This window comes from Thermothelomyces thermophilus, chromosome 6 (assembly GCF_000226095.1).
Source record: "Thermothelomyces thermophilus ATCC 42464 chromosome 6, complete sequence".
Taxonomy (NCBI): Eukaryota; Fungi; Ascomycota; class Sordariomycetes; order Sordariales; family Chaetomiaceae; genus Thermothelomyces; species Thermothelomyces thermophilus.
Window position 1 is genome coordinate 1,068,402 of NC_016477.1, and position 534,341 is coordinate 1,602,742.

Consider the following 534,341-nt stretch of genomic DNA (forward strand, 5'->3'; position numbering starts at 1 on the left):
TCAGGTCGGCCAGTGATTATTTTCGAATTTGTCGCGGAAGTAGTATCGGCATTCATATGCCACACACTAGAACCAAGGCACTTGCGTATATGCCTCGTATCGAGGGTATAGTCGCGTAGCGTCGCCTAGGAGGTATTAGAATTCTTTCCCAAATCCTTCCCATTATATATAGATCGTAGATACTCTAGTGCTAATATAGGAGTGTTTCTTCTAGTAGCTTTCCTACGTACGCTCGTCTCTTCTACAATTCGCGCGTATAAACTAGTACTTGGGGTTCCGTACGTCATAGGTAAGTTGCTAATCGTTAGAATGCTTGGCATAGCTATCAGGCCTATCATATATCATAGGCTGTTCTCCTTTAATGGTTTCTACGATACATCAAAGTTCCCTTATCTCGTCCCTTATTCTGTCGCTCTACTAGGCAAGTCAAATTAAGCGTTCATTCCGTTCGCGTAGTTCCATATTAAGCCGAAAAACTTCATTATAGTACTATTTAATTTGTTCCTAGAGGAATAGAACATTAGGTCCGGGTCTTTCGATTCCTTAGGTGTCGGTTATCTACGATCTATCCCGCCTCTATATAACCGTAAAGCCTTACTGCCTCAAGGCTAGGAGAATTGAAACTAGTAATATATATTCTCCTACTATGTCCTATTCGGCAAGACCTATCTCTAGGTCCATAGTGACCAGTTCGGAGTACGGTGCTTATTTGTCTTTACTATTATTGTCATATCTAAGACTATCTGTGTTACTACCCTTATCTTCGTAGCTCGTAGCCGCTACTTCGATAATATCCTTAGTAGTTTCGTCAATAGCTATAATTTCCTTTCTAGGGGTTAGTTTCTATTCTTTCTTCGGGCTCCGGTATTCTTGCTTATAGTGCCCTTTCTTTCTATAGTTATAGTAGGTAACATTAGACTTGTCTTTAGTTATCTTCTTCCGGTCCTACTTCTACGCTATGTCTATATCTATAGCTCTAGGATATATCCCGTATAAGGTACTAATATACGCTTGCTTTTTCTTATCGTTAGCCTTAACCATAGTTCCGTTCATTTGACCTTGCTTCTACTGCTCTTATATATAGAGTTAATTATCAATCCTAATAGCCTATATAATATATTTGTCTAGAGTCTTAGGCCGATCGTACTTATATAGCTCGTCCTTAACCTTTTCCTTCAAGCCATTATAGAACAATTACATTAATGCCTCGTCATTAAGCTAAGACTTGAGTATGTCCTATCTAAACTATATAGCGTAAGAGGCTACTAACTTAGTCTATCGGAGATTAGCAAGTCTTTCTTATATATAAATCTTCTCGTCCTTATCGCTAAAAACCTTCCGAAGCTCTTCTTTGAAACGGTCGTAAGATCGGAAGACTGCCTATATAAACGCGTCTCGGTCGTCTTCGTCTTCCTTAGTGAGGTAGTCATTCTACGTAGGCTCGAACCATCTAAGTACCTTGCCCTCTAGTCTTGTAGCTATATAAAGGACTTTGGCTTTATTATCCGGAAACTTGTTATCATTAAGCCGGAAGTAAGATCGGAGGTTTATTAGGAATCCTACGAGATCCTCCTTAGTTCCTCCGTATTTACTAGGTAGTTCGATCTTAATGTGCTTCGCTTTGGCGCCCTTAAGTGCCTCGATTTTGGCGTAGGCCTCGTTAACCAACTTCTGCGAGTACTTTTCGCAGTTCTCAAGTTCCTTGATTCGAGCTTAAGCAGCCTTGTCTCTCTAGTCCAACTCCTAAACCTGCTACTGGAGTTAACTAAGCTAAGTAAGCAGCTGTTCGGCCGTAACGTCGGTAGCTATATCGATGTCAAGATCGAAGTCACCTCCGTTCTAAACTATAATAGAACAAAGGGAGTGGTAATAACGTATAACGAACCTAACTTAGACTTCTTCTAAAAGGGTCTAGATAGAGGTAGGCTAAGCGTAACAAGTAAGCAGGTCGTCTAAGGGATTTAGTAAAGCCAAAGGGTTTATAATAATATTAGAGTTATCTCTTATAGTAATTAATAATGCTCGATATAAGTACTATGATTATAATTGTTACTACTAGCAAACTCCTAGAGTCCACTATAATAAGTGACTAGCTAGCTATATATATATAATGGTCTGTCCCTCTTTAAAATAGTTATTACTAGTACTACTTCTCCTTTCACTTTGTGATTCTGCGTTGTCGACGGTGACATGCTATTATCACTAGTGACGACCTTAGTCTTGGCGGTAATAATCTTCTGATTGGTCCGTCGAGTGATTGGCTGTTGGAATGTCCCGTGTCCTAGCTGTAGCCTGCCGGGCCGCCTATGTGCTTGTCCGTAACAAGATGATAAATACGATAGGTAGAATTCCTTGTAGGATTTAACTTTAAGATCTGCTATAAGAAGGGCAAAGAGAACGTATAAGCAGACATCTTAAGCCGATAAATAGATTATATAGAAGGACAAACGGAAACAATACTACCATTATTTAAGGAATAAACAGACAGAACGCTATACTATAAAACGTAAATATCTATAGAAGATAATTTACTTAACTTGTTCCTAGAATATTATATAATCTTTTAAGAAGAAAGGATTAACGAGGCATAGTATCAAGCAGCACCTAGACTACTAGTACCTAACGGAGTAGAAGAAAGAGATAGGAAACTCTAGTACTAAGGCAAAGTATATATCTACGACAGGGATTAATAGCTATAAATGATTTAAGAACTCTACGAGTTGAGACTTAGAGGATACAAAGGAGTTATAAAGACTATTGTACAAGTTAGGAAATACTACGACTTTCTATAGTTAACGGTACAAGTTAAAGAAGTCATATAGAACTACGATATCTATAACTAAAGCAAAACGGCATAATATAAGCTATATAGGCTACTCTAGCTACTACTAATAGCTGACAAACTATAGAGTTTAATTATAATAGACTTTATTATAAAGCTACTAGAATCTAAGGATATGGCTATAAGAGTAATCTATAATAGTATTCTTACTATAGTAGATTACCTAACTAAATAGGTATACTTCTTTTCTTATAAGGAGTCCTAGATAGCTAAATAGCTAGTAGACGTGATCTATTAGCAAGTTATATTAGTATATACTTGGCTATAAGAATAGATTACTAATAGAGATACTAAGTTCGTATCGAAGTTCTAGCAAGCGTTAATATAACGATTAGGCATTAATAGTAAGCTATTAATAGCATACTACCTATAGACTAATGGATAAATAGAGCGACTAAACCAAGTTATTAAGCAGTACCTCCGCTCTTATATTAACTACTAGCAAGATAACTAGGTCATACTATTACTGATAGTATAACTCGCTTATAATATAATACTAATAAAAATAACTAAAGTTATACCATTCTTCGTAAACTATAGATATAAAGCAGACCTTAGGCAAGGACTAGAGGTTATAGTGCTAAGAGTAGCAGTTAAAGCGAAACAAATGTACGTATTATATAAAAAGCTTAAAAAGGAACTCGAGTTTGTTAAGACTAGAATAAAGAACTACTATAATAAACACAGGCTTAAGGGACCTTGCCTAGAGAGGGGAAACAAAGTCTACCTAATCATACGAAACTTACAAACCAAACGACCAAGTACAAAGCTAGACTTTAAGAAGGTTAGACCCTTTATTATCAAAGAACGAATTTCGACATCTAACTACCGACTATCGTTACTATTATCTATACGACTATAGATAGATATTTTTTATATTTCACTTCTTAAACTAGTACCAAAGAACGCCAAGGTTACTACGTATATTAAAGCAAAGGACAAAGAGAAAGAATAGGATATCAAAGAAATTCTAGATTTACGTATTATTAATAGAGAACTATAATACCTAGTTAAATAGCTTGATTTCGGACTAGAAGATAACTCATAGGAACTAGTTAAGAACTTAAACTGCCCTAAGAAACTAGAATAATTCTACCGGTAAAACCTAGATCAACCATAGGCACTAGCTTAGACAAAATAGCCAAGTTGGCCTCTGATAAATCTAGGCCTAAAGAAGACTAGTTAAATAGGACATTAGCACCCTAGGACTATACGTCACTAATAACGTATACCTCGGAATTCCGTACCCTCTATTCTTCTGCTTCTATTTCCTCTAGAGATTATATACCTCGACAAAATAGCTTAGAACCTCGCTCCTTCAAGAAACGTTTCTAGCGACAAAGACAAGCTAATCGGCCGACAGCCGTCTAAAGTTAAGTCTAAAGAATGAAAAGGGCCTCTTTAGTATCGGCCTCTTCTTATTCTATATGTTTTTGTTTAGATATAATCTTTATTATTGTGAAAGGTTAGCTATAAATATTAAAGGTAATAAACTAGGTTACAAATAAGCAGACGCTATATCGGAACTATTGTAAGAACGACCCTAATATATGTACTTGCTATAGTAGGAAGAGCTTGATGCTATATGATAAGCCAAGTTCTGTTTAAAATACTACAAATATGGTATAACGTCTACGCTAGAAGAATTAATAAAAGAAGCAAGCGCGGCGCGCTATTAGGATTTCGAAGATCGGCGCTTAGAGATACGATCTACCATCTTATTAGCCATTAGCAGTATAGAAAAAAGGGAAAAATTATAAGGTATATATAGAAAAGGATATTAGTGCTATTTGAAATAACCTAAAGAGGGCTTTTAGGTCGAAAGCCTCAGAGGGAGGGCATCGTGTTACGGAAATATATATATAGATACTGCCTAAGCTACTAGCACAAACGGGCCAATCAAGCCGAAGGAATAATGGACTAATTAGAATAGGATCACACTTGGCAAGAAATGATCCTAGTAGAGGATCACTAGCTCACGACATAAGCCAGGTAAGCTAGTATAGAGGATTACCATAACTGCTAGTGATCCTAGGATTATATATATATGTAAATAGTCACTTGTTACGGTGGACTCTGAGAGTTTACCAGTGATAGTAACCCCCTCCCTACAATTATAGTACTTATACTAAGCATCGTTGTTGACTACTGTAAGAGATAACTCTAGTGTTGTTATAAACCCTTTGGCTTTACCGAATCCCTTAGACGACCTGCTTACTTGTCCTGCTCAATCTACCTTCGTCTGAACCCTTTTAGAAGAAGTCTAAGTTGGGTTTGTCATACCTAGGGGTAGTATATTAACCCTATAAACTAGTTAATCTATAGTTTCTAGATAGCTAGTAGGTTATATTTAGCCTCTTCTAGTAAGACCTTAAGAGCCTATTTGTTACCTTAGGTATTCCATTAAAGGATCTTAATTTACATTTAAGGTAGCTAGAGTAGAGGCCGAGGGTATAGTAGTTAGCTTTATAACTGTTACCCCCCCGGCCGATTATAAGAAGGAGGGGGTTCTAGGCTATAGAAAGGAAATATAGGTCTATCGGGCGTTAAATAAGGCACTTCTAGCCGCTTGTTAGGCTAGGGTAGGCCTCCTATAGGGGCGTTTAGTCCCGGTTTAATAGTAATTATTATCTTCTGGCTAGTTACTAAACTTAAAGGCTACCTTCTAATGTAGTTACTTTGGTAGTTAGAAGGTTCGAGGTCTATACTAGTAGGCCTCCCTAGCCCTTTCCTAGGCCTTGACTTTCTTTAGGCAGCCCCTATACTAGGCTATATAAGGGCCCTTATAGGCTATATACCTATAAGGGAGTTAGTTAGAGTAGATAGGGTATTAGGCCTCCTTAGCCTTCCCCCCTTCCCTATAGGCCTTTACGCTATAACGGCTATAACAGGCCGGCCGCTAGTAGTACCACTAGGTATAGCTAAAGCTCTAATACCTATAGCACTACCTTGGCTCTAGAGCATCCTAGTAGGGCTTGTAGTCTAGTACCTAGGTATCCTAGACTACGCCCTTATTATAGACCTTCCGGGCCTCTTTAAGGTCCTATAGGCCTAGGAGTACTATAGCCTACTTTCTCTATAGGCTCTTTAGCAGCCGGAACTTGACCATTTCGACCAAGTATAGGCCTACGGCCCCTTTGAAATCTTATTCGCTAACCCCTTATAGCTCCTCCTTCTAGACTCCTTTAGCTAGGACTATATAGGCCTTGCCGACCTCCCTAGCCTCCTCTCCGAAGGCTATAGCCACCTATCGCTTATTAGCCAAATACTAATCCTTAGTAGCCTTATTCTTAAAGACCACTACTATATCCCTACTTAGGAGCTTCCTAGCTATAATGGCTCCCTAGCGGCTAGAGGCCCTATTAACTACTTAGACTATCTTGGCCGGGGTTTAGGCCTTAAGGTCCTCCTATAGGCTTACGTTCCGTATTGTAACCTCTTACGAGGCCTATAACAGCACCGCCTTAGCTAATAGTAGGCCTCCCTAGGGGCCTATTGCCCCCTATTATAAGCCTATAGCTACCTATGCCTAGGTAGGGCGGGGGGTAGCCTTAAAGGCTTCTTTAAGCCCCTTTTTAACTTCTTTAGCTATAAGTTCCTATGGGTTTAGAACCGGGCCTATAATAGTAGTTATAAGGCCCTATAAGAGCCTATTAGCGAGGTCCTATACCTTGCCCCGTTTAAGGCTTAGCACTAGGTCGACTAGTTACGTAATAAGACCCCTTAGTTCTTTAATATCTAGGGTAGGGTAGGCCTATAATAGGCCCCCCTTTGATTAGTTCGAAGCTATAGGCCTCCCTACTTAGTGGCTTGGCGGTAGGCTTTAAATTAACGTTACGTTTAGGGGCGTTAGGTGGTCTATACGGTGAAAATTTTTGACGGGCGTATGAGGTGCGGTCGGATTGCGGTCGGGTCTGATTCCAACGCTTACGATGCTTGTTGCACACCTGTAACGGCTTGTGCGCGGTTGAAAGTAGTACCGTTAGATGGCGTTTTTCGAGAGCTTTCCAGCGATGGTAGTTTTGTAGGTTTTGGCAGGGTATTTGCAAAGATGTAAGAGTCTTCCTTGTTTTTTATAACTAATATATTAGAAAGGTAGCGAGAAGATATAGGCTAGATATACCTAGTATGTATAAGCTAACTCCCTTAAGCTATAAAGAACTTAAGAAGTTCAAAGGGAGCGTTACTAATATATAGATTAAAGAGTATTAGGAGCTTGTTAGATTAATCCTATATTATATAATTATACCATATCTAGACGTTATATATGTTTATTTAGTACTCTCTTGATATCTAACTAACCTAGGACTAGATTACTTATTAGAGGTATAGCAAGTAGTAAGATATCTATTTAGGAGCTCTTGCTTATGAATCTAGTATAGAGGTAAGCAAGCGCTAAAAAGTCTAACGTTTATAATCGCTAGGGACGCTTCGTATATAGATAATCTAGATACGTGATATTCGTTATAGGGATATATCTTCTTCTTATTTAGAGGTCCTATTATGTAGAAGGCGTCATACTAGGATACTATTATGACGTCAAGTACTAAAGTAGAACTTCTAACGCTCTCCCTTATAGTAAGAGGGGCTATAGCGCTTAAAAGGCTATTTACAGATATCGATCTTAAGCTTAGGGAACCTTAGAATATCTACTATAATAATTAGCAAACGATAAGACTAATAATAGCTAAGAACGAATATATTAATACTTACCTATAGTATATAGATATCTATAATATATAGTTATACTAGGAAGTAGCGAAAGGAATGTTTAAAGCTATATATCCACTAACTAGTTAGATACTAATAGATAGGCTTACTAAACGACTTAGCCGATAAGCCTTTAAGCATTAGAGGGCTCTCTTTAATCTTTAAGATATTAGTCATAGGCTTATATAACTAGGGGGTAGAAAATAAGTTAAATTCGCAAAACAAAATGCCATTTAATACTCCCTATCTACTACTATTAGCCGTTACTAGGATTAATAGCCTTACTCTTGCCTTTATTCTAGCTAGGTAACGATATAGCGCCTAATATATTATTAGATACGTTAATACGAGCATTATAAGCCTCCTTAATCTTATCTAACTAGTAGAAGATGTCATATATAGAGTAAGCGATCTTTATAAAATACGTAAGTTTAGCCTTATTAAGCTCGTACTCCTCTATATTATCTATACTAGCATGTTTAAGGTCATTCCGAAGAACTATATATAACTTCTTAAGATCTTATATATAACTATTAGCGATTTACCTATATATTAGGGGTAGAGATTCAGGATCTAGGGACTTATAAAAGCCTTAGCTCTATCTAGTAAAGCCTTTATCAAATCCTTAGCTAACCTAATATAAGAAGCAAGATTACTATTATGATTAATATAAGCATTATAAGAGCTATTAGATATATAGGCAATTAGTATATATATTCTTATACTTATAGTAACTATAGGTATAATAGTAATAGCAAGAGCTAGCACTAGAATAATTATAATATTTGCTAAAAGAACATCCTATTAGAGCTAACCATATATATATTTGTGACAAACCTAACTCAGACTTCTTCTAAAAGGGTCTAGACGGAGGTAGATTAGGCAGGACAGTAGGCAGGTCGTCTAAGGGATTCGGTAAAGCCAAAGGGTTCATAACAACACTTAGAGTTGTCTCTCACAGTAATCAGCAATGCTTGGTATAAGTACTATGATTGTGATTATTACCACTAGTAAACTCCTAGAGTCTACTATAACAAGTAACTAGCTAGCTATATATATATAATAGTCTTTATCCTTCTTTAATAGTTATTACTAGTACCATTTCTCCTTTCACTTCGTGATTCTATATGTCGACGGTGACATGTTATTATCACTAGTAAAGACCTTAGTCTTGGCGGTGATAATCTTCCGATTGGTCTGTCAAGTGATTGGCTATCGGAATGTCCCACGTCCTTGCTACAGCTTGCCAGGCTGCCTATATGCTTATCTATGACACGATGCCCCTCCTTTAAGGCTTTCGACCTGAAAGCCCTCTTAGGCCGTTTTAAATAGTGCTAATAACCCTTCGCTTGTAAGTACTATATTCTCCCTGTTTCTATATCGTGGTCGCTATGCTAATAAAATGCCGATAGAGAAACGGAAGTCGTATTTTGTACGTTACCATGCTTCCCTTGCTTAGAATATTACTAAGAACGGTTTTGTTATTATGCCTTGCTCTTGGTACGCGTTATAAGGCCTCGTCTGTAAAATGATCGCGTGTATAAAGCGTTACAAGGCCTATATTCGTTAAGGTCGTTCTTATAATAGCTCTAGTATCTTGCTTTCTTCCTATAAGCTTGTCTCCTTTTTTTTTTTTTTATAAGTACTATAATTCCTAATATTCATTTTAGTAAATTATATTCTTTAGGAGTAGTATCATATTAAGGATGCTAAATGTCGTACCAAACTTGAGCTAGATAAATCCTAATGCCGTCTAGAAGAAGCCTAGCACAAGTTGTCTAAAAAGCTTATATAGCTCTAGTGTCTTCGTCAGTAAAAGGAGTTTTTGGTAGAGAAAGGTACCGATATAGTGGCGTGTAGTCTGTTGACCTTAGACAAGTTGGAGGAGGTTAAGTAGCAAGAGACGCCTGCTATGCCCTCGTTATAGATTAATGATGCTGTCGATGCTATTAACTAGGGCGCCGTCTTTGGTTCTGTCCCGGGTTTTCCTTTGGTCGATCCGGGTTCTGCCGGTAGAACTGTTCTAGTTTCTTAGGGCAGTTTAAATTCTTGACTAGTTCTTATGAGTTGTCTTCTAGTCTAAAATCAAGCTATTTGACTAGGTACTACAGTTCCCTATTAATAATATATAAATCTAGAATTTCTTTAATGTCCTATTCTTCTTCCTTGTCTTTTACTTCGATGTGCGTAGTAACCTTGGCGTTTTTTAGTGCTAGTTCGAGGAGTGAAATATGAAAAACATCTGTCTGTAAGCGTATAGATGATGGTAACGATAGTTAGTAGTTAGATGTCGAAATTCGTTCTTTGATAATAAAGGGTCTGACCTTCTTAAAGTCTAGCTTTGTACTTAGTCGTTTAGTTTGTAAGTTCTATACAATTAGGTAGACTTTGTCTCCCCTCTCTAGGTAAGGTCCCTTGAGCCTATGTTTGTTATAGTAATTCTTTATTCTGGTTTTGATAAACTTGAGTTCTTTTTTAAGCTTTTTATATAGTATGTACATTTGTTTTACTTTGATTACTACTCTTAGCACTATGACCTCTGGTCCTTGCCTAAGGTCTGCTTTATATCTGTAGTTTACGAAGAATAGTATAGCTTTAGTCGTTTCTGTCGGCGTCGTATTATAGGCGAGTTATACTATTGGTAATAGTATGACCTAGTCATCTTGCTAGTAGTTGATGTAAGAATAGAGATACTGCTTAATAACTTGGTTTAGTCGCTCTGTTTGTCTGTTAGTCTGCGGGTGATATGCTATTAACAGCTTACTATTGACGCCTAATTGTCGTATTAACGCTTGCTAGAACTTCGACACGAACTTGGTATCTCTGTTGGTGATCCATTCTTGTGGCTAAGTATATACTAATGTAACTTGCCAATAGATCACGTCTACTAGCTATTTAGCTATCTAGGACTCCTTATAGGGAAAGAAGTATGCCCATTTAGTTAGGCGATCTACTATAATAAGAATACTATCGTAGATTACTCCTATAGCTATGTCCTTAGATTCTAGCAGCTTCGTAATAAAGTCTATCGTAACTAAACTCTATAGTTTGTCAGCTATTAGCAGTGGCTAAAGTAGCCTGTACGGCTTGTGTCGTACTGTTTTGCTTCGATTACAGATGTCGTAGGTCTGTATAACTTCCTTTACTCGTGCCGTTAACTGTAGAAAGTCGTAGTATTTCTTGACTTATACGACAGTCTTCGTGACTCCTTTGTGTCCTCCGAGTTTCGACTCGTAGAGTTCTCGAATCATCTATAGCTATTGATCTTTATCGTAGATATATGCTTTGCCTTGGTACTAGAGTTTCCTATCTTTTTCTTCCACTCTATTAGGTACCACTGGTCCGGGTGCTGCTTGATACTATACCTTGTTAATCCTTTCCTCTCGAAAGATTGTATAGCATTCGAGGAACGAGTCAAGTAGATTATCTTCTATAGGTGTCTACGTTTTGTGATGTAGTGTTCCGTCTGTTTGTTCCTTGAATAACGGTAGTATTGTTTCTATTTGTCCTTCTGTATGATCTGTTTGTTAGCTTAAAATGTCCGCTTATACGTTTTCTTTGCCCTTCTTATAGCAGATCTTAAAGTTAAATTCTATAAGGAATTTTGCCTATTATATTTGTTGTCTATTAAGTTCTTTTATTATTATAAAGTATTGTAGGTTCTTATGATCTATATATACTTATACCGGTTTAATCGTGCCACTAAGGTATAGTCGCCATTCCTTAAAGGCTTCGATAATCGTAAGTAGTTCCTTGTTATAGATCGGATAATTGAGATATAGTCTATCGAGCTTCTTTAAAAAGAAGGCTATAGGATGTAGCTTTCCTTGTCTGTCTTATTATCCTAATTATCCTCCGATAGCATAGTCTAAAGCGTCCGTTTCTACCTCGAATGGCTTCTTAGGGTCTAGTAATACTAGTACTAGATCTTTAGTAATAGTATTACAGATCTATATAAATGCTTGCTCGTATCGCTCTTCCTATTAGAATTTAGCGTTCTTCTTGGTAAGTTCGTATAAAGGTCGTACGATTGCTCTAAAGTTCCTAATGAACATTTAGTAGAAGTTCGTAAATCCGATGAAGCTTCGTACTTCCGTGACTGACGTCGGTCGTAGCCAATTCTTGATAGCTTTAACCTTTAAAGGTTCTATCCGGATTTGTCCTAGGGATATTTTATATCCTAAAAAGACTATCTTCTTAATATAGAATTCGCTCTTTTCCTTGTTAACTGATAGCTTGTATATATATAGCGCGTCTAGTACTGCTATTACATACTTCTAGTGTTTGTCTATCGTCTTAGAGAAGATAAGTATATTATCAAGATAATATACCGTAAATTTGTTAAGAAAGGGTTAGATAGCTTGATCAATTAGGGCTTAGAACGTTACTAGCGCGTTTATAAGTCCGAATAGTATAACGAGGTACTTATAGTAGCTATAGGGTGTCCTAAAGGCCGTTTTCTACTTATCGCCTTTTTTAATCTATATATAGTTATAGGCCGATAGCAAGTCAAGACGCGTAAAATATTAGGCTCTTATTAACTAATCTTAGAGCCGTAAGATTAGCAGTAATAGGTATCGATTTTTCACGGTCTATTTATTAAGTTACTAATAGTCAATATATAACTATAGCTTTCTATCTTTCTTAGGTACAAACAGGATTAGGTAGCCTGCTAGCGATGTCAACAGGTAGATATATTCTCTTTAAAGGTTCTCTTCCAAATATCGCTTAAGTTCTTTGTTCTATGTCTAGCTTATATAGTAAATCTTAAAGAACTTTAGTTATACTCCTTCCCTAAGCTTAATTTCGTAATCCTATAGGCCATATTCTAGTAATCCTTTTAGATACTTCGGTTCGAATGCTAGGTGTCTCTTATACTCCTTTGGTACTTCCCTAGTCTTATCTCGTCTCTCGGTTTTCTAATAGTATACGAACTTAGTTCTATCTATAGCGATACTAGCGATTTCTCCTATCTCGACCTACTACTCTAATTGCAGTGCTCCGCATTCGTCAACAGAGAGAATAGCTATCGGCGATTTAGCTCGTTCCTCCTATCGTAATATCGATATCATTATGCTGCCTCTTCTAGAGTCTGTAATGGTCTGCCTGCTATTGTCCGTCTCTTACGGTAGATCTATAGGATATGCCTTTCTCTAAGTATTGTCTGCTTATAATCCTTATATACTCCCTATCTTGCTAGTCGAATATAACTCTGTTTAGGGTCGTAGGTAGCTACCATTTTTCTAGCTAATGTCCGGGTCATAATCTTTATACTATAGTAACCCTAATATTATATCTTTGTCATTACCTATATCTATAATGCTAAATATAACTACTATAATCTTCCCTACTATAGTGATATCGATCGGTTTAGTCTCCCTATATACCTATTATATTAGAAATGGCCCTTTGACTATACTATGCTTCCGCTTTATTCTCTAAGGTATCTATAGCTAATTTACAAGCGTTAGCGAAATCAAGTTCATCTTTGCTCTACTATCCACTAGTACGAGCATTTTATACTGTTTCTACTATGCTGTTATCTATAGTCACTTGTCTTGCCGCCGTCGTCCAAAGATTACAGCGATTTCCTATGTTTCTGCCGGGAGGTCTCGGTATAGTAGTCTCTTACGCTAGTCCCTCCTATACTACACTACTACTCGCCGCTATATAGGCGTTAATGGTTTCCGGGCCCCTCGAAAGGCCCTGACCTATTTCCTAGGTCAGTGCTAACCTCTCCGGTTGTTCGGCTAATAGCGGCTTTGTCGATCGTGCTTATTTCTATAAGCCATTAGGTGCTTACGGCTTCCTACCATTAGGTCTGTTCTGCTTTCTATCGTACGTACTATAGCTTTGTCTAAAGCTCCCGAATTCGCGATTTCTTTTTGTCTACGTAATAAAGGTAATCGTTGCTCTAGTACGAGTCCTATATATCTCGTCTAGTTCTATAGTGCCTAGGCTAGGCTCGTTTTAGAACTATCGTAATGCTTTCTAGATCACAGGCTTCGATTTTCTAGAGCAATTCGGCCGCTCTATTTCCTATATTATAGACCTATTCTATAGGGCACAAGCCTCTATCCCTGTTTTCCTATTAGGTCGGCTAGTAATTATTTTCGAATTTATTGTAGAAGTAATATCGGCATTCGTATGCTATACACTAGAACTAGGGCACTTGCGTATATGCCTTATGTCAAGGGTATAGTCGTATAGCATCGCCTAGGAGGTATTAGAATTCTTTCCTAAATCCTTCCCATTATATATAGACTATAGGTACTCTAGTGCTAAGATAAGAGTATTTCTTCTAGTAACTTTCCTATATATATTTGTCTTTCTTATAGTTTGCTTGTATAAACTAGTATTCTAGGTTCTATATATCATTACTAAGTTACTAATCGTTAAGATACTCGGTATAGCTATCAGGCCTATTATATATTATAGGCAGTTCTCCTTTAATAGCTTCCACGATATATCGGAGTTCCCTTATTTCGTCCTTTATCTTATTACTCTACTAGGCAAGTCAAGTCAAGCGCCCATCCCGTTCGCGTAGTTCCGTGTTAAGTTGGAAAACTTCGTTATAGTACCATTCGATTCGTTCCTAGAGGAATAGAGCATTAGGTCCGGGTCTTTCAATTCCTTAGGTATCGGTTGTCTACAATCTATCCCACCTCTACATGACTATAAGACCCTACTACCTTAAGGCTAGGAGAATCGAAACTAGCAGTATATATTCTCCTACCATATTCTATTTAGCAAGACCTATCTCTAGATCTATAGTGACCAGTTTAGAGTACGGTACTTGTTCGTCTTCACCGTTACTATCGTGTCCGAGACTATCTATATCACTACCCTTGTCTTTATAGCTCGTGGCTACTACTTTAATAATGTCCTTAGTAGTTTTGTTAATAGCTGTAATTTCCTTTCTAGGGGCTGGTTTCTATTCTTTCTTTAGGCTTTAGCATTCTTGCTTATAGTATCCTTTCTTTCTATAGTTATAGTAGGTAATATTAGACTTGTCTTTGGCCGTCTTCTTCTAGTCCTGCTTTTACGCTATATCTATATTTATAGCTCCAGGGTACATCCCGTATAAGGTATTAACATATGCTTGCTTTTTCTTGTTATTAGCCTTAACCGTAGTTCTATTCATTTGACCTCATTTCTGCTACTCTTGTATATAGAGTTAATCATCGATCTTGATAGCCTATATAATATATTTATCTAGAGTCTTAGGCCGATTATACTTATATAGCTTGTCCTTGACCTTTTCCTTTAGGCTATTATAAAATAATTATATTAATGCCTTATTATTAAGCTAAAACTTAAGTATATCCTATCTAAACTATATAGTATAAGAGGCTACTAACTTAGTCTATCGGAAATTAGCAAGTCTTTCTTACGTATAAATCTTCTTATCTTTATTACTAAAAATTTTCTAAAGCTCTTCTTTAAAACGGTTATAAGATTAGAAGACTACCTATATAAACGTGTCTCGTTCGTCTTTGTCTTCCTTAGTAAGATAGTCGTTCTATATAGGCTTAAACTATCTAAATGCCTTACCCTCTAGTCTTATAGCTATATAGAGGACTTTGGCTTTATTATCTAGAAACTTGTCATCATTAAGCCGGAAGTAAGATCAGAGGTTTATTAGGAATCCTACAAGATCCTCCTTGGTTCCTCTATATTTGCCAGGTAGTTCGATCTTAATACGCTTCGCTTTAGCGCCCTCGAGTGCCTTAATTTTGGCATAGGCCTCGTTAACCAACTTCTACAAGTACTTTTCACGGTTCTCAAGTTCCTTAATTCGAGCTTAAGCAGCCTTATCTCTCTAGTCCAATTCCTAGATCCGCTATTAGAGTTGACCAAGCTAAGCGAGCAGCTATTTAGCCGTAACGTTAGTAGCTATATTAATATCGAGGTCGAAGTCACCTCCGTTCTAAACTATAACAGAACAAAGGGAGTAGTAACAACGTATAACGAACCTAACTTAGACTTCTTCTAAAAGGGTCTAGACAGAGGTAGATTAGGCAGGATAGTAGGCAGGTTGTCTAAGGGATTTAGTAAAGCCAAAGGGTTTATAACAACACTTAGAGTTATCTCTTATAGTAATTAATAATGCTTGGTATAAGTACTATAATTATAATTATTACTACTAGTAAACTCTTAGAGTCTACTATAATAAGTAACTAGCTAGCTATATATATATAATAGTCTTTGTCCTTCTTTAATAGTTATCACTAGTACTATTTCTCCTTTCACTTCGTAATTCTACGTGTCGACGGTGACATGTTATTATTACTAGTGAAGACCTTAGTCTTGGCGGTAATAATCTTCCGATTGGTCCGTCGAGTGATTAGCTGTCGGAATGTCCCGCGTCCTTGCTACAGCTTGCTAGGCCGCCTATGTGCTTATCCGTGACAATATTCTATAAGGCACCTTATAAAGCTTACTAACTTTAATATTACTATATTTAGTTAGCTCGAACAATCTTAATACGACTAGTAAAGCGCTAGAAAACTATAAAACTAGTAATAAAACTAATCGAATAGAGATAATAGGAATACTTATAGTCTAGAAGCTTTAATACGCTTACGCTTTCGAGGTATTACAGGAGTAAGAGTCGACCTACTAGTAGTTATAGTATTTACGATAGGCGTACCTAACAAGTCATCTATTGATTTGAGCATAAGAGGTATTATCCTATTATTACTATAATTAAAACTAATAATACTATCACTACTACAGTTATAATAGCTATATTTGATCTATAGCTTTAAAGGAATCGCTCTATTATACTTAACTCTTTTAGACTTCTAAATATAGAAGGCAGGCCCCTAAAGGAGCTATCAAGGTAAGAGCAATAAAGGATATAACACTAAGAACAGTATTACTACAAAGTATAGTTAAACGACTATTAGGTTTAACTAGGGGGTATATTAGAAGCTATAAAGCTTCTAAGAGTATTAGCCATATATATACTACAGCTATATAAGGCTGTTTAACGCATTAGCTAGTTCCTTTATCTATAAATATTAGTCGTTTTATCTCCTTTGTGGATAGTTTAACAAGGTACTCTTTTCCTTCGTATAGCCACCTACTGTAGACTGCTTTCAACGCTCCCGGAAGCTTATCACTGCGTTCGGCAGGAAGGAACCCAGAATTGTTTGACATCTGGTTCGACGTCGAAAAATTTCAGTCATAATGCTAAGAGCAATTAATAATTAGTTGTGCAATGGTACTGCTATTTCTGCCTCCGCTTAATTACGACATTACCTAAATATCTATTATATAAAACCTAGCCGTGACTGATTTCATATGAAAGAGAAAAGAGCTGGGATTCCCCACTACGGCTAAGATAAATATGCGATTGCGAAGTCCTATTACTTAGTTACCCCAGGCGGAGAACATGTCCTGTGACTGGGAAGATGTGCCGCGACAGCTCCGTGGCAGCATAGGCACTTCGCCCAGCTGGAGCAGTCGAAACCCTTGAATACGTTACATACATTCACGAACCCATAATAATAATTAAACCTTGGGCGTTCCAATTGTGTCGCATCTCTCGTACATCACGTACGGTTTAAAGAAGAGCGCGTTACTTCATATCAGGGTGATGGGCCCCGAAAGTTGAGGGAGGCACACGCACACATACACGCACGTGCACACACTTGTACACGCACAAAAACACGCCGCAGCTGAATCTCCCGGCTCACTTCTTGGCCTCGCCCTCCTGGGCCGAGTCAAGAGCCTCCCTGCGGGCCTTGGCGCCCGCCTTGAGCTTCTCCCACCTGTCCCGGTACTTCTCGAGGGTGACCTGCAGTTTGAGATGGTCCTTCTCCAGGCTGTTCATGCGCTTGACCATCTCGGCCATCTGCTCCTCGAGCTCGCGGTTGCGCCTCCGCAGCGCCTCCTCGCTCGGCCCGGCCCCGGCCCCGGCCCCGGCCCCGGCGCCGCTCGAGGACGGGGGCGAGCCGGGCCGCTGCAGCCGCAGGCTCTGCGCGAGGGCGAGGTGCGAGCTCTGCGAGTTGAGCTCGAAGGCGTGCAGCCGCTTGCTGAGCTTGTCGAGCACGTCCTTGAGGCTCGCGTTCTCCACCTGCAGCTCCTCGACGACGTTGCGCAGCTCCTTCTCGGACCGGGCCCGCCCGCCGCGGCCGCCGCGTCCGCGCCCGTGCCGGCGCAAGGTCGGCGACGCCGGCGGCGGCACCTGGGACTCGCGCGCGTCGACAAAGTCGTCGTCATCCTCGTTGTCCTCGTCGTCGTCGTCGTCGGCGGCGTCGTTGTTGTTGTTGTTTTTGCCATTGCGCTTGTCTCTGCTGCCGTTGTCGACGGTGTGATGGAGCGAGGCCGCGATGCGGCGCTTTTCCTTGCTGTCGTGGTTCAGTATGCTCGCGTACGAGGCCGTGTGGCCGCTGGTGGGCACCACGTAAAAGGAGGAGTCGGTCGCGCCGTGGCCGTCGCGTTCGAGGGAGCGCAGGGTGGCGCGCGAGTAGATCTTGGAGAGGTCAGGCTCGGCGGACGAAGCGGAGTGCCTTTGTCGGGACTTCTTCTGGGGCACTTCAGAGGGAGGCGCGGCGGGCGTGGGTGCCGGCTCCTCGGAGATCAATGGCAGGCCGGCGAATGCCAGGGGTGCGGAGAGCCGGTTGATAAGGCTTCCAAAAGTGCTGTAGAATCTCGAGAAGCCATCCTCGCTTGGCGCTGGCTTGCTCGGCTCGCTCTTGCTCGACTCGCTCTTGGGCGGTTCGCTGACGGCGTCTTCTTGGATAACCGGAGGAACCCAGCTGGGCTTGTGCGCCTGCTCCGGCTGGTCCGTGGTTCTGCTCCTCGTGGAGCCCTCCCTGCGCGGATGCACTTCCAGACTCCCCGGAGCCTGGTCGTTGGACACGCTCGGCGTCAGCGGTTTCGTGCTATAGCTCGCCCGGATGCCTCGCGCGGAAGCCAGATTGCTCGCGATCGAGGACGAAAGGTTCCGGCCGGGGTATCGCTGGTGGGAGAGGGTGGGGGGAGGCTTCGCCGGAGACGTCTTCTTGGCGGGGGGTGGCTCGTTCCGCGGCGACGGCGACGGCGTCTTGGACTCGTTCACTGCCAGTCCCTCCTTCTCGTCATCCTTCTCGTCATCCTCGGCCATCTCGTCGGAACTGGCCTGGCGGGGCGGGGCCGTAGGAAACTTCAGCAGCTCGGACAGCCGCTTGTGGTGCTGCTCTAGCAGCTTCAGCGTCCGCAGAGCCTCATGGCTGCTTGTGATCTTGGAGGCGTTCGCAAACTCGCCGGCAGCCTGGGCGTGCTCGTTGATGGCGACCGTTGTGTCGGACGTTTGCGTCGCAATTGCCGCCGCTCGGGCGTGATCGTGCGCCTGGAAAGTCAGCCGGACCCATGGCTACGAGCTTGATTGTACAGCATACCTTGATCAGAGGTGACGACTCCATAAACAGTTCTTGAGGTTGGATGGCGCACCGCGCGGGGCGGGGAGGGGTTCTGGTTTGGTAGAGTGGGTTATCGAGGCGTATTGCACTGCGTAGGGCTGGGATTAAAGGGTAGGTGGTGTATGTTGTATGCATGGATGCACTGTCTCCAGTGGTTACCTACCTACTACTACGACACAGTACTACACAGCACTCTGAGTTACTTGGCCTGGGGTGCCTGGTCAGGTGTGATAGATCTTATCGCACCCCTGCAGCCGGCAATTGTCAAGGCGTAACAATGAACGGCGTAACATTACGCAGTGAATGCTGTCGTATTCTCCTTAGGTACCGTTAAGTTACCGGGAAGCAGACAGGAGTCGAAAATGGTGGAATCCGAGACGGCTCATACGGTGAAGCATGCCAACCGTTAAGCGGTTCGACCTAGCAATTGTTTCATCCAGTTTCACATCCTTTTTTTTTTTTTCTTTTTTCGCATTTCCCCCTCTGCGTGTCTTCGCTAATCGACATTTCATTTCACGCATCAACTTCACGTGGGCTGGGATTCCCCCGGCCTTACACTACTACATCGTAAGGTGCTCAATCGTCCCCAGCCTTGGCGTCATGACGATGACATCGTCGTCTCAGCGGCACCATCTCCGACTCAGCGCGACGATCCTCTGAGCATCAAATCCCGGCAGTCACAATGGAGAGCCAGTCGAACGGCCTGACAAAACTCTTGCCAAAGTCAATCGCAGCGAAACGGCGACGCAAGAAGAGTACTTCGCCGGGCGAAGTTGTGAGCGTCGACGATGACGTTGAGCCACAGAGGGGAGACATAGACGCCAGTCGCAGCATTCCCGGTAGCGGCAGCGGCAGCGGTAGCGGCACTCCTTCGCTCACCTCGCTCAAAGGCAGCCTGAACAGCACCAGTAACGACAACACCACCCCGGCCGTTGACGACCCTGATCCCGAATCGTGAGTTTATCTTTCTCTTTCGTTTTCCCTTTCGGAACCCCCCATCTTTTCGAAATTGCCGATCCTGCCACCCTTATTAGCCATCCATGTCTCTTGGCAGCATCTGAGGGGTGCGGAGTCCTTTTGTGCACGTATCACCGGTATTCCGTATCCAGCGCAGGGCGTCGATACACGTATTGCCCGTACCCGTGTTTTCACCTCTTGCTTGGTCGGTCCCACCTTGAGCTGTGCAGCGGGCTGGACTTAGCCTGCGCCTCCCCCCAGGAGTCGTTTCTCGTGCATGTTGGCCCTCGCCATTAGCCTCATCCCGTCTTATATTATTCTTGCTTACATCTTCGCTCGTTTCTCCCTTTTTGAGTCCTCATTCTCTTGATTTGGTCGTCTCAACATACCATTTCCTTTGTTTCTTTTTCGGCGCGACAACTGACATCAACTTCCCCGTTTTCGCTAGCATCAACCAAAGGCCCACTGCCATCTCCGCCCATCCGTCCCAGATCGGCTACCTGCCGACGTCGTCGCCCCTCGTGCAAGCTACTCACGATCCTGAGCCGCTCGATCCAGAGGAAACGCACAGAGAACCCGCAAGATCTTTCACTTTGTCTCAGGATAGCTCCGAGAGCGGCGTCCAATCCGCCCCGACGCTCGACCGGGGCCGAACCACCCTCGAACCCCCTGAACTGCGCACGAAGCGATCATCGTCTACGAGCCGCTTGAGAGACGTATTCAAACCAAAGAAGAGCTCAGGCGAGGCAAAGAGCGCATCCGGTCAAGATAAGCGGCAGGCTTCGCCGGCCCCGGCACAGGAAGCCGAGCCCAAGTCCTCGGTTGACCGCAGCCGACGTTTCTCGCGGGGCCAGCAGCTTGAGCCGCTGACAGTCCCGCCTCGAACACCTCCCCAGGACGGGGCCGCGCCATTGATCGTGAACACACCGCCGACTCCAACCGATACGCAGCCGGCGATTCCCACGACTACCGCCGGCCCAACGCGCCCGGCTGATGCGGTTCTGAAGGGGGAGAGCATGATCACTCAGAGGCGGAGGGCAGGCTCGAATGCTGGCCCAAGCAAGCTGTCCAACGTGGTCGCCCCGCCGTTGACACCGACGCCCGAGAGCGGTCCAGTAACGCCTGGCAACCCCAACTCCGCCGCCAACTTCTTTTCCTCCATGTTCTCGGCAGTCCAGAACACTGCCAGCTCGCTCAGCACCACGATCCCATCCCTTGGTCAGGGCGCTCCCAAGAACAAGGGGACGCCGGTAAAAGGCCAGGCGACCGAGAAGGAGTCGGACACAGTCGCGGTCGAATCCGCGGCTTCGCAACGGCCGTCCAGCGAGCCCAAAGAGCCGGCTATCAAGACGCTCGGCATGGGCGACCTCAGCCTCAGCCATCTGGGCATTGCGGAAACGCCCAGCGCCGCGCCGAGTCCTATCACGGGACGCTTTGCGGAGACGGAGACACGAGCGAGGTCGGAGTCCGCGCCCGCGGATCCTCATGGCATTGGGAGTGACCTCCCGGAGGACTCGAAGGACGTGAACGGCCCCCGTCCGCACTCCATTCAGGACGCAGCAGCAGCAGCAGCAGCAAATGGGGAGCGGACCATCCCGGCGGGAAGCGTTTACGAGGACAAATCCGGCGTTCGCCGCAGCGGAAGCATACGCAGCGCCATCGGTCATGGCCGAAATCGCGGAAGTAGCATAGCCACCCACCATACCGCGGCTACCGGCCCTATCGGTGCTGCCATCGCGGCCGCGAATTCATCCCTGGTTAATCCTGGCGTGGGTGCTCCAAAGCTGACTGGGTTCGCCGTCGCCAATAAGAAGCGCAATCGTGACTTCCACATGTTGTTCAAGAGCGTGCCAGACGATGACTATCTCATCGAGGACTACAGCTGTGCCCTGCAGCGCGAGATCCTCGCACACGGCCGCTTGTACATATCCGAGGGCCACCTGTGCTTCAGCAGCAATATCCTCGGTTGGGTCACGACATTGGTCATGAGCTTCGACGAGATAGTCTCGGTCGAGAAGCGCAGCACGGCCCTGGTGTTCAAGAACGGCCTGGAGATCTCGACGCTGCACGCAAAGCACATCTTTGCCTCCTTCGCCAGCCGCGACACCACATACGACCTCATCATCAAGATATGGAAGCTTGGCCATCCCCATCTGCAGAGTTCGCTCAACGGCGTCCGCCTGGAGGAGCCGGGCGGCGACCGGACCGAAAAGGTCGATGTCGAGTCGGTATCGGCAACCGGGAGCCACAGTATATCGGGCTCCGACGGAGAAGAGAGTGACGATGAGGAGGATGTCTACGACGAGGACGAGGACGAGGAGGACAGCCAGGCGGCTGGGCCTCCCTCCGATGGCCCTGCTGTCCCGGAGAGCACCGATAAGGCTATCCCGCGCAAGGCCTCCGGCGGCCTGGCGTCCCCCGAGAAGCAGGACGATGGTGCGCAGGCCGGCACTCCCGACTTCCCCGGGCCTGCGACACATGCGCCCACGGACTGCGGGGACGCGGCGACACATTTTGAGAAGGTGCTGGGCGACGATGTCATCCCCGCCCCCCTGGGCAAGGTCTACACCATGTTGTTCGGCCCCGCCTCCGCCGCCTGGATGGGCCGGTGGCTCACGACAGATCAGAAGTGCACCGATCTCCAAATGGAAGACAAGCGTGGCCTGACGGAAGAGGTCAGGACGCGCAACTACACGTACATTAAGCCTCTGAACGCCTCATTAGGACCGAAGCAGACAAAGTGCATCGTCACTGAGCGGCTCGAGCACATTGACCTCGAAAAGGCGGTCAGCGTTCTCGTCACCACGCAGAACCCGGACGTTCCCCAGGGAAACACGTTTACCGTTAAGACGAAGTACTGCCTCTCCTGGGCGGAAAACAACGGCACCCGTGTCCAGATTAATAACGTCATCGAATGGACCCGCACGAGCTGGCTCAAGGGTACGTCTAGAACGATCCTGTCCCTTTCCCCTTTCCCCGGCCCCTGCTGACTCTCGATTAGGTGCCATCGAACGCGGCGCGAACGAAGGTCAAGCACAGTACTGCAAAGACCTTTTTGCCGCGCTCAAAGCCGCCGTCGCATCCCGCCCACGGGCGGGTACGCTCAACGGCGCCGCCGGGGCGCGCGGTAAGAAGCGCAGCCGCAAGAGCAAGTCCGCCCTGGCCTCGAGTCCCACCGGCGACACTGAGGGTGCCGCCACGGTCTCGGCCGAGCAGAGCTGGGGCATCTTTGAGCCCGCCCGCCCCATCCTCAATTCTGTCGTCGATGCCATCCGGCCCATTCTCACCGGGAACATCGTCTACGGGTTGCTCGTTGGTCTGCTGGTCGCCTCATGGTTCGGGTTTGGTACCCGCCAAGTCGCTCCGCGGTACACCCTCGATCCGGCTTTCGCCAACGCGCCACAACGGCTCGCGGCATATGAGGAGATGTGGAGGAGGGAGGAGAGCGACCTGTGGCAGTGGATCGAAGAGCGAGCCGGGTTGGAGAGGTTGGGTGCGGATCCGCCGCTGAGGAAGCGGAGCGTCGACCCACGAACGGTAGAAGAGAAGCTGAGGGAGGAGAGGATGGACGAACGAGAGTTGAGAGAGGCGATACGCGTTACGGAGGAGCATCTGGAGGTGTTGAAGTCGGTGGTGAATAGAAAGGGTACAGAAGGAAGGTGATTCCCTTCCCGTTTACTACCTAACCACACACCACCTCACACCACACACCACATACCACCTACCACGCACCCACCCACTAACTACATTCATTCCGGCTGGCGCCGCGGTTCTCTTTTGTTGTACTGTACTTATCACATTCCGGCGGCAAAGGTTTTAAGGCATCATGGCATCATGGGCTTTTGCATAAGCGGGCGATACACTTCATACTCACTTTGTCAACTCCAAATATATTATTCATAGCAATGAACCCCAAGAACCTGGTTTTCGAGAGATAGGGAGCCAACGTTGTCCACTCCGCATGCCATCGCACCTGTAGCCGGCAAGCAAGCTCGGTGTCTACTCACTGCTGCCATCGTAAGACTTGATATTCCCCAAGCGCAGCCGCACTGCAGATTACCCAACAATCCTGGCCCCCTTGCTCTCTTCCCTCCCTGATAGCTGATTCCGTGGTGGTCAAGGTAGTGTAAAACGGTCTAGACGAACCATCATTCTGTTCGGTATTCCAGACTGTGCGCTGGCATGGACCTCATTCAGGTATGGTACTTTTTACATGGCCGACAGCTTCCCCCTTCTCCAAACTAATGGTATATCATATTTCTTGGTTGTTCTTTTGCCCCTCCCCAACGCCATGCAATGCAAATGCAATGCAATATACAAAAAAAAAAAAACATTTAAACGCCTCAATCGCTTCATTACGCTCGTCTTAAAGCAGAAAAGCCTCCCCCCTTGGTTTCGCGCGCCTCGCAACAATCTTCCATTAGATCCTCCGCACTTTTTACCACACCTCCGGCCCGAACCTACCGCCCTCGGGCACGGTCTTCCACGCGCACGCGCGCCAGTCACACCCGCGCTTATACACCTCGGTGCCCCACCAGCTGAACCCCTTCATGGCGCCGGAATATACGAATCCAAAGAAGACCACGACGATGCCGAAGGCCAGACCCGAGTCCAGGGCGGCGCTCAGCGTCATGGTGTACTTGGCCCACCAGGCCGGGGCGCGCTTCTTGATGAGGTGGTTGAACAGGTAGCAGACGACGGCCCAGACGGAGAAGTTGAGCCCCGTGGCGGGGGGGATCCAGCCGAGCGAGCCGAAGAGGACGGGCAGGTTGATCTTGCGGACGAACGAGTCCTTGCGGTTGCGGGCGTACAGCCACAGGGGGATGGGCAGGACGGCGCCGACGGCGAAGGCCCAGACGAGGGGGCGGTAGGTGGCGCTGGGGCCGAAGAACTCGCCGGGTCCGACGACGCCCCAGAGGATGGAGCCGTTGAAGTGCACGCGGGCGATGGGGCAGGTGAAGCCGTTGATGGCTTGCGGGGTGCACAGGCCCGGGACGTTGACGAACATCCAGTTGAGGACGGCGATCTGGGTGAGGGAGGAGATGATGGTGGCGACGATCTGGACCGTGAACAGGATGCGCGGGGGGATCTTCATGTAGTGGCCGAGCTTGAGGTCGGCGGCAAACTTGATGCCCTGTGCCGAGGAAATATAACCGTAGGTGACGAAGACCATGTTGGCCACGGGGCGGCCGGGGAAGAGGATGCCGGCGATGAGCTGGCAGATGAGGTAGATGGACGAATGCTGGTTGGTAACGGCCATGATTATGCCGATGGGGATAAAGAGGATGGTACAGATGCCGAGCGCGAGGAGCAGGCCGTACCAGGGGAGGTGGATGGGGTAGCTGAGAATGTAAGCCGATGTGTTCTGGGATGCGATCTCCGGCAAGGACGAGGGGGGGGGGGGAATCAAACTCACTACTCGACGACAAAAATGCCTATTGCCGTCATCGAGACAAAGGTCAAGAAATACCAGAGCATGGGGGCGTCCTTGTATCTCCTCATCAGACGGTTGTGGACGTCCTCCCGGCTCATCAAGTTGTCGATGCTTAGCGAGGACCTGTTCGCACGCTGGTGCCGGCCATTAGCACCCCTAGTCGAGAAGCCTTCGCCTGGTTCCGAGACTGGCTGATACGAGCCCTTTTGCTCGCCAGACGTTTCTTCCAACGACCTCTTCCACTGCTTCCATATGTCCTTCCCGTGCCAGCAGATGGTGTGGGTTAGGAGTGATGCCAGCCCGGCAAACTGCACCCCGTAGCTCAGCACATACGTGATGGGGAGAAAGACGCGGCTGTACTTGGAGTAGGCTTCCCGATCGAACATGAAGTCCTTGGTCAGGACCTTGCTGACGTCGTACTCATTCCCGGTGTTGTCGAACACGGCCACCGACAGGATCGGCATGTACGAGGAATAGAGCCAGTTGCTGTAATAGGCAATGGGCGCAACGATCCACATCACCAAAACGAGCCCGCCAACCACGTTCATGGCTGCCCAGAAGGGGGTTAGAAGCGGCGACCCGATATAGGCGACCTGCGCCCAATCGAAGGTCACGGGGAAGAGCCCCAACCCGGAGACGACGCCGAACAGGTTGGCGACCACGACGTTGTCGGGCGCAAACCAGGTGATCACGTTGAAGTAACTCAGCGCGGGCATCAGGAGACCCGGCAGAAAGTAGAACAGAACGGCGCCCAGCCAAACGGCGTAAAAGAAGTTCCACCTGCTGATCCTCCAGCCGTTGGCTTCCTTGTTCTCCTCCTTGTGGAGAGTGGTAAACATGGCGGCTGACATGAGGGTCCCCGGCCAAATCATGCCGCTCGGCCGGACCAGGAAGCGCCGTGTGAGTCCGGCGAAGGCGTAGCCCAAGATCTGGGTAGAGAGCGTCAGCAGGAGCTGATACACGATGCTGGCTTCCTGCTTGTAGAACTGCGTCTGCTCGACGATGACGTCGGTCGCGAAGGCGAACCCAAACGAGACATTGCTGCTGACATAGACGCAGCTATGCTCCTTCTCGTTCCAGCGGCCTTGGGCGAGCCAGAGCCGCAGTCGATCAAGCCTGCCTCTGCCCTCCGGGGGGATGAAATGAGCGCCCTCATCGGCGCTGGAAACGGAGGCCTGGTCGCTCCGGAAACCGTCGACATATTCTTCGGGTGGGTCGTCCGGCCGCTTCAGGAGGTAGTCCCACAGGAGGCCAAGAGGGTGTACCATTAACAACGCTATAACTGGCGTGATTGCAACACTGGGGTATCTTAGGGAGAAGAAGAGGTTCGTGGAAGAGCCGAGGATGGAAAAGAGGATGGAAAGAACCCACATCCGGGGCGTGCTTATCGACAAGCTCGTGTTGTCGGTTGGGGAGACGGAGGCTCGGACCTGGGCGTAGGGCGAGTTATCTGGCGGGTCGTCCTCGTCCTCGTCAAGATCCGAGTCCAAGACATAAGACCGCTGCTCGTCGTCCTCTTCGCCTTCCGGCTCCTTCGCGAGGTCGTTCAGCAGGGCCCTCTCGGTGGCCCCGAAGCGGCCCTCGAGCCCGTGGATGGTAGTGGAGCCGCCGAGCTCCTCCGACTGCCTGGACGCCCGTCTCGAAGTGGGCGACCTAGGTTGGGATCCACCGCGCCGCCGCCGCACCCCAGGCTCTCCCGGTGAGTGGCCGCTGGCGTCCGAGGGCTTCCGGGACCGTACCGATAAGGAATTGGCCGCCTCGTCGCCGCTGTCATTCGACGGCCGAGGCGTGATGGAGCCGTACGAAGGGCTGCTGAAGCCCGCGGCCGAGCGCAACGGCGGAAGGTCCTTTGTCATGGAGTCGGGTGCCGGGTGACGATGATGATGACGACTCGGGCTGTCGGTGTCCGTCTCCGTCTGGTCAGCCGTTGCTGCTGTTGACTCGGGTCCGCGGCCATGGGGATCACGGTATTGAAGCTCGGCCCGGTCGTCGTGTGGTGGGAGCAGCGACGTCGTGGTGTCGCTGGTATCGTCAATGTGGAGAGGAGGGGTAGCAAGGGTCGGGGCAAGCTGCGGCGTGGGGCCTCTTGCCAGGGCGGGTCCTCGGTCCAGGGATCGAAGTGGGATTGTCTGGACCGATTCGAGCTGCTTGTCCGAAGGAACGCTCTTGTCCCCGGAAAGAGTCATAGGCAGCCTTCTTTGGGGGGAATTCTCGGGATTGCGCCGCAATGCTAACAGGAACCTGCGGCGCGGGGTATGACGCGGGAGCCCCGAGCAGTCCGGCCGAGGAGCAAAACGACGAGGAAGTGCGTTTCTCCGACCGCATTGAAAGGCACGAACCGCGGCGCGGAGAGAGAGACTGGGGTTGAATTGCTCGCGGATGGGTCAAGTCGTCCCCAGGAAGGTGGTGAGAGCACTAATCAAGAGCTCTGTTCTCGGCCGTCGCGAGTGTACTGATAAAAGTCGATGGGAAAAATGCGAGGAATGAAGCTATCACTGGCTCTCCAATTCCGTACATGCATGCAGGCAGCAGGTTAAGCCCCACCACAACCCCTGTCGAATCGGACGTGGCGCGCTTGCCGAAGTCACTGTTCCGTTGAGCGGGGCCAAAGTTACGTAGTACACTACAGTGACGGCATTGCAAGTAAACAAGTAGATGAGAAGAGCTACATACGTACATAGATAGCGGGATAGTAACCCGTACAGTATGTGCATAGGTATGTACCTGGGTAGGTTCTTGGACCTGACTCTTGTCTGGTGCAAAGCTGGACAAGCGAGAACTGGCTGGATTGAAGGTAAATCGTGTAAATGCCATCAAACCCTGCAGACGGAGTTCCAATGGAGTGCAGAAGAGAATTGGGGGTTCAAGGTCCCTGATTTCTTAGGTGAGTGCTAAAAGATGAAGTCTGACGGCATTCGGGCGCTAACTGCAACATGCCGCGCTCCCCCGGAACGACCCAGGGCACGGGAAGAGACATCCACTTTCGGCCGTTGACAAACCCGAAACCCGAAACCTAAAGTTACTCATTAGTTAACGTTGCTGAACCACGGGACCAGTTGCTGGTGTTGCACACGCGTGACCAGACAGCATCCCAACAACCAGACAGCATCCCAACACCACCACCACCACCACCACCATCATCATCATTATAATCATCATAGTCGCGCGCCTCACATGTCTGATACCGCCCGGGAGGAAGAGACAATGGCCTCGCTCAATGTGGCGAAGCAGCACCTCCGAAATGTTATGAAACAAAAGCTCAAGAACATACCCCAGCATTCCATCGCGTCGCAGAGTATGCTCCCCGCAAACCCGTCCCGAACCGGGCTAAATAAGGTTCCCCAGGCTCCACCGTTTACAGCACGCTCAAGAGCTTGAGCGCATACGCGAATGCAAAGCGGGTTAGCGTGTTTCTCTCCATGCCTACGGGCGAGATCCAGACAGACGCCATCGTGAGGGACGCACTCTCGGCGGGCAAGGAGGTCTTCATCCCTTATCTCCACGAAAACATGGTGGAAGCCCCCGGCCTGCCAGCGCGAGTGATGGACATGGTCCACCTAAGGGACCTGGCCGACTACGAATCGCTGAAGCCGGACAAATGGGGCATTCCGAGCATCGACCCGGACACCGTTGCAGAGAGGCAGCGAGTGTTCGGCGGTCCCGACGCCCAGCACTCCGACAGCACCCTGCTGGACCTCATCCTGATGCCGGGCGTGGCCTTCGACACCGACCCCGACAGCGGCGCCATCAGGCGGCTCGGACACGGCAAGGGCTTTTATGACTACTTTCTCTTTCGGCACGGGCTAAAGGCGGGTTCGCTTGGGCAGCAAGAGTCCCCTGTATTGCTTCTCGGCTTAGCCCTGTCTGAGCAGTTCCTATCTCCATCCGAGGGGGCGGTACCTGTTGGTCCCCTGGATCAACCTCTGGACGGTCTGGTCCTCGGGAATGGCGAGATCAAAGGCCCGCTTGCTCCTGCAAATAAAACAGACTAGTCCAAACCCCGGTTGTTTTGCCGTGCGCCTGTACCCGCTTCCCTCCTGGTATCCCATTTCGTATAGTCTTTTTTTTGTTTGCCGTGTTCGACATTGTGTAGAGGTTGAATGGTTTGTCGAGCTTCCCCCACGCGGAAGCAGCATCCTGTGGACACCTCACCCAGATAGACTCTGGATGAGCGAGACGTTATCACCCTTGAGCAGGATTTGCTATTCTCCGTCAGCCCTTGTCTGGATCCGCCCCTATCACAGCACTCTCCCGGTAAAAAAACATACCCCCAACGGCCTCCTCGTCTCGGTGTCGTTCGTCTTCGAAATCTGCTTGACTTCAACCGCGTCGTCGATCTGAAGAACCAGGTCAGCCACGCACAAAACATTCCCGACCTCGGTCTCGCGCTGCTCACCACAAGATTCATGAACTCATCGAACCCCTGCAAGGCCAATCAGCATCTGCAAATTACAACGGTAGCCGGGTTGCCTACCCGAATAGTGCCAATGATACGGATCGACAGCTGCTCGTAAAGCCAGATCTGGACCGTCGTGCGCTGTTGCAGGAGACGGAAAAGAAAGTTGATTGGGGGTAGCAAGACCCGGCGACCACCGCCAGCGCCTCTTCCAGTCATTTCGTGCTGATAAAGGGTGCGGAGGTGCTAAGAAGAAGCGAAACGGCGAGGGTGGATGTGTGTTGCTCGATGCTTGTCGCGACGAGCGTGTCGTGGAATCAGAAATGCGGCGGAGCGATCCGAGAGCTCTGCGGTTGGCGCAACACCGCCATGGAACCCAGAAATTAGCGTTTGGTGGTCCGTGCACTGCCCCTCCTCTTTCAGTTCAAGCCATGGGCACTGCACTGTTCTTGTTGGGTGGGGCAGCGCTGAATGTTCAGTCGGCAGCCTGACGTCTCCTTCCCGAGCTGCAAGAGGGCCTTGCCAAACATTCAGAGTCGCCATAAATCTTTGACCGCGCGCCGGGCGATCCCATCTTCCTCCCAAACCACGGCTAATTCCTAGTTAGTGCCCCTTTCGGCGATAGAATCCCCGAGAATTTCGCCCGCACCTCCTTCCCCGCGCGGTTTTCGAGCTTCGTCTTTCAGGCAGTCTGTGGAGGAGACAAGCAGGAGGGAGGGGCACATCGGACTCGCAGCTCGGCTGCCGAATTCCAAGAACGAGACCGCGCAGCTTGCGATACGATCCCACACCAACATCGTGCTGTTTTTTTCGGCGGCTTTTGCACCCAGCATCATGGCGTCCAATGGCAGTCAGGAGGCCTTCACGGTCCCCAATGTCCTGGCAGCTATGCTGGCCATGAGGAGCGGGGACACCGAGAAGAAGAAGGCTGCGGTCGAATACCTGGGACGATACCAGAAATCAGTCAGTACATACCCTCCCTTTTGGCATTCTGAGAGTGGGAGAAAGAGCGTAACGCTGACGGTGGCGTAGAATGATGCCTGGACAACGACGATATCCATCCTGCAAAACTCAACCGAAGCGGAAGCGCAGCTCTTTGCAGCGACGACCCTGAAGGGCAAGGTACATTTGGAAACAAACAACAGCCCACCCCCGCCCATTCTCAGGCGAGCAAACACGAACAAGCGCTGATTGGAGGGCAGATCACATATGACCTCGGGACTCAGGTTTCAGAGGCAGACTTGCCGGCGCTGCGCAGCCAGATCCTGTTGCTGCTCAAGAAGTATGCGCCGGGCCCTAAGCCGGTGCGGGTTCAGCTATGCGTTTGCCTAGCGATCCTGGCCATCCAGATGCAGACATGGAAGGACGTGTTGCCCACCGTTGTCTCGACCCTCGGAAACGAAGTCGAGAGCCACGCCTGCATCTTGGACTTCCTGCGCGTACTCCCGGAAGAGGTCACCGAGGGCCGAAAGATCACCTTGTCTGTACGTGGAACGAAATGCCGCCACCCGCCTTTTACCAGCCCGGCAACCCGTTTGCGCGCGTCGACCTAGGATCACTGTCTAACTTTTCGGTCGTGATAGGAAGAAGATCTCGCCCAGAGGACATCAGAGCTGCTGTCCGACAACGCCGAGCAGGTTGTGCAGTTGCTCGTCAACTATGCGCAGTCTTCCCGTAAGGCTCCCTTCCCTCCTATGGCTTATGATGAATGATTGACGCCGCTGACGTGACTCAGCCGCTGCCGCGACAAACCCTCAGCTTTTCGACTGCATCAGCTCGTGGCTCCGGGAAGTGCCCGTTAGCGTTATTGTCAACTCGCCCCTTATGAACGCCGTCCTTCACGGCATCACTGACGACAAATCCCTGCTGGCTGCGGCCGACTGTCTGGGGATCATCTGCAGAGAAACCAAGGATGTTGACGACAATTTCGACACAATCCAGGCTCTGCTTCCCAAGGTGCTGGAGCTGAGGCCTCGCATCCAGGCGCTGGTGGACGAGGAGGATATCGAGGGTTTCAAGGCCATCACCAAGGTCTTTGCGGACGCTGGTGAATCGTGGGTGTTGGTCATCGCCCGCCAGCCTCAACACTTCCGCCCGCTAGTCGAGTGCTTGCTCGAGTGTTGCGCGAGGGACAAGGAGCGGGATGTCATTGGTTACACCTTCTCCTTCTGGTACGAGCTGAAGCAGTACCTGACCCTGGACCACTACATGGAGGCCCGAGTGCAGCTCATCGACGTGTATGCCAGACTTGTCGACATCATGCTCAAGCAGCTGGAGTATCCGTACTCCGACGACCCCAACGAGCTCGACCTCTTCGACGGCGACAGGGAGCAGGAGGAGAAGTTCCGCGAGTTCCGTCACCACATGGGCGACACGCTCAAAGACAGCTGCGAGGTCATGGGGGTTGCCGCCTGCCTTACCAAGGTACACGACGCCATCAAGTTGTGGCAAGAGAAGTACGGCAGCCAGGCGACACCAACATCGGTGCCTCACTGGCAGTCGCTAGAGGCACCCCTTTTCGCGATGCGGGCGATGGGACGCATGGTGGAGTCGCATGATAGCAGTGTTCTGCCTCAGATATTCCCTCTCCTGGTCCAGATCCCCATCAGCAACGAGAAGCTGCGGTTCGCTGCAATCATGGTCTTTGGCCGTTACACAGAATGGACAGCGGCGCACCCGGAGTTCCTCGAACCCCAGTTCCAGTACATTGTCTCGAGCTTTCAGACAGACTCGCAGGAGATCCTGCGCGCTGCCGCTCAGGCGTTCATGTACTTCTGCGTCGACTGCAAGCAGCTCCTCAGCTCGCAGGTCGTTCAGCTGCAGGCGTTCTATGACCAGATCCTCGACAAGCTTCCTGTATCGAGCAAGGAGGAGATCACAGAAGGCGTCGCCTACGTTGTCGGTGCTCAGAAGACTGAAGACGTGTACAAACTCCTCAAGCTGTACTGTGATCCGCTCGTGCAGCGACTGATGGCCAAGGCCAACGCGGCCACCGAGAACAAGGCCAAGCTTGACCTTGCTGGTAAGTTTTTTCCCCACATCGAGACGATGAGCTACTGCTGACCTGGCGAGATCACATCAACCTGCTCACCTTCTTTGTACAACACGTTGTCCCGTACCTGCCCAGCAACGCGGAGAACCCTGCTGTCAAGTACTGGCAGGAGGTGTTTCCCATCTTGTCGACCATCCTCGACAACTTCATCGACTTTGTCCCCATCTGCGAGCGGGTCTGCCGTTGCTGGCGGTTCATGGTTATCTCGTATCGGACAGCCATCACCCCTCTACTCGGGCCCCTTGCCAACAAACTGGCAGAAGGATTTACGCAGTCGAAGCAGGGCTGCTTTCTCTGGGCGACGAGCGCCATACTACGCGAGTTTTCCGAAGACCGGGAACAAGTGGAAGATGGCATCGCCGAGAACATCTACGTATTCTTTGAGGCGCAGGCGACAAGCGTGCTCCGCACCATGAGCGACCTGCCGCCCGTCGACCTTCCGGACGTCATCGAGGACTTCTACCGCCTTCTTATCGACGCCCTCCTCTACTACCCCACTAAACTCATCCCTTCTCCCTTGTTCACCCCTATCTTCCAGGCCGCCATTTCCGCCCTGGCCCTGGAAAAACAGGAGCCGGTCTCGGCGGCGCTTCATTACATCCGCGACCTTCTCACTTACGGCGGGACCAACCCGGCCGGATCTGGGAGCGACCTCGGACCAGCGTCCGAACAACTTCGCCAGATTGTCAAAAATCTCCTTCTCGCCCAGGGCGAAGCCCTCGTGAAGCAGACTCTGGCAGGTATGATGATCACGTTCCCTCGAGACTGCTTCGCCGACGGCAGCGGCGTGCTGCTCGGCATGTTTGAGCTGCTACCCGCCGAGACAACCACTTGGGTCGATCGCACCGTCCGCATGCTGCCCCAGGGCACCATCACCCCCGCCGAAGCCGACCGCCTGCTCGCCAGGATTAGGGAGAGGTTGCAGGGTGGCGATCCGGCGAACCTGAGGCAGATTCGGGTGCTGCTGCAGGACTTTACGAATACGTACCGCCGGAGGTATGTGGCGCCGCGCGATGGGCTGGGCCAGTTGGAGGCTGCACGGTTTCATTTTTCGGGTTGAGACTTGAGAGAGGAGGAATCTTTGGCTTGGGGCGGAGGAAGAGGAGGATGACGGGATTCCGAGGTTGCCCCGGGGGGGGGGGGGGGCGGCGCAGGCAGGACCGGGAATGGGATGCCGACCAAGAGGGAACTGATCCCGTACAACCTAGGAAGGGACGGGTAAGTCCTGATGAACGGAAAAAAATTGTGGAACAAGATGTTGCTGGATGAAGGAGGAGTGGAGGATCATACATTAGACGGTGACGGGATGATGACGGCGAGGAATGAATGGTTGGGAGGAATAGGTGCAACTCCTGCGTCCCGGCACTGGGCGCGTCGCTTACGAAGAAACAGTGGATGTAGATGGGTTGTGTATGTAGGTAGAATAATAGCCATGGTGGATGGGATAGTGGAATAGCTTGCGATCGTCTGGCATTTGAGGGTAGGGTGGATATCCGATAACACGGCGATGAGATGGGAAAGGATAGGACGGGTGACAGTTACTGAGGCACTAAAAATTCATCTTATCTGCGCATTTCAGTTCCTTTTTTTTTTTTTTTTTTTTTTTTTTTTGAGGGACCATGAGCTTGTGACGAAACTGGCTGTGGCATCCGATCCTCGTTGTTAATAACTAGATTGCTTGAATGAACCGTGCTCGGAAGGTGCTCAGAAGAGAAACTCCAATCACGGCACCAAGGCGTCTGCTGTTGGTTACAGCCGCTGACCTCAAGGCCAATAGCATCGAAGCAAAGCTTGGGTCTCTAGCAAAGCGCCAGGTTCTGAAGATAACATTGACTTTTATTCTTCCATGTGATCTCCCGAAGCGCGCTCCCGAGCGTTGTGAAGTGGGAAAAAGTGAAGTTCATCTCCGACAACTCGACCCCATAAAAAAAAACTTTTTTTTCGGGGATAAGAGAGGCCGAGTATTCTATTCGACACAAGTGCGTACCACGAAACTATGCTTGGTCCTCCATATTCTCCGTCCGTGTCCATACGCTGTACACAGTACATTACGGATTACCACTCTGTAGGCTTCTCGCTCTGTGTTTCGCCCATCTACGACCCTGAAGGTCAGAAGCGGGGCCGCTGCTCGCGGACAATGTGGGCCTCACCGCCCGGCAGAATCCGGAAAATATTCCGGGTTCCTTCCAGATTCCGCAGTTAAGTCGTGGGCAGAGCGCGGCAGCAGCTCGAATTGCGACTGACTCACTCGCGCCTTCTTAGCTCGCATGCGCCCTGGCTCACCGGCGGCTCTCTTTTGGTGCTGCTTTGCCGGAAACGTGAGAAAACGGGCGGTACCGCGGCTCCGCTACATTCCAATTGCACCCAGTCGCGCAATGTCGGACGCAGTTTACGACCTCAGCGCTACTCCCGCCGAGGGGCAGCGCATCAAGCATAACAATGTCGTCTACACAACAGTCAAGGAGGGCCTTGCCCACATCCTAATCCCCGAGGACTCGGCCAAGCCGGGACAGTCGGTACAGGAGGTCTTTTACAATCCGATTCAGCAGTTCAACCGTGACTTGACCGTTCTCGCCATGAAGGCCTACGGAAAGGAGCGCATAGCGCAGAAGCAGGCCGCCAGCAGAGCCCGGGCCGGCAAGCACGCCGACAAGAAGAGAAAGCGGCGTGGTGAGCAGGCACAGGGCGAGCAGGCAGAGGGCGAACGCCCGGCCAAGTCTCCGAAGTTGAGTGGAGAAGAGGCGACAGAGTCGACCGAAGACGCGGCGCCGCCAGATGCGGAAATGCAAGACGTGGCAGCGGAGCGCGCACCAGAGGATGCTGCGGGCGCCGAGCAACAACAGCCTGGCGATGTTGCCGCCGGTGAGACCGAGGCAAACGCGCCGGCCAACAGTGGTGGCAATGAGGCGAAGAGAGAGCCCAAGATTCCCTTCACCATCCTCGACGCCCTCTCGGCCAGCGGTCTCCGCGCCCTGCGCTATGCCCGGGAAATACCATTTGCCACGAGCGTAACCGCCAACGATATTCTCAAGACCGCCGCGGAAGCGATCGAGCGCAATGCCGTCCACAACGGTCTCCGCGACAAGATCAACATATCGGTAGATGATGCCATGGCACACATGTACAGCATCGTCGTGAAGGAGCTGCGCCGGACCTCCCTGTCCAAAAACAAGCCCGGGCCGAGCGAGAAGTACGACATTATCGACCTCGACCCGTACGGGAGCGCGGCCCCCTTCCTTGACGCCGCCGTCCAGGCGGTTCGTGACGACGGCGGTCTCCTGTGTGTCACCTGCACGGATTCGGGAGTGTGGGCGTCCAACGGCTATCCCGAGAAATGCTACTCCCTGTACGGCGGCATTCCCGTGAAAGGCTGGTATTCCCACGAGGTCGGGATCCGGCTGATCCTGCACGCGATCGAGACGGCGGCCGCCAAATACGGTCTCGCGATGGAGCCACTGCTCTCTCTGTCGGTTGACTTTTACTGCCGAGTCTTTGTCCGGATCAAGAAAGCCCCGTTTCTGGTCAAGTTTCAGGGGGGCAAGAACATGGTGGTCTACAGCTGCGGCACGGGTTGCGGATCCTGGACGACGCAGCTGCTCATGAAGAACAAGCCCGCCCCGAACAAGAAGGGCGACGGGATCTTCTACAAGCACGGCTTCACCAGGGCGCCGACGACAGGGACCTGGTGCGAGCACTGCGGGTCGACCATGCATCTCGCCGGTCCGATGTACGCGGGGCGCATTCACTCGCCCGAGTTCATCAAGACCGTCATTGCCGAGGCGGAAGAGGCGCCTCCCGAGATTTACGGTACCAAAGAGAGAATCAGGGGCGTGCTGCAGACGGCGCTTGAGGAGTTCCTGCCTTCTCCCGAGGAGATGGAGGCCGAGGCCGACGAGGGCGGCGACGGCACACAGAACAAGCCCAAGAAGAACCTAGCGGAAGCGAAAGCGGCCGCCATCGACCCATACCCCTTCTACTTCCATCCTGCGCACGTCTCGGGCATCTTGCACTGTTCTAGCCCTTCCGAACCCGCGCTGAGGGGGGCCCTCATCCGCCTCGGGTATCGTGTTACCCGGAGCCACTGCAAGGCTGGTAGCATGAAGACGGATGCTCCGTGGTCCGTCATCTGGCACGTCTTCAGGGAGTGGATCCGGCAAAAAGCACCGGTGAAGGAGGAAAATATCAAACCAGGCAGCGTCGCCTACCGCCTTCTGCGCCTGGAGAAGAAAGCTGCGGGAGGAGAGGCGGCTCACGAGACCGAGGACGGCAGCCAAGAGAGCAAAACAGCGGAGGCATCTGAGGCCCCTAACTCTGGTGAGACATCGGCGGAGAAGGGCACGGATGTCACGAAGCAAGAGGTGGTTTTTGACGAGCAACTCGGGCGGTACCAGGACAAGAAGAAGTACGTCCGGTACCAGATGAATCCGAGGGAGAACTGGGGGCCCATGAACAGAGCCAAGGGGAAATGATGCTCTCCCTCATTCATTCAATGTTGAGTGTTGAGCCAATCTACTCGCAGCAACTCTCCGCCGGCGGTATAACGGCGTTGGGAGTTTTCGCGGGCGGGGGTAGCCAAGATGCATGGACGAGACCCCAAACGCTGAAAGAGTAAAAAACGCCGACCGGGGAAGGTCGGTACCTCCGGTGTTCTGCCACCGGCTTTGGGGCCATAGTGTGTCCTTGCGGCGTCCCACTTGCTTCGGCCCACTCCACGTTAGAGAGCCCCGCGAGCCGTGATAACGCAATTCAAGCTCCCCCGCCCCCTTTCCCGCTTACCGCTTACCCCAGCTCGCATTTGACTCGACGATGGCTGCAATGATCAACTGCTTACGAAGAATTAGAAATCCTAATATTGTGTGAGCCCATACCTCGGACTTTTCTCATTACTGCGCCCGTGCTTAGATTCTCGAGAATACATCCCCAGTTTCAACCGCCTTGATACCCCACGCTTTGAAACTTTAAAAAAAAGGTCCCGAGCTCCCAACCACCTAGAACGCCGAATTCTCTTAAATGACAGTCCAGGACACATCCGGAGATTCCAGCGTACAACGCCCAGCAGCCAGTGGTACCCCGGAGAATGACAAGATCCATCCTGCCATTTCCACCGAGAGCCAAGATGGCGAGAGTCGCAAGAATGCCCTCGCCGGGATCAAACGGGAGGAAATCATCTTCGTGCTGCCCGGGAAGGGTGATAAACAGGGAAGTTACCTGATCTTCTCCCTCTCCGAGGACCCGACTGCAAACGGAGACAAGCCCTTTGTCCTCAACATCGTGCAATGCAAGCAGCACGAACTCGCCGACGACCTGTCAGGCTTTGTCTTGTCCCAAGACAGCTCTCCGCCAACACACTTGAGCAGCCCGCGTGAGCTCCACGTCGTGGTCTCGACCGGCTCAGGTCTTCGGCGCGCTGAGACCTTCTACCAGGAGGTTTTGTGCCCGTTGTTGGATGCTGTCGGGCTGCAGCCGAGCGAGTCCGAGGACGCGAGAGGGTATCGGGTGACGGTGACGAAGAACTCCAGCACCATTCGGGAGTTTGCGAGAGAGCTAGGGGCAGATGCGGGCGCCGGAGGGAAGACGGTCGTCCTCCTCAGCGGCGACGGAGGCGTAGTCGATCTCCTGAACGGCCTGGACCACGCGTCCCATCCCCCCCGGACGCCAACCATCGCACTGCTTCCCCTGGGAACAGGCAACGCCCTCTTCCACTCCCTCCACAAGCCACACTATTCCACCGGCGCGGAGAACCCCGGCGGCCCGTCCCCGCTTGTCGTCGGCCTGCGCACCCTTTTCAAGACCACCACCACCGCAGCACCGCTCCCTACCTTCAAAGCGTCCTTCTCCCCGGGGGCAACGCTGATCTCCGGCCCTGACTTTGAGGAGGCCGCCACCGCCGCCGAGAACCCTCCCGCTGCTTCGAACACCGGGAACGATGGCGACGGAGAGCAGCAGCAGCACCACCACCACCACCACCACCACCGCCACCACCACCCCGCCGTCACCCACCTGGTCGGCGCCATCGTCGCCTCCTACGGCTTCCACGCCAGCCTCGTCTGGGAGAGCGACACACCCGCCTACCGCGTGCACGGCGACAAGCGGTTCGGCATGGCGGCGGGCGAGCTGCTCAAGGTGGGGCACGCCTACGACGCCCGGGTGGAAGTTCGTCGGCGGCGGCGGCGGCAGCAGCAGCAGCAGCAGCAACGCGATGCTGTGCACGGCGGCGGCGGCGACGGCGGCGAGGATGATGGGTTCTCGGTTCTCGTCGTCCCTCGCGGCGAAGACGGCGGTGATGGTGGTGGTCGTCGTGGTGGTGGTCGTGGTCGTGGCAAGTTCAACTACGTCCTCGCCACGCTCGTGTCGAACCTCGAAAAGACGTTCACCATCTCGCCGGCCGGGCGGCCGCTCGACGGGCGGCTGCGGCTGGTGTACTTTGGGGACGTGGGCGGGGACAAGACGATGCAGATCATGATGGCGGCGTACCGCGACGGGGCGCACGTGGCCATGCCCGAGGTCGGGTACGAGGAGGTGGAGGAGGTCCGGGTGACGGTCGACGAGGACGACCCGAGGTGGCGCAAGGTTTGTATCGACGGGAGCATCGTGGAGCTGGAAAAAGGTGGGTGGATGAGGGTCGAGAGGGAAGAAGGGACAAGGTTGAAAGTATTGGTTGATGCCGGAACCGACTGAGTGACTGTACGTACTTTGTTTGTATGTACTACTAGTACTATATACATACCACAGACGTACACATCCAGGGTCCTTCCTACGTCAATCTTGAGGCTCCCTCCCCCTCAACCGAGATCGAAACTTAGCCACCGCCCATCAACTTCTTCACCCGCCTCTCCATCCCCTCCTCAAACTCGTCCACTCCCCTCTCCAACACAGTCAGCTTACCCGCCGCCAGCTTGTACACTACCCGTCTCCTCAAATTCCCCCCTTCGTCTTCGTCGTCGTCGCCGTCGCCGTCCTGCTCCTTCTCCGCATCACTCCTCCTCTCCTCGTCATCCACCGCTCCCTCCACCACGCCCCTCATGAACCACCGATCGTGCGAGACGAGCACCACGGCTCCCTTCCACCCCCGCAGCGCCGCCCTCAGCGCCGCGACCGTCTCGTAGTCCAGGTGGGTCGTCACCTCGTCGAGCACCAGCAGGCCCGGCCGGGACCACAGCAGGCGCGTTAGCTCGCAGCGGACCAGCTGCCCGCCGGACAGCTTGCGCAGGGGCACGTCCGAGGCGGTCCGGCCGGGCAGGCCCAGCGACCCCAGCAGGCCGCGCAGCTCGCCCTCGTCCAGCGCGCCGCCGGCCTCCCGCGCCAGCAGCGCCAGCGCCGTCAGCGACGGCTCGGCCCGGCCGAGCGACTGCAAGCCCTCGACCGCGTGCTGCGAGTAGTACGACATGCGCAGGCGCGGGTGCGTCGTCACGGCGCCCGTCTGCCGCGCCCCCGCCGGCGCCGGGTCGCCGACCAGGACGCGGATCAGCGTCGACTTGCCCGCCCCGTTGAGGCCCAGGATGCCGACCCGGTCGCCCTCGCCGACCGCGAGGGTCACGTCCTGGAGGGTCGGGGGAGCCGGGTTGGCGGCGCTGGTGGTGGTCGTGGCTCCTCCTCCCCCTTTGGCGGGCGGGTAGCGGAAGGTGACCTTCTCGAGGGAGAGCAGAGCGCCCGGGAAGCGCAGGTCGGGCGGGTCCGGCAGAATGATGGACACGCCGCGCTCGTCCTGCGGGATGGCGATCTCGGCGCGCGCCGAGAAGTGGTGCCCGACCAGGTCGCGGTTCAGCTTGAACCGGCCTCCCCTCTCGTTGACCTGCATGCCCATGCGGTCGTCCAGGCGCTTCTGTCGGGATTTGGCCTGGCGGATCTTGTTCTGGTCGTCGTTCTTGCGGCCCTGGGCGAGGTTGTGCCGGATGGACTCTTGCATGTGGGCTCTCTGCTTGTCCTGGGCTTCTTTCATCCTGGTGAGGTACTGCTTCTTCTCGGCTTGGGCGGCCTCGTAGGTCGGCAGATCGCCGTGGAAGTAGGTCAGGTTCTTGTCCTTGAGGATGAGCAGGTCGGTGCAGACGGAGCTGGTGAAGTCGCGGTCGTGCGAGACGAGGATGAGGGTCGGCGGCGTGGGCAGGTCTTCGAGGCTCTGGAGGAAGCGCTGCAGCCAGATAATACCTAGGAGGTCCAAAAAGTTGGTGGGCTCGTCGAGGATGAGGATGTCGCTTTCCTGGAGCAGCGCCGTCGCCAGGGCGCTGCGCATGCGCCAGCCTCCCGAGAGGCTGTCCGCCTGTTTGGCCATGTAGGCGTCGGTGAAGCCGAGGCCGCTCAGAATCTTTTTGGCGCGCGACTCGATGCCGGCCATCCGAGACGGCCCGACTTGGAGTTGGAGGTCGGCTAGCATATCGACCGCCTCTTGGGTTTCGGCCTGCAGAGTCTCGGCCGAGATCTCGTCTGCGGGCTGCTCGTTTCTGCTCGGGTGTCAGGGCGCGCCGGCTACGTTCAAGTTCCAGGGGTCAGGCGGGCATCTCCTTACAGCGCAGCGGACTGAGCAACCGCTTTCTCGTGCTCGACCAGCGCCTTTCGTGCCTGCAGACCCCTTGCACCGCTCCTGAGTCTCGCGTCCTTGTCCAGGACAAAGAGGCGCTTCTGCATGCGCTGGTGACGGAGTTTGCGCAACGCCCGAAGCGCACCATAGGCGTCCGCACTATTTACTCCGGCTGAAAGTACTGGTACGTAGATGTCAGGCTTGTTTTCTTGCTGGAGTCGACTAGGCACATACAGCTGATTTCCTGCTCCAGCTCGCTTCTGGACGTAGCCTTGTTGATCACATCCTCGAGGACAGTGAGCCCCTCCTTGCTGCTGCGCTGCGCCTCGGGGGGGAGAAGGTCTTCCGCGCTGGCATCGCTGATGCTTGTCTGTTGAAGGATGGACACTCTCGTCTCCTCCGGGATGCCGGGGATGAGCTTGTCGGCAATGGCCCGCAAGAGGGCTTGAAGCGCCGCGTCAGTCGCGTGCACTAAGCTGACCACCCTCGCGCTCGCTTACTGGACTTGCCCGAGCCGTTTCTCCCGACTAAGGCATAGCGGCTTCCGGCCTTCAAACGTAGTTTCGCACCGCTCAAGATCTCAGTCCCCTCGGCGGCGGCTTTTGCTTTGCCTTTCCCTTTTGGCTTCTCTCCGCTGCCGGAGGTGACGGTGATGTTGAGGCCTTCGATATCCAGCTGGGCCCCTATTAGCCACACCGTCAAATCTTCCCCTTAGAACCGTAGTGGTCCACCTACCTCGCGATAGTTCGGACTCTCGATGTGGAAGCGTGTCTGCTTGCACGACACTAGAATGGTCGAGACAGACTCGGCTGAGATGGATGTCATTGCAATTGAAAGCAGTTTGGAACGCTGATCTAATGAGGGGTAAGTCAAAGGCAGCAGAAGAAACTCTTGAAAAAGTATCGTCGCCAGAGACTGCTGCAACCCTTCACATAGGCATTTCAGCAATGAACGCAAACCCAAAGTCCTCAAGTATTACCGTCTCACATCTGTTCTCCTATCCATCCATTTCCCTCGAGTTCTAACAAAGTGGCGCGATTGGCTGAAGCCAGCGTCTAAAGCCAAGAAGCTGCCATTGCACCAACGGCGATCAACCGAATGGGCTCCGTATTTCGTAAATGTTTCCCTTCACGGCAATTGACGGTTCGGCCGTGAGTCACGCCGGATGCGGTGGTCTCCGTTTCGGCCCCACTCGAAGTCGGATCCATCTGCCGCTTATCATCTTCGGCCCAGTACCTGCCGGGGCGGAACTTTTTTTTTTCAATCATCTTTGAAGCAATGGCGAGACGGCATTGTTGGATTTGAGAACTTTGATCAGTGAACTACTCTGTAAGTCGGGCATGCATGGCCTGCGAGTTGTGGCCAACAAAAAGCAAACAACATCAGAGGACTACGGAGTCCCCCAAGTTGTTCCTTCCTGCTTGGGCGAAAAAAAAAAAGAGCCAAAAGCGGGCATATATTCCGCGTTCCGATTAAATTACTAGGGTTCAATTCAGAAAAAGAAAATCCACGAGCTATGCGGGCGTTCATTCGCCGCCGGCCAAACCCCCATCTCATCCTACCACCCGTTGTTGTGAAAAATGAGCGAACCAGACCCCCTCTCACCACCCACCGACTCCTCCGGCTTCGTGCCCTCCCCAGTCCCCATCGACAACGACCTGAGCCTCCCCATCTGCGCGGCAAACGTTGTCGTGGGCTTCCAACCGGCCGACCTCCTCGGCGTCGTCTCCACCATCATGGTATCGATCTGCTCCAGCGTCAGGCCCTTCATCTCGGGCACCAGGAAGTACGCAAACGCCCCGCTCAGGAGGCACAGCGAACCCCAGATGAAGAAGACACGGGGCCCGAGCGCGGCAGACCCGGGCTCTTCGCCGACCATGTAGGGCGTGACGACGGCCATGATGCAGTTCCAGAACCAGTTGGACGCGGTGGCGATGCCGACGCCCCGCGAGCGGATCGGCAGCGGGAAGCACTCGCCGATGACAACCCAACCGACGGGGCCCCATGTGCATGCGAAGAAGAAGATGTTGATGCAGATAAAGGCTATCATGGCCCGCACCGCGGCCGTGTCGTCGCCGCCGTCGCGCGCCACCTCGGGCCGCCCCGCCGTGACCCCGACGATGGCGACGACGAACTGCGACACGAACATGCCGAGCGCACCCCAGTTGAGCAGCGGCCGCCGCCCGAGGTACTCGATTGCCCAGAAGGAGACCGGGGTCGACAGGACGTTGACCAGCGTTGTAATGAGCGAGATGAGGAAAGGGTTGTTGATGGTGCCTAGTTGCTGGAAGAAAGTGGTACCGAAGTAAAAGATGAAGTTGATACCTACCGTCACGTCAGCACATCTAGTTCGGGAGGGTATTGTTTTCATCTTGGTCGGGATGGATAACTGCTTACCCGTGAGCTGCTGCATCATTTGCATACCGGCCCCCAGGAGGGTGCGTCGGAGATTGCTGTTGCCTTTCCTCAGAGACCCCTGGAAGGGGGCCATCCACGACCCGATGTAGCTCGTCTGCGGGATGACCTGCATCTCGTATTCGTGGTTCGCCACAATTTCGGCAAGCTCGTCCTTGATGTAGTTGGAGTCGATCGGCTGACCTCGAACGAGAGACAGATCCCTTGCTGCAGCCTGAAACTGGCCCTTCATGACGTGAAAACGCGGGGACTCGGCTGCTGCATGTTGGTACCGGGTCAGGATCGGAGGATATCGGCACAATACTCACGGAGGATGAACAAGCCAACGCCCAAAATCAATGCCCACAGGAACTGGACGCCAATCGGGATGCGGTATGAGCCGGTGTCGTTGCGGTTCGCCGTGGCATAGTCGACGCAGTTCGCCAGCAGGATCCCCAGCGTGATGCAGAATTGGTATCCCGAAACCAAGGCGCCTCGAACCTTCTTGGGAGCAACCTCGGCCATGTAGAGAAGGATGGTGGCAGAGATGAAGCCTACACCGAGACCCGAGACCAAACGGCCCATGACGAAGAGAGCGACCTGGTTGGTCGACGCGATCTCGAGGACACACCCGACGCTGAACACGACACAGCCGATAATGATGGTCGGTCGACGGCCGATGAAGTCGGCTACGTCACCGGCGATGAGCGCTCCGAAAAAGGTACGGCAGGATAGAATGGATGTCATGAGCGACTTCGTCGACGACGGGAGTGCGAACTGGGTCGGGTCGACGTCGACTGGCCGGCCAGCATCATAGTCATATTGAAGTCCGGTATATTGTGTGATGAAGTAGGGCATGCCTAGCACGCCTGACATCCAACCCGTGTCATATCCAAAAACTAATGGAGGTCAGTCTGATCTCCGGGCTGGAGTCCGAAGGAGAAAAAAAAAAAACTCACATATTCCGCCAAAGGCCGCAAAGGCGCAAAGCAGATAGGCCTTGAAAGTCACGGGCGCCTCAACCCTCGACAGGTCGGCCGTTCCCGTGAGGGGATATGCCGCTACGCCAACCATGGTACTAGGATGTCGATCATATCATGAGGCGAGGAGGCAGCGGGGAGAGAAGGTGGAAACCCGCGCGAGCTCGACGAGGAGTGGGTGGGCTCGGGATCGATATATCTGATAACTAGGGGTTTCGTTTTCCGTAACGGATATCACAGCTCAACCCGGTCGCCCGTGCCTGATATCAAACCGACCATATCTTGGAGGTCCAGAACGTCGGCCACGGGATAGATGACTGTGGTTAATGTATGTATATACACACATACAGCACGCCAGCATCTGGAGATGGGACGGATCGGTTGTCAAAGCGAGCCAGGACAGGACAAGGCAGCTGGCTGGGCGAAGAGGATGGACCCCCGGCCCATATGTGCACGGTTGGGTCAAAGCCACCATCCAGGGATGGATAAGGCGTCCTGATGGTGCCTTGGCGGAACGTGCTTGGGACCATAGAAATCAGTTACACAACACTAGTGTACCCGACGAGTCGGTTCTGGGCCTTATTACGGAGTAGAGCTAACTAAAAACGACATGACACACGCCCCAGCCCATGCCGGATCACACCAGAAGAGCCAGGGGCTAGCAGAGGAAGTTTGCTTCTGATCCCTCGGGGCTGGAACCGATGCGAAGGGAAAAAAAGAATAAATGGCAGGTGATGTGATTCACACCGCGCATTAATATTGATGCCCAATCCAGAAATTTCAAATCGCATGCAAGACCGGGTTGCTGAGTGCAGTGTTGACCGTCGCATAATGTGCGTCGTTGCACAATGCTGCCATGTTTACATCTAGGGCTAATAGTTACTCCGCAGGTCCGGAGTACCCATACATTAATGGTAGCGTACTCCGTACCGTACCTACGTGATTCCGGGGAGTTGGGGGGGGAGCGTTGAAGATGTTCCCACTCGCCAATGGCTACCTTCTAGTGTATTTCCCAACTCTCCCAACCCCACATATTCGTGCTTCCGCAGTCAATGACTCGAGAGACCTAGCAGACACTATTGTCCTGGCAGCATTATGCCCGCATACCAGAGTAACAACCTCCTGGTTTCTCTCTTATTAGTGCTGAAGCGGACACGCAAACTTCTCCAATGGGCGGTCAGCCCCAAGCATTGCCCGCACGCCCGTTCCGAAATGAAAAGCCCTGCGTGAGGGATGCACAGTGCGCCCTGACGCTTGGAGCGACGACAAGAATAGCACAAAAGGAACTATCAATTCTCAGGCACACCGTTCTAAGACATGCTCGATACGGGAAAGGTAGCCGTTAGGCATCTTCTTCCTCAGGCACCGGCATGCAAACATGGACGCCGATCACAAGCCTGGAACCTGGAAAATGACTGCCAGATTGTTGCGGAGATCTCGTGTGCTCCACCTCCCAGAACAACTTCGGGAAGGAAGCGAGGGCGCTACAGCCACTAGTGAAGAAACGGTTCTGCTCCTGCTTTCTCTTCAACAAGACCCTGCAGTTTCCCAGGCTATTCTACTGTCTTTGTTTTGTCGGTGGCTCAACAGCATGCCCAGATCATGTTTGCATGCATCCCCTTCCTTTGATTCGTTGTAAAGAAGTGCCGGCATACAATACTCCGTACTACAACACACAATAGCATCCGGTGGGGAGATCTACACTAAGCCTGGGCTTGGTCCCGGTGCCCGGATGCGTGGGAGATCATCGACCATCGCCGAGACCAAGACAAGGGATCGGCATGACAACCACGCTGCTGGTATATTACACCAACTGCTACGAGAAATAAAGAAACAAGAAAAAGAACGGTTTGTTTGAAGCAAAAGGAAAGGCTAATGATTTCGTCCAGGTTCGAACTGGAGACCTTCAGTGTGTTAGACTGACGTGATAACCAACTACACCACGAAACCATGTCCTGTTGTTGCGAATGCATTTGCAGGGTTCCCCATATCTGAGAGGGCGGTTGTTGCACCATTCACGCCTTTTACCAACAGTACTCGGTAAGGATTAGTTAATTTCCAGAACAATGAAGAGACGTTTTGGTATCTGAAGCCAAAGGGGTCGCTGTGGGGTTTTGTAAACCGTAGCAAGGGAAGAACTTCGGCCTCGATGCTCACCTTACATGTACGGCGGCCACCATGCCCTATCTTGGTTTCGATGGCACAGCTTATAGAGAAGTCGGAAGCAGTGTTGAGGGAGAACCATTGGGTCGTGAAGCCTGAACAATCGCCGTAGCAACAAACACTCGGCCAAACTAACAGCCACCACTCGGTGAAACCCTCCTGCTTCGCCAACGGCGGTGTGTCCTGTTACTCGTGATTCTTGATCGCACAATACCCTTCAGTCCGTTACGTCAAGAGAGCTGGGGCGATAAGGAGGTGTGGGTGGGTGTCGGGGAGGTGGTGGGCAGCTAGATCCTAAGTGTATCAAGCAGGGCAGTGGTAGGCGATAGCCGATAGTGGAAGCAGGTCTCCTTGAGTGGCTTGGACTCGTCTGAGCTGTCCGTCACAACGAGCAACTAGTTGCCGAACCAAACAATTCTCGAATGGATAGAATTCCCCCCTGGTTGCCTCTCCTGCTCGTCCCCTCGAACTAACGCGCCAGCCAAGACGAGCTATGTACTCCGTACGCAGTAAGGAAAGGTCTTCTTGCTCCACAAGGGGGAAATCCTCCAAGGCAGACTCATCCTTTCCGGGCTGGACCCCTTGATAATATCGTGTGCAGGGCTCCCACGTGGTTGACCTATCGTCGCGTCGGCTTCCTTGCCGATGTTGGCATGAAAATACCACATGACATTACATAGGTCAATGCTGAATCGCCACCGACATCGTGCCCAAGCCGCGTAGTGTAGTGTAGTGTAGTGTATCGGCAACTGCATCCCCGTCTCGCTCGCCAAATATCCCCTTGGCATACCTCATGACCCGGCAAGCAACACAAGGGCGCCCAAAGGGTTGTACAAAACCGGCACATTCGCGTCTTCGACTCGGGGAGAAACATGGCACACACAAACTTCCGTATGTACAGACCGCACAATTAGCAAAGCACAAAAGCCCGAGGCTGGCCCCGGCAGAGTATCAAAGTAGAAGGAGATCAACAGCCCGTCATATGCACACCGCAAGAGCAAAAACGCGCCCAACAGAACCGCCCCAATTCCGGCGAAATTAAAAAAGATCTCATCCGGATGCCCAAGTAACCTTCCCCGCCCCCTCCCGTTCCCCCTCCCTTCTCTCCCGTCTCTGCATTCCCCTGCATGCCTCTAGCCACTGTCCGAGGACACGGACATCCCAAGCCATGCACAAAAATTAGAGATGATGAATTTAAGTAGTGCCTCTGTCTTGTCGTGTCTCGTTATCTCATCAAGCAGTGTCCCCGGACTTAGCTACCGACTGTATCCATGTCGATGGACGGAGCCGGTTCATGGGCTTAGAGAAGGGCAGCAATGCCGGCCGCCAACAAGACGAGGGCGGTCGCGGGAGCGACAACGCTGCCGGCGCCCTCGTCAATCTTGGTCTGGGTCGGCTGGGGAGGCGAGACGGTCGAGATGGAGGTCGAGTTGATCTGGATAGGGTTCGAGCTGGGCACGAACGTGGGGATGATGGTGGTAGAAGGGACGACGAACGAGGTGGAGTTCCGAGAGGCGGAGGTCGAGTGGCTGGAGGAGGACGTGGTGGACGGCTTGGTGGTGGTGGTGCTCGACGTCGAGGTCGAGCTCGTCGAGGTCGAAGTCGAGGTCGAGGTCGAGGTCGAGCTGGCGGGGGGAGGGGTCTGCGAGACCAGACCGCCCGGCAAGCCGTACGCGGCGGCGCACGCTTCCAAGTCCATCCCCTCGGGGCAGCACCAAGTCTCGCCCTTCTTGTCGGCGGTGCAGTAGTATCCCTTCTCGCAAGAGCCTAGGGGAGAATGGGTCAGCATCAGACGGCCATCGTTAACACGCAACCGATATTCACCACGTACCGCCGGACTGGTTAGGGCAGCAAATCTCCCCGACCGTCGGGTTGTAGCAGTGGGTAAGATCGTCGTTGGAGACGCATGTTTCGTAACCGGCACCGCACGCCGCGGCGCAGGTGTCGCCGTTGTTGCACTCGACCGGCTCCGGCTGGTAACCCGAATCATCTTGGCGGCGGGCGATGCCGAAGAGGGCGCGAGTCGAGGTCCTCATCAACGTCGGCTTGTAAGGCATCGGCTCGGCGGCGACATTGGCGGCAAGAGCGAATGCCGCAAAGGCGGCGATCGACTTGACGAGCATCGTGGCGGTGAAACGGAGACGTGTGAAGCGGAAGACTGGCGCGGGCTTTGGTCGGGCTACTTTTGGAGGGAAAAAGGATCGTAGGGGCAGCCGAGGCGGTAGGCGCTGAAAGAAAGTGTTTGGAAACGAAAACGAATGGATCGAGTGCAAGACTCTTCAACAGTGAATGACTGTTTCTTTGTGCGAAAGGAGCGGGTGGGATGGACTGACAAGATGAGGGTGAGCGAGAGAAATGAGAGCGGGCGGCGGTAAGCGTGAAATTGGGCGGCAACTGTCTGGGGGCGCGCGCCAGTCCCTCTTTGGGTTACCCTGGAGCAACTTGGGGAAGTCCCTGGAGCGCGTATGGGGCGCCAAGCAACCACTCATCGCATCTCCTTTAATTTACTATGTACGGAGTAGGTAGTTAATGCCGGCACCCCTGCCTGCCCTGATGAATGGCAGCTGCTCCTTGCATCGTGCCTTGGCAATCCAGGAACACCAATCATGGCAGATCTCATCGCAACGCGCCCTGTTCATCCAGTTTGCCAGCGGTCCAATTGTCTCAATCGTTTCAACTGTGTCATACTTGGATATTCGGCTCATTCCACTGCTACAACCAATGCTGAAAAATCTGCGGCGCACCTTTGCGATACTCGAAAACCTAAGCTGAAAAATTACATACTCTGTGTACACTAATGAGCTCTCTTGGTTGAGCATGTACATACATCCAACGTTTTGCGCAAGGATGGCGCTGCCTCGCTGAACGGTTTGGGAATCCATCCTCGGTAAGCTTACCGTTAAGGTGATGCTGGCACCTCTTGGCAGCTGTCCGCATTCTGTCAGGGTAACATCTGCGAAATGAGCCAAGCACCAATAACAATGATCGCATGCGAGATCGACAAAGAACCAAGGAATCTGGCCAGCTGCAGGTCTCACCGGATGTTTACACTAATTTTCGACTTCTCTCTCCCTTCCCCCTTTTTTATAGTCTTTCCTCCCGCTTGAACTTTGAGATCACAGCCAAATGCTTTACTTGATAGCGTTGTGTGTTGAGCCGAGAGACTTGCAAGTCGACTTCGGAACCTCTCTCTGCTCGCGCAGCACTCGCGTGCCGTCGGCGTCCAAACCCTGAGAAGACGTGACTGGGGCCACAACATCGGACAACTTGCCAATCTGAGTCATTAACTTAACTGCGTTTTGCTAACCTTCCCGGTAGTGAAATGATGGCCTGTGCTTTTTTCAGGGTTCAGATCCCGGTTTCGGCGCCGCATCCCCGCGCTACTCGTTGGTTCTCCCCACCTCCCCGGCCAAGCCCCGTGGCATGCGGCCGGGCCCGAGAGCTCCGAGTCCGTCGTCCGGCAGGAGTTTCTAATTGAGGGCCCCGCATCTGCTACTCGGCCGCTCTGCTCATTCCCGGTCTCTCGGCGCGATAAGGGGTGATGATATATTAATGGCCCTTCCGATGCGGTTGGCATGGTTGCGTGGTCAATGTGAACAAGGAGAAGAGTGAGGGTGTTTCACTCGAAAGCATGGCAGCAGGCGCCTTGGCAGCATCTGTCTTGGGAGTCGCCCGAGCAGGAACACTTCGAAAAGCCTACGGACGTACACATTCTATATCCTCTCGGATAGGTATGCAGAGGAGCCTAAAGGAGAGTGGCGCCTGACTGCCTAACCACGACCTCGGTTCGCCGGCGATGATAGCAAGCACCAGGGGTTTGCCAGAAGCGGGCAGTCAAGAATCGCGTTGTATGTACCTTGTTCCTGCACCTGGGTTCTGAGGTTCTGCTTGAACGGAAACCGCTTCCCGGATTTGTATATCAGTCCGCTTCTCCCTCTTGAAAGCTAGAATCTGTGATGGGCATCTACACTACACTACCTAGACATGCGGTATTGCTTTGCCATTGCTCGTCAGCATCATTTTTCCAAGCATGCCAACAGCCGGCCTCAACGTGTTTCAGCAAGCACGGCAAGAAGCATCCTCCCTACGGGCTAGATCAAGAGGCCTTGGTACAGCCGTCAATGTGTCCATCGCCAGACAGGCAGGGGCGTTGTACTGTGACACACTTGGGGGTTGGCGTTTAAGCTTGTCTTATTTCAGCGGCTTCAACCAGTCCTTCACATCTGCCTATTGATACCCGCAGCTATACACTTCTGCCTTGACAAACCGTAAGAATTGGGGCTGAATCCAAATAATCTTTGAAAGAAAATAGGTGCCGCGAGATAAGCCATTCAACACAAAAAGTCGGTTCGGTTCGGCCGGTGGCTCACATATTACTTGTGGCGGTTGCCCTTGCCGCTCGTGACGCTCAACCTCCTCAGGCGTGTTGACGAGTCATACCCATATCCACAAGCGGGTTTAGCTCAGTTGGGAGAGCGTCAGACTGAAGTCAAAACTTCAGGAACTCAATCTGAAGGTCGTGTGTTCGATCCACACAAACCGCACTTCATTTTGTTATTTTTTGCTCTCCTCTTCTCTGAGAGAAGACGGGTGACAAAGTCCAGGGGGCTTGCCAGTTAGCTTCCGCCTTGTCGTATAGAGGGAATATAACACAATACCGTAATTGTTATCAAATAAGATCTCTCCAGAAGCGTCTGAAAGGCATCTTATTTTCTCTTTTGGACTTCAACGTATAGTAGATTCCTCCTGCACCACCGTGAACTTACAAGAAACCAACCCTCGGAAACCGGGAGCGAAGTCAACACTCTCGAGAAAGAAGAGACTCATGACTTATACGGTACGATAAGTGAGTAAGCTGTGCGTAACGGACCTCAGGATGCTTCTGTCTCATATCTTCTGCGGTATATATCCGCTCCTCGACTTAGCAGACCCTTCTTGGACCATCACTAATGGAGTTCAAGTCTCTTTAACAACTACTGTGCTAGCCATTCACAGGAGCGGTACCAGGCGGCATTAACGCCGTCCTGGCCAACTGTCAGAGTCAAGTTTGTGAACGGATCATGATACCTCGCACCTATCAGCCAAGCTTCCATTTGTCTGGCTAACTTGTTTTCGAAATGACAGCCTGCCTTGCGGCGGTTGAGGGATGTGATAATAAGCAGTGATACTTACTTACAGCACCGATTTGCGAATGGTTGGACTTTTCCCAGGACATATAGAATACATCGTATGGAACGCAGGTTGCTCGCCTTAGCCCCAACGTCAAAGGTAATAGGGGAGTTTTGACACAAAAAAAGCACGAGTTTGGGTTGTGCACCGCTTGTGAGACTGTGCCCATCGAACGAGGACGGGCAAGATTAGCCATACAATTCACGCAACTTCTCTCAGAGTTGAATGTCATAGATGACAACACAGGGCTCTCAAGCACCCAGATTCTTCCAACGCAGATGCACTGGGCTCCTGTAAACACGGCCCCTCAGAGCATTGCCACTTGAGCGCAAAACACTCCCCGGTCACCTCAGAAAACTCCAGTGTGGTCGTGCCTCTCTCTACCTCGAGATCTCTCCCTTGCTTTCCGAGGCCGCATGGAACAGCCCCCATAATCCTCCCTTCTTTTGGTCTCAAGGCCGGCCAAGTAAACGTATCAGCGGGATATACAGAAGGGCCTCCATTCAGAAGGATCTCAGTGACTTCCTCGGCCTTAATGCCCAAGTTTCAAGGGGCATCCCGTCCGACTCTCCGTTGAACCACCCGGCTTGTATCGAAACCGGCCGGCTTGTATCGAAACATTTTGGTACTTTTATGCAAGTATCAACGGTACCAGTGACAACACCCAAGTTCCCTCTTCCAAAGAGTAACCCCTCTGCATATTTCTCTCCATCTCTCCATCTCTCCAGGAGGGTAGTAACGGATGCAAGTAACATCAGACACGTAGGAGCGCTCACCGCAAAGAAGCCTACTGCTTCTGCACCGTGCCTGGTCGGTCCTGGACAGTTATCACGACCTTGTGCTACCCACATCCCACCGCGTATTGCTATCCGCGGCACAAGGATGCAACCTCCGAGGAGTAAGAGACGGGACAGGATGGAAGGAAGCAGCCTTGCAAACCCACGTCGGTGAGTACAGCAGCGGGAAGAGTTGTAGGTTGCAATAGAAGGGAAAAGAGGTGGGAGGGATGTAAAAAATAGGTACGAAAAATGTGCTTCTTCCGATCGGGGGAACACAACAGGAACAAGGGAGTTCCTGAATCGAACCGAATAGCGTTTGGATACGCAAGCACCCCCCCTTCTCCCCCCAATCTCTTCTTCCCAGCAAAGCTACCCTTCGATCCTGCAGCTGTGGCCATCCGTATCGGGGATCCGGTCTCACGTCCAAAGCGACTGTTGCATCTAGCCTCCCTTTCGGCGCGCCGTGCATAGCGCAACATCCTCTTGGCCAACCTAACATATCCATCGGGGGCGAGCCGCTCTCGGTGTAGGACACACAGACCGCGGGAATCCCGTCCCTGAAGAAACGAGCCGCAAGTGTTCCTAGACGTCACGTCTTCCACTCCGCCTTCATTCCGCGTCATGACACCCATATGGGGAGACAAAAAAGAGATTCGCCGATTGGGAAACGCGGCAGCTGCCTGCATGCACATGACCAGAGAAAAAATCAACCTGCAAGCCCGCGGTCGGGGAGTGGTAAAGTAGTGCCTGCCCACCAGGACCGACCGGCGAGTCCGCTTCCGACACACACCGCACAGTCCACCGGCCCGTCTCCTTGGACCGGCGCGAGCCAAAAGAGCCGACAGCCCGACATGGAGCGCCATCTCTCAAGTGTGGTGACTTGGTAATTGAGTGCTGATGAAGCCGAGAGCGGGAGCGATGCGGCCGGGACGGGAGCTCATCCCACTACCGTCAGCACTCAAACCAGAGTCTGATGACGGCCTTCTTCTTCCCTCCGCGCCCATTTTCCCTCCCGACAGCCTTCTGCCCCTCCTGGGCGAGTGCATCTCTCTCCTTGCTGGGGTGTTGGTGCGAGGAGGCAATCCGATCCTTCTGTGCAGCCGAATCCCAAGACCAAGAGACCGAAAAGAGCGAACAAATGCCGAAGGGATAGGGGCAAGAAAGAAAATACAACCAAGAGCAATAGAAACGCGACTTTGAGGGTAGAAGCCTTCTCCGGCCCGCGATTCCACGGTCGGAAGGGAACTCAGAAGCTCGTCCCCAACCATGGTATTGCCTTGTCTCCTCCCCATTTGCCACCGTTCCCGCACCATCCGGATTCCGAAGGACTGTTCTTGGACATCTCCCCCTGACCTGTGGGGAGTTGTGAGGTACCGAGGGAGAAGGCATTGGTGACACACGGGGGTTCGGGGACAGACAGAATCCGGGGAAGCGGCCAGGCAAGGAGGTGGTGGGTTGTGTTGAGAAAGGGACGGGCTGGCCCGTGTCCAGGGGAGTTGGGGCCGTTCACCGGTATCTGCAGGTCGTCTAAAAGGGGTCGGGAGCCGCCTTCGCGTATGCGGGCGGATATGGCTGAGACGACGCTGTAGTTGTCGGCGCGCAGCGATATCAGAGATCAGAGATCCCTGGGCCCTAGCTGCCAAGACGGAGCGGCTCTTGTCTATCTAGGTAGTCTTGCATTCTGGTTACCAACCGTGCTGGCCATCATGGGCGAGGAAGCCAATTGGTTTGGCGACAGGATACGGATAAGTAGGTTGGTTGGAATTTCTGGAGCTGACTGGTCCCGGATGTTCAGGGCTCTCAGACGGAAAACCCTTCTCAAGTGGACTAGCAGCAGCTTTCCGCTGCAAGTGTAGATTAGCCTCACGCGTCGTAAATTGAGCCGCACCTGAAGCTGTTGGAGCATCGGGGTGACAAGCGCAACAGAAAACGCGGCAGATAACCACTGCGTTCACACCGCGGAGGCTCGTGGTGGAAGGGATCTGACCCCCCCCCGGTCGGTTCCGTTGGTGCTGTTTTTCCCCTGTCCCCTGATGAGCGAAGGATTCTACACTACTCCGTAGATTATGCAAGATAGGCACATAGTTACTTGAGCAGGGGAGAAACCCTAGACTGCGGGGGAGCACCCCAGAAATGGGCGTCTGCATGTGCATTGAGCCGCCGCTGCGAATTCCCCGGTTCTCGTCTAAGCTTTCGTTCCTGGAGTTTCTTCCCGCACTTCCGGAAGAAGGGCTTGACAGGGCCGAATCTGCTCGATCGGAGGCTGCGCCGTTTATCCTGTCTTCGCCACCTGAGAAAGACTCATGGACCAAAACCGGATCAAATGTGGTAAGCCATTCTTCGCCCCTCAGCTGACGCAGCAGGCAGAAACAAAAAAGAGAAGTGGTGCTTGTGGACGAGGAGGATTTGCGAAATTCCCTGAGTAGCCCGCATGGTACTCAGTAATAGTGTATTGCATATACTCAGGTACTGTACATGCCAAGGGATTGCTCTCCGAAAGATGTGATGATTCTAATAACAGCAACCAGAACGTTCCACGACGGCTGGCCCATCGAGTGGTTGTCGTGATGTTGCTATGAGCAGCCAAGGTCTCCTCATGATTCGAAATAAACTCATATTTGTTACGCATTAGAGCATGTGAACCGCTGTCCTTGGGACAGGCAGTGATACCCTGACTGCAGAAGTGTTTATCAGCGCGTGTGAGGTTCCTGGTACAATCAATATCAAAACCTTGGCGGCGCAACACCCACGCGCGACCTCAATTGCTCGACCCATCATTAAACAGAGCAAGCGGAGGGAGCAAAGACACCGTGCGAGCGCAAAGGGAACAGAAGGATCTGAAGTTAAGGGTGGGATAGCCAATATTCGCCTTGGTAAGAAGAGTAATGCCTAGTCTATCTGATCCGCAAAATAAGTGTCTGGACACCCTCTTTCCAGCCTAGCCTAGAGGCGTATGGCGTTATCTTCGTGGCGATATGATAATCCATATTGTGGGGATTCACGGAATCGGTGGCCTAGCGATCCAACGGTGTCGGTCGGCTCTTGGCTCCGAGAGTGCGCCACACCAGCTAGTATGATGGACGCAAGGACGGAAGAGGTCGATGTTGATCTCGAATGGTCGGTTATCTGACTAGTGTTCTCGACCCTTGGAAAAGCCGCTTAGTCACGCGGGAGTAGGGCCGAGACAGTTTGAGGCTGGTGGTTCTGTTGTGACCAAGGACGGTGCAGCAGGACAAGGGCACGGGACTATTCGACGCTCTGGATTTCGAGGAATACGATTCTTTCCCCATTGCACCTTCCGCGGAGAGGTAACACTCCGGCTTCCTTTGGTTGAGTCGCAGTTTCAACCCCCGCGCGCATGTGAGCATCGCACCTGCTCCTGGTTGAACGTGATCGCCCAAGAATCCTCAGGGAACACGGCACCTGAACCGGTCACGGTGTTCGGTTTCCTATCGACGCCTTTTAGCTCATGGGTCCGTCTCGAAGGACCCCAGAGTGTCACAGTCCGGAATTCCCATCTCGTATCGATGGATTCAGGGCATGATAGGTTTGAGTGGGGAGATCCCTGGCCGCTTGCTCTGGCCGTCCGCAGCAGGTGCGCATTGCAGTGCGCCAAATCTGGGGTCCGCGGGGCGTGGGGGTATGACCCCGCAACGGCAGAGCGCAAAAAAAAAAAAAAAAAAAAAAAAAAAAAAAAAAAAGCTTGGAACCTTGCTCAGAGCTTATCGTCGCGCTTTTCTCACCGAGGATTGTTGAGATCGTTATGTACGGATACATTGGAGAAATCTCACTCCGATCGACACTGGCAACACACAGCCGGGCAGCCCCCTCAGCACTCCAGATGATTTAGCGTACCGGTACTGAAAACATCGTGAGTGGGCGTCATGACAGTCTCTCTGATATTGCTTTTTTTCCCCTTTCGCTTTCCAACTGTTGCACCAGGTCGGTTAGGCTCGGGCTTCCGGTGAGCGCGTTAATCAAAGCATTAACCCCACACTACGAACAATCTGTTCATGTGTCTCTTGTCATCTGAGCGAAAGTGGGAGATCTCCGTCTTATCCCAGGTCTCGGAATGTCAACAAGAAATCCTCCTTCCAGTCTTGCGTTAGCGAGGTCTCAGCATCTTGGCACCTGGCCAGGAGGTTGCGGGGAAACTGGTTGCGCCATTCAAGGGTCTTCTCAAGACAGGGGCAACTTCTGGGGGACACTATCCCGTTTTGGGGTGCCATCCAAGCCACCACGATCATCTACCTACTGTTTATGTCGGGGTCTGGGCTTACCTTGCTACCTATCAAGGTTCCCGTGTAGTGTAGTTCGTCAGGAAGCAAACCCGGGTCATTTGTTTCGACAGCGTTCAGGGACCCAGAGACGTGTCTGAGGACTTCTTGGAACCAATCAGCATGGTGTTGCTCCGTTCCAGGCGACTCGTATCTGCGATTCATGGGAGTACGGAGTAACTATCCGTAGAACGGCAAGCTCTCGGACGGGCGTGCAGTTTTCAGGCGACCCAAACACAACCTTTCGAACAGCAAGACGGCCTGAGAAGCAGGCCATTGGTCACCAGCGCTCTCCAGACTGCTGGCAAGATCGATGTAATCTGTCAACACGTCGATAGGTAATCACCACCGGGATGCGTCAAGGCGTTCCGTTCCCAGCCCGTCTCTCCAACCAGAGCCCCCCAGACATCGCGCCTCACTCCGTCTCCCTTCTTTTGTCACCCGAAGTTGCGGTGAGCAGAGGTTGCCCGCCAGCCAGTACATACGTACATTGAAGGATAGGCGCGATAGGCGTCGCTGTTGCACGTATCAAAAACCTTTTTCCGGAAACCACAGATACCGAGACGCCCTGGACCATTCTGGGGCAGCTGACCGACGCAGACTCGCCAAGATTGGGGGTTCCCTCTGGCTTGGGCGTGGCGCTGATATCCCGGCCCTTATTAATGTTCTCTCAGCCTGGTAATCAGCTCACGGCCACGATGCCAAATGACAGGTCAGAGCCCGGCTTTGGCAATTGAAACGGCGCTATTGCCGATCAGGCCTGTCCAAGCGCCGTAACCCCAGAGTTTCAGACAGGGATCTTAGTTGGCTTCATCTGTCGGAAGATTTTCCTCCACACGCTAAGCGCACTGGACTTTGTGTGGGCGTTATTGACGTGCCCAAGCACGTCACACCACACCTGGTAGACGAACATGAAGGGAAAGGGGAGGAAAAAAAGGAAAAGTGAAGAACGAAGGAAGAACGGACAGGCGCCAGCGCTGATGTGATCCCCAAGCCCTCTCTCCCCCACACGTCACTGCCAAGACGCGCTTCGGCAGGTCGCGGGGCTCGCGTTGCCCGATATCTGTTGGCGTGTCATCCTGGACAAAGCCTTGGACTGTGCCACGCGGTTTGTCGGGTTGTTGTGTCGGAAAAGTTAAGCCCACAGGCAGCCGGGGAAGGTATCGCTTTCAACGTTGGCGGGGAGGGGGAAGGGGAGGGGGTTATCGTTTCCTACAGTCAGAGAATCTCGACGGAAGGAGAGTGGGCTGGCCCCCCCCTCCACGCTTGCCCAGATAGTGACACCATAGTGACACCTGGCGTCTTTCCTCTTCTCGCTAACTTTAGGTAATCACATCGTTGACACCATCCGCGCCATTTCTGGCGCCGTAGGCGTGTTTCTCTTTGAGTAGGAGACAAAGAAAAATACAACAGAAAAAGAAAGGGGAGAACGAGGGCCACCGTTGCCTGACGCACGCCTTAATTATTCGTTTACCGCCTTCTCTTCACACCCCTCCATCGACGCACACCGAATTTGGGGTGCGTGTGCGCGGACCAGCCTCCCAACCGGATCGCACCCACGCGGATTGCAGACTGGCGCGAGTAGTGCATGTATGTATGTACGTATATATGTACACTACTGTACGCGTCAACGTGTATACACTAGACAGAGCATAGTATACAGTAACGTTACGCTCCATGCCTCCTAGTAGGCGGGCACCCCATCTTCAGCCCCGGCCGAGCCCACCTACACTACACCAGCCCAGCACCGTCTTCCACGCAACCGGGCCCGGCAATAACCAGTTCACGTAAGGCCAGCGTCGCATCCCCGCAACCCGCCGCACGGCGATTCCGCCCCTGCCGCAGTAGTGCAAGGAGGACAGAGACACGCGTACCACAAGATAAGTTCTGGGCAATCAAATGGAATGACGGAAGAGGGCTGTCCCTTCACTTTTCTCCTCCCCACCCCATTACCCCCTCCTCCTCGTGTGTCCCCCCCCCTTTACCCTTTAGACATTTGAGGGGAGCAAATGCCACACTCAAAACTCGGTCTGAGGATAAGCAATACCTCTTGTGAGAGAGAGCCTACTCTGAAAATAGGAAAGCGGGCATGCGGGGAGCCGGAACAAAGAAAAAGGGCCGCACTAGGTGGCGTAGGTCCGCAGTTCTCCGGACCTGAACACACACACTCCCCCCCCCCCCCCTCCTCCCTCCTAGCCCCCCTCGCTTGTGCCCCAGACCAAGAACCCACGCCGCCCTGTTGGGGTGGAAGCAGCCCCCGTGTAAATCCTCCTTGCTTCCCCGCGGCTCAGCTCCAATGAGGCCGCCCTGCCGAAACGTGGAGATCAAGAGTGGTCTCTTGCTGGGGTAGCCTGAAAGTTAGTTCGGAAATACGAGAGGTCAGGAGTGGCACACGTATGGGGTCCGATAATCTTGAGATTTGTTCGTTGTCACCAATGCAGAGAAGTCCCAAGTCCGCAGCCTTACGCGAAGACCAGTGTTGACATGGATACCCAATATGTCATTTGTTATCCCAGTAACTCGCGCAAGATCACGAAATGGGTGGCCGAAAATGCACATGAGAAGAATGCCAAAGTCGTGTCACCTTCGCTGTCCCCCACGAATCCGGCAGTGGTCTACTGCCTCGCTGTTCCCGCCGCAACACAGGTAATTCGAATTCGATTGTCGCGGCATTTCTCAAAAGCCCAGCCCCCGACCCCCGTCGCCGTCCGAAACACCCCACCAGATACACAAGGAACAAAGTATCTTTCGTTGCTCCACATTTGGAGGAAGTCAAAAAGCCAACTCTATGAGCCCAACACAACAACAAAGAAAAGAGATGAAGTGGTGTGAAGGTCTATCTTGCCCAGATCCCCATGAATTTGTCACCCGCTTTGCTGTGTAATTCCACGATTTCCAAACCAGTATTAAGAGAGCTGAGTGCCGCTGTGTCCAGAACCAACGTAGACCGAGGGGGGAAAACAACCAAACGCCCAGGTAGTAGTGATATATATATATATCCTCTATAGTGTGCCCAAAATCGTCATCAGTCATGTCGTCGGAGGCTGCCGGTATTCAAGTGTGGCTGAATCGAGTGGCACGTGTTTAACCGTCGTGCTTCTCTGTCAAAAATCACAACTTGTCATAGAGATCCATGCCCGAGAGACTGTTGGATGAACTACTCCTGCCGCTGGCGGAAAACCCGTCTGACGGGCCAAGCAAGTCGTGGACCGCGACTTTTGGCACAGGCAACTTCCGTTGGTTGCCGTCGGGCCGGCTCATGATGTCGGTCAGGGAAACGCCCTTACTCCTAGGTGCGGGCACAAGAGGCGGGGCAAGTCCCTCGGGCGCCGGCTCAAGCGGGGCCAACGCCGGTGTGTGATGCAGGCTTAAGTTTCGGAAAGGTGGGAGCTCGATGCCGCTGTAGGGCCTGAGGCGGGGCGAGTGAGCGGGCGTGGCGAGTGGGGTGTGGTCCGGCGTCGGGGACAACGAGTTGTGGGAAAAGGTAGGAGAGGAAGGAGCCGTCGAGTTGGGGGAGTTGGGCCTCGACCTCTTCGGCTGCCTGTAACTTTGCGCATAGTGGTCGTCGTGGTCATCGTTCGAGTGCGACCGCGACATGTGGTAGGCGCCCAGACCGGGCAGCGGGTTCCGCGACGAGTGGAGCGACCCGCCGTAGTACGGGTGCTGTCTCGACGGCGGGTAATGAGACTGACTCGGGGTGGTGTCCCGGTCGGCCGTCCTCGCCAACATTGCCACATCCGAACCACTCTGGCTGCTCAAGGCACCGCGGTTGTACGGGCCGAGACTGAGCGGCGGGGGAAGATTCATGGGATAGGAGCTGTAGTGAGGAGGCGACACGTTGGGTGAAGACAATGCCGTGGGGGGCGCCGAGCGGATCATCTTGGGCCCCGGTGGCGGTGCCATGGCGTCGTGCTGCATCCTCTGGATCATGGCGGCGTGCTGATGATGGCCCTTGTTTCCTCTCCGCGAGTTGGGATTGTTGTGTATCCTCGAGTGCCGGGTGAGCTCGTCGGACCTCGAGAAGCGTTTGCTACACCCGGGGAACTGGCAGGCGTGCGGCTTCTCGCCGGTGTGGGTGCGGATGTGTCGGGTCTGGTGCTCCAGCCTGTGGAAGGCCTTGTCGCACATGGTGCACTTGTAGGGACGGGGAAGTTCGGTCGGCTGCTCGGCGGCTGGTGCACCAGCCGGCAGTGGCCCGTTGGGGCGAATGAGGCCAACGGCCGCCATGTTTCCTCCTTCGGCTTGTTGTTCTTGCTGCTTCTGCTGTTGCTGCGTTGGAGTCTGCTCCCTTTCCGCCGAAACCTCTGGGTTCAGCAGGCTGGAGAAGTCCACTGCAGACTTTGCGCGTTGCATATGTCCACCCTCCCAAGCGGAGTTGCTCCAACACCAGATCTCAGCCTGATGTTGTTCCCGGACTCTTTCAACTTGGTTGCACGCGGAGCACGCAACCGGAGAAAAACAACAAGCCGCCCAACTTCGAGTGTGGGACGAGGGGTACTGATGTCAGGCACGTCGTTCTTGGTCGAGTATCGAAGCGATATGTGTTTGGTGGTTGCTCGTCTGACACAGCGTGTTGAGCTGTGTCGGGAGACAATGGGAACCTTTATTTTGACTTTGTTATCTGGGGTCTGGGGTGCTGATGTTGGGGAAACTCAAAGTGGCATGGGGAAGTAACAAAAGTTGGGCGAGTTTGCTTGGGGGGATGCGGCACTCGTTTTAAATGACGCGGGCGGGCTGACATAGGGGGAGGGGCGTGTGGTGTGCTGGCATGTGGTGTGGGAACAGCGGGGGCTTAGGTGGGCTCGGGAACGCAGCGATTCAGTGAGGAGGGAACAGGGGGGGGGACCAGGAGGGTCTGATGCCAGGGGGGATCTCGGGGAAAAAGAAAAAAAATAGTGGGGTGCGGCACCGGCTCCAGAGGTACCGTAACTTACAGAGTACCTTACCCCGGTTACGATACGCGGTATGTCCGGAGTACCACCAAATGGATGGTTGTGCAGAGGTACTGTATCTCACCCAACTTGCCTAGAACCTTCCGCCCTGCACCCGCTGCAGCCCCGCTGCCCTCCATCAAACTTGACCGGTGTGTGACTTGTCAAGGCGGAAGCGGCACGCTTGGCGATTGCGTGAGGTTCTTTATCGCAATCATCTTGCAGCGTCGTAATGAGAAGGCCTGCCGTGACGGGGTGTGCACAAGTTGTTGCCAGGTACCTACGGTTAAGTACGGCAGTGTTGTACCGTACACTCAGGTGGTGTAGTGTAGGGCAGAAATGGGTGGGGTGATGGGACACGGGAATGATGAGTAAAGTTGAGGAAAGCCAAGCGTGGGGTGAGAAAGATGATCTAGGCTTGGAGGCCACCGCCCTCTCTGACCGTGGTTGCCCGAAATCGCGTAGCAGGCTCGGCGGAGGGGATGAAAGGGCGGCGATCAGAGGACAGCATCATCTGTTGGCCAGTCTCAGCTGTCTTGGAACTACTTGGGAGTCTCACTGGACCAATCTGCCCGCAAGCGCCTTAGCCGAACCCTACCAAGGAAGTTCTTTTGCGGACTTGTATTTCGTATGTACAGTACATACCTACTGCTACAACGTAAGCACCTTATGTATGGATTGTGCATACACATAAAATAAAGGCAGTACGTTTGCATGTGCTCAGCATAACGTTAGGGCGCGTCCTAACGACTTGTAACTAAGCTGCTGCCCTTGTGAATCGCTGCCAATTTGTCGATAGGCATTAGCAAGTCCTCTCTCTCTTTCTTTCCTTTTTTTCCCTTTGTCCCTAGGAGTTGGCGCCTTACCAGCTGGCTAGAGACTACGCATTCGGAAGGTAAATGCGATGTACATCCTGTTCACCGAGTCTGTGGAGCAGATTCTGCTGCTGAAGATGACGCTATCTCCCGCCTCCCCCAGAAATCACTTTGCGCAATCTGGGGCGGTGTGTGCGGAGGCTGAGCTGTCCGTTGTCCACAAATGATTGGGCTCAAATGCGCCTTGGCCTTTCACGACATGTGACGATTTCCATTCTCAATGCCTCCTCTTTCTCGATGTCTTGCCAAGTGCTAGAGCAAAGAAAACAGTGCACTGGTGGTCAGCGGGTTGCGCGGCGCATCTGGCGGTAATCTAGCGGTGGCGACTACTTGGGAAGAAAAGAAAAATACTACAGTATATCTGGGGAGAACGTTATGGTGTAACTACGTTCGTAATTACAAATCTCTCACCCGAAAATCTCGACGAGGCATCCCGGCTTCACAAATTTCCACAAGCCTGCCATCGCCGAGCGATACTCCGGCGTAGCCCAGGGTCGGAATCCTGGGCTTTCCTCGGCCGAACCCGCATACACTAGACACAGAATCTCGAGTGTTCGCTTTTTGGGCAAGCAGATTATGCAAACTAAAACGAAGCTGCTCAAGCCGAGGTCGGGTCCAAGGAACGATACGTAGATAGGGCCTGTGCCGCCGAGTCGCCCCTTTCCTGAAATCACCGAGGGGGATGTGCAGCGTTGAGATAAGGGTCAACGACGCAATCAGTGGAGTGCGGGGAGACCCAGACCACTCGGCCGTTGTCGAGAACCCGTCGGTCCGGACCCTGGCGCGGCAGACATCATAGGCGTAGTTAAGGGTTAGCTATGACGATGCGTCCTCAATCCTAGCCGTCCGTCACACAGCCGTCTCGAGGCAGACCAAGGTCAGTAACGGGCTTTTTGCGCCAGCAGCTGGGCGTACTGTAGAGTATTTATTTACTAGCGGACAGCAGGCCAAACGCTTCTCCACGAGATGTTGAGTGCAGCCGTTGTCTTGGCTGGGAGATTGCGACGCACCATGGAGAATCCCAAATCCGGGGTAGTCATCCAATCTCGGCCGCTAGGTGAACCCTGGGAATGGAGGGAGATAAGCGTGGCGCATCACCTCGCTGCCATATAACAATATCACTAGTTGGATGCAGCTGGGATCCCAGTGTTATGAAGCTTGCCGAAGACGCGACGAATCCCCATGGGTAATTCAGGAACCTTGTGCCCGTGGTATGTACTGTACGTGCATAAATACCTAACGATTCGATTTCAACCATGGGTGCGTCCCATCGCTTAACCCACAGTTCCAGACAGATAGCTCCTTGCGTGGGGGTTTCGGAGTCGTACCGAGAGCTTTATCGCCGTATCAGGGCCCACGGATGCATCACGCCTTCGCCTCCTGAAAACTGGGTGCTTTGCACGGAGCCGCTGCACTACACTAGAACGGGTTTCGCGCTCGGCCCAACAACATCATCCACTCGTCCGAGTAGGCTCCCTTGTCTCAGCAGGCTCCGAGGCGGGGTTTGGGAGTCGCAACATGCCGCCAGCATGGTGCAATAAGCCTCGTCCCGACAGGCGATAATGCTATTTTTTCATCCTTGGCGCTTGAAAGAACTGTGATGAAAGCGTCTTTGAACCAGCAAGGTGCATGCGCGTTTGCTCTGACAGAAACCTGGAAATCCTGTCTCACTTCTCCACGGGGCAGGAGGGACACGCCGGAACCGGGCCGAAGAGCCAACGCTCGTGCCCTGCAGAAAAGCTTGCCTGCCGCCAACCCGGCTGAGTCAGAAACAAGCGCGAGTTCCCCGTGCTGTCTGTCTGTCTGATAACGGGGCTAAGGTTCTGAGATCCGGGGAAGCGAAGAGCTTCGAAGACCGCCCCCAAGCCGTGGTTTCCAGCACGTGGGGGGAGCCGAGCCAACCTCGTTCGGATGATGCCATTGATGTATCCGCACAATGCGCAGGCACAGGGCACGGGCACAGGCAGGAAGCATAAGGCAACAATCCTTGGCCTTCGCGCAATACTCAAAACATACGATTTTTTCTTTGAATGTTTCGGCCTCTCGCCGAGCTTGTCCGAAGCCCGAGGCCACAAAATCCACCGCAATCAGGTGGCGAGTCATTTCTCAGTGGTTCGAGAACCCGGCAAGTGCCGCGGTCCACAGAACGACCGAGCAGTGTATCCGCCACAGCAATGCGAAAATTGAGAGCAAACGAGAGAGGAACGGCATACACGTCGCTCGACCACATTGACAACTCAATTGAACGACGATCATGACGCCCCCAAAGCTGAACGCCCTGAGGCTTTCCTCAACACAGACGCGCACTACACGGGTTAAACTCAATAGTGCCCTATCGCCCTGCTGTGGACGCAGTCCACTTCACGCTCTAACTTGGCGCGGCTAGCTGCACGGAGGTCGATCGCCCGCCTCAAAAATCGTAATTATCCGGCGGCTCCGCAGCGCGCACCTCTTCCCCTGGCTGCCGTAGCGCAGCAATCAGAGAGCCCTGCACAGCTCGGTTTCTGGGCAAGTTGACAGCCAAGGTGTCGAGCTGTTTGTGGGGCCCCAATCGAGAAACAAGCCGCTCCAACGGATGCGCGCACATCACAGCGGTCAAACCACTGTTCTGGAGTCGCTTATTCAACTCTGGTCAACAGTGGGCAGTTACCTCATACTGCAAGTTGAGAAGGAAAAAATCGGCTTCGTGTTCGGAGATGCCGAAAGTTCCCGATGGGCTGGCATACGTCAATCCGAGAAAATTTCTCAAGGTCCGCTTTTGACAGGCTCTATTGGGAAGCAGCAAGAAGAAGAAAACGCTGCGTGGCCACACGGAGAAAGCGGTCGAGAACAACGGAACCCCCCACGCCCCCGTTTGAACCTCCCCAGCTTTTCTCGGCTCGATCCCGAGATTGGCATGCGCCAACGAACCAGCTAGGACCCCTGCGATCACATGGGGGAGATCCAAATGCAGAGTGGATGGACAGGGCGACAGCGTAGTGTAGTGTACATACAGGGGAGAAAGGAAAACCCCTTTTTCTTCTCCAGTCGGAGGAAGCTGGAGAAGTGTGCACTCCGTCAGTCGCTAATCTCCGCGCTTGCCCCGTGCTGCCAATACAAGCTGTGGCGATGAGGCTCCTCATCCCATGGACTTGCCTTTTTCAGGCACGAAAGAGTGCACAACGGGTGCCAAGGCCGCGGCACCGAGACCCCACCGCCCTTGCAGCGAAACCGCCGCGTCTTTAACTATGCTTTCCGCCCGCCCTCTGCGAGAGTGGAGGAAGCAAACAACGGGGTGGTCCGAGGCGAGATTACTGCCGGCGGAAGTACGTCCGTAGTGTTGGCACATGTATGTACTGTCGTACGGTACCTGTACCATGCGCCGTATTTTGTAATTGTAGTGTATAGTAAGGTACGGATACACTCGTGTTTTACACTAGTGTGCTTGCTACATCCTCCGCGTAGCCAGTTAGGAGATCCCATCCCCACACCCGGAGAAGGGATTTTGCCCTCGGCAGAGCAAGGAAGCCGTAGATCTCGGGCCCGGCATGTAACCCGGCTCCCGGAGACAGCCAAACATGCCGGTTATCAGCGTCATCCTCTTTTCCTTCTTGCTGCTGTTTTGGGAATGGGTCGAGCAAAGTTTTGCATGTGAACGCCGCCAGCCTGCCTTTTTTGGCCCCGAGATGGGATCTTGCCGGGGATGCGTCTGGGGAAGCGTGTGTTGGAATGGAGATAAGGCTGGGGTAGGTTCTGGGGGGGTTGATGTTCGCCCTCGCCAGGCGACCGCTATGACGAGGGCTCGAGGACGATCAACAACGAGTATAGTTTGCTTCGTAGTATTGACGTGATTCACGTGGTCTCACCCTGATGAGGATCGCAATGTTTCGTCCATCCCTAACTAGCTTTTTCCAGCGAGATACTCCGTAACCCCCCTTAAAATTGGGGTCCAGCTTTCATAGGGGCGGGATAGATGGAATGCGGTAACAGGAAGAACCAGGCTGTAATACAAACTGTGAAGGACCATCTGCTAAAAGTCATGTTACCTTGAGAGTTCCTATGCCCATTCAACTCTCAGTGATCACATGCTAGCCCTACGATGGTGTTGTTGGAGTTGCGTCATGCTGAAGGCTGAAGTTGTGCGTGAAAGGCAACAAGGGGGCAAGGGTTTCGGAAAGCTGGGTTGGGTAGTTATTATAGAACTTTTTCGACGGTTGCCGCCAACAACAAGCGGGTTTAGCTCAGTTGGGAGAGCGTCAGACTGAAGTCAAACTTCAGGAATTCAATCTGAAGGTCGTGTGTTCGATCCACACAAACCGCATGTTGTCATTTTCTTTTGCACATGCACGGTTCGCCTTTTTGCCTCGTTCCACATCCTCCGTAGTTAGTCCGCGGTCGATGAAACCAGGGCCGGAAAAAGGGGGGGAACCCTAACCCAGTCTCTTTTCCGACCTGCTGAAGATGATTATGTAACCCGAAGGCTGTTTCCGCTCGAGGCAGGATTGAGGCGTATCCGTCGTGATCGATTTCGGAATCAGCTGCGGTCAGAACTCAAAAACAGACCGCTGTCTCCTTTGTGACCTGAAATCCCGGAAATCGTCCAGTGTCTGGTTCACTCGGACGTATCACAAAGCTAAGCATGATGGATTATTACACGATCCACGGCCACGACGTCTCGAGTTTTGACCTGCCCTCAACGCGTATGTCCCATTTTCTGCCCTCAGTGTTTTTCCGACATTTGGGGACACTGTCACCGCTCCCTCGAAGGAACGAACGACTGACACGTCGGCCAAGACCGTCTCCCAACCGTGTCGGCCGCACAGGCTCTGCAAGACTTGGAGGGGAATACGACCAACTTCATTCCAACCGGGCTCGCAGCCCTCGATGCTTCGCTCAGTCCCCGACTAGATAGTGTCGAACAAAGTGGGATCCAGAAGGGCAATGTGACGGAAGTATGGGGCCCCCCAGGAGCGGGAAAGACAGCGTTCGGGTATGGGTCGAGCACTCTCAGGGTTCATGGCGTCCCGTGCTGCTACTAAGTGATGCTAGACTCCAGGTCGCTGCCCACTGTCTTGAGAAACGCCACCGAGTTGTCTGGGTAGGTCTGTTTTGCCCGCCTTTCTTTCATCGATTACCCGAGAGGTGTCGCTTACCCTTTCTTTGTCCAGACGGATTCCATCGTGTGCCGCTTGGGCGCCTGCGTGCCGTGGTCGGCAGGGCGACCGGTGAAGGCAAAGATGCGGATCCCAGTCGCTTAGACGGCTTCATCCACTACACATGCCCGACCTTGCCACATCTGATTGCACTGCTGTGCAGGCCAACCGCGTCTTGCATACCGCAAGGGACATCGCTCGTAGTCGTCGACTCTCTCTCTGCCTTGGTCAACCATGCCTTCCCAAAGCTTCCCGAAGCGCGCCCGACCAGGGACGCAAACGGCAGAAAAGGTCTGCTACAGTCCGTCCATTTGATCTGAGGACTCGGAAGCTAACCTGAGCGCATAAAAAGAGCCTTCTTCCTCGGCCCGGCGGTTACAGGTTCTCCAGTACATCATCAGCAGCCTTCAGAAGCTGGCGGCAACGCGAAACCTGGCCATTTTGGTCCTCACGCAGTGTGCCACCAAGATGCAGGCTGAACGCGGTGCTACCCTGGTCCCGGCCATCAACGCGAGCGTCTGGGAACAGGGACTATCGACCAGGCTCGTCCTGTTCCGCGACTGGCTCCTGGATGGCTCAAAAACCCGCGGGTTGCGCTTTGTAGCTATCCAGAAGCTCAACGGAAAGGAGGTGGGCGCCTTGCTCAAGAGCGTCTGCGCCTTCCAAGTGGATCAGGTGAGTGCTGTAGCTGCTCTTTGTTTTCCTCTGTGCTGACCAACACAGACCGGCTTGATTTCTTTAGATTGTGACCACACCCGACAGTCGATGACGTTCACATCTACGCCGGCGCGGAAGCGTAAAATCGGAGACACCAACTTCGAGATTGCGGACAGCGAAGACGAAGACTACGGCTGGGATGATGACGACGAGCTTCCGCCCATGCCGTCGCAGTGGCAAGGAAGCGAGGATCTCTTACTCACCCGAGATCCGGAATCTGATGAGGAGGACAATGTTGATGACGAGCAGTCTCCGCAGGATTGCGAAGCCGGAGGGCGGCCGTCAGTAGATGATGACACGGAGATTCCCGGAGAAGCGGCCAGACCAAACTACACAGGAAGCCCCTGAAGAGACGCCTGAGCTTCAACCTTGGAGTTCAATGGCCGTCACCTTCGAACGCTCGGCCTCACCCCCGGCCTCACCCATATGCCCATGGAGAGCACGCCAGTGCTCGCTCGGGGGCCCTTAGACAAACGGCACTGGCCGACTTAGAACTGTCGGAAGCGGTTTGGATGCGCAACACGGTGAGGCGTGACCAATTGTTTGGCTTCAATGCCGCGAGCCCGGCGACCATTCGACCGCCCTCAACCACGAAGCTTCTCGCTTCGATACAGTCACATCATGCACAAACGGGCCGAGGACCTTTTAGACGTCTCGACCACCGAGGCACATAATTTCCAGTCACTGCTGCCATCGCTTTGTTCGCTATTGATGCGATTCCCCCCTGAGGAAGGGGCAATCCGATATGTTTTGCTGGCCTCGGTGTGGCAATTCTGCATACCGAAACAATACGGACCGTTTCATCGTATGAGGAGGGTAGCATAGCAGATCTACGTTCCAGAAGCGCAAGGCAGCAGCGGAGTGATGAGCAATTCTTGCTATTCGAAATCTGGTTGTCCGATCCCCCCCCACCCCCCGGCCAGCGGGGCCGGATGCATTGGCGATCAATTGGAGCTTTGATAGGAGGTTTGGGATGAAGTCAGCGGTGGTGGGTATTCGTCGTGAGAGTCACCCGTGCTCCCCGGAGACTTGCTTGGCCCAAAAGAAAAGAAAAATAAGAAGAAGAAGAGAAAAGGGGAAGCTGCAGCCGGTGAAGCTGTAGCCCATTCCGGCTGTCGAGATGCCGCGGCGCGATCGGCTGGGAAGCGTGTTATTCTCATGCCGTCATGGCGATCTCGTTTGTGGGGCACCGGGTTGAAGATTTCCTGCGCAGGCCACCTGTTCAAACTGCTCGTTGCGCGGCGGGATCTGCTGGTTTGAGTTCCGGGCCTGGCTCTTTCTCCGCGGCGCGGCATCCTACTAACGTTTCGAGCATCATGATGTAAATGTACGGAATGCTTACAGACCGCAGTTGGTCTAATCTGCCCAAACTCGACGTTTGTTTGCAAGAACCCTCACTCTCCGGTCCCAATCACAACGCGCAATTCGCACAGTACATTCGTCTCCGAACGTCGTCTCCCAAGCGTCGTCTCCGCAGCGTCGTCTCCGCATGCCGGGAGTGGTTGCGATTGAAACGCTTCGGCCCTAACGGCTCACTTGCATAGATGATGTGTAACGGATATGCAGCCCGACTTACCCGGCCGTGCCCTGAAGGCTAGGCCTTCAGACTCCCTCGCCCCCCCGCGCCTGCCTGCAGGGTGATCAGCGGGTCGAATCTGGGACCCAAGTGGTGCCGCACCTGTGCACTCTCCGTACTCCAAACTCTTCAGGTTAGGATTCAATGACAGCGAGAACCTGCGCCGACTTCAAGCAGCCGACATCGCCATGTACATACGTATGTATGTTTGTATGTACGTAAGGTATTGTAATGTCTGTATGAACATACGGAGAGCGCTCCGGCGAAATCTTCGCATCGGAGACGAAGCCCACTCTGCGACGACTGATTGTATGCCCCGCATGTATGTATGGACCTACTGTATGTCCAGTACATATGTATTGTACATGCTCAAGTACATCCATACGGTACCTAAGGTATCTAGATACGTGCATGTTCATACAGTCCTCGTTGCTTCTTCTGTGTACAGTACCGCATGTGCATACCTGACGTATAGTAAGAATAAACCTTATATGTCCCCTTCCCGAACGGCAACCCGGAACACGCGATATACGGACAACACATGCTGCAGGGTACATCGGAAGGCGGGACGCACGATAGATTGAAAGATCTAGTCCCTGTACACTCGGGCGTACGCGGCGCAGCTGAATTGTACAAAGGGTTCCTCTTTCTTTCTTTCTTTCTTTTTCTTTTTCTTTTTCTTTTTTTTTTTTTTTGCGCGGTGTTGGGAGACGGCCAATGTGTGTCCCTGTGTCCTGCACACTACCCTAAGGTAGCTCTAGTACCTGGGTCTCCTACGGAGTACTACGCAGTACACCTTACATACAGCTACACTACGCGATGCTACCTAGTAAGGGTAGGTAAGGTAGGATAGGTAAAGCTTTGTGTATATGGTAAAGCTACGGATTACCGTACCCTGTGTTGTTTGGGAGAGATCCCTTCCGCTCCTTCCCCACCCGGGGTCACCCCTCCTTCTCTTCCCCTGCCCGCTTCCTCGAGCCGCCATAGTAGTGTACTCTTGTCTGTCCAATGCTACCCTCGAACATCGCTGCAACCCTCGCGCCGCCTCTCGCCTGTCGAACGATTTACCCCCACTTGTGGCCGCAGACGTCGAATGATGAATCGGCCCATCTTTACCCTGGGGCTCAACAGAGGGTCGAACGGGTACAGGCGGCAGTCTCCAGCAATACCGCGGCCCGGTGGAGAGCTCTAGAGTATCCCCGGCGGGGAAAAAAGGGGAGAAAGTGTGTGTGAGTTTTTTTTTTTTTTTTTTTTTTTTTTTTTTTTTTTTTTTTTTTGGGGGGGGGGGGGGGGGAACGAGAATACCCCGCCGGGGCCTGCCCGGAGCTTTCCGCCTTCCGGGTCGGCTGCGGAGGCGTGCGGGTTGTGGGGTCAGGGGACAGGGCTGCTTCTTCTTTGTTCGCTCGACTTTCGTTTGCTTGTGTTCCATTCTGAATTGGCTTGCGTGGTGCACATTGCGGCCGTGGATGTGGTGTGATGTTGGCTGGTCGAGAGGGTTTTGTTACGTGCGTGATTTTGTATATACATACGGAGTACTTCGTACAAACAGATCAATTTCTCCTTCTTTAGGTAGGTTCCCTTCGCTCACGCCCCGACACCGGCCGCTGGTGACCTGATTTGAGCGGATCTGGTCTGGCCTGATGTCATGGAGCGATGGGGAATGGGAATCGGCCGGTTCCAGACACCTCGACTCAACATCATAGACGGGGCAGCGCTGACGATGGAACCCCCCGGGCCGCGGCCGATGGTATGTACGCGGTGCCACGGGATGATACGGTGCGGCATCTGAGAGTCCGGCCTGTTGACCGACGGCGCATTCATTTCCCTGCCTCGCCCTGGTCTGCCGCCGTAGTGAGGGTCGGTACTCGCCAGTGCTGATGCTCTGCTCGGCCGCTTCTCGGGGGCGGCCGGTTTGCAGATGCGCACAGGGGGATCCCCGCCCTTGTAGTACCACCGCCCTGCGTGCACCTTGATAGTGTTCACATGCAGGTACTGAGCTGGTGAGCATCTGGTTTTTCCGTGTTACGATAGTTGCCTTGCTCTAGCCATTGCAGGCTGGAAAGAAGAAGGGAAGGGTACTTGGATGTATTGCTGTGGTTCGAGTGTGATGTCGAACGTTGCCTTCTGTTGTCTGTACAATGCCGCCGCTGGTCTGTGTGCCGCGCGGCCTTACAGTGAACGTGCCATGATGAGGATGTCATCGGGAAGCCCCTTCCAGAGTAGTTCGATTACCTGACTTGAACCTAGGCCAGACTGGGGTGGTTTGAAGAGTCTGCACATATGTGATGTGTGCTTAGGGCGATTGGTTGATGGAGTTGAAGGATGTACGAACACTGGAGGGCGGAAGAAGCTCGATGACGAGACGCCCATTGCTGCAAGGGCGAGGAATTTCAGGGGACTCGGAACTGAGCCATTGTCTTCTTCGAGGAGAGCTGCAAGCAACATTCGACCTTCTTGCCTCGACTCGGCTTTCAGCCACCGACTCCTCTCCCCTCCATGCTTCAGGTAGCCGTCGCTGCCTTGCAATCTCTTGTCCATGTGTCTCACGGTTTCCAATGCCTTTACCCATCCCCATCTTGATTTGACGCGTAGATGCGTTGCGCCGTGCTTTCGCGATCTGAGAGCAGCTAGGAGCATGAAACCTTGGGAAGGTGATGAAGACAGCACGCACTGTGCTATGGTCGAGCACTAGCAGCAAACTCTGAGTGCCACTGCCTCTCACGCACTGTGAGTGCGGTGGGGCCACCTCTGAACCACTCAACATCTGTTCTCCCATTCGCCAATTTCAGACGACATTCAGGAATCTCACATCTCTCACTCCCGCGCTCACAAGACGCCGTGAGTCGGTTGGTCTATTTCCAATTGCTTCATCGTCGGTCTTTTCTCAAACTTCTGAGCTTGCACTCCTCACACTCAAGGGCATTTAGTGCCGCATTTTCCCCTAATTTCTCTTTCAGTGAACACAGCCCTGGACAAGTCTGGTACTTGAATTGAGCTGGGCTCGACGAGACACGGTCATCTGAGACGAATCATCACCTTGGTGCCATCAAATTCATCCATCTGCCCATCTTGTATGTCTTCCGTATTGTGTTTGGTCCTATTTCATTCGAATACCACAATTCGATGGGCTTGTTGATGAAGACAAAAAAAATGATGCACCGAGTCCTCTCTGTCAACCGCCTGGCGATCTGCCGACCATCAAGCCAACACAACTTTCCGGTCTTCTAGAGCTGACGCGTTCATAGTCAACATGCCCGACGATCAAGTATCCCAGCAAAATGGCGCAACCGATACCGACAATGCCGTAGGCAAGTCTCCCGCAGAAGAGACTAAAGCCCCTGCGGAGGAGACTGTTGCTCCAGTGGAGCCTCAACCCTTCTCATGGCTGTGAGTGAGATGGCAAACATCCAGCTATCGGCATGGTATGCTCACCACAGCTCAGCCAACCCCATCCGCTGTTCGTTATCGCACTAGTCGGCCCCGAAGAGACGCCTTTCGGCATTCAAAAGGACTTTTTGTGCTTCAAGTCGGCCTACTACAGGAAATATTTCGCCGAGACTCCCAACGAGGGCCTCGAGAACCTCGTGAGACTGCCCGACACGCCCGTCGAGGTCTTTGCCTATGCCCAGAACTTCATGTACACGGGGCAGGTCTTCCCAAGTCTCGACAATCTTCCGAGTTACGAGGTTCTCATCGGCGTCTGGAAGCTGGGCCACGAACTGGGCATCGAAGGGCTCTGCGACGCCACGCTCGAGGCCATGGCCGAGTGCCGACGCGTCACTCAGCACATCCCCGCCACTCCGCTCCTTGTCCAGGTCTGGAAGGACACTCCCGAGGGATCCTCCATCCGCAAGCTGCTCCTCTCATGGGCGGCCGAGTACATGAGATCGAGCGAGTCCCGAGCCGAGTTTGCCCGGTCGCTCCCCCAGGAGGTGCTGAGCGAGCTGGTGGTGACCATGAGCTCCTTGGACGAATCGCCGCCCCAGGTTGATGCTGCCGGTTCGGCATCCGCGCCCGGCGCGCAGCGTCGCTCGGCGCCACATGAAGCAGACGAGGCCGAAGGGCGGCCGTCCAAAAAGCGGTGCGCGTCGGATGCCGAGGCCAACGGTACTTCTTCGGTTACCCCTTCTTCCGGTGCTCAGGCCCCCGGCCGGAAACAAGGAGGCCCGAGGGCGTCACTCCCGGGAGCCAAGCCGGGTCCCAAACCCGGCTCCAAGCGCCGCTCGAGCGCAGCCGTTAACGGAGGCCAGCAATTCTCCTCCAACCAGAAGCTCAACTTTTGCGCCGACCTCCTCTCGAGGATGCTTTCCGGGCCAGGTAAGCCTCCAGTAATAGCCTTTCGTCGCAGCCTCCCTTCCCCTTTTCCCTTTTCTTCCGTCACGCCTCACCTCTACGATCACCACATCGCACCCAAAAACCCGAGAGGATGAGATATATGCTAACGCGCAAACCAGGCTTCTGGACGCGAGTCGTGGGGCCGTTCAAAGACCCCGTCGACCCAGAACGCGACGGCGTGCCCGACTACTTCGACGTGATCAAGAAGCCGATGGACCTGACGACGATGAAGGGCAAGATGGACCGGCACGAGTACAAGGACGAGAACGAGTTCCTGGCCGACATGAACCAGATCTTCACCAACTGCTACACGTACTGGCGCGAGCAGGACCCCATGTGGGCGGCCTGTGAGAAGCTGCAGAAGTCGTTTGAGGACAAATATGCGCAGATGAATAAGTGGATCGCCAAGATGGAGGGGGAAGAGGGACACTAGTCGAGATCGTTGATTGGGGAGGTGGACGACGTTGATGGCAGGGGAAATCTCCTGTTGGGATAGGTTTGTTTTTATCCTCGTGCTCCTTGAGCTGGAAGGAATTATCTTCCATGTCTGAAAAGGGGGACTTGAGCTCTCGATGTTGGTGTGATTAAGGACGGGGGAAAAGCAACGGCAAGACAGATTGTAGTATCACCAGTTGTATAATTAGCTTAGTCGTCCTGATAATAATACCCTCCAGCTTTTTTATTCATGCACTTGACACAACCCCGATCGGCTGGAACCCAATTCGAGCTCGTAGGGTACACTTAATTCTATAAGCCCCTATGAGGTTCCCATGAATCCCACACACAAAGGTCCTCACTCGAAGAACCCTGAACCAATCCTGCGGGTATTGGATTGACGATAAAACAAGGACACTCGGTTGGTGGTGTCAGCTCAACTCCACTTGACACCGAACAGCCTGAACCCCTTGCTCTCTCCGCTCTTCGCCCGCAAAGCGTCGGCATTCTCGAGGTAGATCCTCTGGTGGCCCCGGACGTCCAGGAAGAAGTACTTGTACTCATACTCGCTCTGGCCGGCACGCTTGACGAGGTGAATGCTGACGCGTCCTGCCCCCTTGGGCCCTTGCACCTGATCTAGTCGTCAGTTGTCTGTTGCAACGACCCTTCAGGAAAAAAAAAGGAGGAAAAAGAAAGGAAAAAAAAAGAGAAAAAGACACGAGGAACACTCACGTTGAACTGAATCATCATATGCTCGTTCCCCTGCGCATCCTTGGTCACCGTTGAGCTGGCCGAGCGCCTGTCAGCCTCCCACAACGTTCACGGGGCAAGGGAAGGGGGAAAAGACTCACGCGATCGGCCGCGCCCGCCGCCACTTGTTATACGTCTCCTCGCCAAAGGCCATGATCTTCTTGCCGTCGCCCAGCAGCTCCAGACACCGCGGGTCTGTGCGGATGCGGTCGACGGCCCGGTTGAAGTAGGTGGTCTTGCTGTCGGGCGAGAAGACTTCCGAGTAGAGCACGTAGCCGACGCCGCCCTGTGTTGTCCCCGACAATGTCAATACGTTTCCTTTTTTTTTCTTTTCTTATTCTCTCTTTTTTTCCCCCTTCCTTTCTGCTCTCCTGTTTCTTGTCTTGTTTTGGGTGACGGCATTGTTGTCTGGAACTGGACTCCTCAAAGGGGGCCTACGCACCGTCAAGACCAGCCCCACGACCACCATGCCAAAGTTGAAGGTCTGCTGCGCGGCGCGCGCAGTCTTCTCGCCGGCCGATAGCTCGGTCCAGGGGACGCGGCCGTCATCGTTGAAGGGGGTCACGGCCCGGCGACGTGACTCGGTCTGGGGTTGTTGATAGTGCTGCGTAGCATAGCCGCGGCGGCTCTGGTAGGAGAATGAGGCCAAGGGAGAAGAGGAAGAGGACGAGGAGGAGGGGGAAAGCGATTCCGGAAGGGAGCGACAGCGGACGACGAGCTGCCGTAGCAGCGACGGGGGTACTGCTGCCAAGGCAGCATTGGTGCTCGAGGGACGGAGCCGCAGCCCCGAGACCGTGAGTCGATTCATCGTGGCGGCTTTGCGGAGCCCATCGCTGGCGGCTTATGAAAAGCCGGCGTTTGTCGGTGTTAGCGAGGGCTGTGGTTTGGTTCTGCTGTTGATTTGTTCGCTTTGGCACGAACCGAACTAAAACTCGAGCGGAGCTTGTTCGCGCTCGAGGTTCGATCAAATTGATCCGATCATTCAATCGCCAATTGTGAGCGGTGCCAGCCGGCAGTTTCTCTGGTGGGGAACCGGTTCGAGGTTTGGCGGGCCAAATGCGTGGGGCAAATGTTGCTAGGCTAAGTCGGGATTAGCGGCCGATGTTGATGCCACATGGGCGGGCTCTGGGCTACCAAAATGTGGCACCTTTCTCCTGAAACGGCCGATTTCACGATCGCAACTTCACCTCGCGAACCTCTTGCTCGCGCGCCACTCCCCGCCTCCCTGTGATACCGAACAGCACGGCGGATTTTACTCCCTTTGGTCCCCCCCCCCTCCCCCCTTTAGTGAGAAGGACTGGATAAAGCGCCGCCAAGATGAGCGGTCTCGCGTCCAAGCAGCAGTCGCTCAAGATCTTTGAGAAGCTGAAGACGAAGCCGGCCAACAAGGTAAGCGCTCACCGTCTTGTTCTTGTTGGTCTCACCCAGCACACTGACTGAACCGGCGCCGCTTAGGTCTGCTTCGACTGCGGCCAGAAGAACCCGACTTGGACCTCGGTCCCCTTTGGAATCTACCTATGCCTCGACTGCTCCGCCAATCACCGCAACCTCGGCGTCCACATCTCCTTTGTTCGGTCTACCAACCTCGACCGTACGCAACACTCTCTCCCTGCAGATTACGCCGACGCGCACCGGAGGCGCCGCTAACCCGTCGGCAGAATGGCAATGGGACCAGTTGCGCATCATGAAAGTTGGCGGCAATGAGTCGGCCACCAAGTTCTTCCAGTCCAACGGCGGCTCGGCCGCGCTGAACAGCAAGGACCCCAAGACCAAGTACACGTCGGCCGTGGCGACAAAGTACAAGGAAGAGCTCAAGAAGAGGGCGGCGAGGGATGCCAAGGAGTATGGGCACAACCCGCACGAATCGCCGCTACGCTCGCGCTAACAAGATACTTTTTTCTTCTTCTTTGCCAGGTACCCCGAGGAGGTGGTCATCACCGACGGCGTCGAGGGCGGCGAGAGCGGCAGCACTCCCGCGGAAGAGGAGGATGATTTCTTCTCCTCGTGGAGCCGGCCCGCCGTTAAGAAGCTGAGCCCGCCCATCTCCCGAACGGCCACGCCCCCGGTTGTCGGGCGCACCCCGTCCCCCCTGGCGGGCGGACAGAACGGCAAGGACGCCGGCGCGCCCGCTCCTTCACCGCTCGGCAAGGACGACGAGGGCGAGGCGAAGCCGGCGGCCGCCCCCGCCACCCGCATCACCACCTCGGCCGCGCTCAAGTCCAAGACGACGGGCCCGCGCAAGACCAACATTCTCGGGGCCAAGAAGGCGACGTCGAAGCTGGGCGCCAAGAAGCTCGGGAGCGACGTGGCGATCGACTTTGACGAGGCTGAGAAGAAGGCGAAGGAGGAGGCGGAGCGGATCGAGAAGCTCGGGTACGATCCCAACGCCGAGGAGGAGGAGGTGGCGCCGGCACCCAAGGCGGCCGCGGGCGGCGGCGGCAGCAAGACCGAGTCGGCCGTCGTGTCCCCCTCGCCCGCCAGCCCCGCGCGGACCGGCTACGGGTCCTCGCGGGTGCGCGAGAAGTCGGCGGCCGAGGTCGAGCGCCTCGGCATGGGCATCGGCCGGCTGGGCTTCGGGCAGGTTGGCAGGCCCGCGGTCGCGAAGAAGGGCGCCGGCGGGTTCGGCTCGGTTGGGCCCATCAAGGCGTCTGCTCAAGGTAAGGAAAAGAGGGCAATTTTTTTCCTTTTCTTTTTTTTTCCCTTTTTTTTTCTTTTTTTAGACCATTTCTTTTTCGCTGTCTCTTCCGACCAGACGAGATCACACGAGTGCTAACTCTTGTCTCCTTTCTTCGATGTCCCAGACGACGATGGCGAGAACTACGCGCAAAGGAAGTTTGGCAACCAAAAGGCCATCTCGTCGGACGAGTTCTTCGGCAAGGGCATGTTCGACTCGGCGGCCCAGGCCGAGGCCAAGTCGCGGCTGCAGGGGTTCGAGGGCGCCCAGGCCATCTCGAGCAACGCCTACTTCGGCCGCCCCGAGTCGGACGAGGGCGTCGGCGCCGGCGACGACTACGGCGATCTCGAGAGCGCCGCCAAGGACTTTGTCCGGCGGTTCGGCATCACCGCCGCCGACGACCTCGAGAACCTGACGCACCTGCTCGGCGAGGGCGCCGGGCGGCTGCAGGGTGCTGTTCGGGCTTATCTGGGGAACTGAAACCGAGAGCAAAGCAAGCAAGCAAACAAGCAAGCAAACAAGCAAGCAATGGGAGAACGAGGCGATCAGATGGAGAGCTGGATTGGCGAGTGGGGAGACATAACAATGGGGGTGCTGGGTGCCCAGGGTCGGTCGGTAAACCAAGTGAGTGGACGAGTGTTTTACGGACACTCGAGCTAAAGCAGGCGTGTGCATGTTTAGGTTAATGGGAGTGTGTTTTGGAGGCTGGAGGCGAGGTTGGCGGCGGCAGCTTTCGAGATCGTTCTAGCAAGAGACCGTTTTCTTCTGGCCGGTTGCTCGTGCTTCTCCGCTCAGCATGCATGGGCTTGTCTACTACTTCTTGCCTGTCAGAACCCTCGGGTTCTTCTTGACTTGCTTAATGAATCTCCTTACAGTCGGGTGGTTACGACTTGCTTTTACCGGAATAGACTGGATTGGGAACACAAAAGGGAAAAAATATGACAGCGAAGCGCAGGATATCCAGTGACTTAACAAACCATCCCCGGCGTCTCTCGTTCAAGAAACGTAGCTAATACATACATCTTGGCTACCTACCGGCCATGACGGCCATGACTGGGGGGCCGAAAAGCGCTATCACCACTCAGATGATGAGAGCTTGCCTATACCGTAGTGGATGAGGTGCGCCAGTTGCTACTTCATCTCGGCGTCGTTTGACGAGGGCCTTGCTAGCACAAAGTCGACGTCGAGATTTGATTCGCATCGGCCGTTAGTTTTCCCTCTTTCTGGATCTGAAACAAGCTTGACTTTAAAACTAGAGTCTGGCAGCAGTTGTCTAGATGTATGTACATTCAAGCTGACCCCTGAACGCTCCCGGGCAGACTCGAGCCACGTCATGCCCGCTTCTCGACTCAGACACGCGTGCGCTCCCTTCGATAATCATGCCACGGACAGAAAAGGGGGTTACCTTCTGAATGCAAAAGGTACCACGTCTTCAGCGTCGGCCGATCACATTCCCCACCAGTTCCTCGGGGTGCAAGTCGCCTGCTCCGTGGCCGATTCTCACCGGAAGAAGACAACAACAACACCCTTGGTTCTAGTAGTGTTCTACACGGCGCGAGGCGTGCATGCAGTCACGAGAGTGGGAAAAAAAAAGCATCGAGGATCGCAACAGCCGGACGTTGTGGAATGCGTTGGGCTGCCTTCTCTCCTTCCCTTCTTCCCTTTCTTCTTCTTCCCCTCTTTATCCCTCGGGTATCACAAGACCGGCAAGGCCGAAACACAGCAGAGGGCTTCTGGAAGCCTACCCTGTATGGTCAGCGGCTGAGAGCATGACTTTGAAACCGAAGTCCACTTTTGCTACCCAACGGACCCAGATCACTCTGACTCGGATGGGCCCAACGGACCCGTCGACGCTGCTGATCCCGGGGGAGGTACGATGCTGTGTGCGACGCTCATGAGAGAGAGAGACCATTACCATCCGTTTGCCTTGTGGCGCCTCTCAAGAAGATGTTACGAGATGTTACCCCTGAGCATGGTTAGTCCGCCGCCGACACAAGCTATGCTTTACCTTCTTCTTCCGCTGACTACCAGCACGAGGTATACTTGACTGGCTGGCCTAGGGAGAATAAAGAGGAGAGAAAAAAAAAACCAGATAACCGATAACCCTAGCCTCCCCCGTGAGGCACGATAGACCTGAGATACATGCAAATACACAGACTACATACGACTAAAGTTGGACACGTAGTAAAGTGCCGAGTCTTCAAACGAAAGGGGTACGTCCAAGAAGGGGCGTGCACGCGGCGGGGTAGACGCAGCAGGCCGCTGAGCGGGTCGGGGCAGAGCAGCCCCTTTTTGGTTGTTGTTGTCTTATATTCACTTGGCGCGGCCGCGGACCGGGCGGCTGAGCGGGCAGCCCGCCACAACGCGTTGCTCCCTACCGTCAGGATGTTGATCCGTACTAGTAGTTTGATGTACTTTCTCGGGTAGTTTGAGTTAGTTTGGGTCATTGCTGGACATGTATAAATGTATAAATGTATGTGTGTATGTATGTATGTATGTACATGATACATGCACATAACCCAACTGCTTTGACCGACCTACCTAACCTTACCTACTTGCACATGTACTACATGTACTTCAGACGGACCACGGCATGAGGCACGAGGACGGATATACGACACTCCCTCAACCAGAACCAGGCCTTTCCCCGGAAATAAGCGGGTTTGCGCGGATCCTGTGTGCGCCTTGCCTCATTAACCTGTTCCATAGATAGTCCATAGATAGTCCATAGATAGATCGATAGATAGACTTATGTAGTGCAGCGTTCAGCACGTGGCGTAGGCTCTCGCTCACACCATTGAGTGTATCATCTTGACTTGTCTCTGGAAGAGTGCTGAGAAGGGACTGACGAGCAGAGAGGCATCCGTGCGACAGGAGCTCGAGTTGAACTTGTCAAACAAACCGCAAAATGCGCCTCGCGAGCCGGAGTGGGCTAGTTCAAAGGGGGTGTGGGGGCGGGCGTAACTGGCCTGTTGGCCTCATCAGCTGATAATATCCAACGCCTCCCTCATGACGCCGCAGACCTGAAGGAGCTTTATCGAGCCGTCTCGTCCGCGGTAGGTAGGTAACAAGAAAGAGAACGCAAGAGACCGACCCGTTTCCGGACTCGATGGACCACCGCGACCACAACCTTGTCCTCCTGTTGCTGCAAAACCTCGCTGCATCCCTTTTTTTTTTTTTTTTTTTTGGGGGGGGGGGGGGGGGCCGCCGGTTGAACAACGAACCAGTCTAGCCGGTAACCAGCCATTTGTAGGTGGGTATGTAGGCATGTACGGATATGTACTGTATGTACATACATACATGACGGAGGACATACACACATACACACATAGTCGTATCCAACGAACCCCACCGTCCCCAACTGACCAGTCAGGGTCGACACACCCGTGACCGAAACGCGGCCCCGACCCGGAGTCGACGCCGCTCTCAGGTTGATGACCAACAATAAAGAACAGTAGTAGCGTAAAAGATCACACATCACGGAACATACAATAAATTTTTTTTCTTCTCTGCCCCATTCCTCTCAGCCGCAGAGGCGCGATCGGCCAATCAGCCTCGTCTCCCGGACCGACCACGGGGTCGTTGGCGTGCGGCCCGAACGGTAGGGCTGAGGAGAAGGAGAATCAGAAGGCCGTTCCGTCTCGTCCGTTTGGCCAATCCGGTGCCTTCGATCCGTCGTGTGACGACCCTGTCAGAGAAAGCAAGAGCAGGCAGAACAGGCAGGCAACTAGGGAAGGGGGGCGGAAAAAGGGGGGGGGGGGGGGGGGAGGAAAAAGGGGGGAGAGGAAAGATGTTCCGTCCGTAGTGTAGGATGCAAACCGATGAGCGGCCAGTTTACTTGGCAATTCGTGAGCTGGCCAACGCCACGGACGCCAGCTCTCCCCCCCTTCCCCCCTCTGACCTCCCCCGCCGCGTGCGCCTTCAATCCATTCGAACCTTTGCCCGACCACAGCAGACGGGAGGCGTCGGGGGTTCGGACTTGGCCCTGCTTCCCAAGATCGACGTTTCTTCTCTCTGCTACTCTCGTATGTAACTTTTGACGCGGGCGCTTCCTGGTCGGGGCATTGTGTATGCGTTTTGCACGTACTGTACCCACCCACACCTCCGAGTCCCTCACACAACCACGGCAAACCGGTGTGAAATTGGGGGAGGAGAAATAGCGGATACAGGAGGAAACAGGTGCGGCAACCCCCCCTTACCCCCTCCTCCCAAAGGGAGGCGGTTCTGGAGGCGGTTCTTGGTTGCGAAGCGAACCCCCGAGTTCTTTCTCGGTCGCAGCTCGGTAGTAGCCATGTGGCCTCGATGACAATTAGTACAATGCTTTTTCTTTTGTTTCGTTTCCCGGATGCTAGGCACCTCTTCCGTAGTACTCCCTTGTGCAACGAAACCACGCGCAAGATCGAGAAGCACGGGCAGGGGTCGAGCCGATGGTGGGGTCCGGGAGCGGGTGTGCGACGGAACCCAAAAACGGTCGGCTGCTGGGTGAGAGCAATCTGAGCAATAAGAATGCCGGGTGGCTTGCGATGGTGCGGCAGAAGAATATCCATCACCTACCACTAAATACCGCATGTAGTTAATGTATGTTGGACTGGGGTAGGAAGCTCTCGTATGACCAGAGGGGCTACGGAATACAGTTTCACTTTCCCGGCTCCGAGGAGCTAAATTATATATAGTAGGTATATATATAGGGGGCGCCTACCCAGGGGCACCATAACAACAGCAAGGACAACACATCACTCTTTTGCTTTAGACATATATGACCAAGATATAGTTCTTCCTTCGTTTGTAAGTTTGGCTACCAGTGTGAATCAACGGACACTGGCCCATTGGCGCGCCACCTCCTTACCACCAACAGCCACATAAATTGTGCGCTCGAAGCATCCGGCAACATCGGCCGTCGCTGCTGGAGGACGCATGGGCACCGACAAAAAAAGACACCCTTTGCAATTGCCTTTTTTTGGGCGGCTGAGCGAGTCGGGTCAGCCATACGAAGTATATGCGACTTGGGTTGTTGTCCGCGTCAGATCAGAGCGGGGGAAACAAGCCAGTCGCGAAAGAACACCCATGCCCAGGTAGCGCCCCTGCTGACCGATGTAGTCAAACCGAGCGCACGTTGGCGGCAAGGCCTTCCCCTCTGCTGCCGTCGAGAAGCCGTCATGGTCGTATTCTCTCCCCTTGGACACTTGCAGCGCTTTGGCGGCCTCCGGCTCCGTCTGACACAGCCCGCCCCCTCTGCGCCAAACACTCGCGGGTTCCCACCGCCTCTACTTTGCGACATCAAAGAAGAAGAAGAAAAAAAAGGAAACGCGCCAACATCTGAGGAGAAAGCGGATCCGGGAAAAGCAAGCTAACGTTGTGCAACAGCGGGACAAGAAGGACCGGCGTGTCTTGGCGGTTGTGAGTGAAGACGAGTGGGTCGATCGGGAGTTGTGCTGTGGGGGGGGGGGGGTACACTAGAGCGGAGGGCAAGGATGGTGTTGATCATTGTGTCGTTAGTGTTGACGGTTTTAGTCCCCGAAACCTTATTTAGACAACAACCAAACACCATCCGAACATGTCCCTGTCCGACAATTGCTAGTCGAAATGGGCATATCCACCGGGGTGCGGGCGAGGATGTTTCCGCCCATCCCCCTGTTGTTTTAGGCCCCCAACACTCTTGTCCCTCTGTTGCCTGGTATGCATGTAATCCGTCCTTTTTGGGCTGGTCATCCGTGCTTAGTGTAAACCAGATCAGGATGAAGTAAGAAAAGGGCCCCCATGTTCCCACAGACGGAAGCCGCCCGGCAGATCACTGTTGTGCCTCCCAACGAGGAGTTGAGCCGGGGTAACCTGGGCCTTTTTAGTCTACCGGCCTCTCGGGTCCGCCTGGCCTTCCTCCCCCGGTGTCTAGCATTGGTGGTGTCGCGCCTCTGTGGTCCTGATGGATGCAATTGGTGAAAAGCACAGTAAGCCGTACACTAGTGTGAGTGGTGCGTTTCGGCACCGATCCGTGTGGCAATAGCCGACCACAATGAGAGATCGTCGCTCGTACCGTCAACCAAGGACGGCGCCTAGCGCTAGCGTGATCCCACCGTCACGTCTCGAGTACTTGTGTTATCCGTATCTCTGTACATACGTCTGTACTGTACTGTATGTATATGTGCGGAGCAGTTCCAAGAACCACGGAATTTGGCGATTGTGCCGCTGACCCGCATCTGGCGAATCTGCACGGTTCTTGTCCGGGCCGCACTGTTTTTAGCTACCTGGGGCGCTGTCGGCTTACGGTTCGCGTGCTAAACCCCTCGCTAACAGGGTACTGCGTGAGCTAAGTCAGGGTGAGGCAAGCCAGCACGTCGACAGGAGAAACTGTTCCGGGCCCCAAGGAATGATTGTAGTGTACGGAATACCGAGGAAAGTGGCGACCTAGCCTGCGAGCTTGGCTGGTGCATGCAAGCCATACTGCCCCCCTTCGGAGAGAGGGGCTGGAAGTTGGCTTCGGCAGATCAGCAGATGGGCGGATAAGCGGTACGACGCCGCGTGGGCGCTCTGCAATCGGCGCTGGTTTTGGCCAGCGCGAATTTCGAAGCGTTAAAGATCAGAGAAGTGGCCCAGAAAACAAATCGAGGGGTTGCAATTCCCAATGGTGTGGGAAAGCTGCTGACTTGTGTCCAGGGTCTTGGGCACGGGCATCTCCGGTTAGCTGTCCTCTCCGGGAAGGGCGCTGTTGGATCCTCTTTGAGTTGGTTGGTCTGCAGATGGTGGGCGCATACATAGTAGATTGATTGCCCGCTGCAGCTTACCACCCTTTCCGGGCTTCTTATCGTGGCCTAAGCCTTCGAGACAAGCAGGGCAGGAAGGAGAGCATTGGATGCGCTTGATTGGCGCGCCCGTGCCTGCCTGACAGCCTCCGCGTCCCACCAATCCTCATTCGGCGCGGTGCCTGCCTTTGAAGCCGCACTGGCGTACGAAGTACGACGTAATTAGCGAAGACCGCTGTGCAAGAAGCGCCCGTGTCTTTCAAATGATGCTAATCGAACTCTAACATTAAACAACACCAACCCCCCATTCCATCAGACCTCAACTTGGTGCCTCAGTAGGTAGAACAGTGCTATTAGATATCGCAATACATCTTATAGTGTGAGGTAGGTAGCTACAATAGTGTGCACGCCTCGCCTTCCGTTCCTACATACCTCGGTTCTAAGTCCGAAAGCTGCACACTTTCTCCGCAAATGTCGCGCACTGCCGTATTAACCCGTCCGTTAACCAGGGTGGGAGAGGAGGGGGGGGGGGGGCTGAGACTTTGCTGCATCCAACAAGGTGATCTGACTACAGGCGAGCTTCTCTCCTTGGAAACTCGAACCAAACCGACGCCAAGGGAGCACGCTCCGCCCTCCGCCGCGCGATGGAGGTGAGAGAAGCTGCAGCTTGGTGCCGGGCCTCGCAAATCTCGCGAGTAGGATCCCCCGGGCTTCTTCCCCGGGCTTCTTCCCCGGGAATTAACTGCCTCACACCAGCAACGACGAGTCGCAGACCGGTGAGCGTGAGCCGTCCAGGGCCTAACGCCCCATGACGGCAGCCCTACACTAACTAATAATACGACTCGGAGTGCAAGGACGTCTGGCACAGCCATCGGCGCGAGTGGATCCCTTTCGCTTATCAATCCTCGGGTCAGTCACTCCATGATGACTGTATTCGGAGTGCACGGCAAGCCCTGCCGCATTCAGCGTTGTCCATCTTCGTGAGAATGAGATCCACAGCAAGGTCGAATCGGGAGTTAATGTCATCTCCACCCACTTGGACGCAGTACATACAAGGACATTCATGCTTGTACATATGTATGTAATCCGTACATACAGTCCGTACATACATACATTACCCCAGAATCCGATGTCCAACGGGAGAAAGTGGATCGCTTTCAGGTGCCCACCAATTATTGGCTTCAACCCCTGGCCTGTTCTTTCTTTCGTTGTGTAACTCTTTCCCACACTCAACTCTCAGCATCCAGCGAGACTGCTATCATCAGAATCCGTACACTAGTTCAGGCCAAGTTGTGATCGCTTTTTAAGGGGCGCACATCCGCAAAGCACATACGTGGGATACACAGTAGATGGTTCATAAATTGAGCCCCTTTTGAAAGAAAGAGTTGCGCAGATTGCAATATACATTGTAATGATGGGATACGGGAGGGAGGGAAAGAGAAAGAGAAGAAGATGGGGAACGGGTTGTTCATCGAACCCTGGCTTCCCCTCGGCCCTCCTTTTTTTTCCTTTCCTCTCTACCTCCACAATTCCATCCATTGCATTCCCCGCGCAAGCTAGACCTACACTATTCCCGCTGCTGTCCCAAGTCTCAGTCTCTTCTGAGATGAGAGAGAATTAAAAAAATGGGAAAAAGAACAAACTGAACCCCGGTTGATGATGTCGGGTTCTGCTTGGCGCTGCGGGGAGAAAACCTCGCCGCAAGTTCGGGACCGAAGGAAGGCCAGGGCGCCAACCCCAGCCGGGAGACTAAGCATAACAAGATGCATCGACCGCTACATGGGAAGAAAGAAATCAGACGCTGTCTCCTAGCGTCGAGCAGCCAGTTGAAAAAGAAAAAAAAAGTAGTAAATCACGAGGCACAAGAGAAAGTCAGAGATTAATGCACCGGGTATCCTGAAAATGCCATGCTTCGTCGCGCATAACCCTCTCTGTTTCCCGCGGAATTCCTCTGAGGCAGCATCATGTTCTAAGAGTCCTAGGGAAAAGAGAAATCAGTCATCAAGCTTCTCGGTGCCGATCCCTAGTCCCCCGGCTTCCTCGGGTGGTCGAGTCCCGCCCGTGCCGTCAGCGCGCGATACAGGGGTGTAAGCGCGAAGGAATCAAGAACAGAAAAAGGATGACCAAAAAAAGAAAGAAACAAAAAAAAGAAAACGAAAACCTAGGCGAAGAGACAACGAAAATACAGCGCCTTGTCGGTTCCCACCGTAGGTCATGAAATCTCCGGAGCCCCATTCACCCACGTATTACCATACCATCCATAGCCCTCAGGTTCCGTGTCGTATTTCCCGTCCCGCAGAATCCCCTTGCGCCAAGCCAATCTCATCATGCCCGAATACCCTTCTTCCCCGTCTAGGGGCGCAAAATACATGTCAAGAAGGGAAAAAAGACAAAATATGGGAAGCGAAAAGCAGAGCAGCATGCGATAAACAGGGAAAGAAGGGGCGATAGGAAAACAAAGAGGAAGAAAAGGAAGAAAATCGGGGAGGAAGAAGAGAGAGAGAGACACTCTTCAGAGCAGTCCCGCTTGGTGACCAGACACGTGAAGCGAATTTTTCTTGTGGACATTTAGTCGTTGGCTTTTTTAGATCCCATCATGGCTCTTTTCCTCCCACCCCCATTTCCAAATAGATCTTTGGCCCGTGGAATGCATCGCAGATGTGACATGATGATAGCATAGGCCACGTAACTGTGGCAATGCACGGAGTGATGGGATAAATAACAAAAAGACAAGAGGAAAAAGGAGAAAGCGTGGCCATCTCGTTCGTTCGCTCGTTCGTTCGCTCGTTCGTTCGACCGCTCGTTCGTCTCTTCGTTGCCTTGCCGGTCGAGCGTCCTGTTCAGGTCATGTTCATGGTAGTGGAAGGTGGGGGGATCAATTTCGGATACTGGCCGCTCGACGTCGCCTTTCCTTCGAACCGCCCGCACCGTTGGTAATACGGAACGCTGTGGTAGAGCAGGCTGGGGAGCCCGTTCTCCATCTCCGGCTTGACCTTGGTTGGGTCGAACATGGCGCTCATCGAGGGTGCCGCACCGCTCCCCGAAACCTCCTGGCGTGCGTGTGAGAACAGTTCAACCTGCTGATGGTGGTGGTGGTGATGATGATGGTGATGCTGTTGCTGCTGCTCCTGCTGCTCCTGTGGTTGTTGCTGCTGCTGCTCTTGTTGTTGTTGTTGTCTCGGGTCATGATGTTCGCTCTCGTAAATGGTTGCTGGGTAGTACTGATATCCTTTGGTACTGGTCATGGCTTTGACATCCTCGGTTGAAATAAGCGGCTCCATGTTGAGCTCGTGGTGTGGCCGGGCCCCGCCGTAGCCGCCGGACCGGGTGTCGTACTGCTGCGCGTAGCCTCCTCCTCCCATCATGGGCTGGTTTGCCGGATACTCCCCGGGCCCAAGGAGGCCCGTTGTGTATCCACCGCCACCCATACTACCGCTAGAGCCGCCGGGTCCGCTGCTTGCGCTCCCTCGCCTCTCTGACTGGTAATGGCCTGGAGACCGGCCACGGACAATCATCTTGGCCGACTTCCGGTACGCGACCTTAACCCACGAATCCCCGCCGCCTTGCTGACCGACGTCGGCCCACAGCTCGACCAGGAGGTGGTAGTACTGCTGAGCCGCCCTTCGCTTCCCGTTGTTGGCCGTCGCCTGCTTGAACTGAATGCGCTCAAAGGTGTGCTCGGTGGGCGCCGAGCTCTGTTGGGGCTGACCGAAGCCCTGCTCATATCTCGGCGATCCGAGGCTGGCCTCTGGGGCCCCATAGAGGCTTGTCAAGGGGTGCTGGCTTGCCTGCGGCGGCTTTGGTGACAGTCGCACCTTGTCGGGCTTTGCAATCGGGCCCTTGTCTCGTTTCGGGGTGTGCTGAACCAGCTCGATGGTGTGGCTTTCGTTGTCGGAGACGACCGCTGAGATGCACATGGCGAACCCGTACACGCTGTAGGCCTGCGTGGATCCCGTCGGCAGGAAGTGGATGGGCGAGTTGGGCAGCAGGGGTGTCAGGGAGAAGGAGCATATGCACGCGAAGTAATTGCGGCGATAACACGTCCACTCGTTCTCGGCCACGAAGAAGCCCTTGTCAATGACGCCGCTGATGTCAACTTGGATCGGAGTGGCCGATGTGTCGCCATATGAAAGATGGCCGAGCGATGTCATGGGGCCCAGGGGAGGGATGCTGGGCTGGGTCCTGGATCCGGGATAGCCCGTGTCCATCTTGAGAGACCCGTATGAGGTCGATGTGCTGGTTGGAGAAAGGAGGTTACTGCGTCGTATGCTGGAAAAGGGCGGCGACCGTTGGATGTGATGTTCCGATCTCCTGAATGCGGGTGTCGCCGATGCGTAGGCCTCTCGCGCGCTCAAGTGTGTTCCTGGATGCGGCAATGTCGTGGAACGATGGGCATGCGCCATGCCCTGGCCGGCCGTGCTACTGCTACCGCTGTAAGCGACTGGGGAGAATGAGTGCGCCATGGGACAGAACGGTCATAACGACAGAAGTTAACGTGTCACATACTTAGAGCCCAGTCGAGGCCTGACCTCCAGGCCCGGGAAGATGGGAGGAGCGGGGGTATAAAAGTGGCCACCGTCGGGGGAGTACGGCGTGACGGGCGGCTGAGGGACCGAAGGTATCAGACTCAAATATGAGGAAGGCTGGGTGGACGTTTCTATGGCCGACAGCGAACTAGTGGAGCCTTGGGTGAAGCTAGAGGTACTTCTGGGTCAGCAACCGACCACGCTTCAGCGCATGCGCAGACCGGGGAGCGGGTAGGGTGAAAGTGGAGGGGGGGTGTGTTGCATGGGGGGAAAGGGGGGGGCGAGCAGAGAGGAAGGTGGGGTGTGTGTGTGATCTTTTTTTTCCCTATTCTTCACACGCCCCAGGCCACTACGGACGCCGTGTTCCCAGTCTAGCCTTGTGCAACTCCGAGTGTTGGCGGTGGGACGGAGCCCGTCGTACCAGTGCGGTGCACAAGTGTTTTGCAGGGGTGCCGCAGCAGTCTTAGCAGCATTCGGAAGAACGAGCATGGCGCATGCGGCAACGGTGCGGGAGCAAGGCTTGCGGCGATCGATCCAGGTAGCACGTACTGTACCATGCCCCGGAGCGAATACCCTTGTCCTTTTACTCGCGCTGCGATCAAGAAAAGCGGAAGGCCAACGGCAGTATTGCACTTACGCACCACCGAAGAGGAGACAGTAACACCTCGTCAGATGCAATAGGAGTGGTCTGCTGAGAACAAATTGCAAAAGAACAGAGAGGCCGGCAAAGAGTGGTCAGGTTGGGTGTCAAGGGTTTCTGATGGCACTTGCACTAAGATCTCGAATCTTGGCGAATGAGGGTGTAACCAACAAAAGGAGGAGAGAGCGGGAAATCCCTCGAGAACACTTAATGGAGGGGGAAAGTAGGGGTATAGGTACGGACGGAGGACCGGTAACTTTGAGCCACCGAGCTCCTTCTCTTGGTGAGGCGGGCTGAAAGACGCAGATCGCGGAAAGAAAAGGTACTGACAATAATACCAAATAAATAAATGAAAAAAAAAAAAAGAAAAGAAAAGACGTAAAGGAGAAGGCAGCCTCACGCACCACATGTCAGACGAAGCGTGTATATCGAGATAGTCCAGCCCGGAGCCAGAGGGCGGCGAGGGCTCGACGTAATCCTGTGGAAACGCACCTGTTAGATCAGTCTTGCCATATCTCCCCAGCTCGTCCGTCCCGTCTTGTGTGTCGTGCTCAGCAACAGGAATGTGGAAGACTCGGATGCGTCGAGACAAGGCAGAGAATTAGTTATATCACAAGGGGGCCAATGGTGCTGCTGGAATGCCCTTTTCAACCGGCATGGAACTGAACCAGGCGCATATCCGATTGCGCTCTGAAGGAGACCGGCAAGCGCAGGCGGTGGTGAAATGAAACCTGTGGCTTAATTAGCAACAGGCTGCAGACCAGCGGCCGGTTTTCCGTGGCAGAGGGGCCGAATAGGAGCTGAGATGCGGGAGGAATATAGTGCGAAAAAAAGAACAGAGGTGGGGGGCCGAGGCGAAAGGGGAAAAGCAAAAAAAATAAAAGAAAAATAAGAAAAGGGGAATAAGGACATCTGGAAATAAGTTGAGCTAGGAAGCAAAATCTGACATAAGTTCCCGAGAAATCGTCTCGTGTCTGATGATGCCCTTCACCCCTGGCGGCCCGGGAGACCTCTGAAGACCGGCTTCTGAGCTCCAAGGGCTCGACCAGCCGTTGTACCATCGAGGCCATCAGCCCGTGGATGTACGTACTGCGTGTATGTCGTGATGTAGGTGTGTGTATGTATGTACAGACAAAGCATGGACATCGGGTACAACAAGGTACCGATGCACCTGCAGGGGTACATAGATACCACCTTGGGTTGCCCCGCGAGTCCGCGGCCAGAAGCAAGCAGTTCTAGCGACGGCGGCGGGGTTCTGCAGACGCGCTTCACACTCGGGATGCAACCATGGCGGACGTACGTGTTTTCCAACGTGAAAGTTGTTGCTTCAACGGTACGCCAGCCGAGGCCCCTTTAACTGGCATTGCCGAGCCAAGACAATGGCAAAGCAGCGTGGGAGTGAGGGCCTTCAGGTTCTCTCTGCGTGCGCTCGACGGGGGGTGAAGCGACCGGCAGAGAAGGAAAACCCCTCGTCGGTCAGACTATGCCCAACAGCTGCATGCAGAAGAGGGCAAGGCCCTGGCCCTTGAACTCTCAAATTGGGATGGGCAGATGCCAGTCGACTGGAATAAGATTGAGAAACGGCCGCCAAACGGTCAGACTCTGGGTGCTAAATTTATATCTCGAGTGTTTGAGGGCCAGAAAAAGGGTATGAAAGTAATTCTTTTAAAAAAAAGGGAAAAAGAAAAAGGAAATTGTTTGAGGGGTTGGCCATTGTGGCTCTCGAGGCTTTCACTTACCTTGCACAAGAGCTGGCAACAAAACATGCAAGGGTGTTCCTTCGTTTGTCCACCCTGGTTGCTACGAATGAGTGCTGGGGTAAAACGGCAGCTCGACGTCTCCTTGTTGCGAACGAATTGGCGTCTTCCGGAGCAAACGGGGGAGGCCTTCGGTCGTCTTCACCAATCTTGATGGCGATAACACAAAAGCAAGGGGTAACATCAGGGAAGTAGTACCTTGGGCAGTTGATTCATACGCCAGTTCCTCTGCTCCTGTTGGGAGCCAGAGCGTTTGCGGTGCCTCTAAAGAAAATTCGAGACAGTGGTTAGCTCCAGTATCCCTGAAAGTCAGTCATGGTGTCTTGTAAACAGTCTGCCCCTTCTGCACCTTCTGCACCCGCCGGTATCGAGAGACCTTGCGTTGCAGGTGCGGGAAGAGTAGAGCTAAACGGCAAGGGGCATCACGCGACGCCGGAATGGGACGCGTGAACGCGGGGCCAATACAGATAGAGCCCAGAAAATCGCGTTGCCTTTGCTTCCCAAATCTCCCGAGGGTGCATACCCGGGGCGAGGCGTCTCAGCAGGGGGATTGGCGGACTGACCTCCGAAGGTACCCCGGTCATGCCAAGGGCACAATTCGCAATACCCTGAGCGTCGACGGGCCAGAGTCTTTGTTCGACTGTAAAATCCGAGATCTCTTGTCAGCAAAGCTGGCTGAATACCGGCCCACGCAGCCCCTCGTACATGCAATAAAGGCGGAAGGACTATTGGCCAGACTCGGGCAGTGATAAACTCTTCCAGCTGGATCGAAAATGTCGTGCACTATCGACGTCCTTGGTATTATTGACTGAACCACCAATGGGTAGCGGAGGCGAGCTATTAGCAGTTCCTGCGTGAACGAGTGCTCAAGCTTTGCGCCTCTTTTTCCTTCTCCTTTTTTTTTTTCCCTCTCCGTGCGTCACACTCGTCGCCATCCGCGCCTTTTCGACTTACAGTTGACTGCTTGTTGCGTGATGACGCGGGCGAACATAAAATTCGGTTAGAAAGCTGTCCAGCTGTGTATGCACACCTCCACACTGTGGGATCGGGGCCCGTTGTCATTTGCAATAGGCGTCGGCTCTGTCGCAGGAGGCCGGCATCTCGAAGCTTGGATATGCGTTTCTCTTAATACAAGGCGCGCGCCACGGGACGCATAACTCCGGGAGTATATCCACCCGGAAAAGGCCGCAAGGTATACGCAAAGGAACAACGAGTTGGAGCTTCCGCTTACCTCGAGATGGCCCAATTGGTACGTGGACAACAAGCCCGAGCTGTCAAAGCTATCGGCAGGTCCAATAGGGGAAGCCACGGGGATGGATGGGATCTCAACCGTGATCTCGTGGTCAGGAGATTTTGTCGTTGCTTCTCCCGTTTGTTGTTTCAAGTGCCAATGCTTGTAATGGCAGCAACGACTAGCCCGCGCTTGTCGATGCAAGTGTCCTGTGTTGATTCCGGGCACAGGATTCACGATAGGTTTGCTCTCGATAACGGCGTCGTTGTCGTTGTAGTTTCTGATCGGGAGCTTATAGCAAGATCGCGCAGGGCTGACTGGAGATGTTGCTCGCAGAGAGGCTGGCAGGCGTAGGGTGTAGTACAGAGAGATTGAGACGTGGCCCCAGTCTAGGCCGCCTGCAAACAGAAAGCGAGAGTGAGCGACGAGCAAATCTGAAGCGCTCTAGCGAGACTAGACGTGGTTAACAGAGGGTTGCTGCGTCTTCCTCTTAAGTCTAGTGCCGGGACTGGTGAAGTTGCGCAGAGTTTTGGGTCAGGAATCAGATAACGGATAATGCAGACGTGAGCTTGGAGTCCCCCTCGTCTCTTAAGTAGACAGAACCGGGGCTAGAGCTTTGATACAACCGGTATGGTAACGGGGGATGATGGCCTTAGATTGCTCTTCTCCCTGCGTAATCGCCCATGTACCAGAAGACGAGGCCCATCGGCAGCCCCTTGTTAGGCTTGTGGACAGCAAATCCACATTGACTAACTCAGGGTCGGTCAAAGGACCGCACTGGACAGACAAAGCAAGAAGCCGCCGAATTGTCGGACCCTTGATTCGTGCCGTCACGCCGGCTAGTACCCTGGCCAAACAAATCAACACAGGTACCTCTTCTGGACCAGTGACGCATATTTTATCTCGGTGAGCCGTACGGCATCAGCCTGTCAGTCTACTCGTCCTTGCACAACAAGCTGAGCTGAGTTTAACCGCAGTCTCTCCGGCTTTTGCTTAATCTGGCTCTTGACGCTGCCGATTCCGTGAACGACGGCGTGATATAAGCCTATAGCCTGTGGCTGCCAGCGAGGGAAAGCCAGAACACAGTCAAGCTATGCCGGCTTCCTCGCTTTCCATGCATTAGCCCCCCTGCAACCACCCTACCGTCAGTACCCTCGAAACGAAGCAGGCCACAAGCAATTGTTTCGGCGGCAGAAGAAATTCCCCCCAGCCCCTAGCCATGAGATGAATGCACAATCGGCTACTTGCAGCCATGGGACAAGCTTCGGTGAGAGCCACTTCCGCTTCCAATCGGAGGGGCACATGCCTTCCTGCCATCACGTGTATCGTTTCCCGAACGCTGCATTTGGGGAAAGGGGGGGGGGGGGGGGTATGAAATGAAAAGGCAAGAGCCAATAATTCTCGATATCTCCTCGTTCAGAGGGTAAGGCTCTCGCCAGACGGAGAAAGCCGCCTCGGCCACCCGTATTGTAGTCAGCCCATTCAAGAACCCCACGGAGAGGAAGGTCTCTTGCGGTCTCCTTTAGCTTTCGGCCCTATAGGCATAACCTTCTCGGCCACAGCCGACAGAACCAAAAGGCAAAATCATCCGCGGTTGTCCAACTTGAGAGAGCGGGTTCTTCACCCGACACGCAAAATTAAGTTGGGAAAGTAGAACACGCTAACCATTCCTGACATGTGCTTGAGCATTCTGATAGCTCCACGGTCCAGTTTAGGAACTCGGGCAAGCTGAACAGCTCAACGAGTGGCGAGTGGGGTTGCGTCAGCCCGAGTAGATGATCGACGAGCAAGATTCCGGCAGCGAGCCAGCCCTAGCCAAGCAAGGGGTACGGCCCAGTCGGCTCATCTGACACGGGCAGGGAGCAACCACCATCCTCGTCCCACATTCGCGCCTCATGGTTGCGGTGGTTGTTGTTGACGCTGTTGTCTTGAGGAGAAAGGGGTTCGACCAAAAAAAAAAAAAATCCTCGGATGATTCTTCCTTCTCTGCCTTGGACGGTACTCGTCTGCCCTGAAACATGGGGGGGGGGGGGGGCTGCTAGCGCTGAGATACCGAATAGAGCGTATGAGAGGGCAATTCAGAGTACAATCGCTTGCGCAGCTTCCCGTCTGCTTCGAATCGACGCATCCGCCCACCCACCGATCCAACGTCAAAGCAGGAATAACGGAGCATCTTCGTGGCGGAGGGAAGATTAGCTAGCCCTGTTGTTTCAGATCCGATGTTCTTTCGGCCGTTACGTCGAGTGGCTTCGCGGCTTCGCAGCCGATTTGCGAGACGATTGGCTGGGCAGCTTCGGGCATCATAGGAAATCGACAAAGATGGCGATACATCTTCGGGGGTTGGGCTCTCCAGATCGGCCCCGCAGGTTGGCAGGGTTCTCAGCCCTTCATCCCCGTTGTTACGAGGACATCCCCGGAGACGCCAGGAGGACTATCGCGACTGCCTTGCACCCCAATCATGGAAGTTCCCCGTTTCCACACACCCTTCTTCCATGGCCGCCATCGGGTCCGAACAAACACAAGCCAGGTGCTGGCAAGATCAGGCCCGTCTTGGGCGTCGGCCTGCCGAATCGGATCAAGCCTTGGCTGGTGGCGCCTCGAATGCCTCTGCCAGCGAGAATGGTTGTATACCGACGGCGGAACATGCCTGGCCCAAATCATAGGTGAGCCACAATGATGATTGCGTTATCTGTTTCTGCGGCAAGAAGAAGATGGTATCACGCACCATCTGTCGTCGTGGATGCCGTCGGCCAGCCTCCATCGGCTGCCGGACCGTTTCCGCGGGCGCGGGGAGCAGATGAGATGCGACACGGACGACGGCAAAGCGCGTGCGCTGCACAGCTTGCCTTGTCCTTAAGCCACGTCCTGCTGCGGTACCCAGATCTTGTGCCAGGTGACACCTCATCTCGCCCCGCCCCTCTTCCTGAGAGTTCTCGCCTAGGCAAGGGTTTGCGCAAGTGTTGTCGGCTAAGCAGTTATGGGACCATTGCGGATCGAGGAGCCTTGTTCCACTTTTCAACCTTTTCTTTTCAGTCGGCACGTCAGGAATCCGTTACATTGTCTTGCATGAACCACGCCTTGCCTGGACCCAACGGCCTCCACCCGGCATCTCGTTGTTCGGTAGCCGCCCAGGTCAGGAAAAGGTGCACACAAGACCTACGTCCAGCGATCGACCCACGGTGTTTGGGGCATCGAGCTATGGCTAACCGCTCGGACGAGGGGAGCAGATTGCAGCTCGAGCGGGTTTCGGATGAGGTTCAGTTTCCACGACTTAACGAAAAGACCCGGGTGGATCGGGGCTGGGTTCCAGTGGCAGTGGCAATTGAGTGGCTAAGGCGCCTAAACTACTCCGTACCGGTCCCGAAATCGTCTTCCGCGTTGCGCGCACTTTCCACGCTCATCAGGTGTTGGTGGAGGGAGCTGTAAGAGGCAGTCGCGGAGATGGGTGGACACGATGTGCCTAGCGGTCTTGCGTGCAGCAAAGTGTTGAGCTAGGCCAGCTTCTGCCGGGAGTCCCCACTTTGAACCACTTTAATCCACTAATCCGTACTCCGAAGGTATTAGCGTGCGCCAGGGACCCTGGCTGAGAGCAGGAACGATCAGTTACAAGCAGGACCCCACTCTAACAATTGACGACACCCTGCCAATATCCAACTTTCCCTGGCGCAGCGTTGCAGGCAAGAACTGAATCTGAAAGGACCTACAGAGTACTGCAAGTACTGCCTGCGACGGGAGCGCCTACTATCTCCGTAATAGGGATACTAGGCTCCGCACAAATGTTAATCGGAATGCAAGAACGACCTCCTACCATTGTCAATGTGCGATCGCAGTCACGCCGTGCAACTTCAGAGCACCCCAAGATCTGTCACGAGATGGAGAGCACTGAGCCGGGTTTCTGGTCCACAAGTCGCGTCCTGTGCCCATCTACCTTGTGGTGTCGCTACTCTCTGTTTCTGCGGTCGTGGCACAAAAGGTCTTCCCGGGTCGTCGGGCCCGTCTTCAAGAGCAAGGTTTACTGAAACTGTTTTGCAGTGACAAACACACCAGAGGCATAACAGCGCGTAGACCCTCGACCACGAAGCTCTGGGGATCAGGCTGATCTTGGACGGAAAGCCTTCCTGTTTTTGGATCACACTGGGCACCACGTCAGCAGCGACGGCCGCCCAGGCGGCGTGTCTCGCTGGGGAGACAATTGGTGGGATGACGCGCCAACGCCAGCGCACAGAGGGTGTCAAGAGCGGGATTATGCGGTTCGGTTGGCGGTCGTCGTGCCAGAGCTCTTCGGCTGCAGCTCGAGCCCTCATCGCTCCCCGCTCCTGCCCATCCTCTTCCCCCTTCGCCGCTGACAACTGAAAGCCCTAAGCTGCCCGTTGATGTCCAGAGGCCGGAGCTGCTCTGACCGGCTGCCTTGGCAAGCCTTGCTCATGCGTACTGTACTGTACCAAGGTTGCTCTGCACCCGACCTCCCTCACATTCCATAATGCGGCAGGCAGACGTGCGGGAACTGAGCACTACCACACCGTCGAGGCCGTCTGCTCAGACAAGTTGAGCGCTCACTCGCCGGCGTTTCTCGGGCATATACAATATCCCGGCCCGAGCCGGGATGCTCGCAGCCTCTTTGCTCCATCCTGTGGCCCAGTCTCAGTTGGCCGCCTCCCCCCCGCCCTTGTTGCCTTTCTGTCGGCGTTACGTCGGCTCACCATCTAAGCGTAGCTTCTCTGGGCCACCGCAGCTCGACTGCGTCGTTGTCCGATGAACTGTGAGCTTGCGGCTTCAGGTGCATCTTTGCTGCCCGACGAGTGGTTTTCTCATCTGTCCTGGCCGGCCTTAATTCGCGTTTGATATCCGTCCTCCCCACGCCCCCCCCCCCACCCTTCCCTCCACCCCAACACCAGAATGAAGAACTGGATACCCTTGTTTCCGCCGGTTTCTTTCTGCAGCAGCTGGTGTGTGGACACACGACCTCCCTAGTAGAGTTAAAGAGCGGGGAGCGGGATCCGTAGGGTTGGCTCGGAACCTCAGGACGCTCCCAAGACAAAAGGGTACGAACAGGTACTTGTCCGAGGCTGCAGATACCGATCGACCTTACCAGGACGCCGCAAAACAGGGTCACAACTAAACCCAACAATGGCGGGCTGCAACCCATGTTGGCCATGAAACTGACAAGCTCGATTTCAGAGCTTGTGACTCAAGCAGAAGAAAAAAGAGGGGAGGATGGAGGGAAGGCGTGCACCGTCGGCAACAGTGCCCTACACTAGATTTGCTTGTTAAGGCTTCGAACAAAGTATGTATTCTCTCGCCCGGCCTCTTCCAAGGATCTGAGGGCTGGGTTCTCTGGAAGGTGCTTCTCAGATGCCGACAAGGGAGCCGCTCCTCCGTTGTTGTTGACGGAAAGACACGCGTTGGCATATACTCGTCGAACCCTGTGGCTTCCCGGCATAGCCTGACTTCACTACGCACCGCGTCCCGGCGCTCAGCATCCGAGCAATGCCAGGTATTGGGCCCTGGTTATTCTCAGCGAGCCAACGCCCATAGTGATTCTACCGAGCTCGTTTACATCGAGCATGGCTCACATGTGCTGCATTCCCCGCAGTGCTTGCCTTAACTCCCAAGCTGAGCCGAAACGTGTTACCAGAGCCAAGCAAATCACAGGGACGTATAGCCTTCCAGCACTGTCAATCTAGAAACCTAAGGGCTCATCTCCGCCATCTCCGGTGTGTAGCCGACTCAATCAGTACCCAGGAACCGTCGTTTCAGCCCATTGTTTGATCTTTTGTTCACAAACTGAAAGCCTTGTTTTTTGCCCATCTCCGGCCATCACAAACTTTGGTTGTGTTCCGAGGACAAGATAGTACCGATCAGAAAACCAATCAACTTGGGGGTAACGGCAGTTACACAAAAACAACCACTGCGGTATTCCCGAGAGAGAGGCCGTGCAGGCTTTTCTCTGTCGGTACGTCCTTCGGGGCGCTAGGATCAAGATTCCCAAAATCGACACCAGGGTTCGACTTTCGAGCTGCAGGTGTAAACATCCCACCAAATGAACGCTGGGGGAACAAGGGGAGAGGGGGTTCGGGGGTTGGGAGGGAGTTCCTGGGAAGGGTAGATGCCCCGAGTTTACGCCGACCGCAGACTTGTGTTACGCACATCTCAGAGTCCTTCTCCTAACCCCCGCGATCGGCCGGTCCTCTAGTTACTCTGAGAGCTCATCAGGGAGATGAACAAATGCACAGGAACCGGCCCTCTGGGAACAGCCACTGCAGGGGGGGCCCGGATGCGCAACTCAACGGTAAAAGTAATGGGCCCGTTGCTAGAAGAGGTCTTTTCAGGTATGCCCGACTTCGCCCATGTTGCTCAAGGGCAACCGCCCACCCCTGATCGAGCCCCCAGTTTGACGTGACTTCCCCATTTTAACGACTGACCTCTCCCGATTAGGGACGCCCTGGCTTCTTCTGTGGTTGATCGCTGTCACAAGCCGTTCTTTCTGAGCACAACAAACATTTGCCGGAGCGGAAAAGACATTACAAGGTACCGCTGCGCGTTTCATGTGCGACCCCGGAAACAAGACCTCCAGCCGACGACGCCGTCCGACTTTGAAGCAGATCAACAAGAAATTCTTCTTCCAGGGTTGAGAGATTAGCTAGCAGTTTGCTCCTAGGGCTGCCCAGAGTCATGCGATGATCTTTGGGCATATTCGCCACTACGCGCCGGGAGCTGCTCAACGGAACGTATAGGACAATGCTATATATCGGAGGCAGAGATGACGAAACCTGCAACTGCGCCGGTCTAGGCACGCATATTTTCTGTCCTACGACCGACACATACGGTGCGGGTTCCGCGTCAGCCAGCGTTCGGACAAGGTGCCCATAAGGCTGTCAGCGTGTCTGCCCACCTTCGCCCCCTTCAACAGCAGTGGTCATGCGGCCTGGAGTCCGCTTTCCGACGCCGACGTGACTGCACACGGCTTGGGTCTGGTACGGGGCGTGGGGTCCAGTGAGGCTCTGGGTTCGTCCTAAAGGTTGCTTTGCCTCATGGGCGGCGGCAGCTCGCCCACTAGATCAGCGTTCTTCGTCTGCCTGTAGGCATCAGCACCGCGTCGGCTGTCGCGTGGTCCGGGTTGAACAAGATGCAATGGGACTGCTTGATGTCCCCCTCAAACCAAGTCGTACACAGTCCGTCTCGATCTACGGAGGCCTAGCCCCAAGACCTCTGCATAACCCCAAGCACCAGGCCTGTCGTACAGGCGTCGTGGCGGGATGGGGAACTGGTGCGCTTTCTACCAACCGCAGGAGTCCAAACGGATGAGGCCCGCCAACGGTCGAGACCCAGAGGCAGAGAGAACCATCGGAAGGGCAATCAAGGGGCAGGACGCTTCGGTACCGAGCGGGCAATGGAGCAAGCGACGAGGTGGGAGGGGCGGCATCCGATTCGTAAAGCGGGCAACCCTCCGAGAGCAGCGAAACCCGTCCGCGGAAGCCAGGAATGGCAGCGAAGCAAAGGAAAGGCCCGGCGGCCGCCGCGTCCAGTGTACGCACACCATGGGGCGCGCATTCGGGCAGTCTAGCTTCTGACATGTTGAAGGCCTAACACCTGCCAACGCTAGACGTCCAGGTAGCACGACGCCAGACCAGCCTCGGTCGGGCACGAGGCACCGCAGCCGCGGTCTCAAAAAGTGTCAACATAGCCCAAACAACCATCGTGGCCGCCGAGCAGCTGCCCGATCGGATGGGCCTGGATGATGCACGTCATGCTCTGCGAGCTCGAAACGAACATCAAATCCAATCCGATCCACTCGGGACGCAAGGCATGGAGCATGCTGCATTCCTGACGTGCAAGGTCGCGTAGGACGAGGCAGTTCCGCCGAGACGCACCGGTCAGAATCATCAAGGAGCGGGAAAAAATGGTGAGAGGCGTAGATGGAGAAGAGCGCTCCAAGGGAGCAGAGTGGTTCGAGACCCGCTCCTTCCCCGGCGTCAATCCGGTGCCGCGTGTATGTTTGTATACACACACACACACACACACACACACACACTCTCTCTCTCTCTCTCTCTCTCCCCCCCCGGCATATTCCGTAGATGGCGCACACGACTCTTTCCCCCCGAATCTGCACATCATCAGGGGCGCGGGGGGGGGGGGGGGGGGGAGCGCAGCGCTCTCGCGTTTCCTTGAGCCGCCACGAAAGGCAGCACCCGGTCTGAAGTGGGCAGGTCGCCGTGGCAAGGCGACCTTATCTCGAGAGCCTGCCAAACGGTAACACTGGAATTTTTTTCTTTCTTTTCTCCTATTGTCTTCTCACATTTGTCTCTGCTGGGTCAGGCTGGTTAGTACAGCTGTTTTGGTAGTAAACGACAATTAGCCGATGTTGTTTTTGAGGTTGAGTATGTACTGACGTACTGTAGTACGGATGATATATGTAATCCGTACAACAGAATCCCTTGGGAAGCCTTCGGCAGCTGCGCACAGACCAACGGTTTTCCATTCTTCGGACCCTTGATTCACGATGAGTGTCGCCACGGAGCCTGTTGCACCTGCTGCGATACACAGTACATGCACTACGCAGTATATCATCGCCGGTGGTTTGTGGCCTGCCAGTCAACGGGCAGTAGGTACGTACCAACCTCCAACTTTAAGCGTGCTCTGTACACAGATGCATTGCCACTGTGCAAGCCTTCCACCCCAATTTACTGTTTACGTCCCCCATCAGGGTCGTAGCATCCCTTGCCTCAGGCCTCCGTATGCCGGTCTCCTGGACTGGAAGGTGCGCTGACTCGACAGGAAGCTGCCAGGTAAATCCGCAGCATCCAACAGGGGCTTGCCGTTTTCGAAAGAGACGTGCCTTCCCTGCTCCGTATTCTGCTCCCGAGCTTCCCTTGAGCTGCGAGTTTCCGGGAGCCAAAACCAACTCGACACAAACCAATACCCGCAATTAGGGTAATGCCGAAAAAACGACACCTAAACAAGTACTCCAAGCCGCAATCCACCCCACCAGCGTTGCTCAGCAGCACGGGTACCCGCAGAAACGACAGCCACCATGGTGCGTCACCCGGTCTTCCCGCTGCACCGACCCGTGCCCCCTCGTGTGCCTGGCCGTTTGAGTGGCGGTTCTGGCCTGGGGTCACGGAGATGCGTGTTTTCTTTATTTTCTTTGCTTTTCTTTGTTCTTCTTTGTTTTTCTTTGTTTTGGTTGTCTCTCTCGTGTTTCTTCTCCGGGTGTGCGGAGATGTTGTTGAGGAAGGGGGTGGGCAAAGCACGATGTGGGGGAGACTGACATGCTGCAGATGACTCCTCTCATGGCCGCGGGGTCAACGAGTTGCTCGCCAGCCTCCGCCGCACCGGCCTGAGCGGCAGCGGACAGCAGGTGGCGGATGTGGTCCGGCCGACGGTGCCGCCCGCAATCCGCCAGATTCTGCAAATCCCCGAGACGCCGCCGCCGCGCCCACGGCGACCTGTTCGGGTCGGACGGGCCGGGACGAGGCTTCCAGCAGGCCCAGCGCCGCCACGCAGCTGGCTTTCTGGTCCCGAGAGAGCCGGGAACGCTCTCCGGCGCTCGGCGATCGGATACGGCGCGGCAGGCGGTTACGAGAAGCAGTCGCTGCCTGGGGCGAACTTGCCTGCGCGCGGGAGTCTCGCCGACATGGTGCTCCGCCGCATGGTCCTCGACTGGGAGTGGCAGAAAGAGTACTGCCAGTACCACTTGTATGAACTTCCCACCAAGCTTCGGGTCGCCTTAGTCGTGTACCTCGTCACCTATACCCGGGAGGGCGTGTCCCTGCAGGATCTTCAGGCTATCCTGCTCCCTCCACGGGACGTGCCGGAGTATCAAGAAGACCCGAGCCTCGCCCCCAGCGTCGTAAATGAGTATTTCCATTACCTCGACCTCTCCGGGTCGGTCGGCCGGTCCCTGAAGCTCCGCGAGCTCTCCGATTTCCTCTTTCCCCCACAGCCAAAGTCCATCGAGCTGCAAGAATCCTGGGAGGATGCTACCGAACAGTCCCCCGCCGGCGTCCCACGCCCGCTGCTCCCCAACCTGACCCACCTCTCCCTCGCGCTAAGCCCTACAACCTCATCCTCCTCGTCTCCTCCCCACGGCGCCGCCGCCGCCACTCCTACCACTGTCTCCTGGCGCCACCTCCTCGCCTTGGCGGCTCACCTCCCAGGCCTGACGCATCTGAGCCTCGCGTTCTGGCCTGAGCCGTCCCTGACACCTAATGCCAGGCTGGCCACAGTGGTGTCGCCGCAGACGGGCCGCACCGTACCCTACGGCGGCACGGGACCCTACAGTCACTCGCTCGATGACGACTGGGCGGAGCAGGTGTTAATCCTCCGCCGGCTCAGCAGAAGCCTGTACGGGCTCGAGTACCTCGACTTCACGGGATGCGGGGAGTGGTTCCCCGCACTGTGGGCGAGCGCCGGCGAGGGGGATACGGTGGACTGGAGCGGCGCCTGGGGGAAGGTGGAAACACTTGTTATGTTTCCGGGGTACCGGCTGAGGGAGGATGCCGATGCGGCTGAGACGGCAAGGTATTGGGAGTATGTGGATTGGGCTCGACGGGTGGAGAGGCATGTGAGGTCGCGAAGGGCAGGGAAGGGGAGGTTTATCACTGTCGAGACATCTAGACGGCCGGGGGAGATAGGGTGTTAGAATACAACGATCAATGAGGCGCCTAACTACGCTTGGGTTGTTGCGCTTTTTATTATAGCTTTGCTGGTTATCGTGACAGCAACCTATAAGCGAGGTATTGCCTCTCAACATCCACAGAGAAAAGAGCTTGTTTCGCCAATTGCCACAACATTTGCCTCGCGGGCCTCCTTGTGTCGATGCCATCCATATTCATTCCCTTGCCTGATGCATTCACAGATGTTTTACCAATTCAGATACCGGAAGAAAAAATGAGACTCCACCACCCGGTTTTCGATGTTGAACCCATATGTGTACAAAAGTACAGGGGAAAAAAAAGGAAGAAAACAAAAAAACAACCCGACGTGTTGAAACTCGCAGCTGACCAGCTAATACCTCCAGATGGCGTCCGCCATCGCCACCACCTGAGCCATCTCCCTCACGTCATGCACCCTCACCACATCCGCCCCGCCCTGCACAGCCGCGGCAACCGTGGCCGCCGTTCCCCAGATCCTCTCCTTGGGCGTCGGCACCCCGGTCACCCTGCCGATGAAGCTCTTGCGGCTCGACCCGACCAGCCACGGCAGGCCCTGCAGGCCGGGCCAGCTCCTCAGCTCGTCGAGGCGGCGGAGGACGTCGACGTTCTGGGGGCCGACCTTGGCGAAGCCGAGGCCGGGGTCCAGGACGATGCGCCACCGCCGCACGCCCGCCTCCTCGGCGGCGCGGACGCGCGCGAGCAGCTCGCGCGCGATGCCGCCGATCAGGCCGCCCTGCTCGGCCGGGTACTCGGCCAGGCCGTTCATGGTGGCCGGGGTGCCGCGCATGTGCATGAGGCAGACGGTGGCGCCGAGGCGGGCGACGGTGGGCAGCATGGCCGGGTCCATGGACCCGCCCGAGACGTCGTTGACGATGTCGGCCCCCGCCGCCACCGCCGCCTCCGCCACCGCCGCCCGGTACGTGTCCACCGACACGAGCACCGGCCGCGACCCGAACTCCTCCCGCACCAGCCGCACCGCCGGCACCACCCGCGCCAGCTCCTCCTCCAGCGGCACCTCGGCCGTCCCGGGGGCCGTCGACTGCCCGCCGATGTCGATCATGGTCGCGCCCGCGTCCAGGAAGCCGGCGATGGTCTCCTTGAGGCGGGCGGCAGCGGTGTCGGCGGCGGTGGTGCCGGCGTCGTCAGCAGCGCCTTGGGCGGGGATGATGGGCTTGTGCTGTCCGCCGTCCGAGAAGGAGTCCGGCGTCATGTTGAGGATGGCCATGACGTGGGTCTTGCGGGACGGGTTAAGGGCCTGGATGGGCGGGTGGTGCGAAGAGAGGGGCGTCATGGTGGTGAGCGGGGTCTTGGAGGGCGGGAGGGCGTCGAGGTAGTCAACCGTCAGACGCCAGGGGCGGGAGGGGTCAATTGGCTTGTCAGGGATGAGTCTGTGTGTGAGCGGTTAGTTACAGAATGACTCTGGAAAAAGAAAGGGGGAAAAAAATTGCCGTATGATATGAGAGATTAACATACTCGGCCAGCGGTCGGAGGACAAATTCACGTTCTGCGATGCCAACGTGAGGGATCTTGAGACGCTCATGGTCAAACTGGATGTTATCGTAGAGGAGAATGTCGAGATCGATGTTTCGGGGCCCCTTGTCGATGAGCTTCTTGCGGCCCAGCGACTTCTCGATGTCTTGAAGCGCGTCCAAGAGCTCGAGCGGCTCCAAGGTCGTCTCGACCTGGCGGGATAAGGGGGCGCTACGTCTTAGTCACGATCCGGCAACGAGGTGGGTGAACCTGAGTTTCTCCAAGGCTTGACGAACCTCGCAGGCGCCGTTGACGAATCTATCCTGGTCTAGCACGTACATGGGCTCCGTCTCCCACAGACTGCTCGTCCGCTTCACCCTGATGCCCCTCGCATCCATCTCGTTGCACGCCTTCTCGATCCAGCCGATGCGGTCGCCCATGTTGCTGCCCAAGGCGATGTACGCCGTCCGCTTGCGCGGCGCTTCCTGCACCGCGCTCATCTTTGCCGGCAGATCCAAGACACGGTCTGGGTTGAAATTCCGGGGCAGTGTGTATTTTTGGAAGTCGAGCGATCGCGTCGACCGCGAAAATTGTCTGCTCTCAATCCTGCTCACGCGCCGAGCCTGAATAAGCTGAGATACATGGCGAGCACGGGGTGGCAGGCTATGTGGCGATTTCAATGGCGCCGACGCGACAAGAGAGAAGCGCTTCATCATCATCTTGTGGCGCATACCGAGATCATTTCGATCGAGTGTGAGAATCCAGCGTTTGCCTGCAACATCGGAGGATCCACTGATGTTAGTCGGGTTAGGGTTGATCGAGTATCGAATAGTCCGTACGGATTACAGTCTTGTTAGCAGCGCACGGCTGATCTTTTCCGTCGCCTTGTGCCGTGAACGGTCGACCGACGACAACCCTGGCAGTCCACATTGCCGGTTGCTAGAGTTGTGCTTGAAGATCGGTTCGAGGTATTAAACATATACATACATGTAAAGCACGCCGTTCGATGAATAAACGCGGCTGGAGGAAGACTGTTCGCTTGCGCAAATGCTGGAATTGTCATTTAAGAAAATAACATATAACTTTTCCGTGTCATAGTTTGGCTACGGTGCTGGCTCCTTTGTGTATTATGGCCAGTTTCGGTCCAAAGTCGGCCAGCGAACTACACACGACACGGTGCACATCCCGCTTCCGGCTCAGGAAGGCCGACGAGACGCCGCCAGAGATCGCTGGTGCCTCGGCTCCGTTGCACCTCCGCACTCTTCGGACCCGAAACAGGTTTAGCGCAGAGCGGCGGGCAACCTCGGCACAAAGCACATGGCCGGCTTGGCGGGCCCCAGCATCCCCATGTTCCTGGGGTTCAAGATGGCGGCTCTTCCCCAGGTCTTCGGGAGATATCTGAGCTGCTTCTCCCAACTGAGTCGAGGTTCTCCTGAACAGTGCGCGACCTCTGCTTTTTTTCCCTCTTTTTGAATGTCGAGTTTCTTCGTTTCTGTTTAATACTACTCAATCGTTTTAGACCAACAGACGCCATGGCTTCTCCTCGTATGTATCCGTATCCCGTAACAGTCCCTGCATGCTGCGGCTCGGTGAGCCCTGCGCCCCGCGATGCCATGTCTCGTGGCCCTTGGGCGTAGCTCGTCACCATACATGCAGGGAGGCACACACACGCGCGCACGCACGTTGCTGACCGTATGGTAATGGTTGCAGAGCAAATCCGCACCGAACTTACCGATCTTTTCAAGATCAACCACCCCATCCTTCTCGCCGGCATGAACGTTGCCGCCGGTCCCAAGCTGGCTGCGGCCGTCACAAACGCCGGCGGTCTCGGTGTTCTGGGTGGTATCAACTACACCCCCGAGATGCTCAAGGAGCAGATCGAGGAGCTCAAGTCGCACCTCCACGACAAGAATGCGCCGTTTGGCGTGGACCTCCTGCTGCCCCAGATCGGTGGCAACGCCCGGAAAACAAAGTAGGTCGGCCATCATGTGCCCTGCAGGTCTCGGAGCGGGGGAACCCCCCCAACACACAAACTAACCCGTCGCTCCTCAACAGCTACGACTACACCAAGGGCAAGCTTAATGAGCTGATCGACATCATCATCCAATCCGGCGCCAAGCTCTTCGTCTCGGCCGTCGGTGTCCCCCCGAGGCACGTGGTAGAGAAGCTGCACAAGCACGGCGTCATCTACATGAACATGATTGGCCACCCCAAGCACGTCAAGAAGTGCCTCGACCTGGGCGTCGACATCATCTGCGCCCAGGGCGGCGAGGGTGGTGGCCACACCGGCGACATCGCCACCACAGTCCTGATCCCCGCCGTCGTGGACGCCTGCAAGGGCCACAAGTCGCCCCTCACCGGCAAGCCCGTCCAGGTCCTCGCCGCGGGCGGCATCCACAACGGCCGGATGCTCGCGGCCGCGCTCATGATGGGCGCCAGCGGCGTCTGGGTCGGCACCCGCTTCGTCCTGTCCGAGGAGGCCGGCGCTCCCGAGTCGCACAAGGAGGCCGTCCGCACCGCCGGCTTCGACGACACGATCCGCACCCTCATCTTCACCGGCCGCCCGCTGCGCGTGCGCAAGAACCCTTACATCATGAACTGGGAGGAGGAGCGCGCCCAAGAGATCAAGGAGCTCACCTCCAAGGGCAAGATCCCGTACGAGGCCGATCTCGACAAGGTCATGTCGGGCGAGGCCGAGGCAACTCCCGCCATCAAGGGCTCCGGCCTCATGAACGCCAGCGCCGATGACGATACCGATGTCGACGACCTGCTCGACCAGTTCCGGCCTTTCCTCATGGGCCAGTGCGCCGCCGTTGTGAACGAGAAGAAGCCGGCCAAGGAGATTGTCGACGAGTTCATCAACGATGCGGTTGCCAGCATCAAGAAGGGCCATTCCTACACGGCGAAGCTTTGAGCAGTTTTGGGGAGTTTTTAGTTTTTTTTTTGGGGGGGAGGGGGTATTTGTACATAGGCAGCGGGTTTCATAAGTTAAATAGTGTTTTCAATGATCTGATACTATCCTGTCACCCCTCTTTGGTCGTTCTTGATGTGGGTAGTAGGTTATGATTTGGGAGATCCATTAATGAGGCATATATAGGTATATATCCGTACAATCCTGGTTATCATTTTGTGGGGTCTGCAGCCCGGCCAAGCGCTGGTGCCAGTGATTCTTATACTGCGTAATCCAAACTCGGTAAACTTAACTATATACGGACCGCTGTGCACGTAAGCCGGAGGGAAAGTGGGGCGCCGCCGCAACCACCGGGCCAAGACCGGGTCGGCGGCCAGACTGCAAAACTCGGCGACCCGCGCGGCTCGTTTGGACTTGCGGCGAGAAACGGGCCACCAATTCGTGCGCGTCAAAAACGCTGTCAAAAAGGGGTCCCGGGAATCTGATTCAACTATTAGGCCAAAACAAGCTGGATGCTGCACCAGACGAACTACGACGGCGCAAGTCTGCGACCGGCCTCCACGCTCTCTGTAACGTATCCGATGTCCCCCCTTAGTCAGGGCGATGCCACCTACGATCCCCGGTTCTTTCTCCCTTCCGTTCTTCTTACGTCGTGGTAATGTTGTGCTGCTCCTCACCGAAGTACCTACCCCGGATATTGACCCCATCGTCCGAAAATATGCGGCCACCCTGGGCTTGGACATGGCCCCCTGCGGCCACGACTTGACCTCTGCATTGTTTCGTCTGTCGGATATTCTTGTTTTTTTCTTCTTCGGAACCAAGACGGCGAAATGACCGTGCTGGACCAGATATATAGGGGTTATCATCCGAAAAAACCTACAATTGCCCTGCCTTCTCTCACCATCTCCTAGTACAGCTTGTCAGTCAGAAATTGACGTTTTCTTCACTTCCTTTCGCAGCTTGCTCCTTAGCGGCCGACACTTCTTCTTTTCTTCCATACCATTCTTAGTCCTGTCTTTGCGCATTTGATATCGTTCAGTTCTATCGTTCTCCTTCGGCACAAGACGTCAGGGGCTGGACCCCTTTTCCTCCTGATATAGCCACCTCTTTTCTCGGCATCTCGAGATGAAATACCCCGGCGGCGGAGGGCCATTTCATGAGAAGGCCTTCAAAATTTCCCTCGTTGTGACCAGCTTCATTTCCGTGCTGTTGACGGCCATAGTCCTGTCAGCTGGGACGGATGCTGGCCGCCTAGAGCAGCTCCACATCTTATACGTCAGTCAACCCCACCCCTTTTTCTCATCTCGTTCGAAAGTGCTTCCTAACGCCTCCCACAGATCGACACCTCCAAGATTGGCAAAGAAGTTGTGTCCAACGCCGGATCAAAAGTCAGCGACGCCTGTGACAGCATTCCCGACGTCGATCCTCCCAAGTTACCTAAGATACCTATATTCGGCCGCGACAGTGCCAGAGACGTGCTTGAAGTTCGAAGCTTGAGTGATGCCTGCAAGAATGCAGTGAAGGAAGGAGAGAAAAAGGTCGGCGAGGTCACGGAGAGCGCCGCCGCTTCCATCGGCCTCAAGCAATACTATTCGGTGCACATAGGGGCGCTCTGCGAGGGTGATATCGAGGACGAAAAACCCAAGGTCAAGACCTGTACGCGGAAATTTCACGCCGGGTCGACCGAAATCAGCAACAGTGTCGAGCCACTGAAGAAAATCCCAGGGGCCGAAGACATCGGGGAAAAAATCAGCGAGATTCCCAACAAGATCGCGCGCACGGCCTACCCTTTCCTGGTCATTGTACTGTTACTTGCCCTGGCATTTCTCTTCGCCATCGGCGTAGCTTGCTTGGAGGGCGATTCTAAGCTCCAAAATATCCTCCAGGAGATTTCGCTTTGGGGCGCAATCATTTGCGTCACCCTCAGCTCGTTGGGCTTGTTCGTCTGCGCGACGCTCATCACGGCCGTTGCAGAGGAGATTAAGGACAAGATCAACAAGTTCAACAATGTGGGTATATTTGCAGGCACCAGCCCGGCCCTGTACGCCCTCATGTGGGTGTCGCTTGTGTTCACCTGGATTTCTCTCGGCATGCTCATCTACCTTTGGATACTGGCGCACAAGGGGACGAGAACGAGCAAGGACAGGTCCCAAACAACCACGCCGGGGGGGTCAACATCCGGATTCATGATGCCCAAGTAGATCGAAGCCGACGGGGGACGAACACGCTGTGTTTGTTGGGGGGGGGGGGGGCGGGGGGGGAGGGGGTAAAGGACGGATACGGTCGAGCCGGCTTGGTTCCTCCCTCTACCGAGAGAGATTTAACCCAACTCGCTCTCGGCCCTTTGACAAGTCGGTCTTCCTTCTCGTCCCCCTCACTCCTACCCACAAATACCCTCCTTTTACTAGCCGTTCGCGGTGATATGAATTTCTTGGGCCGCTATCGCCATTGGAGTACACATATGAGGGCGATGGCAATGTGTGGGCGTTGCGGGAGTTTTGGCTTAATTGGTTTGGTTTGGCTTTGTATTGTATCTCGGCATTTTTTTTCGATCTCTCGACGCAAAACATCCCACTGGAATTAATAGACTGCAAGCCATTTTAGCTGACGGTTGGCATTGGGTTTTGCTTTGAATGTATGTACGGAGTAGTGGTGCAAGTGATTGTGATTGTGCCATGCCTTCAATATTTATTTGCCTGGGGGGCTTCTGCTTGTTTCTGCCAAGGGGCGATGACGTCAAGAGCTAATTAGGGCCCACTGTTCCGCCTTCTATCCGCGTGCCCACTACAATAGCTCCTGTGTGCCTCCTCAGGCCAACACCGCTCACCTTCCGAAAGATTGACCGCTGCTCAAGGTTCAGTTTCGGGTTTCGGTATCGTTACTTACTCAACAGTATCTCATCTACTTCTGCCCAAATATATTCCTGAGTTTACTCTCAACCTCCAAGATCTCAGAAAGATGCCGCGACTCACGGACGATACAGATGAGGATCACGCCCTCCTCGACGAGGGCCGCCGTCGCGCCAGCCGCATCCTCCACGGTTTCGTCGACTTTGCCTTTCAAGGAAATGTGCTCGAGATTGCCTTTGGTTTGATTCTGGCGTCCATGTTTAGTATGCTCATGCTCTTCCGAGACAAACGCCCAGCCTTCACTTGTCAGATCATCCCTCGCTAACGGAAACGGCACCAGCTGCTCTCGTGACCTCGTTTGTCAGTGACATCCTGCTGCCGCCGCTGTCGGTGCTGCTACCGATCCACAAGAACCTCGAGGAGAAGTTTGCCGTTCTGAAACCGGGTCCGCATCAGTCTGCTGATGGCGGGTATAACACGCTGCAGCAGGCGCAGGATGATGGGGCCGTGGTCATGGCTTACGGGTGAGGTTTTGCCATGTCCTTCTTGGGTTCTCACTTTGGTCAATTTGTTGCTCACATCGAGCGGCGTAGTTTCTTCTTGAGTCGGCTGCTCAACTTCATGGGCGTCGGCTTCTCCTTGTACGTGCTGGCCGCAGTTTATCAGTACTTCTCGCGCGACCCAATCATCAAGCGCACAGTCAAGTGCAAGTACTGCCGCAAGATTATCAGCGAGAAGGTGGGTGCTGAGCTCTTCTACGACCGGATTCCCGGCTAACGCGGAAAAGGCTCTACGTTGTGTCAACTGCTCGAGCTGGCAGGATGGCAGGGAGGACCAACCTCAAGCAACTAGTCTGCACCCGCATTACGTGCCAAATATTGCCGAAACTACTCCGTGATCATATGCTATGCCGTCTTGGCCAAGTCGAGCTCCGGTGGGGTTCAAAGGATGACAACCAACTAGTCTCCTTGTCGCCAAACTCAGCCCCCCCAAACCAAGAGGTTTGGAGAAGGTGTTCAGGCATTCAATATGGTGGCTTTGCCAGCCGCGGCCTTTTTTTTTCACCAGGATCAAACACCCGGTTTACCCCTCAATGGATCGGACTACAGCTCAACTGGCGCAGCACAACAGAACCAATGGACTCCCCGTCGACAAACCCCAAGGACCAGTCCCAACAGCCCTACGTCCGAGTTTCCCAGGTCGATGTCGATCCGGATCCGGATCCGGATCCCGGTCACGAGAGGAGAGATGCCCAGTCCAGCTCCGATGCCGAAAAGGATCCCCAAGAGGAAGCGGAGCCGTCTCAGAAATCCTACGCTCGGGTCTCCCCAAGCCCGTTTCTATTATGTTACCACCCAACGAAACGTGGCCCAAGGTAGTCAGCCCGGCCGTGCTCAACCAAAGCCAACAACTCGAGGGCTGCGACGGCCTCGAAGGCTGGTATGCCTTCTGGTGTCCTGCCGCAGCCTATTCCGAAATCTGGACCTGGGTCCGTGAGCGCGCCAACGCGACGCTCGACAGCGACCTAACCAGCCAGGATCCAACGGGCAGGGTGCGTCGCCGACTCTCTGTCGCAGATATCGGCTGGAGCGTCATCATGACCACAATTTCACCACCGCCGCTTGCGTTAGAGATAAATAAACACAGAACCGCAGCCGCAGCACGCGTACATTGCCTCGCCGGGGCGAGATAACATGGGCGGCATCGGACAACCATCCACACTTGCCCTTTTCCCCTTTTCACCCCATTCTCACCCCAAGCCGTGCGGGCACTACTACATCAGCATGGCACCGCCCACCAGCGCGGCGGCGCCCACGAGGACGGCGTTCTGGGTGATCTGGGGCGGCACGCCGCCGGTCTGCGTGCTCGAGGTGGCCACGGTGCTCCCGGTGGTCCCGGTGCTTCCGGCGGTCTCGGTGGTCCCGCCGGTGGTGGTGGTGCGTGCGGGAGCCTCGGGGGCGGTCCCGGCCCCGGTGCTGGCCGCAAGCTTGTCGAGGCCGGCCGTGATGGTGATGGGCAGCATGAAGGAGGTGAGGTCGGTCAGGGTGTCGCGCGCGACGGTCGACAACCCCTCTTTCGACATGGTCCCGACGCAGTCGGCCGTGTCCTTGGGCAGGTCGAGCTTGCAATTGGCAGTGGCAACCCTGTGTGGCGGGGGGAAATTGGATGTTAGAGGGGAGCCCGGCGGAGGGTGTCTTCTCTTCACGTTCCTTTGGGGCGGGTTGGGAGTGGGGAAGGGTAGACTGACATTGTTTTACCCACCGACATGGTGTATGCAAAAGTGGACGGGCCGTACACGAACTCGAACTCGTCCGGCATGCCGCAGTCGGACGAGTCGGCGCCGGGGGGGCAGTTGAGGCGGTAGGTCGTGGCGGTGGGAGCGGCCGCGATGACGGAGGCGTCGATGGCCTGCTGGTCGAACTGGGGGAGCACGACGGTGACGACGCTCAATTGCGCGGCGGCGAGGCCGGCGGTAACGAGGAGGAGGGCCGAATACTTCATGCTGGCGGCGGCGGCACCGGACGTTGACGGGTGTGTATGGATTCCGTACTAGCACCTCGAGAGTCGGATTGACGTGTTTGTGCTTCGTAGAGGAACAGAGCAATCGCTGTTCGAAACCGCGGTCGCTCGAAATTGGAGTTGATGGAGGACGAGGTGGATGAATGAACAGCACTGGAAGCCGTATATACTGTGTACACATCAAAGGAGGGGTGAGATCACACGTTATGTATTCCCTGCTCGCGGCGGTTCTATACTACACTAGGCAGCCGCTCAACTATGATTGGACCTCTCGGCGCACTATTGGCCGTTACGGATATTGATGGATTCTGGCCAGGGCTTCTGGGCCCGAAAAGTCCAAAGCGGAGCCCCGGTCGCTTGAGATCCGGAGATTGCGACAGGGGCCCATTGGAGAAGACGCGAAACCGGGCGGCCCGGACTGACGGGAAGTGCAAATCGCCCAATCTCAAGCAGGATTAGCGTCAGGGGCAAGGATCCCAAGCCAACACCTTCGCTCCACACCATAACCGTTACTTGTAACGTATGTACATGCAGTCTTCCGTACACCTCCTCCAGGATAAATAATCCTAGTGCGATACATGCCCCACAACTAACGCAAATCAGAAAAGTAGCCAAGAAGTCTAGGTACAGCCAACCCAATACAAATTTCTACAATACAGAAGTATCAATACCTAGTCTCCCCTCCCTGGTTTTCAATTACCTTTGCAAGCTGTCGGGGCATCGAGTGTGCCAGGCACTAAAGAAACTTAGGGGGCACTGCCTCCTACGCCTCTAGAACAGCTAGTCGAAGCCCGGTAAGGCTTAGCGATTGAACACCGTAGCGATGTTCAAGCCAATCCTTCATCTAGTGCCATACATTCTCAATAGGGCTCAAATCTAAGCTTCGAGCCGGCCACTAGATTGCTATACTCGAAAGGATATCCCTTGTTAACTTGGCTGTCAACCTGGGAATTTTATCTGTAAGTACCTTCGTATAGAAAATTATTAGGAGAGTGACATGGTATGATAATTGTGTAAGTGGCTTGCAAAAAAAATGAAGAAAAGTGGGGCAAGTATCGCACTAGGATTATTTATCCTGGAGGAGGTGTACATTGTACTTGGTAGGAGTGTAGGAACAAAAAACTCGGAACACACGGCGCTAGGACAAAATCGTAAAGTATGTGCTGCAGTACGGATCCGTACACTACACTAGTGCATTTGGTGTGAATCTGGGGTCTGTCGGCGTACTCTGTCGCCATATGTACTGTTCTGTAATTCATTCAGATAGTGGAGGGTTGCCGTGGCGGAGAGGTTCTTAGGAATTGTATTGATGGATTGTATTGTAAACATATATCCCGCTGTCAAAAAAAAAAAAAAAAAAAAATCGGCATTGCTATGGATGGAGCAGCGGTCATCAAGCGACGGTAAGACTGCAACAATGGTGCTGGCTTGCGGCCGAATAAATAAAAGGACCCTACACAAAAAGGAAGGAAAGTTGTGTTGCCTGACGGGATTGGGGCTACTTGCCATGTTGAAGCAACTTCCTTCCTGTTCAATTGCTGCAAAATGGCCCACCCTGGGTTCAACTCCGTACGGAGTAGTGGGTTTTATCCGTACCGCTTGAGGAAACTACATCGCCGCCTGGGAGCCGCTTTCAGATCAACCACATATCCCTCGCGACTTGCCCGGTCTCTCACGCGGCTGTCTACTTACTATGTACAGCGCTTCGAGTCTCCCGAAAAGAATTCCGCGCATGCACATGCATTATCCGCCTGGAAGACACGGCACTTGGATCTCTCTTGGCGCCCCATCGGGTCTTCGGCCGACGGCACAGCGCCGAGCCTTCTGCCAAGCACCGCCAAGAGATGATTTGCAGTCCCGACCACATCACCAACGACCGCCCGAGTTTTCCTCTCCCGCCCTCTCTTCCTCCTCTCTTCTTGTCTCAGCCATGGACGAGTCGAAGGAGGGCTGTGCAGCAGTGATAGCATCATGAGACCGCAGCGCCCGGCCCTCCTCGCCCGGCTCTGCGCAGCTGCGGGCAGCGCTCAAGGCCAGTCAACCGTGTCGGTCTACCTGCCGGAATACGGCAACTCAGACTGGGGCGCGCTGCGCGGGAGTATCATCAGCAGCGTGAGTGCTCCCCGGTTTCGCTTATCGCTTACGGATTGCCCATCTATCTACTATCTACCTTCTACCGAGTCCCTCGCTCTGACAAATCGGTCCAGAACAATTCCGTGACGGCCTACACCGTGTTTTGCGCGGACCAGTCGCCGAACTGCCACCTCGCCGGTGAGATACCGTTTGTCTTCACCGAAGGAGCCCATACTCTTGTGTACAAAGGGACCGACGCCGGAACACTGTCCGTACCCTACCCACTCTTTCACGAAACGGCAGCTGCCGAATTGCGTGTGTTTTACTGACTCTTTGTCGCAGGACGGCTGACCTTGAATGCAAGCTGGATGGAAAGACGGCGGCGACCTGCACGGGCTCGACATCCGTGGGTACCAGCCACCGGGAAGGCCAGCTGACCGGGCCGACCGAGACCGTCTGGACGAGCACGTTTACCGGCGCCGACGTGACCTGGGGCGTGCTCACGCTGTCGACCCCGGCTCCGCCCCCCAGCACTACCGGCATCGACGGCACTGCGCTTGCGCCCATGACAAGCACGCCGGCGCCCCTCTCGGGGGGGAGTCGAAGTCTCAGTATGGAGAGTAGTCGAGCGGTCATGATATTGTTGAGCGTGACCGTGTTTGGGTTTTTGCTTGGATGACGGATCTTATCCTGGGGTGCGGGATTCCCAGTTGGACATGGTTGAGCAATGGCAACGGTTCCTTCTTTGTTTAACAAAATACCCCTTTTCCTTGGTTGTGGTTGGTGAGGAGACATGAGGCACACGAGTCGGAAAATTATTTCGGGGGTTAAATTTGTTAAAGACGGCGGGCGCATGTGCAACCTGGAATACATCAATTGGAAATACCGGCAATTGATAGATACCTACCATACAGATCATTATGTATGTATGTACGATGTTTAGTGCACTACGCTACTATAGTAGCGCATTCACCTCCGGGTCCAGTCCTACGCCGCGTTGTAGCGCTAAAAGATAAGATGCTAAGATTAACAAAAATAAGGTACATACCTACCTATTTAACTGCCTGCCCGTACATACGCCTACGCAGTAATAAGGACCACCCACATGGGTTGCAGCTGCATAACTGATGCCGAGGCAGTTGCCAAGAAGTGGTATTAGGCCAACGGTTGCCAGCCCGGAGAGTTCCTTCTCATCAGTCAGTCGCGCGGCTGTTTGTGGCTCTTGCCAGGCAGGCGCTGCTTGCCAGTCATTCAGAACTTCCGCCATAAGCTCAAGTTTCATGTTTCAAAAGCGGGCCGCCAAGACGGCGTGCCTAGGTTAGTCACCAATCGACTGCTGCAGGCCCCTGACAGCGGCCTTCCCACTTCTTCAAAACCCAACGAACGCTTAAAAAAAAAAAAAAAAAAAAAAAGAAGACCCAAGGCCCAGATCTCTAAAGATCGCCAAAAAGAGAGCTGGAACTCCAGGAGGTTCCTGCATTGGTTCTGGAACTCCCCGCCGTTGTTTGAGAATGAACCCTCCCCCTCGCCGATCAGCGCGGGCCGGCGTCTTCGCCTTCCCCTCGGCGGACCGAGCAAAAGTTCCAATTGCATCCAGATTGCAACCCTCTGTTCGTCAAACATGCGGGGTTTGCGCCGCGGACATGTGGACAGAAACGAAACAACTGGGGGATAAAGGATCAACAGGGTTCTGGAGAGGGATGCGAGCTACTCATAGTACTCCCCCCTGAAGATGGCAATTCCCCTGAACCCAGGAAATCGCCCATTGGCTGCCCCTAGCGTACCGTACACTGTGGGTCTGAAAAGGCCGGGCAACTGCCACCCGCTCTTGAGTCCTTTTTGTGACCTTGTGGACCGAGAGGCGTTGGGTCGGCGGCTGATCATCTCGAAAGAGAAGACAAGGTGCCTCCCTCAAAAAGGATGGAGGCCCATCCCCCAAGGCAACACAAGGGGCTTCCGGTACATCCATCAACTGGCTTTGGCTCTCCTTTCTCTATTGTTCCTGTTGTCCGCTATTGTTGTCTTGCCCTTCGACGTGTTGATCACCAACCATCGTTTTCCCTTTCCGTTTCTCTTGTACACTTTTTGCTTCCTTTGGTGCGCCCCTGCGGCGCTGTTGTCCTCTTTGTCTTGTTGTGTTGCAAGAGCAATCACGCTGCTCGACGTCGCCTTTGAATCCCTGGAGTACTGTTGTCCTCGTGCCACCAAGCACGGGCACCCCCCAGACACCAACACTGAATACAACACTTGTGTTTTTCTTCTTGCTCGTTGACAGCAACTGGATTGCGCAAACACCTACTCTTCTCTCTCTTCTCTCGTCAAAACCTACTGCATACCCAAGTCCCAAGTACCAGGCACACACACACTGCCCAGCATGCGCTTCCTCAGGTCCCTCAAGCCCGCACTTGCGACCACGGCCGCTATTGCGGCCATCGCTCCCAAGGATCTAGATATCAACGACCCATGTAAGTGACTAAGAGCCCGAGACTTTACTGGCTGGGCACTCCTGACCTCGATAGCCTCGATCAAGGGCGTGGCAAAAACCATCGCCTCCGGCGCCATGTCCTACTACTCTGGCACCGCCGAGAAGTTTGTCGACCTCCCTGAGCCGTATTACTGGTGGCAGGCCGGTGCGCTCATGGGGAGCATGCTGGACTACTCGCACTATACGGGCGACAAGAGCTACGACCGCATCATTGCGACGGCTCTCCTGGGCCAGGTCGGTCCGAACTTCGACTTCATGCTTCCGTCACATTTTGGCCAGGAAGGGAACGACGACCAGGCCTTCTGGGGATTTGCCGTCATGGCGGCGGCCGAGAGGAACTTCCCGCAGCCGGACGAGAATGTCCCCTCGTGGCTGCAGCTGGGCGCGAACCTCTGGAACTCGCTCGCCTCGAGGTGGAACACGACGGCGTGCAACGGCGGCCTCCTGTGGCAGATCTTCGCCTCGAACCCGAACGGCCTCGACTACAAGAACAGCGTCAGCAACGGCGGCCTGTTCCAGATCTCGGCCCGCCTCGCACGGGCGACGGGCAACAACACCTACCTGGAATGGGCCGAGAAGGTCTGGGACTGGACCGAGGGCGTCGGCATGATCGACAAAGACTTCAACGTGCACGACGGCGCGAGCGCCAGCCACAACTGCACCGACATCAACCCAGTCACCTTCTCGTACACGGCCGCCATCTACATGTACGGCGCGGCCGTCATGGCCGATGTCACGGGCGACAAGAAGTGGGTGCAGCGTACCGAGCGCATCTTGGACGCCGCCCGTTCCTTCTTCAGCCCGTTCCCCAACGCCACCAACATCATGTACGAGCACGCCTGCGAGCAGGTCGGCACGTGCAACGCCGACATGCGCAGCTTCAAGGGCTACCTGTCGCGCTTCGCGTACGCGGCGAGCGTGTTCGTGCCCTCGATCAAGCCGGTCATCGAGGAGCTCTGGCATCCCACCGCGAAGGCGGCCGCCAAGTCCTGCTCGGGCGGCCCGGACGGCACCCAGTGCGGGCAGAGGTGGTACTACGGCGGCTTCGACGGCACCACGGGCCTGGGAGAGGAGATGTGCGCGCTCGAGACGATCCAGGGACTGCTCGTCGGCGAGGCGGAGCCGCCGCTCAAGGGCGACCAGATCAAGACGGTCCGCACTTTTGAAGGCTCGTCGAACACCAAGCGGGGGGGGAGGTACGATGCTCGTCTTGCGTAGGTGGGCGACCGTGGCTTGTCTGGATACTGAGTTCGGCTCTCTTTTTTTTTATCATTCCATTCTTGTATATATATATACATATTCTGGTGACCTTTTTTTGACAATTTCTTCTCTGCTCAAGGTGTGAACGGGCGGGGCCACTTTGGCATGTGGCATAGGATCCCGGACAGCCTGGCAAGATAGACAAACATGGACATGATTCTTGACTTTCGTTCATTCTATTTTTTTAGTACGCGGTGTTTTTGTTGTTTAAAGAGTTAATTACGCGTCCCACCACCGCCTCAACCCTTAATTAAGCCACCACGCCGCTCGCCTCGGCCTCCCTCTGCTCCTCGTCAGCGACCGGCGTTCTACCGCGCACCTCGGCCAGGGTTTTCCTCAGCGAATCCAAGAACCGGGTCACCTCTTCCTCGGTACCGACCGTGATCCGCAGGCAGCCCAGGCAACCGTGCTCTTTGCCTCTGAAGCGGACGACCACTCCCTTGGTCTCGGCCAGCCTCTCGTACACGGCCAGCGCAGTGACGTTGTCGGGCTTCCCTTCCTTGTCGAGCATCTCGTACAGCAAGAAATTGCTGTCCTGCCCACCCCTCAGCCGGCCAACCCCTTCGATCTTGGCCATCTCCCGGACCATCCTCTCCCTCTGCGCGATCAGCTTGGCCCGGTTCTCCCTCATCCTCGCCAGCCCGCCCTTCTCGGAGAGCGCGTACTCGGCGATCTCGGCCGTCAGGCTCGAGACGTTGTAGGGCGCCTTGAGGCTGTTGAGCAGCCTGGCGATCTCGGGCGACGCGAAGGCGACGCCCAGGCGGATGCCCGCGAGCCCGAAGGCCTTGCTGAGCGTTTGCATGACCACCAGGTTGGGCCACTCGACCACCCACCCGGCCAGGCTGTCCTCCTCGGCCGAGGCAAAGTCGATGTAGGCCTCGTCCACCACCACCACCCCGTTCCAGGTCGGGTGCTCGAGCACGGCCCGCACGTCCTCCTTGCGCAGCAGCGCCCCCGTCGGGTTGCCGGGAGAACAGAGGTAGACGATCTTGATGGGGCCTTCCGCTGCCCCGCCAGCCGATGCAGACGCGGACAGCGCGGCCGTGATGGCGTCCACGTCCAGCTGGAACCCTTCCTCGGCCGGGCGCAGCGGCACGCGGACCAGCGCGACGTCGTTGACCTGCGCCGAGACGGCGTACATGCCGTAGGTCGGCGGGCAGACGAGGATGCGGTCGCGCCCGGGCGCGCAGAAGCAGCGGAGCAGCGCGTCGATCGCCTCGTCCGAGCCCACGCCCACGAACACGTTGTCCGGCGACAGGGCCCGGCTCCTTTCCCCCCCCTTAGTCCTCGTCGTCGTCGTCGTCGTCCGCAGGTCGCAGAGCAGCTGCTTCAGCCGCGTCTGGTGCGGGTCCGGGTACCGGTGGAGGGCCGAGAGGTCGAGACTGAGCGGGGCGGTGCCGTCCACTTGACTCTGGGGTGGGGAGGAGGAGGGGATGGTGGTGCTGGTGGTGGTGGCGGCGGTGGTGGTAGTGAGGGGCGGGCCGTAGGCGTTTTCATTGGCGTCGAGCAGAATGTTGGTGCCGTCGTCTTTGTAGTCGCTGGATGGTGTTAGAACTTTCCCTCTGGCTGATTTCCTGCTCTTTTTTTTTTTTTTTTTCCCTGTCTTACGATAGGACTGGAAAACAAGTATGAAAAACAAAAGGGTGAGTGAAGGCTTACTCTCGGGCACAGCGATACGGTTCGAGGGCCAAAATGTTGGGCCGCGCGCACGTCTCGAGGTTGAAGGGCGACATGGTGGGTGATGAGTCAATCTCAATTGTGTGCTTCTGTCAATGTGGTTTGGATGGTCGGGCTCGTGGATTCGCTCGCCCCTTTATGGAAGGTTGCGAAGTCGTTGTGAAAGAGTCACACAGGAAGGAGTCATCGGGTGTGAAAGTGAAAATGAACATCCAAGCTCAAACGCCGACTCCGGAGCGGGTCCTCACTTGAGCGACACATCATGGCTCGCTCACAAACGATGTAGACGTAGAACATGAAGTTGAACTGCCATTCATTGCACTTGCAACTGAATCCCACCGAATTAGGCCCGCATCCCTGCACATTTTCTTCCTGTGCAAATCTATTGAGTCGTTGTGCAGAACGAGTCGCCATCAACAGATGTTCTAGTTATACCCTAACCCTAACCGATACACTTCAGATCTTAACCCTAGGCGTAGTTATTGTTCAGTGTGTGACCCAATAGGCCCTTGCAACCCGCCCCCGCCCACCCAAATCAAATATCCCCCCCTCTTCTTTTCTCTCTCTCTCTCACACACACCGTTTCATGCAGCCTTGCATTTTTTTTCTCTCCGCAACCCTCGGAAGCCAAGCTTTTCTGGAAGGCAAACCGAAGATGGTTAATTACACTAGGACCCCGGTCTCGTCGATCCTCCACTTTTGGCTCGGCAGCGCATGCTCGGGCGCGCAGAGATACACTAGTTACCAGGCTCGGCGGCTGGACTGATTGGTTAATTACCCCCATCGCTTCCGGGCTCCGGTAAACCCGAGCGAGATGCTCCTGCTCCCTGGAAAAGCTGCCGGATCAACACCATGCCAGGCCCGCTAGACCATGTTGTTTTTGGTGTTGGCTGCCCGCAGGGTCAACCGCGTGGCGTGCTGCCGGTGAAGGCGCGATGTAACGGCAATAGTTTGTACGATGGAGCGTACACTACCTCTGTTCGCTTGCCGGGGAAGACAGCTTCCGTTTTTTGCTCCCTCTCTGCTAACCATTTTCCATCGTTCTCGCCCTCTTCGCTTCGGCTAGCCGCTGTTCCGCTGTTCCCTCGATCTCTGCAGATTTTCCACGCATGTCGAGGAGCTAGGGAAAATAGTGGTGAAGGGGAAGGGGAAGGGGGGGGGCGGCACTGTGCTATCTCGCGTCGCCTCTCTACACTACACGTAACCTTCGCGTCCCGATAAACCCCCCTCCCCCCCCAAGGCTCCTGACGTGGAGACGGAATATAGCCTGTGCAGCGGGAACCAGTCCTTTAGTCCCGGTTGAATGGAACAGCGGGGTTGCCCAAGAGAAGTTTTGGCCCGTGAGACGGTTTGTACGAGTACACCAGAGCAAATACATAGTAGACTTGGTATAAAGTCGGCATCTTCTTCCAACTCCCACCCCTCTGCCCCAGGTTACCCGGTTTCTGCGCTGCTGCGCCAACTTCATCCTCGCAGACACACCGCCGACAACACTCGCGATGCGTCTCTCCTGGGTTCTCGTTGGCGCTTCGATCGCCTTGGCCAAGTCGCACAAAGACCACAATTTCGAGACGTTGGTCACTTTCGGCGACAGCTACACCGACAACGGCCGGCTGGGCTACTACATCAACCATGGTGGGAAGGCGCCTCGGCCGGGGACGATGCACGACGAGACGACCACAACGGCGTCGGGTGGCCTATCATGGGCCCAGTTCGCTGCCAGGGATGCTGGAGCTACGCTGATGGATTACGCCGTCAGCGGTGCCGTCTGCTCCAACCAGATCGTCTCCCGGTACTTCGACCTCATCAACCGGACCTTCCCGGCCATCCTCGACGACGAGATTCCGTCCTTCCAGGCTGACGTGCTCTTCAAGTCGCTCTACCCGCACCGCACTGCCGAGAACACGGTGTATGCCGTGTGGATCGGCACCAATGACCTGGGCTGGGGCGCTTTTCTGTCGGACTCGCAGACCCCCGGCAAGACCATCAGCGACTTTGTCAGCTGCGTCTTCTCCGTGCTCGACCATGTCTACAAGACGGGCGGACGGCGCTTTGTCATCCTCAACACGGTGCCCCTGGAGCTGGCCCCGCTCTATGCGCTGCCCGAGAACGGCGGCACGCTCGACTCGCAGTACTGGAACACCAAGACCAAGTATAACATGACCGAGTACGGCCAGAAGATCCGCGAGTACTCGACCAGCGTCAACACCATGCTGGAAAACGGCGCCCTTGTCATGGCGTCCCTGAAGAAGCGCTGGCCCAAGGCCATGGTCGACGTCTTTGACGTCCACAGCCTGTTCAACGACATCTATAATGCGCCCACCAAGTACCTGGATGCGCCGCACAATGTCAACAGTTACTACCATCAGTGCGGACCGGCCGGCAGCCCGTGCACTGACCAGCCCGGTTCTCTGAATGGGTATATGTGGTATGACGAGCTGCATCCCTCCAACAAGACCAGTACGTTCTTCTTGGCTCGTTCGGTCCTGGGATATGGGGAGACTGACTTTGTCATGCAGGCTCCATCGTTGCACGGAACTTCCTCGACGTGGTTGCTGGAAAGTCCAAGTACGGAACGCGCTTCCATTAGGTTTTCGGCGCGCCTCCGTCGCTTTCGAGAAGCCAGTGCCAGAATACCGGTGGCGTGACTGGGCTGCCCAGGGAGTTCGCCATCCAATGTGGCTATGGGCTCATCTCGTAGTGTACTATGTGCACACCCATCTACTATTAGTATACGTATACATATACACTCCGTACATAGGTAGATACGAAAACACCAGAAAGCCGTAGCCGCTCAATGTCGCTGTGGTTATCTTGTTGTCACAAAGTATGCCATGTCGGATCCTTTTACTTTGCTTCGTCGGGGCTGTACCGGCAAAAAAAAAAAAAAAAATTGCCCAGACCCAAATCGGAAACCATGCTGAGATTTGTATCCCGATTGGAAACGGGAGGGATGATAACGTAGAAATGAAGGGATCATGGAAAAGGACGAGATGAACCACCAACTTCGAACCGGCGCAAACCAGGTTTCGCTGCCAATGCGTTGAAATCCCTGCATTCAATCCCACAGCTGTGACCCACATCTGTGCAGGGGCGGAAACCGATCGGGTTAGCGCCGTCGTGTTTGCGAGCGGGGTGTGCCCCGCTAGTGCCCGCTTTTCCGCCCCGCTGCAATCTGGTTCCCCCCAGTCCTCGTGGCATTCTCGCGACACGCAAACCCTTCGCTCCAGGTCTTTTTGACACACACCGGCTTGCCGACCGTGAAAGCAAGCAGCCCGGCTGACGCCCACTGACAACCTGCACTAACACACCCCGTCGCTGACACTAACTGGCCTGCCCTCCCCTTTTATCTTTGAAGCTCACCTCATTTTCCCCATCGGTGTTTCCCCGACTTGGCGCCTGCGACGGACCTTGCCCATCCCCGGCACTTGTCGTGTCCCACTGCCACTCTCGGACACGCACACAAAAGCCGCGAAACACTGGCGGCAATCCCGTGGGTCTGCCATCCGGACGATCGATAGCCTGCCCACCGTGCATTTCGGCCCTGCAAGGCACGCTCGCACGCCGTGACAGGCCGCAGTCCTTGCTGGCTGTCGTCTTCCGGGCACGGACAGGTAGCAGCAGCAGCAGCAGCAGCAGCAGTAGCAGCAAACAAGCAACAGCCGCCGCCGCCGCCGCCACCACCACCACCACCACCACCACACCAGCTGTGTGTGGATTGACCTGTCGCTAGGTCGCTAATAATAAGGTTGGCACCTAATCCACGCTGCTCCGTCTCATCCCGTCCAGCCATCCCCGTCTGCTGCTCGGACGGTCCAACGGCGCTGGGTTGACAACGCAGAAGTTCGTCATATCCCGGCTCAACGCTGCCGTCGGACTGGGGTTCCCAAGTACAACCTGTTGGCCTGTCTCGCCTTACACCAAAGACAAGAGAGAAAGAGAGAGAGAGAAGAGAGAGAGAGAGACAGAAAGAGCGCCCCTCAGATTGGTAGTCCAGCCTTCTTTCCCCACAACCCTAACAGCCGCACTTCCTGATCTGATCCGCGGCGACCCTCGCCGTTCCATCCGCCGCTCCTCCCCCTGGAGCCTCCCCCCCCGTCCTCGGCTTGGGCAGCCTCTCGCCCAAATACCAAGTCATGTATTCGGCTCCCTATGGCTACCAAAATGCCGCCGCAGGCCCCATCTTCAACGGCGCCCCACCCCAGCAAGCTGCCCACATGCAGCCCAGCCCGTCCCCGAACCAGCAGCAGCAGATGATGTATAACACACAGCAGTTTCCCATGCCGGGCCAGCCCGGTGCCTTTCCCGTCGGCCCTAATCCAGCCCTCATGGGAGGAGGTGCTGCCGGCTCTGCAGGAATGATGCAGAATCCTGGCATGCCGCACATGGCTGCTAATGGTCAGAGTAAGCGCTCTTCCCTTGCTATCATGTCTATCTTCCCCTACATACCGTTCGACTTTTGGGCCAGGCTGCCCTCTTCCCGTCCCGCTCTCTTTCCGACATACAATACACGATGTTTCCCCCACGTGCCGTGCTTTCAGCGACCTTCCCGGGGGCTTAGGGCTCTGCTTAACACCCTTCCCCGCGGGGAGGCTCCTGGGTTTTATTTTCCCTGCTTTGCGACAGAGACTGACACCTACCTCCGATAGTGTCATTCCAGGTTCCTTTCACAACCTCGCCTTATGTGGCTGCCGTCCCTTCCTCTACGGCTCCCCAGCCGCAGCTGCCGGCCAACTTCATGATGGCCGGCCAGATGGGACCTTATCAGATGAACCCGGGCTTGCCCAGTCAGCAGCCCATGATGCAGCGGATGATGCCGGCCCAGCAGAATCCCGCCGGCATCTCGGTGTCCACGCCTCAGCGCCAGTTTAGCCAGTCCCAAGGCACCCCTACGAGCACCATGCCTCCCCAGCAGCAACAGTTCTCTACGCCCCAGACCCAAGGAACCCCCCAGAACCAGACGCCCACCACGGCACACCCTCCGCCAGGGTCATTAGCAACCCCACAAACACCCACCTTCCCTGCAGACCAGGGGCAACCGCAGGTGAATGGGACTTCTAGCGGCTCCACTCCCCAGAGCCCGGCGACCGACTCTCGGGACAGGGAGAGGATGGCCGTACTCCTGGAGATCAATCAGGAGCTACTGTACGAATCAATACAGCTTGTCAACAGCAGGAACGAGCTCAAGAAGGAGCAAGCTGCTGCCCAGGCCAGTGGCGTCAAAAACAACGACGTGGACTATGCCGAAGAAGAAAAGCTCGCCAACCTCGACTACAACCAGTGAGTGAGCCTAAAACAACTGTCTCCGCGCCACAAGAACGTCTAACTAAGGGGCGACCCAGATGCATGAGGCGGCTACAAGCCAACCTCACCTACATGTTCGCCCTCGCCGATCGCAAGGGCAAAGCTCAGCTCCCGCCATCACCGGCCTACCTCACTCCGCCCCCGCTGAACCTGCAGCTGAAGCTCAGAGTTCCGCCCAGCACGCCAGGCGACCCGATCGAGAGACCGGCTGACCCAGTTGCCGACCGCGCCGAGCGCGACCAACTGCTCAAGAGCCTTTACAAGAAACTCCACACACTGTATCCGGGTATCGACCCCAACAAGGAACCACCTGCCCAGCCGCCTGCCGGTGTGCGGCCGTCGGGAGGAGCACCCGGAGGAGCACCGGCAGCGCCAACAACAGAAGCAGGAGGAGGAGGAGGAGGAGGAGGGGCGGGTCCCAACCCTACACACAACCCCAACCCTAACAACGCAAATGTTTTGGCCGGGACAGCAGCACCGGCACCGCGATCAGTCGCCGGAGCCAAGGCCTCTCCGCAACAACAAAACGGCGGCGTCAGCGGCGCGTTTCAAGTCCCAAATCAGAACAGTCCTGCTCCCGGCCCCGGGCGGATACAGGGGACATCGATGACATCGATGATGGCCGAGGCTGCGGCGCCGGGATTGGTGTAGACAAATGATTTGCGAAGGAAGTCCGTAACGGAAAGAAAGAGGTGGCATCATGGCTGAGCCAATATGTGACGGAGGTTTGTAGTGTATGTACGATGGAGTGGTGGATTGAGGTATGGACTTTGGCTTTGATACATAGATCTGGAAAATTTCATAGGCGGCTGATGAAGGGATGGGCGGCTGGATTCCCTGTGCATTCTTTACGCTGATCTTGCGGTGTTTTTTGCATGGCGGATGTAATTTTTTTTTCTTCCCTTCTCTTTTCCATTTCTACATAGCCTTTCTTTTTAGGTGCGGGGAGAAGTGGAAAGAGGGATATCCAGGTTCTCTCGGTTCAGGGCGTTGGGGTTTACAGGTAGGTTCAGCGATACTTGTTCAGGCTACTAGGTACTGAGACGGGCTGAATGGGGGAATTTGGAAGGATGGGAGCGCGGAAAGTAATGAACGCTGTCGGTAGTAGTTGGATGTAACTGGTTTGGTTTGCTCTGTCAAGGAGATCCAAGTAGGGAAAGAAGTTGATATACATAGGCCGCTGTGCGAACATGCAGGCAAAATGAAGCATGAGCTCCCCCGGTGTACGGTTGCTTCGACTGTTTCAGTAGAATGCTCAGCACCTGGCGTTGGTGTCATAAAAACACAAGCGTCATCTTTCGCGGAGTACTGCGTACTGTATGTATGTACGTACTGTGCCTGGAGGTGCAAAGCAAATGAGATCGGACGAGTATCGGCTTGTTTTAGGGGACGCCTACACTGAACCACTACTACAGTGCGTACGGGCCACATCCCCGGGTCGCCCGCTCCGGCCGCGGCGGGGCCCCGAACTTGTGGTGCTGCAGAATGGGCCTCCGCTCTGCCCTCGGGGCTTTCGTTCTAACTGATGGGCACCACCTATCGTGCGGCAGAGCATGGCCTGCTAGCCAGGTCGCTAAGAAGCATGGGATAAGCGATCTGGGCTTTGTTTGGTGAGGCGGATTGTAAGGGTTTTTTTTTCCCCTCAAATACGGGAATGATGCTGAATTGGCCTGTTGAAGACAGTATTTTTTTTTTCTTTGTTGGTCTCCTGAAGGCTTCAACTACCCCTTTTACCACAGCACTTTTTGCTTTTCATAAGGGGGCTGATTATGGGTTCGCATTGCTGGTTGGCTGTCTGACGCCTTGCAGTTGAAGCTTCCGTCCCTGCGGGCTTCTCGAAGGTGGAGCGCATCTGCAGATGCCGATTGGCAGGAAAAGTCTCCAATGAGACCCCACCTCTTCCACATTGATACCCACCTTGAGTTTGATGATGGAGTTGCGCGAACCCAATGCACCGAGCTTATTAGCTGCTTGCTCAAAACTGGAATTGGTCGCCCAAAGGTAAATTAATGCGTCACCCTTGGAACCGCAGACTTCTTTTTTCTTCAGCGTTTCTTCAAGCAGAGAACCCAGAGAGAGGAAGAGGGGAGCTGTCGCGCTGGCAAATTTCTGATCCATAACCTGACAACGAATTGGCGGTGGAGAGCTGCCCCGCATTGCCCAAGCCTTGGGAGAGCGACTTGCTTCCTGCAGATTGCATGGATAATGCAGGGGCCTCGCGCCAAAAGCATCCCATCTCAACCGACTTAACCAATGCCCACCGCTCGGCACACTCTTTGCTTACTGCTTTACACTCCGCCGTTCTTGATGTGGCCAAGTTGCACAACCATCGCATCTTGCTTGCCGGTTGACTTGTGGCCCAATTTGCCGCAGATCGCTTCTGATCGTACTGTTTCGGTGCCCTCCGACCACTCGATGAAACGCGCAGAGCGCCTGCCCAGCTTGCCGCGAGCCAAGACCCACACAATTCGCGGTCGACGATCTAGGTCTCCTCTCTCCACCTCTTTCCCCTGCACCGGACCCATCCCTGTCCCGTTCTCTTTTGAAGGCTAGCAGACACGCTCTTTCGAAGCCGGCAAGGCTTTTCGAAAAAGCGTGCCAGTGAAAGATTACCAAGACGAGTGCAGCGCAGTCCCTGCCTTTCAACGGCCTTGTCTCCGCCAAACGTCTCCGCCAAACGAGGGTTGAGACGACTGCGTCGAAAGCTCCTCGCCCGCAACCGACCCTCTCGATTCTGCAACTGTACGCGCCCCAAACTGTCTTGCTGCGTTCAAGTGGTTGTTGCACACCCGAGGCTGCGGAAACGGGTCTGGCTTCGGGATGGAGCCAGACCGGGATGGAGGAGAGACACGACCGGCATGTGCGTTGCAAGATTCGACGTCACCTAAAGAGAGCGCTCCGGGGCCAACCAATTCACCGCCGACTACCTCGGAAACGAGCAGCGAGACAAGCACCCACGACTCTCTCGTCACTGTTCGCCTTTCCGAGCCGCCATCGCTTCACCTAGTCACGGGCGCACCGCCGAGTACGATTCCCGCGAAGACGAGCCCGCTTACAAACTACGAGTCGAGCGATGCCCAGGCTGAGACGCCAGGGGAGGACGACGATGACAGCGAATCGGAGATTTTCGAGCCTGAGAACTCGGCATCCAAACGCAGACCCAACTTGCTCCAAGAATTAGGGCGGGCCAATGCGGAGAGTACAGACGATGGGGGAGGGGAAAATAATCGCCCCGGCTCGAGTTCCAGCGTAGGGTCTGAGCGAGTGGACTGGGAAGAATTACAAAAGAAGGAGGAACTGGAACTGAAAGAACAAGGCTCCAACAATGTGCGCTCACCATCCCAAGGCACACCTATTCCCGTTCCTGCCGCGACTGACACCTCATGCACGCGACAGACCACGGCTTCGCTATTGGCCAGGACAGAGCAGGAAAATGTCCGATCTGCGACAGGCTCCAAGGGCGGGAGGTCCAAGGCGACCGAGAAGCGGCAGTCACGCGAGAGCCGGCCTAGGCCTCCCTCGATGGCACAGCTGCGGAAGATGGTCAACGGTCCGACCCCTCCCGCACTGCGATACTCGAAGCTGCCGCCGACGCCAATGACCGAGCTTGACTTCTACCTGGCCTTGGTCAAGGACCCCAAGCAGACGGCGGCTCGGCTGCCCACGCTGCTGACCAACAAGGTACGAAAGGGCATCCCGCCGCCCCTGCGAGGGGTCGTCTGGCAGAGCATGGCAGGTGCCCGCGACAGCGCCCTGGAGGAAATCTTTGACCGACTTTCCGGCGAGTCCAGCCCGTATGAGGGCGTCATCAGCAAAGATCTCGGGCGAAGCTTTCCCGGTGTGGACATGTTTCGCGATCCGGACGGCGATGGCCAGCGAATGTTGGGCCGGGTGCTCAAGTGTTTCAGCCTCTACGACACCAAAATTGGGTATTGCCAAGGACTAGCGTTCCTTGTAGGGCCTCTGTTGATGCACTTGCCGGACAAGCAGGCTTTCTGCGTTTTAGTCAGGTACGTCAGATCTGAATACCCACCGACCAAAAAAAGGTGGTAGGCTAACCTTGCGCGACCAAGGCTGATGGAAAACTACGATCTGCGCCAATGTTTTGTCCCTGACCTGTCGGGCTTGCACATCCGAATTTACCAATTTCGCGAACTGCTGCGGCAGCATCTCCCCACACTGTCGGCCCATCTCGACGGATTGCAGGTCGAGCCCGCCTACGTTTCGCAATGGTTCCTGTCGCTCTACGCCGTAACGTGCCCCCTGCCAATGCTGTTTCGCATCTACGATGTGATTTTCGCCGAGGGCGCCTCGGAAACCATCATGCGAGTAGGCTTGTCTCTCATGCGCAAGAACCAGGTGCGCATATTGGCCTGCACCGAGCTCGAAGATGTGATGCGCCTGCTGCTCTCGCGGGGACTCTGGGACTGCTACAACTACAACGCGGACGAGTTTGTCCAAGACTTTGTCGCACTCGCCAACGTCGTTACCAAGGAACGACTGATAGCGCTAGAACAGGGGTACAGGGAAGCTAAGATTAGTCCGAGCGCCAATCTCCGTGGGGCACAGGCGGCACAAGCGTCGGCAGATGTAACGACCGCCGCCTCCCGTTTCCTCGGTCGCATCTGGACCTCTTCATCCACCCCCAAGCTTGCCCCTATTCCGGCGGCAGCTCAGCCTTCTGGATCCACGTCCAACAGCACGCTCAACCCCGGAATCGGCACCGGATCGCGTTCGCTCAGCATGCTTCGGCGAAGCACCTCGAAACAGAGCCTCTCGTCGATGGAGGCTGCCTCCTCGACAACATCATCTGCTGCTAGCGTTCTCAGTTCCGTCTCGACCGAAGCAACCACTATTTCGCGCGACAGCGCTCCCGACGACCTACCCAGGGAAGCGACCCCGTTGGCATCCAAGACGGCGCCAACCGCCTTCTCTGGGAGCGTCAATACGTCCAAGGACGGCAGCAAGTACTTGCACAGTCAGATCGAAGATTTACTCACCGCGCTCAGCGAACTGCAGCGGAATCATGCGCTCCTGGCGAATCAGTTGCAGCGGGAGAAGGAAGAGCGCGAGGATGACCGGCGAGCCGTTCGGTCGCTGCTGGACGGCTTGCGCAAGAAGGCGGATGCAAAGATGGAACGCAACGAGACTACACCAACCGAGCAGGCCACTGTGTCCGGAGGCGCCAGTACCGGGCCGACAGCGGAGCAACTTTCCGACCTGCTCGACGTCGTCGAACTGCGCTTCAACGAACCGGCTGCCAGTCCCAGATCGTCGACGCACGAGACGAAAATGCAACTACGAGAGGAATTGGCGAGAACGAGAGAACAGTTATCACAAGAGCGAGCGAAGGTCAAGGAATATGACCGCAAGATACAGGAGTTGGAACAAGAGGTGGCCACCGTGAGGGACCAATTGAGGGACACCCATGCGCATGTTCGGAGTGTACACCAAGAAAAGCAGCGGCTCGAGAGACAGATCCACGGGCTGCGGGCGAGGGCGTCTGACACACCACCAAGCGCGGACAATGGCGAATGGTTTCCCAGGACCGTTGGCGGCGGTGTCGCAGGAACGGGGCTTCGCGGGCTCAAACTGGGCCGCAGCAGATCAACGCCCTCGCAAGCGGCGTCAAATCACGGAAACAAGCGCGTGTCGTCCGCGACGATGAAGAAGCAGGACGGCAACGAGCCGTTGCCGTCCGGGGGCACTCAGAATAATACACCTCCCAACGAGAATGACGCCCTTGTCCTTGAGCTTGTGCAGGCCAAGACCGCCGAAGCCGTTGCCCGGCAGGAGCTGGAAGAGGCGAAGCAGAAGCTAGAGCAGTTCCGCAAGGCATTCGGACTCGCTCCAGGGGAGTCGCCGCCGGTGCTACAGCATGGAGGGAACTCGACGCCGCCGCCGCCGTCGACGTCGACGTCCTTCAGCGGCATGATTGGCCGGCTGACGGGTTCAAGCACGATGCCTGTCGGCTCGGAGTCGTTCACGAAGGCGTCCCTCTCGCCGACAACGAATAACACATCGAGCGGCGGGTTCTGGGGCTGGAGGAGGTGAAGTTTTGCTCGGTCTAATAACTGCTTTTCTGTTTCTCTGGCTTAATCCGTTTTAATTTGGGGCGCTTTTGTGGATACTTACTCTACGTTAATGGCTGGGGATGGAGACGGAAATGACCCGGCCGCGGGACGGCTTGTCTCTTTGTGAGCATCATGATGATACCAATACTGATTCCTGGTTCCTGTGTGTAATGGAATATGTCTGGGGAGGCTGGCGGGCGCCGGGGTTACTTCGAAGACGAGAGAGAGCATTGCTCGGGAGCGACTCGAGGCTCAGCCGGTCAGAAACACCGGTTATTTGATAGAAAGAAGCTGTAGATTAAAGTAATCCATAAAAGCACACATCTTGGTGCAAAAAGACAAGGATGCGATGTAGTTGACTGGTCGTGCACATGTTTGATCTTAAACGTCATCCGTTCTCGTGTCGCGTGTGCTGTTTGGTATGGCAACCATTCCGGTTCTCACAGGCCCAACTTAGCGTGCAATCACATGCATTAGATGACGCTGCGCGCTGGAGACGGCATGCACCAAGGTCCAAGGCCAAGAACAGCCCTGGTAAAAGGGGGGAGGGGCGTGAACTAGGGTCAGGTCGGCATTGATTTGCTAATTGGCATTGAAATACTCTACATTGGATACCACCCTAGACGCAATGTAGTCCGTATTCAGTACGCAATGTACTGTACATGCATCTAGAATAGTTGTAGTGTCGGTGTTCGCGAAATTAAAACGGTGATAGCGGAAGGAAAAAAAAAATTTCAGCGATAAAGCTGGAACAGGAGAATCGAATGGCATGAGGCAATCTCAAAAAAAGCGGAAAGCCTTCTAGCGCAAAGAGGGGATAGAAACATACGTTTCCTGAGCCTCTTATGAGGTAGATTGTGCGACGAAGGGCACTTCCGGAGCTGCAGCAAGCAGCTCTCTGATAGGTTGTCCAGCTTTGGTGGCTGTCTATCGCATGATGAGATCATTGCACTGGCGCTTTGCCGTTCTGGAATGCTCCTCCCTCGCCTCTTCCACTTTGCGGACAAGCAGAGCTTGGGAGGGTAGGTGGGGACCTACCTGGCCTGGGCTGGTTCCAGGGCCCCGTCATGGAGCACGACTGCCTGCAAGTTTTTGATAAGCTAGGTTGAAATCATAGTTCTCACCCTAGACTGTCTCAAAGCCCTCATTGCTGCTTGCCAATCCCATCTTCTAGGGGACCGAAAGCTCTGCTTCCTTTCTTCCTGCAACATCAAAGCTTCCGATTTCTCGAACCCCTGCACAACAAAGCATCGCACCCCTCGAGGTTTCAGAACCTGCCCTTAGCTCCCGCTGGCTGGCTACCCTCTGCAATCGCCGCCCTTTTTTTCTTTCTCTTTCCCTCTGCTCTGCCCCTCCTGTCGACGTCACGCAATCAACCTCTCCACCAGTCCACGTGTAGCAAAGGCACCAGCATCACCTTACGTTTCTATCACGAGAGCGACCGAAACCAAAAATGGCAGACAGCGCCGCCGCCAACGGCAGTTCCAACGTGGAGGCCCTTAAAGCCAGTAAGGTTCGTGTAACCCAGTTTCGTAGGAATCTCCTTTGCTCTGCCAACAACGTTCGCTAACTCCTGCAAAGTGTCATGATTTCTTTCCCATTGACGTCCGATCCTCTCCGAGCACCAGATCAACTCACGATAACCCTCAATAGATGCGGCAGCTGCATATAACGCCGTTGCCAACGGTTTGTCTATTGAGCCGATCCCAATAGCCTTTTTCCCCCTCCAAACACTGACCCGGGGGGTGCACAGGTCCGGTAGCTCAGAACGTCATGGACCAGTCTTCCAAGGCTTCGGCCGAATTTTCGAACCTCGCTGCTTCCCGCCATACTCCATCGTATACGGCTGCCACTGGCCAGCCCTTGACCCACTATCACTCGTTCTTCTCGGAGCTCCTGTCGTGGCGCAATCCTCGTACGTCTCCTCGTGATACTCGGATGTTGCTGCCAGGACCCGTGCTGACAAAACTGCAGGCGCTTCGGCCATCGCCTATGCCTCCATCATCACGCTCATCTTCTCGGTTAGGTACCTTGATATTATTCGCTGGGCTTTCAAGATCACCTGGATGGTTCTTGGCATCACGATCGCCGCCGAGGTCACAGGAAAGGTCCTTCTGAACAACGGCTTCGCGACCCAGCTGCGCCCCCGCAAGTACTACACCATCCCGCGGGAGACCCTCGATTTGGTGATTGGGGACGTCCACGAACTCATCAACTTCTTCGTTATCGAATCGCAACGTGTGTTGTTCGCCGAGAACGTATATGCATCGGCTGCTGTAAGTGGTCTCCACAGTTGGCTCCGCCCGAATTCAGAGCTCCTGCAGCTAGGGCGCATTGGAGCTGCAACGCTAACAAACGATGCACGCCCAGGCCGCTCTCGCCGCTTTCATTTCTTACTACCTCGTCAAGATTGTGCCCTACTGGGGCCTGGCAGTTATCGCCACCACGGTCATCTTCTTCACCCCACTCATCTACACCACTAACCAGGAGCTCATCGACAACCAGCTCAAGCACGCGAGCGACATTGTCAATGCCCAGACCGCACAGCTCCGCACGGTTGCTCAGAAGCACACTGCGCAGGCCACGCAGGCTACCAAGCAATACGTGGGTGACTACACCGCCAAAGCCCAGGCGCTGATCAAGGGCGCCCGTCACCACGTGGAGCAGCCGCAGAAGGCAACGCCCATTAAGGAGACTGATTTCCCCGCGCCTCCCAAGGAGGATATTAAGCTCCCTGCTGAGACTGAGTCCGTGAGCGAGCCCGCTCACGGGCCCGAGCCTGTCGCCAAGACCGACGACGAACCTCTCATCGCCGCTTAAGGTTCGATGTTGGCTGCTTGATAGCCCACTTATTACCGCCTGTATCCTGAGTCGCAGCCGACCAGAACTGGTACCACAAAGTCTGACGAGACAAGACACGAGGGCGATTGCTTGCAAGGGAAGGTTAGTGAGGGAACAGATCGGAGGAACACGGCGAGACTGTCAGAATACCTGGGGCGTTTCAAACCTTGTTCCTTGGGCTGGGAAAACACAACCCAAGAAAGCGGAGAATGGACAGGGGGTGACGGAAGGCGCATGTTTCTTTTTGGGAGCCGGGTATCAATCAACACGGGTATTCCAGGGTTTCTATCATTGGCCGGATAGTCAGGTGGATGGATGGAGTATCGTGCTGTCAAATCGGTGTATTCGTGCCCTTTAAAACCTCAACGTCGGCTCGCGCATTGTAATGTGTGCGTCCTTAAGTGGCGCTCTGGAAGGGAGAGGGATATGAATATGATATGTGTGACCTTAGTCTAGGTAGGCGATGCTTACTTTTCCTTGATGTCTTGGGATGTCTTTCGGAGCTAATTATATTCGCGCTGTCTTGTACACTTTTGTGCCTTGTGACATAACTCGCTCTATATTCTGCTGAAGGAAAGCTGCACGCTCGTAGCAGGGTTTTCTTCCTCGTTGTCGACTGGGGTCGTGCAGCATGTGATGGCCGACGCTATACTTCCCACATAGTTGACGGAGATCTACGGGGTTAAATGCATCTCTCACAGGTTGCGCTGAAGCCATCAGCCGCAAGCTGTTCCAACGCAAAGGGAATAAAACGGCACACACGCCTGCATCAGCAGAACGGAACGAAAGGAAAAGCGAAGAGGTTCAAGTTGCAGAACCACGACTTTCGCAAGCTAACTTAATTACGAAGCAGTGCGAAGCCTCTTGAGGCCAAATAATCTGAATGAGGTTGCATGGCTGCGCAAATCGGAACCAAGAGACCAAGCGAGAGCAAAGATGCACAGGAACAGGGAACACAAGAACTAGGACACTAGGACACACTAAACAAACTACAAACTAGCTAAGCAAACAAAACAAATTGAGATCATCCCCCTGCCCTTCCAAAAGACCACCCTCACTACCAAAACGCCTCTAGCCGCTCCAGTCCAAGCTGTTTCCCCCATCGACCAAGACTGCAAGAGTTAAGGAAAGAGAAGAGTGCCGCCGAGGAAGTCATCCGACTTTGCCCCCCCCCCCCCAAGAGAAACAGGGAGAGAGAGAAAAGATATGTCTCATCAAATATCAACCACACTACTTCACCAAAAACCAAACGAGACCCGGGTAGCAACCTAAGTTCAGTCGCTGTCCTCGTCCATGTTAAAGGCATCATCATCGTCCTTCTTGCCTTTGCCCCTTCGTCCCCGACCACCGGCACCGCCGCTACCATCGTCAGCGCTGACGAAGGAATCGTCGTCGTCGTCGTCCAGGTAGATGGGGTTAGCCTTTGCCTTGGCCGCGGCGGCGCGCCCCGGCCTCTTCGCCGCAGGCTTGGGGCTCGCCGGGGCCGGGTCCTCCATCAGCTCGTCCTCGTCGTCATCGTCGCTGACGGCTTTCTTGGTGCTCTTGGCCTTCTTTGCGGCGTAGGCTTTCGCAGCGGGGGAAAGTGTGGTCAAGGTCTTGGGCCTAGAGGCGACTGATTTGGTCGTCTTGGGAGCAGAAGCGTCGTCGCCCTTGGGCTTGTTCTTGGATCCGACCGGGCGGCCGCGCTTTTTAGCCCCTGCGGCCGGCACCACGCTGAGGGGTGCCTTGGCTTTGGAGGCGGCGGCGGCAATCTTGGCTGCAGGCTTGGTTGCGCCCGGCAGGTTGTCGTCGGATAAGAAATCGTCAAGATCGTCTGTCTTTGTGGGCTTCCGCGGCGAGGACATGGCGAGAGCCTCGTAGTTGGTGTCGTCGTGGTCGTCCGTGTCGAGGATGGACCTTGACTGCTTCGCCTTTAACTTGGGGATTGGCGCGTCTGCTGCATCCGGCCGCGACATGGAAAACAGACTAAGTCTGCCATTGTTGGTAGCGGGGGCTCCTATGCCCTTAACCATTGCACCGACATCGCCAAGCATGTCGTCACCGTTGTCGTCGTCGTCCTCTGTAGAGCCAAAGTCGTCGTCCACATACGAGCGCTTCCTGGCCGCTGCTCGTTTGGCTGGCTTCTCGGCGACCTCTTCCGAGGTAGACCGATCAGGCTCGCTACCCACGGAGGTGGGCTTAGCCTTTGTCGCAGCCCGCTTGGCTGGCTTTTCGACAACCTCCTCTGAGCCGGACTCACCGAAGTCATCGTCGACGTACGATGGCTTGGCCTTCGTTGCGGTCCGCTTGGTTGGCTTCTCCGCAGTTGCGTCAGAAGCAGACTCATTGAACTCGTCATCCATGTTGAGTGCTCCTGGCTTTGTTGTTGTCCGCTTGGCCGGCTTTTCGGCAACTTCTTTCGCTTCGGATACCTCTGACTCGTCCTTGACCTCCGGCTGGTCCAGATCCATGAAATCGTCGTCATCAGAGTCGCTCAAGGCGTACTTTGCCTTAGTCGCAGCTGCCCGCTTGTTGCGGCCACTCGTGGTGTCTGGACGTGAAGCAGAGGGCTCGGACTCCTGCTTCACCACAGCATTTTTGCCAAGAAGGGCAAAGTCGTCGTCGGAGAGATCGTTCTTGGGCTTAGGTTTGGTTGCCGCCTGAAACTTCTCGGTAAACCTCTCGTGACTCTTGGTCTCGACTTTCTCAACCTTGGGAGCCCGGGCCTTGGTCTTCTTCTCCGGCTGGTACTCATCATCGTCCTTTGGGCGACGGCCCTTGCCAGCACCAATCTTGTGTGACGTGCGGCGGCCCATCCTACGGATACCGGTGGTGATCTCCTCATCCAGCTTCAGCTGGGTGTGCCACTCTTCGACAAACTCATCCAGGTCCTTGACCCACAGATCCTTCTCGCTCAGGGCCTCGAGCTCATCATACTCGGCCTTCTTGGCCGCGATCTGATTCTTGAGCTTCTCAAGACGTTCGTTTGTAAGCGACCAGATGGGCATCTGTACTCATTAGCAAGCTGCACCGGCAACAACAATGATGGGATTTAAGCACGTACGGAGAGAAGATAGTCGTAGTCCCGCGCATCGCTCGAGACGTCCTCGTCTTCGGCATCGTCTTTGCCGAGCTCCTCGTCCGTGGATTTGACCTTCTTGTCCTCCTTGGGGGGGAAAGCCTCGTACTTCCGATCGCGAAGCTCCTGAACAAGCACATCCTTCTTCTTCTTGTTGACGACAAGCTTGTTCTCAATGATTTCCGAAACAAAGCGGTATTGATTCTTGAGTTTGCGGTAGTCGGCATGGTAGACGCCAAGCCAGTGCTTCTTCCGCTCCGTGTACATGTTGTAACGGTATTGGTAGAACTCCTCCATGATCTCCTCCGGACTCTCGTACTTGTGAATCTGGCCACGGGTGTTGAACGCGACGAGGTTGGTAGTGGTAACAGTCTTGGTAAGCTTGAACTTCTCCAACAAACCTTCGTCGAGTGCTGCCTTCAGATGCTTGTCCTCCATCTCGATGATGAAGTGGACAGTCTGATGATCGTTGAACTCCCTGTAGTCCTTGATGAATGAGGGAGTCTTCTCGGCGCGAAGGATCTCTTCGAGTCTGGACTTGAAGTCATCCGTCCACATCCGAATGGGCAGCTCAGTGACGTGAATCTCGTTCGGATTCTGCTCGTCCTGCTTGATGACGCCGTTGAACTTGAACCTGTTCGGGCCATCCGGCTCGACAACACCCTTCCAACCACGCCACCAAGGAGTCATTGGCTTGAACGGCTTCTCCTCCGGATCGTTAGGGTCGAGTCTGCCCATTCGCCGTTTCAAGTTCTCGACAATGTCAAGTGGGTGATAGTTGGGAATCTGCGTGCTCCAGCCGGTACCGATACCGTCGGCGCCGTTGACCAGAACCATAGGGATGATGGGGACGTAGACCTTGGGCTCAATCATCTTGCCGTCGTCGTACTGGTTCTCCAGATTGGGCTCGTCAAGCTTAGAGAAGACACGCCGGGCGAAGGGCGACAGCCGGGTGTGGATGTAACGAGCGCTGGCGGCATCTGAGCCACCAGAGAGACGAGAACCAAAGTTACCGCTAGGCTCCAAGCAGTTGACGTTGTTGGAACCGACGTAGGTCTGTGCCAGACCGATAATCGTCTGCTGCAGTGACATCTCACCATGATGGTAGGCGGCCACCTCCGAGACGTAACCAGCAAACTCGGCAACCTTCTGGTCGCTGACGAGGTTGCGCTTGAAGGCGGCATAGACAACCTTACGCTGACCAGGCTTCAAGCCGTCGATCATGGAGGGGATAGACCGCATGTTGTCAGCCATGCTGAAAAGAATGAGCTCTTTCTGGACGAAGTCGGCAATGGTCTTCCGGCTCATGGTCGAGTCGAGGTAAGTCCCGGGGATGAAATTGCCCAGCCACTCCTTACGAGCGTCAGCCTTTTTTTTGGAGAAAGCCAGCTCGAGCAACTGCGACTCCTCAGGCTTCAGGATGTCGAACTTTTTGAGATGGCGGTCCAAGTCCTTGAAGTAGATCTGGGCATCCTCGTTGGAGGAACTACCCAGACCCTTCAAGTACTTGTACTTCCATCTACGCAGCTCAGCTTTGTGTGCTTCCTTCCAGGTCTCATACTGGGGCAGGTTGAAGAACATCTTGAGATTCTGCGGCTTCTTCGGGTTGTTCCCTTGCCAAACCTTGACTACCGGAGTGATGAACTCCTGGAAGAAATCCTCGACGCGCAGCAACGAGGGGAATTGCACCTCCAGGAAGTTGATGAGCAAGCCCTTGATGTGGCTCCCGTCGAGATCCTGATCGGCCATGATCATCAAATGGCCGTAACGGAGACCACGGGTGTCTTTGTAGTCTTGCTTGTGCTTGAGCCCAAGAATTTTCTTGATGTTCTCGATTTCCTTGTTCTTCATGATCTGGTCGAGCGAGGCATCGCGGACATTGAGCATCTTACCACGCAGGGGGAAGACGCCAATGCGGTCAGGATCCAAGACGGCACGGCCAGCGACAGCAAGACCTCTGGCCGAATCACCTTCGGTCAAGATCAGGGTGCACTCATGACCGCGCTTCGTGCCGGCCCAGTTGGCATCGATGAGCTTGTCGTTGCTGATGCGCGAGCGCTTGTTGCCGTCGCTCTTGGCCATCATTTTATCCGCCTTCCTGTCTGCAAATTCCATGATGTTCGCGATGGCTTCCGAAGCCTTGACCTTCTTGAGGAACTGGTCGCTGAGCTGGCACTTGCTACCAAAGGCACTAACCTTGGTCGTGAGCTGCTCTTTCGTCTGCGAGGTGAAGGCCGGGTTGTCGATCAGGCAGTTGATGAAGATGAAGATGTGGTTGCGGAAGTGTGAAGGTTTGAGGGAGTGGCCCTTCTTCTTCTTGTTGAGCTCCTTGCCGAGCGCCTCGCAGATCTGGTCGGCGATGTAGTTGACGTGCGTTCCGCCGGACGTGGTGGCGATGTTGTTGACGAACGATACTTGCTGGAACGAGCCGTCCGAGACGGTAAAGCCAACCTGCCACAGCCGACCGTTGGACCTCTGCTGATCAAACTCGACCTTCGCGGCCGGCTTCTCGCCGTCGACAGCGGCATCGCCACGCTCGTTGGCGATGGCCTTGGCATACATCTCGCAATACGTCTTGAAGTTACACCTTGAGGTGCTCGCCGTTCAGCCACACCTTGACGCCGGACACAGTGCCAGCCATGTCGTAGACACGGCGGTAGAGCAGGGCCTCAAGGTCATCATCGATCCCGTTCTCCATGCCGAACCTCTTGTAGTCAGGCAGGAAGGTGACCTTAACGAAGTCCGACGACTTGTTCGAGACGATCTTGGCCTTTTCCATATTGCCCATGTTGTCCGTCCACGTCTGCTTGTACCGCTTGCCGTTGGTGGAATCCTGCAGCTCGATGGTGAACCTCTGGCTAAAGATGTTGGTGAGTTTGGCACCATAACCGTTACGGCCACCGACTGTCTTCTTCTCGTTGTCGTCGTAATTGGAACCCGTCAGGAGGTGGCCAAAGATGAGTTCGGGGATGTAGCATTGTTCCTTTTCGTGTATTTCCACGGGAATGCCCTTGCCGTTGTTCTCCACAGAGATCTCGCCCGACTCGCGGTCAATCGTAACCTTGAGGTATGTCATTGACGAGTCGCGTTGGCTGTTGTCTGCGGCGTTGACAAGAATCTCGTCAAAGATCTTGTAGAGACCGGGGACGTAGCTGATGGTACGGTTTTCCATCAACTTCTCGGTCTTGTTGAACACCCACATCTTCTGGTCGGTGCGCTCGACGGAGCCAATGTATGTGTCTGGGCGCTTGATGATGTGCTCGAGCTGAGTAAGCTTCTGATATGTCTCGGTGGCCGACTTAGGCTTGCCTGCCGGTTTCGAGACGGGCGCATCATCGTCGTCGTTGTTGTCGATCGCCATGCTATCATTCTCGATCTCTGCGAGAGGCTTGGCGTTCGCCTTCTTCGCGGGCGCCTTTTTCTTCTTTGGCATGTCGTCCTCGGCATCACTGTCGGGCTTTGGCCGCTTTTTTGCGGGCGCCTTGGCGCCTGTGAGTGTTGTCTGAACCATCTTGCCAGGTTTTGTAGTCGCCATCTTTTTCGGTGCCGCCTTGGCCTTGGGTTTCTAAAGGATTGTTAGCCGTACGATGTCGGTGGGCCGGGGATTGCATCAAGACACCGTTGCTGAGATAGCGACACTTGTCGAACCTTGGAAAGGGAGGGGCAACGCGCAACCTACGTACCACCTCTGGAGTGTAATCATCTGAATCGTCTTGGTAGTCACCAAAGACGGAGTCAACGTCTGAATCCATGGCGAGGGGTGAAAGACAGCGTTGCACAGCAAACGACGCGCTATTTCAAGATTATGAGCAAAGGGCCGAGGCGCGGACAACAAAAGAGGCACGCGCATGCAGAAGGTGAAAGAGAACAAAAAAATTCGTGGCAGCGACGAACAAAGAAAAAGAGCACCAGGGGCTAGCCTCGGCGACTCGGTCGGCTCCGGGACGTCGCAAACAAAAAGAAGGGCGCAAGCACACGAAGTGAACGAGGGGCAGAGCTGAGCGGTGGTGGTGTGCACAGCAGTTGTTGTTGTTGTGGAAAAGCGTGCCAAATGTAAACAGACAATGTTGTATGGATTTCCAAAACAGGACCGAATTCGACCTGTGGTCGAGATGAAGCCCCACAGCGTTGCGCGCGACTTTGACGCGACCTGCAACCTCTTGCTGCCTGATCCGTGCCTGAGGCATCAAGGCAGTGCATGCAGGGATCAAGAGACAATAAGGACGCCCCACTTTCCTTAACAGCAAACGGGCGACTCGACAAGGAAACAACAGCCCTCATGAAAGCAGCAAACCAATTGACAGGCGGGCAGTGACAAGTGACAGAGATTTTGTACACACCTGAAATTTCGGTTCCCACGATACCCGCCCGCACCGGCAAGCTTAGTGACTTGTTACGATTTCTCGCTATTTCTGTGTCCGCCAAGGTCGCCTTCTGGTTGGGCCGGTGCACTGTTTGCTCTTCTGCGAAATCGGCGTCTCTAATCTCCAACACCAGCGGAGGATCGCACAAGTGAGATGAGAAAGAGGCAGTGTGGTTAGGCAGCGAGATGCGGGCGATACAGCAATGGCAGCGATCACGGCAAAATTCGGATCGAGTCTTTCACGGCCGTGGCCGTGGCTGCTGTCTGTGGTTGACCGAATGTAGCGAGAAGGAATGAATGTAGGCTAGTTGTACTTGACACGCCTCTACCAAGTTCACCCGCTTTGGTTGCTCCTCAATAACAGGTCATGAGCTGACCATCTTCCAGGTTCTCTTCCACCATCAATGGCTGGCCCTGACTGGCTTTTCTTGGAATTCTGGATCAGACCTCGAGGGTTAATGAATGACGGCGCAGCACGGCTACTTCCACTTCCCTTCCGGATCGGCTGTAAACTCCCGTCCAGTTGGGGTACACCTGTTTGAAGCGACCCCAATTCGACCTTTCTGGGCGGCGAGTGGGCAATCTTCAACTGTAAGGGCATTTCGTCGCCGCGCATTCTGCTCTCAGAGTGTGAGGAGCATGCTGTGCGTAGGGGGCGGAGGGGATGTTGTGCCCAGTGTGTCGTGCTACTTGCCTTTCGGGAAGCACGCGCTAGGAAATTCCCCGGGCCCATATTTAGAGCCGCGACATCTCTGGCCGTTGCACTGCTTAGCATTAGAGCCTTTTTGACATGCGCCGCTATGCCGCGACCGAAGCTCAAGGCTGGGATGCCTGGACGCGACGGTTAGTCTTCTTCTACAGTGCCCGGATGGCACGCTGGCGTGCGGTCAGATGGACCTCCTCATTTCGAGGTGGTCGGGGAAGGCAGTTCGACGCCCGACTCCGGCACCAATCCTTTTGTGTTTCGGCTCCCAATCGACGGCCAAGCAGGGATCCTATCGGATAGACGCCAGCAAGGACATGGAGATGTGAACTGCACAACCCTTGAGCTACCGATATTGCCACAATCCAGGTTGTTGATGGAAGCACCAAAATCTGGCCGGGCCATCAGTCTGTGACAGTCCTTTTATTTTAAATCGGTGAACGGTCAGCACGTGGGCGGCTTGTGCAGCTGCTGGTGGTCCTTCTGCCAAACGGGGTCCGCCAAATTTCTCTGGCCTCGTGGACCAATTTGGCCTTTTGAGCCCGTGTGATGCCGTTTGGGGAGGAAAAGGGGGAGGGGGAAGGGGGGGGGGAGTGCATCTGTCTCCCGTGCGTGGGAGTCGGGGTGCTAGGCGGCCTTGCCGTGAGGAACGCCGGGTGACTGCAGTAGTCACGCACACTTGGAAACGGTGGGCTTTGGGCGCGGTTCAGGGGAAGCCAGTCGAGGGATCCATGTTGCCTGGAACACAACGGCTTGCTGTGTCCAACCTCTGCGCCGGCAGGGGCCCTCAGGGCGTGTAGCGACGACTGGTCAAGTGGTGTTCATCCGCGCCATCTCCGAATCTCACCTGTCGGCAGCCTCTGCGCCACATTTTCTTTCAACCTCGTGCGATCTCCTCGACTCTGGGGCCATCAACACGGATCGCATACACTCCTTTTGCCGCGTGTTCGGCCGACCTTGTCAACCCACACATGGCGTTGTCACCGCCGTTGTTGTTAAAGAAACAAAGAGAAGCTCTCAGAAGGGTTTGCGGGTTTCAGATCACGTCTCTGCTCCATCGGGCTGTTTCTTGTTATGCTGCCGTCGCACAAAGTGTGAGCTCGTGGGGGCAAGTAAGGCTCAGTGCAATGACAACTGCCCCCTGCTACCACTAGTCACGGCGGAGAATGTCTGACTCTCTTCTTTTTCTCGAAGCAGCCTAGATGTCTCTACGTAAGGAAGAGGTCATGGCGAGGAGAATGACTTGAGGTCGTCGAAATTGGCACTTGCGGCATCTGTTCTGTTCCTGTACGGAACCAGTATCATGGAGCGCTTCCTTTCGGCAACAGCAAGACCAAGACAATTAGCGCATCGAGTTGCGAGACCAACACATCCGTACCAGGGCGGTAATTCAGTTAGTCCACTTCCTCCTACGCCCTCATCAAGAAGATCTTGCCCATCAGCAGTGAAGCAGCCACGTGTGTCGAGTCGAGCAGGTATCTTCGCCTGGGATGTCAACACGGGGGCGGGGTTTCGTTCTTTGTTTCACCTCCTCATTGGAAATATTCAACCAAGTAGCCGGACAACGCCTCCTGCAGCTGGCCGACGGTCTACTTTTATGTCAGGTGCCTCAAACAGGTGCATCCCTGCCCGATGGGTCACGGTATGGTATTTGCTGTGTCAAACTCATTTGCTGTTTTTGTGGCCACAGGGTCATCGTGGAGCTTGGACACACCTGTGCCCCTGGGATAGAATCAAGCCCCAACAAGTGAGAGTGCAGTTCCCTCGACCGGCCTGCTCACTACCGTTTCCGCCTTGACCGTCTGCCAGATCTAATTTGCTGGGTGGTCATACAATATCTGGGCACGGCTTGTTGGGGAAAAAGGGGGGAGGGGTTCACCTAGAGTTGCCGTGCAGCACTGGCGCCTGAAGCAATGCCGCCAGGAGAGGGTACACAACCACTAGAGCGTAGTCACACTTCCTCCCTATTGAGCTAGCCTACCGCCACCGTCACAGATATCAGACCATCTCTGCTACCGTCATCAAACCCGAATATTGACCGCCCCTTCCGCCGTCATTTGTCACTTTCTGGCTGCCAAACTCGAGCACCCAAAGAGCGGTGGAAGAGACCAAACGCTTGTACCCGCCCCCTAGCGGTCGAATCCCTGGGTTCCCGGACAAAGAATCTGCATCGAGATCACTAGACAGGACGAAGACGCTTCACCGGGGCTGCAGGTCGTTGCATGCCGGCACTCAAGGAAGAGAGAGGGCCGGCCGTGCTCCTTGTTGCAGTTGCACGCCCTTGAGGTGGCCGTCAACTCGTCGTGGTTGCGCGGACCTTTGTTGTTTGCGAACTCAAAGAGGAACCTGGTTGTCTGTCTGCCTTCAGCCCGCCGGGGAGCCCGCAAGCACTGTCTGACTTCATAACCTGTGCCCCCTGCCTTCTCGCCGACTTCTCCTCTTGCTTCCTCTCTCTTCATCTCTCTTCAGACGAGCTGCAGTCACAGCAACGAGTACGCGAGACATCTCCCGACCCCTTCACCGTCATGGTATCCGTCGCGGAACTTCTTAACCCGGCGCCGCCTACGCCTCCACGGGCTCCATTACCGACCTCTCGTCCACTGTGCTTTCCGGCCCGCCAGACTGTAGCCCCGTCAAATGAACAAGCTCCAGTCACGCCATCGATAGAGGTGCTCAGGATGACGCAAAATGCCGATGGCCCTCCTCGACGCAAAACCAGGGCTGTAGTGAACTTCCCGCCTTTTGAGGTCTTGGATGAGCATTCGATCCGGGAAGTGCGCAGGTTCCGGGTCCATCCTTTCGGTTCGATTCAGGAGACCGGCGAACGGATACCTTACAACAGCGGCAAAAAGGATTTCTTTTCCAAGACGGGAAGAGAAGGCTTCGAAGGTATGGACTTTCCCCCCCTTCTCCCCGCCCCTTCTCGGGGGGGCCGATGAACACTGCTGATTGAACCAGTCTTCCATTACAACTTCAAAGTTCCCGGGGACGACACCGATTACACCGTAATGTGGGACCACAACGTCGGCCTCGTCCGCATGACTCCCTTCTTCAAGTGCCGTGGCTACAGCAAAGTCAGTTTCGTCCTCCAACCACCCCTGTGTGCTGCTTCTGACCTCAAACAGACAACGCCCGCCAAGATGCTCAATCTGAACCCCGGGCTCAAAGACATCACATACAGCATCACCGGGGGCTCGATCAAGGCCCAGGGTGCGTGCTTGGCCCCAAGTATTGCGAGATATGCCCCATACTAGTACTAACGTTGGGTTTCCAGGCTACTGGATGCCGTACTCGTGTGCCAAAGCCGTCTGCGCGACATTCTGCCACAAGATCTCTGGTGCCCTTATCCCGCTCTTCGGCCCGCGGTTCGCTTTGGAATGCATTCCGGAGAAAGTACCCGGATATGGCCGCATGGTCATCGACCCGGACATCGTGAAGCGAGCGAGAAAGGATGCCGCTGCGCTGTTCCGACCGAATGCAGCTCTTCCCAGTCCCCGACCATCTCGCAGCGTCAGTCCGCTGCTAGCCCAGCGCTCAGTGCGCGTCTCCAACCCTCACGACCTCCATTCCGACCATGACCAGCGCCTGCCGATCAGCCCGTACACAGACGCAGACGCTGACTACAGGCTGGGGGGATCAGACCACGAAGGTCTTCGCCCATATGCAACCTCCGTCGCCCCGTTGCGAATCCCAACATCGAGATTGCCGACGGGACCGGCGGCGGTGCCCACGCCCCAGCATTCCCCGGCATGGACCACAGTCAACCATCCTCCTCCTCAGGCCTACGCTGCAAGCCATCATCACATCCGCCGCGAGACCCCCAACCTCCACGAGGAACTACCGAGCCTCAACGTGTCCGCGACCGCCAACCCATGGCTGTCCGCAGTTCCGCGTTCTCCAGTCCCGGGCGTAGTTGGGGTCGGCGGCGACGGCGGCAGCAGCGGCGACAACAGCAGCAGCACAAACAGATGGCATCCATACAAACCACGGTCCCACCACTCCCGCTATGGGCATTTCGAACATCTTCACCACGGAACCTCGCCCATCTCGGCCACCCTCCCGGAACGGGGCATAATCCTCCCCCCTCTCCGGCTCAAGCGCCGCTTCAGCAAGGTAGATGCCACCGTCACTGGGCCCTGTGGCAACAGAAGCGTCGACAACAACAGAAATGTTGACAGCAACATCAACGACAACAATGACGACAATATAGACGACGATGCCGCCTACGACGCCCGCGAGAGCCACGCGGCCAGCAGCTGGAAAAGAAGCAGCAACAGCAACGGCAGCAGCAGCAGCAGCGGTAGTAGTCCAGAGTCAGTGACGGCGGCGCCGCCCCCGACCCCGGCGAGCGCGTCCAGTAAAAAGTCCAAGTCGTCGCCATCATCATCGTCATCATCGTCATCATCGTCGTCGTCGTCAACACCACCGCCTCTGCCTCGCGCCGCTGTTCGCACCGACACCTGCGCCACCACCACCACCACCACAAACTCCGCCGCCGCCGCCGCCAGCGCGCAGAGCAAGCCCGGCAACAATAACAGGACCGCTCCACGGCGGCAGCGGGAAGACAACAACGACAACGACAGCAACGACGACGGTGGCGATGGCAGTCGTGCTGCTGCCGGTCGCGGTCGCGGTCGCGGTCGCGGTGCTCCTCCGCGCCGCGAGTCCGAGCGCGATGCGGCCATGATGCTGATGCGGATGCGGCGCCGCGGCGGCGGCAGCAGCAGCCTGGGCGGGAGCGACGTTGAGGAGGGAGACGAAGAACAAGAAGAAGAAGGAGGAGCAGGAGCAGGAGCAGGAGGAGGAAGAGGAAAAGGAGAACGGAGAAGAGAAGAAGATGCCGACGCAGGAGCGGAGCCACGCAGCCCGAGGACGGCGCGTCATCGTCATCATCATCATCTTCTGGGGGATGCGGTGGTGGTGGTGGCGGCGGCGGCGGGGGAGGACGACACCGAGGCTGGCGCTGGCGCTGCGCCCGGTGCCGTCCGGCCGGCATCGAGCTATATGCCGCCGCCGTCCGCTATCGGCATGGCCGTCGTCGCGGACGGGCTCGTGATCGAACCTCCCCATCCTCCTCGCCCCGCCTCTGCTGGGCCCACGACGAGATCGAAGAGAAGACGGACGTTGGAGCGCTGAGGAGGACGACGGGAGGGACGGTAGCCGGTTCTGACTTGACGGAGTAAGGGGTGGGGCTGTGGTTGGTCAGCCTCGAGCTGCCCAGTGTCTCTCGGTGCTATGCCGTTTTGTTTTACCTTGTCTTTTCTCGGGCCTTGTTTCTTCTCTGGAATTGGTAAGGAGGCGGATGGGAAACGAAAAGAAGTTGGGAAGAGGTCGATGGGACCTCCCGGCCGACTGGTGTGATTTTTCGCCTTTGCATTGTTGGGCTGTGCGGCGTAGGATGGACCAAGAGAGTAAGTATGTCAGGAGGGCGGTGCCTACCTCACCTTGCTGTTGTCGTCACTGAGGGCAATTCTCATAGGTCCATAGTCTTGCTTTCGATCGGAGTCATCATGCTAGCTCCCATGGGGTGAGCAGCCAGCATACCGGTTATCTTTTCTTGCAGATCTAATCGTCTAGAGTCTTGTAATTTTTTTTCCCCTTTCCATGCTGCAAACGACTTCACTGGACACCCATAGTTTCGGTATTCAAACCATTTCCGTATCCGGGTATCAATAATCATTTTCATCCCCCCTTCCCCGCGCCCCTCTCATGGTGCCCCGGCCGCTTTCTTCTCCTTGAACTCCTTCACCCACGCGTCGGCTTTCGACTTGGGCACGACAAAGATCTTGAGTAGGTTGTCCACGACCTCGACGTTGCCGCCGCTCAACACCTTGAGGAGCGGCACCTTCTTCCCCACCTTGACCAGCCCGCCACTCACCGTCTCGGCGTAGCACTCCACCCCTGCCGAGCTGTATTCTCCGGCGCGGTCCCACGGCAAGGGGAAGACGTAGCCAAAGTGCTGCTCGAGGCTCTCGCGCTCGTTAAACGCCTTGATGAAGTCGCTCTCGAGGTGGCACGGGTACAGTAGCAGGGTCGGGAAGACCAGCGAGCTGGTCGGGTCGTGCTCGTCGGGCGACAGCTTGACCCTGGCGTCCTCCATGTCGGGCGGCTTGCCGGTACTCCTGGTCCGGATGTTGCGCGCCTCAAGCGCGGCCCGCAGCAGCGCCTCCCGGTGTCGCTCCCGGGCCTGCTCCTCCTCCTCGCGCCTGCGGCGGGCGGCGTCGGCCTCGGCGGCCTTGACGATGTCCTTGGCCAGGGCCAGGAGGGGCTTGTTGGACGGCTCAACCTCCAGCCCCCGCGCGCAGGCGTCGTCGGCCTCGGTGACGCGGCCGACAGCCAGCAGGGCGCGGGCCGAGCGGTAGAAGGCCTTGATGTTGCGCGGGTTGAGGCGCAGGGCGGCGGCGCAGTCCAGGGTGCAGGAGCGGTAGTTGCGCAGCTCCAGGTGGCACGCCGCCCGGTTGACGTAGAGCGTCTCGAGCAGGGCCTGCTCCGACTTGACCTCGGCCGGGTCATCATCGACCTCCTCGTACTCGTCTTCGTTCGGCTGGGGCGCCTGCTGCTCCTCCTCTTGCAGGTCCGGGCCCGGGCCCGAGGCGGAGTTGTTGGCGTCCGGGTTGATGGACACCGGCTTCTCGGCGGCCTTCTTGACCCTCTTCTTCTCGCCCTTCGCCCTCCTCCGCTCCTCCGCCACGAGGATGGGGATGCCCTTGCCGTAGAACTCCTTGGCGTCCGCCCATCGCTTCTCGCGGAAACACTCGTTCCCTTGTTCCTTGAAGTTGGCAGCGTTCTCGAGGGGAGTGCCTTCGTAGGCCAGCGCTTGCAGTGCCGCCAGATGCTCGTTATCCTCGGCATCGTCGAGCTCCGTCATGAAGAGAGGATGCTTGTTGAGATCCGCCACCGTTTCCTCGAGTGTCATGCCCGAGTTCAGGGTGCGGCCCGGTGGCAGCTCTGGCAGCATCGGCCCCGGCTCGGGGGCTGAACCAGCGGATTCATTGGGTTGTGAGCTTCCGAGATTGAGCGACTCGGTGTTTTTGGTAACTTGGTCCATTCTGGCTCGATCCTTCTTTCGCCGTGGACTTGTGAGTAATTTGAATGAGAAGTGAGAAGCGACGAAGTGAGAAGTGACAACCGGAGATGGTATTATGTGGCACTTGATCCCTAACACCGCCGAATCTCGATCGCGGATATTGTCCGGTGCACCGCACGAATTCGATCGTCTCCTACCCCTGAACCTTGTTTACTCCCAGTCCTTGTTGTCTGTCGAGGCAACTTTTCTTTGGTGCGTCTTGTTGAGCGGGGCAGAGGGGTTAAATTTTTGGTGCCTCAAAGTACCTTGACGGTCCCGCTTTCCCGCAACGCAGTAGTACTCCGTACTTTGCACAAAACGGCGTTCATTACACGGGTTCCGCTTCCCCGGCGGGCAAGTACACCCCAACGAGTCCTAGGAGTTCTTTTTGATGTGGTCTTTTCCACAAAGGAACGGTGTCGACCTTCGGCGCTGTGGCAACATCTAGATCAGATTGGAATTTACTGCTGAGATCTACGAGATGAACCATTGTGTTGATGAGCTGCTGGTCTGCCTCCATAAAACCACGCCGACGTAGTGGAAGTGGTACTGACTATCCCCTCAGAACTTGTCTCTTTGCACTCTTCTATTTCATTTTTGTTCTCAAGTAGCGTTTACACCAATGCCCAAAGAAACTTTTTTGGTTCTTCTAGTGAATTTTTTTTTGCCGGCTCAGCAAGTCCGCGTATCATGTTAGCCGTTGTACGGACTGCGCCTGTACTACATTTGCGATATTGCAGCAAGTGTACTTGTACGCAGCAAGTTTCCGTGCTAACCTCAGGTAGGGAAGATACAAGGTGAGGGAAGGTAACTATGGAGGTACCTACGGTACCTCCCCGAGGTACTTGTGGGGCATCTTCCGTGGTCACGAGCTGACGCGTCGGATATGACGCGATTAAGTGCTTCGCTGCCCCACTTGCAGGGGTGCCGCGTCTTTCTGATGCACATCCCAGAACGCGAGAGACACGGCCGCCCGTCTGCCAGACTCTACGGCTTCATGGTTTCATTGCATCCATACAAGGAATAAGCGGACCCATCTACCCTCAGTTTCAATCCGTTACTTCGGTTGTCCGGCCAAAGAAGGGCCTTTCCAAAATCATGACAACCGTGAAACCCGAGCCGGTCGATGACAACAACGTCGCTGGCAGCGCCGACCATGTCGACACCATCAGCTATCTTCAGAGGCTCATTGCGCCCGACAACCCGCCGGAGATCCTTGAAAAGGGTGTCAGTATCGGTGTGCGGGTCCTCGAAAACCTCAAGAAATCACTAGCGTCTGGGCCTGCACAAACCTCGGGCCCCGGATGGCTAAAAGCAATTGCCGATCTCGAGGCTCTTGCAAAGCCTACACGCACTATTGTTGGCGTCGTGGGCAATACAGGAGCCGGGAAATCGTCCGTCATCAGTGCTGTCCTCGACGAAGAGAGGTATACTTCACCAACATTTTTATTTCCCCTCGGCTTAACCCTCCTATCTCATGGCGCTCATCCCACTTGCCCCTCCTTTCAGGGTTGCTTCTTCCTTCCTGAAATCGGAGATCTGAGAACTGTGCCCCCCTTACTCTCCTAGCCCATTGCATCCCCTGCGCGAGATTTGGTGCCTAACTCCCTGTAACAGGCTACTCCCGACAAACTGCATGAGGGCATGCACGGCGTCCCCAACTGAGATTTCGTACAACTACTCAGAAGACCCTGACGAGCTGTATCGTGCCGAGGTCGACTTCATCACCGCTGATGATTGGCTTAAGGACCTCCGCGGCCTCTATAGCGACCTTCTGGATGGCAATGGCGAGGTGTCTCGAGAGTGCAGTAACCAGGATAGTGATGCTGGCGTCGCGTACGCCAAGATCAAAGCCGTCTATCCCAGGATGACCAAGGAGATGATCGCACAAGCGACTCCTGAATCTTTGGTCAATCAAACCGCCGTCCGCCAGGTCCTGGGCACTGTCAAGAAACTTCGAGCGACGACGTCTGCCAGTTTATACCGTCAACTGCAGGACTATGTCGACAGCAAGGAAAAGAACACTGAGAAGCGCATGGAGTACTGGCCCCTCATCAAGGTTGTCCGCATCTACACCAAGGCCGCTGCCCTCTCCACTGGCGCTTGCCTGGTCGATCTTCCTGGTGTCCAGGACTCGAACGCAGCGCGTGCCGCCGTAGCTGCCAACTACATGAAGGCCTGCACTGGCCTGTGGATCGTTGCCCCCATCACCCGGGCGGTGGACGACAAAACAGCCAAATCGTTGCTTGGCGACTCTTTTAGGTATGTTGATCGTACATTCTTCGCTGTCGTCGACTACAATTGGCTGGAGTCGCTAACCGAGACAAAGGCGCCAGTTAAAGTATGATGGCACGTATTCGGCCGTGACCTTCATCTGCTCCAAGACGGACGATATCTCCGTCACCGAGGCGGCAGAGAGTTTGGGTATTGAGGAAGAGATCTCCGAGTCCTGGTCTAGGATCCAAGAGCTCTCGGACGACATCAGGAAGCTCAAGTCCGACATGAATGATCTCAGAGATGAGCGAGATGCCTGCAACGACCTGATTGACAAGATCGAGCAGACGTGGGACAAGTGGGAGGCTTTGGGCAGCAAGCTGGCTAATGGTGCCACTGTCTATCCGCCCAATTCGCCGAGCAAGAAGCGCAAGAGGCAGTCCGGACCGAAGGGCAGTCGCAAGAACTGCTGCTCGAGTGATATCGACAGCGATTTCTCGGATACAGACGGCTCAGACTCGAGTGACAAGGAAAATCAAGAGGCACGGAACGAGGAGAGGGAGCCTCTCACATCTGAGCAGGTTGACGCCAAGCTTGCATCTCTGAAGAATGAGAAGAAGGAAGTCCGAGCCAAGAAGAAGGAGATTGAAGAAAAAATCAAGGCCTTCCGTGAGCGGATCAAACAGTTGACTGCCGAGAAAGAGGTGATCCTTGCCGAAGTGAAGGCTGTTTGCATCCAGGGCAGGAACGAGTACTCCAGAAAGGCCATTAAGCAGGATTTTGCAATGGGCATCAAAGAGTAAGTACCAACGCAGCCAACTCGCTCGAGCGGCGGAGGAGAGTTGCTCTAACCCCTACGTAGGCTCGACCAGGAAAACGCGGCGGAGGAGGATGAGGCCAACTTCGATCCCGATGTCGATCTTCGGGACTACGACGCCGTCGCCGCGTCGCTTCCCGTCTTCTGTGTCAGCAGCCGGGCGTATCAAAAGCTGAGTGGCCGGCTTCAGAAGGACGACTTCAACGGGAGCGGCTTCCAGTCGCCTGAGGATACCGAGATTCCCCAGCTTCAGGCGCATGCTAAGAAGCTCACCGAGGCGGGCCGGACCGCTGCTGCCCGCCGCTTCCTCGATAGCCTAATGCAACTCCTCAACTCGATGACCATGTGGGCATCGGATGATGGAACCGGCTCAAGCCTTACGGACACGGAGAAGGGGAAGGAGGAGACGCGCCTGAGAAAGCAGCTTCGCAAGATGGAGCAGGTTAGCGACCCTGCTGCGTCAGCACCAACTCATCGATCGGACTAACTCCGACTAGGACCTCGACACAATGTTGCAGGAATGCATGGCTTCCATACACGAGCTTTTGACGGAAAACATTTATGAGAACTTTGACAGGTACATACCGGCGGCGGTCGATGCGGCGCTGCCTACCGCATCACAATGGGGAGCCCCGAGACCGGTCGGGTTATTTTGGGCGACCTACAAAGCAACATGCAGGAGGAACGGTGTCTTCGCCGGGGCTTCCGGCTTTCATGACTTCAATGAGGAGCTCTTCGACCCCATATCAAGAAACCTCGCGAATGGCTGGGAACGTGCCTTCCAGCGACGTCTTCCATGGGCTCTGGACAACTTTGTCCGCGCCATCCGGGAGTACTTGGACAAGTTCCACCTCGAGGCGACAGAGCGGGCGAGGGAGCGCGGAACCCAGTATACCGGCCTGAACATGCTGACGCAACAACTTCAAGCACATTTGCGGCACATTGGCGACGTGCGAACTGCCATCTTGACCCTCGCACAGGAACTGCAGCGGGAAGCCAACCGAGGATTCACTCCCGTCATTCAAGAGGAGATGATGCCTGCATGCCAAGGCTGTACAGACGAGCGAGGTATGCTCATGACGCCCTCTCGCCCCCCCCCCCCGCGCCTTCCAAACAACCTTATCCTATCTGAGATCCATCCTGGACGGTTGATACTGAACGGAACAACAACAGGTCCCGGCTCCTACATGCGCATGAAGGACCTGATGCTCAACCACGTCGAACAACGGCGCGGCGTCATGTTCCGGAATGCCACGAACCACGTACAGCGGCGGCTTTTCGAGCTATGTGAACGCATCGGAGAGAGTCTGAAGACCGAGATGGACGAGCTGCGCGCGCGGCTGGCGCGCGATTACCTGGCTGTCCTTATCGGCGTTGATGTCTCTTCCATGGGCCTGGGCCCATCTCGCGCAGAGCTGATGCTGCGTGCGGAGATGGTGCCCGTGTTGGCCAAGACCGATCGCTTCTTTGCTCCTCTTTTCGGCGATGCGCATGAGGAGGATGTTGGCGATGTCGATGATGGCGGCGCTGGCGCGAAGGACGAGCCGGATGCGCTGTCTCAAGACCCCGACGTTGCAGTCAAGGCGGAGCCAGAACAGTAAAGGCGGAATCATCTTCATTGACAGGCCGGAGCCCAGTGTATTATTATACTCTGGCAACGGGACGGAGCACGTCTCTCAAAGGAGAGGGTTAATGTTTAAGTAGGTTGTTGAGGTTTCTCTTTTGGAGAAATTGTATTTTCGGTGGTATCACAAGGTGTTCCTGATGTGCAGGGAGGGATCCATTGTTTTTGGTAGACAGACATGCTGAGAAAGAATTCTAATGTCGCGTCGTGTTTGTGCATCCTTGGGAAGGAGCGTCATGAAGCCAAGTTGACTGTACAAAAATACCTACATGTGTGAAGTTTTAATAATTATTGCCCAAGATCGCGCGAAGTTGAGAAATGTGGGCCGTTGGTCTCGTGGGCGGAGTTGTTGCTGCTTGTGACAGAGCCGCGCTAGACCGTTCCGTACAGTGCACTTACTATAGTGGAAAGGCAGCTGGGGTCTCTTTCCCAGAGACCTACAGTACGTACACTACACTACTGGGTAATTAATCCGCACAATACAACACTACATCTACTCGCGGTACGCAATTGGCACAGCACCAGCACCTTTTTCCTCCAATTCCCCCGCCAGCGACGAGCGACCATGTCGCACATGACCAATCCGCTGGCAACGCCAGACCAGCTATTTCAGCGCCGCTCCTTCGAGGCCCTCCCAATTGAGCTGCAAGACGCCATCTTCTTCGCGACACAATGCCTGACCCAGGCCGCCGGTATCCTCCTCCAGCTCCCCCAGTCCGTCACGGCGCAGGCCAACGTGCTTCTTGCGCGATACTGGCTCGTCGAGCCCATGATGTCTCATGAGTTCAGCGTACGCTCTTTTTCGCCCTTTCTTCGCTTTATCCTCACGCAACCCACCTACCGGGACTAGGACGACTGATAGAATGGGCCGGGGCGTGTCTCCCCTCCCCAACGCCCACTATCTAAACAGGACGTCTCGGCCGCAACAGTCTACCTGACCGCCAAGCTCTCGGCCCACCCACGGTCCCCGCGCGACCTGGCCAACGTCTACGCCTACCTCCTCTCCCCGTCCAGCTCGCTCTTCCAGCCGCCGACCGCCCCGCCCCCGGCCAACGAGCCGGCCAGCTACTACCTGTCCGAGTCCGCCTACCACGCCTTCCACGCCCGCGTCCTCGCGCTCGAGGCCCGCGCGCTCTACGCCCTCGCCTTCGACACCCACGTCGCCCTGCCCCACCCGCTGGCCGTCACGTACCTGCAGGCGCTCGACTTCCTGGCCGTGGCCCCGCGGGAGCGCATCGGCAGCCGGGCGGTCGCCTACCTCAACGCCGCCCTGCTCTCGCCCCAGATGCTGTACCTGACCAGCCAGCCCAACGCGCTGGCCGTCGCGGCCGTCTACAACGCCGCCCGCGACGTCGGCGCCAAGATGCCCGAGTGCGAGTGGTGGGAGGTCTTCGACGTCGACCGCGAGGAGCTCGGCTTCCTCGTCGTCGGCATGCGCAGCCTCGACGGCTGGGGCCGCAAGATGCGCGCCGATCTCGCCCGCATCATGCGCGGCGCAGAGAGGGGCATGGTCACCCGCCGCGATGTCGAGGACGAGCTGAGGAGGAGGGGGATCGAGGTCGTGGTAGTGCGCGCCCCCCGGGGTGGTGGCGCCGCCGAGGCGGATGATGCGGAAGAGGAGGCGGCGAGGAGGATGGACGAGAAGATGGCGGATCTGGAGGCTAGGGGGGTTTGAGAGAGAAAGAGGGGGGGGGGGGGGGGGGGGGAAGAGGATAATCTCTCTGAGGTGACCAATGGATGAGCGGTTGAGGAGAGTGTGGCTGGAGACTTGGTTGGTGGCTGGCCGCCGCCTCCTCGGACAAACAACGGCCACACTCTCTCTGACTTCGCTATATACGACGACTTACCGCCCTAAGCCCCCGACCTGCTTCAGGGGAACCGTCCAGAATATCGGTCGACGTCACCACCTCATTCCCGCCAGGCCTTTTGCCTCTATCTACTAGGCCAGTCTCCTCCGCGCACGCCCGCGTCGCCTAACCAGTTTTTTCGCATCTTCATCGCCGTCGCCGATCCAGACATCTCGGGTTCGACGCAACGGCGTGTCTTGCTCGCTATTCGACGGGCCATACACCCTCATTGGTCCAACTCTTGATGGAGACGGCCGTCTCGTCGGTGGCGATGCCTCGCATCCCTCCACGCAAATGCCCAGCCCTGGCTTTGCGGGGGTTCTTTGTTCTCGAATGGATCGTTGGCAGTCACGAGGGCGGCTCCTGAGCCCGACGCCGAGGACAAAGTCGGCGCCCCTGATTGCTGCTTGATGCTCGATATGCTTTGAGGAGCATGTCCTTGTTGGTGGCCTCCCATATCTTCTTGTTGGACGAATAGCTCATCCGCCACGACTTTGAGAAGCTCCCTTTAAGAACCGGCGGACATAATCACAGTGGCGACCCCGAGTTGAATGCGCACGATAGAGTCATGGGCCATATCTTGGCCTGCTTGTTTCAAGGTCGCCCAGAGCAGGATACTACCGGACCAATGTGTCCCCAGACAGGGTCAGCATTGGTAAGAACATGAACGATTCTTCCCACACAAGGGACTCGAATATGTTCGCCCGTCACTTTCCCGTGGTCGGCCGGCGAAGTGTTGAGTTGACGGCGGCACGACGAGTAAACGTCAAGAAACCATCCGGGATCATGAAAACCAAACAGATATCTGTCACCAGCTGTTCATGAGGATCTACCTGTGGAAGAATGCACTGTTGTTGCTATTGTCAACGAACGAATTGCTGGGTCGGCCATGTGAAATGCGATCGAAAGCTCCTCCGGTTCGATGCTTCTGAGGTGTAGAGTTGTGTCAGACATGGAGCTGATGAGCTAAAAACCAATCCAATGCTGAATGCGGCCCGGGCGGCGAGAATTGACTGCCGTGCGAGAGAAAACGTTGACTAGACCGGCGGCGAGCCCGGCTAACACATCTGGCAGGCTATGTAAGAAAATAAGACGAGCAGGCTCAGTCCGGGGTCATGTAAGTCATACGGTGTATCATCACTACCTAATCCGTATACAAAAACATGATATCTACACAGTATTGTTCGCAGTACAGGTTCCCAGAGTGTCCCCCCTAGCCAACAGTCGACAGAAGAAACAAAAGAACTTCCAGGGCCCCTTCCAAAAGCCAGAAGAACTGAGGTATCCAAAGAGAAAATCACAGCAACCCAACAAAAAAAAAAAAAAAACCTCAATGCCAAACGGCGTCTAAAACAGAAACCGTCAAATATATCGCTCAAGACCCAGCACCGCCACACAATCTCCCTCATCCATAGAGTGAGTCATGTCGGGGTCCGTTCCGTCGTCGTTGAAGGAGCCATCAAAAATCGTCCCCATCTGCTCATGTTCTACCTCCTCCAAACCATCCCACCTTGTCCGTCCTGTAAGGGAATCTCTCATCGGCCGATATCCGCCAACCTTCCAAAGACCCCCCAGTGAACCCCCTTTGCCTTTTCGGTTATTTTTTTTTGGGAACAACCCTGAAAACACCTTCCCAAAGCCCAAATGAAAAGCCATCAAGCCATCAAACGCCAGCCGAGAAGAAGCATCGCCGGTTATAAGGGGGGGAAAAACAATTGAAATGCCAACCGACGAACCCGTTGTGTGTGGCTGTAGAGAACAGAATAGAGAGATGCGGGAAATCCGGGCGGGGCTGAAAAAGACACAGCCAAACCCACGGTTACACACGAGGAGTAACAAGTGGAAATAACCGGTCAGGCCCTTTTTCTACAGCGCCAGACCGGTACCATCGCCCGTCCACCTGTATAGCGCGAGGAGTTCCCTCCTACGCTGGTGCTGCTCGCCAAGGTCCTCGGGCACGCGGCCCCGTACCTGAGCGAGAGCACTGCGCATGACTCGGCTAAAGTTGCGCTGTTTGGGTGAAAAAAATAGCGAGTTAGCATCTGTTTATGTTTCCTCGAGGCCACCACCACCAGAGTGATTTTGATTTGATTGGGTTAACATGTACATACCTGATACTCGGTATTGAGCGTCACCACACACGCCTCATGCGCGCGGATGATGGTCTCGCAGGCCTTCACCACGCTCGGCGACGCCTCGAGCTGCAGCTTGTCGGCAATGAGCAGCAGCAGGAACGAGCCCTGGAGGAGGTAGATGCCGAAGAAGAAGGGCATGAACTCGAGCCCGGGGTCGTACTCGAGAATGTTGCTGATGGCCTCGGCTGCGCTGACCGCGTGGCCGGTCGCCGTGATGAACCCCTGGCTGCTGATCCAGAGGTCGTTGTCGTCGAGGAGGTTGATGGGATCCCACTTGCCGGTGAGGAGGATGTGAAGCACGTGCATGACATGAGTGCCGTAGGCCACGACGATGCGGGTCTGGATGTCGCTCTCCGTCATGCGGCTCGACGTGGTGTGCACGCTGTGCACGCTGTGACCCGAAGGGGTGCCCGGGAGGTCGTTAGCATTAGCCGTAGGGACGCCGGCCGCCTCGGCCGCCTTCTCGTCTGCTGCCTGGGCTTGCGCGTTGATGCTGAGGTGTCGCTTCTCAAACTCCTTCAGGCTCTGCTCGTACATGTCAAGGTGGCGGGTGATCTCGGCCGTTTGGTCATCCCACTCGCGAGACGAACGGAACCCGACGCCGAAGCGAGGGTGGTTTTTGGCGTGCGTAAGATCTACGATTTCGCCGAGGATGGTCATTAGTGGGAGGAAGTAGCCAAAGATGCTGTGGCCGCTGCACACGAACGAGGGGCCCTTGACCCGGGTGCGTTTTCCCTCGGTATCCGAACCGAGAACGTTCGGGTCGGTTGTGTAGGCACGGAAGTTACCGTTCTGGTAATCGGTATCATCCATGGGCTGGTAGAGGTGTTCGCACTCGATGTCGAGCAGGAAGAGCGGGCGGTTGTAGCAGAGGGCGAGATGGCGGTCGACAATGTAGACGAGCCACCAGATCCGCCGCCTCTCCTCGCGTTCCTCTTCCGTGATCACGCCGGGAATGGTCATCTCGGCACCATTGCCCTCGCCTTCCATTTCGGCGGCTCCACCCTGGCGACTCGCCGGCGCGTTCTGAGGCAACTCGCGCCCGAGCTTGAGCTCGCGAGCAAGCGACCACGCGGCATTCCACCAACGCAGACTGGCTCCCTTGTACTCGCTCGCCGACACGACCGTCGCAAGGTGGATGTAGGTGACCACGTCGTCCAGAGAACCGGCCGCGCCGAAAGCGCCCGACTCGCTGGTGAGGGCATCCATGCTGATGGACCCGGGCAGTGCGACGCCAAGGCCGCCGAGGGCAACGCCATCCACGATGGGGCTCGAGACAGGCGATGCCTCCTCCGAGGGCGTGTGGATGAGCGGCTTGAGAAGGCTGACCGTCAACTCCAGGAGCTTCTGGCAAATCTTGCCACGGGCCGAAGGGACACTCGTCAGGAAAGGAGCGTCGCTTGTCTGTGCAGCAACCCATAGCATGCTGGCCAGGAGAGCCGGCTGGCACTGTCGCGGCTTGGTCGGGTGGAGGAACGACCGCTTCCGGAAGACGAATCCGAGGACATAAGGCGACATTGGGTGCATCTGGGCCGAGGATGAGCTCGCGAAGTAGAGGTCGATGAGGTCGCACGCGAGCGACAGAGGGATGATGTTGCCCAGATGGGGAACAAGGGGCTCCAGGACTGGGTACCGGAGCTGCGAACGGTTATACCCGTTCTGCGGCATATGCGAAGCAAACTGGGGGGGCGGCGATGACATGTTCATCCATCCGCCCGGCGATGGGGCCTCTCCACCCATCGAATAGGGGCCGAGAGGGCTGTTGGCGAGGCGGAACCCATTCGCGGCATTTGCGGGATAACCCGTCGGGCTCTGCGTTTGCAGAGCATATGGGAGCTCTGGGTAACTGGACATGTTGCCCTGGTTTGGGCCGTAGGGCGCATGAGGTGGGCCGTTCATCATGTGTGCGCCCATTTGGCGGTCATACGCTGAGTGAACGGAACCATATCCGTTAAGGTCCAGTGCTGTCGGGTTGTCGAGGTGTTCTCGCTCAATCGCCCCGGGGTGAGCCGACATGGGTGCCGGATGGGCGCTCATGTCGCCCAAGGCCTCGATGCTCCCTGTCCTCTGCTCCCTCAGATTAGGATCCTCTGGTACATCGGTCACGTTCTTGTCCAACGCTGGTGGCTGGTCGGTGTTAACCGTCAAGACAGGCTTGGTGTTGCTCGGTGTATCGTTCCGGTTCTCCGCGGGCTTTGTATTCTCCGTCGTTGAATTCTCGGTCTTCTGGCCGTTCTGAGCTGCTTGGGCAGCGGCTTGGGCGGCGGCTTGCTGTGCAAGGTCTTTCCTGGATGCCTTGCCACGCTTCTTGCGCTCTCGGATGTACTCGCAGCCCAGTTGGAACTCTACCAAAGGTTAGAAAAGGTCATTGCACCCTGGGACATTCGCGAAGTGATCTCACCAATGCAATGAGCGCATGGATGTTGGCCGTCGCATTTGGTCCTTAGCTGGTTGCACTGATCGCAGGCCCTGCTGATCCTCCTCCGAATCGGTCCAGCTGCCCCCGAAGATCTGGCGGCAGGCCCATAAGGATGTTGCCTATGCTTCGGTTGAGGGCCAGTCCGAGCGAGGTGGGGGGTGTGGACGCCGACATGCTGCTGGAGTTGCTGGAGAGCGTAGTGAGAGCCAGGGGCGAGCGAGTCAAGTCCGGCCGCGTGAAGGTGGCCGCCCGGAACATGGCCGTTCGACAGCAGCGTAGTTGAGGGGATGTGATAAGGTGAAAACCGGTGAAGCGGGTTAGACAACATCTTGGACCGGAGATGGAGATATGATTTTGAATGAGGTTATGTTGTGGTTAAGATTAGATGGAGATGGGGTCGTCAAGACCCTAACTTAGAACATATGAAGACGGCCGGCTTCGAGCGAGTGCGGGCAGTTGGTTGAAGCGAGGGTGCGTCTGAACAGGAGAACAGACACCACAGGTGGGAACCCGTCGACAGCGGCGATGGGGAGCGGGAGGTATCTATATTCAAGCTCCGCCGGTGCTAAGCTGCCGGGTCCTGATTGGAGGAACGGCAGTCAGACGGAGTTGAGTGAGCTTCCCCCTGGGGTAAGGTCAGTAGCAGGCATTAGATTTAGGGAGATGCGAGAATAGCATTGACAGACACCAAAGCGCTGGAAGCTGATCTGCGCGGATGTGGGCGAACGGGTGCCACAGTCAACTCACTGCACGGAGGATGAAGCACCAGCAGCGCATGTCGGGGTTAAGGGAAGGGGAAGGGGGGTGAAGGGGGGTGAAGGAGGGGGAAGGGGGGAGGGGTGTCTGGATGGACGAGGGACAGCGGACCGGCCGGCAAGGGGGGGCGCGGGAGAAGGAGAACGTGGAGGGCAGGGAAGAGGGAACCATCAACGTACGGGATACGGGGTCGGATGGCAAGAGAGCGCTTGGCCAGTCCTCGTTGCCAGAGACCGTTGGGTCGGCCGTTTCTTGTAAGTCCTTTCCGAGCCCCTTGAACCCTGAAATTCAGATGAAGGCCTTCGCTGCACACACCAGATGCTTCCCGGTTGTCCGTCTATCGATGAAGCGCTGCTCTCCTGGTCTGAGCCTCAGGGCGATGTGCCGTATAGTGCTTAAGAGGGGCCCGGGGCGCCAAAAGGACCAAGGGATGCCCGATTCGAACAAGTGAGCGAATCGGTAAATATGCGCGCTATTCCTGCCTCTCAAAGTACTTTCTGGCGAGTCTGGAGGTCGGCTTGGCGCACATCCACAACAGAAGACGCGCGATAATGCTCGTGGATGTAACTAGACGCGATTGGTGGCAAGGAGGCGACGGCTCCTGGTCCAGCACAATATCGAGTATCAAGGATATATTGCGAGGGCAATATAAGCCGGCGGGAAGGGGCGTCTATGGAGAGCAGAGAAGTACCGTGTGAGAGCGCGGGGCGGGTAGTGCTAGCTGAAAGAGTTAGCAACAGCGGGCTCTGGAGAGTCCGCCTCGTCAGGGCCTGCTGAGGATATATGGGCCTCTGCTTGTCCCGCCGGCACGCTGCGAAGAACTGTTGAACAAGGGTTGCCACTCTGGCAGGGGTCCAGACAGCGGTCATGGTGGAGAAAGTGCAATGGAACTCCACCATCCTCGTCTTGTAGTGTGTGTACGGATTTGGTACAATACACTACCAAGTACGGAGTCGTGGAGTAGCATGGATTGCCAAAGCCCCTTGTCCTCCAGCGCATCGGCACAGCATGGGGGACATCAAAGCGCACCACTACTTGTACGCTGTCCTGAACGTGCCCACTAATACCGCGGCACTTGTTAATCAGCAGCCAGACATTCAAGAGGGTTTTGTTTTTCCTCTAGCACAAACTGGGCGCGAGGCCATGCGTCTGACGCTCCCTTTTCAGACTGGTTTAGGATCACTTTTGACCGGCGCTCCATTGCTTCCTGCGCACCCTGCCTCCGTCATGTGTACGTGTGTACATAGTCCATACAGACGTATACAACACATCTATCCGGATCCTTCATTTGAGTGTATAGGCGCAGTGGGTGGTAGATGGTGTGACAGGTTGATGCGGAACGATGAACGCGCCAGGAGCCGCAGCGAAGCCAGGGCTTGTTCGTTGCCGGCGGTTGTGGACTGTGCTATCCCTGTCGGCCGGTGGAGTTGCGAGTAGCGAGAAGAGGGGCCCCGAGGCTTCCCCATCATCTCCCCATGGAGTCGCAGCCATGGGTGCTGGGCGGGGTACCCGTCACCGCTGGGAGAAAAGTTGGGGTCGGAGCCAAACCGGATCAGCTGGGCCATCTTTTCGGTTGCTTAATCACTCCATATTCGGTATGACTGCTGATTGCTCGAGGCAGTCGAGACGATGGGCCCTGCTGCTCCAGCCGGCACCCAGTGTGCGTCTGGGGGTAGAGCCCCCTGGTCGCCTATGCTTGCCGTGCGTTAACCAAGCAGTGGACTGTTTCTGGGCAGATGGAACCCTCAAACGCAGATGGTCGTGACCATCCCGATCCGCCGCGCTATAAGACGCCTGTTATTTCGTTGCAATGGTGGTGTGTGTAGTGTACGGATTATATGTGCCTGCTGTTATGCGTCTGGGGACGGAAGCACGAAGCGAAGTTTCCATGTTTGTCGGAGGCATTGCCGAAAGCACCTGGGGGCCGTGTGTTAGTCGAGATCCCAAAGAGAGCTTGTTCGAGGTCGATCGGTGGAGGCCAGTTTTCAAGGGATTCGCCCGCGCTCAGCATCGGACTTTGTCGACGAGAGCGGCATATGGCAGCAGCGGCCTGAACGAAGTGGGCTACGCCAAGCCAGTCCCGTTGTACGTGATGTTGCACCGAGAATTTACAGAGAACTTAGTACGAAGCACGGAGTAAACCACAACTTCGTTTTAGTGGAATCCACACTTCCACACAGTGAATGTTATTGGTCTTCAAGTTTTGGCCTCCCAGCCTAAGTTCTGCAAACTTAGGAAGGAGCAATGCTCTCGAAACATGGAGACTACTATGCCAGTGTTCCTGATCACGCCCGCGCCAGGCAACAGCGCCAAAGAAAGTGAGATCGTCCGACATGGAAATCGGGACTGATCTCGACTGAAGGCTATTCAGGGAAAGTCCTGTAAAAGGCAGGCACGACAGGTGGTTGAGTCACGAGAACAGGTGGCGAGATGCCCCGCAATTTCTAATTGCATTGAGAACCAGCAAATTTGTAAAATGGCAAAGCGACACTCCATAGCAATGGCACCGAACTCCTGGCATTCCAGAACAAGCCGACCCCAGCTGCGGTGCGTTTCCAGTTGCTAGTCCGCTAGGGCAAAATGTTTCTCGACCCGTGCTGGGCCTGAATCCAACTTTGGTTCCCACGGTAGGTCAATATCGCCGAACCGACCTTAATACTATCAGATATCGGCCAAAAAAGCGGCGAAGAAGTGGTGAACGAACACGCGGGTTTTCGCCTTTCTCAACAAGGAAGTTGACGCCAGACGTGACTCGAAACAGTTCTGGCCTCCTGAACCAATCACACAGCGCCTCGATACAAGAAGTAGCTACATCTTAGGTTGTCGCACATTGCAATGCTATCTGCGAACGGTGCGGTATCCTCCGATGTCAGCTCGTCCGTATTTCCTTCACGTCGGTACTTCATCTAAGTTAGGATCGAGCAAAACTCATTCAGCTCTGGTTAACATGTTTTTGTTTGTGACCTCTGCCAGATTAGGGCAAGGCGAAGCCGGGAATCGCAACTTTTTGTCACGAGCGTTGAACAGCTTCAATCTTCATCTGTCAGCCACAGTATAAACTCGCCCCGCTTCCGTATGCTCTTCGACTCCAAGGTTTTCCTGAACTTCTGCGTGCCTGCGGCTGTGATTGGCGGCCCCCAGGTTCCTGGACGCTGCAGTCGCCTGTCACACCTGTTGGTCAGTGGCTGGTGCCGGCGGAATTGACGGCGCGAGAATCCACCTTCACAAGTGCCGCTCCTCGTACAGATCCAGCCGAGACTACCACAACACTAACGGAGGACTGCAAAGCAGTAATCCGTAGTTGAAGACCACTGCTGCTCCCCACACCGTAAGCTTGGGGGCCCCAGCTTCGTTTTTCCTCGGAGCCCGGGGCTATTTCCTCACCGCTCGGTGTGCTGCTGGCTGCTTACGGAAACTTGCGGTTCTTGCGCTTCGCTCAGGCCGAACAACTATCAATGTTTCATATGCTTCGGAGGGCACACTTGCTCTGTACGTCCGTCGAACTGAAAGTCGACGTGTGTGCGCACTGGACGCGATTTCGGCGCCACTAGATCTTCTCGGCATCTCGGCCGGACCAGGTCAGTCAGTCAAGCGGCCGACGGTCCGAAACTCCACATATAAGCAAGATCGCGCACAGTTGAGGGCCTGCTGCACCTCTGATTCGCTGGCGCCCCTGTCGGTTCCATGTGCCGACCTTGCACATCATCCAATGAGAGTGGCGACCGAAGACCCATGGCTGGAGTTGTTCCCCGAAACCCCGTGCCACATGGAACTCGCAATCGGTCTGCTGGGGCGCGTCGGGTGATGGAGGTGGGCTCGTCGACTCGTCCAAACAAACGAAGGCGCCTCAGCTGCTTGAAGGCAGACAGCAACCCGAAGCTTGGTCGGGTCAGCGACGCTGAACTTGAAGAGCGCACGCAAAGCTCTTCGGGGCACCATCCCAGCCTGCTTTCAAAGTCAACTACAAAAATGTGCGTGCGCCTCGCACCGTTCAGCCTCATCCGCACGCACCATCTAGTTACTTCTGTGCCGAGCCGTGTGAGGCGAGCGTGCCTGTATGTAAGTGTGTATGTACGGAGGTATGTATGTACGGATTACATACTGCGTATGTATGGACATATATGCAGTGCTGTACAAGTCTGAAGTTATGTCGTGTTATGTACATACATGGACAGGGATACGCGTTCTGCCGCCTTCCAGAAGGTTTCGATCATTGTTCGGCACCAGGGTCCCGTCAGATGGGACTCTTTCCAAACTTGCCTTGAAAGGAAGTGATGTGGCTTTTCAGGAAGACGAGCGATTGGCTCAAAGTTGACTCGGCTTGTCGTCGTCAACCTTTCCAACGGCAGTTGCCGACCAGCAGCCTCTCCATGCAGGTAACTAATGTACGCCGACTCGAAGCTCGTGCGGAAGGAGGCTATCAAGAGTGGTCCTTCGGCTCTCGCGCTGAACAAGAACCTGCCGCTATTCCTCCTACGAGCATGGGGCATTATGGCAGTTCAAATTGCTTGCCTGACGCTTCGGAGAATGAGGCGGCTGGGGGGGGTCTTGGGGTCGAAGTCTGAGCACGGGGCGTGTTGGTCTGCGAGACATAACCTCTGTCTATCAATACCGGGGTAGATAGATTACTTCGCAACGCTCCCCGCAATATTCTCCGGGACGGGGACCGCTTTTCCACCGTCACCTCCGCGAAACGAACCCCATGCCAAGACACCGGCATTATTGGCCGGCACCATGGCCTTTGACCTCCAGCTTAGTGTACTACTGCTTGGGGAGCCCAAGAGCTTCTAGCTCGACACTAACGTTAGTACATCCTTTGATCTCTTCGTTCTGTCTGCAGATTTTGGGGCAATCGCACAACGGTCGTTTTGCGGAGGCTTCCAAGCAGCGCTCCTACACGACAGATGGGTGTCGCGTGCGAAAGACTGGATGCGGCGGGCAGACTCTCTGTGCGGTGTGATGGAAAACCAGGTCAACAGCCAGGCGCCACGATGCAACCTCTCATCTCCGCCGGAACCACACCATGGTTCAGCCCTCGCGGCGTCATCTATCTCGAACGGGGAGGGATCGGCTACCCGTCGTTGGCGACAGGCCCGCGATGGCGCCGCCGAAATGAGTTGCCACTGGTGTTGGTTGGTAGATGTGGATGCCCCCCAAACCCCGTAGTTATGTGCCCGGGGGAGCGGAGAAGCATGCATACGAAGAGCCACGTGCTTGAACTGTGTGGGTGGTGGTGGTGGTGGTGTTGGTGGTTGTAGCTGCTGTACCCTCGCCGCGTCTGAGGTGCTTTCCAACCAGGGAAACGGCCAAGGGCTCCCCACAAGAGCGCGCCTGACCATGATGGCAAACACCCCAATTGTGACGGACTCCTCGTCTGTCGGTGAAGGTGATGATGGCTTTGGACTGATGATTTTGGTTTTTGCAGCAACAAAACGCCGTTTAAGCACCCCCTGACGCCTCAGGGTTGTATATCGCCGGAAGTGTTGGGCGGAGAGTAGATTGCCTTATATTATCGGGCAATATCTGAGGTCGTGGCCCTCACGAGCGACCCTGCGACTTGACCAAAGTAACCGACCGCATGGTGGCAACGCATCCGCTCGGCCTGGCGCAATGAACATGCTCTACCAAGTAAGGCGCATGTGCGACCTGTATGTACCTACCTACCCCGGTACTGACGGGTGCACCTCGATTCGCCTCGCCTGCAGCCATGATGGTGACATCGGCAGTCGTATGGTACATGAAGGTCCGCGAAGAAGACGACCCTTTGGCTTGATCCACCTCTGTCATGGGGCAGCAGTGGCTCGGAAGCGAATGCCGCTTGCGAAAAAGGCGGCAAAGGCCATATGCCACCATCTCCTCTCTACAAGGCAGATGCTCAGAATCGGGTTGCGGGTGCGCATAACACCCCCCTTGCATGTATCCGTGGTTCCGGGCAGAAGACTGGTTAAGGTTCTCGTCCGGCGCCGACCTCTTTCTCATATACTACGCTAGGTACTCGTGCTGAGTCACGGCGGTGCCGGCTCAATGCGGCAACATGCTCCGCTCCAAGTTCCATCCCCCACCGGCCTGCACGGCAGTTGTCAGATCTCCCCAAGCTTAAGCCGAAGAAGTTTGTGGGGAAGTAGAGGTGGGTGGTATACCGAGTCTCGCAACGCAAATCGTCGGAATACAACATCTGGGGGCGCCGAAATCAGCTGTTCCACGCAAGCTTCGGGAACATCTCATGGCCAATTCTCCGACGGTGATCCTTGGCTGGGTCTCTGGCCAACACGGGAGTCGACCACGCCGGAGCGCGATGAGTCTCCCCTTGCTGAACAAGAGGGAGAAATGATGGACATAGCTGGGCCTGGCCAGAACAAAGCGAATCTTGTTTGCGGGTGATCGATTGATGATCCGAGACAGGGCTCGACGAGATATGCTTGCTGTCTTTGGCTTTCAACCGCGAGCCTGGACTGATACAGTTTGTGTTTTGAATCTGCCTGTGCCCTCAGGGGCAGACACGCCGCTGCCGCGAGCGCCAAACGGCGGGAAGTCCAGAACCAAACAAGACGGGCGAAGAGCACGGCTTTCTCCCCGCAGTAATTCTTGGAACAATGATCCCGCCACAAGAGAGCCTGGCGATCAAACAAACAGAGTCCATCTCTTCTGCCGTCGCCTATCGTGTTCCTCCCGTCTCATTAGAACCCTCCCCTCTTCGTCCGAACTCCCTCGTGTTACCACCACATATGTGCTGGGCGCGGCGCATGAAGAATAAAAGAGCGGCTCAAATAACGTTATTTCTTTGTCGTTTCAAGGACTGCACGTCGACCAGTTGCCGGCCTTTCACATACCTTAGGTATGTACAACGTCGCCTCCCGCATGATGAACACGTTGGAAGCTCCAACGACAGCCATGCGCAGTAATACGATGAAGCATTGCTTCTGGAAGCCTACCGTTGTCGTGGCAACACTGGGTCACCACTGCTGCCCGTTGAATAATAGCCCTACCACACATGCAACGTCCCATGGAGACGCCCGCTCTCCCCCCCCTTTCCTTCTGGTATTGCAGAGCATTGTTCGTATCGAAAGCTGGTCTTTAATTGTTCTTCCTCAACAAGCCCGCGTCTCAAGCTTTCCTGGCATCTCTCACACTATACCACCTCTTCAACGTCTGTTTCAGCCGGGCTCTTCCCCGCTACACCGAGAGGTTCTAGGCACCGATTACAAGCAGTTACTGGCCACATATGGCCGTTATAGAACCCCCCCAACCCCCCCCCCCTCCCCCATATTCGGTCAGGGGCGAGCGGCTGCTAAATATTCCGAAGCTCTTGATCGATGGCTGGCAACCGGTTATACACGACGTGCCCTGGAGAAGAAAATCCGTGTTTTGGATGATCTCTATGCTGATCCAATCGCATTCAGCCCACATTTACCTCTCTCCTCTCTTCCCGTGAATCTGGGTCGCAAGCGTGGCGGACGGTGGACCGCCCTCTGGATCGTGGTGGCGTACCTGTCGAGCTTTGAGCGTCGTATGGTCTCGCCGGACCGCTTATTACTATTACCCTCTTTCTCTGCAACGGCCATACGTATGGAAATTAGAGAGCCAACAGGGACAATTTTCTTTTTTCGTGCTCCTCCTTTTTCCTCATCTGATCCGGTCTCTAATATAGGAGGACACCTAAGCCATATCTACAGCGTCGCGTTGGTCTGCGGATCGTTGCAGTTGCGTATTCCTTCTCTGCTTCTCATACCTTCTTCTGGAGGTTGCCGTCGTGTAACCACGGGACGGACGGACGGCCTGCGTCAGGGGAGCGGGTGTGTATTCCATTCCACCACCCTCACACGCCCCTTTCCCCTTGCCTTGCCTCAAGATACGGAATCAGGAGGACTTTGAAGGAGGGAACGAGGGATCAAGGAAATCTGGATGCCGGCAGGATGCATTCTGGCTTGCCGTGCGGAATGTAGAGGCAGGTCCGCTGTCGAGCATTGCGAACGCGCCATCTGCCTGTCTCCGATCTACTCGGGTGCGGCTCGGGATGGCACTGGCATTTGATGTAAATGTTCGGTAGGTGCGTCTGGATTAGACTGTGAGACAATGCTCAAATTTCGTTGGATGGTCGTTCCTCGCGCACGAAGGGGGAAGAACGGACCTGATTCCAAGGGCATGGTTCAGGGAGGGAGACCGAGTCGTCGGTTGGGATGAACGCTCGGTCCTCGATTGTGCCTTGGAACGTTCGCGATCGAGAATTCGAGAAGGTTTCCTTTGCCGGCTGGAACTCGGGAAACAAGCGTCCGTCTTGCATAGCGCTTGCATTGCTCCTGTCATTGCTACTACCCCTTACGAGCACCCCCGTCCCCTTCTCCCCCCTTGAACAAGGGGCGCTGTTAGGAGGGAAGAGCCAACTGATTTGTCTCGCTCACTCGAGCAACCCCCTTCGTTATTGTGGCACGGCACAGCGTCTACTAAGGTCGGAAGGTGGCTATACTGCCTCCCTCCCTTCGTCTGAGGCTTTAGGCTCTATCTGTCCTCTGACATCGGCTAGAGCGGCAAGGAGCAAGGTTTCCGAGATTGACAAAACACAAACGCCGGCTTTGCCTGACAAGAACGCCAGCAAGACGGTGAGCTTCTCGTCTGGCTGCTGCATGCTCCTTGAGTCATCCAGATGGCTAGCGGTTTCCAGGGAGGCACTGGCTTGTGCTTGCTCTTGAGTATCTGTCAACCTTGCAGGCCGAACAACCTCTATTCCAGCCTCGCGGGCGTTCTCTCTTGGTACTCAGGCCGAACTTCCAGAGAAACCGGCTAAACGTTTTGGTACAAGTCTAGGGCGGTTGAGGACGCGGGTATGTCTTGCATCTATGACTTCTCCGATGGCAGAAAGAGAAGCCTTGTTGGGAAATAGGGGATGGGAATCGTGGATGATGTATATATTACGGCAGGAAGTGCCGTGGACGAGAGAATTGCATAACCAGGTCCAGTTGTTGTATACTCCACACCCGCTCAGTGCTATAAGCTCGCATATATGAGTGTCTGTTTGCCCAGTATGCCCAGCCAAGATCAAGAATCGCAGTCGACGGCCAGGAAGGCTCAACCATGAATCAGATTCCACATTTAGGGGCTTAGCCAATTCTGGACGAGAAGAGGTGAGTGCAAGGTATGGACCGAGAGAACAAATGAGAATGGCTGGGCTTATGGCAACACGCGAGGAAGCAGGACCAATGACTCGGACGGAATCCAGGCTCGACCATCGAGGCTCCTGATAGATGGAGAGACTGAACTCGACAACAAACCATACATCACCAACCATACATCACCAGATCCCTGAGAGGCATCATCAAAATTCTGGCTCCGAGATAAGGCTGGCTCGAAGCTTCATATAATCTCCCCGAGAATTTCACTATTAATCGACGTTCCAGGGCCACCATGAACGGCGCGGCACCTGGCTGACCTGATGATGGGCAACAACTCGAGGAAGAAAAAAAGGAGGTCCCTAGAGGAGCAGATCATCTGTGATGGTGTACGGACGTAGACTCCACTCTTGTGCGCACACGGAACCCTAGGTAGTTTTCCTTTCTATATAAGTTAAATACTCTAAACTCATATCATTAATCCTTGGAGTATTCTGTGCTCAATTTCTGTTACTTTTCTGGTTGCTAGGTAAACATAAGCTCAGAGGGGCAGTTCAGGGGTAAGCTTAACCTCCTTTCACATTAAAACAAACATCAGCACCACTCCACCACAGTACGGACGTATGTACATACAAGTACGGATTAGTTGTCTGCTGTCTTGCGTCCCCACCCTCCGAGGGGGGGTGGTGGTGAAGGGTAGTAACAAGCCCTGACGTGGATCCTGTTTAGTACCCACCGCACAACCATTCCTGTCCACAACTCATAGGTGCCAGCGATTATCCCCTCCCTTCAACAGGTCCGCTGGCTCAATGGCAGAGCGTCTGACTACGATTCCTTCCCTTGGGTCCCCTGGGATTCTGAGGGTTGATCAAGTAATCAGGAGGTTCCAGGTTCGACCCCTGGGTGGATCGATGCGATGGTTGAAAGAACCATTTTAAACATTTCGGCTTCTTATTTTGCAATTTTTTTTTTACTTGGATATATATGTAATCCGTACCTCTTCTTCGCTGCCCTTGTCCGTCCGTCCGTTTACGATTGATACATAAGTTTATATTGTATCGGGTCTACTTCGTACTGCTGATGGGAACAGTTAAAACTCGAGCACGCATCTAGATGGCTCATTGAGCCCCGAAAAAAGGCGTAACAGGCAGCCAAAGTTTGTGTGTGTGTGTGTGTCAGGGCGTAAACGCGCACCCTCGGAAATAGAGCACTAATCAGTTGCAGTGGACGCAGCGCAGCACCCAAAAACACAGCAGTTCTTCATCAGTAAAAAAGGGCATTAAAAAGCAACTGTATTGCCCCGAAGTTCAACCAGTTCCAGGAGCTGGACTGGCAAAAGCTAAGGCCGATCGAGGTGGGACTCGAACCCACAACCTCAGTCTGATTCCTTCTAATAGGAGGACCACACGCTACCGTTGCGCCACCCGACCTTAGAACAGCTCACTGATTGAAAGCCAGAGGAGCTGGTGTGTTGGGGGCGCAGAGTGCATGTGCAGCCTATAAGCCCGAGCTTATCGGGCACAATGTGGGGCCGTTGTCTTCTTTCCAAGCCCACCTCTCTTTTAACCACACCACCACCACCAAGCTGCGGCCTACTAGGGCCAGTAGGAATTGGGCGGTTTGTGGAAATGCCCGACCGCGCAAAGGCAGTGGGCCTGAGCGGTCTTTTCTGTTCATATGGACCTTCGCCGTCGCTCCCACCAGCCCTCCCCATGTCATGACCATATCCTCGAAAACCAAGCAGCCCAGCCCTTCCTCGGCGGCTCGCTAGTACACTGCCCTGACCCCGCCGAGCCCGCTTCGAAACCGATGCACGTTGCAGTCGCATACTCGCCGTCGTGGCTGATGCTCACCCTAGCCATCTGGTCCCTCGCGCCCGCTCCCGCCCCCTCTCCGGCCCGTATCAGGGCGACCGGCGCGGACGCACCGGGGCCGGCCAAAGCCCTCTCCCCCGTCAGCTCCTCGGCGTCGGAAGACGAGAGGATGAGTATGTCGTGGAATCCTAGCCTGAGATGCGGATGCGCCTTGAAAGCTGCCTCCTTGGCCGCGAACCTGGGACGTCCCCCAAACCCCATTCGTTTTTTTTGAGGGCAAACGTTAGCACAACTCCTTCCTCCCTCCGCGCATGCTCTATCCCTCCGCCTTCCCCGACACCCAAAAACAAGCACCCCGTCAGGTCACAGAACTCACCGTCCCGCCATGTACGTAGCCGCACGCGCGTACGCGTCTAGGTCGCCGCCCTTGGCCTCGTCCGCCTCGTCTTCCTGCCGTGCCGAACCCTTCGCCCGTTCCTCCTCCTCCCCGGCTTGTTGGGCGGCGGCGACCCGGAGGACCTGGTGGACGGCCGGTCTGGCGCGGGCCAGCTCCTCGGGAGCCAGCACGCGCCGGATGAAGCGCGCGCCCTGCCTGCTGCGCAGGATGTGCGCGATGCGCGCCACGCGGCAGATGTCGGTGCCGATCCGGAGAGGGTAGGGGAAGGCTAGCGGCAGGGGCGGCATCGTGGGTTGATGCTTATTATTATTATTATTATTATTTATTAGAGGCGGAGGAAACTTTTAAAGAGTAATACAACGTAGTACTACGGAGTACGGAGGTAACGGAGGTACTGCATGGGCCGCTGATGAACTGCAGTGTAGGTGCTGGGACGTGCCCCACCTTCCTGTAGAAGTTGGCTTGGGCCAGAAACATCAGATTTCGGCCAACATTTCAACAATGGGCCAGCTTCCTTAAGCTTTCATCCCACCCAGCTGTTCCGGTACCTTTTGCACGACACGGGAAATTTTCAGGTCCCAATTTGATGAATTTTGTCCAAGTATTACATCGCCCCAACCGTCTTGACCCTCAAAAAACCACATCTTGCAAATTTAGAATACATGGTGTTGACATCATCAAAAGCTACGTTTTGATCTTACAAACCAGGCGATGCCTGCCTTCAGATGCAATCCAACAACAAGACCTTTCCAAAGAGGCAGGCCAACTGTCATGTCCCAAACAACCTTGATACTTCCAAAACGCCTGGCGAGACAATCTGTCCCGAATACCCTCCTTCATGTTGCTCTCCCGCAGCAACCTCCTCCACTTTAGGCCCTCCCCCCCCTCCTTCCTGCACCCACCTCTTTCTTTCTTCCACTCCCACCACACTCGTCTCCAACCAACGCCCATTCACCGGAACAGCTTCCAAAGCACTTACTCGTTTAGCAGCGGCGCGCGCTCGGCGTCGGTCTGCTGCCGCCTCTCGGCTCTGCCACCCCACGGGGCCTGCCTGCCCGCCCAGGCGGGGAGGGCCACGACGACGGTCAGGACAAACAGAACAGCCATGATGGTAAAGGCAAAGATCCACTGCAGCGCCACGATCTGGCGGAGGAACTGGGCGACCCCCAGCGACGCCGACAGCACGCTGAGCGCGAAGCCCATGGTGTAGTCCTACAGTTGGGAAAAGCCGGTCAGCCAGTCATCCCAGATTAATATGACCCCCTCCCTTTTTTTTAGAAAAAAAAAAAGTTAACCCCCTTATCCCGTCATTTCCTATTGCGGAGGGGAGGGGCTGAAAGAGATGACGATAGAAGAAGGAGAGTTTTAAAAGACGTACCCTGTAGAAGACGATGAAAAACAGGCCGTAGCCGAGGATGGACCACACAAAAATGTTGGCAAAGACACGCGCGACGAGGCTGTTGTGGTGCGGCACCATGATGGCGCCGTTCCAGTAGATGGCCACGAAGGTCCAGGCCAGCGGGCCCGAGACGGCCGGCAGGTGGACGGACAGGCGCGGGTGGGCGCTGTGGCGGAAGTAGAGCGACGTCAGGTTGGCGAAGTTGAGCAGGAGCAGGACCTCGGCCCAGACGAAGTGGGAGCGTACAAAGAGCATGACGAAGGCGAAGTGGAGGAGGTTGTTGACGATGAAGTCTGTTCATCTCCGTTCCGTTCCGTTTCGTTTGGGTGTTCCTTTATCAGTCCACGTTCTCTTGATGATTCCTTCTTCCCTTCCCTTCCCTTCCCTTCCCTTCCCTTCCCTTCTCTTTTTTTTTTTTTTATTTCCAAGTATATTCCCCTTTCTGTTTCTTCTTGTTCATTGAAATGTGAAGGGTGTAGAGCGAGAGGGGTAACGTACGACTGCCTACGGAACATGCTGCGTTGACGGATTCCGTCTTGGACGAGAAGAGCTGCGAGATATAGCCCAACTGAAGGAGGAAGAGGACGATCCTGGCACGGCTGGTGTTAGCTTTTACTTCTGATGTGACGAGGAAAGAAAGGAGAGTCCAAGCGGTGCAATAGAGAGAGAGAGCAGCAACGAACCAGTAGATAGAAGTGATGACCGGGTTCAGAGAGAAGCCCGAGGGGTGGCGGTGGTTCTGGTGCCAGATGGTTCCGCGATGATACTTGCCATCCTGCGGCCGCTCAAGGGTGTAGTAGACGGTAACGACCACCGACAGCAGCCAGGTGATCAGAGTCAGGACCTTGTACCAGACGATCGATCTGGCGCTGTGCGACTCTCTCTTCGCAAACGGGTTCACTAACATGGTTGGTGAGCATGGCCCGGCCAGGGCTTGTTGTTCAAGCGGCGCACTCACATTGATGAAAGCGATCCATCTTGGCGGTTGGCTGGGATGATGCTTCATTCGAGGGATCCAGAAGTTGTTGGTGGCAGTCATGGCGTGACGTGGGAAACGCGGGGACTTTGCCGGTGTTATTGTTATAGGACAAGCAAGGATGCGCAACCGACCGGGACAGAACACAGAAGACGGGAAACAGGCCTGACCACCGAGGTGTGGCGGCGTATCTTCCTGTCTCCTGCTAGCAAGAAGAGAAAATTGAACAGCCAGGTACTCTCGCCGTTACGTACTTGGATGGCCTTCGCGATGATGGCCTGCCGCAGCAAACCGAAAATCGGGGTCACTGCGTCATTGTTGCAATGCTCCCCTCAACCGTTGCTCGGTTCAATAATACCTAACCTTGTTCCTGTCCACCGCATTGAACGCCCTCCATCCATTGGCAGAATCCGTAGTTCTTCATCTCATTCACATAGTTTGAGGAATCTTCATCGGCCCTCCCTTAGATCTGAAGAGGTTCTATGCAATATTTCCTCAGTCCCACTCAACATGGTGCTTCGGAGCACAAGGATCATGGAAATCTTCAAATGCTCTACTGGAGCAAGTGGGGCCGGGAGATTCCCAGCGAGTGCGGGGAATTAATGGGCTGAGACGTTGGCATACGTCATGCTGTGGCTTGTTCCGCCAACAGTGCAAGCACCAACGAGCATGAGCCTTTTAGACTAGCCGGCCTTTTTCCCACCAAGTTCAGCTGAGTTCCTGATGTACGAAGGGCATAAGGCACATACTGATTACAGTACCTACGTACCTACCTTGTGTGTGCAACACGAGTTTGCCATGTTTGCCTAAGGCAGACAGATTGCTCGTGCTAGCTCTCTCCTGGCTGCTCCTGCCAGTCCTTCACCGATTCCTTTCGCCCCGTTTGTTTGGCAAGGCAAAGAGATCCGTTGTCGGGCGTAGCAGTGGGTCTTCTGTTGCCTTTCCAGAGCGCCATTCCGCCCCCCCCCCCCCCCCCCAAAACCCCCAACAGGAGAGAATAAGCGCCTAACGAAACCCAATAATGTAATTTAACCATTTCCACTCTTCTCCCAGCATCGAAAGACGCTAACTTTGAGCTACCTTTGAGCCCAGGTATACTCGAGCTCTAAAAAGAAGGCTACCATCATGCGCCTGCGAGGCGTCCGGGCCGTGCTTTACCATCAGACAACGATGCCTCGACCCCACCAGTGCATGGTATCGTCGGTTACGACCAGCTACATACAACCAGGCCGAAAGAAGGATCAATTCTACGGTCATAAAAAGCATGCGATAAATGGTCCTACTCAACGGGTAAAGCGTCCACTCGAAAAGGCCACAAGAATCGGCTTTCCTTAGTCGCTTTCACCATACCTCACAGTAACGAAATAACAATTGCCATCCGAACATTGTTGCTCAACCACTGCGGGGGAAGTGCGTACATCCCCTACATGCCTGATTGGCTCACTTTCAATCGAGTAGGCATGAAGGTGCCTTAGCGAAGTGCCATGCAAATGCACATACCTACCTCTGTTCAAATGTATGTACAATTACCTTATTCGGATTGTATGTATGTATGTTATGTACTCGAGGCGTTCTCTATGCCGCTAGGGCGCGAACCGCGGAGATGCCTTCATATCCACCACCAGCAACACTGCCTCTCTTCAACCATCCATTGGGGCTGCTAAGCAATTTTTTAAACAGTACCTTAGGCACCGCATCCCGTTTCACAAGGATCCCTCCCGATATCATTTGGGCATCCTCTCCGAATGAGGTGGTAAACATGACAAACTTCGGGAATGGTACCCGCCATATTGTTGCACCCAGGGTTTCCCGATTGTTTCACAGGCAACACTCCCAATATCGATTGGGCACAGACTCTCTCCCCAGGTTGCGAAGGAAGCAAACATGACGAAATTCCGGAATGGCACGCGCAGAAGTGCACCCAGGCTTCCTGACAAAGAGTGGGAGAGGATGAAGCAGGTGATTATGGACAAGTACAGGATCTTGCCGCTCGAGGCGGTCGTAAAGTACATGAAGAAGGAACACAACTTCTCTGCAACGTGAGGCTGTTTCACGACGCTGCATGATGCCGTCAGACTGACTGGTCGTCCAGGAGAAGGCAGTACATCCATAGGCTCAAGGGGTGGGGGGTACGCAAGTACAAACCGACCCATTCTGGACCCGTCCGCCGGAGCAGTCCTGCCCCTGCCACCAGCGGCTCGGATGCCCCGCCGCCCCCTGTCGATGTTGATGAGCTGTGCGTGGTGCGAGTCCGGCCCTCGTCTGACTATCCGGAACTCACGGCGAATGCTGGCTGGCCCAAGAGAGGCCGAGGCCAACCAGGGCCCCTGAGGGATTCGCTTCTCTGGCTGGCGGACATGCTGTCGCTCCTAGGAGACTTCCGCAATGTCGGCCACATAGTCACGGAGCAGTGGAAAACGAACCTGAGGAGGTACGGCGGCGACGCGTGGCTCAGTACGACTCGAGCCAAGATGGAGCCCAAAGTTGCGCGGATGCTAGCGAGGTCCGGCGACAGGCAGCCGGTTCCGAGCCAGGACTCGTGGGAGAGATTGTGCTGGGAGTTTCGTCACGCTTATACATATTGCACTGCCGGGGGCGAGGAGACGCACGGGGAAGAACAGATAGCGATCGCTCTCGACCGCATAATCTTCCAAGATGGTCAGGGGGCCGACCGGCTCAAACAGCTCGACCGGCGCGTGTCCGGTCTCGACACCCCGGCGTACGTCCTCCTCCGCTCGGCCCTGGCGCGCTACAACTCGGTCCATCCGGACGACAAGAAGTTCGACCTTGACAACATCATGCAGCAGTTCGTGGCCCAGCACCTGCCAACCACGACTCGCTCCGGCCCCGACATCACCTGCCTCTCGTCGTGCCTGCGATGGTGCATCTCCGAGCTGGAAAAGAACGACGCGGGCGTGCCGCCGCAGGTCCCTCGACCGCCGGGCACACGCCGCCGGCACTCCGCCATCCGCCCCGGCGCCGACGACTTCTTCACCACTCTCTGCACCTTCTGGCATCATCTGTCGCAGGAGAGCGGCGGCATCCTCCCCTGCCGCCGAGGAGCCGGGGCGCGGGCCCCGGCCTGGGCTCTCGACGCAGAGGACCAGCTCGGCATCCAGGCGCCGTATCTCCTGGGCATCGTGGTCTGCATGATCACGGCCGCCGACCTGCAGGAGACCTGCGGGGAGGCCGCGCGCCGCCCAGTCCTGGAGCGGGCCCTGGCCGGCGCCAAGGCGCTCAACCGCCTGCTCGACCGCGGCCAGTCCGGCAAGGACGCCCTGCTGGAGGCCTTCCTGCGGCAGGCCTGCGCCGTGGGCTGGCCGCTGACGGAGCTGCACGACCGGGACCTCGGGTGCCGCGTGCGCGACGTCCGGGTGGACGCGGACTCGATGGCGCCGTACCGCCGGTATATTGCCGAATCGCTCAGGGTCACCGACCTGTCCCCGCCGACCTAAGACTTTTCTTTCTTTCTTTTTTTTTTTTTTTACAAGAAAAAGAAGTGAAGTTTTGGGAGGGCTTTGCGAGAAGAGATGATGGGGTCAGCTCATCCCTTCAAGGAGGCGTTTTCGGTCATCTTCCTTGCCACGCCTTGCCTTCCTTCTTCTCCTCTTATCCATCATCCCTTCCGTCTCCCCCCCCCCCCCCCCCCCCGCCACTTTTTAATCATCATTCTGTTTTCGTATTCCTTTTATAGGAAGATTACTTCCCCTTCTTCTCACTCTTCCTCTCCCCCTTCTTCGTCCTAATCTTCTTCTCGTCCTTCTCCCCCTTCTCCTTCTCCTTCTTCTTCTAGCACGCTACCTCGATTCAAACGACAACATAAGGGCGTCTTCTGAGACCTATCAAGGGGACTTATCTGAGCTATACGTTGATCGGCCTTTTCCAGCTTTCTAATTCTTCTGCCCTCTCCCTTGACGTCCTTTTCTCCACTTTGTATAGCATAGGTTAAGCGTGGAGAGCATTAGAGCGCGCCTACAAGGGTTGACCAGCACGCCGGTTCTTCGTTTACCCTACGGAATCAGATACGTGAATATCATCCAGGCCGTGCTCTCGGTTTAGAACAATCCTCAGAAACGAGAGAGGGGATGGTACCAAATCACGTCGCAGAAACCCACGAGTCTCCTGAACCCACGGGAACCACACTTAGGCCCCCTAGCTGATACATACATACATACATACATACTATATCTTTATTTACTCGAGATTCATACTGGCTCTGAACTCGTCGATGGACACGCTCCTCTCGACCAGCTCGGCCTCGTCCTCGTCCCCCCCTCCCCCTCCCTCTTCGGCGGCCGGGGCGCGCCGCCGCTCGAGCGTCCACACCTCCTTCACGCCCAGGCCCTCGAGGTAGTCGAGTCCCCTGCGGTAGTTGGTGGCGACCTGGGCGATGCCGTGGCTGTCGTCGGCAAAGGTGAAGCGGCCGCCCATGCGCACCCACTCCTCGGCGATCTCGCGCTGCGGGTACGGCTCGGCCAGGCCCTTGCGCAGCGCGCTCGTGTTGCACTCGAGCCAGCCGCCGTACCGGCGGACGCACTCGAGGTTGCGCACCACTCGCGCCCAGACTTCCTCGCCGCCCTTGCCGCTGCCATTGCCGTTGTCGTTGTCGTTGTCCTCCTCCTCCTCCTCCCACCGGCGCAACGACCGGCCTGGCGCGGAGCTAAACAGGCGCACGAGGTCAAAGTGCCCGACCACGCGGGGGCGCACCGCCTCGAGCATGGCGAACTGCTCGTCAAAATAGGCGGCGAAGAGGGCGCGCTCGGTGCCGCCGCAGGCGCGGACCGCGTCGGCGTAGGTGGGCGCGTCCAGGTCGATGGGCACGCCGCGCGCGTGGTGGATCGAGCCGACGAAGTAGTCGACGGCCGGGTCGGCGGCCAGCGAGCGGATCAGGGGCCCGTAGGCCGGCCGGATCCACTCGCCCTCGAAGCCGATCAGGACGTGGATCTGGGAGGCGTACTTTTGCTGCAGCCGGCGCGCCTCGGCCAGGTAGGCTTCGTGTCGCGGCGCGAGCGACGCCAGCGTCTCTTCGGGAGAGGGGTCGAGCTGGATCGTTAGTCGTTGGGAGGAGGAGAAAAAAGGGGGTGAAAGGGGGGGGCGGGGCCCTAAGTAGAAGAAGGAGAAGAAAAAGAAAAAGAAGGAGGAGGAGGGGGAGGGGAAGGGGGAGGGGGAGGGAGGTGTCGTTTGTCGGAATGAGGGGAAGAAGAGGGAAGAAAGGGGGAATGTGAACGTAGAGTGAATGTACTTACCTCTTCGGGATACAGGTCGGACAGTTCAGTGCGCGGCATGTGCTCGGTGAGGCCGATGGTCTTGTATCCGACCTTGATAGCGTGCAGGATAATGTCCTCGAGCTGGTCTTTGGCGTGGCCAGGGCAGAACTGGCCCGAGTGGGAGTGCATTGTGAAGGCCATCGTGAGGGTGGTTGCTAGGCGAGCGATGTCAGGGCCGGAGGGTTCTGAGCCGTTTACGGCCGTAGTAGGTCTTATCTTCACGTTGCGTGCAAACCCCCCTCCCCCCCCCAAAAAAAAATAAAAAGAGAAGACCAAAAATAAAAAAGAGAAGAAAGTGAAGAAAAAAAGGTGAAAAAAGAAGAGAAAGAGGAAGACTACTTACACAGATCATGTATAGATTTCCACACGGAATACAAGAGACCCAGGGCGCTTCAGTGCTTTCTGATGCTCAACGGATGCAGAATGAGGATGAACATGAACGGGCGGGTTTAAGCCGAGAGAGTCGTCGGCTCAAGCGTGGGTCCCTAGATCAAACGGGCGACTTCGGTAGGGTCCACTCACATACCCGAAACCCGGCTGTGAGAAGGACAACTTTAGTGGGGATCAACTCGGCGCTGGGAGGAGTTAGTTATTCAAAGCCGATCCGAGTGTCTCACACCTTTCGGTATCGTGTTATTATCGATTAATCACTTACTTTGACTGCCATGCTCTCATGCATGTCTCGTATTTGTATTCGAGTACCCACGAATACAGAGCCAACAACCTCCTCTCAATTACTGACTTCTCTATCAAAATATGTATGTATAACCCAAGCAGAAAGAAAAGAACCTCTCTAATCACCTCTCTCAACAGGAATGACACAAACACACACACACATGCACCACCCTACTTCTATTACCGATCGCAAGAAACATCCTCAATCTCTTCATGAATTACCCACCCAGGTTTATTAGGCCTCCGCCATCAATGCCTCCCCCTCATCAAGCAGATCAGTCACCTTCTTCACGTTACCAATCAGACTCTTCCCCAGCCCAACAAGCAACAACTTCTCCGCGTTCGCCGGAAGGCCCAGATATGTGGGCGGCTCGCGCTCCGGCAGCCTCTGGATCCACCCCATAAACTCCTGCAGCGACGTGCCCGAGGGCACCACCAGCTCGGCGGGAGCCTCGCCACCCTCCTGCTCGGCCGTGCTCGCCGCGACAAGCTTGTGCCCAATCTCGAACGCCGCTGGTGTAAGGAAGGTCTCCACAAGCTTGTTTAGCTCCCGGAAGTCGGCGTCGTCGTCGATCTTGCCGCCGTAGGTTTCCGTGATCAGGTAACGAATCATGTCCCAAGGGATGTTGGCGGGCGCGATGTTGGTGCGGTTCTGCGCCGCGGCATCGATCCACGTGTCGATCACAAAGGCGGAGCATTCATACTGGCCGCGTTGTTAGCCATCATAGTTGGGAAGGGAAATCTTGACTAAGTGGGCCAGACTTACATCGGCATCATTGAACTCCCAGAACCCCTTCCATCCCAGGTTCGGCGCATACCGCAGCCTCTCCTGCACGACAGCGTGCAGGAACGAGAGCAGCAGATATAGCCTGGTCCGCTCCACGGGGCTTCTGACCGACCTCGTCGACAGCGACGACATCGAGTCCTTCATGTTGGCGCGCACGCCCGCGGGCTGCTCGTACATCAGCACGCGGCTCGCCCTCAGCAGGTTGACCGGAATCTTGGGCGACGACTCCATCGAGAGGAACAGCCGGAAGTCCTTGTTCGGATTCAGCGACTCCATGCGCTTCTCGAGGCTCTGCAGCCACGTCGGGGCGAGGTGGACGTTCTTGACCAGCACCCATGAGCCCGTCTGCGCGGCGTTGGCAATCGCCTTGTCTGCGCTGGCCACGCCCTCGTTCGAGCCCATGGCAATGTTGGTGCAGCGGACGCGCATGCGCTCGACCAGGGACTCGACCTTGTACGAGGCGTCGAAGCCCGGGCTCGAGACGAGCGCGATCGGCCGCGTGGCCGACACTTGGTCGACCGTCTGCTTGAGATCCTCGACGATGTCGAAGAGGTCGGAGCCGAACACGAGCGTGACGAAACGCTCTGCGACGGGGACGAACCGATCAAGGCGGAAGAGCTTGACCAGGAGGAGCGAGATGAGAGCCTGGCCCGCCGGCGCGGTGCTGTCGTCCCAGACCTTGGGCACGAAGTTCTCGGCGAGCTCCTCGGTAAAGAACCTGTCCCAGTCCGCCTCCGAAACACCGTCCAGTTTCTCCTTGAGCGCCGAGATCCGCTTGGCACGCGCAAACACCTCCTCCTTGGCCGCGGTGTCCGTCGACACGTCCTTGCCCTCGATCCGCTCATCCAGGATCACATCGAGCAGCCCCTTGTCCATCTTGTACGGCGATGCCTGGGCAAGCAGCATAGCCAGGGTGATGCGATCCTTCTGTAGCAGCCCCAGCGCCGTGCGCTTGAACGTGTTCACAAACAAGTCCTTGACGATGATGTCGCGACGCACCGTGTGGTTTGTCTCGCCGGCCAGGTGCGGGTTGCCATGTAGGACCGAGTGGAAGATGTCGAGGAAGTATTGCAGCGAGAACTGGTAGAAGTGGTTGAGGTAGTGAAGCTGCTCGAGCACGGCAAAGACCGCACTGCACGACCGCGCAATGACATTGTACTGCAGCGTGATCTCCTCGACCTCGGCCATGACGCCTTCCGTGTTGCTCATCTTGGTCGAGATCTCGGCCGCTTCCGTCTTGAGCGTCTCCAGCGTCTCGATGACATTGTCGTCGTCGAGGATGTTGCCGCGCGATTCGTTGAGCGCCTGGAGGAGACGCTTCTCGAGCTGCCGGAGGTGCACCTTGAACTCGCCCTGCAGCTTGATCAGATTCGAGCGGCGCTCGTCCACATCCGGCCGCTCCGACTTGAGCACCTCGGCCAGGGACTGCGTCTGCAAGCTGCTCTGCGTGACGGTGAAGTTGACAAAGGTCGTGCGACTGCAGATATCGGGAGCGAAGGTGGCCGAAGGGTCTCGCGTGGACAGGTAGAGCCTGAAGGACGGCGAAAAATCGATCTGCTGCTTGCCGAGTTGAATGAGGACACGGCCGCCCGTCTTCTGGTACTCCTTGTTGAGCACATGATTGAGTACGGGATCGAGGTGCTCCGCGTCCTGGATGAGGATGGGGTTGCCGAAGCGGAGTGAGCTCTCGAGTTGCTTGGTAAACGAGTCGTCCAGGAAGCTTGTGACGGTGAGCCGGCGATCTTTGCACTCCCTCTGCAGGAACTCGGTAACGCGCCCCGACGGGTCGATGATGAGCGGGTACCGGTTGAAGCGCTTCAGGATGATGGCGTTCTCTGTGCAGAGATCGTCCACCGGGAGAGTGTTTTCCTGCCAGCCGAGCCGCTCATCGGCAGTGGAGAGGTACTCGGTCACCGGGTTGGGCTGCTTGAACTGGATGCCCGAGAGGTGCAGCTGGTGAAGCCAGTCTTCCATCATCGACTTCCTGAACGTCTGGTCGTACAGACCGCTGTAGGCGAGGAACGCGGCCGCAACCAGCACGTCGCCCACCAGCGTGCTGATCTGCGTCTCGAACGACTTGCTGCCCTCCTCCCACCGGGTCCGCTCCGACGACAGGCTATCCAACAGTTTGACACTGCGATCGACCTTGAACTGGACCCGCGACATCTCGGCCTTGATCGCCTGCGTCTCGCTGATAAGGGACGCGTACTCGGTCTTGTACGTGGCAATGCTGGCCTCGAGGTTCTGGATCGTCTCCTCGACGGCCTTGGCCTCTGCCTTGGTCTGCAGAGCCTGTTCTTCGAGCTGCTTCACCTCTTCCCTCAGAGGGCCGACACGGTCTAGGATCTCGGCGTAGTTGACTTGCGCTTCGACCCACTGGACGAGCGGGCCGCAGGCCTTGCTGGCACGGTTGACCTTCTCAAAGGTGAACTCCGGATTCGCCAGGAACTCGTTGCGCATCTTGAGCCGCAGCGCCCGGGTCATTTGCTTCTCGTTGTCGAAGTTGATGATGCTGGCAATAAAGTCATCGCGGCGGACGACGGCCTGGATCGACTTCCAGTCGCTGACTTTGTGACCGATGAGCGTGCAGACCGAGTCCAAGGCAAGTCGGACGCCCTGTGGGGGGGCGCTCATGGACCGGACCTCGGTGAGATGCTGTCGCTTGATGTTGCTGACGGATGCCTTTGCCTCCTCGACAGCGGGCTCGGCGCGGGCGAGATCCCTGAGCACGACCTCCTTGCGCGACGCCACCTCCGCTTCCTGCTTCTCCAGCGCCGCTTGGATCTCGAGCGACGTAGCCTTGCGCTGTTCGGCCTCGCGCTGGTCCGCAACCATGCGCTGCAGCTTTTCGTTGGCCTCGTCGTTCTTCTGCTCGAGCTGCTTCTGTTTCTCGGCGAGGCTGGCGCGGAGATCGCGGACCTTGTCGACTGTGTCGCGGAGCTTCTCGAGACCGACGTTGAGATGGCGTTGCTGCTCCTCCAGATCCTCGCGCTTCTCGTTGTATAGCTTGACGTACTGCGCGACGAAGTCGAGGAAGTGGCGCGGTGTGAGGTAGGTAACCTTGCCCTGCTGTTTGTGCAGCTTCGCGTTGAAGCGGTGCAGCGAGTAGTGGATGTAAACCATGGAATTGATGACGGCCTCCCGGTGCGATGGAGGCAGGCTGAGTCCGCGGTAAGCCACGGGGATGGTGTCGGGCGCAACCCAGTTCGGGCGGTCCAAGTCGACCGAATGGGTGAGCTCATGGCCGACCTGGAACAGCGCCTGGTCCGACCAGTCGCCAAACCAGTTAAGCACGCAACGGTTGAAGAGCGCAGGCGACGTGGCCGCCTTGGATGACAAGCCGTCCTCGGGCGGGTTCATGGTGAAGACGACGTGCAGGTTCTTGACAATCTGCCCCGTGAACCACTTGTACAACTCCTCCTGCGAATCCAGCAGCAGACCTTGGCGCTGAGCCCCTTCCTTGCAGGCGGTCATGAGTGCCGCCAGGTCATCGCCTTCAAACAGACCGGGAACCTCCGCGTTGGCCAGCAGCGTGTTCATGCGCTCCAAGAAGCCGGAGTCGAGGACGTTGGATTCATCCATGATGAAGCAGATCTTCTCGCCCTTGCAACCGCACCGGCGGAGCACCTCCCTCAGGTCCTCGTCGAAGTCCTCGGCTGAATACTTGCCATGAACCTTGATCTGGAACACCTTGAGACCATTCATCCAGGCCACAAAGCGCGAGAGTGTTGTCTTGCCACTGCCACTGACGCCAATCAGAATCAGATGGCCCTGGGGCTGCCTGAAAACACGATCAATGCGCAGCACATGCTCCAGAACGTCATTGAACAGGATGAGCGGCACGTCGACCTCCTCCTCGCAGAAGGTCTTAAGGCGGGCCTTGACGAAGTCGCGCAGCTGCTCGCGGTCGACCGGCATGTAGTGCTTCGACAGCCAGTTAGAGAAGAGAATTGGCCCGCCGAGCGCCTTCTGCTCGTCAATGGTTGGGAAGTACTCCATAGCGATGCGGTGCACGGCTTCGTCGGTCCACTTGCGCTCCTCCTCTGCCACGAGACGGTCTTGGAACAGACGGAGGGCCTCATGCGCCCAGATACGAATGAGCCCTTCGACCGAGAGCGTCTCGAGGGGCTTGATAGCTTCGTATATGCCACGCACCCACCTGGTGAGCTCACGAGGACTGTAGACGTAGTGCGGCTGGATCTTGGGCGTGAAGCGCTGCTGCGACTCGAGGTAGAAGCGGACCATGGCCTGGGTGAGGGGCTCGGCGTAGCCGCGTAGTGACGGGATAATCTTGAGCACGGCCGAGTTGAAGGTGCCGTAGATTTGCATGAGCGACTGCTCGCCGGGATAGTCGACCATGATGAGCGGCGCATGCCGGAGGAAGCGGGCGCCCATGGGCGTACGGCCGGCATCAGTGGGCGGATTGCAGGCACCGACAAACTGAATCCTGTCGAGCGTGACCCAGGACTTGTCCGATGTTCTCCAGAAGCCGTTGTGCTCGACAAGCTGGCGGAGGAAGGAGATGGCGCGCTGTGTGCCGTACTTGTCGGGGGCGGGCAGATTGATCTCGTCGCAGAAGATGACCAGCCAGCGCCCGATCTGTGTGGGCGACAGCATGACACCGTTGAGCGTCTTCTTGTATTCGCAGTACTGCTCGAAGGTCTTGATAAGGAGGTCGGGCGTGGTGGCGCTGGAGAAGTTGAGGCCGACCACTTCCATGTTGGGCAACTTGCGGAGGGCGCTGAACAGGGTCATGGTCTTTCCGGAACCAGGAGGACCGCAGAGGAGCAGCGGCTTGTGCTCGGCAAGCCACGAGTACAAGACATCCTCATGGCGGACTGTATCCAGAGTCGGGATGACCACATCAGTCTGCGTAACCGAGTGCGTGTTGACCTCAATCGTCGGCACTTGACTCTGCCAGGGCGTCCATTCACCCCCCGGCAGGGCGACATCGAAGTCGATGAGAGAGCTGCTGCCGTCCAGTGGTGGCGAGCCGAAGCTAGCCAAGCCCGCGACCTTGTCACCAAACACCTTGCGATCTGCCAGGGGGCAGTCTCCGGTCAAAGCCCACACCATGGCGAGGAGTAACTTCTTCGAAATGTACGCCTCAACCTGCTCCGGGTCGAGCGGGAAGTCCGAGTGTTGCGCATTGTACTCGATGATGTTGCGAACGGCCTTGTTAAGCAGCGAGAACAGGGTGTTCAGAACACGAGCGACCGTGAACTCCATGATGTGGTTGAAAGACTCCGCCTGCTGCAAAGCCAAAATGATGAAGTTGTCCGTGGTGAGATACGCATGTAGAAGGTCAGCAACCTGTCCCTGAACCTCCAGAGCCTTGGCTGAGCTCTGGCCCGTCGCAACAGCGTCCTCATCCAGGTCCTCAAAGGCCACCGAGCGAAGCGTCTCGAGATAGTTGGTAACCATCATATCGGGCGTGACAGTGTCCTCGCTAAACCAGACCATACCGCAGCGACTGACGGTGGCAAGAGTGGCATACTTGAGATTCTCCACTTCGAACATGATGCGAACATTCGGCGGAAGGTTGAGACGCTCGCCGTTGGGGAGGGTGAGCAGCTTGTTGTCGTCGAGCACGCTGTTGAGGTTCTCGACCCATTCGGGATCGACGTCGCCATCGAATACGATCCAGTGGCGCTTGGTGTCCTCGCCGCGGAGGTTGTCGACGATCTTGCGGAGGATGCTTGTGAAGAGACCGTCGGTCCACTCCCTTGTCGTCGAGTCCAGGTTGCCGTACAGCGCCTCCTTGGACATGACCTTGCTATCGATGACATGGGACACGCCCTCGACATTCTCAACCTGCTGCAGCGCATCCAGTAGCAACCTCCAGGCGGCCGACTTTCCGGAACCGGAATTGCCGACCATCATGACACCATGATGGATCTTCTGGATCTGGTACAACTGGAGGACCTTGGTCATCCAGAGCTCACTGACAACCAGATGCCTCTCAGCCGCCAAGCGGCGAATCGCCTCCTCCAGCTTAGCCAGGTTGGCAGGCACGTATTTGACACCGGGGAAGCAGACTTCTTCGATGCCCATCATGATCTCGACATCGGACTTGATCAGCTTGGGCGCGATGGTCTCACGGATGCTCTGGACAATAATCTCAGGCTCTACAACCTCCTCGGCACCCAGGTTGCCGCCGCTGTTGGTGAGCCGGGCACGCTTTAGGCCGCCAGAGCTGACCAGGACACTCTTGAGGGCACGCAGACCAAAGTCATAATGTGCCTGCTTCGAGAGTTTGACAGAACATTGATCGAAGAAGGGCACCGTCTGCTTGGAAAGCTGCTTCGCCTGGTTGAAACCTTGCGAGTAGAGCATGACCTCGGCAATGAGCTCCTTGTCGGGCTTGGACATGGCGACACTGCGGAACAGCTTCTTCAAGTTATCCGGCAAGTTCGAACGGCCAGCATAGCCGGGGTTCATTGTGATGAAGATGCCCGTGTTGGCATTGACGCGGAGCTGGCGGCCAACGAGCTCGATCTGGGCGTTTTCGTCTTCTGCGCCGTGTTTCAGGCCGAGCTGGATATTCTGAATCTGCTGAGAGACGGCAGAAAGGATTCTCTCCTCCAGACGGTTGAACTCGTCGAAACAACCCCAGGCGCCGACTTGGCAAATACCGAGGAAGATGCGGCCCATGGCTTGGAAGTCAAACGTGTCATCGCAGCAAAAGACCAACGTGAAGCGACCGAGCTGAACACCGAGGGCCTTGACTGACTCTGTCTTGCCGGTACCGGCCGGACCGTATGGTGAGCCACCCAGACGCTGGCACAGTGCTTGAGTGAGGGTAAGGAAGCAGCGGTCAGTGAGCGGCGTCCGGACCAGCCTGTCAGGCACTCCCAGATACTCGAAGCCGTAGCTCAGTTTGGCATTGGCCATCTTGATGTGGAGGCGCTGCAAGAAGTCGCCCTCGGGCGTATAGACGTAGCGCATTTGGAGAAGCCAGAGGTAATGGGTATTGGAGCGAGCATTGGCCTTGATGAGCTTCTCAATGACGTCCCGCTGGTGCACGCACTCGGTGATGAGCTGCTCGCACGTCTTCCGCATCAGCACCTCGAGGTCGCCCAGCACTGTGTCCGCGAGCAGGCGGAGAAGCTGCACCTCGCGGTCGAACAGGGTCTGCAGCGTTGTGCCCCCTGCGGCCAAGGATTGGTCAACCGAAGTGGTCCAGACGACCTGGGTAGCCAAGACAACGATTTGGCTGGGATAGGCTTCCATGAACTTTCGAAGAGCTTCACGGTCGATAACCTCGCTGGCAAATATTGGGCTGAACTCGTCGATGGCCTCCGCCAGGAGCTCGGCAAGAGTCGCCTTCATGCCGTTCTCCAGCAAAGCTAGCCAATCGTTGATCCTCGGCGTCTTGACAAGGCTGATCTCCTTCTTGAGGCGGACGACCTCGCCCTCCTTCGAAGTAAAGCCTGTGATGACGGATTCCTCATCCATCACCAAGCCAGTAAGACCAGCGAACATCTTCTTGAAATGCTTGGCAATGCGCATGGTGTCGTTGCTATTGCCGATCATTTCAAGCAAGTCCTCGTCGCCGACGAAATAGAAACGCGGGAACGACACGCGCTCCTTCTCGAGGTACTCGCCGAGAGCCTTCTGGATCTTGTTGAGCAGCTCAGCAAGGCGCTCGAGTGACTTCTGCACGTTAGGGATGTTGAGCACGTCCAGAACGTTGGGTTGCTTGTAAACTTTCTTCATGACAGCCGTGAACTCGCTATTGATGTTTTGGAAGCGGGAAGACTCGATGGGAAGCAGATGCTTGATGTCCGCGTTACCGGTGAACACACCCTCGAGGTACACCCATTGGCGCTGGACGTCAATCCATACGTCAAAGAGAACGTGGACGCGGTTGAGCTTGTCCTCCCAAGAAGACGCCTCCTCTTCAAACTCCTTATAGTAGGGTGAATGCCTCATGGCCTGCAGGGAGTTGAGATTCTCGCTGCACTTGGCGAAAAGTTCGTCCCAGCCGCGGATGAGGCGGCACTTGTTTTGGTAGTTGACAAGCTCTAGGGTGTACCCGGTCCATGTTTCGCGCACTTGCTTGAGGAACTCCTCGAGGGCCATCTCTCCCTGGGCCTGGGTAATGATATCCTTGACGATGACCTCGGTGGCAACCAGGTTGAGGTCCCAGACATCACCAAGCGTCATCGACACGGGAGAGTATCGCTTGCCAGGCTTGATCTGCTTGTAGATCTTGGTCCAGTGCCTGTCGCGAACAGCCTCCGACTTGAGCTCGGTGAGTATGGGATTGACTTTCATGAGCTGCCGCAAAACGTTCTGGACATGCTCAAAGGCGGCATACTGGCGCATCCTGCTCGGCATTTCCTTGGTCATTTTGATGAGATTGTCAATCGACGACCGGATCTTTCTCGGCTGGACACTGGTCCATAGGGTTTCGCGAAGCTCGTTCAGATTATTCCAAATGGTCGAGAGCGAGGCCCACACCGACTTGAAATCCTGAACCTCCTCCAGAATGATGCCGAGGGAAGTTTCAGGTGTTGGCTGCAGATCAAGAGCTTCCTTGGCTTTAGCGACCATGGCCGACTCTTCCTGGAGTCTCGTAATCTTGGTCTCGAAGTCGCTGAGGGTGGCAGAAGCGACATCAGGGGGAATGGTGCCGGAGACAGGCTTCTCTTCATTCCAGAGATGCGCAATCTCGTTGATCTTGTCGAGGATGACCTTGTCCTCGGCAATGATCTTGGCGCGAAGTGCGTCCGTCTGGTCCTGGACGATCTTGGCCTTGCGCGCGAGGGCTTCGTTGAGAGCATCCCAAGCGCCCTCGACGTGTTCCACATGGAGCCAGTCGTTGGGGAACTGGTACCGCTGCCTGACAAGGGTCGATTCTCCTTGCCTAAACGTCTCGACTTCAGGCGCCCAAAGCTTCACCTGGCGCTTGCAGGTTTGGACGGTAGTGATGAACTGCACGGCCTGGGCGGTGGAGTTGGCCTCGATCGCCTGGCCCTCGATATCCCTGCGGGCTTTCTCGACTTCTGCATGGACTTCTCGCATGCGCGTGCCCAGGCGGCTGGCGAATTTGATGAGGATGTCGTGCTGCCACTGGTCATACTTGGCATTGACCTTGGTCTGGACCTGATCGTAGTCGATGGTGATGTGACCAAAAGAGCGGCTAACCTCGGTAGTGTCGAAGGTTTGCCGCGTCTTTCTGATCTCCTGAAGGAGTTGCAACCACCTAGACAGCTGGTCGCCGAGAACATCATAGACATGCTCCGATTGCAGGTCCCAGAGCGACTGGAACTGGAGCCACTTGTCCACATAGGCACTAATCTCGCTGATCTTCTTCTCGACCGACGTCTGGACTCGGAGGAGAGCCGGGGTACATTCGCTGGGCAGGTCGCTGAAGCGCGGTTCATCATACACGGTCGTGCTGATAGACATCTGGTACCGCGTGGCCTTGATCTTCTTCAGGTTGCAGACGACACCGATCCACTCCTGGAGCTGCGAAAACCAGCTAGCTCTGGCGAACTCGAGTGGCGGGTCCAGGTAGATCACTTGATTGCGCATTGTGATTTCGTGAACCAGCTTCTTGATCACGGGCACATCCGCTTTTGCACCGTCGGTGGTCTGGAGAGGCCTCCGGCGGTCGCCCGACCTCTCGAGATGCTCGTCCTCAAAAGCCTCGATCCAGGCTTGAACGGCGTGCTGCAGACGAGCAAGCAGGATAGCTTTGATCTGGCGGTTCATGCGCTCTACCCAGTAGCCGAGGTTGACATATTGCTCCAGATTGAGCTGGTCGACCGCACTCTGGATCGTTTCCAGCCGGGACTCGAACTCGGAAACCTCGTAGGGGCACTTTTCTAACTCGGCCATCGCCTTTTGCACTGTGGCGTGGATGTTGGCCAAGGTGATGGTCTTTGACTGAAGCAACGAGACAGCGGCGGCAAACTCGCGGATGAACATGACGTGCTTGCTCTCTCCGCCCTTGAAATTGTCAAGGCCGCCGTTTGCTGTGTAGTTCTTGAAGTGCACCTCATACGTGTTTACGAACGACTCCCACTTCAGAGGGATGCCCTTGGCGATCAAGGTGTAAACCTCGTCGCGGTGGCCGCTGAGAAGAACGGCGACCTCGGACATGTCGGCAATCTGGCGGTTGGTTTGCGCAAATGTTCTTACGCTCTCCATCAGGCTCACAGCGTACGGATAAACACGCTTCGCCTCCTTCGCGACGTTGTTGATGGAGTGAGGGACAGGGAAGTTGAGCCACACCAGGTTACGTGTCTCCTTGAACAGCGCAATCACCTGGGCGTCGAAGTTGACAGCAAGTTCCAGCGTGTTTCCGGCAGACCGGATGCGGTTGATGTTGAAGAGGAGACCAGAGATTGAGATCTGCTTCCTCTGCACATCGTGAAGCCACGCCTCGAAGATGGGCCGCGTGTCGAGTTTCTTGCGGAACAGGTCGCTCTCGCTTTGCAACCTCTGACCCTCGGCATGGAGGGCCCAGTCAGCGCCCAGCACGTCTTCAACCTTCTTCATGTACCCGTCGAGCTGCCGCTCGATCTGACGCGCCCAGATGATTGCGCCGGAAACCGGGGGAAGATCGTGCAGCTGAGCCATGGCATGTGCCTCGGAATGGCCGTACTGCTGCTTGAAGCGCTCGTGAAGTGCGGTGATGGCTTGCTTGACGTTGTCAATCAGCTGAGTCTGGTACTCGGCGATGGCGCCGCGGATCTTGGGCCGCACGAAAAGCGCATTGAACTTGGAAAAGACGCGGAACATTTCATTGGCGTTCTTTGCCGTGGCCAGCCGGTCGCGGAGTCGGGCAATGATGGAGTTCTCCACGCGCGAGGTCCGCTCGTTGTAGATGTTCTCGGCCCGAGCCCACTTCGCAGTACCTTCGGGGGTGACATCGAGAAGATCAACATCCTTCAGGCCCTCCCAAGCCTGTCTGACCTCCTCGACAGCGTCGACATCGCCGATCTCCTCGACGACAGCGGTGCCGTTGGCACCGGACCCGTCCGAGATGCCGTTCACGGTCGCCTTGGGCCCGAGAACATTGACAATCGTCCGCTGCAACTGCTCGTGGTTGTCACGGAAGTTACTGACGTACTTCAACCGCGCCTGCAGCTCGGCGTGCCTGGGAACGATCTTGATGGGAATGAACCTCTCGTTGCGGCGGCGGGTGACCTCACGTGCTACATTGGTGAACTCCTTGATATTCTCGTCCCAGATCCGAAAGATGTCGTCGGTTTGCTTCATCACGCGGCGGAACTCCTGATAGTCAAGCTTGACCAGTTCAGTACCGGGGAGCAAGCGGTGCAGAACCTCGTCCAAGTCACCAGAGATGGTTTCCACAAGCGGGAGCGCGCGGCGGATGGGGTAAGGGCAAATCCTCAGCTTCTTGTTCAGATGGGTGAAGATCTGCCCGATCGAGTCCTTGACCTTGAGCAAAGTGGTAGCCGAGAGTAGCTCATCCAGGGGAAAGTCGCGCATAAGTTGGTTGTACTTTTGCACCTTCTCCATCGCCTCCTTCAGGCCAGTATCGGCAGTAAAACTAACGGTGGCCTGGAAACGCTTGGCGTGCTTCAAGATCTCAAGAGTCAGCATAACACCCTCGCTCCTGAGCTGGTTCTCGATCCCTTCGAGCGCCGACTCCATCGAGAGCCAGAAATTGATCTCTTGTGTTGCCGTGCCGGTAGTCGGATCTCTCGTCATCTTCGTGATGACCTGAATCGACTTTATCCAGTTGTTGACCGTGGCTTGAAGGTTGTTGAGGAAGGTGCTGTCTTGCAGAACGGAGGGCGGAATAAGATCGAGAGTGGGCTTTGTGCCCCTGGCAACCGCCTCATCGAGTGCTGTTTGCACTATGGGGTGGAACGGAAGGGACACTTCGGGAATCTCAACGTTCTGTTGGAGGTGGAGGAGGGCGAGCTCAAGCTCGGTCCACCGCTTCTTGGTGACGGGAATGCCGGTCTTAGCATCCACGTCAGCCCGCCCTCTCCCGCCACTAAGCGTCTGCTGGCTCTTCGTGCTCGCGTCGAAGTATGGCGCCAGGCCGTTATGGAGATAGAGCTGAAGGATCTCGAAGGGCGAGGCGGTGGGACCTTGCTCTCCGCCGTTTGCCGACAGGTATGCCGGGCCGGGTAAGTTGAGCATCTGAATCTGCGACGTTATCGGGATGTTGGGATCCAGGGGCTGGGGTCGCTTGAGCAGAACGAGGTAGGCCACCGTCGTCGAGGACGAGGAGAAGTCGGAGGATATCGTGTAGGCATGCGATGGCGCCTCTAGAGCCCTGTTAGACCTACGTCGTAATGGGGGATCTTTCTTTCGGCAGTAACCATACCCTCGGCCTCACCATCTTCCACTGTGTCTGTCGGCACCAAGTCCTTCTGAACATAGAGGGCGACCTGGGTGTCCACAGCAAACCGCGTGCACCGCTGCAACGTTTCGGCGTAGCGAGCCTTGGACAGCAAACTGCCAGGAGCCTCAAGCTCCTTCCGGGTCGCACCGAGGGCGGCTTCGAGGAGGGAGGCAAGATGGTCGACAACACGGACGGGGTCGACGGCAGCGAAGGGCGTCGCTGCAACGCTGTTTCCTCCCGGACTCGTGGCCGGGGGAGAGGTAATCGCTTCCATGGCGCGAGAAATCGGTCAAGGAGAGCGAATAGTATCGGTTCGTCAAGTCGATATCACGGCTCGGTCGATGTCATGTCGCTTTCGGCGACGTACCGGTAAAGAAGTAGCAGAGCGCAGCTGAGGCGTCGCCGGTGATGTCGCAGGGGGGAAGAGTATTACGGCGCAGCAAAAAAGTACAGGTCGGAAAAAGAAGAAGCGCAAGTAGACAATCTAATGGGTATCTTGGGTATCGCCGGGAGTACCCCCCGCAAGACGAGATCGAACGGGATGTGATGTCTGGAATGAAGGTTCAACTTCGATTGCTCCCAGAACGGGAAATTGGTGTTTCCTGACCACGTCTGGGACCTGACGCGACTGCCGCATCCCTGTCGCGGAGCACATGCATCAGGGCCCTCCCTTCCGCACTGCTCAGCCTGTGATTGGCTCACAATATGCCCCTGTTGCCGTCCAATCAAGTGCGGTGCAGCATTAAGGTGAGCGGGCCACCCTTTTTTTCATTTCACATTTGAACGAATCCACCATCACCGGGTCCCTAACCCTCATTCATTAGTGGCCTGCACGACAAGATAGGTCTGTCGTGTGTTGACAACGACCCGCGGTGGCTAGTGTCATCTTATACTGGGCCCAAGACCGTTACAGAGATTCTGCCATCGAGGACGACTTGGACTGAGACACTGTGGTACCCTCTGTGCCGAGTGGATGTTTGTATGTACTCTGTACGTACAGACATACCTAGTACTGGTGCATGCCTGACATGGTAGTACACACAGGCTTGGGAGTGCCTTGCATGGGGAGCTTTGGTTGGGGGTGTGATTCACGAGTGCAACTCGACGCGGGGGTGGACATAACCACTTGACGAGTCAGAGGTTCCACACCACCAACAAACCTCCCCATACTTGGACAGAGCGAGGTAGACAAAGTATTCCATAGTGCGTATACGACCACTTGATGCTAAGCTCATGCAGAATCACTCATAAGTTTCATCCTCAAAACGCTCCCTATGCCCCTTGATTCACCAAACCGCCAAACGCCCATGCTTCTCTCAGAGAGGGAAAACAATGGAAAAGAAAGAGACCCAGCCTCGCGGCCATAACCACGCCCATTACCACTTAGCGATCTCTGACCATCGCATTCCCAAGGCCACCGCGCCGATACCAGGGATCCAATCCCCGCCTCCTCAAGAGGCTGTAGAGCCTCCCGTACGGTTGTCTTCCTTGTTTGACAGGCTGACTATGACCCGCTGGTTGCATATGTCGATAAACTGCTCAAACTTTTCAATCATTTTATCCTTCTCCCGGAGCTTCGCCTTGAGTTCCTCAATCTCTTTCTCGCTGTCCTTCTTCACCTTCTCGAGCTCTTCTCGCGTGTTTGCAAGTTCCCGGCGAAGGTCGGCTCGGATGCGCTCCTCGGCTGTCGGGTGGGGCTTGCTATAGATGGCTGGACGGTTCTCCGCCAACCCCGAGGCGACCTTCTGAGGATTGCGGTTGATGGCAGCTCTTGCATTGTAGATGTCACGAGGAAGGAGAGGCACATGAGGATTCTCCTGCTGCAGAATCTCCAGAGTTTGGCTGACCCCCACGCCTAGAAGCCCCTCGTCAGTTCAGAAACCACGGAAAGGCAGGCCATGCTTACACGTACCATCTTCCTTCAACTTTTTAACCGCTGCAACCATTTTGCTGTCGAGCTTCCTCGCTGCCGGATGCAGGAGCGGGCTCTCACTAGGGCCGTGATTGTGCTTCTTGTGACTCTCGTGGGGCCGGTACCGGACTGTCCACTGTGTCCTCTGCTCGATGGCAAAAAAGCCGAACGGGCAGTCACACTTGCGGGATGTGGTCTTACGCTTGCGCAACTCAGGGCTGACACGATTGGGGGGTTTACCAGCACGATCACAGACGAACAACACCTTTCTCAAGCCCGGGACAGTCTTCTTGGACCGGCCGATGACCACAGCATACCCCACAGAAGTGCAATAGCTCAGCACAAACTTGTGAACAGCCTCCAGGGTCGGAAAGCTGCCACCTTCGGGGGGAGGAGTCATCATACCGCCCATTGGTTGGCGGGGAACAAATGGCGAGCTTTCGATCAACTTAGGCTCCAGGGCCGTCTCCGTTTCGGCAGACTCGTCATGGCTCGCACCTTCCGCGTCCTCTTCCTGATGGTTCTCCTGCACGGGCTCGGCCGAGTCGCTGTGGCGAGCAGCCGGCTGTTGTTGAACCGGCTGCACTTGGGAGACTGACTGAACCTGCTGCACTTGCTGCGCCTGTGGCAATTTCTGAACTTGTTGCACTTGCTGAACCTGCTGCACCTGTTGAACCTGCTGGACCTGTGACATTGGCTGTTGTGCCGGAGGGAGCGTAGGCTGCGACGAGGGACGAGGCGTTGATTGCTGTGAAAGGATCGACCCGTCATTATGTTGAACTGAGTGGACCGAGTGGCTGATGGACTGCTGTGACATGGACTGCTGAGCCATAGACTGCTGGCCCATAGACTGCTGGCTCATGGACTGGGTCATGGACGGGGCCATGGGAGGCTGGCTCAGAGGCTGCTGAAGCTGTTGTCCCAGAGACTGCTGCCCCAGGGATTGTTGTCCCAAAGATGACTGTCCCAGAGACTGCTGGCCCAAAGATTGCTGTCCCATAGAAGGCTGGCTTAGCTGCTGTGGATTCATCGGTTGTGGGTTCAGGTTCTGTGGCGTCATCGACTGAGGCGCCAATGACTGCTGAGGCAGGGACTGCTGTGGCATAGACTGCGGCGGCATGGACTGCTGTCCCATGGGTTGAGAGTTCAGGGACTGGTGGAGGTAGCTGATCGAAGATGGTTGTTGCATCTGCCGAGGTGGGGGAGCCCGCTGCCGCGGCCCGGGAAGCTGTGGAGGAGCCTGGGGCGGCGGTGGTCGGGAGGCATTCTGGAGACTGGCGACGTTGGGAATTTGGGACGGGGGAGGCGTGAAGAGATGGTGAGGATATTGGCTGGTCGGGTGTTGCTGGTGTTGATGCTGGTAGGCGTGCGGTGGGTACGGAGATGCATGTTGCGAGAGGGACGGGGATGGCTTGTTGGTCGGGTTGTGCTGTTGCGGCGGCGGGAACGACCGTCTCAGACCAAACGACAGCCCCGGATGGTTATTTGCACTCGACATCGCGACGACAATAAAAAGAAAAGTGTGAACTTGAGCGAGCGCGTGCAAATACACTAGGTCGATCCAAGGGGTTTGGTCTGGGGTCTCGACCCTTCCGTCACCCAAGATCGCGGGCGGGCGTGTACCGAGCGAGGAGGTGTGCGTGGCTGGAGATGGAGAAAGAAGGAAGGTAAGGGGGGGAGGGTGTCAAAAAGCAGCTGGGCGGGCAAAAGCAGAAGAGGTGGGAGCGCTGGCACTGTCAGAAGTTATCGTGCATGAAATAGTTTGCACTGTGAGGGTATCTATTCGTATTGTGCAGCCAATCAGAATAATGACACGCCATCACTTCTCCACAGCTCTGAGAACCCGCCACACACCATCGAGCTGATCCGACCCGAAGGCAGCTGCGCCTTTGACGCCTCGGAATCAAGAGCGAAAAGCACCAACAGTAGATTCTATTGTTGGAACATTAACCAACACCAGTGATATTAGAAAAAGACTGACAAATACAACCCGAAGATAACACTGTTTGCGTGAGATATTATTTCTATACTAACTTGCGGCAAGGTACAGTTTGTCATGGAAAACAGTAGTGCTAGAGGGGTGGATGTGCTGTTTTTACGCAAAACACACCTCGGGGTGCGCGACAGTGTTTATCGACACCCCCGGCTTCCTACTGGACGTACACTAGAAAAGGTCGGGTTGCAACGATCCCCGCGAAGCATCCCTACCCCGTTGAGATGGGCATTCACCAGAAACCAAGAGCCACACGGTTATGTTGAAAGTTACAAGACGGATGCTTTGAGAGAAGAAAAAAAAAAAGAAAGAGGGGAAAAAAGGGAGTAAAGCAAAGAACTAGACTCAGATTTGCACAGCAGACAAGGGGTATAACGATCATAACGATACTACCAAGGGGTATAACGATCACAACGATACTACCAAGGTCTCTAGCGTCAGTAAAAAAGTACGAATACCGAGCTCTCCCTTTGAACAGGCACGATGAAACAAGTCAAGCCAGCAACACACGTCCTAGTGTATAGTAGTGTAGAGGTCCACGACCCCTAATCAGAAACCGCCGTCATCCACTGCCCCCTCATCCCCTCCCCTTCCGAACCAGCGACCAAAGTCCAGCTTCATGAGCAACCGATCTACCCCCCCGACCCGTCTCGGCACGTACTCGCCGCGTTCCCTCATCGCCGAGTCGCCCTCGCCTTGGCCCTCGTCAGCGCCGCCCGCAAACTCCCCACCACCACCACCACCACCACCACCACCACCCTGCAGAGCTGCGCTGCCCTCTAGCCGCCGCAGTTCCGCGATCAGCCCTTCGATGCCCTTCTTGACCCTCTCCTCCACGCTGCGGATTTCGCCCTGCACGTCCCGCTCTTCGCGCTCGAGATCGACGAAGGCGTCAACGACGCCAGCGTCCGCCTCGAGGTCGGCCGCCGTCCAAACAGAGTGGAGGCGATGGACGAGGGCGACCAGGTGGTCTATTTGAACGAGGAGCTCATAGAGCGGGTCTGTGAAGGACTGCTGTGTGAGCAGGAGACGGTGTACGAGGGCGCGGAGGTATAGGCGGTGGGCGGTCGCGAGAGTCTGCGGATCGTGGTGAAGGGAGGCTTTGCTTGTTGTCTGCTGTGACGCTGAATTGGACCCTTCAAGCCATATGTCTTCTTCGTTGTCTTCGTCGTCTTCGTCGGTCATGTCAATGTCGTCTTTGGGCGAAGCAGGTATTGGGGTCTGTTTGCGCCCACTGTTGTCGTCGTCATGCCTTTGGTCGTCTTCGCCTGTTGTCAACCACCGGTGGAAGCCGTCCGACAGCCCTGCAACAACTTCTGTCTGGAGATAGCCTTCGATCTCGCCGAGGAAGAAGATGGCTGCGCTAGCAGTAGCCCAGGAGTTGCGCAGGATGCTGGACCGTGTCGCATATCTCTGACGTAGGAGGTGCACCCTCTCCCTCCCTCCCCGAGTGCTTCCGTAGGGTGGTCGTGGTGGCGCCGGGTGATGGCGCCTAAGTGATGTGATCTTCCATAGATCAGTCAAGCGAATGTGAGCTCTTCGGAGGGACAGGAGGTACGAGTTGATCGCGGTGTACGTTTGCACATCAGAGTGGCTGAGGAAGAGGTCGAGAGGGGACGGGATCTGCATAGACAAGACAACCGGCACAGAGAACAGGAGGTTCCGGAATGGTGTAGGCGCTACGAGCGGCAGCCCACCTTCGGCGGAAACGGGCGTCGCGGGCGTTGTGGCTCTCGGCTTGGCTATTGATAACCGCAGGAGATCGCGAGCCAGCTCTAGACCCTCATCTTCCTCGGCATGCTCGCCTTGCATCGAACCCATGGCGGCCCAGGTCTTCGCCAGGACAGCGGCCACCTCCCCTTCCTTCACCGTGACGTTGCTCAGCCCATCCCGTCTCTCGTACGCGAGGTTCTCGGCCCGCTTCCACCGGCTCCTGATCTTCTCGTCCGCCTGCTGGGTCAGCGCCATGGCAAATTCGCCGCGGCGAAGCAGAAAGAAGTCTCGTAGCAGCTGCAGTGTCTCCAGAACCTTGCTCAGGGGTAACAAGCGCTGTAGCGTTGTCCTGGACAGGAAATGCCTGATGTCTGCGATCGTCCTCGCAAACGTAGCCGAGTCAATCGGGTGCCGCAGCGCCGATAGCCTCGTAAGCTGGGTCGAGAGATGGTCAGTGCCCCTCAAGCGGTGGTCGTCGACGCTCTTGGCCCGGATCTGGTTCAGCGACTTTCCGATGAAGAGCATCGAGGCGGCGGTAGCGGGCGTGACGAACCCGGGCAACAGCGCCGACTCGCACGCAAACTCCTCTCCGCCCTCCTCCCCCTCCGCCGCTTTTTTCACCACCACGAAGAAGTCCCGCTCGCCAAACTCGGGCAGGCGCCCATACAGGACCCAAGCGGCGACCTGCTTGACCCAGGCCGCCTCGGCGACGCCCACCAGGCTCCGCGCCGCCTCCTCTATGTCCCGGAACCCGGTCTGCAGCTCCCCGCGCAGGAAATCCATCGCCCTCGCCCCGGTACAGCCTTGCTCCCGGACGACGCCGACGACGCGCGCGAGCCACTCCAGCCTCCTCTCCCACCCGGCAAACTCGGCCACCACCGCCGTCAGCGGCACGATGTCGTATGCCCCGACGAGCGCGGCGTCCTTGCGCAGCAGCGTCCGCTCCACCTCGAGCACCTTGCGCCGGAACGCGGCCAGGTGGAGGCCGTCGACGGCGGAGGCCACCGCGCGGCAGATGACGGAGGGGTGGGTGGCGCTGACGTGGGCGGTGGCGGTGACAAGCCGGATGTGCAGGTCGCTGAGGCGGGCGAGGGTGGCGAGGAGGGCGCGCTCGGGCGGGGAGATCACGACATCGCTGGAGAGGGGGTCGTCGGGGTTTGGCGGGGAGGCAGCGGAACGGAGGAGAGGAGAAGGATGCCCGGCGAGGGAGAGGAGGATTTCATGGAGCATAGCTGAGGCGGCCGAGGGGTTATCAATCCAGGAGAATGGTATTGGTCAATCCTGGACGGGGTGATGCTGGTTGGCGGCGGCGTTTCGCCGCTTGTCGGACGCGAGCCGCTCGCTTCTGGGCTCGGCGCTGGTTGATTGCCTGTAAGCAGAGGATGAGGGTTCCGAGGAGCTCAAATCGACAGCACATAAGACGCACTAGGAGGGGCGGTGAGGGCTTTGAGGCCAATGTTGGGCTGGATGTGAAAAAAAAAAAAAAAAGCTTGCTTCTCCGAGCAATCTCCCTAATTACAATACAATCATTCTCTCGAAATTCATGTCAATTGCAAGTTGCCAGTGCAGCATGCAGGACGGGGCCCTTGCAGCGGATGCTACTGTACTTGTTAGGTGGGGTGTAGGAATGGCTTAACGCGTCCTTCCCCAGTTTTGTGACGCGGTTCTGACGCGCTCACGTGATAGCTCTCAACTTGGCCCCAGCTATAACTCCCTGATGAAAGGCGAAGGGGTCTGAGACCGAACGTTCAGGCGGGCGAGGGTTCAGGCACAAAGCAACAAAAAAAGGTTCGCAAAGGAAGTTTCTAAAATCTAAAAAGAAAGAGAAACACCCTGATTAGACAGCATAACCCCGCCGTTTCCCAACCCAAAGGTCAACACTATGCGAAACAACTAGCAGGATCACTTGTACTTTTCGTTCAGCGAGCCTGCAGGCTGCTTTCCCTCAGCTACCGTCATGCCGCTCAGCGACTGCGTGTCCTGCCTCTCCCGGTTCAGGGTAGCGACTCCTCCATCGCCTCCCCCAACAATGATGTTGTCTCCCGTCGACGTCCTGCCGACTACCATGCCCTTGGCCACGCTCTTCAGTATGGCCCTCCGCGACACGCCCGTGACGTCGATGTAGACCAATCCAACGTTCTTGACCCCACTACCCAGGCTCCTGGTCACTTCACCGGCTTCGGGTCCCCACTTATGCCCCACTACCGTGGTCGCCGCTTCCGACGTCGAGGCCAGCAGGTTGCGCCCGGCCTGCTCGACGCCGTCCATGACGGTGGAGAAAGCCATCATGCTCTTGTTGAGCAGGCCCGGCTTATATGTCGGAATCGGCTTGCCGTCCTTGTCGAAGCCCTTGTGCGGGGAGCCATCCTTGTTTTTGCCGTGACCACCGAGGGAGGCGCCCCAGTTCTGAGCCACCTTAGTGATCTGGCCAACCGTCTTGGCCGAGAGGGCTGCCGCGCTACCGGTGAAGGCGCTGATGCGCCGGATGTGCTCGCGCGTGGTGGGCTTAAACGTGAGGGGCTTGGCATCTGGCTGGACTTTCTTGGTGAAGTTGTCGGCCTGGTTCTGGAGCAGCTTGGAGAGCATGTCGGAACCAGTAATGATGAGACGCGAGGCCGCCGAGGCGTTGGACACGAGAAACGACTTCTTGTACGCCGGATGAAGGTTTGCCGCGTACAAATCCTGGGAAATCGGGGCGACGTTGATATTCTGCCCGCCAGCGGCGGGGAGGGTTATCTCGACCGGGTCTGCGATGCATCACTAAGTGTCAGCAGTGCTTCTCAAATGCCAAAGGCGGACAAGCGCAGCGAACCTTTCGAACCCGGCTTCAGCTTGCTGTCCTCGACGACCTGATATCCATCGGCTAATTCTCCTATGACGCTGCCATCCTCCTCGTCGACGAGCACAATCTGTCCCTTTGCGGCCCCGCTGTGGCTGCCCCGCACGTACCCCTCCCCAGGCTTGAAGTCGGCCGGGTTATATGCAGGGAGCGCGTCGCCCGCCGCTTCTGCGGCCTTTCTCGCTGCGCTCTTCTGGCTCTCGCTACCGCCTTCCCACCATTGCTCGTCCTTCCCAATCTTGGGTGGTGGCGCCCGTTCGAGGAAGGCGGTGCATTGCGCCAGGATCGTCTCGAACGTGTCGACATCCTCCTGGATCCCCTTGCGGCTCTCTACTTGGGGAAACTCGATTCTAGTGAACGCGCCGCTATCGGGTCCAAGATCCCATCGCGGGATCAGATAACTGGTCGGCGGCTGGTGGTAGATCTGTGTTGTGGCCGGGAGCGGTAGATCCAGCTCGGGCGGCAGGTGGAGGTGCAGGTAGAAGTCTTGCTCCGGCGTGGCGTCGGGGTCGATAGCGGGGTCGGCAAAGGCGGACGTCGTCGGCACCATCAGCAGCGACAGTGTTTGCGGGCCGGCGGGAGTGAGTGGCTCCTCCTTGCCATTAACGATATGGTACGCCGACACGCCATTGATGGCGTAGAGTAACTTCGGATCCTGTTGGGGTCGTGTGTCAGCCCAGCACCGGATCTCAGCGCGCGGAAATGTCTCACATTGTGCCCAGATGCCATCTTGGAGGGGATTTCGGTGCTCGGGGTCAATTGGTTGGGGCCAGCCGAGTGCGGTTCAAGAAACCTCGCGCGAGCTGTAATGCACCGGGGTGCGGGGGCGGGGTGAACTGCAATGAACGCTCAACCTTCGCTGCCGATGACTGCAGTGGTCTAGTTCGACAAAGATGCTCCTGAATATCAGAACTTGGGGAAGTTAAATCAGAAAAGCGCTCCCAACAGGTCTGGTTTGCAATCCCACAAATCCGTTGCAGGCGGGGTTGGTTGGCAACTGATCCAAAAGGGTTTCAGGATAGCAACTGCCCAGCATCGCGCGACCCCAGGCGCTTAAAGACGACTCCTGTGTGGAGAAAGCGCGAGGCCTCCTCGAGCCTCTCTCACAGGATCGACGTCATTGGTGTGCCAAGTTCGGGCAAGTCTTCGCCCGCCACTGTTCCGGTCGACGAGCCTGGCTGTGTACTTCGTATTGTACTGGTAGAGAGTTTTTAGGAGCACGGAGTGGCACGGCAAGGCTGCTCGGTGCGCTCGCCCGGAGGCCAACTCTAGTCACTAACGTAGTCTATCAGATCACCCATTTGAAAGTGATCTAGCGCAGCCCCTGCAGCACTAACCTTTTTGTTCTCCTGCGATGCGACACCACCTTTTACTTCGAGACCGGATTGACTTCGTAAACTAAGTTTTTTACTCCCGCCGGTATCGAAGTCTTTTTGGGAGGTGACTGAAAGTAGTGAACGCGCGCTCACAAATAAGATGCTGCAGAAAGGCTTTCAAATTGTGCATGGATGTAGCGGATCACCTCTTCCTACAAGTACATGAGTGCGCCTACTGCCAGCGCTGATGAGGCCGAGATGTTGGAGATACCGTTTTTGGTGGCCCATACCTCCATGCGCCCGGCAAATTCCCACTTGGAGCAGTGGAGTGGTAGGAGTTGGCTGGCCTTGATGAAGCCAGAGGAGACATTCCGCGCCGAAATATACATACAAGAACACTCTGAAGCACACGTATTCGTACTTCATACCTTACGCCTCAGGTACCCAGGTGTATTCCGTACTTCCACGCCGAGAATGTTGCTTCCTATCCATACGAGTATCCACCAGGCTTCCCTTATCAGCTTCGGAGCTCGCAGGCCGCAATCAGGAGAGGAGAGATCAGTTCCCATGTGGGCCCACTATCCCATCTCGCGCGAGGGGCACGATCAGGAACTCGAACATTGTCAATTAATACCAACAAGAGACTAAGCAGATTTGTCGAGGAGCGATGTCTCGCGGCTGCATTGCCTGACCTCCCTCAGAGACGGGGTGGCTCTGGGCACTGGGCGCTGCAAGTGATCCCGAACCAGCTACCACTGCATACGACCAGTCGCGTGTTTTGCGTATCACATACATATATAGTTATAAGGTATGTCAGGGATGTATATACGGAGGTACTCCGTCCTTTCCTCCGTATATCTACCGTAAGGTATCCTGGGGAATCTACAACCCTGAGGACCCCCGACTTGCTCCGGCAATTTCGTCCCACATTCCGAAGCGGCTAACAGGGAGCCTTTCCGGCTGCTGAGAGGGCACGACAGCCGGCGGAGCGACTTGGGACCGAGTCGGCTACAGAAGAAGACGGCCCTGGTCCTGCACCACCTTCCAGGTTTATGACACAAGCCGTCTTTCTTTTTTTTATTTTTATTTTTATTTTTTTTTGAGATAGGCAAGCATGCGTACATTATGTAGTAGTATACACTACGGCTGAGAGGAGAGAACACCAGCCTCAATGCGCCGAGAACTGTGAATTGCGCGGTTACCTTCTAACCTAGTCCATGCTGCCCTTCACGATGTCAGGTGGGTGGCAGGACAACCCATATGCTCAACCATCCATGAAGTTGCACCGCATCCACGAGGCGCACTTGTGGTGAAATTTCGATGGATCTAGAAGAGTGGCCACATACCAGGCAGACAAGCTGTTGTGCTGGACCAAGGCCTAACGAGCAGACGCTGCCGGTCTCGAGTGCCTGCATCGATAATGTGCCAGTTTGCCTGTGCATCCGCACACTAATGGGCAGCTTCGGTTTGCAGTATGTAAATCAAATCCATGCAATGCCGGTGTGCTGCAATATCTCCGTGCTCCTCTATCTTCATCTGGCATGTTTCGAACCCTTCCGGGACGGGCGATAGCAAGGTGAAGGCAACTTCTGGAGTTTCCAGTGGGAGCGAGTTCCGATGCCAAGCGAGCACCAAAGGGGGAGCCCACCCCAACCAACGGAGCTGGCACTTGTCGGTGTCAAAAAAAAAGGGGGGGTAGTTGTTGAGGGCATAGAGCACCTGTCACAATTGTTCTGTTTGTCTGCGTTTCAGCAAGGTTGCCGATCAACAAGCTAAGTTTCAATCCAGCTACTTCCCGCAGACACAAATCGGGGTGTGTTTGACCAAAAACGACCACTTCCTGTTGAAACCGAATGGGAAAGAAGGGTTGTGTCTCTGGCGCCTGCCCTTCCAACCGACCGGAGCTGGGGCTTGGCTCGCTTTCACCGCCTGCCCTACCTCCAATTCCAGACAGGACACCCGGTAGTCACTGCATATGTAGTTAGAGTGAATACTTAGGTATCTTAGGTATTGTTCCTGCCTGGTAGGTACACTAGCTCAACCCACGCAGCACCGCGTTAGTTCCTTGAGGGGCACCTTCCCCGTTTTCCAGGCCCTCAAGAATAAAGCCCACAAAAACGCTTATTCCCTGCGACCGGAACCTACCAAGACACTCCGTTGATCTCGTTTGCGTCCGACGTACTCTGCACTTCATCCGAGCTCAAATCCTTGACTGTTGAAATCAAGCTCGGCCGATCCAGACCCTGGCAACGGCCTGCCACAACCATATTCGAGTCGCCCACTCATACCAAGTACCCTAGCAAAGCACCCACCCGATCCCGGCACAGGGACCTGGCTGCCGACGTTACCGACTTGCACCGACGGCTACCGACGAATCGCCTGCCCTTGTGCGTAGTGCAATCCGCATCCCGCGTTGCCGCCCACCGCCCGACTCAGCCGTCCGCCTCGCTTAGTTACTGCACACGGCAGAGTCAACCCTGTACCGCCGAAACTCGCGTCCTGGAAGCTGCGTAACGGCCCGGACTTTCTACCACATCCAACCTCAGCGCTCTGCTGCATTCTCTTCGCCTTCGACTGACCACATCCGCACAAACTCACGAGCCCCGCCCGCATCTTTGCGCAATCCGACAGGCATTGCCAACCAACGTTTCGGCCGTCGTCACACTGGCTCGCCCGGATAGGCACATCTTGGCGGTCGGCTGCCGCCCACTCTCGTCCGGCTACCCGCACATACGGATACCTGCACCGTCAGTGGCACTACGAGCTGTGCAAACGCCAGTCCTCCTCGTAGCCAACTTGCCGCATCGCCCCGTCCCGACCATCCCCTTCATTGCCCTCCGACAATCGAGCTCTTGCTCCGTCCATCCACCGCACTGCTTGCTGCACTGCCTTAGACCCCGCTCCTGCGACTGTTGTCACCCTCACTCGCAGAGGCGGACGTTCTGAGCCTGCGTATTTGAGTTCGTTCTCTCGCGGGCCGCCCGACGACCCCGATCAAACGTCGAGTCTCGGCTCTTGCTTCCCGAGTCCGCATTGCTTCCGCTGAGCGGTCTTAAGCCGCCAGTCGCACTGTGTGTGGTGTGGCCGGGGAAGGCCTAGATCTCCGTGGTGTTTGCGCCAAGGGGGGTCCCGTTGCGAGACCCAACCGCCGTCACGATTGCTTCCCAGTTGCGTATCCAATCCATCATCTCCCCTCCCGAGCCGCCCGACGCCCACGCGGCCGCGGCAACGCCCTCCTTGGACCAGCAGAACCCGACGCCAAAGAGGAAGTTCCACCACGCCTTTACCGCGCCGGCGCCCGATGCGCCCATCGATTCGGCAGAGCCGCCTGCGCCGCCGCACTCCTTGCTCCCCCAGCGCTTGCCCAACATTCGCCAGCCACTGCCGCACGGCCCGCCACGCCCCGCCGCGGTCGGGGCGGTCCGCACCCAGGGCCACACCGCTACCATAGCCGCCGCTGCCGACGATGATCACAGGCCGCCCGCCCAGGCTCCAATGATGTCGGGTAGCCCCGGCAGCCCGGGCGCCATTGACAGCAAGAAGGGCATCAAGCGGACACCACTGCGATCCAGCATCGCCTGCCAACGCTGCCGCAAGTCCAAGATCAAGTGCAATAACACGGGCGGCGACCAGCCCTGCGAGACATGCATTCGCAATGGCAAGGAGTGCACCTACCCCGAGGTGACGCCCGCCCCGCCGAAGCGGTCCGAGCCGTCCTCGGGCGTCAAGATGGAGCAGGGCCCGGAACGGAAGCGTCTACGGCGTATCGAAGACATTGTCAAGATGGAAGGTGCCGTCCCGCCCGCCGTGGTCGCCGAAGACGTCCTCTCGGCCCCCTATCTTACCGAGACCGTGTGGAACCAGCTGTTCGACATATATCGGCTGCACTTTGCGACCGAGCTGCCCTTCCTCCACTTGGCCACCCTAAAGGAGAAGCTCGGAAACCGGTTCAGGGCGAAACCTGCCGACACCTCGCCCGAGATCAACCTCGTGCTCTTGGGCATCCTCACGCTAACGGCACGGTTCCACAGCACCCTGGTCTCGTACGTCACGGCACCCCGGAACAGCCCAGCAGGGCCGGGCGTGCCCAAGCCTCGGCAAGGCGGCCCGGCCCAGGACGCATCGAGCGCGTCAGAGTACTACGCCGATGTCCTGACCAAGGCGCTCGGCGGCCTGAGGACGAGCATGACGGTAGCCTCGGTGGAGAGAGTGCAGGCCTTCCTGATGCTGGGGCTTTATGAATGGAGTCAGGCGCGGCCCAGAGTCGGAGGGATGGCGGCGTGGATGTACGTCGGCGTGGCAATCCGGATGGCGCAGGCCCTGGGGCTGGGCGACGGCGACAAGGAGTCAGGCAAGGTGTTCCGGTCCCGGCCCGTCAAGCCCGCCCAGCAAACCATGACGCCGACCCAGCGGATAACAGCGAAAGAAATTAGGAGACGTACCATGTTCAGCTGTCTGATCTTGGATCGCTTGTTGGGCTGCGGCAAGGATCGCGTCTCCACCATTCGCTCCGAGGATTTGCAGATCCAGTTGCCGTGCGCCGAAGTCTCCTTCGACCTCTCGGATGACGTCTACACGGGCTTCCTGAAGCCGACGCCCGGGGTGGACCCCAACCGGCCCATCTCGGACAGCGTGCTCGGTCGCTTTGTCCGCCTCGTCGACCTCTGGGGCGAGATCTCCAAGTGGAGTTTCTCGGGCGGCCGGTTCACCGAGGACCACCCTCCATGGTCGCCCGAATCGAACTTCTTCCAGTTGCGTCGGAAGCTGGAGGCGTTCTACGGGGATCTCCCAGACCACTTCAAATGGTCAGACAGCAACTACTACAAACACGAAAACCACCAGGCCAGCAGCGTCTACGTTTCGCTCCACATGCTGGGTGCCGTGTGCAGGATCATGCTTCACCGTGAATATATCCCGTTCATTCCCATTCTCTGCTCCACGCCGGTCGGTCCGCTCGACGAGCCCACGTTCGCCCCGGGGCAGGAGCCGCAGGGCTTCTGGGAGGCCAGTGCCGAAGAGATCTTCCATGCTGCCAAGGACATTGTCGACCTCGCCGAGATTTGCCGCGACAAGCTGCCTATGTCCTCCCTCGTGCTCTTCGCCATCTGGACGGCCGCTTTCGTCGGCATCTATGCCGTCCACTTCCCGCACATGGATACCAAGGGTCATATGCTGCCCAAGGAGGAGACCAAGGGGCCGATCGACGTGACCAAGCATGGACCTACCGGGCTGACGTACAAGCTGCTGACGCACATGTCGCTCTGGCTCAAGCTGGCTGAGACCTACGTTGGCTACTTCAACGAGATGGCCCGCTACTATGAGACGGTCAAACAGGACTACGAGAGGTACGTTGGCAGCAACAATAAAAGTCGCAGGGGCGGCGGCGGGCTGGAGGAGTGGAAGGAGCGAGCTTTCAAGGTCGTCAACAACGGCGAGATCCTCGTCGTCGACGAGGGGAAGAGCACTTCTCGGGACAGCACGGTTGAGCCCGGCTCCTCGGTCGGCCCGGACGGCAGCAGCCACCCGACCGACCACGCCAAGACGCCCCGGTCGACCTCGATGTCTTTCACGCCGATCAACACGTCGCAGTCACACCAGGGCCAGTCCGACTCGGCTTCTGAAGCCGCGGCCGAGGCAGCCGCGTCCACGCTCTGGCGCATCCAGCAGCCCCACGGCCACCAGCACAACAGTCACCACCCGCACCCGCACCCGCACCAGCACCAGCACCAGCATCAGCATCAGCATCAGCATCAGCATCAGCACCAGCACCAGCAACCTTCGCCCTCCCAGACCTCGGGCGCCGTTCCGTCGCCTCAGATGGCGCAGCACCCACACCCGCACGCGAACGCGACGATGGCGATGAGTACGATGGCGGTGCCGAAGCTGCCGCCATACGACGCCGGCGAAGTGGCGATGTACCTGGAACAGAACCAGTCGATGCCGTGGAACCTGGCGCCGGGTGGTGTCGACCAGTTTGCGCACGGTACCGAGGACCTGGACCACTTGGATCAGGGGAATCTCTTCTGGGGGAGCATGCCCGAGAACTGGACCGGCTCTACTACGGCCGGGGTTGGGGTTGGGATGGGGGGAATGTTGCAAGGTTATTCGGGTTATTAGATGCGATGCGTAAAAAGGGAGGAAGTATGTCATATGCTTGCTGCCCTAGAGCGAGGGATCATTTCGTAACTTTGGTTGGCATTGAGATGTTGATCTTTTCGGATGGCGGTCTAGTCTGTTAATATGGGATGGAGGGGGGCTTTTTCTTCTCACACTTTTATCTTTGGCAAGGTGCTCTTGGTGGGCGGGAGAGGCAGGGTGTTCTGGTGGGTGGCGATAGTCTTCTTTTCGCTCATTATCTGGTTTTTTGAAGTGATTTTCACCTAGTGGCCCGCTCTGGTTATTTAGTATCTCGGAGGTGTGAATGTTGGAGTGCGAAAAGGGTGGTGTCCGTGATATCTTGTGCTGAGACGGGGTTTTGATGGAGACTGTGGGACAAAACAAACCCTGCTGCAAATATGTGATGGCTATGGGAAAGTCCGAGAGAGCTCGGCTTAGATCTGTCGGCGGTGGTGGGGGGGGGGGGGGGGGGTGGTGGTGGTGGTGGTGCTGCTGCTGCTGCCTTTCAAAGAAAGAGAAACATAATTTATTTTGTTGTTTGCAGCACCAGGTCTTTTGTCGGTCAGTTGGCTGTCCAGGTCATATTCGCTGCTCGTTCTGTTTGCTTGTCTCCTCGGTGTTCTGGACTGGGAACAGTGTATGACGGCCGGTTGCTGAGACACTGCTTGGTCAGGAAGAGGAAGGGCTTTGGTGGTGGGAGAGAGAGGGAGTGCAAGAAGTGGTCCGTGGAACCCGCACAGTGGCTGGCTCGCTACTTTGTGAGCCGCCGGCGTGTCTGTTGCTGGCCGGCAAAGCCAGAGAAGGGAGAGCTGACAGGGTTAAGAAGACTTGATGTCTAGCATGATGGCCGAGTCGGTTGTTTTCTTTCACTTTGCGTCGGCTTCCCATTGCAAGAAAGTCAACTTTTGTTTCGAAGCGTGGATAACTCTGTTTTATTCTCCTCCTTCCTCCTTCTCTCTTCATATCACATACACCTCATACCAATATGTCCCCCCCCTTTTCTCCCCACCACCCTCAAGGGCCAAATACCGACGAGAATGGAATCCCCCCCTTGACCACCCTGCTTGTTCCAGCTATCAAAACAAGACGATTTCGCCTTCTCTCCCCACCCTTTTTTCATCTTTGTCATCTCGAGGCAGCGAAAATGTCAGAGACGACGCTCGGGCCGGTGGATGATGACGAGGAGGACGAGGAGGAGGAGGAGGAGGAGGACGATGTCCTGGTCAGCCGGGCCATGAAGAACTCCATGTCGAGGCGGACGAGGTCCGGAACGGCCCCATCGGCGGCGCTGCTCGACGACGACTGCGTGCTGCTGGACCGGCTGTGCTGGGCGTGATGGCCCTGCTCCGGGAGCATGCCGACTGCGTCGAAGGGTGATTGCTGGGCAGACATGGTTTGTTATACTTCTTCTCTTCTTTTCTTTTCTTGCTTTTGCCTTTCTTCCCCTTTGCTTCGTTTGGTTGGTGGGTCGCGGGCTGTGCGGGCGTCAGTCACTATTACTTGGCCTTGGGGCAAGACGTACTGTGTAGCTTTTGAGCTGCTGATGACTTACCCTCGTCAATGCTTTAGAGAGTGATGATGGTGAGAGTGATATGCGATGGTGAGTATGATGAGAAAAAGAGAGAGAGCTTCAGGGGGGGCGCAAGTCCCAAGTCATCAAGTCAACCTATCGAAAAGAGGCACGGCAGGAAGAAGATCACACAGGGCTGGTGGCCGTCTCTCTGTTCACTGTCTCTCTCTCTCTCTCTTTCTTTCTTTCTCTCTCTCTTTCTTTCTTTCTCTCTCTCTTTCTTTCTTTCTCTCTCTCTTTCTTTCTTTCTCTCTCTCTTTCTTTCTTTCTCTCTCTCTTTCTTTCTTTCTCTCTCTCTCTTGGTGCCATCGAGCGGTACTTATTCCCTTCTCCCTTCTCTCCCCTTCGACGATCGTCCCAGCCAACCCCCCCCCCCCCCTTCTTCTTCCTTTCTCCCCCCCATCCTGGGCCAATACTGTTGACATAACAGAACTCGAGGCGTTGCAGGGGGGTCGCGTGGGTCGGGAACACGCCATTGGCCGCCTCCCGGGACCCGGATCCGGACCTCGTGGGCTGCAGCCGTCTCTTGCAGGCGGCTCGGTGTCGCGAAACGGTTGGGATCCTGGGGGGCCAGGGAGCTGATCTGGAGCCGCCCAACCAAACTACCCCCCCCCCCCCCCCCCAAAGATGGGTTGCTCTCGTGACCCGATGTACGGCCACATACATATACATATACACGCGGGGAGGAACACTTGACCCTACACTGTAAGCAACAGGAGTATAATGCACGACAGAGGTCACGTCACGTTCATCGGTTGCGAAAAATCAAGCCAGCCATCGTGAGCCCCTTCCCCCTTTTTCCTCCTCACCTTCGATTATTGGACCATACCCGCATCTTCCCCATCTCTTTCCATCTCTAGCCCCATCAGTGCCGAGACCTTGTCGGTCGTCAGCCACGCTACATCTCGATGCATCCGGCGCCCACACGCGCGGGCGGCGGGCGGCGGGCCGCGTGTGTGAACCCCTGTCGCCGCCACGCTTACCTACCTACCAGTCGAGGTTTGTTTGTCTGTCTGCCCCCTCCTACTCCGTCGTAGGCACGCTGCTCGGGAGCAGGCACTATCACGTCTCTGGCACGGGGCCGCGCCTGTGAGTAGCAATGTAAAATTAGATTATATTACCCCCTTTGTATGGGCATGGGCATAGAGAATGTTATCTGACACCAACAAACACCTGATCGGTTCAGATTCAGCTTCCATCGTATCTGGGTATCCATCCACACAAGTCATTCACCATACACATCAACCCCCCCCTTTTCCCCTTCTTCGACCCATCATGACTGAGCACGTCACAGTCACTTTTCAAAACAAACAGGCCACACCTGCTCCCTCTCACGCTCTCTTCTTCCACACTGCCCTTGTGGCTTCCCCCTCCCGACAGAAGTGTTGTAAGAGCGGGGTGTTTGGAAGATCCAGAGATACACCCTTCTTTCCTTTTCCCTTGGGGATGCATGCCGTTTTTTCTTTCTTTCTTTAATAATAAATCTTCTCCTCCCAGACGGGCGGCCTCGTCTTCTCGCGGTCCCAGACCAGCCGGCCTTTCTCGTCCAGCTCGCAGCCCTCGTCCGTGATGGGGATGACGCGGCCGGAGTGGGCGACCTCCTGCCTGGAGACGCCGGCGGCGTCGCGGGGCACCCACAGCAGCGGCGGGGTGCTGGTGACCGAGGGCGGGTAGTACGCGTTGGCGGCGACCTCGTCCGGGTAGGGGTCCAGGTCGAGGCTGCGGGGAACCAGCCGGCGCAGGACGGCGTAGTCGGCGTAGACCCAGGGCTTGAGGAAGCGCGTGAACGGGTTGCCGCCGGCGGCGGCGGCCTTGCGGGCCTCGCGGGCTTCCCGCACCCGGGCCTCGGTCGCGTCGAGGTCCTCGGCGGCGCGGTCCTCCTTGCTGCCGGCCTTGTTCTCGGCGGTGCTCTCGGCGGTGCTGGCCACCGGCTCCGCGGACACGGTCTTCTCCGGGTCGAGCAGGCGGCCGGACTCCTCCTCGGCCAGGAGGGTCAGCGGCAGGTTGTAGAGGAGCGGGTTGAGGGCCGAGTTGAGGGAGATGTGGAAGAGGACGGTGAAGACGAGGCAGGCGACCATGAGGACGAGCGGGCCCGGGGCGACGGACGCGCCGTAGAGGCCGATCATGCACACCTCGGCCAGGTACAGGCCGGTGAAGAGCTGCTTGATGGCCCGCGGGTAGATGAGCCCGCGCGTGTCGACCTGCGTGTCGGTCACGAACAGAACGTTGTAGCGCCAGGCAAAGTAGAAGAGGAACATGGCGACGGTGGCCCAGCCGAGCATCAACGGGGCGATGCACGAGTAGGTGATGGCTTACGAGATAAAAAGGTGTCAGCGAGGCTCGGCTGAAGCAACACTTCCCCCGTGTTTCCAGGGAAGGGGAAGACGGGAAGAAAAAAATAAAAAAGCGAGGACTCACCGATAACCACGATATTGGTGTAGACGGGCATGGTGCTACCCCACGAGATGGCGCTCAGGGTGGACCATTTCTGGTAGAGGGTGCGTGGGGTGTTGGCCAAGAACTTGTACAGCAGAGTGAAGATGAAGAAGCCGACGACCTGGGTCAGCACGCTGGTGGCAATGCTTAGGCCCTGGACGATAAAGTACGAGATATAGAAGTTGGAGGATTTGGGGAGGTTGTTGGCCAGGATGGTGGTGGCGCTTGCGGGGTTATCGACGATCTGCTTGGCGACGGCCGTGGCGGACGAGGCCAGGGTAGTGACCAGGAAGACCTGGATCACTTGAAAGGCGAAGTAGGCATTCTGGGTGAACAGCTCGACCCTGGAATCAGAAGGCTCTCCGGCCAGCTTGGCACACACTTGTCGGGGGTTCCTGTCAGCCGAGCTCATCCGTGCACAGAGGAGAAAGAGGAAAGGGAGAAAGAAAGAGGGAAAGAACATACAGCGCATCACGATGGGCACCAAGGACATCAGAACGGATAGCAAGACGGAGGGGAGCAGGCCGGTGACGACGCCCATGATGACAGACGGGATCTTTTGCAGCCAGGTGAGGAAGGAGAGGCTCTCGAGGTAGGTGATGTTGCTGACGGCACCGACGAAGGCGACGGGGATGGCCCAGAAGAGGATCATGGCGGAGATGAAGGCGATGACGGCATAGCGGCGGATGACCTTCTGCCACCAGGGGATGGACAGCGATTTCCAGACGATCTCGCCGGGCCGGATGCCGATGTAGCCGGGGCTCATGTGCAGTCCCTGGTGGTGGGCGAGGATCTGGGCGGCGCGCTCGGCGTCCGATTGGGTCCTGAACTCGATGAAGACGCCGGGGATGTTCTTGTAGCCTCCGGCGCGGTACTTGGCCTGGGCGGCCTCGGCCTCGGGGATGAGGCGCTCGAGCTCGGCACGGCACCAGTTGATGGTGTCGACCTTCTTGCCGACCAGGCCCAGGGGCCCGAGGCGGTGGGTCGGGCGCTTCTTTTGGGGCACCCAGCGGGCGGCGATGCTGCCGGACTCGGCGTCAGCGACGATGGGGTCCATGTCGGGCTCCTCGGCAGAGGCGCCCTTCTTCTTCTTGATGGCCTCCTGGCGGGCCTTGTGGGCAAGCTTGATCAGCTTGACCTCGGCCTTCTCGAGGCGCATGGCGACCTTGTCGCGCTCCTCGACCAGCTTGTCGAGCTCCTTGGTGTCGGCGGTGATCCAGATGTTCTTGGCGGCGGGGCCAAAGACCTTGCGCAGGCGGGCCTCGTTCAGGTACGGGTCCGGGACGGAGGTGAAGAGGACGGTGCGGGAGGAGATGCGGTTGGCGTAGAAGGGGCTCAACAGGAAGGCCTGGCGCAGGTTGATGTAGAAGATGCACTCGCGCGTGATCATGTACATGATGAAGCCGAAGTAGAGCCAGCCGACGAAGACGTGGGCGTAGTAGCGGTTGGAGCGGTTTTCCCGGTCGATGTTGGCGTACGACAGGATGTCGAGCTGCTTCTGGCCGCCGCCGCCCGTGGCGTTGACGGGGAAGAGGATAGGCCAGGTGATGCAGCAGCCGACAAGGCACATGACGAGGGCCATGCGCAGGTAGCGGATGTAGAGGTAGGCATCGAGAGACTGGTGCTGGAGCGCGTAGACATCGGGGATCTTCCAGAAGCGGCTGACCCAGTTGAACAGGCCGCTGGGCAGGGGAGGCGAGCGTTCGCTACGAGGCAGTGTTAGCGTCGAGACGGAAACCGAGGAGAAAGGGGGGAGGATGGGAACTCCTCCTCCTCCTCCTCCTCCTCCTCCTGCTGCTGCTCCTCCTCCTCCTGATGGCGACCTACCCTTCCCGCAGGCTGCCGAGGTAGGTTCTCGGGGCATAGTAGCGTCTCTGGCTCTTCCTGAGCACAAGGAAGATGGAAATGTAGACTGCCGAGACGAGTGCGACCGGGGCAAGGGTCGAGAGCATGCCTGTATCGGGCCGTCAGCGCGGAGCTCTCTCGATTCCCCAACTCGGTTTCGAAGAAAACGAGGGGGACGAGGGGGACGAGGGGGAAGTAGGGGGAGGGCCATCCGAAAATACTCACCCGACAAGGTGCTCGGGTTCGACTGGTCATTGCCGTTGCTGCTCATGTTGGCGGCGGTGCAGAATCTCCGGGCTCGAGCTGGTGATTCGCTAAGGCGTTTGGGGTTGTTGTGGTGGAGTTTCTGTCCCTATCCCCTTCAAATTCGACTTAAAACAATGCTATTGCTGCTGCTGGCCCAACAGGCTCCCTGTTCCGGCTGAGCAAATCTTCCAGCTACAGATCCGTGTGATGGCGGCGTAGTCTGCGTGAGGGCGTCGTCGTCAACAGGGCGTGACACGAAGACTTAGCACTGGGCTGGTCTTCGATTTTGGAGGGTTGGGCTCGCCCAAAAAAACACGCCCGGTTGTACGGCGTGTGCAGAACGGGAGCGAGCAGCGGAGCTATCAATTAAATCAGTTAAAAGTAGTGCAAGAGCTAGTGTGTAAGTGTAGTGTATGGACGGAATGGCCCGTACCAAACAAACACAATGAGACCGGGGTTACCCTCGATGGCGTCGACCTAGGCGGGGTGAGAATTTAAGAAGCAAAATTTAGGTTCTGACTTGCACCAGCCGAGTCTGAGAAGATGGTCAATGGTCAATGGGCTGCATTGCCCCGATATACCGACCAGGGACTGGCATACGGTATCGCAGTCCCTACGACAATACGCAATTGACCGCTTCATTTTCAGACACGGGCCCTGGTGTGCGCACCTTGGCTGAAACTCTTTGACGCGCGCCATCGATGGAGTTGGCGGCGCTCAATGACGCAAAGAGCTTGTCAGTGATGGCGAGGAGATGGCGAGGAACTGGGCGAGCGCTGTGGGGCAAAGCAAAATCTGGGCAGCTGAACACCAGGGTCACGGCTGAACAAGGGTCACGGCAATCGCGCGCGATGCAACCCTGGAAATCTCACGGGTGGGGGTGGCATATCACAGGCCCGGAAAGAGGCAAACAGGGGTCCACTGCCCCGATGGGGACATGCCAATGGGGAACGGGCCCTGGTTCCTTTCCGCCTGTGTACAGAATCGGGACAAGTCTCGATCGACGACAACATCATACGAGGTACGACACCGCCAAGTTAGCTGTTTACACAGTAGTTAGCTGCTAACGCAGCGCAACCAACAAAACAAGAAAAGATTCGCTGACTTGTCGTTCACGGGTCGTGAGCAGCCCGCCTCCCCCAACACTGCTGCCTGCTGCCGCTCGCTTCGAGACAATTCTGCAGAAAAATCATTAACTCAGGGCGAGAAAAGGGAGTAATTATATTTATAAAAAAGAAGAAGAAAAGGAAAAGTAAAATTAACTACGATTTGGCTGTTTCTTTTGGGTGGGAACAGTAATGTTACACTACTGTGTGCTGCTCGGGAAGAGTCTTGACATGCCGCTGTGCAGCCACGGCGTTGGAGACCGGCTCAGCTGGCCTAGCATCACCTCGCGCGTTATGGATTAGCTAATACCTGCACTAGTGTAGTCACTGACTAGTGCAGTTCTGACGGAGCCATCGAACGCAAGGATTCCAGGCGCTATTGCAGCCTCCATGCCTAATCCGGCATTTTGTGCTCTTGCAAAGACACCTCCGAGGGCCTTTGCTTGCTGCGCACGGCAGCAACTCGCCGTCTGTCAAAAAACTTCGAGGAGCTGGAGGTGCGCAGCCTTGACGTATGAGAGGGGTAATCGGCACAGACCGCTGCGTTCTTCCTCCAGGTTTTGAATTCCTCGCAATGATTCGAGATGACGTTCTGTCTGTGGATGAATTTGAGGTCTTTGCGTCAACCAGCGAACGTGCGGTGGACGTGAAGGCAAGGAATAAAAGAAAGAAAGAAAAAAAGGAAAGGCAAGAGAGAAGAGGGAAAAGGTAAAGGAAAGGAAAGGAGAGGAAAGGAGAGGAAAGGAAAGGAAAGGGGAACGAACAAAGAAAAGGCAAGGAATAAAAGAAAGAAAAAGAAAGAAAGAAAAAAGGAAAGGAAACAGAGAAGAGGGGAAAAGGTAAACAAGTGGCGAGGGAGGGAGAGGAAAGCGAAAACAATGACTGCTGACATGAAAATAGAGTGAAGAAGCTATCCATAATTTAAAGAGATATAGGAAAGAAGGCCTGGCAAGCAAAGGAGAACTTGCACCTAAGGTATGTTTGTTGTACTGTACGGTACGTGGTAGAAACGTGTTATAGTACATACAACTCAGAGAAGAGAGAGCGACAAATCTAGCATTATCGTTCTCCTCTGCCTGCAACACCGGTTCCATCTCCCTTGGGCCGCGACTTGGCATTCCAGTCTTCGACAACAGGTCTGATGGACTGCCGCTTCCGTCAAACGCGGCTGCGGCCACGCCTTTGTCCCAAGTTTTTTTTTTTTTTTTTTTTTAAAAAAAAAAAAAATTATTCCGCAACAAAGAGCAAACAATGCAGCGGGACTGCTGGGGTGAATTCGGTTTATATGTACCCTGGGACAATGGACAAACCACCTCCCCCCCCAACGGTATGAGAGGGAGCAGATAGCCCGTCTCTCCGGCGCGCAGGGAACACAGCGTCCCGCTGTCGAGTCAGTTACGCACGAGGCATACCCGTTCAGAAGCACATTGTGTTGAGTTGAGGCTGTTGGAGACTCTCAAGAGGAAGGACATGGCCAAGCGAGACCGCAGAGGAGAGCGCAGAGCGGTCCCCTCCCATCTCGCAGAGCACGAGGATGACGAGCACGCCGGGCAGAGGGGCTACGTCAAGGGCACCGACTATGCCCTCCCCTACTTCTCCCAGTGGTCGCGCCTCTACGAGTCCGAGCCCGAGATCCGCGACGGCCTGCTCCGCCACGTCAACTGCGGCTACCTCTCGACCCACGGGGTGCCGCCGACCTTGCTGGCGCTCAAGCAGCACGCCCAGTCCCTCTGCGTGCTCATCCACGCGCTGAACCCGACCCTCGAGTCCGCCGAGATCGCCCCCGGCGGCAGCGGCGGCGGCGGCGACGACCCCCTGGCGCTCCGCTACAAGCTCAACGACGCCTTCGACTTCCTCGACGACCTGACCGTGCCCTACATCAACGACGACCCGGACCACCACAAGCCCCTCGCCGCGCTGGCCAACGAGGTCCGCGCCCGGGACGAAGCCGTCGGCACGACCGCGTACCACTGCCCCCTGGCCGAGACCCGACCGCGCGGGGGCGCCGGCGCCGACAAGCAGCGACCCTACGCCAACCACCACAACCTCGTCATGCACGCCAACGCCTGCCTCGAGCGCCTCGACCACGAGCTCGGCAGCACCGGCGGCCTGATGAGCCTGCTGCCCCCGGCGAACACCTCCTCCGGGTCGGACCTGGCCGCCGCCGCCGCCCGCGACAGCCTGCTCGGCCAGTGGCTGCACTTCACCCAGTCGCTGGTCGGCCGCATGCACGAGCTGGAGCGCGCCTACGGCAGCGCGCTCGACGCCCTGGCCGGGGAGGCCGTCGTGCCCGCCGCCCTGGCCCTGTCCCTGTCCCTGTCCCAGTACCAGACCCGTTCACCACCCGCTGGCGGCGGTGGCGGCGGCGGCGGCGGCGGAGGAGGAGGAGGTCGCGAGCTGGTCTACCCGCAGGACCGCTGGGTGCTGGCCAACGCGGGCGACGACGCGTTCGAGCGCGTGCACGCGCTGCTCGACCGGCGCGAGGCGCTGGCCGCGGCGCGCGAGCGCGTCTGGCGGCGCAACGGCGTCATCGGTGACGCCCTGTGGCAACAACAACGGCCGCGGCGTGACGACGAGGACGAGGACGACGAGGACGACGACGACGAGGACGACGAGGAGGAGGATCGCGGCCATGCGAGGGGCATCGTCACCGTCGACATCCTCACGCGGTACTACCGGGTCCGCGGGGCCGGGGGCGCGGGGTCCCGGAGCACGGTGTTCGTGGTGCCCGCGTGGGAGCAGCACCCGGGGGTGGAGTACACGCGCGAGGCGGAGGCGCGGCCGACGGTGGTGGCGTGCGCGCAGCCGCGGTTCCCCGAGCGGGCGACCGAGCTGGAGCGCAGGTTCCGCGACCGCATCAACCGGGCGCGCGCCGTCGAGCGGGACAACCTCCGGCTGCGGAACCGGATGGACGAGCTCGAGGCCGAGGTCGCCGTGCTCAGCCGCCACAACCACATGCTGGCCAAGACCAGGGACGCCCTCATCCTGGCCGTCGGCGGTGGCAGCAGCAACAGCACCAGCACCAGCAGCAGCGCGGGCGCGGACGTGGCCGAGCCGGCCCCCAAACTGCATGAACAGAGAGACAGGCCATGATTGGCTCTATCTGAGACTATGTCTGCGTACAATCTCTCTCTCTTTTTCTTTCTTCCTTTTTTTTTCTTTTTTTTCTATCGTGAAGGAATTTTCCTGTCTCATCACACTCCCGGACTTGCATCATGTCTTCTCTTTCATTTCCTTTTGTTTCGTTTCTCTTCTGACAAGCGTGGGCAAATATTTCTACTAGACTTGTTTCAGGCTTCGCCTCGATACCGGGTTTCATTGCCCTTTTAGAGCACTCAGTTTTAGAGCACTCCGGCTAGTTTTCGGTATGACATCGCGTACATAGTAGTGTCTCACCAAGACTCAATCTGAGAGCGCTTACTACAGTACTGTGCGGTATGATCGGAGCGCTCCCCCTCTTCCCCTCCAATCAATCGATCCCCGCATCGAACGTTGCCATGGCAACTAGTTACCTAGTGCGCATCCCATCACACCCACCATCACGATCAACCCGGTGATTCTGGACACGCTGGGCAAAAACTTGCAGATACTGTTAAAATCAGAACCAATGACAGGGCTCAAATCCCAATTGCCAGTTGACATGCTCTGCGGCTGCGCAAGCTCACCGGTGAGGGACGGTCTTGGATGCGGGCCGGAGCCGGCTCCGTTTGTTGACATCCCTGAATGACCCCTCAGTTCGGACATCCCACTTTATCCTGCACTTCTTTGCCCTGATGCGAACCGCGCCCTGCCTCGTTTTTGCCCACTGAATCTGGTACCAGATCATCTCGCATCTGCCGATTCATTATTATGACACTCTGATAGCATCGTTGATATTACCAAACTGCCTTGTCTTTTCGCCCTTCTTCTTGTCTGTGTCTTTCCGGACCGGGGACGCGGCCTTGTGGTGCCTACCCCGGGTTTCCTTTTTTTTTTTACTCCACCCTGTCGCGGAGTTGCAGGAATACGAGAGACGGGTGATCTCGTCCAACGAGACGCCGTATCGTCATTCCAAGCGCATACACCACCCTGTCTATAGTGAACGGCCATTCAAGGGAAACAGCAATGCGGAGCTAGGCGAGGTGATCACGACCGCGGCCTAGTGTATCACCGACCAACCAGCATTGTGATGCTTCGTCCCATCTTCTCCGGGCCGGCAATGCCTCCCGCGCCGAAGGGTGACGCTGCTCTCCGTTCCGGAGCCGCCCCCCGTCAAGTCGGCGCGAGGAGCCTTGCTGGTACCCGGCGCTGTCCCGGGGCCCGGCGCCGGCGAGCACGTACGGCCAGCACGCTCGTCACGGCAGTGTTGGGTCTTGCAGCGCGGGCATCTGCCGAGCCGGTGCTGCCGTACACCCCAACCACGATATTGCTGGCCCCCGACGGTGCCGCGGGCAGTGGCGCCGCCTACATCTTCGCCCCGAGCGGCGACGACCGAGATGCGGTCGACTTCCTGGCCCTCAACGTCTCCAGCCTGCGCGCCTCCGCCCTCGAGCCAACGAAACTAACTCCCGACCTTCCCTTTCTCTCCAAAGACGCCGCCGATTGTGCTACCTTCGCGCCGACCATCCTCCGCAACGGTACCATCGTCGTCCTCGCGGGCGACTGCTCCTCCACCGCAGCCTCCACCCTCTGGAGCTACACCCCGGGACAGCCCGATGCAAGATGGACACAGCACCCCGTCGTGCCGTCTGCCTCATGGGACAATGCCCAGGCGGGACCCTACCACCTCGGCGGACTCGTCAACTTCTCCCCTCAGCTCAGCCCCGTTCTCTCCGAGCCGACGCTCTACTTCTACGGCGGCATGTGCCCTCGGAAGTCCTCCTCCTCCGCCGACACCTGGCAGTCCAATGCTGCCTATTCCAACCGCATGCTCCGCCTGATCCCGCCTAGCCCACCGCCCTCCTCCTCCTCCTCCTCCTCCTACACGCTGGATTACGCTTCCGCCGGGGGACAACAACAGCCTCCCGTGGCCGAGGCGGGCTTCACCTGGACCGAGCTCACGCCGTCGCTATCCAACCGCACCATCATCACCACCACTTCCGACGGTGGCGGCAAGGACGGGGCCGGAACGGAACAGGTGACGACGAGCATCATCATCACCCAGCAGACCAGCCACGTGCTGCTGGGGGGCCACACGCAGGGCGCCTTTGTCAACATGAGCACCGCCGCCGTCTGGTCGCTGCCCGAGGAGACGTGGACTTTTGTCTCGATCGCCCCGCCCCCGGCTGCTTCTTCTTCTTCTTCTTCTTCTTCTTCTTCTGACGACGACGACGACGACGGGAGGGCGGACCTCGCGCGGCAGCGGGAGCGACAAGAAGAGGAAGAGAACAACAAGAAGAAGCAAAAGACGAAGACGAAAAGGAGACTACGGCGGGAGGCGGCGGCTGCCGCGCCGGGGATGGTGGTGGACAGTCGGTCCGGGCACACGACCGTGCTGAGCGAGGACGGGACCAGGCTGGTGGTGTACGGCGGCTGGGTCGGGGACGTGAGCCGGGCGGCCGAGCCGCAGCTGGCCGTGGTGAGGCTCGGCGTCGGGCTCGCCGACTGGGAGTGGGAGGTCCCCGCCGACCAGGGGAGCGCCCCGTCGTCGTCGTCCGGAGGAGGAGGGGGCGTGTACGGGCACGGCGCGGTCGTGCTGCCGGGGAACGTCATGATGGTGTATGGGGGGTACGAGACCTCCGAGGGCGGCAAGATCAGGAAGAGAAGAACGGGCGGGAGCATGTTCTACAACATCACGAGCGGGAGCTGGTCCGATGTGTATGTCAGTCCGCTCGTTCAAGGAAATAGCGGAAAGAGCGGTGGTGATGGTGGTGATGGTGGCGGCGGCAGCACCCACGGCGGCGACGCGGGCGGCGACAGCGGTCTTGGCGGCCCGGCCGGGAACGGAAACAGCTCGGGCGACTGGACAAAAGCGAAGCGGATCGGTCTCGGAGTCGGCCTTGGAGTCGGCTTGCTCGTCCTCAGCATCCTGGCGTGTCTCGGCGTGTGCTGGTTCCGCCGGAGACGGCAGCGCCGGAGATCCCGCGATGAGACGCTCCGGGGTCTCTCGCAGGGACTGAACGGCCCGCTGGCCCGCGGCGTCGGGGAGGAGGACGACGGCGAGATGCTCGAGCGAGACCACGGTATGGGCATGTCCTTCTTCCCCTGGACCGCCGCGACGGCACGGGACTGGTACATGGGCATGGGCGGGGACGACCCCTACATGCAGGGCCGGCGCTCGCTGGGGTACGAGAGCCTCCGGGGAGGGTACCGGCCTTCTTCTTCTTCTTCTTCTTCCTCCCTGTACATGCCGCCACCTCCTTCGGCGTCCACGTTCAGCCACCGGCCGAAGGCGGCCAAGGGCCTCCACCACCAACCGAGCAGCTCGTACGACTTCACCCCGCTCACGCGCGGCCCCAACCGCATCGAGCCCATCTACGAAGCCGACGAGGACTCGGAAGGCGACCTCGGCAAGAACTACCCGCTCGGCCCGGACAAAGAGGAGCGCGTCGGCAACGACACCGACCACGACGACGACGACGACCCCTTCCTCACTCCTACCCTCAGCACCCCGACCGGCGGAGCTTTCCCGAGGCCGCATACCGCCAACTCGAGCCCGCGCAACTCCGGCTCCCCTACCCCTCCCGCCGCGCAACGAAAAAAACAACAGCAACAACCAGCGGAAGAAACAAAATTAGCAGCAGCAGCAGGAGGAGGAGGAGGCCAAGAGCAGCACCCGGACGTGCAAGGCTGGGTGCACGAGGTCGAGAACCTCGCCGCGGGGCCCTCGCCCTCTCCTCCCTCGCCTACCTCCTCTTCTTCCCAGCCCCCGTCTCCTCCTCCTCCTCCTCCTCCTCCTCCTCCTCCTCCTCCTCCTCCCACATCTACCGTGGCCACGGTGATAAGCCGCGTCTCCTCGCTCCGGCGCGGCGCGTCGGCCAGATCGAGCCGCCAGCCCGATTCACCGTCGTCACCACCCTCGGCGGCGGCGTCATCATCATCGTCCGGAGCGACCGACGACGGGCGGACGGGGAGCAACCTGTCGGAGCGCAGCGCCTTCAGCTTCGTCCCCGCCAGCGGCGGAGGCGGCCGAGGCTCGGCGGGCGCGGAAGACCGGGTCCTTTTGTCGCGGCTGCGCACGACGCTCGCCGCCGCTGGTGCGACGGGCGGTGGTGTCGGCGGCGGCGGCGGCGGGGATGGCCGGCTGGGGAGCAGCGGCAGCAGCTCCGGCGGCTCCTCCGGTCGGAGCTACAATACGGCCCGGTCGAGCTTTGCGGTTCTCCAGGCCGAGGGGCCCCGGCTGCTCCTGGGGCGGCGCGGAGAAGAGGAGGAGGAGGAGGAGGAGGGGGAGGGGGAGGGGGAGGGGGAGGAAGAGGAGCAGCAGCAGCAGCAGGAGGGAGAGACGGACGGCGACTACGTCTACGTGCCGGGCAGTCCGAGCAAGAGCAAGGCGAGGAGGAGCTGGTTCGGGAGCCTGAGGAGGGTGTTTAGCGGCGGCACGCCCGAGTCCGGGAGCCACGCGAGCGGGAGCAGCCTCGGGGGCGACAGTCCCACGCGAGAGGGGCTCCTCTCCGGGGCGAAAGGGGCCAGCAGCTCCGACTACGGCGGCCGGCCGTACGGCGGCGCCGGGCTGCAGAGGCGAAGACATGGGAGGGAGGCATGGCTGGGAGGAGGGGACGGGGACGGGGACGGGGACGACGAGGAGTGGGAGAGGGATCTGGAGAGGGCGGCCGAGCAGCGGACGGTTCAGATCATGTTCACCGTGCCCAGGGAGCCGCTGCGGGTGGTCAACGCCGAGGTGGAGAGGGAGGAGAGCGTGCTGATTGTCGACCCCGAGGAGGAGGAGGAGAAGAAGAAGAAGAAGGATGACAATGACGACGACAAGACCAACAAGACGGCACCGGCGGCGCCAGGAGACGGCCCCCCGTCCCGGAAGGAGACGCCGGAACCCAGCGCGATTCCGGATCCTCCCCCTCCTTGGCTGGCTCCCGCTGACCCCCGGACGGAGCAGGATGACAGGGCGGCGAACAGACTATCGACTGCTACGTCGGAGCCGCCACCGGTTGGCGTGTCTCCGTCCCCGTCGCTGCGGGCACCGTCGATCGGCAGCACCACGCTGCACACGGCCGAGGCCGTGAGGCTGGAGCGGCCGAGGACTCGGGTCCTGGAGATGGTCGAGAGCTTCGAGAGCAGAAGCCGGGAGGGGAGCCGGGAGCCGAGTCCCACGGGAAGCCCGGTGAGAAGATCATAACCACATTCGCTTCCTACCCCCAAGAAGTGTCCAGGGCGTTCAGGGAGCGGCGTGCTATGGAACTTGGCATGCTGCGAGTGTTTTTCATTTTTGTTGTTCTTCTTCTTGTTGTTGTTCTTGATGATGATGATGATTATGGGTTTATGGATCATGATCTGGCTCGTGGATCCGGAGACGGGGGAGGGAGTTGCACTAGGCGGATGAGACTTGTGGCATACTCACTCGCCTTTCGCGTTCCCGCGTCTGGATTGACGGTATCGCTGTTTCGTGTATGCCAGGCGAGCGGCAAGCTCGTTGGTTGTGTAACTAGGCTCTCGGTGTCCAGGTTTGCAAAGTGTATTTCGTTGTACTCCCTTGCTTTCCCTTCCCAGAGCAGTGTTATCTTTCTGGTGTATCGTGGATTCACCCTGCGTGTTGTCTTGTTCCTGCATGGTAAAAGCCGGGCATGGACGTGCCGCGTGCCCTGACGTCGACGCGATCTCCATTGCGTTTCCTCAAAGTTCAATTTCCTGTCATCAAGCTACCCACGCCGAAACGCTGCCCGTTGCTCTGTGAGGTTCGTCCCCGACGTCCGCAACGGCGATCTTCATCTCTCATAGTACATACATGGATTGATGACATGCCTCCACGAGATACGCGGCGGACACTGACCAGATCAGCGACTAGCGCCGCTAGGGCTGAGCTGCGTGCCTCTCAGCTGGGCCGACTAGTGTACTGCATGTATGTACAGTACTCCGTACGTATGTATGTACAGTATGTATGTAGTGTATCCGTACACGCAGTTAAACGTGCCTACACTTGTGTTTCGACTGGGCGTCGATGCTGACGTTGTTGTTCGCTTCCGGCCTCCCCCAACTTCTCAGCCAGGGCAGCTGAATCCTCGCAACTCCAGTCGATCTGCCAAGGTAAGGAAGGGTCTGCCTTGCGGGACACGCCGAGGCGTGTGACCGTCATGACGCCAGGCGGGCAGATGAAGCCGCGAACCACAGCGGGGCAAAGGTGAGAGAGAGCAACATGAGCGATGCGCGGGTTCTTATTGGCTCTGGCAAGATCGTGAGCTGACGCTAGTTAGTGTGTGCCATTGCGTGACGCTCACACTAACCCGTACTGCGTTGCGATTGTGCGGAATAGTGACACTCGTTAGCGTCCAGATTTACTGAGTGGTTGAACCGCTCGCGTGGGCTGAGCTGAACGCTGGTGTTTCTCAAACGGGTTGGAGGCGTGCGCCGTCCGGACGTAGTACGGATTACATACAGAGTACAGGAGGTGACGTTGCTAGTCTCGTCGACGAACCAGCTGACCGGAAAGTAGCGGTGGCATGTAGTTATGTAATTACTGTACTTCGTAGGAAGGCTGTTTTGCTGCGCCTGAACACCCTTTCGGCGAGCACGGCAAAACGTCGTGCCGTAGGACGGAGAGCGAAGCGTCGATCCTCATTCTCTACACAGTAGTGTACTATGTAATCCGTATATTTGGTAGTGTAATCCGCGATGCTTATCATGGCAGCAAGCGGACCCGCGGTGCTGGTTGGTGTGGAGGGTGGAGCGGTACTAGTAGTTAGTGTAGTGTAGTGTAGGCCGGCGGATCACCTGTGGGCTTGGGATCTTGCCGAGGACCTTGTGGGCTGATTATTACTGCACAGATCTCGGCGCCCGTATCTGCGTCGGTTGAACCGAATCATCCCACGCCCCTTCCCCCGACCACCCCCGCGCTCTCTGCCGCCATCAAGATACGGCTTGGCACGGTCTTCAGTGTCTTGCCAAGCTCCCGGGGACAGAGACAGGCCTCTCGGTGACACCCGTTGTTTCCAGCGAAGCCAAGATTCGAGCTCTTTGTCATTTGCCCAACCCGGGTAGCAATCCGGCTCGAACGAGAGACAATACGGGGCGCTGATGCCGGATCTTGAAACTATGGCTGGCCGTTGCTCCTGCCATATCGTCTGCGCGCAACCTCACTGTCGCTGTGATAGTAGGTTCCCCGTCTTTACAACTCGTATCATGCTAGGGGAGCATCGTCTCCGCCGTCTCGGGATACGGCAGTCTTTGGCCCCTCCTCTTGCCTGCAGGCGCCCCCCTCCAACTTCATTCCAACTTCCAGATACGGCTGCAAGTGCGATTGAAAAAATCGCTTGGGTGCTGCTCACGAAATGCCGGGATACGAAGGCGGCATTGTCCTGGAAGAGACCACCAGCCATTGCCGGTGAAAGTGTGTGCGCTTTGATTGAGAGGTGCAAAACCTCTGGAATTTGCCCAGAGAGACTTCCTTTATATGAACAGGGTCCCATGATATCTGCCGGATTACTCGGTAGCTAGGGCAATTTGCGTAGTTAAGCCCAGAGGTGTTCGCCAAAGGTGACACAAAATCCGACTACTTTTTGCTAGTGTGCGAAATAACACGCTGCACTAGCGACGCTGAAATACGATGCGCAGGGGTATGTCCAGGTCAGCCTTGGGAGATCCATTCCTCACATCTCTTTGTTCAGGCCATTCGTTGCCCGGAATTGCGCCGAGCATGCCAGCCACTCGGTTTCCGCGGACAGAGAGTAGTACGGAGGTACGAACCTTGCATGGTATTCGTAGCGAAGACCATCTCGTCAGACAAGGGAACAAGGAAATCAAAAGAAAAGAAGGGAATTCGGAGGCTGAATCTGGCAATAGCCTCTTTTTTTGGACTGTCGAATGAATGAGCGAATAAATGAATCAAAGAAGTAGACAGGATGCCTTGCCGACTCACGGGCCGACCTTGAACAGAGTCGTCGCTTTCGAGAAGATCGGAAAGTGCCAAAAAGGTGAAATGTGGAGGTGGTGACGCCATTCATTCGGTGGTGTTACCTCGCAGGCCCCGCTTGGGATTTCCGGGCTCCACTGTTTCCGCTTCCCGCAATACACTACACGTACGTGTTTTGCTGCTTTCGGAGTAACCATCGATAGGTGACAACACCGTGTTTTGCGTAATGCGGAGAAGAAATGCAAGATGCCAATAATCTGTTGACCTGCTCCATGATCGAACGTTGGCTGTTTGGGTTTGGATTAGCGGAGGGGTTAACCGCTGACAAGGGGCCGCGGCGGTAGACGGCGCGAAACAAGGGGACTGGGAAATCCTGGAATACGGTAACTATGTACGGAGTACGGAGTAATCCGTACATACATACGTACGGGGAGCGCAGCGCAGAGGACCCGCCGCTCTTCCTTCGCCCGAATCGGTCCCCACCGGTCTGTGTTGGTTGCAGGTGTGCACTGCTGCACTTGTTTTGCAGGGGCCCGCTGTGGGTTCTTACACAGTGTTCCGTTGATTCTTTTCTGTTGCCCTCTGCAAAACCGTCGCCCTTTCCTGTGCAAACCGTCTCCCTTGCGCTCTCGTCAACCTTTCCACACTTCGCCCTGCCAACGGTGCACAGCAATTTTCGGTCCAAGGGTCGGAGGGTAGTCCTGTCGCTCCCTTAATTATTCCTCTCCCAATTTGGCAGGGCTCGCTCAGGCCTGACCTTCCCACCGGCCGTCGAGTGTGAGGACGGAAGCGTTCAGACCCCATCATTCCAGGCAGACAACCTACGGATCGCTCGACCGTTTTCTCGATCTCCGGAATGGCCGCTTAAGGTTCTGTCACGAAACGACTACCACGGGCTGGCGGGGCACAATCTTTTTACGTAGCACGTCTTGTGTTGAGGTCAAACCCGAACGACCCAGATCCAATTGAACCGGCACTCTTACTCCGTCGTCGAAGACCGTGCCAGCGAGGGGGAACCACTGGCCAAGCAGCAGCAGCAGCAGCAGCAGCAGCAGCAGAAATACCGCGACATATTACATTGAATTGCCCGCCATGGGATCGCAACACTTCGCCCCGAGATGGGCAAGCTTCGGCATTGCTGCGCTGCTCTGCAGCATGAGCCGGGCACAGCAGCAGGCAGATGGACCTTCGGTTCCTCAGGTCTATTGCGCTACCGTCAACACCGCCGATATGGATCCTCGTGAGCTCACCTCTCTCACTTTCTGCCGCGTTCTGCCGCGGGTTTCCCATGCTGACCGCTCCTTGTCTCACAGTCTTTTCCAACTGGCAGAGCGATGGACGCTGCTACGGTAACTGCACCGACCTCAATTACGCCCTCGCTATTGTCCAGAACAAGAACTGCTGGTGCTCGAACCTGGTCCCCAACAAGGCCGACCGAAAGCCCCTCAGTGACTGCCAAAATCCCTGCCCGGGCTATCCCAGTGATTACTGTGGCGGCGATGGGGTCTTTGGCTACATGTACGCCGGCGGCAGCACGCCAACGGGAACAGCAGCTCCCGGCGGGTCTGCCACGGGAGAGCCGTCCTCTAGCACCGTGAGTACTCTCTTCCCTTTCCCTACCAGCTGACATGTGCGCCCCCCCTTCGGAATATGCCCATTTGTCTCTCGATCCTGCGTGCTGTCGCCATTCCCGTCACTCCCCTGTGGTGTCTGGGCCTGTCGGAAACCCGTAATGGCTTCCAGGTCGTCGTGAGTATAGTATAGCTGAGACTGGGTGCAGAGCAGCACGGTCCAGCGCACGGTATCCGTAACATCGTCGGAGTCGACTTCGTCGTCTGGCGTTTCATCATCATCATCATCTCCATCTTCAACTTCCTCTTCCGATTCCTCCACTGTATGCATTGCGTCCCCTCACGGGCTGGGCTGGGCTGGGCACGACTTCTTTTTTGACGCTGCCATGGTTTTGGGTGCATGCTAACCCTCAAGCTAGACCGGCGCCACCACATCGGGCCCACCATCTGTGACAACCATCACCGTTGGCGGAACCATCCGAACGGTGACCGCCCCTACCGTCCCCACCGCCACCGATGGCACGTCCATAGGCGACGATAATGGCTCCGGCCTCAAAGGAGGCGCCATCGCCGGTATCGTCGTCGGCGTCGTCGGCGGGTTACTCGTGCTGGCCGCCTTTCTATGGTTCTGCTTTGTGAAGCGGAGGAAAGACCGCGAGGCGGCCGATCTCGGATTACAAACCGGGGTCGGCGGGTCCCCCGGCAGGATGGCGACGCCCAAGTCAGGCGAGATGACCGAGAGCCGGTACGGCAGCACGCCCGGCGGGGCAGCCGCGGGCGCCTGGGACTCCCAGAACAAGCGACGCAGCCACCTCATGCCTGTCGACCCCAGGCTCGACCCATTCGCGACCGGCCTCTATTCCGGCGACCAGAATAGGAGCCGCGAGAGCCTCACTTCGCTGCAGGACAACCAGGACTATTCGAGACGCGTGCATCAGGCACCGAGGGTTTTGAGAGCCACAAATCCGGATCCAGAAGAGGATTAATTTAGCCACCGTTTCTTCTTCTTCTTCTTTCGGTTCTCAAGTCGAGTTGGATCCAGTGCTTCAGGAACATAGGCGGGCTCCCGCTTTCCGAACATGCATTTTGTCTGCATCATGCGAGGTTGTTTTGTTCTTTTTTTTTGCATTTGCATTTCAAGATACCACGGCGTTCAGAGGGATAGTCATGGGAAGCAGGTTTTCTTACGTACGGGATTATTACAGGGGCTGGCTTGGTCAGCGTACCACGTACTGGGATCGAGGAGGTAAAACGTCATGCTTAGATTGGTGTGGCGGTCTCGGATCAGTTCAGCTCGGGCAGTATTTGGGTGGGAAGAGGGTGGATTGGGCTCGAGAAGAGATGCTATATCGGCCGTGTATCTCTCCAAAACGAGAGCAGAAAGGAGTATGCCGGGCGATGTCATCATCATAGGTATGATGCTTCATGGCACTTCAAGACCGCGTCTGTTCCCAAACTTTGGGGTTGGATTTTGGACGCATCTAGGGATATCACAGCAAAAGTCAAATCAATCGGTTACAACGGCAACCTTAGTGATACCCGGGAGCGCCTTGGGCCGCGTAACCCATTCGGATGGATGCTCTCATCCTTCGACACCCCCCTGAGCTGAACCACATGCCATTTGCACCCGCCTAACTCGTGTTCGCTAAACCCACTATTACCGTTCCAGTTGTCCTGGATCAAATCCGTCTCTGTATCAAGAGAGCCGTGCCGCATCTGTTTGATCTGTTGGCCGCCGCTTAAAAAAAGCTTTTTAGTTTCGGCCGCAGAGCCGCGCCGCCTGCGTGGTGAGGGGTGGAGGCGGCGGCGCACAAAAGATCTAGCTTATTGGAGCGTTTCCGTTCGCACGGCGACCTGACTGTTCCGTACATACATCCGTACACCAGCTGATCCTGGTGTCGGGCCGGGTCTGATGGAGCTCACTGCTGATCCCACTAGAGAGAACTGCGTCTAAGCTCTGGACTGGTTGAGAGAGGAGATTCCAGTCGAGTCGAGTCGAGTCGAGTCGAGACAGTTTCAGGTCACTAACTTCAATGATATTCAGGGGTGGTAGCTCGAATATGTTGACCCCCCCCCCCCCCCCCCGGGGGATCAGTCTAGATCCCTGGAGCTGTTTGGGGTCGCGTATGAACGACCGAGCCGGACACACGCTGCGTACGGCATTGCAGTCTCTGCTGTCAAAGAAAAGAGTGGTTTTGAATAGAAATAGACAGAACCCATGGCGTAGAAGGGAACTTCGATCTTGTCTCCTGACAAAAGTGCAGAGCTGTCTGGATGCAGACATATCCCGTATGCAGCCAGGGATGCGCGCCGACCAGAGAAGAGCAAGAACCACAGCAGAAATATAAAATAACCACAACCGCCCGGCGCCTTCATGATACCTGTGTCGATAATAGCACTGCGAACCAAAGACTCCCTAAAAACATTGAGAAGGGAGGAAAAGGGAGGGGAAGGGGGTTGGGTGGGTGAGGGGCACGACACGGTCATGATGAATATCGTGGCAAGACGAGAAACAATGCCCTTGTTAATAATGACTGCGAACTGCCGGGCCAAAGTCAACAGCAAGACAGGCTCCTTCTGCCTGATTGGACATCCAGAACGCGCAAAGGCAATGATACATATGTGTGCTTCAGACCCTCAAAGAGAAAAAACAACTTGGGAACGCCCCGGGACAAATGCAAGACTTTTTTTCCTCACTCGCAAGCGCCATGATACAAACAGAAGGTATAATAAACACAACACATTTTTTACAGCACCGTCCCAGAACCTGTATGCTCGCTCCATACTCCTTCTTCACGCCCTGCTTTGTAGTGTCTAGGAATATGCGGCAGAATAGAGAATACACGAGTGGTTACATCTTCCAGGGGATGGAAGTCGGGTTGTTTCGCATCGCACAGTGGGCACGACATGCGCGTGCCCTCGAGGTATAAGGTATACGGCTTGAAAAAAAAAAGGCGACTTTCAAATGCCGAGGTTAAGGCGACCGTGATGAACTGCAAGATCTGGAGAATGCAGGAGAGAGGACATGGTGTGATCGCCAACAGTCGAGGAGGGTTTTGTCAATCGTCCAAATGCTCGCATGTATCGGACGGAGGTACAAGAATTTGCGTTGACACATTATGTACCTCGGGCTCGTGAGCCGAACGTTTGTTGTTTAGCCTGGCCCACTCACAGACGGCGCTCGGAAGAAGCGGGAGATTTTTAGAAGAAATGATAAAATGCCTCTTGTCGAAATAGTGATCCCGCCGAATAAGTCTAGGAAATCGTCTCGTCCGCCGTGTTCCCAACCTTCGATGGAGCCGACGGGCGGAAGAAAAAAGCAACTTGTGTCCGTATCCGTATCCTCCACCTTGATATGTTATGCTTCGCAATCTCGTATCCGTGGGCATTCTTGTTCCCCCCCGTTTATGTTTTATGATAATCATCCCACTGCTGACTTCGGCATGTCTTCATCCCCGGTGTAGCGATTACCTTCCCTCGGCATGGATCGGGACCGGCAACGGTCAGACCTAACGCCGTTGTCTCTTGTCCTGATGGCTCCCGCTCCCCACTTCTACACCCTCACTCCTGCGCTTCCGCGCCCTATCATCCCCTCCCCGGGGATCGCCACGCTCGTCTCCAGGTCTTGACGACCGCGAGTCTCTCGGGGGCCCATTACTCCGCGAAGACCCACCCCGTCCATAATCGTCGCCCCCTCTTCCCCCTTCTCCCCTTCCACCACCACCGGAGCCTCCATCGCCCCTCGGGCCAGGTTCGCCGCGGTGGCTACGATGGCTGCTCGACTCGCGCGGCGGGGCGAGATCCCTCCCACCGCCAGGGATCTGTTCTCGGCCACCGCCCGTGGACTCGCGCATCGAACGGCGCGAATCTCTGTCGTCGCGGCTGCTGCTGCTAGGCACATTGGATGACCTCCTGTCCCTGTACTCGCGAGAATCTTTGGGTTCCCGCTCCCGATCGGGGGTGCGATCCCGGCTGCTGCGCCCAGATGGGCGGGAGCTGCGTTCCGACCGGTGGTGCTCACGACGGCTGCGGTCATGTTCGCTTCGGCTGGACCCATAATCGTCACCGTTCGCGGGGCCCCGGCCGCTGCTGGTCTCACGGCCACCGCGGGAATCGCTAACGACCTGGATCGGCTCGGGACCGCCGCGCGGGGGGCGGTCGCTAGGCTCCCGACGAGACGAGTCTCGGAAGGACTCGGCCGGCCGTTCGTGAACCGGCGTGCTGACGGGCGATGCGCCGACCAAGATTTGGGCATCCGAGCCCGCCAGGTTGGGTCGTGATCGAGACGTTCGCGGGCCCGAGCCTCGAGCATTGTCAGCAGAGGCCTTGTCCAGGGTATTTTGTATGCCACGGAGCTGTCTTCCACCTGGTCTCATCCGGTCGTTGGCAGCGGCAGGACCGGTGGGTGTTGACGAGAAATCGGCGCTGGGGCCTGACGGCGCAGGTCGCGATCCGGAACCGGGAGTAGACATTGGCGGTCGGTCAGGCGTGTGTATCGGAGCGCGGGAGTGTATAGCAGGCCCCGGTGGCTGAGTAGCAATCTGGTTCAGACGGTCCGGATGAATGCCGGACGGCCCCGGTGGCCCGGAAGCTGCAGGAGGAGGAGGAGGAGGAGGCGGTGGGGGCGGGGCAGACGATGCTTGGCTGATCTGGCGCATCCTGTCTGGGTGCACTCCCACCGTGGGAGGCGTGGATGATGTCGGAGAGCCGATGCCGCTGCCGTTATCGTATGGTCCTCGACGAGGGCGAGATGCCGATGGACCTGTCGGTGGATGACGCTCCGGAGTCGGCGGACGGATGGGCTCAAGCGGCGGAAACCTGTTGTCGGGACGCATCGGAGGGCCGTTGACCGGGGGGGGTCGGGCCACGCTTCGGCCACCCCGGCCCCGGGGGCCTGAAGGCGGTCCTGGGGGCATGTCGACGACGGACTGGATAGGGTTCAACCGGCCGTAATCGGGGTCCTGCTGGCCGAGTCTTCCGTGATCGTGGTCAGGACGGGATTGGCTAGTGTAAGAATCCCTCGGCCCGGCGTTCCTGTCTTCGCGCTCCATGTTCCGCTCGGCTCGCAAAGGTGGCGCTGCCGGCTCCATATGGGAGTCCCGAGGAATTTCGGGCCCGGGCGAATGGCGACGGCGGCCATGGCGATCGTCACGGCCGTTGTCCGGCAAGGGAGGATTGGTCGGTGGGCGATCGGATCGCCTGGGCGAGTCTGCCCGCGGAGGCCGCTCTCGAGGTTGCTCTCTTGGCGAGTGACGACCCGAGGGTTCTCGCGTGTCGTTGATGAGAGCGGCTCGGGCTGGGTTGATGATCTCCGGCCGCTCACCCTCGATGATCCGTGCGCGCTCTGGGTTGATCGGGGGTCCCTGAGGAGCGCTCTGTGACGTGGTTGCCGGCGGGGTCGATACGGCGGGTTCCCTTCCAGGTCTCGAGTCGGACCTGCTTGAGCCGTGAGGAGCGCCCCTTTCCCGTGGCGGCGGACGGCTATCCGGACGGCTATCCGGACGGCTATCTCGGTCAGCTGCCGGCGCATGATCATGTCGACGCGAGGGAGGCTCCGCTCGGCCGCGATCAGAAGCTCGGCTAGCGTCACGACCAGTATCGCGGCTAGAGTCCCGCGGCCCGGGTTCGCGTTGTCCAGGATCTGGTCCGCGCCTATCGGAGGATGAGATGTCCCGAGAGCGCTCTGGACGCGATCCTTCAGGGGTTCGGTAGTCTCTGCCATCACGGGCACCTTGCGGCTCCCGAGGGTCACGCTGATGTTGGTCTCGAGGTTCCCGACTGTCCCGATAGTCGCGGGCTTCCCTCGTAGGCAAATCCCTCCTATCCTGGCGAGGCTGACTGAACCTGGGCCCCGATGAATCGTGCCTGGCGGGAGGTTCTGGTCTGTTGGGAAGTCCGGGCCCCCCAGGGGGGAGAGTTGAAAACCTCGGTGGCTCCTGGCGGGTACCAGATTGCGGTGCTGGGGCAGGCTTTGGGGTGGACGGTCTTCCGGAAGGGGTGGCCGCTGAGCTCGTCTTTGGCGCCGGAGGGTTCGTCTCCCTTGGCGGTTCCCTGGCTGGTGGCGGTCGCGGCAAGCTGGACACGTTGCCTCCTGGGGATGCTTGACCGGCTTTACTCTCGTCCACTTCTCCGTCCTCGACCTCGGAGGACTGTGGGGCACGTCCCGCATTGGGCTTGAAAGGCGCCGCTGAGCCGCGGAGGGAAGAGTTGGCTGGCATCGTGGGTCCCTTCTCATCTTTGCCATCGCTCTTCTGTGCATGGTTAGCACAAGACGATGATTTGAGGCTCACAGCCGAGGTACTTACAGCGCCCGGCCGGAAGGCCTGAACAAGGACCCATTTGGACTTTCTCTTCGCTAGCTCCGAGTAGGTGGTCTGAGCCGTCACGGACAGATCGACGCGGTGGCCCTGAGCGGACTCGGGAGCATTGGAATTCGCTGACTCGCGGTCCTTGATGGTGTTGAGCTGCTCCAAAAACTTCTCGGCCATGAAGTTGATGGCGGGGAAGTAATCGATGACACCCTTCAGGATACTGATGGCATTGCGGATGTGCATCCATTCCATACCGTTGAGGCATGATCGAAGTGCGGAGTTGAGCTCCTTGTGCCAGCGGAACAGGAGTTCCTTGAAGGCATCGTGCTCGATGAACTCTGTAGGCTTTCCATCCGCATCGAAGGCCGTGGCAAAGCCGATGTATTCCCTGGTCTTGGTGCCCTGCAGCTCTCTGAGGCCCAGGGCCTCCTTCTCGTAGGCATTCTTATTGCCGTGCCACTTCGAGAGATCGCCCAGGATGAACTTCAGGAAACGGGCTAGATGCTCGGCCTCACGAACCGTGCAGGTGAAGATTAGGGCGCGCAGGCGGTTGTGATTGAACAGGCGGTTGTAGAGCGACATGAGCTGGAAGTTTGACTTGGGGAACTCGTGCAAGAACTTGATCAACCGGAAGCAGTAGTCCGCATCCACGGGGGAGATCTGCAGGCGCGGTAAGATGCACTCTTCGAGCAGGGCGTCCGACGTTGCGTCAGCATGCGCGATGCCTGCGGGAAACCAACCGCTGGTCTGCCGGCCGATATGAAGTTTGGTCTTCTGGAACCGCTCTATCCCGTCCTTGGTCTCCTGCAGAAGCCGCTGTTGCTGGTCCATAATCTCCTCCCGTTTCCGTTTCTTGTTTGCGGCGGAACGAGGGGTGTCCGTCCGGTCAGTCGTCAGTTCTGCTGCCTGGGCTTTGAGCCGCTTGTTTGCGGCCTCGTAGCTGTCCTGAGGCCAGACAAGGTTTCCGAGTTGCAGTGACCAGAAGAATACGTAGCATGCAGGAGAGATATATTTCCAGGATTGCTGGGGCAACAGTTTGGGGATCTCCTCGATGAGCGGAGCAAGCGCGTCGGAAAGCGATTCCGGCAAACGGCTTGGTGTTCTCGAGGCCGAACTGTTGTCACCAGCACCGTCTTTAGTTGCCTCTGTGTTGCTGGCGTCGCCTGGGGTACCGTCAGCCGCGGCTGTCGCCATGGTGACGTCGCCGTCAACGTCGGTTGTGGGCTTTGTAGCCTGTGACGGACTTTCCTTGGTTGGAGGGAGAGCCTTCGTGTCCCAGCGGATGGTATTCCGTCGAATCATAAAGGCAAGATTGGCATCGAGGCCGTAATCCCGCATGAGCTGGACAACGTCGGGGACCAGGCGGTTGAAAGTGTCGGGATCGAGATTGCTGAGGAGCAGGTCGAGGTATCGAGAGAGAACCTTGTGAGAGCCGTCGACGAGGGCAGAGAGGTACTTGATGACGGCCTTGTCGTCGGTGATCTTGTAGATCGCATTTTGTCGATACTGCGCAATGTTGATAAGCAACTGGCCGGCGAGGTTCGAGTGCGATAGGGCCCTCATCAGGCGCTGGGCGCTGCGAGCTGATACTTCCCGCTTATCGCCGAGGCTGATGAGAGTCTGGCGGCGGAGCACCTCTCCACCCGTCATGCCACGCAGCTGGGCATCTGTGAAATCGAAGGCGGAGACAATGCCTCCCATGGACTCTATCAACTCCTCCAGAATGACCAGATCGGTCGAGTTGCCCCGCAAGAGTTGGGCGTGGACGTAGCGGAGAATAGGCAGCGGGTCCATGTTGGAATAACGCTGAAAGACCTTGCCGGAGAATCGCGACAGCGCTTGGAGCCATTTGCTGGTCAGGAGCACCGAGGTTGCCTGGGTACGGCTCCTCTCCTGGCCGGCGAGAGAGCTCAGCACTGACCAGACAAGGACATCGTACCCGAGGTCGGTGAAGTACTTGGCGCACTCGACAAAGGCCTCGATCAGGTTGTCGTACGATTCGATCTGCTGCAGCGCAACTTTGCAGACGATGCCAGGCGACTGATACGCCACCTTTGCGAGTTCCTTGGCCATCTGCATGATGTTACTGTGTGACAGCCGCTTCATCTTGCTGAGGGTGAGCAGCTTGGTGTGCGCGAAGGCTTTCTGTACAGGCTCGAGTCGCGAGGTCGCACCCTCATACCATTCGGCGTAAACGCCGAAGCGAGATCGGACCGGATACCGCTTGAGGAGGTCCCAGACGCTGTCGACGGCGGACGCATTGGCGTCACCTAAGCTCAGAGCTGGCACTAGCACTCGTTTGAGGAAGCCGAGCCAACGCTCAGTGTTGTGGGCGGACGGGTCGTCGCTGAGGCTCTTGCTGCCGATCCTGGCGAGCTTAGTCACGAGGGAGGCATCCTCGCCGATCTTGACGCCAACGATGTTGAGCAGCGAGTCGGAAAGGGTAAACAGGTCATCCACAGTGCGGCAGACCGGGACGTTGTCTGCCCACTCATCCCAGTAAAAGCGGTACGAGATTCCTTCGACATCAGCCTGGTCCGCGTTGGGCCACCTCAGTGCGCGTTTAACGGGTGGCGTTTTAAGCTTCAAGTGCCCCTTGGGCACGCCTGTCTGGTCGGGATCCAACTGCGGCTTAGGCGGGCACTCGATCGGAGTCGAAGAAGTTGGACGGGCTTGTTGGTACAAGACGTCGATGGAATGGTGGAGAATGCGATGGAGAAGTGGCACGAGGTCGGGGAATGCCCGTAGGATCCAATCATGGCGCCCGATGATGAAGAGTGACTCGGGAATAGCGCCAATGGTAAGGAGACATTTGAGAAGGAGCACCTTTTGGTCGTCGGGGCCGCGCGACTCTGGCTTCTCCGCTGCTGTTGGGGTCTTATTGTTTTGGTCTTGTTTTGTCGTCGCGGCGTCGCGGCGCGAATTGTTGCTGGGGGGCGGGGGCATGTCGTCTGGGAGAGCGCCAGCCATCATCAAGGCATTCTGCTCGCCGCCCGGCCGCTTCGCTCTCTCTTTCTCTTCGAGTTCCTTCAGCTTCTGCTCCTTTACCGTCTCCATGTCCTCATCAAGCGGCCAGACGTGGTTCCACAAGTCCGTGAGCGAGACGAAGCCGACTTTGATGAGCAGCGATATTAAGTAAAGCAGGTTTGCCGGCAGGGTGTCCTCGGGGTCCCTGGCCTCGGAGGTGTAGAATCGCAGCTTGAAACCCAACATTTGAGCGGCGTCTCGGTTCCCGGGAGGTGGCAGCGTCTTCGTAATCCTGATCCATTCTTGCTCGATGCTGGACTCCGGACCGGTCCCGGACGCGCCGTCCGCCAGTCGCTCCTCCTCCGATGGAGCCAGTTGTCTCCCGCCCAGCTCGAAATAGGCGTCGAGCTTGAGCTTGCGTGCTCTCTCCCAGAAAGCAATGTCCCGCTCCAGCCGCTGTTGAGCGAGAAGAGCTTCTTCCTCCTCAGTGGCGACCCAACCAGGATGCTCGGGCAGAGCCCAGATCGGCAAGCCTCCGACAAATCTGTCGGTTGGTAGGCTAAGTTGGCTTCGTGGCCACCACGAGCTGACGCGCAGGAACTTGATGAAGAAGCGGAATTGCTTGATGAGAACGGCGGCGAAGATATCCAGAATTACGTCCAAGACGCGGCCCGGGTGTAGGTCAAAAGTCCCGATAAGGCTCATAACCTTGTTGAACGTGGTCTGCACAACCTCGGATGTCGGCGGCTCCGCACCACTAATCGTGAACAGCTCGGTGACGAGCTTCGCGAAGCCCTCGGACTCTTCGCGCAATAGGTTGTAGTTTGCCTGGCGGTACAACAAGTTGGTGGATTGTCGAATACCCATCCGCACGAACGTGTCGCGGATCAAATCGAGGTGCTGAAGAATCGGCGGATCCAGGACGAGTCGCATGAGCGCTGGAGAAACATTTGAGGCAACCATGAAGTCGCGCAGCTGTGGTTGGAGAGGACCCGACTCCACGTCCAGGAAGGTAGACACGGTATCCAGGAACAGAATGTGAGGGTCGAATGCCCCATCATTCCGATCCGCCTCTGAGATTTCAGGGCCTAGTATCTCTCGGACGACGTCGCCGGCATCAGAGCCCTGGAGTCGCCCGTCGGTGACGGAGTGGATGAGTTCCTGGAAGATCATGACGACTTCCGTAAGGTCTTCGTCTTCCCGTGACTGAACGCCATGGTCGATGATCTCTTGCCGGCCACCCTTCGCCCACCTGCTGACACAATCATCTGTGACAATGCTGTAGTCGTAAAATGTTTGGACGGGAGAGGCCGGGGCCGCAGAGCTGGCCGGAGTAGCTGGAACCGGCGGCGGCGCTAGTGGTGCCGCGGTTGTTGGAGGTGGCAGCGCGGCCGAGGAAGATGAGCTCGACGGCCTGGCGGGTGGCGGCGGTGATCTCGGATCGGGACCGTTCAAAGAGGAATTCGCGCTCTGGGACTGGAAAGAACCGCGACGTTCGCCTCTCCGCGAGTTCCTTCCGCCGCGACCGCCACGGCCTCCATCGAAGCTTCTATCGTGCTGTCCCAATGCTGTATCCGCGGGGCGATGGGGCGATGGCCGCGAAGAGCCAGCGTCGCTGGGTCCTCGGTCGAGTCTCTTGCGCTTGGGAGGCATCATCAAAAGGGGAATCGCGGAAGTCAGGTCATTTATCGAGGGCTCGGCGGTGTCGCCAGGAGTCGACGTCTCCAGGCGATCAATCGAATTCCAGAGATTGCGGAACTTCTTGGCACATACAGTCAGATACCAAATGCTGTCAGCCGCCGACGATGCGAAGAGAAAACGGGTTTGACAGCTGAGGCAAGAGGGATGCGCGAAGTTGTTGATTTTGGGGGGGAGGGCGCAGGCGAGAAGGAAAGAAAAAATGCGACCAGAAACAATGGGAGAAAAGGGCAAAGTTACCTATTGAGATTAGATTTCAATGGATTTTGCCGTTCCGCAGCACCGACGAAAGCTCCGGGTCGGTGTGGGCTGCCCTGTTGGCGATGGTTCTGACGTTCGAAACCCGAGAAACTGCTTTCGCGTCAAATCGCCAAATCGCAGCTCTCCCGCGTGGTTGCGCCTTAGCGAGCACAGAGCACTGGCGCTGCTAGCCTCATCGGACAAGGCTGCCAAGAGTTTCCCCTACCTTTCAGGCGGCAAGTCGTCGTGACTTAGTTGATACGCGTAAAAATGGCCCCAGGTCAAGTCTCTAGTACTTGCATACCTAATAAAGCTGCCGAGCTTGCGGGATCGGTGACCCTACCGGCGCCAACGACCCACTTTAATTCCTTCAACGAACGGCCGATTGCCGGCCGCCACGACCAAGACTTTCCTTGTCGGGGCGGCCGCGAGAATGGCGCAATCCGCGCTTGCGGCTCTAATGCAGATTCCGCCCCAATAATTGAATTGCCGGTGTGACGGATGCAGCGCGGCGTCGAGTTGAATTCTTCCCAGAACGCCTTCAACTGAGTGTGGTTTGACTCCGTAGGCTATAACTAGCTCCAGGGCAGCCGCTGGGAGACCGTGCTTTTGTGCTTTCCTTGACCGGGATTCCTTCCTTCGATTTCTTCGATTGCCCTCTTTCCCCAGCTTTTCTCCCTCGACTCGCCCCTCCATCGTTGGCTCTCGCTCCTTGTCTTTTTTTTTTTTTTTTTTTTTTTTTTTCAACCCCGCCATGACTCCAGATTCCGTGCGCGAAGGCCAGCAGCGGCCGGTGTACGGTGAGTCACTTCTGTTGTTTCTTGGATTTCGTCCTTTCGTTTCAACCCTTCCTTACCTGCCCCCAAGCACACCTTTGCCTTTTCAAGAAGAATAGTGGCTGAATACTTCCAAGAAAGAGTTCGTTCGCAGCCGGAGAATCCGTTTGCGGAGCTCATTCCGCACCAGGAGATAGCCATCATCCCATCTTTCACGCTCGAGTCGGGCGTGACGCTTTACAATGTCCCTGTGGCATACACCACCAGGGGCACCCTCTCGCCCAACGCCGACAATGTCATGGTCATCTGCCACGCGCTCACCGGCAGCGCCGACGTGGGCGACTGGTGGGGTCCTCTCCTCGGTGGTCCTGGCCGGGCGTTCGACACATCGCGCTTCTTTGTCGTGTGCATGAACAGCTTGGGAAGCCCCTACGGCACTGCCAGTCCGGTTACCGCCAAGGACGGAGACCCCTCCAAAGGCCGGTATGGTCCAGAGTTTCCTCTTACCACCATTAGGGATGATGTCCGGTACGTTGTGATGTTCTTATCCTGGAGAGGTGTTGGTTCTCATGCTCATCATCATTATCATCATCATCACCCTTGTAGGTTGCACAAACTACTTCTCGACGACCTAGGCGTCAAACAGATTGCTGCCGTAATTGGCGGGTCGCTTGGTGGTATGTTCGTCCTCGAATGGGCGTACTTTGGAAAGGACTATGTGCGGTGCATTGTGCCCATCGCCACCTCGAGCAGGCACAGTGCCTGGGGTATCAGCTGGGGCGAGGCCCAGCGGCAATCCATCTATGCCGACCCCAAGTACGAAGACGGCTACTACTCGTTCTCCGACCCTCCCTCGACAGGGCTCGGTGCGGCGCGCATGGCCGCACTCCTGACATACAGGAGCCGAAACTCGTTCGAGTCCCGCTTCGGCCGTAACATTCCCGATCCCTCACGCCGGCAGACGATCCGCGAACGGCCCGCGCCCTCCACTCCCTCCGAGGCCCATTTCCACATCCATAACGACGGACACAAGTGGACGAAAAGCCCATCTCGCAGGGCCAGCGAGGCACAGCAAGCTCCCAAGAATGAGGGCTCGGGAAGTGCGTCCCCGGATCCGCAGTTCCACGGGTCAAAGAACGGCAGCCTTACGGGCGGCGAGGTCATCCCGCCGACTTCGACCTATTTCTCGGCCCAGTCATATCTACGCTACCAGGGTAACAAGTTCGTCAAGCGCTTCGACAGCAACTGCTACATCGCGATGACTCGGAAACTGGATACGCACGACGTGAGCCGGGGCCGTGCTGGGACGATAGCCGAGGCGCTGGCCATGATTGAGCAGCCAACCTTGGTTCTCGGCATCGAGAGCGATGGGTTGTTCACTTTTGCGGAGCAGGAAGAATTGGCAGAGCACATCAAGAACGCGCGGCTAGAGCGGATTGACAGTCCCGAGGGTCACGATGCCTTCCTACTGCAGTTTGAGCAAGTCAACCACTACATCCTGGACTTCTTGAGGGAGGTCCTTCCGGATATCATGAACAAGGACACCGACGGTGCGGTGGTGGAGAGCTCGGTTGGAGAGTTGACCAAGAGCAGCACGTTTGGCGAAGCCGAGGTTGAGGATATCACGGCATGGTAGTGGCCGTTGAGCATTGAGCTTTCAAAATCATCAACAAATCAGCCCCGTTTGTCCCAATGTCGTTACCGGGCTACCTGCGCCGGCTCCCCTGGAAGTAGCGCCCACGCTGTGCACATATGCGGCAGTTACACCACATTGGAGGAGTCATGCAACTAAGCAGTCAGAAGGATGCGGTGGTTATGCAGGAGCTTGCATTGGCTTGTCAAATCTCCGACCCGTTTGCGATCACGTTCGGCGCGGCAACGTGGGGGCGCCTCGGTCGAGCGGCGCACCCCGCGAGAACGTGCCGCAGAACGTGCCGCAGAATGTGCCGCAGAACGTGCTCTGCACTCCACGATCGGAAAACGACAACTCAGACTCAAGGCGGCACCTGTATCTAGGTACTTGGAGTATATCGCTGCTGTCTGTTCAACTCAGATGATCTCGCTGCGGAATAAAACAGGCGGAGATGCGGCGTATACGAGGAAGAAGAGAAAGGACCGTCCTGAGGAAATAAATAAAAAAAATAAATAGAAGCAAAAAACAATAAACCACCCTTGACAAGTCTGCATCCAGCACGATCATGGTCCTCAGCACTAGGGTTCCGCAATCACTCGGTCCATTTCTCGCCCTTTTACTCTCAAAGACCATTTCTGGTCTACTCCGGCTTCTGCCCATACACGACGTGGCTAATAGCACATGTCAGACTCATCAGCTTACGGAAGCGGGACGGAGCGGGGAAGTATGGATAAGGAAAGAAAGAGAAAAAGATAGGTAGCAACAAAGGAGGAAGAAAGAAAATGAAAAAAAAAAAAAAAACCATGTCAAGAGGGGAAGGGAGAGACTCACAGTTCAAACAGCGCATGCACGCTCGGGTCGGCCAGGTCCTTCCGCACCTGCTCCAGCAGGGCCCAGATCTCGTCCTCCTTCCAGCCGAGCACGGTGGTGTACAGGCGCATGGAGAGGCCGTCGAGGCCGTTGAGCACCTGGGCCAGGTTCCAGGCGCCGACCTCCTTGAGCAGCGGGTTCCGCGCCCAGGGCCCGATGGGGACGCGGTAGCGGCGGGCGGTGACGCCGGCGAACCCGGCCGCCTTGACCCAGCCCTCCAGCTTCGACCCCGGGTTGGGGTCGCGCCCGAGCGAGAACGCGGCGTCCGTCAGCCTGCCGTTCCACCGGCGCAGCGCGTGCGACTCGGTCAGGGAGCCGTCTTCCGAGTAGTAGGTCAGGTTGAAGTCCTGGAACTCGGCGTACCCGCCCGGGTTGAGGTTCCTGTTCGAGTGGTTGTGTGTTGTTCTTAGTATTATTGGTCATGGTAAAGTGAATTGGATGAGTGATGATGATGATGATGATGAGGAGGAGGATAGAGAGGGAATAAAAAGGGGAGGTGTGTGGGAGAAACGAACTCGTAAATCTGGGACATCAGTTTCGGCCAGTCGTGGATGGACGCTGCCATGTAGCGGCAGAAGATCCAGTCAAACTTGGCCGGGTGCACCCATGGGTCTTCAACATCGTCGACTTCAAACTTGACGTTGGGTGGGACGAACGAGGGTTGGTTGGCGGAGAGGTCGTTGCCGATAACCTGAGCAGGCCGAAGAGAGTGAGGAGGTCAGTAATATATCCGGGCGCCCGGTGAAAGGGAGGTGCGCGAGGATAAGGGCGAGAGGGGGGTGGGGGTGGGTGGTGGTGGTGGTGGTGGGAATCGGGTAGGGGTCGCGTGTGGAAAGACGAACAGTAGCGTCGGGAAACTCGTCGGCGATGGATATTGCCCCTTTGGCAGGAAGTCAATGTCATGAGCATGTGAGTATAAGGCTTTCTTCTTGTTCTTGTTTTTTTTTTTCCTCTGATAGAGGCAGTCTGGGGTAGCTGGCTTACAAATGCCGTTTCCAGTACCGATATCCAAGATGCGATGAGTCTTGGATTTGTCGATGGGCGCGGTGTAGAGTCCCCCGATGAGGCGTGTCACGATATTATGGAGAAGCATCAGGCGCTCCATTTCCTTCTCGTCGTTCGGACGCGAGTACCCTTGCGGTCACACAGCTTCCAGTTCAGCACCCACACTCATACACTCGAGGCATAGGGGGGCAGCGTGAAGCCTAGCAAGTCTCAAGGTGAAATCATGGCTTGAAACGTACTTCCGTGTCGAAAAGCATGGTATCGACGGCCGTATTCAATGGGATAGTCGACCACGCTCGAGGCCAAGGAGGTCGTGTAGCTCGGCTCTCCGCTATGCGGTGGTGCAGCCGTGTTAGTTGGTTCAGCGACTTGCCTTTATCAGGACCGAACAGAGAGAGATCATGAGGCTTCGAGTTTGAGAAGCCTCACTCACACCGTGTCATCAAGGTCGTCGGCCAGCTAGATCAAGGAGACAATCAGTGTCAAGTTCTTATCTTTTCCTGCGAGATATGCTTGAGCATGATGATGAAAGACTCAGTATTCCGTACAGTGGCGTCCACTTCAATCCTCTCTGTCTCGTGCTCGGTCCATGTTTTCTTAGGGGATGAAGCCCCTGCCAATTCGTCTGAGTCTGCCATTCCGTGAAGTCTCGTTTGGCTCACTCGTGCGTATGCAAAAGGGTCGTGCCCGGTCGACGGCGAGATTATGAGGGTATAAAGATGCGATGAGCGGGGTTCACGACAAGTTGACCAGTCAAGTGTGGTGCAGAAAGGGGTTGGTTACATTTGGGTCCCGGGGCTCATGCTGCTTTAGTGTAATTATCCAGCGGGCTTCGCTTTGTTGGTGCGGTGTATCGGGAGCACTAACCGGTTTTTGACAAATGGTTCCTACATCCTTGTTGACTGCCTGATGCTGCAAGAAGCAGGTAAGTCGACGAGACGGATAACATAGGATCAATCGTACATACATACAAATTAACCGAACGCTAGTAAGTAATCCATATCCCTCGTGCGCACACTACTCCGTACTGTATGTCGTATGTATTGTGACCCACACAACCCTGGTGTTAGGTACACTACTACTGCTTCCGCCTCTATATTTTTCCTCCTTGCCGCGCCCCTTGGGGACATACTGTACGTAAAAGCTGGCCAGCAACCTCTTGTATAAAACACACTCAGAGTAACACAGCCCTAAAGAGGCTTGCTTGATCGGGGGTATAAGTCAAGAAAAAAAAAAAAGAAAAGAGCCAACGCCCGCCAACTCGGCCGCTCAATCTGCGGCTCCCGCCTCCAAACAAGAAAATGATGATGAGCAGATATCAATCCCCAGTCGCGATAATACCAAATCACCCTTGCCATTCATCCCAACAACTCCAGCCCACTCATGCCGTGCCCTCCATCAATAGCTGCGATCCACAAACGGCGCGAAGCTTCTACCCTCGTACCGCTCGTCATCTATCTCCATCGACATGTCGCCCTCCCCTCCCTCGTCCGTCTCTCCCATGGTCTGCTCGATCCTCCGCTTGGCAGCGGTCCCGGGCGCCCTGTTACCAGCCTCTCCCGGCTGGGCCGGGCCCTGCTGCTGCTGCTGCTGCTGGTGATGATGATGCTGCCCCCCGGTTGCCCCGACGTCGCCCCTCGCCCGGAGTATGTCGCCGTACGTCTGGAGCTGAAACCTGAAGTCGTCCCCGAGGGCGACGCAGAAGCGCTTCAGCTGCATGAACTGCACCGCCTGCACCGTGTCGAGCCCGTACATGGCCATCAGGTACGCCGCCACCACGGCCGCGGACCGGTCGTTGCCCGTCTCGCACACGACCAGCACCCTGCCGGGCCTCTCGGCGCCGGCGCCGGCGCCGGCGCCAACCCCCTCCCGGGCGGCGGCCACCGCGAGCAGGTGCTGGTTCACCTTGGCGGCCGCGACGGGGAACGCGCCGACCAGCTCCCGCCCGTCGGCGACGTCGATGCCCTCCACCTCGACGCCCATCCCCTCGACGGCCCGGCGCACCCCGCTGACGAGCATGCCCTCGCCGCCCGTGCCCGTGGCGAAGCGGGCGTCGCGCGCGCACAGCACCATCGTGATGCCCTCGCGCTCCAGGAAGGCCCGGTCCTTGACGGCGCTGGCCGGGCCGAGGTACAGGTACGACAGGACCTGCTGGGCCTGGCGGCGCGACTCGTAGACCCATGTGGAGGAGCCGTCGCGGGCCGACTGCGGCAGGAGGCCCTGGGTGACGGTGTACAGCTCTTGCTGCGTGAGGCCGGCCGTGTGGACGGCGGAGGGGGAGGGGCGGATGGTCATGAGGACGTCGCTGTCGTGATTGGGGTCGTCCTCCTCCTCTAGAGTGCCCGCGCCGTTGCGGTCGTGCTTTGAACTGCTGCCCAGGCTGAGGCTGGAATGCATGGGTGGTGGAACGTGGATGTATGGCGGCGAGGGAGGGCGCGAAGAGTAGGGAGCTGTTGGGAAGACAGTGGACTGGAAGGAGGGAGCTATGCTCTCCTTGAGGGTTGGTGTTGGGCCATCCATCGTGGACCGAATAAGTGAACCAAAAAAAAAAAAAAAGAAAAAAAAGAGAAAAAAAAGAAAGAGACTGGGGGTGTTAGATGCGTGGCTGTCGTTGCGTGCTAAACTCCCCAAGCGACACTGATTTGCACAGCAGCAGCTTCCCGCTGAGACTCGCAAAGAAAAAAGCCGGCGTGCAACTTATGGAGCAGCAATGATATCCAGGACATCGGCGTTGAAGTCAACTGTTGATTGCGAACTGTTCGCCTGCTGCGGGGGAGGGATGGACGGTATGTGTGTGTGTCCAGATGAGCAGCGACAATTGAGCCAAGATCGTCGCCTTCTATCTATCAAGTTTGCCAGTGTGAGTGAGAAGCAGGAAAAAACAAGGCTTTAACATGTGGAATTCAGTTACAGCAATTTGCGTGTGTTCCAACAGTTGCTGACTGCAGCGATAAAGCATTGGCAGGTCCAAGTGGGAAGGTGTGAGGTCTAGGGCCGATGTTGCCTTGGTTTTGGGGGCGGGGGGGGGGGGGGGGGTTTGGTGGGGCAGTTTATATTGCCAGCGGAAGAATATGTTCAACCCGAACCCTCTTATGATTCCCAAAACGATGGCAGAAGACCACGATAATAAAAGAGTTCAAACACGCCAGAGGCCGCTACCCATGAGGTACGATGAGTCATCATGTGATAGAAACTGGTTGTTTTTCTGTTGAGATATCCCTTACGCAAAGCGACCCTTTATTTTTTTTTCCCTCTGTTTGAAAAAGAAAAAGGACAACATCAACAACAACAACAGAAAAGGCTTCGGACAACGACAGCAACAGCCTTCTCTATGGAGTTTGACTGTCTGCTTTCGGAGTGCTTTCCTTGGCCAATGGCGACGGCGTCTCGGGTGTCGCGGAGCGAGATTCCACACGGGGCGGCCGGCTCTTTGCCCCGGCAGTCAGCTTCTTGCGCTTTTTGTCCGAAGCATCGGAGGAGGAGCTCCCCTTGCGCGCGATGCCAGGATGGTCTTCCCCGTCGATCTTGGACGCGGGGGTTCGCGGCCCGTGCATGCCCGACATGCCCGACGACACACTCCCCCGGCGGGTGCTCGCGCTGCCGCTCCTCGTCCGCCTGTGCTCGCCGGCCACAGCCGCATGCCGCGGGTGGTGAGCCTTCTCGTGAGAGGTCGCCGGGGGCTTATCGGCCACCCTCCGTCCGGGAAGCCACCAGAACCAGCCTCCCTTCTGCTTGCTCAGCTTGCGATCCCGCTCCTTGAGCTTGGCCCGCAGCAGGGCGCGCCGCTCGTTCTCCTTCTCCCAGTATTCCGCCCTGTAGAACTCCCAGTTTTCCCTAAACGTGGGCGAAAACGGCTTGGCCAGCAGCAGAAGCTTGACGTAGTCTCCGCCGGGAGCCAAGTCCTCCTCGTGGCCGCCCCTCTCCTCGTCCCGGTTGTTGACGTGCACCGCCGGGTGGCTTTCCCGTGTCAGGTTCAGCTCCCTGTCCACCTCTCTCAGCAGAGACGGCTCCACCCAGCGGTACGAGCTCCCGTTATCCGAGAAGAGACCGTATGTCAGGAACCAGCCGATCGTGCTGAGGGCCTCCTTCCACCAGGGCCGCTTCAGGACGACCAGCTTGCAGTTGAAGCCGCGCAGGCCGCGGTTGGAGACGGCGAGCCACCGCCTGGGCCAGCGCACGCCGCGCTCCCAGATGCCCGTGGCCCAGACGAGCAGGCCCGTGATGATGCCGGCGAGGAAGCACATGTGCTCGGTGGTCTCGATGACCCAGTAGACGCTGCCGCCGACTCCGCGGCCGTCCTCGCGCGGGGCGAAGAAGAGGGCGTAGCCGAAGAAGGCGGTCCACAGGGTCAGCAGGGTCAGGAAGAAGGTGTGGTGGCGGCGGCGGGCGCGCAGCTCGAGGTACTGGGCGCGCAGGGAGGCTTCGAGGATGAGCAGGTTGAGGTAGATCATCGAGGGGGAGCTCGGCGTGTGTGAGAGAGGGTCGCCGATCTTGCCCGAAGCCGGCGGGGAATCGGAGGACCCGATCGGGGTGGTGCCGCCGACGACTTTGGCGGGGTCCTGCCCCGGGAGGGTGACCGGGGCGCCTTTGACGATGGAGTCGAGCGAGTCGGCCATTGTGTCGGAATTCCCCGCGGGGGGGGGGGGGGGAGGGGGAGGAGGAGGGAGTAAGCAGCCGATGAACGAAATAAAAAAAACCACGGAGATATCCGGCCCAAGGCCAGGGGAGATGGGTGCCGCAGCCCCCTCCGGAGGGACGGGATGCCGATGGGATGCCGATGGGATGCCGAGTCAGGAGACAAACGGTCGGTCCAAAGAAACCTGGTAAGGTGTGCACGTATGAGGACCTAATATTAGGGATGGGTTGCGGCGTAACACGAGCCCGCCGATATGGGACCGCGTCAGCGCGTCGGGCCTAGCCGCATGCAGACAAGAAAAAAAAAATAAAAATAAAAGTGTGCCTGGGTCCTGTAGTGTATGTGCGGAGTTTAGGAAAATTATCGCCGCCCCGGCAAGTCTGGGCCCTTGAGTCCGGATGCAAGTGCCCGCAGTGGCGGGTTGGCAGCTGGTGCTGATGAATGGGGATGGAATTTTTGGATGGGCCGGAAAGCCTCCAGCTTCCACAGCTGCAGGTGCTAGGTAACTTGGGGCGCGCGGTGAAGTGATGGGGCAAGGGTCTCAGGGCAGTCCCCTGTTTGGTGCCAACGTCATCAGGTTACCTAGTGTAATCCGTACTTTTTGCGGGTTCCAGGGGGGGGCTCCACTCCCATTCAACCATTCTACCAGGTACGGAGTGCCTCCGCAGCGCCTGTCGATCGGCCCGCGGGACGACGCAAAATCCGATTTGGCCACGACTCTGGCTGTAGCGAGCGGTTTCCGGGGAATAACTCGCCGACGGGAGGCCGGACGATGCAGCACAACCACGTTCTGATAAGGGGCGGCGTCCTCAACGCGCGTCCCTCCCTCACGCCATGTTTAAAACCTACACCGCCGCCACTTTTCTGCTGCCGAAGCGACTGAAGCTCGCCTCGTTGCTCCCTCCGCAGCCCACCGCCCTCTCGACCGACGCCTCCCTCTCCCCGCAACAGGACCCTCGCCAGCCCATCCTCCTCGCCTCACACCAGGCCATGTCACAAACCCGCGCCGACAGCCCGCCTCGGCCCCAGCGCCCGATGGCCTACTTCCCGCTGGGGTACAAAGAAGCTGTTCAGCAATGGGTTCGTCTGCTCTCTCCTTTGCTCCCCTGTTCCCCGCTCCCCGCTCCCCGCTCCCCGCTTCCCGATTCCCGCCACGAAGCCGCACACAACCGCTAACCTCCTGACCGACGACACAGTGGGCGAGTGTATCTTCTCGACAGGCCGAGCGCAACGTCCTCGCCTTCGTCCCTTACCTCCGGGAAGCCAGCGCCGAAACGGTGGTGGGCTCGCAATTACAGGATCTCGCCAATTGCGACCCGTTCGGCCTCAGAGTGTGGAGGACATCCATGGTGGAGCTGTCCGGCAAAAACCGGGCCCTGAACGAGCTGTCGATCGAGCGCGTCGGGGAGCAGGCGGACGATACCTTGGTCATGCTTCACGGCTACGGCGCCGGCCTCGGTTTCTTCTACAAGAACTTTGAGCCGCTCAGCCGCGCACGAGGGTGGAAGTTGTACGCGCTCGACATGCTCGGCATGGGCAATTCCTCGAGACCGCCCTTCAAGATCCGCGCCAAGGACCCCAAGGAGAAGATTGCCGAGGCGGAGGGCTGGTTCATCGACGCGCTCGAGGAGTGGCGCAAGATCCGCAAGATCGAAAAGTTCACCCTGCTCGGCCACTCGCTGGGCGGCTATCTCGCCGTGTCCTACGCCCTGAAATACCCCGGCCGGCTCAACAAGCTCATCCTCGCCTCGCCCGTCGGCGTCCCCGAGGACCCCTGGGCCATCGACTCCTCCATGCCCGAGCCGCAAGAGTCGACGCTGGCCAACGAGTTCACCCAGGACCAGGAGAGCATCGTCAAGGGCGAGCCCGCCCGAGTCCGCGCCCCGGCGGCCGACAACAAGTCCACCACCACCATCGCCGCCCCTCCCAAGCGGCCCATCCCGAGCTGGCTCGTCTGGCTCTGGGACGCCAACGTGTCCCCCTTCAGCATCGTCCGCATGGCCGGCCCGCTCGGCCCGCGCTTCGTCTCGGGCTGGACCTTCCGCCGCTTCAACCACCTCCCGCCCGCCGAGAAGGACGCGCTGCACATGTACAGCTACTCGCTCTTCCGCCAGCGCGGCAGCGGCGAGTACGCCCTCCCCTACCTCCTCGCCCCGGGCGCCTACGCCCGCAGCCCCCTCATCAACCGCATCCAGGACGTCGGCCGGCAGGTCCTCCGCCCGGCCACCGACACGACCCCCGCCGTGCGCGAGACCGGCATCCCCGTCGTCTTCATGTACGGCGAGAACGACTGGATGGACGTCGCGGGCGGGTACGCGGCCGAGGAGAAGCTCAAGCAGCGCCGCGTCCAGGCCCTGCTGAACGCCACCGACGACGAGAAGCGCAGGGAGAACGGGTCCGCCAAGGTGATCGTCGTCCGCAAGGCCGGCCACAACTTGTACCTGGACAACCCGGACGAGTTCAACGAGGTCGTGCTGAGAGAGATGGAGGAGACAAGGCAGAGACGCTTGAGGTTGGGGGAGTGAAAAAGCAAACACAAAATGGCAAGGAGGTCCAGCCCGTCTTGGTTCTTTGACCCGATGATTTTCAAATATGTTGTTCATCTAATTAGATGATGCATGATGGGCGTTGAGGTTGCAGTCTCCTGTCGAGGACTAGACAGGATTGACCTTTGGAATTTGACTGCGAGGCGTGGGCGTAAAATCACTTCTAGGGCAGCTGGCTTTTTTCCCTTTATTTGGATCGTATTATACCACACCTAGTATATAGAGGCCGCGGCTCAGAGCTCGTGGTTGCTGATAGCCTGTCGAATATATTCAAGCACGTACATTCAAAACTCAACCATGACAACTTTCCAAGAGTTGGGACACGTTGAGCGGATATGGAAGCCCGCAGTGGGCTTGCTGACTCTCAAGACAACCGTCGATCCAAGAGCCTTCAGAAACCATGACTCTGCACTAAAAAAATCGTAAGATCGGCGGGCGACAACTGAAAACGAGAACCGCGCAGAATAGACAGAAGCCATGTTCTACATGTACCAACTGCCCGACGCCATTAGGTGTCACAGAGGCCTGCTATGCCCGCGCACTAACAGAACGTGATGGCTATTACAGTTTGTATCTAAACAAGCCGAGGGAAGGAATATCATAAAACCCAGAGCGAAGGGCGGACAGGCCTCGGAAACGCCTATATCCACCTTCCCTCGATAAAAGAACTCCATCCGCAAACCACAGCTTTGCGCATAACAAGAAAAGAGAGAGAAAGAAGAAGAAGAAGAAAAAGAAAAAATAAAGACCAAGCCATGCTGACTGCCCAGTCCCTTTTCAGATCAGGCTATCCTCGCGGAACGAACAAGACAATTCTGAACAACTGCGGCACACCCTACCCCAACAACGAACTCGCCCACAGTCTCCTTCTCCCGTAGAGGCTCAATATCCATCACGTCCGGGAGAGTCCACATCACCACCCAACCCCCCCTTTTCTTCCCCAAAAGACAATAATCAGAAATGGGCCGACTCGGGCACCTCCTTCCCCTCCTGTCTCTCGCTATCTCCTTGCTTCTCATTCCCTTGCGCACCCTCTTACGCGCCGCCCACGCCAGTATCAGCGGCATCCGACCCGTCGCTGTGCGTACCGGGCCTCGGGGCAAAAGGGATGAAACCGGTGCTACTAAACACCGGCAGGTCCTTCTTCTTGATGGGCGACGGCACAGGCGTAGCGGACACGTTCGGCGGCAGCCACTGTAGCTGCTGGTTTTGTTGTTGCGGCTGCTCTGCCGCGGACTGGGGAGGCGGTCCCGGGGTTGGACCCTCGGGTTGGTAGTGGACAAAGGAATCTTCGCTGGTGTGCGGGGGAGTGGCATCGTTTTTGAGGGGCGTCTCCGTGAGCGCTGGTGGCGGTGAGCTTGCTGGGAGGGGTACGTGACGCGGGTCTGTTGGTGGCGGGGAAGCGACTGACGGGGTTGTTGCAATGTTCCTGTCTTCTTCTGCGGGCGGCGTTGAGGGGTTGACGGGGGTTTGGATCTGGGGTGCCTGTGGCGCCGGAGACGGGGTTGGTGAGGGCAGCTGATGTTCGGTTTCCGAGGTTAGGTAGGAGTTATTGTTGTTGCTGTTGGTGGTGGTGGTGGTGGTGGTGGTGGTGTCAGCAGCACCGGGTGTAGATTGCGAAGGAGATCCATCTCCCGCGGCCGGCGGGGGCCCGGGAACGGTCTTGGCCTGTGAAAGCTTTTCTCTCGCCAGGCGTTCCCGCTCACGAGCTTCCTTCTGTGCCTTGGTGACCACCGTGATCTTGATCTTCTTCATCTCGCCGGCCAGCTTGTCCACCGCGTCGCCGGCTTTGTCGGCCGATGATGCAGCAGTGACATTCGCAGAAGGGGTAGTCTGTGCCGGCGCTCCGTTTGCGGGGCCAGTGGACTTCTTCCCCTTGGGTGCACGAGGCACTGCCTCCTTCTTGGTCGGGGCTCTAGTCTTCTTAACCTGGAGGTTGCTGCTGCCGCCGGGCCCGGCAACATCCGATGAGGCTTCGGCATTGTTCACCACTTCCTGCTTCGAGCTGCTGCGAATCGGGACGATTCGAGGAACCGACGGTGGCACTTCTGAGCTCTCGGAAGAGACAGCGGTCGACGCCGCGCTAAGACGCCGTGACGGCCGAGACTGCTTGCCAGGAACCGAAGTGGCTCCGCGTGATCCAGCCTCTGTGTCAAGAACCGCCGGCCCGGCCACGGTCTTTCGCCTGGTCTTACGATCTACGTCGTCGTCAACAGGCGGGGGTTTCGGCTTTCGTTCCCGTAGTCCCATTCTAGTGGGCGGCCGGTCTTCTGGGGCAGAAGAGGCCGTCGGAGGAGCGGATCCGGCCAGGGCCGCCTGGCGCTCACGCCTAATCCTGGTAGCGTCGGCATTGAGCTCTTCAACAGTGCAGCTGGCCGTTTGACGCCCGCTTGGAATCAGTAGTCTGCTCAGCTGCACCGTGGCGATGGCCCAAGGAACCTCCGGCGGCGGCGGCAGCTGGAACGAGACCCGAGACGCTCCGTTACTCGTGGTTGGGGACAACACAGAACCGCTCCGATTCTTGGGGTTGACAGCTTTCGCTTGAGACGCCTGAGTAGGTGATGAGTAGGTAGGTGGCGGAGTGTTGCGGATGACTCGGGGTGCCGGCACAGGCGCAGCAAGGGTAGCCTCAAGCTGCTCGAGTTGCGCAGTAGACCACCACGACGACTCGTACCGCCGAACGCCCCGCTCACTGGCACTAGAGTCTTTCCGAGCGCGCTGCTGGGTGAACTGCTGGCCGGTCTCCGAAGCCCCGCTACCAAGCTCCTGGTCCTTGTTGCTAGGCCCATCTCCGGCGAGACCGCAGAGGTGGCTGAAGACACCAGAACAGAGCGCGCGATCACTGTAGCCTCCTTCCAGGACGCTGATGATGCGGCCTTCTACGCTCGTCCCCTCTTCGGCCGCAAGACGGACGACGTCACGGGTGAAGCGGGCGTAGAACTCTGTCGGCACGTTGACGTTGTGTCGCTGCATGCCGGGGTCCTCATACTCGCTCGCGTCGAAGCCGGCCGACAGGAAGATGGCAGCTCTTGAATTCAGGCCCGACGCCTTGAGGCGCTCGGTGTGGCTCCTTAGGTAAGCGCGCGTCTTTTCTAGGAGAACCGCATACTTGGACTCGTACAGGGCCCAGAAGTCGGCCTCGGTCTTCCAGCCTTGCAGGTGTACGTTCCAGATGCTCTGGCCGTGCGCGCCGTCGATGCAGACACTTGCGTTCCTAACCTTTTCTTCGTCGCCCATCTCGCACGGATAAGAGTTGATGTCGTGGAGGCTGAAATAGCCGATCGACGTCTTCTTCCACCAGGCCGCGTTCTTAGCCAAGCCGACGCCTCGGGCGTTATGCTGCCAGGCAATCGCCTGGGAGCCGTCCCCGTGGTGCAGGTCGAAGTCGATGATGGCGGCGTGCGTCAAGCCATGGCTGAGCACGCCGTGCATGATGCCGACGTGGACATTGTTGACCCAACAAAAGCCCGAAGGGTGGGAAGCCGAGCAGTGATGCCCGGGTGGCCGAATGGCGACGAACGCCCGGCGCGGCCCCTGAGGTTGAAAGACGGCGTCGACGGCGTCACACACGCCGCCGAGCGCCCCTTCAATAGCCTCTAGCGACTCCGAGCAGAGGTACAGATCGCCCTCGTGGAACTTCTGCGGCGCTTCTGCGTTCGCGCCTCGGTCGATGTCTGGCCGCTGAAGCTCTTTACCGCCCCCGACCAGTTTCGCCTCGGCTGTCTCGCACATCATCTTCAATTCCTCCATCCACTTTGTCCCATGCACGTTGGTCACCGTCTGCGATCCCAGGGACAGGCGCCGGGTGGATTTCTGGATCCGGAAGGGTATTGAGGGAAGCGAGGCAGCGTCCGTGTCCGGGTGGAGGGGGAATGCGCCATCCTGATGCCGTTCGCCCAGTCGCACGTACGCTGCCGACAAGCCCAGGACACAGGCCTTAATCCTCTCGGGTCGCTCGACGATGGTGCTGAGTTGGGCCCGCGACGCCCGCGGGCGGGAGTACCGATGGCCATAGCAGGCGTCTTGAAGGATCACGACGGTCTCGGCTCGGCGGGTAGGCTCTGGGCCATGATGTATGTCCAACTCGGCCTTGAAGTGGTCGGTGGCGATGGAATGGGGGGTCGGGATGACGATCTCTGGCAGCTCAGGGGACACGCTTCGGAGGGGCGATCTGCCCGATCTAACCCTGCTAGACGGCAAGATGCTCCCGGAACTCGCGCGACGAGACGGAGTGACGGTGTTTGCGGAATGGAGCGAGTTCAACGAGGCCTTGCGCAGCAGAGTTGGAGTGGCAGACTGAGAAGGGTGAAGTACCGAAGCAGAGGAGGAACAGCGAAGGGGACTGCGCACCGCATTGCCCGGGGACGGAAAACTGGGCGAGCGGTCAGTGGCCGTCTTGAGGGGGGCAGGTCCGGCGGGACGGACGGAACGGGGAGAGCGGGGTGTTTTGGCGGGAGGAGATGTTGAGATGGTTAGGCGGTCCAAAGACTGCGCGAGGTCTCCTCCGTCGCCCTCCTTCCCATCATTGTTGCTGCTTGGTCGATCCACTGGCGCAGACATTCTGTCGTGGGGAATACGGTGCTACCGGGGAGAATTTCCAAAGCATGGAACCCGACCGCAGCGCGAAATTGCTCAGGACTGTTGTGTCAACATTCAAGAGCACCGACGAATTGCCGCGAGTATTCCTCAGATATGAATAGTGGGGGGAGAGGAAAGCACGATTCGACTAATTTGGCCAATCAAGGTAGCCAAGTGCCACCTTTGAAAAGCATACCAGGGAGGTCCGAAAGGCGGGCGCGAAACGATGCAGATGACAGTCGGATGGCCGTTGAGGTGAGTTGGGATGGCGCATGCATCGCCCCTCTGCGGGCACTCTTAGTACCTGTAGGAAAGCTACAGGTACTTCGTACTTGCTATGTATTAAACAAAACACGCGCACAGGCGCGTCGCTGGGACACCTGGGGACGTCATAGGCAGACTGAGGGGGGCGGCCAATTCACGTGATTTCCAATGAACGCAAATTGCGGGTCCAGCTGGTGCATCTCATTGCTCGCCTTCGTCAGCAGGCCCAGCGGCATCCCCATTCCTCGGTCGAGCATCGTAATCAAGACCAACGAGGGGTACTCCTTTCCTATCTGCTCACACATACTAGTACGGATGGTTTGCATAGCTTCAATCGTCGCTATGAACTTCGTGTACAGCCATGCATGGTGTAGGGAATAGCTCCGCACTCGAAAAAAAGGAAGGAAAGAAAGAAGAAAGTAACCAGCAATTTCCCCTCCACCATTGTTCCAGCCTTCAGCCGTGCCCCTTGCCCCTTTCCAGCACTCTTCGGAGGGTGCGAGATTACGCAGGTCAGGGCCGTTCAAACATTCGCCCGAAGTATTTTACGACCCTGGGCGCCAAGAACGGATGCTGGCGGGGTGGCTGCTGTTAACTAGTGTAGTGTAATCCGCATATATGTATGTATGTACGGAGTACACTACTGCGTGGGCTCTTCTGGGTTGCCAAGATGCGAAGATGCGAAGAGATCACCACCTGCTCAGAGCTGAGCCGCAGACCCACGCAAGGGACTGAGTCTCGGGGAGGAAAGGGATTGTTCGTTTGTTGCGCGACGAGTAGCAATTTCCTCCGACTCCGAAGCAAGCAACTCATCCACCCGCCCATCTTCCCCAACGAGCCAAGCGCCGGACTAGCTCGGTAGCCAGGCACCAGCGGGAGGGGTTCTTGCCCTGCATAGCCCTTGTGCATTGCCATCCGCGCTGAGCTGGAAGGAACAAGCGCTTGTTGGGGTTTCCATGGAACCCTTGGGTTCGCTTTAAAGCCGTCCAATTTCACCTTTGGTTGTTGATGGATTTGCGAATATCTCTCTCCTCCCTGCTTTTGTTGATGCGCCACGGAAGCAAACGGAATGGCGCGCCGATTACTCACCGCGCTTGCCCTGGCGCACAGTGCAACCGCCGTGCTGGATCGGTTTGTAGACGTCTTGGTCCAGGTCGATGAGTTCCGCATCCATGCCGAGGCTCTGGCTGTGAATGACGACGACGGCTTCGAGGCCTGCAAAACTGCCGACGCCGTCATCGGTGCCTGCTACTATGCCGGCTACTTGAATCCCTCGGCCCCGGGTGATGATGGTTATCTTTGCGGATGCTGCTACGATACCACGGCCATGCCGGAAATCTACTCGAGTTGCGCATCCTGGGCCTTAGACCAAGATTATACCAGTATCTATAGTGGTATAGTCTCTTCCCGGGTTCGCCCATCTGGTTTGCCCGTATGTCTTGCTTAATAAACGATCTAGTTGCCTCCCAAATGTCCAGCGCTTGTGCGGACGTGACCGTCTGCAGCGACTCGGACCCTGTCCGCACCGTATCAGACCTTCCTACCAGCATTAGTTTACCCCCGGCATGCGTGTCAATGAGGAGCATCTACTCCTCTTGCGCAGCGATTCCGAGCATTTACACCGCCGCACCCAGGGATGTGGCAGCGTGTTTCTGGTCTGTTTTCCTCCCCGCAGCAACCCCCCCCCCGGGGGGGGGGGGGCTTCATTTCTTCCGGACTTCTAACACATTGCCAGCCCAGAGGAGGATGGTAAAATCAACAAGTCATTCCAGTCGTATGCGAGCTCGTGTGCTCCTTTCGCTCGTAGTTCCTTTCCCGGTGACTACTCGAGTACGTGGACAATTGCTACCATTAATAGCCTCTCGCCTGGTGTTCACCGAGATCCTGACCGTCATATAGTCATCACCCAGCTCCAGACATACTGCGACGCCAACATGGCCCTTAAGAGTACCAAGCCATTGGTATTTACCACGATTGGGACTCGAACGGGGCTTGGGTTCGGGCCCCCCTCCATCACGTCCTCCGCGAGCAGTCCCACTTCCGATGCCAGCACGGCGTCTGAGAGCGCTGTGACGACTGCGAGCTCGACTGGTCTAGCCTCCCAAGGCTTGACAGCACCCGGCATTGCGGCCTGGCTTTTCGAATTGGCGACCCTTTTACTCTCCTTTTTTGTGATGATCTAGGTATTGCTAATGACCGGGTCTCGTCGCACAAGGATGGTAGTTAATACCCCTCATAACAGGGAAGTTGTGTCAGGGAACTATGATGGTCTTGGTTACATGTCAAATGGGGCGAAAAAAGGATATTGCGCGGCTATTTGTAATGTTTGTAATGCTGTTCTTGGACTCCCTCTATCGGACTGCTTAATTAACTCCATATTAAAAGACACTTGGCTCCAGCCCAGACAATTCGACTGGAAACAAGGGATAAGTAACCGACGAACCCGACTGACCAACCCCCGACGATGAGAGCCCGTCACGATGCACAAACTAGACGCCGGCCCGCCCACGACGGACTCGGCATCTTAGCCTTGGGTATCAGTTCCAGCCCGACCTCGCCGCTCCGCCCTGACCTCTCCCCATCCTTCCCGGGAGCTCCCAGCAGCCCCGCGATCCCATCCCCGAGCTCTACCCGAAACGACTCCCTCACCCGCTCCATGATCTCCGCGATCTCCCCGTCCCCATCCCCGGGATCGACGAGCTCCACCTCCCTTTCCGCGCCCCCTCTCTCCCCCGCGGCGCAAGCGCCCGCGCCCGCGCCGGAGACGACCAGGTACGCCTCCTCCAGCCTCGGACAGCCCCCGATCAGGCAAATCTTGCCGTACGCTTCCCACGGCCGGCGGACCTCGGCGGGGACGTAGTCCACCGCCAGGCGGCGCACCACCCCGGCGAACGTAGCGGCGACCGCTGCGGCGAGCTCCCGCGCCCAGTCGGCGTAGCCCAGCCCGAACGGGTCGGCGGCCGGGCCCGGGCGCGGGAGGTAGAGGGTGTCGTGGTGCGGGTGGAAGTAGAAGTACCGCTCGTCCCTTCCTCTCTCTCCTCCATTGACGTCGTCGCCTTGCCCTTCTCTCCCGTCGTCGGGTTTGGTGGTAGTAGTAGTGGTGGTATGATGGAGGTTCGGGAGGGGGCATTTGACGTAGATGCGGAGCCCCTCGGCGCGCGACTCGCGGCAGACGTGGAGCAAGGCCGGCGGACGGGTTGGGCAGTAGAAGGTGTCTTGCGGGGCGGGGAGGTAGGTGAGGGACGCGACGCGTGGGTGGCAGGCGTGGCGGTAGATCTGGAGGCGGAGTTCGGGGGGAAGGTGGCGGAAGAGAGTGAAGGATGATGATGATGATGGTGATGACGAGAGGGAGGAAGAGGAGTGGGGGAAGGAAGAGCGTAGGGAGGGCGACGTCATGGTTATGCTAGCAAACAAAGAAGAGAACGAGATCTACTTCAGAGGAGGTTTGTGTGCAGTTGGATCCATTCAGCTGGGCACGAATGGCGTTTGTTAATCTGAGATTTGGTCGTGTAAGTGAGCTGTAGTAAGGCCTAGGAGTATGCACATACATGACGTACCTGTAAGTAGGCCGTGTGTACTGCTATCCTTCCTCTGGACGGGCACGTGGAAAAAATGATTCGGGTTGTGAAAGCTTAAAAACTACCGAATCTGGGTGTATTCAAGGCCACGACGGACCCGAAAAAATGGCTTGAGATCGCCACTTTTAATGAAACCATTTACGGATGGTGGGACTCGTTCAGGCTATGTAGGTGCTCTACCTCGGCCAAGGGCCCCCTTCGTGGGTCACTTCAGGCCTCAGCTTCTCAGCTGCTTTGATGCCAAGGAAAGTAAAGCCATCGATGACTGGACGATCGGTCCAGCAATCATGTTGTTCGACAAATCGGCCACCGCAGCATTGGCAGCCGGCTGGGCGAAATTTGGGCAGGAAGAGGTAGGCTTCTGTTGGGCTTTGAGTGTTGCGTTCAGAAGGCACTTTGGATGTTCTTCTACCAGTAATTTTACCTTTTTTTTTTCTTGGGTAGGTACCCACAGAACCGACAACAGGCCGATACCGGCCCTCATTTGTATTTCAGTGGCCCTTCCGGGATGAAAATGGCTGCTGATACCTGTAGGCTCGCACGACATAATTGATTTCTTAGCTACGGAGTACAGTACACTCCTGGCCTTTTTTTAAAGTTGCAGCCGACTTGACGTCAAAAGTCATTTAATATTCCCATTAAGACGGGTTACTATGTATAGGGAGCGAGAGTCCACAGCAGACCCCGGCAAGGTGGGTCATTGGACACTGCGCCTTGCTGCAGTGGTGAAAGCTCGACGGAGCCCGCGCCGTTGAACAAACTCGGGGCTTGGCGGCCGGACCACTCTTTGCTGCGATGGTGGCCGTCGACCTCGAACTGGCGCCCAGAACCCGACAGCACTGGCGGAAGTGTGGGGGAGAATGTGGGCAACAAGAAGGATGGCTTCGAACCGGACCTTCACGTCGCCCGCGCTCACGTTCGAGCTGGTTGCTCGGTGTTCGGTGGGTCGCTACGCCATAGGCCCCCCTCCGCGCTGGGCTCACCTCTCAAACAAACTCTGGCTAACGAGACACTGCAATCCAGGTGACCCGCGCTCGCGCCTCGATCCTGACCCTCCCTCATGGCAGCGTCAACCTCCCCGTCTTCATGCCCGTGGCCACCCAGGCATCGCTGAAAGGTCTCACTCCCGAACAGCTCGAGGCTACGGGATGCCGGCTCTGCCTTAACAACACCTACCATCTCGGCCTCAAGCCCGGCCAGGAGGTTCTCGACGCTGTCGGAGGCGCACATAAGTTGCAGGGATGGAAGCACAACATACTCACAGATAGCGGCGGGTGCGTCCAATCTTGTGCCCTTAGCCCGCCTTTCCTTCCCCCGTCGCGGTTCGTGACTAACTAACCACCTCAGCCCAGTTTCCAAATGGTTTCCCTGCTGAAGCTCGCCAACATTACCGAGGAAGGGGTGCGCTTCCTCTCGCCGCATGACGGCAGCCCGATGCTGCTCACGCCGGAGCACTCGATTAGCCTACAGAATTCGATCGGGTCCGACATCATGATGCAGCTCGACGACGTGATCGTCACTACCTCGCCCGACAAGGTCCGCATGCGTGAGGCCATGGAGCGTAGCGTGCGCTGGCTGGACCGGTGCATCGCCGCGCACAAGAAGCCGGATACCCAGAACTTGTTTTGCATCATACAGGGCGGTCTAGATCTCGACATGCGCCGCGAATGCTGCCGCGAGATGCTGGCCAGGGACACGCCGGGAATCGCGATTGGTGGGCTGAGCGGAGGCGAAGCGAAGGAAGACTTCTGTCGGGTTGTCGCTGCTTGCACCGAGCTCCTTCCAGATCTGAAGCCGCGCTATGTGATGGGGATTGGGTACCCGGAGGATCTTATCGTCAGCGTGGCCTTGGGAGCGGACATGTTCGACTGTGTCTGGCCGACACGGACGGCCCGGTTTGGCAACGCCATCACTAAGCATGGCGTCCTAAATATGAAGAGGGAGATTTATGCGGCCGACTTCGGGCCCATTGAGGAGGGTTGCGGGTGCCCGTGCTGCAGGCCCATCGAGGAAGAAGGGGCCATGGGGATCACAAGGGCGTTTGTGCACCATAACGCCGCCAAGGAGACGGTCGCGGCCCATCTGCTCACGCTACACAACGTGTGGTATCAACTGGACCTGATGAGACGCGCAAGGGAGGCAATCATCGAGGACAGGTTCCCCGCCTTCGTGAAGGAGTTCTTTGGTAATCTATACCCAAACAAGGACTTCCCGACGTGGGCCGTCGATGCCTTGAAAGGCGTCGGCGTCGACTTGCTAGAAACCTAAGACACTTGGTGCACTTTTTTCTCGCCCCTATTCAAGTGACCTTGCCTCAGTGACTCTAGCGGAAAATATCAAACCAAACCACCTGTCATCTGTCTCAATCAAAACATCTATCTTGTTCTAAACATCTATCTTGTTTTTTACGAGTTCGCGCCTCGAGTAGCGATTGTTCAGGGTTAGGGTCGGAATCTGAAGCTTGGCGCTCGCCAATGGCAGCCCATCCAACCAGGACCCGAAATTTTGCTCCGTTTCCGATCGCGAACGCCGACCTCAACACCGACAGCATACGGCGCTTCCGGGCCCATCCACAACCACAATGGCGGCCAGGAACGTGTCTCCCGGAGGAGCACTTCTCCGGACGTCGCGCATGTTTGCGCTGCCGAACCCGATCCCTCCACCGCCCCACGATGGCCAAGCAGGCGCCAATTTCCACTCGGAAACGGCCACGCTCGCGTTCCCGACTCACCAGATCATCACCACCCTGAGCGCCTCGCGGAAGCAGGGTGACTGGGGTCTCAAGCGGCCGCTGCCGCTCAAGTCCACAACCAAGTCTACGCATGCGATGCTGCGCGTCAAGGCCATCGACACGATCGAGCAGATCACCGACTACAGCTCGGCCACGGACCATGGCATCACCCTTCGGAAGTTTCAGGAGTTGCACATGCCCCTCACGGCGCGTCGGCCAGCCGGCGGTGACCACAAGGACAATACAAGTACGATGGGTCTGCCGCAAAAGTCCGTGTTTGAGGATTCGCTCGACGTCACCGATATTCACCCGGATAAGCGTGCCGAGGCCATTGACAACCGGTGGAAGTTCACCGGGCCCTGGCTGGCCGGCATGACCCAGGGCGAGTTCAACAAGTGGCTTGCCAAGGAAGTGCGCCCGAAGCGACCCGCATTCCGCGAGTTCCTCAAGAAGAAGATCGCCAGCGAGCTGCACGCGACTGCGGCCAAGGAGGCCCTTGATAAGGGGCAAGAACAACCACCTGCCATCGACCCGAGCTCGGTGACGGAGGATCAGCTCCTCGACTACCTGCGCAAGCTACGACACGATAACCAGGCACTCTACGACATGGTCGGCCAGTTCCTCGACCTCGCGCCCCTTACACCTCCTACCGTCAGCCAGACCGGCCTTCCCACCTCCAAGGTCAGCCAGCTGAAGTTCACCGAAATGAAGAACCCGTACGCTGAGCGTGGGCCCCCGGTCACGCACCCGTCGGCTGGCATCTCGTACCTGCGCTCGTCCATGTACATGGAGAACCACCCGATCTACGGGCCCCAGAAGCACCACTCGCCGGTGGTGGCCAGGATCGTGAGGCCGCGTCGGCAGGCGCAAGCCATGCCGGCCAAGCTTGGTGTGGCGGGCTTCATTGTCGACACCCCACTGGGCGACACGGGCTCCAACTATCGGTCGGGCTCGAGCGCCATCTTTGACAGGCTCGACCCCAGCATCGAGGGCGGCGCCAAGCTCTGGGTGCAGCCCAAGATCGCGTCGGTCGATTCCAGCGGGCGCGTCATCTTGCGAGTGGACGACGCCTCGCGCGAGTCCACCCTTGTTGCGCAGGAGCTGCTCGGCAACGCCGTCTGCCTGGGCGCGAAGCCGGCCGAGGACGAGATGAACAAGCGGGAGTCGGCCAGTGATATCAGGCAGAAATACAGGGCCGCTGACACACCACCCACCATGTCGAGTGCCCGAGACTACGGGCTGAGGGTGTAAATGCCAGGGGCGGCGCATTCATTGGGCATGGTTTGGGGTTGAGTGTACTGCGGCCGGTATGGTCCCGGAATTCTTGGGGTTGGGAGGAAGGGGTGGGGTGGTGTAGATACAATTGTATCCAGATCATTGTACCAATAAACCGATTGTAGAAATACATACTGTCTGTATCCTCACGGCTGAAGCCGAACCTGGAACAAGGCACGTCTCTCCATTGAAGAGCCGAAGTGAAGGCCTGCGTGTTAAGAGGCTCCACTCTATCCTGGGGGGTTAAGCCACTGGTTAATCCAGCCACACACTATTCCAGCCACAACCAGATCCTTGGCGTGCCCTAACGCACCACCCCACAATCGCACTCGCCAAAAAGTTCGACTGCAGCACGGCCCCAGCGACATCCCCCGAAACCTCCTCGTCTCGGAATTCCAGCTCAGCACAACAGCCAGCAAACCAGCAAGCCGTCAAGATGGGTCGCGTTCGTACCAAGACCGTCAAGAAGTCCGCCAAGGTCATCATTGAGCGGTACTACCCCAGGCTGACGCTCGACTTCGAGACCAACAAGCGGGTGTGCGATGAGATTGCCATCATCGCCTCCAAGAGGCTGCGCAACAAGGTGCGTTTTTGAATGCTCAGGAGCCCGAGCCCCGGTTGCTTTCGATATTTGACCGGAAATTGACCTCTTATGGTTCATAGATTGCCGGCTACACTACCCACCTCATGAAGCGTATCCAGCGTGGTCCCGTCCGCGGTATCTCCTTCAAGCTCCAGGAGGAGGAGCGTGAGCGCAAGGATCAATACGTCCCCGAGGTTTCCGCCCTCGACTTCTCCGAGGCTGGCCAGCTCGAGGTCGACGCCGAGACCAAGGACCTGCTCAAGCACCTTGGCGTATGTTATATCCCTTTTTTCTTCTTTTCTTCTTGAGCTCCTCGCCGGATTGGGCTGTGGAAGGTTGTTGGTTTTTGCTGACTGGACTTCTCTGTACAGTTCGACTCGATCCCCGTCAACGTTACTACCGTCACCCAGAGCCCCGTCATCGAGCGCGGCGGCAGGCGGTTCGGCGGTCGCCGCGACTAAGCGCGCCATTCGAACCATGTTGGCTGGCTTTCTACGCGGAAACGCGACAATGTCACGACATAAAACAGGACACGGCTGCGGGTTTTGGCATTACATGGGCGTGGCTTCACGGCGTCTATCTGGGAGGTCATGAGAGCAGCGGAATAGATCCTCGACAGAATGGAGAGATCTGTTGCCCACACAAGGTGTCGCTGATTCCCTAGGGTAATTCCGGGGATGACGCTTGATCGCCAATTTTACATCCCTCTGAGGCTGTCGTGTGCGCCCATGCTGGCATGGCTGTGCTCTCACCCGTCAATCGGTAGTGATTCTGCCCTTGGCCCGGACAAGTTCCGAGACAAGAGAGATGAAAGGTGAGATCTGATCTGTATTACGATCCCTGAGCTTCGAGTCTAGACCGATTGCAACCCATGCAATTCGCCTTGCCAAACGCCAGTATAAACTTTCCCAGTCGTATCTGGGAGGCAGTCGGGTTAAACGACCGCTTAAACGACCGCTTCCTCCCGAGAGTATCCCAGTTTTGAATTTTTATCTTGCCAAACGCCACCCACTCGTAGAGACCCAAGTTTTAGAAGCGAACCGTAAAAAAGTCATCGTCGTCATCACTGTCGGCACCCTCCTCTGGCTTCTTGCCAGTGTCAGTGCCATTCTTGGGCTTGTAGCCCTCAATCATGGACTCGGTGCCTTCCACCGACGAAGGGGCCTCGTGCGGCCCGTCAACGACCCTCTCGCTGATTGTTACGTCGACCCTGGTCATGCCGGCGAGTAATCCGTCAGTGGCATCGCCTCTCTCGCCGGCAAGCGTCGTTGCATCTTTCTTGGCTTGCTTGTGCCTATCTATCTCCAGCTGCGCCATAGCCTGGGCAAGCTGATCGCGATCCTCTTCCTTGCCCCTCGGGGAGGCAGCAGCAGAAGATCGGACCCCACCCTCTGTCCCTGTCTTTCCCTTCCCAGGGCCACTGCCACCACCACCACCACCACCACCACCACCACCACCACCACTACCACCACCACTACCACCACCGCCTGCACCCTCGTCCCTCAAGTCGAGCTTCACGACCAAGCGCCCTTGGTCATTGCGCACATAGCTCGGGTTGTCGAGCTGCACCTTTATGTAGAGCGCCCGCTTCGCGCACGCGTCGGAGCACCACTTGTTCAGGTCCTCGGTGCGCGCCACGCTGCCCACGCGCGTGTTGATCTTGTACGGCCCGTCGTGGGTGCGCCGCGGGCGGGCGCAGAGGGCGTACCCGCACTTGCCCAGACAGTTGCGCTCCTCGATCAGGTCGAGGTACTCCTGCGGGGTGAAGTCGGCGAGCAGGCGGAGGAGCTCGGCGACGTCGTCCGGGTGCGGCGACGAGGCGGCGCGGTCCGCGTGCCGCGGGAACTCCTGCGAGAGCAGCTCGAACGTCTCGATCGGCACCGCCGGCTTCACCTCGGTCTCGCGCAGCTTCTGGAGCAGCCGCAGGCGGGCGGCCGCCTCTTGCTGGGCGAGACGCTCCGCGCGGGTGAGTTCCGCTGCAAGGGGTGGTGGTGGTGGTGGTGATGATGATGGCTGCGGTTGTGGCTGCGGGAAGGTAGAGGGTTGCTTGAGGATACCTTTGGGTTTCGGCTTAGATTGGCGGTCGTTGGTTGATGTGGCCATGGTGGACAGTGTGGCCAGCGTGGATTGGGTTGTGGCGTGCGGTGGTGGGTTTTGGGATGTTCTTGTTTCGAACGGTCTACGGATGTATGTACACTAATCCGTATGCCAGGGAGAATTAATCCGTAGAGAGCCTTGAGCTCCATCCGGTACGGAGTAATCCGTATTTCGACTGCTACTGGTTCTTTGGGGGAAAAGTAGAATGATTGCTCAGCCGATTGGCTGTTGGCTCTCAATGCTGACTCCACCATCCGCAGTCCGAAGTTAGAGACGTGGGTTGCTCTCTCTCTCCCCCCCCCCCCCCACCCCACGAAAACACGACCAAAGCAACTCTCTGGCGCATGCATCAACAGAAGGCCTAAGCCACCTCCTGATTGAGGCTCCGTGTGGATTGCTGCCTGGATGATATCTGGAGCATTGCGACACGACACACGTACCAATGCTGATACGGCCGTGGTTACACTAGGAGCCAGCCAAGTGGTTGCAGTGGTTCATGCGCTGACGTCGACCTCTTCGCCCCGCCACAAGAGCTCTGGCCAGTCAGAAGTGTTGGTCCTGGCTTCGCCCGCCTGCCGGGCTCCAACCCCTCTGCCACACTCCCCCGAGCTGGGCCGTGAGCCAAGCACGCCCACCAATACCCACCACCAGCGAGGGATCGCCTTGAATCACCGCAGATTTCCATCACCCTGTTTGAGATTTTGGGCCATCCCCATTCCTTTCCGCACACGCTTCTGCCAGGTCCATTACCGCAGGAGAATTGTTTACGGTAGCCAACCGTCCTCGCAAATTTCTTGCGCCGTATTAGCCACAAAACCTACACGCCGTGCGGCGATTCGGCACTTGGCTTGGAAGCTTGAGCTCTCCAAGCCCCGCCACAGCTTCTACCTTGCCTCGACGCCCGCCGTCTGCGACCGCCGCTGGCCTCGAGCCGCGCCATCATGTTCAAGGTCAAGGCTCTGTATGACTACGCCTCTGGGCACGAGGACGACCTCGAATTCACGGTCGGACAGATCATCACCGTGACCGATGAAGTGGATGATGACTGGTACGGGGGCGAATACGTAGACGAGTCCGGCATCAAGCACGAGGGCATCTTCCCGCGCAATTTCGTCGAGAAGTACGAACCTACCGCTCCACCCCGCCCGACGAGGTCTCGCCCGAAGAAGGAACCTGAGGTTGTCCCGGCTCCCGCGCCCGAGGCTCCTGCTGCTGCTGCCCCTCCCGCCCCGCCACCCGACTCGCCGAAGCAGGCGACGCCGGAGCCCGAGGAGACACCGAAGCCGGCGGGCCCCGCGCCGTCATCTGAGACTTCCTCGGCAGCCCCCCGGGTTCCCGCGCCCGTCGCAAAACCTCCGGCACCCCAGCCGGTGCAGCCGGTGCAGCCGGTGCAAGCTCCTGCTCCTGCCCCCGCTCCTGCGCCGCCCGCCCCACAGCCCGCCCAGGTCCCGTCTGCGGCCTCACCGCCTGCCCCCAAATCGGGTCCCTCGTCGCCCAAGCCCAGCGGGCCGCCTCCCGTGTCCGAGAAGCCGACGAGTAGCTCGTTCAAGGATCGCATTGCTGCCTTCAACAAACCCGCGGCTCCGCCGATCGCCCCTTTTAAGCCCGGCAACCTGAGCTCCAGCGGCGCCGCCTTCATCAAGAAGCCTTTCGTCGCTCCCCCGCCTAGCAGAAATGCCTACATCCCGCCGCCGTCCCAGGTGCCCGTTGCAAAGATCTACCGGAGAGAAGAAGACCCGGAAGTGAAGGAACAAGAGGCCGAGGTCTTGGAGAATGCGGGCAAGGCAGGCCTCATTCCGACGGCTTCCACGAACGAAGGCCAAGCTTCCGAAGACCAGCCCAAGCCCATGAGCCTGAAGGAACGCCTGGCCCTGCTGCAGAAACAACAGATGGAGACTGCCGCGCGGCATGCCGAGGCTGCGGCTAAAAAGGAGAAGTCCAAGCGGCTGCCCAAGAAGCGCCTTGATAGCCAGGATACCGTTGAAGGGGAGTCCGCTGAGCGGACCGAAGAGACTACCAGAACATCTACCGATGAGGCTCCGCCGCCGCGCGTGGCACACCCTCCAAGGCGCAGGTCTTCCAAGGGAACTGAGCCTCGCGACGGAAACGAGGCGGATATGTCCGGGGCCGGCGAGACCACCGAGGGCCAGGAGGAGCTCACGGAGAGGGACGACAGCGACGGCAAACCCAAGCACGTCGCCTCGGCATCGAAGCAAGAAGATAGCAGTCGCGACGAGGGAGAGGAGGATGAAGAAGAGGAGGAGGAAGAGGAGGAGATCGATCCCGAGATTCGTCGCAGGGAAGAGTTACGGGCGAGGATGGCCAAGATGTCAGGCGGGATGGGAATGCCTGGCATGGGGATGCCTCTGTTTGGCGCACCCGCGCCGATCCTGCCAAAGAAGAAGAAGGCTGTTCCCGAAAAGCGGGTTGAAGAAGCCGAGGAGCCCACCTCGCCGACCGCGCGTGCCCCTCCTGTTCCTCTGCCCGGGCTTATGCGGCCTCCGCCTGCTCCTGAGCCCAAGCAGCCCGGGCCGGAAGAAGAGGGAGATGAGGAAGAGAAGGAAGAGGATGAAGAATCTCAGATCAAAACTCCGCACCAGGAGGCTGCTGCTCCGCCAGGTTGGTTCTCCGACAAGCCAGCCTACCAAGGTTACAGACAGTGCTGACCGTTGTTAGTCCCGCTCAAGGAGTCTGATGTCCCTCCTCCGGTTCCTGGCGGGCGGCCGGCTCCGCCCCCTGTTCCTGCGGATTGTGAGTATCACCGCGCCCACCGTTTTGCACCGTGGAATATTATTGTTAATCTCGTGAAGCACGTCCGCCGCCACCGCCTCCAGCTGCCTCTGCGGTCAAGTCGCCCAGCGAAGGATCGGTGTCGGATGACGAACTCTCGGAGCGACCTCTCGAGGAGCCTGGTGCTCCCGGAGACGGTGTGAGCCAGGTTACCAGAGCGCCGCCTCCTCCTCCTCCTGCTGCTGCTGCTGCCACGACGGCGCCGCCTCCGATTCCATCAACACCTCGCACCTCAGACGACAGGCGTACTTCTTACGTTGGGGAGGCATCCTCCCCTACCTCCCCACGGGAGTCCCCGACTAGCAAGCGGAATAGCAGGCCGCCACCGCCGATCCCAAGCTCTCCTCCGGCCATCCCACCTGCTCAGTCAAGGCCCCCTCCACCGCCGCCGCCAGTACCCGTTGGACGCAGAAACAGCGACGAAAGTGAGGATGAGGAGATCACCGAGTACGAAGGTGACTACGACACGGATATTGCGTCTTCGGTCCCTCATAAGGATGCGCTCAAGGCTCATCAGCGTGACTCGAGCTTTGAGGATGTCATGTCCCCGCGGTCGCCGACCACGGAGGCGCCACCTCCGCCAGTCCCCGCTGCAGCGCCCCCGAGAGCAGGTCCGCCGCCTGTTCCGAGTCAGCCTCCACCGCCCCCGGCGCGGAGTTCAGTGGATGCGCCCCGAGTGGCACCGCCTCCTCCGCCGCCACCCAAGGAAGCGCCGAGGCTCGATGACGAGTACGACCCTTACAACTACACTTCCCCCCAGCAGGCCGCTCCAGCAGCGCCCTCATACGGGATGCCATCGCCGTCTCCGCACTTGAGGCAGCAGGAGGAGGCGTTCACCCAGGAGGCATCACACAGTCAGCATCATCCGAGGTCCCCTCCTCCTCCCCCGCCGACCGGTCGGGCACCAGGACGGCAGTCCGTCGACTACCAGCGCCACGGCGTTGGTCGTCGGTCCGTGGATGTCACGCGGCCGTCAATGGAATCTGGCTTCGTTGCTGATGACATCGACCTAGCCAAGCCGTCGTCCTGGTGGCTACAACCGAACGGTCTCCCTCCTCAGCTCCACGGGCGCAAGGATATCTTCTTTGAGTCCGAAGAGTCGAGCTCTGCCGACCCTCATCAGGGCGGCAAGACCATCGTCACTCGCGACATCTACGTCCTGTTCCAGGATTACTCCCAAACCGTCATCACTGTTCGCTTCAGCCCGCAAGACCCGTCCGACGTCCACCTTGAGCAACGCCACGAGCCGCCGCCGCGTGCCCTGCGCCAGGACCAGCTCGAACAGAGCTACGAGCGCTTTGGCCGCGCCATTGGCGAGGCGGCTGCCTCCAAGAAGGACACGGTTGTCGGCGACGGCACCCCGCAGGCGCTCGTCTACGAGCTGCTCCGGCCGTTCAAGGACGCCCTCTTGCCCGTCGGCGCGCGCGCGTACGGCGCCCTCGTCTATAGCAACCTGGCCAACGCCAGCACGACGCAAAATGACGAGATCCGGCCCGGCGACATTGTGAGCATCCGCAACGCAAAGTTCCAGGGCAAGCACGGGGCCATGCACGCCAAGTACTCGATGGAGGTCGGCAAGCCCGATCACGTCGCCGTCGTGGCGGAGTGGGACGGCACGAAGAAAAAGGTCAAGGCTTGGGAGCAGGGCCGGGAGAGCAAGAAGGTGAAACTCGAGTCGTTCAGGCTGGATGACCTGCGGTCGGGCGAGGTCAAGATCTGGCGGGTCATGCCTAGGAGCTGGATCGGCTGGGAGTCGAATACCGGTGCTGGTGGAGCGGGGAATTAGGAGGCCCTCTTGCAGATGAAGGATTTGAAGGGATTTGGTGTGGCGTGGGGGTTCGTTGACGTGTTGGTTAGGGTCGCTACGGGAGTTGATGGTGGTAAAAGATGAACAGTGTGAGGTGGAATATGATGAAAAAAAGGAAGAGGGGAAGAGAAGGGGGGGGGGGGGGGGGGTTGGTGGTGTCTCGATGTCAAGCTTGACAGTTAGCTGCGTTGTCTTGAGTCGTTTGGAAGTGGAGGATCCTTGTCATTAGCAAAGCAAAGCAAAGCAAGAGGACTTGTGGCTCGGTCGTTGTTTAGGCCGTTGCATAAATTACCACACAATCGCGGTCTGTAACCATGCTTGTTTATCTAGCTAACTATTGCGTTACCTCTCTTTCTTGGTCTGAACATCTTTCTTGGACGGGCTGCGTACATACAGGTATGGGTGACTTGCTTCCTCCTCTGAACACGGAGTATATACGTTTAAATCGGGCCGGTGGCGACGACTTTGTTCGGGGAGGCCGCCTTCAGCAGCATTCTTCAAGACTCGTCCTCGAGGCTTCCAAGTTGTTTCGCCCCTTGTCCGGCCCTCCTTGTCCTCTACCACAGCCTCTTCTTTCTCCAGCCAGTTCCTAATAGGGGCTTTTTTTTTTTTTTTTTTTTTTTAACACCCTGGCTTCGCTAGCCGGATTGTGCCATTCCGTGCAGCCATCAGGATGAAGATGATGAGCTGCCTCTTTTCCTATCTTTGATCCTTAATCTACCACAACCACAATGGTGTCAAGTATTAGATCCTTCAGCAGTGGTTGAGGGTAAAGTTCTGATGAACCGGTTGAATGTTTCTTACTCTCGAGTTCGCTATTGGAAAAGGTGGTTTGGTCAAGTTTTGTCTCATATGTGACCGAGAATGCCGTGAGATACCTGAGCCATTCCTCCATCTAACCATCCTTTCATCCTCCGTATCCTATCACCATAACTGCACGACCCTCCCTGCCTGCTTGTCCTGTTTTCCGTATTTTCTTCACTTTGCCGGCATGCACTAGGAGTCATATATTCCTTGACAACCCAAAACCCACCGTATCCCGTCATAACTGGTCATAACTGATCGAGTAAAGGCGGACAAAATATTTTTTTTCATTTTTTGTGGACCTAAGCATCCTTGAGTAGGCAGGACAACTGAAGCTGCAGAATTGGGTACCTCGAGTGCTCATGTATGTACGCAGGAGGGGTTCCTGCGTGGATGCCCTTCCCGCATACATGCAGCCCAACGTCCCTCTCCATATGCAGCACAATGCATCCATACATCCTTGTATTCCTGCACAATGTAGAAGGGGTTTTCTGAGGTGGGGAGAGAGTTTCTATCCAATCAATTCAACGTCGACAGCCCGCCGCGTCTCCTCGGCCCTGGACCTACAAAGCGATTCAGTGGAATCGAGGAAGGCAGAGCAGAGCAGGTAAACGCCGTTGTCGTTGTCAATGAGGGTTGAACGCTTCGAACGGGACTATTCCATATCTCAGATCCTAGTCCGTACTCCTAACCAACATTGATCAAGACACTGTACGGGAACCCCACGCACGTGTATGGGAGGCTCAGCACGGGATAGGACGGACTGGCCGGGAATAGGAGTTAACCTGCGCTGGGTTCGACACGGCGTAACGCCCTAGAGCTGCAGCAGTGCTCTCTGCATTGCCACTTTATTGAGGCTTAGGGGGGCATCATATGCTCTCCAACCAACAACCCCCTCGCCTCCCCGAGGAGCACGTATGATTCCTGCCTGTCCCATCCGCACCCCGTGTGCCTATCGAACCCTGGCGGTTGACGCGGCCTTGATGGTGGCCCGGGGTAGATCGTGGGGTTATGGACAGTTGACCATAAGTGCGGGGAGTGGACGAGCTTGATGATCTCGTCGCCTCATTTTGGGAGGGCAAGGGGCTGCATGCAGGCTTGCTCTAGATCGGGGTGCCATCGAGAAGCTGAGAGCAAGGTGAACTGCACACGGAGAGGCATTGGATTGATGGAGCCTCGACCGCCGAGCGGGATGTGAGTTGGCAAAGAGAGCGCTCATGGTGGTCAGACCATTCGCCGTATATGACTGCCGTGTGACAGACCTCAACTTTGAGGGATGGTGTACGAATGCGAGATGTTGGTGGAAGAGAAAACCCCAGGTCTGATCAGCCCCAGATTAACGCTGCGGATCTGACGATATCCCGCGTTGTCCCAACCTTCTCCTCGCCTTTCGGTCGACGCTGGTAGATTTTGCTTGCTTGAGCCTTCAGAAGACGACGCGGGATGATATGAGCACCTTAATGTCCGGGTCTGTTCAGTGATACAACCAATCGCCCCTTCTACGGTTCATAGCCAATTACTCAACGCACTTCTCCCATCCCTCATAGACGATCCAATGCCCCTGGGAGGCATGATTCTAGGCTATCAGACGTCGTGCCAATTCCTCAACGTGGGGTAATGCCTGATCATCTCCCCTCTACGGGGTTAACCGGCCCCAAACTGCATCCCAGCCGGACATTGAGAGTGGTCCATTGGAAGTAAGGAATGGGACACTCTCAGAAAAATCATGCAACACAGGCCCAATCGCCTCAAACCGCCCACCCGTCGATGAAACTCCGGGGCCCAATGAGAGAACTCGCGCATGCAACAGAACACTTTCGTCATCTCCAGACATCAGATGCAGACATCAGATGCAGACGGTTTCTTCACGCGAGGGCCAACCCGTCGAGGGCATCTGGCTATGGATTTGCTGCACACAAAGGAGAACAGGAAGAGACAACGGCTGCGCATGAGGCGGGGAGACTATGCCATGCGTCTAACCGCCGCGCCTAAATATGACGGGGACATACTTCCAGGAGGGCTGTGGCCGTAGGGGAAGGAGGCCCACCCCCCAGTCTTGAAATGTTGAACCATTAAATCCACATGATGTTGGTAGCTGGGTATATCCGGTCTGCACGGCATATCTGTGCAGAGTACCGAGCAGGCCCCTGACTGAACGACTCGCTCCTCCCTCGCAAACAAATGTTTCATTCATGCCGAGTCGAGATGTGCGCCTCTCGATCAACCGGCCGCTGCATCCGCCTCGAGCGAGTGAAGCAGAATGTGAATGAAGCTTCAATATACTCCCGAGACGGAACATGAAGGGCGAGCATCGGGCCCCATAGGTCCGTAGTACACGTGCTGTATAACCAGCGGCAGCTTGCCGAGAGGCTTCACTCTTCAAGAGAGGGGAATACAACTTGAACATCACTTGGCATACCCGAGACTGTGATCCTGCAACGAGACGCCCGTTTGGGTCACGGTCAGAATGATATCGCCAGGTGCTACGAACATCTAGTCCCAGGACCGGGATGATCCGCGAAGACTTCGCGAAGGAAGGCGGAGTCCAGACCGCAAACAGGAGCCATGCAAGAGACCGGCCAATCGGCCACCCGACGGCGATGCGAAGCTCCTTGCTCAACACAAAGTCCCTGTTCCGACCCAGAAGGACTTCCGATCCATCACCGGACCGGGCCCGTCACCTGAGCAACCGTGGCTGAGGACGACGAAACGCTCGTCTTCTGACAAAGTGCTGATCGACTGAACCCGAAGGAGTTGGAGATCACCCTGCATCGAAACAAGAAAAGACGGTGAGTCCGCTAAGACCCGTGCCTGAGTGGTGCAAGGGACCTGAAGCGGTACTACTACCTAGAGCTTTGATGACGCTCAGAGCGGCGATGCCGGGTCCGGTGCGGCGGGTGCGCAATCGCGATGGTATGAGTCACGGCAACATCTTTTTTTTTTTTTTTCGCTCCATGAAGACGGCCAGAGAAAGCCCAGCAGAACGCGATGGTCCCGGTGATTGTTGGTGGACCTCCAATGCCGGACACGCGCTCTGAATGCTGGGATGGAGGTTGTGGTTCGAGCTGCCGGCGAATCAACGCTTGACACAAGTCAGCATCGCATGGCTGCGCACGAATGGCTGCAAATGGTTGCAGTAGCCAACAAGTCCGTCTCCTCGATTCGGCAAGCCGCCGTCTGCGCCAAGGCCAGTTTCTCAATTCGAGGTTCGGACTTGGGTGAGCAAAATGGAAGCTCTTGGAATGGTCTTCTAAAAAAGAATAAAGCGGCTGTCGCTAAAGCTCCGCATGATCCTACTTCGTGACTTGAGCGACTTTGTCGAGCGAGGCGCTTGCTAGCAGACTCCAAATTTCTCCGTTGATTCAGCTCCTGCTTAGGGTCTGGGGCACAACATGCTGGGGAGGTTGGTGATCGCCTATCGAACTCGACAGAGCTGTTGCCGGTTGGACGGGGACAGCTTCACCCTAGCAGCCTCCCCAGCGATCTCTGAGCAGCCAGTCATATTGCTTGGCGCGAGCAGCCCCAGAGGCTTCCAAGTGCTGTAATCCGTACTTAGTGTACGGATACCTCCGTAGTGACCGTCATCGACTCGGTGGTTCGGCAAGCCTGTGTGGGTCGCGTTGGGCATCCGGGCATCGACGCAGCGACTGAGAATGAGCTGTTCCAGATTGCGTCCCATGCCATATCATGAGACCGCCACGTAGTGCACGGCGTCCGCACCACGTTTGGCAGGGTATGGTTGCCAATACCTCGCATTTTTCGGCAGTCCGGGACAGCGCTTCGGGTATGCGGTGATTCCATTGAGTGAGCTTGTTCCAAAACCTCGGCCGTATTTCGAGAGTTGCATGGCTAAAAAAGAAGAAGAAAAAATATCGAGAAAATGTTGTCCGCGCTGGCAGATGGCTTGCTGTGCACCGCGTTGTCCAGGAAACGTTGCAGAGAACACCGACGATCAAGGTTCGCTGTGGTCCTTAACTTTACTTTGGTGGTCAAGAATAGAACGGCATCTGGCAATAGAGACAGCACCATGGTTGCTGTCGCGTGTTCGTGGCGCGACTCAAAGGGAATAGTGGAATTGACAGAAAATGCGTCTGTACAAACCGCGATTAGGTCGGTCACAAGGAAACAAATGCAAATGATGACAAGTTTTTGCCCGGCCGATGGCAGGATCTTGCACCTACCAGTTGTTCCTAGCAGGGTCAGAGAGAGAGATCACTCAGTGTTCGTGGACGCCTCTCGGTGGCAACCGGAGGGTGAGCCTCGGGACGGAGATTGAAACAATGTGCACCGGGTTGCAGGCGTGGCGGGATGTTGTTGCGGATGAGAATGTTCAAGCTGGTCTCAACCACGGAGCACCAGCCGCAACTGTGGCAATGTCTCGCTTCCCGCAGAAAGGTAATGATGCCTCAGGTCGCCTTCATTCAATACTTCTGCCTGTCAGGTGTGATACTTGGGCAACCGCCCATGTAGCATAATAGACAAGGTTTGGAGTGGTGTATGTACAGTACCTAGGTAGGTAGGTAGGTATGTATGTATGTACAGTACATATATACCTTGATGTACTTTAGTACCCAGGAATTTTCTTGCACGAGAGAAATGCTCCGCGAGGGCACTCCGAGCCAAAGGCATGACAGCGTGCGACTTCCCAATTAGGCGTTGCCGAGAGGACCCTGGCCAATCACAAGACCTCTCCTTGATCGATATTTCAGCGAATGGCTGCGGTCGAGCAGTTCTCGGAAACGTGAGCAGCCTGGCGCCGTCCACTGGGAAAGCGCGCGCAACGGCTGACCACGACGAGAGTGGCTGGTCTTATCCAAAACCACCAACCTCCCCCCTCTCTTCCGCCTCTTGGAGCGCCAATGTCCCATGTCGGCACATCCGAGGCTGTACCCGACACCTGACACCTGTGGACGACGGGAAACGCCCATCTTGATGATGATGATGATGGCGTTACCTGTTGCGCGCCAGTTTCTTGGAATTTTTGTTTTCTTGGGGACGGAGTCTTTTTCGCACACACGGAAGTCCCGCGTGGCCAAAACAAATGCTTAAAGAGCTGTTTCTCTCCCAAGTGCTATCGTCGCACTTTTTTGGATGGACCACTTGGCTCCTGCAGCTTGCATCCTTCATTCCATCGACCTGTCAATTGGCAGAGGGCACACTCCACCCTGATAGCACTCCTAGTCGCAGACCCTGCCACCGCATCCCACCTGTTCACCCGGTCCGGGGACGCTCACTTGTCACCACGCCACACGCCAACAAGGTCCCCGCGTTTTTGTGCCCGACCCCAACCCGACAACTGCGACCTCGACAACGCACACGCCTCGCACTGCAGCCCTGGCGCAACCCAGCAATCCTCGGCACGCCATGCCGGGCCATCTTCTTAGTCGCCAATCGCTGAACATCCCTGAAACTCGCCCTCTAAGACTATCGCAGACCTTCTGGCACCCCACGTCACCCCCCCGCGGGCCATTGGTCAAGAAACAGAATAGACCCTTTGTATAAACACCACCCGAGGAACCCCCCAACATTCCGTCTGATCGGGAACTTGTGTTCTCCACACAGCAACTATACACACACAGGACACATCCCTCGACTGCTCTCAAGCAGCAGCAGAAACGCATCACACACAGCTCAAGATGGCTGCTCAATATCCCAGGAGACAACCCTCTAGCCAGTCCTCCTCCAGCCACGGCTCTCGCAGCAGGGGGAGTAACGACTCATACGACTCGCATTCTACCGCTCCTACCTCACTCTACTCCTCGCCATGCCCCTCGGATCTGAAGAGCTCACCGTCCTCCGCAGAGGCCGGCGCCTATGCCGGCGCCAAGCACCGGCAGGCGTACGACTCGCGCGACGACGTCAGCCCCGCTACTTCGCTCTACCCGCGCTCGTCCGTCGAGACCTACGCCTCGACCACGGCTTCCCGCGAGGACCTGGACGCAGCGGATCTCGACGAGACGGTCGACTTCGAGGACAGCTCCATCCCGCCCCTGCCCGTCTACCGGCGCGAAGTCGTCGAGCCGTACGTGCGCCCGGCGACGCCCCAGGAGTTCGGCAAACTCTTCCCCTCGCTTAATCGCCTGACGATACGGCACGACGAGTTCACCTCGGATGGGAACATGAACCTGCGCATCGACACGGTGGTGACGGGCCGCCGGAGGACAGCCATCCAGCTCTTCCACCTGCGCATGTACGACCTGGCGAAGCGGGAGTTCTCGTTGAGGCGGTACTCGCGCGACTCTGGCCGCGAGGTCTGCAACTCGAAGCGCAAGTTCACCGAGCCTGCCGTGCCGAGGCCCAACACGGCGGCGGACGAGCGGCCGACCCTGAAGCAGTCCATGTCGACCGCCCTCAGGACGTTTGGTGGTGGGAAGCCGGTTCTGCGCCGCGCCAAATCCGGCATGACGGTGCAGGGACGCCCCGGCACGGGCTACTCGACGTGCGAAGGCGACGACGAGCTGGTCTTCGACGCCAGCAACCTGTCTCGCCTGTCGCTCGACAGCCGCCTGGTCCGGAGCAAGGCCCAGCGCCCGACGCCGACCAACACCATCAAGCTGGAGTTCAGCAACTATGCCCGCGTCGACGTCAACCGCCGCGGCGGAAAGGGCAGTAAGCGCTACGAGTTTGAGTGGTGGGGTCACCGGTACAACTGGAAGCGCGCCGTCGACAAGCAACTGGCCTTGGTTTCGTTCCACCTGATCCGGGACGGCAACACGGGCGCGCCCGTCGCGCACATCGTCCCCGAGACGAGGGCACCAACCCAAGTGTTTGCCGACGACAGTGCTGGCGGATGGGTCCCTCCGTGCTTCATGTGGATCGCCGACGAGTCCGTCATTGATGCCGTCACGGACGTTGCCGAGTAAGTGAAACCCACCCTGTCTTCTTTAACTGCTGTACCAACCAAATGCTAACCCGCCTCCCGCTTAGCGTCATCATGGCCACCGGACTGATCGCCCTCGTCGACGACTGCATCAAGGAGAGATGGCAGACCAAGAAGGCTCACCGCATTCCCATGCCATCCCCCCTCAAGTCCGTCAACCTCGATGCCGTGAGCCCCAAGGCCCTCATGCAACACGTATTTGGCCGCCGGTATTCGAACGACCACCAGCGCCCCACGACTCCGTCGAGCCCTCTGCGGTTCACCAGTTTCGCCGCTGCCCGCTAGAGGAATCGCGCCATGTCTTGGCTGTTCCCTCCGATATACGGCGTCCGGCAACAATGAGTCAAGATGTTGTTGTTGGCCTAGCAACGGTCCACACCTGCACGCCCCCCTCAACCCGTGCCGCGTTTGTTGCTGCCCGGTCGTGAGCCCGCCTCCCCGGAACACATACCCTGGTGCCGCCGCTTTGGAGCTGTTTTGCATTTGCGCAAGACTGGCGCTCATCGACCAGGATATCTTGGCTCCCCATGCCCTGTGCTTGGATGTTTCCGGTCGTTGCCTTCTCTCATGTTTTCCCTTTCTTTTCCTATTTCCTCCCGCCGTATATTTGGAGCGACACATGCATTCCGCTTCAACTCGATACTGTATTAAATGACTGATTTTCTTTATTTTTTCTCATCTTTTATCATCATCATCATATGATCGTTGGCATATGGGATACGGCGTTACAACTCACATATTTGGAAACAAAAGAATTGCATGACGATTGGGCACTTCTTTGGGGTTTGGTTTATTGGATGCTCAGGTAAGGAGCATTGGGGTGGTTGGTTGCATGGGCACGGTGCCACGCGGAGTCGAGCGTTCAGTGCGTTTTTTTTTTTTTTTTTCGATTGTTTGTCCTCTTGAGGTTTCTCAAAACAGTTTGTTCACAGCATCACCGAGTTGAATTTGGGGGGGCGGGGGGACGGGTTTATAAGAATTCGGATTTGCAACGGTCACTGGATGATGGTCAAACTCCGCCTACGATATGGAACGAAACATGTATTGGATAATCTAGTTACGCGCTGCACAGTGCTTTCCGCTCCTTTACTGTTTCTTCACTTACTCATATCAACTTATCTCGTGGTCATCTTTCATCCCTCGGTTCATATGTGTAAGAGGGGGATTAGGGATGACATGGCACACCACATACACGGACAGGAGCGATTTCCTTTGTCAGCTGATATCCTGAGGTCCTACACTTCTTCACTCGCTCAAAAATCCACAGGGGAGAGAAGACAAGAAGAAGAGCAGTTCAACATTTGTTCACGTTAGGCTGAAATGTCCGGTGAACAGTGACACCTTCTCCTGCAGGACGTCATTACATGCTATACTACCGTACCTATCTGTGTGATGTGGTTTGTGGGTTCCCTGCTTTACCCCTGATGAGGGACGGAGAACAGATAGCTATATGTACAACCCCTGTTACGGTATCTGCCGGAAAGCAACAATGACGGCTTGAAACTGCCACCACTGTTGCAGAATCCAGAACGCTGGCTGCTCGCTCCATTGGGAGACATGTATTGTATATCACGTCGTCATAGCACAGGCTACTTCTGGGTCCTTGCTCGTTTCAACAGGGCGCACGCTCGAGGTAGACACTCAGTCAACGCTTTAATTGACTGACTAGGACCACTCCCAGGGCCACAAGCTCGACATTCAACACACAATCTGCTCAAGACATATCCGGGAGTGGAGCTCTGTGAATAAAGTACAAATCCAGAGGGCAAGTGACAGGTAGACAAGCACACGTATCAAAGTGCGACATTCTACACGAGCTAAACAGATACAATTGTCGACCAAGCTCTAAAGTCTAATGTAAAGCCAAATCGCACCCCAAACACCGCATAAGCTACAGACATTAAAGTTTTCCGTAACGTAACAAACAAGGCTAAATACGTCATAAAGTCACACCAGACTGCCACGACTTCCACGTCCAAGGTAACATCACCCCCTTCAATGCTCGACGGAGCCATTCACCTCATTCTGACCCTTGACGCCATTGACCTTCGCATCGTTCTCACCGTTCGTCAAAGCAGTGGTCAATTCGCTGCTGTCGTCCTGGTAATCCTCCCAATTGGCCAGGATATGGCCAATCTTGGGAGAGTTCGTGAGGCGATAGACGTCTTCGAAATATTCCTTAGTGAGTGCGAAGGGCTTGGCCGTCACGTTCGGGATGTATTTGCCTATCAGCTTGCTGGGGTCGATCGTTGTCTTGTTGATCTTCTTGAGCAGGAAACTGCGGAAAGGCTTAACACCCGAACGCAAGAAGGTCGAGTGGAACGGAACATCGATGCCCCTGAGAGGGATGGTGGCGAAGCCGCGCTGGAGTTCCAGAGGCTTCGGCTTGGCCTCTGTCTCCTGGGCACACGCCTTGATGATCTCAACAAGCTTCTCCTTGACCATTTCCGGCTGGAACTCCTTGCGCATTTGCTCAATGTCGATCTTCATGGCCTTCAGGTAATTGGTTACACCAGTTAAGGTGTCAAGAGCCCTGAGGTCGCCAGCACAGACGTACTGCATGTTGGCAATGTTGTAGTTGACGATCTCGAGAAGCCAGCCTGTTGTCTCAGCAATGTTGTTGACCACGAACCGCAGCGCCTCTTCGTTGAAAGTCTTGTTGATACGGCTGGGGTTGACCGCACACATGCTGTAGTTCGACCGACCCGATTCGTCGCGCTCGACGGCGACTTGCATTGTCAAGCCGCGGTAGAAGACGACTGACACGAGTGATTCAATAGGCATGACATCCGCGAGCGCGGCCAGGGCCGAGTACTCGCCGAGAGAGTGGCCAGCAAACGTGCTATCACGCGGCACGAGCCCCTTGGCCTTCATGTCCTCGAAGCTTGCCTTCTCCATCAGCGTCAGGGCCGGCTGTGTGAACTGTGTCGCAGAAAGGAGACCGGCGGGGGAGCGGTAGGTATAGGATTGCGTCTTTTCGTTGATCTCCTTGAAAATGCGCTCCGATTTGATGGAGCCGTCTGCTGCCACTGTCTCGAATGTCATCGCCATGTAGTTCTGGCGAATTGCCTTGCCGCGCGGGCCACCAAAGTGGATAGTCAGCTCCTTCGGGTTGTTGCGGACAATGTTGGTGATCGCGAAGCCTAATTCGTGTCAGCGCGATGATACACAAGAGTAGCAAGAGCAGATCGCACTTACCATAGGTATTCATGAGATACTTGTCCGCACGGTCCCAGACCTCCCTGGCAATAGGGCTGCTATCGTAGAGGTCCATACCCATACCCTGCTCCTGGGAACCTTGACCGGTGAAGACGTATGCAGTCACTGGTTGCTCAATCTCCGCCTCACCGAGGAGTACCTTGTCCTCTGTCTCCTTATTGATGGCTTCGACCTTGATGATCTTGCGGCCTGCGACCATGCCAACGTGTTGTAGCTTGACGTCGATGTCGTCGTTCGGTAGCACCATGCCCGTGAGGGAAGCATGGAAGCTTCGCACGCGGTTGTTCTTGTTTTCCGCTGCCCACGTTTCGACCAGGCTACGAACCGCGGCGCTCGTGTACATCCCGTGAGTGATCGTGCCAGGGAGATTGGCGTACGCAGCAAAAACCCGCGAGACGTGAATCGGATTGTAGTCACCAGATACTCGGGCGTAGGTCTCGTTGGACGCCGGCGCACGGATTTGAAGACGCGTCTTGCCACCCAAGGGGATAGGGTTCTCGAAGTTGACCGGCTGCTCGATCGATACACCGTGGCGCTCAAGGTAGTCCATGACGGGGTTGCCATGGGACTCGCCCGCTTCGTAATCGACGCTGGCGACCTGTATGACCTCCTTAGTCGGGAGCTCAACGAGAACCTGGCCACGAGTCTCAACATGGCTAAAGACGGTCTTGTTCTTGAACCGGACAAGAGTTTGAAGGCGGAAGGTCAAAGTTTGACCCAGCAGTTCAACCTCCGGTGTGGCGAGATCATCGAGGACAAACCAACTCTTGGAGCGGAGAACAGCGACATCTTTGGTCGAGGAGAGATGAACCTGCATGGGCTTCTCAACCGTGCGCTGGAAAGTGTTTTCATAGTCGGTGTAGACGCCGCGGTACAGGAACTGCGACGTGACTTCCATGACCGGCTTGCCGTCGCGGGTGATGGTACCGCAAACTTCCACCATTTTCCCGGATTCTTGGTTGACCACGGCATTCACCTGGGCCGTGGTATAAACCTCATCGCCTTTCTTGAGAGGCTCAGCGCCAGGCATCATGCGGAACTGGTTGGAGAGATGAACAAGTTTAAGGAGGTCGCCATCGATGCTGCGCGGGAATATCGGCTTGGTGATAGCCTTCCAGCCCACCACAATCGCAAAGTCCATCGGCGCGTACATGGTCTTCTCCGGGCGGTCGACGAAAGCGTCGCCAGTGTTGCCTACGGCATGGACAAACTCGTTGATGGCCTCGCTGGTAATGGTCGCCTTGCCGCCATCAAAGATGCCGGTTACCGGAGCATCAAGGTCGAGCGGGTCGTCACCAAACCAAGCACGCCAGTAGAACTCCTTGATCCGGTCATTGCGACCTTCCATGACCTCGTGGATGGGCGCATAGCCAGCTTCTGGCCGGTAAATGAACCGGAGAGGAAGAGCTACAGGCTTTCCGAGGGCGGTAGTATCTTTGATCAAGTTCACAGCGATTTCCTTCTCGCCGACCAACTTGACCTCGATAACATCGACGTAGCGGTTGTGTCGAGGCTGTTCTTTGACTAGAATCACCGTCTTGGCAGGGTCGTTGGGGTTGAGGATCTCAACAAAGAGACCCCGAGTGGGAGCAAAGATCTGCTTGATTGGGTTGGTCTGGTACTTTTGGCCCTGAACAATGACATCCGATTGAAGCAGAGCATAGCGCCAGTTCTTGCGCGATCCAGCGAGGAGGGAGAGCCAGGCCTCAAGTGACGGCAGCTGAGTCGAGGGTGCAGATGAGAGGCGGTAAGTGTTTTTGTGGGCATCAATAGAGACGGTGAGGCCCTCAATGTCCAAAGGAATTTCGGTCTCGATGAGCTTGCCGCCGAAGTACTCGACAGTGGGAATCTTGGAGGCATCGCCCCCGTACAGGTCCCGGGTCAGTCCTTCAATATGGCCGTTATGGATGCCGTCAAGAATCTCCTTAACGGGCTCGTCGACCTTAGTTGAATGCTTGGCGGCCATGGGTCCCTGAAGGATGCAGGTTCTGCCAACGTCCTTGTCAATGACGGCACCCAGATCCTCCGACTGCCAGAGGGAGTCCTTCTTGAAGAAGAACTCAAAGTTCTCATCCAGAGCCGGGACGAACGTTACCGGCTTCTGACCACGTCGCTGGCAGAGCAACAGGAAGTGCTGAACATCCTGCGCATTGATGAGCTGCGTTTCGGCCTCGGGATAGTGTGACAGAATGCGCTCAACGGCGGAGTAAGGCTCCTCAAGGGCAGCGAAGCCTTGAAGGAGTGACACTTGGCCGGGCTTGTTCGTGAATCGCTCCTCTACACGGTGGATGAAATCGGCCGTCAGCTTCATATAAGAAGGGTCAATCCACCGAGCTTCATCCTTCACGTATAGGAGCTCGACCATGCGGCGAACAACCTCGCCATATGTCATATCTTCCAGGTCGACGGCCTTGCCCTCGCGGTTCTGACCAAACCACACCTTCTGGAAGTCGGCATTCAGCTTCTTAATGATGTAATCCCTGTTCTTTCTGAGTTCGGGGACGCGCTTCTCCTTGGGCAGGCTGAAGATCTTCTGATCCATCTCGGCCCAGAACAGGACGCCACGCGTGGCGAGCTTGTGGATCGGCTCGCCCATCTCAGATCTCACAGTGATGACTCCGCCCGCAGGGCCCTTGTAGGTCTTCTCCCATTCGCTATCGTCAAGACCAGGGGCGTCGACGATGGCCTGCTTAGCCGCCTTGCTCGTGTGGGCCTCCTTGGCAACCATCATGCGGCTGCCAAACAAGCAACCATCGTACGGCATCGGAGGGTAGCCGTACTTGGTAGACCACGCACCGGTGAGGTAGGGATAGGTGTCGTCGGCGCCGCCAAAGCCGCTGCCTGCAACGAGGATGATGTTCTCCTGACGGCGGATGCGGCCGTACATGGCGAGGATGGGAGCGTGGAAGTCTTCGTACGAGTGGTGGCCACCTCCTCTGCCACCAGTCCACTGGAGAATGACGGGGAAGGTCGGGTTGGCCTTGGCAATGTTGATGACGGCCTGAATAGCCTCAATCGAGCCCGGTTTGAACGAGATATGCTTTAGACCCAGAGTCTCAATGTACTCTTGAGCAACCTCGATGGACGGAACACCCGCGCCAATGGTCAGGCCTTCAATCGGCACACCCTCCGCCCGGAGCCTACCAAGCAGCGGAATTTGCCAGCCCATGGCACGGGGATTCACGTAGATAAGATTGACGGTTATTCCGCGACCAGGAGGAATCGCCTTCTCAATCTTAGTGATGGCTTCGGTCATCGTCTTAGCGTTGTAATAGCCACCTCCCGCGAGCTCGATTTGGTAGCCCGCGTTCATGGTAGCCGCCACGAAATCCCAGGGCACCGTGGTAGGGGTCATGCCGGCGACCATCAACGGTGGCAGGCCCAGCAGCCTGCTCATCTTGGTATCGACGAAAGTCTGACCACTCGAAGTCCTGACGAGCTTGGGACCATATTCCTTGACCCAATCCACGGCATACTTGACGGCGTGCTCTTCGTCGCGGTCAAAGAGTTCCGACTTGTAGCCGACTTCCGTAACGGTGCCGTTCACAGTTCCGGCCAGGATGACGCGGACACCAGTGCCGTCCTTGTTCCTGCTAGTCAGCACACCGAGGCCCGAGATGCCTCCTGGACCGAAGTCTAGAATGTGCGTTGCGCCGGGGAAAACAGTGGCCTTCTCCCAATGGACCGGGTCACTGGTGATCATGCGGACCAAGGCAGGCACAATGTTTCCATCAATCTCCTCTCGAATGTCCTTGCCAGTGTTGGTGTCATAGACGGGAATACCCAGACTCTTGACATCAATCTCGACATCCTTGAGATCATCGGCGATTAGGGCGTTGGCATTGGCGAGGTATTTACTGTGGAACGGGGCGGTGATAGGGAGGAAGCGGTTGACAAACCGGACCTTCCTCTCAGTATGGGGGATCCTGGTTTGATCAAGACCAGTAGGAGCCTTGACCTTTCGGAGCTGGGCGTTTAGGCCGCACAGCGACCTCGGAGGACCAGCCACCACCAAGTTACGGGGACTGTTGATCAAGGAGACGGATATATGCTGGTCAGCGGGAAGATACTGATTCGTCTGATCGATATGCTTCTGGACTTCGGCTTGCGGAAGGTCGCGGATGCTCAGCATAGGCGTGGGCGTCCCCTCTCCATTGTCGATGGAGTCCTGAAGCATGGACGGGCTCAACGAAGTGATCGGGAAGGTCTGTTGACTGCGGGCACCAATCCAGAAAAGGATGGTCAAGGCAGATTTGGCGACGTCCTCGAATGACTCCCATGAATTCGCCGCCGCTGTTACAGCAGCAAGAATGATGCCTTGCGAGTGTCCTGTGGTTCCGCTCAACCTCTCCCGCAGGACGCCGGGATGGAGACCGAGCACCTTGCAGGTAACCTGGTAGTGTGCGAGTTGGACAAGACCAATCAGAGGAAAACTGACCGGCGCAGAAACGAGGTAATCCACCTCTGGCGTGGCTTCCCGGTGATGCAGCCAACTCATGATGTCCAGGCCTTTTGAGTACAGCTTCTCCGCGCTGGGATGGCTCGCCAAGGTCTGCAAGAGTTCGGCGGAGGACGCCACAAGATCTCCAACAAATGATGGGTAGGTTTCGTAGAGCTCCCGGAGCTCCTCGAAATACTCCTCAATGTTTCCCTGGCCGCCGAATATGCTGTAGAGCTTGGCAGCCCCCTCGTCGGCTGCCCGAAACAGAGCCGACTCATGGGTCTTCATTGCTCGGTTCGATGCCGCCCGTGCTGCGAAATAGCTGCGAATCACCTCCAACTTCTTGGCGTCGATGCCAGGGAGCGTCGCCACCAAAGCGTGAACATCGTTGCCGCGGAGGAAAGCCCTCTCAAACTCGTTGAGAATGAGCTTGAGCACCTCCTCGGCCGATCCTTGTGCGTCGTCCTCGCCTTCAGCAACCTCCTGGGCAATGTAGCCCATATACCGTGCCACGAGCTCGGGTACCGACGACGGCTCGTCATCTTGGGCCAATTCGTCGGTGGGTGCAGGGAGAGTGGCGACGAAACCCTCCTTCAAGCGAGAAGCATGGAAATGAAGACCGGTAGGTATTAAGAAGGATGTTTCGAGAGAGCCGTGGGAGAGTGTGAGGGGACGCAACGAGGCCGAAGAGCGGGGTGTGACCGCGCCCGTCTGTGGGCCGGTGCCATTGCCGTTGTTGATGTGCATTATGTATAAAGGTCCGGGTATCTGGGGGATCTCTGCTTCTTGTTCAGTGTTGATTCCAATTTTGAGCTTGCCAGTCGAGGAGCACGAGGAAACACGACATACCAACAGTAGCGGGAAAGACCAGCGACAATGGCCAGGAAGCCGCGAAAGATGTGACAGGGCGTTGCTAAAGGACGGCCCAGGAAGTGCCTCGCGCAGGAGATGACACGAAGTGGAAGAGAAACGTTATTGTTGAATGTAAAACCTGCCCGAGGGGAGTTGGGTCGTGGTTTTCACAGACAGAAAGGAGGGGGGCATCCGGAAGGCAAGTCGCAGGCGAGAGGACGAAGAAAGGAATGCCCCAAGACGGTTGCGGTGGCTCTCGCTGGGGGGATAATGATTGGATGTAATGTCGGGACCCTGGTCTGAAGGTGGGACCGGGGTTGTTTACTAAATAGCGTTGCTTTCCGAGCTTTCCCTAACACTCAACACAAAGTTGTTCAAATCCTTGGGCTATCGCATGGATTGCAGCTGCCGCGTTGCTCGCCCAAATTTTTGGATCTTGTTGGGGAAGAGTCGGGCATGTGGCGGGCTCTGCGCCCATGGACTCACCCCCTGTCCATCCGAACTCTCCCACTCAGGGCATTGAGCCCATAACGGGAGCCCCACCTGTCAAGTTGTGTGCTCCATGCAACCCAGCAAAATTTGTACCGGTACCTTTGCCGAAGACTCCATCCAGACCCCAATGGATTCGCACGACAATCGGACTCACGGATCAAAGGAAACAGAATTCTGTACTCCAGTAGCAGCCTCAGATTGATACTCTCCCCTCATGGTAACATTTGGGTAGTTGAAGTACATAAGTACATATTGTCAAGACCCTTGGAAATCTCGCAACGCATTTTGATGCGGTGAGTAGTGGAGTGAGAAAACACGTGGTCCGACCGATATGGCCGTGTTTAGGTGCTTGCGGCAGCAGATTCGAGTCTTGGAATACGTGTACCAGTTACCTCAAGCCATCACCAGGCGGGTTGCGTTTTCTGCATCATGATGATAGAGTGACCACCAAGTACTGAGGATGATTACATGTACTGCAAGTACGTGAAACCTTACGACGATTAGTAGTGTGTATGCATGGATACCTACCTAGTAGGTAGATTGGTTAGTTTAGTAATCGTTTCCCCTTGGAGGAGTCTAATTTCACATCACCAGTTTAAGGTGAAGGAGTCAAGAATTGATGAGCAAGTCCTGTTGATTCCGCCCATTGGGGAGGATCTTGCACGAAATATGTTCACTCCCTTGTTGGGCCGGTTTTCACTGCTACAGTTATTCCTACAACGCTTTCTCATGCCGCCCATAGTCTACTCCGTAGGTTCGAACTGGATTGCAGGCCAAATGCACAGTCAAGATATTGGCGATAACGCCGCTCGAACTGGAATGTGGAACAATACACAGACATGCATGGGTTCTCGTATATTTAACCGACCATGTACTTCGTATACATTCGTATCCCCGTACGTACTCTATAAAGTTGTGAAGCGCCCTATCTTGATCGGGACAGGAAATGGATCTTGATCGGGACAGGAAATGGATGTGAGCAGCCACTGGCATTTTCGGGTTCCGCGTGTTGGACTCTAGCGTGCCAAGTTTGTCTTCGTCTTAAGTACCGCGACTTCGAGATCAACGCCTCCAAAGCCGTGGGGTAACCGACAGGCGGGACGCTAAACCGTGTTAGGTTAGTGTGTGGTTTGGTTGAGAAGCAAATCTGCAGGCTGTACCAGCCGCGGCAGGGGGGTGTTACCCAAAATCCATTCAACAGTTGCACCCCGACGACGCAGCGCCTTCCAGATTTTTGCTGTTGCCCCTAGCGTGTCATACGTAGCATATCGGACTCGGAACCGCAAGTTCGTGTCCACCGCTGTTGTTCCTATCTCTTCGATCTTTTCCTCTCCGGATTTTCCAGGAGGACGCAACCCCTCGCTTTCCTTTGAAGGGCTCTTTTCTTTCACTTCCACAATCGCCCTTTCTAGGCCTTTCAACCTTGACGGCCACTTTCCTTCTTGTTGCGTATCCAGCAGCCGAGGAAGGCTCCCCACCGTCTCTAGAAGATACCCCATTAAACCTGGTGGATGATCTTCCTGTTAACGCCTCCTCGCTCCATCTTCCCGCGTTTCCAGTCCAAACTACTACACCTTAATTCAACCGCAAAACAAGATGCGCCACGAGGTAGAGCAGGAGCTTGCTCACACGCTCCTTGTGGAGCTGCTTGCATACCAATTTGCCTCGCCTGTGAGGTGGATTGAAACCCAAGATGTTTTCCTCGCGGAGCAAGTGGCGGAGCGGATCGTCGAGATCGGTCCTGCGGACACACTCGGCGTGATGGCGAAACGCACTCTGGCCGCCAAGTACGAAGCCTACGACGCTGCCAAATCGGTGCAGAGACAAATTCTTTGCTACAACAAGGACGCCAAAGAGATATATTACGCTGTCGACCCGGTCGAGGAGGAGCCCGAGCCTGCCGCACCCGAGGCTAGCTCGTCGAGTGCACCTGCAGCCGCCCCCGCCGCCGCTCCCGCTCCGGTTGCTGCGGCCCCTCCACCACCGTGTGCCGGGCCGGCCGCCCAGGTGCCGGATGCACCTGTCCAGGCCCTCGATATCGTGCGGGCATTGATTGCCCAGAAACTTAAGAAATCCATTCAAGACATTCCTCTCAGCAAGGCGATCAAAGATTTGGTTGGCGGTAAGTTGGCGGCTGTTTTGGTTTACGGGTAACCTCGCTAACGGACCCGTTTCTCCAGGCAAGTCGACTCTCCAAAATGAGATTCTCGGCGATCTAGGCAAAGAATTCGGCTCGACGCCCGAGAAGCCCGAAGACACGCCCCTCGACGAATTGGGTGCCGCGATACAGGCTACTTTTGACGGGAACCTTGGCAAGACTTCTCAGGGCCTCATTGCCCGTCTTATATCCTCCAAGATGCCGGGTGGCTTTAACATCACAACTGCGCGGAAGTACCTCGAGACAAGGTGGGGTCTGGGGTCTGGTCGGCAGGATGGCGTGCTTCTGCTCGCTATCACCATGGAGCCCCCTGCTCGTCTGGGATCAGACGCCGATGCAAAGGCCTTCCTCGACGACGTGACCCAGAAATATGCTTCAAATGCGGGCATAAGCCTCTCCAGCGCTGCTGCCGCTGGCCCCGCAGCCGGTGTTGGAGGTGGCATGATGATGGATCCCGCTGCGATCGAGGCATTGACCAGCGACCAGAAGGCGCTGTTCAAACAGCAGCTTGAGCTGATTGCCAGGTACCTCAAAATCGATATCCGTGCGGGCGACAAGGCGTTCCAGGCGTCGCAGGAGTCGACCAAGGTCCTCCAGTCTCAACTTGACCTGTGGTTGGCCGAGCACGGCGACTTCTACGCTACGGGGATTGAACCATGTTTCAGCCCTCTCAAGGCCCGCGTTTACGATTCTTCGTGGAATTGGGCACGCCAGGACGCCTTGAGCATGTACTATGACATCATTTTCGGCAGGCTGAAGGCTGTTGACCGCGAGATTGTCAGCCAGTGCATCCGGATCATGAATCGCTCGAATCCCACTCTTCTGGAGTTCATGCAGTACCACATTGACAACTGCCCCACTGAGCGCGGCGAGACCTACAAACTTGCTAAGGAACTCGGGGCCCAGCTCATCGAAAATTGCAAAGAGTCTCTCGGAGTCGACCCTGTGTACAAAGATGTCGCCATTCCGACTGGCCCTAAAACCACCATCGATGCTGAGGGCAAGATGAGCTATGAAGAGGTTCCGAGGGCGAGCTGCCGGAAGTTGGAGCACTATGTGCAGCAAATGGCCGAGGGCGGCAAGATCTCGGAGTATGGCAACCGGACCAAGGTCCAGAATGATCTCTCCAGGATCTACAAGTTGATTCGACAGCAGTACAAGTTCTCCAAGGGGTCGCAGCATGAGATCAAGAGCCTGTACAGCGAGGTCATTCGTTCACTTGGCATGAACGAGAGTCAGATCATTCCCAAGGAGAATGGAAGAATCAACGGTCTCTCGAAGAAGGGCAAGCCCAAGGGCAAGGTCGAGACCATCCCGTTCCTCCATCTCCGCAAAAAGACACAGCACGGGTGGGACTTTGACAGGAAGCTCACCAAGATCTATCTTGACTGTCTCGAAGGAGCAGCTAAGAACGGTCTCACTTTCAGCAATAAATACGTGCTGATGACTGGTGCTGGTGTTGGCTCTATCGGCGCCGAGGTTCTTAAGGGGCTCATCAGTGGCGGTGCCAAGGTCATCGTCACCACAAGCCGCTTCTCGCGCGAAGTCACCGAGTATTACCAGTCGATGTATGCTCGGTATGGCTCGCGCGGTTCTCAGCTCGTGGTGGTACCTTGTAACCAGGGCAGTGTCCAGGACATCAACGCGCTGGTCGACTACATCTATGACCCCAAGAACGGCCTGGGCTGGGATCTCGATTACGTTGTCCCGTTCGCTGCCATTTCCGAGCAGGGCCGACAAATTGATGGGATCGATTCTAAGTCTGAGCTAGCTCATCGCGTCATGCTCACCAACACCATCCGTCTTCTCGGCAATGTCAAGGCCCAGAAGGCTGCTCGGGGCTACGAGACACGCCCCGCTCAGGTTATTCTCCCGCTTTCGCCCAACCATGGAACATTTGGCAGCGACGGCCTGTATTCTGAGTCTAAGCTCGGCCTCGAGACTCTTTTCAATCGGTGGGCTTCTGAGGACTGGGGTAATTACCTCACCATTTGCGGCGCCATTATTGGTTGGACTCGCGGTACAGGCTTGATGTCCGGCAACAACATCGTGGCCGAGGCTGTTGAGCGCTTCGGTGTTCGCACTTTCTCGCAGCAGGAAATGGCGTTTAACCTTCTCGGCTTAATGTCCCAAACCATCGTCGATCTTTGCCAGAATGAGCCCGTTTTTGCAGACCTCAACGGCGGTTTGCAGTTCATCCCCAACCTCAACGAGACCATGACGAAGGAGCGCAAGACCCTGACTGAGACGAGTGAAATCCGTTACGCAGTCAGCAAGGAGACTGCTGCGGAGAACAAGATCATCAACGGAGAAGACTCGGAGGCTCTCTATAAGCAGAAGATCATCGAGCCCCGCGCCAACATCAAGTTCGACTTCCCACCCCTCCCGAACTGGGACTCGGAGGTTGCTCCTCTCAATGAGAAGCTCAGGGGCATGGTCGACCTCGACAAGGTGGTTGTTGTCACGGGCTTTGCTGAAGTCGGACCATGGGGTAATGCCAGGACCAGGTGGGAGATGGAGGCTTACGGTGAGTTCTCGATCGAGGGCTGCATCGAGATGGCCTGGATCATGGGTCTCATCAAGAACCACAACGGGCCGATCAAGGGCCAGCCATGCTCCGGCTGGGTGGATGCCAAGACTGGCGAGCCGGTCGATGACAAAGACGTGAAGCCCAAGTACGAGAAGTACATCCTGGAACATTCCGGCATTCGCCTGATCGAACCCGAACTTTTTGACGGTTACGACCCCAACAAGAAGCAGCTGATGCATGAGGTTGTTATTGAGGAGGATCTGGACCCCTTCCAGGCCTCCAAGGACACTGCCGAGGAATTCAAGCGTGAGCACGGTGACAAGGTGGAGATCTTTGAGATTCCCGAGACGGGCGAATACACTGTGCGCATGAAGAAGGGCGCGTCTCTCTGGATCCCGAAGGCGCTTCGGTTCGACCGTCTTGTTGCCGGCCAGATCCCTACGGGCTGGGATGCCAAGCGCTATGGTATTCCTGACGATATTATCTCTCAGGTTGACCCGGTAGCTTTGTTTGTCCTTGTCTCTACTGCCGAGGCTTTGTTGTCTGCCGGTATCACCGACCCGTACGAGTTCTACAAGTATGTCCATGTCTCTGAAGTGGGCAACTGCGTGGGCTCCGGCATGGGCGGTGCGAAGGCACTTCGGGGCATGCACCGCGACCGGTTCCTCGACAAGCCGCTCCAGAACGATATCCTCCAAGAGTCGTTCATCAACACCATGGCTGCTTGGGTCAACATGCTGCTCCTCTCGTCGTCCGGCCCGATCAAGACTCCTGTCGCAGCCTGCGCCACTGCCGTTGAGTCCCTCGACGTCGGCTACGAGACCATTATGGAAGGCAAGGCCCGGGTGTGCATTGTCGGCGGATTTGACGACTTCGGTGAGGAGGGCTCTTATGAGTTCGCCAACATGAAGGCCACCAGCAACGCCGTGGACGAGTTTGCGCATGGTCGGACGCCCAAGGAGATGTCGAGGCCTACGACCACGACCAGGAACGGCTTCATGGAGGCTCAGGGTTGCGGTGTCCAGGTCATCATGACTGCCAAGCTGGCCTTGGATATGGGCGTTCCGATCTATGGTATTCTGGCTCTTACCACGACAGCGTCGGACAAGATTGGGCGCTCGGTGCCTGCACCCGGCCAAGGTATCCTCACAACTGCTCGGGAGCACCGCGGCAAATACGAGTCGCCCCTGCTCGACATCAATTACAGGCGGCGACAGATTGAACGCCGCACCAGGCAGATTGAGCAAGACAAGGAAGCTGATCTCGAGTACCTCGCGGCTGAGGCCGAAGCCCTCAAGGCTGACGGTCGGTCGGAGGGTGAGGTCGCCGAATATGTCGCGGACCGCGCAAGACACATTGAAAAGGAGGCCGAGAGGCAGAAGAAGGAGGTCCTCCGCAGCTATGGCAACAATTTCTGGAAGGGCGACCCGAGCATCGCTCCCCTGCGTGGTGCTTTGGCGACGTGGGGTCTCACGATTGATGACCTCGGTGTTGCATCGTTCCACGGCACGTCTACCAAGGCTAACGACAAGAACGAATCCTCGGTCATCTGCCAGCAGCTTGCCCATCTTGGTCGTAAGAAGGGCAATGCTGTCCTCGGTATTTTCCAGAAATACCTCACGGGCCACCCCAAGGGCGCTGCCGGTGCCTGGATGATGAACGGGTGCTTGCAGGTTCTCAATACTGGTCTTGTTCCTGGAAACCGCAATGCCGACAACGTGGATGAGGTGATGGAGAAGTTTGACTACATCGTCTACCCGAGCCGCAGCATCCAGACAGACGGCGTGAAGGCGTTCTCGGTCACGTCTTTTGGTTTCGGCCAGAAGGGTGCCCAGGCAATCGGCGTCCACCCGCGGTATCTCTTTGCCACTCTGGACAAGGAGACCTTCGAGGAGTACCGGGTCAAGGTTGAGGCTCGGCAGAAGAAGGCTTACCGCTACTTCCACAATGGCATGATCAACAACTCGTTGTTCGTCGCCAAGGACAAGGCACCATACACGGATGAGCAGCTCAGCTCGGTGCTCCTGAACCCTGACGCGCGGGCTACTGCGGACAAGAAAACGGGATTGATCACATTCCCTAGCAACTTCATGAAGCTGTCGGAACAGACGCAGACTCACTCGGAGCGCAAGGCGACGCTGGAGTCGGTGCTTAGCCGGAACGCGCGGCAGCTGGAGAGCATCAACACGCGTGTTGGGTTCGATGTTGAGGATATCGCTGCCATAAACGCAGACAACGACACGTTTTTGGAGCGCAACTTTACTCCGGCTGAGATGCAATATTGCCTTGGATCGACCACAGGCCGGTCGCCTCAGAAGGCGTTTGCCGGGAGGTGGAGCGCCAAGGAGGCGGTCTTCAAGGCCCTGGGAGTTGCCAGCAAGGGGGCGGGTGCGGCCATGAAGGACATTGAGATCCTGACGGATCAGAACGGGGCCCCAACGGTCAAGGTGCGTCTTCCTCGGTCTCACTGTGGCATGAAGTAGTAACTAACTTGGTTTAGCTTCACGGTGCCGCCCAGGAAGCTGCTGAAAAGGCGGGCGTCAAAAGTGTGACTGTCTCGATTTCGTACACGGAGAACCATGCTGCCGCCATTGCGACGGCACAGCTATGAGAGAATTGGGATTCTTCAGGAGGAAGATTCGAAGTTCCTTGTGGAATGGGCTAGGATTATTATGATCATGTCTTGTAATTGCGCTTGAGGCAGCATAAGTACGAGTTATCGGCTTGTAAATCGCGGCTTAGACGAGGTGCGCCTCGGGGCGTACCCATGTTGTAATCAAATGATTAGATAATGGTGTTCGGTTCAAAAGCGTTGGTTCCGCAATTGCTATTTTGCCCTCCATTTTCGGTCCCATCAAATCGGTCTAGCGGGGCGGTGTGATCCCCCATCTGCCCAACCTGCTGGGACTGTGACGTCGGCGGTCTAAAAGCCAAGCTTGCGCCGCAGTCGCTGTGTGGTCGACCTCCAGCGTCAATCGGTGAGCTCGACGCACTTAGTCGGCTTGGGTTGATCTGGTTGATCTGTATGTACCGACCTCGAAATGACGAGAGATGCAGTGAGCGCAATCGTGGGAAGCGGCCAGCTGCGGGCGGCCCCCGGCGCTGGCCGAACTCCGCTCTTGAACCTTCCGCGGTTGGATAAGAGCGCCAAGACGGGACCCGCCCGATGGATCGCGGCGCGGGAAGTTGGACCTAGAACCGGGAGTTCGGAGGTTGGAGGTAAGGATGGCTTGAATGAACTACGGCAGGTAGGAGCGATTGTGTATAAAGAGTCCTTCCCTGGCTCCATTGATTTCGAATGATTCTCCTTTTGTGGGTTTTGGGGGCTTGTTCTCTCCTTTTCTTAGCTCCTACGATTGCGAGTGTTATTTAGACTTGTCCTCCGCCTTTCGACTCTATCGTGGAATCTCTGAACGATTCGAGATTACGAGTTGGTTTGGCTCGTGAACCCGGGAGCCAGAAGTGATAGTGAGTGAGTGGTTGTGGATGAAAATTTCTCTGCGATCTCTTTTCCGTGTTCTGCAAAGCTGACAGAGATGGTAGGTGTAGCTGTTGAGTCACCTCAGCGTGGTTCTTTCCGCGTTGTTACCTTGCAACGGCCAGCCAAGTGGGCTTGCATTTTCCCCTTTTCAAATTGCAGAAATCACCTTGGCACCCTATGCGGCAGACCAATTTGGAATCCAGGAACAAGGTGTTCCTTGGCTCCTTTGTGCACAGCAAGGTGCTCGACGAGCTCGAGTACCTGCACCAAACGGCTGTCTTTGTCGACAAGTCCGGAACGATTGTCGCCATCGAGAAGGACTGCGATGAGTCCAAAGCAAGGGAGACGGTACTCCCTCGATTGGGGTGGGCGGAGGCAGATGTGGAGGTTGTGAAGGCTAAAGAGGGACAGTTCTTCTTCCCTGGGTTTATCGGTACATCCCGTCAATTTTCATCACTCTTCTTCTGGTCGGGGTTCAGTTTCGCTCACTAGACACGATTCACCACTACTTCATAGACACGCACATCCACGCTCCGCAATACCCCAACGCCGGGATATTCGGCAGCTCTACACTGCTTCAATGGCTCAAGACGTACACCTTTCCGATGGAGGCCTCCCTTTCGGAGGCGGCCAAAGCCCGCCGGGTCTACACGCGCGTCATCCGCAAGACTCTCTCCCACGGCACCACCTGCGCGGCCTACTACGCGACTATTGACGTCTCCTCGACCAATCTCCTCGCCGACCTCTGCATGGGATTTGGCCAGCGCGCCCTCATCGGCCGCGTCTGCATGGACTCGGAGCTCTCTCCGGACTACTACCGCGACGCCTCCCCCGAGGCCTCCATCGCCGCCACCAAGGCCACCATCGCGCACATCCGCAGCATCGACCCAGCCTTTTCGCTCATCCGGCCCGTAATCACGCCTCGCTTCGCGCCCGCCTGCACCCTCCCCCTCTTGCGGCAGCTCGGGGCCCTGGCAGAGGAGACGGCCCTGCCGGTGCAGACGCACATATCCGAGAACAAGCCGGAAATCGCGCTGGTGCAGGAGCTCTTCCCGCGGTCGCTGACGGGCGCGGCGGACGGCTCGTACGCGGCCGTCTACGACGCGGCGGGCCTGCTCAAGCCGCGGACGGTGCTCGCGCACGCGGTTCACCTGACGGAGGGCGAGGCGGACCTGGTGGCGGCGCGGGGCGCCAAGGTCAGCCACTGCCCGTGCAGCAACTCGGCGCTGACGAGCGGCGCGGCCCCCGTCCGCCGGCTGCTGCTCGACCGCGGCATCGTCTGCGGCCTGGGCACCGACGTCAGCGGCGGCTACAGCGCCAGCGTGCTCGAGGCGGCGAGGCAGGCCGCCCTCGTCAGCCGCCACGTCGCGTTCGGGCCGGGCGGGCAGGAGCGGGACAAGCTCGGCGTCGAGGAGGTCCTCTTCCTCGCCACCAGGGGCGGGGCCGAGGCGGTCGGGCTCGGGGACAAGGTCGGCGGGTTCGAGGTCGGGATGGAGTGGGACGCGCAGCTGATCGGGCTGGGCGCCATCCGGGAGGACGGGGAAGAGGAGGAGGTGGATGATGAAGAGGGCGGCGGCGGCGGCGCCGGGAACGTGGACGTGTTTGGCTGGGAGAGCTGGCCCGAGAGGGTGGCCAAGTGGGTGTACGCTGGAGACGACCGCAACACCATCAAGGTGTGGGTCAAGGGGCGGTTGGTACATCAGCGAAAGTAAGGGGAGGGGACACGGGGAAAAGGAAGAGACGAGTCTCCCAGGCCATCCCCATTTGGAGAAGCAACCAGCCGCAGTCCCCCCTCCCCTGAGCTCAAGCCTCAAATTGAGCTTCGTAGGGTGCGCATCTTGGGCAGTGCCCCTGCTGACTTATCGCGGAAGATGGTGGATCATGCCCATTCTCTAGGTATTAGATTATGTAAAATACGGTACACTAGATGGCGCTCATGGTCTTAGAACTCCTGGCTCACAGTTAGTCAAATACCATGTCCCTTATACTTCACAGATGTACATACAGATCTGGTCATTAGCGGAAGGCATGGAGGCTGCTCGCGGCCTGCGGCTGTGTAACATACATTAGAGCATGCTCCGCGTCTCGGGCGATCCGATTCGCTCACCTACGCTAGCTAGCAGTACTTCGTACGCATGCCGGCAGTCGGTTCCTTGGGGATCGAGCGCGTCTGGTCGCAGGAGAGGGAGCCAGGAGACATAAAGTAGTTGACGAATGTAGCCACACCATGGCTGTTTCACCGCCATGCGTAACTCTTGGGAAAATTCGTCGAGTCGCAAGTTTCTTCGCTTCTCTGCCGTCTCTCTCTCTTCATCGTTTTCCGGTGTTTGTTTGCTTGGGTGCACGTTCCGCTCCGTTATCCGACATCGGCTCGCGTATCATCTCGTAGGTTTTTTTTTTTTTTTTTCATTTTCTTTTCTTTCTTTAGTTCCCCAATTGTAACCCCGTCTCGGCAACATGGCGGCTCGCATGCCACGATTGACAGATGGACAAGCAAGCCCTGGATCGGCAGGCTACACTACTAGTACACAAAGGCAGGGAGCTCCCCCGTCTTGTCCAAGTTGCCAATGTGGAGATTGAATCATCACTTGAGAGGGGTAGTAGAACCTTGTTTGTTCCGAGGCTCATTCGCATTTGGATTGTATATGATCTGTACACTGCCGACTTCATGTAGATGCATACCAAGTCCACTATCACCGTATGTTGTATGTATACTAGAGCGAGGTCGATAGTTCGTGGGACACTCGCGCGTGATTGTATGCATACCTAGTTAATAACGCAGTCCAGAGTTTGGTGATCCCAGACAGTGCGGCCAGGTGAGCTGGAAGCGGGACAAAGGACAGCACGAGCTAGTGTAACTTAACTTGCTAATGCAATGCATCAGCCACACATGCGGGCTGTTGTTAAACCTTTTCTTACTTCTGCTCGAGCCAATGACCTCCAATCCAGCATGCCAAATCAGGCAGTGCTCGCCAAAACCCGCCAATCTCGGCTCAGCTCATTTTTCTGAATTGTTGAGGGCGCACGATCGCGCGTGCGTGACTCTTGGGGCTCAGTTGCCCAGAAGTCTTGGAACCAAGGCTTTTGCCCCACCCTCCCAGCACAGCAGTCTTCTTGTGGGGCAGCTGACCTGGCCCCAAACGCTACCCTCTTCAACCTACTCTCTTGGCGCCCAGACGCGGAAGGCGATGCCCCTCCGTTTTCCCAGTTCCTTGGTCCCGACCAAGGCCATCGCTTCTGCGGGAAACCCTTGCGAGGGGCCGCCCCTTGTCAAGCATTGGGATGCTCGCAATGGTCCGTTTTGGTAGGTAGTCGCAGCGGGCGCCTGCCTGACAGGGCTGCGTGAGCGGAAACGGAGAGACGCGGTCTTGACTTTTTTTACTGGGCGCTGGTGAATAAGAGTCGGGGTGCTCCCCCGCGCTCTTTGGGCTCGTTGCTTGCTGGCCGTGCCATTTCGCAGCCTGTATCTCTAACTCTGTATTCTTTAACGAGACGCACCAGAAACCGATCGATTTAAACGCTCTCCTGTGTGGTCTCGTGGTCTCGTGGTTGACCTTGGCAACCACCACTCAACAAGTGTTTATCATCAGCCAGCCCGCGAAAAGTACGCTTCCGAAACAGATCGCCATCAACATGCCCGGCGGAGGACTTTTCGGCGTCGGCGTCCCGCCGTCGCAGCCTGTGTGGCTCCTGTACATCAAGATCGCCGTGCTGGTCCTCTCCCTCGTCATCATGGGCATCTCGGGCTATGTCCTATCACTGACGAACGGCGGCGCCGCCTCGCTCGACATGTTCGCTGTACGTAACCGTGAAGAGTGCTTCGCTTCCCGCGGGAGCGGACGTGACGTTGCTGACAGCACTGCGCAAAAAAAAAGGCCATCTTCAGCCTCCTCGTGTACGGCGCGGCCGGCGCTCTCGAGCTCTGGTCTCCCAATAACCTCTTCCGTGTCGGCGGCCTCGTCTGCTACCCCCTTAGCATCATTTTCTGGCTCTCCGCCTGGGCCTGGTCGGCGAGCCAGTCGTCGGCCTGGATGTCGCTTAATGGCTGGTGGAAGGCCGGTACGATTGGCGGGTGCCTCGGGGCCTGTGCCGGAATTGGTGCGCTCATCTGGTATGTTGGGAATGCACCTCCCCCCTCTCCCTCGGATAGATGTTATTGAGGCGCTCGCGACTGACTCTCTCTCTCCAGGATCCTTGCCATCGTCCACCTCTTCTTCTTCATCCGCGCATGCCTGAGCGATTCCGGGGCCGCTGCCGGCGTCGGCCAGGCGGAGCTCGGCCAGGTCAAGCCCGAGGGCCAATCCCAGCAGTACCAGCAGCCGTATCCTGCCCAACAACCGTATCCGGCCCAGCAGCCCTATCCAGCACAGGACCCTTACGCGCCCCAGCAGTATCCCCAGCAGTATCCCCAGCAGTACCCCCAGCAGCAGACGTCGCCGTATCCTACTCAGTAAGCCGCTGGGCGGGGCGCAATATCGGCGAGATTGTTGGCTTAGCTTGGATTGAGGCGCCGCAATCGGGTTTCCCGCGACCGGTTCTCCCCCTATGGTCTCGAGTCTGCTTTGGATAATAGAGTGTCCTTTTTCTTCGTCCGAACTACGCGACACACTAGCGATGTTTTCGGGGTCCTATCAAGTTATTTCGCTAGAGCTATTACAAATTGATACCCGGCTTGTCTCTGAGCACGACAACTTTTCCTTCAAAGTTTCCATGTCAACCACCTAGCCAGGCGAAAACGTGAGCAGCAAGATGGAGGACGCAGGGAGCGCGGCGGCGGCGTTTGAGGCGTATATTCGCAGATGTAATGAGAGGGAATGCATGGGACCCCGTTCTGCGCCTCGCCCTGGTCGCATGCACTGTTCGGAACGGGCTGAAACATGCATATTGTTCTGCAGTACATACGTACTCCCTACAGTCTGTACGATGGAGTTAATGCAGCCTCACTACGGATTACGGATTACATAGTACGAAATGTGAGCTCAACCCTAACCCTACCAATGTGCATGCAGCACCGCCGGCGCCGCGTTGTTTAATTGACGCGCTCACAAAAACGCGTCTCGCGTCAAACATCCCGGTCTCGAACATTGAGGCAACATCGGCTACGGAGGAATCCGTAACAGCACAGCACACCACCAACGTCAATCATCCCTCCTCCCACCGGGACAGCACTGTCTTACTGGCCGCGGAATAATGATTATTGTAGTCGGAGAACAATGCTAGCGCCGTCATCACCAATCGCCTTTCCTCCCAGTTCCTCGCCCGCTCCCAGCAGCAAACGGCCACGGCCAGCCGACGCGCCCAAACCGCCCAAACCGCCAAAGCCCCGCGTTCTTGGCGGCTTCTTGGCCGACTCCGACTCCGACGACGATGACGACGACGATGATGAAGTCATTACGGACGAGCCGTCGCCGAAGCGGCGCATGCTCCACCGAGGTACACAACAAGACGCCCAGGCCGGCTTAGACACGGGCGCTGGAGCCGGAGCCGGCGCGGCGAGGGCAGAGGATCCCTTGATGAACGAGACAATGTCGGCGGCCCAGGAAGTCGTGTCGACACCGCCCGACAGCCAGACGCAGGACGACCTGAGGGAAGAAGCAGAGCGCTACGAGCGCCTATTTGGAACCCAGGGTTTGCCCACACTCGCAGCCTTCACCAGCAAGGATCCCCGCCCGGCTTCATATCATGTCTCGACATGCTCCGGCCAGATGGTGCCCATCCGCGAGCGCAGGCCGGCCGCCGCCGTCCCCTACGCCCACATGGTGGCAGCGCGCTCCAGGACCAAGGAAGGGCGCGCACACAGGAGCTACTACGGCGTCGCCATTCACGAGCTCATCGACAGCGCCAACAAGGAGCTCGCCGAGGCCCGCAAGACGTCCGGATCCGCGAATGCTACAACGCCTCTCACCCCGCCTGCCAAACCCGACAGGCCCGTCCGCTCCGTCGAGGCTCAGCAAAGCAACCCCAAGAGACCCAAGCGCACCATGCTGTGGACCGAGAAGTACCGTGCCCGCACCTTTATGGACCTCTGCGGCGACGACCTGACAAACCGCCAGGTCCTCCGCTGGCTCAAGCGCTGGGATCCCATCGTGTTCCCCCACGCGGCCAACAAGAACAAGCCGGCCGTCAGGCGCCACGGTGCCCAGCACCACCAGCATGCCGGCCAACCACCGGAGGAGGAGAAACCGCACCGCAAGATCCTCGTGCTGCACGGCCCGCCCGGTCTCGGCAAGACCACCCTGGCCCACGTCTGCGCGCGCCAGGCGGGCTACGAGGTCATGGAGATCAACGCCAGCGACGAGCGAAGCAGGGACGTGGTCAAGGGTCGGATCCGCACCAGCCTGGCAACCGAGAGCGTCAAGACGGTGGAGCACAAGAAGCCCGATCCTGGCAAGCAGCAGAAGGTGGCCCGCCCCGTCTGCGTCGTCGTGGACGAGGTCGACGGCGTCGTCGGCGGCTCCGGCGCCTCGGGCGACGGCGGGTTTGTCAAGGCCCTGATCGACCTCGTCATGCTGGACCAGAAGAACAGCAGTGCGAGCGGTTCCGCCGCCGCCGCCCCCGGTCCGGGCCGGAGGAAGAAGAAGTCGGACGATTTTAGGCAGATGAGGCCCCTCATCCTCATCTGCAACGACGTCTACCACCCCTCGCTGCGGCCCTTGCGCCAGTCCGGCCTGGCCGAGATCGTCCACGTTGGGAAGCCCACGGTGGAGGCGGTTGTTGGCAGGCTCAAGACCATCTTCGAGAAGGAGGGCATACCCTGCGAGAAGGATGCCGCCAGGAAGCTGTGCGAAGCAGCGTGGGGCATGACCAGCGGCATCGACGCCAGGCGGGGAGCCGAGAGCAACGCTGAGGGCGACCTCCGCGGCGTCATGGTCGTCGGCGAGTGGGTCGCAGGCCGGCTGAGGGCAGCCTGCCCCGACGGCGCCACCCCGACCCTCACGCGACAGTGGGTTGACAAGCATATCATCCGCGACCTGGCCCACGGCGGCGGGGGCGCCAGAGGTCTCGGGCGCGGCGGGACCAGGGAGATTGTCAACCGAATCTTCCAGGAAGGCGCCGGGTTCCCGAAACAGTCGACCCCGGCCGTTCAGCCATCCAAAAACACCATCCACGAGCAACCCCAGGCGCAGCTCGGCGTTTCCGAGCAGCAGAAGAAGTATGCCATGGCCCGTCTGCAGGAGATGATTGACTCGTCCGGCGAGGTCGACCGCATCATGACCGAGGTCTTTCTCGAGTACCCCAACCGCGACTTCAACGACGACTCCTTCATGACGAAACCCGACCTTGCCTACGAGTGGCTGCATTTCCACGACACCTGCTCCTCCCGCCTCTACTCCAGCCAGGAGTGGGAGCTGGTCCCCTACGTCAGCCAGCCGATCCTGGCCTGCCACCACCTCTTCGCCTCCCCGCGGCGGCACCAACCGCACACAACAATGTCCGGCTACGGTGCGAGGTGGGGCGAGGAAGCAGACGACGGCGAGGCCGACGCTGCTCCCTTGCCCTTCTCGGGCCCGCGAGCCGACTACGCCGCGCACGAGGCCGAGAAGGCGAACCGCGCCGCTCTGCAGGCGCTCCATGCCCAGCTCCCGCCAACCCTCACCCGCGCCTTCCGCAGCCCCGAGCACATCGCGACCGACTTCCTCCCTTACCTCGTGCGCATCGTCTCCCCGGACGTGAAACCCGTCGTGGTGGGGGGCAGCGCCGACAAGGGCGGCGCCGTCGCCTCGGTCAGGAGGGAGAGCGAGAAGGCCATGGTCAAGCGCGCCGCGCAGGTGCTGGCCGAAGTCGGCATTGCGCTGCACAAGGGGAAACTCGAGTCCGACGTGACGGCCGGACCGGCAGGGCGAACGCAGTGGGTGTATCGGATGGAACCGTAAGTGTTTGAAAATAAAATAACTAATTTTCCTAAAACAAAAAAAAAAAAATCCCATAACCCCATCAACAACTATACTCTCATCGCTAACCTTGAACTCACCCACAGGGATCTCGACGCACTCGCCACATTCGAAACAGCCTCCGCCTACATCCTCGCGTCGCAGGCCCCAACCCGCTACGCGGTCCGTCAGGTCCTCGAACAGGAGCTCCACAAAGCCCTCGCCCAGAAGGAGAGCGCGGCGAGACAGGCCCGGCTCCGATCAGGCGAGGGCGGCGCTGCTGGCGATGGCGGGCGACAGCAGCAGCAGCATGCCCCGGGCAGCGGTGACGACGACGGCGACGAATACAAGGAGAACGCCAACAGTCACAGCCACTCGAAGATGGCAGCGGAAAGGGCGGGCGTCGCGGTCAAGAGGGACTTCTTTGGCCGGGTCATTGTCGAGCGGCCGCTGGCCGAGACGGACGCGAATGCCGGGAAGAGGATCAAGAGGAAGCAAGACGCTGGCAAGGCCGGGAGAGTGTGGGTTACGTATAACGAAGGTCTTAACAACGCCGTGAGGAGGCCAATATCCTTGGAGGACTTTTTGAGGGGATTCTAAAGCATGATATGTTTTACACCCCGAATCAATGACTGAGGTGTTGTATGAGCAGATATGAGATGAATACGCTGCTTTTTGGGACGTCTGTGTCGTGTTTACTTGGACTGGCCGTGTGTCCGGCATTGATCAAGCGTCGTCTGTCATTGCTCCACACACTTCTTTACACTATTAAACACTTAAGACTCCCGCGCATTGCCCCGCCCTCCGGCTTGGCAACGGACGGCGACGGGACGATTCCCCGGCCGGCGGCCGATCCCGGCTCCACGTCCCGGCCGGGGGAGCTCCACAAGCTGGGCCCGCATAACTTTCCTGGGGACTTCTTAATAACACTGGGTTCAAGCTCAGACATTTCTCAGTTCGGGCAATGGCAAAAATGTCCGTGAGAGAAACCCCAAAGACGTGTTATCGTGGCCGATCATGACGAATGCAACTTACATCCGTTCCCCTTCTGTATTGTAATGATATCTCTCCAAAAAATAATAACATCGCCGTTCTAATGAACTGGCCCCCATGGCCGCTAAACATTAGACAAATGAATCCAAAAAAAGACACATTCAGAACAAGTTTTTTTAAAAAAAAACCAAGAGATATCTGCCCATCCGTCCCGCCGACCGCTCCACTTATTCCCTGCCACTCCATTCAGACGCCCGCGCCTCCAGCTTCCGAATCACCGCGGCCACGGCCGTCTCGACGTCGACATGGAAGTACGGCCTGTTGGCCCCAAACAACGGCACCAGCCGCTTCCCAGAGGAGGAGACGACGGGCGTGACCTCGCCCGCCGCCGCTTCGATATCGACTTCCCTCGCCTTGGACCGGGCCTCGGCCGCCTTCGAGTCCTCGGCGCCGGTGGCGGAGGCTACCTCGGCCGCGCCGATCAGCGGCTCCAGAGCGAGCTTGTCCTGCTCTGAGTCGGCCGCGGACCCGACCGTGGAAGAACCGCGGCGGCGGCTGCTCTCGGGGCCGGCGCCGAAGCCGCTGGCGACGAGGGCGCGCTTGGTCCAGCGGCTGGCCACGCCGGCAAAGTGCCACTCGACGCGGTCCGGGTCCGCGTAGCGGTCGAACTGGTTGCGCAGGTCGATGAGGGCCTGGGCAGCCGTCATGTCGAGGGCGCTGACGGCGCCAAAGTCGAGGACGACGGCGCGCAGGGTCGGGCGGGCCGCCATCGCCTCGCGCTCCTCGGCGGCGCCGGACTTCCAGGGGAGCGGGCCCGGGTCGTTCCAGGGCCGGTCGCCCACCTTGTCGTACCGGTCGAGCCGCGTGCGCCGGGTGTGCTGGAAGATGTGGATGGTGAGGGTGTCGAGGTGGCGGGCCGAGTTGAGGTAGTTGAGACCTTCGCCGAAGCGGTAGATAAAGACGCCCGGGTAGGGCGACGCGATGGTCACGTCGGGGTTGTATAGGTCGGCCCGGTCGAGGGGGAGGAAGGCGGCGTGGGACTTATCGCCGGGGCTCGCGGTACCGCCGCCGCCCCGCAGGCTGTCTCGGGGGACGGATTGCACGGTCACCTTGCCGAGGAACCGGCCGGGGCTCTTCGCGATGCGGAAGAGCAAGACGGCTCCTGATGCCGCCATGGTGACGTAGATGCCGTTCTCGATAGTGGTGAAGACGGAAACGAAGACGCCGGCAAAGAAGATGACGAACTCGATAGGGGACGTCTTCCAGTACTTGTAGACCTCTCGCGGAGGGGAGATGAGGTCGCCGACGGCGTGGATGATGAGGGCGCTGAGGCCGGCCGAGGGAATGTAGAAGAAGACGGAAGTCAGCGCGTACAGCGCCAGCAGGACGATGATGGCCGTGAAGATGCCCGCAAGCGGGGTCCTGACTCCGGCTTTTGCCTTGATCGCCGTCCGCGAGAAGGATCCGGTGGCGGGATAGCCGCCGAGGAACGGCCCGAAGATGTTGCTGAAGCCGATGGCGACGAGCTCCTGGGAAGGGTTGATGATGTAATTGTTGACGCGGCCAAAGGACTTGGAGATGGCGATGTGCTCGATCAGAAGGACCAGGATGGTGGTGGGAATGTCGGAACCGATGGCCCCGAGAATCTCAGCGTCGAACCTGGGGGCACCCACATGTTGAAAACCTTAGGCGAGACAGTGTTAGCAGCTTTGATACCCATGACGGGGGACTGGTGAGGTTACGTACCGCTGGGAACGGTGCCGAGGATATCAAACTTGGCTTCCTTCTTGTCCGAGACGCCGCGGTTGGCCAACCAACTGACGAGGATATACAGGATCACAATGAAGGCCATGCGCAGAGTCGAGATGAAGAACCACGTCTTTTGGTAGCGGGGGTGCTTCCGTCCCATGAAGTTGCAGAACCAGCGGATGAAGTAAAGGCCGAACAAGGCAGTCAATCCCATGGCTGCGTCCAACTTTGCCCTGGGTAACCCTTTGAGGGTGTTGATGATGACTAGATAAGTTGCGTCGCGAGTGTTGACGCCGGAGATGCCCAGGAGCTTGGGGACCTGGCCGGAGGCGATGCTGAGGGCGGAGCCCGTCATGAAAGAGCCGATGGCGACCAGCGGGATGAATTCGACGATAAAGCCGAGCCTAGCTAAGCCCAGGAACAAGAGAACAATACCCGAGATGAGGGCAAGACTCCGGGCGATGGTTTCCGGGGCGAGGTCTGGGTGGCTCTCCTGGACTTTGATGGTGATATTACCGACAATAGTGGACATGACGGCAACCGCCTACAGTACAAGCTTGGTGAGCATCTGACACAGAGAAACACTGAGGTGTCGAGTCGGCATACACCAATGGTGATGTCCTTGGACGTCGCGAATGCCCAGTAGAACAGGAATCCCACAAAGGATGTGTACAGCCCGTACTCGGGCGGCAGGTTGGCGAGGAGGGCGTAGGCCATGCCTTGCGGCACGACGACGAAGCCGACCGTGACGCCTGCAGTTTGATTAGCCTTCTCTGGGGCCGCGAAGCGCTGCGACTGGGACTCGATACTCACCGGCAATAAAGTCACCCAGCAGCCATGTTAGGTTGTAGTGAAAGATCCATCCGAGAAACGGGAATAACTCTTTGATGTAGTTGAGGATGTCGCGTCCCGTGGGGATGAGCTCGACCAGAGCTTCCTTGACTGTAGGCTCTTCCTCGACGTAGTAGCTGTCGTCACGGAAGGCGGAGTCGTCCAGGCTCTGGTCGGGATCGATGCCCAAGAACGACTTGAGGCGGTCGGCGTACTTGTTCGCGGCCATGTTTGTCGTCCGACTGGGTGGTGGATGTGTCGAGTCGAGGTTGAGGCTGCAGCGGCAAGCCAAACAGACGAGACGAGCCGCAGGATATGTTATATATATGAAGGTGTGCGAGCGGCTCTCACGTTCTCAACCGATTTCAAAACCCCCCAAATGCGGTGTTTGAGGGCCCCAGCCTCCAGCTGGATCCTAGTGTACCGGTATGAGCTGCCACGGTGAGAGCGCGCGAGGATGAAGAGGAGGGGGCCGGGGGTGGCGAGCAAGGTTCTGGATCTGATAGTTCGAGCACGCGCTGGGAGGCGTCTTGTGCATGACACCCACAGCCGCGGGATGCTAACACACACAATCGCTGATCTTCCCAGACAGACGGGCCGCGATGACACATGGGAATGGGGGAAGAGAGGCCCTCGCATATCTTGGTGTATATGCGTGTGGCTGCGAGTATGTATGTATGTATGTACTACTCCGTACATACAGCAGGCGGCCAGGATCAGGGCCGGGGTAGGGGTCGTTGTGCAAGCGGCAACCGCCGAATGCATGGGGGTCCTCGCGCGATTCTGGAAATGTAACCAGGTATTCCACACATATACCACTTACTAGTGTAGCTCGAATCTGGAGGTCGGCTAGTGTACACAGTACGCGAGCTGTGGAACGGCAATATGGGGGATGGCCCCCGTGAGGGATGTACATCGACGTCTTCTAGAATCTCAGTGCCGTTGTGGTCCCCAAAATATCATAGACGGCAGCACTTTCCAGGTAAATCTCCCTCTCGAGCTCGGGTCGACAACTAGGGCGGTGGAACGGGAAGCGATCTTGCGTAATCCGTACACCACTACAGCAAGTGTACAAATACTACCTTGCCGCTTGTTGGGGCGGGGGACAAGAGGCTGGAAACTTCCGTTATCAAGAGATGATATTGCGTTGGCTCCCATTGCTGCTCACCTTCTCTTTCGAAGTCCTGGTTGTCTGCGGTGATGCCGAAGCTCTATGACGCTATTCATAGAGCGGGACCCGGAACACCTTGAAAATGCAGCTCAAGCTCGATGCGCCGAGCGTCCTTTGCCGAAGTCGTCCACCATGAGGGGTGCCAAGAGTAGCCGCATAAAATGCCCAGAGAGCTTATGAAAACTGGAAGTTGCTCCTTGCCAGAAAGACCGCGCGCAGTGGATGGCATCCTGGGCAGCTTCGCGTGAGAGTGGAGGTGGGCAGCCAAGAAAGCACGATTGCGCAACGCCACCTCCTCCTTCTTCTCTCCATGGGTTGGGTTTGTGCGCTTTCGATGACAGAGAAGAATTGAAATTTGAAATTCCATGGGGGCGAGAACAACTCCTCGGGAAGGAATACAGAGTAAGCAGGCGCTGTGGCTGCTCGCGACGGGAGCTGCTCTCGGTCCCTTCCACTTCTGGCAAGTACTCCCATTGAAGGTCCCCTTCTCGTTTAGTCCTGGAGATGTGATTGGTCCGCAATCGTGCGCTGCCCAATCACACCATTTTCAGAGTTTCTCAGCCATTCAACTCCTTCTTCCAGGCCATTACTTGGTGTTGCTTTCTTCTCGGCGCAGAATTTCTGCGAGCTCCTCTTGCCTCGTTCCACGAGCCCATCATCATCTCCCCAGGTCGGCCGCTTGTCGAGATTCAGCTAGAGCGTGGGGGTCAGACTGCAGCGTGCTCCCCGCCCAGAGAAGTTAAAAAGGACGGTCGCCCACCCTTCCGCCATAACGACATTTCAGGGGTCCTATTGCGCGATCAAGCACCATTGCTCGACGGCCAACCATTCCTGACACCGTGCAGAGAGCACGCTACTTGCCCAACCTGCCCGCCTTTTCGAATCGAGGCCTCGGCTCTCCCGAGGCCCAGCAATGTGGTTCGGGAGTGGGTGCTGAAACATCCAGCTTTCCTTTCTTCCTCATGCTGAACCAGATTGATGAGGCCGTCGCACGTTCTCGTGGAGAATGATATTGTTCCACCAAACCCGACGGCTTGGTGTGAGCGCGAGGCTCGTGGGAATGTCGATCTCGATGCGTGCGCGGGTTCGCTGATAACCGTGGCGATCTGACTAATTAGCATACCCAAAACGTCACCTTGCTTTTTGACTGAAAGTCGAGGCGGCCACTCCGTCTTCGCCAATTTCAGCGTTCCGTGTGCCCGAGAGCTTGCTCTTGCACACCTCGAATCGCCTGGTAATTCAGGGCAGAGCCTCAGCTTCGCAAGGCTCGAAGATGAGCGCTCGCACTGCCCTCGAAAACGGTAGAATTAAGGAGCGGCCGCACCCCAAGGGGAGACCGAACAAGTTGCGGTATTGGGCCGTGAGAGTACTTGGTGGAGTAGCAAGACGACATGTCCCATGTCGAACATTGTTTCCCTCACGAAACTCGCCTTGTTCAAGCGTTAGCAGCTGACCTTCCATGAGATGGCAACGGAGAGTTGCCGTCTCTGTGGGATGGAAGAAAGAGAATCGAAAGGAACGAAAGTTTGAGGCACAGAGGAAATCAGAGCTTGGTTTGAATTGCCCTCTTTGATAGCTCATGCCATCCTCACCATCCACGGAAGCAAGCTCCTTTTGTATGTGTGTACTATGCATGGAGTTGTATTTTGTTGAACTGCGCTGTATCTCCCTTGACACAGCAGGGCTGAGCTTAGAACGCCCGCGACTTGGGTGTGGGGAAGAAACTCGCTGGAGCCGGCATCTCGTAAACTCGAAGCTAGGAAGCACTGAACTACCAGTTCTGGTTGGGATATGGGACTTGTGACCTGGTCGCCTTCTGCTGGTGGCGTTGTCATGCCTTGTAACATACCCAATGCAGGGCGAGCATCCTATCCATCCTTGTGTGAAAGACACACCCTACACCTACTTGAGCCAACCTATCGGGCAAGGTGGCCTTGCAGGCGTTGCATGCTGTTTACGTGGCGAGTCTTCCTTTCCCCCCCCTTCCAACCCCCCCCCCCCCCCCAAAAAAAAAGTACCCTCGGCCAGCACAGGCTGTTGCTTCGTTCGGTATGTTTCAGGCACTACGTTATGTACATACCTATGCGTCCGTCTCCTGCACGGAAATTTGGGGGCGTGAGGCACCAAGACTGCCCGGGCCCGGCTTCCCCGAATTGTCTGAGCTCGGGAGTCCCTCTGGCTGGCGCTTATGATGGCTTCCGGACCCGCGACGGTGGTGTGCTGAACGACCTCCTCATCTTGATGCACGACTCGCAGGGACCCTGAGAAACGCAAGCATGCACTGCTCTTGCGTCAGCGGCCAGCGTTGCAACCCATCCTCGGATGGAGCCAGCGGCTATATACAGAGTGATGTCGCTGCGATAAGCGGATCAGACATGCAGGCAACTCCCGCAACCGGCTTATCCTACAGCCCGGGTCTTGAGGAGGCTGAGAGCTCCTTTCCCGAACGGCACCTCGATGAAGATAAGCCCCAGTTCTCGGCGAGTGGCGGTATCGGCACCGGCCGCTATCAGTCCGGCGTCGTAAAACGGCAGGTGTTTGAGCCTAGTCTCCCAACGGTCTACGCCCGGGATTGGCCCGGCCCGGGCCAGTCTATCTCCCAAGACGGTCATGTAAGACAGATATTTTCGATGGCGCATCTTTCTACTTGTCGGGTAGCTCATCAAGCATGTCTCCAAGGTATCCTCTCACGGTCCATTAGTCGATGGCACCACCCTCGGCGGTCCATTCCCACAGCCACAGCCGAATTCGGGATCCTTGTCGGCGGGATGGAACTCGTTTCGTGAGCAGCCGCAGGACGGCTTCTTCTGGCCGCCCAGCCGCCGTGAGTTCAGCGTCGACGACGATTCCGACTCGATCCAGAGTCGAAACGAAAGCCATGAGGATTTCTGTCCGTCAATACCGGCACTGTCGGGGCAGAGACCCAGGCGCCGAAGCTCTCACCGCGTGACCAAGCCGGCAAAGCCCCCAACACCGATAGCGACTCACCATCTGGCGGCGCGCACGGAGCGACCTTACATTCCCGACTTTGACTACAGCACAGACTGGCTTGAGCCCTCGGATGCCTCGGTCGCTTCCTTTTCGCATTCCAGTCACGATCCCACACCAATCACCCCCGGAAACGAGATTGAAATCGCGTTACGAGACAACGCCTCGTCGTCGTCCAAGGTCGACTCCAAGCGGATCGCGCACAAACTGTCTGAGAAGAGCAGACGAAATCGCCTGACCATTGCAATACGAGAGATACAGAAACTGCTTCCCTCGGGGGTCGATGGCGAGGATTTGTTGCCGACACCAAAGGAGGCGGATTACGTGGTTCGCCCTGGCGTGCCCAGTAGTAAGCTTGACATCGTGGAGATGGCCGTGGGTTTCATTCGGGACTTGAAGGCAATGAACAAGTCGATGGCGGAGAAAATAAAAGACTTAGAGAAGGAGTTGGAAGCGTGCCAGTGCCGACATCCCAGAGCAGAAGAGGCCGAAGCGGCGCCGTCGGGCGAACCAACAATGATGGAACGCACCGCGGGTTGAGTATGAGCAACACGGCATTTGGGGTTATAATATGATTGAGGAATACACCCGGCCATGATCAACAAACATCATGGTACCTAACTGAAAAAAAAAAAAAAAAAAAAAAAAAAAAAAAAAAAAAAAAAAAAAAAAAAAAAAACACAACCTGCTGGAACCATGCTCCGCGGGCATTTACAACACCCTCTAAGCTCTTTCCTCTTTTCCGTGAACTCATGCTGGGCTCTGCCTGCTATGCACCCACCCGGCCGCACGCTGGTACGCTCTTCCAGTCATTATTGAAAACACTTATTCATCACGAATTGTCTCTACGCTGCTCATTCTCTACATTTTCTTCTATATCTCGCCCGTTCTTCATTCTTACCAGTGCCCTTATTACCTCCCCGGGAATGGCATACTTCCTAATCGGATATAGCGCTATATCAAACATATATCCTTATATAGCCTAGCCGTACCTGCTATGTAAATCGAACCCCTCCTCTCTTAAGTTCCTTTTTTATACTCTTATTATAGGCTTAGGCTTTATCTAGGCTAGACAATGCTAGGCAAAGCCTAGCACTAAGTCAGACTTACCTAGCCCTACTTATATATATACTATTATTTTGTAAGACGTTCGTTACTCATTTATAAGATACTTGGTAGTTAAGGCCTAGTTAAGGCTTATCTAGAGACGTAACTAAGTCGGACCCCCTGGATTCGGAACACCCCCCCTTTCGTACAGACGTCACGCACACATTGCTACTTTAACCTAACCACTTCAACTTACTATAACTTGGTCGGTTCTTTTTCAATCAACCCCAAACTTTACAATTACCTTCAACAGTTTAATATAGCTTATACTAAACAGGATACAGGTCGTGCTAGTGGCCCATGACTGAGCTGGCGCTACAGGACTTCGAGTGGTGTACGCGGCACGGGAATGATTGGGCTGGAACGTGTCGTTGCCTACAAAACGGCGCGTGGTGTCGCACTCGAGAAGGCATCAGCCAACCATTAGCCGCTGTGCGACGAGAATACGGTGCAGTTGTGCGGGGTCCTCGCCTCGAAGTCGGTGCGAAGGGCTCAAGAATGCCCCGCTTGACGGTTGGTACTTGTTACGAGAGAATGGAGGGTGAAACCAGGTGAGGCTTTGAATGTTCGCGATTTTTAGGCAGACATCCACCTTGCAGCCGAATGTGCAGCATGCAACTCAGTATCGATGCTTTCTGCCAGCCTTACCCCGCTGGTCTCCAATCTCTTTTTGGTGTATTGGTTGAACTATGTGTCTGCTAACGACTTGCATGCTTCGGACAAGAGCCCTCGACAGCGGGTTCCGACATGTGCAAACAAGAGGTCAGAAAATGGTCCAACTGCGGCTGCACTGTCAACGCTGGCAGTCTACAGACCTGCGGCAAACAAGGAACGGCAAATTGTAAGGGCGTTGAGGAGGTACCGATCGCATTTTGGTCGGGATGGTGCAAGGACCATAAACCTTAAAGGTTCAGGGGCTATCTGATGAATCTCTTGAATGCTTTCAAGTCGCCTTCCGCCTCGAAGATGCCACTGGCATATACCCAGTTAGGAATGAAGGGGGGGACGGCGCTCCCTACTCGCCCCGCGAAGCCAAAGTCAATCAATATAATCCGATCGTTACCGTCCTTCATGATGTTACTAGGAGTCACATCCCCATTGCAGAATCCAGCAGAGTGGAGCCGCAGAAGAACACGTTGAATGTCGTGCTGCCGATGGTGTAGCTCGTATTGTTTGAGCTTACTTAACGCTTTCATCCGGTAGCCGCAGATGCGCCCGCCGTCCACAATGGGCTGCGTGTCGATCTCTGGAACCGGCAGGCCTAACGACTGTAAATCGGTGAGGATATTAAACTCGTGTTCGATAAGCTCGAGGGATTGCGTGTCCGGATGGGCGAGCTTAAGAATGGGAAAGCGACTATGCTCCGAGGCTCGGATGGACGCGTAGGAACCGTAATCAAGGAGCGCCGAATTCCTCCAGATCGCAGCGAGAGCGGGGCTTAGCGGTAACGGGAAGACTTCAACGCGGTCGAGAGCAGGAAAGTTGCTAAGATCAGGGTACTCCGGAGATCCCTGCCAAACGATGGAGAACGGATTTCGGCCGTGATCGACAATGCATCTGAAGAGGTCGCCGTCCCCCGCATCCTGAGGAGGCGTGATCGGCCAGGCCCGGTTCAAGTGACAATGGAACTCACAAGGCGTTGACGAGCGATAGCTGGCATCGGAGCTTGTCGATACTAGTAGATGCTCCATGCTGAACTTTGTGTGAGATGGCAGGCGGAGTACGGTCTTCGAGAGCAATCTTCACCGCCAGACGGATCCCGCGACCATTTCGTAGCTTTGTCGGTTTGGCAGGTAACTGTTGGTGATGCAGCAGTGATCATTTGCCCCAAGAGGACCCGGGGGACATAAACGAACCGGGTCACTTGATTTTCCGTTACCGAGATGTGGGGGGCAAAACGCTGACGGGGTTGTTTCCTCACCACTGCCATCTGACCGAGGGCTGACCGGCGGAAGGAGTGACGAGTTGTCTCCCACTTCGACCGCCTCGCCATCACCATTGGCGACCCCCTCCTCCCCTCTGTCCCGTCAACCTGTTATCCCACCAATTCAATTCTCTTGAACTAGGAAATGCTCCCCACGGCCGCGCGTAGCCCACCTCTGGGCCGTCTGGCCGCCCCGTGTCGTCTTGAATCTGTTGAAGTTGAAATGGTCGCCGCCTTCCCATTGATCCGCGGCCGCAGTGTTTTTATCCGCTCTCTACGCGGTTCCGGTGCTGCTGCTGCTGCCACTCTGGGAGGTGTTGTCATACGCTTGGGCCGCCGACGACGAGGCGAGGACGAGGTATGGATGGTGGTGGTGGTGGTAGTGGTGGTGACAGCCGGGACCACCGGCGCCCCGGAAGCTTGCAGGACGCTGCCTGTGCCGTCGCTGCCTGGGCCGTCGCTGTCCGGGCCGCCGCTCGTGCTGGCCACCTTCCTTCTCTTAGATCTTGGTTCCGGGAGATCTTTCTCCTCCTACTCGTCTGTCCAGGGCCTACGTCTCTTGCTTCGTCTTATCTATGATAGGTTGTTGCTCCTGCTGGCTAGCACCTCCTCCGTCTCGTCTGTCTTGTCCTTGTCTGTCGTGTCCTCGTCCGTCTTCCCCATCCGCCTGCGCTTCCCTAACCGTGGCTCCACGACGTCCTGCAGTCCGTCGCTGCCGTCTGTAGGCCTCCTTTTCTTGCTGCTGCCAGTCTTGCCGCTACTGCCCTCGCATGCCGCAGCCTTCTGCTCTTCCTTGATCTTCTCAATCTCAGACAGCACCCAATCAACCCTGCACTGCTGCTGGTCGACCTTGGCCTTAGCCACCTCGTATTTCCCCTTCGCCTTTTTCTCCAGTCTCCGCGCGTCCCCGGCAAGCAGGTAGAGGCACTCCGCTTCGAAGGCGAGATACTCGGCGTACGTAGTCCACAGGTCCTGCGTCTTGGGGTCCAGCAACAACCTCAGAGGCCGCCGGATGACGAACCCTCGGGGAAGCAGTCTCCTCACAACCTCGGCGTGCCTCTCGACATCTTCCTCGTCCTCGCCGTAGTCGCTGTAATCGCGCTCCCAGCGCAGGCGCGCAGTCTGCTCGAACTCCGGCTCGGCCGCGCGTCTGGAGGTTCCCCCGCTCATGAAGTAGTCGCGCCTGTATACGTCGAGATATTCCCCAAACCCAGGCCTCCTGCGCCTTCCGCGCAGCTGCCACGCGCGGAACTCCTTCCATCGGTTCCATTGTCTGGAGAGGGCCTGCCACTTCCCCTTCGCATCCGCTGGGTGTTGTTGTATGGTCCATGGCCGCAGCAGGTGGGTGTGCGCGTCCGGATTCGCTTCAACATGTGGGAGGAGATCGACATGGAACAGCGGCCGGCAGTTGTCGTCGAGGAGCGCCTGGTGGCACTTGATCTCGTACTCGTGCTCTTCGTCCTCGGGAGGTTCGACGGTCGACGAGCGGGAGGGACTCGGGTAATAGCTCTGCACCGGACGATGGTCTGATTCGGATGGGATTCGATCCAGCAGCGCGGTGAGGGCGGTTGCGTCAATCGACGGTGCTTGGCTAGGCAGCAGGTTTCAACTGTTAGATTATTTTATTGTGGCATGGGCAATGTGCAGATGGGCGATCCAGAGGGGAAACTCGCAGCAGTTGTTGGGCAAGAAGACCCCTCTTGGTCTCGGACACGTTATCCCCCCCGCCTGTGAAGGTTTGGATTTGAGGAGAGCCGTCTTGGGTGTTGTCACTGAGATGCTCATCCGTGCTGAGAGAGAGAACCTGGCCACCGGAGAGCTGGGTCGCCATGGCTTCCTTGTTCCGACGTGCGTGGTACGAATGTTGAGTGTGGTGTCGCGTTGGTGTGGGCGACCATTGTGGTGGTTGAGAACTTGAGGTGGTCCAGTTGGTGGGGTACGGGTGGGTTTTAAAGTACGGATTACAGAACAATCAGTGCACGGAAGCCTGAACAGCCCACCCAAGCCACCCCGGCATTGTGATGACTTACAGGGATGTGGCAGGCGGGTACATCCGCAAGCTTCCCAGCCTCACAGCCCCATAACCTCGGGTACTCTTAAATCATAAACTGACAACATTGAACCCAGCTTTCTGTACCATCACATCTGTTCCATTTCATGCATCTATTTATATGACCGCCGATTCGCTCAGCCCATCCGGTCCCGCCCCCAGCACAGTCCTATTCCTCTTCGCCGTCCTCGCACTCAGACCATCTCCTACACCGCCGTCTGCTCCCCCAGCCGACAATACCCGAGGGCTTTTAGAACCAGGACTCCTATGAAAAATAAAATGACACTGCATTAGCCTCGATGTCCAGAGATGAAGGATGGGTAGTGGACATGACACTTACCTGCTGGCGGGCCTGGATCTCTTGACCGAGAGCGTCGCACCAGTCCCGTTGTTGAGGTAATTGACAAGCGCCTCCCGGATTGGGGCATCCGACGGCCTATCCTCCTGCTCCTGCTGCTGGGTCTGCGGCTCGACGACGGTGTCCCGAGCTATCATGACGGTCGCAGGCGCGCTGGTGCTGCAGTCCGAGCCAGAATCCGAGTCCGAGGCCTCTCCGAAGCTGGATTTGCAAAAGAGGCCGTCGTGGGGATTGCGGAGCTTTTCCAGCAGCTGCCCTACATGGAGCGGGACCACCGTCTCCGGAGACGGGGCCCTGCAGGAGCGGTCCCGTCGCCGTCCCAGCAGTTCGTCCGTGTGGTCAATGTATCTGCTGAGCGACGACAAGCTCCCATCCGCCTTCCCAGCGAGGATTGTAGACGCTTCGGTGTCCGACTGCTGGTGCTGGTGGTGGCCGTCCGCTTCTCCTCGGTCGTTGTCGCTTTCAGGAACGCTGTTGCTGTCGAACAGGAGGAGTCTGAGGGCCGCCTTGTGGCACTCTGCCGCCGTCTCTCGGTCGTCTGGGTCGAGGCAGAGCATCGATTCCAGAACGAACGACAGCAGATCCTGTCGTCGGCCTTGGCGGTAACCCTGCCGGAGGGCCCGTTCCACCCCCTCGCGGATGCTCTCGCACCATTCCACTCCCATATACTCGTCTATTTCCTCCTGTTTGGGTAGTCCGCACAGGAGCCTGGCGAGAACAACACCTAGCGACCAGACATCTACAAGGGCCGTATAAGTGGGCCGCCGGCGCCGCGTGATGCTCTTTCCCTCGTAGACCTCGGGAGCCAGGTAGGCGTACGTGCCGCAGAAGGTCTTGAGGGTGTCTCCCTCGCGCGAGATGCCAAAGTCTAAATGGCTTGCTGAGGCCCCCCACGGAATAGCAAACTACCGAGACGGGGGAACGCCCGCAACTTGCCCACACCGCCATGTCCCGCAAACCCCTCAAGACGTTCAACGAACGGTTTGTTTCCGAATGCTGACTTAGCGGTACTATCTAATCTGACTTGCTAGGTTTCGAACGTATTAGTGTTACTTTGTATGCCTTGTTCCAAAGCTTTAATTCCAGATTGTCTGAGACCGAGGGGGCTAAACGTGAGGAAAAGAGTAGCTCCCCCATTTGTTCGTTGGCAGCCAGTCTCGGGAAGAAGGTTGAAATAGGGGAGAGAAGTGGACAAGCAGCGATGGTCGGTCATCGAAAAAAAGCACCTCCTTACCGGGTAGCTATGAGTTAATTATTTACTAACTATAGGATCCGGGAATTTGCTATGGAAATGAAGACTCCCAAAACAATGCAAAACTACCAGCAAAAGACAAGCCTGTGATGAGGGAACTTCGTTCAGACTTTGAGAGTGAGCGTTATTACCTTACGCGGCGAGGGCATCAATAAGCACCGGGCAGCCATCATCTAATTACACCGGAATGTTCTCAAATCTTGAGACACATAACCGAAGACCGAACTCGAATTGATGCTTGGTGTCTTAACGAAAGAACACGAATGGATGGTTAAATTAAAGGTCGAAGATATGAGCGAATTAATTATAAAATGCAAGGTGTCTAAACGTGTGATGCTGTCTGATCTAGACGTCTGTCATGCAGACCATGCGGACTAGCTAAGGTAAGCACTGGCGTAGGAGATTAATTAGAGATTTCAGCTTCGGTCTAGTAGAGAAGCTTCCCTCAAGTATGCGATATACGGCGTCGAGAAAATCTGGCGAGAGAACATGTGTGCTTACTGATTACGTGGTTTGTGGTGGGCGGCATGTGCAACGCCAGCTGTGTGCGTCTGAATCCCATCCCATCTAGACGGATAACTCGTCTGTCCCTAAAGACCCTCCTGAGTCGGTAAGGTAATCTTCCTCACTCAGCCAGGGCCGTCTTTTTAAATGTCCTTAACCATGGTCTCCTGGTCCCACTCGTCATTATTCCAGGTGGCGTTAATGGCGTCGGTGTCGGCTTCGTCGTCATAGTCGGCCACAATCTCAATGATGTTCCCGTCTTCGTCCCGCACCACGCGACCCAGGAGAGCCGCTTGGTCCTCGATGGACAGTGCCATGTCAGACGAATCGTGGTCCTTGATCGTCTTCGCAATCATCTCGAGCTTCGCCAGCTGCAGCTGGGCCAGGCGCACGTCGACGCTGTTCCGCACTAGGATGCGGCCAAAGTACGTCTCCTTCTTCTGGCCCATGCGGTAGACGCGGCCAAAGGCTTGTTGTTCCATGGCGGAGTTCCACCACATGTCGAGGATGATGACGCGGTTGGCGCACGCGAGGTTCAGCGCCTGGCCGGTGCATTGTATCGACGCCACCTGGACTGCGAGTTAGACTGGGCGGCTGGCTAGCGAGAAGTGATTATAAGGCGATGGGGGCCCTCACCAGGACTCGGATCTCCTTCTTTTCTGCAAAATCTTTGACAGCCTTTTGCTTCTCGGCGTGAGACATGCTCCCAAAGTAATATAGGAAATCGATGTTGGCATCTTGGAGCATTCTGCCGACAATGCGGCCGCCGTCGACAAACAAGGTGAAGACTGCCGGGAGTCAGAGCAAATACCACACTCTGCCATCATGTGAGAACCGTCTTACCAATGATCTTGTCGTTTGGGTAGCGCTTGCACCAGTCAAGGAGGATCGATTTCAGAACCAATGTTTTCGCGCTAGGGGTGAGCATGTTGTTGCCGATTTCCCGATCGCTGTCCGCAAGAAACGTAGTCTTGGATTTGGTAGTTGGCTGGATACCGTTGATGTCGTCTCCCCGACCGCGACGTTTCTTTGCTGAGGGCCCGCGCCAATAGCCAATTTCTACAATCTCGGGATCCTGGGTCGGCGGCAGCGATCTTCTGACGTTCGCAAGCAAGGCGTTGCATGGACCACATCCGCCAGTCATCGTAGAGCTTCTGTTCTCTGCCGCGTATGATTCTATGCAGCTTTGGCAAAGCACATGTCCGCACTGGTTCATGTCCTCCCTGTCAGTTCTTTGGACCATTTCTAAGGGAATGGTTGGATGAAGGCCGAGAGAATCCTTAATTACCTTGGGGTAAAATTGGTCGTCCGGTACAAACCCGCATCGCCGGCAGAGGTCATGTGCTCTCTTTTCCCAGTCCTTGTGCTTGTTCACCTTCTCCAGCTGCCGAATCATGTCGAAGGAGGCGTCTAGCCCTTCATGCTTGGGAGCCTTACTCCCCTGCTCGCTTCTTCGTACCTGTAGTTGCTCCTCGCACCAGTGCCCAATCTGGTCAATGAAAGGGTTGCTCGTTTGAATCTTGGACAGTTCGCTGATGAGCCATTCAATGTCCTTGGGTTCAAAGTGGTCTTTCATCATGTTCTCGAGGAGAAAAGGGTGCAGCACTGCTTGACGAAGGCGAAGCACTTCGATGAGCCACCATCTTCCTTTGACTTTCTGATTTTGTTCCTTCGCCCGTCTGAAGAGCTTAGAGACTTTACGACGAAGGATTCCTTCAACTCTCCTGTGAAGCTGTTAATAAGCCTTGTCTTTCTCACTCCCCTTTGGTCATAAGATATGCATGGGCCGAGTGTTCGATAATAGCGGACACCAGGGGATTAGGTTACCTGTAGATAAGTGCCTCTTCTCTCGACATGTTGACCATAATCGGTTCCAGAACATGCGGCCGGGGAAGCTCAAAAAGGGCATGTCCGAAGAATTTTGTGTTTTGGGTCCTGTATTGCCTTGATTAGAATAGCACCGTCGACATGTCAGATGGGATAGCGTTCGGCACATACCTCTTGAGCATTGTCTCTTTGAGGAGCAACGAAAGCGGGCCACCGTCATCAACCTGTGTATCGGTTAGCTCTCTTGACCAATACCCACTCATAAGTCGTGATCATTCTACAACCTTTCCTCCCCTTAGGTAGTGCGCCCGGAATTCGCCAAGAGACGAGGAATGTGGAGCGTTCAACAAGCACATGTAGGGGAATATCTCTTGAATAGGGTTAGTGAGATTGCGATTGAACATGATGCTTGACTTCTCTCTATACCTGTAACCCGATTGTGGATTGGAGTCCCGCTCAGAGCCCATCGATGCTTAGCGTCCAACTCGACACAAGCCTTCATTCCTGAAATGGTGATCGTTAGTATCAAGGGCCAGAAGGATGCTCCGGGCCTGTGGCACATACGTCGAGAGGTGTGATTCTTGATTGCATGTGCCTCATCAAGAACCAAGCGGTAGAAGCGGATCTGGAACAAAGGGCCGAGATATTGTGGCCTGTGTGCTTCGCAGTCTTCGGCTGTCAGGAGCGGATTTTGCGTGGCCTTTCGAATCATGTTATCAGAGGGGTAATGTTGCATGAGTTCGTTGTAACTCGTAATCCTTTACAAATTACCTGTCAGCAAGCTGTCTGTGTCCATGTTAGGTCACCTAGATCGAACGATTCTGCTTACCAGATGGGTGAGTGTTGGCGCGCAACCTCGTTCCTGGTATCAGACCTCTTATAGTGCGAGACGGCGCTATCGCAATGTTTCCCAATCTCACTGATCCACTGGTCGATGGCGTTTGCTGGTACTATCACCAGCGTAGTCCGCAAGCCGTTTTTCTGATCCTCCTTTGACGGAGGATTGCCAGCGATGCAGGCCAGGGTCTCCAAGGTCTTTTCTAAGCCCATGGAATCTGCTAAGATACCCCCAGATGGCCCATTTTCTGATTTTTCTCTTCCGACCATCCACCCGGTCGCGACGAACTGGTAGGCATATACCGGCGTCTTCATGCCAATGACGAGATATTTTTCTCCCAGGACCTTGTATCTCCGCTTCAAAGCACTTCGAGCCTTGATGAGCATAACTTGATCTCCTCGAATCTCTTCCTGGTCGGCGCCTGGAAGCTTCGAGGACAAATCTTTAAACTGTCTGTCCTGGCTCTTTGCGGTTGTCGCATCAAAGCCGTCAAGCACCGGCATGTCAGCCATGCTCTCGCCCGCGGCAAAGATGTCTTGGTTCTGGAGAAGACTCAAGATCTGTTTAGTGCTCTCATGTGCTGCAGCTTTCCCCTTGCATTCAAATACCAAAGCCCTTGAAGCCTTAAATTTCTTCCTGGCCAATGGCGCTATGCGCTTTGCCGGGGCCTTGCGTTTTGGAGCCGTCGATGACGGAATGGTGGCAGTGGTCCGTACGCACTCTTCATCCTCAGAGTCTCTGTCACTGCAATCTCCCACGTACTCGCTGCCCGAATCGCTGGAGCCAGAACGGTCATCAAGCTCTTGCTTGAATTCCAGGCCAGTTTCCTCAGCTGTCGTGGTTTTCGGCTCATTTTGCTGGAGTTGGAACCTCATCGCCCGGGCGTCGGATACAGCCTGTGCTTCTTTTATCTTTCCCGGCTCATGTTCGACGACAATGCGAACATTATTGGTGTTGTCCTTGCCATTGCCTTCATCCGTGTCGTGACCGCTGTTCTTGCCATTCATGGAAGAGATAACGTTGGTCGTTGCCAGATTGCCATCTGAGTCCTCATTCAGGGCGGCATGATTGTGTTCAACCACGGAGGCCGCTGTATCCACAAGCTGAATGGTGGGGACGGCCCCTGTTGACACATTTGCCATGGCAATCTCCGGCAGAGAAACGAATTCATGGAGATTGCTGAAGAAGTCTTCTGAAGGGGTGTTTATCGGGTGATCATTTTGGGAGGCAGACAAGTGAAAGAGGTCCTGAAACTGATCTTCAGCTCTGTGATTGTTCATTGCCGCGGCTTGCTTCTCAGTGCGGTCTTCTGGATTTGTGTAGAAAATTCCTTGGTCCCCCGCTCGGCGTCGCCAACGAGCTGCGTTTGCTGCTCACCAAACAAGCCAAAAGACGTCCTAGGTCCTTCTCGTGTTCCAAGAGCCGGGTATCGCATGTAGGAGGCTTTTAAGTAGTGCTACTAGAGCTTTCGAGGGGTTAAATGCATCAGTGTCTAAGGCAGCAGTGGCAAATTAGCTACTTGTCCCGGTGTGTGTGCAACTGTTCGGGCTTTCGGATGGGAAGCGATCTAGCGGGACCATTTTCAGGCCGAGAAAAAGGGAAGCTGTGAAGGATCCGAGGAGCACAGTGGAGTAAGAAATGGAAGCCACTCAAGAGGGAGCCTCGAGTTTGATTGTAAGATAGAAAGCATAGATGTGCGATTGTGAGGTGAACGGGGAGGCGGAAGTTCAACAAATCCAGAAGAGAGGTGTTAGGAGAAGGGGAGTATGTTGGGGTTAAACGGAGCTTTGGTGAAACAGAACGACTCGTGGCTCTAAATAATCAGTGTTTGTAACGTGAAAACAGAACAAATAATACGGACCAGCAATTACGATATGTGTATGCTACCATCCAAGGAATTGACAGGTTCCCGTATCAGAACTTGACGGTGGAGACTGAAGAATGATTCATCCATACCTTTGGAAAGCCGAAACCGATGTACTTCTCAGTCGATGGCGAATGGTTCACGGCGCGAGTTTCTCGGAGCATCAAAGTCGGTCGTGGCGCTGCGGAAAACAAATATAGAGAAATAAATGAACGTGTCGAGGATGGTATTAAAGTTAGATAAACGGAGACCAAGGGTGAGGTTGGCAGCATTGTTGAAAGCAGAATTCAGGAAGCGGCGCAAGCTTCGGAGAATTTTCCCAGAACTTGAGCGTGCCATATAAGTACTACGGCAACTCAATCCGGTGACCGAGAAGTCTGAGGATATTGCTGTAACGATGAGGAAATAGAGTGGGCGAAACGAGAAGGTCAAGTAGGTTGAGTTATGTCGGTGGATGGGATGAGAAATCTCCTACTATGAAGTCTCAATTTGACGAAAGGTAGCAGGGGCTTAAAATTTCCAGTTCGGAGGAAGAGCAAGTGTCAGAGAAGAAGTCAAAGGCAGAAAATGGTTAGATTGAGTTGGAAAGAAGGGAAAGTTGATGGTATTGCGTTCAACGGTTTTCTGGTCAAGGATCTGGTCAAGGATTAGTAAAAGCGCGCAAAGAAGGGAGATAGAAAATTAGGTGGTGGCCATAGGCAGAGGACTCGGGAGGAAGTGAATGGAAGGAGCAATCGGGATTTTTTTTTCCCTCGTTACTTGGAAAGGTTCTCTGGGATCAGAAAGGTGTGCTATTAATTAGTGGATGTAGAGGCCAAAAGCGACAATTATGTTCAGAGATAAGAGAATGAACTGATTGTCCCGTGTACTTGCCCATTCAAGATGTCCAGACAAGGCAGCTTCACCAGTCTGCTTGGTGGGTTGGCAGGTGTGGCTTGCGTTGTCAAGACCTTGACCTCGCGTTTCTCGGGCTTCCTGCACAAGACACCCAAACCAGTTAAGGTCCAACTGATTGCCAAAATGCTCTTCCCAGAATTAGCAGCTCAAGTAACCTCATCCCTCTCTCGACGGAGTGTACCCGCTGGGCCGACAACTCGGAGGAGGGGTGCCCAGGCATCTGGCAGGACATCGACATCTCCAAGTAGCAGTGCAGATCTACCGCCTCTGCGGGGGGTTCGCGCTGTACGACGACTGCGACGAGCGCATCGAGAGCTGCATCGCCGACCCGCGCCACGTCGACACCTGCGGGCCCTCGTGCGACGGGCCGGGAATCTGCTGGCCGTTTGCCGAGATATGCGGTGGGGAGGAGAAGCTGCCGTGCCCCGAGGGGAAGGGCTGCTTCAATGATCTGCTCTGCTTCCCGCTCAGGTTCGGGTCGGATTACTACGAGAAGAGCAAGCTCGAGGAGGTGCACAGGACGGACCAGGACGGGTGGCAGGAGGATTCATGAGAGGAAAGAAAACAATGACGAGATCACTTACTTAGTGCTCCTAGACGCTAGAAAAGAAGGCCGGAATCTAATTACCTCGAGAGACTTTTTCCAATTGTTCTGCTTGACGGTTTCCGACAATCAAGACGCGTGGGTCGTATTCCCATCTCTTCCCGTCCGAGCTCCCCAAAAAGTACGGATTGTTGTGTTCTTCTCTCGTCTGTGCTCTATTATAAACATCGCTGGAAACGAACGGCAGAAGCCGCCAGGTGCATCATCCAAAGTTGCGAGTCTCTTTGTTCAGACGAACAGGCAGCAACCGGCATTCCCGGTTCATAAGGAAAGCGCTGCCCACTCGCGGTACCCTTAGAATACCGTCTCCCCTTCAGCCTTCCTCCACACGGGCCTTCACTCAATGAAGTGCATGCAGTAATCATCATCGGCGAGGTCCTTGCTCTGGCGCAGCTCGCGCTCCTTGACCTGCTCGTCGTAGACGGTCCGGGTGGCGGCGAAGACGAAGCGGGCGCCGGCGCCGGCGGCCCTGAGCGACGCCGGATCATCGAGGTCGGCGGCCACGAGCTCGGCGCCCCTGGCACGAGGGCCTCGGCGGCCGGCTTGGTGGTGTCGCGCATGAGGGCGCGCACCTTGTAGCGGGTCGAGAGCACCGGGTCCGAAAGAACGAAGTTGGCAACGGAGCCGCCCTGCTGGCCCGTGGCACCGACGATGGCTAACACTTGGCTCATGATGTGCGCTGGTGACGCGTTGACTGCAGAGGGAGCTGGCTTCTTAATGAGTTAGAGAACAATAGAAAATAAAACAAGGCCTATCTATAGCTTATAAGTACTATACATACTCCGTACTATTATACTAAATTACTAGGGTGGCCGAAGCTGGCGAAACAGCGAAAAGGAGACAATAAACTTGTGATGTTGACTTCGGGTTGCCCCCCTTTATCATTCCCTCCTCAGAGTGACGTTGGGGCGGTCGTGAGCGGTGTTTACAACGGATTTAACGCCAGTGCCAAGATAACGAATCCGAAGCTTGTCATTCAAAGACCGTTATTTCCGAGTCGGGCTTCGTGAAGCTACCCCTTGTTGTCATAGTATCAACACCAACGGATAGGGTCTGGTATGGTTTGACTACCTTAGGTAGGTACTCCGCACCCCTGGTCAATTTCAGCTCAGTCGCGAGTCGGTTTAGGAGACGTATGTTGGCGCTTCCGCGGATAATTACGGTTTCTGTTGTGTTGAACCACGGCTAAACCTCCGTTTAGTGAGCTCGAGACACGACATGCCCTGTGTCGGACTTCGGGCTTGGATTCACGAAGTTGGGGGCCGGCCTTGTTGGTGCACTGCTGGTCTGCATTAATTATATCTCTCTCTCCCATAACTCTCTGCAGTGGGGATGAATACTGGCAGTCAATAAGAACTCGCTCTTCCCAATACATGAACCAATGCGTTTTCCAAGTTTAGAAGGCGACGACACGAGGATGGGAGGAGACCAAGCCAAACTCGCAGTTCAGCGCATTGAATGAAAGGAATCATTCCTGAACATGTTTCGTTCTCTGGAAACACACCCCGACTATCATCACAGACAGCAAGGGCAAGGTTTACTTTGTGCCATGGCAACATGACAGGGTTATGCAGAAACGTGATGTTGCCAGTGCAACTCAGATGTTGCACATAATGAAGTGAACATATAAATTTGTTAACAACAGGACCATTTCAACTTTCAACAAAGTATATAATACTCGGGATTTTAATCCATGGCTTGCCCACCCAGCGAGATAGGGGGATGATCAAGGGGTGAGTTAATTATTAGTTCGTCCACCCTGAACTGAAGCACAGCCATCGGCCGCCAACCAACAAACAAACAAGGTTAAAAATATCCAGAGCCTTTTTTAGTCCAGCTCCCCGGTAACATAGCCAATCTGCCTCCTATCCAGCCCGCCCGCCCCGTTCGCCAGCCTCGCCGCCAGCGCGGTCTGCCCCTCCACCAACCTCCTCTGCTCCGCGATCCTCCTGGTCGCTCTCTCATCGGCCGCGGCATCCAGGCGCTCGATCGCCTCCCTCTCCTTGATCCTGATGCTGCTCAGCGCCTTGGCGTCGTTCTCCTTCTGTCGCGACATGTCCCTCTCCCACTTGATCATCATCTCCCGCTTCTTCCCCTCCATCTCCAGCTCCGCATCCGCCACCAGCCTCGCCCGGGTGAGGCCGGCCTCGGTGAGCCGCTGCTCGTGCGCGATGGCCGCTTCGCGCGCCGCCTTCCGGCGCTGCAGCTCGGCCGCGAACGCCGCCTCTTCGGCCGCCTGCCTCTCCCGCAGCGCCGCCATCTCGTCCTCCCGCTTCCTGCGGGCGCGGGCGTCTTCGAGCTCCGCGCGGGCCACGAAGATCTGGTTCTGAATCTGGGCAATCTCCTTTGTGCGCGCCAGCGCTATCGCGTGTTCCTCGTTTTCTTTGGCGATGCGCTCTTCTCGCGCGCGGCGTTCGCGCTCGGCGCGGAGGAGCTCGGGCGGCAGGTTCACTGCGTCCTTGGGCTGCGGCCCGTCGTTGGCGTAGTACACGTCGATGGCGCGGTTGGCCTTAAGGAGCTGGAGGAGCTGTGGTCGGAGATCGTCGGAGCAGGGGAGCACGCGGGCGACGTATTGCGTGGCCGAGTAAGTGTAGGTCCCGTCGGTGTAGTGGTTGTACGGCTTGTTGACGTGTTTCCACAGGCCTACCTTGAGCAGCGCGCGCGTGGTGGGGATGGGGTCGGTCGAGTGGAGGGCGAGGAGGAGAACGGATTTGCCATCCGACTGAATCGTGAGGTCTGAGTCCTTGCTGATGAGGAATGCCATGGCTTTCTCCATCTGCTTTTCCTGGGCAGCCGTCAGTGGGCCGGCGTGGGCGGCGTTCAGGCACAGCTCGCCCAGCGCACTACGGCCGCCGTGCAGGGTGCTTGGGAAGTCAACGTCGTGACCGTGCTCTACGAGCACCTGCATGGCCTTCAGGTTGAGGTCTCGGGCCGCATTGTGCAATGACCCGTCATTGATCGACGGGTCGGCGGCGAGGATGCTCGACATGAGAGAGATGCCGAGATCACCGCCGATCCGGGTGGCCAGCGTCATCGGCGTGTTGCCGGTTGCGTCGACCACATCAACCTCGGCTCCGGCAAGAACAAGGCTCTTTACCAAGTCGTGCCGGCGGTTCTGAATCGCGACCGTGAGCGGTGTCGTCTTGGTCACGCGGGTCTCAAAATCGACCTTGGCGCCAGAGTCGATCAGCAGCTCGATGACCGCGCTGCTGACTTTCTTCTGAGGCTGCGAAAGAGACCAAAATAGGAGGCTCACTTGCTCTGGCTCCTCGACATCATCCATGACCCGCATGACCGTTGTTTGGTCATGATAATAGCCGGCGTCGAGCAGTGTCTTGAGGATTCTCACCGAGCGAGGAAACTTGTTCAGCGCCCGGAACAGGATCGGCTCGGATACGGGATGGACAAACATAACATCGAGCCTCTCCCCCCCTTCATAGTAGTTCACAAACAGCTCAATGAGATGGAGAGTTTCAGATTCCGAAAGGTCCGCGTCGAAGATGTATGGAAACGCCATCGAGACCGCGATCGAATCCGGTCTTTGCTGTAGGATCTGCTGGATCAATTCCGAGTCCGCCTTCTGGGCCGCCTTCTGGAGAACCAGCCCGTGCTCGTGACTGACATCGACATTGAACTGTAGCAATGCCTGAGCAAATCCGCGTGCTACCGCGTCAATGTCTGATCCGTAGGCGTCAATCGCGGTGCTTAGAGCCACAGCAAGGCACTCTCCTTCTGCGCCCTTATGCAGGAGCATCTTCGCAACATGAAGACCTTTCTCCGTGAGCCACGTCGTGGCCGTCCCCGGAGTGAAAGCCTGCTGGAATGCCCATGACGCATCCTTGGCCGGTATGTCAGCCTCTAGGAGGATGGACAAGATATCGTCCAACAGCAACTGGGCGGCGTCTATCAAGGTTTCGCAGCCGTTGGCCAACGGAGATGCTCCGTGTTCGAGCAGAAGCCGAACAAGCCGGGAATCGGGTTCGTCCTTAACTGCCCTGTTCAAGGCGATGTTGATCTCCTCGCAGGGCGTGAGCCCCGCTTGGAAGAGCCACTGGATGACCTGGTATCGCAGGTCACTGCCGAGTTTCTTGCTAGCCTTGAGAGACCTGAGCAGCGTTGTCTGGGATGGCGTCTTCTGCCGCTCTCCCACCTTCTCGACGCCGAGCATCAACTTGAGACTCCCCAGGATGGCACTGCGAGTTGCGTTCCAGATGGCCTCGCCGGCATCGTAGTCGACACTCGCGCCGAACTCGAGCAAGAGGCGAACCAGCCTCTCGCCCTCAATCCCACACTTGGCAGCAGACACCAGCTGCGCGTCAACAACCTCTCCCGCCACCCCCTTGTCGAGCAGCAGCCGGAAAACATCTGCTCTTTTGCCGAGGTCCCCGACCTGCGCCGCCGCCGCCTGGAACCCCTTGATCAGAGTTACCATCTTCACCTCGCCCTTGCCACCCAACAGCATCTTCAGCACCTCGGCCGAGCCCCCGGAACAGGCTTCGACGATGGCCTGGCCCTCGCGATGCTCGACACTCGCACCGTGCTCCACCAGGAGCCTCCCTAGCTCCAGATCCCCCTCCCTCGCCGCGACAAGCAACGCATCCCCCAGCGCTCCCGCGTCCACCCCGCGCTTAAGCAGCGCCTTGGTGATCCCCACCCTCTTGTTCCCGTCCGGAACGACCTGCGCGCTCACCGCCTCCCTCAGCGCTGCCCCCAGGACGGCCTTCCCGTACCGCCCGGCGCCCTTCTCGAGCACGACCTCGACAGCCTCGACATTGCCTCCCTCGACCGCCACCAGCAATGCTCCTCCTTGCTTCTTCCCGGAGGGGAGGGACTGATGGTCTGCGTGCCCGGCCAAGAGCGTAATCAGCGGCAGGTCAGCCGGGTGCGCGGTGATGGCGTAGATCAGCGCCCTGGTTGCCTCGGCGGGTGGCGCGCCGGCGCGGATCAGGCGCTGTGTGAAGGCGAGTCGGTCCATTGGGTCGGAGATGTTGAGGCTCTGCGGGAGGGCGGCGGCCAGCGAGGCCGGAGATGGTCGGGCGGTCAGGGAAGCGCCGCCACCGCCGCCGCCGCCGCCGAAGAGCAGGTCGACTATGGGGGCGTCGGCGGCCTTGACCGCGCAGCAGAGAGCAGCGGCTTTGTGGGCGTTGACATCGGCGCCTGCGGCCAGCAGGGCGCGGAGGGAGGTAAGGGAGCGGGAGGCGGGCGGGAGGGCGAGCAGGGTTTGGACTTCCTTGAAGAGAATCGCGTTGAGGAACTCGGGAGTGGGTCTGTAGCGGAGGAGTGCGGCAAGCTTGGCAGGTTTGGAAGGGTCCGTGGAGAGGCCGGCGACGAGCTCGAGGCCGCGGTAGATGCTGTCGGGATTGGGCCGGCCGTGGCGGAGGATGAGGTCGAGCAAGGCGGGATCGCCGTCGGTCACAGCTGAGGGGGTTGCTGTTAGTGGGATGGGACTGGCGATCGAGCAGAAAAAAAAAAAAAAAAAAAAAAAAAAAAAAAAAAAAAAAAAAAAAAAAAAAAGAGAGAGAGAGACACACCTATGGAGAGGGGGAGGCCTTGATTGAAGTTTGCGTCTGCTCTTCCCAGCTCGAGCAGCAAGGTTGCTAGCTGCATGTCCGTTGGCTTGACAGGTAGGAGTTGTGTGAGTGCCTCGGATACCTCGGTCCCGGCCCGACCCGCTCCAGCACCGATGAGCATTCTCATCATTTCATAGCGGACGGGCTTCTCCTCCACTACCATGGCACGAGCAACAGCGGCGGCCATGGTTTGGGGCGCGGGTTTGCTTTTGAGCAGTGTTTCAAGCAATGGCAGGTCTCGGATGGTGATTGCTGCGAGGATCCCAGCGCCGTCGTTAAAGTTGACATCAACATCATGTCGCAGCAAGACGCTAATCAGATTCTCGTCCCGATGTGGGGGTTGTTCCTCGACAGCCTGCTGCAGTGCCGCAGAAACGCTTGCACGCGAGACACCGGCGGTGAGGAAGCATTCCACGATATCGTAACGGACGGCGGGTTCGAGTTTTAGAGCCGAGGAAAACACCTGGTCGAGCGTCTTGGTGGACGGCTTGCCGGCCAAAAGCTGCTTTACCATCGGCAGGTTCCCCGTTTGCACTGCGATGTCGAGTGCAAGACCGCTCTTGTGGTCCACCGAAGCCATCTCGTGTCGAATGTATACCATTCCGGGAAGGCTGCTGCGGCGGTTTGGATTCGTCGACGGCCGGGGGCTCGGAAATTGGGGTGTTGTTAAGAGCTGTACGGATGGCAGATCGCCGGCCTTGACGGCGTCGACCAGAGCATCGTGCAACGGTGTTCCTGCAGCACCCTTCTTCAAGAGCAGGCTGAGTATGGCATAGCGGTCTTCTGGCGCTATTGCTTTGGGGATACTCGTGACGCACTGCGATGCGTAGATCGGATTGAGGATGGTCGAGTCTCCCAGCAGCAAGTGCACAAGAGTGCTTTGTCCCCTCGAAACAGCGTTACGCACAATGCTGGCATCTTGGAACTCGACGGAGGCTCCGTACGAGACGAGAAGAGTGATCATGTCGTGGAACTCGTTTGCGCAAGCCTGCGAAAGCAGCACTGAGACAGGATCGCCTGAGGCTCCAGCGCACAGCAGAGCTTCTGTGAGGGCCAGTTTCTCGTTTGGACCGACGGTGGCGTGCTGAAGAAGCAGACCAAAGCTCTCCAGAATGCCTTGGCCTCCGGTGGTTGGGGGCTTTGCTGCTGTGAGAATGGCGAGTGCGATGTCTACCCTGCACTGGGCTGTCGCAGCTCTCAGGGCTTCGGCCTTGTTGTATTCGCAGTCGGCGGAAGACCGGCTCAGCCTTAGAACGGTCTGAAGACACCCCTTCCGAGCAGCATCGACCATGCACATTGAGAGCCAGCTCGGCGGTGGAGGCCCCTCGGACTGGAGAACCAACCCGACTAGGTCGGCGTTCCCGCCCATGATGCATATCTGGCGGAATGCGTCCAGGGCATCCTGTGTCTGTGACACGTTTGCACCCCTGCTGAGCAATAGGTGGACCATGGCGAGGTCACCCGCTCGTAGTGCCAGGGGCAGTGCCCGATCAAGAGTGAGAGGGTCTGCGTGCTGGGCCAGGACAGCAACCATGTCGGCCTGGCGATTCTCGACGGCCTTTTGCAGCACTCTGCTGCGTTCCATATTTTCTGTGCTCCTTCGCCTGGTGAGCAGGTTGGTTTTGCTCTTGCCATTCGCCACGTTAAGGTTACCGCCGACCGACAACAGCTTCGCGATGAGCGCGTCGGCGACGCCCGGTGCTCCGCCATTGGCTACGTGGGCATTGAGCGCCTCGAAGATTTCGCTCGGCTCCCATGTTTTTCTGTTGGAGCTGAAAGCTCGTTTGAGGGTGCCTTGGGATGGCTTTTCTTGGATTACCGACATGCGCCGTCTTTTAAGCAGCTCTTCGGCGTGGAACTCGTCGTTCGGTGTCCGGGACTGTGGGGCCGGAGACGGCGGGGCCACCGGCGGCAATGGGTGGATACCCCATTCGGCAGCAAGCTGATGAAGCCGGGCTCGGCGGTTGTCCAAACTCATGCCCATGGTCGAGGCCATGGTGGGATCAGAGACCTGAATCTGCATCGATGTTGAATACGGTCTAAGTAGATCGAATGGTTATGTAACTGATCAACAGGCCGCTCATGTCGGCGGCATCTCCTCTGCCGTCCCTTCTGAATATGTTGGGGGAGATTGGGGGAGCTGAGCAGCGGGTCGAAGCAATGTCAATCTCGGACTCGGAAACGCAAAGGTGCGGAAGACTAACCAGAAAATGCTCCAGTTCCACCAAAAAAGCGACCCTTGATGGCGGACGGCTGTGCAAATGAATGCGAATGGGAAGGAGCACCACAATTAGTGATGGCGTACTCGTACGCAATTGTCAGGTTACGTGTTGCTGTGGGGCTCGACCTGGGGGTGGTTGATCTCGGCCTCGAAGGCCAAGAATAATGTACCTATTACACAGTAGACTTGTTGAGGGGGACCGGAAGAGGGGTCGGAAAATCTGATACAAAGAAAGAGAGAATCTTCAAGAGTCGTCCAAAGGAAGAATGAAAGGCATAAAATACAAAGACAAAAGGAAATCAGCTCGGCTGCACTGACGAGGCTGGCGGCTATGTACTGTACATACCACAAGACCCCTTGTCTGTGCTCGAGTTGTCTCGATGCGGAACTGATGGCGGTGTTGCAAATCGAATCCTCTTTGTCACTGCAGGCCACTGAATTGACACAACAGTGCGTTTACACAGCCACAAGCCCCGGCCAAGGGTCGAGGGGCAGGGAACATGGACTCGTCCCGGTTGGACTCGGGCGAGCCAAACCAATGACGTAGGTAATTCGACGTCGGAAAGCGCGAAGATGACGGAGTTGGGCTTGACCTCGATGGCCAAAACCAATTGTCGGCGGTCCTTAATGGATCTGTGTTCTGCCACGAAGCTGGTGGGCTGCTTTGCTGAATCGAACGCTACTAACGGGTCGGTTACTAAGCAATCATCAGTTGAAGTGGCACCACCTCGGCAGCATTGGCGGGATCTAGGAAATTGGGTCTCGTCTTCGGTCTTTGGCGCAAGATAGTGACAAATTTTCTGGTCGTTCTCGTCCACCGTATATTCTTCAGGACGACAGCGCCCACGCCCTGAAAGGCAACAGGCAAAGAAACATATTCCACTCACCATTCCACCCGCGCTTGCCACTCTACCACGGCCCGGCTTCGGATAGATGCGGTAGTGCCGCAATCGGCTCTGCTTGGCGCCCGGTATAATTTTGGCAACAACCCGGACCTCATCCCGCCTTTTTTGGCTGGAATCGATGCCATTCGCCAACGCCGTGCAAGGTAGGACCTTTAGCGTGCGTGGCATACTCTCGGCCGTTGTCACCGTCCTGGGCACGAAATGTATGTATTGACGTGACAGAACCGGCCGCATCCTCTTGTTTCTTCGAGAAATGCAACTTCGGATCGTGGCCTTTGATTTTAGGCCGACTTGGACCGGCCCCGGCCTCGTCCACGTAAATATCTTACCTACCTAGGGTAGGCACTACTTGTACCTCCTTGGGTGGACCTCGGCGAGTGTATGGCGGCAACATTCCCGTTGCCTGGCCAAAGAATGAATTGCTCTTCTTATTCGCGCTTTCAGTTGACCAACATGGAATGTATGTACATACTGTACATACATACATACCGAGCAGGTCATGGACCTGCCAATTATCGTTGGGTTCTTCCCTGTTACATTTGGCAGTGACCAAACCCCATATGCACAGCGCAGCGTCAGCAGTTGCCGCATGCAACGCCCCTCCTGGCGCACACAGAATGATACGAGAAACCACCATGAAACCCCCGGCTGCGCAGGGCTACCCCTAGCGCCTTCTCGATCCATCAACCCACGAGATCCGCCTCCTAACCTTCACCTACCCCCCTCTGCGCCCCTCCCTCAACGACACCCCGAACAACCCCAACCCGACATACACCCTCACCCTCACCCTCACCTTCACCCTCACCCTCACCCTCGCCCTCGCCCTCACCCATGCGCCCCTCTCTCACCCGACCGGTCCCTGCACCCCGCCGTCCTTCTCCGCCCTCTCCTACGTCTGGGGTCCGCCGGCATCATCATCCTCCGCCGACCCGCCGCCGCCGACCGTGACCATCGACGGCCACCGCGTCCCGGTGACGGCGAGCCTGCGGAGCGCGCTGGCCTGTCTGGCGCGCGAACGCTGGGCCGACGCGCTGTTTGGCAGCCAGGTTTCGAAATATTCCTCCTCCTCCTCCTCCTCCTCCTCCTCCTCCTCCTCCTCCTCCGCGGGCTGGGGGCGGGTGGAGGGGTTCGTCAAGACGGTGTTGCAATTCGCCATCACAGCTGCTGATGGCGCGACGAGAATGGGGCCCGCGCAGGGAAGGGTGGGGTTTGACTTCGAGGCGATCTGGCGGTTGTTTCGGGAGAGGCCCTGGTGGCGTGGCGCCGGCTGTGGATCATCCAGGAGGTGGTGCTCGCGCGCAAGGCGGTCTTGGTGCTCGGTACGGACCCCGAGGCCGGGGTGACGTGGATTGGGAGGATGTAAGCGAGTGCACACGGCTGTTCGAGTGGATGATACTGTATCCGACCACAGAGCCGAGAGCACCGTCGGCTATGCGAGCTGCTGGGCGACATCTGCCCTAACGTGGCATATCTGCAGCTGGCGTGGAGCGGACACAGACGCGCCGTTCAGGAGGCGCAGGAAAACGTGGACTCGGGCCAGGACCTAAGCGACCTGGGCATGCCGTTGCTCGACGCCATCCTCTGGACCTCCATCGGCACAAGTCCGGACGGCGCCATTCAAGCCACTGACTTGAGGGATAATAGGATTTACGGCCTTCTGGGCATGGTGCGGCAGCGGGATCGATGCAGGATACCCGTTGATTACTCTCCCGACATGACGATCAGCAAGGTACTTTTTTGCCGTGGGCAAGGTGTTGCTAAACGACCATGGGCCGGCCAGACATCCTCAGTTTCTGCCAAAGGACTCCCGAAAGCATTGTGAGAGAGGGAGTCCGCTCCTGGGTGCCCGACTGGACCGCCCCTGGCGTGATGCCCACAATCGGTGGGGTCTTTCTCGAAGAGGACCATGAGGCGCAGCTCCGTGGTAACGCAAGTGGGAGTACCAATCGGCGAGATTGGGTCTCGAAGTGCAGGATTCAAGATATCACTTACGATGACCCCGCGGTTTCGCTCCCCTGTGTACTGGTCGGAAGTGTCGAAAGAGTTGGTCATGAGTTCAAGGCGGTTCCTACCTCTCCAAATTATCTCGACAACTGTCGCGACTGGCTGTTAGAAATTGACGAAATGGTCACAGCTAGCGGACGGGATTCAGGGGTCAAACAAGAGACATGGCGAATCCCTAATTATCGCAGGCTTTGGCCTTATCAAGCGAGCAGATGTTGAAGATCCAAGCAGGTTCATTTACGGATTCAAAGTTCTTCGGGGGAGCGTTCTTCCCCCACCTGACTTGGGAACTGATGACGCCAAGAGGGAGTGGATCATGTCTGAATCCTGGGATTACCGGAGAGCATGGAAGGCACACAAGCGGAGGGCGTTTGTTGACCCCTTTGGGCGCCCCGGCTTGGGACCAGCAGACATGGTCACCGGTGACCAGATCGCGGTGCTAGCTGGGGCTCAGTTGCCCTTCCTACTCAGGGGAGATAATGCTGCCGGCACTCACCGTGTTCTCGGTCCAGCCTACGCTTTTGGGATAATTAATGGACGGGGAAGCGGTGTCGGAGGGAACGCTATTCAAATGGCTCAAGCTCGTTTAGCTAACTTGGCCACATCTGTGATTAACTTCCTCGCCAGTGATTCAATACCCTGCAAACCTGAAAACTGACGTGATTGAGCCACTGGTGATAAGGCGAGCTTCGCGTCGGTGTGTAGCAAAAGAAAAAGCTCGAGGTTCTAGAAACCGCTGCATTGTAATTAACAGGGTGCGAATTTGAATGATGATGCACCATATTCTTCCGTATCAACATCACCATGGACAAGTAATTAGGCCTGAAGTACTCGCCCCTTTCTAATACTGCTCTTATTCTGTCCGGTTGGTATGACTGGTGATCCCTCAGGAGTTCTTGCTACTCTGGCATGGAATCCTTCTCGACTTCGCTATGGAGATATTCAACACAGGGCTAGCCCGAACACGAAAAGGGTTAGGGTTGGGTCAACATTCCATGACGTACGGATGCCTACCCACTCAACCCCTCTTCTTGCCTCTTCCACTGTACTACAATGTACATACGGTATAATTATATACCAGGCACGTAACCTGTGGTTACCCCCTTCCTTGCATCATCTCCCTTCTCTATTTGACAAAAACCTTTCAGTTTGCACTTCCCCGTACGGATCGTGGTTCACGCTCCCTACACTACTAGCATCTCGCGGACCGTTTCTTTGACGTCACAATGGCCCCAGTTCCCAAGACCATGTCCGGTATCCTCATCGAGGAAACCGGCGGCGTTGAGGTCCTCAAGTGGAAGACCGACTTACCCGTACCGGAGCTCAAGGAAGGCGAGGTTCTCGTGCGCAACGAGTTCATCGGCGTCAACTATATCGACACGTACGTGATAAGCCAGTCCTGCATCACTTCGGCCCCGCGCACACGCCCCTCATGTCCCCGACATAATTACTTAACCGGGAGAAAACGCCCCCCCCTCCCCCTTGAACATTAGGCATGGACGAGGAAGAGAAATGCTAACACCACGCCCGGATGATCAAAAGCTACTTCCGCACCGGTCTCTACAAGACCCCGCTCCCGCTCGTCACCGGCAAGGAGGCCGCCGGCGTGGTCGTCGCCTCCGCGGCCCCCGGCCTCAAGGAGGGCACCCGCGTCGCCTACGTGGCAGACCACGCCTACGCCGAGCTCACCGCCGTACCCGCGGACCGCGTGGCGTCCATCCCGGACGGCCTCGCCGTCGAGACGGCCGCCGCCTCGCTGCTGCAGGGCCTGACGGCGCTGACCTTTGTGCGCGAGGTCGCCGGGCTGGCGCCCCCGCATGCGCCGACGAACCAGCTTGGCGTGAGCGAGGGTCCTTGGTAGGTTTGATTCTTACTTTTTTTTCCCTTTTCTTCTTACTCTTCATCGTCTTTGTCTGTACCTACAGTTAAAGAAGAGAATACATTGATTGACCTTGTGGGCAGGGTGCTGGTGCATGCCGCCGCAGGCGGGACTGGGTCCCTGCTGGTGCAGATGCTGGCGGTGCACGGGGCGAAGGTCATTGGCACCGCGGGCGGCAAGGCGAAATGCGAGATTGCGCGGCGAAACGGGGCACAGTGGGTTGTGGATTCCAAGAGCGAGGATCTGGTTGCTAGGGTGAAGGAGATTACGGGTGGGAAGGGGGTGGATGTAGTCTTCGACGGTGTGGGCAAGGCCACGTTTGAAGCGGATTTGGAGATCGTCGCGAGGAAGGGGACGGTGGCAGTCTTCGGGAACGCGGTAAGTTTCCGCCGTGTTGGCGTATTATGGTGGTGCTCTTCAGCATTGTGATTCTGACAGCTCACAGTCCGGTCCGGTTCCGCCTGTCGATATCTTGAGACTGGGCGCGAAGAACGTCAAGCTGATGAGGCCGGTGTTGTTCGCTTACATCGCCACCGCGGAAGAGAGAGCTGCATACACCAAGGAGCTATTCGATCTGCTGCTGACAGGCAAGGTCAACATCCATATTCACGACATCTATCCGCTCCAAGAGGTTGGCCGAGCACACGCCGACCTGGAGGGTAGGAAGACGACCGGCAAGTTGCTACTCAAGGTTTAACTAGGTCGAATATTTGTTTGCCGTTCATCTATTCATAAATTAATTTGAACTCTATCAAAAGTAGCCTGAACCCAGTCAGGGCAATCCGATTCCCCTTTCGAGAAAACGGGACCGGCACACTGGCTCTAAGCCTTCTTGGCCTCGAGGGCCTCAAGGAGCTCGGCTGGCGGGTCTTGACGGTACCCTTTCGGGTTGTTGCTCACCCAGCGCCAAAGGTCGGCGCACGCATCCTCCAAGGTAAGCTGGGTCTTCCAATGCAGCTCCTTGTTGGCGAGGGCGGGGTGTGCTGTGAGGTCCAAGACGTCTCCGTGTCTCCTCCCCACGACTTCGTAAGGCAGATCCCGGCCAACGACCTTGCTAAAGGCCTTGATCATCTCGAAGACTGTGCTGCCGCGGCCAGACCCCAAGTTCCACGCCTTGACGCCGGGCTTGTGCTCGCGAAGGTAGTTGAGCGCAGCAAGGTGACCGCTCGCAAGGTCGAGAACGTGGATGTAGTCGCGAATGGCAGTGCCGTCCCTCGAGGGGTAGTCTACAAGACGAATTAGCCCGTCCGCTACTACCCTCGTCGCTTCCATTATCCCTCCCCCCCTTCTTCCTGGAACTTACCATCACCGAACACGAGCAGCTTCTCGCGCTCGCCGGTCGCCACCTTCCCGAGCAGAGGGAGGAGGTTGTAAGGCACGCCTTGCGGGTCCTCGCCCATAATACCGCTGGGGTGCGCGCCGCAAGGGTTGAAGTACCGCAGAAGAGCACCGTTCCACTGCTCGTACGGCTTTCCGGCCTTCTGGCTGTTGCGCCGTTGCGCTTCGATATGGTCGGTGATGACGTTCTCGATCATGACCTTTGTCCGGCCGTAGGTGTTGGTAGGGCCGATCGGGCAGTGTTCGGGGATGGGAATCATGTTGGGCACGCGAGTCGCATCGCCGTAGACGGTGGCGGACGACGAGAAGACAATGTTGGTCACATTGTGCCTCTCCATGCAGCGCAGCAGCGAGATGCTGCCGCCGACATTGACGCGGTAGTACTCGAGAGGGATCTCGCCGGATTCACCGACGGCCTTGAGGGCAGCGAAGTGGATGACGCTATCGATCTCGGGATGTTGGGCGAAGACCGCGTCGAGGGCGGCCTCGTCTGTGATGTCGACCTGGTGGAAGACGGGGCGCTTGCCGCAGATGAGCTCGATGCGGTCGATGGCCACCTTGGACGAGTTGTAGAGATTGTCGACAATCACCACATCGTAGCCGTTCTCCAGGAGTGCCAGGGTCGTGAAGGACCCAATGTAGCCAGTGCCGCTGCGACAAATCAGTCCCTCATGTGCGACACTTTTTTTTTCTTTAATTGGCGGGGTACTGTAGCGCGGCGGGGACATTGAGGGGTTGACTGAGGGGCTCCTACCCAGTGACAAGGACGGTTCCGACGGCCATCTTGTCTGTTTTTTCTTCGCCTGTGAAATGGTCGCGGAGTAGAGATCAAAGTCGGAGGAAAGGTGAGGGCGAATGGAGTAATTTGGTAGCGCAAGTACCGCTGCAGAGGACAATCGGCAGTCTTATTAACTAAATGACGAGCAAGCAAGTGCCTCGTTCTCCGGTCGCACCTTGAATCTCGCTAGCCCGCAGCTTGACATGAAACGTGGGGCACCCGCCCCCGGCCAGTGGCACCTTACCATGTTCGTTGCCCCGCCCTGGAAGAGTTACCCGGCATGTGTTGATTGCAATAACTACGTGCCTGGACTAAGAAACCAATGCGATGACGTTACTTAACACCAAGACCTGATGGCGAGTTCATTCCAAGTAATACGAACCATGGCTGGGATCACACATGATAACACGAGATGAGTCTAGTCCGATTCTCGAGAGTTGAGGAGGACACAGTCACATTTCATGTATGCCCTATTTGACCTGTGCAAGACCACTGTACTCGTACAGAGGAGACAAAACCCCCCGGTTGCGATCGTCGGTGAAGGACGGGGTTGTTCCATGGTGCGCGATTGCAGATCTGCTGACTTGGCAACGATCCGCAAAGTGTTTTCGAAATCGGAAACATAAGGGCCCTGGTGCTACGGAGTAACTCCGGTTTTGCTGAGGTACGGATTACTGAACGCCAACAGGTGGTATATACTGATAAATGCATATCCTCAGTAACTTGTCAGCGTCAAAGTTCTGCTGAGTCATCATCTCGGGGCCATCTCCTGGACTGCCCGACAGAGGCACGGACCTTTGTGCCTCGCCAGTTGTGGGCGGCATCCAAAAACGCGCCGCTCCAAAAGGCATGTAGTTACATGCCAAACAGCTCGACGAGGACAAAGAGACCGGGTTGTGCTGCGCAGCCATGAAAGGGCTGCCGCGGTCGAGAGCTCAAAGACAATCGCCGTTTTCAGCAACCAAACAAGTCCTTTCTTTCCGCTTGCGATGCAAGGCCGGAGAGCAAAGCCATTTTGCGATTCAGCGCGCTCGTCAATTTAGTTGCTTCGCGCCCCGGGCACCGCGACAGCTCCAGTTTCCCGTCTTTCTCCCGTCTTTCTTCTCGGCTCACCATGAACAGCAGCAACACCGCAACAGACCGATCGACCAGTCCGCGATTCTTGAACAATTTTCCATCTTCTAAAGTTTCTTGTCGCTGCCTTTTCCAGTCCTCCTTGTCCCTAGTCGCCTCATTTGGCCAGTAGGAGCAGCACCTAAGGCTGAAAGTGTGAGATTTGTGACGTGTCGAGGCCTGTGCAGGGCGTGGGAGAGTTGGTTAGTTGGTTAGTTGGGCTCCGAAACCTTTTGATCTGAGAGGCTGTCGCCTCGGCCGCCACGCTGTCACTCGAGGTAGGTAACTGCTTTTGGCTATTGGTCTTCCCGTAACCCAACCCCCATTCATCGCATTCCTTTTTCTCTATTCACAATCGCCGCTGCTATTGTGCAGCCAAACCGATCTAATTCACTCGGACCTTTCTTCCTTCATTTCTTTTATGCACCGCAACTCATCAACCCACAACCCACCACAACTTGCATCGGTTGATTCTCAGTTCATGCAGATCTTCCTGCAATGTCTCCCGATTCACACTTGGCCTACTCTCGCTTGGGAATTATGGCTGACATTACCACCAGCCGCCAATCATCGCCTGCGATTGCACGGGGCCTTGCCTCCGAGTTACGGGGAACACCTGAAGTCATCGCCTCTATGCCTCCAAGACGCCGAGTGCGGGGGCCCGCGAGCCCGTCGCCGGCGCCCCAGGGCTCAAGAGGCTCAACCCCGGCAGACCGGGGAGGAATGGCCAGGACTCCGGTTCCTGCCAAATACAGCACCTCATATGGATCCCCGATGACGCAGCTACCCGACAGGTCCACAGCTGGCGGTGGTAGCATCACCAAAGCTGCAGCCGAGATTTTCACCAAGGTAAAGAGGGACAACGTTGCTGCGGAGGCTCGCCGCCGCAGCAAGGATCAGGCGAGGGCGGCGAGGGCGGCGAGGGCGACGAGGGCGGCAAGGGCCGGTTCACAAAACACAACCGCCTCTCCACTACGCGCAGCCACACCACCTACCATCGAGGAGGTGGACATGGAGTCCGAAGAGGGAAGCGAGGGGCAGTCGTCGAGCGGGGCAGAGGGGAGCGAGTATGAGGATCGGAATGGAACCCAGCCGGAAAGACGCTCTCCCCGGAAACCCCAGCCGAGAGATGTCCGAAAGAGGGCTCGCGATGACGAGGACGAGGCACGTGCAGAGAAAGAGCGGAAGGAGAGAGACGCCCGGTTGGCACTGGAGCGGTCGGCGGAAGCCCAGAAGGTTAAGAACCAGAAGCTCGCCGAGGCCCAGGCCGCCCGCGAAAAGGCCGAGCAGGAACGCAAAGCCGATGAGGAACGGCAGGCCGAGCAACGAAGGTTAGCGGAGCAGGAAAGGCAAGCTGAGCAGGAGCGGCGCGCTCAGCAAGCTGCACGAGAAGAAGCGGCCAGGGCTGCCATGCCACCACCACCCCAACCACTTGTGCCACGGCCAGCTCCAACTGCGACTCCGACCGCCCCCCACGCCACCAACTCGGCGGACGCCATGGACCATCGGCCTGGGTCCGCCCGAAGCTTCATCGAGGAAGGCAAGCTCTTCCAGGAGGCGAATGTCCAGACCCCAACGCCGCCGCCACCGCGGCAGGTACGGCGTCCAGGCCCATCGGCACCACCGGCACCACCGGCACCACCCCAGGCTGCTCAAGGGACAACGGTCAGGACGCGATTGTCCGCCCTGCCGCCCGGGCCTCCCTCGCCTCCGAGTGTATTGAAACGGCCTCCAAGACGTCCAGGCGGGACCACCCCAGCTCCACGACACGAGCGACGACCATCACCCGCCAACGACGACCGGGGCTCAACTTCACGATCCTCGCCAGAGGAGCCGTCGCCTGAACCGGACGAGGAGAATCATCGCCAGCATGACAGCCCATCAAATCCGTTCGTTGCCGCGAGTTATGCGCAGAGGCTCCGAAGTCGCTTTAAGCCTCTCGCAGGCAAAAGCGAGGTTAACGGAGCAGCAGGTGGGCATACCCAAGCCGAAAGCCCCCAAGCACCGGCTTCGTCCGACTACCTGCCACGCTGGTCTGGTGCAAAACGGTCATTTGGTCTGCTCTCTGTTCTAAAGCTCCTTGCGGGTGCCTTTGTCATGTTGCATCTGATTCGACTAGTCCACACTCTGGTTCGGCCCGACCTATTTGAACCAGCAATTACTTGGTACGGTTGGAACGACTGGACAAACAACATTGGACAGTTTTTACCTTCGCCACTTCTTCACCCGCTGGGTGTCCTCACAGATGACCAATACGACGACCTCAAGGACTACCTCCAACGGAGGACGACAGCGACCGAGGCAGCAGTCAATAACCTCCAGTCGGTCCTTCCCAAGGTCGTCTCTGTGCGGAAAGACCAGAAAGGCAAGGTCATCATTGCCGACGAGTTTTGGACGGCCCTCAAGGACAAAATCGAGCACGACAGCAGGATCCTCTCGCTGGACGGGAAGTCTCGCATTTCCGAACCACACTGGAGAGCGATAGAACAGCGTCTGAAGGATGCTGGCCTGCTTGCCAAGCCTCTGTCGGCCGACGACGTGGAGAAGATCGTGGACAAGTCAGCGCCGGCGTCTTGGGAGAAGTGGCTGGCAAAGAACAAGCAGAGAGTCGCCGACATTATCGGACATGGTACGGACTCTTCAAGGGGTTCGCTGAGCGGTTCGCCTAAAGGGACCACGGAATCCGTTGTCTCGAGGAGCGAGTTCCTGCGCGAGCTGACCGCCCGGCTTTCCGAATCCAAGAAAGAAGTCGAAACCGAGATGGGCGGTCTCCGCAAGGACCTCGATGGCGTCTTGCGCGAAGTCAAGAAGCTCGCCTCGGAAGGTGGCATGTCCAGGGCCGAGACGACCAGCCTCATCAACAGAATCGTCGATAAAGAAATAACCGGTCGCCTGACGCGGATAGGGAGCAAGTCCGGCGCTGCTAAGATCGACGCGGCCTTCAGCAACCGCGTGAACCTCTTCTCTCCGGGCAACAACGCCCAGGTCGACATCTCGCTGTCCTCTCCAACATACGAGATCGTGCCCCCGCCTGTGGGGTCCAAAAAGTATCTCAAATCCATGCCCCGCCAGGCCCCGTTCCTCCCGGACAAGTCGCAGGCGCTCCGTCCCTGGACCGAGCCGGGCCACTGCTGGTGCGCGGCGATCCTGGGCGCTCGCAACCGCACGCACCCGGCGGTGCTCGCGGTGCGGCTCGCCCAGTTCGTCATCCCCCAGCACGTGCTGCTCGAGCACATCGACCCGGCCGCGACGACGGACCCGCTCGCCATGCCGCGCGACGTCGAGATCTGGGCCATGTTCGACGACCACGCCCGCCGCGAGCGCGTGCTCGACTGGATGGCCGTCCAGTTCCCCGCCGACATCACGGGCGCGCAAAACGGCAACAGCAACAATAACAACAACAATAACCAAAAGCTGATCAGCGAAGGGTGGGCCAAGATTGGGCACTTTGTTTACAAGCACCGGCCGGAGGACGAGGGCGTCTATGTGCACCATCTGTCTCGGGACTTGGTGGATCTCCTGGGGGCGGCGACGGACCTGGTCATGGTGAGGGCGCTGACGAATTACGGGGCCAAGGACCACACTTGTTTCTATCGCGTCAGGTTGTACGGTGAAGTGGTCGAGGAGGAGGAGCTGCTAGCGGAGAGGGAGAGCAGGAAGTGGTAGTGGTAGTGGTGATAATGTGTCCGGGAGCACGAAAGAGCTGAGGAGTTCTGTGGGAAAGAGGGGGGGGGGGGGTCTTGGGAGCACGGCGTTTTTGGGGAACACATTAAACGATACCAGCACCGTTCAGCATTTCATGCTCAGTTTCGGTCGTTGTCGACGGGAGTTTGTCGTTTCTGACTGCTGGCAAATATATATATATATATACTGTTTTCGGGTGGAGGCAGTGGCCTACCAAGGAAAGTTTCGCAATATATCCATAGCTACTACCGCGTATGGTCCATGTTGCGGTTCGAATGATCAACAAAAGGCGTCATTAATATCATTCGTGTCCGGAGCTCCATACAAAGTGAGACGAAAGTAGCCCTGCGAGCATGGCTCTTAATCCTCCAACAAGCCAGCCGCCAGCGCCTCGAGATCTTCCAGGTTGTCCGGCTCGTGGCCGATCTCGATGACCTTCTTGCCGCCCTTCTTCTTCTTCTTCTTCTTTTTCTCCTCCTCCTTGTCCGAATCGTCCTGGAACCACTTCTTGGCCTTCTTGCGAGGCGGTTCCCTGTCCTCCTCCTCCTCCTCCTCCTCCTTCTCCCCATCTGTCTCGCCGCCGCTCTCTTGGCCGGCGATGGGCAACGACCGCAACAGCGCGAGCGGGTCCTCACCCTCGGCGGCGCCATCGGCGTCGAGCTGCACCGTGCCGCCGTCACCGCGAGGGGCCAGGCCGAGCTCCTCGCGCTCCCTCGCCTTCCGCCGCTCGCGCTTCTCCTTGAGGCGCTTCTTGGCGATCTGCTTGTCCTCCACGTCGGCCTCCTTGACCTTCTCGGCCTCGGCCTCGACGAACTGCTGGCGCAGCTTGTCGGCGGGGCCCTCCTTGGCAAAGTCCTCCTCGCCCTGCAGCTCGTAGATGGGGTGGGCGTTGCCCTCGTCGTCGAAGACGAGCTTGGTGCCCTTGTCCATGTACTTGGCCAGCTTCTTCTTGGACTTGAGGAGCTTCTCGCGCCGGTGCGAGTCGATGACCAGCTCCGACTTGCCCAGCTTGACCACCTTGGGCTCGGCGCCGGCAGAGTCCTTCCCGCCTCCTCCTGCGGCGGCGTCGATCTGGGCGTCGTCGGCGAGGACGCGCTTGACGGAGAGAAAGCCGGCCTCGTCGTCAGAGCCGCCGCCGCCGCCGCCCTCGCCGGCCTGGGTGTCTCCCTCGTCGATGAGCTTGCGGTAGTGCTCCGAGAGGACGTCCTGGTTCTGCCGCTCGGCCATCTTTTGGTATTTGGTTCGCACCTGGTCCTTGTCCTTCTTGCGTCTGCCGCCGCCCTCGGCATCCGAGTCGGACTCGGAGTCGCTGGACAGGGCGGCGCGGGGCCTGTTCTTGAGGCGCTTGACGTCTTCTCCTTTCTGAAACTTGATCTGCGGCGTACCGGGCAGACCGAGAGACTCGGCATAGCCGTCGAGGTCGAGCTCGTCAAACTTGAAGACTTCCTTGTCCTTTTGCAGGTAGATGGAGCGGACGTAGGAGATGAAGGCCTTTTGGCCGAGGTACTTCAAGTCGGCAGACTGGAAGTTGTTGCTCTGGAGCTCGTTCTTGATGCTCTTCTTCTTGCTCGCGCGGACGTTGACCTTTTGTATCGGGACTTTCTTGTGTTCCAACCGCTTGAGAAAGCCTTCCTCCTCGCTAGGGTCGAGGAAGAGCACTGCGCGGCCCTTGCTCTGATACCGAGCCGTGCGCCCCACGCGGTGGATGTACGTTTCTGCGTCTTCTGGGCAGTCGACCTGGATGACCCAGTCGACGGCGGGGAAGTCCACACCTCTGGCGACGACGTCGGTGGCGAACAAGCAGGCGTACTTTGCCGAGGAGAACCGCGAAGTGATCTCCATGCGGGCGACCTGCTTCTGCCGCCCGTGGAGATGAAGCAGCGGGATACCGGGCTGCATGCGCTTGAAACTCTCAAAGACGAATCGCACCTGCTTGCCCGACGAGAGGAAGACGATGATCTTGCTCTTGAGGTTAGACCGCAAAAAGCCCCACAGCGTGTCTAGCTTCTCGGCTAGGGGGGTCACGACGTAGGATTGCTGTAGAGTGGTAGGGGTCGCGGTCGGCGCTGCCTCGTGCGCCGACACGTACTCTGGGTCCTTCAAGCTCAGCCGTGCCAGGTCGGACACGCGCTTGCTCTGGGTCGCCGAGAACAGCAGCGTCTGCCTCGTCTTGGGGAGATGCTCGACCAAGGCGTCGACGGCCGACTGGAAGCCCATGTCCATGATGCGATCGGCCTCGTCCAGCACCAGGATCTGGAGGTTATTGACGTCGAAGTTGGCGGTTTGGTCCAGGTGCTGCAGCATCCGCCCGGGCGTGCAGACCAGGATGTTCATGCGCCCCAGCCTCTCGGCCTCCTCCTTCAGACTCTTGCCGCCGATGACCAGGCCGGCGGAGAAGTAGTGGTTCCGCCCTATCTTGCGCAGCACCTCAAAGATCTGGATCGCAAGCTCGCGGGTGGGGCTGATGATGAGGGCGCCGAGCCCGTCGTACTCGGTCCATTTCGCATGGTAGAGCTTCTCGAGGACGGGAACGAGGAAGGCGAGGGTCTTGCCACTGCCCGTCTTGGCAGCACCAAGAATGTCGTTGCCCTTGAGGGCGAGGGGGATGGCGGCTCGTTGGATGTCGGTCAGGACCTCGAAGTGGGAGGCGCGCAGGCCGGTCGCGGTAGCTTCGCAGAGGGGGAGGTCGGTGAAGTTGTTGAGGTCGGCTGATTTGGGGTCCTGCGGTCGAATGCTTTGGTTAGATAACTGAAAGTCGACAGCGACAAAAAAAAGAAGAAAAAGACAAAAAGAAAAAGGAGCAGCAATGGGCATTATTAGCTCGAAGGGTGCGTTGTACTGACCAACTGCTCAATCGCCGCTTTCAGCTTATTCAGGTCCTCCTCTCCTCGCTTCCTCTTGAGTGACTTCACTTCTTTCTTAAGAATCGGCTTTTTGCGATGTGGGAGACCGTCTTTTGTGCTACCGGCCGCCATCTTGTTGTCCGGGCTGAAATTGGCAGAATGGTGCTAACTCCAGGCGTCAGTTCCCCGTTCCAAAGCCTATCGAGAAGCACCTTCACGGGGAAATTTTTGGCGGAGAGGAATTCTGCCGCCTGCCCCACCACTGCAGATTCGCTCCACTCCGACCTTACTATGTAGCAATTAAAAGCACCCAGTACATACATAACTAGCTGGATAAACAGTGCAGTACAGATCACATGCAGTAGCGTACCCAGCCGGTTGAAAATCGCCCTGTCGCCGGACGAAAGGGCATGAACGACAGGACTACGGAGTACTTTGGACAGTTACCGAATTGCAGCCGGGTTTTTGAGGATTTTGGCGTGAATGTTGTTCACAACGTTGTCGTGAGAGAGAGGGGGGAAATACGCAGCGACATGGGCGATGTCGTATTCATGTGCCCATACATCATCATCATCATACATAGAGAGAGAGCACACAGTCCCAGGTATTCCAACCGATGGCCTGTCTATAGAACACGGCGGAAAATAATAAAACGGGAAAAAAATATCGATAAAACCAAAAAAAAACACTCGGATAAACAAGAAAACTGTCATCGTCCTCTATACCGCCTTCCCCGCGTCCTTGGCCGCGCTCCCGCTCTCCACTTCCTCCTCCTCGACCCCGACCAGGCTGCTGCTCCTCCGATCGTGGTAGGCGACGCGCAGGTCGCCGATCTCGTCGCCGACCTCCATCCAGCGGTCGCTGGTGGCGGGGACGGGCCAGATGCGGCAGAGCAGCCAGTAGACGGCGGCGGAGACGCCGAAGCCGCAGAAGAAGTTGAGGTTGTACAGGTATGTGGCACCGATGGGGACGGGGGTGCCGACGGCGCCGGCGAAGCCGACGACGTTGATGAGGATGCCGGCGATGTAGGCGGCGTAGGCGCGCCAGTGGATGCCGGCCGTGTAGAAGTAGGGCCCCGTCCGGCGGGCGTCGTACAGCTCCTTGACCTCGAGGAAGCCGCGGCGGACGAGGTAGTAGTCGGCGATCATGACGCCGGCGATGGAGGACAGGAAGACGCTGTAGGCGGACAGGTAGGTGGTGAACATGTTGCTTGAGGTCAGCAGGTTGTAGGGGCACATGGCGAGGCCGATGGCCGCGCAGATGTAGCCGCCGCGGCGGATGTTGATGTAGCGCGGCAGCAGGGCCGTCATGTCGGTGCCGGCCGAGACCGAGTTGGCGGCGATGTTGGTGCCGAGCTGGGCGAGGGCGAAGGCGGCGGCGATGACGAAGACACCGAAGCGCTGGGCCGAGCCGCCGTCGTCGAGGAAGTGCTCGAGCAGGTCGAGCGGGTCCCAGATGGGCTTGCCGCCGTAGATGACGGCTGACGAGGACGAGACGATGATGCCGATGAAGGAGGTGAGGGCGAAGCCGATGGGGATGGTGAAGAGCTGCGACCACAGCGCGTCGCGCGGCTTGCCCGCGAAACGCGAGAAGTCGGGCGAGTTGACAATGAGGGTCGCAAAGTTGGCGATGGAGCTCATGACGCCCTTGATGAACTCCCAGGCCAGCTCGCCGCCCTCCTTGGTGGCCGGCTGCCGGACGATGGGGCCGACGCCGCCGGCGCGGACGACGGACCAGATGAGAAAGGCAATGCCCGCGCAGGGAACAACATAGGCCTTGACGGTGAAGAGGTGCCGGATCTTGTGGACCGGGAACCAGATGGCCGGAAGCGAGCAGAACCAGAAGAGGAAGAAGGAGACGTAATCGGCCGTCGAGGTGCCCGAGTCCTGGGAGAACGTGTTGGGGATGGTTTCGCGGTCCTATAGGAAAGAGTTAATTAGGACACTCTCTAGACGACAGGAGAAGATATGAAAGGAGTGTGGGGCTTGATAGGGTCCTCTTCTTTTTGGCACGAAGTCATGCAGACAACAAGGGTGTGCGTTTCTTACCCAGCTCTTCCAGATAGACCGTATCATTAGATACACGCAGTGTCCTCCAATGTACGACTGCACGCCATACCAGATACACGCTGCTCATCCGTTAGTCCGCACAGCCGACGAATCCGTGGGGGAATTGTTTGTGGGTTTGGGGGGAGAGACACGCACCCATGGCCGCTCGGTTGAAGACGGGCCACAGACTACCCCAGATGCCAAACGACGAACGGCTCGCGACGGGGAAGCCGATGTGGTAGGTGGCGCCGATCCGGGCGGTCATGCAGATGAAGGAGCCCGAGATGGAATAGCCGATCCAGACGCAGAGCCACGACTGCCACCACGACAGGCCGCCCACAATCATGGACGACGAGATCATCCAGGTGTTGATGTTGAACGAGTCGGCAACCCAGAAGCCGACAAAGTTCCAGGGTCCCCATTGGCGGCGTTCCGGCTCGACGGGCTTGAGGTCATGGTTTGTCAACTGGGCAGAGGGGGGTTTGCAGGTCAGCGGGCGGCCATGCAAAATTATGAAAAAAGAGATCGAGGTGCACTTGAACACGGACAGCAAGGGGAGGGGGAAGGCGAAGAGGGAAGAGAACAGGAGAGAGAGGGGGGGGATCAGTCAGACAAAATTTGATTTTATCCCTTTCCCCTCTCTCTCCCTCTTTCCCTTTCTACCCTCTCTTCCGTCCCCTCCGTCCGCGCAGGTGTGTGTTCAGGTGGGCTTCCGCACCATCATCTGGGCGCTGGTGAGGCCCGGTTCGGAGTCGACGGCCACCTTGTTGGCCAAGCGCCGTAAGACGCCCGGTCTTTCCGCCATGGTTGCTTTGTTTTGCTGAAGGTATGCAAGCACCGAAAGGATATATCTTTGTCGCAATTGCGACTTGGAATAGAGAGAATTGGCGTCTTTGTCGACTGCTTGCTTCCAGGGCTCTTGCGTTTCTCTCGCAGACCACGTCGTTTCAACTGCAGAGATGTGTTATCTTCAGTAGGTGGTCTCGAAGTCAACCCCTGCGGAATGACGTAGGGAGGTGCAAGAGAGGTAAAAAAAGGCCTGATCTCGGGGAGGAGAGGACAGGGCACTTAGGAGCCCTTGGAGGGGAAGTCGAGAACAGGCAACGGATGGAGGGCTGTCGCTGTCGCTTTGGATGGGACAGGCGCAAAGAAGGTTCTTTCGAACCAGCCCTTTAATTATTTCAACCACACTCCCCAGCTTTCCGACGCGATGGTATCGGCCCTCCATTGGACATGGGAGCGGGCGTTTGGCGGACGACGAGGGGCGGCCTTATCAGTTTCCCCTCAGTTTGCCGGGCCTTGTTTTGCAAGATGGGGTCCATCTTTCCCCCACGCTATGCCAGGGCATCATCCCAGTCGTGTGCCCTCTGCGAACGGATCCCCGCCAAAATTTTCCTTTCTGGAGGGCCGGACTTTCCCGGCAGGCAGGCACGGAAGGCTAGTTTAGAGTCGGCATGCTCATTGGCCTTCGAGTCCGAGCATGGCCCGCGGGACCGGGATTCACAGCTCGGTTGAAGGATGAGCATGTGGTGTGCGAACCAAGTCGTGTTGCTGATGATCCCCGTCGAATTGTGTGGTTGGTTTTCGTCGGCAAAGGGTTGCTCCGGGGGCGGCTCTTGGCCGACGTGAGGCTGCTACGGATACAGTACATAGTAGGTTGTTATCTGCCCCAGTGCTTTCCCGCCCCACCCAGCATGCCTGGAAATTTCGTCATATACATACGAGTACGGATTACATACATACAAATTCCATCCGAAGAACCCTCCATCTCATACTTGTGTACACGTGCAATATCAATCGCCCCGAGTCTCCACCAATACTAGAAAATACTAAAAATATTGATGAATGTCTCGTTTTCGCTAGCGTACCCGTACAAGTGCTCGAGCATTTTCTTGTGCCTGATCCTCCCCGCTCTTGGCTTTCTTTTTGACAATGTGACGTTGCTAGCACCTGGACTGGGTCGAGGATCCGTATCTTGGACTTTGCGATAAGGGCTTGAATGGACCGATACCACAATCGTTTGCTCAGGAAACTGTTGACGTTACTTGATTGGATCGAGTCAACATCATGTGGAAAGCGACCGTTTGACCCGCAAGCCACAGCAACCCGGGCCGGGTCTCGGCCACCAAATTCCAGAGTCTCCTCCTTGGCATGGTTAGATAAGATAAGTTAAAACGAGCCATGGGCGGCGGAACTAAACCTCACCATTATCGAATGTTCGGGGGCTCTAGGTGTCGTAATTCGTCGCTGACTCGGAGTGCTCTACTGATGTCCTGGTCGTCAGTTGCATCCAACCCCGATCCAAACCGATCCGTTAATGAGAACCAAGGGCAGATTGTTTTCGGTGGGCATAGGGACTTTGCCTAGGCCACACAACACCAGTGCGCACTATTTGACTTCTTTTATCTTTCAAGCCATTTTTTGTTCCCCACATGATAACTTATCACTTCCCAGCCGAGATGTTCTGGCTTCGGAACACCGCTAGGGCGTTATCGAAGCCCTGAGAACGGCATTCGCCGACGGCGGCAGATACGGCCCAGGCCAACGAGCAGCCCAGGGCTGGGATCGTTGCCCTGACTGCTACAGGGTGCGGCCCTATTTCCGCATGCGGCAACGCATGTTGTTTGTGTATGGATCGTTAAATCTCGAGTCTGGTACAGTCTGGTACCCGCTGCGGGACAAATCAAGGGAACCGAACCATTGGGAATGTTTCGAGTGCGCGGCATTCGGATCCATCCACAACCCCCCATCAATACTAGCATCTTCTCGCTCCCATACCCCTTCCCAGAGATCCGTGTTGGCATCTCGAAGGACCCCGAGGAGGGGCTCTACAATCGGTTAACCCCCTCTTCAGCAGCTCGTTGCCGTATCGTCGCGTCCGGAGGATGGCAGTTCAAGTTTCCGGGCCAGACGTCCCAGCACACGCATCCTGATCTAATTAGTTGATCTAGGCCAGAGACTTCCAAGTCTTATGGCTCTTTCGGCATGACTATTTGTCCGCGCAGTGATGTAATTAGTCCATAAATCCGCTGTGAAACTATGACAAACTAGACATTTCGCCTCCAACTCAAGGGGGAAATATTGCCTTTTTCCCTGAGCAACTTCCGTCTCGCTAAAGAAGGACTCGAGATCCAAAAAGTATACTCCGTTGCTCCGTGTTTCCATACCGGATCTGGGCAATGGTCTATTAACACACGCAGGCAGAGCGCATTAGGTGAACCAAATTACTAGAGTGCTTACAGCATTAATCCGGGACGGGCATGTTGTTGGACAGCCCAAAGATCACACATCATCGAGAGGAACATGGAACGCAAAATATCAAGGTCGCACAACTCATAACATTCAACTAATTATCATCCCATAACAACTGCAGCTCCTCGATACCTCTTCCGGCAGACACGACAAGCAACGCCCGCAACCACCACCGACTGACTGATCGCCATCCGCCCGCTCTCTGCCGCCTCTCGCCCAAGGGTCCCGGAGCCACACGCGTGATGGATCAGCCGACAAGAACACCGAGTGACCGGCGACAGATCATCAAGCACGCGTGCTTCCCCCGGGGGGAACACCCTGCACAGATTGACCGGCTCGCCAACTCCGCCCCGGATGGGATTGGACGATGGCGGGCTAGGGGTCAAGGCGTGGTAAGCGAGAAAGCTGGAGAGGGCAGGGAGGCAACCGGCGCGGCCCGCCGGTTATTATTATGGGCGGTTAAAAAGTCCCCGCAACAGCAACAGCGGCGGCTGGTGGCGGCGGCGGCGGCACCAGCAGCAGCAACAAGAACAATAGAAACGACAATAGCCTAATATCCCGTCTGCTCCCACCTCTCTTCTCCTCCCCCCTTCCGGGGCCTCCGCACTTCCGGGGCCTCCCCAGACGAACTCACCTTATTACCTACCTGTCCCTCTAGGATATATTCGCCATCCCTTTCTCCCAAAATCAAAGCATGTAAAGAGGAAAAAAGAAATCAATGAAGTAAGGCAAAGAAGAACAGGTGGGTTGAGAGAGAGAGAGGGAGGGCGTATCACTCTTCGGGCACGGGACAGAGGTCGTAGTACCCATCGACGTTGTTGCCCCACCACTTGGGGAAGGGGACGGAGCGGCCGCCGGCGCCGAAGACGGCGAAGGAGAGGATGAAGAGGGCGAAGAGGGCGGCGCCGTCGAAGGCGCCCGTGATGAGGTACGAGTAGTCGCGGAAGATGCGTGGGCGGTAGTTGCGCAGCCAGTACTGGACGTAGAAGCCCGACAGGACCTGGCTCAGGAGGACGCACGTCTGCGACGCGTTGTAGGGGATGTAGCCTGCGTACTGGATGAACTGGGGCATGTTGATGTCGTAGACGGAGAAGGACCGGATCTTGGGCACAAACTGTAGAGCCATTAGTCTTCTTCTTCTTCTTCTTCTTCTTCCCCTCTTTTTCTTGCTTCAATTATAGGCAGGTAAAGGAGAGAAAGATGAAAACATAGGAGAGATTTGGATGGGGGGGGCGTACATGTGCAAAGATGCGGTGCAGGATGACGATGCCAAAGCCGATGGCCAGACCGATGGGCACCTTGAAGTAGGTGGCGCCCGAGGTGAACATGTACTTGGCCAGCGCCCACGAGGTGGCGTTGGTGTTGTAGGACTGCATGTTGGCGCCGCTCCAGGAGCTGTTGCCGTCCGTGTTGGCCAGGAGTTCCCGGTTCCCGCCCACGATGGAGATCATGACGGCGTAGTTAATGAAGCCACCCAAGATGGTGCCGTACACCTGGGTGAGGAACATGACTCGGGGTGGAATCTTGACTATGGACAGGCGAGGTGGCGTTAGCGCTTCTTTGGCTCATGCTTGCTGGAGGGGCGTCACATACGATACTCGCCCATCTTGAGGTCGCCAGACAAGTTGACGCAGTTTGCGATGACGTTGTGCGACCAGCACGCAAAGTACATGTTTCCGATAGGGCGTTCAGGGAGGATTAGGCCGGCCAACATCTTGGAAAGATTGTTGGTGGCGATGCCATTGCCGTAGCGAGAGTAGAGGATGGTGCTCTGCGTGAGGGGGGCATATGTGCGTTTGTGCAAATCCAGTCAGTCAGAAGCTGTTCCTCACACACACACACACACACACCTCTCTGCCAACCACATCTCAGGAGACCAACGAATGGGGGTTGCTGGTAGCAAAGGGACAAAAAAAAGGGGGGGGAGGGTGGTAAAGGCTTACGAAAGGCGCGATAATTATGCCGAGGATGAGCGAGATGATGTAGGCCCAGGCCGGCATGGTGATGTTTTGGGTGGTGACGACAATGAGACCGAGAACGAAACTGAGGACGAGAACGATGAGGTACCACCACTGCGGCACTTCCTTGTAATGCTTGGCCATGTGGGCGTGGTGGCGGTCGTCGTAGCGCCCCTTTCTAGCGCTCTTGTAGGCCCTGACAATGTCGCCGCCCCAGAAGAAGATGCAGTGGGCGATGAGGGCGCCGATCTGAGAAGGTTCGTGTGAGTAAAGAAGGAAGGAACAAAGACTTGGTTGACGGAGTAGAGGATAGATACGCAAATACCACGGTCAAACCACTTCTAGGATACCTCGATCGAGAAAGGAAAGGGAGGGGAGAGTATAGTAGTAGTACTTACCGCAGCGTTTGCCATAAACAGGGAATAAGCAAAGGAACCCGTCAGGCGAGGGATGCCGTATTTTTGGAATGCTTCTCGGTCGAGCACGCCGCCGACAAAGACCTCGGCGGTAGGATAGGTGCCGCCGTCCTGAGACCGGAGGCGGGTGGACATGAAGGGGAGCGACTTGGCGCCCCAGGCGTTGGTGTAGTAGATACCAAGCATGGCGGCATAGCAGACCAGGTACCCGAAAGCGGCGTGGGCCTGAAGGGGGAGGGGAAGCGCGGTGTTGAAGGAGGTGATCTGGGGGCGAGAGATGCGTGGTCAGTATGCAATTATGTTTGTTGTTTCCTCCTTTGTCGCTCCGGGACCTCGGTTGAGAAGAGAAGACGGCTGCTGACTTACGTATTGCCAGTCGAGGGAGATCGAGAAGAGGCCGAGGCCCTCGTTATTGATGGAGCCTCCAAAGAGGTTGGTGAGGACGGCGGCCTTCTTGCCGACGGTGTGCATGGCAGCGAGGCAGGGTATGGAGATGGCATTGAGCCAGGGCCAGATGTAGGCGGGCAGAAATTCGTAAAAGAACATGCCGACAAAGCTGTACCAGAACCAGCGGAGGGGCTTGGAGTTCTTTACGTCCTCCCAGTGGAGCCCCTGGAGGGTCTTGACAGTGGGCAGGTTGCTCCAGTAGACGGCATCGACGTGCCAGACGGCGACGGGGCGCATGATGCCGCACAAGCCGTAGCCGAAAAGGCCGATGGAGATGACGGCCAAGACGACGGTGGTGGCGCTGAGCGGCAGGTCGTAGAAGAGGTCCTGGGCGGCGAAGACCTGGACGCTCGCGGCCGCGTTGGACGCCGACGTGGCCGTGATGGCGCAGATGGCGTGTTCCTTGAGGTTCCAGGGGCCTGGGTTGAGGAAGTTGGCGAGCGTGATCCAGAGCGGAGGTCGGCCCTGGCCCCCCGGCTCTCTCCATCTCGCCAGGAGCCTGTCGCCACGCGGCAGGAGGGCGGCCCAGCCGTTGCCCAGGAAGTAGGCGATGAGGACAATGAAGGTGCCCTGGATGGTGATGGCGGTGGGTTTGAACTGGAGAGAGGGAGAAGGGCAGCTGGTTAGCAGGTGCTTTACTTCGGTATTCGCGTCTGTAATTAATTCTATATGTGATTCTCAGGGGTAGGGATAGGGTAAGGTAGGTAGACAACATAGGTAGGTTTTGCCAAGTAATAGATGGCTTCGATTAAAACTCAAAAAAAAAAAAAAATAAAATAAAAATAAAAAGAAGAATACTTGCCGTGTAGATCTGGTACATGACGGCCTGAAACGCCGACAGGATGGTGGCGAGCAGGATGCTGCGGAAGGTCAGGGCCTGTCCTCCGTCGTCCCTCAGGGAGAGCAGATGAACGGCCGCATCGGCGCCGGTGACGATGATGGCATCGTCGCTGGCATCGTCCTTGCTCTGGCTGCTTTCCTTATCGTAGGTAGGTGGAATCGCATCGATCTCGGGCGACTCAGGCGCGCCCTCCTTGGTCTTGGTGATATTAGTCGTCTTCTCGCTGATGTCCTCGGCCTCACCCGGCCGGGCCACCTCGGCGACGGCGGCGGTGTTATCGGCAGCAAGGGCTGTCATGATCGGCAGCGCCTTTGGTGTTTAAACAAAACGCCTTTGGTCAGTCTGCCTTCAGCCTCAGGTCTTCAGCAGAGCGTGGCGCCTTATCAACTAGCTGAAGTAGGCAAGGAGATGAGATGATCGACGTGGGCGCGACAGAGTGCACATGCACATGTGAGCAGCAGCAACGCAGCAGAAAGGGACCACGGCCGCAGCACTGAAACACTGCGCTGGGACCGGAGATTCCTTATATGAGAATGCTGCATCGTGCATTTGATAGGAGTTATCTCAACCGGTGCGAGGGGGCGCGAACGGCCCAACCGGTGATGCAATCGGCCCCAAAACTTGTGCTACGACTCTGCTCTTATTTCCATTCGCGAGTTGGTGGTCGCAACGGGCCCAACTTCTACGGTTGGAGCCGACCTTCCTATTGAGGCATGTGCGTTGTGGTTTGAACAAGGGAACTCTTCCCTCAACCGGCAGATTTCCAATTGGGCGCCCCCGACAGACCCTCCGAAACCCCCCCGTTCAGGAATGATAAAGGAGAAAGAAGGAAACGAAAGAAAAGAACTCTGAGGAGGAAAACAAGTAAAAAAAAGGAAAGGGAAAAAAGAAGGGAGAAAGAAGGGAGATAGAAAACTTTCCCGTTATTTATTTATTTATTTATTTTGCTTGCACCGACAGAGTAATTAACCAGTTTTACGGCTTTCCACCTATAACCGCCCCAGCATGGCAGCACTCCTACGGAATATCCCGTGCAATGGTCCCCATTCTAGCCTGTAATTACTGTCCCGTATGTAAGGCATGTATAATTAGTGCATATGTGTCGTACTGACATCCCGTTTGTATGTACATACATATCGATTTCCCAAGGGCGTGGCTGCTTCATGTTACCACCTTCCTAACCCCACGTAGGCACCTTGCAGCCATCCTTCCCGCTGATTCGACCGAGCTATGTCAATTTGCCTTACTGCCTATTTCGGTGTCTCGCCACGCTGTGGTTGGTGAGACCCTCGCAGAGCCAACAGCTCATGACTGGGTGTACGGAGTATGTACGGAGCAATCCAAGGGAACAATGGTGGAATTCTAGCGTGGTATGTACTGTGCTCGCCGCCAATGATGTTTGATGCAATTAGGGCGGGACCCACGTACATATGTAACTGCACCACGATAAGTTTATCTTCCAGAAAATGTGCACCATACTCCGTACATACATACAGTACGGCAACACCTGAAGCAGCCGCCGTGGTTCTGCTTTAAGTTGCCTCCTACGCTAGGCACCGGAGTCTTGAGACCGCAGGCAGAGGGAAAGGAAAGCATCGAGGATCACCAGATCGTGCTAGCTCCCGAAAAACATGTCTCGGAAAGTGCCATCCCGTCTTCAAATTCCTCTTTCCCGTCCCACTTGCCCCCCACAAGCCCCCCACAAGCCCATCTAAGCAAGACCTCAATGTATCGGGGAGTCGCTACCGAGTAGTTTCTAGCACTGGCATGCTCCAGTGACTCTTTTAGCTGAGCAAATGCTCTCTTCACGGGAGACTCGGGGCTGGATCTAAATCGTCTGAGCGAAAACTATTCTAAACGGGTGCTCTTATTAAGTCCTTACTCATTGATGTACTATTCGTAGCTTATTGTGTAATAGTCATGTGTACTGCTGAGCGACTTGGCAGAACCTTGTTCTTAACACAAAGCTGCCGTCATATCATTTCAAGACAAGTCCCAAACTTGCTGACAAGTTCATGCCCATACTCATGCCCGTTGTGGTCTCCGGTGTCGGCGGCCAGTCTTTGAGTCTTCCCGCGGTCCTAATTTGAGCACATGCATCCTAAACCCAAACAATGTTCTCTTCGTTCTTTCTTTACAAATGTGATCGGTTCGTCAATGTTTGCATCCGTACTGAAGTGCGTACACACGCAGAATTAATCTATGCTCCGACTTGGCACTAGGCCGAAGCATACCGACTTGAAACCTGTGTATCTGCTGAGGCAAAGTAGCTAGGCCATCCCGGGCACATGTATCTACATCCGCGTAGCCTCGCACCGTACAACATATGCGAGACACATTGAATCGAGCGGTGATAGGGTTATAGTGAGCGAATCAATACACAACCCTGGTGTGATGATGTCAAATATGTCCATGCACTGTTAACACACTCGTTAGACGTATCTAGGTATGTTCGGCATATAACGTTCCATAGTACAGAGTAATTAAGCAAGCTCTATACCACACGAGCTCCTCCAATGAGCATTCGGTGGAACACGTACCCGGTACCACAGCTAATCACAAGCTCGGTTAGGTAAGACCATCGTGGATGGAGGTGAGGCGCCAAACTAGGTAATTGGCATGTATGTACGGACTACTGTGTACTGTACATACAGTACTACGCAGTACTAACATGTCCTCTCCAGACAACGTGCTAGCCCGGAATGGCATACTTGTAACTTGATGTGGCATGACTAACGGGAAGCCCATCTCGCTCCACTCTGCTGGCTGAAGAATAAAGGTGAACACTCCGATTGGTCTCCAACCTAGCAAGCCAAGAACAGACTATATATGTACTGTATATATATACAGATGGACTACACGATGGGCCTATACTTGACTGAATTGAATGATCACTACCTAACCTATAGACGTAGTTTGCGTACTAGGCAGGCTGGGGGGCTTTGGGAGTTTGTTGATTCAAAATATCATCTATGAAGTACAGAGCCACCGTCTATTAAATCGCCCTCCTACTTAGGTCGGGTGAGTATGTGCATGCAAACATAAAGTACATACGTTATACACATATTCAACTTAAAACTAGTACCATCCCCCTTTCTTTAAATGCCGTCAGCACTGGCAGCTCCGTTACAGCCCAGAGTTTTCAATTTTGATCAGAAAACCCGACTTCCCCTTTTTGGTTCCTCAAGCTTTGCAGAGTATCTGTTCTGTTCCAGCTCGACTCGCCTCCTGCGATCACCACCTTTTTTTTTTTTTATTTTCCAGATTTCTGGAAGTTTTCGTCCAAAGACCCGGGCGGTATCTGGATCGACGGATAATCTGGGCTCCCGCAGACATGTCAGACGCCGGAGGAATTCAAGCCGACGACGCGCTGTCGCGTCGGCGCGGCGTCCCTGTACAATACTAGCGTACTTTGTAGTTAATTAGTGCACTTGTAGTTGCACAGTCATGCGCAGAACTAACCAATGCGCCCTCGGTCGCATTCAATACCCTATGTACTCCGTAGTGTAACTAGTAATTTCAGCAAGCTTCCCCCTCCCCCCCCCCCCCCCAAAACAACAAATCTCAACCAGCTTTGCCCACAGTCCCGACTGTCTCCATCGTGTACATACTATACATCCGTGCACAGCCCCAGAAAGAGATGGTCGAGATGCGCCTGTCAGCGGTTGTATGCTGCTCCCTCGCGGCCGGCGTAGCGAGCGCTTCGCGGCAGGGAATGGCGCTGATCCCCGGGTCCTCCTCCCGCGGCTTCGGGCTGCTGGCTCGGCAGAACCCCTTCTGCACCACGGAGAGCACCTGCGCCGAGTGCTTCGGCGAGGGCTACGTTGTCTGCGACGACATTGGGTGCTTCAATCCGGACGAGTACGACCAATGCTGTGCCGGCGCCGGTAAGTTCGCGGGTGACTGTTTGGGGGGGGGGGGGGGGGGGGCGACAACATAACTCCACAGATCGTCATACCCGAGACGAACGCTCTTAAGCTTCTCCATCCCCCTTATCCCCAAAATTCTTGTACATACATACAAACGCGGGATGGCCCGACGCGAAGCGCTAACTCTATGATTTTTGTTTTCAGTGATCTGCGTCGGCAAGGATAACAGCTGCTGCAAGGGTTGGGTACGTGAGATTCCTCCGTGTCTGACATGACTACCTCTTTAACTAGTTACGCTGTTGATCCAGGCCCAGGGCGGATGGAGAGGGAGGGAAGGGCCGGCGTCATGCCTCGTTTGAGACGCTGCTAACCTCGTCGTGCTGCACACAAACAGGGCGGACCGGGAGTGACGGGCAAGGCCGGCGTCCCCACCGGCACCACGCCGGCGACGGCGACGCCGACCGACGCCGACGCCGACACCGGGTCGTACAGCTCCTACCGCGACGACACGGGCGAGGAGTGCTGCCAGCGGGCGCCCAACCCCCCCTTGCACTGGTGCTCGGGCAACTTCCCCAACTTCCGCTGCTACAACCCCAAGAACCAGTTCTGCTGCACCAACGGCAAGGTCTGCGACGAGAAGGACTGCTGTGCGCTCTTTGTACGTGTGTGGCTGGGATGATCGGACTAGAACCGTCGTGTGGCTGACGCTTCTCGCTCAGAACGAGTCGACTACCCACCCCTGGTCTTCGGCCCGCTCCTCCACCGCTGGCCCCTCCTCCTCCTCCTCCTCTTCTTCCTCCCCCGCTACAGGCACGGTTACTCAGGCGCCAACGTCTGCCACGGCGGCTGCCACTGCTGACTCCTCGTCGACGTCAACGACAAGCACCGGCGCAGGTTCCGTATCCGGACCGAGTTACATTGCTCTTGGGCTCGCTGCTCTGGGTCTCGCCCTGTCCTACTGAGAGAGTCGTGTTGATAGTGGTTGGGTCTCCACCTGTGCCGACGTGATATCGGACCTGTAGATGATGGGAGCATACATGGTTGCGTCCAGTATACAATGTTGTGTAATAATATATCATGGAACCTCCGGTCATGCAAAAAATAACCCGTCGTCAGACACTTTGTGGTTATGATGTTGTAGGTTTAAAGACAGAAAGGAAAGAAGGGAGATAGAAAGAGAGAAGGGAAAAAAAAACTTGTCCCGGCACGGCTCTCCTCTCACGCTGCTGCTGTCCCTGCTGGCCGATCCTTGCTCATGAGCTGAACCGTCTCTTCGCCCTCGGGACGAGCATTCCCCTCCTGCGGTTTGTCCTCGCCTCCAGCCGCCACGGCGACCGGCCCGCCTGGGCCCTTGCTGCCGACGACCACCATCTTGGTTCCCAGCGTCTTGACCCACTCGTTGGTGCCCCTGAGCGTGGCCGCCTTTTCGGGCCAGAGGAAGCTGCCCAGGATCCGGCCGGGGGACGTGGCATCCAACAGCCAACGCATCTTGGCCGGGCCCGTCCGTCTCATCGCTGTCAGCGCCAGCCAAGTGCACAAGACGCCCGCCGCCAGCACCAGTACGACGATCGCCGGCGCCATGTACGGCAGCTGGTACCGCACCCGCAGCCGGTACACCGTCACGGGAACCACCGCCCCCACGTCCTGTGAGCCGTTGCCATCACCATTCCAATCATCATCACCATCCCTCTTCCTCACCCGATTCCCGCTTTCTCCCTCGCCCTCTCCCAGGGCCGCTGGGTCGTCAAGCCCCCAGCCTTTGGTGCCAACGACCGAGTTGGCAGCGATGTCGGTCCAGAGGAGACGGAGAAGGTGGGCGGTGCCGGCCTCAGAGCTGGTGAGGTTGCGCCACTTGCTGTACATGGCGAGTGAGGTGAGGCCCGAGTAGTCGCCATAGAGGGAGTAGAGGCCGGAGCCCGGGCGAGCGACGCCGAAGGCGTTCTGCAGGGCGAGAGCGTAGAAATCGACGCCGGGCAGGTTCTGCCCCGGGCGGTTGGCCACGTAGTCGAGCCCGTTGGCCAGAGGCGAGTCGATCGAGTTGACCAGGCCCGGCAGGCGCAGCCAGGGCTGCCGCACCGTGCTGAGGTTGTTCCCGAGCGCCGGCGGTGCCGACTCCGGGAGAAGGCCCCAGAGCGGCTGGGAGTCCCTGATCATGTATTCGCGCGGCATGGCCTCGACGGCCCAGACCGGGTGCTCGGCCGGGGAGGCGTACGTCTTGGGTTGGGCGGCGGTCACGCGGAGGCCGGCGAGACCCGAGCCGTTGTGCCGGAAGGTGACGGTGCGAATGGTGGCGCGCACCGAGGCGGCGCAGCTGTAGACGGGGACGGTCCAGTTGGATAGCGGCTGCGGGCTTAGCTCGTCGCCACCGTCCGTCCGGTAGGCCGCCCCGTACACGAGCCCGCACCCGACCAGGCTGCTGTTGATGTTGGCCGGGCTAGCGCCGGCCACACCCCCGCACAGCTCGGCTGTTGTTTTCGTACGGTGTTGTCCACCACGGGTCAGGCCACTGGTCTCTAGCTGGAAAGGGGGGGAGAGTCAAACTAGAACTCACAGACAAAGTCAAACTGGTCCACGGTGACCCTGGGCCGCTTGCCAGCCGAGGTGGACCCGAGATCGAGGTACTCTCCGAACTGAAGGTTGGACCGGACGGACTGGAAGTCTACAAAGAATGCTGTCTCGGTACCGGCGGTTGTGTTTGTGTTATTCTTGGGGACGTCAATGCCAGAATCATCGGCCAGAAGCCTCATCCCCGGGGTCACGTCGAGGCGTGTGATATTGTTGGGGTCGAGGTCGGTGGCGTTGAAATGAGCCAGGGTCAGGAAGTTGTTGGCCCAGGCAGCCTTGTATGCCCTCTCCCTCAGATCCACGGGGCCCTGACCATTCCCATGGGAGGGGAGTGAGAGGTCCGGGCTTGTACGGGACAGGGCGGAGAAGCCGCCGTGGTCGGTCAGAGACAGGTGCCTCGGCTCGAGCCGCCGCGAGTAGGTGGTGTCGACGAGCTGGAAGTCGAAGGTCAGGTTCAAGTTGACGCACTGTGCCTCCGGCTCTATGAACAAGATGTCTTCGGACCACGTGCTGCCGTACTCGTAAGCCGTGGCCGGGGCCGTATGATTGCGAAAGCCGATGCCTCCGTCCTTAGCGTCTACTATGAGGCCGTCGACTAGCTGGATAGTAGGGTCCAGGACCAAGATGCCAGTCTGGCGGTATCCCGACTGCATATACCGTGACCATTCGCCGTAAGGATCTGAAGTGTTGATCTGGTTCCTCCACTGAATGTCGAAGATGCTTGACACCGACTCGTTGACCTGCCGAGCCCCTTCCCTGAACGTGGACCTCCAGATCTCTGGGATGGCCCGGCCAAACTGCGACGTGCATACCTCGGCAAGCCCTTGTCGCGTACATGTGGTGTTTCCCCACGACCCCGGGCAGGGGCGGCTAGATCCGCAGGATCTCGAGAAAGGCCCCGAAAGGCGAGCATGGGTTGCGTATCCAAAAGGTGACTCGTCCTTGACGAACTCGAACCGTGCTAGCTCGCGGTCTCCTGGCTCAATGGACTGGTACAGCCCCAGTGGGGTGACGATGGCCGCTACCGAGATCAGCAGCATCGTCACAGTCTGGAGTGTGAGTCCGTTGCTGATCCTCCGCCGAACGCCATGCCGGGCGGCTGTGTCGTTCTGCAGGATCGTCGGCCATGGGGAAGACTGCAGGGACCGTCCAAGAACCGACCAGGTGACCGCCGTGTTCTCCTCTCGCACAAATCCGACCAGCGCTGCCGGGAAGATGAGAGACAGCAGCTGTTGCACTAGTGGTGAACACCATCGGTTCCCGTCAGCAAATCAAGTCCACACTATGAAAATGGGGTCAAGTCCCGAGTCTCTCCAGATTGAACCCAGCCACACAATGCCCAGAGAGAGGAGCCATCGACGTACGGATGAAGACGCCGGCGGCGATGAGGCCTGAGGCCTCAGCGACTGTGAGCTCCATCGTTTCGGCGGCGAATGGTGAGGATCATCATGATGGGACGCGATCGGCCGCGCGCCTTCATTAATTACTTGGTACACTAGCTTGTAAGGGCTGAGCGCAGGGTAACATTGACATGCCGCCAATGAATATTGCCGGGACCCTGATGCAAGCCACAAAAGTTCCCCCGTCTTACTCGCGCTGACTATCTTTCCATGCCAAGCCCACACGTGCAGCCTGCAAGGAATGAAATGGGTAGGACTGTGGCAGATGTGATCCACGACTACCTCGTGCCCTAGGCTTTTTCATACATAAAGTCGAAAGAGCTGCAAGACTTTTACAAGATATCGTGCACAGTATGTTTTCGTCGGTTCGTTGCGGAGAGCATGAGGAACTCGAGAGTACCGTGTAAGTCGGGCGTCTAAAATCAAGCCGACATATAAAATTAGGAGACGAAACAGTGTTCCCATCCGAGGCAGGATAATCATATGAAGGTCTGCCTCTGTTTCATATCTTATCGGCGGTCGTAAACTGGTGGTCGTGAACTCCCCTTGACGTAAGCTGAAGGTCCGTAGCCAGATATCGAACAAACTAGCGAGGTGTTGCCTGCTCTCTGAGATCCCTTTTGAAAACAAGGTCGGTGCCTCAAATATAGTATGCTGAAGCGTTGATTAGGTCCATCCAGCAGTTCCTGGGGTTGACAATCTTCGGATCAGCTTACTTGAACCACCTCGACAGGCCTTGCTGTGCATGTACCAAAGCCGTGGCCCATACCTCCCTCAGCCCGAATCAAGACAATGACGAACTTTCCGTGGCGGGTGCACACGCCCGCAGCGCGCACAAGGAATATACCGCCATGCCTTTGTGAGCCCAAGCATGCTCCCAGGGCCAGAACGGCCATCAAAACGGCGGCAAGGACAGCTGCAGCAACCGCAGCTTCGCCGCCTGACGCCCGTTCCACCCGGTAACACACTGTCCCTGGCGACAAGCCTCCCCAGCTCTCGCCGCTGCTCTGCCCCCAGCGTCCAGGGCCGGCGGACCGGCCAGGGTAGCGGCCCTTGCAGCTGGCTGGAGAAGAGACGGGGATAGAACGCAGGGAGGGCGGCGAGGAAGATGCGGCAGGTACGGCGGAGGAGCTCCAGGGCTGTCGGTTCGAGAACCTCGAGTATTAGGAGGAGAATGTCGCTGGGGAGAGCGAGGAGGGGTGAGTCATGCTGGTGCGTGTCGGGTTGGTGACAAGCACGGCACGGAAGCAGGACTTTTTGACTCCCGACAGGGCTCGGGTTTGGACGTGGTAGTTGTAGTGATGTAGGTGCGTGGGCAAGGTCGTGGGGGCTGTCCGTCTTTTGTAGGTGGTAAGGAACGTCTCGAATCGGATCGGCCGACATGACGCATCGGATGTGATATCCATGGGAGACTGCAGCAGTTCAAGATGTGGCGGGCTAAACTTTGGATGGGATCTCGTGAATCAGAGAAGATTGCCATTCTGGAGGGACCGAGATCAGTCAACTGCATCGTGAAAGGCTGTTTAAGCTCGCAGTTAGGGAGCCGTACGAGTCATCATTTTTGGGGGCGCGGGTCTCTCGGGCACCCGGAATGCTTTTACATGCTGTCGAGATGCATTGATGCAGGAGATGCAGGGCCGATGCAGGTGTGCAGGCAGATCAATGGGAGCTTCGACTGATGGTGCTGTCTTCTCCATCGCCCACTGTCACGGAATCAGGCGCAAGATCGAAGGCGCGATGGTTAAGATGATGGATGCCCCGCACGATAAGTTTTCTCTGGGAGTTTGGAGGTTGATGTGGGAAGACTTCCTGCCGTGACGAGAAGAATGCGGAGTCACTTTCCTGAGGAACATGCAAAGTTGAGCCATGACCTCTTCAGAGATGGAAAGTGGACTTGGACCATGGTTCTTGTGGAAACTACTCCAAGCATCCCACGGCCAACCGCGCTCGCAATCTGAACTACACCGCATCTGGCCGTATTCACGTTGGTCTTCTAGTTACCACAGATTTGGATTCAATCCCGTATTTAGTAACCGCCCAGGCGTGTGCCGCCACACCAGAGGAATTAAGGGTGCAGTTCAAACGGCACCCCATGTTGACTAGGGAGTTCTTGCCGGGACCAACAACTCTTATGTCAACCCAGCATGTGAGTGTGCCCCCTCATGAGGTATCATTCTGAGCTCCAATTGATTTGTATACTTCGTACCTGGCTTGCCAATACAATGTCAGCCTTCAACTCACCGGTTCAGACTCTCAGAAGTTGAGAGATGTGGTCCCGTCATCATAGAGTCACTCCTAAGTAATGGCACTGGCACGCAAAGGACATGAATGAAAGGAGCCAAACCGGAAACGGATGCGATTGACATGAAACATGCGGTTTGCAGAGTCTTAAATAATCCGTACTCAACTGCTCTTGCGGAGGAGCCTGGTATTCAAAGGCACTGCCACCTTCCGCAGTTTCTGAAGTTCACAGGCCTGGGTGCAGCAAAACTTCCACCCTGACAAGTGCTGGCTTCACCTTTCAGTTTTAGGGGACATGGGAGGGGGAGGGTGATCCATTTCTCGGAAGACCTCATGAGTTTGGATGATGAATTACTCAATAGGATTGGTCCCTCGGGCCGGCGGGTCTTGGCTGCCTGCTACTTCAGTTGCTCCAACTCCTGGGGACTCTTGTTGAGGTTGCAGAAACACGCGATCCGCCGTCCGGATCTACGGAATACGGATGACACACAAGCTGCAGGTCGTTGCTGCCCCGCAAACTGCATGGGTCCCCGCAACCTATCAGGCGCGGGGCATTTGCATGACCCGAGGTGGGTCATCGTCCGCCAGTCTGGTGCATAACTGCCAGCGGCCCATTGGCTGAGAGAACCTGGAAGGTCCCGGAAATTGCCGAATTCCCTCCACGCAGCTGCATGGCAGCCTTCCTTCCTCGACGTCAGAGCGCCTCTTTGGACTCGAAAAGAAGCCGGCCTGCGCGCAATATCTGCAACTTGACCCCGATCCGATTTCGACTCGGTACACATCGCAACTTATAACGATCAAAGTCGCCTACACTAGCAGTTCACTACCAGACACCCGGAGAGCTTGCGATATCAAAAGTCAAACCAAACGAAGGATCTGGAGACGGGAGAAAAGGCCGATCGAACGGGGCCGGCAGAAACTAGCGCCTAAAGAAGCAACGGCATTACAGCAGGGGCCCGAAGCGAACAACGCCCCTGAGAAACGCTTAACTATCCTCAGCAGGACGAGAACAAAGTAATCCGTACTACCCTTGAAAACAACCTCCCGAGCGATACCGACAACCCGTCAATCGTTGCAAACACCGAGCGTGCGCTGAGTTCTACGAACCATCGACGGAGCATTCGACCGCGCGTCGATCAAGAACACACCTCGCATTTGGTGCTTCCTGCCTACACTACGATAGCACCGATCCGCTCGTCTCGCGCCCGCGCCGAGAGGCCTCAGGTCAAGATGCCATCCCAACGACCTTTCTTCCTCTCAACCTTCTTCGCCGCCTTCCGCCAGCAAACCCCCGCCTCCCTCTCCGGCGCAAGCGCCTCGACCCAACAGCCCAACAAACATACCACACAAGCATCGACTTCAAGCCAGCAAACACCATCAGCAACGCCTCGGGCCATTTCAACGGCGGCAGCCAGTACCGGAACCTCACAAGCCACCTCGCCACAGTCACGGTCAGGTGGGGTGATGAACCAGCTACCCTTGCACTCGCCACGACACCAACAACACCACCATCATCATCACAGCGCGGGCATTCCTATTCCGCAATCACCAGGTCGTCGCGACAACCATGGGCGGAGACGAGGAAGCGATAGCAGCAGCGAAGGGTTCAGGGACGCCCTTGGAGCCGAGAAACTCTACATTGGCGGGCGGACGGCTACAGGAGAGGAGAGGTTTTTTAAGCTTGGTGTTGTAAGGAGGGTAAGGAGTGGGGATAGATTGAGCCTGGATCGTTTGAGTCTCTGAAGGGCATGACGGATGATTACCTCGGGCAAGCTGTTGCTTCACAGAATCCTGTGGGACTGGCCGAGGCGACATCCATAACGACAAATGTTTTGAGAATGACGGAATGGATGGTTTGACAGGCGTTTATGGCATCGGCGTCAGGCTATGGGCAACATGAAATGGGCTTACAACCGTACGTACATACTTATATAACTGGAACAGGACGGAACTGGCTGTAGGACTTCGGAGGAAAGAATCGCATTAACACCTAGATATTGACAACGCAAGGAAGAATATGTAGCACCTTGTTTCAGAATTGATTCATCTCGATCAGCACGCCGTCCCAGCAGATCTACAGATCTATCTCTGCTACGTCTATGATTGACCCTAACCAGAAACAAGGGTACAAGAAGCAGATGAATTACAAAACCGAGCTTCAAAGGACACAGAAAATGGACAGAAAAAAAAAAGGGGGCAGAGCGAGCGGACGAGCCCTGGAATCTAGAAGCAGAAACCTTCCTCACATGATACACCGCTGGCATATCGCCAACCTCTACCACATAAACCTCTGCACCCTCCCCCCGTCCAAGAGTTCCCCGTGCTCCCCGCGCCAGTAGAACCCTCTGAACAGAAACACGTACATGGTCCCGACGTTGATGGCCACAAACCACGCCGTCTCCAGCGGGAGGCGCACGTCGACGCTCCCCGCGACCAGCCAGAGCCGGCCGGCCAGCCCGCCCCTCGGCCACGCCCGCCCGATCCCCGGCGGCGCCGGCGCGTCCGTCGCGCGCCAGGCCGGCACCAGCAACCGGTAGAACACCCACGGCAGGATGAAGTAGCGCGGCTCGACGAGCGGGGCCGTGGTGAGCGAGAGCGCCGTGGTGAGCAGCCAGAGGAGCGCCGTGGATGTCCGTGGGGCGGCGGCGGCGGTGGCGGCGGCGGCCTCCTTGACCGGTCTCGGCGGGTTCTGGGCGGGCCCAGCCGCTCCGGCAAGCTGGTCCCACACAAGCCACCGGCAGACGGTGTAAGCGGCGACGAGGGACAGGCGAAGGGCGTGGGAGCGGAGGATGGTGTAGCGGAAGACGTAAAACATGTAGTGTCGGTTGTCGGCGAGGGTGAAGGGGTGGATGATGGTGTTGTACCGCACCACGACAAGGGATAGGAGGACGGTGACCAGGGTGTAAGAGACGGAGATGAAGGCTGCTCTCTTTGAGGTCAGGGAGAAGAGAGTGTGGAGGTACTGGATGGGGCGGGTGGCGGCCGAGAGGACCGAGGGAATGAGAAGGGGCGCAGAGAAGAAGGCAAAGAGTGGCCAGATGTAGAGCATCTGCGCTAGGTGGATGGTGGCGATGTGGTTGGATTTGTCTCCTGGAGGTGCCGTTAGCGAATAAGCAACATGGCACAGAGGGGACGAGCAGGATGTACCGAGAACCACACCCCCATTCCAGGCGACGAAGCCGGCAAATAATGCGAGGATGGTGAGGTGAGGCCATATTTGCCGGACAACCCTGAACGGGTTGGAAAGAGCTGCGACGGCGAGCGTAAGCACACAAAGGAACCAATCTATGTATCCTGTTAGCAACTTTCACTGGGTAGTTGGCAGGAGACCTTACCCTGCGGGCCAGACTGGCTTAGTGGCGGATCATGAAGCGTAGAGTCCTTCTGCGAACCGGAGTGGACTGAGCGCAGGACGTGGACAGCTTCCAGGCCTCCCATGTACACAACCACCCAGAAGACGTTGGTCTGACGCATGAACAGAGCACAAACACCGAGCACCACTGTCCATAGGTCGTTAACGATGCCCAGCCGACGAGCTTGGAGGCGAAGGAGGTGGTTCCGGTAGGCGACCAGTACAACCAAGGTCGACATGACATCTGTGTAGTAAAGGGCCGAAAAGAAGAAGATAAGCGGGAACAAGGCAATGTTGAGACCCGTATAATACGAGCCGAACGGCATTGCCACGGAAGACGTCTCCCCGTTTCTGCCAGCTGCCCGAGTCTCGATTAAGTGTCGGCACTGAGCTGCAAGAAAGGCAGTCAGGATCGTGGCGAGGAGGTTATTGGACCGAAGACTGAAGGGAGTGCATTCTGAAAGCAATCTGAACCTGTGATATGCCACGGATAGCAGGTAGCTAGTTTTCGATGTCATCAGCAGCCGCCGCAACGGGGCATTCAGGGGGTCTTCTCACAGGCCGGGAGGGGTAGTAATCTTGTCATCCCAGTCCCGGAAATGCCCCGCGCAGTATTTTTGCGCTTGGGGGATATGGAAAACCTCATCCTAGATATTGTCAGGCCTATTCGGAGCATGTCGCAGCGAAACGTAGATACGGACGAGGTAAGGTTCAGGGACATATTTGTCCACCAGTGCAAGCCACCAACGCGACGCTAACCAGAGGACGAAGAAGCCAAAAGTCGTGATTATTTGCATCTTGAATGGAGTGGACGATGATGGCGGCCTCGGACTTTGTTGTTTTATCGTGGGGGGCTGTAAACAACGACTCAGGAACCAAGCAATCGCAAGGCCAACAAGCACGTCCCCCAGGGGCAGCCCCTGGCGAAGAGACCGGATAGACTCCATGGAGCGAAGTGAAGGAAAAACAAGCAAGGAAAGACGGAAACGAAGGGCAAATAAAATTAAAGGAAGAGAAATGTGGCGTCCAAATCAGAAACGCACAAGAGTAAGGTTAATGCGAAGGCCTCAACACCCGCAAGAGCTTCCATAAGGGGATGTTGGGGCCGATGGTCTGGGATTGCTGTGTGCTTACTCCGTAGAGAGCGCTGGGTTGTGTGCCTTTGCTGGCCATCAATTCCAGCTGTCATTTAGCGGAGTGAGCTTGGTAAGGGCCCGTGCGCAGCTCTGTAAAGTACTTGCGTGGAACATGTCAAAGTAAGCCCCCGACTTGATTCAGAGCCGATATCAACAGCTCGAACGGCTGCCACTGTTGGGAAAGAGCTGAGGAGGTTTAAAAAAGGGTGTCTATAATGCTCTTTTCTACACGCTTCAATTACACCCAAAGCGCCGGACCCCACACCTAGTCTACAACCGAGCTCCTGAAACCACACAAACCCACGAGCGAGCGGATTTAGAACGGCTATTCAACCAAGTGGTTAGTGGCCTGTATGCCAGATTTGGGTGGTTCAGATGGACTTACGTTGTCCGCAGGGTGAATCTCGCGGACGAAGCGCTTGCCGATGATAGGAACCTTCTACAACAGAGTCAGCAATTGATTGTTGGCTGGGGGATGGGGGATATCCGAGGATGACATACCTGGAGAATATCCTGCTGAATCCTTGGGATGCCGGAAGCGAAGAAGATGACGGCAAAGAGGGCAACTCCGCCGTACAGACCGGACTTGACGCCCCTAGCTAAGCCGTTAGTCCCCTATTCGATGTTTCCAGCTCACAGAGGCGCAACAATGCCTCCGGATCCCTCCTCTTGACTCATTGGCCATCGAGCCTCGGGCAAGGACGCATGGTCCCAGCCATGCCAGCCACGCTTCCCCCCTCCTGTCCAAAGATGCCCGAACAGCTGACGAAATGATTTCCGCCCTCAAGAAACTCCTGCCAAATCCAATATTTGCTCCACTTACGTCCTAACGAGGGTCTTCGTGGTGATGCCAGCGACGTGAGACTGGTAGAAGTACCTGGATCCCGTTAGCAACTGCTAAGCGCACGATCACTTCCCCCCCAAGCCGCAATCACGGCAAGTCCTTTCTCTTGGTCTTGCGAACCGGTCGGGGTGGCTGGAGGTGGCCGATGGACGCTTACTTGGGGCCGTAGGGGCTCTTGTACTGGGGATGTGCGGGCGCCCGGAGCGAAGGAGTCTGCGGTGACATAGTTAGCCGATAGTTGCTCAACGCGCCGGGCTGCGCAGGGCTATTTGCGGATCGCCGGGGTGCCAAAATGCGTGGCAATGCTGTCTGGAAGGTCGCTGTGCTACGTACAGGGAAAGACATCGTGACGACCGCTGCAAAAAGAGCGATTGGGGTGTTTCAATGGCTGCGAGACAATCTTGACTGGCAAAAGATTCGATGTTGCGATTCGCGCGAGTTTCGAGCCGGACAAACCCGAAGAATGTGGGCCTGAGGCAGTAACCAACGGATCCAACCCAATCGTCTGATGCCTCAGGCATTAGTCATGAACCACATGCGGGTACCAGTTCCTTGCGTTCCCCCGCAGCCGACAGACGTTGATTATTACCCCACAACATCCATCCATGGCACCCCAAGCCAAGCTGCGGCTCCCCACAGCACATCGCACCTTTGCCATCCCAGCGCTGAACCAGCATTAATCCTGATTCTTTTCTCCCAACCTCTCCAAGTCGAACCAAACCAGCAGTCCCTCAAGATCACCTTCAGTTTATGCGTCCATCATGGACAAGGACCTGGACGGTCGCTTCGAGCGGCTGGAGAAAGCACTCGGAAACATGATTGATGGCCTTGCGAAAAACAATCCGTCCGAGAAGGTCGCCGAGGAACTCCTTGCCGCTGAAAATGACTTGTTTGATGCGCTGAAACTCCTTGAAAAACACCAGAACAACAACGCACGGATACAACAGCTGCGACAGGAGACCGCGCGCTACGACACCCAGATCAAGGACATTGCCAGCTCTCTCTGGAACATGCGGAAGGAGTTAAAAGCCGTCCCTGTCACCGCAAACCCTCCGAGCGGCAAGAAAAACCAGTTCACCACCGCCGAGCTCCTCGCCTACGCCCGCCGTATCAGCCGCAACACCCTTCCCCTTCCAGGGGTCACCAATGGCGTCGACATGAGCACAACAGCGCCTCCGACTCAGTCCGCCGATCCAGAGGACTCGTTCCGCCTACAATCTCAACCATCACAGACACGAACACCGAACACGAGCTTCAACCTGAGCTTCAGCGGCGCGGTCGGCACCCCCGGCGGGCCCACCAACACGCCGACGCCCAATACCGCAAACGACACGCAACCGACCACCCAGCCTTCCCCCTCCCAACCGCCAAAGACAGCCACCGAGGACCGACTGCCCCAACACCTCAAACCGGCCATCAACCCCCTCCACGACGCCGCGTTCCACCCCTGGCCGACAGAAGCCCAGATCCGTTCGGGCGCGCTCGCCGCGATCCAGCGGCTCGTGGACGCGGGGATCGACCCGAAGGGGTACGACCCGGAGGAGGAGGAGCGCAAGCGCAAGGCGGAGGAGCAGGCGCGCCGGGAGGCGGAGGAGCGGGCGCGGCAGGAGCGCGAGGCCGCCGAGCGGCGCGCGCGCGAGGAGCGGGAGCGCATGGCGAGGGAGCGGGAGCTGGCGCGGCAGCGGGAGGGCGAGGCCGCAGCCGCCGGCGGGCTTGAGCGGAGGGATAGCGTCGCCGTCGGCCGGGCGAAGCCCAAGCAGTTCACCTTCCTGGGTGCCGACGACGACGACGACGACGACGAAGACGACTGAACATATTAGACCCTCGGGACTGGCGGGGCTGGGACCCGGCGGTGGTCAATGGAGAGGAGGAATTGAGGAAAGTAGAAAAGTCTTTCTCGGAGGTCTCGGAATGACGGACGATTCTCAGACGCAACCACGGAGAGTGAAAGCATGCTGGGCCGGGGGGGAATGATAGCGAAGAGGTTGATGGCGGAAATCATCATTTCCCAAGTTGCGCGGAGAAGGAGTGAACGGTAATTGCAGCAACAGGTTGCTGCCGGGACTGCTGGAGGAGATGATTATGGGTTATGAGACCAAGGAGAGATCCTGAACTGGCCGTCTCCGCAGGTTTTTTATGCTTGAATGGAGTTCCGGATAGACGAGGACCCAGGAATGGGTGATGGCGTTCGTCGTGGATAAGGCAGTATCGGTATGGTTTCGGTCGTAATGCGGATAACGGCCGGCATCGATGTTTGATGAGGTGGTTTTAAGCTAGCCATGCGGCGTTCCGAGTCAATAAACCATCAAGAGCAAACACGTGTCGGCAGGAGATTATATATTCATTCAGCTGGATAGATCCCTCCGTCGGGAATTCCGTGAGCGAAGCACCAGTTTACTGTGCGAGTTGGGCCATTCGGTCTGTCAAATGAAGCAAGTCTTGAATAAATACTCCTGAATCCTTTTCATCATCCCTAAAACCTAACGCTAATTCTACACAATCCCCCATGCAGCCCACCCATCTCTTTTGTGGTGGTATGTACATGAAACTTTACACGGCATCCAATTCCTGAAAGGCTTGCTCATACCAAATGCATTCTCTCTTCACTTTCCACTACGTCTAATCAATCTTGATGGAAGAGTAAATCTTGCGGACGAAGAGCCAGCTCGCAAAGAATCCGATCGACCCTATAGAAGCACGTCAGCAAACCTAGGAGCGCGGGAAGGCCGGGAAGGGTAGACATACCGGTCAAGATGAAGAACAGGAACGAGATGAGCAGGCTGTAGCCGATGTACAGCACGCTCCCGGCGAACCCGCCCAGGGAGAGCTTGCTGATCCAGTAGATGATGGCGTTGAGGAACATGTAGCCGGCCGTGGTACCGGCGGCCATGAAGGCGCGCCACTGCCAGTTGTAGTTCTCGGCGCACAGCAGGAAGTAGACCATCAGGACGGTGACGGCGGCGCAGGTCATGATCATGAGGACGTAGCACAGGAAGAGGAAGCCGAACATGTAGTAGATCTTGCTGAACCAGATGGAGCTCATGATGAAGTAGAGCTCGACAAAGATGGCCGCGAACGGGAGCATGCCGACGAGCAGGCAGCTGGGCACCGGCCGGAGGTAGGAGGTGACGGGCGGGATCTGGCGCGGGATCTGGTTGGTGCGCACGGGCGGCTCGATGGTGGGCGCGCGGAAGCCGAGCCAGGAGCCGGCGACCGAGAGGGGCACGCTGATGATGAACCAGATGAGGATGATGACGAGCATGGTGGTGAAGGGCACGGCGCCCGACGAGTTCTGCGCCCAGAGGAAGAGGTCGAGCAGGAAGAAGGTGGCGAAGACGATGCCCGGGACGAGGACCGGGGTGAGCACGATGCAGAGCTTCCACTTCTCGCCCTGCAGCGACTTGTACATGCGGGCCGAGGTGTAGCCGCCGACGAAGCCGAGGACGGTGTAGAGGAGGATCATGATGGTGCCGAGGGAGCCCCGGTTGGACGGGGAGAGGAAGCCGAGCAGGGCAAAGACGATGGTGAAGCCGGCCATGACGAACAGCTGGGCGCCGTTGCCGAGGAAGACGGAGAGGAGCAGGGGGTGCGAGGGCGTGCGGAACACGTCGCCGTGGACGAGCTTCCACCCGGAGTCCTCCTGCACGCCGTCCTCCATCAGCGCCGCGGTACCGGACAGGTCGTCGAGGCTGAGCTGGTCGAGCCTGTTGTACCTCGCGATATCCTTCTTCAGGGCGCGGACCAGAATCGACATGACCATGAGGACGAGGGAGACGACAATGACGGCCGAGTTAATGAGGGAGAACCAGTGGACCTTGGGGTCGAAGACGTGGAGGTACTTGTCCCACCGCGTGGCCCAAGCCGTGGGGGAGGGGATCCAGTAGACGCCGTAGGTGAACTGGACCTCCGTGTCGCCCGACTCGTTCAGAATGACGGGCTCCATGGGAGTGGTGCACGATTCCTCGTCGATGGGGGCCGTGTACCGCTTCGATTCGGGCTGAACAATGACTCCGACGACGCGGAATTGATCTTCGGTGCCCGCCACCTGGTGATACTCGACGAGGATATCGTAGTGGTTGTTGAACTGCACCTGATCGCTATCACCGATTTGCTGTCCGAGAAGGAAGCCCGGGTTGTAAACCTCCTCTTCTGTCAACACGTCCACGATCTTTTGCCCGGCGGGAAGCCCATCCACCAGCCAGTTGATGCTCATGCCGGACCTGATCTGATTGTTGACAAAGATCGCAGCCGTCTTTTGGTATGTAGTCTTGCAGAGCGCCTTGCACGACTCGTTCTTCCCCATCTTGAGCTCAAACGGCGACGTCTTGATCCTGTCGCCGAACAGGATGCTGCCCAGGCTTTCGCCAACGCTCTGGGGGCCGTCCGGGGGCTTGCAGAACTGAAAGAGCGGGTGGTAATAGTCGTAGGATACGACCGAGTGTAGCATAGCGTCGGGCCCTGCGGTCGGTCGAATGGAGTTGACATAGAGCGGAACAGGGTCGCCTTCCTTGTACGAAGTGGGCGCGACACCAGGGAGGTAGAAGGCCGAAACGAGTTGCGGCCCGGCCAGCAGCGCAGCAAGAAGGCGCCCCAAGGGCGCGCTGTTTTTTACTCGCATGATCGGAGTCTCAGGTCTCCTTAAGGAGGGCTTCTAGGAAAGGGAGAGTCCCGGCGACGGGGTGCGTGTGGCGTTGTGAAAGGAGGGTCGTTGGTGCTTCGAAGGTTTAAAGGAATTTCAGGGGACGTAAGAATTGTGCGCTCGCCTTCGGTTTGACTAGCCCCGAGGGAGCCGAGTTAACGAAAGAAAAAAATCATGTAGATGTCGAGCACCCAATTTGCGCAGAGGGTCAACGGTCGCAAACGATTCTATGTGTGAGACCAGAAGCTGCGTTTGTCTCGTGGCCATCTGCCAAAGTCGGGCACTTGCAACCTGTCGTAATCAATGAGGACTCCCAAGACCAGGAGGAGCTGGACAATGGCAAGCAATTGGCCCGTGCAATGCAACTGTCTTTGCCTGCCGGAAATGCAGTGGTGCGCGCCTTGGCAAATCCACTTTATCGTAGGTGCCAAGTAACTTTACTTGCAGGTAGCCTAGCAGGGACCAAAAGAGTTTCTGGCGGGGCCATCAAAGAATTTCTTTTTTTTGACCCGAGTATCATCAAGCATTGCCTCGAAACCATCGCGGCAAAAGCCCCAAATACACAACGGCAGCAATGGCAGCACCAGCGACTTTACCAGCACTGCTGGATTCTCTCACCAAATCCATCTCCTCTACTCTGGAGGTAGCACCGAAAATCGCCAACATTGAGCTCCCAAAAGATGGCATTTCGCTTCTCGACGTGAAGAACGAGCTGCTTCTTTCGTATCTGCAGAACCTCGTCTTCCTTATCCTTCTCAAATTGCGCCAGGCAAAGAGCGGAGATACCAAAAGCAACACAGAAGGCCAAAGTCTCGATGACCTTGTGGTCTCCAAACTCGTCGAGCTGAGGCTGTACTTGGAGAAGGGAACGCGCCCGCTCGAGGACAAGCTTCGGTTCCAGATCGACAAGGTCCTCCGCGCCGCCGACGACGCCGAGCGCAACGCAAAACAGGCGGAAGAGGCATCCAAAGCCAACGGTAACGGATCCGGTTCCGAATCCGAGTCCGAGTCCGACAGCGAAGAGGGGTCAGATGAGGAGAGCGACGAACAAGAGGCTCCCGCGGCCGCCGGGTTCAAGATGTCGGATCTGCAGCACCGCCCGAACCTCAGCAATTTCCAGCGTCCAGCCGCGGCGGCGAAGTACTCCGGAAAGGAGACGGACGCCTCGGGTGTCTACCGGCCGCCCAAGATCGCGCCGGTGGTCATGCCCACCACCGAGAGGCGCGAGAAGGGCGACCGCAGGCCGCTCAAGTCGGCCACGCTGGACGAGTTCATCGCCGACGAGATGTCGACAGCGCCGATCGCCGAGCCTAGCATCGGTACCACGATTGCCGACCGTGGCCGCAAGATCAAGACCGCGGCTGAGCGCCGCAAGGAGGACGAGCGCCGCGAGTTCGAAGAGACCAACTTTGTCCGTCTGCCCAAGGAGAGCAAGAAGGAACGGGCAAAGAGACTCAGGCAGGAAGGCGGCAGCCGGCGGATGAACTTTGGCGGCGAAGAATGGAGGGATCTGAGCGAGGGCGTGGACAGGATCAGCCGGCTGACGAAGAGCAAGAGTTCTGGGGGCGGCACCAAGGCTCTGCTGGAGAAGAGCCGCAAACGTGGCATCGACACCGTGGACGGGCCTCGTGGGAGCGGCGTCAGTATGGGCGAGAGGTTTCAAAAGCGGCTCAAGGTTCTCGAGGCAGGCCGTGGCACAAGAGGCAAGGGCAGGAAATGAACCCACGCCAGAGGCAAAATACCAATCCCCCCCCTTTTTTTCCCCCTCATTTCTCTGCCTTTTCTTTCCAAAAAGGTCCCTCAGCAACTATGATCCAAATACTGTTTACATGATATATCGCGAAACCTGCCGCCTTAACGATATTTTTCTCTCTTCTCCCTCATCATGCCCCGCCCAGTCCCGACCACCAAAGGTCGTCCCGATTTCCATCAGACGACCTCCTCCCCATATAAACATCACAAGCTGAGGCCGACATCCTGACCGGTCGTGTCCTGTTCACGCATCCCGAGTCCGTTGCGGATCCTGTCCTCGGCTGCTACTACGTGCTTGGGGAGCATGAAACCCAGGCCGAAGAAGACAAATAAGGCCCACTTCCAACGGAAGGGATTGAGGGCGACGCAGAAGCAGAACCACCAGACCAGCTCGAGATAGGTAAAGAACTCGGACGGCCCGACGGGAGAGGTCTTCTTAAACAGCCTCGTCATGTCGATCCATCGCTTCATCCAGAACGGGCTGGGCCGGGTCAGGGGGTCGATGAGGAACATGAGCAGGATGCGGGTGTAGATGCCAATGTGCCAGTTGCCGACGGTGCCGATGGCGTTCATGTAGGTGCAATTGATGCACGAGATGGACGGGTGGTTGGGGGGGAAGGTCTGCAGGTACCAGTTGGGCGGTTCGTACGGCTTCTCGAAGCAGGAATCGGGCAGGAAGTCGAGCTTGGGCCGCGCGAAGCCCGTGGCCATGACGACCACGTCGCCCTCGACGACGTCCTGGCGGCCTGGCCCGCCGCGGGGGACGCCCTTGGCCCCGCGGTTGATCCTGACGCCCGTCTCGGTGAAGCCCTCGACGTCGCAGCGGATCCACTCGGCCCGCCCGGAGCGCAGCTTGTCCATGATGTCCGAGTTGACCATGGGCGTGTCGGTGAAGATGCCGCCCTTGTTTGCCGGGGCCGGGGCCAGGTCCTCGAGGTCGCGGTAGAACATCTTGCGGAGAAGCAGCTCGGGGATCCAGCTCAGGAACGTCTGCGGCTGCCCGAACACGTTCATGGCCAACAGCGTGTTCCAGAGCGGGTTGCGCGGGATGATCCACTTGTCGCTGCGAGCGAGGATGTAGATCTTGTCGGCGCCCTCCTCGTGCGCGAACTCGAGCGCCTCGACGGCGCTGGCGCCGCCGCCGATGATGATCACGGTCTTGTCCCGGGTCGAGCAGGCACCCGGCAGGCGGCTCGAGTGGTGGATCTCGCCCCGGAACTTGTCCATGCCCGGCATGCGGGGGATCTTGGGCTCGCCGCAGGTGCCGACGGCGGCGACGACGCCGTCGAAGCGGCCGAGCGAGGCGTTGTTGACGACCCAGCGGGCGCGGTCGTCCCGGTAGACGCGGTCGACCTTGGTGCGGAAGCGGGTGCGGCCCTCGAGCCCGTAGCGGGTCCAGAGGTCGCGGACCTGGGCCAGGATCTGCTGGCAGTCCGGGTAGCCGCGCGCCCACCTGACCGAGGGGTGGAAGCGGTACATGACGGAGTGGATCTGCAGGGAGGACGTGTTGTTGACGCGGCTCCAGACGCCGCCGAGTTCGTCCTCGCCGCCGGCCTCGAAGATGGTCACGTCGAAGCCGTGGCCGATGCAGTGCGCGGCGCTGGTCACGCCCGTGATGCCGGCCCCGATGACGGCGATCTTGGGCCGGCTAAGGCGCGTGCTGGGCCCGGGGGGGTTGGGCGAGAGGATCTTGTCGGTGAGCCATTGGAAGAGCTGGAAGAGAAAGAGAATCGGGTGAAGGAGAGGATTGTAGGCCCGGGACTGGGATCCCATGGTTGGCTCCGATACGCGTCGATCTCTCGCAGGGCTGTTGTTGCTGTTGTTGCTGTTGTTGTTGCTGTTGTTGTTGTTGTTGTTGTTGTTGTTGTTGTTGTTGTTGTTGTTGAGGTAGCCGAAGACACTACTACGAGCTTCGGCTGGATCCTCAAACAGGAACAAACCAGACTAAAGTTATTATATGCTCTCTACGAAGTACGAGAGATGCCTGAGTAGGGTCAATCCACTTTATGAGCTAGATGTCCTCCCAACTATCGACGACGTTGTCCCTGCCAAGCCTTGGAGAAAGGGGGGGGCGGGGGGAACGCTGACGTCAGGCTCACAGTATATTTGACTTGCTTGTGAAAACCGGTTATCTTATTCCCAGGAACGCCCGCGAGCCGTACGTCGACAACGCAACTTGATTGGACGTGACCTTGGTCTTTGGCACCTTACCGGAGCAAATATAAAGCTCGCATCGTATCGGAGGTGAGGCACTAATCGGCTGACGGGGGAATTCGTGGGTATCTACTCGTCACTTCAACGTGTTGTGCATTAGTTTCATGTACGCCTTTACCAAACTCTCAAGGTTTCCTCTCCAGAACCACACATTTGTCTCGATTGGTGTCGTATCCCTCCTTCGGCTGTTCAAACTCCCCATAGTCATCCGTCATCAAGTTTTACCTCCAGCCTGTCTCTTTCAGCTTCTGCAAGGGTCTGTCGTTGGTATGATATCCCCTCTTTCGGCTCCGTCATTTCTTCTTGCTGTTGCTGCCCCGTTTGGGTGCTCTCGGTGCTGCCTTTATCTCTTCTGCGTTCCTGAATGCTTCTTCCGCTCTCTCTGTTTCTTCTTGGCCTCGTACTGGACTTTGTTCGCTTTTGATTTTGGCTTTCACCCATCTCGCTTGGCCTTCTATCTACGCCCCCTTAAACATGAAATTTCTGTCAAATCAGAATGTAATACTTAGCTAGATCTGGTTTCAAGGTTCTGCCGTATGGTGTTTTAGAGAACAGGAGTCGAAGGATCAGCAGATGCACTAGGTACCTGTGTAAATAATTGCCTGAATAAGATCTCGGGCTGCCTAGATAGCTAAGCATCGAAGGTACTCACTGATTTCATACATCAAACGAGTTTCCACTTGCAACACTTTCACTAATTACCTCGTAAAGTTCCTTCCTGCTTCAACCCTTCTGTTTCAAAAGAGTCGGGCGATAAAACCCCGCCTCTCTTCATCGCTGGTAATGCAATTGCCGTACTCACTCTGGCATCCTTTCGCCGTGTCACAGTGGTCCTCGGTCGTGCCGCAGTATCCCCTACTCCGGGCAACCGCCGTCAGCACTCTATTAACAGCCGACTCAAGGTACTTACTCGGGCAATAAGAGGGAGGGTTAAGAAGAAAGAAAGGAAGGAAGGAAGGAGATTAAAAAAAGGAAAAAGAAGACTCACGCGGCGCTGCAGCAACTGGTGATGGTGGCGTTGGCGGGACAGCGGTAGCCCTCGGTGCCGGCGCCCTCGGTGCCGCAGGTGCCGTCGATCGAGAAGCTTTCGCCGGGGATGGGCTCGTGGCAGGCGTCGGTCGAGTTGGAGAAGTCGGCCTGGCAGCCGGCAGTCGACAGGCAGAACTCGTCGGTCGAGCCGCAGTAGCCGTGCTGCGAGCAGCAGGCCAGCTCGCCCGGGCACGTGTAGCCCGTCTCGCCGCCGCACGTGTTGTCGGGGGAGACCTCGCGCCGGGCCAGCCCTGGCGTTCCCGTGCCGGTGCCGGTGTTGGTGACCGCTGCGGCGAGAGCGCCGAACAGAATGAGGCAAAGCGTTGCGAGGTAGGAGAGCATATTGTCCTTTTTATTTTCGTTGCTCTCTTGTATTTTTTTTGTTTGTCACTGTTGATTGCTAGACTTGGGTGAGTTGAGGGAGAGCTAATTGTCAAGACAGGGCTCAAGACCTCAAACCTTCTTGAACTGAGAACGGAGAAGTTGAATAATTAAACTCTTGGCCCCTTGCCCAGAAAGAGACTTGTCCAAGCCGATGGCCCCCCCTTTTGTATCCTTGTTTGCTTCCTAGAAATGGCACATTGGAAATTGATTGCCGAGATCCGAACCGTTCAAGACTGCAAAATGAGTGTTGATGCGGCCTATTACCGCAGTTTGCAGGAACCAACCGTGTTCGGGATCTATCCGCTCCAAACAGAGCTGCTGAGCCCAAATTTACCCGCGGCTGCGGGGTGGGATTGGGTTCCTGCCAGCTGGGATGATCAAAGATAGCTTGTTTACTACAGCTGCGGATAATCTGATGATCGACGTCTCCGCAGCACCATCTAGTAGATCTGGACATAGTCTCGCCTTCATAACAATACTACGCGGTATACGGAGTAGATTACCCGCGAATATTAAACACAACCACAAGCATCCCGATGGAGATAAGACAGTCTCAAGAGATAATAGGCAAAATCATGCAACAGCAAGCACCCCGATCTCTAAAACCGCCGCAGCTCCGCTCGCCTCTCGCTGAGCGAATCCGCAAGATAAAACCGCCCTAAGGTGATTCTGCTGTTGACTTATACCTGATCAATTTACACTGATGTGTATAATAATACCTTACGTGCAGTCAACGGCACAACTTGTTGCATGGCACATAGTTCCTGCGTTGCCCATTGGAGACATCGCAACTCAATATCCGTCGAGTCGGAAACATGATGAGTACGGTACTCAGCAATATTCCCTTGAAGAACTCGCTTGTGTGGTCCTCGCCAGAAAAGGGCTCGCGAGCCTGCGATGACAACACCGCTTGCCAAAGCATCCTCCACGAACAAGACAATTTCCCACTCCCTTCCCTCAGCGCGGATTCCGAGACCAGGACATTAATGGCCAAGGAGGGAACTTACAACTGTTTGCATCTTGCCGCGCCAAGGTGGGTGTGCCGGCCAATATACCGGAAGCGTTGGCGGAGAATCAGATTTGAAGCAGCCGTTCCTTGCCCGGTGGAATCACATTAGAGAAGAAACTAACCAAGAACGGAGACAGGAATACCATTGTTCATGATACACTTGATATTATGCAAAGTATTATGATCCGAGGTTGTATGTATGTACCTTGAGATACTTAGACTAAGGATACTCACGCATGTCCCTCTGATGCACAACCAGGGGCACCATCATGAGGACGGTGATGAGATTAAGGCCGAACCCGCAGCCCATGATGATCTGGTATCCGTATACAGCAAATACGGTACTGGAACGAGAGCACGTCGAGGCGGGAAGAATCGAGCGAGCTAAACAGGCCGACCCCGAGCGTCTGGAGACCGCATCCCCCCCCCCCCGAGCAGGACGTACAGAGGGGGGAGCCGGAGGCGCGTCAGCAGCAAGCTCGCCACGACGGTGGCGAAGGGGGAGCAGAGCAGGGGCGGCAGCAACCGGATGCCGGCGTCGACGGCGCCCGTGCCGTTGACCACCTGGAAACGCTGCGGGATGGTGATGATTGCGGCCATGAAGGGGAAGCCCGTAACACATCGCACCGAGTCAGCGAGACCTCTTTTCTGTTTATCGTCCCGAAAGACAACCACGAACGAACTAGCGTCAGGGACTTGACTCACCCGGCTGTGAGTGCGTGGAGCTTCCACCCGATTGGGTAGACTCTTGGTCTGGTCTCGTCCAAGTCGCCATGTTCTATTGTGACTGATCCTGGAGTTGCACCAGCCGCTGCTTTTCCCGCATTGTCTGCCATCTCGATGCTGGCTATAGCTTTTACATAGTCATGTCGGAGAGAATAGGCGCAACGTTGATGATATACAGATAGGTCGGGTCTGGCTTATTCTTTCTTCTACCAATCAATTATTCTTTTGATCTACTTGGAGGAGGCAGGAGGTAATTGGAGGTAATTGGAGAAAGGGAAGAAACTTGCATGTAATATAAGAGAAGAAGAAGAAGGGCAAAAGAAGGATATAATCATGATCTGGTAAACCCCCCCCCCCAAAAAAAAAAAAAAAAAAGGAGGACGGAAACCTCTCAGGCCAGCTCGCTCTCCATGATCAGAGGTTCAATCACTAATTACTGCGACTCGTGAGTGTAGCATGTAATTACAGAGAGCGAGCTACGTGTGACGCATTCGTTCGCTCACAATTTAAAGAATGTAGGTATCTATTAGGACTCTAATTAGTCACTTCAGGGTTCCTGATGGAAGTTATGGGTTGTAAAATAAAATCAAGATAGTTCAATAGTTCGATCTCCCTTCTTTGTTTGTTCCTGTATGCTGGCCCTGGTATAAGAAGAGGGTGGGCACAAAGAGGGCTCTACCTATAAGACCAGGACCTATAAGGGCTTATTATCTAATCTAACCTTACATGAAAGACGCGTCCGCAGACAACGTACTACAGTACGGATGTACATCAGGCAGCGAAGGTAGAAAAGGAGGGTGGCGCACAGGCAACCCAGAGAGGGCTCCACCCCAAAAAGCCAGGACCTACACTAACTATATATAATAGACGCGTCCGCAGACACGTATTGCATCAGTTCCCTTCCTAGTCAAATGCATCTCTCACGACACTCGTCAAGTGAAGCTCGTGGACATTGGCGCAAGGCGCAACAATGGAATCATTGCCCCCTTCGATGCCGCCGCCAACCACGGCCGGCTCCGTCCATCGCGACGGGCCCCAGATGATGGAGATGGACGTCGACGGTGATCTCGTCCTACGCGTTGGCTCCGAGCTTGGCAAGGCACAGGACTTCCGAGTCTGCTCGGCGACGATGCGGCGCGCGTCTCCGATCTGGAAGATCATGCTCTTTGGTCCTTGGAAAGAGGCGAAGCCGACCGAGGGGAACTGGCGCGTAGATCTTCCCGACGACAACCCATGGCCGATGGGCATCCTTCTCGCCATCATCCATTCCAAGTTCGGCCTGGTACAGAGGGTCGAGAGCCTCGGCGAGGTGCACGAGATCCTGCTCGTCGCCGACAAGTATGACATGACCGCGCTCCTCCAACCCTGGGCCGCCTGCTGGATCCATCTCCGACTCCCGACACCCCCGGGCACTGGATCGCGGGTGACCGGTCGTGAGTTGATGCTGAGAATTCATGCTGCCTGGGAACTCGGAGACGAAGGAATGCTCTCATCAGTCATAACACACCTCGTCTTCTCCGTGTCGATTTCCAACGATTCCGATAGCGAAACTCAGGTCTCATATAAGGGTGAGACAATACGCCCGGAGCAAAACTACGGACCTCCTGACCTCCTAGGTACCTACCTACCTACCCGAGTTAATTATCCCGTTTTCCCGTAATTAATCGTTTGTAATTAATTATTCTCTGTATGTCTCCATCTGTCTGGCTGTCTGGCTGACTGTGAAATGTTTAAAAATGATCAGAGCTTATTCAGAAACGCCGACTTGCCGTGATCCAAAAGCTCCTGGACTTCTACCACGAACAAGTCAACCGCCGCACCACGGACACCCCTGATCGCACCTTTTCCGGGTCCTGGGACCCCGCGGGGACGCAGCGCGACTGCCAGGTCCTGGGGTCCACGTCGAGGAGCCAACGGCAGCGGCTCGAGGAGCTCGGCCCGCTCCCGGCGCAAGCCACCGCCGTCACCCAGAGCGCCAACGCCATCATGCAGGCCCTGTCGGACGTCTTCGCCCGCGGCCGCAGCCTGCATCGCGACCGCAAGAGCCGCGATCCAAGCTTGGCGTACCAGGACCTTCTGGCCACGATCGAGGAGCTGAAGATGGAGCGGGACGTGCTGGAGCCGCACCACAAGGAGCGCTTGGCTGCGCAGCGTATGAAGATGGGCCTCGGCACAGGCGCGAGCTGAGCGGGTAGGTAATAATAATAATACCCAGGTGGAACGCTTGTACAGACCACGGGTTTGGTTAGCAGGGAGAACGTGCCAGCATAGATATCTGAGCATGAAAATTTGAAATTGGTAGAGGGAAGCAGGAACGCAGTTTTCGGAACGAGACAGCCCCGGTCACAGGCACCGAAGGAGTAGAGCAGTAATTAATTAAGCGTCATCGCGGGAGAAATGTGAGACGTCAATAAAACTTGGGAGGGGGAGGACTAGGTTAGGTAAACAATTGGAAAGGAGAATCAAACAAGGGACCGCCAACAGACGCTTTCATATGGAGCAATCAAGGGCATTGAATGGGCATGGGGAGTGGTACATAGGAACCGGTAATTAATAACATCTCGTGGATGGTGGAAGACTCTCGCAGACGCATGTCGGCCTGATTGATGATGTATAAATAGGTACCACGCCAGACTGATCACAATCAATGAATATTATAGACTGAAGCATTTCTTTTCCGGCCAATATCATATCATTGTAGTCTGATTAAAAGTCGGACCCCCTGGATTCCGAACACCCCACATTCCGAACACTTGGCAAACCTACACCCAAGAACCAACCTATCTTCTTTAACACTATATATTACAACTACCCGGTGGTTAACGCTGACCAATTAGTTCAGGACTACCAGAGAAGTGGTAGTCCTGAACTAATTAATAATTAGTCAGCACTAACCACAGGGTATATTCAACCCACTACAATACAGGAACCCTCTGATTTAGTACTTTCAGACTCGCTCTCTTTAGCTACAGTACCCTCTATACGGCCGGCCTCAATCTAAGCCCTGTAGATCTGTTCAATTGAAGCAAACTGGCCGTGAGGGTCAATTTGTACCCTCTTCCTTTTCGACGGCCGGGCTGCCTCTAACTATGCCTTCAGAGCTTCGTTTTCCTGTCGTAACTGGGCCAATTCGAAGTCCTTTTGGTCAAAGGCCTTTCCAGTTACGACAGGAAAACGAAGCTCTAAAGCCATAGCTAATAGCTAGAAGCATCCCAGCCATCAAGAAGGAAGAGGGTACCAACTAACCTAAATAGCTAGTTCGCTTCAATTGATCAGAGCCACAGGGCTCAAATTGAGGCAGGTCGTATAGAGGGCATTATGGCTGAAGAGAGCGTGTCTGAAAGTGCCGAATCAAACGCTTCCTGTATTGTGGTGGGTTGAATATAGTTGTAATATATAGTGTTGAAGAAGATAGGTTGGTTCTTGGGTGTGGGTTTGTGATAGAAGATGGTTCCAATTGATGGAAGATGGTGGTTCCAATAGATGGAAGAGTTGGTAAGTTGTAAATAGTTCAAAAGTGCGATATCTTCTTCCTACGTATGTTGGCCCTGTGGCTCTGGTATAAGTAGAGGATTAGGAACAAAGAACCCTCCGTTTGCCAGCCCGTTTGCCAGATCCACAGGTCTTATCTTATCCAACCTTACATGATGGACGCGTCCGTAGACAACGTACTGCATCAGTTTGCCAAGTGTTCAGAATGTAGGGTCTTCGGAATCCAGGGGGTCTACTTAATATGTGTTAGAGAGACCCGTTGACCCGTCGACCCGACCGACCGAGGAAGTAGAAAATAAAAAAAAAGAATAAAAAAAAATAAAGTTCCCATTAATAGTACAAACGTTGCGCCGGGTCCCGCCCGAGGTCGTCACATTCAAAGTCGTTTCGTAGCCACACAACAAACACCGCAGTTAATTAATTAGTCGGTGTCAGCAGCGGTCCGGGAACCGCCCTTGCGGCCTGCCTCGCGGGCCCGCTCGCTGCCGGGCTCGAAGCTGCCGGAAGAGGCCTGACCGCCCTTGGAAGCGATCTCGCGCTGCCGCCCCGTGAGGTCAGTAAACCTGTCCAGTCGTATTCTCGGGGAGGTCTGTTCCCCCAGGGGATAATTACCTGCTTGTCGGGGTCCATGCTGGCGAAGCCGCCGCTGTGGCTGGACTGGCCACCCTTGGAGGCAATCTCGCGCACTTCTTCCTCGGGGCTGGAAGAAAGTAGTGTTGTTAATAGTGATCGAGAAGACCAGAAAGGAAGTTTTTGATTTATTTATAGAAAGCGGTCCATGAGCGTACCGGTTGGCAAAGTTGCCGGGGTTCTTGTTCTGAGTGCCAGACATGTTGGATGGTTGGATTTTTGATATAGGACGAGTAGAGTTTCGTTAGGAGGTTTTATGTTTTCGCTTTGGAGCTGTGTGATGCGAGAAGAAGTTCGCTTTGGTTGAAGGGAGAAGAGGTTTATATCTTCGTAAATAGGAACCCCCTCTGTGAGATGACGCAGGCCGTTTGGCGGGATCGTCGATGCACTCGACGACGACGGGGCTCGTCATGATGTAGATGGTGATGTCAACGTGATGGCTCGAGCCATCGAGGTCAGCAAGCCGATGTCATGGAGCGGGTCTCGTCCCTGGCGATCTATAATTACTTCGTGCAGTGTCGACCCCGTCAATCAAGTAGTATGAACAGCTAATTAGGCCCAGATCCCCCGTGCCGAGAAGGGAAGGGATCGGAGGTGCTGGCCGCATCCTGTAGGGCTCTTCGCCCTTCTCGAATCCGAGTCCCCCAGGAGGCTCGACGTCAGTGGTTATTATCAAATGTCAATCCGTCCGTAGAACGAGAGAGTGGCGACCCAAGTTATGACATATTGAAGCAGGCACCCACCCGTCCGGATCACAACCGCGCCTGCAGGAGCCCGCCGAAAGAGGCCAATTGCTTCCGAGTCCCGCGATGGAACCCTCGATCTCAGGATGCCTCAGATGTCATCAGCCATCGACCGACATTCGAACCATCTGTATGCGGATACTTAAAGGCGGCATCGATTAAATCAATTAATTAGAGCGTCTCTGTGAACAAGAGGGAACGTCGGACGTCATCCATGAGATCATGGAGCTGGAGGTTCTGCTAATACCCGGAATCATTTACCTCTTTCATTCCAGGTAATTACATACTCCGTTATCTCCCAACTATTGCCGGGAAAACACGTCAGGGAAGGGGTCGTCTCCCAACAAGGATCCGTTTCTTGCCATGGGTTGGAGCCCCAACTTCTCCCGTTGTTCTGCCTGGATGGCGCTTTGTGGCGCGCGGCCGGCAAGGAAATGATGAATCTCGAGTCCTAATTAGTTAATAGTTCTTCACCAAAATTCCAACAAACATATCCCAAAATCCTGCCCATTGACGTTCAACCAAGACAAAAATCAACGTAGAAGAGTCCAAGCATCGAAATTCCCACCAATTCCATCTTAGCCAGTCAAGCTTACCGTACCTAAGGAGCTTCCAGTTGTCGTCAAGACCCAAACCTCCCTGCGTTCCGTAAAACAGATGCTGCAAGAGCACGCTCAAGAAATCCCCCAAGAAAGCAAACAAATGAACACACACACGCACAAAAACAGAGACACAAAAAAGACAAACAATTGAGTCCAGTCCTGCAGCGAGTGAGCGTCCTGGCCGACCGAGGACTTTGTTTTTAGCGATCAATAGTGCCCCTTCCGGCATCCTACATAATTATTATCGCCAAACTGTCAGGCTCTCCATCTGTCCGGCCAACAAATCCACTTCTGCCCCCGAGCTGGGAACCGAATCCGCCTCTGTCTCCGAGTCGGAAGCCGTCAACTCTGATTCCAGCAGTTCACCCACAAATGCCTCTAGGTCTCGAGCCGTGTCGAGAAAACACTCTTGCAAGGATTTTAGGCCATCTGCCGACGGGTCACGTTCGGTGATGTTGTTGACGTGCGGCTGTAGCGAGGACGCGAAGTCGTCCCAAATACGGTGCAGCTGCGGATCGACGACCTGTCATCCAGACACATCCTTCAAGAAGCAGTATTTGCATCGTTTTTTGAAACGCATCCCTAAGTTGCGGATCATCCATTTTCTCCATCTTTTTCTCGGTGGTGAATTGGAGCAAGTCGATGGCAGCAACAATTCTTCTAATGTCCAGCGTCCCGAGGGAAACGAAGCGGAATGCCTTGTTGAGAACGTTCTCATTGGCTTCATCCTTGGATCGCGCGTTACGTCGCTGCCTTGCTTCGAGCCAACACGGCCATCTTTTTGGGCCAACAGTAGCACAGTGATCAGGCGCCTCTGTCACGGCCGCAAACCCTCTGCAGGCATGAATTTGTACTGGATGAGAGTAAACCCCGAGGAGGACTCACGATGTGGCTTAGATGAGGTGGGTTGATGGGAACTTACATACCGTGCCTAAGGTACCTAGGTACCGAGCTACGTAATTGAGCTTCCAGGAAATTTCCGCCCCGAGCGCCACATGGGGGTTTGGCTGTTTGACCGGGTTGGCGGTATCGCCTCTGATCAGTTTGATATTAACAAGGATGGACTCCGCTTCGTATTTACTATTCTCGGATTCTTCTAGATGAGCGAGGAGCAGCTTGGTTTCGATCCGACGATCACGACGGCAAATGGCTAACGATTTATCGAGATCGAACGGGAGGGCAAAACGAAGCGGCTTATTATCATCGATGGGTTGATAAAGCGTACGCGTTACGTCGTTGGCCGAGTAACGACTTGCTGGAAAGCATACCGCGAAGACCCCTATGCCTAATTCGTTATCAAAGATTCATGGCAATATCTAGAACGTGATAAAGAGGGCGAGTTGCTCCGTAAAGCAGCTAGTAAGGGTATTGTCCATGTAGCTCGGTATTATCACGAGACCGTCCGGGTACGGAATATAGAGGACGATGTCTGTAACAATGTCCGTAAAGGGCCGGACATTACAAAGGCCATAGATTTCTGGCAGAGTCGATCGCTGGTCTCTCTGAGCACGACGAGTCTGGTAGGAATATCGCAAATCAGTCGAAGCAGCAGTATTGCTGGCGTAAAGCGGTCGTCTAGTCAAACCGGTGCTCTATTACCGCCATTTCTTCCAATAAAGCAGGCAGAGAGATACAAAATCAAGTATATCGGCGTGTTATCCTTCGCGACTACGGAGTTTCTATCTACAAAGCGAGATCCCGAGTAACGCTACTTAGCGCGCTTGCTGACTGCATTTCGGGACATGAGTCGTTACGGCAGAGAGCGGGTCTCCTTCACCGGGATATCTCCATTGGTAATCTTTTGATAGGCGAGGATAACCGCGGGTTTTTGATCGACTTGGATCTCGCCGTGAAGGAGCAACGCCTTGGCGCCTCCGGATCCAAGGGGAAGACCGGCACGAGGGCCTTCATGGCCGTTGGAGCTCTTCTATGCGAGCGGCACTCGTTCACGCACGACCTCGAGTCCTTCTTCTGGGTGTTGTTCTGGATATGCATCCACTGCGACGGTCCCGGCAGGGGCAGGGTCGTAGACCGACTTGACAGGTGGAATTATGCCGACATAGAGGAGCTGGCAAAGTTGAAGCTGGGCACGGTGTCTGACGAGGATATCTTTCGTATAACCATGGAGGAAAGCTGCTACAGCTCGGTGGCTACAGTCAGTATAGCTCTAGAAGGCTGTAAACAGGTACGACACCACAGCGGTATTCGCGCCGTAGGCGGCACTCCTAGACCAACTATTACAATCTATAGAAGTAGGTAATAAAAGCGTTAATTGTTCTAAGTGCTAGAGGCACTTAGAGATACTATCTAAATATATTTTAATACCCTAGCTTGTTATCCCTATTAGTAGGTTAGTTAGATCTAACCTATAGATAGTTAAATCCTATAATAAATACTAGAGTTTGAAAAAGAAAAAATAATAACTTATTATTACTTAGTAAATATATTAGCTATTTACCTATAGTAATATGTCACGGATAAGCACATGGGCGGCCTGGCAGGCTGCAGCTAGGACACGGGACATTCCGACAGCCAATCACTCGACGGACCAATCAGAAGATTATCACCACCAAGACTAAGGTCTTCACTAGTGATAATAACATGTCACCGTCGACAACGCAGAATCACAAAGTAAAAGGAGAAGTAGTACTAGTAATAACTATTGAAGAAGGACAGACTATTATATATATATAGCTAGCTAGTCACTTGTTATAGTAGACTCTAGAGTTCGCCAGTAGTAACAATTATAATTATAGTACTTATACCAAGCATTGCTAATTACTATAAGAGATAACTCTAAGTGTTGTTATAAACCCTTTAGCTTTACCAAATCCCTTAGACGACCTGCCTACTTGTCCTACTTTACCTACCTCTGTCTGGACCCTTTTAGAAGAAGTCTGAGTTAGGTTCGTTACACGTTGTTACTACTCCTTTTGTTCTGTTATGGTTTAGAACAGAGGTAACTTCGACCTTGATATTGATATGGCTACTAACATTATGGCCGAATAGCTGCTTACTTAGTTTAGTTAATTCTAGTAGCGGATCTAGGAGTTAGACTAGAGAGACAAGGCTGCTTAAGCTTGAATTAAGGAACTCGAGAACCGCGAAAAGTACTTGTAGAAGCTAGTCAACGAGGCCTATACCAAAATCGAGACGCTCGAGACTGCTAAAGCGAGCTATATTAAGATTGAACTACCTAGTAAATATAGAGAAACTAAGGAAGATCTTGTAGGATTCCTAACAAACCTCTAATCTTACTTCTAGCTTAATAATAATAAGTTTCTAAACGATAAAGCTAAAGTCCTCTATATAGCTATAAGATTAGAGGGTAAGGTACTTAGATAGTTTGAGCCTATATAGAATGACTATCTTACTAAGGAAGATAAAGACGACTAAGATATATTTACGTAAGTAGTCTTTTGATCCTATAACCGTTTCGAAGAAGAGCTTTAGAAGGTTTTTAGTAATAAAGACGAGAAGATTTATATATAAAAAAGACTTACTAATTTCTAATAGACTAAGTTAGTAGCCTCCTACGCTATATAGTTTAGACAGGATATACTCAAGTTATAGCTTAATAATAAGGTATTAATATAACTATTTTATAATGGCTTAAAGGAAAAGGTTAAAGACAAGCTATATAAGTACGACTAGCCTAAGACCCTAGATAAATACATTATATAGGCTATTAGAATCGATAATTGACTCTATATACAAGAGTAGTAGAAACGAGGTCAAATAAACGGAACCATAGTTAAGGCTAATAACAAGAAAAAGCGAGCGTACGTTAGTACCTCGTATAGGACGTATCCTAGAGCTATAGATATGGATATAGCGTAGAAGCAGGACTAGAAGAAGATAACTAAAGACAAGTCCAATGTTACCTACTATAACTATAGAAAGAAAGGGCACTATAAGCAAGAATGCCAGAGCCCGAAGAAAGAATAGAAACTAACCCCTAGAAAGGAAATTACAACTATTAATAAAACTACTAAGGACGTTATCAAAGTAGCAGCTATAAGCTATAAAGACAAGGGCAGTGATATAGACAGTCTTAGACACAATAGCGACGGTAAAGATAAACAAGCATCGTACTCCGAACTAGTCACTATAGACCTAGAGATAGGTCTTGCCGAATAGGACATGGCAGGAGAATATATACTGCCAGTTTCGATTCTCCTAGTCTTAAGGCAGTAGGGTTTCATAGTCATATAGAGGTGGGATAGATTGTAGACAACTGATACCTAAGGAATTAGAAGACCTAGACCTAATGTTTTATTCCTCTAGGAACAAATCGAATAGTATCGTAACAAAGTTTTTTGGCTTAACGTAGAACTATGTGAACGGGATAGACGCTTAATTTGACTTGCCTATTAGAGTAATAGAATGAGGGACAAAATAAGGGAACTTTGATATATTGTAGAAACTATTAAAGGAGAATAGCCTATAATATATAATAGGCCTAATAGCTATGCTGAGTATCTTGACAGCTAATAACTTAGTAACGATATACGGAACCTAGAATACTAGTTTATATAAACAAACCGTAGAAAAGACGAGTATATATAGGAAAGCTACTAGAAGAAACACTCCTATATTAGCACTAGAGTACCTATAGTCTATATATAATAGGAAGGATTTAGGAAAGAATTCTAATACCTCCTAGGTAACGCTATATAACTATACCCTTAATATAAGGCACATACGCAAGTGCCCTAGTTCTAGTGTATAGCATATAAATGCCAATACCACTTCTACGACAAATTTAAAAATAATCACTGGCCGACCTGACAAGGAAATGAGGACGGAAGCTTACGCCCTGTGGAATGGGTCTACAATGTAGGAAACAGAGCGGCCAAATTGCTCTAGAAGATCGAAGCCTGCGATCTAGAAAGTATTACAATAGTTCTAAGACGAGCCTAGCCTAGATACTATAGAACCGGACAAGATATATAGGACTCGTACTAGAGTAACGATTGCCTCTATCACGCAGATGAAAAGAAATTACGAATTCGGGAGCTTTAGATAAAGCTATAGCACGTACGACGGAAAGTAGAACAGACCTAATGGTAGGAAGCTACAAGCACCAAATGGCTTACGGAAATAAGCACGATCGACAAAGCCGCTATTAGCCAAACAACCGAAGAGGTTAGCACTGACCTAGGAAACAGGTTAGGGCCCTTTGAAGGGCCCGGAAACTATTAACGCCCGTATAGCAGCAAGTAGTAGCATAGTATAGGAAGGACTAGCGTAAGAGACTACTATATCAAGACCTCCTAGCAGAAACATAGGAAATCGCTATAATCTTTGGACAATGGCGGTAAGACAAGCGATTATAAATAACAGTATAGTAGAAATAGCACGAAATGCTTGTACTAGTAGATAGTAGAGCAGAGATAAATCTGATTTTGCCGACACTTGTAAATTAGCTATAGATACCCTAGAGAATGAAGCGGAAGTATAGTATAGTCAAAGGGCTATTTCCGATGTAATAGGTATATAGGAAGACCGAACCAATTGATATCACTATGGTAGGGAAGACTATAGCAGTTATATTTAGCATCGTAGACATAGGTAATGACAAAGATATAATATTAGGGTTACTATGGTATGAAGACTACGACCCGGACATTAGCTAAAAGAATAGTAGCTACCTATGACCCTAAATGGAGTCGTATTTGACTAGTAAGATAAGGAGTATATAAGGATTACAAGTAGATAATGCTTAAGGAAAGGCATATCCTATAGATCTACTATAAGAGATAGACAGTAGTAGGCAGACTACTATAGACTCTAGAAGAGGCAGTATAATGATATCGATATCGCGATAGGAGGAACGAGCTAAATCGCTAATAGCTGTTCTCTCCGTTAACAAATGCGGAGCACTATAATAGGAGTAGTAGGTTAAGATAGGAGAAATTGCTAGTATCGCTATAGATAGAACCAAGTTCGTATACTATTAGAAAACCGAGAGACAAGACAAGACTAGGGAAGTACTAAAGGAATACGAAGGATACCTAGCATTCGAACCGAAATATCTAGAAGGACTACTAGAACACGGCCTATAGGATTATAAGATTAAGCTTAAGGAAGGAATATGACTAAAGTTCTTTAAGATTTACTATATAAGCTAGATATAGAATAAAGAACTTAAGCGATATTTAGAGGAGAACCTTTAAAGAGGATATATCCGCCTGTCGACATTGCTAGTAGGCTATCTAATCCTATTTATGCCTAAGAAAGACGGAAAGCTATAGTTATATGTCGACTATTAGCAACTTAACGAACAGACCGTGAAAAACTAATACCTGTTACCGCTAATCTCACGGCTCCGAGATCAGTTAGCAGGAGCCTAATATTTTATACGTCTTGACTTGCTATCGGCCTATAACTATATATAGATCAAAGAAGGCGACGAGTGGAAAACGGCCTTTAGGACACCCTATAGCCACTATAAGTACCTTGTCATGCCATTCGGACTTACAAACGCGCTAGTAACGTTCTAAGCCCTAATTAATTAAGCTATCTGACCCTTTCTCGACAAATTTACAGTATGTTATCTCGACGATATACTTATCTTCTCTAAGACGATAGACGAATACCAGAAGTACGTAAAAATAGTGCTAGACGCGCTATATACGTATAAGCTATCAATTAACAAGGAAAAGAGCGAATTCTATATTAGGAAGATAGTCTTTTTAGGATACGAGATATCCCTAGAATAAATCTAGATAGAACCTTCAAAGGTTAAAGCTATTAAGAATTAGCTACGACTAACGTTAGTTATAGAAGTACAAAGCTTTATTAGATTTGCAAACTTCTACTAGATGTTCATTAGGAACTTTAGAGCGATTGTACGACCTTTATACGAACTTACTAAGAAGAATATTAAATTCTAATAGGAAGAACAATATAAGTAAGCATTTACGTAGATTCGTAATACCATTACTAAAGATCTAGTACTAGTATTGCCAGACCCTAAGAAGCTATTCGAGGTAGAAACGGATGCTTTAGACTATGCTATTAGAGGACAATTAGGACAACGAGACGGACAAGGAAAGCTATATCCTATAGCCTTCTTTTCAAAGAAGCTCGATAGACTACATCTTAATTACCTAATCTACGACAAGGAACTACTTATGATTATCAAAGCTTTTAAGGAATAGCGACTATACCTTAGTAGCACGATTAAACTAGTATAAGTATATATAGATCATAAGAATTTACAGTACTTTATGACGATAAAGGAGCTTAATAGACGACAAATATAATAGGCAGAATTCCTTGTAGAATTTAACTTCGAGATCTGCTATAAGAAGGGCAAAGAGAATGTATAAGCGGATATCTTAAGTCGATAAACGGATTATATGGAAGGACAAACGGAAATAATACTACCGTTGTTCAAGGAACATATAGATGGAACGCTATATCACGAAATACAGATACCTGTAGAAGATGATCTACTTGACTCGTTCCTAGAATGTTACGCAATCTTTCGAGAAGAAAGGATTAACGAGGTATAGTATCAAGCAACACCTAGACTAGTAATACCTAACAGAGTAGAAGAAAAAGATAGGAAACTTTGGTACCGAGGTAAAGCGTATATCCATGACAAAGATCAATAGCTACAGATGATTCGAGAACTCTACGAGTCGAAACTCGGAGGATATAAAGGAGTTACGAAGACTATCGCATAAGTCAAGAAATACTACGACTTTCTATAGTTAATAGCACGAGTTAAGGAAGTCGTATAGAGCTACGATATCTGCAATCGAAGCAAAACGGCATGATATAAGCTATATAGGCTACTTTAGCTACTGCTAATAGCTGACAAACCATGGAGTTTAGTTATAATGGACTTTATTACGAAGCTACTAGAATCTAAAGACACGGCTATAGGAGTAATCTATAATAGTATTCTTACTATAGTAGACTACCTGACTAAATAGGCATACTTCTTTCCCTATAAGGAGTCCTAGACAGCCAAATAACTAGTAGACGTAATCTATCGGCAAGTTACATTAGTATATGCTTGGCCATAAGAATGGATTACCAATAGAGACACTAAGTTCGCGTCAAAGTTTTAGCAAGTGTTAATATAACGATTAGGCGTTAATAGCAAGCTGTTAATGGCATATTACCTACAGACTAATAGATAAACGGAGTGACTAAACCAAGTTGTTAAACAGTACCTCCGCTCTTATATTAACTACTAGCAAAACGACTAGGTCATGCTATTGCTAATAGTATAACTTGCTTATAATATAATGCTAACGGAAACGACTAAAGTTATATCGTTCTTCGCGAACTACAGATATAAAGTAGACCTTAGGCAAGGACCAGAGGTCACAGTGCCGAGAGCAGTAGTCAAAGCAGAACAAATGTACGTACTATATAAAAAGCTTAAAAAGGAACTCGAGTTTATTAAGACTAGAATAAAGAATTACTACAACAAATACAGGCTTAAGGGACCTTGCCTAGAGAGGGGAGACAAAGTCTACTTGATTATATAGAACTTATAAACCAAACGACCAAGCACGAAGTTAGACTTTAAGAAGGTCAGACCTTTCGTTATTAAAGAACGAATTTCGACATCTAACTACCGACTATTGTTACTATTATCTATATAACTACAGACAGATGTTTTTTATATTTCACTTCTCGAACTAGTACCAAAGAACGCCAAGGTTGCTATATATATCGAAGTAGAGGACAAAGAGGAAGAATAGGACGTCGAAGAAATTCTAGATTTACATATTATTAACAAGGAACTATAGTACCTAGTTAAATAGCTTAATTTCGGACTAGAAGATAACTTATAGGAACTAGTTAAGAATTTAAACTGCCCTAAGAAACTAGAACAGTTCTACTAGTAGAACCTAGATCAACTAAAGGAAAACCTAGGACAGAACCAAAGATAGCGCCCTAGTTAATAGCATCGACAGTATCATTAATCTATAACAAGGGCATAGCAGGCGTCTCTTGCTACTTAACCTCCTCTAACTCGTCTAAGGTCAATAGACCATATGCTACTATATCGGCACCTTTCTCTACCAAAAACTCCTTCTATTGACGAAGACGCCGGAGCCGTATAAGCTTTTCAGACAACTTATGCTAGGCCTCTTCCAGACAGCGTTAGGATTTATCTAGCTCAAGTTTAGCACGACGTTTAGCATCTTTGATATGACACTGCTCCTAAAGAATGCAATCTACTAGAACAAATATTAGGAATCATAGTAAAAAAAAAAAAAAAAAAAAAAAAGGAGATAAGCTTATAGGAAGAAAGCGGGATGCTAGAGCCATCGTAAGAACGACCTTGACAAATATAGGCCTCGTAATGCTTTATACACGCAATTATTTTATAGACGAGGCCTTGCGACGCGTACCAAGAGCAAGGCATAATAACAAAACCGTTCTTAGCAATATTCTAAGCAAGGGAAGCATAGTAACGTGTAGAATGCGACTTCCGTTTCTCTATCGGCATTTTATTAGCATGGCGACCACAATACAGAAACAGGGAGAATACAGTACTTACAAGCAAAGGGTTATTAGCGCTATTTAAAATAGCCTAAGAGGGCTTTTAGGTCGAAAGCCTTAAAGGAGGGGTATCGTGTTACGGATAAGCATATAGGTGGCCTGGCAGGCTATAGCTAGGACATAGGACATTCCGATAGCCAATCACTCGATAGACCAATCAGAAGATTATCACCGCCAAGACTAAGGTCTTCACTAGTAATAATAACATGTCACCGTCGACAACGTAGAATCACGAAGTGAAAGGAGAAGTAGTACTAGTAATAACTATTAAAGAAGGATAGACCATTATATATATATAGCTAGCTAGTTACTCGTTATAGTAGACTCTAGAGTTTGCTAGTGGTAACAATTATAATTATAGTACTTATACCAAGCATTGCTAATTACTGTAAGAGACAACTCTAAGTGTTGTTGTGAACCCTTTAGCTTTACCGAATCCCTTAGACGACCTGCCTGCTTGTCCTGCTTTACCTACCTCCGTCTGGACCCTTTTAGAAGAAGTCTGAGTTAGGTTCGTCATATAATAGTTCTAGTAAATACTTATTCTATTTATCTATTTTATTATTAGATCTATCTATCTATTAATTTTTCTTATTCCTAGCTAGGCCTAGATTATTAAGGAATATAGATAGTATAGAAGGACGTTCCTATAGCAAGTATATAAGTATCCTAGCCTTAGCCTAGGCATCCCTAGCTAGGGTATAGCTATTATAAAGCATACTAGTAGCCCTCTTATATAATAGGCTTTCCTATATAGGTATCTCTAGCTATAGGCACTTCTAACTAGTAGTTATTATAACAAACCTAACTCAGACTTGTTCTAAAAGGGTTCAGACAAAGGTAGATTAAGCGGGACAAGCAGGCAGGTCGTCTAAGGGATTTGGTAAAGCCAAAGGGTTTATAACAACACTAGAGTTATCTCTTATAGTAATTAGCAATGCTTGGTATAAGTACTATGATTATAGGTTACTATTACTAGTGAACTTCTAGAGTCTACTATAATGAGTGACTATTTATATATATATATACTTCTATTGGTCGCTTATAGTCCCCTTCTATCCTGTCCTTAGATTGCCTTTAGTAGCTAGCTATCCTCTACTATCTTTCCCTTTTTGGCAATTGTTTGCCTATAGTAGCCTGTACTCCCTAGCGATCCTATATTAGCCTTGCTTCGTGCCCTTCTTAATTAATGGCTCATTTAGCCTGCTATACCCTACTAGGTCGTGGTATATAGTTGGCTTGTAATACGATGCCCCCTCTTTAGGGCTTTTAACCTAAAAGCTTCTTATAACTTATTTTAAGTACTACTAATACCCCCTTTTCCTAGTAGGTAATGTCCTTCTTCTACTAACTTCCTTTTACTATAGCTAACTATATTCCTAGGAATCGTTATAATCTTAAACGTAAACAATATACTATTATAATTAAGATTAAGCAAGAGGGTTATAAAGTTACTATACCTTATAAGCATTATTAGAATATAAAGCTATGAAAGCGTTATATAATAATAGAGGGTTTAAACAAGTGTCAAAACTATATTTATATAGGTAAGAAGTATAATAGTCTAAACATTATAGATACCTGTAGGTTCCTCGTTATTTTCCTTTATAGTCTTAGGTTATTAACTATCTTAGTCCTTTCGAATTTGTTAGAGCAAGAGAAGGTTTCAAAAGAGATTACTAAGACCAAGGCGTTACTTGCTTAGACGTTAAGCCATTTAAGTCGATTACATCGTTTATAGCAATCCCTATATAATTGTGGTACCGAAGTTTTTCATTGTAGCGTAGCTCGTCTAGAGGAGGAGGAAGAGCTAAATACTCCTCTGCCGATATTAGAGATATAGACCCTTATAGGTTAGGCTTAGGTGTTAGGTGCTTTTAACGTGCTTAATTAGGAGTTAATTAGGTTAGATCCTAGTCCTAATTCTAGTAAGTTCCCCTCTTTTTCTATTAGGGAATAGGCTTTAGAGCTAGTTCTTATAGCTAGTTAGGATTCTACTAGTAAAATTACTTTAGTTTCTTAGGGTAATTTAGATTCTTAATAGGTTTTTATAAGTTATCTTCTAGTCTAAAATTAAGCTATTTAACTAGGTATTATAATTCTCCGTTAATAATATATAAATCTAGAATTTCTTTAACATCCTATTCTTTCTCTTTGTCTTCCACTTTAATATATATAGCAACCTTAGTGTTCTTTAGTACTAGTTTGGGAAGTGAAATATAAAAAATATCTATCTATAGTCATATAGATAATAGTAACGATAGTCGGTAGTTAGATGTCGAAATTCGTTCTTTGATAACAAAGGGTCTAACCTTCTTAAAGTCTAGCTTTATGCTTAGTCGTTTAGTTTATAAGTTTCGTACGATCAGGTAGACTTTGTCTCCCCTCTCTAGGCAAGGTCCCTTGAGCCTGTATTTGTTATAGTAGTTCTTTATTCTAGTCCTAATAAACTCGAGTTCCTTTTTAAGCTTCTTATATAGTGTATATATCTGTTCTGCTTTAACTACTACTCTTGGCATTATAACCTCTAGTCCTTGCCTAAGGTCTATTTTATATCTATAGTTTGTGAAGAATAGTATGACTTTGGTCGTTTCCGTTAGCGTTATATTATAAGCGAGTTATACTATTAGTAATAGTATGACCTAGTCGTCTTGTTAGTAGTTAACGTAAGAATAGAGGTACTACTTAATAACTTAGTTTAGTCGCTCTATTTATCCGTCAGTCTATAGGTAATATGCTGTTGATAGCTTACTATTAATGCCTAATCGTTATATTAACGCTTGCTAGAACTTTGATATAAACTTAGTATCTCTATCGGTAATCTATTCTTATAGCTAAGCATATACTAATGTAACTTGCCGATAGATTATATCTATTAATTATTCTGCTATCTAGGACTCCTTATAGGGAAAGAAGTATACCTATTTAATCAGGCGATCTACTATAGTAAGAATACTATTATAGGTTACTCCTATAGCTATATCTTTAGATTCTAGTAGCTTTGTAATAAAGTCTATCATAACTAAACTCTATAGTTTGTCAGCTATTAGTAGTAGCTAAAGTAGCCTATATAGCTTATATCGTATCGTTTTACTTTAATTATAGATATCGTAGTTCTAGACGACTTCCTTAACTTGTGCCGTTAACTATAGAAAGTCGTAATGTTTCTTAACTTATACGATAATCTTCGTAACTCCTTTATATCCTCCGAGTTTCGACTTATAGAGTTCCCGAATCATTTGTAGCTATTAGTCCCTGTCGTAGATATATACTTTGCCTCGGTACTAGAGTTTCCCATCTCTTTCTTCTACTCCGTTAGGTACTAGTGTTCTAGGTGCTACTTGATACTATTTCTCGTTAATTCTTTCTTCTTAAAAGATTACGTAATATTCCAGGAACGAGTTAAGTAGATTATCTTCTATAGGTGTCTACGTTTCGTAATATAGTGTTCTGTCTATTTATTCCTTAAATAACGGTGATATTGTTTCTGTTTGCCCTTCTGTATAATCCGTTTGTTGGCTTAAGATATCTGCTTGTACGTTCTCTTTGCCCTTCTTATAGCAGATCTCAAAGTTAAATTCCGCAAGGATTTCTACCTATTGTATTTGTCGTCTGTTAAGCTCCTTTGTCGTTATAAAGTATTGTAAATTCTTATAGTCTATATATACTTGTACCGGTTTAATTATACTACTAAGGTATAGTTACTATTCCTTAAAAGCTTTGACAATTGTAAGTAGTTCCTTATTATAGATTAGATAATTAAGATATAGTCTATTAAGCTTCTTTAAAAAGAAGGCTATAGGATATAGCTTTCCTTGTTTATCTTATTATCCTAATTGTCCTCTAATAGCATAGTCTAAAGCGTCCGTTTCTACCTTAAATAGCTTCTTAGGGTCTAGTAGTACTAGTACTAGATCTTTAGTAATGATGTTACAGATCTATATAAATGCTTACTCGTGCTATTCTTCCTATTGGAATTTAGCATTCTTCTTAGTAAGTTCGTATAAAGGTCGTACGATCGCTCTAAAGTTCCTAATAAACATTTAGTAGAAGTTCGTAAATCCGATAAAGCTTCGTATTTCCGTAACTAACGTTAGTTATAGCTAATTCTTAATGGCTTTAACCTTTAAGGGTTCTATCCGGATTTATCTTAGGGATATTTTATATCCTAAAAACACTATCTTCCTTATATAGAATTCGCTCTTTTCTTTGTTAACTAATAGTTTATACGTATATAGCGTATCTAGCATTGCTTTTACGTACTTCTAGTATTTATCTATTGTCTTAGAGAAGATAAGTATATTATCGAGATAATATACCGTAAATTTGTTAAGAAAGGGTCAGATAGCTTAATCAATTAGGGCTTAGAACGTTGCTAGCGCGTTTGTAAGTCCGAATAGCATGACAAGGTACTTATAATAGCTATAAGGTATCCTAAAGGCCGTTTTCCACTTATCGCCTTCTTTAATCTATATATAGTTATAGGCTGATAGTAAATCAAGATATATAAAATATTAGGCTCCTACTAACTAATCTTGGAGCTGTAAGATTAGTAGTAACAGGTATTGGTTTTTCATGGTCTATTTGTTAAGTTACTAATAGTTAATATATAATTATAGCTTTCCGTCTTTCTTAGGTATAAATAGGATTAGGTAGCCTACTAGCAATGTCGATAGGCAGATATGTCCTCTTCGAAGGTTTTCCTCCAAATATCGCTTAAGTTCTTCGTTCTATATCTAGCTCGTATAGTAAATCTTAAAGAACTTTAGTTATACTCCTTCCTTAAGCTTAATCTTGTAATCCTATAGGCCGTGTTCTAGTAATCCTTCTAGATACTTCGGTTCGAATGCTAGGTATCCTTTGTATTCTTTTAGTACTTCCCTAGTCTTATCTTATCTCTCGGTTTTCTAATAGTATATAAACTTGGTTCTGTCTATAGCGATATTAGTAATTTCTCCTATCTCAACCTACTACTCTAATTATAGTACTCTGTATTCGTTAACGGAGAGAACAGCTATCGGCAGTTCGGCTTGTTCCTCCTATTATAATATCGATATCGTTATACCGCCTCTTCTAGAGTCTGTAGTAGTCTGTCTACTATTATCTATCTCTTGCAGTAGATCTATAAGATATACCTTCCCCTAAGTATTGTCTACTCGCGATCCTTATATACTCCCTATCTCGCTAGTTAAATACGACTCTATTTAGGGTTATAGGTAGCTACCATTCTTTTAGCTAATATCTAGGTTGTAATCTTTATACTATAGTAACCTTAATATTATATCTTTATCATTACCTATATCTACGATACTAAATACGACTATTATAGTCTTCCTTACTATAGTAATGTTAATCGGTTTGGTCTCTTTATATACCTATTATATTAGAAATAGCCCTTTAACTATACTATGCTTTTGCTTCATTCTCTAGGGTATCTATAGCTAATTTACAAGTATTAGCGAAATTAGGTTTATCTCTGCTCCATTGTCCACTAGTACGAGTATTTCGTGCTATTTCTATTGTACTATTATCCATAGTCGCTTGTCTTACCGCCGTCGTCTAAAGATTACGGCGATTTCCCGTATTTCTACTAGGAGGTCTCGATATAGTAGTCTCTTACGCTAGTTCCTCCTATACTACGCTACCACTCGCCGTTATATAGGCGTTGATGGTTTCTAGGCCCCTCGAAGGGCCTTAACCTATTTCCTAGGTTAGTGCTAACCTCTTCGGTTATTTAGCTAATAGCGGCTTCGTCGATCGTACTCATTTCCGTAAACTATTAAGTGCTTACGGCTTCCTACCATTAAGTCCGTTCTGCTTTTCGTTATATATGCTATAGCTTCATCCAAAGCTCCCGAATTCGCGATTTCTTTTCGTCCGTATAATAGAGGTAATCGTTACTTTAGTACGAGTCCTATATATCTTGTCCTGTTCCGTAATACCTAGGCTAGGCTTGTCTTAGAACTATCGTAATACCTTCTGGATCGCGGGCTTCGATCTTCTAAAGCAATTCGGCCGCTCTATTTTCCATATTATAGATCTATTCTATAGGGTGTAAGCTTCTATCCTCATTTCCTTATCAGGTCGGCTAATAATTGTTTTCGAATTTATTATAGAAGTGGTATTAGTATTTGTATATTATATACTAGAACTAGGGCACTTATATATATGCCTCGTATCAAGGATATAGTCGTATAACATTGCCTAGGAGGTATTAGAATTCTTTCCTAAATCCTTCCTATTATATATAGACTATAGGTATCCTAATGCTAAGATAGGAATATTTCTTCTAGTAGCTTTCCTATATACGCTTGTCTTTTCCGCGATTCGTACGTAAAAACTAGTATTCTAGGTTCTATACGTCATTACTAAGTTACTAGTCGTCAAGGTACTTAGCGTAGCTATTAGGCCTATTATATGTCATAGGCTATTTTCCTTTAATAGTTTCCACAATATATCGGAGTTCCCTCGTCCTATCCCTCATCTTATCACTCTACTAGGCAAGTTAAATCAAGCGTCCATCCTATTTACGCAATTCTATATTAAGCTAGAAAACTTTATTATAGTACTATTTGATTTGTTCCTAGAGGAATAGAACATTAGGTCTAGGTCTTTTGATTCCTTAGGTATCGGTTATCTATAATCTATCCTACCCCTATATAACTATGAAACCCTACTACCTTAAGGCTAGGAGAATCGAAATTAGTATATATACTCTCCTACTATATCCTATTTAGCAAGACCTATCTCTAGGTCTATAGTGACTAGTTTGGAGTACGGTGCTTGTTTGTCTTTACCGTTACTATTGTGTCTAAGACTATTTATATTATTGCCCTTATCTTTGTAGCTTGTAGCTACTACTTCGATGACGTCCTTAGTAGTTTCGTCGATAGCTATAATTTCCTTTCTAGGGACTATCTTCTACTCTTTCTTTAGGCTTTAACATTCTTACTTATAGTGCCCTTTCTTTCTATAGTTATAATAGGTAATATTAGACTTGTCTTTAGTTATCTTCTTTTGGTCTTGCTTCTATACTATATCTATATTCATAGCTCTAGGATGTCTCTTATATAAGGTACTAATATACGTTTACTTTTTCTTGTCGTTAGCCTTAACTATAATTCCGTTTATTTAACCTCGTTTCTATTACTCTTATATATAGAGTTAATTATCGATTCTAATAGCCTATATAATATATTTATCTAGAGTTTTAGGCCGATTATACTTATATAGCTTGTCTTTAACCTTTTCCTTTAAGCTATTATAGAATAGTTATATTAATACTTCGTTATTAAGCTAAGACTTAAATATATCCTATCTAAACTATATAGTATAGGAGGCTACTAACTTAGTCCATTAGAAATTAGTAAGTCTTTCTTATATATAAATCTTCTCGTCTTTATTACTAAAAACCTTCCAAAGCTCTTCTTCGAAACAGTTATAGGATCAAAAGACTACTTACGTAAATATATCTTAGTCGTCTTTATCTTCCTTAGTAAGATAGTCATTCTATATAGGCTCAAACTATCTAAGTACCTTACCCTCTAGTCTTATAGCTATATAGAGGACTTTAGCTTTATCGTTTAGAAACTTATTATTATTAAGCTAGAAGTAAGATCAGAGGTTTGTCAGGAATTCTATAAGATCCTCCTTAGTTCCTCTATATTTACCAGGTAGTTCGATCTTGATATAGCTTGCTTTAGCGCCCTCGAGTGCCTTGATTTTGGTGTAGGCCTCGTTAACTAATTTCTACAAATGCTTTTCGCCGTTCTCAAGTTCCTTAATTCGAGCTTAAGTAGCCTTATCTCTCTAGTCTAACTCCTAGATTCGCTAATAGAGTTGACCAAGCTAGGCAAGCAGCTGTTCGGCTATAACGTTAGTAGCTATATCGATGTCGAGGTCGAAGTCACCTCCGTTTTGAACTATGATAGAATAAAGGGAGTAATAGTAACGTGTAACAAACCTAACTTGGACTTCTTCTAAAAGGGTTTAGACGACGGTAGATTAAGTGGGACAAGTAGGCAGGTTGTCTAAGGGATTTGGTAAAGCTAAAGGGTTTATAACAACACTAGGGGTTACTATTACTAGTAAACTCCTAGAGTCTACTATAACGAGTGACTATTTATATGTATATATACTTCTATTGGTCGCTTATAGTCCCCTTTTATCCTGTCCTTGGATCGCCTTTAGTAGCTAGCTATCTTCTGTTATCTTTCCCTTTTTGGCAATTGTTTGCCTATAGTAGCCCACGCTCCCTAGCAATCCTATATTAGCCTTACTTTGTGCCCTTCTTGATTAGTGGCTCATTTAGCCTACTATACCCTACCAGGTCGCGGTATATAGTTAGCTCGTAATATAGTAGCTTTATAATGAAGTCTATCGTAACTAAACTCTATAGTTTATTAGCTATTAGCAATAGCTAAAGTAGCCTATATAGCTTATATCGTGCCGTTTTACTTCGATTGCAAATGTTATAGTTCCGTACGACTTCCTTAACTTGTACTATTAACTATAGAAAGTTATAGTGTTTCTTGACTTATATAATAGTCTTTATAACTCCTTTATATCCTCTGAGTTTCAACTCGTAGAGTTCTCGAATTATTTATAGCTATTAATCCCCGTCATAGATATATACTTTGCCTCGGTACTAAAGTTTCCCATCTCTTTCTTTTACTCCATTAGGTACTAGTAGTCTAGGTGCTACTTAATATTATACCTTGTTAATTCTTTCTTCTCGAAAGATTATATAATATTCTAGGAATAAGTCAAGTAGATCATCTTCCATAGGTGTCTACGTTTCGTAATATAGCGTTCCGTCTGTTCGTTCTTTAAACAATAGTAGTATTGTTTCCGTTTATCCTTCCGTGTAATCCGTTCATTAGCTTAAGATGTCTGCTCGTATATTCTCTTTACCCTTCTTATAGCAGATCTTAAAGTTAAATTCCACGAGGAATTCTGCCTATTATATTCGTCGTCTATTAAGCTCTTTTATTATTATAAAGTATCGTAAATTCTTATAATCTATATATACTTATACTGGTTTAATCGTACTGCTAAGGTATAGTCGCTATTCCTTAAAAGCTTTAATAATTATAAGTAGTTCCTTGTCGTAGATTAGATAATTAAGACATAGTCTATCGAGCTTCTTTAAAAAGAAGGCTATAGGATATAGCTTTCCTTGTTTGTCTCGTTATCCTAATTGTCCTCCGATAGCGTAGTCTAAAGCGTCCGTTTTTACCTTAAATGGCTTCTTAGGGTCTGGTAATACCAGTACTAGATCTTTAGTAATAGCGTTATAGATCTACGTAAATGCTTACTCGTGCCGTTCTTCCTATTAGAATTTAGCGTTTTTTTTTGTAAGTTTGTATAAAGGTCGTATAATTGCTCTAAAGTTCCTAATAAACATTCGGTAGAAGTTTACAAATCCGATGAAGCTTCGTACTTCCGTAACTAACATTAGTTATAGCTAATTCTTAATGGCTTTAACCTTTAAAGGTTCTATCTAGATTTATCTTAGGGATATTTCGTATCCTAAAAATACCATTTTCCTAATATAAAATTCGCTCTTTTCCTTATTAACTAATAGTTCATATATATATAGCGCGTCTAACACTGCTTTTACGTGCTTCTAGTGTTTATCTATTATCTTAAAGAAGATAAGTATATCGTCGAGATAATATACCGTAAATTTGTTAAGAAAGGGTTGGATAGTTTAATTAATCAGGGCTTGGAATGTTACCGGCGTGTTTGTAAGTCTAAATAGCATAATAAGGTACTTGTAGTAGCTATAAGGTATCCTAAAGGCCGTTTTTTACTCGTCGCCTTCTTTAATCTATATATAGTTATAGGCCGATAGCAAGTTAGGATATATGAAATATTAGGCTCCTACTAACTAATCTCGGAGCTATAAGATTAGTAGTAATAGGTATCGGTTTTTTATAGTCTATTCGTTAAGTTACTAATAGTTAATATATAACTATAGCTTTCCGTCTTTCTTAGATATAAATAGGATTAGGTAGCCTACTAGCAATATCGATAGGCAAATATATTCTCTTCGAAGGTTCTCTTCCAAATATCGCTTAAGTTCTTTGTTCTAAGTCTAGCTTATATAATAGATCTTAAAGAACTTTAGTTATACTCCTTCCTTAAGCTTAATCTTATAATCCTATAGGCCGTATTCTAGTAATCCTTCTAGATGCTTTAGTTCGAATGCTAGGTATCCTTTATATTCTTTTAGTACTTCCCTAGTCTTATCTCGTCTTTTGGTTTTCTAATAGTATATAAAGTTAGTTCCGTCTATAGCGATGCTAGCGATTTCTCCTATCTCAACCTACTACTCCAATTACAATGCTCCGCATTCGTTAATGGAGAGAATAGCTATCGGTGGTTTAGCTCGTTCCTCCTATTACGATATCGATATCGTTATACCGCCTCTTCTAGAGTCTATAGTAGTCTATCTACTACTATCTGTCTCTTGTGGTAGATCTATAGGACATACCTTCCCTTAAGTATTGTCTGCTTACGATCCTTATACGCTCCCTATCTTGCTAGTTAAATACGACTCCGTTTAGGGTTATAGGTAGCTACCATTCTTCTAACTAATGTCTAGATCGTAATCTTTATACTATAGTAACCCTAATATTATATCTTTATCATTACCTATATCTATAATACTAAAAACGACTATTATAATCTTCCTTATTATAGTAATATTAATTGGTTCGATCTCTCTATATACCTATTATATCAGAAATGGCCCTTTGACTATACTATACTTCTGCTTTATTCTCTAAGGTATCTATAGCTAATTTATAATCGTTAGCGAAATTAGGTTTATCTTTACTTTACTATCTACTAATATAAGCATTTTATATTATTTCTATTATACTATTATCTATAATCGCTTATCTTGCCGCTATTGTCTAAAGATTATAGCGATTTTCTATATTTCTACTAGGAGGTCTCGATATAGTAGTCTCTTATACCAGTTCCTCCTATACTACGCTATTACTTGCCGCTACATAGGTATTAATGGTTTCTGGGCCCCTCAAAGGGCCCTAACCCATTTCCTAGGTTAGTACTAACCTCTTCAGTTATTCGGCTAATAGTAGCTTCGTCGATCGTGCTCATTTCCGTAAGCCATTAAGTGCTTACGGCTTCCTACTATTAAGTCTGTTCTACTTTTTGTTGTATATGCTATAGCTTTATCTAAAGCTCCCGAATTCGCGATTTCTTTTCGTCCGCGTAATAGAGACAGTCGTTACTCTAGCACGAGTTCTATATATCTCGTCCTATTCTATGGTACCTAGGCTAGGCTCGTCTTAGAACTATTGTAATGCCTTCTAGATCGCGGGCTTCGATCTTCTAGCGTAATTTGGCCGCTCTGTTTCCTATATTATAGACCTATTCTATAGGATGTAAGCTTCTGTCCTTATTTCCTTGTCAGGTTAGCTAGTAATTGTTTTCGAATTTGTTATAGAAGTAGTATTAGTATCTATATACTATATATTAGGACTAGAGCACTTATATATATGCCTTGTGTCAAGGATATAGTTATATAGTGTCGTTTCGGAGGTATTAGAATTTTTTCCCAAATCCTTCCTATTATATATAGACTATAGGTACCCTAATGCTAAGGTAAAAATGTTTCTTCTAGTAGCTTTCCTATATACGCTTATCTTTTCCGCGGTTCGTATATATAAACTAGTATTCTAGGTTCTATATATCATTACTAAGTTACTAATCGTCAAGGTACTTGGTAAAGCTATTAGGCCTATCATATATCACAGGCTATTCTCCTTTAATAGTTTCCATAATACGTTAGAGTTCCCTTGTCTTATCTCTTATCTTATCGCTCTATTAGACAAGTTAAATCAAGTATCTATCCTATTTACATAGTTCTATATTAAGCCGGAAAACTTCATTATAGTACCATTCGATTCGTTCCTAGAAGAATAGAACATTAGGTCCGGGTCTTTCGATTCCTTAGATATTGGTTATCTACAATCTATCCCGCCTCTATATAATCGTAAAACCCTACTGCCTCAAGGCTAGGAGAATTGAAATTAGCGGTACATACTCCCCTACCGTATCCTATTTGGTAAGCCCTATCTCTAGGTCTATAGTGACTAGTTCGGAGTATAGTGCTTGTTTGTCTTTACCGTTGCTATTGTGTCCGAGACTATCCGTATCACTACCCTTATCTTCGTAGCTCGTAGCTATTACTTTGATAACGTCCTTAGTAGTTTTGTCGATAGCTATAATTTCCTTTCTAGGGACTATCTTCTACTCTTTCTTTAGGCTTCGATATTCTTACTTATAGTATCCTTTCTTTCTATGATTATAATAGGTAATATTAGACTTATCTTTAGTTATCTTCTTCTAATCCTACTTCTATACTATATCTATATCTATAGCTCTAGGATATATCCTATATAAGGTACTAATATATACTCGCTTTTTTTTATTATTAGCCTTAACTATAGTTCCATTCATTTGACCTTGTTTTTACTACTCCTATATATAAAGTCGATTATCGATTCTAATAGCCTATATAATATATTTATCTAGGGTCTTAGGCCAATCGTACTTATATAGCTTGTCTTTAACCTTTTCCTTTAAGCTATTATAAAATAATTATATTAATACCTCGTTATTAAGCTAAGACTTAAGTATATCCTATCTAAACTATATAACATAAGAGGCTATTAACTTAGTCTATTAAAGATTAGCAAGTCTTTCTTATATATAAATCTTCTCGTCTTTATCGCTAAAAACCTTCTAAAGCTCTTCTTCGAAATAGTCGTAGGATCGAAAGACTGCCTATATAAATATATCTTAGTTATCTTTGTCTTCCTTAGTAAGATAGTCGTTCTATATAGGCTTAAACCATCTAAATGCCTTGCTCTCTAGTCTTATAGCTATATAGAGAACTTTAGCTTTATCGTCTAGAAACTTGTCGTTATTAAGCTAGAAGTAGGATTAAAGGTTTATTAGGAATCCCATAAGATCTTCCTTAGTTCCTCCGTATTTGCTAAGTAGTTCGATCTTAATACGGCTCGCTTTAGCGCCCTCGAGTGCCTTGATTTTAGCGTAGGCCTCGTTAACTAGCTTCTACAAGTGCTTTTCGCCGTTCTCGAGTTCCTTAATCCGAGCTTAAGTAACCTTATCTCTCTAGTCTAACTCCTAGATCTGCTACTAGAGTTGACTAAGCTAGGTAAGCAGCTATTCGGCCGTGACGTTAGATTTACTATATGAGCTAGATATAGAATGAAGAACTTAAGTAATATTTAGAGGAGAACCTTCGAAGAGGATATATCTACCTGTCGATATCGCTAATAGGCTACCTAATCCTATTTATACCTAAGAAAGATAAAAAGCTATAGTTATATGTTAACTATTAGTAACTTAACAAACAGACTATAAAAAACTAATACCTATTACTATTAATCTTACGGCTCTGAGATTAGTTAGCAGGAGCCTAATACTTTACATGTCTTAACTTGCTATCGGCCTATAACTATATATAGATTAAAGAAGGCGACGAGTAGAAAACGGCCTTTAGGATACCCTATAGCTACTATAAGTACCTTGTCATGCCATTCGGACTTATAAACACGCTAGTAACGTTCTAAGCCCTAATTAATTAAGCTATCCGACCCTTTCTCGACAAATTTATAATATATTATCTCGACGATATACTTATCTTCTCTAAGACAATAGACAAACACCAGAAGTATATAAAAGTAGTACTAGACGCGTTATATACGTATAAGCTATTAGTTAACAAGGAAAAGAGCGAATTCCACGTTAGGAAGACAGTATTTCTAGGATATAAGATATCCCTAGGACAAATCTAGATAAAACCTTTAAAGGTCGAAGCTATTAAGGATTAGCTATAACTAACGTTAGTTATAGAAGTACAAAGTTTCATTAGGTTTACAAACTTCTACTAGATGTTTATTAGGAACTTTAGAGTAATCGTATAACCTTTATACGAACTTACCAAGAAGAATGCTAAATTCCAATAGGAAGAGTAACACAAGCAAGCATTTATATAGATCTACGACGCCATTACTAAAGATCTAGTACTAGTGCTACTAGACCCTAAGAAGCTATTTAAGGTAGAAACGGACGCTTTAGACTATGCTATTAGAGGATAATTAGAATAATAAGATAAACAAGGGAAGCTATATTCTATAGCCTTCTTTTTAAAGAAGCTCGATAGACTATATCTTAATTATTTAATCTATGACAAGGAACTACTTATAATTATCGAAGCCTTTAAGGAATGGCGATCATATCTTAGTAGTATAATCGAACTAGTACAAGTATATATAGATTACAAGAATTTACGATACTTTATAACGATAAAGGAGCTTAATAGACGACAAATATAATAGGTAGAATTTCTTATAGAATTTAATTTTAAGATCTGCTATAAGAAGGGCAAAGAGAACGTATAAGCAGATGCCTTAAGCCAACGAACAGATTATATAGAAGGACAAACAGAAATAACGCCACCGTTATTCAAGGAACAAATAGACAGAATACTATATTACGAAATGTAGATACCTATAGAAGATGATCTACTTGAGTCGTTCCTAGAATGTTACGTAATTTTTCAAGAAGAAAGGATCGACAAGGCATAGTATTAAGCAACACCCGGACTAGTAGTACCTAATAGAGTGGAAGAAAAAGATAGGAAACTCTGGTACCGAGGCAAAGCGTATATCTACGACAAAGATCAATAGCTACGAATGATTTAAGAACTCTACGAGTCGAAACTTGGAGGATATAAAGGAGTTATAAAGACTGTCGTACAAGTCAAGAAACACTACGACTTTCTACAGTTAACGGCACGAGTTAAGGAAGTCGTACGGAACTATAATATCTATAATTAAAGCAAAACGGTACGATATAAGCTATATAGGCTACTCTAGCCACTGCTAATAGCTAACAAACTATAGAGTTTAGTTACGATAGACTTTATTACGAAACTGCTAGAATCTAAAGACACGGCTATAGGGGTAATCTACAATAGTATTCTTACTATAGTAGACTACCTAACTAAATAGGCATACTTCTTTCCCTATAAGGAGTCCTAGATAGCGGAACAGCTAGCAGACGTAATCTATCGACAAGTCGCATTAGTATACGCTTAGCCGCGAGAATAGATTACCGATAGAGACACTAAGTTTATATCGAAGTTCTAGTAAGCGTTAATATAACAATTAGGCATTAATAGTTAGCTATTAACAGCATATTACCTATAAACCGATAGACAAACAGAGCGACTAAACCAAGTTATCAAGTAATACCTCTATTCTTATATTAACTACTAGCAAGACAACTAGGTTATACTATTACTAATAGTATAACTTGCCTATAATATAACGCTAATAGAAACGACTAAAGTTATACCGTTCTTTACAAACTATAGATATAAAGTAGACCTTAGGTAAGGATTAGAGGTTACGGTGCTAAGAGCAATAGTCAAAGCGGAATAAATATATATACTATATAAGAAGCTCAAAAAGGAACTTAAGTTTGTTAAAACTAGAATAAAGAACTATTATAACAAATATAAGCTTAAGGGACCTTGCCTAGAGAGGGGAGACAAAGTCTACCTAATTATATAAAACTTATAAACTAAACGACTAAGCATAAAGCTAGACTTTAAGAAGGTTAGACCCTTCGTTATCAAAGAACGAATCTCGACATCTAACTATCAACTATTGTTACCGTTATCTATACGACTACGGACAGACGTTTTTTATATTTCACTTCTCGAACTAGTACTAAAGAATGCTAAGACTACTATAAATATCGAAGTAGAGGACGAAGAGGAAGAATAGGACGTCAAAGAAATTCTAGATTTATATATTATTAATAGGGAACTATAGTATCTAGTCAAATGGCTTGATTTTAGACTAGAGGATAACTTATAGGAACTAATTAAGAATTTAAACTACCTTAAGAAACTAGAATAGTTCTACTGGCAGAACCTAGATCGACTAAAGGAAAACCTAGGATAGAACTAAAGATAGTGCCTTAGTTAATAGTATTAATGGTATCATTAATCTATAACGAGGGTATAGTAGGCGCCTCTTGCTATTCTTACCGCTTAACCTCCTCTAACTTGTCTAAGGTCGACAGACCACGTGCTACTATATTAGCACCTTTCTCCACTAAAAACTCCTTCTACTAACGAAGACGCCAGAGCCATATAAGCTTTTTAGATAACTTACGCTAGGCTTCTTCTAGATAGCGTTAAGATTTATCTAGCTTAAGTTCGGCACGACGTTTAGTATCCTTGATACGACACTGCTCCTAGAGAATACGATCTACTAGAACAAACATTAGGAATTACATTCAAAAAAAAAAAAAAAAAAAGAGAAAGGAGACGTGCTTACAAGAAGAAAGCAGTATGCTAGAGCTATCGCAAGAACAACCTCGACAAATGTAGGCTTTGTAACGCTTTATACGCGCGATCATTTTATAGACGAGGCCTTGCGACGTGTACCAAGAGCAAGGTATAACGATAAAACCATTCTTAGCAATGTTCTAAGCAAGGGAAGCATAGTAACGTATAGAATATAACTTCCGTTTCTCTATCGGCATTTTGTTAATATAGCGACTATAACGCAAAAACAGGAAGAATACAGTACTTACAAGCAAAGGGTTGTTAGCGCTATTTAAAACGGCCTAAGAGGGCTTTCAGGTCGAAAGCCTTGAAGGAGGGGCATCGTGTCACGGATAAATATATAGACGGCCTAGCAAGCTATAGCTAGGACGCGGGACATTCTAATAGCCAATTACTTGACAGACTAATCAGAAGATTATCACTGCCAAGACTAAGGTCTTCACTAGTAATAATAACATATTACCATTGACAACGCGGAATTATAGAGTAAAAGGAGAAATGGTACTAGTAATAACTATTAAAGAGGGACAGATAATTATATATATATATAGCTAGCTAGTTACTTATTATAGTAGACTCTAGGAGTTTACTAGTAATAGTAACCTATAATTATAGTACTTATACCAAGTATTGCTGACTACTGTAAGAGATAACTCTAGTGTTATTATAAACCCTTTGGCTTTACTAAATCCCTTAGATAACCTGTACGCTTGTCCCGCTTAATTTACCTCCGTCTAAACCCTTTCAGAAGAAGTCTGAGTTAGGTTTGTCACACCTAGGAATAAATTAAATAGTACTATAATGAAGTTTTCCGGCTTAATATAGAATTATACGAATAGGATAGACGCTTAATTTGACTCGCCTAGTAAAGCGATAAGATAAGGGACAAGACGAGGGAACTCCGATATATTGTAAAAACTATTAAAGGAGAATAGCCTATGATATATAATAGGCCTAATAGCTATACCAAGTACCTTGATGACTAGTAACTTAGTAACGATATATAGAACCTGGAATACTAGTTTATATACGCGAATCGCGGAAAAGACGAGCGTATATAGGAAAGCTACTGGAAGAAATATTCCTACCTTAGCGTTAGGGTACCTATAGTCTATATACAATGGGAAGGATTTGGGAAAGAATTCTAATACCTCCTAGGCAACGCTATATAACTATATCCTTAATACAAGGCATATATACAAGTGCCCTAGTTCTAGTATATAGTATACAAATGCCGATACTACTTCTACGACAAATTCGAAAACAATTACTAGCTAACCTAACAAGGAAATAAGGATAGAAGCTTATACCCTATGGAATAGGTCTACAATATAAGAAACAGAGCAGCTAAATTACTCTAGAAGATCGAAGCCTATAATTTAGAAGGTATTATAATAGTTCTAAGACGAGCCTAGCCTAGGCACTATAGAATAAGACAAGACATATAGGACTCGTGCTAGAGTAACGATTGCCTCTATTATACAGACGAAAAGAAATCGCGAATTCGGGAGCTTTAGATGAAGCTATAGCATATATAACGAAAAGTAGAATAGACTTAATGGTAAGAAGCTGTAAGCACTTAATGGCTTATAGAAATAAGCACGATCGATAAAGCCGCTATTAGCCGAATAACCAAAGAGGTTAGCACTAACCTAGGAAATAGGTTAGGGCCCTTTGAGGGGCCCGGAAACTATTAACGCCTATATAGCGGCAAGTAGTAACGTAGTATAGGAGGAACTAGTATAAGAGACTACTATATCGAGACCTCCTAGTAGAAATATAAGAAATCGCTGTAATCTTTAGACGATAATGGTAAGATAAGCGACTATAGATAATAGTATAATAGAAATAGCACGAAATGCTTGTACTAGTAGATAGTAGAGCAGAGATAAACCTAATTTCACCGATACTTGTAAATTAGCTATAGATACCCTAGAGAATGAAGCAGAAGCATAGTATAGTCAAAGGGCCATTTCCGACGTAATAGGTACGTAGGGAGACTAAACCGATCGACATTACTATAGTAGGGAAAACTATAGTAGTTATATTTAGCATTGTAGATATAGGTAACGATAAAGATATAATATTAGGGTTACTATAGTATGAAGATTACGACTTAGACATTAGCTAGAAGAATAGTAGCTACCTACGACCCCAAACGGAGTTATATTTGACTAGCGAGATAGGGAGCATACAAGGATCGTAAATAGACAATACTTAGGGGAAGGCATATCCTATAGATCTACTATAAGAGACAGATAATAATAGATAGACTACTACAGACTCTAGAAGAGGTAGTATAACGATATCGATATCGTAATAAGAGGAATAAGCCAAACCGCTAATAGCTATTCTCTCCGTTAACAAATGTAGAGCACTATAATTAGAGTAGTAGGTTAAGATAGGAGAAATCGCTAGTATTGCTATAGACGGAACCAAGTTTGTATATTATTAGAAAACCGAGAGACGAGACAAGACTAGGGAAGTATTGAAAGAATACGAAGGACACCTAGCATTTGAACCGAAGCATTTAGAAGGATTACTAGAATACGGCCTATAGGATTATAAGATCAAGCTTAAGGAAGGAGTATAACTAAAGTTCTTTAAGATTTACTATACAAGCTAGATATAAAACGAAGAACTTAAGCGATATTTAGAGGAGAACCTTTGAAGAGGATATATCCGCCTGTCGATATCGTTAGCAGGCTACCTAATCCTATTTATACCTAAGAAAGACAGAAAGCTATAGTTATATATCGATTATTAGTAACTTAACGAATAGACTATAAAAACCCGATACCTATTACTACTAATCTTATAGCTCCGAGATTAGTTAGTAGGAGCCTAATATTTTACGCGTCTTGATTTGCTATCGGCCTATAACTATATATGGATTAAAGAAGGCGATAAGTAGAAAACGGCCTTTAGGACACCCTATAGCTACTATAAGTACCTTATCATGCTATTCGGACTTACGAACACGCTAGCAACGTTCTAGGCCCTAATTAATTAAGCTATCTGACCCTTTCTTAACAAATTTACGGTATATTATCTTAACGATATACTTATCTTCTCTAAGACAATAAACGAACACCAGAAGCATGTAAAAGCAATGCTAGATACGCTATATATATATAAACTATTAGTTAATGAAAAAAAGAGCGAATTCTATGTAAGGAAGATGGTGTTTTTAGGATACGAAATATCCCTAGGATAAATCCGGATAGAACCCTTAAAGGTTAAAGCTATTAAGAATTAGCTATAACTAACGTTAGTTACGGAAATACAAAGCTTTATCGGATTTACAAACTTCTACCGAATGTTCATTAGGAACTTTAGAGCGATTATATAACCTTTGTACGAACTTATTAAGAAGAATACTAAATTCTAATGGGAAGAATAGTATAAGCAAGCATTTATATAAATCTGTAACGCTATTACTAAAGATCTAGTACTAGTACTACTAGACCCTAAGAAGCTATTTAAGGTAGAAACGGACGTTTTAGACTATGCCATTAGAGGATAATTAGGACAACGAGACAAACAAGGAAAGCTATATCCTATAGCCTTCTTTTTAAAGAAGCTTAATAGATTACGTCTTAATTATCTAATCTATAATAAGGAACTACTTACAATTATTAAAGCTTTTAAGGAATAGCGACTATACCTTAGTAATACGATTAAACTAGTATAAGTATATATAGACTATAAGAATTTACGATACTTTACAACAACAAAGGAGCTTAATAGACGACAAATACAATAGGCAGAATTCCTCGCGGAATTTAACTTTAAGATCTGCTATAAGAAGGGCAAAGAGAACGTACAAACGGACATCTTAAGCCGACAAATAGATCATACGGTGTGACGAACCTAACTCAGACTTCTTCTAAAAGGGTTCAGACAAAGGTAGGTTAAGCGGGACAAGCGTACAGGTCGTCTAAGAGATTCGGTAAAGCTAAAGGGTTTATAATAATACTAGAGTTGTCTCTTACAGTAGTTAACAATACTTGGTATAAGTACTGTGATTGTAAGTTACTATCACTAGTAAACTCCTAGAGTCTACTATAACGAGTGGCTATTTATATGTATATATACTTCTGCCGATCGCTTATAGTCCCTTTCTATCCTGTCCTTAGATTGCCTTTAGTAGCTAGCTATTCTCTGCTATCTTTCCCTTTTGGCAATCGTTCGCCCGTGGTAGCCCGTGCTTCCTAGCGATCCTGTGTCAGCCTCGCTTCGTGCCCTTCTTGATTAGTAGCTCATTTAGCCTCCTATGCCCCACCGGGTTGTAATATATGGTTAGCTTGTGACACGATGCCCCCTCTTTAGGGCTTTTGACCTAAAAGCTTCTTATAACTTGTTTTAAATACTACTAACACCCCCTTTTTCTAGTAAGTAACGTCCTTCTTTTGCTAACTTCCTTTCGTTATAGCTAATTGTATTCCTAGGAATTGTCGTAATCCCAAATGTGAATAATATGCTATTACGATTAAGATTAAGCAAGAGGGTTACAAGGTTGCTATACCTTGCGAGCGTTATTAGAATATAAAGCCGCGAAAGCATTATATAATAATAGAGGGTTTAAACAAGTGTTGAAACTATATTTATATAGGCAAGAAGTGTAATAGTCTAAACGTTATAGATACCCGTAGGTTCCTTGTTATTTTTCTTTATAATCTTAGGTTACTAATTATCTTAGTCCTTTCAAATTTGTCAGAGCAGGAGAAGGTTTCGAGAGAGATTACTAAGACCAAGGCACTACTTTGTCACAAACCAACCATATACCGCGACCCGGTGGGGCGCAGAGGGCTAAATGAGCCACCAATCAAGAAGGGCACGAAGCAAGGCTGACGCGGATCGCTAGGGAGCGCAGGCTACCACGGGCGAACAATCGCCAAAAGGGGAAAGATAGCAGAGGATAGCTAGCTACCAAAGGCGATCCAAGGACAGGACCAAAGAGGGCCATAAGCGGTCAGAAGGAGTATATATATATATAGATAGTCACTTGTTATAGTAGACTCTAGGAGTTCACTAGTAGTAACAATCACAATCACAGTACTTATACCAAGCATTGCTAATTACTATAAGAGACAACTCTAGTGTTATTATAAACCCTTTAGCTTTACCAAATCCCTTAGACGACCTGCCTACTTGTCCTGCTTTACCTACCTCCGTCTAGACCCTTTTAGAAGAAGTCTGAGCTAGGTTTGTCACACGTTATTACTACTCCCTTTGTTCTATTATAGTTTAGAACGGAGGTGACTTCGACCTTGACATCGACATAGCTACCGACGTCACGGCCGAATAGCTGCTTGCTTAGCTTGGTTAACTCTAGTAGCGGATCTAGGAGTTAGACTAGAGAGATAAGGCTACTTAAGCTCAAATCAAGGAACTCGAGAACCACGAAAAGTACTCGCAGAAGTTAGTTAACGAGGCCTACGCCAAAATCGAGGCACTCGAGGGTGCCAAAGCGAAGCGTATCAAGATCGAACTACCTAGTAAATATAGAGGAACCAAGGAAGATCTTATAGGATTCCTGATAAACGTCTGATTCTACTTCTGGCTTAATAACGACAAGTTTCTGGACGATAAAGCTAAAGTCCTCTACGTAGCCATAAGACTAGAGGGCAAGGTACTTAGATGGTTCGAGCCTATATAGAACGACTATCTTACTGAGGAAGATAAAGACGACCGAGACGCGTTTATATAGGCAGTCTTCCGATCTTACGACCGTTTCGAAGAAGAGCTTTAGAAAGTTTTTAGTAACAAAGATAAGAAGATTTACATATAAGAAAGACTTACTAATCTCTAATAGACTAAATTAGTAGCCTTTTATACTATATAGTTTAGATAGGATATACTTAAGTCTTAGCTTAATAATAAGGCATTAATATAATTATTTTATAATAGCTTAAAGGAAAAGGTTAAGGACAAGCTATATAAGTACGATTGGCCTAAGACTCTAGACAAATACATTATATAGGCTATTAGGATCAATAATCGACTCTATATACAAGAGCAACAAAAACAAGGTCAAATGAACGGAACCACGGTTAAGGCTAACGACAAGAAAAAGCAAGCGTACATTAGTACCTCGTATAAGATATACCCTAGAGCTATAGATATAAATATAGCGTAGAAGTAGGACTAGAAGAAGACGACTAAAGACAAGTCTAATGTCACCTACTATAACTATAGAAAGAAAGGGCACTATAAGCGAGAATGCTAGAGCCTAAAGAAAGAATAGAAACCAGCCCCTAGAAAGGAAATTACGGCTATCGACGAAACTACCAAGGACATCATCGAAGTAACGGCTATAAGCTATAAAGACAAGGGCAGTGATATAGATAGTCTCGGACATGATGGTAACGGTAAAGACGAACAAGCACTATACTCTAAACTGGTCACTATGGACCTAGAGATAGGCCTTGCTAAATGGGATATGGCAGGAGAATATACACCGCTAGTTTCAATTCTCCTAGCCTTGAGGTAGTAGGGTCTTATAGTTATATAGAGGTAAGATAGATCGTAGACAACCGACACCTAAGGAATTAAAAGACCTAGACCTAATGCTTTATTCCTCTAGGAACAAATCGAATAGTACTATAACAAAGTTTTCTAACTTAATATAGAACTATATAAACAGGATAGACGCTTGATTCGACTTATCTAGTAGAGCGATAAGATAAGGGACAAGATAAGGGAACTCTAACGTGTCGTAGAAACCATCAAAGGAGAACAGCCTATAATATATAATAGGCCTAATAGCTACACCAAGTACCTTGACAATTAGCAACTTAGTAACGATATATGGAACCTAGAATACTAGTTTATACGTGCGAACCGTAGAAAAGACGAGCGTACGTAGGAAAGCTACTAGAAGAAATATTCCTATATTAGTACTAGAGTACCTATAGTCTACATACAATAGGAAGGATTCGGGAAAGAATTCTAATACCTCCTAGGCAACGCCATACGACTATACCTTCGATACGAGGTACATACGTAAGTGCCCTAGTTCTAGTATATGGTATACAAATGCTAATACTACTTCTATAACAAATTCGAAAACAATTACTAGCCGACCTGACAAGGAAATGAGGACAGAAGCTTATACCCTATAGAATAGGTCTATGATATAGGAAACAGAGTAGCCAAATTGCTCTAAAAGATCGAAGCCTACAATTTAAAAAGCATTACGATAATTCTAAGACGAGCCTGGCCTAGGCACTACGGAACTAGACAAGACATATAGGACTCGTGCTAGAGCAACAATTACCTCTATCACGTAGATAAAAAGAAATTATAAATTCGGGAGCTTTAGACAAAGCTATGGCACGTACGACAGAAAGCGGAACGGACCTAATGGTAGGAAGCCGTAAGCACTTAATGGCTTATAGAAATGAGCACGATCGACGAAGCCGCTATTAGCCGAATAACCAAAGAGGTTAGCACTGACCTAGGAAACAGGTTGGGGCCCTTTGAGGGGCCTAGAAACCATTAACGCCCGTATAGCGGCGAGTGGTAGCATAGTATAGGAGGGACTAGCACAAGAGACTACTATATCGAGACCTCCTAGCAGAAATATAGGAAATTGCCGCAATCTTTGGACGACGGCGGTAAGACAAGCAATTATAGATAATAGCATAGTAGAAATAGCACGAAATGCTTGTACTAGTAGATAGTGGAGTAGAGATAAACCTGATTTCGCCAACGCTTGTAAATTAGCTATAGATACCCTAGAGAATAAAGCGGAAGCATAGCATAGTCAAAGGGCCATTTCTAACGTAATAGGTATATAGGGAGACTAAACCGATCGATATTATTATAGTAGGAAAGACTATAGTAGTCGTATTTAGCATCGTAGACATAGGCAACAATAAAGACATAATATTAAGGTTACTATAATATAAAGATTACGACCCGGACATTAGCTAGAAGAATAGTAGCTACCTACGACCCTAAACAGAGTTATATTCGACTAGCAAGATAGGGAGTACGCAAGGATCGCGAGTAGACAATACTCAGAGAAAGGTATATCCTACAGATCTACCGTAAGAGACAGACAGTAGTAGGCAGACCACTACAGACTCTAGAAGAGGCAGTATAACGACATCGATATCGCGATAAGAGGAACGAGCTAAACCGCTAATAGCTATTCTCTCCGTTGACGAATGTAGAGCACTACAATTAGAGTAGTAGGTTGAGACAGGAGAAATCGCCAGCATTGCTATAGATAGAACCAAGTTCGTATATTACTAGAAAACCGAGAGACAAGACAAGACTAGGGAAGTACCGAAGGAATACAAAGGACACCTAGCATTCGAACCGAAATATCTAGAAGGACTACTAGAATATAGCCTATAGGATCACGAGATCAAGCTTAAGGAAGGAACATGACTAAAGTTCTCTAAGATTTATTATACGAGCTAGACATAGAACAAAGAACTTAAGCAATATTTGGAGGAAAACCTTCGAAGAGGATATATCTACCTGTCGACATTGCTAGTAGGCTACCTAATCCTATTTGTGCCTAAGAAAGATAGAAAGCTATAGTTATACGTCAACTATTGGTAACTTAACAAACAGACTATGAAAAACCGATACCTATTACCGCTAATCTCATAGCTCTAAGATTAGTTAGTAGGAGCCTAATATTTTACACGTCTTGACTTGCCATTAGCCTATAACTATATACAGATCAAAGAAGGCGACGAGTAGAAAACGGCCTTTAGGACACCCTATAGCTACTATAAGTACCTCGTCATGCCATTCGGACTTACAAACGCGCTAATAACGTTTTAAGCCCTAATTAATCAAGCTATCCGACCCTTTCTCGACAAATTTATGGTATATTATCTCGACGACATACTTATCTTCTCTAAGACGATAGACGAACACCGGAAGTATATAAAAGTAGTACTAGACGCGCTATACATATACAAGCTATTAGTCAATAAGAAAAAGAGCGAATTCCATGTTAGGAAGATAGTCTTTTTAGGATACGAAATATCCCTAGGACAAATCCGGATAGAACCTTTAAAGATTAAAGCTATTAAGAATTAGCTATAACTAACGTTAGTCACGGAAGTACGAAGCTTTATCGGATTTATAAACTTCTACTAAATGTTCATTAGGAACTTTAGAGCGATCGTACAACCTTTATACAAACTTACTAAGAAGAATGCTAAATTCCAATAGGAAGAGCAACACGAGCAAGCATTTATATAGATCTGTAACGCCATTACTAAAGATCTAGTACTAGTACTACTAGACCCTAAGAAGCCATTCGAGGTAGAAACGGACGCTTTAAACTACACCATCGGAGGATAATTAGGACAACGAGACAGATAAGGAAAGCTACATCCTATAGCCTTCTTTTCAAAGAAGCTCGACAGACTACGTCTCAATTATCTGATCTACGACAAGGAACTACTTGCGATTGTCAAAGCTTTCAAGGAATAGCGACTATACCTTAGCAGCACAATTAAACCGGTACAAGTATATATAGATCACAAGAACCTATAATACTTCACGATGACAAGGGAGCTTAATAGACGACAAATATAATAGGCAGAATTCCTTATAGAATTTAACTTTAAGATTTGCTATAAGAAGGGCAAAGAGAACATACAAGCAGACATCTTAAGCTAACGAACAGATTATACGGAAGGACGAACAGGAACAACACTACTGTTATTCAAGGAACGAACAGACGGAACGCTACATTACAAAACGCAGATACCTATAGAAGATAATCCACTTGACTTGTTCCTAGAATACTATACAATCTTTCGGGAAGAAAGGATTAACAAGGCATAATATCAAGTAATACCTAGACTAGTGGTACCTAACGGAGTAGAAGAAAGAGATAGGAAACTTTGGTACCGAGGCAAAGTATATATCCACGACCAGGATCAACAGTTACAGATGATTCGAGAACTCTACAAGTCGAAACTCGGAGGACATAAGGGAGTCACGAAGACTGTTACACAAGTCAAGAAATACTACGACTTTCTATAGTTAACGGTATAAGTTAAGGAAGTCATACGGAACTACGACATCTATAACCGAAGCAAAATAGCACGACATAAGCCGTATAGGCTACTTTAGCTACTGCTAACAGCTAACAAACTATAGAGCTTAGTTATAATAGACTTCATTACGAAGCTGCCAGAATCCAAGGACATAGCTATAGGAGTAACCTATAATAGTATTCTTACTATAGTAGATTACCTAACTAAGTAGGTATATTTCTTTCCCTACAAGGAGTCCTAGATAGCGGAACAGTTGGCAGACGTGATCTATCGGCAAGTTATATCAATGCATGCTTAGCCATAAGAATAGATTACCGACAGAGATACCAAGTTCGCATCAAAGTTCTAGCAAGCGTTAATACAACGATTAGGCGTCAACAGCAAGCTGTCAACAGCATATTACCTATAAACTGACAGACAAACGGAGCGACTAAACCAAGTTATCGAGTAGTATCTCCGTTCTTACGTCAACTACTAGCAAGACGACTAGGTCATGCTATTACTAATAGTATAACTTGCTTATAATACGATGCCAACAGAAACGACTAAAGTTATACCATTCTTCGCGAACTACGGATATAAAGCAGACCTTAGGTAAGGACTACAGGTCACAGTGCTAAGAGCAGCAGTCAAAGCAGAATAGATATACACACTATATAAGAAGCTTAAAAAGGAACTCGAGTTTGTCAAAACTAGAATAAAGAACTACTACGACAAATATAGGCTCGAGGGACCTTGCCTAGAGAGGGGAGACAAAGTCTACCTAATTATACAAAACCTATAAACTAAACGACTAAGTATAAAGCTAGACTTTAAGAAGGTTAGACCCTTCGTTATCAAAGAACGAATTTCGATATCTAACTACTAATTATCGTTACCGTCATCTATACGACTATAGATAGATGTTTTTTATATTTCACTTCTCGAACCAATACCAAAAAACGCTAAGGTTGCTATATATATCGAAGCAGAAGATAAAGAAGAAGAATAAGACGTCGAAGAAATTCTAGATTTACGTATCATCAACAGGGAACTATAGTACCTAGTCAAATGGCTTAATTTTAGACTAGAAGATAACTTATAGGAACCTATCAAGAACCTAAATTACCCTAAGAAACTAGAGCAGTTCTACTAGCAGAATCCTAACCAGCTATAAGAACTAGCTCTAAAGCCTATTCCCCGACAGAGAAAGAAGGGAACCTGCTAGAATTAGGACCAGGATCTAACCTAATCGACTCCTAATCAAGTACGTCAAAAGTACCTAACACCTAAGCCTGACCTGTAAGGGTCTGCGTCTCTGACATCAGTAGAGGAGTATCTAGTTCTTCCTCCTCTTCTAGACGAGCTACGCTACGACGAAAAACTTCGGTACTACGATTACACAGGGATTGCTATAAACGACGTAATCGACTTAAACGGCTTAGCGTCTAAGCAAGCAGCGCTTCGGTCTTAGTAATCTCCCTCGAAACCTTCTCCTGCTCCGACAAATTCGAAAGGACTAAGATAGTTAGTAACCTAAGACTATAAAGGAAAATAACAAAGAACCTATAGGTATCCGTGACGTTCAGACTACTACACTTCTTGCCTATATAAATACAATTTTAACACTTATTTAAACCCTCTATTATCATATAACGCTTCTACGGCTTCGTATTCTAACAACGCTCGCAAGGCATAGCGACTTTGTAACCCTCTCGCTCAATCTTAATCATAATAGCGTATTATTCGCGTTTAAGATCGCGACGATTCTTAGGAATATAATCAGCTATGACGAAAGGAAGTTAGCGGAAGAAGGACGTACCTATTGAGAAAAGGGGGTGTTAGTAGTATTTAAAACAAGTCATAAAAAGCTTTCGGGTCGAAAGCCCTAAAGAGGGGGCATCGTGTTACAAACTAACCATATACCGCGACCCAGTAGGGCGCAGAGGGCTAAATGAGCCACCAATCAAGAAGGGCACAAAGCGAGGCTAACGCGGATTGCTAGGGAGCACAGGCTACTACGGGCGAACAATCGCCAAAAGGGGAAAGATAGCAGAGGATAGCTAGCTACTAAAGGCGATCTAAGGACAGGACCGAAGAGGGCTATAAGCGGTCAGAAGGAGTATATATATATATAGATAGTCACTTGTTGTAGTGGACTCTAGGAGTTCACCAGTAGTAACAATCACAATCACAGTACTTATACCAAGCATTGCTGATTACTGTGAGAGACAACTCTAGTGTTGTTATGAACCCTTTGGCTTTACCGAATCCCTTAGACGACCTGCCTACTTGTCCCGCTTCACCTACCTCCGTCTAGACCCTTTCAGAAGAAGTCTAAGCTAGGTTCGTCACATACTTGCTTAGACGCTAAGCCGTTTAAGTCGATTATATCGTTTATAGCAATCCCTACGCGATCGTAGTACTAAAGTTTTTCGTTGTAGTATAGCTTGTCTAGAGGAGGAGGAAGAACTAGATATTCCTCTGCCGATATTAGAGATATAGACCTTTGCAGGTCAGGCTTAGGCGTTAGGTGCTTTTGATATACTTGATTAGGAGTCGATCGGGTTAGATCCTAGTTTTAATTCTAGTAGGTTCCTCTCTTTTTCTGTTAAGGAATAGGCTTTAGAGCTAGTTTTTATAGCTAGTTAGGATTCTATTAGTAGAACTGCTCTAGTTTCTTAGGATAATTTAGGATTTTAACAGGTTCCTATAAGTTATCTTCTAGTTTAAAATCAAGCTATTTAACTAGGTACTATAGTTCTCTATTAATAATATATAAATCTAGAATTTCTTCGATATCCTATTCTTCCTTTTTATCCTCCACTTCGATATATATAGTAATCTTAGCGTTCTTTAGTACTAGTTTGAGAAGTGAAATATAAAAGATATCTATCTATAGTCATATAGATGATAGTAACGATAGTTAGTAGTTAGATGTCGAAATTCGTTCTTTGATAACAAAGGGTCTGACCTTCTTAAAGTCTAGCTTTGTACTTAGTCGTTTGGTTCGTAGGTTTTGTACGATTAGGTAAACTTTGTCTCCCCTCTCTAGGTAAGGTCCCTTAAGCCTATATTTGTTATAGTAGTTCTTCATTCTAGTCCTGACAAACTCGAGTTCCTTTTTAAGCTTCTTGTATAGTACGTACATTTGTTCTGCTTTGACTACTGCTCTCGGCACTATGACCTCTGGTCCTTGCCTAAGGTTTGCTTTATATCTATAGTTTGTAAAGAACAGTATGACTTTAGTCGTTTCTATTGGCGTCATATTATAGGCAAGTTATACTATTGGCAATAGCATGACCTAGTCGTCTTACTAGTAGTTAACATAAGAATAGAGATACTACTCGATAACTTGGTTTAGTCGCTCCATTTGTCCGTTAGTCTATAGGTAATATGCTGTTAATAGCTTACTATTAATGCCTAATTGTTACATTAACGCCTGCTAGAACTTCGATATGAACTTGGTATCTCTATTGGTAATCTATTCTTATAGCCAAGCGTATACTAATACGACTTGCTAATAGATTACGTCTACTAACTGTTTTGCTATCTAGGACTCCTTATAGGGAAAGAAGTATACCTATCTAGTCAGGCGGTCTACTATAGTGAGAATACTATTATAGATTACCCTTATAGCCGTGTCCTTAGATTCTAGTAGCTTCGTGATAAAGTCTATCGTAACTAAACTCCATGGTTTGTTAGCTATTAGCAGTAGCTAGAGTAGCCTATATGGCTTGTACCGTGCCGTTTTGCTTTAACTATAGATATCGTAATTCTATATAACTTCCTTAACTCGTACTATTAACTATAGAAAGTTATAGTGTTTCTTAACTTATATAATAGTCTTTGTAACTCCTTTGTACCCTCCGAGTTTCGATTTATAGAGTTCTTAAATCATTCGTAGCTATTAATCCCCGTCGTAGATATATACTTTGCCTCGGTACTAGAGTTTCCTATCTTTTTCTTCTACTCCATTAGGTACTACTAGTCCGGGTGTTACTTGATACTATGTCTTGTTAATCCTTTCTTCTTAAAAGATTATATAATATTCTAGGAACGAGTTAAGTAAATTATCTTCTATAGGTATCTACGTTTCGTAATATAGAGTTCTATCTATTTGTTCCTTAAATAACGGTAGCATTGTTTCCGTTCGTCCTTCTATATAATCCGTTTATCAGCTTAAGGCATCCGCTTATACGTTCTCTTTGCCCTTCTTATAGCAGATCTCAAAATTGAATTCTATAAGGAATTCTACCTATTGTATTTATTATCTATTAAGCTCCTTCGTCATCGTAAAATATTGTAAATTCTTATAATCTATATACACTTATACTAGCTCGATCGTGCTACTAAGGTATAGTTACCATTCTTTAAAAGCTTTAATAATCGCAAGTAGTTCCTTATTATAGATTAGGTAATTGAGATATAGTCTATCGAGCTTCTTTAAAAAGAAGGCTATAGGATGTAACTTCCCTTGTTTGTCTCGTTATCCTAATTGTCCTCTAATAGCATAGTCTAAAGCGTCCGTTTCCACCTTAAATGGCTTCTTAGGGTCTAGTAGCACTAATACTAGATCTTTAGTAATGGCGTCACGGATCTATATAAATGCTTACTCGTATTACTCTTCCTATTAGAATTTAGCGTTCTTCTTGGTAAGTTTATATAAAGGTCGTACGATCGCTCCGAAGTTCCTAATAAACATCTAGTAGAAGTTTGTAAATCTGATGAAACTTCGTACTTCCGTAACTAATGTCAGTCGTGGCCAATTCTTGATAGCTTTAACCTTTAAAGGTTCTATCCGAATTTGTCCTAGGAATATCTCGTATCCTAAAAACACTATCTTCCTAACGTAGAATTTGCTCTTTTCTTTGTTAACTAATAGTTTATATATATATAATACGTCTAGTACTACTTTTATATACTTCTGGTGTTTGTCTATTGTCTTAGAGAAGATAAGTATATTATCAAGATAATATACTATAAATTTGTCGAGAAAGGGTCGGATAGCTTGATCAATTAGGGCTTAGAACATTACTAGCACGTTTGTAAGTCCGAATAGCATAACAAGGTACTTATAGTAACTATAAGGTATCCTAAAGGCCGTTTTCCACTTGTCGCCTTCTTTAATCTATATATAGTTATAGGCCAATAGTAAGTCAAGACATGTAAAATATTAGGCTCCTACTAACTAATCTTAGAGCTATAAGATTAATAGTAACAGGTATCGGTTTTTCATGGTCTATTTATTAAGTTACTAATAGTTAACGTATAACTATAGCTTTCTGTCTTTCTTAGGTACAAATAGGATTAGGTAGCCCACTAGCGATGTTAATAGGTAGATATATCCTCTTCAAAGGTTCTCCTCTAAATATTGCTTAAGTTCTTCGTTCTAAGTCTAGCTTGTATAATAGATCTTAAAGAACTTTAGTCATACTCCTTCCTTAAGCTTAATCTCGTAATCCTATAGGCTATATTCTAGTAATCCTTCTAAATACTTCGGTTCGAATGCTAGGTATCCTTCGTATTCCTCCGGTACTTTCCTAGTCTTGTCTCATCTCTCGGTTCTCTAATAGTATATAAACTTAGTTCTATCTATAGCAATACTAGCGATTTCTTGTCACGAATAAGCACATGGGCGGCCTGGCAGGCTGCAGCCAGGACGCGGGACATTCCGACAGCCAATCACTTGACGGACCAATCAGAAGATTATCACCGCCAAGACTAAGGTCTTCACTGGTGATAATAACATGTCACCGTCGACAACGCAGAATCACGAAGTGAAAGGAGGAGTGGTACTGGTGATAACTATTGAAGAAGGACAGACAATTGTGTATATATAGCTAGCTAGTCACTCGTTATGGTGGACTCTGGGAGTTCACCAGTGGTAACAATCACAATCACAGTACTCATACCAAGCATTGCTGATTACTGTGAGAGACAACTCTAAGTGTTGTTGTGAACCCTTTGGCTTCACCGAATCCCTCAGACGACCTGCCTGCTTGTCCTGCTTCACCCACCTCCGTCTGGACCCTTTCAGAAGAAGTCTGAGTTGGGTTCGTCACACGTTGTTACCACTCCCTTTGTTCTGTCATGGTTCAGAACGGAGGAGACCTCGACCTCGACACCGACATGGATACCAACGTCACGGCCGAACAACTGCTCGCCCAGCTTGGTCAACTCCAGCAGCGGATCCAGGAGTTGGACCAGAGAGACAAGGCTGCTCAAGCTCGAATCAAGGAACTCGAGAACCGCGAAAAGTACTCGCAGAAGTTGGTCAACGAGGCCTACGCCAAAATCGAGGCACTCGAGGGCGCCAAAGCGAAGCGCATCAAGATCGAACCACCTGGCAAATACGGAGGAACCAAGGAGGATCTCGCAGGATTCTTGACAAACCTCCGATCCTACTTCCGGCTCAATGACGACAAGTTTCCGGACGACAAAGCCAAAGTCCTCTACGCAGCCACGAGACTAGAGGGCAAGGCACTCAGATGGTTCGAGCCTACGTGGAACGACTATCTCACCGAGGAAGACGAAGACGACCGAGACGCGTTCACGCAGGCAGTCTTTCGATCCTACGACCGTTTCGAAGAAGAGCTTCGGAAGGTCTTTGGCGACAAAGACGAGAAAATCCATGCGCAAGAAAGACTCGCCAATCTCCGACAGACCAAGTCAGCAGCCTCCTACGCCGCACAGTTCAGACAGGACATGCTCAAGTCTCAGCTTAACGACGAGGCGTTGATGCAATTGTTCTATAACGGCTTGAAGGAAAAGGTCAAGGACGAGCTGTACAAGTACGATCGGCCTGAGACTCTGGACGAATACATCGCGCAGGCCATCAGGATCGATGATCGACTCTACGCACGAGAGCAGCAGAAACGAGGTCGAATGAACGGAACCACGGTTAAGGCCAACGACAAGAAAAAGCGAGCGTACGTCAGTACCTCGTACGGGACGCACCCCGGAGCCATGGATGTGGATGCAGCGCAGAAGCAGGACCAGAAGAAGACGGCCAAAGACAAGTCTAATGTTACCTGCTACAACTGCGGAAAGAAAGGGCACTACAAGCGAGAATGCCGAAGCCCGAAGAAAGAATGGAAACCAACCCCTGGAAAGGAAATTGCGGCCATCGACGAAACCACCAAGGACGTCATCGAAGTAGCGGCCACGAGCTACGAAGACAAGGGCAGTGACACGGACAGTCTCGGACACGACGGCAACGGTGAAGACGAACAAGCACCGTACTCCGAACTGGTCACTGTGGACCCAGAGACAGGTCTTGCCGAATGGGACATGGCAGGAGAATATGCACCGCCAGTTTCGATTCTCCCAGCCTTGAGGCAGTGGGGTTTCACAGTCACGCAGAGGCGGGATGGATCGTGGACAACCGACACCCAAGGAATCGAAAGACCCGGACCCAATGCTCTATTCCTCCAGGAACGAATCGAATGGTACCGCAACGAAGTTTTCCGACTCAACACGGAACTGCGCGAACGGGATGGGCGCTTGACTCGACTCGCCCAGCAGAGCGAAGAGATGAAGGACGAAATGAGGGAACTCCGACGTATCGTGGAAGCCATCAAAGGAGAACAGCCTGTGACATATGATGGGCCCGATAGCTACGCCGAGTACCTTGACGATCAGCAACTCAGCAACGACGTGCGGAACCCAGAATACCAGTTCATGCGCGCGAACCGCGGAAAAGACGAACGCACGTGGGAAAGCTACTGGAAGAAACACTCCTATGTCAGCACTGGAGTACCTACGGTCCACGTACAATGGGAAGGATTCGGGAAAGAATTCCAATACCTCCCAGGCGACGCCATGCGACTGCACCCTCGACACGAGGCACATGCGCAAGTGCCCTGGTTTCAGTGTGTGGCACACGAATGTCGATATCACTTCCGCGACAAATTCGAAAACAATCATTGGCCGACCCGACAGGAAAACGGGGACGGAGGCTTACGCCCTGTGGAATGGGTCTACGATGCAGGAAACAGAGCGGCCGAATTGCTCTGGAAGATCGAAGCCCGCAATTCAGAAAGCATCACGATAGTTCCAAGACGAGCCTGGCCTAGGCACTGCGGAACCGGACGAGACACATGGGACTCGTGCTGGAGCAACGATTGCCTCTATCACGCGGACGAAAAGAAATTGCGAATTCGGGAGCTTCAGACGAAGCTATGGCACGCACGACGGAAAGCAGAACGGACCCAATGGTGGGAAGCCGCAAGCACTCAATGGCTCACGGAAATGAGCACGATCGACGAAGCCGCTATCAGCCGAACAACCGAAGAGGTCAGCACTGACCTGGGAAACGGGTCAGGGCCCTTCGAGGGGCCCGGAAACCATTAACGCCCGTGCAGCGGCAAGTGGTAGCGCAGTACAGGAGGAACTGGCGCAAGGGACCACTATATCGAGACCTCCCGGCAGAAACATGGGAAATCGCTGCAATCTTTGGACGACGGCGGCAAGACAAGCGACTGTGGATAACAGCACAATGGAGACAGCACGAAATGCTCGCACTAGTGGACAGTGGAGCAGAGATGAATCTGATTTCGCCGACACTTGTGAATCAGCTACGGATACCCTGGAGAATGAAGCGGAAGCATGGCATAGTCAAAGGGCCATTTCCGACGCAATGGGTACGCAGAGAGACCGAACCGATCGACATCACTGTGGCAGGGAAGACCACAGCAGTCGTATTCAGCATCGTGGACATGGGCAACGACAAAGACATGATATTGGGGTTACCATGGCATGAAGATTACGACCCGGACATCAGCTGGAAGAATGGTGGCCACCTGCGACCCCGAACGGAGTCGTATTCGACCAGCAAGATGGGGAGCGCGCAAGGATCGCGAGCGGACGATGCTCAAGGAAAGGCATGTCCTACGGATCCACCGCAAGAGACGGACAGTGGCAGGCAGACCACTACGGACTCTGGAAGAGGCGGCACAACGACATCGATATTGCGACAGGAGGAACGAGCTGAATCGCCGATAGCTGTTCTCTCCGTTGACGAATGCGGAGCACTGCAATTGGAGCAGTGGGTTGAGACAGGAGAAATCGCCAGTATCGCCATGGACGGAACCAAGTTCGCATACTATCAGAAAACCGAGAGACGAGACAAGACTGGGGAAGTACCGAAGGAGTATGAGGGACACCCAGCATTCGAACCGAAACATCTGGAAGGATTACCAGAACACGGCCCATGGGATCACGAGATCAAGCTCAAGGAAGGAGCACGACTGAAGTTCTTCAAGATTTACCACACGAGCCAGACGCAGAACGAAGAACTTAAGCGATATTTGGAGGAGAACCTTCGAAGAGGACATATCCGCCCGTCGACATCGCCAGCAGGCTACCCAATCCTGTTTGTGCCAAAGAAAGACGGAAAGCTACGGTTATGTGTCGACTATCGGCAACTCAACGAACAGACCGTGAAAAACCGATACCCGTTACCGCTGATCTCACGGCTCCGAGATCAGTTGGCAGGAGCCCAATATTTCACGCGTCTTGACTTGCCATCGGCCTACAACCACATACGGATCAAAGAAGGCGACGAGTGGAAAACGGCCTTTAGGACACCCTATGGCCACTACGAGTACCTCGTCATGCCATTCGGACTTACGAACGCGCCGGCAACGTTCCAAGCCCTGATTGATCAAGCTATCCAACCCTTTCTCGACAAATTTGCGGTATGTTATCTCGACGACATACTCATCTTCTCCAAGACGATGGACGAACACCGGAGGCACGTGAAAGCAGTGCTGGACGCGCTGCACGCGTACAAGCTATCAGTCAACAAGGAAAAGAGCGAATTCCATGTCAGGAAGACAGTCTTTTTGGGATACGAAATATCCCCCGGACAAATCCGGATGGAACCTTCAAAGGTTGAAGCCATCAAGAATTGGCCACAACCAGCGTCAGCCACGGAAGTACGAAGTTTCATCGGATTTGCGAACTTCTACCGGATGTTCATCAGGAACTTTGGAGCGATCGCACGACCTTTGCACGAACTCACCAAGAAGAATGCTGAATTCCAATGGGAAGAGCAACACGAGCAAGCATTCACGCAAATCCGCGACGCCATTACCGAAGATCCAGTACTGGTACTGCCAGACCCCAAGAAGCCATTCGAGGTGGAAACGGACGCTTCAGACTACGCCATCGGAGGACAATTGGGACAACGAGACGAACAAGGGAAGCTACATCCTGTAGCCTTCTTTTCAAAGAAGCTCGACGGACCACGTCTCAATTATCCGATCCACGACGAGGAACTACTTGCGATTGTCGAAGCTTTCAAGGAATGGCGACCATACCTCAGCGGCACGATTGAACCGGTACAAGTGTATACGGATCACAAGAACTTGCGATACTTCACGACGACGAAGGAACTCAACGGACGACAAATACGATGGGCAGAATTCCTCGCGGAATTCAACTTCGAGATCCGCTACAAGAAGGGCAAAGAAAACGCACGAGCAGACATTTTAAGCCGACGAACGGATCACACGAAAGGACGAACGGGAACAACACCACCGTTGTTCAAGGAACGAACAGACGGGACGTTGCACCACGAAACGCAGACACCCGTGGAAGATGATCCACTTGACTCGTTCCTAGAATGCTGCGCAATCTTTCGAGAGGAAAGGATCAACGAGGCACAGTATCAAGCAGCACCCGGACCAGTGGTACCTGACGGAGTGGAAGAAAGAGATGGGAAACTCTGGTACCGAGACAAAGCGTACATCCACGACAAGGATCAACAGCTGCGAATGATTCGAGAACTCCACGAATCAAAACTCGGAGGACACAAAGGAGTCACGAAGACTGTCGCACAAGTCAAGAAGCACTACGACTTTCCACAGTTAACGGCACGAGTTAAGGAAGTCGTACGGAACTGCGACATCTGCAATCGGAGCAAAACGGCACGACACAAGCCGTACGGGCTACTTCAGCCACTACCAACAGCTGACAAACCATGGAGTTCAGTTGCGATGGACTTCATCACGAAGCTGCCAGAATCCAAGGACACAGCCACAGGAGTGACCTACGACAGTATTCTTACTGTAGTAGATCGCCTGACTAAGTGGGCATATTTCTTTCCCTACAAGGAGTCCTGGACAGCGGAACAGTTGGCAGACGTGATCTATCGGCAAGTTGCATCAGTGCATGCTTGGCCGCAAGAATGGATCACCGACAGAGACACCAAGTTCGCATCGAAGTTCTGGCAAGCGTTAATGCAACGATTAGGCGTCAACAGCAAGCTGTCAACGGCATATCACCCGCAGACCGACGGACAAACGGAGCGACTAAACCAAGTTGTTGAGCAATACCTCCGCTCTTACGTCGATTACCAACAAGACGACTGGGTCATGCTGTTACCAACAGCACAACTCGCCTACAACACGACGCCGACAGAAACGACCAAAGTCACACCGTTCTTCGCGAACTACGGATATGAAGCAGACCTTAGGCAAGGACCAGAGGTCACAGTGCCGAGAGCAGCAGTCAAAGCAGAACAGATGCACGCACTGCATGAAAAGCTCAAAAAGGAACTCGAGTTTGTCAAGACCAGAATGAAGAACTACTACGACAAACACAGGCTCGAGGGACCTCGCCTAGAGAGGGGAGACAAAGTCTACCTGATCGCACGAAACTTGCAAACCAAACGACCAAGCACGAAGCTGGACTTCAAGAAGGTCGGACCCTTCGTTATCAAAGAACGAATCTCGACATCCAACTACCGACTATCGTTACCGTCATCTATGCGACTACGGACGGATGTTTTTCATATTTCACTTCTCGAACCAGCACCAAAGAACGCCAAGGTTGCCACGCACATCGAAGCAGAGGACGAAGAGGAAGAATGGGACGTCGAAGAAATTCTGGATTCACGCATCATCAACGGGGAACTGCAGTACCTGGTCAAATGGCTTGATTTTGGACCAGAGGACAACTCATGGGAACCAGTCAAGAATTTGAACTGCCCTGAGAAACTGGAACAGTTCCACCGGCAGAATCCGGATCGACCAAAGGAAAACCCGGGACAGAACCAAAGACGGCGCCCCAGTCGACAGCATCGACGGCATCATTAATCTGTGACGAGGGCATAGCAGGCGTCTCTTGCCGCTCAACCTCCTCCAACTCGTCCAAGGTCGACAGACCACGCGCCACCATGTCGGCACCTTTCTCCACCAAAAACTCCTTCTGCTGACGAAGACGCCGGAGCCGCGCAAGCTTTTCGGACAACTCGCGCTGGGCTTCTTCCAGACGGCGTTGAGATTCATCCAGCTCAAGTTCGGCACGACGTTCAGCATCCTTGATACGACGCTGCTCCTGGAGAATGCGATCCACTAGAACGAACATCAGGAATCACATTCAAAAAAAAAAAAAAAAAAAAAAGAAGAAGAAAACGTGCTTACAGGAAGAAAGCGGTATGCCAGAGCCATCGCAAGAACGACCTCGACGAACGCAGGCTTCGCAACGCTTCGTACGCGCGATCATTTTGCAAACGAGGCCTTGCGACGCGCACCAAGAGCAAGGCATAACGACAAAACCGTTCTCAGCGATGTTCTGAGCAAGGGAAGCACGGTAACGTGCAGAATGCGACTTCCGTTTCTCTATCGGCATTTTGTCAACATGACGACCACGACGCAGAAACAGGGAGAATGCAGTACTCACAAGCGAAGGGTTGTTGGCGCTATTTGAAACGGCCTAAGAGGGCTTTCGGGTCGAAAGCCTTGAAGGAGGGGCATCGTGTCACGAATAAGCACATGGGCGGCCTGGCAGGCTGCAGCCAGGACGCGGGACATTCCGACAGCCAATCACTTGACGGACCAATCAGAAGATTATCACCGCCAAGACTAAGGTCTTCACTGGTGATAATAACATGTCACCGTCGACAACGCAGAATCACGAAGTGAAAGGAGGAGTGGTACTGGTGATAACTATTGAAGAAGGACAGACAATTGTGTATATATAGCTAGCTAGTCACTCGTTATGGTGGACTCTGGGAGTTCACCAGTGGTAACAATCACAATCACAGTACTCATACCAAGCATTGCTGATTACTGTGAGAGACAACTCTAAGTGTTGTTGTGAACCCTTTGGCTTCACCGAATCCCTCAGACGACCTGCCTGCTTGTCCTGCTTCACCCACCTCCGTCTGGACCCTTTCAGAAGAAGTCTGAGTTGGGTTCGTCACATTTCTTCTGTCTCAACCTACTACTCTAGTTACAATGCTCCGCATTCGTCAACAGAAAGAATAGCTATCGGCGGTTTAGCTTGTTCCTTCTATCGTAACGTCAGTATCGATATACCGCTTCTTCTAGAGTCTATAGTAGTCTGCCTACTACTATCCGTCTCTTATAGTAGATCTATAGGATATGCCTTCCCCTAAGTATCGTCTGCTTGCGATCCTTATATACTCTCTATCTCGCTAGTTAAATATAACTCTATTCGGGGTTATAGGTAGCTACTATTCTTCTAGCTAATGTCCGGGTTGTAATCTTCATACTATAGTAACCTTAATATTATATCTTTATCGTTACCTATGTCTACGATACTAAATATAACTACTATAATCTTCCCTACTATAGTAATGTCAATTAGTTTAGTCTCCCTATATACCTATTATATTAGAAATAGCCCCTTGACTATACTATACTTCTACTTTATTTTCTAGGGTATCTGTAGCTAATTTATAAGTATTGGCGAAATTAGGTTTATCTCTGCTCTACTATCTACTAGTATGAGCATTTCGTACCATTTCCATTATATTGTTATCTATAATCGCTTATCTTGCCGTTGTCATCTAAAGATTGCAGCGATTTCCTATGTTTCTGCCGGGAGGTCTTGATATAGTAGTCTCTTACGCCAGTTCCTCCTATACTACGCTACCACTCTCTGCTATATAGGCGTAAATGATTTTCGGGCCCCTTGAAGGGCCCTAACCCGTTTCCTAGGTTAGTATTAACCTCTTTAGTTATTTGGCTAATAGCGGCTTTGTCGATCGTGCCTATTTCTACGAGCTACTAAGTGCTTATAGCTTCTTACTATTAGGTCTATTCTGCTTTCTATTGTACGTACTATAGCTTTATCTAAAGTTCCCGAATTCGCGATTTCTTTTCGTCTGTATAGTAGAGGCAATCGTTACTCTAGCACGAGTCCTATATATCTTGTCCTATTCTGTAGTACCTAGGCTAGGCTTGTTTTAGAACTACTATAATGCCTTCTAGATTATAGGCTTTAATCTTCTAGAGCAATTCGGCCGCTCTGTTTCCTACATTATAGACCTATTCTATAAGGCAGAGGCTTCTGTCCTTATTTCCTTATTAGGTCGGCTAGTGATTGTTTTCGAATTTGTCGCGAAAGTAGTATCGGCATTTATATAATATACACTAGAACTAGGGCACTTATATATATGCCTTGTATTACAGGTATAGTTATATAGCATTGCCTAGAAGGTATTAGAATTCTTTTCTAAATCCTTCCTACTATATATAGACTATAGGTACTCTAATGCTAAGGTAAGAGTATTTCTTCTAATAGTTTTCCTCTATATATTTATCTTTTCCACGGTTTATATATATAAACTAGTACTCTAGGTTCCGTACGTTATAACTAAGTTACTAATTGTCAAAATACTCGGTGTAGCTATTAGGCCTATCGTATATTATAGACCATTCTCTTCTAATAGTTTCTACGATACATTAGAGTTCCCTTATCTTATCCCTTATCTTATCGCTCTATTAGGCAAGTCGAATCAAGCGTCTATCCCGTTCGCGTAGTTCCGTGTTAAGCCGGAAAACTTTATTACGGTACTATTCGATTCGTTCCTAGAGGAATAGAACATTAGGTCCAGGTCTCTCGATTCCTTAGGTATCAGTCGTCTACAATCTATCCTACCTCTAGGTAACTATAAAACCCTACTGCCTCAAGGCTAGGAGAATCGAAATTGGTAGTACATACTCTCTCGCCGTGTCCTATTCGGCAAGACCTGTCTCTAGGTCTACCGTGACCAGTTTAGAGTACGGTGCTTGTTCGTCTTTACTATCGCTGTTGTGTTCGAGACTATCTATATCGCTATCCCTGTCTTTATAGCTTGTAGCTACTACTTTAATAATATCCTTAATGGTTTTATTAATAGCTGTAATTTCCTTTCTAGGGACTGTTTTCTACTCTTTCTTTAGGCTTCGACATTCTTACTTATAGTGTCCTTTCTTTCTATAGTTATAGTAGATAATATAGAACTTGTCTTTAGTCGTCTTCTTTTGGTCTTGCTTCTATATTATATCTATATCTATAGCTCTAGGATATATCCTATATAAGGTACTAATGTATACTCGTTTTTTCTTGTTATTAGCCTTGACTATAGTTCCATTTATCTGACCTTATTTCTACTACTCTTATATATAGAGTTAATTATCGATTCTAATAGCCTATATAATATATTTATCTAGGGTCTTAGGCCGATTATACTTATATAGTTTATCTTTAACCTTTTCCTTTAAGCTATTATAAAATAGTTATATTAACGCCTTATCGTTAAGCTAAGACTTAAATATGTCCTATCTAAACTATATAACGTAAGAGGCTACTAACTTAGTCCATCGGAAATTAGCAAGTCTTTCTTATATATAAATCTTCTTGTCCTTGTCGCTAAAAACCTTCTAAAGCTCTTCTTTAAAACGGTTATAAGATTAAAAGACTACCTATATAAATATATCTCGGTCGTCTTTATCTTCCTTAGTAAAATAGTCATTCTATATAGGCTCAAACCATCTAAGTACCTTACCCTCTAGTCTTATAGCTATATAGAGAACTTTAGCTTTATCATCCGGAAACTTATCGTCATTAAGCCGAAAGTAAGATCAGAGGTTTGTTAGGAATCCTATAAGATCTTCCTTAGTTCCTCTATATTTACTAGGTAGGTCGATCTTGATACGGCTCGCTTTGGCGCCTTCGAGTGCCTTGATTTTAGTATAGGCTTCGTTAACTAGCTTTTACGAGTACTTTTCGCCGTTCTTGAGTTCCTTAATCCGAGCTTAAGTAACCTTATCTCTCTAGTTTAACTCCTAGATCTGCTAATAGAGTTAACTAAGCTAGGCAAGCAGCTATTTAGCCGTAATATTAATAGTCATATTAATGTCAAGGTCGAAATTACCTTTGTCCTAAACTTTAATAGAATAAAGGGAGTAATAATAACGTATAACGAACCTAACTTAGACTTCTTCTAAAAAGGTTTAGACAAAGGTAGGTTAAGCAGGACAAGTATATAGGTCATCTAAGGGATTTAGTAAAGCCAAAGGGTTTATAATAATACTTGTCACGGATAAGCACATGGGCGGCCTGGCAGGCTGCAGCTAGGACACGGGACATTCCGACAGCCAATCACTCGACGGACCAATCAGAAGATTATCACCGCCAAGACTAAGGTCTTTACTGGTGATAATAACATGTCACCGTCGACAACGCAGAATCACGAAGTGAAAGGAGAAGTGGTACTAGTGATAACTATTAAAGAAGGACAGACTATTATATATATATAGCTAGCCAGTCACTTGTTATGGTAGACTCTAGAGTTCGCCAGTGGTAATAATCATAATCACAGTACTTATACCAAGCATTGCTGATTACTGTAAGAGACAACTCTAAGTGTTGTTGTAAACCCTTTGGCTTCACCGAATCCCTTAGACGACCTGCCTGCTTGTCCCGCTTCACCTACCTCCGTCTGGACCCTTTTAGAAGAAGTCTGAGTTGGGTTCGTCACAATACTAGAGTTATCTCTTATAATAGTTAACGATACTTAGTATAAGTACTATAATTATAAGTTACTATTATTAGTAAACTCCTAGAGTCTATTATAATAAGTGGCTATTTATATATATATATACTTTTGCCGATCGCTTATAGTCCCCTTCTATCCTGTCTTTAGATCGCCTTTGGTAGCTAGCTATCCTCTACTATCTTTCCCTTTTGGCAATCGTTTGCCCGTGGTAGCCTGTGCTCCCTAGCGATCCCGTGTTAGCCTCGCTTCGTGCCCTTCTTGATTGGTGGCTCATTTAGCCTCCTGTGCCCCACCGGGTCGTAGTATATGGTTGGCTTGTGACATACGGAAGGGCGAATAGAAATAACATTACCGTTATTTAAGGAACAAACAGACGGAACACTATATTACGAAACGTAGACACCTATAGAAGATAATCTACTTAACTTGTTTCTAGAATGTTATATAATCTTTTGAGAAGAAAGAATTAACAAGACATAGTATCAAGTAGTACCTAGACTACTAGTACCTAATGGAGTAAAAGAAAGAGATAGGAAACTCTAGTACCGAGGCAAAGTATATATTTACGATGGGGACTAATAGCTATAAATGATTTAAGAACTCTATAAGTTGAAACTCGGAGGATATAAAGGAGTTACAAAGACTATCATATAAGTTAAGAAACATTACGACTTTCTATAGTTAACGGTATAAGTTAAGGAAGTCGTATAGAACTACGATATCCATAATCGAAGCAAAACGGCACAATATAAGCTATATAGGCTACTTTAGCTACTGCTAATAGCTAATAAACTATAGAGTTTAGTTATAATAAACTTTATTACAAAGCTATTAGAATTTAAGGATATAGCTATAGGAGTAACCTATAATAGTATTCTTACTATAGTAAATTGCCTAACTAAATAGGTATACTTCTTTCCCTATAAGGAGTCCTAGATAGTGGAATAGTTAGCAGACGTAATCTATCGGCAAGTTACATTAGTATATGCTTAGCCGCAAGAATAGATCACCGATAGAGACACAAGTTCGTATCGAAGTTCTAGCAAGCATTAATATAACGATTAGGCGTTAATAGCAAGCTATTAACGGCATATCACCTATAGACTAACGGACAAACAGAGCGACTAAACCAAGTTATTAAGTAGTACCTCCGTTCTTACGTTAACTACTAGCAAGATAACTAGGTCATACTATTACTAATAGTATAACTCGCTTATAATACAACGCCAATGGAAACGACTAAAGTCATACCGTTCTTTACAAACTATAGATATAAAGCAGACCTTAGGCAAGGACTAGAGGTTATAATACCAAGAATAATAGTCAAAGCAGAATAGACATACGCACTATATAAGAAGCTTAAAAAGGAACTCGAGTTTATTAGGACTAGAATAAAGAACTACTATAATAAATATAGGCTCGAAGGACCTTACCTAGAGAGGGGAGATAAAGTCTACCTAATTGTATAAAACTTATAAACCAAACGACCAAGCATAAAGCTAGACTTTAAGAAGGTCAGACCCTTTGTTATCAAAGAACGAATTTCGACATCTAACTACCGACTATCGTTACCATTATCTATATAACTATAGATAGATGTTTTTTATATTTCACTTCTCGAACTAGTATTAAAGAATGCTAAGGTTGCTATATATATTAAAGCAAAGGACAAAGAGGAAGAATAGGATATCGAAGAAATTCTAAATTTATATATTATTAATGGAGAACTATAGTACCTAGTTAAATAGCTTAATTTCGGACTAGAAGATAACTTATAAGAACCCGTTAAAGACCTAAATTGCCCTAAGAAACTAAAGCAGTTTTACTAGTAGAATCCTAATTAGCTATAAGAACTAGCTTTAAAGCCTATTCCTTAATAGAAAAAGAGAGGAACTTACTAGAATTAGAACTAGGATCTAACCTAATCGACTCCTAATCAAGTACGTCAAAAGCACCTAACGCCTAAGCCTAACCCGCGAGGGTCTATATCTTTAACATTAGTAGAGGAGTATCTAGCTCTTCCTCCTCCTCTAGACGAGCTATACCACGACGAAAAACTTTGGTACTACGATCGTATAGGGATTGCTATAAACGACGTAATCGACTTAAACGGCTTAACGTCTAAGTAAGTAACGCCTTAGTCTTAGTAATCTCTCTCGAAACCTTCTCCTGCTCTGACAAATTTGAAAGGACTAAGATAGTTAGTAACCTAAGACTACAAAGGAAAATAACAAGAAACCTATAGGCATCTATAACGTTTAGACTATTATACTTCTTACCTATATAAATATAGTTTTAACACTTGTTTAAACCCTCTATTATTATATAATGCTTTTACGGCTTTATATTCTAATAACGCTTACAAGGTATAATGACTTTATAACCCTCTCGCTTAATCTTAATCGTAATAGCGTGTTATTCGTGTTTAAGATTACGACGATTCCTAGGAATACGATTAGCTATAGCAAAAGGAAGTTAGCAGAAGAAGGACGTTACCTACTAGGAAAAGGGGGTATTAGTAGTACTTAAAACAAGTTATAAGAAGCTTTCGGGTCAAAAGCTCTAAAGAGGGGGTATCATATCACGAGCTAACTATATATCGCGACCCGGTAGGGTACAGCAGGCTAAATAAGCCACTAATTAAGAAGGGCACGAAGCGAGGCTAACATAGGATCGCTAGGGAGCGCGGGCTACTATAGGCGAACAATTGCCAAAAAGGGAAAGATAATAGAGGATAGCTAGCTACCAAAGGCGATCTAAGGATAGGATAGAAGGGGACTATAAGTAACTAATGGAAGTATATATATATATAAATAGTTACTTGTTATAGTAGACTCTAAAAGTTTACTAGTGATAGTAACCTATAATTATAGTACTTATACCAAGCATTGCTAATTACTATAAGAGATAACTCTAGTATTATTATAAACCCTTTGGCTTTACCAAATCCCTTAGACGACCTACCTACTTATCTTGCTTAATCTATCTTTATCTAAACCCTTTTCGAAGAAGTCTAAGTTAGGTTTGTCATATATTGCTATTACTCCCTTTGTTCTATTATAGTTTAGAATAGAGGTAACTTTGACCTCGACATTAATATAGCTATAGCTTCACTAAATCCCTTAGACAACCTGCCTACTTGTCCCACTCAATCTACCTTTGTCTAAACCCTTTCAAAAGAAGTCTAAGTTAGGTTCGTTACATATTACTATTACTCCCTTTATTCTATCATGGTTCAGAATAGAGGTAACTTCGACCTCGACATCGATATAGCTACTAATGTTATAGCTAAATAGCTGCTTACCTAGCTTAGCTAACTCTATTAGCAAATCTAGGAATTAGACTAGAGAGACAAGGCTGCTTAAGCTCGAATCAAGGAACTCGAGAACGGCGAAAAGCACTTGTAGAAACTAGTCAACGAGGCCTACACCAAAATCAAGGCACTCGAAGGCGCTAAAGTAAGCTGTATTAAGATTGAACTACCTAGTAAATATAGAGGAACTAAGGAGGATCTTGTAGGATTTCTAATAAACCTTTAATCCTACTTCTGGCTTAATGACGACAAGTTTCTAGATAATAAAGCCAAAGTCCTCTATATAGCTACGAGACTAAAAGGCAAGGTACTTAGATAGTTCGAGCCTATATAGAATGACTATCTTACTAAGGAAGATAAAGATGACTAAGACGTGTTTATATAGGTAGTCTTTCGATCTTACGACCGTTTCGAAGAAGAGCTTTAGAAGGTTTTTAGTGATAAAGATAAGAAGATTTATATATAAAAAAGACTTGCTAATCTCTAATAGACTAAGTTAGTAGCTTCCTATACTATATAGTTTAGATAGGATATACTTAAGTCTTAGCTTAACGATAAGGCGTTAATATAACTATTCTATAATGGCTTAAAGAAAAAGGTTAAAGATAAGCTATATAAGTATAATTAGCCTAAGACTCTAAATAAATATATTATATAAGCCATTAGAATCGATAACTAACTTTATATATAAGAGTAATAAAAACAAGGTTAAATAAATAGAACTATAGTTAAGGCTAATGATAAGAAAAAGCGAGCGTATATTAGTACCTTATATAAGATATATCCTAGAGCTATAGATATAGATATAGTATAGAAGCAAGACTAGAAGAAGATAACCAAAGACAAGTCTAATATTACCTACTATAACTATAAAAAGAAAGGGCACTATAAGTAAGAATGTTAAAGCCTAAAGAAAGAGTAGAAGATAGTCCTTAGAAAGAAAATTACGGCTATAGATAAAACTACTAAGGATGTTATCGAAGTAACAGCTACAAGCTATAAAGATAGGGGCAGTAATATAGATAGTCTCGGACACGACGGCAACGGTAAAGACAAACAAGCACCGTACTCTAAACTAGTTACTATAGACCTAGAGATAGGTCTTGCCAAATGGGATACGGCAAGAGAGTATACACCGCTAATTTCGATTCTCCTAGCCTTGAGGCAGTAAGGTTTTATAGTTATATAGAGGCAGGATAGATCATAGACAACCAATACCTAAGGAATCGAAAGACCTAGACCTAATATTCTATTCCTCTAGGAACAAATCAAATAGTACTGTAATGAAGTTTTCTAGCTTAATATGGAACTACGCGAACGGGATAGACGTTTGATTTGACTTGCCTAGTAGAGTAATAAGATAAGAGACGAGACGAGGGAACTCCGACGTATTATAAAAACTATTAAAGAAGAATAGCCTATAATATATAATAGGCCTAATAGCTACACCGAGTACCTTAATGACTAGTAACTTAGTAACGACATGTAGAACCTAGAATACTAGTTTTGTAACGAACCTAACTCAGACTTCTTCTAAAAGGGTCTAGACGGAGGTAGGTGAAGCGGGACAAGCAGGCAGGTCGTCTGAGGGATTCGGTGAAGCCAAAGGGTTTATAACAACACTTAGAGTTGTCTCTTATAGTAATTAGCAATACTTAGTATAAGTACTATGATTGTGATTGTTACTACTGGCGAACTCCTAGAGTCCACTATAACAAGTGACTATCTACATGTATATATAATCCTAGTGATCATTCCTAATCATAGTAATCGTAAGTAATCGTATAGCGGTAATCACCCTAATTACTAGTAAGCGTAGTGATCACTATGCTTCCCATGCTGTAATTGGTCCTTTCGTTCCTTTGACTTAATTAGCCTATTCGTGCCAGTGGCTTAGGCGGCATCTATATATATATTTCCGTAATACGATGCCTTCCCTCCAAGGCTTTTAACCCAAAAGCCCTCTTTAGGCCGTCTCAAATAGCGCTAACATCCCTTGCGTTCCTTGTACGTGTTTTTTTCCTTAGCCTCTTTTTGCCCTTCGTGCTATCAGTCATATCGTCTAACGCGCGTAGATCCCTAGCGTCTATTCGTCGTGAGCGTTTAGCTCAGTTTATTTCCGATCACGGGTTCGTAGTGATGGCGTATTCTCATTGCGCGGAGTACAACCGAGTGTATAAGATGATTGAAAAATCTCGTCGTTACGAGGCTTACGTACGTCGGGGTCGTGCTTACGATGGTTCCGGCGTTCTAGTTTCTTCTTATAAATTCCCGTTTCCTTGTAAGAGTATATCTCTGATTATAATGTAGTAGATCGTATTATACGTAAGCAACGTCGTTTAAAGGCTAAAGAGAAAGAGGCCGAAGCCTTGCTACGAGAATATTAATGTAAAGCTTCTAAGGTATTGGCCTATCTAACTTAGGTCTATAAATAACAAGAATTCCTAGTAGAGAAGGGGGTAGACATAGTTATACGGGGTTTGTCAAATCTAAACGAATTGGAGGCAGTAGAATAGCAGGAATTGGGGGCCGTTATATAGCTTAACGGTGGCGTTGACGTTATTAACTAGGGCGCTGTTTTTGGTTCTGTCCTAGATTTGCCTTTGGCCGATCTAGGTTCTACCGATAGAACTGTTCTAGTTTCTTAGAGTAGTTTAAATTCTTGATTAGTTCCTATAAGTTGTCTTCTAGTCCGAAATTAAGCTATTTGACTAGGTACTATAGTTCCCTATCGATAATACGTGAATCTAGAATTTCTTCGACGTCCTATTCTTCTTCCTTATCTCTTACTTCGATATATATAGCAACCTTAGCGTTTTTCGGTGCTAGTTCGAGAAGTGAAATATAAAAAACATCCGTCTATAGTCATATAGATGATAGTAATGATAGTCGGTAGTTAGATGTCGAAATTCGTTCTTTGATAATGAAGGGTCCGACCTTCTTAAAGTCTAGCTTTGTGCTTAGTCGTTTGGTTTGTAAGTTTCGTGCGATCAGGTAGACTTTGTCTCCCCTCTCTAGGTAAGGTCCTTTGAGCCTGTGTTTGTTATAGTAGTTCTTTATTCTAGTCTTGATAAACTCGAGTTCCTTTTTAAGCTTTTTATATAGTGTGTGTATTTGTTCCGCTTTGACCACTGCTCTTAGTACTGTGACCTCTGGTCCTTGCCTAAGGTCTGCTTTATATCTATAGTTTACAAAGAATAGTATAACTTTGGTCGTTTCCGTTAGCGTTATATTGTAAGCGAGTTATGCTGTTAGCAATAGTATAACCTAGTCGTTTTGCTAGTAGTTGACATAAGAGTAGAGGTATTGCTTAATAACTTGGTTTAGTCGCTCCATTTATCTATTAGTCTGTAGGTAATATGCCGTTAATAGCTTACTGTTAATGCCTAATCGTTATATTAATGCTTGCCAAAACTTCGATACGAACTTGGTGTCTCTGTCGGTGATCCATTCTTATGGCCAAGTATGCACTGATGTAACTTGCCAATAGATTACATCTACCAGTTGTTTGGCTATCTAGGACTCCTTATAGGGAAAGAAGTATACCTATTTAGTTAGGCAGTCTACTACGGTAAGAATACTATCGTAGATTACTCCTGTGGCCGTGTCCTTAGATTCTAGTAACTTCGTAATAAAGTCTATCGTAACTAAACTTTATAGTTTGTTAGCTATTAGCAGTGGCTAAAGTAGCCTATACGGCTTATATCGTGCCGTTTTGCTCTGATTACAGATGTCGTAGTTCCATACGACTTCCTTAACTTATACCGTTAACTATAGAAAGTTATAGTATTTCTTGACTTGTGTGACAGTCTTCGTAACTCCTTTATATCCTCCGAGTTTCGACTTATAGAGTTCTCGAATCATCTATAGCTATTGATCTTTATTGTAGATATATACTTTGCCTTGGTACCAGAGTTTCCTATCTCTTTCTTCCACTCCGTTAGGTACCACTAGTCTAGGTATTGCTTGATACTATGCCTTATTAATCCTTTCTTCTCGAAAGATTATATAGCATTCTAAGAATGAGTCAAGTAGATCATCTTCCACGGGTGTCTACGTTTCGTGATATAGCGTTCTGTCTATACGTTCCTTGAATAACAGTGGTATTGTTTCCGTTCGTCCTTCCGTATAATCCGTTTGTTGACTTAAGATGTCCGCTTGTACGTTCTCTTTGTCCTTTTTGTAGCAGATCTTAAAGTTAAATTCCGCGAGGAATTCTGCTTATTGTATTTGTTATCTGTTAAGTTCCTTTATTGTCGTAAAGTATTGTAGGTTCTTATAATCTATATATACTTATACTAGTTTAATCGTACTACTAAGGTATAGTTACTATTCCTTAAAAGCTTTGACAATTGTAAGTAGTTCCTTATTATAGATCGGATAATTAAGATGTAGTCTATCGAGCTTCTTTAAAAAGAAGGCTATAGGATATAGCTTTCCTTGTCTGTCTCGTTATCCTAATTGTCCTCCGATAGCGTAGTCTAAAGCGTCCGTTTCTACCTTGAATAGCTTCTTAGGGTCTGGTAGTACTAGTACTAGATCTTCGGTAATGGCGTTATAAATCTATATAAATGCTTACTCGTGTTGTTCTTCCTATTAGAATTTAGCATTCTTCTTGGTAAGTTTATATAAAGGTCGTACGATCGCTCTAAAGTTCCTGATGAACATCTGGTAGAAGTTTATAAATCCGATGAAGCTTCGTACTTCTATAACTAACGTCGGTTGTGGCCAATTCTTGATAGCTTTAACCTTTAAAGGTTCTATCCGGATTTGTCCTAGGGATATCTTGTATCCTAAAAAGACTATCTTCCTAACATAGAATTCGCTCTTTTCCTTATTGACTAATAGCTTATACACGTGTAGTACGTCTAGTACTACTTTTACGTACTTCCGGTATTTATCTATCGTCTTAGAGAAGATAAGTATGTCATCGAGATAATATACCGTAAATTTGTCGAGAAAGGGTCGGATAGCTTGATTAATCAGGGCTTGGAACATTACTGGCGCGTTTATAAGTCTAAATAGCATGACAAGGTACTTGTAATGGCTATAGGGTGTCCTAAAGGCCGTTTTCTACTTGTTGCCTTCTCTGATCTATATATGGTTATAGGCCGATAGCAAGTCAAGACGTGTAAAATATTAGGCTCTTGCTAACTAATCTTAGAGCTATAAGATTAATGGTAATAGGTATGGGTTTTTTACAGTCTGTTCGTTAAGTTGCTAATAGTCAATATATAACTATAGCTTTCTATCTTTCTTAGGTATAAATAGGATTAGGTAGCCTGCTAGCGATGTTAACAGGCAGATATATCCTCTTTAAAGGTTCTCCTCTAAATATCGCTTAAGTTCTTTGTTCTATGTCTGGCTTATATGGTAAATCTTAAAGAACTTTAATTATGCTCCTTCCTTAAGCTTGATCTCGTGATCCTATAGGCCGTGTTCTGGTAGTCCTTCTAGATGTTTCGGTTCGAATGCTAGGTGTCCTTCGTATTCCTTCGGTACTTCCCTAGTCTTGTCTCGTCTCTTGGTTTTCTAATAGTATACGAACTTGGTTCTATCTATAGCGATGCTAGCGATTTCTCTTGTCTTAACCTATTGCTCTAATTGTAGTGTTCTACATTTGTTAACGGAGAGAATAGCTATTAGTAAGAGAATAGCTATCGGTGATTTAGCTCGTTCCTCCTGTTGCGATATTGATGTCGTTATGCTGCCTCTTCTAGAGTCTGTAGTAGTCTGCCTACCACTATCTGTCTCTTGCGGTAGATCTATAGGATATGCCTTTCCTTAAGCATCGTCTGCTTATGATCCTTGTATACTCCCTATCTCGCTAGTCATATATGACTCCATTTAGGGTTATAGGTAGCTACTATTCTTCTAGCTAATGTCTAGGTCGTAGTCTTTATACTATAGTAACCCTAATATTATGTCTTTATTATTACCTATGTCCACGATGCTAAATATAACTACTGTAGTCTTCCTTGCTATAGTGATATCGATCGGTTTGGTCTCCTTGTATACCTATTACGTTAGAAATGGCCCTTTGACTATACTATGCTTCTACTTCATTCTCCAGGGTATCCGTAGCTAATTTATAAGTGTCGGCGAAATCAGGTTCATCTCTGCTCTACTATCTACTAGTACAAGCATTTCGTGCTGTTTCTACTGTGCTGTTATCTATAATTGCTTATCTTGCTGCCGTCGTCCAAAGATTATAGCGATTTCCTATGTTTCTGCTAGGAGGTCTCAATATAGTGGTCTCTTACGCTAGTCCCTCCTATACTATGCTACCACTTGCTACTATACAGGCGTTAATGGTTTCTAGGCCCCTCGAAGGGCCCTAACCCGTTTCCTAGGTTAGTGCTAACCTCTTTAGTCATTCGGCTGATAGTAGCTTTGTCAATCGTGCTTATTTCTGTAAGCCATTAAGTGCTTACGGCTTCCTACCATTAGGTCTGTTCTACTTTCTATCGTATATATTATAACTTTGTCTAAAGCTCCCGAATTCGTAATTTCTTTTTATCTATATAATAGAGGTAATCGTTGCTCTAGTACGAGTCCTATATATCTCGTCTAGTTCCGTAGTGCCTAGGCTAGGCTTGTCTTGGAACTATTGTAATGCTTTCTAGATCGCGGGCTTTGATCTTCTAAAGTAATTCGGCTGCTCTATTTCCTATATTATAGACCTATTCCATAGGGTGTAAACTTCTGTCCTCATTTCCTTGCCGGGTCGGCTAGTGATTGTTTTCGAATTTATCGCGGAAGTAGTATCGGCATTTATATGCCACACATTAGAACCAGGGCACTTACGTATATGCCTTGTATCAAGGGTATAGTTATATAGCATCACCTAGGAGGTATTGGAATTCTTTCCCGAATCCTTCCTATTATATATAGACTATAGGTACTCTAGTGCTAATATAGGAGTGTTTCTTCTAGTAGCTTTCCTACGTACGCTTGTCTTTTCTACGGTTTGCTTGTATAAACTGATATTCTAGGTTCTATATGTCGTTGCTAAGTTATTAGCCGTCAAGATACTCGGCGTGGCTATCAGGCCTATTATATATCATAGGCTATTCTCCTTTAATAGTTTCTACAATACGTTAGAGTTCCTTTATTTCGTCCCTTATTCTATTACTCTAGTAGGCGAGTCGAATCAAGCGTCTATCCCGTTTGTATAGTTCCGCGTTAAGCCGAAAAACTTTGTTATAATATTATTTGATTCGTTCCTAGAGGAATAGAATATTAGGTCTAGGTCTCCCGATTCCTTAGGTATTAGTTGTCTACGATCTATCTTGCCTCTATATAACTATAAAACCCTACTACCTTAAGACTAGGAGAATCGAAACTGGCGGTGCATATTCTCTTGCTATATCCCATTCGGCAAGACCTATCTCTAGGTCTATAGTAACTAGTTCGGAATACGATGCTTGTTCGTCTTTGCTGTCGCCGTTATATCCAAGACTGTCCGTGTTACTGCCCTTGTCTTTGTAGCTCGTGGCTACTACTTCGATGACATCCTTGGTAGTTTCGTTAATAGTTGTAATTTCCTTTCTAGGGGTTAGTTTCTATTCTTTCTTTAGGCTTTAGTATTTTTGCTTATAGTGCCCTTTCTTTCTATAGTTATAGTAGGTAATATTAGACTTGTCTTTAGTTATCTTCTTTTAGTCTTGCTTCTATGCTATGTCTATATCTATAGCTCTAGGGTACGTCCTATACGAGGTACTAACGTATACTTGCTTTTTCTTGTCATTAGCCTTAACTATGGTTCCGTTCATTTGTCCTTGTTTCTGCTACTCTCATATGTAGAGTCAATTATTAATTCTAATAGCCTATATGATGTATTCGTCTAGGGTCTTAGGCCGGTCGTACTTATATAGCTTATCTTTGACCTTTTCCTTTAAGCCATTATAGAATAATTATATTAATGCCTCGTCGTTAAGCTAAGACTTGAGCATGTCCTATTTAAACTATATAGCATAGGAGGCTACTAACTTAGTCTGTCGGAGATTAGCAAGTCTTTCTTATATATAAATCTTCTCGTCCTTATTGCCAAAAACCTTCTAAAGCTCTTCTTTGAAATAATTATAAGATCAGAAGACTGCCTATATAAATACGTCTTAGTCATCTTCGTCTTCCTTAATAAGATAGTCATTCTATATAGGCTCGAACTATCTAAGTACCTTGCCCTCTAGTCTTATAGCTATATAGAGGACTTTAGCTTTATTATCTAGAAACTTGTCATCGTTAAGCTAGAAGTAGGATTAGAGGTTTGTTAGGAATCCTACAAGATCCTCCTTAGTTCCTCTATATTTGCTAGGTAGTTCGATCTTGATATACTTTGCTTTAGCGGTCTCAAGCGTCTCGATTTTAGTATAGGCCTCGTTAACCAGCTTCTACAAGTACTTTTTACGGTTCTTAAGTTCCTTGATTTGAGCTTAAGCAGCCTTATCTCTCTAGTCTAACTCCTAGATCCGTTACTAGAGTTAACTAAGCTAAGTGAGCAGCTGTTCGGCCATGACGTTAGTAGCCATGTCGATGTCGAGGTCGAAGTCACCTCCGTTCTAAACTATAATAGAACAAAGGGAGTGGTAACAACGTGTGACAAACCTAACTTAGACTTCTTCTAAAAGGGTCTAGACGGAGGTAGGTGAAGTGGGATAAGTAGGCAGGTCGTCTAAGGGATTTGGTAAAGCTAAAGGGTTTATAATAATACTTAGAGTTGTCTCTTATAGTAATTAGCAATGCTTGGTATAAGTACTGTGATTATGATTGTTACTACTGGCGAACTCCTAGAGTCTACTATAACGAGTGACTATCTATATATATATATAATCCTAGTGATCATTCCTGATCACGGTGATCGTGAGTGATCGTATGGTGGTGATCACCTTAATCACTAGTGAGCATAGTGATTATTATGCTTCCCATGCTATAATTGGTCCTTTCGTTCCTTTGACTTGATTGGCCTATTTGTGCTAGTGGCTTAGGCAGCATCTGCATGTATATTTCCGTGATAAGTTTATATACGCGAACTATAGAAAAGACGAGTGTATGTAGGAAAGCTACTAGAAGAAATATTCCTACCTTAGCGTTAGGGTACCTATAATCTATGTATAATGGGAAGGATTTAGGAAAGAATTCTAATACCTCCTAGGCAACACTATATGACTATATCCTTAATATAAGGTATATATATAAGTACCCTAGTTCTAGTATATAGTATATAAATGCCGATACTACTTCTACGACAAATTCGAAAATAATAACTAGCCGACCTAATAAGGAAATAAGGATAGAAGCTTATACCCTGTAGAATAGGTCTACGATATAGAAAATAGAGTAGCTAAATTGCTCTAGAAGATCGAAGCCCGCGATCTAGAAGGCATTACAATAGTTCTAAGACGAGCCTAGCCTAGGCACTACGGAACAGGACAAAATATATAGGACTCGTACTAGAGTAACGATTGCCTCTATTATATAGATAAAAAGAAATCGCGAATTCGGGAGCTTCAGATAAAGCTATGATATATATAACGAAAAGCAAAATAGACTTAATAGTAGAAAGCTATAAGCACTTAATGGCTTACAGAAATAAGCACGATCGACAAAGCTACTATCAGCCGAACAACCGAAGAGGTTAGCACTAACCTAGGAAACGGGTCAGGGCCCTTCGAGGGGCCTGGAAACTATTAACGCCCGTATAGCGGCAAGTAGTAGCGTAGTATAGGAGGAACTGGCGTAAGAGACCACTATATCGAGACCTCCTAGTAGAAACATAGGAAATCGCCATAATCTTTAGACGATAACGGCAAGACAAGCGACTATAGATAATAGCATAATGGAAATAGCACAAAATGCTCGCACTAGTAAATAGCAGAGTAGAGATAAACCTAATTTCGCCGATACTTATAATTAGCTATAGATACCCTAGAGAATGAAGCGGAAGTATAGTATAGTTAAAGGGCTATTTCCGATATAATAGGTATATAGGGAGACTAAACTAATTAATATTACTATAGTAAGGAAGACTATAGTAATTATATTTAGTATTATAGATATAGGCAATGACAAAGACATAATATTAGGGTTACTATAGTATAAAGATTATGACCTAGACATTAGCTAGAAGAATGGTAGCTACCTATAACTCCAAATAGAATCATATTCGACTAATAAGATAGGAAGTATATAAGGATTGTAAGCAGACGATGCTTAGGGGAAGGCATATCCTATAGATCTACTATAAGAGACAGACAATGGCAGATAGACTACTATAGACTCTAGAAGAGGCGGTATAACAATATCAATATCGTAATAAGAGGAACAAGCCAAACCGCCGATAGCTGTTCTCTCCGTTGACGAATGTAGAGCACTATAATTAGAGTAGTAGGTTAAGATAGGAGAAATCGCTAATATCGCTATAAACGGAACTAAGTTTATATACTATTAGAAAACTAAGAGATGAGACAAGACTAGGGAAGTACCGAAAGAATATAAAGAATACCTAGCATTCGAACTAAAGCATCTAGAAGGATTACTAGAACACGGCCTATAGGATTACGAGATTAAGCTTAAGGAAGGAGCATGACTAAAGTTCTTTAAGATTTACTATACGAGCTAGATATAGAACGAAGAACTTAAGCGATATTTAGAGGAGAACCTTCGAAGAGGATATATTTGCCTATCGACATCACTAGTAGGCTACCTAATCCTATTTATACCTAAGAAAGATAGAAAGCTACGATTATATATCGACTATTGGTAACTTAACGAATAGATTATAAAAAACTAATACCTATTACCGCTAATCTCACGGCTCTAAGATTAGTTAGTAGGAGCCTAATATTTTATATATCTTGATTTACTATTAGCCTATAACTATATATAGATCAAAGAAGGCGACAAGTGGAAAACGGCCTTTAGGATACCCTATAGCTATTATAAGTACCTTGTTATGCTATTCGGACTTACAAATGTACTAGTAACGTTCTAAGCCCTGATTGATTAAGCTATCCGACCCTTTCTCGACAAATTTACGGTATATTATTTTAACGATATACTTATCTTCTCTAAGACGATAGATAAATACTAGAAGTATATAAAAGCAGTGCTAGATATGCTATATATATACAAACTATTAGTTAACAAAGAAAAGAGCAAATTCTATATAAGGAAGACGGTATTTTTAGAATACGAAATATCTCTAAGACAAATCTAGATAGAACCCTTAAAGGTTAAAGCTATTAAGAATTAGCTACAACTAACGTTAGTCACGGAAATATAAAGCTTTATTAGATTTACGAACTTCTACCGAATATTTATTAGGAACTTTAGAGCGATCGTACGACCTTTATACGAACTTACCAAGAAGAACGCTAAATTCCAATGGGAAGAACAGCACAAGTAAGCATTTATATAGATCTATAACGCCATTACCAAAGATCTAATACTAGTATTACTAGACCCTAAGAAGCCATTTAAGATAGAAACGGACGCTTTAGACTACGCTATTAGAGGATAATTAGGACAATAAGACAAACAAGGAAAGCTATATCCTATAGCCTTCTTTTTAAAGAAGCTTAATAGACTACGTCTTAATTATCTAATCCATAATAAGGAACTACTTACGATTGTCAAAGCTTTTAAGGAATAGCAACTATACCTTAGTAGTACGATTAAACCGGTATAAGTATATATAGACTACAAGAATTTACGATACTTTACAACAACAAAAGAGCTTAATAGACGACAAATACGATAGGCAGAATTCCTTATAGAATTTAACTTTAAGATCCGTTATAAGAAGGGCAAAGAGAACATACAAGTGGACATCTTAAGCTAATGAACGGATTATACGGAAGGGCGAACAGAAACAATATTACCGTTATTCAAGAAACAAATAGACGGAACGTTATATTACGAAATGTAGACACCTATAGAGGATAATCTACTTGACTTATTCCTAGAATGTTATATAATCTTTCGAGAAGAAAGAATCAACGAGATATAGTATTAAGCAGTACTTGGACTACTAGTACCTAATGGAGTAGAAGAAAGAGATAGGAAACTCTAGTACCGAGGCAAAGCATATATCTATAACGGGGACTAATAGCTACAAATAATTCGAGAACTCTATAAGTCGAAACTCGGAAGATATAAAGGAGTTACGAAGACTATCGTATAAGTTAAGAAACACTACGACTTTCTATAGTTAACGATATAAGTTAAGAAAGTCGTATAGAACTATAATATTTATAATTGAAGCAAAACAGTATAATATAAGCTATATAGGCTACTTTAGCTACTACTAATAGCTGACAAACTATAGAGTTTAGTTACGATAGACTTTATTACAAAGCTACTAGAATCTAAGGATATAGCTACAGGAGTGACCTACAATAGTATTCTTACTATAGTAGATCGCCTGACTAAATAGGTATACTTCTTTCCCTATAAGGAGTCCTAGATAGTAGAACGGTTAGTAGATATAATCTATCGGCAAGTTATATTAGTATATGCTTAGCCGTAAGAATAGATCACCAATAGAGACACCAAGTTCGTATTAAAGTTCTGGTAAGCGTTAATGTAACGATTAGGCATTAATAGCAAGCTATTAACGGCATATCACCCGTAGACTAACAGACAAACGGAGTAACTAAACCAAGTTATTAAGCAATACCTCCGTTCTTACGTTAACTACTAGCAAGACGACTAGGTCATACTATTGCTAATAGTATAACTCGCTTACAATATAACGCTAATAGAAACGACCAAAGTCACACCGTTCTTCGCGAACTATAGATATAAAGCAGACCTTAGGCAAGGACCAGAGGTCATAGTGCTAAGAGTAGTAGTCAAAGCAGAACAGATACACACACTATATAAGAAGCTCAAAAAGGAACTCGAGTTTGTTAGGACTAGAATAAAGAACTACTATAACAAATATAGGCTCGAGGGACCTTGCCTAGAGAGGGGAGACAAAGTCTACCTAATTATACGAAACTTATAAACTAAACGACTAAGTATAAAGCTAGACTTTAAGAAGGTCAGACCCTTTGTTATTAAAGAACGAATTTCGACATCTAACTACCGACTATCGTTACTATTATCTATACGACTACGGATAGATGTTTTTTATATTTTACTTCTCGAACTAGCACTAAAGAACGCTAAGGTTGCTATATATATCGAAGTAGAGGATGAAGAGGAAGAATAGGATATTGAAGAAATTCTAGATTTATATATCATTAATAGAGAACTATAATACCCAGTTAAATAGCTTAATTTTAGATTAGAAGACAACTTATAGGAACCCGTTAAGAATCTAAATTGCCCTAAGAAACTAAAGCAGTTTTACCGGCAGAATCCTAACTAGCTATAAGAACCGGCTCTAAAGCCTATTCCCCAATAGAAAAAGAGGGGAACCTGCTAGAATTAGGACCAAGATCTAACCCGATCGACTCCTAATCAAGTATATCAAAAGTACCTAACGCCTAAGCCTAACCCGCGAGGGTCTACGTTTCTAATATCGGTAGAGGAGTATCTAGCTCTTCCTCCTCCTCTAGACAAGCTACGCTACGACAAAAAACTTCGGCACTACAATCGCGTAGGGATTGCTATAAACGACATATTACAGAAATATACATGTAGGACGCCGCCTAAGCTGCCTTCCCTAACAAGTTAATAGGATAGCAGGTACAAACGGACTAATTAAGAAAGGATCACGCTTAGCAAAGTAATCTATATACTATAGAATCACTACTATAGCCATAATCTAGATAGTAAAGGATCACTAGATAAAGAGTAATCCTAGGAATATATATATATATAAATAGTTACTCATTATAATAGACTCTAAGAGTTCACTAGTAATAGCAACCCATAATTACAGTACTTATACTAAGCATTGCTAATTACTATAAGAGATAACTCTAGTATTATTATAAACCCTTTGGCTTTACCAAATCCCTTAGACAACCTGCGTACTTGTCCTACTCAATCTACTTTCGTCTAAACCCTTTTAGAAGAAGTCTAAGTTAGGTTCATCATACGTTACTATCACTCCCTTTGTTCTATTATAGTTTAGAACGGAGGTAACTTCGACCTTAATATCGACATAGCTACTAACGTTATAGCCGAATAGTTGCTTGCTTAGCTTGATTAACTCCATTAGCAAATCTAGGAGTTAGACCAGAGAGATAAGGCTGCTTAAGCTCGAATTAAGGAACTCGAGAACGGCGAAAAGCACTTGTAGAAGCTAGTTAACGAGGCCTATACTAAAATCAAGGCACTCGAGGGCGCTAAAGCGAGCCGTATTAAGATCGAACTACTTAGCAAATACGGAGGAACTAAGGAGGATCTTGTAGGATTCCTAATAAACCTTTAATCCTACTTCTAGCTTAATAACGACAAGTTTCTAGACGATAAAGCTAAAGTTCTCTATATAGCTATAAGACTAGAGAGCAAGGCATTTAGATGGTTTAAGCCTATATAGAACGACTATCTTACTAAGGAAGACAAAGATAACTAAGATGTATTTATATAGGCAGTCTTTCGATCCTACGACTATTTCGAAGAAGAGCTTTAGAAGGTTTTTAGCGATAAAGACGAGAAGATTTATATATAAGAAAGACTTGCTAATCTTTGATAGACTAAGTTAATAGCCTCTTATGTTATATAGTTTAGATAGGATATACTTAAGTCTTAGCTTAATAACGAGGTATTAATATAATTATTTTATAATAGCTTAAAGGAAAAGGTTAAAGACAAGCTATATAAGTACGATTGGCCTAAGACCCTAGATAAATATATTATATAGGCTATTAGAATCGATAATCGACTTTATATATAGGAGTAGTAAAAACAAGGTCAAATGAATGGAACTATAGTTAAGGCTAATAATAAAAAAAAGCGAGTATATATTAGTACCTTATATAGGATATATCCTAGAGCTATAGATATAGATATAGTATAGAAGTAGGATTAGAAGAAGATAACTAAAGATAAGTCTAATATTACCTATTATAATCATAGAAAGAAAGGATACTATAAGTAAGAATATCGAAGCCTAAAGAAAGAGTAGAAGATAGTCCCTAGAAAGGAAATTATAGCTATCGACAAAACTACTAAGGACGTTATCAAAGTAATAGCTACGAGCTACGAAGATAAGGGTAGTGATACGGATAGTCTCGGACACAATAGCAACGGTAAAGACAAACAAGCACTATACTCCGAACTAGTCACTATAGACCTAGAGATAGGGCTTACCAAATAGGATACGGTAGGGGAGTATGTACCGCTAATTTCAATTCTCCTAGCCTTGAGGCAGTAGGGTTTTACGATTATATAGAGGCGGGATAGATTGTAGATAACCAATATCTAAGGAATCGAAAGACCCGGACCTAATGTTCTATTCTTCTAGGAACGAATCGAATGGTACTATAATGAAGTTTTCCGGCTTAATATAGAACTATGTAAATAGGATAGATACTTGATTTAACTTGTCTAATAGAGCGATAAGATAAGAGATAAGACAAGGGAACTCTAACGTATTATGGAAACTATTAAAGGAGAATAGCCTGTGATATATGATAGGCCTAATAGCTTTACCAAGTACCTTGACGATTAGTAACTTAGTAATGATATATAGAACCTAGAATACTAGTTTATATATACGAACCGCGGAAAAGATAAGCGTATATAGGAAAGCTACTAGAAGAAACATTTTTACCTTAGCATTAGGGTACCTATAGTCTATATATAATAGGAAGGATTTGGGAAAAAATTCTAATACCTCCGAAACGACACTATATAACTATATCCTTGACACAAGGCATATATATAAGTGCTCTAGTCCTAATATATAGTATATAGATACTAATACTACTTCTATAACAAATTCGAAAACAATTACTAGCTAACCTGACAAGGAAATAAGGACAGAAGCTTACATCCTATAGAATAGGTCTATAATATAGGAAACAGAGCGGCCAAATTACGCTAGAAGATCGAAGCCCGCGATCTAGAAGGCATTACAATAGTTCTAAGACGAGCCTAGCCTAGGTACCATAGAATAGGACGAGATATATAGGACTCGTGCTAGAGTAACGACTGTCTCTATTACGCGGACGAAAAGAAATCGCGAATTCGGGAGCTTTAGATAAAGCTATAGCATATACAACAAAAAGTAGAACAGACTTAATAGTAGGAAGCCGTAAGCACTTAATGGCTTACGGAAATGAGCACGATCGACGAAGCTACTATTAGCCGAATAACTGAAGAGGTTAGTACTAACCTAGGAAATGGGTTAGGGCCCTTTGAGGGGCCCAGAAACCATTAATACCTATGTAGCGGCAAGTAATAGCGTAGTATAGGAGGAACTGGTATAAGAGACTACTATATCGAGACCTCCTAGTAGAAATATAGAAAATCGCTATAATCTTTAGACAATAGCGGCAAGATAAGCGATTATAGATAATAGTATAATAGAAATAATATAAAATGCTTATATTAGTAGATAGTAAAGTAGAGATAAACCTAATTTCGCTAACGATTATAAATTAGCTATAGATACCTTAGAGAATAAAGCAGAAGTATAGTATAGTCAAAGGGCCATTTCCGATATAATAGGTATATAGAGAGATCGAACCAATTAATATTACTATAATAAGGAAGATTATAATAGTCGTTTTTAGTATTATAGATATAGGTAATGATAAAGATATAATATTAGGGTTACTATAGTATAAAGATTACGATCTAGACATTAGTTAGAAGAATGGTAGCTACCTATAACCCTAAACGGAGTCGTATTTAACTAGCAAGATAGGGAGCGTATGAGGATCGTAAGCAGACAATACTTAAGGGAAGGTATGTCCTATAGATCTACCACAAGAGACAGATAGTAGTAGATAGACTACTATAGACTCTAGAAGAGGCGGTATAACGATATCGATATCGTAATAGGAGGAACGAGCTAAACCACCGATAGCTATTCTCTCCATTAACGAATGCGGAGCATTGTAATTGGAGTAGTAGGTTGAGATAGGAGAAATCGCTAGCATCGCTATAGACGGAACTAACTTTATATACTATTAGAAAACCAAAAGACGAGATAAGACTAGGGAAGTACTAAAAGAATATAAAGAATACCTAGCATTCGAACTAAAGCATCTAGAAGGATTACTAGAATACGGCCTATAGGATTATAAGATTAAGCTTAAGGAAGGAGTATAACTAAAGTTCTTTAAGATCTATTATATAAGCTAGACTTAGAACAAAGAACTTAAGCGATATTTGGAAGAGAACCTTCGAAGAGAATATATTTGCCTATCGATATTGCTAGTAGGCTACCTAATCCTATTTATATCTAAGAAAGACGGAAAGCTATAGTTATATATTAACTATTAGTAACTTAACGAATAGACTATAAAAAACCGATACCTATTACTACTAATCTTATAGCTCCGAGATTAGTTAGTAGGAGCCTAATATTTCATATATCCTAACTTGCTATCGGCCTATAACTATATATAGATTAAAGAAGGCGACGAGTAAAAAACGGCCTTTAGGATACCTTATAGCTACTACAAGTACCTTATTATGCTATTTAGACTTACAAACACGCCGGTAACATTCCAAGCCCTGATTAATTAAACTATCCAACCCTTTCTTAACAAATTTACGGTATATTATCTCGACGATATACTTATCTTCTTTAAGATAATAGATAAACACTAGAAGCACGTAAAAGCAGTGTTAGACGCGCTATATATATATGAACTATTAGTTAATAAGGAAAAGAGCGAATTTTATATTAGGAAAATGGTATTTTTAGGATACGAAATATCCCTAAGATAAATCTAGATAGAACCTTTAAAGGTTAAAGCCATTAAGAATTAGCTATAACTAATGTTAGTTACGGAAGTACGAAGCTTCATCGGATTTGTAAACTTCTACCGAATGTTTATTAGGAACTTTAGAGCAATTATACGACCTTTATACAAACTTACAAAGAAAAACGCTAAATTCTAATAGGAAGAACGGCACGAGTAAGCATTTACGTAGATCTATAACGCTATTACTAAAGATCTAGTACTGGTATTACCAGACCCTAAGAAGCCATTTAAGGTAAAAACGGACGCTTTAGACTACGCTATCGGAGGACAATTAGGATAACGAGACAAACAAGGAAAGCTATATCCTATAGCCTTCTTTTTAAAGAAGCTCGATAGACTATGTCTTAATTATCTAATCTACGACAAGGAACTACTTATAATTATTAAAGCTTTTAAGGAATAGCGACTATACCTTAGCAGTACGATTAAACCAGTATAAGTATATATAGATTATAAGAATTTACGATACTTTATAATAATAAAAGAGCTTAATAGACGACAAATATAATAGGCAGAATTCCTCGTGGAATTTAACTTTAAGATCTGCTATAAGAAGGGTAAAGAGAATATACGAGCAGACATCTTAAGCTAATGAACGGATTACACGGAAGGATAAACGGAAACAATACTACTATTGTTTAAAGAACGAACAGACGGAATGCTATATTACGAAACGTAGACACCTATAGAAGATGATCTACTTGACTTATTCCTAGAATATTATATAATCTTTCGAGAAGAAAGAATTAACAAGGTATAATATTAAGTAGCACCTAGACTACTAGTACCTAATGGAGTAAAAGAAAGAGATGGGAAACTTTAGTACCGAGGCAAAGTATATATCTATGACGGGGATTAATAGCTATAAATAATTCGAGAACTCTACGAGTTGAAACTCAGAGGATATAAAGGAGTTATAAAGACTATTATATAAGTCAAGAAACACTATAACTTTCTATAGTTAATAGTACAAGTTAAGGAAGTCGTACGGAACTATGACATTTGCAATCGAAGTAAAACGGCACGATATAAGCTATATAGGCTACTTTAGCTATTGCTAATAGCTAATAAACTATAGAGTTTAGTTATGATAGACTTCATTATAAAGCTACTATATTACGAGCTAACTATATACCGCGACCTGGTAGGGTATAGTAGGCTAAATGAGCCACTAATCAAGAAGGGCACAAAGTAAGGCTAATATAGGATTGCTAGGGAGCGTGGGCTACTATAGGCAAACAATTGCCAAAAAGGGAAAGATAACAGAAGATAGCTGGCTACTAAAGGCGATCTAAGGACAGGATAAAAGGGGACTATAAGCGACCAATAGAAGTATATATACATATAAATAGTCACTCGTTATAGTAGACTCTAGGAGTTTACTAGTAATAGTAACCCCTAGTGTTATTATAAACCCTTTAGCTTTACCAAATCCCTTAGACAACCTGCCTACTTGTCCCACTTAATCTACCATCGTCTAAACCCTTTTAGAAGAAGTCCAAGTTAGGTTTGTTACACGTTACTATTACTCCCTTTATTCTATCATAGTTCAAAACGGAGGTGACTTCGACCTCGACATCGATATAGCTACTAACGTTATAGCCGAACAGCTGCTTGCCTAGCTTGGTCAACTCTATTAGCGAATCTAGGAGTTAGACTAGAGAGATAAGGCTACTTAAGCTCGAATTAAGGAACTTGAGAACGGCGAAAAGCATTTGTAGAAATTAGTTAACGAGGCCTACACCAAAATCAAGGCACTCGAGGGCGCTAAAGCAAGCTATATCAAGATCGAACTACCTGGTAAATATAGAGGAACTAAGGAGGATCTTATAGAATTCCTGATAAACCTCTGATCTTACTTCTAGCTTAATAATAATAAGTTTCTAAACGATAAAGCTAAAGTCCTCTATATAGCTATAAGACTAGAGGGTAAGGTACTTAGATAGTTTGAGCCTATATAGAATGACTATCTTACTAAGGAAGATAAAGACGACTAAGATATATTTACGTAAGTAGTCTTTTGATCCTATAACTGTTTCGAAGAAGAGCTTTGGAAGGTTTTTAGTAATAAAGACGAGAAGATTTATATATAAGAAAGACTTACTAATCTCTAATAGATTAAGTTAGTAGCCTCCTACGCTATATAATTTAGATAGGATATACTTAAGTCTTAGCTTAATAACGAAGTATTAATATAACTATTTTATAATAGCTTAAAGGAAAGGGTTAAAGACAAGCTATATAAGTATAATCGGCCTAAAACTCTGGATAAATATATTATATAGGCTATTAGAATTGATAATCGACTCTATATACGAGAGTAGTAGAAATAAAGTCGAAAGAACAGAACTATAGTTAAGGCTAACGATAAGAAAAAGCAAACGTACGTTAATACCTTGTATAAGATATACCCTAGAGCTATAAATATAGATATAGCACAGAAGCAAGACTAGAAGAAGACGACTAAAGACAAGTCTAATGTTACCTACTATAACTATAGAAAGAAAGGGCACTATAAGCGAGAATGTTAAAGCCTGAAGAAAGGGTAGAAGATAGTCCCTAGAAAGAAAATTATAACTATTGACGAAACTACTAAGGACGTTATCAAAGTAGCGGCTATAAGCTATAAAGATAGGGGTAGTAATATAGATAGTTTTAGACATGACGGTAACGGTAAAGACAAACAAGCACTGTACTCCGAACTAGTCACTATAGACCTAGAGATAGGTCTTGCCGAATAGGATATAGCAGGAGAATACGTACCGCTAATTTCGATTTTCCTAGCCTTGAGGCAGTAGGGTTTTATAGTCATATAGAGGTAGGATAGATTGTAGATAACTAATACCTAAGAAATCGAAAGACCTGGACCTAATGTTCTATTCCTCTAGGAACGAATTAAATGGTACTATAATAAAGTTTTCTAGCTTAATATGGAACTACGTAAACGGGATGGACGCTTGATTTGATTTGTCTAGTAGAGCGATGAGATGAGGGACGAGACAAGGGAACTCTAATATATCGTAGAAACTATTAAAGAAGGATAGCCTATAATATATAATAGGCCTAATAGCTATACCAAGTACCTTGATGACTAGTAACTTAGTAATGATATACGGAACCTAGAATACTAGTTTATATATATAAATCGCGGAAAAGATAAATATATATAGGAGAGCTACTAGAAGAAATACTCCTACTATAGTATTAGAGTACCTATAGTCCATATATAATAGGAAGGATTTAGGAAAGAATTCTAATACCTCCTAGGCAACGCTATATGACTATATCCTCGATACAAGGCATATATATAAGTGCCCTAGTTCTAGTGTATGGTATATAGATGCCGATACTACTTCTACGATAAATTTGAAAACAATCACTAGCCAACCTAACAAGGAAATAAGAACGGAAGCTTACGTCCTATGGAATAGGTCTACGATATAGGAAACAGAGCGGCCGAATTACTCTAGAAGATCGAAGCCCGCGATCTAGAAGGCATTACGATAGTTCCAAAACGAGCCTAGCCTAGGTACTATAGAATAGGATAAGATATATAGGACTTGTGCTAGAGTAACGATTGCCTCTATTATATAGATGAAAAGAAATCGCGAATTTGGGAGCTTTAGATAAAGCTATAGTATATACGACGAAAAGTAAAACAGACTTAATGGTAGAAAGCCGTAAGCACTTAATGGCTTATAAAAATGAGTACGATTAACGAAGCCGCTATTAGCTAAATAACTAAAGAGGTTAGTACTAACCTAGGAAACAGGTTAGGGCCCTTTAAGGGGCCCGGAAACTATTAACGCCCGTGTAGCGGCGAGTAGTAGCATAGTATAGGAGAAACTAGCATAAGAGACTACTATATCGAGACCTCCTAGCAGAAATATAGAAAATCGCTATAATCTTTAGACGATGGCGGCAAGATAAGCGACTATAGATAATAGTATAATGGAAACAGTACAAAATGCTTGTACTAGTGGATAGTAGAGCAAAGATAAACCTGATTTCGCCGACGCTTGTAAATTAGCTATAGATACCTTAGAGAATAAAACAAAAGCATAGTATAGTTAAAAGGCTATTTCTAATATAATAGGTATATAGGGAAACCGAACCGATCGATATTACTATAGTAAGAAAGACTATAGTAGTTATATTTAGCATTATAAATATAGGTAACGATAAAGATATAATATTAAGGTTACTATAATATAAAGATTACGACCTAGATATTAGCTAGAAGAATAATAGTTATCTATAACCCTAAATAGAGTTATATTCGACTAGGGAGATAGGGAGCATATAAGGATCACGAGCGGACGATGCTTAGGGGAAGGCATATCCTATAGATCTACCGCAAGAGACGGACAATGGTAGACAGACTACTACGGACTCTAGAAGAGGCAGTATAACAATATCGATATCGCGACAGGAGGAACAAGCTAAACCGCCGATAGCTGTTCTCTCCGTTGACAAATATAGAGCACTATAATAGGAGTAATAGGTTAAGATAGGAGAAATTGCTAGTATCGCTATAGATAGAACTAAGTTTGTATACTATTAGAAAACCGAGAGACGAGATAAGACTAGGGAAGTACTAAAAGAATACAAAGGACACCTAGCATTTGAACCGAAGTATCTAGAAGGGCTACTAGAATACGGCCCATAGGATTACGAGATCAAGCTTAAGGAAGGAGCATAACTAAAGTTCTTTAAGATCTATTATATAAGCTAGACTTAGAACGAAGAACTTAAGCGATATTTAGAGGAGAACCTTTAAAGAGGATATATCTGCCTGTCAATATCGCTAGCAGGCTACCTAATCCTATTTATACCTAAGAAATATAGAAAGCTATAATTATATATTAACTATTGGTAACTTAACGAATAGACCGTGAAAAACTAATACCCGTTACCGCTAATCTTATAGCTCCGAGATTAGTTAGTAGGAGCCTAATATTTTACGCGTCTTGACTTACTATCGGCCTATAACTATATATAGATCAAAGAAGGCGACAAGTGGAAAACGGCCTTTAGGATACCCTATGGCCATTACGAGTACCTCGTTATACTATTTAGACTTATAAACGCGCTAGCAACGTTCTAAGCCCTAATTAATCAAGCTATCCAACCCTTTCTCGATAAATTTACGGTATATTATCTTGATAATATACTTATCTTCTCTAAAACGATAGACAAATACTAGAAGCACATGAAAGTAGTGCTAGACGCGCTATACGTATATAAACTATTAGTTAACAAGGAAAAGAGCGAATTCTACGTCAGGAAAATGGTATTTTTAGGATATAAGATATTTCTAGAATAAATCTAGATAGAACCTTCAAAGGTTAAAGCTATTAAGAATTAGCTACGACCGATATTAATTATAGAAGTATAAAGCTTTATTAGATTTATAAACTTCTACCAGATGTTCATTAGGAACTTTAGAGCGATTATACAATCTTTATACGAACTCACTAGGAAGAACGCTAAATTCTAATAGAAAGAATAGTATAAGCAAGCATTTACGTAGATCCGTGACGCTATTACTAAAGATCTAGTACTAGTACTACTAGATCCTAAGAAGCTATTCAAGGTAGAAATAGACGCTTTAGACTACGCCATCGGAGGACAATTAGGATAACAAGACAGATAAGGAAAGCTATATCCTATAGCCTTCTTTTCAAAGAAGCTTAATAGACTACGTCTTAATTATCTGATCTATAACAAGGAACTACCTACAATTATCAAAGCTTTTAAGGAATAGTAACTATACCTTAGTAATATAATTAAACCGGTATAAGTATATATAGATTATAAGAACTTGTAATACTTTATGATGACAAAGGAGCTTAATAGACGACAAATACAATAGGCAGAATTCCTCGTAGAATTCAACTTCGAGATCTGCTATAAGAAGGGTAAAGAGAACGTACGAGCAAATATCTTAAGCCAACAAACGGATCATACAGAAGGACAAATGGAAACAACACTACTGTTGTTCAAGGAACAAACAGACGGAACGCTATATTATAAAACGTAGACACCTATAGAAGATAATCCACTTGACTTGTTCCTAGAGTGTTATATAATCTTTCGAGAAGAAAGGATTAACGAGATATAGTATTAAGTAGTACCTGGACTACTAGTACCTAACGGAGTAGAAGAAAGAGATAGGAAACTCTAGTACCGAGGCAAAGCATATATCTACGATAGGAATTAATAGCTACGAATGATTCGGGAACTCTATAAGTCGAAACTTGGAGGACACAAAGGAGTTACGAAGACTGTCGCACAAGTTAGGAAACACTATAACTTTCTATAGTTAACAGTATAAGTTAAGGAAGTCGTATAGAACTACGACATTTGTAATCGAAGCAAAATGGTACAATATAAGCTATATAGGCTACTTTAGCTATTACTAATAGCTAACAAACTATAGAGTTTAGTTATAATACACTTCATTATAAAGCTACTAGAATCTAAGGATATAGCTATAGGAGTAACCTATAATGGTATTCTTACTATAGTAGATCGCCTAACTAAATAGGTATACTTCTTTCCCTATAAGGAGTCCGAGATAGTAAAATAGTTAGCAGATATAATCTATTAGCAAGTCACATTAGTATATGCTTAGCCACAAGAATGGATCACCGATAGAGACACTAAGTTCGCGTCGAAGTTCTAGCAAGCGTTAATATAATGATTAGGCATTAATAGCAAGCTGTTAACGGCATATCACCCGTAGACTAACGGACAAACAGAGCGACTAAACTAAGTTGTCGAGTAGTATCTCCGTTCTTACATTAACTACTAGCAAGACGACTAGGTCATACTATTGCTAATAGTATAACTTGCTTATAATATAACGCCAACGGAAATAACTAAAGTTATACCGTTCTTTGCGAACTATAGATATAAAGTAGACCTTAGGCAAAGATTAGAGATTATAGTACTAAGAGCAACAGTTAAAGTAAAATAAATGTATATATTATATAAAAAGCTTAAAAAGGAACTCGAGTTCATTAAGACTAGAATAAAGAACTACTACGATGAATATAGGCTTAAAGGACCTTGCTTAGAGAGGGGAGACAAAGTCTACCTAATTATATAGAACTTACAAACCAAACGACTAAGCACGAAGCTAGACTTTAAGAAGGTCGGACCCTTCGTCATTAAAGAACGAATTTCGATATCTAACTATTGACTATTATTACCGTTATCTATATGACTATAGACAGATATTTTTTATATTTCACTTCTCAAACTAGTATTAAAGAATGCTAAGGTTATTACGTATATCGAAGCAAAGGACAAAGAGAAAGAATAGGACATCGAAGAGATTCTAGATTTATATATTATTAATAGAGAACTATAGTACCTAGTCAAATAGCTTAATTTCGAACTAGAAGATAACTTATAGGAACCTATTAAAAACCTAAATTGCCCTAAGAAACTAAAGTAGTTCTACTAGTAGAATCCTAACTAGCTATAAAAACCGGCTTTAAAGCCTATTCCCCGATAAAAAAAGAGGGGAACCCGCTAGAATTAGGACTAGGATCTAACCTAATCGACCCCTAATCAAGTACATCAAAAGCATCTAATGCCTAATCCTAACCTATAAGGGTCTACGTCTCTAATATCAGCGGAGGAGTATCTAGCTCTTCCTCCTCCTCTAGACGAGCTACGCTACGACGAAAAGCTTCGGTACCACGATCGTATAAGGATTACTATAAACGACGTAATCGACTTAAACGGCTTAACGTCTAAGCAAGTAATGCCTTGGTCTTAGCAATCTCCCTCGAAACCTTCTCCTGCTCTAATAAATTTAAAAGGACTAAAATAGTTAGTAACCTAAGACTATAAAGGAAAATAACAAGGAACCTATAGGTATCTATAACGTTTAGACTACTATACTTCTTACCTATACAAATATAGTTTTAACACTTATTTAAACCTTCTATTATTATATGACACTTTTATAGCTTCGTATTCTAATAATGCTTATAAGGTATAACGACTTTATAACCCTCTTACTTAATTTTAATTATAATAGTATATCGTTCGCGTTTAAGATCACGACGATTCCTAAGAATATAATTAGCTATAGCAAAAGGAAGTTAACAGAAGAAGGACGTTACCTACTAGGAAAAGGGGGTATTAGTAGTACTTAAGACAAGTCATAAGAAGCTTTTAGGTCGAAAGCCCTAAAGAGGGGGCATCGTGTTACGAGCCAACTATATACCGTGACCCGGTGGGGTATAGTAGGCTAAATGAGCCACTAATCAAGAAGGGCACGAAGCAAGGCTGACATAGGATCGCTAGGGAGCGCGGGCTACTACGGGCGAACAATTGCCAAAAAGGGAAAGATAGCAGAGGATAGCTAGCTACTAAAGGCAATCTAAGGATAGAATAGAAGGGGACTATAAGTAACTAACAGAAGTATATATATATATAAATAGTCACTTGTTATAGTAGACTCTAGGAGTTTACTAGTAATAGTAACCTATAATTATAGTACTTATACTAAGCATTGCTAATTATATAGGTACCCTAATGCTAAGGTAGGAATGTTTCTTTTAGTAGCTTTCCTATATATGCTTGTCTTTTCCATAGTTTATACATATAAACTAGTATTCTAGGTTCTATATATCGTTACTAAGTTACTAGTCGTTAAGGTACTCGGTATAGCTATTAGGCCTATTATATATTACAGGCTATTCTCCTTTAATAGTTTTTACGATACGTCGGAGTTCCCTCATCTTATCCCTTATCTTATCGCTCTACTAGGCAAGTTAAATCAAGCGTCTATCCCGTTTACGCAGTTCTATATTAAGCCGGAAAACTTTATTATAGTACCATTCGATTCGTTCCTAGAGGAATAGAACATTAGGTCTAGGTCTTTCGATTCCTTAGGTGTCGGTTATCCACGATCTATCCTACCTCTATATAACTATAAAACCCTACTACCTTAAGGCTAGGAAAATCGAAATTGGTAGTATATACTCTCCTACCGTGTCCTATTTAGCAAGACCTATCTCTAGGTCTATAGTGACTAGTTCGGAGTACGGTGTTTGTTCGTCTTTACCGTTACTATCGTGTCCGAGACTATCTATATTACTGCCCCTGTCTTTGTAGCTTATGGCTGCTACTTCGATAACGTCCTTAGTAGTTTTATTAATGGCCGTAATTTTCTTTCTAGGGACTATCTTCTACTCTTTCTTTAGGCTTTAATATTTTTACTTATAATGCCCTTTCTTTATATAATTATAGTAGGTAACATTAGACTTGTCTTTAGTTGTCTTCTTCTAGTCTTACTTCTACGCTATATCTATATCTATAGCTTTAAGATATATCCTATATAAGGTACTAATATATGCTCGCTTTTTCTTGTTATTAGCTTTAACTATAATTCCGTTTATTTGACCTTGTTTTTGCTACTCTTATATATAGAGTTAGTCATCGATTTTAATAGCCTATATAATATATTTATTTAGAATCTCAGGCTAATTATACTTATATAGCTTATCTTTAACCTTTTCTTTTAAGCTATTATAGAATAGTTATATTAATACCTTATCATTAAGCTAAGACTTAAGTATATCCTATCTAAACTATATAGCATAAGAGGCTATTAACTTAGTCTATTAGAAATTAGCAAGTCTTTCTTATATATAAATCTTCTTGTCTTTATCGCTAAAAACCTTCTAAAGCTCTTCTTCAAAACGGTCATAAGATCGAAAGACTACCTATATAAATACGTCTCGGTCGTCTTCATCTTCCTTAGTAAGATAGTCATTCTATATAAGCTCGAACTATCCAAGTACCTTGCCCTCTAGTCTTATAGCTATATAGAGGACTTTAGCTTTATTGTCTAGAAACTTGTCATTATTAAGCTAGAAGTAAGATCAAAGGTTTGTTAGGAATCCTATAAGATCCTCCTTAGTTCCTCTATATTTGCTAGGTAGTTCGATTTTAATATAGCTCGCTTTAGCGCCTTCGAGTGCCTTGACTTTGGTATAGGCCTCGTTAACTGGTTTCTATAAGTGCTTTTCGCTATTCTCGAGTTCCTTAATTCGAGCTTAAGTAGCCTTATCTCTCTAGTCTAACTCCTAGATTCGCTAATAGAGTTAGCCAAGCTAGGTAAGCAGCTGTTTAGCTATAACGTTAGTAGCTATATTGATGTCGAGGTCAAAGTTACCTCTATTCTAAACTACAATAGAATAAAGGGAGTGATAGCAACGTATAATAAACCTAACTTAGACTTCTTCTAAAAGGGTTTAGATAAAGGTAGATTAAGTAAGACAAGTAGGTAGGTTGTCTAAGGGATTTGGTAAAGCTAAAGGGTTTATAATAATACTAGAGTTATCTCTTATAGTAATTAGCAATGCTTGGTATAAGTATTGTAATTGTAGGTTGCTATCACTAGTAAACTCCTAGAGTCTACTATAATAAGTGACTATTTATATGTATATATACTTCTGTTAGTTACTTATAGTCCCCTTCTATCCTGTCCTTGGATCGCCTTTGGTAGCTAGCTATCCTCTGCTATCTTTCCCTTTTTGGTAATTGTTTACCTGTAGTAGCCTATACTCCCTAGCAATCCTGTGTCAGCCTTGCTTCGTGCCCTTCTTGATTAGTAGCTCATTCAGCCTGTTACACCCTACCGGGTCGTGGTATATGGTTGGCTCGTGACAGTTATAGGCAGCAGGTATACGGCTAGGCAGGCAATTAAGCTAGGAAGGGCGTTAGGCCTTATAGTAGCTACTAGCAGTAGCTAAGTCATAGGTACCTAGGCTCTAGGAGCCCTCTATAGTATAGTTGCTAGTATATTATACTTACTAAGCTAGGCGATTATACCTTCGAGCTTTAGTAGCTTCTTATCTACTCCCTTCTTCTAGTTAAAGGTAGCTATATAGTCATTATTTACAGCTATAGAAGTCTCTTATAATTGCCTAAGCTCTGCCTTGATCTGGTTAAGGGCCTTTATAATACTATTAGTAGCCTTATCCTATCTCTAGACTATAGTCTAAGCTAGCCTAAGAAGGTCGGCCTTAGTAGCTAGTTACCGGTATTTGGCAAAGTCCTTATTACTCTTGCCATCTTTAACTATGCCCTAGGTAGTGATGACCTATATAGGCGTAGGCTATAGGGCCTAAGGTTTTAGTAGTGTTAAAAGTCTAGTATAAGTTGGTAGTCTAGTGTAAGTTAGTAGTCTAGTGTAAGTTAGTAGTCTAGTGTAAGTTAGTAGTCTAGTATAAGTCGGTAGTCTTATATAATTAAACTAACGACACCTTCTTTACTCCCTATATCACTAGCCCTCTTACTAGATAGAAAACATAGAAATAGGCTATATAAGAGGAACATTGTCAAGGAATTAGATCTAGAAAGGAGATTAGGCAGTTGTTAACATTTTTTAGTTCAGTCTAATACTGCTAGTGTTATAGGATTTAACTGTCTATAGGTCAGATCGGACTGACCCACCAATAGGGATGACAAGCCAGGGTCAACATATATTTAGACAGCTTCTCTAAGTGCCTTCGGCACTTAGAACAATCAACGCTTTTATCACCTACTTCTGCAGACCGTAACAGCTGGTTCAGGAGTACCGCCCATGGCGCGAACACCGCTGTGGTGTCGTACCTGTTTGCAGCCTTTCTAAGCTATACTGATTTGCAGCCATCGAGCTGTAGCAGCTGGTGCGTCTTCAGAGGGCAGGGGATTAGGGCATCGGAGCAGCATCAGCTATGCCCGCGCCTCATTGGCCAGCTTTAGTACCACTTCGCATATATAAGACCGTCTCTCCCATTCTATTTTACTTTCTTCCCTCTTGTTCTTCCCTTCTCCTTTCCAAGAACACCAAGGTACCCTGACCTGCCCATTATCCTACGCATCCTCTTAGCCACCACCAAATCCTAATTAAATGCTGATCCCTCGTCTCGGCTTATCAAGACGGCTTAATTATACTAATAGGCTTCCGCTCCATAATTATGTAATTATCCGGACGGGGCCGGGCAATACCGTTCTCAATAATAGTGTATCAGGTACAAACCCTGGTGCAGATCTCCCGGCTTTCCTTCTCGATCTTTCTGACGGGGTGGTGTCAATATCGTGAATCCTTACGCTCGCCATGTCTTTTTCCTGGCCCATTCGCTGAAGGGGCCTTGTGAACGGTCAGAACCCGACCGGCTTGACACAGTCGACCAGGGACCTGTTCTTGTCCGCTCCGGGAACCTGTCGGAACCACTGTCAGCTTTTGCTTTTTTTATAAAAAAAAATAAAACGAGAAAATAGATAGGATAGGATCACTGCTGCTCACATTGTACACAATGGAAAACGAATCCCAGTGGGAGTCCGTGTGAGGCGCGTATCTAATTACCCGACTAGGTTGATTATGGTCTGCACGGCGGCGTGGCTGATGATAGACAGCTTAATGACTTCGTAGCGCGACATTTATTAAGTAGTAGAGTTATTAATGTGTGGTATTCTTCTCCTTTCAATTTTTTTCTTTTTTTGTTTTCAACAAAAAGGAAAAAAAAACGAAATAGGGGCCCGCGGCTTACAGAGGAACAGAGCTCCAGTGGTCCGCAGACATCGAGGGGTTGGTACCCCTCAAACAGGATCTAGGTTCAAACCATCTAGGTGTTAGTAACAGACAACTGTTTACCGGGTACTCGGAAAGAAACTTGCAATGCCCAGCGACGTCGGCTTCGTGGCGCCCATAGTAGGTAGCAGTGGTGACAAGGAGCGGCAGCAGCAGTGAGGATGCACGGGAGAGGATGTCCTTGAAGAGCATGGCGACTGAAGAGTATGGTGCGCTCAGAGCAGATATAAGTGAACTGTCATGAGTCTTGTCGGTGACCATCTCAGGAACACCTTAGATGCGGGAAGTGATTCGAGGAGGCATGCAGCCGTCGATGTCACATTGCAACGATTGCCTGCAACAGCTCGTTGTCTATTATCACCTTCGAGTCGGATCGGGGCTTAATAGCCATCGCGTAATCCCCCTGAAGACATATTATTTCTCTTCGCCGGCTACGATGGAATCCCATGGGTCAGAGACATGAAAAAATGCTCTCATATCTGCTCAGCTCCTACATCGAGACATGGTCTGTTGACTGCCCGCGTTATTAGGCATGACGGGACCCTTGATGTAACCGTGAGATTTTGTTCCACTCCTCTCTCGCTCTAGCTCCGACGCTCATCCGTTCCCAGGTTTCCCGATAAAGCGTGAACACAAGAACCCGAAACCACCTCGCGTGCTTGGTCCCTGCATTCTTACAAGGCCGAAATCAAAAACCCGCCCATTCGGATGCGTGGGGACCGCATACGGTTTCGCATCTCATTGGGCCAACTCTGGTCCTCCGGAGAGTGTTATTGACTCGAAGCTGCGCAACCTAGGGCTCCCCGTCTGCAACTCAGCGTCCTGCTGCTCGCTGTATCCGGCTCCGCCGGGTGAACACAAGGACGGGCCGATGTTGCATTGCCGCCAGGTAAGAGCCTCTGTCAGCTCCCCCTCGTGATCCAATTGCATGTATTATTATTGTACGGAGTGAGTCCGTACATGTAGTAATCAGTAGTGATAGCGACCTGCCCACACCGAGGGTTCATTCCTGCTGTCAGGGCCGAGGCGGTAATTACCTGCGACTTCCGTCTCGATCACACCATCCCATCCGGTTGTTGTCCGGCGTTCGCGTTCCTCATTGCGTCTCGAATCGAGATCCCCCCTTGGCAGTTGAGTAAGACAGAGCTGAAGCCCGCCATTTGAGCAACCCTGCCGATCTCTTTCTCTGGCCCTTTCTCGGCCCCGTAGTGCCTGCTCTCGAGACTGTACTGCGTGCCAAAGAGGTGGCCGACCCAGTCTTTCTCGCGGTTGACAAAGACGCTGTCCGACTCGTAGCCGCTGTCGTGCTCGTCCTTATGTTCGCTGAGGACCCCGAGCTTCGCGACGAAATCGGCCGCATTGGCGAAGTGCTCGGTGCAGAGGACGTGCGAGCTGAGGAACCCGAGGTCCGTTCCGCGCTTCTCCTGCTTGCTGCCCCTCAGGGGCGCCGGGAAGGCCCCGTCCTCGTCCCGCCCCAGCCTCCAGTCCACGCTCGGGCTCCCAAACGTAAAGACGCAGAGTCGATCCAGCATCGTCCTCCGGATGTCATCCGCTCCTCTCGAGTCCTTCCCGGCGGACAGGATCAGCTCCTCGAGCGCCGGGCGCAGCAGGAGGCAGCCCTGCGAGTGGGCAATCACCACGACGTGGTCGTACGCCCTGCCCTCCCCGGCCTGCCGCAGCGCGGCCCTCAGCTGCTCCTCGAGCTTCTCCTGGGCCATCCGGCTGCTCTTGGTCCGATTGGTGGCCGCCTTCTGGCTGCCCGCGCTTCCCACCCCCCGGGCGTCCCTCTCGCCGGCACACTCAATCAGGTCCCACAGGATGCCGTCACCCCGGTTGAAGACGCCGGTGACCTCGCGCGAGTACCTCTTGGCTAGCTTCTCGCACGCGAGGTGCAGCCAGAAGAGCTCCGTCGCGATGCCGTTGACGAAGAGCCACTTCTCCCTCGTGACCTTGGGCGGCTCGTCCGACGGCTGTGCCCCCGGACCCAGCCTCTCCGCCACCGGTCCTCCTCCGGGTTGCTTTCCGTGTGGGCCCCCTCCTCCTGCTTTCAATGAGGAGGGCGGGAGCCGTGTCCAGGGCCGCTGTGGCATGCCCGGCTCGACCACGCACTGCCATCCCGACGGTCGGACCACGATGAGGGTGCCCAGGCCGCAGTCGTCGCTGGGCAGGATCGTCTCCTTGGTCATGTCGATCTGCTCGAATTTGACAGGCGCCGCCGCGCGCTTGAGGATGAAAACGACCGACTTGACGAGCCGCTGGAGCTGGCAGGCCACGGCGTGCCTGTTCATGGGCTGCAAGAGATCCAGCTCGTTGTAGGGCCCGTGCGGGTCTCCCTGCGCGGCCTTGCCATCCAGCGAGCTCGCCGGGGCGTAGCACTTGACGCACTCGATCAGGTCGACGAAGAACTTGACCAGCTCGTCGAAGTGGTTCCACACGAGACCCAGCGTCGCCACGTTGATCTCGTTGCTGAGTATCCCGCCCCGGAGAACCCCGAGCCGGCCCACGGTGCCGAGCGCCGTCTCCAGCACCAGCCGCGGCAGTTCCGGCAGGGCCTTCAGCAGCTTCCCGGGGCTGACCTTCTCGGAGATTGAGGTGACGAGGCCCCACAAACACCGGAGGACGCTCTCGACCTCGTCGTCTTGCGCTCTCTCGATCGCGTCCGCAGCACCATCCTGAATCGGGCGCCACCGCTGCAGGACCTGTGTCGACAGCTGAACCAGCGAGTCATCAGCGGCGTCCCGGACCGTCTCACTGGCGGCCTGGACGATCCGATCCTTGTCGGCAAACTTGTCCACCAGCCACGCCGGCACCGCGGTGACGGCCCTCTCCTTCCTCTCCTTTCCAATGATGGCGTCGGCCACCACGCTCGCGGCGGTCCCCACCTGCTCTCCCAATTGGATCGCCTGATGCTGGGTGACATCCACCAGGGAACCCAGCACCGGTCCGACGAAGGGGATCTCCTCCCAGGGAGCAGACATGGTCGGACGTAGAATTGCGGAGCAGCGCCCGAACAGCGAAACGATGGTGCGTTTTGTGTTTAAAGTAAATGACACTTTGATTCCAGAGGGGATCTGAAATAGAATCTCACAGTAGCTGTGAGAAGGCTTCTTCTTTCCTTTGAGAAAATGCGGCCCCTGTTGTTCTGTGTTCCGGAGGAATCTGTAGGTTTGAGAAGTTCGAAACCCAACCACCGTCATTATCACGTCGGGTTGGACGAGCATATTAATTAAATATGTGATGTCAGGCTCATGTCAGGTACCGGGCCCCTCTCGTCTATCTCCTGCCATGCAGCGACTTAAAGTAAAGGAAGGCACACATGATGAGGTCAGGCATTGGTAAAGGTCGGACAGTTGCAGTAGGCCACTTGGTAATTAAGTAATTAATTGCTTGATATTGGGAAAGAGCACCCTTGAGATGCAACTGGTATATAATAAGACTGTGAACTGCGTGGCTGGAAACCGGGCGCCTTCTTTTTCTCCCCAAGGCATCGTGTGTACCATTCTTCCGGGTCTGTTCATACCTTAGCCATCTGGGCCTGTCGTGCCCGCCATCTAGTCCTTCATCTCTCTGTGGAGCCGTCAAGCTTGGTACTCCTTCGCGCCCACGTTTTGCGCATAAAAGTTCTATGTCTGCTCAGAAGGGTCCAGAACTAGTAGCTACAAGGACAGGAAACCGCACCCTTTAAACAACAACGAAGACCAGAAGCTGTCGTTTCTCCCTGGAAGGCGAGAACGCGAATCTGGACCTAGTCGTCAACCTTTTTTTTAGGCCCAAAATTGCTGACTTAGCAAAACGTGGTCACGTGCTGTTGACGTTTTCCGAGCATCAAAACGGTAGACCTCGTAACCTGCTTAGTTTTTGCTCTTCCGTTTCCTAACTCTGTTTCCTATCTATATCATAGTGTCTTGCAGTGGATGCGCGGATAGAACTGACGATCTTCGTATCTCTGCTACTCTGATGGTTGGCGATGGTTCTGGAGGAAGAAGGACGGAGGCGTCCAGAGCCAGCCTGCAGGAAGATGTGGGTGGCTGTAACCTCGGTAGGGCTGGAGCCCTGGTAGGCCCAGTCCACCACATAGTGTGATCCTAATATCGCCTTGTGACTACAAGTTCTACTAACGTGCTATAAAGATTATTCCTGGCTAACCGAATGCGTTTACGGCCTCACTAGACGTCTTGGCAAATTATAAGGCGTAGTAGTTGCTAACTCGGCATATACTATAACGTTGATTTATAACCAGGTCAACCCTACTTTTTCTATAGCGTAACCGGCGCCATCCTCTGCTCGCGTGTTGCCTCGTAACCTACCGCGCCCTTCGTCGGCGAATGATAGCCATCGCTAATAGCGCTATAAATAACACACTCCTTGCCAAAGGCTTCTTATACCTTAACTCCTATCTCCTTGCCAAAAGTGTACCGCTATTATAAAGTATCTTAGACGATCGTCACGTAGGTTAAATGTCCTCATCTTGCCTAACTACACCACGCCTCTAGCTTAGGTGTACAAGGTATACAAGCTCTGCCTGCAGTATATTGGTCTTAGATATACGGATCGTTAGCTTTATCTAACATCTCGGCTCTTCGGCGGAAAACCAAGGCGGCCTTAGGCAGCTTTTGTCGCGTTCGCTAATCTTCGAGCTATACGTCCGTCCTACCTTCTCACCTTATGGCCCATGTTCTGGCGAACGATGCTCATTCGGGTCCGACCGTGTATCCATGTAGGCATACATAGGCTGCCTTTACAGTATTCACCAGTCCACTTCGGGCGCGATCTGGTTTGGAAGCCCGGGAAGAGGCGCTTCAGCTAGCTTATTGGCGTAAGGCTTGAATGTTATTATTCTACTTCTACCCAACGGGTTCTGCTAAAACACTCGTGCGGCCCACCGCACAGCCTACACTCCCACAACGTCACTGGGTGAGTGGAGGGCAAAGTACTAGGGACAACTCATCGCCGGGGATGAATTGTCATGATGAAGACAGGGCATTGCAGATGAACGGGAAAAGCGAGGCTTATAGCCCGCCGCAAGTGCAAGACTTAGAGGTTTAAGCGTTCTTCTGAGGTCTATATATAAAATAACAGGATTCCGTCCTGAGCGAAGGCACCGTCACTCAAACATCGGTTTAACTCTCAAGCAAGCATCCCTCCAAGTTCCTCTACACATGTTTGAGGTTGTCCATTATGCGACCAGACCAGCGGACGAACTGGACATACGGATACCTCTTCAATTCCAACAACGTCAACATGAAAGAGCGGTCTCACTCAGCAGGAGACCCGGCCCCTGAAGGCCCTCCGAGACCTGCGACCCTGGTTTGGGTACAGGCACAGCGGGTGATCCTCAACCTATCGCACCTTCCCCGGTGAGTTCCCTTCGCGCCAGCTGACCGCAACTATATTGACAAGAGAACCGAGCAGATAAATCCTCCGAACGACTTGTCTGAGAACCGAAGGGAGACCTGAACAAAGTTGTTCCAGAGGTTGCAATCCGCCTCCAGCTCCCGCCAGCGGCGATGGAGGCGAGAGCCCTAGCATAGATATCTTTATAGCGGATTTTATGCAACGCCTCGACGACGAGGTAGCAGACGGAATGGGTTTCCCTAAATCGTGTTCTGGTGCCTGAGGCAAAAACATACACACTGCCCCGCACACCGCCCCGTCCAAATGGCCTGCCAATTCAGAATTCAGCGCTGTAAAGATCCTCGTTCGTTTTGGTCACAAAAGAGTATCGTGCGATTACAATGGGCTGGCATTGGTCGATTATCGGCATGGGGGCATCTGCCTTCATTACGTGCACCGACGGGAAAACAGTGCTAAAAGGCCAAGATGTGTGGGAAAACGGTCGGCATTGTGCGTCGTTCGAATGCCCATCGGAAGATGCGATTGTCCGGGAGGCAGCCATCTATAAACTGCTCGGCGACCATCCGCAAATTCTCCGTTGCTCCGGCCTCTCGGAGATCCACCCTGGCGTCCGTGCCCTACGCCTCGAGCTTGCCCCGTTTGGTGACGTGAGGCACTATCTCGAGCAGCACCCAGACGATCCTCCGCCGCTGAAAACACGCCTGAACATGGTTCTAGACGTCGCCCAGGGACTGGCACATGTGCACTCCCGCGGCGTCTGGCATTTCGATTTTTCCACCAAGAATTTGTTCCTGTTTCCTGACTTCCACGTCAAGATCGGCGACTTTGGCGGTTCCGTATGTGAGGCCCTTGGCTACAATGGCGGGACCTTGGAGGACCAGGACTACGAGTTACCTTGCAGAGGAAGAGACTTCATGGAGCGCCCTCGAGACAAGCGAGAGCTCTTCGCATTAGGCTCCTCCATGTACGAGATTGTGGCGTGGGCCCGCGTTTTTCCCGGACTGAGCGAGGAGGAGGTGGATGAACGACTGAAGAATGAGGACTTTCCGCCAGTCGACACACTAGCGATTGGACATATCATCGATGGTTGCTGGAAGGAACATTACAGCACAGCAAACGATGTCCTTCAAGATCTGAGAAGTCGAGTTCTCCTTGTCAACGGCGATGGCGTCGATAACACTGTGAAGGGAAACGGCCAAGCGCTCTCCGCTCGCTACGGAGGACCTTGAAATCGGCCGATACGATGAGCCTCTGCCAAACCTCAATGACACTATAGGTAGAATTAAGCGTACAGACTATGGTACGCTCCTCCGGCCCTAGTATGACATGTTCCTTGATAGAGTTAACTATATATATATATAGAAAAGCTTAGACTAGTGCCTAAACCCTTAGGGCTAATAGGTCTTAAGTAAAGTCTACCTAGAAGTAGCAAGGGTTAATATTATAATAGCTTTAGTTAATACTAGTTTTAGGCTTAATAATAGGCTATATACCTTTAGAAAGTACTATAGCTATTAATTTTATACTCTTTGTTTATAAGTCGATAGAAACTATTATAAAATATTAAAATTAGTAATATATAAATATATTACCTAAGATATAATATTAAGATTTAAATTACATTAGGGAAGTAAAGCCTAGGAAGGGGGAGAAAAAGATATACTTAGTCTAAGCAATCTATATTCTATTATATTCTACTTTCATACCTAGACTAACAAAGGGCTCCTTATTCCCCTCCTCCTCTATAGCACTATCTAAGTAATCCCAGAGAAGCATATTAATACCTTTCTAATCTACCCTAGAGAAGCGTAACTATTATTATATCATTATAGTAAACCAGAGCTAAGGAGCATATCAGGAGTGGGAAGAATAATAAGAAAGAGAGGAAGGGGATTCTAAGGTTAGGGGAAGAAGGGAGGAAGGAGGCTCTGACAGAACGAGCGAGCTAGTACTAAGCCTCGAGGGTCAGACGCGCGGTTAATTCGTATCCTCGATAACCAGCCCTGAATGACCTATACTAACATTCTGCCTTATCTATACCAATAGGGGCCGGGATCCTAGCGCTAATAATATATCTCTATTACGAATGTATAGGATACGTTCCGGAGGGTTCGATAGATATGATAGGTATGAACGAAGTAGAATAGGCGACGCCTTCCGGCCTCCGTTGCCGGCGCCGTTTGCCGCCGTTACGGAGGCGGCCCTACTCCGGGAACGCGAACGGGATCACGGCCGGCAAAACATCGGGCGAGCGGCGAGCCGGGTATGCTACGTCAGCAACCGTATCCCAAGATTTTGTAATGCCATAATATGCTACTTAGGGGAAATATACACATAATTGCAGTGTATGCAAACGTGACGACTTCCAAAAAAAAAAAAAAACAAAAATCGAGCAGCCTCATGCTTCCCGAATGTCCCCCAGGAACTCACTCTCGCCTCGATCCTAACCGTCCTCAAAAAATCATTGATTATCATTAAGTAATTACATACATGCAATCTTTTCCCCACCTAATTATAATCTCAGAATGCCAGGAACGCAGGGGGCGGCGGCTCGGGCAACGCGCTTCCGCCAGAGCCGGAGCCGGAGACGGAGTCGTCGCGCGCCATGCAGATGGGGCAGGTGTCGTGGTGCTTGCGGAACCAGCGGGCGATGCACTCGGCGTGGAAGAGGTGGTGGCACGGCAGGGCGCGGACCAGGCTCTGGTCCCGGAACGGCTCCAAGCATATGACGCTGCGGGTGGGTTAACGGGCCGGTCGTCCGTGTTGGGATTTGAGGTTAGAGCTAATTTTTTTAAACTTTGCTGAGGGCCTGATAAGAAGGCGAGAACGAGATAAGAGGAGAGGGAGGAACCAGGGAGCAGCACGAGGTCCGGAAGGGGGAGCGTGCGGAGAGGACCACTTGCCATTCAACAGACTGGCCACGTTGGGTTGCGGGGATTTTGGTATCCACGGCATCATCCCCTCGGAACTGCTTGTAGGTTCGGCCCAGCTCGACGACAGCCGGGCTCCGGCTGCTCGTTCGGTGGCTGTTTGAGCAATGATTTCTCCGCCCTCTCGTCAACGACTCGGGATCGCTACGGACGGCTACTGCGTGGTTCCTTCTCCTAACCGTGAATTGGCAACTGAATAATTATCGGAATATTCGGGGTTGGGGAGGGGGGATGTTGAAGAAGAAGAAGAAGTAGAAGAGAATTCAACGTCAGCGCAGCATGGGCGTACAAAAAGAGCATGACTATGACAATGGCCAGAGCCACGGCGCAGATTCCAAAGACGATAAATCCAATCCATGTCGTCCTTGACGGCGAGGCGGTGCCGGTGTTGCTGCCGTCGCCTTCCTGGGTGCTCGATATATCGTTGGCCCATGGAATCGCTCCGGTCGTGGGCATGTTGCTGGCTAATCAATAATTATCGTGTAACTTACTAATTTCATCCCCGGAGGACGGAGTGTATGCAGGGTGAGAATACCCTCGGCCCTGTTTCAGATGCGCCGATGGAACAGAGAACTAGATCATAGGAACCGGCCCGAGTTCTGAGATCATGGGTTGCTGTGTGCGGATGAGAGTGGAACGCGTTGTTGTTTTGACGATCGTTCTGATCCACCACCACAGGCCTTTTAGGGTGTGGCTGTGCCAGAACCATAACCATGGGGCCCTTAATTCCTGGCTATTAAAGCAGCTTGTAATAATCGTTCCTTCGATTCACATCTTCGCCACCGCCTGATGGTCTTCTCACCTACACTCGTCAACGAGACGTCACGCCAAGAAGAGGCTAGACTGCGCCCCTTTTTTCAACGTCATGCCATTTGCGGTAGGTTCCGGTACGGTTCAGCTAAACTACCTTGCTATACTATAACCTCCATTTCCAACACATTTTGTTTTGGGGTTCATCCTGTCTATATCGCGCTCTGCCTGTCTCCAGTCTGACTGCCTTTCATCTTCTTTCCCTCCTTTTAATCATTCTCTTTGTAGAGACAGATGGTTCTTGCAGTCTTAGACAGAGGGCAAGATGGCTCAGAACGAACGGGCCTTCCAATCCTCATTACCGCCGCAAAATGACTCCGATATCAGTATCGACATTGCCGCGGCCGGCAGTCAGCCCGGTGTGCGACTCCATTCCTAAGTCATACCTCTAAGCGGCACCTTTTCTTTTTACCCGCATCTGTACTGACTTTGCTCTCTCTCTCTCTCGCTCGCTCCCTGCCCTGTGTAGACTTCGAATCACGACCGGGCGGGATACGGCCGGATCCAGGGGAAGAAGAGCTCTTCAATATCGAGGACAACCCGTTTGCTTTCAGCCCAGGCCACCTGTCCAAGCTGATAGAGCCAAAGTCCGTCGCCGTCCTGCAGCAGTTAGGTTGGCTGCAGGGACTAGTAAAGGGCCTGCGGACCGACATCCGGGCGGGTCTACATATCGGCAGCGAGGGCGAGGGTGACGGTGATGGCGCGGACCGGCGACGTGTGTTTGGAGAAAACCGGCTGCCGGAACGCAAATCGAAGTCGTTCCTGGAGTTGGCGTGGGTGGCGCTGCAGGACCGGATGCTGATCCTGCTGTGCGTGGCGGCCGTGGTCTCGCTCGCCCTGGGCCTGTACCGGACCTTCCATGGCCACAGTGGCGCCGAGGGGGCGCGGGTGGAGTGGATCGAGGGTGTGGCCATTGTGGTTGCCGTTCTGGTCGTCGTCCTGGTCAGCGCGCTCAACGACTGGCAGAAGGAGTGGCAGTTCCGCAAGCTCAACCAGAAGAAAGAGGACCGATCCGTGGCACTGGTCCGGTCCGGCAGGACGGCCAAGGTATCAGTGCACGACGTGCTAGTGGGCGACGTCATGGTCCTAGAGCAGGGCGACGTGATCCCCGTCGATGGGGTGCTGATTGACGGCCACAGCGTCGGCTGCGACGAGTCGTCGGCGACGGGCGAGTCGGGCGTGGTCAGGAAGATGCCGGCCGAGGCCGTCTCGCAGGCGTTCCGACGGGCTCACGATGCAGACGCCAGGACGCTCGCCAAGATGGACCCCTTCCTCCTCTCGGGCTCCCGGGTCCTGGACGGTGTTGGGACCTTCCTCGTGACGGCGGTCGGGCGGCATTCCGTGCATGGGCGGACCAGGATGGCGCTCCGCACTGACCCCGGCATGACACCGCTGCAGGCGAGGTTGAATGTGCTCGCGGGTAGGCCCTTTTGCCTTAATTATATATTCTCAGCTTTCTCCTACGACTTTGTGCTTATAGAATACTGATGATGCCCAGGGTACATCGCCAAGCTCGGCAGCGGCGCCGGCCTGCTGCTCTTCACCGTGCTCTTCATCGAGTTTCTTGCAAAGCTCCCTGGCAATCCAGCCAGCGGCGACGAAAAGGGACAAACCTTCCTGCGAATTCTCATGACGGCCGTAACTATCATCGTGGTCGCCGTGCCCGAGGGCTTACCACTGGCCGTGACACTGTCCCTGGCATTTGCCACCAAGAAGATGACGAGGGAAAACAACCTGGTGAGACATCTGCAGTCGTGCGAGACCATGGGCAACGCGACGGTGATCTGCTCCGACAAGACAGGAACACTGACCGAGAACGTCATGACGGTGGTTGCGGGCAGTCTGGGTACGGGAGAAGGAGTCGTCACCTTTGGCGACGGGAGGATTGCTAGCTCGGAGGGTTCTGACAGTGGTTATGGGCCTCTTGAAAACAGGAGGAAAGCGACAGAGACCCAGGACGGCGGTGTAGAGACCCCGGGATGGCCGGCGGGCGACGCAACAGAGCAGCCACAACGACCACAGCAAAAGAAGCAACACGAACAGCAGCAGCAACAACAGCAACAGCAAGAACAGCAGAAGACACAAAAGCATCGACAACAACAAGAGTTTCTGGCGGCGACGAGCCCCGAGTTTCGAGAGCTCGTAAAGGAGTCAATCGCCATCAACACGACTGCCTTCGAGGGCCAAGACGAGAGAGGCAAGCTCGTCTTCGTTGGCACCAAGACCGAGACAGCGCTGCTGGATTGGGCCAAGCGGGACCTGGAGCTGGGCCCGCTATCGGCCGAGCGTGGTAAGCACCCACTAGTGCACCTCTTCCCGTTCAGCTCGCGGCGCAAGTGCATGGGCTCCGTCATCCAGCGGCCCCCCGGTTACGGCGATGACGGCGGTGGCGGCGATAACGGCGAGAATGACGACTCCGGATCCGGAGGGCGGGGGTACCGCCCACACCGAAATCGATACCGGCTGCTGGTCAAGGGGGCGCCCGAGGTGGTGCTGGAGAGGTGCAGCGCCGGTGTGGCCGACCCGGGCGGGGCCGGGCCGCTCCCGCGCTCGCCGCTCCGGGAACCCGATAAGGCGCGCATCGCCGAAACGGCGTCTCGGTATGCGTCGCGGTCTCTCCGCACGCTCACCCTGGCCTTTCGCGACATGGACGAGTGGCCCCCGCCGCGAACCGGTAACGGGGCTGGGATTGGGAGACGGGGGAATCATGACGACGGAGTTGATGGCGATGACAACGGTGGCAGGGACGAGGATTGGGCCGTTGAGCTTGACGACGTATTCCGCGACATGACGTGGATTGCCCTGGTGGCCATCCAGGACCCCGTGCGCGAGGGCGTGCCGGCGGCCGTGCTCGACTGCCGGCGGGCGTCGGTGGCGGTCAAGATGGTGACTGGTGACAAGATCGAGACGGCGCGGGCGATTGCACTCGAGTGCGGCATCCTCGCTCAAGAGGACGAAGGTGGTAATGGGCATGGACAAGAGCATGCAGTGATGGAGGGAGCGGAGTTCCGGCGGCTCGGCGAGGAGCAGAGGCGCGGCATCGTCCGCGAGCTGCGGGTGCTGGCGCGGTCGAGTCCCGAGGACAAGCGGGTGCTGGTCGAGTCGCTGCGGTCGCTTGGCGAGGTGGTGGCCGTCACGGGAGATGGGACCAACGATGCGCCGGCGCTCAAGGCGGCCGACGTGGGCTTCTCGATGGGCATCATGGGCACCGAGGTGGCCAAAGAGGCGTCGGACGTGATCCTCATGGACGACAACTTCTCGTCCATCGTCAAGGCACTTGCCTGGGGACGGGCTATCAACGACGCCGTCAAGAAGTTCCTCCAATTCCAAATCACGGTCAACATCACGGCCGTGGTGCTGACCTTCGTCTCGGCCGTTGCCAGTGACCAGGAGCGCTCCGTCCTCAACGCCATCCAGCTACTCTGGGTCAACCTCATCATGGACACTTTCGCCGCCCTCGCCCTGGCCAGTGACCCGCCCACCGGCAGCCTCCTGGACCGTGCCCCGGAGCCCCGGCTCGCGCCCCTCATCAACCTAACCATGTGGAAGATGATCCTGGGCCAGTGTGTGTACCAGCTAGCCGTCACCCTGACCCTGCACTTTGCCGGGCCGTCCCTGCTCCCGTCGTCCTACTCAGAGCCCCAGCAGCACACCCTCGTCTTCAACGTCTTCGTGTTCATGCAGATCTTCAAGCTCGTCAACAGCCGGCGCATCGACAACCGGCTCAACATCCTCGAGGGCTTGCACCGTAACCCGCTCTTCGTGTTCATGATGGCTGTCATGGTGGCCGGCCAGGTCCTCATCATCTTCTTTGGCGGCGATGCCTTCGTAGTCACCCGTCTGACCGGTCCTCAGTGGGCCATTTCCCTCGTGCTCGGCTTCTTCTCCATCCCCATCGGTGTCCTCATCCGCCTGCTCCCGGACCGGTGGATCCGCGCCGGGGTGCGGTGGGCAGCTCGAAGGCTTCCCTCGTGGCGCCGCCGGAAGAACGCCGAAGACGAGGAGCGGGGACGGGTTGTCGGCGCCGCTGCAGATACGGATGCCCTCTGGGACGCCTACGCCGTCGAGGATGCCGAAGCCGGTGGTGTCGGTCGAGATTTCGGGAGCACCATGTTCTCAGTGCGGGATGACCTCGCCTTCCTGAAGCGGGTGCGCGGCGGGCGGATGGCGGCGCTGGCCGATGCCTTTGCAGTTGACCGAACCAAGAAGACTGAGGGCGAGCGGAAGCTCAGGCAGCGGAAGCGCTCTGGGTCGGCAATGCGGTCGGCCGTCGGGGCGCCCGGTCTGCTGGCCGCCAGCATCGGCGCCATGTCGCCCGGCAACCGACCCCGTTCCGAGGCCCGTCAAAACAGTCAATGGGGATTAGAGCGTAGACTGCCTTGATCATGTCGTACCAGCGTTTTCGTGTCTAAAGATAGGTTTAAAATAATCACATTCAAATCTGAAACTATTATTAATTAATGATCCTTGAGTTGAGGCACCCATCAATCGAGCGAGTCAGAGATGTCCAAAATCCTTACATTGGAGAGCGAAGGATGAGAGCTCGGCTTGGAGCTTCGTTTTCGCTTGTCAAAGTTCTCTGACGGAAATGTGCTATTGAAGAGTGAAGGAAAGAGCTTTGCTCCTTGTAAAAGTGTAAACTTTTCCCCCAAAAGGTCCCCCGTATATCTGAGTGGCCACCGGGTCCCTCACTTCCATCCGTACGCGAAGCTCTTTCCCTACGCGTCGCCTGCAAACGATAGTGCATTCGCCACAGGGATAATTATGACGGCAGTTGCGAGTAGCCGGGCCTCAATCATGCACCTTCCTCTACGACTTATAACTCTTCGTTTTAAGGCGATCGCAGCACGAAGCGAAACCTCAGGCCTACTATGGTGCCTCGGAACTGAGGCGTAGCAAAGCATAACGTTAAGGTAATTACGTACACGACAAGTAACGGTATTTTCTAACGTCAAATCCTGTTCCGAGTTTCTGGAAAGCGGTAGCAACTGCGAGAATCTCTGTGGGCTTCCCCGAATTGTGAGAAGGGCAAACCAGAGCAGTGAGGACCGTCGATATACCACCCACCCTTTTCTAGAATCTCATGAAGACGGGAATATAATGCTCGCTATGAAGGGCCATATGCATGACACACGCACACTAATATGCTGTTGTTTTCCGTTTATAGCCACTACACCCTGAAGTCGCTTCTCACGGCTCTCTGCTCGAAATTGTTCTTCTCGCTCTGCATAACTTTGGGTCGATGGATGCGACGTGCTGCGACAAAAAGCAATGTGGCTGGCTGCGTGGGGCCGCGGGATGTGCTGAACAAAGCACATCGCTGCCCAGTCTGGGCACCCCCAGGTTGCTTATGTTACAGCGTCGTAGTGAAGGGAAATTACCAAATACGTTGGCAAGGTGACGATGGGCAGTCTTTATTTGCCATGTCGAAATCCTTCCAGTCGATGGAGAAAGACAGCACGCGGCCTCAATGGGAGGGAGAGAGTGCGGGAGTCATCAAGACTCAGCTTGTCGACCTTTCCTTGAGCGTATTGACGAACAACTAACTGCCGCTGGTTAGCGCCTGCTTTCCTCTCCTTAACCACATGTTCTCGCTCCTGTCATTGTCGACATACAACAACCCTTGTAAGCTATGGTGAAATCGCGGGAACCAAGGGAGCGGGTGGTTTGAGGTCTTTTAAGTGTTAAGCTCCAGAACAGCACTTTGCTTTACACCAATTGATTAGCGTAGTCGCCGGTTTTCGATGGCTGCCTGACGTATGGTGCGAACCGTAGCATCGGGTTATGGACCCCTTGCTTCTGCTCTGTAACCCCCACGCCTCACGCGGCAGGATCCATGGTCTTGGGAAATCGCAGTTGCCACTCACGGCCAGTAGGAGCTGAATTTGCATAGCTGCACAGCTCGATTGGACCGCCCCCCCACAGCCTCGGATTTCCGCTGAGAAGCCCAAACAGCCAAGCAAAATAACAAGGCTTGTTATATCCCAATCGGTTGGAGCACGCCATCCACCACAGCCTATTGCGCCATGCCTCTCAATCAATATGTCGACCTCCTCAGGCCTCAGCCATGGGACACAGCAGTTCGAGTCACCATCCTCGCTCTCTCTCGACGATGGCCGCATCCCAAAATCAGCAGCACCGATGACGACGACAACCAGTCGGGCGGCAGGATCGCGACTCGACTTTAACTGACATGACTGGGAGCGTACGGCAGCCGCCATGTTGCACATCCGCGGTGGCGAGGGTGCCACCCTCGACGAGGGCCAGCGCCTGGTCCTGACGGCCGTGACGCGCCTGGCGTCGACGCTCTCCGCCCTCGGTGTCCTGACCATCCTCTTGACATTCTGCTTCACGAAGCACTTCCGGAATCCCATGCACCGCCTCATCGTCATCAACGCCTTTTACAATGCTCTCGACGTAACGTGTACCATGATCTCGACCAGCGGGCCCAGAGCCGGGGATACGTCCGCCCTCTGCCAATTCCAGGGCTTTCTTAACCAGATGTATGTACGTTGGGATTCCAGCACACCAAGATGTCCCAGCCCCTCTTTTTGCTCTGAAACACCATAATCTCTGTCTCTAACGACGAAAACACTTACAGGTTCCCAATTGCGGACGTGCTCTGGACGTTGGCCATGGCCGTAAATGTCTACTTGATCGTTTAACACAGTTACGACATTGAGTCGCTGCGGAGGCTGGAATGGAAGTATGTGGCCAGCATCACGACCGTCACCTTCATCCCCGCCTTCGTGATGTTGTTTATCAGAACCCCGGACAAGGGCCCCATGTATGGCGGAGTGACGGTACGCAGCGCTTGTCCCCCACGTCCAAGCCTACCGGGTTTAGCGTACGGTTCACAAACAACACTAACACTCTGGGTTCCCTTCGCTTCAAACAGCTCTGGTGTGCAATCGCCCCGAAGTGGGTATTGTTCAGAATCATCATATACTACGTGCCCATCTGGTAATGGTGCTTTCCTTTGTTCGGATGGTGTCAAGAGGCATGCCTAACTGACGCATCACCAGGTCCAGCATCATCATCACCATAGCCCTGTACCTGCTCGTAGGCTTGGAGATCGTCAAGCGCCGACGTGTTCTCGAGTCCATCACCAGCAGGATGCACCGGGCGACCGCCACCGTCACTGCCGCTGGTGCCGACGATGACGGTGACATTCCGCCCGTCACGGCCGTGTCTTACCCCGATTCCTCCCGCAACTCAACCACGGCCGATTACGGCGGCCCCAACGGCGCCGCCACCACCACCACCACCACCACCATTATCAGCAGCAGTGGCGGCGGCGGCAAGTCCTACGCCGCGTCCACCTCCACCCGCATCATTCCCTCCAACCCGTCCTCTCTCTCGTTCCGACAGTACATACTGATGCCACTCTTCTTCTTCCTCGCGCTGCTCCTGGTCTGGGTAGCCCCGTCGACCAACCGCGTCGCCTCCTTCGCAAAGCCGGGCTTTTCCTCGTACCCGCTGCTGCTCGTCGTCGGCTTCACCGGCTCACTCCGCGGCTTCTGGAACAGCATCGTCTTCGTCGTCGTCGGGATGCGGTCCTGGAAGAGGAGGAGGAGAAGAGAGGAGCCGGACGAGATGGCACTCCGGCCCGTGACAAGGGGATGACAACGAGGATGGGGAAATTATAAGTGAGGGGAGCTAGGGACGGGACGGCGGGCGGTCAATTTTTTTTCTGTCTATCAAGACTTTGTATGTTGCTTGTTGCTGATATCCCATGCAAGATAGATCGCTATTTCCTTGTTTGTCGGACACACCAACTTTTCCTTGCCCTCTAGCCACTTGCTCCTTGTTCAGGACCTGCTGTTAATGTGCGTCTTTATGACGCTTGGACGAGCTTGAGAAAAGCCATGATTAGTAGTGAGTTAACGGAAACAACTTCCCGGTGCTTTCCCCGTCATTGAGGTAGAAGGCTTCCATCATTATTGAAATCTCTACCGGCCGAGTTTCCCTTGTCTGAGCAGAGAGCATCGCGGCCAGGGACCGCCGAGAGGGGGGGAATGGATGAGGGTGTTTGTAGTGGCATTTTAGCCGGAGATCAATACAGCGGGGCTAGAAGCAGCCAATTACTCGGTGCTGGCTCGCGACGGCAGCATCGGTAACCTGTAGCGGACTGAGCGCCCATCGTGCAATTCGTAACTGCTGAGGGTTCTTCTGGACCAGTTCGCTTGAGGTTGCTCGGCGCCCTTACGCAGCTCAGTCGGCAGGCGTAGTCTAATAATAATTAGATAGGCGATCTCCTATCCAAGACCCGGGCAAGCAACTGCTGGCGGCGACCAGGAACAAGGTTGAAAACAGATACCAGAAGGAACTGTTTCCATAGATTTTGAGACAACTCCTGTTGCCACCGTCCCCACAGCAAACCAAGGCGATGGATTATAAACATGCCTTTAGGGCTTGCTGATCTCTGTATTCGACTCCGTTTTCCCCAGGTTTTGTTCCTGGCCCGACAGCCTTATGGACTCCAGCGAGCTCCATCGATTTCCTGGTCAGATGTAACGGTTTGCGGTTCGAGATCCCCCAGGTCGAAGAGACGTCGCTTCCCATCTAGTCTGCTCTCCCCTTGTCGCGGACTGCGACCTTCAGAGATGGCGAGCTCCCTTCCAGCCGACCAGAATGAAACAATGAAACCCGGAGAAGGACTGCTCCCTCCCGCCCCGCTGCGTTCCCCTCCTCACCAACATCTCTTCTCGCGCGCACTTTCATCTCGATGCGGGCCCCTTGCCTCCAAAACTGCAGCACTCGGGGGTACTTTTACGCACAGCGGGAGTTGCAGCAAAATGGTAATAAGACTGACGACTGGGCCGTGATGGACGAATCAAAAGAGGGCAACGTATCCCCTGACCCAAGGGCCCCACGAGGGTCCCGGGAACCCCCCAATACTACAGCGTTACAGGACACGCACGCACACAACCAACCCGAGAAATGCCGTCTTATCCGATCCCGCAGCCGGGCTTTCGCTTTCCTGCTTCCCACAGTGCGCGAACGCGGGGCATGGTGGCACGGTTACGGAGCAGATCGGCACGAAGCCCCCAGGAGAGAGAGCGAAAACGGTAGAGCGGATCCGAGGACCCCACCGCCGCAGCCGGACGGGGGCGGCAGGCCTTGGCGAGCCCGGCGTCCGGCGAGGTCATTGGCTCCGCGAGCCGGCCACGGGGGATCCACCGCGGGTGCCGTGTGTGTGAGAGAGAAAAAGAGGCCTCCGGGAACGCGCGAGAAATGAGGGGTTGTCGCAGGGGGTTGTCGCGGCGGCGGCGGGGCTCGGATTACTCGCAGCACGCTATAACTTGCGCTATACTCTGTAGTTAATAAGGGGGAGGCGCGAGGGGTGTTCCGGCAAACCGTCATCCTATAAAAGTGCCGCATGGATGCCACGTTTGTGTTTTGGCCCTCTTTCCCGATCTGGGAGGTAAGGCCGGGGGCATAGACGGCTTGTTTGCAGGTGCACGATTAACTATTACACTATTGCGGCCTTGGCAGGAATTATTGCCTTCCTACCACTATCCACGACTAAAAAAGTACTCGACTTGGACCGGCAGCAGGACTGGTGTAACCACTTGCCATTGGAAAGCAACCTGCGCAAGGGGAATCGTTTCCTTTCGGCAAGAAGACACGCACACAGTCAGCCAACTAAGTGAACTCCTGATACGTCCCAGCCGGGTTTTCCTTTTTCAAAGGAAACGGGTAGAAAGCGATCGCTGTCAAGGCTGCCCCCTCCCAAAGCATGCCTCTAGAGACCTTCTATTTGAGGAATTGATATCGAACAGATGTTCAGAGTTTGAACTTCGGTCGGCCTAGAGGCATCGAACCGACGACTCTGCCGCTGCTCGTAGCAGCGTCCCAAACCAACAACAACTGCTGGGTCAACATCTCCACCAAATCGGGTGTTCCCTGATCGACGCAAGGGTACGTTGCCAGATGCGGACTAGGATTCAAGTTCCCTGTCGAGCTTTCCGCTCTGCCCTCCACGGCCTTCGGACGACGTGTTCCACCTCGAGATGGCGTTGATCAAGCTAGAAGTCTGCGGATGCGCCCGTGCCATAGGCCGACGCCTTCTGGTCGGAGTGGCATGACGGCAATCGGAGGTCGAGAGGTCGTCTCTTGACGGCGATCTTTTAGGCCATTTGTGCTATGGAATTCCCTGGACTAGCCAACCGGTGCCGATTCGCCTGATCCGTCGAAATTTGGAAGCTCGGAACTATTGATAATTAGGCGGCCTCAGCTTTCACGAAAAGAACGACGTCTAACGAGCATGTGTTCCGCCTCAACTGTTCAATGAAAGCGGTTCATTATGACCAGCAATAGAGTGTTCGGTCCTACTCTCATAGTATGAGAAGACCGTAGTGCCAGAAAGAGCGCTGACCGGGCCGAATCGCCTCGCGGCCGCGGTTGCCGAGGTCAGAAGTCCCAAAACAACTATTGGGAATAGATTCAAACCGAGGAAGCAAGCCATCTGCGAGGCCGGGCCGCCAAGTGCGAGATGCATTACTCTGAGAAGACGCGATAGGGTCGTTTGGCCAAAATGGGCGGAATTGGCTGGCAGCCGCTAATTATTGCAGGGGTTTGCAGGGGTTAAAGCCAGGGAACACGGCAGCAAAGATATGCCGCAAAAATTGGTAGGCGAAAATCAGACCATGGTGGCTGCAAAAGGGCTGGCAAAAGGCATGGATCTTCGGTTGTTCTGTGCAATGCCAGTCATTGGCCAGTGTGCCTGCCAGATCGGATTCTGAAAAGATTCCCATGGCTGCAGGTAGCCTCCACGAAAGAGCAAAAACCTCCTGCTCGGCGACATCTGGCGATATGCGGAAACGGAAAGACTTGGTGGGGCGTTCCACTTGCCCTGCAGGAGGCCGGGGTAAAGGCGGGTTCGAATCAAGGAAACCTCGAATCACAGCTGTTCACGACAGCCTTCGAGGAAGGAGCTGCAGCTAACCAGTGGTCACCCAGTTACCTAGCGTGGTAATGCACGACGATGGGAAGCGAGCAGGTGGTGGTACATCAGTGAATTGCTGATTGCCAGGTTGTTGAAGAGAGCAGCAAGCGGCAGTTACAGGGATATTGCCGATTGCTCGGTTGGGAGGGGTTTCGGGGTGGGAGATGGGCGCTCGGTAGCCTCATGATCCGGATGTTTCTTGGAGACGTGTAACGCTGCCGAATCTTTGACGGATCTGGTTATTATGTCTCAAGTAGTAAATTGTAAACGAACTGCGCTTGTTGACCTAGTTGGTAGCCTGGCGGCCACTGAATGGCCGTCCCTGCGAGTAGTTGCAGACCCGGAAAGGCCCGATAAGAGGAAGCAAAACAAAACCACACGAGAACCTGAAACAGCCGGCCCTTCCTGGCCACGCTTACTATGTAGAAAATGGTACGAAATGCGGTCGACTCCTTTAACAGTATACCAAAGCAGTGTACACAGTAGTTCCTGAAGGAGGAAATTAGGACGCTTCTTTAACGTGATGGGACGCGGGACGAGTCGAAACCTTGGTCATCAGCAAAATGCAACCTAGATGTTCGTTGATGGAGAAAGCGGTTCTTGGCGCCTGACACATCACCGTATGCTCCCGATCATTGGCCAGGTTGAAGCCCTGCCCCACGATAGAAACTCCACAATGTCGTCATAGCGGGGCCCCCGTTACACGGACCCTGAAAAAAAATAGGGTCTTGCATGCGGAAGAGGCGCACAATCCGATGGAGGGGCTGAGGGTTTCCGCACCTGCGTTGATTCATAGTCATTGAGTTCAGTCGGTGTCGGTGAGTGCACAGTACACTCCAACCAGTTCGATTCAGCAATGACGGAAGCCAAGCGATCGCGCCCCGATCAACTGGCCACGCTTCGCTCCGACGGCCAGCCTGTCTCAGCCCTCGGTCGGCCCGGCCTTCGTCAAATTGGGCGCGCGCCCGGCGTGTTTCGGGGTCAACCACGGGTCGACAGCGTCGGCCACCAGGACTGGCAGCGAAGCAGACAGTGGAGATTCTGCATGCTAGATGTACAGTACTGCTTATCCTGTTTGTAGGTGTAATTTTTTTGGAACGGGGAGGTGAAAAACGGAGGGATTTGTGTCGTCATGATTGCGCACTGTGAGGTACACCCGCTTCATGGAAGGGGAACCGTTTTGCCGTTCAAGCTGTTCATTGGGCACCACCTAGCCGGACGTCACCGGCTCCGTTCTGGGACTTAGATTGCCACAAGTGCGCTGGACTCGTGTAAAGAGTCGGGCTTTGCAAACGCTGTGAACGCGTGTAAGAGCGCTGAGTGTAAGAGCGTGAGAGCGTCATTATGCAGAGCCGGGGGAGGGGAGGCCAAAATCAAGGTAGCACCACGAGCCAGCCACCATTCTGGAAGGAATTCCCAATCAGCCAACTCATCTTGGGTGTGGCGGTCCTGTGGCCTGCTGCCAGTCCCATTTCGAGACCCTGATGCCACGCCTCGTTACCACGAAGATTGGCATTGGACCCTGCGTGTGCTTGCACGAAAATAGTCATTCAAGCGAAGATTAACGGCGGTTGAGACCAACGGTACAAGTGCATAATCGTAAACTGTGGTCTACACAGTACGGTCGTCGTAAAGCAGGGCAACCATGACATCGTGGCCGACCCAATTGTTACTTTGACGGCACCCTTGAAAAACAAACGGTAAGTTCTGGCCTGCGGTCGTTTCAAAGTCGCCAACCTAGGCGCGAGTGAAGGGTCATCGAACCTTCTCTTCATATCTATGGGCCATAAGAGAGAAAAACAAGTAAGACAAGCGGCGGGCCGTGGATCAATTGGCCTCCACTGTTCGATCTTTCGATCTTCCATATCATTCTCGTGTAGAGCCACGATCGATCTGATGCAGCGCCGTTCGTCTCGAGGGCAGGAAGCAAGAGCGGGGCTCGAGCCATCAGCCAGCCGCGTTTGGTCACAGCCAAGTGGGGCGGTGGGCCGTTAGCTGGTTGTGGGGCAACTTGCAGCCGACAAGCCGCCGTTCCGTTATCAGACAAGCCACAAACGAAGCCGTCACACCAGGCCCACCGATGATCCCAACAGCGGGCTCGTAGGTTCAGAGGCCAAAGGGGCAACGACGAGCTACAGCAGCCTGAGACACGGTGCCCACATCGTCAGAGCAATGCTTCCTGACTGTATAAGAGAAATGGCCTCCCCTCGGAGTCTGAGCGCTTCCTTTCCTTTATCTGCAGACTTTTCAGTCATTTCATCTTCTTTATCCTAAGGTTTTCTGCCAACTCGTATTAAGGCCCTTGCCGTTGTTAAGAACACACGTCATCATCTCGTCTTCGACTGCCTTTCCTATTGCACCGAGATTCTGAGCCGTCGATCATCTATCTCTCTTTCGACTTCCTTCTTCAACCCTCAACCTACTCAACACATCCTACCTTCCAAAATGGCGCAAAGGAATGCCCCCAAGAAGGCCGTCCACTTCGGTGCTGGAAACATCGGTATGAATCCTCTTGGGAGATTGGCATCGACGACCGACCTTGACTGACCGTGATGATTTCCAGGTCGTGGCTTCGTCGCCTGCTTTTTGCACAATTCAGGCTACGAGGTCGTCTTCTCTGAGGTTAACGACGCAACTGTATCCAAGCTCAACTCCCAAAAGAGCTATCGGGTGATTGAAGTCGGCGCCGACGGGACGTCGGAGTCCATTATCACCAATTACCGCGCCATCAACTCGAGGACCCACGAGGCCGAACTGGTTCGGGAAATTGCCACGGCGGACTTGGTTACCTGCTCCGTCGGGCCCCACATCCTCAAATTCATCGCACCCGTTATCGCTAAGGGTATCGATGCCCGCTCGCCGGAGCTTACTCCGGTCGCTGTCATTGCCTGCGAGAACGCCATCGGGGCCACCGATACTCTTGCTGGTTTCATCAAGTCGCCAGAGAACACCAATCCTGACCGGCTTGCCGACTACGATAAGCGTGCTCGGTTCGCCAACTCCGCCATCGACCGCATCGTCCCCGCACAGGACCCCAACGCCGGTCTCGACGTTAGGCTCGAGAAGTTCTACGAGTGGGTGGTAGACAGCACCCCATTTGCCGACCATGCCCCCCCCGACATCAAGGGTGTTCGCTGGGTGAACAACCTGCAGCCCTTCATCGAGCGCAAGCTGTACACGGTCAACACGGGCCACGCCACGGCCGCGTACCACGGCTACATCCGGCGTAAGAGCACCGTCTACGACGCGCTGCAAGACCGCGAGATTCAAGAAGAGGTCAAGAAGGCGCTGCAGAACACGGCCGACCTCATCACGCAGAAGCACGGCATCTCGCACGAGGAGCAGCAGGCCTACGTCGAGAAGATTGTCCGCCGTATCGGCAATCCTCACCTCGAGGACGCCGTCGAGCGCGTCGGCCGCGCCCCGTTGCGCAAGCTCAGCCGTAAGGAACGCTTCATTGGTCCCGCCGCCGAACTGGCTGAGCACGGCAAGGACTATGCCGCTCTGCTGGACGCCGCCGAGATGGCCTTCCGCTTCCAGAACGTCGAGGGCGATGACGAGTCGTTCCAGCTCGCCGAGATCATGGAGAAAAACAGTCCTGAGGACGTCGTGAAGCAGGTCTGCGGCCTACAGCCCAACGAGAAGCTCTTCCCCGCCGTTGTCGAGGTCGTCAAGCGCGTCCAGGCTGATACCCAGTCGGATTAAGCGACCGAGCGAACAAGGTCCGGTTCAATTTTGTTCTCGCATCTCCTTGTCTCTTTCTAGCTCATCCTTCCGCCCTTACAGGGCCTGGAGCGAAGCTTGGGCAACGTAGCGATCTGTCTGAGATACCTTTGGTAGCGCATGGCTTTGGCGTTTAGATTGGCAATGGTTCTTTTTCCTTTTTTTTTGGCATGGACTGGGATAACGACGCCACGCAGATCAGAACGGGTTTTTAGAGGAGTTTTTGCTATTCTTTTGCTGGGAAGTTGCCGGCATTCTCCCGAGATACACGAATGACAGATCTCAGCATTGTCTTCAGTGATTGCCTAGCGGATTCGTTACAAATACGTGCCAATTGTCCTCGAGCAAAAATCTTGAACAAAATCGTCGGCAAGAAAATCTAGAGCTTTCGGTTTATCTCTAGTGAACTTTCTTTTCGTAGCTATATCGATGCTTGCGCTGCGGAGCAGATTTTATACTACCTCGTCATGTCGTTGTGCTGATGGCCTCGGTTCCATTTTCAGACTCGAATGAACTGAAGCCCATTCCGGTGCAAGGGGTTGCCCATCCCAGGTGGCACCTGGCATTCTGGAGAAGCGGTCTGTGCACTGAAGGTCAGCTCAACCTGAGGCATGAACGCCAAGCAATATTACCTAATCCTGCTCTCCCACCCTTGCAGCTATCTGGACTGACCACATTGGCGAAATTGAGAAAGCGTGCAGACCTCGACGAGAAGACGCTGGCAGTTTGACATTTGCCCAACCGCCTTGCTCACTGGGATCGTCGACCGGGAGCATCACCGCGACCTTTATCAACGCCAGCTGTTTCAGTTACCGGGCGCGATAACGGACCAGCCCGATCGACGACCCATAACAAGACGCTCCCCCTTTCCCCCGACTCGAGCTGGTCGCCTCCGTTCAATCCCCCCCGCCAAAGTTTCCCGGCTTCGACACTGAACTCTATCCGACATTATTTTGAGTTTGCTCAAAATGAGGCTTGATGTGAAGGCACGTCTCACCTTTTTTTCTCCCCCGCCTCTGGCTGTGTGACCCGCAACCTGGCCACAAGCTCCAATTCCGTGCACCACCTCGAGAACAAATCCACAAGCGCATCGTGCCGCGAGCTTGCCTCCCCCTTAGCTGCTGTTCTGTGTTATTCTCGCCGTTCGCAGCATACCATTTGCCAATGCCATCTTGTCGATGGTTGATCATGTCACGTACCGTCTGCTAACATGGTCGCCCACGAACAGCGCCAGCTCTTTGCTCGCTCCGAGGTAAGCCACCGAACGCCGTCGCCCTCCCAGGCTTCATCACTGACTAGCCTTTAACAGCGAGTCAAAGGAATTGACTTCCACCCGACCGAGCCATGGATTCTCAGTACGGTTGCCCGTCACCTTGCGAAGCCCGGACCAAGCTCTGACACCCCCTGTGAACAGCAACGCTCTACAGCGGCCACGTATACATCTGGTCGTACGAGACTCAGCAGATTGTCAAGACGTTCGAGCTTACAGATGTCCCGGTTCGTGCCGGTCGCTTCATTGCGCGCAAGAACTGGATTGTTTGCGGCTCGGATGATTTGTATGGAACCCTTTTTGCATCCGGCAGCCTCCCCGCAGGAACTGATTGTTGGGCGTCAGCCAAATCCGAGTATACAACTACAACACGAGCGAGAAGATTGCGTCATTTGAGGCGCATCCCGATTATATCCGCGCCATCGCCGTCCACCCAACACAGCCGTTCGTTCTCACCGCTAGCGATGACATGACCATCAAGCTCTGGGATTGGGAGAAGGGGTGGAAGAATGTGAGGGTATTCGAGGGAAACTCGCGTATGTGGATGGGCGAACTCGCATTGTTTGCGAGATGCGGAATGCTGACTAGGGCTAGACTATGTGATGTCGCTCGCGATCAACCCCAAGGACACCAACACGTTCGCCTCGGCCTGCTTGGACAGGACAGGTATGTAAACTGCCCGCCACCGGTTGAACGCTCGCCTGACGCACCAACAGTCAAGATCTGGAGCCTGGGGTCTTCAACGCCCAACTTCCAGCTGGAGGCGCATGAAACGAAGGGCGTCAACCATGTTGACTACTACCCCCACAGTGATAAGCCGTACTTGCTCACCACCTCGGACGACGTAAGAGCACCCTCTCCCGCATAGTAGGATGTCTACTAACAGCACCCGCAGCGCACAGTAAAAGTGTGGGATTACACAACCAAGAGCTTGATTGCCACGTTGGAGGGCCATACCAATAACGTTTCTTTTGCGTGCTACCACCCCGAGCTGCCCATCATCATCTCCGGGTCCGAAGATGTACGCCACCTCGCAGTCGATCGGGCGGGCCTGATGCTGACATGGAACAGGGCACTATCAGGATATGGAATGCCAATACGTACCGCTTCGAGCAGTCTCTAAACTACGGCTTGGAGAGGGCATGGTGCGTAGCGTACCAGAAGGGCAAGCAGGGTATCGCTGTGGGTTTCGACGACGGCTCGGTGGTGATCAAGCTGGGTCGTGAGGAGCCCGCCGTCTCTATGGACGGGTCTGGAAAGATCATCTGGGCCCGTCATAACGAGGTGCTTTCCGCTGTGATCAAGGGCGGTGACGCGATCAAGGACAACGAGCCGATCACGCTCAGCACCAAGGAGTTGGGCAACGCCGAAGTGTATCCTCAGACGCTTATCCACTCGCCAAACGGACGCTTTGCAGCCATCTGCGGCGACGGCGAGTACATCATCTACACCGCCCTGGCGTGGCGTAACAAGGCCTTTGGCCAGGCTCTGGACTTCGTGTGGGCGTCCAAGGACAACTCAAACGACTACGCCATTCGGGAGTCGGCAACTAGCATCAAGGTGTTCAAGAACTTCCAGGAGAAGAAGGGCGGACTGGACGTCCCATTCGCAGCAGACGGGCTCACGGGCGGCGTGCTTCTCGGTGTCAAGGGCCAAGGCGGCATCTCCTTCTACGACTGGGCGACAGGGGGTCTGGTCCGCCGTATTGAGGTGGAGCCCAAGCAAGTGTACTGGAGCGACAGCGGCGAGCTGGTAGCCCTCGCTTGCGAGGACACCACCTACGTTTTGAGGTTCTCGAGGGACGCCTACAACGAGGCGCTCCAGGCCGGTCAGGTCGACGACGATGGTGTTGAAGCTGCCTTTGACGTGGTCACCGATATCAGTGAGAGGTAAGAGCGTTCTGCCCGCTCGCTTAACGGCTTGGGCGTGTTTCGCTGACCTGACTGCAGCATCCGCTCTGCGGAATGGCTCGGGGATGTTCTGATTTACACCAACGGGACGAACCGGCTGAACTACCTGGTAGGCGACCAGACCTACACTGTCGCGCACTTCGACAAGCCCATGTACATCCTCGGCTATCTGCAGCGTGACAGTCGCGTCTACCTCACCGACAAGGATTTGTCCGTCACATCGTTTGCGCTCTCTCTCCCAGTTCTCGAGTACCAGACCTTGGTTCTCCGCGAGGATATGGAGACGGCCGCCGAGCTGCTTCCCAGCATCCCTCATGATCAGCTCAACAAGATCGCCCGGTTCCTTGAAGGCCAAGGCCACAAGGAGCTCGCCTTGGAAGTTGCCACGGATCCGGAGCACAAGTTTGACCTCGCCTTGTCCCTCAACCAGCTCGACATCGCCCTCGACCTGGCACGCCAGGCCGATTCCGACCACAAGTGGAAGACGCTGGGTGACGCGGGCCTTGCCGCCTGGGACGTGCCCCTGGCGGCCGAGTGCTTTGTCAAAGCAAAGGATCTCGGCTCTCTCCTTCTCATCTACACCTCCACGTGCGACCGCGAGGGGCTCGCCAAGCTCGCCGAGCAGGCTTCCGAGACCGGGGCGCACAACGTCGCCTTCAGCTGCAAGTGGTCGCTCGGCGACGTTCCCGGGTGCATCGACGTGCTCGTCAAGACGGGTCGGCTGGCCGAGGCCGTGCTGTTCTCGCAGACGTACCAACCGAGCCTGACGGCCGGGCTCGTCGCGCAGTGGAAAGAGAGCCTGGAGAAGAACAAGAAGGGCCGCGTTGCCAAGGCGCTGGGCGTTCCCGGCGAGGACGAGGAGCTGTTCCCCGAGTGGGACGAGTGGCTGAGGCTGGAGAAGGAGGGTCCCGCGGTTGCGGAGGAGACAAACGGTGCGGGGGAGAATGGCGAGGAAGGCGAGCAGGCAAGCGAGGAGGGCGTTGAGTAGTGCCGTTAATCTCTGTGTGCTTTGGCTCTCGCTCCGTGGGTGCTGTGAATGGTACAGGGGTACTAGGCGTACATGGGCTTGTTGTTATGTTTGGGAGAAAGCAAAGAGAAAAGCCCTTGTTCCGGAGGGCGGCAGATTTGAATGATGATTCTAAGTTCAAAACGTGTTGGAGGCAGCCGTGCAACAAGATGACGAACGCTATGGCTGAAGATGTAAACGTCCGGCTGGTCTTGTCTAGTCCATCCCCTATTCAGACCGGCTTATTCTGAACATGGTGACTTCCTTAGGCAGATCAATTATGAAGCTTGATATTTGCGACAACTCCATTGAGGACTGCACTAACGTGAGCTTATCAATTTATTGCCGTGCCATTGGCCATCGAGCCTTACTGGTGGCGTCCTTCACTGCGCAGCGTGTTACGTAGCGTGGAATCTGACAAAGCTGACTAGTACGGAGTATTCCATATAAAGTTCGGACGAGTATGGAGTTACTCCATAGTTCGTTCGAAGTATGTACTAATAGAAATACATCAGATTGCGGAAAAGGGCTTAGGCTAACTATTATTGTTGTGGCGTGGCCAATCAGCGGTCACTCCGTAGGGCTTAGCGCCGGCAGGCGCCCAGACTTGGAGCTGATAACCTGTGGGGCATTCAGCTTTCGATTTCGGCACCTTCGGACAGGACGAAGGCCCCAGGGACCCTGCAGGATTCCGGGGCCCCAAGGCTCGGGTTCCAGAGCCCGTTTGCCCGACAACAGTGATCCAAGGAAAAACCAGGCAGTTCAAGCTCACATTCCGCATCTGTGATACCAATTGCCTGATCGTGGACATCGGCGCTTTCGTTTCGCCCGGCCCCATCCCCTCTTCAGCCTCGTCGCAGTGTTCCCCTCCTTCCCCGCATCACCAGAAACGCGACAAGGAACGCGACAAGGTTCTCTCGTTCCGCGCAGAAACCACCATGGCCGACGCGCCAGTGGAGAGGGTCCTGAGCGTTGGCGGACACGATATCGGCTATCCGCACGGGCACTTGGGGCACTTGACCGAAGACGAGGCCAATCGGTTGCAGCAATTCAAGAACTATCTTGAAGAGAAGGGCTTGTACAAGCCTGGCCCTCCGCCGTCCCATGACGACCAGACACTACTGTGAGTGTATAGAAGAGAAGAAGAGAGACAGAGAGCTCGAGAGGAGGAGGAGGAGGAAGAAGAAGAAGAAGAAGAAGAACAGAATGCACTGTTCCCGTTATTAACCAACCTTGAGTGCACTGCTAACGGATCTTGCCCAGGCGCTTCCTCCGAGCTCGCAGATGGTCGGTGAACGACGCGTACGGGCAGTTCAAGGACACCGAGGAATGGCGCCGGGCGAACCAGCTCGAAGTCCTCTACGACACGATCGATGTGGATGCGTATGAACAGACGAGGAATCTAGTACGAGGCCCTTAAGTTTGAGCCCATTGGGACGCCATCTGACCCGGACAATGCAGTACCCTCAATGGACAGGAAGGCGAGATAGGAGGTTCGTTCGTCCTCTCGACGGAGCGCGATCCTTTTTTTTTTTTTTTTTTTGTTGTTGTTTCCTTTGATGCCCTGCTGACGATTGCCAACCTTCAGAGGCATCCCGCTCTACCTCTTCCAGATCCGCCATCTCGACTCCAAAACCGTCTCGAGCTACGAGAAAGAGGCCGAGGCGGCAAACGTCAGCAAAGCCCAGACCGACGGCAGCACCCCGCAGCGCCTGCTCCGCCTCTTTGCCCTGTACGAGAACCTCACCCGGTTCGCGCAGCCGCTCTGCACCGAGATGACGGACCGCCCGCACCCGAGCACGCCCATCACCCTCAGCACCAACATCGTCGACGTCTCGCAGGTGTCGCTGCGCATGTTCTGGAACCTCAAGGCGCACATGCAGGCGGCCTCGACGCTCGCGACGGCGCACTACCCGGAGACGCTCGACCGCATCTTCATCATCGGCGCCCCGTACTTCTTCAGCACCGTCTGGGGCTGGATCAAGCGCTGGTTCGACCCCATCACCGTCTCCAAGATCTTCATCCTCAACCCGAACGAGGTCAAGTCGACGCTCGAGGAGTTCATCGAGCCGCGCAACATCCCCAAGCAGTACGGCGGCGAGCTCGACTTCGACTTCTTCGACCGGCCCAACGTCGATCCCCACATCAAGGAGGCCCTCACGTGGGAGAACGGGTACACCGACTTCCCCGAGGGCCCCGCCTACTGGGTGCCCGTGGATGGCGGGCGCAAGCTGGCTTGCTTGGCGGTGGGGAGCAAGAATGGCAAGGAGAGGAGGGAGACGGTGTGCACCATCCCGGTGGCGTCCTTCAAGGGCGATGCCGCCGCCAAGGACGCTTCCGCCGCCGCGGCCGGTGCCGTCAACGGGGCTTAGAAACTGCCCGGTCGCTGGTGTTAATGTGTGGGTAACAAGATCGAAGCGAAAACAGCGGCTGATATCAGCGGACCCCAACAGGAGGAGCATACGGGGCCAGGACCGTTTCCCAACCGAAGAGAGGTGGTGTACGGTAAGCCTGGTTAAGGTATTGCATTGGGTGTTTAGATGAGTAATGGTTCTGTTTGGCGCTGCTATTATACCTTTCTAAGTCTTTTTCGGCCTCTGGGTGATCTCCGGTCGCCCTCATGGAACTTGAGGAGCTAGGCCGGGCCTGGCGGTCGCGGATTGGTGTGGAGATGGGATATTCGTTGCATCTAGACCGCGGATATGTAGAGATCTGCTTACTTGATAAGTGAAGCAGGAGGGTGGCCTCAGAGAGCTGGTATTTGCGAGCCAAGGGTAGATGGGGCTTATTCGGGAATGAGAATGTCAGACCCTGCCTCCGTCTTGACCTGCTGCGATCAGGACAACCATTCTCTGTCCCGTGCATTCTTAGCTGCGCCGTCGGCTCCTGCACCACGGTGGGCTGGCTTTGCCGCCGGACCTTACTGTCTCCGTCTATTCCAAGGGTATCCCTCCAGCCGCCGCCACAAGCCAAGGTGGCCAACCGAAGAAGTGTGATGTCCCAAAACCCTCCGTTACGCCTCGGTCTCTCTATCAAACACGGACAGCAGCGCCATCTACGCCGTGAAATTGGCGGTCTCTCCCAAAGGATTAAAAAAAAGAGAGTCACCGTCTAGAGAATATCGACGATCCTCCGCTATCCTCAGAGGCCTGCCTCACACGAACCCCTGGTTCCCGCGCCACTGCATTATCCCGTTCCCCAGCTCCTCCCACGTGAGCCCGTCCCGGATCAGCCTCATGGTGACGCCGAGGCGCTCGACCTCCAGGTTGGGCCGCTCGTCGTCGAAGAAGAGCATCTGGTTGTAGGGGATCCCCGTCCGGTCGGCGAGGGCCTGGAAGTGGCGCAGCTTGGTGCCCTCGTAGATCTCGAGCCCGGCGTCGAACGCGTCAATCACGCGCTTCGGGCCGCTCCCCGCTGCGGACCCGCCACCCCCCGCGCCGCGGTCTGCCCCCGACGACGACGGCGGCGGCGGCGGTAGCCGCAGCAGCTTGAGCACCTCGCGGCAGAGGTCGCGCACGGGCGACTTGCTCGCCACGGCCAGGCGGGTGTCGGGCAGGGCGGGGGACGAGAGGAGGCGGAGGATGGGGAAGGCGTCCGGGAAGAGGGAGAACAGCTCGCCGTTGCGGTCGACCAGGGCGGGCGGGTCGGAGCCGGGCACCTGCCGGATCGGGGGCGAGATGTGGATGTCCGAGTAGAAGGGCCAGAGCGTGTAGTCGAGGTCGAACACGATCAGCCGCGGCAGCGGGTGCCCGTCGTTCAGCCAGGTCGGCGTCGGGACTATGCTCTGAGGGACCGTCGTCGTCGTCGTCGTCGAGGGGCTGTCGGGGGTGCCCTTGGCCAGTTTCTTGCTCTTGGCCATTCTCACGAGTCGGGACGACGGCTGTTCGGATTTTGGAGTGGAAACGAATGACCCTCAGATGCCCGGAGAGGAGAGGAGAGGAGAGGAGAGGAGAGGAGAGGAGGAGAGGAGAAAGGGAGCTGGTTACGGGTTTGTGAACGTCGGAACCTCGTTGCCGTTGCGGCGACTGCCTAAATACCCGGTGGTTAGTTGCTGACTAATTAGTTCAGGACTACCACCTGTCTCCCGACAGGTGGGGCCAAAACCCCTGGACATGCCAATATAGCCGGACAGGTATACGTCCAAATCCGTGTCCAATTTTACCAGCCAACTCCCTATATTCGAAGACATAACCACTGCCACAAGCCTAGTTAAACCTACTCTCCTATATACGATGCCTCTAACTAACCAAATCTAGGAACTAGCTAATATATAGGCCGCTAAATGGCTCCTTACCGCTTAAGCTTGCTACCAAACTAGCCGTTTACCCTATAGAAAGTAACCTAGTATTCGGCATGTAGCTTAGCTATTTAAGACTAGAAAGACCTAGGTTATGTGACGAACCCGGCTCAGACTTCTTCTAAAAGGGTTTAGACAAAGGTAGATTAAGCGGGACAAGCAGGCAGGTTGTCTAAGGGATTCGGTAAAGCCAAAGGGTTTATAATAATACTAGAGTTGTCTCTTATAGTAATTAGCAATGCTTGGTATAAGTACTGTGATTGTGATTATTACTACTGGTGAACTCCTAGAGTCTACTATAATGAGTAACTATCTATATATATATATAATCCTAGGATTACTCTTTACTTAGTGATCCTTTGCTATTAGGATTATAGCTATATTAGTAATCCTGTAGTATATAGATTACTTTGCTAAGTGTGATCCTTTCTTGATTAGTCTGTTTGTGCCTGTTATCCTATTAGCCTGCTAAGGAAGGCGGCTTAGGTAGCGTCCTATATATATATTTCTATAATATAATGCCTTTCCTTTAAGGCTTTTGACCTAAAAGCCTATCTTAAGCTATTTTAAATAGCGCTAATACCCTTAAGTAAGTTATATCTTGTTTTTCCCCTTTTTCTTCTATATACTACTAATAATATACCTTATATAGTAAAGCGTTTAATAAAAAGGTCTATAAAAACTAAGGAGCGTATTATCCTAGCTATTACTATTAACGAGCTAGGGTTTAAAGTGATGCTTTGTTCCTATTATTTTTCTTATAGCCTTTACTACCATATAATAGAGAGCTCTCCTTATTATAGTGAATACATTTATTATAAGAGGTTATATAATAGTTCTAAGGTTCTAATCTTATCTTATCTATATTCCCTTATTAGTATATTTTTCCTATACTAACTTCTATAGTATCCTATATTATAGACAAGTCAAAGCGCCTCGACCGATTAGAACAAGATGCTAAGGAGGCTCTCTATACTAATCGTAATTTATTAGTAAAAGCGTAGCATCGTCTAGACAAGTCTCTAGCTCGTTTAGACTATATTCGTCATCAGAAGCGATCGTTATTATCTCGAGGGTCAGAGATGGTTCGCTAGGGTCTTACGTCTTTAGATGAATTAGAAGAGGTAGGGTAGCAGGAATCAGAGGCAGTTCTAGGTATATAGCTTAATGGTAGCGTTAATGTTATTGACTAGGGTGCTATCTTCGATTCTATCCTAGTTTTGCCTTTAGTCGATCTAGGTTCTGCCGGTAGAACTATTCTAGTTTTTTAGGGTAGTTTAGGTTCTTAACTAGTTCCTATAAGTTATCTTCTAGTCTAAAATCGAGCTATTTGACTAGATACTATAGTTTCCTGTTAATAATACGTAAATCTAGAATTTCTTTGACGTCCTATTCTTCCTCTTCGTCCTTTGCTTTAATATTTATAGTAATTTTAGCATTCTTTAGTACTAGTTTAAGAAGTAAAATATAAAAAATATTTATCTGTAGTTATATAGATAATAGTAACGATAGTTAGTAGTTAGATGTCGAAATTCGTTCTTTAATAATGAAAGGTCTAACCTTTTTAAAGTCTAGCTTTGTGCTTAGTTGTTTAGTTTGTAGGTTTCGTATAATTAAGTAGACTTTGTCTCCCTTCTCTAGGTAAGGTCCTTTAAGCCTATATTTATTATAGTAGTTCTTTATTCTAGTCTTGATAAACTCGAGTTCCTTTTTAAGCTTTTCATATAGTATATATATTTGTTTTACTTTGACTATTGCTCTTGATATTATAACCTCTAGTCCTTGTCTAAGGTCTACTTTATATCTATAGTTTGCGAGGAACGGTGTAACTTTGGTTATTTCTATTGGTATCGTATTATAAGCGAGTTATATTATTAGTAATAGTATAACCTAGTCGTCTTACTAGTAATTAACGTAAGAGTAGAGGTATTGCTTAATAACTTAGTTTATTTGCTCTATTTGTCTATTAATCTATAGGTAATATACTATTAATAGCTTGCTATTAACGCCTAATCGTTATATTAACGCTTGCTAGAACTTTAATACGAACTTAGTGTCTCTATTAGTGATCTATTCTTATAGCTAAGCATATATTAATATAACTTGCTAATAGATCATATTTACTAACTGTTTAGCTATCTAAGACTCCTTATAGGGAAAGAAATATGCCTATTTAGTTAGGTAATCTACTATAATAAGAATACTATCATAGATTACTCTTATAGCTATATCCTTGGATTCTAATCGCTTTATAATAAAGTCTATTATAACCGAGCTCTATAGTTTATTAGCTATTAGTAGTAGCTAAAGTAGCCTATATGGCTTATATTATACTATTTTGCTTCGATTATAAATGTTATGGTTCTATACGACTTCCTTAACTTATACTATTAATTATAGAAAGTTATAGTGTTTCTTAACTTATACGATAGTCTTCGTGACTTCTTTATATCCTCTAAGTTTCGACTTATAGAGTTCTCGAATTATCCGTAGCTATTAATCCTAGTTATAGATGTATACTTTACCTCGGTACTAGAGTTTCCTATCTCTTTCTTTTCCTCTATTAGGTACTAGTAGTCTAGGTACTGCTTAATATTATACCTTGTTAATCCTTTCTTCTCGAAAGATTACGTAGCATTCTAGGAACGAGTTAAGTAGATTATTTTCTATAGGTGTCCACGTTTCGTGATATAGCGTTCCGTCTATTTGTTCCCTAAACAACGGTAGTGTTGTTTCTATTCGTCCTTCTGTATGATCCGTTCGTCGGCTTAAGATGTCCGCTTGTACGTTCTCTTTACCCTTCTTGTAACGGATCTTAAAGTTAAATTCCACGAGGAATTCTGCCTATTATATTTATTATCTATTAAGTTCTTTTATTGTTATAAAGTATCGTAGGTTCTTATAATCCGTATATACCTATACTGGTTTGGTTATACTACTAAGGTATAGTTACTATTCCTTAAAAGCTTTAATAATCGTAAGTAGTTCTTTATTATAGATTAGATAATTAAGATATAGTCTGTCAAGCTTTTTTAAAAAGAAGGCTATAGGATATAGCTTCCCTTGTTTGTCTTGTTATCCTAATTGTCCTCCGATAACATAGTCTAAAGCGTCTGTTTCTACTTTAAATGGCTTCTTAGGGTCTAGTAGTACTAGTACTAGATCTTCGGTAATGGCGTTTATATTGCTCTTCCCATTGGAATTTAGCGTTTTTCTTAGTAAGTTTATATAAAGGTCGTATAATCGCTCTAAAGTTCCTAATAAATATTTAGTAGAAGTTTATAAATTCGATAAAGCTTTGTATTTCTATAACTAACGTTAGTTATAGCCACTCCTTAATAGCTTTAACCTTTAAAGGTTCTATCCGGATTTGTCTTAAGGATATTTCATATCCTAGAAACACCGTTTTCCTAACGTAGAATTTGCTCTTTTCCTTGTTAACTAATAGTTTATATATATATAGCGTGTCTAGCACTGCTTTTACGTGCTTCTAATGTTTATCTATCGTCTTAAAGAAGATAAGTATATTGTCGAGATAATATACTGCAAATTTGTCAAGAAAGGGTCAGATAGCTTGATTAATTAGGGCTTAGAACGTTACTAACACATTTATAAGTCCGAATAATATAATGAGGTACTCGTAGTGGCTATAAGGTATCCTAAAGGCTATTTTCTACTTATTACCTTCTTTGATCCGTATATAGTTATAGGCTAATAGTAAGTCAAGATACATAAAATATTAAGCTCTTACTAACTAATCTCGGAGCCGTAAGATTAATAGTAACAGGTATCGGTTTTTTATAGTCTGTTCGTTAAGTTACTAATAGTCGATATATAACTATAGCTTTCCGTCTTTCTTAGGCACAAACAGGATTAAGTAGCCTACTAGCGATATCGACAGGCAGATATATTCTCTTCGAAGGTTCTCCTCTAAATATCGCTTAAGTTCTTCGTTCTATATCTGGCTTATATAGTAAATCTTAAAGAACTTTAGTCGTGCTCTTTCTTTAAGCTTGATCTTGTAATTCTATAGGCCGTGTTCTAGTAATCCTTTTAGATGCTTTGGTTCGAACGCTAGGTGTCCTTCGTATTCCTTCGGTACTTCCCTAGTCTTGTCTTATCTCTTAGTTTTCTAATAGTATACGAACTTGGTTCTATCTATAGCGATGCTAGCGATTTCTCCTATCTTAACCTACTACTCTAATTGTAGTGCTCAATATTTGTTAACGGAGAGAATAGCTATTAGTGGTTTAGCTTATTCCTCCTGTCACGATATCGATATTATTATATTACCTCTTCTAGAGTCTATAGTAGTCTGCCTACTACTATCTATTTCTTACGGTAGATCTATAGGATATGCCTTTCTTTAAGTATCGTCTGCTCGTGATCCTTATATGCTCCCTATCTTGCTAATCGAATATAACTCTATTTAGGGTTATAAGTAGCTACTATTCTTCTAGCTAATATCTAGGTTATAATCTTTATATTATAGTAACCTTAATATTATATCTTTATCGTTACCTATATTTATAATACTAAATATAACTACTATAATCTTCCTTACTATGGTAATATCGATTAGTTTAGTCTCCCTATATACCTATTATATCGGAAATGGCCCTTTAACTATACTATGCTTCTACTTTATTCTCTAGGGTATCTATAGCTAATTTACAAGTATCAGCGAAATCAGGTTTATCTCTACTCTACTATCTACTAGTATAAGCATTTCGTGCTATTTCTATTATACTATTATCTATAGTCACTTATCTTGCCACCGTCGTCTAAAGATTATAGCGATTTCCTATATTTCTACTAGGAGGTCTCGATATAGTAGTCTCTTACGCTAGTTCTTCCTATACTACGCTACCACTTGCCGCTATATAGGCGTTAATGGTTTCCGGGCCCCTCGAAGGGCCCTAACCTATTTCCTAGGTTAGTGCTAACCTCTTCGGTTGTTTAGCTAATAGCAGCTTCGTCAATCGTACTTATTTCTATAAGCTATTAGGTACTTATAGCTTTCTACCATTAAGTCCGTTCTACTTTTTATCGTATATGCTATAGCTTTATCTAAAGCTCCCGAATTCGCGATTTCTTTTTGTCCGCGTAATAGAGGCAATCGTTGCTCTAGCACGAGTCCTATATGTCTCGTCCCGTTCTGTAGTGCCTAGGCTAGGCTTATCTTAGAACTATCGTAATACCTTCTAGATCGCGGGCTTCGATCTTCTAGAGCAATTCGGCCGCTCTGTTTCCTATATTATAGACCTATTCTATAAGGTGTAAGCTTCCGTCCTCGTTTTCCTATTAGGTCGGCTAGTAATTATTTTCGAATTTATTATGGAAGTAATATTAGCATTTATATACTATATACTAGAACTAAGGCACTTATATATATGCCTTATATTAAGGGTATAGTTATATAGCGTCGTTAAGGTACTCGGCATAGCTATTAGGCCTATTATATGTTATAGGCTGTTTTCCTTTAATAGTTTCTATAATACATTAGAGTTCCCTTATCTCGTCCCTTATTTTATCGCTCTACCGGGTAAGTTAAGTTAAGCGTCTATCCCGTTCGCGTAGTTCCGTGTTAAGTTAGAAAACTTTATTATAGTACCATTCGACTCGTTCTTAAAGGAATAGAACATTAGGTCTAGGTCTCTCGATTCCTTAGGTATTAGTTGTCTACGATCTATCCTACCTCTATATAACTATAAAACCCTACTGCCTTAAGGCTAGGAGAATCGAAATTAATAGTATATACTCTCCTGCCGTATCCCATTTGGCAAGACCTATCTCTAGGTCTATAATAACTAGTTTAGAGTACGGTGCTTGTTTATCTTTACCGTTACCATTATATCCAGGACTATCTATATTACTACCCCTATCTTTATAGCTTATAGCCGCTACTTCGATAACATCCTTAGTAGTTTCGTCAATAACCGTAATTTCCTTTCTAGGGATTGTCTTCTATTCTTTCTTCGGGCTTCGACATTCTCGCTTATAGTGCCTTTTCTTTCTATGATTATAGTAGGTAATATTAGACTTGTCTTTGGTCGTCTTCTTCTAGTCCTGCTTCTATATTATATCTATATCTATAGCTCTAGGGTACATCCTATATAAGGTACTAATATATACTCGCTTTTTCTTATCGTTAGCCTTAATTATAGTTTTATTCATTTGGCCTTATTTCTACTACTCTTATATATAGAGTTAATTATCAATTTTAATAGCCTATATAATATATTTATCCAAGGTCTTAGGCCGATCGTACTTATATAGCTTGTCTTTAACCTTTTCCTTTAAGCCGTTATGAAATAATTATATTAACGCCTCGTCATTAAGCTAAGACTTAAGTATATTCTATCTAAACTATATAATATAAAAGGCTACTAACTTAATCTATTAGAGATTAGCAAGTCTTTCTTATATATAAATCTTCTTATCTTTATCATTAAAAACCTTCTAAAGCTCTTCTTCAAAACGGTTATAGAATCAAAAGACTACCTATATAAACGTGTCTTAGTCGTCTTTATCTTCCTTAATAAGATAGTCATTCTATATAGGTTCGAACTATCTAAATACCTTACCCTCTAATCTTATAGCTATATAGAGAACTTTAGCTTTATCGTCTAGAAACTTGTCATTATTAAGCTAGAAGTAAGATCGAAGGTTCGTTAGGAATCCTACGAGATCCTCCTTAGTTCCTCTATATTTACTAGGTAGTTCGATCTTGATATAGCTCGCTTTAGCAGTCTCGAGCGCCTTGATTTTAGTATAGGCCTTATTAACTAACTTCTACAAGTGCTTTTCGCCGTTCTCGAGTTCCTTAATTCGGGCTTAAGTAGCCTTATCTCTTTAGTCTAACTCCTAGATCTGCTATTAGAGTTGACCAAGCTAAGCGAGCAGCTGTTCGGCTATAACGTTAATAGCTATATCGATGTCGAGGTCGAAGTCACCTCCGTTCTAAACTATAATAGAACAAAGGGAGTGGTAATAACGTGTGACGAACCTGGCTTAGACTTCTTCTAAAAGGGTTTAGATGAAGGTAGATTAAGCGGGACAAGTAGGCAGGTTATCTAAGGGATTTGGTAAAGTTAAAGGGTTTATAATAATACTAGAGTTATCTCTTATAGTAATTAGCAATGCTTAGTATAAGTACTGTGATTGTGATTATTACTATTGGTAAACTCCTAGAGTCTACTGTAATAAGTGACTATCTATATATATATATAATCCTAGGATTACTCTTTACTTAATGATCCTTTGCTATTAGGATTATGGCTATGTTAGTAATCTTGTAGTGTATAGATTACTTTGTTAGGTGTGATTCTTTCCTGATTGGTCTGTTTATGCCTATTGTCCTATTGGCCTGCTAAGGAAGGCGGCTTAGGCGGCATCCTATATATATATTTCCGTAATAGGTTAGTAGGTACTTAAAGTCTTTAAAGGATACTAGACTTCTAGCTACTAGTAGTAATATAGTTAGAAGACCTTAGTCACTTTGAAATGACAAAGATTTGACCCTTAAAGGATATATATATTAGCTTATTAAATCTAGTTCTCTTGCTACTAAAGATCTTCTCTAAGATGCTATTGACTATTTATAGGTATATTACGATCTTCCTTACTTTCCTATTAATAAGTATTGGTAGTTATATTAGAAATAGGATTATTCATAGTTTTAGCCGATATTCTTTAAACTAGTTAAAGTAAACTAACTCTTAGCTAAATAGTAGGTAGAAAAACTAGAGATGTTCTTTAATAAGCTTAAGGATACTATTAAGAGCTTTGAGATTATCATATCCAGCTATTAGAATATAGATAAAACTAGATATTAGACTAGGGCTAGAAGTTCTTAATATAACTAAAGGGATATAAGGTATAGTTTTGTTTTTCTAGTTCTATAGAGCTTTGCTATATATAATAAGTATAAATAAGGGTTACCTATCTAAGGGCGCTAGATAAGAGAGATAAGAATAATAGATAGCTTTTAATACTCGTTTACTCTAATAGATTAGAGTAATAGGATATAGTTCTTCTTTCTTTTATAAGTTAGAGATGTCTTTTTCTATATAAGTAGACTCTTTTATATTTATCTAGAGAGACATTACTACTACCGCCTTTGCCCCTATCATTGTTATTATCTAGATAGTCAGACTTACCTACCATAATCGTAAATACTCGGACGCCCTAGACATTTTAAGCTAAGTCTCCTCTCTATCTAACTAGATAGAGGTTTAGTTCTAGAGGTATTACGTAGTGCTCTGGAGGGTTAGTACTAGCTTATATTTTCAAGGGCTTAATTAGGGAAGAGCTTAGCTCTAAGTCTAAACTAGACTACTAGACTTTGAGTGTAATAAGATAGTAACGTTCGTAATAGAGGAGTAAGGATATATATGTAGAGGCATATATAGCAAAACTATTAGAAAAGTAAGAAGAGCGAATATAGGTGCCAAGAGATTAGTATATCTAGTAGTAGGCTAGGGAACTACTCTTGCCCTAACGTAATAATACTATTAGTAGAGATGGTAGGAATCGTAGGATAATAAGTTTAAAGGAGTTTAATGTCTATCTAGAGGGATAAAAACTCCGAAATACGGATCTATAATGCTAGAACTATCCGGGATTTGGAAACGAGATTTTAGAGTTATATAGGCATTAGAGGAGAGCTTTATAGCTATCCTAGCCCTAGTTACCTTAGTATTAGCGCTTATTAGTAAGGGTATATCTACCTATATACTATTACTCCTTAGCAATCTAATATAGATTTATTTTATTATTTTAGGAGTTTTAACTTTAAAGGTTAGAGCGCTATTATTATAGGGAATCTCTTATTAGAAGGTTTAATGATAGCTTTACTAGGTATACTCTAAAGGAGTAAAAGTAATAGACTAAGTTTATATTTAATCTTATTAGTTATAAGAAGACTTAAAGGAAAGGAGAAAAGCTTCTTAGATTAACTACTTAAATAAAAGAATTATCTTTAAGGAAGTTATCTAAATAGGAAGATATAATTAAGGATAGTAACCTTAGATATTACTCTTTCTATTAGTTTAGTAAATACCTTAATTAGAATTGCTACTTTTAATACCTCTTATATCTAGGTATACCAAAACCTTGTTAGGAAGGACGCTATTAGAATTGCCTTAATCACTAAAGTTTAGAAACCTTACTTTAGACTTAGAAGTTAAGTGTCATACTTAAGTAAAGATTATAGTAGATAGACTTACTAAAGTTATTTAGGTTATATTCTCTTTACTAATAGATAAGGGATTACCTAGCCTCTTTCCTAGTTATAACGCTACCAAATACCTTAAGCGTTTCGTAAAGGCTTATAAGATCTTTAGTAGAGATAATAGCGACAAGATCTCCTACTTTAAGTAGTAATATATAGACAACCTTCGAGAAATTCTTAACTAATAGCTAGAGTTAAAGAAAAAGGACTAGGCTACTTTCGAAGCCGCTATTAAGGAACGCTAGAAGTAGAATAACTCTCGCTAGGAAACCTCTACTTAGGAGCTAGAGCATCTTCTAGATTTCTAATATACGGATTTAGCTAAGTCTATCTATAACTACCTAGAGTACGTTAATATCTTGCTTACCTAAGTGCCGAAGAAGAAGAAAGCGGTCTATTAGTTATTAGCTATCTAGAAGGTATAGGATAGGTTTCCCCCTGCTCTCTAGACTAGTCTTTAGGTATGACGAACCCGGCTTAGACTTCTTCCAAAAGAGTTTAGACGAAGGTAGATTAAGCAAGACAAGCGGGCAGGTCGTCTAAGGGATTTGGTAAAGCCAAAGGGTTTATAACAATACTAGAGTTGTCTCTTATAGTAATTAGCAATACTTAGTATAAGTACTATAATTATAATTATTACTACTAGTAAACTCTTAGAGTCTACCTAACGAGTAACTAGCTAGCTATATATATATAATTGTCTATCCTTCTTTAATAGTTATTACTAGTACTATTTCTCCTTTTACCCTATAATTTCGCGTTATTAACGGTAATATGTTATTATTACTAGTGAAGACCTTAGTCTTGGTATGACAAACCTAACTCAGACTTCTTCTAAAAGGGTTCAGACAGAGGTAAATTAAGCGGGACAAGCGTACAGGTCGTCTAAGGGATTCGGTAAAGCTAAAGGGTTTATAACAACACTAGAGTTGTCTCTTATAGTAGTTAGCAATGCTTGGTATAAGTACTGTGATTATAGGTTGCTATTACTAGTAAACTCCTAGAGTCTACTATAACAAGTGATTATTTATATATATATATACTTCTATTAGTCGCTTATAGTCCCCTTCTAGCCTGCCCTAGGATTGCCTTTAGTAGCTAGCTATCTTCTGCTATCTTTTCCCTTTTAGCAATTGTTCGCCCGTGGTAGCCCGCGCTCCCTAGCGATCCCGTGTTAGCCTTGCTCTGTACCCTTCTTAATTAGTGGCTCGTTTAGCCTACTACGCTCTACTAGGTCACGGTATATAGTTGGCTCGTAACACGATGCCCCCTCTTTAGGGCTTTCGACCCGAAAGCTTCTTATAACTTGTTTTAAATACTATTAATACCCCTTTTTTTTCCCTATAGGTAACGTCTTTCTTCTACTAGCTTCCTTTTACTATAGCTAATCGTATTCCTAGGAACTGTCGTAATCTTAAGCGCGAATAATATACTATGACAATTAAGATTAAGCAAGAAGGTTATAAGATTACCATACCTTACGAGCATTATTAGAATACAAAGCTATAAAAGCGTTATATAATAATAGAGGGTTTAAACAAGTATTAAAACTATATTTATATAGGCAAGAAGTATAATAGCCTAAATATTATAGATGCCTATAGGTTCCTTATTATTTTCCTTCGTAGTCCTAGGTTACTAACTGTCTTAGTCCTTTCAAATTTATTAGAATAAGAGAAGGTTTTAAAAGAGATTACCAAGATCGAGGCACTTCTTACTTAGACGCTAAGCCGTTTAAGTCAATTATATTGTTTATAGCAATCCTTACGCGATTATGGTACTAAAGTTTTTCGTCGTGGCGTAGCTCGTCTAGAGGAGGAGGAGGAACTAGATACTCCTCTGCCGATGTTAAAGACGTAGACCCTTGCGGGTTAGGCTTAGGCGTTAGGTGCTTTTGACGTGCTTGATTAGGAGTCGATTAGGTTAGATCCTGGTCCTAATTCTAGTAGGTTCCCCTCTTTTTCTATTAGGGAATAGGCTTTAGAGCTAGTTCTTATAGCTAGTTAGGATTCTACTAGTAGAACTGCTTTAGTTTCTTAGGGTAACTTAAGTTCTTAACTAGTTCCTATAAGTTGTCTTCTAATTTAAAATCAAGCTATTTAACTAAGTACTATAGTTCTCTATTAATAATATATAAATCTAGGATTTCTTCGACGTCCTATTCTTTCTCTTTGTCCTTTACTTTGATATATATAACAACCTTAGCATTCTTTAGTACTAGTTCGAGAAGTAAAATATAAAAAATATCCGTCTATAGTTATATAGATAATAGTAACGATAGTTAGTAGTTAGATATTGAGATTTGCTCTTTAATAATAAAGGGTCTGACCTTTTTAAAGTCTAGCTTTGTACTTAGTCGTTTGGTTTATAAGTTTCGTATAATTAGGTAGACTTTGTCTCCCCTCTCTAGGCAAGGTCCCTCGAGTCTATATTTATCGTAGTAGTTCTTTATTCTGGTTTTGATAAACTCGAGTTTCTTTTTAAGCTTCTTATATAGTATGTATATTTATTCTGCTTTGATTACTACTCTTAGCACTATAACCTCTAGTCCTTGCCTAAGGTCTACTTTATATCCGTAGTTCGCGAAGAACGGTATGACTTTAGTCGTTTCCGTTAGCGTTATATTATAAGCGAGTTATACTATTAGCAATAGCATAACCTAGTTGTCTTACTAGTAGTTAATGTAAGAACAGAGGTACTACTTAACGACTTAGTTTAGTTGCTCCGTTTGTCCGTTAGTCTATAGGTAGTATGCTATTAATAGCTTGCTATTAACGCCTAATCGTTACATTAACGCTTGCTAGAACTTCGATACGAACTTGGTATCTCTATTGGTAATCTATTCCTATAGCTAAGTATACACTAATACGACTTGCTAATAGATTATCTAAAGCTCCCAAATTTATAATTTCTTTTTGTCTATATAATAGAAGCAATCGTTGCTCTAGCACAAGTCCTATATATCTCGTCCGGTTCTATAATGCCTAGGCTAGGCTTGTCTTAGAACTATCGTAATGCCTTCTAGATCGCAGGCTTCGATCTTCTAGAGCAATTCGGCCGCTCTGTTTCCTATATTATAGACCTATTCTACCGGGCGTAAGCTTCTATCCTCATTTCCTTGTCGGGTCGGCCAGTGATTATTTTCGAATTTGTCACGGAAGTGATATCGGCATTCGTATGCCACACACTGGAACTAGGGCACTTGCGTATATGCCTTATGTCGAGGGTACAGTCGTGTAGCGTTACCTAGGAGGTATTGGAATTCTTTCCCAAATCCTTCCCATTATATGTAGACTATAGATACTCTAGTGCTGACATAGGAGTGTTTCTTCTAGTAGCTTTCCTACGTACGCTTGTCTTTTCCGCGGTTCGCACGTATGAACTAGTATTCTAGGTTCCGTATGTCATTACTAAGTTACTAGCTGTCAAGATACTCGGCGTAGCTATCGGGCCTATCGTATATTATAGGCTGTTCTCCTTTGATAGTTTCTACGATATGTTAGAGTTCCCTCATTTCGTCCCTTATTCTATTGCTCTAGTAGGCAAGTCGAATTAAGCGTCTATCCCATTCGCGCAGTTCTATGTTAAGCCGAAAAACTTCATTATAGTACTATTCGATTTGTTCCTAGAGGAATAGAATATTAGGTCTAGGTCTTTCGATTCCTTAGGTATCGGTTGTCTATAATCTATCCTACCTCTATATAACTATAAAACCCCACTGCCTCAAGGCTAGGAGAATCGAAACTAGCGGTATATACTCTCCTACTATATCCTATTTAGCAAGACCTGTCTCTAGGTCTATAGTGACCAGTTCGGAGTACGGTGCTTATTCGTCTTTACCATTATCGTCATATCCGAGACTATCTATATCACTGCCCCTATCTTCGTAGCTTGTAGCCACTACTTCGATAATATCCTTAGTAGTTTCGTCAATAGCCGTAATTTCCTTTCTAGGGACTATCTTCTACTCTTTCTTCGGGCTTCGACATTCTTGCTTATAGTGCCCTTTCTTTCTATAGTTATAGTAGGTAACATTAGACTTGTCTTTAGTCGTCTTCTTCTAGTCCTGCTTCTACGCTACATCTACATCTATAGCTCTAGGGTACATCCCGTACGAGGTACTAATATATGCTTGCTTTTTCTTGTCATTAGCTTTAACTATGGTTCTATTTATTTGACCTCGTTTCTACTACTCTCGTATATAGAGTTAATTATCGATTCTAATAGCCTATATAATATATTTATCTAGGGTCTTAGGCTAATTATACTTATATAGCTTGTCTTTGACCTTTTCCTTTAAGCCATTATAGAACAGTTATATTAATGCCTTGTCGTTAAGCTAAGACTTAAGTATGTCCTATCTAAACTATATAGTATAAGAGGCTACTAACTTAGTCTATCGGAGATTAGCGAGTCTTTCTTACGTATAAATCTTCTCGTCTTTATCGCTAAAAACCTTCCGAAGCTCTTCTTCGAAATGGTCGTAAGATTGGAAGACTGCCTATATAAACGCGTCTCGGTCGTCTTCGTCTTCCTTAGTGAGATAGTCGTTCTATATAGGCTTAAACTATCTAAGTGCCTTGCCCTCTAGTCTTATAGCTATATAGAAGACTTTGGCTTTGTCGTCTAGAAACTTATCGTCATTGAGCCGGAAGTAAGATCAGAGGTTCGTCAGGAATCCTACAAGATCCTCTTTAGTTCCTCCGTATTTGCCAGGTAGTTCGATCTTAATACGGCTCGCTTTGGCGGTCTCGAGTGCCTCGATTTTGGCGTAGGCCTCGTTAACTAACTTCTATAAGTACTTTTCGCGGTTCTCGAGTTCCTTAATTCGAGCTTAAGTAGCCTTATCTCTCTGGTCTAACTCCTAGATCCGTTGCTAGAGTTGACCAAGCTAAGTAAGCAGCTGTTCGGCCGTGACGTTAGTAACTATGTCGATGTCGAGGTCGAGGTTACCTCCGTTTTAAACCATGATAGAACAAAGGGAGTAGTAACAACGTATAACGAACCTAACTTAGACTTCTTCTAAAAGGGTTTAGACGAAGGTAGATTGAATAGAACAAGTAGGCAGGTCGTCTAAGGGATTTGGTAAAGCTAAAGGGTTTATAACAACACTTAGAGTTGTCTTTTATAGTGATTAGCAATACTTGGTATAAGTACTGTGATTGTGATTGTTACTACTAGTAAACTCTTAGAGTCTACCTAACGAGTGACTAGCTAGCTATATATATACAATTGTCTATCCCTCTTTACTAGTTATCACTAGTACTATTTCTCCTTTTACTCCGTAATTCTGCATTATTGATGGTGATATGTTATTATCACTAGTGAAGACCTTAGTCTTAGCGGTGATAATCTTCTGATTGGTCTGTCAAGTGATTGGCTGTCGGAATGTCCCGCGTCCTGGCTGTAGCCTGCCAGGCCGTCTATGTGCTTATTCGTGACAAATACTAAATATAACTATTATAGTCTTTTCTACTATAGTAATATCGATCGGTTTAGTCTTCTTATATACTTATTATATTGAAAATGGCCCTTTAACTATACTATGCTTTTACTTTATTCTCTAGGGTATCTGTAGCTAATTTATAAGTGTCGGTAAAATTAGATTTATCTCTGCTCTACTATCTACTAATATAAGCATTTCGTGCTATTTCCATTATGCTATTATCTATAATTGCTTATCTTGCTGCTATCGCCTAAAGACTACGGCGATTTCCTATACTTCTGCTAAGAGGTCTTAGTATAATAGTCTCTTACGCTAGTTCCTCCTATACTACGCTACTACTCTCTACTATATAGGCGTTAATAGTTTTCGGGCCCCTCGGAGGGCCCTAACCCGTTTCCTAGGTTAGTACTAACCTCTTCGGTTATTTAGCTAATAGCGGCTTCGTTAATCGTATTTATTTCCATAAGCTATTAAGTGCTAGTAGCTTCCTACCATTAGGTCTGTTCTACTTTCTATCGTACGTGCTATAGCTTTATCTAAAGCTCCTAGATCTATGATTTCTTTTCGTCCGTATAGTAGAGGTAGTCGTTACTCCGGCACGAGTCCTATATATCTTGTCCTGTTCTGTAGTGCCTAGGCTAGGCTCGTTTTAGTATTACTATAATGCCTTCTAGATTGTAGGCTTTAATCTTCTAGAGCAATTCGGCCGCTTTATTTCTCACATTATGGACCTATTCTATAAGGCAGAGGCTTCTATCCTTATTTCCTTGTCAGGTCAGCTAGTAATTGTTTTCAAATTTATCGCGAAAGTGATATGGTATGACGAACCTAACTTAGACTTCTTCTAAAAGGGTTTAAACAGAGGTAAATTAAGCGGGACAAGCGTACAGGTCGTCTAAGGGATTCGGTAAAGCCAAAGGGTTTATAACAACACTAGAGTTGTCTCCTATAGTAGTCAGTGATGCTTGGTATAAGTACTATAATTATAGGTTAGGTTACTATCACTGGTGAACTCCTAGAGTCTACTATGACGAGTGGTCATTTATATGTATATATACTTCTGCCGATCGCTTATAGTCCCCTTCTATCCTGTCCTTGGATCGCCTTTGGTAGCTAGCTATCCTCTACTATCTTTCCCTTTTAGCAATCATTTGCCCGTGGTAGCCTGTACTCCCTAGCGATCCTATGTTAGCCTTGCTTCGTGCCCTTCTTGATTGGTGGCTTATTCAGCCTCCTATGCCCTACTAGGTCGCGGTATATGGTTGGCTCGTAATATAATGCCCCCTCTTTAGGGCTTTTGACCTAAAAGCTTTCTATAACTTGTTTTAAATACTATTAATACCCCCTTTTCTTTCCCTATAGGTAACGTCCTTCTTTTACTAGCTTCCTTCTACTATAGCTAATCGTGTTCCTAGAAACCGTTATGATCTTAAGCGCGAATGACATATTATTATGATTAAGATTAAGTAAGAGGGTTATAAGGTTACTATACCTTATAAGCATTATTAGAATATAAAGCTACGAAAGTGTTATATAATAATAGAGGGTTTAAATAAGTATTAGAACCATATTTATATAGGTAAGAAGTGTAATAGCCTAAACGTTATAAATGCCTATAGGTTCCTTATTATTTTCCTTTATAGTCCTAGGTTACTAACTATCTTAGTCCTTTCGAATTTATCGGAGCAAGAGAAGGTTTCAAAAGAGATTATTAAGACTAAGGCACTTCTTACTTAGACATTAAGCCGTTTAAGTTGATTACGTCGTTTGTAGCAATCTCTGCGCGATCGTGGTACCGAGGTTTTTCGTCATAGTATAGCTCGTCTAGAGGAAGAGGAAGAACTAGATATTCCTCTGCCAATGTCGGAGATATAGACCCTTGTAGGTTAGGCTTAGGTATTAGGTGCTTTTGACGTGCTCGATTAGAAGTTAATTAGGTTAGATCCTAGTCCTAATTCTAGCAGGTTCCCTTCTTTTTCTATTAGGGAATAGGCTTTAGAGCCGGTTTTTATAGCTAGTTAAGATTCTACTAGTAGAACTACTCTAGTTTCTTAGGGCAACTTAGGTTCTTAACTAGTTCTTATAAGTTATCTTCTAATCTAAAATCAAGCTATTTAACTAGGTACTATAGTTCTCTATTAATAATATATAAATCTAGGATTTCTTCGATATCCTATTCTTCCTCTTTGTCCTTTACTTTGATATATATAGTAACCTTAGCGTTCTTTAGCGCTAGTTTAAGAAGTAAAATATAAAAAACATCTATCTATAGTCGTATAGATAATAGTAACGATAGTTAGTAGTTAGATGTTAAGATTTGTTCTTTAATAACGAAGGGTCTAACCTTCTTAAAGTCTAGCTTTGTACTTAGTTATTTAGTTTATAGGTTTTATACAATTAGGTAGACTTTGTCTCCCCTCTCTAGGCAAGGTCCCTCAAGCCTATGTTTATTATAGTAGTTTTTTATTCTAGTTCTGACAAACTCGAGTTTGTTTTTAAGCTTCTTATATAGTATATACATTTGTTCTACTTTGACTGCTGCTCTCGGCACTATAACCTCTAGTCTTTGCCTAAGGTCTGCTTTATATCTATAGTTCGCGAAGAACGGTATAACTTTAGTCGTTTCTATTAGTATTATATTGTAAGTGAGTTATACTATTGGCAATAGTATGACCTAGTCGTCCTGTTAGTAATTAATATAAGAACGGAGGTACTGCTCGACAACTTGGTTTAGTCGTTCCGTTTGTCTGTTAGTCTATAGGTAGTATGCCGTTGACAGCTTGCTATTAACGCCTAATTGTTGTATTAACACTTGCTAGAACTTTGATACAAACTTAGTATCTCTATCAGTGATCTATTCCTATGGCTAAGCGTATACTAATACGACTTGCTAATAGATTACGTCTACTAACTGTTCTACTGTCTAGGACTCCTTATAGGGAAAGAAGTATGCCTATTTAGTTAGGCGGTCTACTATAGTAAGAATATTATTATAGATTACCCCTATGGCCGTGTCTTTAGATTCTAATAGTTTTATAATAAAGTCTATTGTAACTAAACTCTATAGTTTATCGGCTATTAGTAGTAGCTAAAGTAGCCTATATGGCTTATATCATGCTGTTTTGCTTCGATTATAGATATTGTAGTTCCGTATAACTTTCTTAACTTGTATCGTTAACTATAGAAAGTCGTAGTATTTCTTGACTTGTACGATAGTCTTCGTAACTCCTTTATATCCTCTAAGTTTCGACTTATAGAGTCCTTAAATTATTTGTAGCTATTAATCTTTATCGTAGATATATGCTTTGCCTTGGTACTAGAGTTTCCTATCTTTTTCTTCTACTCCGTCAGGTACTACTAGTCGGGGTGTTGCTTAATACTATGCCTCGTTAATCTTTTCTTCTTGAAAAATTACGTAACATTCTAGGAACGAGTCAAGTAGATCATCTTCTACGGGTGTCTGTATTTCGTGATATAGCGTTCTATCTATTTATTCCTTGAATAACGGTGGCGTTATTTCTGTTCGTTCTTCCGTATAATCCGTTCGTTAGCTTAAGGTGTCTACTCGTACGTTCTCTTTGCCCTTCTTATAGCAGATCTCAAAATTGAATTCCGTAAGGAATTCTACCCATTATATTTGTCGTCTATTAAGCTCCTTTATCATTATAAAGTATCGTAAATTCTTATAATCTATATATACTTATACTAGTTTGATTGTACTACTAAAGTATAGTTACTATTCCTTAAAAGCTTTGACAATTGTAAGTAGTTCCTTATTATAGATTAGATAATTAAGATATAGTCTATTAAGCTTCTTTAAAAAGAAGGCTATAGGATGTAGCTTCCCTTGTTTGTCTCGTTATCCTAACTATCCTCCGATAGCGTAGTCTAAAGCGTCCGTTTCTATCTTAAATAGCTTCTTAGGGTCTAGTAGCACTAGTATTGGATCTTTAGTAATGGCGTCGTAGATCTATATAAATACTTACTTATATTGCTCTTTCTATTAGAATTTAGCGTTCTTCTTGGTAAGTTTATATAAAGGTCATATGATCACTCTAAAGTTCCTAATAAACATCTAATAGAAGTTCGTAAACCTAATAAAACTTCGTACTTCCGTAACTGACGTCGGTCATGGCTAATCCTTGATAGCTTCGATCTTTAAAGGTTCTATCTAGATTTGTCCTAGGGATATCTTATATCCTAAAAACACCGTCTTCCTAACGTGGAATTTGCTCTTTTCCTTGTTAACTAATAGCTTATATATATATAATGTATCTAGTACTACTCTTACGTACTTCTAGTGTTCGTCTATCGTTTTAGAGAAGATAAGTATATCGTCAAGATAATATACCGTAAATTTGTTAAGAAAGGATCGGATAGCTTGATCAATTAGGGCTTAGAACGTTACTAGCGTATTTATAAGTCTAAATAGCATGACAAGGTACTTGTAATGGCTATAGGGTGTCTTAAAGGCCATTTTCTACTCATCGCCTTCTTTGATCTGTATATAGTTATAGGCTAATGGTAAGTCAAGACGTATAAAATATTAGGCTCCTACTAACTAATCTTAGAGCTATAAGATTAGCGGTAATAGGTACCGGTTTTTCACGGTCTATTCGTTAAGTTACTAATAGTTAACGTATAACTATAGCTTTCTATCTTTCTTAGGCATAAATAGGATTAGGTAGCCTACTAGCGATGTTAATAGGTAGATATATCCTCTTTAAAGATTCTCCTCTAAGTATCGTTTAAGTTCTTTATTTTATATCTAGCTCGTATAGTAAATCTTAAAGAACTTTAGTCGTACTCTTTCTTTAAGCTTAATCTCGTGATCCTATAGGCCATACTCTAGTAATCCTTCTAGATACTTCGGTTCGAATGCTAGGTATCCTTTATATTCCTTTAGTACTTCCCTAGTTATGACGAACCTAACTCAGACTTCTTCTAAAAGGGTCCAGACGGAGGTAGGTAAAGCGGGACAAGCAGGCAGGTCGTCTGAGGGATTCGGTGAAGCCAAAGGGTTCACAACAACACTTAGAGTTGTCTCTTATAGTAATCAGCAGCGCTTGGTATGAGTACTGTGATTGTGATTGTTACCACTGGCGAACTCCCAGAGTCCACCATAACGAGTGACTAGCTAGCTATATATATACAATGGTCTGTCCCTCTTCAATAGTTATTACTAGTACCACTTCTCCTTTCACTTCGTGATTCTACGTTGTCGACGGTGATATGCTATTATCACCAGTGACGACCTTAGTCTTGGCGGTGATAATCTTCTGATTGGTCCGTCGAGTGATTGGCTGTCGGAATGTCCCGTGTCCTAGCTATAGCCTGCCAGGCCGCCTATATGCTTATCCGTGACACGATGCCCCTCCTTTAAGGCTTTCGACCCAAAAGCCTTCTTAGGTCGTTTTAAATAGCGCCAATAACCCTCTGCTTATAAGTATTGTATTCTCCCTATTTCTATATCGTGGTCGCTATATTGATAAAATGCCGATAGAGAAACAGAAGTCGCATTCTACACATTACCATGCTTCCCTTGCTTAGAATATCGCTAAGAACGGTTTTGTCATTATGCCTTGTTCTTGGTGTATGTCTCAAGGCCTTGTCTGTAAAATGATCGCGTATACAAAGCGTTATAAAGCCTATATTCGTTAAGGTCGTTCTTACAATAGCTCTAGCATCCCGCTTTCTTCCTATAAGCTCGTCTCCTTTTTTTTTTTTTTTTTTTTTTTAAGTGTGACTTCTGATATTCTTTCTAGTGGATCGTATTCTCTAGGAGCAGCGTTGTATTAAGGATGCTAAACGTCGTGCCGAACTTGAGCTAGATGAATCTTAACGCTGTCTGGAAGAAGCCTAGCGCAAGTTGTCCGAAAAGCTTATATAGCTCCGGTGTCTTCGTTAGTAAAAGGAGTTTTTAGTAGAGAAAGGTGCTAATATGGTGGCGCGTAGTCTATCGACCTTAGACGAGTTGGAGGAGGTTAAGCGGCAAGAGACGCCTACTATGCCCTTGTCGTAGATTAATGATACCGTCGATGCTATTGACTAGGGCGCCGTCTTTGGTTCTGTCCCGGGTTTCCCTTTGGTCGATCCGGGTTCTGCCGGTAGAACTGTTCTAGTTTCTTAAGGCAGTTTAAATTCTTGACTAGTTCCTATAAGTTATCTTCTAGTCCGAAATCAAGCTATTTAACTAGATACTACAGTTCTCTGTTAATAATACGTGAATCTAGAATTTCTTCGACGTTCTATTCTTCCTCTTCGTCCTCTGCTTCGATGTACGTAGCAACCTTGGCGCTCTTTAGTGCTGGTTCGAGAAGTGAAATATGAAAAATATCCGTCTGTAGTTATATAAATGACGGTAACGATAGTCGGTAGTTAGATGCCGAGATTCGTTCTTTGATAACGAAGGGTCTGACCTTTTTGAAGTCTAGCTTCGTGCTTGGTCGTTTGGTTCGTAGGTTTCGTGCGATTAGGTAGACTTTATCTCCCCTCTCTAGGCAAGGTCCCTCGAGCCTATGTTTGTCGTAGTAGTTCTTTATTCTGGTCTTGACAAACTTGAGTTCTTTTTTGAGCTTTCTATATAGTACGTATATTTGTTCTACTTTGACTGCTACTCTTGGCACTATGACCTCTGGTCCTTGCCTAAGGTCTGCTTTATATCCGTAGTTCGCGAAGAACGGTATGACTTTAGTCGTTTCCGTTGGCGTTATGTTATAAGCGAGTTATACTGTTGGCAATAGTATGACCTAGTCGTCTTGCTAGTAGTTGATGTAAGAGTAGAGGTACTACTTAATAACTTGGTTTAGTCGCTCTATTTGTCCGTCAGTCTGTAGGTAATATGCCGTTAATAGCTTGCTATTAACGCCTAATTGTTGCATTAACGCTTGCTAGAACTTCGATACGAATTTGGTATCTCTGTCGGTAATCTATTCTTATAGCCAAGTATATACTAATGTAACTTGCCGATAGATCACGTTTGCTAACTATTCTGCTATCTAGGACTCCTTATAGGGAAAGAAGTATACCTATTTAGTTAGGCGATCTACTATAGTAAGAATACTATCGTAGGTTACTCCTATAGCTATATCCTTGGATTCTAGCAGTTTTGTAATGAAGTCTATCGTAACCAAGCTCTATGGTTTATTAGCTATTAGTAGTAGCTAAAGTAGCCTATACGGCTTATATTGTGCCGTTTTGCTTCGATTACAGATGTCGTAGTTCTATACGACTTCCTTAACTCGTACCGTTAACTATGGAAAGTCGTAGTGTTTCTTGACTTGTACGACAGTCTTCGTGACTCCTTTGTATCCTCTGAGTTTCGACTTATAGAGTTCTCGAATCATCTATAGCTATTAATCTTTATTATAGATGTATGCTTTACCTCGGTACTAGAGTTTCCTATCTTTTTCTTCTACTCTGTTAGGTACCACTAGTCCAGGTGCTACTTAATACTATACCTTGTTAATCCTTTCCTCTCGAAAGATTACGCAGCATTCTAGGAACGAGTCAAGTGGATTATCTTCTATAGGTGTCTACGTTTCGTAATATAGCGTTCCGTCTATTTATTTCTTAAATAACGGTGGTATTATTCCCGTTTGTCCTTTCGTGTAATCCGTTTGTCAACTTAAAATGTCCGCTTGTACGTTTTCTTTGCCCTTCTTATAGCGGATCTCGAAGTTGAATTCCACGAGGAATTCTGCCTATCGTATTTGTCGTCCGTTAAGTTCCTTTGTCGTCGTGAAGTATCGCAAATTCTTGTGATCCGTATATACTTGTACTGGTTTAATTGTGCCGCTAAGGTATAGTCGCTATTCCTTGAAAGCTTCGATAATCGCAAGTAGTTCCTTGTTGTAAATCAGATAATTAAGACGTGGTCTATCGAGCTTCTTTGAAAAGAAGGCTATAGGATGTAGCTTTCCTTGTCCGTCTCGTTATCCTAATTGTCCTCTGATAGCGTAGTCTGAAGCGTCCGTTTCTACCTCGAATGGCTTCTTAGGGTCTGGTAGTACTAGTACTAGGTCTTCGGTAATGGCGTTCCGGATCTGCGTAAATGCTTGCTTGTGTTGTTCTTCCTATTGGAATTTAGCATTCTTCTTGGTAAGTTCGTATAAAGGTTGTACGATCGCTTTAAAGTTCCTAATGAACATCCGGTAGAAGTTTGTAAATCCGATAAAGCTTCGTACTTCTATAACTGACGTCGGTCGTAGCCAATTCTTGATGGCTTCAACCTTTGAAGGTTCTATCTAGATTTATCCTAGGGATATCTTATATCCTAAAAACACCGTTTTCCTAACGTGGAATTTGCTCTTTTCCTTGTTGATTAATAGCTTGTACGCGTGTAACGCGTCTAGCACTACTTTTACGTACTTCCGGTGTTCGTCTATCGTCTTAGAGCAGATAAGTATATCGTCGAGATAACATACCGTAAATTTGTCAAGAAAGGGTCAGATAGCTTAATTAATTAGGGCTTAGAACGTTGCCGGCGCGTTTATAAGTCTAAATAGCATGACAAGGTACTTGTAGTGGCTATAGGGTGTCCTAAAGGCCGTTTTCCACTCGTCGCCTTCTTTGATCCGTATATAGTTATAGGCTGATAGCAAGTCAAGACGCGTAAAATATTAGGCTCCTGCTAACTAATCTCGGAGCCGTGAGATTAGCAGTAACAGGTATCGGTTTTTTACAGTCTATTCGTTAAGTTGCCGATAGTCGACATATAACTATAGCTTTCCGTCTTTCTTAGGTATAAATAGGATTAGGTAGCCTGCTAGCGATGTCGATAGGCGGATATATCCTCTTCGAAGGTTCTCCTCCAAATATCGCTTAAGTTCTTCGTTCTATGTCTAGCTCGTGTGGTAGATCTTAAAGAACTTTAGTCGTGCTCCTTCCTTGAGCTTGATCTCGTGATCCTATAGGCCGTATTCTAGTAGTCCTTCTAGATGTTTCGGTTCGAATGCTAGGTGTCCTTTGTATTCCTTCGGTACTTCCCTAGTCTTGTCTCGTCTCTCGGTTTTCTGGTAGTATACAAACTTAGTTCCATCTATAGCGATACTAGCGATTTCTCCTATCTCAACCTACTACTCCCATTATAGTGCTCCGCATTCGTTAACGGAGAGAATAGCTATCGGCGATTCAGCTCGTTCCTCTTATCGCGATATCGATGTCGTTATACCGCCTCTTCTAGAGTCCGTAGTAGTCTACCTGCCACTGTCCGTCTCTTACGGTAGATCCGTAGGATATGCCTTTCCTTAAGCATCGTCTACTCGCAATCCTTGTACGCTCCTTATCTCGCTAGTCAAATATAACTCCATTCAGGGTCACAGGTAGCTACTATTCTTCTAGCTAATATCCGGGTCGTAATCTTCATGCCATGGTAACCCTAATATTATGTCTTTGTCATTACCTATATCTACAATGCTAAATACGACTACTATAGTCTTCCCTACTATAGTGATATTAATCGGTTCGGTCTCCCTATATACCTATTACGTCAGAAATGGCCCTTTAACTATACCATGCTTCTGCTTTATTCTCTAGGGTATCTGTAGCTAATTTACAAGTGTCGGCAAAATCAGATTCATTTCTACTCCACTATCTACTAGTATAGGCATTTCGTGCTGTTTCTACTGTGCTGTTATCTATAATCGCTTATCTTGCCGCCGTCATCCAAAGATTATAGCGATTTCCTATGTTTCTGCCGGGAGGTCTCGATATAGTGGTCTCTTATGTTAGTCCCTCTTATACTACGCTACCACTCGCCGCTACACAGGCGTTAATGGTTTCTAGGCCCTTCGAAGGGCCCTAACCCGTTTCCTAGGTTAGTACTAACCTCTTTAGTTGTTTAGCTAATAGCAGCTTCGTCGATTGTACTCATTTCTATAAGCTATT

The 534,341-nt window shown here is 52.4% G+C and overlaps 118 protein-coding genes and 5 non-coding genes across 123 annotated transcripts; 64 read left to right on the plus strand and 59 right to left on the minus strand.

Moving 5' to 3' along the window:
• Positions 1–17,870: 17,870 nt before the first annotated feature.
• Positions 17,871–19,019, minus strand: MYCTH_74816 (uncharacterized protein; the record flags this gene model as incomplete). The annotated part of the gene is made up of 2 exons (XM_003665832.1): positions 18,943–19,019; positions 17,871–18,893 (listed from the first exon to the last, which is right to left on the minus strand). Coding segments are annotated over exons 1-2 (1,047 nt in total), but the record flags the coding sequence as incomplete, so codon positions are not given.
• Positions 19,020–19,350: 331 nt separating this feature from the next.
• On the plus strand, positions 19,351–23,858 carry MYCTH_2310059 (uncharacterized protein). The gene is made up of 3 exons (XM_003665833.1): positions 19,351–19,917; positions 20,369–22,860; positions 22,922–23,858. The coding sequence occupies exons 1-3, from the start codon at positions 19,646–19,648 to the stop codon at positions 23,581–23,583; spliced, it is 3,426 nt and encodes a 1,141-aa protein (XP_003665881.1). The 5' UTR covers positions 19,351–19,645; the 3' UTR covers positions 23,584–23,858.
• An 87-nt stretch (positions 23,859–23,945) lies between these two features.
• MYCTH_2310062 (uncharacterized protein) lies at positions 23,946–27,892 on the minus strand. Its single transcript, XM_003665834.1, has 2 exons — positions 25,337–27,892; positions 23,946–25,262 (listed from the first exon to the last, which is right to left on the minus strand). Exons 1-2 carry the CDS (start codon positions 27,538–27,540, stop codon positions 24,359–24,361), a joined length of 3,108 nt encoding a protein of 1,035 aa, XP_003665882.1. The 5' UTR covers positions 27,541–27,892; the 3' UTR covers positions 23,946–24,358.
• Positions 27,893–28,389: 497 nt separating this feature from the next.
• Positions 28,390–29,701, plus strand: MYCTH_2310064 (uncharacterized protein). The gene is made up of 2 exons (XM_003665835.1): positions 28,390–28,649; positions 28,700–29,701. The coding sequence occupies exons 1-2, from the start codon at positions 28,559–28,561 to the stop codon at positions 29,344–29,346; spliced, it is 738 nt and encodes a 245-aa protein (XP_003665883.1). The 5' UTR covers positions 28,390–28,558; the 3' UTR covers positions 29,347–29,701.
• A 1-nt stretch (position 29,702) lies between these two features.
• Positions 29,703–30,093, minus strand: MYCTH_2310069 (uncharacterized protein). The gene has a single exon (XM_003665836.1). The coding sequence runs from the start codon at positions 29,967–29,969 to the stop codon at positions 29,790–29,792; it is 180 nt and encodes a 59-aa protein (XP_003665884.1). The 5' UTR covers positions 29,970–30,093; the 3' UTR covers positions 29,703–29,789.
• Positions 30,094–30,223: 130 nt separating this feature from the next.
• Positions 30,224–33,932, plus strand: MYCTH_2310072 (uncharacterized protein). The gene is made up of 6 exons (XM_003665837.1): positions 30,224–30,713; positions 30,783–30,872; positions 30,953–31,234; positions 31,334–31,424; positions 31,486–32,772; positions 32,823–33,932. Exons 1-6 carry the CDS (start codon positions 30,585–30,587, stop codon positions 33,860–33,862), a joined length of 2,919 nt encoding a protein of 972 aa, XP_003665885.1. The 5' UTR covers positions 30,224–30,584; the 3' UTR covers positions 33,863–33,932.
• A 1,076-nt stretch (positions 33,933–35,008) lies between these two features.
• MYCTH_2310074 (uncharacterized protein) lies at positions 35,009–37,291 on the plus strand. The gene has a single exon (XM_003665838.1). The coding sequence runs from the start codon at positions 35,178–35,180 to the stop codon at positions 37,269–37,271; it is 2,094 nt and encodes a 697-aa protein (XP_003665886.1). The 5' UTR covers positions 35,009–35,177; the 3' UTR covers positions 37,272–37,291.
• A 426-nt stretch (positions 37,292–37,717) lies between these two features.
• On the plus strand, positions 37,718–39,549 carry MYCTH_2310076 (uncharacterized protein). Its single transcript, XM_003665839.1, has one exon. It carries the CDS (start codon positions 37,813–37,815, stop codon positions 39,478–39,480), a length of 1,668 nt encoding a protein of 555 aa, XP_003665887.1. The 5' UTR covers positions 37,718–37,812; the 3' UTR covers positions 39,481–39,549.
• Positions 39,479–42,142, minus strand: MYCTH_74803 (uncharacterized protein; the record flags this gene model as incomplete). The annotated part of the gene is made up of 5 exons (XM_003665840.1): positions 39,479–40,502; positions 40,698–41,240; positions 41,306–41,498; positions 41,552–41,761; positions 42,049–42,142. 5 exons carry the CDS (start codon positions 42,140–42,142, stop codon positions 39,602–39,604), a joined length of 1,941 nt encoding a protein of 646 aa, XP_003665888.1. The 3' UTR covers positions 39,479–39,601.
• A 439-nt stretch (positions 42,143–42,581) lies between these two features.
• On the minus strand, positions 42,582–44,785 carry MYCTH_98222 (sugar transporter-like protein; the record flags this gene model as incomplete). Its single annotated transcript, XM_003665841.1, has 5 exons — positions 42,582–42,666; positions 42,976–43,642; positions 43,742–43,987; positions 44,041–44,610; positions 44,671–44,785. 5 exons carry the CDS (start codon positions 44,783–44,785, stop codon positions 42,582–42,584), a joined length of 1,683 nt encoding a protein of 560 aa, XP_003665889.1.
• A 1,782-nt stretch (positions 44,786–46,567) lies between these two features.
• On the minus strand, positions 46,568–46,641 carry MYCTH_t179. The gene has a single exon. It is a non-coding gene; the product is annotated as a tRNA-Val (tRNA).
• A 1,254-nt stretch (positions 46,642–47,895) lies between these two features.
• On the minus strand, positions 47,896–49,342 carry MYCTH_2310081 (uncharacterized protein). The gene is made up of 2 exons (XM_003665842.1): positions 48,686–49,342; positions 47,896–48,621 (listed from the first exon to the last, which is right to left on the minus strand). Exons 1-2 carry the CDS (start codon positions 48,975–48,977, stop codon positions 48,155–48,157), a joined length of 759 nt encoding a protein of 252 aa, XP_003665890.1. The 5' UTR covers positions 48,978–49,342; the 3' UTR covers positions 47,896–48,154.
• Positions 49,343–51,306: 1,964 nt separating this feature from the next.
• MYCTH_t165 lies at positions 51,307–51,398 on the plus strand. The gene has a single exon. It is a non-coding gene; the product is annotated as a tRNA-Phe (tRNA).
• Positions 51,399–60,050: 8,652 nt separating this feature from the next.
• Positions 60,051–61,581, minus strand: MYCTH_2310085 (uncharacterized protein). Its single transcript, XM_003665843.1, has one exon. It carries the CDS (start codon positions 61,430–61,432, stop codon positions 60,191–60,193), a length of 1,242 nt encoding a protein of 413 aa, XP_003665891.1. The 5' UTR covers positions 61,433–61,581; the 3' UTR covers positions 60,051–60,190.
• A 5,513-nt stretch (positions 61,582–67,094) lies between these two features.
• On the plus strand, positions 67,095–67,185 carry MYCTH_t166. Its single transcript has one exon. It is a non-coding gene; the product is annotated as a tRNA-Phe (tRNA).
• A 201-nt stretch (positions 67,186–67,386) lies between these two features.
• Positions 67,387–69,184, plus strand: MYCTH_2310088 (uncharacterized protein). The gene is made up of 6 exons (XM_003665844.1): positions 67,387–67,564; positions 67,659–67,854; positions 67,914–67,966; positions 68,033–68,308; positions 68,370–68,692; positions 68,741–69,184. The coding sequence occupies exons 1-6, from the start codon at positions 67,507–67,509 to the stop codon at positions 69,080–69,082; spliced, it is 1,248 nt and encodes a 415-aa protein (XP_003665892.1). The 5' UTR covers positions 67,387–67,506; the 3' UTR covers positions 69,083–69,184.
• Positions 69,185–71,894: 2,710 nt separating this feature from the next.
• On the minus strand, positions 71,895–72,848 carry MYCTH_2129775 (uncharacterized protein; the record flags this gene model as incomplete). Its single annotated transcript, XM_003665845.1, has 2 exons — positions 71,895–72,318; positions 72,643–72,848. 2 exons carry the CDS (start codon positions 72,846–72,848, stop codon positions 71,895–71,897), a joined length of 630 nt encoding a protein of 209 aa, XP_003665893.1.
• A 297-nt stretch (positions 72,849–73,145) lies between these two features.
• MYCTH_2096131 (uncharacterized protein) lies at positions 73,146–75,339 on the plus strand. Its single transcript, XM_003665846.1, has 4 exons — positions 73,146–73,381; positions 73,556–73,697; positions 73,753–74,627; positions 74,765–75,339. The coding sequence occupies exons 2-4, from the start codon at positions 73,561–73,563 to the stop codon at positions 75,076–75,078; spliced, it is 1,326 nt and encodes a 441-aa protein (XP_003665894.1). The 5' UTR covers positions 73,146–73,381; positions 73,556–73,560; the 3' UTR covers positions 75,079–75,339.
• A 14-nt stretch (positions 75,340–75,353) lies between these two features.
• On the minus strand, positions 75,354–76,833 carry MYCTH_2310096 (uncharacterized protein). Its single transcript, XM_003665847.1, has 4 exons — positions 76,273–76,833; positions 75,932–76,116; positions 75,813–75,867; positions 75,354–75,711 (listed from the first exon to the last, which is right to left on the minus strand). The coding sequence occupies exons 1-4, from the start codon at positions 76,636–76,638 to the stop codon at positions 75,517–75,519; spliced, it is 801 nt and encodes a 266-aa protein (XP_003665895.1). The 5' UTR covers positions 76,639–76,833; the 3' UTR covers positions 75,354–75,516.
• Positions 76,834–76,986: 153 nt separating this feature from the next.
• Positions 76,987–79,142, plus strand: MYCTH_2310099 (uncharacterized protein). Its single transcript, XM_003665848.1, has 5 exons — positions 76,987–77,219; positions 77,286–77,421; positions 77,489–77,672; positions 77,745–78,487; positions 78,632–79,142. The coding sequence occupies exons 1-5, from the start codon at positions 77,148–77,150 to the stop codon at positions 78,982–78,984; spliced, it is 1,488 nt and encodes a 495-aa protein (XP_003665896.1). The 5' UTR covers positions 76,987–77,147; the 3' UTR covers positions 78,985–79,142.
• A 4,098-nt stretch (positions 79,143–83,240) lies between these two features.
• MYCTH_109914 (uncharacterized protein) lies at positions 83,241–84,054 on the plus strand. The gene has a single exon (XM_003665849.1). The coding sequence runs from the start codon at positions 83,501–83,503 to the stop codon at positions 83,822–83,824; it is 324 nt and encodes a 107-aa protein (XP_003665897.1). The 5' UTR covers positions 83,241–83,500; the 3' UTR covers positions 83,825–84,054.
• Positions 84,055–88,081: 4,027 nt separating this feature from the next.
• MYCTH_37566 (p53-like transcription factor) lies at positions 88,082–89,938 on the minus strand (the record flags this gene model as incomplete). Its single annotated transcript, XM_003665850.1, has 2 exons — positions 88,082–89,666; positions 89,748–89,938. Coding segments are annotated over 2 exons (1,776 nt in total), but the record flags the coding sequence as incomplete, so codon positions are not given.
• A 9,788-nt stretch (positions 89,939–99,726) lies between these two features.
• On the plus strand, positions 99,727–101,240 carry MYCTH_2129781 (uncharacterized protein; the record flags this gene model as incomplete). The annotated part of the gene is made up of 5 exons (XM_003665851.1): positions 99,727–99,791; positions 100,186–100,400; positions 100,478–100,567; positions 100,626–100,922; positions 100,999–101,240. 5 exons carry the CDS (start codon positions 99,727–99,729, stop codon positions 101,238–101,240), a joined length of 909 nt encoding a protein of 302 aa, XP_003665899.1.
• Positions 101,241–102,849: 1,609 nt separating this feature from the next.
• On the plus strand, positions 102,850–104,125 carry MYCTH_2310107 (uncharacterized protein). Its single transcript, XM_003665852.1, has one exon. The coding sequence runs from the start codon at positions 103,030–103,032 to the stop codon at positions 104,035–104,037; it is 1,008 nt and encodes a 335-aa protein (XP_003665900.1). The 5' UTR covers positions 102,850–103,029; the 3' UTR covers positions 104,038–104,125.
• Positions 104,126–104,402: 277 nt separating this feature from the next.
• On the minus strand, positions 104,403–106,020 carry MYCTH_2068493 (uncharacterized protein; the record flags this gene model as incomplete). Its single annotated transcript, XM_003665853.1, has 3 exons — positions 104,403–105,438; positions 105,524–105,732; positions 105,817–106,020. 3 exons carry the CDS (start codon positions 106,018–106,020, stop codon positions 104,403–104,405), a joined length of 1,449 nt encoding a protein of 482 aa, XP_003665901.1.
• An 874-nt stretch (positions 106,021–106,894) lies between these two features.
• On the plus strand, positions 106,895–108,546 carry MYCTH_2310110 (uncharacterized protein). The gene is made up of 3 exons (XM_003665854.1): positions 106,895–107,065; positions 107,231–107,492; positions 107,576–108,546. Exons 1-3 carry the CDS (start codon positions 107,053–107,055, stop codon positions 108,432–108,434), a joined length of 1,134 nt encoding a protein of 377 aa, XP_003665902.1. The 5' UTR covers positions 106,895–107,052; the 3' UTR covers positions 108,435–108,546.
• Positions 108,547–109,556: 1,010 nt separating this feature from the next.
• Positions 109,557–110,632, plus strand: MYCTH_2112701 (uncharacterized protein; the record flags this gene model as incomplete). Its single annotated transcript, XM_003665855.1, has 2 exons — positions 109,557–109,706; positions 109,769–110,632. The coding sequence occupies 2 exons, from the start codon at positions 109,557–109,559 to the stop codon at positions 110,630–110,632; spliced, it is 1,014 nt and encodes a 337-aa protein (XP_003665903.1).
• A 606-nt stretch (positions 110,633–111,238) lies between these two features.
• On the plus strand, positions 111,239–112,576 carry MYCTH_2310112 (uncharacterized protein). Its single transcript, XM_003665856.1, has 4 exons — positions 111,239–111,543; positions 111,621–111,804; positions 111,874–112,018; positions 112,068–112,576. The coding sequence occupies exons 1-4, from the start codon at positions 111,390–111,392 to the stop codon at positions 112,176–112,178; spliced, it is 594 nt and encodes a 197-aa protein (XP_003665904.1). The 5' UTR covers positions 111,239–111,389; the 3' UTR covers positions 112,179–112,576.
• A 478-nt stretch (positions 112,577–113,054) lies between these two features.
• MYCTH_2129788 (uncharacterized protein) lies at positions 113,055–113,782 on the minus strand (the record flags this gene model as incomplete). Its single annotated transcript, XM_003665857.1, has 2 exons — positions 113,055–113,402; positions 113,543–113,782. 2 exons carry the CDS (start codon positions 113,780–113,782, stop codon positions 113,055–113,057), a joined length of 588 nt encoding a protein of 195 aa, XP_003665905.1.
• A 1,856-nt stretch (positions 113,783–115,638) lies between these two features.
• Positions 115,639–116,884, plus strand: MYCTH_2310117 (uncharacterized protein). The gene is made up of 3 exons (XM_003665858.1): positions 115,639–115,912; positions 116,008–116,141; positions 116,216–116,884. The coding sequence occupies exons 1-3, from the start codon at positions 115,772–115,774 to the stop codon at positions 116,550–116,552; spliced, it is 612 nt and encodes a 203-aa protein (XP_003665906.1). The 5' UTR covers positions 115,639–115,771; the 3' UTR covers positions 116,553–116,884.
• A 1,363-nt stretch (positions 116,885–118,247) lies between these two features.
• On the plus strand, positions 118,248–119,576 carry MYCTH_40869 (glycoside hydrolase family 76 protein; the record flags this gene model as incomplete). The annotated part of the gene is made up of 2 exons (XM_003665859.1): positions 118,248–118,338; positions 118,393–119,576. The coding sequence occupies 2 exons, from the start codon at positions 118,248–118,250 to the stop codon at positions 119,574–119,576; spliced, it is 1,275 nt and encodes a 424-aa protein (XP_003665907.1).
• Positions 119,577–119,779: 203 nt separating this feature from the next.
• MYCTH_2310121 (uncharacterized protein) lies at positions 119,780–121,488 on the minus strand. The gene is made up of 2 exons (XM_003665860.1): positions 121,278–121,488; positions 119,780–121,156 (listed from the first exon to the last, which is right to left on the minus strand). Exons 1-2 carry the CDS (start codon positions 121,349–121,351, stop codon positions 119,869–119,871), a joined length of 1,362 nt encoding a protein of 453 aa, XP_003665908.1. The 5' UTR covers positions 121,352–121,488; the 3' UTR covers positions 119,780–119,868.
• Positions 121,489–122,794: 1,306 nt separating this feature from the next.
• MYCTH_40885 (carbohydrate esterase family 16 protein) lies at positions 122,795–123,885 on the plus strand (the record flags this gene model as incomplete). Its single annotated transcript, XM_003665861.1, has 2 exons — positions 122,795–123,755; positions 123,815–123,885. The coding sequence occupies 2 exons, from the start codon at positions 122,795–122,797 to the stop codon at positions 123,883–123,885; spliced, it is 1,032 nt and encodes a 343-aa protein (XP_003665909.1).
• A 1,546-nt stretch (positions 123,886–125,431) lies between these two features.
• MYCTH_74772 (uncharacterized protein) lies at positions 125,432–127,441 on the plus strand (the record flags this gene model as incomplete). The annotated part of the gene is made up of 3 exons (XM_003665862.1): positions 125,432–125,699; positions 125,945–126,575; positions 126,638–127,441. 3 exons carry the CDS (start codon positions 125,432–125,434, stop codon positions 127,248–127,250), a joined length of 1,512 nt encoding a protein of 503 aa, XP_003665910.1. The 3' UTR covers positions 127,251–127,441.
• A 1,845-nt stretch (positions 127,442–129,286) lies between these two features.
• Positions 129,287–132,692, plus strand: MYCTH_2310128 (uncharacterized protein). Its single transcript, XM_003665863.1, has 2 exons — positions 129,287–130,609; positions 130,673–132,692. The coding sequence occupies exons 1-2, from the start codon at positions 129,420–129,422 to the stop codon at positions 132,651–132,653; spliced, it is 3,171 nt and encodes a 1,056-aa protein (XP_003665911.1). The 5' UTR covers positions 129,287–129,419; the 3' UTR covers positions 132,654–132,692.
• A 1,043-nt stretch (positions 132,693–133,735) lies between these two features.
• Positions 133,736–135,509, plus strand: MYCTH_2310132 (uncharacterized protein). The gene is made up of 4 exons (XM_003665864.1): positions 133,736–134,181; positions 134,427–134,588; positions 134,648–134,949; positions 135,044–135,509. The coding sequence occupies exons 1-4, from the start codon at positions 134,127–134,129 to the stop codon at positions 135,491–135,493; spliced, it is 969 nt and encodes a 322-aa protein (XP_003665912.1). The 5' UTR covers positions 133,736–134,126; the 3' UTR covers positions 135,494–135,509.
• Positions 135,510–136,788: 1,279 nt separating this feature from the next.
• Positions 136,789–142,324, minus strand: MYCTH_74764 (DNA topoisomerase 2-like protein; the record flags this gene model as incomplete). Its single annotated transcript, XM_003665865.1, has 4 exons — positions 136,789–138,501; positions 138,558–141,156; positions 141,200–142,137; positions 142,256–142,324. The coding sequence occupies 4 exons, from the start codon at positions 142,322–142,324 to the stop codon at positions 136,789–136,791; spliced, it is 5,319 nt and encodes a 1,772-aa protein (XP_003665913.1).
• A 3,839-nt stretch (positions 142,325–146,163) lies between these two features.
• On the plus strand, positions 146,164–148,774 carry MYCTH_2112712 (uncharacterized protein; the record flags this gene model as incomplete). Its single annotated transcript, XM_003665866.1, has 4 exons — positions 146,164–146,527; positions 146,597–146,712; positions 146,764–146,848; positions 146,913–148,774. 4 exons carry the CDS (start codon positions 146,164–146,166, stop codon positions 148,772–148,774), a joined length of 2,427 nt encoding a protein of 808 aa, XP_003665914.1.
• A 345-nt stretch (positions 148,775–149,119) lies between these two features.
• Positions 149,120–150,915, minus strand: MYCTH_2310137 (uncharacterized protein). Its single transcript, XM_003665867.1, has one exon. It carries the CDS (start codon positions 150,684–150,686, stop codon positions 149,346–149,348), a length of 1,341 nt encoding a protein of 446 aa, XP_003665915.1. The 5' UTR covers positions 150,687–150,915; the 3' UTR covers positions 149,120–149,345.
• A 785-nt stretch (positions 150,916–151,700) lies between these two features.
• On the plus strand, positions 151,701–154,377 carry MYCTH_2310138 (uncharacterized protein). The gene is made up of 4 exons (XM_003665868.1): positions 151,701–152,131; positions 152,322–152,966; positions 153,034–153,717; positions 153,781–154,377. The coding sequence occupies exons 1-4, from the start codon at positions 151,803–151,805 to the stop codon at positions 154,220–154,222; spliced, it is 2,100 nt and encodes a 699-aa protein (XP_003665916.1). The 5' UTR covers positions 151,701–151,802; the 3' UTR covers positions 154,223–154,377.
• A 1,478-nt stretch (positions 154,378–155,855) lies between these two features.
• Positions 155,856–157,233, plus strand: MYCTH_2310143 (uncharacterized protein). The gene is made up of 2 exons (XM_003665869.1): positions 155,856–156,149; positions 156,270–157,233. Exons 1-2 carry the CDS (start codon positions 155,925–155,927, stop codon positions 157,032–157,034), a joined length of 990 nt encoding a protein of 329 aa, XP_003665917.1. The 5' UTR covers positions 155,856–155,924; the 3' UTR covers positions 157,035–157,233.
• Positions 157,234–158,967: 1,734 nt separating this feature from the next.
• Positions 158,968–162,223, minus strand: MYCTH_2310145 (uncharacterized protein). Its single transcript, XM_003665870.1, has 3 exons — positions 161,743–162,223; positions 159,318–161,686; positions 158,968–159,216 (listed from the first exon to the last, which is right to left on the minus strand). The coding sequence occupies exons 1-3, from the start codon at positions 162,086–162,088 to the stop codon at positions 159,073–159,075; spliced, it is 2,859 nt and encodes a 952-aa protein (XP_003665918.1). The 5' UTR covers positions 162,089–162,223; the 3' UTR covers positions 158,968–159,072.
• Positions 162,224–164,145: 1,922 nt separating this feature from the next.
• On the plus strand, positions 164,146–165,214 carry MYCTH_2112717 (uncharacterized protein; the record flags this gene model as incomplete). The annotated part of the gene is made up of 6 exons (XM_003665871.1): positions 164,146–164,217; positions 164,253–164,334; positions 164,388–164,601; positions 164,752–164,834; positions 165,043–165,143; positions 165,182–165,214. 6 exons carry the CDS (start codon positions 164,146–164,148, stop codon positions 165,212–165,214), a joined length of 585 nt encoding a protein of 194 aa, XP_003665919.1.
• Positions 165,215–167,559: 2,345 nt separating this feature from the next.
• MYCTH_2129802 (uncharacterized protein) lies at positions 167,560–168,096 on the minus strand (the record flags this gene model as incomplete). The annotated part of the gene is made up of 3 exons (XM_003665872.1): positions 167,560–167,639; positions 167,717–167,919; positions 168,059–168,096. The coding sequence occupies 3 exons, from the start codon at positions 168,094–168,096 to the stop codon at positions 167,560–167,562; spliced, it is 321 nt and encodes a 106-aa protein (XP_003665920.1).
• A 4,319-nt stretch (positions 168,097–172,415) lies between these two features.
• Positions 172,416–172,531, plus strand: MYCTH_t167. Its single transcript has one exon. It is a non-coding gene; the product is annotated as a tRNA-Arg (tRNA).
• Positions 172,532–172,966: 435 nt separating this feature from the next.
• On the minus strand, positions 172,967–173,050 carry MYCTH_t178. Its single transcript has one exon. It is a non-coding gene; the product is annotated as a tRNA-Arg (tRNA).
• A 150-nt stretch (positions 173,051–173,200) lies between these two features.
• Positions 173,201–173,698, minus strand: MYCTH_2310148 (uncharacterized protein; the record flags this gene model as incomplete). Its single annotated transcript, XM_003665873.1, has 1 exon — positions 173,201–173,698. One exon carries the CDS (start codon positions 173,693–173,695, stop codon positions 173,336–173,338), a length of 360 nt encoding a protein of 119 aa, XP_003665921.1. The 3' UTR covers positions 173,201–173,335.
• Positions 173,699–173,719: 21 nt separating this feature from the next.
• Positions 173,720–174,356, minus strand: MYCTH_2310149 (uncharacterized protein). The gene has a single exon (XM_003665874.1). It carries the CDS (start codon positions 174,116–174,118, stop codon positions 173,807–173,809), a length of 312 nt encoding a protein of 103 aa, XP_003665922.1. The 5' UTR covers positions 174,119–174,356; the 3' UTR covers positions 173,720–173,806.
• A 357-nt stretch (positions 174,357–174,713) lies between these two features.
• MYCTH_2310154 (uncharacterized protein) lies at positions 174,714–176,431 on the minus strand. Its single transcript, XM_003665875.1, has 5 exons — positions 176,189–176,431; positions 175,914–176,130; positions 175,729–175,820; positions 175,210–175,523; positions 174,714–175,043 (listed from the first exon to the last, which is right to left on the minus strand). Exons 1-5 carry the CDS (start codon positions 176,205–176,207, stop codon positions 174,807–174,809), a joined length of 879 nt encoding a protein of 292 aa, XP_003665923.1. The 5' UTR covers positions 176,208–176,431; the 3' UTR covers positions 174,714–174,806.
• A 1,268-nt stretch (positions 176,432–177,699) lies between these two features.
• Positions 177,700–179,703, plus strand: MYCTH_2310160 (uncharacterized protein). Its single transcript, XM_003665876.1, has 3 exons — positions 177,700–177,722; positions 177,887–178,245; positions 178,299–179,703. The coding sequence occupies exons 2-3, from the start codon at positions 178,091–178,093 to the stop codon at positions 179,659–179,661; spliced, it is 1,518 nt and encodes a 505-aa protein (XP_003665924.1). The 5' UTR covers positions 177,700–177,722; positions 177,887–178,090; the 3' UTR covers positions 179,662–179,703.
• Positions 179,704–180,400: 697 nt separating this feature from the next.
• MYCTH_2069574 (uncharacterized protein) lies at positions 180,401–181,614 on the minus strand (the record flags this gene model as incomplete). The annotated part of the gene is made up of 3 exons (XM_003665877.1): positions 180,401–180,791; positions 180,840–181,249; positions 181,453–181,614. 3 exons carry the CDS (start codon positions 181,612–181,614, stop codon positions 180,401–180,403), a joined length of 963 nt encoding a protein of 320 aa, XP_003665925.1.
• Positions 181,615–182,009: 395 nt separating this feature from the next.
• On the minus strand, positions 182,010–195,851 carry MYCTH_2310162 (uncharacterized protein). The gene is made up of 3 exons (XM_003665878.1): positions 195,255–195,851; positions 182,915–195,195; positions 182,010–182,851 (listed from the first exon to the last, which is right to left on the minus strand). Exons 1-3 carry the CDS (start codon positions 195,544–195,546, stop codon positions 182,384–182,386), a joined length of 13,041 nt encoding a protein of 4,346 aa, XP_003665926.1. The 5' UTR covers positions 195,547–195,851; the 3' UTR covers positions 182,010–182,383.
• Positions 195,852–196,452: 601 nt separating this feature from the next.
• Positions 196,453–198,682, minus strand: MYCTH_105286 (uncharacterized protein; the record flags this gene model as incomplete). Its single annotated transcript, XM_003665879.1, has 2 exons — positions 196,453–197,127; positions 197,590–198,682. 2 exons carry the CDS (start codon positions 198,680–198,682, stop codon positions 196,724–196,726), a joined length of 1,497 nt encoding a protein of 498 aa, XP_003665927.1. The 3' UTR covers positions 196,453–196,723.
• Positions 198,683–199,616: 934 nt separating this feature from the next.
• On the minus strand, positions 199,617–202,456 carry MYCTH_2310167 (uncharacterized protein). Its single transcript, XM_003665880.1, has one exon. It carries the CDS (start codon positions 202,118–202,120, stop codon positions 199,727–199,729), a length of 2,394 nt encoding a protein of 797 aa, XP_003665928.1. The 5' UTR covers positions 202,121–202,456; the 3' UTR covers positions 199,617–199,726.
• On the minus strand, positions 202,422–204,714 carry MYCTH_2316205 (uncharacterized protein). The gene is made up of 3 exons (XM_003665881.1): positions 204,441–204,714; positions 203,703–204,384; positions 202,422–203,637 (listed from the first exon to the last, which is right to left on the minus strand). Exons 1-3 carry the CDS (start codon positions 204,456–204,458, stop codon positions 202,793–202,795), a joined length of 1,545 nt encoding a protein of 514 aa, XP_003665929.1. The 5' UTR covers positions 204,459–204,714; the 3' UTR covers positions 202,422–202,792.
• Positions 204,715–208,099: 3,385 nt separating this feature from the next.
• Positions 208,100–211,343, plus strand: MYCTH_2310172 (uncharacterized protein). The gene has a single exon (XM_003665882.1). It carries the CDS (start codon positions 208,544–208,546, stop codon positions 211,160–211,162), a length of 2,619 nt encoding a protein of 872 aa, XP_003665930.1. The 5' UTR covers positions 208,100–208,543; the 3' UTR covers positions 211,163–211,343.
• Positions 211,344–212,133: 790 nt separating this feature from the next.
• On the minus strand, positions 212,134–212,749 carry MYCTH_113387 (uncharacterized protein). Its single transcript, XM_003665883.1, has 2 exons — positions 212,715–212,749; positions 212,134–212,637 (listed from the first exon to the last, which is right to left on the minus strand). The coding sequence occupies exon 2, from the start codon at positions 212,552–212,554 to the stop codon at positions 212,288–212,290; it is 267 nt and encodes an 88-aa protein (XP_003665931.1). The 5' UTR covers positions 212,555–212,637; positions 212,715–212,749; the 3' UTR covers positions 212,134–212,287.
• Positions 212,750–213,363: 614 nt separating this feature from the next.
• On the minus strand, positions 213,364–217,510 carry MYCTH_2310174 (uncharacterized protein). The gene is made up of 5 exons (XM_003665884.1): positions 217,239–217,510; positions 216,996–217,122; positions 215,634–216,874; positions 215,151–215,549; positions 213,364–215,043 (listed from the first exon to the last, which is right to left on the minus strand). The coding sequence occupies exons 1-5, from the start codon at positions 217,282–217,284 to the stop codon at positions 214,205–214,207; spliced, it is 2,652 nt and encodes an 883-aa protein (XP_003665932.1). The 5' UTR covers positions 217,285–217,510; the 3' UTR covers positions 213,364–214,204.
• A 2,068-nt stretch (positions 217,511–219,578) lies between these two features.
• Positions 219,579–221,664, plus strand: MYCTH_2310181 (uncharacterized protein). The gene has a single exon (XM_003665885.1). The coding sequence runs from the start codon at positions 219,836–219,838 to the stop codon at positions 221,456–221,458; it is 1,623 nt and encodes a 540-aa protein (XP_003665933.1). The 5' UTR covers positions 219,579–219,835; the 3' UTR covers positions 221,459–221,664.
• A 657-nt stretch (positions 221,665–222,321) lies between these two features.
• MYCTH_2310183 (uncharacterized protein) lies at positions 222,322–226,002 on the plus strand. The gene is made up of 2 exons (XM_003665886.1): positions 222,322–225,105; positions 225,711–226,002. The coding sequence occupies exons 1-2, from the start codon at positions 222,564–222,566 to the stop codon at positions 225,872–225,874; spliced, it is 2,706 nt and encodes a 901-aa protein (XP_003665934.1). The 5' UTR covers positions 222,322–222,563; the 3' UTR covers positions 225,875–226,002.
• Positions 226,003–229,988: 3,986 nt separating this feature from the next.
• On the plus strand, positions 229,989–232,457 carry MYCTH_2316209 (uncharacterized protein). Its single transcript, XM_003665887.1, has 3 exons — positions 229,989–230,601; positions 230,675–230,955; positions 231,352–232,457. The coding sequence occupies exons 1-3, from the start codon at positions 230,454–230,456 to the stop codon at positions 231,916–231,918; spliced, it is 996 nt and encodes a 331-aa protein (XP_003665935.1). The 5' UTR covers positions 229,989–230,453; the 3' UTR covers positions 231,919–232,457.
• A 1,638-nt stretch (positions 232,458–234,095) lies between these two features.
• On the minus strand, positions 234,096–242,267 carry MYCTH_2310189 (uncharacterized protein). The gene is made up of 2 exons (XM_003665888.1): positions 242,149–242,267; positions 234,096–241,971 (listed from the first exon to the last, which is right to left on the minus strand). Exon 2 carries the CDS (start codon positions 241,864–241,866, stop codon positions 234,442–234,444), a length of 7,425 nt encoding a protein of 2,474 aa, XP_003665936.1. The 5' UTR covers positions 241,867–241,971; positions 242,149–242,267; the 3' UTR covers positions 234,096–234,441.
• Positions 242,268–242,897: 630 nt separating this feature from the next.
• On the plus strand, positions 242,898–244,841 carry MYCTH_2310192 (uncharacterized protein). Its single transcript, XM_003665889.1, has one exon. It carries the CDS (start codon positions 243,223–243,225, stop codon positions 244,558–244,560), a length of 1,338 nt encoding a protein of 445 aa, XP_003665937.1. The 5' UTR covers positions 242,898–243,222; the 3' UTR covers positions 244,561–244,841.
• MYCTH_2310196 (uncharacterized protein) lies at positions 244,842–247,112 on the minus strand. Its single transcript, XM_003665890.1, has 8 exons — positions 246,981–247,112; positions 246,866–246,891; positions 246,672–246,763; positions 246,412–246,561; positions 246,270–246,307; positions 245,943–246,118; positions 245,389–245,808; positions 244,842–245,228 (listed from the first exon to the last, which is right to left on the minus strand). Exons 1-8 carry the CDS (start codon positions 247,068–247,070, stop codon positions 245,198–245,200), a joined length of 1,023 nt encoding a protein of 340 aa, XP_003665938.1. The 5' UTR covers positions 247,071–247,112; the 3' UTR covers positions 244,842–245,197.
• Positions 247,113–247,615: 503 nt separating this feature from the next.
• Positions 247,616–248,983, minus strand: MYCTH_2310200 (uncharacterized protein). Its single transcript, XM_003665891.1, has one exon. It carries the CDS (start codon positions 248,950–248,952, stop codon positions 247,831–247,833), a length of 1,122 nt encoding a protein of 373 aa, XP_003665939.1. The 5' UTR covers positions 248,953–248,983; the 3' UTR covers positions 247,616–247,830.
• A 704-nt stretch (positions 248,984–249,687) lies between these two features.
• Positions 249,688–251,064, minus strand: MYCTH_2310201 (uncharacterized protein). Its single transcript, XM_003665892.1, has one exon. The coding sequence runs from the start codon at positions 251,046–251,048 to the stop codon at positions 249,762–249,764; it is 1,287 nt and encodes a 428-aa protein (XP_003665940.1). The 5' UTR covers positions 251,049–251,064; the 3' UTR covers positions 249,688–249,761.
• A 699-nt stretch (positions 251,065–251,763) lies between these two features.
• On the plus strand, positions 251,764–253,746 carry MYCTH_2310203 (uncharacterized protein). The gene is made up of 2 exons (XM_003665893.1): positions 251,764–252,148; positions 252,265–253,746. The coding sequence occupies exons 1-2, from the start codon at positions 251,903–251,905 to the stop codon at positions 253,591–253,593; spliced, it is 1,575 nt and encodes a 524-aa protein (XP_003665941.1). The 5' UTR covers positions 251,764–251,902; the 3' UTR covers positions 253,594–253,746.
• Positions 253,747–254,685: 939 nt separating this feature from the next.
• Positions 254,686–258,162, minus strand: MYCTH_29375 (uncharacterized protein; the record flags this gene model as incomplete). The annotated part of the gene is made up of 1 exon (XM_003665894.1): positions 254,686–258,162. A coding segment is annotated over one exon (3,477 nt), but the record flags the coding sequence as incomplete, so codon positions are not given.
• Positions 258,163–259,300: 1,138 nt separating this feature from the next.
• On the plus strand, positions 259,301–260,815 carry MYCTH_2310208 (uncharacterized protein). Its single transcript, XM_003665895.1, has 5 exons — positions 259,301–259,850; positions 259,916–260,111; positions 260,192–260,286; positions 260,356–260,639; positions 260,699–260,815. Exons 1-4 carry the CDS (start codon positions 259,526–259,528, stop codon positions 260,637–260,639), a joined length of 900 nt encoding a protein of 299 aa, XP_003665943.1. The 5' UTR covers positions 259,301–259,525; the 3' UTR covers positions 260,699–260,815.
• MYCTH_2310212 (uncharacterized protein) lies at positions 260,756–262,157 on the minus strand. Its single transcript, XM_003665896.1, has 2 exons — positions 260,842–262,157; positions 260,756–260,780 (listed from the first exon to the last, which is right to left on the minus strand). The coding sequence occupies exon 1, from the start codon at positions 261,850–261,852 to the stop codon at positions 260,932–260,934; it is 921 nt and encodes a 306-aa protein (XP_003665944.1). The 5' UTR covers positions 261,853–262,157; the 3' UTR covers positions 260,756–260,780; positions 260,842–260,931.
• A 467-nt stretch (positions 262,158–262,624) lies between these two features.
• Positions 262,625–264,343, plus strand: MYCTH_2310216 (uncharacterized protein). Its single transcript, XM_003665897.1, has 3 exons — positions 262,625–262,975; positions 263,058–263,308; positions 263,382–264,343. The coding sequence occupies exon 3, from the start codon at positions 263,394–263,396 to the stop codon at positions 264,300–264,302; it is 909 nt and encodes a 302-aa protein (XP_003665945.1). The 5' UTR covers positions 262,625–262,975; positions 263,058–263,308; positions 263,382–263,393; the 3' UTR covers positions 264,303–264,343.
• A 180-nt stretch (positions 264,344–264,523) lies between these two features.
• Positions 264,524–266,208, plus strand: MYCTH_2310217 (uncharacterized protein). Its single transcript, XM_003665898.1, has one exon. The coding sequence runs from the start codon at positions 264,616–264,618 to the stop codon at positions 266,014–266,016; it is 1,401 nt and encodes a 466-aa protein (XP_003665946.1). The 5' UTR covers positions 264,524–264,615; the 3' UTR covers positions 266,017–266,208.
• Positions 266,209–266,476: 268 nt separating this feature from the next.
• On the plus strand, positions 266,477–267,075 carry MYCTH_2039818 (uncharacterized protein; the record flags this gene model as incomplete). Its single annotated transcript, XM_003665899.1, has 3 exons — positions 266,477–266,623; positions 266,704–266,895; positions 266,995–267,075. Coding segments are annotated over 3 exons (420 nt in total), but the record flags the coding sequence as incomplete, so codon positions are not given.
• A 302-nt stretch (positions 267,076–267,377) lies between these two features.
• MYCTH_2310220 (uncharacterized protein) lies at positions 267,378–268,894 on the minus strand. The gene has a single exon (XM_003665900.1). The coding sequence runs from the start codon at positions 268,724–268,726 to the stop codon at positions 267,653–267,655; it is 1,074 nt and encodes a 357-aa protein (XP_003665948.1). The 5' UTR covers positions 268,727–268,894; the 3' UTR covers positions 267,378–267,652.
• Positions 268,895–269,533: 639 nt separating this feature from the next.
• Positions 269,534–271,852, plus strand: MYCTH_2310222 (uncharacterized protein). Its single transcript, XM_003665901.1, has 2 exons — positions 269,534–271,339; positions 271,397–271,852. The coding sequence occupies exons 1-2, from the start codon at positions 269,662–269,664 to the stop codon at positions 271,651–271,653; spliced, it is 1,935 nt and encodes a 644-aa protein (XP_003665949.1). The 5' UTR covers positions 269,534–269,661; the 3' UTR covers positions 271,654–271,852.
• Positions 271,853–272,486: 634 nt separating this feature from the next.
• On the plus strand, positions 272,487–273,296 carry MYCTH_2069203 (uncharacterized protein; the record flags this gene model as incomplete). The annotated part of the gene is made up of 1 exon (XM_003665902.1): positions 272,487–273,296. The coding sequence occupies one exon, from the start codon at positions 272,487–272,489 to the stop codon at positions 273,294–273,296; it is 810 nt and encodes a 269-aa protein (XP_003665950.1).
• A 6,331-nt stretch (positions 273,297–279,627) lies between these two features.
• On the plus strand, positions 279,628–281,006 carry MYCTH_2310225 (uncharacterized protein). Its single transcript, XM_003665903.1, has one exon. The coding sequence runs from the start codon at positions 279,758–279,760 to the stop codon at positions 280,982–280,984; it is 1,227 nt and encodes a 408-aa protein (XP_003665951.1). The 5' UTR covers positions 279,628–279,757; the 3' UTR covers positions 280,985–281,006.
• Positions 280,991–281,812, plus strand: MYCTH_2310226 (uncharacterized protein). Its single transcript, XM_003665904.1, has one exon. The coding sequence runs from the start codon at positions 281,056–281,058 to the stop codon at positions 281,284–281,286; it is 231 nt and encodes a 76-aa protein (XP_003665952.1). The 5' UTR covers positions 280,991–281,055; the 3' UTR covers positions 281,287–281,812.
• A 961-nt stretch (positions 281,813–282,773) lies between these two features.
• MYCTH_2310228 (uncharacterized protein) lies at positions 282,774–289,671 on the minus strand. The gene is made up of 3 exons (XM_003665905.1): positions 289,511–289,671; positions 284,200–289,440; positions 282,774–284,144 (listed from the first exon to the last, which is right to left on the minus strand). The coding sequence occupies exons 2-3, from the start codon at positions 289,406–289,408 to the stop codon at positions 282,997–282,999; spliced, it is 6,357 nt and encodes a 2,118-aa protein (XP_003665953.1). The 5' UTR covers positions 289,409–289,440; positions 289,511–289,671; the 3' UTR covers positions 282,774–282,996.
• Positions 289,672–291,435: 1,764 nt separating this feature from the next.
• Positions 291,436–297,484, plus strand: MYCTH_2310232 (uncharacterized protein). Its single transcript, XM_003665906.1, has 3 exons — positions 291,436–292,127; positions 292,186–297,140; positions 297,194–297,484. The coding sequence occupies exons 1-3, from the start codon at positions 291,602–291,604 to the stop codon at positions 297,302–297,304; spliced, it is 5,592 nt and encodes a 1,863-aa protein (XP_003665954.1). The 5' UTR covers positions 291,436–291,601; the 3' UTR covers positions 297,305–297,484.
• A 635-nt stretch (positions 297,485–298,119) lies between these two features.
• MYCTH_2310234 (uncharacterized protein) lies at positions 298,120–300,263 on the plus strand. Its single transcript, XM_003665907.1, has 3 exons — positions 298,120–298,161; positions 298,243–298,607; positions 298,691–300,263. Exons 2-3 carry the CDS (start codon positions 298,352–298,354, stop codon positions 299,884–299,886), a joined length of 1,452 nt encoding a protein of 483 aa, XP_003665955.1. The 5' UTR covers positions 298,120–298,161; positions 298,243–298,351; the 3' UTR covers positions 299,887–300,263.
• Positions 300,264–301,625: 1,362 nt separating this feature from the next.
• MYCTH_109897 (uncharacterized protein) lies at positions 301,626–302,906 on the plus strand. Its single transcript, XM_003665908.1, has 3 exons — positions 301,626–301,972; positions 302,050–302,285; positions 302,364–302,906. Exons 1-3 carry the CDS (start codon positions 301,808–301,810, stop codon positions 302,626–302,628), a joined length of 666 nt encoding a protein of 221 aa, XP_003665956.1. The 5' UTR covers positions 301,626–301,807; the 3' UTR covers positions 302,629–302,906.
• Positions 302,907–303,250: 344 nt separating this feature from the next.
• Positions 303,251–307,006, plus strand: MYCTH_2310240 (uncharacterized protein). Its single transcript, XM_003665909.1, has 2 exons — positions 303,251–306,044; positions 306,153–307,006. The coding sequence occupies exons 1-2, from the start codon at positions 303,388–303,390 to the stop codon at positions 306,643–306,645; spliced, it is 3,150 nt and encodes a 1,049-aa protein (XP_003665957.1). The 5' UTR covers positions 303,251–303,387; the 3' UTR covers positions 306,646–307,006.
• A 178-nt stretch (positions 307,007–307,184) lies between these two features.
• MYCTH_2310241 (uncharacterized protein) lies at positions 307,185–310,007 on the minus strand. The gene is made up of 4 exons (XM_003665910.1): positions 309,601–310,007; positions 309,394–309,539; positions 308,785–309,331; positions 307,185–308,722 (listed from the first exon to the last, which is right to left on the minus strand). The coding sequence occupies exons 1-4, from the start codon at positions 309,845–309,847 to the stop codon at positions 307,266–307,268; spliced, it is 2,397 nt and encodes a 798-aa protein (XP_003665958.1). The 5' UTR covers positions 309,848–310,007; the 3' UTR covers positions 307,185–307,265.
• A 2,848-nt stretch (positions 310,008–312,855) lies between these two features.
• Positions 312,856–314,565, plus strand: MYCTH_2310243 (uncharacterized protein). The gene is made up of 2 exons (XM_003665911.1): positions 312,856–313,401; positions 313,469–314,565. Exons 1-2 carry the CDS (start codon positions 313,165–313,167, stop codon positions 314,315–314,317), a joined length of 1,086 nt encoding a protein of 361 aa, XP_003665959.1. The 5' UTR covers positions 312,856–313,164; the 3' UTR covers positions 314,318–314,565.
• A 991-nt stretch (positions 314,566–315,556) lies between these two features.
• Positions 315,557–316,672, minus strand: MYCTH_2316220 (uncharacterized protein). Its single transcript, XM_003665912.1, has one exon. It carries the CDS (start codon positions 316,573–316,575, stop codon positions 315,802–315,804), a length of 774 nt encoding a protein of 257 aa, XP_003665960.1. The 5' UTR covers positions 316,576–316,672; the 3' UTR covers positions 315,557–315,801.
• Positions 316,673–317,256: 584 nt separating this feature from the next.
• Positions 317,257–318,727, minus strand: MYCTH_2310246 (uncharacterized protein). The gene is made up of 2 exons (XM_003665913.1): positions 318,482–318,727; positions 317,257–318,399 (listed from the first exon to the last, which is right to left on the minus strand). The coding sequence occupies exons 1-2, from the start codon at positions 318,637–318,639 to the stop codon at positions 317,382–317,384; spliced, it is 1,176 nt and encodes a 391-aa protein (XP_003665961.1). The 5' UTR covers positions 318,640–318,727; the 3' UTR covers positions 317,257–317,381.
• Positions 318,728–318,975: 248 nt separating this feature from the next.
• MYCTH_90226 (uncharacterized protein) lies at positions 318,976–320,638 on the minus strand (the record flags this gene model as incomplete). The annotated part of the gene is made up of 4 exons (XM_003665914.1): positions 318,976–319,123; positions 319,199–320,084; positions 320,451–320,457; positions 320,600–320,638. 4 exons carry the CDS (start codon positions 320,636–320,638, stop codon positions 318,976–318,978), a joined length of 1,080 nt encoding a protein of 359 aa, XP_003665962.1.
• A 477-nt stretch (positions 320,639–321,115) lies between these two features.
• On the minus strand, positions 321,116–323,849 carry MYCTH_2070221 (uncharacterized protein; the record flags this gene model as incomplete). The annotated part of the gene is made up of 7 exons (XM_003665915.1): positions 321,116–321,514; positions 321,609–321,760; positions 321,816–322,179; positions 322,261–322,696; positions 322,800–322,916; positions 323,360–323,557; positions 323,629–323,849. 7 exons carry the CDS (start codon positions 323,847–323,849, stop codon positions 321,116–321,118), a joined length of 1,887 nt encoding a protein of 628 aa, XP_003665963.1.
• Positions 323,850–326,383: 2,534 nt separating this feature from the next.
• Positions 326,384–326,951, plus strand: MYCTH_2129842 (uncharacterized protein; the record flags this gene model as incomplete). Its single annotated transcript, XM_003665916.1, has 2 exons — positions 326,384–326,417; positions 326,647–326,951. The coding sequence occupies 2 exons, from the start codon at positions 326,384–326,386 to the stop codon at positions 326,949–326,951; spliced, it is 339 nt and encodes a 112-aa protein (XP_003665964.1).
• A 387-nt stretch (positions 326,952–327,338) lies between these two features.
• MYCTH_2129843 (uncharacterized protein) lies at positions 327,339–327,673 on the minus strand (the record flags this gene model as incomplete). The annotated part of the gene is made up of 2 exons (XM_003665917.1): positions 327,339–327,471; positions 327,507–327,673. 2 exons carry the CDS (start codon positions 327,671–327,673, stop codon positions 327,339–327,341), a joined length of 300 nt encoding a protein of 99 aa, XP_003665965.1.
• Positions 327,674–328,581: 908 nt separating this feature from the next.
• MYCTH_2310248 (uncharacterized protein) lies at positions 328,582–334,745 on the minus strand. The gene is made up of 2 exons (XM_003665918.1): positions 332,534–334,745; positions 328,582–332,420 (listed from the first exon to the last, which is right to left on the minus strand). The coding sequence occupies exons 1-2, from the start codon at positions 334,566–334,568 to the stop codon at positions 328,831–328,833; spliced, it is 5,625 nt and encodes a 1,874-aa protein (XP_003665966.1). The 5' UTR covers positions 334,569–334,745; the 3' UTR covers positions 328,582–328,830.
• A 548-nt stretch (positions 334,746–335,293) lies between these two features.
• Positions 335,294–338,345, plus strand: MYCTH_2140504 (uncharacterized protein; the record flags this gene model as incomplete). Its single annotated transcript, XM_003665919.1, has 8 exons — positions 335,294–335,322; positions 336,245–336,272; positions 336,367–336,900; positions 336,945–337,057; positions 337,247–337,440; positions 337,479–337,852; positions 337,908–338,199; positions 338,249–338,345. 8 exons carry the CDS (start codon positions 335,294–335,296, stop codon positions 338,290–338,292), a joined length of 1,608 nt encoding a protein of 535 aa, XP_003665967.1. The 3' UTR covers positions 338,293–338,345.
• Positions 338,346–338,745: 400 nt separating this feature from the next.
• Positions 338,746–340,405, plus strand: MYCTH_2310250 (uncharacterized protein). Its single transcript, XM_003665920.1, has 4 exons — positions 338,746–339,083; positions 339,245–339,559; positions 339,665–339,959; positions 340,027–340,405. The coding sequence occupies exons 1-4, from the start codon at positions 338,929–338,931 to the stop codon at positions 340,276–340,278; spliced, it is 1,017 nt and encodes a 338-aa protein (XP_003665968.1). The 5' UTR covers positions 338,746–338,928; the 3' UTR covers positions 340,279–340,405.
• Positions 340,341–341,861, minus strand: MYCTH_2310252 (uncharacterized protein). Its single transcript, XM_003665921.1, has 3 exons — positions 341,674–341,861; positions 340,885–341,570; positions 340,341–340,807 (listed from the first exon to the last, which is right to left on the minus strand). The coding sequence occupies exons 1-3, from the start codon at positions 341,700–341,702 to the stop codon at positions 340,404–340,406; spliced, it is 1,119 nt and encodes a 372-aa protein (XP_003665969.1). The 5' UTR covers positions 341,703–341,861; the 3' UTR covers positions 340,341–340,403.
• A 1,251-nt stretch (positions 341,862–343,112) lies between these two features.
• Positions 343,113–346,665, plus strand: MYCTH_2310254 (uncharacterized protein). Its single transcript, XM_003665922.1, has one exon. It carries the CDS (start codon positions 343,309–343,311, stop codon positions 346,474–346,476), a length of 3,168 nt encoding a protein of 1,055 aa, XP_003665970.1. The 5' UTR covers positions 343,113–343,308; the 3' UTR covers positions 346,477–346,665.
• Positions 346,666–349,688, minus strand: MYCTH_2310255 (uncharacterized protein). The gene is made up of 2 exons (XM_003665923.1): positions 349,338–349,688; positions 346,666–349,215 (listed from the first exon to the last, which is right to left on the minus strand). The coding sequence occupies exons 1-2, from the start codon at positions 349,467–349,469 to the stop codon at positions 346,855–346,857; spliced, it is 2,493 nt and encodes an 830-aa protein (XP_003665971.1). The 5' UTR covers positions 349,470–349,688; the 3' UTR covers positions 346,666–346,854.
• A 5-nt stretch (positions 349,689–349,693) lies between these two features.
• Positions 349,694–352,354, minus strand: MYCTH_2310258 (uncharacterized protein). The gene is made up of 4 exons (XM_003665924.1): positions 352,104–352,354; positions 351,542–351,851; positions 351,386–351,465; positions 349,694–351,256 (listed from the first exon to the last, which is right to left on the minus strand). The coding sequence occupies exons 1-4, from the start codon at positions 352,188–352,190 to the stop codon at positions 350,057–350,059; spliced, it is 1,677 nt and encodes a 558-aa protein (XP_003665972.1). The 5' UTR covers positions 352,191–352,354; the 3' UTR covers positions 349,694–350,056.
• A 3,055-nt stretch (positions 352,355–355,409) lies between these two features.
• Positions 355,410–358,596, minus strand: MYCTH_98157 (uncharacterized protein; the record flags this gene model as incomplete). The annotated part of the gene is made up of 6 exons (XM_003665925.1): positions 355,410–355,751; positions 355,876–356,165; positions 356,231–356,408; positions 356,994–357,275; positions 357,378–358,055; positions 358,261–358,596. 6 exons carry the CDS (start codon positions 358,594–358,596, stop codon positions 355,410–355,412), a joined length of 2,106 nt encoding a protein of 701 aa, XP_003665973.1.
• A 3,341-nt stretch (positions 358,597–361,937) lies between these two features.
• On the plus strand, positions 361,938–363,258 carry MYCTH_2310262 (uncharacterized protein; the record flags this gene model as incomplete). Its single annotated transcript, XM_003665926.1, has 4 exons — positions 361,938–362,186; positions 362,373–362,413; positions 362,563–362,826; positions 362,888–363,258. Coding segments are annotated over 4 exons (797 nt in total), but the record flags the coding sequence as incomplete, so codon positions are not given.
• Positions 363,259–363,281: 23 nt separating this feature from the next.
• Positions 363,282–366,244, minus strand: MYCTH_2310263 (uncharacterized protein). The gene is made up of 3 exons (XM_003665927.1): positions 366,098–366,244; positions 364,720–365,970; positions 363,282–364,633 (listed from the first exon to the last, which is right to left on the minus strand). The coding sequence occupies exons 1-3, from the start codon at positions 366,150–366,152 to the stop codon at positions 363,387–363,389; spliced, it is 2,553 nt and encodes an 850-aa protein (XP_003665975.1). The 5' UTR covers positions 366,153–366,244; the 3' UTR covers positions 363,282–363,386.
• Positions 366,245–368,896: 2,652 nt separating this feature from the next.
• Positions 368,897–370,381, plus strand: MYCTH_2135569 (uncharacterized protein). The gene is made up of 2 exons (XM_003665928.1): positions 368,897–368,943; positions 369,558–370,381. The coding sequence occupies exons 1-2, from the start codon at positions 368,934–368,936 to the stop codon at positions 370,115–370,117; spliced, it is 570 nt and encodes a 189-aa protein (XP_003665976.1). The 5' UTR covers positions 368,897–368,933; the 3' UTR covers positions 370,118–370,381.
• A 268-nt stretch (positions 370,382–370,649) lies between these two features.
• MYCTH_2069347 (glycosyltransferase family 59 protein) lies at positions 370,650–372,523 on the minus strand (the record flags this gene model as incomplete). Its single annotated transcript, XM_003665929.1, has 5 exons — positions 370,650–371,464; positions 371,522–371,659; positions 371,710–372,227; positions 372,285–372,373; positions 372,428–372,523. 5 exons carry the CDS (start codon positions 372,521–372,523, stop codon positions 370,650–370,652), a joined length of 1,656 nt encoding a protein of 551 aa, XP_003665977.1.
• Positions 372,524–372,940: 417 nt separating this feature from the next.
• On the minus strand, positions 372,941–374,156 carry MYCTH_2310269 (uncharacterized protein). The gene is made up of 6 exons (XM_003665930.1): positions 374,040–374,156; positions 373,864–373,919; positions 373,686–373,739; positions 373,364–373,457; positions 373,248–373,301; positions 372,941–373,187 (listed from the first exon to the last, which is right to left on the minus strand). The coding sequence occupies exons 1-6, from the start codon at positions 374,049–374,051 to the stop codon at positions 373,179–373,181; spliced, it is 279 nt and encodes a 92-aa protein (XP_003665978.1). The 5' UTR covers positions 374,052–374,156; the 3' UTR covers positions 372,941–373,178.
• Positions 374,157–374,312: 156 nt separating this feature from the next.
• Positions 374,313–375,547, plus strand: MYCTH_2310270 (uncharacterized protein). Its single transcript, XM_003665931.1, has one exon. The coding sequence runs from the start codon at positions 374,468–374,470 to the stop codon at positions 375,515–375,517; it is 1,050 nt and encodes a 349-aa protein (XP_003665979.1). The 5' UTR covers positions 374,313–374,467; the 3' UTR covers positions 375,518–375,547.
• Positions 375,548–376,135: 588 nt separating this feature from the next.
• Positions 376,136–378,324, minus strand: MYCTH_2096246 (uncharacterized protein; the record flags this gene model as incomplete). Its single annotated transcript, XM_003665932.1, has 2 exons — positions 376,136–376,393; positions 376,452–378,324. The coding sequence occupies 2 exons, from the start codon at positions 378,322–378,324 to the stop codon at positions 376,326–376,328; spliced, it is 1,941 nt and encodes a 646-aa protein (XP_003665980.1). The 3' UTR covers positions 376,136–376,325.
• A 495-nt stretch (positions 378,325–378,819) lies between these two features.
• On the plus strand, positions 378,820–380,183 carry MYCTH_2310272 (uncharacterized protein). Its single transcript, XM_003665933.1, has one exon. It carries the CDS (start codon positions 378,920–378,922, stop codon positions 380,063–380,065), a length of 1,146 nt encoding a protein of 381 aa, XP_003665981.1. The 5' UTR covers positions 378,820–378,919; the 3' UTR covers positions 380,066–380,183.
• Positions 380,184–381,962, minus strand: MYCTH_2310273 (uncharacterized protein). Its single transcript, XM_003665934.1, has one exon. The coding sequence runs from the start codon at positions 381,868–381,870 to the stop codon at positions 380,302–380,304; it is 1,569 nt and encodes a 522-aa protein (XP_003665982.1). The 5' UTR covers positions 381,871–381,962; the 3' UTR covers positions 380,184–380,301.
• A 1,314-nt stretch (positions 381,963–383,276) lies between these two features.
• Positions 383,277–383,840, minus strand: MYCTH_2310276 (carbohydrate-binding module family 18 protein). Its single transcript, XM_003665935.1, has 2 exons — positions 383,800–383,840; positions 383,277–383,740 (listed from the first exon to the last, which is right to left on the minus strand). The coding sequence occupies exon 2, from the start codon at positions 383,680–383,682 to the stop codon at positions 383,296–383,298; it is 387 nt and encodes a 128-aa protein (XP_003665983.1). The 5' UTR covers positions 383,683–383,740; positions 383,800–383,840; the 3' UTR covers positions 383,277–383,295.
• Positions 383,841–384,539: 699 nt separating this feature from the next.
• MYCTH_2112769 (uncharacterized protein) lies at positions 384,540–385,615 on the plus strand (the record flags this gene model as incomplete). Its single annotated transcript, XM_003665936.1, has 4 exons — positions 384,540–384,761; positions 384,910–384,930; positions 385,067–385,444; positions 385,598–385,615. The coding sequence occupies 4 exons, from the start codon at positions 384,540–384,542 to the stop codon at positions 385,613–385,615; spliced, it is 639 nt and encodes a 212-aa protein (XP_003665984.1).
• Positions 385,616–386,310: 695 nt separating this feature from the next.
• Positions 386,311–387,784, plus strand: MYCTH_2310277 (uncharacterized protein). Its single transcript, XM_003665937.1, has 2 exons — positions 386,311–387,075; positions 387,204–387,784. The coding sequence occupies exons 1-2, from the start codon at positions 386,430–386,432 to the stop codon at positions 387,644–387,646; spliced, it is 1,089 nt and encodes a 362-aa protein (XP_003665985.1). The 5' UTR covers positions 386,311–386,429; the 3' UTR covers positions 387,647–387,784.
• Positions 387,785–388,932: 1,148 nt separating this feature from the next.
• MYCTH_2310279 (uncharacterized protein) lies at positions 388,933–389,889 on the minus strand. The gene is made up of 3 exons (XM_003665938.1): positions 389,740–389,889; positions 389,564–389,651; positions 388,933–389,489 (listed from the first exon to the last, which is right to left on the minus strand). The coding sequence occupies exons 1-3, from the start codon at positions 389,781–389,783 to the stop codon at positions 389,373–389,375; spliced, it is 249 nt and encodes an 82-aa protein (XP_003665986.1). The 5' UTR covers positions 389,784–389,889; the 3' UTR covers positions 388,933–389,372.
• A 2,329-nt stretch (positions 389,890–392,218) lies between these two features.
• MYCTH_40175 (uncharacterized protein) lies at positions 392,219–393,186 on the plus strand (the record flags this gene model as incomplete). Its single annotated transcript, XM_003665939.1, has 2 exons — positions 392,219–392,441; positions 392,630–393,186. Coding segments are annotated over 2 exons (780 nt in total), but the record flags the coding sequence as incomplete, so codon positions are not given.
• Positions 393,187–438,712: 45,526 nt separating this feature from the next.
• Positions 438,713–439,547, minus strand: MYCTH_2068637 (uncharacterized protein; the record flags this gene model as incomplete). Its single annotated transcript, XM_003665940.1, has 3 exons — positions 438,713–438,802; positions 438,915–439,270; positions 439,340–439,547. The coding sequence occupies 3 exons, from the start codon at positions 439,545–439,547 to the stop codon at positions 438,713–438,715; spliced, it is 654 nt and encodes a 217-aa protein (XP_003665988.1).
• Positions 439,548–478,575: 39,028 nt separating this feature from the next.
• Positions 478,576–480,498, minus strand: MYCTH_2068961 (uncharacterized protein; the record flags this gene model as incomplete). The annotated part of the gene is made up of 2 exons (XM_003665941.1): positions 478,576–479,469; positions 479,626–480,498. 2 exons carry the CDS (start codon positions 480,496–480,498, stop codon positions 478,576–478,578), a joined length of 1,767 nt encoding a protein of 588 aa, XP_003665989.1.
• Positions 480,499–483,205: 2,707 nt separating this feature from the next.
• MYCTH_2310287 (uncharacterized protein) lies at positions 483,206–484,305 on the plus strand. The gene is made up of 2 exons (XM_003665942.1): positions 483,206–484,175; positions 484,238–484,305. The coding sequence occupies exon 1, from the start codon at positions 483,256–483,258 to the stop codon at positions 484,102–484,104; it is 849 nt and encodes a 282-aa protein (XP_003665990.1). The 5' UTR covers positions 483,206–483,255; the 3' UTR covers positions 484,105–484,175; positions 484,238–484,305.
• Positions 484,306–485,395: 1,090 nt separating this feature from the next.
• On the minus strand, positions 485,396–485,602 carry MYCTH_2069178 (uncharacterized protein; the record flags this gene model as incomplete). Its single annotated transcript, XM_003665943.1, has 1 exon — positions 485,396–485,602. A coding segment is annotated over one exon (207 nt), but the record flags the coding sequence as incomplete, so codon positions are not given.
• A 1,160-nt stretch (positions 485,603–486,762) lies between these two features.
• On the plus strand, positions 486,763–491,076 carry MYCTH_2310289 (uncharacterized protein). The gene is made up of 3 exons (XM_003665944.1): positions 486,763–486,974; positions 487,085–488,035; positions 488,114–491,076. The coding sequence occupies exons 1-3, from the start codon at positions 486,881–486,883 to the stop codon at positions 490,996–490,998; spliced, it is 3,930 nt and encodes a 1,309-aa protein (XP_003665992.1). The 5' UTR covers positions 486,763–486,880; the 3' UTR covers positions 490,999–491,076.
• A 1,758-nt stretch (positions 491,077–492,834) lies between these two features.
• MYCTH_2112775 (uncharacterized protein) lies at positions 492,835–494,241 on the plus strand (the record flags this gene model as incomplete). The annotated part of the gene is made up of 4 exons (XM_003665945.1): positions 492,835–493,118; positions 493,286–493,418; positions 493,514–493,578; positions 493,641–494,241. 4 exons carry the CDS (start codon positions 492,835–492,837, stop codon positions 494,239–494,241), a joined length of 1,083 nt encoding a protein of 360 aa, XP_003665993.1.
• Positions 494,242–499,601: 5,360 nt separating this feature from the next.
• Positions 499,602–501,521, plus strand: MYCTH_2310298 (uncharacterized protein). The gene is made up of 2 exons (XM_003665946.1): positions 499,602–500,066; positions 500,130–501,521. The coding sequence occupies exons 1-2, from the start codon at positions 500,012–500,014 to the stop codon at positions 501,269–501,271; spliced, it is 1,197 nt and encodes a 398-aa protein (XP_003665994.1). The 5' UTR covers positions 499,602–500,011; the 3' UTR covers positions 501,272–501,521.
• A 617-nt stretch (positions 501,522–502,138) lies between these two features.
• Positions 502,139–505,777, plus strand: MYCTH_2310300 (uncharacterized protein). The gene is made up of 10 exons (XM_003665947.1): positions 502,139–502,275; positions 502,518–502,541; positions 502,599–502,644; positions 502,704–502,845; positions 502,905–503,095; positions 503,154–503,225; positions 503,276–503,403; positions 503,455–503,580; positions 503,631–504,448; positions 504,509–505,777. The coding sequence occupies exons 1-10, from the start codon at positions 502,258–502,260 to the stop codon at positions 505,455–505,457; spliced, it is 2,514 nt and encodes an 837-aa protein (XP_003665995.1). The 5' UTR covers positions 502,139–502,257; the 3' UTR covers positions 505,458–505,777.
• A 365-nt stretch (positions 505,778–506,142) lies between these two features.
• On the plus strand, positions 506,143–507,879 carry MYCTH_2310303 (uncharacterized protein). Its single transcript, XM_003665948.1, has 4 exons — positions 506,143–506,598; positions 506,739–506,880; positions 506,937–506,968; positions 507,064–507,879. The coding sequence occupies exons 1-4, from the start codon at positions 506,414–506,416 to the stop codon at positions 507,845–507,847; spliced, it is 1,143 nt and encodes a 380-aa protein (XP_003665996.1). The 5' UTR covers positions 506,143–506,413; the 3' UTR covers positions 507,848–507,879.
• A 606-nt stretch (positions 507,880–508,485) lies between these two features.
• MYCTH_2310306 (uncharacterized protein) lies at positions 508,486–509,503 on the minus strand. Its single transcript, XM_003665949.1, has one exon. It carries the CDS (start codon positions 509,332–509,334, stop codon positions 508,630–508,632), a length of 705 nt encoding a protein of 234 aa, XP_003665997.1. The 5' UTR covers positions 509,335–509,503; the 3' UTR covers positions 508,486–508,629.
• Positions 509,504–534,341: the final 24,838 nt, after the last annotated feature.

Coding starts and splice junctions, on each gene's coding strand:
- MYCTH_2310232 (XM_003665906.1), top strand. CDS start 291,602: ATGCGCCACGAGGTAGAGCAGGAGCTTGCTCACACGCTCCTTGTGGAG. Junction 292,128..292,185: donor GATCAAAGATTTGGTTGGCG/GTAAGTTGGCGG, acceptor CCGTTTCTCCAG/GCAAGTCGACTCTCCAAAAT. Junction 297,141..297,193: donor ACGGGGCCCCAACGGTCAAG/GTGCGTCTTCCT, acceptor AACTTGGTTTAG/CTTCACGGTGCCGCCCAGGA.
- MYCTH_2310162 (XM_003665878.1), bottom strand. CDS start 195,546: ATGGAAGCGATTACCTCTCCCCCGGCCACGAGTCCGGGAGGAAACAGC. Junction 195,196..195,254: donor GGAAGATGGTGAGGCCGAGG/GTATGGTTACTG, acceptor ACAGGGCTCTAG/AGGCGCCATCGCATGCCTAC. Junction 182,852..182,914: donor GGGAGTTCAATGATGCCGAT/GTAAGTCTGGCC, acceptor CAACGCGGCCAG/TATGAATGCTCCGCCTTTGT.
- MYCTH_2310128 (XM_003665863.1), top strand. CDS start 129,420: ATGGAGCCAGACCGGGATGGAGGAGAGACACGACCGGCATGTGCGTTG. Junction 130,610..130,672: donor GCTTTCTGCGTTTTAGTCAG/GTACGTCAGATC, acceptor TGCGCGACCAAG/GCTGATGGAAAACTACGATC.
- MYCTH_2310241 (XM_003665910.1), bottom strand. CDS start 309,847: ATGGCCGCGAACAAGTACGCCGACCGCCTCAAGTCGTTCTTGGGCATC. Junction 309,540..309,600: donor GCTGGGTGACTTTATTGCCG/GTGAGTATCGAG, acceptor ATCAAACTGCAG/GCGTCACGGTCGGCTTCGTC. Junction 308,723..308,784: donor CCTCGGCACCGTTCCCAGCG/GTACGTAACCTC, acceptor GTCTCGCCTAAG/GTTTTCAACATGTGGGTGCC.
- MYCTH_2310222 (XM_003665901.1), top strand. CDS start 269,662: ATGTTCAAGGTCAAGGCTCTGTATGACTACGCCTCTGGGCACGAGGAC. Junction 271,340..271,396: donor GGAGGCTGCTGCTCCGCCAG/GTTGGTTCTCCG, acceptor GACCGTTGTTAG/TCCCGCTCAAGGAGTCTGAT.
- MYCTH_2310228 (XM_003665905.1), bottom strand. CDS start 289,408: ATGCACATCAACAACGGCAATGGCACCGGCCCACAGACGGGCGCGGTC. Junction 284,145..284,199: donor GTATCTCATGAATACCTATG/GTAAGTGCGATC, acceptor GACACGAATTAG/GCTTCGCGATCACCAACATT.
- MYCTH_2310110 (XM_003665854.1), top strand. Junction 107,493..107,575: donor GGCAACGCCCGGAAAACAAA/GTAGGTCGGCCA, acceptor GCTCCTCAACAG/CTACGACTACACCAAGGGCA.
- MYCTH_2310112 (XM_003665856.1), top strand. CDS start 111,390: ATGCCGCGACTCACGGACGATACAGATGAGGATCACGCCCTCCTCGAC. Junction 111,544..111,620: donor GATTCTGGCGTCCATGTTTA/GTATGCTCATGC, acceptor AAACGGCACCAG/CTGCTCTCGTGACCTCGTTT. Junction 112,019..112,067: donor GCAAGATTATCAGCGAGAAG/GTGGGTGCTGAG, acceptor AACGCGGAAAAG/GCTCTACGTTGTGTCAACTG.
- MYCTH_2310138 (XM_003665868.1), top strand. CDS start 151,803: ATGACAACCGTGAAACCCGAGCCGGTCGATGACAACAACGTCGCTGGC. Junction 152,967..153,033: donor TTGCTTGGCGACTCTTTTAG/GTATGTTGATCG, acceptor ACCGAGACAAAG/GCGCCAGTTAAAGTATGATG. Junction 153,718..153,780: donor TTTGCAATGGGCATCAAAGA/GTAAGTACCAAC, acceptor ACCCCTACGTAG/GCTCGACCAGGAAAACGCGG.
- MYCTH_2310216 (XM_003665897.1), top strand. CDS start 263,394: ATGGTTTCCCTGCTGAAGCTCGCCAACATTACCGAGGAAGGGGTGCGC.
- MYCTH_2310107 (XM_003665852.1), top strand. CDS start 103,030: ATGGTGCTCCGCCGCATGGTCCTCGACTGGGAGTGGCAGAAAGAGTAC.
- MYCTH_2310234 (XM_003665907.1), top strand. CDS start 298,352: ATGCGGCAGACCAATTTGGAATCCAGGAACAAGGTGTTCCTTGGCTCC. Junction 298,608..298,690: donor CTTCTTCCCTGGGTTTATCG/GTACATCCCGTC, acceptor ACTACTTCATAG/ACACGCACATCCACGCTCCG.
- MYCTH_2310246 (XM_003665913.1), bottom strand. CDS start 318,639: ATGGCGACCCAGCTCTCCGGTGGCCAGGTTCTCTCTCTCAGCACGGAT. Junction 318,400..318,481: donor CTTCTTGCCCAACAACTGCT/GCGAGTTTCCCC, acceptor CCTGCTGCCTAG/CCAAGCACCGTCGATTGACG.
- MYCTH_2310243 (XM_003665911.1), top strand. CDS start 313,165: ATGCAGGCAACTCCCGCAACCGGCTTATCCTACAGCCCGGGTCTTGAG. Junction 313,402..313,468: donor CTATCTCCCAAGACGGTCAT/GTAAGACAGATA, acceptor CATGTCTCCAAG/GTATCCTCTCACGGTCCATT.
- MYCTH_2310300 (XM_003665947.1), top strand. Junction 502,645..502,703: donor GACCGAGCCATGGATTCTCA/GTACGGTTGCCC, acceptor CCCTGTGAACAG/CAACGCTCTACAGCGGCCAC. Junction 503,096..503,153: donor GGTATTCGAGGGAAACTCGC/GTATGTGGATGG, acceptor GACTAGGGCTAG/ACTATGTGATGTCGCTCGCG.
- MYCTH_2310137 (XM_003665867.1), bottom strand. CDS start 150,686: ATGGACCAAGTTACCAAAAACACCGAGTCGCTCAATCTCGGAAGCTCA.
- MYCTH_2310145 (XM_003665870.1), bottom strand. CDS start 162,088: ATGTTGTCTAACCCGCTTCACCGGTTTTCACCTTATCACATCCCCTCA. Junction 161,687..161,742: donor TCCATGCGCTCATTGCATTG/GTGAGATCACTT, acceptor AACCTTTGGTAG/AGTTCCAACTGGGCTGCGAG. Junction 159,217..159,317: donor CGCTCAATACCGAGTATCAG/GTATGTACATGT, acceptor TCACCCAAACAG/CGCAACTTTAGCCGAGTCAT.
- MYCTH_2310192 (XM_003665889.1), top strand. CDS start 243,223: ATGGTCATCTGCCACGCGCTCACCGGCAGCGCCGACGTGGGCGACTGG.
- MYCTH_2310252 (XM_003665921.1), bottom strand. CDS start 341,702: ATGGCCGTCGGAACCGTCCTTGTCACTGG. Junction 341,571..341,673: donor GGAACCGTCCTTGTCACTGG/GTAGGAGCCCCT, acceptor GATTTGTCGCAG/CGGCACTGGCTACATTGGGT. Junction 340,808..340,884: donor GCTGCTCGTGTTCGGTGATG/GTAAGTTCCAGG, acceptor TTCGTCTTGTAG/ACTACCCCTCGAGGGACGGC.
- MYCTH_2310085 (XM_003665843.1), bottom strand. CDS start 61,432: ATGCAACGCGCAAAGTCTGCAGTGGACTTCTCCAGCCTGCTGAACCCA.
- MYCTH_2310303 (XM_003665948.1), top strand. CDS start 506,414: ATGGCCGACGCGCCAGTGGAGAGGGTCCTGAGCGTTGGCGGACACGAT. Junction 506,881..506,936: donor ATGAACAGACGAGGAATCTA/GTACGAGGCCCT, acceptor CGGACAATGCAG/TACCCTCAATGGACAGGAAG. Junction 506,969..507,063: donor ACAGGAAGGCGAGATAGGAG/GTTCGTTCGTCC, acceptor GCCAACCTTCAG/AGGCATCCCGCTCTACCTCT.
- MYCTH_2310121 (XM_003665860.1), bottom strand. CDS start 121,351: ATGTCGCCCTTCAACCTCGAGACGTGCGCGCGGCCCAACATTTTGGCC. Junction 121,157..121,277: donor CCGTATCGCTGTGCCCGAGA/GTAAGCCTTCAC, acceptor AACACCATCCAG/CGACTACAAAGACGACGGCA.
- MYCTH_2310277 (XM_003665937.1), top strand. CDS start 386,430: ATGGAATCATTGCCCCCTTCGATGCCGCCGCCAACCACGGCCGGCTCC. Junction 387,076..387,203: donor CGGACCTCCTGACCTCCTAG/GTACCTACCTAC, acceptor AAAAATGATCAG/AGCTTATTCAGAAACGCCGA.
- MYCTH_2310181 (XM_003665885.1), top strand. CDS start 219,836: ATGGCCAAGCGAGACCGCAGAGGAGAGCGCAGAGCGGTCCCCTCCCAT.
- MYCTH_2310298 (XM_003665946.1), top strand. CDS start 500,012: ATGGCGCAAAGGAATGCCCCCAAGAAGGCCGTCCACTTCGGTGCTGGA. Junction 500,067..500,129: donor CTTCGGTGCTGGAAACATCG/GTATGAATCCTC, acceptor GATGATTTCCAG/GTCGTGGCTTCGTCGCCTGC.
- MYCTH_2310064 (XM_003665835.1), top strand. CDS start 28,559: ATGGCCTCGCTCAATGTGGCGAAGCAGCACCTCCGAAATGTTATGAAA. Junction 28,650..28,699: donor GCATTCCATCGCGTCGCAGA/GTATGCTCCCCG, acceptor AAGGTTCCCCAG/GCTCCACCGTTTACAGCACG.
- MYCTH_109897 (XM_003665908.1), top strand. CDS start 301,808: ATGCCCGGCGGAGGACTTTTCGGCGTCGGCGTCCCGCCGTCGCAGCCT. Junction 301,973..302,049: donor CCTCGCTCGACATGTTCGCT/GTACGTAACCGT, acceptor GCAAAAAAAAAG/GCCATCTTCAGCCTCCTCGT. Junction 302,286..302,363: donor GGAATTGGTGCGCTCATCTG/GTATGTTGGGAA, acceptor CTCTCTCTCCAG/GATCCTTGCCATCGTCCACC.
- MYCTH_2310250 (XM_003665920.1), top strand. CDS start 338,929: ATGGCCCCAGTTCCCAAGACCATGTCCGGTATCCTCATCGAGGAAACC. Junction 339,084..339,244: donor GGCGTCAACTATATCGACAC/GTACGTGATAAG, acceptor GATGATCAAAAG/CTACTTCCGCACCGGTCTCT. Junction 339,960..340,026: donor TGGCAGTCTTCGGGAACGCG/GTAAGTTTCCGC, acceptor GACAGCTCACAG/TCCGGTCCGGTTCCGCCTGT.
- MYCTH_2310263 (XM_003665927.1), bottom strand. CDS start 366,152: ATGGAGCTCACAGTCGCTGAGGCCTCAGGCCTCATCGCCGCCGGCGTC. Junction 365,971..366,097: donor CGCCGCCGGCGTCTTCATCC/GTACGTCGATGG, acceptor GTTCACCACTAG/TGCAACAGCTGCTGTCTCTC. Junction 364,634..364,719: donor GGACCAGTTTGACTTTGTCT/GTGAGTTCTAGT, acceptor CGAAAACAACAG/CCGAGCTGTGCGGGGGTGTG.
- MYCTH_2310074 (XM_003665838.1), top strand. CDS start 35,178: ATGTCGGACGCAGTTTACGACCTCAGCGCTACTCCCGCCGAGGGGCAG.
- MYCTH_2310254 (XM_003665922.1), top strand. CDS start 343,309: ATGTCTCCCGATTCACACTTGGCCTACTCTCGCTTGGGAATTATGGCT.
- MYCTH_2316220 (XM_003665912.1), bottom strand. CDS start 316,575: ATGGAGCATCTACTAGTATCGACAAGCTCCGATGCCAGCTATCGCTCG.
- MYCTH_2310076 (XM_003665839.1), top strand. CDS start 37,813: ATGACAGTCCAGGACACATCCGGAGATTCCAGCGTACAACGCCCAGCA.
- MYCTH_2310225 (XM_003665903.1), top strand. CDS start 279,758: ATGGCTGCTCAATATCCCAGGAGACAACCCTCTAGCCAGTCCTCCTCC.
- MYCTH_2310172 (XM_003665882.1), top strand. CDS start 208,544: ATGTCGGGTAGCCCCGGCAGCCCGGGCGCCATTGACAGCAAGAAGGGC.
- MYCTH_2310255 (XM_003665923.1), bottom strand. CDS start 349,469: ATGGCGGCCGGTAGCACAAAAGACGGTCTCCCACATCGCAAAAAGCCG. Junction 349,216..349,337: donor AAGCGGCGATTGAGCAGTTG/GTCAGTACAACG, acceptor ATTCGACCGCAG/GACCCCAAATCAGCCGACCT.
- MYCTH_2310149 (XM_003665874.1), bottom strand. CDS start 174,118: ATGCCGCCCCTGCCGCTAGCCTTCCCCTACCCTCTCCGGATCGGCACC.
- MYCTH_109914 (XM_003665849.1), top strand. CDS start 83,501: ATGCGACTTGGGTTGTTGTCCGCGTCAGATCAGAGCGGGGGAAACAAG.
- MYCTH_2310276 (XM_003665935.1), bottom strand. CDS start 383,682: ATGCTCTCCTACCTCGCAACGCTTTGCCTCATTCTGTTCGGCGCTCTC.
- MYCTH_2310212 (XM_003665896.1), bottom strand. CDS start 261,852: ATGACGTCGCCCTCCCTACGCTCTTCCTTCCCCCACTCCTCTTCCTCC.
- MYCTH_2310208 (XM_003665895.1), top strand. CDS start 259,526: ATGGCGCGCCGATTACTCACCGCGCTTGCCCTGGCGCACAGTGCAACC. Junction 259,851..259,915: donor TTATACCAGTATCTATAGTG/GTATAGTCTCTT, acceptor TAAACGATCTAG/TTGCCTCCCAAATGTCCAGC. Junction 260,112..260,191: donor GATGTGGCAGCGTGTTTCTG/GTCTGTTTTCCT, acceptor ACACATTGCCAG/CCCAGAGGAGGATGGTAAAA.
- MYCTH_2310143 (XM_003665869.1), top strand. CDS start 155,925: ATGTCGCACATGACCAATCCGCTGGCAACGCCAGACCAGCTATTTCAG. Junction 156,150..156,269: donor TGATGTCTCATGAGTTCAGC/GTACGCTCTTTT, acceptor CTATCTAAACAG/GACGTCTCGGCCGCAACAGT.
- MYCTH_2310272 (XM_003665933.1), top strand. CDS start 378,920: ATGGCAGCACCAGCGACTTTACCAGCACTGCTGGATTCTCTCACCAAA.
- MYCTH_2310203 (XM_003665893.1), top strand. CDS start 251,903: ATGTTTAAAACCTACACCGCCGCCACTTTTCTGCTGCCGAAGCGACTG. Junction 252,149..252,264: donor AAGAAGCTGTTCAGCAATGG/GTTCGTCTGCTC, acceptor CCGACGACACAG/TGGGCGAGTGTATCTTCTCG.
- MYCTH_2316205 (XM_003665881.1), bottom strand. Junction 203,638..203,702: donor GCTGAAGCCGGGTTCGAAAG/GTTCGCTGCGCT, acceptor GATGCATCGCAG/ACCCGGTCGAGATAACCCTC.
- MYCTH_2310201 (XM_003665892.1), bottom strand. CDS start 251,048: ATGGCCGACTCGCTCGACTCCATCGTCAAAGGCGCCCCGGTCACCCTC.
- MYCTH_2096131 (XM_003665846.1), top strand. CDS start 73,561: ATGCCCGACGATCAAGTATCCCAGCAAAATGGCGCAACCGATACCGAC. Junction 73,698..73,752: donor CCTCAACCCTTCTCATGGCT/GTGAGTGAGATG, acceptor ACCACAGCTCAG/CCAACCCCATCCGCTGTTCG. Junction 74,628..74,764: donor GAGGATGCTTTCCGGGCCAG/GTAAGCCTCCAG, acceptor CGCGCAAACCAG/GCTTCTGGACGCGAGTCGTG.
- MYCTH_2310270 (XM_003665931.1), top strand. CDS start 374,468: ATGGACAAGGACCTGGACGGTCGCTTCGAGCGGCTGGAGAAAGCACTC.
- MYCTH_2310273 (XM_003665934.1), bottom strand. CDS start 381,870: ATGGGATCCCAGTCCCGGGCCTACAATCCTCTCCTTCACCCGATTCTC.
- MYCTH_2310287 (XM_003665942.1), top strand. CDS start 483,256: ATGGGCTGGCATTGGTCGATTATCGGCATGGGGGCATCTGCCTTCATT.
- MYCTH_2310088 (XM_003665844.1), top strand. CDS start 67,507: ATGGATTATTACACGATCCACGGCCACGACGTCTCGAGTTTTGACCTG. Junction 67,855..67,913: donor GCGGGAAAGACAGCGTTCGG/GTATGGGTCGAG, acceptor AAGTGATGCTAG/ACTCCAGGTCGCTGCCCACT. Junction 68,309..68,369: donor GGACGCAAACGGCAGAAAAG/GTCTGCTACAGT, acceptor GCGCATAAAAAG/AGCCTTCTTCCTCGGCCCGG.
- MYCTH_2310217 (XM_003665898.1), top strand. CDS start 264,616: ATGGCGGCCAGGAACGTGTCTCCCGGAGGAGCACTTCTCCGGACGTCG.
- MYCTH_2310117 (XM_003665858.1), top strand. CDS start 115,772: ATGAGACCGCAGCGCCCGGCCCTCCTCGCCCGGCTCTGCGCAGCTGCG. Junction 115,913..116,007: donor GCGGGAGTATCATCAGCAGC/GTGAGTGCTCCC, acceptor AAATCGGTCCAG/AACAATTCCGTGACGGCCTA. Junction 116,142..116,215: donor GGGACCGACGCCGGAACACT/GTCCGTACCCTA, acceptor TCTTTGTCGCAG/GACGGCTGACCTTGAATGCA.
- MYCTH_2310289 (XM_003665944.1), top strand. CDS start 486,881: ATGGCTCAGAACGAACGGGCCTTCCAATCCTCATTACCGCCGCAAAAT. Junction 486,975..487,084: donor CGCGGCCGGCAGTCAGCCCG/GTGTGCGACTCC, acceptor TGCCCTGTGTAG/ACTTCGAATCACGACCGGGC. Junction 488,036..488,113: donor GAGGTTGAATGTGCTCGCGG/GTAGGCCCTTTT, acceptor GATGATGCCCAG/GGTACATCGCCAAGCTCGGC.
- MYCTH_2310269 (XM_003665930.1), bottom strand. Junction 373,740..373,863: donor AAGAGCCCCTACGGCCCCAA/GTAAGCGTCCAT, acceptor AACGGGATCCAG/GTACTTCTACCAGTCTCACG. Junction 373,302..373,363: donor TTCAGCAGGATATTCTCCAG/GTATGTCATCCT, acceptor ACTCTGTTGTAG/AAGGTTCCTATCATCGGCAA.
- MYCTH_2310160 (XM_003665876.1), top strand. CDS start 178,091: ATGACGAAATTCCGGAATGGCACGCGCAGAAGTGCACCCAGGCTTCCT. Junction 178,246..178,298: donor GAACACAACTTCTCTGCAAC/GTGAGGCTGTTT, acceptor CTGGTCGTCCAG/GAGAAGGCAGTACATCCATA.
- MYCTH_2310069 (XM_003665836.1), bottom strand. CDS start 29,969: ATGACTGGAAGAGGCGCTGGCGGTGGTCGCCGGGTCTTGCTACCCCCA.
- MYCTH_2310248 (XM_003665918.1), bottom strand. CDS start 334,568: ATGGCCTCGACCATGGGCATGAGTTTGGACAACCGCCGAGCCCGGCTT. Junction 332,421..332,533: donor AGGCCTCCCCCTCTCCATAG/GTGTGTCTCTCT, acceptor CAACCCCCTCAG/CTGTGACCGACGGCGATCCC.
- MYCTH_2310059 (XM_003665833.1), top strand. CDS start 19,646: ATGGAGAGCCAGTCGAACGGCCTGACAAAACTCTTGCCAAAGTCAATC. Junction 19,918..20,368: donor GACGACCCTGATCCCGAATC/GTGAGTTTATCT, acceptor CGTTTTCGCTAG/CATCAACCAAAGGCCCACTG. Junction 22,861..22,921: donor CCGCACGAGCTGGCTCAAGG/GTACGTCTAGAA, acceptor ACTCTCGATTAG/GTGCCATCGAACGCGGCGCG.
- MYCTH_2310258 (XM_003665924.1), bottom strand. CDS start 352,190: ATGGCGGAAAGACCGGGCGTCTTACGGCGCTTGGCCAACAAGGTGGCC. Junction 351,466..351,541: donor CTTCAACCGAGCGGCCATGG/GTGCGTGTCTCT, acceptor ACGGATGAGCAG/CGTGTATCTGGTATGGCGTG. Junction 351,257..351,385: donor GGTCTATCTGGAAGAGCTGG/GTAAGAAACGCA, acceptor TCTTTCCTATAG/GACCGCGAAACCATCCCCAA.
- MYCTH_2310226 (XM_003665904.1), top strand. CDS start 281,056: ATGGCCACCGGACTGATCGCCCTCGTCGACGACTGCATCAAGGAGAGA.
- MYCTH_2310279 (XM_003665938.1), bottom strand. CDS start 389,783: ATGTCTGGCACTCAGAACAAGAACCCCGGCAACTTTGCCAACCG. Junction 389,652..389,739: donor CCCGGCAACTTTGCCAACCG/GTACGCTCATGG, acceptor ACTTTCTTCCAG/CCCCGAGGAAGAAGTGCGCG. Junction 389,490..389,563: donor GCATGGACCCCGACAAGCAG/GTAATTATCCCC, acceptor ACGGGGCGGCAG/CGCGAGATCGCTTCCAAGGG.
- MYCTH_2310167 (XM_003665880.1), bottom strand. CDS start 202,120: ATGCTCCATGAAATCCTCCTCTCCCTCGCCGGGCATCCTTCTCCTCTC.
- MYCTH_2310154 (XM_003665875.1), bottom strand. Junction 175,821..175,913: donor GTCATCACTTCTATCTACTG/GTTCGTTGCTGC, acceptor CAGCCGTGCCAG/GATCGTCCTCTTCCTCCTTC. Junction 175,044..175,209: donor TTTTCATCGTCTTCTACAGG/GTACGTCTTTTA, acceptor TCCCAACTGTAG/GACTACACCATGGGCTTCGC.
- MYCTH_2310189 (XM_003665888.1), bottom strand. CDS start 241,866: ATGATGCCTCCCAAGCGCAAGAGACTCGACCGAGGACCCAGCGACGCT.
- MYCTH_2310072 (XM_003665837.1), top strand. CDS start 30,585: ATGGCGTCCAATGGCAGTCAGGAGGCCTTCACGGTCCCCAATGTCCTG. Junction 30,714..30,782: donor TGGGACGATACCAGAAATCA/GTCAGTACATAC, acceptor ACGGTGGCGTAG/AATGATGCCTGGACAACGAC. Junction 30,873..30,952: donor CGACGACCCTGAAGGGCAAG/GTACATTTGGAA, acceptor ATTGGAGGGCAG/ATCACATATGACCTCGGGAC.
- MYCTH_2310062 (XM_003665834.1), bottom strand. CDS start 27,540: ATGACTCTTTCCGGGGACAAGAGCGTTCCTTCGGACAAGCAGCTCGAA. Junction 25,263..25,336: donor GGCATTTTTGTCGTCGAGTA/GTGAGTTTGATT, acceptor TTACATTCTCAG/CTACCCCATCCACCTCCCCT.
- MYCTH_2310220 (XM_003665900.1), bottom strand. CDS start 268,726: ATGGCCACATCAACCAACGACCGCCAATCTAAGCCGAAACCCAAAGGT.
- MYCTH_2310174 (XM_003665884.1), bottom strand. CDS start 217,284: ATGAGCAGCAACGGCAATGACCAGTCGAACCCGAGCACCTTGTCGG. Junction 217,123..217,238: donor GAACCCGAGCACCTTGTCGG/GTGAGTATTTTC, acceptor GGCCCGATACAG/GCATGCTCTCGACCCTTGCC. Junction 215,044..215,150: donor CACCAATATCGTGGTTATCG/GTGAGTCCTCGC, acceptor TTATCTCGTAAG/CCATCACCTACTCGTGCATC.
- MYCTH_2310200 (XM_003665891.1), bottom strand. CDS start 248,952: ATGGATGGCCCAACACCAACCCTCAAGGAGAGCATAGCTCCCTCCTTC.
- MYCTH_2310196 (XM_003665890.1), bottom strand. CDS start 247,070: ATGGCAGACTCAGACGAATTGGCAGGGGCTTCATCCCCTAAGAAAACA. Junction 246,764..246,865: donor GACGACCTTGATGACACGGT/GTGAGTGAGGCT, acceptor ACCACCGCATAG/CGGAGAGCCGAGCTACACGA. Junction 246,119..246,269: donor ACGAGTTTCCCGACGCTACT/GTTCGTCTTTCC, acceptor CGGCCTGCTCAG/GTTATCGGCAACGACCTCTC.
- MYCTH_2310306 (XM_003665949.1), bottom strand. CDS start 509,334: ATGGCCAAGAGCAAGAAACTGGCCAAGGGCACCCCCGACAGCCCCTCG.
- MYCTH_2310081 (XM_003665842.1), bottom strand. CDS start 48,977: ATGCTCGTCAAGTCGATCGCCGCCTTTGCGGCATTCGCTCTTGCCGCC. Junction 48,622..48,685: donor CTGCCCTAACCAGTCCGGCG/GTACGTGGTGAA, acceptor ATTCTCCCCTAG/GCTCTTGCGAGAAGGGATAC.
- MYCTH_2310240 (XM_003665909.1), top strand. CDS start 303,388: ATGCTAGCGCCGTCATCACCAATCGCCTTTCCTCCCAGTTCCTCGCCC. Junction 306,045..306,152: donor TGGGTGTATCGGATGGAACC/GTAAGTGTTTGA, acceptor ACTCACCCACAG/GGATCTCGACGCACTCGCCA.
- MYCTH_113387 (XM_003665883.1), bottom strand. CDS start 212,554: ATGTCTGCCCAGCAATCACCCTTCGACGCAGTCGGCATGCTCCCGGAG.
- MYCTH_2316209 (XM_003665887.1), top strand. CDS start 230,454: ATGGGATCGCAACACTTCGCCCCGAGATGGGCAAGCTTCGGCATTGCT. Junction 230,602..230,674: donor CACCGCCGATATGGATCCTC/GTGAGCTCACCT, acceptor CTTGTCTCACAG/TCTTTTCCAACTGGCAGAGC. Junction 230,956..231,351: donor GAGAGCCGTCCTCTAGCACC/GTGAGTACTCTC, acceptor CCCTCAAGCTAG/ACCGGCGCCACCACATCGGG.
- MYCTH_2310132 (XM_003665864.1), top strand. CDS start 134,127: ATGGCAGACAGCGCCGCCGCCAACGGCAGTTCCAACGTGGAGGCCCTT. Junction 134,182..134,426: donor CGTGGAGGCCCTTAAAGCCA/GTAAGGTTCGTG, acceptor GGGGGTGCACAG/GTCCGGTAGCTCAGAACGTC. Junction 134,950..135,043: donor ACGTATATGCATCGGCTGCT/GTAAGTGGTCTC, acceptor ATGCACGCCCAG/GCCGCTCTCGCCGCTTTCAT.
- MYCTH_2310183 (XM_003665886.1), top strand. CDS start 222,564: ATGCCTCCCGCGCCGAAGGGTGACGCTGCTCTCCGTTCCGGAGCCGCC. Junction 225,106..225,710: donor AGCAGCAGGAGGAGGAGGAG/GCCAAGAGCAGC, acceptor CGCGGAGAAGAG/GAGGAGGAGGAGGAGGAGGG.
- MYCTH_2310096 (XM_003665847.1), bottom strand. CDS start 76,638: ATGAATCGACTCACGGTCTCGGGGCTGCGGCTCCGTCCCTCGAGCACC. Junction 76,117..76,272: donor TCGTGGGGCTGGTCTTGACG/GTGCGTAGGCCC, acceptor GGGACAACACAG/GGCGGCGTCGGCTACGTGCT. Junction 75,868..75,931: donor CGGCGGGCGCGGCCGATCGC/GTGAGTCTTTTC, acceptor GCGCTCGGCCAG/CTCAACGGTGACCAAGGATG.
- MYCTH_2310099 (XM_003665848.1), top strand. CDS start 77,148: ATGAGCGGTCTCGCGTCCAAGCAGCAGTCGCTCAAGATCTTTGAGAAG. Junction 77,220..77,285: donor AGACGAAGCCGGCCAACAAG/GTAAGCGCTCAC, acceptor GGCGCCGCTTAG/GTCTGCTTCGACTGCGGCCA. Junction 78,488..78,631: donor CATCAAGGCGTCTGCTCAAG/GTAAGGAAAAGA, acceptor TCGATGTCCCAG/ACGACGATGGCGAGAACTAC.